General features: G+C 39.5%; 10 protein-coding genes, 4 long non-coding RNA genes and 1 pseudogene across 14 annotated transcripts; 10 read left to right on the top strand and 5 right to left on the bottom strand.

Moving 5' to 3' along the window:
- Positions 1-464: 464 nt before the first annotated feature.
- Positions 465-12,061, bottom strand: LOC139606627 (uncharacterized). The gene is made up of 13 exons (XM_071458888.1): positions 11,828-12,061; positions 10,802-11,107; positions 10,365-10,646; positions 9,986-10,090; positions 9,874-9,889; positions 9,624-9,781; positions 5,401-5,625; positions 3,397-3,702; positions 1,817-2,098; positions 1,438-1,551; positions 1,240-1,301; positions 1,048-1,122; positions 465-849 (listed from the first exon to the last, which is right to left on the bottom strand). Exons 1-13 carry the CDS (start codon positions 11,904-11,906, stop codon positions 775-777), a joined length of 2,085 nt encoding a protein of 694 aa, XP_071314989.1. The 5' UTR covers positions 11,907-12,061; the 3' UTR covers positions 465-774.
- A 148-nt stretch (positions 12,062-12,209) lies between these two features.
- Positions 12,210-16,874, bottom strand: LOC139607283 (uncharacterized). The gene is made up of 11 exons (XM_071460025.1): positions 16,335-16,874; positions 16,078-16,110; positions 15,597-15,872; positions 15,179-15,481; positions 14,533-14,799; positions 14,047-14,157; positions 13,909-13,924; positions 13,733-13,824; positions 13,469-13,519; positions 13,273-13,389; positions 12,210-13,013 (listed from the first exon to the last, which is right to left on the bottom strand). Exons 1-11 carry the CDS (start codon positions 16,372-16,374, stop codon positions 13,000-13,002), a joined length of 1,320 nt encoding a protein of 439 aa, XP_071316126.1. The 5' UTR covers positions 16,375-16,874; the 3' UTR covers positions 12,210-12,999.
- A 51,154-nt stretch (positions 16,875-68,028) lies between these two features.
- LOC139606626 (basement membrane-specific heparan sulfate proteoglycan core protein-like) lies at positions 68,029-440,090 on the top strand. Its single transcript, XM_071458887.1, has 24 exons — positions 68,029-68,401; positions 68,668-68,703; positions 68,933-69,199; positions 69,683-69,952; positions 70,062-70,337; positions 91,711-91,983; positions 92,093-92,368; positions 186,433-186,705; positions 186,815-187,090; positions 229,028-229,300; positions 229,410-229,685; positions 256,400-256,672; positions 256,782-257,057; positions 305,571-305,843; positions 305,953-306,228; positions 327,525-327,797; positions 327,907-328,182; positions 434,416-434,688; positions 434,798-435,073; positions 436,870-437,079; positions 437,489-437,737; positions 438,256-438,507; positions 439,650-439,712; positions 440,083-440,090. Exons 4-24 carry the CDS (start codon positions 69,853-69,855, stop codon positions 440,088-440,090), a joined length of 5,001 nt encoding a protein of 1,666 aa, XP_071314988.1. The 5' UTR covers positions 68,029-68,401; positions 68,668-68,703; positions 68,933-69,199; positions 69,683-69,852.
- On the bottom strand, positions 156,230-158,162 carry LOC139606759 (piggyBac transposable element-derived protein 4-like). Its single transcript, XM_071459081.1, has 2 exons — positions 156,875-158,162; positions 156,230-156,751 (listed from the first exon to the last, which is right to left on the bottom strand). Exons 1-2 carry the CDS (start codon positions 158,153-158,155, stop codon positions 156,317-156,319), a joined length of 1,716 nt encoding a protein of 571 aa, XP_071315182.1. The 5' UTR covers positions 158,156-158,162; the 3' UTR covers positions 156,230-156,316.
- LOC139606609 (uncharacterized) lies at positions 174,906-183,908 on the top strand. The gene is made up of 10 exons (XM_071458869.1): positions 174,906-174,912; positions 175,067-175,342; positions 178,325-178,438; positions 181,072-181,194; positions 181,602-181,637; positions 181,765-181,821; positions 181,920-181,979; positions 182,216-182,278; positions 182,606-182,674; positions 182,772-183,908. The coding sequence occupies exons 1-10, from the start codon at positions 174,906-174,908 to the stop codon at positions 182,777-182,779; spliced, it is 813 nt and encodes a 270-aa protein (XP_071314970.1). The 3' UTR covers positions 182,780-183,908.
- On the top strand, positions 198,782-203,524 carry LOC139606608 (low affinity immunoglobulin gamma Fc region receptor II-like). The gene is made up of 11 exons (XM_071458868.1): positions 198,782-198,845; positions 199,134-199,343; positions 199,745-199,993; positions 200,512-200,763; positions 200,912-201,028; positions 201,422-201,457; positions 201,585-201,641; positions 201,743-201,802; positions 202,039-202,101; positions 202,429-202,497; positions 202,596-203,524. Exons 1-11 carry the CDS (start codon positions 198,782-198,784, stop codon positions 202,601-202,603), a joined length of 1,185 nt encoding a protein of 394 aa, XP_071314969.1. The 3' UTR covers positions 202,604-203,524.
- Positions 204,069-205,135, top strand: LOC139606761 (uncharacterized). Its single transcript, XR_011684678.1, has 3 exons — positions 204,069-204,468; positions 204,620-204,655; positions 204,885-205,135. It is a non-coding gene; the product is annotated as an uncharacterized lncRNA (long non-coding RNA).
- On the top strand, positions 220,928-221,993 carry LOC139607303 (uncharacterized). Its single transcript, XR_011684831.1, has 2 exons — positions 220,928-220,992; positions 221,596-221,993. It is a non-coding gene; the product is annotated as an uncharacterized lncRNA (long non-coding RNA).
- LOC139606607 (low affinity immunoglobulin gamma Fc region receptor II-like) lies at positions 245,489-253,403 on the top strand. The gene is made up of 10 exons (XM_071458867.1): positions 245,489-245,504; positions 245,668-245,937; positions 246,989-247,268; positions 250,727-250,821; positions 251,221-251,256; positions 251,384-251,440; positions 251,545-251,604; positions 251,943-252,005; positions 252,333-252,401; positions 252,499-253,403. Exons 1-10 carry the CDS (start codon positions 245,489-245,491, stop codon positions 252,504-252,506), a joined length of 954 nt encoding a protein of 317 aa, XP_071314968.1. The 3' UTR covers positions 252,507-253,403.
- LOC139606605 (low affinity immunoglobulin gamma Fc region receptor II-like) lies at positions 346,901-357,167 on the top strand. Its single transcript, XM_071458866.1, has 6 exons — positions 346,901-346,910; positions 347,833-348,093; positions 353,330-353,586; positions 354,521-354,524; positions 356,761-356,871; positions 357,118-357,167. Exons 1-6 carry the CDS (start codon positions 346,901-346,903, stop codon positions 357,165-357,167), a joined length of 693 nt encoding a protein of 230 aa, XP_071314967.1.
- LOC139606604 (piggyBac transposable element-derived protein 4-like) lies at positions 410,982-412,818 on the bottom strand (annotated as a pseudogene).
- A 1,267-nt stretch (positions 440,091-441,357) lies between the features above and the next one.
- LOC139606625 (piggyBac transposable element-derived protein 4-like) lies at positions 441,358-443,196 on the bottom strand. Its single transcript, XM_071458885.1, has 2 exons — positions 441,916-443,196; positions 441,358-441,792 (listed from the first exon to the last, which is right to left on the bottom strand). The coding sequence occupies exons 1-2, from the start codon at positions 443,194-443,196 to the stop codon at positions 441,358-441,360; spliced, it is 1,716 nt and encodes a 571-aa protein (XP_071314986.1).
- Positions 443,197-453,866: 10,670 nt separating this feature from the next.
- Positions 453,867-457,365, top strand: LOC139606760 (high affinity immunoglobulin gamma Fc receptor I-like). The gene is made up of 5 exons (XM_071459083.1): positions 453,867-454,612; positions 454,728-454,985; positions 455,699-455,740; positions 456,042-456,107; positions 456,219-457,365. Exons 1-5 carry the CDS (start codon positions 454,504-454,506, stop codon positions 456,224-456,226), a joined length of 483 nt encoding a protein of 160 aa, XP_071315184.1. The 5' UTR covers positions 453,867-454,503; the 3' UTR covers positions 456,227-457,365.
- A 679-nt stretch (positions 457,366-458,044) lies between these two features.
- On the top strand, positions 458,045-460,007 carry LOC139606610 (uncharacterized). The gene is made up of 5 exons (XR_011684661.1): positions 458,045-458,368; positions 459,222-459,272; positions 459,362-459,427; positions 459,632-459,694; positions 459,954-460,007. It is a non-coding gene; the product is annotated as an uncharacterized lncRNA (long non-coding RNA).
- A 14,364-nt stretch (positions 460,008-474,371) lies between these two features.
- Positions 474,372-476,685, top strand: LOC139607273 (uncharacterized). Its single transcript, XR_011684825.1, has 5 exons — positions 474,372-474,542; positions 475,393-475,443; positions 475,533-475,598; positions 475,803-475,865; positions 476,125-476,685. It is a non-coding gene; the product is annotated as an uncharacterized lncRNA (long non-coding RNA).
- Positions 476,686-491,186: the final 14,501 nt, after the last annotated feature.

Genomic DNA, 491,186 nt, shown 5'->3' with positions numbered 1-491,186 from the left:
GTCTGTGTGAGAGAGTTTGATAGAAATAGTCTGGTTATCTTTGCCGGAGATAGAAGAGGTGGGATTTCATGGACGTGGCCCGCCTTCCCAATGGTGATTGGTGTGGGAAGATAGCAGACCAGGAGTGACTCACTGAAGCCACTGGCATCTTAAATAATGTGTAAAAGGTACCAAAATCACGTGATGTAGGTGTTGATAGTTGTGTGAAAAATATCAAAGAAAAGAGCAGCTGATTTTAAACCAAGCCTGAGTCGCGTCAGTTATGCCCGTCCGCCTGTCTGGACTCCAATGAGGCCAACAAAAAACAGTATTATCGTAGCTTGATGGATGGTCATTGAAAAACGTAGGCTGCAGTATTCATGTCAATGTATTATGCAGGTACTGATATTTAAGCTGCAAAAAATTTCTATGAAGCTGAGAGGACTTGTTGGAGTTGAAATTATGACATGATTACAGAACACAAGTCAAGTAAACGTATTTTAATATGGACAACTTTGTACAGGACGAAAAGCACAAAAACCATAAAAAATATAATATAATAATCTCTGTATTTACAGAATTTACAACACTGCCAATGATATTGCATTTCTAATATGATAAATGAAAGGTGCAGGACTCTTTAAAAAAAAAATACATGAACAAAAGCAAGATGTTTCAATCTATCATCTGTTTTTGTACGTTTGCTTTATTATATTAGTCTTACATTTCTTTTTGAGCTGCCCCTTTCCAAATACATCTCGGTCTGTTTATCATTGTGTTACATGTTGTGATCCTTTAAATTTCCTGGTAGGGCGACGCCGAGGCCTTCCTCATGTTATTAAACTGAATCTTGTCATACACAGTCTGGGGCTGGATGTGCGACAAAAAGGAGGAGAAAAACATCAGAATCCCAATCGGATACGAGACTCGTATTTTTTAAGAATTTATTTCTAAAACACAACATTTCATCAGCCATCAGCAGTTATTTCATATGTTGGTGGATATTTTATTTCTGGCCTAATTCACTGTCATTTGCAAGAACCTCAAAGCAAAAAGTTTCACCCTTACCCCCGGTGCGACTGTGTTGACTCTGTTATCAATGGTTTCATACACTGAGCACGGCTTCATGGTAGACGACGTCCTCTGGAAATTCGAATGTGCAATTGTCACAGAGAAAGTCAATGACAAAGAACATGCGTCAAAACAGAGGCAGACCATTTGTGCTAAGCAATGTGCGCACAATAAATACACAATACTTACATCCTCAATTGCAACATCAGAGATGTCGGCGTACACGGTGAGGTCATTTGCGCCACTGTCTGCTGTAGATTTTAAAAACACATTATCACTTGGAGACACTGACGCTGAAGTAATGCAGCGTGACAAAGAAAAAATGAACACTCCATAAATAACATTTCACTGAAAGTATTATGATGTAAAAAATGACGAGTTCCTTACCAGCTTGCCTCTGTTTGTGGAGACAAACCAAAATAACTGTGATGACTACAATGATGATCATCAAACCAGCTCCTGCCGCCACACCCAGGAATAAGACAAAGTTTTCTGGCTCTGCTGTATAAAGAGACCTTGAGTATGAATTGTGCCTATTGATTAATTTTAATTGAGAATTTCTGGAAATAACATTTCAGGTTTCATTCAAAGTGAGATCATATTTTTGTAATTATAATAGCAGAGACCTTCAATTATAATTCTAGCTAGTCCTACTGCTGGTACTACTGCAAGTATATCTCAGTTATAATTAGCCAGGGGAAATAACTGAATCCCCCCTCCTGAGGAATTCATCATCAATAAAGTTCATTCACTTCTCTCTACGTACCTGGTTTTGGTTGGGGAGATGTGTTATTGCTACACTCCACTGTTGTGGATGCAGATTCCTTAATGACTGAATTCCAAATGGTGCAGGTGAATTCGGTCGGTCCGTCCTGTGGCCCGATGTTGTACTGCAGTGTACTGGAGTCTCTGTGGGTCTGGTTCCTCACGGTCCAGTTGTAGTTGACCTTGCTGTCAGGGGCTGAAATGCACTCCAGCCAAACCGTGCAGGATTCATTTAAGGCGTGTGGGGTGATGCTGACATTCAGGACAGGTTTAACTATGGGCTCTATTCAGGCAATAGGGAGAGAGAGAGAGAGTGTCAGGTCACTTGGAATTACATCGTTGAATATGTGTGTGCAGAACTGTCTATACATTTAGACCACAGGCATTCATAGCACATTTATAGGAACTATGACACAGAACAGAAAAGAGAGTTCACATCAGGAACTCCCTTAAATCCAGTTTCCCTTGGAAACTCCTTGGTAATATTTTAATCTCTATATTCTGAACCTAAGATCCAAAGTGAGCTCCAAAAACACAAATCTGCAAAAAACAAAAATGACCATGTGAAGAAAGAGGCCAAACATTGTTCACAGGTTATTACTTTTTATTGCAATGGTCTCAGGTAAAGTCCCTGTTACGTTGGGGTCTCTATATCTATCTACTCCATCTAACCTGTTATTTTTAATTATACATTTTAATTATATACCAAATACCCCAGACGTCAATTTATATTACAATGATTGTATGATACGTTTTGCCGATATCACAAAGTGGTGTAGAGTAATCACTTTTGTTGTATACTCTAATTCTGACAAGCACTAAATAACTTAGCAACCGGAGATGCTCATCAAATCAGATGAAGGCTACGGTGCCTGAAATGTTTGTGTGATGCTATAATTAATGACTGAATAACAAAGGAGTAGTTTGAGGGTCTGCCCTTTGCTTGCGATGATGTTCCCTGTGGTTGCGTGCGTCTTTCTCAGGCGGTTAAATGTATTAAATGTATTTCCTCTTGATCGTTAACCGATAATACATCAAATCTCACTGCAAGTAAGAGAGAAAAGAGGTAAAATGACAGTTCACCCTTTAAATCACCCTTTAAAATCCTAAAACACAGGAGCAAAAGAGTAAGAACCGGATCAAATCTGCAAATGTCAACATGTCTAGCTAACTAGCCAACTACCCAACTTAGCTTTATGTCTAAAGGCAAGGGCTGATAATCTACAGCTACTTATAGACAATTAAGGTTGCACTGGTAAGACTAACCAGCTCTACTCCGCAGTGGACAAGACTGTTCCTTCACTTCCTCATGAGCTGAGCCTTTAAGCATCCAGTATGTAGCGATCATGTGCGTATTTAAGACCTTTTCACAGTCTTCCAGCTTTAAAACAAAGCGGCTATAAATGTTAAAAGTCAGCTGAAGACAGAACTTCAACCGGCTCACAGTTCAGAAACTGATAAAATCTGTTACAGAGCTCTGCCTCTAAAATGGGAGTGTTATACATCAACATGCCACGAACCATGAATGAATAAATGAACACATATAAGATCTTGTGGTCAACAAAAACAAAAGCGTCTTACCCTGAACGCACAGAGTGATGGTGACTGTATCTCTTTGCTGGCCATTCACCTCTGAGATAAATCGAAAATCACCAGAGTCTTGAGGAGTCAGTTTACTCACTGTTAAACTAAAGTTTGTGGGGTTTAGCTTCACTCTGCCTGTGAACTGAGGATCTGAATTTACACTTTGGTCCATGTCTATAACTATTTTATCTCCATAAAACCAAGTCGCTGAGGTGACCCCTTCAGTTGGTGAGCATGACGGAAGCTCCACAGTGTCTCCAGCTTGTTTATGGAAGATATGTTGACAGCTGGAAGCCTCCGCATCTGAAACAATAAGCAAACAGCAGCGTGAGTATAATCTTTTTGAAAGCTGATCATCAGATCATCAGAACAAACTACCTGAAACCATATCCTCTAGGTCTAATATTCAAAGTTAAATTGCACAAGTGAATTAAGCATCAAATAAAGCTGAACAGAAAATAGAGCAATATAAAACACAACATGTTTAATACCGACATACTTCATGTAACATGATATTCATCCATTCATGATGAACATAATCTGACATAACAAAGGCATAAAATGGTTACATAGCATGGTAGCATTACATGCCTAACATGATAAATACATGAAATGACATTACAGCAAGACATCATGACATGACACCCTGCAAAATGTTTTCCTACGGCATTTGTTTCTCTTGTTTCCTGTCAACAGTCAGCACTTTCCTTTCACAATGATGCTAACATTTCCCTAACCTAAAGAACTAAATTTAGGTACCTGGTAAACCATATTTTCAGGGGGAGGAATCTAAAAACGCACATATGAGTCAAGTCTTGAAGTCAAAAGTTGTTGACAATGTACTGACAAACTTTATTTTCAGTATCTCACAACTGAACAACACATCTGAAAATAAAATGTTAGCCATTGTTGTGGCTGTGTTGTACTCGTTCATTAGCAGCTGACACACTGTTGACATTTGAATATTTTCTTTTAGCAGAACAATAGCCTTCAATAGCCTTTAAAGCTGGTGAGTTGACCATCACCTCATTTCCAAGTGAAGCTGTAGCCCAACCACAGACGCTGACCATAGTCGTGCTACCTTTGGTGCACGTCACTTTCGGTCAGTGCTGCTGTACTCAGGAAACGTGTGGTTTACTTGTTTCGGCTGTCATGTTGTGGAGTTTTTTTTTTTTTTTAGTCTTCAGATGAATGCTTATTGTTAGGCCTCACAAGCCTTTCCATTCAAAGCAGTCAATTACCATGTAAACCATGTGCACCATGCGATGTATCTGTTATCTGTGAATACATCACTGGCAATTTTAACACTTACGTACACTCCCCTACTTCTGCAAAACCTCTGAAGAGGTCCACAACCTTCTTTTTGCCATTAGTTACAATGTATACTGTATGACTGACTATTAGTTTATCACGATAGAATATATGTTGTTATAATTTGAGGTATGATAATATAGTCAATTTGAAAAAAAATGACAGAAACAGAGAGAGTGACCCCTCCCTGTGTCAAGATTTCTGCAAAGTTCTCCAAATTTTCTGACACATTGTGTTAAAAAAAAAAAAGCCTATTCATGAAGTTACAAACACTCAGAGAAATGGGAAGTTCAATTTTTTAATCAATGCTGTCCACCATGAGCATGTTTATGATGAAATATTATGTTTTTAACAAGGGAGGGGAAAGCTAAAGCTGTTTGAACACTGCCTTGAATTCATTTCTTCAATTGGACGACCAAGTTCTCAAATCAGTATAGTACTACAATAGCTTTGAAGCCACAGCTGCATTTTTCATTGGTGCTGTTTAAACGTAATCATCTTGCATTTGTTAACGCACGAGTCAAAAAGACTGTCGGGCTCTTCCAAGGAAGACGTCTCATTTCCCAAGACGACTCAGATCCAGTAAATTCTGTAATCCTGACCTACATCCTGACAGTGCATGAGGCAAAAAAAATAAGAATAAATACTAATAGTAAAAATCCATAAACTTATAAGCAGGGGTGTACATACCATGAAGACAGACCCCAAGAAGCAGAACAGCACTGTATGTGAAGAAGAAACCCAGGCAGCAAAAGCGACCACCAACCATCTCTGCGGAGAGAGGAACAACGTCTGTTTCCTCTTCTGGGCTATCAAACTGTGCTGTGAGAAGCCGGCACTTAGAAAAAAAACAAAAAAACGAGAGGGTGGAGAGTGGGGGAGGTTTTCTGTCAGCAAAGAAGCAGAATAAGCGGCCTGGCTTCATTTACTTTTTGAAGTGAAAAGGAGGCACGTCAGAAAGACCATAACTTGTAAATCTTTATTTTAAAAGATCTGATCTTTTGCTGAATCACAATCAACTATTATGTATTCGATTGTGCCACATTATCATCACACTACTTGAACCTACTAGGTGAAAAAATCATGAATGCTTCACTTGACTATTTTCCATGAACTCTGGTATTCCTGACTGAGGATTATATGAACACAGTCCCATCCTGAATAAACTGGAGCTAACAGTGTGTCTATAGACAACTGCAAGCAACTGTAGGGTGAAAATGGATGTGTGAAAATGCAAGTCAAGGATCAATATCTGACATCTTTTGAGGAGGAAGAGCTTAGCCACATCCTGTCATCAGATATTCCTCGATGAAGAGATGTTGGCCTAGAGTAAATGCTGTCAAGAAGTGTGCATCACATTATATTATTGAGAGGCACATGTCTTCAGTTGTAAGGATGGAGGATGTCAGGGTTTCAGCGGGAAGGAAATAGGCTGGGGTAGAGGGGAGATGACAGGTGCCTCGATGAGTACTGGGGCTGCTTCACTTTTAGGGAAGGGGCAAATATTCCCAATGCTTCCTAAGAGGAATCAGCTTCCTGGTTTACTGGGAATATCATCTGGGATCACACCCAGGTCCCTCGCTGTCCAATAATCACTATGGTGTTGTCGACAGTGATGGGGTGTCTCGTGCATATGTGTTGGGACAGCAGGGGGTCTGACAAAGTGCTATCAAATAAGACGGGACTAAAAACAGGTTGAATGGGCAGGTCTCTGTGTGGGGGTCCCTTCGCCTTGAAGGAACACAAGGTCAGTCTTATCTGGGTCACTCTTGAGATGTCTACCTCTGTCTGAATGTGAGTCGGGGGAATGACCCCCCAAAGGTCTGCAGCAATGATTTTGTACAACGGCTTTAAACCCTGGCAGTGGAGGATGGGAACCGTTGTCGTACCTTTACTGTCTGAAAAGGTACAACGTCACCGTTGTATTTATTCATGTTTGTCCTCTGCGGTATGTGTCTGTCTGCTTGTGTATGATAAGCACGACACATCTGAATCAAAACTTGCAGTCTAGTACACAAAGAAGGAAGTCAGCTACCCAGCATCAAGATAAAGGCCATCTCCACATCATGACGACCCCACTATGAAAAACGAAGTGTGTCTGCGGTGACCTCTGCTCTGACCTATCAGACCGGCTGCCCAGCCTATCATCATCTGCCTCTCATCGCTACGTCTCACTACATGTGTGTGAAAAGTGAAGCCTTAAGTTAAACATAGATTTTAGACATTTTTAGAAGATGACGATATCATGAGGGGGCTCTTCGGCAAGAACCTTAACCTCTGTCACTACTGCAGAAGAAGAATTGAAGACTTTGGTGGTCGTGCTGTGGGAAAACGACACTGTCCTCTTGTGCAGTGTTCCTGCAGAGGTGGTCTGTGCACTGCTTGCAAAACAACCTGATTTCCTATGAACTTTGAGGGCCTGTTCACAGATTCAACACTGACATGAAACCCACAAGTGATACCTCTCACAACTATGTTACCGTCCAATGGTTGTGTTGTTTAGAAGTTCACACCATTTTTGTGACTAGTGAAAAACAGATCTCACCTTAATTTCACAGTAACCACTTCACAGAACACTTGCATCCAGTCTTCAAAACTGATTAACCTATTGTCATTTACATTTTCATTAAATGAGCGTTTTTTGTGATATTTTTCAATTTTGTTAGGGCAAATTTAGCAAACAAAGGAACACTGGAAGGAATACTTTGTAGTCTTAGCCACATTAGCAGTATGGCTTTGGAGATAGCAATGTCCTGTTGGTCCGTTCTTCCACCACATTGGTCCAGACTAAAGGATCACAACAACTATATCATAGGTTAATATGCAATTTTGCACAGACATTCATTATCCCCAATGTGTGGAGCCTGGTGACTATGGTAAACCCCTTCAAATTTTCCTCTAGGGCCATCATGAGGTTGACATTTCCTATTTTTAATTAATTGTCTCAACAGCTCTTGGTTGGATTACCCTGGAAGTTGGTACTGAAATCCATGGTGCTCAGAGGATGAATCAACTTTTCCTTTAGTGCCACCAGCAGGTCAGTCACCATGCACTTTTTCTTTATGACCACAAACTAATTGCATTGCTCTAACTGCATTTAATTATACAATATATATAATATATATATATATATATATAATTTATATTATGTAATGTCAACGTATAATTGAACCTTGAACCCTAATCCTGATCAGACTTACCTGTACTTTGTGTGTAGTGCCAATTAGAAAGAAACACGATATTAAACGAAGCTAAGCTACAATGGTGAACAAAGACAACATTACATCCTCCAAGCATTATCATGTTAGCATCACCATTGTAAACAGGTTGCTATGCTAACATTAGCATTTAACTCAAAGCCTTTGGTGTTTTGCTAGCGTGGCTGACTCTTAGCATTAAATAATCAGAAAAATCTGTTTTTGACTGGAAACATACATGTGGACGCCTCCTCAATGAAATGATTAAGGGAGGTTTCTTAATTTGTGAGACATTAGGTCATTTCCGTCTTTCTAAGGGAGATACAATTTTGGGTCCACTTATTTTGAATACTATTCATACACTGGAAACTCCCATTCTCCTCTCTGTCACATTATTTTCAAACTTCATTTTCTAATTATATTATATTTATTTTCAAAATAGTCCCATTGGTTATTCAGTGGGATCAACGACCCTGATGGAACCCTGAAGTGCAACGTTGACCTGTTTGTTCACACTTATTTCGAAAGAAGAAGTGATACAATGATGGTACATTGATGCTGGCCAGTGAGTCATTAGAGAAACAGAAGCAACATAGGAAGGACAAGTTTAAAGTCACACCCTAAGGCTTCATATCCTTTACAAAAACTGACGCAACAACCCAATGAGTTCAGAAGTGTATAATTATTTATTTCACAATAATATTTCTTCCAAAGACTAGGACTGCTTTCAAATTTTTTCTCATTTATTCTCAATGAGATTACAGAACCCAAACATAATTAAATTAAATAAGTTAAATTAAAGTTATCATAAAGGGGGTGGGGGGTGGGGGGGGTGTCACATATTTTGCCCAAATGGAGGAAAAACCATTTTGATTTGTTGAAAATGATCAACAATACACTCCAATATTATCCAGTGATGATACATAGTTAAACACAGTCAACATGCACAAGCATATGTGCATCACACATGCACTCAAACAGGAACACAAAACCACAGGGCACCATCAAGTGGCTAAAAATGTAAATGCGCAGGCATGATAAAATTATACAGCTAGCTTAAACAGGAAGTTTTTTTTAATGTGTATATATAAAAAAGGACAGCTGAATGTACATCCATGCAGCATAATAATAATGTCACAACCATCATCTGAAGGAACATTTAACACAAACATTTAAAACAACATCAACTCAACATGTTATCAAAGGCTGTTCTCAATTAGATTTTAAAATGAGCATTTATCCGCAGTTGTTTTTAAAAATGCTTCAGATTCGAGATGATCATGTTTTAACTAAGATGCCACAGACTTCCCTAAACTTCCCGAAACGGGAAATCCCGGAATTTCAACACCCACAGCTACTGGGAGCCACAGACGAAACAAGCCAAGACACTTCTGGTCAGTATGAGAGCGTACATACATACAGTTCCTCTTACAGAGATGTGTTCCCAAAATAATATTTAGACAGCGTTAACACCGCAGCTTATACAGAATATTTACACATTATACTTTGGACGAACGCTGTGGACGAATGTCAAAATCAGTGTCGTTGTGCAAGCACATATCAAAAAGTTTATTTTATTTATCAATGTATTTGGTGTGTTCACTCCACCTACTTTTTCCAGCATCTTCAGGGCTTCTCACTGTTTCATAGACACAGCCATCACCTACAGGACAGTTGTATTAGTGAATTTGAGTGTTTGTGACAGTCTCTCTCGACATTTAGGAGTTTTCAAAAAGCAGCTCACTGGATATAGTGTATAAGAGTTCAAAATAGCAGTGAAACAGCTGGATTGGATGGAGGACTGACCATGGAGAAGAGAGGAGTACACTTGCTGTTGACTTTCATCCTGGTTGGCTGCTTGAGACTGAGTGAGCCTGAAACATACAGTTCAAACACACGTATATTGGTAGTAATTAGTAACTACTAGTGTATTCAGTTGGAAATAAAAGAAGAGTCTCACACCAACCTGTTACAACAAGCATCTGTGAAAAAGACCAATGTTGTCACTTTTGTTTTGTTTTGCAAATTAAAATGCTGCTCAGTTCCATGACTTCAGTATCAGGAAGAGGAGGGCTCACCTTTTGTCTTTGTGTAGTAAAGCAGTGAGAGCACAAGTAGAACAATCACCGAAATTCCAATAATCAGCCGAACAAAGAACGGGACAAGAGATGAAGAGCTGGACACTGCAATAATAAATGATAAGCACTTCAATAAACTTCTAAATACCTTAAGGAGAACATATGAAGAACTAAAAGTAAGTCAAGTCCATTTTTGTGTGAGGTGCTTACATTCCTTAAAACATTTTCAGTGTCCTTATTTTATGTTGGTTAGCCAAAGCAGATTTATGGTTTATCCTTCCATGTGTTTCATTCCGTGATGTCAGACTTTCATGATAGTAAAAATGCATTCATCAAATGTAAAAACCCACAGAGAACATTTTCTTTTCTCTCTACGTACCTGATTTTGGTTGGGGAGATGTGTTATTGCTACACTCCACTGTTGTGGATGCAGATTCCTCAATGACTGAATTCCAAATGGTGCAGGTGAATTCGGTCGGTCCGTCCTGTGGCCCGATGTTGTACTGCAGTGTACTGGAGCCTCTGTGGGTCTGGATCCTCACGGTCCAGTTGTAGTTGACCTTGCTCTCAGGGGCTGAAATGCACTCCAGCCAAACCGTGCAGGATTCATTTAAGGCGTGTGAGGTGACGCTGACATTCAGGACAGGTTTAACTATGGGCTCTATTCAGGCAGTGGGCAGAGACAGGAAAGACAGTCATTTCAGAGGAGCACTAAGGTGATAAAACCTTCGGGTTATTTCTTGAATTCAGTCTGATGGACTTAACACTTCATAGTGAGATGGCGTCACAATATTCTCAACAAAAACAGAAGATTACCATGAACGTGCAGAGTGATGATGACACTGTCTCTTTGCTGGCCATTCACCTCTGAGATAAAAATAAAATCACCAGAATCTTGAGGAGTCAGTTTTCTCACTGTTAAACTAAAGTTTGTGGGGTTTAGCTTCACTCTGCCTGTGAACTGAGGATCTGAATTTACACTTTGGTCCATGTCTATAACTATTTTATCTCCATAAAACCAACTCGCTGAGGTGACCCCTTCAGTTGGTAAGCATGACGGAAGCTCCACAGTGTCTCCAGCTTGTTTATGGAAGATACGTTGACAGCTGGAAGCCTCCGCATCTGAAACAATAAGCAAACAGCAGCGTGAGTATAATCTTTTTGTCATTGTCGAATAGTTTCCTGGTGTTATGGCTGATGGTCACCACTGTTTACAGACAGAAAAGGAGCTTAACAATTAGTCTCTAAAAGTCCACATCCTTTGAAGTTATTGAATTATTATTAAGCTATTTTGACGAATCTTATTGTTTCTTTGCTGCCTATTGGCAACTTTAAACATTCAAACAGATAAGGCAGTGAAAAAAGTCATTCTTCACTCATCTCACAACTATAGTGTGACTGATCAGAAAACTTAAAAAGAACTTAACCCTAGCCAGAAGGCATTGCATCACATCACAGATGCATACACAACTTACAGAGAAGACACAACTTAAATACAATTTTGAAAAAAAAAATCAAACCCCACTGGTTTTGGTTTGAGCTGCATTTTTCATCATAGCTATTTATAGAAAATACAGTGAGGTGAGACAAGTCTAGTTAAGCACATAAGGCAAAAACTTTACATGAGGCAAAACTGAATGAAAACAGCTTTTACATACATGTAACTGTAAACACACCAAATCCAGATGACATGCCAACAACCTGGAAATATTGCAAACTTGGCCTGACTTGCTTGCAGCTGTGCAATTCTAAGCTCAAGTAAGAGTACATCAGCCAAAAGCTACCCTTCATAAATTCAACAATACTGCACGGTCCTACTGAGAAGAGGTAGACGGTACATACCCTGGAGGGAGACCCCAAGCAACAGCAAAGCACTGTATGCGAGGACGCAGATTGAGAGCTGAAGGCAACTGACCGCCATCACTGTAGAGACTTCATCTATTTCCTCTTCTGGTCAAACTCAGCTGTGACAAGTGAGAAAAAAAAACACACACACACACACCCACACACGCACACACATTGGTGGGGTGGGACAAAAAGAACATGAACACTAAAGAGATCATTAGTTAGGCCTTTTGCAGCAAAACTTGTACCATTTTGTACCAAAAATTGTACCATTTTACACATCATACAATTTGATACCATCAGATGACAAAAAGCAAATGTTCAAGATGTCCTGCATCACTACAAACCCTGGTTTACACTCATTATACAGCCAATATATAGTATACATAAGCTACTGTAACAGAATCTACAATGATATTTCACAGTTAACAGTGCATATCATAGTCATACAACAACATGCATTATATAATGCATCATGCATGCACTCACAGATGCACCTGCAAAGGAACTCATAAAGTAAATGGAAGAGACACTGCACAGCACCACCAAGTGGCTGATAATGTTAACCTGCAGGCATGAGATGGGTCAGTGTTTAAAGAATAGTCAAAACTTGGTTAAATGTTGTTTTATTCTTACTGTATATTACACAGTGAAAGACTGAGCTTTTAAATGTACAAAAGAAATAAAAAAAAAAAATCCTAAAGAACAAAGCTTCTTGTAACACCCAGAAATTCACACACAGGTAAGTCATTTCAAAAATAAAACAGGAAATGACTACACAGAGTCCAGGTGGGACGTCACTGTTATGGTTATAAAAGATCAGATTCATTTATATACATGTAGGGTATTATAATAGAAGCTGCACTAGAAATTTTCAGCAGAAAATCCACCATGTGTAACTAACTTGGGCTGTATGAGAAAACTCGACCGCTCAATTTACAGACTTTTCAAAATGTACATATTTTTCAAACTTTTGGGAAAAATTCTATTTTCAGATATTTCAGACAATAACTTTACACCTAAACAGCAGTGACATGTGTCCTGAAAACAGCTAGACCAACATAAGATATTTTATCTCACTCATCCTTTTGGGAAAGTTGCATCACAAATGTGGTCTTTCATGCTGTCATTTGTGCTGTTCACTTGTTTTGTCGATGATGCACTTTTATTCATTTATTCATTCCTGGAACAAAACAGAAATAAAAACTGAGCAAAGAAAAGACTGAGCACTTTCTGACATTTGAAATCAATTTTTAGCATTTAAAAAAATAATAACTTGACAAAGCAACATTAACATGTTATCAACTCCCATTTACACAAAATTAAACTGTAAAAGTGAATTAAACTGTATTCTGACCACTATGTACTTATCAAAGACAGCATGATAGATTTTAAGTAGAAATATAATATAGACCAAACAGATGAACAGCTAGTGTTAATACCTGTGGTGGAAAGTGGATCCACACAGTAGTCCGAGCTCTCCTCTGGCTCATCATGCTCAAGTCTTTTGGGCTGAATCGAATGAAATTTGACGCCGCTGTATTCTTTACCCCGTCCATCTAAAAAGAAGAAGTTCTTTAATATCAATCATCTGTTGAAAAATGTTTTGTGCTCCACATCAGATCGTTTATTCTGTACCATTTCCAGTGTCTGCAGCGCCACGGATTGATTCGTAGATGCAAACATCATCTATACGTCAATGAAAATGGAGACAAAGTCAAATTAGTCACGAAATAAAATATTAACATCGAAGAATGAACTGTGGCCACACACCTCATCTGCTAGTTCAACAAGCAGCAGAGGGAATGCTGCTAGAGATTGAGAATATCCCTCAAAAAGAAAAACTAGGTCCAGCCTTAAAGATTGTGGGTTTAAGAGCCAAACTGTTGAAAGGAAGCTGACCTTTCAGAAGAGAAGAATACAGGCCGACATGCTGCAGAGCTTCGTCCTGGTTGACCATTAGGTTCTGGTTGGTGCCCAGAGACTGTGAGGCTCTAAAACACGGGAATCGTAGTAACATTAAACTTCAAAGTTACTGCTGTTATGTTCAAAATGAGAGAAGAGAGTGTTTCACTAACCTTTTACCGCACAGATCTATGAAAAAAAAGACATTTATTGTTATTGTTTTTTATTTTCTTCTTTTGCAATGTGTTCATCCTCTCATCAGAATACCTCAGTAAAGTTATATTTTTAGATTTTTCATCGAATATTCTCACCCTTGGACTTCATGACGCAGAACAGCAGAAGCAGGAAAATCATCAGAAAAAGTCCAATAAGAACCCCGGTGAACAGCGTTACAATGAATGAAGAGCTTTCAGGCTTGGATACTGCAGAACAAAAGCACATAATTACATTGGTACATAATTGTTAGACATTAGTTATGGAGGTATAGCTGAATGCAACTATGAATCGTCATGTTAATATTTCATGTGATTTTCAGTCCTGTACTTTCTAGAAATTGGTCATAATGTTCACAAAGTCGCATTTTTATATACGGTTAATTCACATTAGTCATTTTCATTACAAAAAAAATGTAATGCTGAACATTGTTCCCTGGTTTTGATGTATATGAGAAGGAGAATTATTTTATTAGGTTTAGCTAAACTTCAAAGGAAGCATTGAGTCTCCACAATTACATAATTGATTTTGCTGTGAAATGCCAAGAGATATTAAGCCTTGCAGAAAAGTGTAGGTAGACGTACACTCTATGGTGATGTTGACTGCGTTGCTGAACTCTCCTGATCCAGACTCACACCAGTACACTGCATCGCTGAACTGTAAACTGAAGATGGTGCACGTCGAGCCAATCATTCTTCCCCAGTTGTGACAGTCTGACAGTGCGCCTCTGTCAGTAAACCTCCTCACATTCCACTCAATAGAGTTTCCCTCACAGCTCAGTGTGATATACTCAGAGATGAAGTGCTGCACTCTGTCAGGACTCACTGTGAGAGACGCTGATGGATGAACATCTGAAAAACAACAAGTAAATACAAGAACACCAATGGGGGAAACCATTAACCTTTTCAGAATCATTTTTAATTAATAAACATGAAGGTTAATGTTTACAATATTACATTTTTTCATGTTACATGCTCAATGTTTAATAATCAATTTGATTTCATCAAAATCTTACTATAGAAGGGATTAATCATCCTCTATCTGTGTAAGTTTTTGGTGTAACTCAACATGCAGCATATACATCTGGTTTTTAAACTCTGGATAAAGTATTTTATCATTGAACTTAATCTGGATTCATGCAGAACAGCTGATTCTCATCATTATGTTTGGGAGTGAGTTTGAAAAAAAATGACCAGAGGTAAAAGGATTGCCATAATATAAGAGGCTGACCTTTGGACCAGGCAAACTTTGAACTGCAAAAATCAGAGTAATACACTGGGGCTCCTCTTCCAGCTCTACATGAATATCGCGCTGTGTGTGTCTGACCATGGACGATGTAGGAATCCTGTTCAGTCCCATTGCTGTTACCAGGGAGCAGCCTTCTTTTGTAGATCTTTTCTGGTGGTTTGGGGACAGCCTTATACCAGTAGAACCTCCATCCTGCAGATGGATGTTCAATCTCACACTTCAGAGTCACTGAGGCTCCAGGACTCAGCCATGATGGAGACACCGTGAGGACTGGCCGGGGTTTACCTGTTGGAAAATTACTTACTCAGAATGAAAATATTCTTCTGAATGTATTTTTATGTATGCAATGCAAATTCATAATGGTAAAAATCATTCATATTGTATGAAATATATGACTTACAGCAAGATACTGGCAGATTGAAAGCATCACTCCACTCTGTTGTAAACTGTTGTCCGGTTTTGTTTCTGCCTCGGCACCAGTACTTTCCACTGTGGACTGAATAAGCAATAATACTGAAATAATTTTTATTTGGAGGTTTTATTGAGCTGGTTGTTCTCCATTCATACTCCCACTCTGAGTCTCCTCCGTTCTCAGTCTCACATCTGAGGGTGATCGTCTCTCCGTTGTATATCTTCGGCCAGTTGGGCTGCCGGGTCACGACAGCACTGTGTGCCACTGTGTGTTTGCATTGACAAAGCCCCATGTGTTAGTGTTGTTTGTGAGCATATAAAACGTCTTGTTTTCAATGTGCGTATAAGAAAAGTGGTTGAATGATAAATGTATCAAATACATAATCAAATTATAGCAGTGACTAAGAGTAATTTGGTAGGTTCATCCTGACTCATTAAACAAAAAAACAAAAAGGGAAGCGTTCAGTCACCTTGAGCCTGTCCATAGAGATGTGTATTCAGCACTGAAACAGAGATTTATACTTCATTAGACATTAGACAGAATACACTGAACACATAATGAGATAAAAGTCCCCAGCACCAGCAAACATATAGTACGCAAATCATATTGATTAATATCATGAGCGTCTCGAGTCCTCAGAAAAACTAGACAAATATCTATTACTTTGTTACATATATGTTTCACAATCTGATCCATTGAAAAGCAGCTAGTTAATGATGTACTCACAGACCGAGCCCAGCACACAGAGCAAAGGGATCCTCATCATCACATCCAGCAGTGAAACGCTCAAACTGCAGCAAATGGAGAAAAGCGCAGCAGTTGGGGGGAGAGATGTTACATTTGATATCAGTGGAATCAGAGGTTGTCTCCGTTTCCTGAGTTTATCTCTCGCTTCTCCTCCACCATGCGAAGCTCAAATGCACGAGAGGTCAGTTTTCACGCAGGAACAGCTGTCTGAAGTGTTTTATGATTAAAGGCAACAATCTAAAAAGTGTAAAAAAAAAAAAAAGTGGTGTGTTTGAACTTGTCATCAGGCTTCCAGTGCTGCGATGTGTTGGACATTAGTAAAATGAGCAGTTCTTGATTGGATTCCCCAGGTAATAACCTCTGACCCGTCAATTCACACATTGATTTTCTCTTTTTTTCACATCTCTGAGCAGATGCAGGCATTGGCTGAATTTAGAATATAGCATGGAATATAATGCTGAAAAAAAAAAAGAATAAAGAAGGGTGTATGGGAGTTCACATGAGGTATCAGGCTGTGTACTAAGTCATTTTCATTTCCTTCCTGCAGATATGATCATTAGCTACTGCTGCATCTGAAACGGTCAGTATGTCTGATTATCGCAAGCTTGATCTGTTGCATAAAATTATGAAAGTCTGAGCTTTAACTTAAATACAGTCACATGGGAAAAAACAAAAAACAAAACATGATATGAATGTATACATTTTACAAGATGTTCTTCTTTTGCATATCAATGCATAACCCCCCCAAAGCTCGACTAGTGCGCCTTTAATAGTCCACACATCTGAGTTTAGGTGAGAGAGGCCAGAGACGGAGCAGGTCATGATACCTCCTGCTAACAGGCTAACAATAGCAGGATTTATTTTTATTAGTTCTTTCTTTATCATTTATTCACAGTAAGATGTAGACCAACAGTGAGCTCTTCTTCTTCATCTTTATTGTGGTTGCAGCACACTGTATTTGAGTGAGTGATATTCTGTCATCCATCAATCTGTGTCTCTTGTGCTGCTCTTGCTGCTTCCTCGTTGTCCTGTCTACTTCCAGTATGTTGTTTTGTTACACACAGCACTGCCACCATGTGTCACAATACACAGTCTACAGTCACAATCAGCAGCAATGACCTCAGCTCCTTATTGAGTCACTGCTGGTCTCTGTAGCTTTTCTTCTGTCTTCATGCTGCAGTTTGAACTGTGAGTGCAGCTCAAAGACATTTGAAGACGTTTGTAAGATCAGGTGATGACTGCCACTGACCTGCAGGTGATGTTGGTGTCTTTGAATCTGTCACAGCAAATGGAATATATTGTATTGTATGTTGTGCTTTTAAAGATGCAATTAAATTCTGGTGTGTCAAGAGGAAAATAAACGAACATGTAATTTCTGGCTGAACCAAGTAGAAATGAGGAAACACAGGCTCCACCTCAAGCCAAACAACTTGTTTTATATCATCAGTTCACAGCACACAGCTCTGCCTACATTAGAATAGTATTGTTCAGGTTGAATATCTATTGTAAATGACTAAAAAAATTTATTATATAACTTCAGTGAAAAGGTCAGTGTGACCTGATGACCCAGTGGACAAGGAGGTGGACGTGTTAAAGGAAGCTGAGTGTGTTTCTTGTGCTGATAAGCTGCAGTTTGGCTTATGTCTTATCATACTTTGGTTGTTATAACACAATGGAGTTCAGACACATGGGTGGTTATCTTCAATGTTTGATTATTTCCCTTCATGCATCTTATTTCTGAGGCGACTGTAGCAGCAGGCTACATGTGAAACTGCAAATATCTTTCATCCATTTCACCAGTTTTCAGCCCACAGGCCCCATTAAACACTGGAAAGTGACAATGATTCAGTGAGGAAGGTTTTCATTGTTTGAGTCTCAGTCATCAGTGATCTTGTAGAAAATGTCAGCTCTGAAATGATGAATGTTATTGATGCTGTTTCCTCGACGAAGGCAAAGGTAAGAAAAAAGAACATGGAGAAATGTTAGTCTGCAAAGACATTTAAAAATGAGAGTTCATTAACAAGCTGAGTAAAGGTGATGAAAAACAAATATCCAGGTGTATTACGACATAAAGAGAGACTTCACATACATATGGACATCAATTTTGAAGTAAGAAAAACAACATCACTGTCAAAACCAATAATAATGCATGTGCCTGTTGACAGGCTGACACACTCTCCTGTGTCAGCAGCCCATGAAACATGACATTAAAACAAAATCAAGTGAGGAAATAGTCTTTAGTTTAATGTGTGCTGTCAGCCAGGTGGGAACTTCATGTCAATTTTCCACAAACTCAACTTTCTGGCTCTAACTGAACCTGTTGTCTTCTGATGATGTTTCAGACTGAGAGATAAATACTGAACATGCACATCTTAACGTCACCACCAGTCACTGGATTAAAGAAATTGCTGTTATCTGTTGATGTGCATTACACTTGACTTAATGACTACCACTGTGCACATCCTGTATAGTATATGACACTTCTTCTCTTCTACTTACAAACACAATATGTGTGGTGTGAATGTGCTGCTGACTCTAATTCTTCCTATTATGCCAACACATCTTCATGTGTGAGGAAGAACTTGTCTGTCACCCCAGCTGATAAGACTTCATTCTTGTTAGGCTCTAGTTGTCAAGTCATTTTATACCAACAGGAGCAAAACAGATGCAGTGGTTTATTTTAGTGTTTGGTTTATTTGACAGTTTTTCCTCATTGTGCTGTCAGTTTCTGAAGATGTGTAACAACAAACTGTCTTTTTCATGTTGTGGCTGATGGGTGAATATTATCTCTGCAACTGTTATTGCTGCACAGTTGTAATTCAAGGCTTCATCATAAAATGAGCAGGTAGATCACACAGTTCCAGCAAAGAAGAAACGTTTTGACCACGTTTTATATCAGTTACACTGTGGAGAGTATGAAGCACACACATACAGGACGTACTGCACATTCCTACACACTACAGTCACACATATACATACTCTAGATACACACAACATACACCTCATGGGCAGGAAGTGTAAACCTGTCAAGGTGCCCTGTGGTCAAAGACATGTTATCTGAGTTTTGTGTGAAACGGAAGGAAGAAAAAAGAGGCTAAACTCAGAAGGAGGAGTTGAGAAAAGTTCTTATCTGATATTTGTATGAAATGTAACTTCTTCTTTTTCTTCTGTAGAGAGGGAAACAGGAGCACCGTAGGAGAATAAGGTGTAAGGAAACACAATACACTAACTAACAATCTTCTCTCTTTGTCTTTGTGCTGTTGTTATTAATACGAAGTGGAATCATTTCCCAGCAGCAGAGCGACAGGGTCAGAGCTGGATGTGAAGATGGGGAACACTTTGCTCTGTGTTCTGTCATTATTCTGTGAGTACATCAGTCATTTTCCAATTCTGTGACTTTCAGACGCAGAATCATGATTTTATCATCATGGTGGTTTTGGAGGCAGATCTTGGATCAGAGTGGTGGACTAAATACACAAATCAACCAGTTATATATCATTTTATATATTTGAGTTTAAAGAGTTTTGTGTGTTTCCTGCCTCGTTAGCGATTTACAGAATATCATGTCAGAAATGTGTTGATAATCAGGAGCTGCCTCTGTTGAAACTCCAGCTGGTTGTTAAATGTTTATCATGATTTTGACTGTTTGTCAGATGGATCATGTCTGATGAGGTTTCAATCTTTATTTTAGTGCTGAACACACTCTTCTATGGAAAGACTGAAGGTAACCAGTTGTTTTTCTTTCCTGTTGTTTCACACTTATAAAATATTGTCTTTAATATCTGTCTCCTACTTATTATCAACGATATCATGTTTAATCACATCCTCTTAGTGCTGATATATTATCATGTATAAAGCATTTTATTTTAATAATATAATGATATCATTAAACTAGACTAGATCAGTGCCTAACAGTGTGAAATTGCATATTCTTCAGAGCAGTTGATGTTGGTGTTTATGTTTTCTGTGTAGTGCTGTATGCATATTGTGGTGTTCATGTATGGAGACCAAATGTTGTGCTGACCCTCAGGCCAGAGTCTGTTCCCTTCATACCAGGGACGTCACTAGGACTGAAAGACAGGGGGGGCTTAGCCCCCATGGTTGTAGGTGGGAATGTGTACACCAAATACTTTTCCTCACACCTCAATAGGCTTCATGAATGAATGTATGATTAGTTGTAGAGCATTTATCAGGACCTGTTATCGGGCTCACTCTCTCTTCTTTCCCTGCCTTCTTTGGAAGACCCCCTGCCTTTCCTCTCCTCAGTCTTCATGGTGTCTTTTTGTCGTCTTTTTATATATTTATATTTTTAGATAATATCTAAAAATATATAGTTTCATAACTCAGTTCTTTCTTCTTGCATGGTGTCCTTCCAAATGTGACTGAAGACAGTCGACCAATACATTGAATAGAAGGTAACATAATGATGTGGTGCGTTGCTTAATTAGTTTAGTTGCTGGTAGTTTAGTTCAAGGTCCAAGTGAAATTTGACAACACAGTACAAATAAAGTATGAATGAATCTTTCTTCTGCTTCACAACTCTGCCAATTGTTCATGGAAAGTTAATGTTGCTTAACAGAGAAGCGATGACATGCAGCTTCCCCCTGGGTCCCTCTGCCCGCCTGTCTGCCTAGTACAGCAGGGGAAACAACCACAAGGACCATTTTAATCAAATAATGAACTTGTGTTATTATTTATTTCAACTCATAGTCTTGCTTCTTTATGTTAAGTGCATGCCTGCACTGCTTTCTTATTTATTTTTTTTTAGTGCAAATTATTATTATTGCTATAATTATTGCTGGGGGGGCTTAGGAACATTTTGGGGGGGCTTCAGACCTAATGACATCCATGCTTCATACAGCTGGGTTTAGTTTTCATGCGTTCATCTGGTGATTTTAATGGGGCAGGGCAGTGAGCCACCAGAGGGCACTGATGAGTCTCCACCACAGGTACAGTCAGTCCCAACAGTCCTGTGAGCAGCACAGATCATCTCACTGAACTTAGGTTATTAGCATGTGTGCTGACTGCCACAGTGTCTTCTTGGCATCACCTGCAGGAGAGAGTCAAGTTAGAAAGTGAAAAGTTCACAACAGAAACGCTCTTTTCAAAATAGTTGTTCAGCCTGGTTGGGATCTGGTGACAGCGACGGCTTTAACATATGATTCACAATGTTTTCATTTGAGTGAAACTATTCAGTGAGCTCCTGTGTCCTGTGTGAAATCATCTGTATCTTGTTAAAAAAACATTTCATTCCATCACAATGTCTGTCGAAATAATTTGTGGTTTGTCGTCAGTGTGTTTTACTTTGGTGTGATTTCATAAACTTGTGGAACCAAAATGACTAAATTGGGTGAAATCAGACAACTTCACAAACAATTATTTATGACTGAGACAATGATGGTTTCCAGTATGATATGAAAACATGAATTTAAACCAGTTGAGCAGCTTTTAGAGTTTTTATCAAATAGATCTTAGAGGTTGAGTCAGTGTTGACAGTGAAGAGTTTCCTTCAACTGGCTGCTGCCAAACTTTGTCCTTAATCCCTGTTTGTATTCACGTTTCTGGTGAATGAAAAACTTCCAGCTCACACACACCTCCATCACACAGTGAATACAGGATCAGCAGAGGTACTGAGTCTGACACAGGAGACTACAGGTGTAGGGGTAGAAGTGGTTATTCCTTCACAGGGTGGAGTGATGTCATGAGATTGACAGTATCATCTAAGTTGGATTTTCATTTATTCTGAAAGTGTCATTTTAATGTTTTCATTGAAATAAATTAAACAGGAAACATTTTCCCTGTAGCAATAATGACGTCTCTCATGAGCAGCTGAGTAACAAACTGTGGTTGTTTTTATAGTGAGAGCAGAGTAAGTGAAGTGGAGCCATGATTCAGTGGACTGCTGAAGTGTAATGACTGACAGAGAGATGCTCAGGAAGAACAGAGAACTATGTGGTTTCTTCCATGAAGTGAAGAACAAATCACAGTGAATCTGAGCTGAGCTCAGCAACAGGAGCTCAGCAGCTGTATCACTTCTTCTTGTCTGGGAACCAGGCCACTGATCTCTGCACTAATGAAACATGAACAGTACCTAGTTAGTTAGTTAGATATGGTAACTGCTGTGTTTCCTAAATCAGTTATCAACCAATGAGAGTCATGTGCTGTTCGTCACTTTCATGTGATGGTAATAGATTTTTTATTCCAGTTATTTATTTGTTTCTTTTGGTCCAATCTGAACAGCTGATCAACCCAAGGCCACTGTGACACCATCCTCAACAACAACCATACCAGCAGGGGGCAGAGTGACACTGACCTGCTCTGTGGACGACTCTGATGACTGGAGATACGACTGGTTCAGACGTGTCTCACACTCTTCAGTAGCTGATCCAGTAAGAGCTGTTGAACCAGGCAGAGATCTGGTTGTCTCAGAGGGAGGTCTGTACCGCTGCAGAGGAAGGAGAGGAGACCCAGTGATCCTCACAGAGCCCAATAATGAAGTCCTCATTCTGAAAACTGGTGAGTTTAGTCATTTAATATTCACTGTTGTGTTCAAATCTGTTGTCAGTAGTTTAAAAAAGAGTCATTTGGTGTCAAGAGGGAAACAGGAGAATTTTAATGGATAAATGAAAATAGAGCAGCAGCTCTTAATCCTGAGGATGGAAAAACACAACATGTCAGTCTCTCTGCAGGTTGTGTTAACATGAAGAACAAGAGTGGAAGGTGCTTCAGTGACACTTCTCATTAACCTTGTCTTGGTTCTTTAAGACAGTGCAGATGCATTTCTTTCTTTCTTTCTTTCTTTCTTTCTTTTTTTTTTTCAATAAAATGGATCTTAGAGGTTGGGTCAGTGAAGAGTTTCCTTCAACTGGCTGCTTCCAAAACTTTATCCTTAATTACTATTTGTATATATTATATGAAATTGAGTGTGGAATTTGTATAATGTGAATAAATGTTGTGAGTTTCTCCTTTATGAATCCAGCTTGACAAACATGTGGTCACACACATTTATGACTCAGGAATTGTTGTTTTCTGGCAATTTTGTTGGTTCAAGTCTTTTTTTTAGACACACATTTCATGATATGTTTTCATGCTTTTGTTTTTCCACCTGCTTTTGTTGCCACGACTGTTGAATAATGTTTGTGTTGTTTATTAAATCTTGCTACTAATTTAAACTGTTGCTGGAGGACAATAAAAATAATGATCAGTAGAAAAAGTGCTACACACCTTTGTTTTTCACTGGATTTTATACTTGTAGTTGTTTTCTTACTGTGTGTTTTTGTCAACAGTTTCCAATAAAGTCACTGTGACTCTACAACCAAACTGGCCTCTGATATACAGAGGAGAGAAGATCACTGTCAGATGTGAGATCCAGGGAGGTGGAGACACTGAGTGGGAGTATCAATGGAGAACACCCAGCTCAAACATGCAATGGACAAACGTTAATTACTTCAGTATCACAGCTTCTGAGTCCCTCAGTGGGGACTACATGTGTAGGGGTAGAAGGGATCTGTATTCTTCAACAGAGTGGAGTCAAGGCGTCACAGTTACAGTATCAGGTAAGACATATCTGTTGTGCTTTCATCTACTGGGGCGTCCACATACATGAGGGACCAACTGTGGTTATCAGCATACTGCAGTTTCTGGAAAAATATCATTCACAGGGAAGAACAGAGATGATCATTTCTATTGTAGAGAACTTGTAGAGTGTCATATACAGATTCATACAGAGTATTCATTCACTCTGAAAATGTCATGTTTCTTCATGTTTTCATTGATAAGCTAAACAGGACAATTGTAAACATTTATCTGTCCAACTAATGATCCATTTCTCTCCAGGTAGTTTAGTAATCAACTATTTTTATTCAATGAACAGAATTATGAAAACAGAGACACTATTCACTTTTCTGTAGTTTTGTAGTAAAACAGTTACAGTTTTTTTATTTGCTGGTAAAATCTAAATGACTGAGTGGATGTACAGTGTGGTCACTTTGATAAATTCTGTTAAAAGTTATCTACAATACCACAAGTCTTTTACCTTTCAAGGATGTAATGTAACAAAATCACTTCCCTGAGGTAAATCACATTCATAGTATTTACTTTTTTGTTTGTTTGTGCTCTGATCTCAACAGGAAGTGAACCCACGGCCACTCTGACAGCAGACAGGACAGTGATACCAGCAGGGGGCAGAGTGACACTGACCTGCTCTGTGGACGGCTCTGATGGCTGGAAATACTCCTGGTTCAGACGAACCTCTGACTCTTCTAAAGCTGAGACTGTAGGAGAAACAGACGAACCAGAAACAGTCATAACACAAGGAGGCATCTACACATGCAGAGGAGGGAGAGGAGAACCAGAGCTCTTCACACAAGAAAGCAATAAAGTCACCGTTGAGGAAACTGGTGAGTTTAGTTATTTGTTGTGGAGTAAAACAACATTCACTCTTTAAATCTGTTCTTCTGTTCATCAGTAGTGTAACAAAGAGACGTTTTGATACCAACAGCAAAAAAGAACCAACACAATGATCATGTGTCAGTAGCTCCTACTGTTGTGATGAAGGTGAGAACAGAGCGTTAATCCCTCTTCATGTTGAGCTCAGATTCAAGACGAGACTGGAAGAAGCTTCCTGCCTCTCACTGTATTTATATCATCTAGAAGAGTTTGTCTGCTTGTTACTGTGTTTGTAAATGTTTTGTCATCCTTCAGTCCATCACATGTTTTAAACAAGAAGTTTTGTCCTGCGTCAGTTTAGATTTGAAATTGTTGTATCTGACACAGTGAAAAACATGAAAACCAAGTCCTTTGAGCTCTTTAGAAAGTGCTGCTCTTAATGCACAGTTGTTGTTTTCTTGCTGTTTTGTTGCTTTAAGTTTTTTTCTTTGAGACACTGTTTGACATGTTTTCATCTGTGTGTAACTTTAACTGATGTTGTTGCTTGTGGCTGTTGAGTTGTGTTTGTGTTGTTTCTTTAACACGATGACAGATGATTCTTATTAGAAATAGCAAAAATCATGAGATTTTCCTGTTGAATTTATGTTTATATCAACTGCCTAACTGAGTACTTTTTATGTGAACAGTTTCCAATCAGGTCACTGTGACCCTGCAACCAAACTGGCCTCTGATATACAGAGGAGAGACGATCACTGTCAGATGTGAGATACAGGGAGGTGGAGGCATTAAGTGGACGTATGAATGGAGAACAACCAGCTCAAACACACCTCCATCACACAGTGAATACTGGATCAGCAGTGTTACTCTGTCTCACAGTGGAAGCTACAGGTGTAGGGGTAGAAAAGACTTGTTTTCCTCAACAGAGTGGAGTGATGTCATCAGACTGACTGTATCATGTAAGTTGAACGTCTTTCATTCATACAAAAATTTTATATTTTACATTTTTTTTAAATCTGTTCTGAGAGCAGATGTGTACCTGTTGAGTAGGGAACATATAAGGGGACGGCTGTTTGTAAATCAGGCAGAGTAGGTGCAGTTCTCGAGGCAGAAGAAGAGGACACTCTTTTTCTGGGAGCGGTGTCCACAGGAAAGAAACCTGAAACATGGAAAAAGACATTGAAAGTGAATGGCCAAGACATTACCTTCAAGTTGGATACAGGGGCGGATGCGACAGTCATCCCAGGTGCCGCCTACTCAAAAGAATGGCACGGCGCACTCACCAAAGCAACAATACCATTGTGTGGGCCCAGCAATGAACCTCTAAAGGTGAGAGGTCAGTTCAACGGCGTCATGGAATATTAAGACAGAACAACAACACAACCAGTATATGTGGTACAAAAGCTTGCTACTCCTCTGCTGGGTTTGCCAGCAATCTCAGACCTGAAGCTACTGCATCTAGTTGACAGTGTAAGAGAGCTGGAGGCAGACATGAAAAAACAATACCCCAAGGTCTTCACAGGACTGGGCTGCTGAAGGAAGACGCCAAGCCCTACGCATTGTAACTTCCATAACATGTGCCGCTATAGTTAAGCGAAAAGGTCAAATAGGAGCTTCAGAGAATGGAGAAGATGGGGGTGATCATGCCCATCGAAGAGGCTACAGATTGGTGTGCAGGCATGGTTGTGGCACCAAAGCCCAAAGGAAAGATCAGGATCTGCTCCGATATGACCCATCTGAATGAGTATATCTGCAGAGAGAGACATATATTGCCGGCCGTCGATGAAACCCCGGCCAAGCTTGCAGGGGCAACAGTCTTTACAAAGCTGGATGCCACGGCCGGATTCTGGCAGGTACCCCTACATCCACAATCAGTCCCGCTGACCACATTTATCACCCCTTTCGGGCGATACTGTTAGAAGAGACTGCCATTCGGGATTTCGTCAGCACCCGAACACTTTCAAAAGCGGCTAACACAGATGCTGACAAGGCTAGAGGGGACGATATGTCATGCTGACGACATTCTTGTTTTTGGATCAACGCGTGAACAACCACGCCACCACAACCACCACAGGCTGCTGGAGTGTTGGGGCGGCTCCAGGAAGAGGGCCTGACGCTCAATAACGACAAGTGTCAGTTTGCAGTCGACAAGGTCATGTTCCTGGGTCACATCGTCAATGCAAGGGGCATAGAGGGAGACCCGGGCAAAATTAAGGCAATCACTGAGATCCCCACACCCAAAGACGCTGCTGATGTGAAAAGGTTTGTGGGCATGGTTAACTACGTGGGATAGTTCTCTCCACGCATAGCAGAGCTCACACAACCGCTACGAGACCTGCTCAAGACAGACACTGACTGGGTGTGGGGCAGTGCGCAGCAGAGAGCGTTCGACGAGCTGCGTAAAGAACTGAGCTCACCAACAGTGCTGGCATAGTATAGCCTGCACAGAGAGACAACAGTTGCAGCAGATGCTTCCTCCTTTGGGCTGGGAGGAGTTTTGTCTCAGAAGCAGCTGTCTGGAGAATGGAGGCCAGTCGCCTTTATATCACGCAGCATGACAGACACTGAGCGCAGGTACGCCCAGATAGAAAAGGAGGCGCTCGCGCTTACCTGGGCGTGTGAGCGTTTTCAGTCTTACCTGATAGGGATGGACTTTTTGATACAAACTGACCACAAGCCTCTCATCTCCCTGCTAGGCAGCAGAGCGCTAGATGACTAGCCACCTCGCATTCTGAGATTCAGGATGCGACTACTTCGCTTCACGTACAAGATTGAACACGTGCCTGGAAAGAAATTGATCACAGCGGATGCACTGTCCAGGGCACCGATTCAAGCCCTGCCTACACCAGAGGACAAGCAGCTGAAACAGGATGTGTGTGTGTCCCTCAACTTAATAATGGAGCACTTGCCAGTGTCAGAGCAGAGGCTGGTGCAGATCAGGACAGCACAGGACACAGATGATGTCTGCAAAAGACTGAAAAACATGGTGAAAACAGGTTGGCCCCTGAGCAGAAAACTCTTCCACCTCAACTGCAGCTGTACTGGCAGTATCACCAGGACCTGCTGGTTGTGGACGGTCTACTGATGAAAGGCGCAAGACTCGTCATACCTGTCACAATGCAAGAGGAAATGCTCAACAAAATACATGAAGGTCACCAAGGTATAACAAAGTGTGTTGCCAGAGCGCAGCAGTCCATGTGGTGGCTAGGTCTGACCAAACAGATCAAACAGAGAGTGGAAATCTGTGCAACCTGTGCACATGAGGCTCACAGTGCACCAGAGCCGCTGCTGACGACTCCGTTGCCTGAAAGGCCATGGCAGCGTGTGGCAGTAGATCTTTTCGAGTGGGACAATGCCATGTACCTCGTGGTTGTTGACTTTTATTCACGCTATATTGAAGTAGCTAATCTTACATCCACCACCACAGCTCATGTGACAGGAAAGATGAAGACTATTTTTGCCCGGCATGGGGTCCCAGAGACCGTAGTCACAGACAACGGCCCCCAGTTCTCTGCAGCGGAGTTTGCAGCCTTCGCCAGAGACTATGATTTCATGCACACAACCAGCAGCCCCCGCTACCCTCAAAGTAACGGAGAGGCTGAGAGGGCTGTGAGGATGGTGAAATCTCTCCTGAAAAAGGGGGAGGATCCACACAAAGCTCTCACGGCTTACAGAGCCACACCCTTGTCACACAGCTCATCCCCTGCACAGCTGCTGATGGGCAGCAACATCAGGACGTCTCTGCCTGTCAGCCAAGAGAAGCTACAGCCAGCATGGCCTGACCTCCAGGCTTTCAGACAGAAGGATCAGGACTTGAACGAAAAACAGACCTCGTGGTTCAACAAACAACACAGCACCAAGACAAGACAAGATCTCAGACCTGGACAAAAGGTCTGGGTGAAAGACACAAAGGAAACAGGGACTGTCAGTGGTCCAGCTCAGACACCCAGGTCTTACAACATAGACCTGCCTTCAGGAAGTCTCAGGAGAAACCGATCTCACATCAGGGTCGTTCCAGAGACTGCCAGACAGACTAGATTGGGCCGGACCATAAGACCACCAAAAAGGATGGATTTGTAGACTAGATAGAAAACTGTGGTTTGTTTCACATGGCAGAATAAACCCTGCACAGCTTAGGGACCCGGGTAGTCGACCCTGACCTCTAGAGAAGAAAGAGATACATATGTTTGAAAAAAACAACAACAAGAGAATGTCATATTGAAAGAATAAGTTTGCCAAAGTATCAGTTAAGAATGGTTATTTGATGTTATACCAGATGTTAACCAGGATACATGTTTACAGGTGATGTTATGCACCACTGAAAAAAAAAAAACAGAGCGGAAAGGAAAAGTAAAGCTGGTTACTTGAATATTTAGTGCTCAGGTTTACTATGTTTACTGTTCATGTTTATTAACAAATATGGTAAAACAAAAGAAGTTCTTTTGAGAGTCTGACAGTTAACTAAAGGGGGGAGATGTAGTGAGAGCAGATGTGTACCTGTTGAGTAGGGAACATATAAGGGGACGGACAAACAGGAAGAGAGTATATACTATAGGTGTGTGTGAATGCAGTTGAAAATACAGTGAACTGCAGACCGACAGATGTCTCCTGCCTGGAACTATATACAGACTGCCTGAAGACGGCATGTTACATGTTCCATCTAAATACAACAACACTAACGCCTCTGACATTATTGTAGCTCTCTCCAGCTACTCAGTAGATAGATACAATTGATAGTTTTTTAGTGTAGTAACAAAAGACCTGAAAAAGAGCTTTTTCTGTAACATCAGAGTAACTTCTTATGTACTATACAGTTCCAACACATGAAAACATAAAAGGCAGTGAAATTGCTGAATCTCAGCTTCTTCACCTATTTTTGAATTTTCATCTGCACAACTGTTTCTATGTGAGCCAGAGAAAATACACACCATGGAAGTGAAGGTGACACATTTAAACCAATGTGTCACAGGCTCGTGCTGTGATTTGTTTTGATTGCAGCTGCAAAATAATGTTAAAAGACTTTAGTGTGGACAAAGGGCTGGATGTGAGTTGGCTGAAATCAGTTTCACAGAAAACACCTGTAATAACTTTCAGTATAAAAGTCTGATCAGAGTTTATGAAACAAATTAATAAAATAAAATGTTTTTTTCTGGAACAAATCCTATTTAACCACTGACTTGTTTTGTTTTTCAATGTGAACTGAACAGCAGATAAACCCCGGGCCTCACTGACAGCAGACACCACAGTCATACCAGCAGGGGGCAGAGTGACACTGACCTGCTCTGTGGACCCATCATCTGGTTGGAAATACGACTGGTACAGAGACAATAAACTCTCTGAACCTCTGAACACACATGATGCTGATTTCCACACAACTGGACAAATCAGTGTCTCACAGGGAGGAGTCTACAGCTGCAGAGGAGGAAGAGGAGACCCAGTTTACTACACAGAGAAGAGTCAGGAAGTTAGGATTGACGCCATTGGTGAGTTTGGAAATAAACACACAATGTAGAATAAATCGATTGTATATTCATGATGCATCATTAAGATGGATGGAAAAACATTATATCTGATGTTAATTAAACCTTTTGGTTTTTTTATGTTCTTATTTATAAATTCTTGACCATGAACAGGCCCAAACAGGGCTGTTGTGACTCTGCAGCCCGACTGGACTGAGATCTACAGAGGAGAGAGGATCAGTGTCAGCTGTGAGATCCAGGGAGGAGACACTGAGTGGACGTATGAATGGGAAACTACCAGCTCATTGAAACCTTCAAATCAACATGAATACAGGATTAGTTCTGCTTCATCGTCCCACAGTGGAGAGTACAGGTGTAGGGGCAGGATGAAAAGTGCTCGACGTAATACAACAGAGTGGAGTGCTGCAGTCAACCTGAGAGTGTATGACAGTAAGTCAGATCATTATCATTTAAACTGAAGATGTTAACAAGTTCAAATGTTTTTGTTAGTATATAATCAGATTGTATCTTAATGTTTGTTCATATTATATATTTGTTGATAATGTTCTAAGAGAAAAATGATTCCATGTCCAGAGACCAGACGTCATAACATGTTTTGATCCTGAGAAAATGACTTTCCAACAGATAAACCCCGGCCTGTCCTCACTGTGTCTCCATCATGGCTGAGTCCTGGAGCCTCAGTGACTCTGAAGTGTGGGGTTGAACATCCATCTGCAGGATGGAGGTTCTCCTGGTATAAGGCTGTTCCTGATGTATCACACACCTCCTACAGCTATGAGCTGCTCCCTGGTAGCAGCAATGGGACTGAACAGGATTCCTACATCGTTCATGGTCAGACACACACAGCAGGATATGTGTGTGAGGCTGGAAGAGGAGACCCAGTGTTTTACACTGAGATCAGTGAACCAAAGTTTGTCTGGTCTGGAGGTGAGTTTGTTGTTTCTTTGTTTTTTTAAAGGCAAGAAGTAAATGTTCAGTCATGACCTGAATTCATCCATGTTTTTGTCTGTGAGCAACTTTTCTTAAAAACAAATGTAGGTAAACAAACTGATTTTTACGTTCATGGTCCCCAGTGGAAGAAATGTATTGACTGTGAACTGGGTTGAGTCTCCTTCTCTCCTTGTTTCCTTCTGTCCTTCCCTTATCCTTCTTCAGTGAATCTGAAAGCATTAAAACCAACAAACAAACATGGAGATACAAGGTTTCCACCTCTCACTGAAGTGTAGCTCCACTCTTCTCAATGGGTACTTTTATTTTGGAAACTTCCTGTTTATAGACAGGACAGCTATAGCTGCAGTCTTCACTCAGTGGTGAGACAGGTGCACAGACCAGAGAAACAAACAGCTGTGAAGCTGAGACGACTCAAACAAGACAAATAAGAGGAAAAGACTTTAGTACAGAGACAAGAAGCATCTTTTAATATGAAATCAACACCTCTGTGTGTTTGAAAGGTAAAAGTAGACAGTAGAAAAACATCCATCAGCAGCATAATTCATTTCTCTGCTGTGTCTCCATTTGCTCTGTTTGTTCCAAACTCTCATAGTTTCACCAAAACACTGCGTCTTGTTCCAGTGTTGCTGCTACTGATGTTTTAATCCTCAACAAACAAAGATCAACACAGGAACATTTACACTGAGATCTCTTTCATTTTAATATCTCTGTCTGGTTTGACTCTTTTCTATGTGTTGTTTTTCAGATGTTCATCCATCAGCGTCTCTCACAGTGAGTCCTGACAGAGTGCAGCACTTCATCTCTGAGGATATCTCACTGAGCTGTGAGGGAAACTCTACTGAGTGGAGAGTGAGGAGGTTTCCTGAGGGCGACTCCCTGTCCTGTTCTGACTGGAGGAGAATGACTGGATCCAGATGTGACATGTTCTCATCACAGCGTAGTGATGCAGTGTACTGGTGTGAGTCTGGATCAGGAGAGTTCAGCAACACAGTCAACATCACTCTACATGGTACGTTTTATTACATTTTCTTTGTGTTTCATTTTTTCTGGTATTTGAAGTATTTTCAACGTCTCATGTGATTTAATTCATCATATCTTAGAACTGAGTTGTTGACATATACAGAGACTTTCTGAAAGTTTGATCTATGACTCTGCTACATGGTCTGTTCAGTGACTGTCTGTGACCAAACAGACAAAATAACTTCCTCTATGTTCTGTAGATTTAACATCAATAGTTTCATATTAAAAGAAAATGAAATGTCAGTGTTCAGTCAGTCTTCTTCACAATTTAGCAGCATAATAATCTTGGTGGCAGGTTTCACTTCACTGACTTCATCCTCAAATTGCATCCAAACTTTGGTCCCAGTAAATATCTTTTCCTTCCAAAGTACTTTGTCAAAAATAATGTTTCTGTAACAAATCAGAATAAACGCTCAAGATTTGTATCTGTAAATAGTTTTTCTCTCGATTATCACATGAAAAAATGCCATCAAACAACATCACAAGTCCTCTGCAAAGTAATAAAATGAAGTTGGGTTCTGGTCAAATGAGGCAGTAATGAAGCATCAGAAATGAAGAAATCACACAAAAAAAACTTTCTTCTCCTTCTCTTGTAAAAGTTGGGATTTAATACAGTTTGACTGTTTTTATAGATGCAGTTATTTTAGTGATAATTACAAAAAATCCAGTTTATTGATGGTCAATGAACTTTATATTGACTTCTCACCTGTGGCAGCAACTAAACATCACATCATCATCATCACAGTCTCAGCTTTTCTCTTATTCTGTTTCCAAAGAGAAAACAGTCACATGTTGCCCCGAATCATGACGAGGGTTTGGTTTAGTGTCGTTGTTGTATGTTCACAGGGGAGATGAAGAAAACAAGTCCTGTGTAATTTATAGATCAATGTAAAAAGCTGTAGTTTATTTGGCAACAGTGATCTGTGAGACACATCCAGCAGGTTGTAAGAGAACGAGATCAAATGTCAGGTCTTATGATGATCCTGTAAAATAAATCAGAACTGCATCAGAATAAAAACAGATGTGTAATCTATTCTCATCATTACATGTCAGCTGGTTGTAAAGGTCTGCAGCAGCTGATCTCTGACTGAAGCTTCACATTCTGACTGTTTTACAGATGATTATCATGATGGTGTTATCCTGGTGAGCCCCGTCCGTCCTGTGACTGAGGGAGAGTCTGTTACTCTTGGCTGCAGATTCAGGACAGAAAAAAATCTTTCCAGTGTGTTTTTCTACCATAATGACAAACTGATCCAAAGTGATACCAGGACGGAGCTGAATATCTCTGCAGTGTCAAAGTCAGATGAAGGTTTCTACAAGTGTCAGTCCTCAGGAGAAGTGTCACCACAGAGTTGGATGTCAGTTAAGGGTGAGTGGGATTCAAATATTTTAGGCTTTGTTTTTTTGAACAAAGAAACACTGTCAACATATAGTATATTTATATGGACATGTTGTAGATTTTGGTGTGTTTTAGAGTTTTGTCTTTACTTACATCTCATTTATTTGAATGGATTTTTTAATTCAGTTAAGACAAGTCCAATATAAATACATTGCTTCATACTATAATTAATTTCAATAAAATTTCATATTTACAGCAGCGGTGTCAGGACCAGAAAGTTCTTCATTTCCTCTGTTGCTGATCGTTGGGCTGGTTTGTGGAATAGTATTGATTATTGTCCTGCTGCTGTGTGGCTGCAGAAAGTCAACAGGTGAGTCATTGATTATTAAAAATCTGTGATCAGTTCTGACGTCATGTCATGGAGCAGTGGTTCACTTTTCAATACAAATCCTCCTGTGCTTTTTACAGGTCCATGTGTTCACAGGTTTGAACAACACGCTCGCTTCTCTCCTCTGCAACTTAAAAGCAGCTCTACACTTTACATCTTTATAATTTTTTACTTTTAAACTTTCCTGCTAATTACTATTAATATACATTTTTAAACTCCATGTTTCAGGCCCACTCAGACTCACAGAGGGAATCAGGGCTCTGCTACAGACCAAACAGTCAACCATGATGAAAATCAACAGCAAGTATATTCCTCTCTTCTCCACGGTCAGTTTTTCATCTCACTTCAAACACTTTCACAACTGTTTCTAACTCAGTTTCTATTCGATAGAGACCAGGAAATATTTAGATCCATTTGCATCCAGTTCTCCAAGACTGTCCTCATTCCTTCTGCTGCTGGAGTTAAACCAAACCTCAGTAATTTAACATGTGACTTCAGGAAGTTCTTCAGTTCAAATGACTGTCACAGACATGAGGTGACTGATGTGACTTTGTTTTGATTTTCACTGACCTGTAGGTGACGTCTGCGTCTATGAATCAGTCAGAGGATCTGAAAACACTGGAGAAGGTTCAGCACTTTTACTTTTACTAATGTTGAGCTGATGGAAGCTGCAGTATATAATTATATAGGAGTGATTAATATTTAAGTTAGTGAAAACATTAATTTTTCAGGTCAACCAGACAGAAATGTCACTAATGTCACATCTCCTGTTGAAGTTTATACAACAATGAAATCCTGTCATGTGATCATTTTAACAGGTCAGTGTGATGGTGCAGAGGAGAGCTCTGACTATATTAATGTGAATCCAGATTCAGCCACAGGTACAAACATTAACATCAGTTATTTATCTTGTTTTATCATCATTTAATTCAAATGTACTTTTTACAAAAAAGTTTTGTAAACTTCACCATCAGACAGTCTGTGTAATGGAGGACATTCTTAAAGGGAAGCTTTGATGTAGTTATCTCAGTTTATTTATTAACAAGTCTCTCACATCTAAATCCTTTCTTTAACGTCCAGTTTTCATTTTTTTTTTATTGTATTATTTGAAATTATTTTCCTGATTCCACATAGAAATTGTAATATTTTTCTCAATGTATCATGTTTGTTTTCAATGATATAAATGATGTTTTATATCATGTCAGATAGGATGTCTCAGTTTTCCAGCTGTTTATTGTGATTTTGTTCCAGGTCCATAAAAAGATGAACATCATCAACAAAACAAGAGAGACGTGGATGACAACATAAAAAAATCCCCACACATTTTGTGCAGCTGAGCAGCAGATTATGTTTTTTAAAAAAGCTTGATATAAATTCATCGACTTTTGGCATTTCGCTTTTGCTTATTAATGCATATCAAATGTATATTGTTTCTCTGTGGTTATATTTCCCCCCTGTTGTTGAGTATGTTCATCATGTGGTGCTGATTTAAACATCAGTTTAAGTTCAATAAGAGTTAAGTAATAACAGAAAAAAATATTCACTATCTTACAGATAACTTATAAAATGACACGTAATTCTTGTCAGTATCAAAGATGATAGACTGAAGGTTACTCACTTTTCCCTGAGTCTCACGTGTCCCCACCTGATGGTTTTGTATACAGTTTTGTATAACTGTATTTGTCATTTGGACAAAGTGCAGATGAACATTAGAAATAGACTCACTTGTTATCCTACAGAAATATGAACAAGACAAGCATCAGAGTTGTGACAACTTTGTAGAAGTTTATATTTACAAACTGAGCCACTTTGTGTGATTGTTGTATAATCCATCCATCCATCCGTCCATTTTCTTAACCGCTTATCTGAACCGGGTCACAGGTTGTTGTATAATAATAAATTCTATTTATATTATATTTAATGTAATATATTTTACATTATGCTGTGTCTTCTTTCTTTCTTCTTTATCTCATGTTTCCTACTAAAAGCAGTGGGTTTGTAAATAAATATAATAAAGTCAAGTGAACAATCATGGTTGGATTTTCTGTTACAAACGTTGACTAGTGCACCTTTAATAGTCCACATCTGAATTCAGGTGAGAAAGGCCAGAGATGGAGCTCAGAAATGACTATGTAATGGTGCAGGTCACGATATCTCCTGCTAACAAGCTAACAATAGCAGGATTTATTTTTATTAGTTATTTCTTTATTATTTATTCACAGTAAGATGTAGACCAACAGTGAGCTCTTCTTCTTCATCTTTATTGTGGTCGCAGCACACTGTATTTGAGTGAGTGATATTCTGTCGTCCATCAGTCTGTGTCTCTTGTGCTGCTCTTGCTGCTTCCTCGTTGTCCTGTCTACTTCCAGTATGTTGTTTTGTTACACACAGCACTGCCACCATGTGTCACAATACACAGTCTACAGTCACAATCAGCAGCAATGACCTCAGCTCCTTATTGAGTCACTGCTGGTCTCTGTAGCTTTTCTTCTGTCTTCATGCTGCAGTTTGAACTGTGAGTGCAGCTCAGAGACATTTGAAGATGTTTGTAAGATCAGACCTGCACCTGAATACAGCCATGTTACTTTTTCTTCAAGAAGAACAGGAAACAGCACAAAAGAAGAAAAGCTGTGATTTTAATGTCAGCAGCCAGAAATGTCTCCATGTGTATGAAATAATGTAGTGGACCTTACTCCAGACTCCACCTCAAGCCAAACCACTTGTTTTATGTCATCAGTTGACAGCACACAGCTCTGCCTACAAAGGAATAATGTTGTTTAGGTTGAAAATCACCGACTGCAAATGACTTCACTTCTTCTTAGACTCCTGAGGCTTCTGAGGCGACTGTAGCAGCAGGCTACATGTGAAATGTCACAACCAGGCAAGGACTCTGGACGCAGGTGCAGGAAAGTTTCACAAAAAAAATCTTTATTTCTAAATCAAGCTCGAGCAAACAAAAAACACTCCTGAAAACTGGAGGGACAAAACTATGAGATCAATAACAAAAAAAATCACTCAACGAGGAACTAGAAATAAAACCAAAAGGAACAAGGTACCGATTCGATTCGAGGCTGTGGAAGGCTAGATAGGTCATATACAGACGTCGACATAAACGACACAATGGCAACAGACAAGGGGAGACGCAGACTCTTAAACACATGGTAACAGGGGACAGGTGGAAACAATCAAACAATCAAACCAAGACACACGAGGGAAGTGACCTGAATGAGAGGAGAGTTACTCTTTCAAAATAAAACAGGAAATGACAAGACAAGACATGGAGACAGGACAAAAAAACCCAACATGACCTCACCGCTGTGTGACATGAAACTGCAAATATCTTTCATCCATTTCACCAGTTTTCAGCCCACAGGCCCCATTAAACACTGGAAGGTGACAATGATTCAGTGAGGAAGGTTTTCATTGTTTGAGTCTCAGTCATCAGTGATCTTGTAGAAAATGTCAGCTCTGAAATGATGAATGTTATTGATGCTGTTTCCTCGACGAAGGCAAAGGTAAAAAAAAAGAACATGGAGAAATGTTAGTCTGCAAAGAAATTTTAAAAATAGTTTTAAAAAGCTGAGCGCAGGTGATGGAAAACAAATATCCAGATGTATTATGACATAAAGAGAGACTTTTGAACTTTCAATTTTTAACTGATGAATGCAAGACAGTCCTTCTCTGACAGCAGGGGTGCACCCTGGACAGGGCGCCAGCCTGTCACGGGACTGACATATAGACACAAACAACCATTCACGCTCACATTCACAGCTACGAGCAATTTAGAGTCACCAATCAACCTAATGTGCACGTCTTTGGACTGTGGGAGTATCGGAGGGAACCCACACAGACACAGAAAGGCCCCAGGCCTGGAGTTCAAACCCAGAACCTTCTTGCTGTGAGGCAACAGCACTAACCACTGCACCACCGTGCCGCCCCTTCTCCAACATCACTGTCAAAAACAATAATAATGCATGTGCCTGTTGACAGGCTGACACACTCTCCTGTGTCAGCAGCCCATGAAACATGACATTAAAACAAAATCATTCTAGAGTCACCCAGACTGTTCATTCAGCTACAGGCTCATCTGCACCATCTCTTCACAGGAAACAAGACCAACAGTTTTATTTGGAGCTGCAGCACAGAAAATGAGGAAATGGTCTTTAGTTTAATGTGCTGTCAGCCAGATGACGTGTTTCACACCTAGTGGGTTATACATATACCACACAGAGGCCAGAGGGAGTGTTCAAGGTGAAGAACAGTGTGGGAACAAACTCAACTTTCTGGCTCTAACTGAACCTGTTGTCTTCTGATGATGTTTCAGACTGAGAGATAAATACTGAACGTGCACATCTTAACCTCACCACCAGTCACTGTATTAAAGAAACTGCTGTTATCTGTTGATGTGCATTACACTTGACTTAATGACTACCACTGTGCACATCCTGTATAGTATATGACACTTCTTCTCTTCTACTTACAAACACAATATGTGTGGTGTGAATGTGCTGCTGACTCTAATTCTTCCTATTATGCCAACACATCTTCATGTGTGAGGAAGAACTTGTCTGTCACCCCAGCTGATAAGACTTCATTCTTGTTAGGCTCTAGTTGTCAAGTCATTTTATACCAACAGGAGCAAAACAGATGCAGTGGTTTATTTTAGTGTTTGGTTTATTTGACAGTTTTTCCTCATTGTGCTGTCAGTTTCTGAAGATGTGCAACAACAAACTGTCTTTTTCATGTTGTGGCTGATGGGTGAATATTATCTCTGCAACTGTTATTGCTGCACAGTTGTAATTCAAAGCTTCATCATAAAATGAGCAGGTAGATCACACAGTTCCAGCAAATAAGAAACGTTTTGATCACGTTTTATATCAGTTACACTGTGGAGAGTATGAAGCACACACATACAGGACGTACTGCACATTCCTACACACTACAGTCACACATATACATACTCTAGATACACACAACATACACCTCATGGGCCAGACACAAACCTTTGCACAAAGACAGACGGATATACTATATTTAAGTATTGGCAGGAAGTGTAAACCTGTCAAAGTGCCCTGTGGTCAAAGACATATCTGAGTTTTGTGTGAAACGGAAGGAAGAACAAAGAGGCCGAACTCAGAGGGAGGAGTTGAGAAAAAACTCATATTATATTTGTATGGAATGTAACTTCTTCTTCGTCTTTTGCATCGATCTTCTCTCTTTGTGTTTGTGCTGTTGTTATTAATACGAAGTGGAATCATTTCCCAGCAGCAGAGCGACAGGGTCAGAGCTGGATGTGAAGATGGGGAACACTTTGCTCTGTGTTCTGTCATTATTCTGTGAGTACATCAGTCATTTTCCAATTCTGTGACTTTCAGAGGCAGAGTCATGATTTTATCATCAAGGTAGTTTTGGAGGCAGATCTTGGATCAGAGTGGTGGACTAAATACACAAATCCACCAGTTATATATCATTTTATATATTTGAGTTTAAAGAGTTTTGTGTGTTTCCTGCCTCGTTAGCGATTTACAGAATATCATGTGAGAAATGTGTTGATAATCAGGAGCTGCCTCTGTTGAAACTCCAGCTGGTTGTTAAATGTTTATCATGATTTTGACTGTTTGTCAGATGGATCATGTCTGATGAGGTTTCAATCTTTATTTTAGTGCTGAACACACTCTTCTATGGAAAGACTGAAGGTAACCAGTTGTTTTTCTTTCCTGTTGTTTCTCACTTATAAAATATTGTCTTTAATATCTGTCTCCTACTTATTTTTAACAATATCATTTTTAATCACATCCTCTTAGTGCTGATATATTATCACATATGTAGCATTTTATTTTAATAATATAATGATATCATTAAACTAGACTAGATCAGTGCCTAACAGTGTGAAATTGCATATTCTTCAGAGCAGTTGATGTTGGTGTTTATGTTTTCTGTGTAGTGCTGTATGCATGTTGTGGTGTTCATGTATGGAGACCAAATGTTGTGCTGACCCTCAGGCCAGAGTCTGTTCCCTTCATACCAGGGACGTCACTAGGACTGAAAGACAGGGGGGGCTTAGCCCCCATGGTTGTAGGTGGGAATGTGTGCAGCAAATACTTTTCCTCACACCTCAATAGGCTTCATGAATGAATTTATGATTAGTTGCGGAGCATTTATCTTCCAAATGTGACTGAAGACAGTCGACCAATACATTGAATAGAAGGTAACATAATGATGTGGTGCGTTGCTTAATTAGTTTAGTTGCTGGTAGTTTAGTTCAAGGTCCGAGTGAAATTTGACAACACAGTACAAATGAAGTATGAATGAATCTTTCTTCTGCTTCACAACTCTGCCAACTGTTGATGGAAAGTTAACGTTGCTTAACAGAGAAGCGATGACATGCAGCTTCCCTCTGGGTCCCTCTGCCCGCCTGTCTGCCTAGTACAGCAGGGGAAACAACCACAAGGACCATTTTAATCAAATAATGACAACTTGTGTTATTATTTATTTCAACTCATAGTCTTGCTTCTTTACGTTAAGTGTATGCCTGCACTGTTTACTTTTTATTTTTAATCCAAATTATTATTATTGCTATAATTATTGTTGGGGGGGCTTAGGAACATTTTGGGGGGGGGGGGGGGGGTCAGCCCTAATGATGTCCATGCTTCATACAGCTGGGTTTAGTTTTCATGCGTTCATCTGGTGATTTTAATGGGGCAGGGCAGTGAGCCACCAGAGGGCACTGATGAGTCTCCACCACAGGTACAGTCAGTCCCAACAGTCCTGTGAGCACCACAGATCATCTCACTGAACTTAGGTTATTAGCATGTGTGCTGACTGCCACAGTGTCTTCTTGGCATCACCTGCAGGAGTGAGTCAAGTTAGAAAGTGAAAAGTTCACAACAGAAATGCTCTTTTCAAAATAGTTGTTCAGCCTGGTTGGGATCTGGTGACAGCGACGGCCTTAACATGTGATTCACAATGTTTTCATTTGAATGAAACCATTCAATAATTATCAGTAGAAAAAGTGATAAACACCTTTGTTTTTCACTGGATTTAATGCGTTTAGTTGTTTTCTTACTGTGTGTTTTTGTCAACAGTTTCCAATCAGGTCACTGTGACTCTACAACCAAACTGGCCTCTGATATACAGAGGAGAGAAGATCACTGTCAGATGTGAGATCCAGGGAGGTGGAGACACTGAGTGGACGTATGAATGGAGAACACCCAGCTCACACACACCTCCATCACACAGTGAATACAGGATCAGCAGAGCTGCTGAGTCTGACACAGGAGACTACAGGTGTAGGGGTAGAAGTGGTTATTCCTTCACAGGGTGGAGTGATGTCATCAGACTGACTGTATCATGTAAGTTGGATTTTCATTTATTCTGAAAGTGTCATTTTAATGTTTTCATTGATTTGAATTAAACAGGAAACATTTTCCCTGTAACAATAATGACGTCTCTTATGAGCAGCTGAGTAACAAACTGTGGTTGTTTTTATAGTGAGAGCAGAGTAAGTGAAGTGGAGCCATGATACAGTGGACTGTTAAAGTGTAATGACTGACAGAGAGATGCTCAGGAAGAACAGAGAACTATGTGGTTTCTTCCATGAAGTGAAGAACAAATCACAGTGAATCTGAGCTGAGCTCAGCAACAGGAGCTCAGCAGCTGTATCACTTCTTCTTGTCTGGGAACCAGGCCACTGATCTCTGCACTAATGAAACATGAACAGTACCTAGTTAGTTAGTTAGATATGGTAACTGCTGTGTTTCCTAAATCAGTTATCAACCAATGAGAGTCATGTGCTGTTCGTCACTTTCATGTGATGGTAATAGATTTTTTATTCCAGTTATTTATTTGTTTCTTTTGGTCCAATCTGAACAGCTGATAAACCCAAGGCCACTGTGACACCATCCTCAACAACAACCATACCAGCAGGGGGCAGAGTGACACTGACCTGCTCTGTGGACGACTCTGATGACTGGAGATACGACTGGTTCAGACGTGTCTCACACTCTTCAGCAGCTGATCCAGTAAGAGCTGTTGAACCAGGCAGAGATCTGGTTGTCTCAGAGGGAGGTCTGTACCTCTGCAGAGGAAGGAGAGGAGACCCAGAGATCCTCACAGAGAAAAGTAATGACGTCCTCATTCTGAAAACTGGTGAGTTTAGTCATTTAATATTCATTGTTGTGTTCAAATCTGTTGTCAGTAGTTTAAAAAAGAGTCATTTGGTGTCAAGAGGGAAACAGGAGAATTTTAATGGATAAATGAAAATAGAGCAGCAGCTCTTAATCCTGAGGATGGAAAAACACAACATGTTAGTGTCTCTGCAGGTTGTGTCAACATGAAATTGTCTTGGTTCTTGAACACAACAAAGCCCCATGATTGAGCTGAGTTTCCTCCAGCTGGTGTGTATGTGTATGTGTGTGTGTGTGTGTGTGTGTGTGTGTGTGTGTGTGTGTGTGTTTATAAAATGTTTTCAGTTTCTCTTTCATGAATCCATTTTGATAAACTTGAGAAAGTTTTGTTGTTCATGAAATAGTTGTTTTCTGATCTGATCCTTTTGTTGGTTTGAAATTTTTTTAGAAACACTTTGCTTGATGTTTTTTCATGTTTTAGTTTTTCACCTGTTTGTGTTGTAGTTGTTGAATAATTTTTGTATTTTTATCAGTAGAAATCTTACTACAAACCTCTGTGTTTGATTTTATCCTGTACTTAGTTGTTTAACTTTGTTGTTTTCTTACTGTGTGTTTTTATCAACAGTTTCCAATCAGGTCACTGTGACCCTGCAACCAAACTGGCCTCTGATATACAGAGGAGAGAAGATCACTGTCAGATGTGAGATCCAGGGAGGTGGAGACACTGAGTGGACGTATGAATGGAGAACAACCAGCTCACACACACCTCCATCACACAGTGAATACAGGATCAGCAGTGTTACTGAGTCTGACACAGGAGACTACAGGTGTAGGGGTAGAAGTGGTTATAAATTAACAGAGTGGAGTGAGATCATCAGACTGACTGTATCACGTGAGTTGGATTTTCTTTCATTCATTATGAAAATGTCATGTTTCTTCATGTTTACATTGATCTAAACAGGACAAGTTTAAACATTGATCATCTCATCACTGATCCAGTCCTCTCCAGTTGGATCAGTAATAAACTGTGTTTTCAGTGGAACACAGTCACTATCTTTTATTTGCTGGTAAAATCTAAATGACTAAGTGGATGTTCAGTGTGATCATTTGAATAAATCCTGGTAAAAGTTTTGTGTCATGTTAACAGTTCTTTACTTTTCAAGAACGTAATATAATTAAACAAAATCACTTTCCTGAAGAAAATCACATTGTAATTATTGATTTACTTTGTTTTTTGCTCTGATCTCAACAGGAAGTGAACCCACGGCCACTCTGACAGCAGACAGGACAGTGATACCAGCAGGGGGCAGAGTGACACTGACCTGCTCTGTGGACGGCTCTGATGGCTGGAAATACTCCTGGTTCAGACGAACCTCTGAGTTTTCTCAGGCTGGTTTAATAAAACATGGTGCATCAGACCACACAGTCAGCAGCTCAGAAGGAGGCATCTACACGTGCAGAGGAGGGAGAGGAGAACCAGAGCTCTTCACACAAGAAAGCAATAAAGTCACCGTTAAGGAAACTGGTGAGTTTAGTTATTTGTTGTGGAGTAAAACAACATTCACTCTTTAAATCTGTTCTTCTGTTCATCAGTAGTGTAACAAAGAGACGTTTTGATACCAACAGCAAAAAAGAACCAACACAATGATCATGTGTCAGTAGCTCCTACTGTTGTGATGAAGGTGAGAACAGAGCGTTAATCCCTCTTCATGTTGAGCTCAGATTCAAGACCAGACTGGAAGAAGCTTCCTGCCTCTCACTGTATTTATATCATCTAGAAGAGTTTGTCTGCTTGTTACTGTGTTTGTAAATGTTTTGTCATCCTTCAGTCCATCACTGCAAATATGAGTGTTAGCAAAGAAAAGCTAAGTCAGACAACTCATGGAGAAAACACACTGATTTGTGCAGTAGAATATCAATAAAAAGCCAGAAATAACTGTCCAAAGTAAACACTGAAACATCCAACTACAAACCTACTTAAACAGTCATTGAACATCTTCTCAGAAGCTGAAGTTGTTTCCATGACGTTGAGGAGTTTGATGTGTGTTGATGTTCAGTCTGACAAACAGTTTTGACCTGTGACACATCAGGTTATCTGATGCAGCTCAGCAAACAGATGGTATTTATTCTCTGTTGTTTTCTAACACCTCCACCTGCTCCTGATGACGCTTTTAAAGTCAAACAAAGAGGTGACAAAGGAGAAACTGTTCTCTTATATGTTCTAGATACAAAATCACTGCCATTCACCTTTATTCATCTTGAACTTACTTTACAGAGAACGATCAGACTGTTGTAGAAAATAAGTGAAGCCAAACAGCCTGTTGTGTTTGCTGTGTGTCAGTGTCAGTGTAAAGAGCACCAGTCTGATGGAGAACTGCTGTCACTGTCTGTATGCTGAGTTTCAGCTGCTGCTCTCAGGCTGTTGGATCTGACAGACTGAAAAACATGAAAACCAAGTCCTTTGAGCTCTTTAGAAAGTGCTGCTTTTAATGCACAGTTGTTGTTTTCTTGCTGATGATTTTGTTGCTTTAAGTTGTTTTCTTTGAAAAACACTGTTTGATATGTTTTCATCTGTAAAAATCAGCAAATATTATGAGATGTGAATTTATTTTTCTATCAACAGCCTAAGCGTGTATTTTTTATGTGAACAGTTTCCAATAAGGTCACTGTGACCCTGCAACCAAACTGGCCTCTGATATACAGAGGAGAGAAGATCACTGTCAGATGTGAGATCCAGGGAGGTGGAGACACTGAGTGGACGTATGAATGGAGAACACCCAGCTCACACACACCTCCATCACACAGTGAATACAGGATCAGCAGTGTTACTCTGTCTCACAGTGGAAGCTACAGGTGTAGGGGTAGAAAAGACTTGTTTTCCTCAACAGAGTGGAGTGATGTCATCAGACTGACTTTATCACGTGAGTTGAACGTCTTTCATTCATACAAAAATGTTATGTTTTACAATCTTTAAAATCTGTTCCATCTAAGTACAACAACAAAAACACATCTGACCTCTCTCCAGCTACTCAGTAGAAAGTTGATTTTTTTTTTTAGTATAGTCACAAAAGACCTGGAAAAGAGCTTTTTTTCTGGAACATCAGAGTAACGTCTTATGTACTATACAGTTCCAACACATGGAAAATAAAATGTAGTAAAAATGCTGAATCTCAGCCTCCTCACCTATATTTGGTTGTTAAGGAGTCCACAGCTTCCTCTGACAAATATTACAACAGATATATCATCTAATATATTTATTTTCTTCATTAACCTCTAGAGGTTTCAGGTTTTGAAAACTTCATGGAAAGAGTTTGGTCTCATTAACACCTGCTACAATATGTCTTCATTTTGTTGGAGGCTGATCTGCTACATTCACAGTGTTTCAGTCATTTGGTGATTATTGACTTTTCCTCTCAGATTCCTCTCAAGGTTTTATCTGTGATCTGCAGCACAGACCACAGAGTTTAATAAAATGGTGGATGGAGGCTTGTGTTAGTTTGTGTCAGTTTCTGTTTCATATATTATGATGAAGAGTTGGAAAATTTTGAAATATTCATTTCCAACCCAGTTGTCCTGACTGGTTCAGAGTCACGTAACATGAAGGACAAGGAAAAGCTACAGTTTCCAGTCCTTTTTCTGTTGGGCACATTTTTTTTCAATCTCCATCTCCACAACTGTTTCTATATGAACCATAGGAAATACACACCATGAAAGTGAAGGTGACATGTCTGTGTCACCGGCTCGTTTTGTGATTTATTTTGATGCAAAATTTGCAGAATAAATGTGTGAATGTTCAAAGACTTTAATGTGGACAAAGGGCTGGATGTGAGTTGGGTTAAATTAGTTTCACAGAAAATCAGTCTGATCAGAGTTTATGAAACAAGGTAATAAAGTGAAAATATTTTTCTGGAACAAATCCTATTAAACCACTGACTGGTTTTGTTTTTCTCTGTAAACTGAACAGCAGATAAACCCCGGGCCTCACTGAGAGCAGACACCACAGTCATACCAGCAGGGGGCAGAGTGACACTGACCTGCTCTGTGGACCCATCATCTGGTTGGAAATACGACTGGTACAGAGACAATAAACTCTCTGAACCTCTGAACACACATGATGCTGATTTCCACACAACTGGACAAATCAGTGTCTCAGAGGGAGGAGTCTACAGCTGCAGAGGAGGAAGAGGAGACCCAGTTTACTACACAGAGAAGAGTCAGGAAGTTAGGATTGACACCATTGGTGAGTTTGGAAATAAACACACAATGTAGAATAAATCTATTGTATATTCATGATGCATCATTAAGATGGATGGAAAAACATTATATCTGATGTTAATTAAACCTTTTGGTGTTTTTATGTTCTTATTATAAATTCTTGACCATGAACAGGCCCAAACAGGGCTGTTGTGACTCTGCAGCCCGACTGGACTGAGATCTACAGAGGAGAGAGGATCAGTGTCAGCTGTGAGATCCAGGGAGGAGACACTGAGTGGACGTATGAATGGGAAACTACCAGCTCATTGAAACCTTCAAATCAACATGAATACAGGATTAGTTCTGCTTCATTGTCCCACAGTGGAGAGTACAGGTGTAGGGGCAGGATGAAAAGTGCTCGACATAATACAACAAAGTGGAGTGCTGCAGTCAACCTGACAGTGTATGACAGTAAGTCAGATCATTATCATTTAAACTGAAAATATAAACAAGTTAAAATGTTTTTGTTAGTATATCATCAGATTGTATCTTAATGTTTGTTCATATTATGTATTTGTTGATAATGTTCTGAGAGAAAAATGATTCCATGTCCAGAGACCAGACGTCATAACATGTTTTGATCCTGAGAAAATGACTTTCCAACAGATAAACCCCGGCCTGTCCTCACTGTGTCTCCATCATGGCTGAGTCCTGGAGCCTCAGTGACTCTGAAGTGTGAGGTTGAACATCCATCTGCAGGATGGAGGTTCTCCTGGTATAAGGCTGTTCCTGATGTATCACACACCTCCTACAGCTATGAGCTGCTCCCTGGTAGCAGCAATGGGACTGAACAGGATTCCTACATCGTCCATGGTCAGACACACACAGCAGGATATGTGTGTGAGGCTGGAAGAGGAGACCCAGTGTTTTACACTGAGATCAGTGAACCAAAGTTTGTCTGGTCTGGAGGTGAGTTTGTTGTTTCTTTGGTTTTTTTAAGCCAAGAAGCAAATGTTCAGTCATGACCTGAATTCATCCATGTTTTTGTCTGTGAGCAACTTTTCTTAAAAACAAATGTTGGTAAACAAACTGATTTTTACGTTCATGGTCCCCAGTGGAAGAAATGTATTGACTGTGAACTGGGTTGAGTATCCTTCTCTACTTGTTTCCTTCTGTCCTTCCGTTATCCTTCTTCAGTTAATCTGAAAGCATTAAAACCAACAAACAAACATGGAGATACAAGGTTTCCACCTCTCACTGAAGTGTAGCTCCACTCTTCTCAATGGGTACTTTTATTTTGGAAACTTCCTGTTTATAGACAGGACAGCTATAGCTGCAGTCTTCACTCAGTGGTGAGACAGGTGCACAGACCAGATAAACAAACAGCTGTGAAGCTGAGACGACTCAAACAAGACAAACAAGAGGAAAAGACTTTAGTACAGAGACAAGAAGCATCTTTTAATATGAGATAAACACCTCTGTGTGTTTGAAAGGTAAAAGTAGACAGTAGAAAAACATCCATCAGCAGCATAATTCATTTCTCTGCTGTGTCTCCATTTGCTCTGTTTGTTCCAAACTCTCATAGTTTCACCAAAACACTGCATCTTGTTCCAGTGTTGCTGCTACTGATGTTTTTAATCCTCAACAAACAAAGATCAACACAGGAACATTTACACTGAGATCTCTTTCATTTTAATATCTCTGTCTGGTTTGACTCTTTTCTATGTGTTGTTTTCCAGATGTTCATCCATCAGCGTCTCTCACAGTGAGTCCTGACAGAGTGCAGCACTTCATCTCTGAGGATATCTCACTGAGCTGTGAGGGAAACTCTACTGAGTGGAGAGTGAGGAGGTTTCCTGAGGGTGACTCCCTGTCCTGTTCTGACTGGAGGAGAATGACTGGATCCAGATGTGACATGTTCTCATCACAGCGTAGTGATGCAGTGTACTGGTGTGAGTCTGGATCAGGAGAGTTCAGCAACACAGTCAACATCACTCTACATGGTACATTTTATTACATTTTCTTTGTGTTTCATTTTTTCTGGTATTTGAAGTATTTTCAACGTCTCATGTGATTTAATTCATCATATCTTAGAACTGAGTTGTTGACATATACAGAGACTTTCTGAGAGTTTGATCCATGACTCTGCTACATGGTCTGTTCAGTAACTGTCTGTGACCAAACAGACAAAATAACTTCCTCTATGTTCTGCAGATTTAACGTAAATAGGTTATTTTGTCAGTGTTCAGTCAGTTTTCTTTACAATTTAGCAGCATAATAACCTTGGTCTCTCTTCACTTTCTTCACTTCTTACATTTCTTTGCAAAATAATTTATATGAGTGAAAACTTTGGCCACAGCAAATATCTTCTTCTCTTCAAAGTATTTTGTCTAATTTAGTTTTGGTAACAAGCAAAAGAATCAGTATTACTGTTTTAAAGTGCTTTTCCTCAGATTTTCATATAAAACATTGAAGTCAAATAAAAAAATTATATTCTATTAACAAAAAAGAAAAAAATAAATAAATAAACACCTCCAAAAAGTAAATATATATATAAAAAGTAGGTCGTAAGTGAACGAGATCAAATGTCAGGTCTTATGATGATCCTGTAAAATAGATCAGAACTGCATCAGAATAAAAACAGATGTGTAATCTATTCTCATCATTACATGTCAGCTGGTTGTAAAGGTCTGCAGCAGCTGATCTCTGACTGAAGCTTCACATTCTGACTGTTTTACAGATGATTATCATGATGGTGTTATCCTGGTGAGCCCCGTCCGTCCTGTGACTGAGGGAGAGTCTGTTACTCTTGGCTGCAGATTCAGGACAGAAAAACAACTTTCCAGTGTGTTTTTCTACCATAATGACAAACTGATCCAAAGTGATACCAGGACGGAGCTGAATATCTCTGCAGTGTCAAAGTCAGATGAAGGTTTCTACAAGTGTCAGTCCTCAGGAGAAGTGTCACCACAGAGTTGGATGTCAGTTAAAGGTGAGTGGGATTCAAATATTTTAGGCTTTTTTATTTTTTTTTTGAACAAAGAAACACTGTCAACATATAATATATTTATATGGACATGTTGTAGATTTTGGTGTGTTTTAGAGTTTTGTCTTTACTTACATCTCATTTATTTTAATGGATTTTTTAAATTCTGTTAAGACAAGTCCAATATAAATACATTTCTTAATACTTTAATTCATTTCAATAAAATTTTATATTTACAGCAGCGGTGTCAGGACCAGAAAGTTCTTCATTTCCTGTGTTGCTGGTTTCTGGAGTAGCATTGATTATTGTCCCGCTGCTGTGTGGCTTCAGAAAGTCAACAGGTGAGTCATTGATTATTAAAAATCTGTGATCAGTTCTGACGTCATGTCATGGAGCAGTGGTTCACTTTTCAATACAAATCCTACTGTGCTTTTTACAGGTCCATGTGTTCACAGGTTTGAACAACACGCTCTCTTCTCTCCTCTGCAACTTAAAAGCAGCTCTACACTTTACATGTTGAAATTTTTTACTTTTAAACTTTTTACTTTTAAACTTTCCTGCTAATTACTATTAATATACATTTTTAAACTCCATGTTTCAGGCTCACTCAGACTCAAAGAGGGAATCAGGGCTCTGCTACAGACCAAACAGTCAACCATGATGAAAATCAACAGCAAGTATATTCCTCTCTTCTCCACGGTCAGTTTTTCATCTCACTTCAAACACTTTCACAACTGTTTCTAACTCAGTTTCTATTCGATAGAGACCAGGAAATATTTTGAATCCATTTGCATCCAGTTCTCCAAGACTGTCCTCATTCCTTCTGCTGCTGGAGTTAAACCAAACCTCAGTAATTTAACATGTGACTTCAGGAAGTTCTTCAGTTCAAATGACTGTCACAGACATGAGGTGACTGATGTGACTTTGTTTTGATTTTCACTGACCTGTAGGTGACGTCTGCGTCTATGAATCAATCAGAGGATCTGAAAACACTGGAGAAGGTTCAGTACTTTTACTTTTACTAATGTTGAGCTGATGGAAGCTGCAGTATATAATTATATAGGAGTGATTGATATTAAAGTCAGTGAAAACATTATTTCTCAGGTCAACCAGACAGTAATGTCACTAATGTCACATCTCCTGTTCAAATGACTGTCACAGACATGAGGTGACTGATGTGACTTTGTTTTGATTTTCACTGACCTGTAGGTGACGTCTGCATCTATGAATCAATCAGAGGATCTGAAAACACTGGAGAAGGTTCAGTAGTTTTACTTTTACTAATGTTGAACTGATGGAAGCTGCAGTATATAATTATATAGGAGTGATTGATATTAAAGTCAGTGAAAACATTATTTCTCAGGTCAACCAGACAGAAATGTCACTAATGTCACATCTGCTGTTGAAGTTTATACAACAATGAAATCCTGTCATGTGATCATTTTAACAGGTCAGTGTGATGGTGCAGGGGAGAGCTCTGACTATATTAATGTGAATCCAGATTCAGCCACAGGTACAAACATCAGTTATTTATCTTGTTTTATCATCATTTAATTCAAATGTACTTTTTACAAAAAAGTTTTATAAACTTCACCATCAGACAGTCTGTGTAATGGAGGACAATCTTAACGTGAAGCTTTGATGTAGTTTTCTCAGTTTATTTCTTAACATGTCTCTCACATCTAAATCCTTTCTTTAACGTCCAGTTTTCATTTTTTAAATTGTATTATTTGATATTATTTTCCTGATTCCATATAGAATTTTTTCTGAATATAACACGTTTGTTTTCAATGATATAAATGATGTTTTATATCATGTCAGATAGGATGTCTCAGTTTTCCAGCTGTTTATTGTGATTTTGTTCCAGGTCCATAAAAAGATGAACATCATCAACAAAACAAGAGAGACGTGGATGACAACATAAAAAAATCCCACACATTTTGTGCAGCTGAGCAGCAGATTATGTTTTTTAAAAAAGCTTGATATAAATTCATCGACTTTTGGCATTTTGCTTTTGCTTATTAATGCATATCAAATGTATATTGTTTCTCTGTGGTTATATTTCCCCCCTGTTGTTGAGTATGTTCATCATGTGGTGCTGATTTAAACATCAGTTTAAGTTCAATAAGAGTTAAGTAATAACAGAAAAAAATACTCACTATCTTACAGATAACTTATAAAATGACACGAACTTCTTGTCAGTATCAAAAATGATAGACTGAAGGTTACTCACTTTTCCCTGAGTCTCACGTGTCCCCACCTGATGGTTTTGTATACAGTTTTGTATAACTGTATTTGTCATTTGGACAAAGTGCAGATGAACATTAGAAATAGATTCACTTGTTATCCTACAAAAATATGAACAAGACAAGCATCAGAGTTGTGACAACTTTGTAGAAGTTTATATTTACAAACTGAGCCACTTTGTGTGATTGTTGTATAATCCATCCATCCATCCGTCCATTTTCTTAACCGCTTATCTGAACCAGGTCACGGGTTGTTGTATAATAATAAATTCTATTTATATTATATTTAACGTAATATATTTTACATTATACTGTGTCATTTTTCTTTCTTCTTTATCTCATGTTTCCTACTAAAAGCAGTGGGTTTGTAAATAAATATAATAAAGTCAAGTGAACAATCATGGTTGGATTTTCTCTTTCAAACGTTGACTAGTGCACCTTTAATAGTCCACATCTGAATTCAGGTGAGAAAGGCCAGAGATGGAGCTCAGAAATGACTAAATAATGGTGCAGGTCATGATACCTCCTGCTAACAAGCTAACAATAGCAGGATTTATTTTTATTAGTTATTTCTTTATTATTTATTCACAGTAAGATGTAGACCAACAGTGAGCTCTTCTTCTTCATCTTTATTGTGGTCGCAGCACACTGTATTTGAGTGAGTGATATTCTGTCATCCATCAGTCTGTGTCTCCTGTGCTGCTCTTGCTGCTTCCTCGTTGTCCTGTCTACTTCCAGTATGTTGTTTTGTTACACACAGCACTGCCACCATGTGTCACAATACACAGTCTACAGTCACAATCAGCAGCAATGACCTCAGCTCCTTATTGAGTCACTGCTGGTCTCTGTAGCTTTTCTTCTGTCTTCATGCTGCAGTTTGAACTGTGAGTGCAGCTCAAAGACATTTGAAGACGTTTGTAAGATCAGACCTGCACCTGAATACAGCCATGTTACTTTTTCTTCAAGAAGAACAGGAAACAGCACAAAAGAAGAAAAGCTGTGATTTTAATGTAAGCAGCCAGAAATGTCTCCATGTGTATGAAATAATGTAGTGGACCTTACTCCAGACTCCACCTCAAGCCAAACCACTTGTTTTATGTCATCAGTTGACAGCACACAGCTCTGCCTACAAAGGAATAATGTTGTTTAGGTTGAAAATCACCGACTGTAAATGACTTGAAGTTTAATTCTGTAACTACAGTGAAAAGGTCAGTGTGACCTGATGACTCAGTTGAGGTGGCATGTAAAGGAGGTGGAGGTGTTAAAGGGAAGCTGGATGTTATTCTTGTGCTGATGAGCAGTGGTTGGGCTCACTTCTTCTTAGACTCTAGTTGCTAATAAATATTTATAACACAGTGGAGTTCAGACACATGGGTGGTTATTTTCAATGTTTGATTATTTCCCTTCATGCATCTTATTTCTGAGGCTACTGTAGCAGCAGGCTACATGTGAAACTGCAAATATCTTTCATCCATTTCACCAGTCTTCAGCCCACAGGCCCCATTAAACACTGGAAGGTGACAATGATTCAGTGAGGAAGGTTTTCATTGTTTGAGTCTCAGTCATCAGTGATCTTGTAGAAAATGTCAGCTCTGAAATGATGAACGTTATTGATGCTGTTTGGCCGACGAAGGCAAAGGTAAAAAAGAAGAACATGGAGAAATGTTAGTCTGCTCAGAAATTTAAAAATAGTTTCAAAAAGCTGAGCGCAGGTGATGGAAAACAAATATCCAGATGTATTATGACATAAAAAGAGACTTTTGAACTTTCAATTTTTAACTGATGAATGCAAGACAGTCCTTCTCTGACAGCAGGGGTGCACCCTGGACAGGACGCCAGCCTGTCACGGGACCGACATATAGACACAAACAACCATTCACACTCACATTCACAGCTACGAGCAGTTTAGAGTCACCAATCAACCTAATGTGCACGTCTTTGGACTGTGGGAGTATCGGAGGGAACCCACACAGACACAGAAAGGCCCCAGGCCTGGAGTTCAAACCCAGAACCTTCTTGCTGTGAGGCAACAGCACCAACCACTGCACCACCGTGCCGCCCCTTCTCCAACATCACTGTCAAAAACAATAATAATGCATGTGCCTGTTGACAGGCTGACACACTCTTCTGTGTCAGCAGCCCATGAAACATGACATTAAAACAAAGTCATTCTAGAGTCACCCAGACTGTTCATTCAGCTACAGGCTCATCTGTACCATCTCTTCACAGGAAACAACGACCAACAGTTTTATTTGGAGCTGCAGCACTGAAAATGAGGAAATAGTCTTTGGTTTAATGTGTGCTGTCAGTCAGATGACGTGTTTCACACCTAGTGGGTTATACATATACCACACAGAGGCCAGAGGGAGTGTTCAAGATGAACAACAGTGTGGGAACTTCATGTCAAATTTCCACAAACTCAACTTTCTGGCTCTAACTGAACCTGTTGTCTTCTGATGATGTTTCAGACTGAGAGATAAATACTGAATGTGCACATCTTAACCTCACCACCAGTCACTGTATTAAAGAAACTGCTGTTATCTGTTGATGTGCATTACACTTGACTTAATGACTACCACTGTGCACATCCTGTATAGTATATGACACTTCTTCTCTTCTACTTACAAACACAATATGTGTGGTGTGAATGTGCTGCTGACTCTAATTCTTCCTATGATGCCAACACATCTTCATGTGTGAGGAAGAACTTGTCTGTCACCCCAGCTGATAAGACTTCATTCTTGTTAGGCTCTAGTTGTCAAGTCATTTTATACCAACAGGAGCAAAACAGATGCAGTGGTTTATTTTAGTGTTTGGTTTATTGGACAGTTTTTCCTCATTGTGCTGTCAGTTTCTGAAGATGTGCAACAACAAACTGTCTTTTTCATGTTGTGGCTGATGGGTGAATATTATCTCTGCAACTGTTATTGCTGCACAGTTGTAATTCAAGGCTTCATCATAAAATGAGCAGGTAGATCACACAGTTCCAGCAAATAAGAAACGTTTTGATCACATTTTATATCAGTTACACTGTGGAGAGTATGAAGCACACACATACAGGACGTACTGCACATTCCTACACACTACAGTCACACATATACATACTCTAGATACACACAACATACACCTCATGGGCCAGACACAACCTTTGCACAAAGACAGTCGGATATACTATATTTAAGTATTGGCAGGAAGTGTAAACCTGTCAAAGTGCCCTGTGGTCAAAGACATATCTGAGTTTTGTGTGAAACGGAAGGAAGAACAAAGAGGCCGAACTCAGAAGGAGGAGTTGAGAAAAGTTCTCATCTTATATTTGTATGGAACGTAACTTCTTCTTTGTCTTTTGCATCGATCTTCTCTCTTTGTCTTTGTGCTGTTGTTATTAATACAAAGTGGAATCATTTCCCAGCAGCAGAGCGACAGGGTCAGAGCTGGATGTGAAGATGGGGAACACTTTGCTCTGTGTACTGTCATTATTCTGTGAGTACATCAGTCATTTTCCAATTCTGTGACTTTCAGACGCAGAATCATGATTTTATCATCGTGGTAGTTTTGGAGGCAGATCTTGGATCAGAGTGGTGGACTAAATACACAAATCAACCAGTTATATATCATTTTATATATTTGAGTTGAAAGAGTTTTGTGTGTTTCCTGCCTCATTAGCGATTTACAGAATATCATGTCAGAAATGTGTTGATCATCAGGAGCTGCCTCTGTTGAAACTCCAGCTGGTTGTTAAATGTTTATCATGATTTTGACTGTTTGTCAGATGGATCATGTCTGATGAGGTTTCAATCTTTATTTTAGTGCTGAACACACTCTTCTATGGAAAGACTGAAGGTAACCAGTTGTTTTTCTTTCCTGTTGTTTCTCACTTATAAAATATTGTCTTTAATATCTGTCTCCTACTTATTATCAACGATATCATTTTGAATCACATCCTCTTAGTGTTGATATATTATCATGTATGAAGCATTTTATTTTAATAATATAATGATATCATTAAACTAGACTAGATCAGTGTCTAACAGTGTGAAATTGCATATTCTTCAGAGCAGTTGATGTTGGTGTTTATGTTTTCTGTGTAGTGCTGTATGCATGTTGTGGTGTTCATGTATGGAGACCAAATGTTGTGCTGACCCTCAGGCCAGAGTCTGTTCCCTTCATACCAGGGACGTCACTAGGATTGAAAGACAGGGGGGGGCTTAGCCCCCATGGTTGTAGGTGGGAATGTGTGCAGCAAATACTTTTCCTCACACCTCAATAGGCTTCATGAATGAATTTATGATCCGTTGTGGAGCATTTATCTTCCAAATGTGACTGAAGACAGTCGACCAATACATTGAATAGAAGGTAACATAATGATGTGGTGCGTTGCTTAATTAGTTTAGTCTCTGGTAGTTTAGTTCAAGGTCTGAGTGAAATTTGACAACACAGTACAAATGAAGTATGAATGAATCTTTCTTCTGCTTCACAACTCTGCCAACTGTTGATGGAAAGTTAACGTTGCTTAACAGAGAAGCGATGACATGCAGCTTCCCCCTGGGTCCCTCTGCCCGGCTGTCTGCCTAGTACAGCAGGGGAAACAACCACAAGGACCATTTTAATCAAATAATGACAACTTGTGTTATTATTTATTTCAACTCATAGTCTTGCTTCTTTATGTTAAGTGCATGCCTGCACTGCTTTGTTATTTTAAAAAAAGCCCATGCTTCATACAGCTGGGTTTAGTTTTCATGCGTTCATCTGGTGATTTTAATGGGGCAGGGCAGTGAGCCACCAGAGGGCACTGATGAGTCTCCACCACAGGTACAGTCAGTCCCAACAGTCCTGTGAGCAGCACAGATCATCTCACTGAACTTAGGTTATTAGCATGTGTGCTGACTGCCACAGTGTCTTCTTGGTATCACCTGCAGGAGAGAGTCAAGTTAGAAAGTGAAAAGTTCACAACAGAAACGCTCTTTTCAAAATAGTTGTTCAGCCTGGTTGGGATCTGGTGACAGCGACGGCCTTAACATGTGATTCACAATGTTTTCATTTGAGTGAAACCATTCAGTGAGCTCCTGTGTCCTGTGTGAAATCATCTGTATCTTGTTAACTTCAAAAACATTTCATTCCATCACAATGTCTGTCGAAATAATTTGTGGTTTGTCGTCAGTGTGTTGTACTTTGGTGTGATTTCATAAACTTGTGGAACCAAAGAGACTAAATTGGGTGAAATCAGACACTTCACAAACAATTATTTATGACTGAGACAATGATGGTTTCCAGTATGATCTGAAAAACATGAATTTAAACCAGTTGAGCAGCTTTTAGAGTTTTTATCAAATAGATCTCAGAGGTTGAGTCAGTGTTGTCAGTGAAGAGTTTCCTTCAACTGGCTGCTGCCAAACTTTGTCCTTAATCCCTGTTTGTATTCACGTTTCTGGTGAATGAAAAACTTCCAGCTCAGTTCAAGTCTTTTTTTTAGAAACACCTTGTGTGATATGTTTTCATGCTGTTGTTTTTCCACCTGCTTTTGTTGCCACGACTGTTGAATCATGTTTGTGTTGTTTATTAAACCTTGCTACTAATTTAAACTGTTGCTGGAGGACAATAATAATAATGATCAGTAGAAAAAGTGCTACACACCTTTGTTTTTCACTGGATTTTATACTTGTAGTTGTTTTCTTACTGTGTGTTTTTGTCAACAGTTTCCAATCAGGTCACTGTGACTCTACAACCAAACTGGCCTCTGATATACAGAGGAGAGAAGATCACTGTCAGATGTGAGATCCAGGGAGGTGGAGACACTGAGTGGACGTATCAATGGAGAACACCCAGCTCAAACACACAATGGACTAACACTGATTACTGGATTATCAGTGCTTCTCAGTCCCACAGTGGGGACTACATCTACATGTGTAGGGGTAGAAGGTATCCCTATTCTTCAACAGAGTGGAGTCGAGGCGTCACAGTTACAGTATCAGGTAAGACATATCTGTTGTGCTTTCATCTACTGGGGCGTCCACATACATGAGGGACCAACTGTGGTTATCAGCATACTGCAGTTTCTGGAAAAATATCATTCACAGGGAAGAACAGAGACGATCATTTCTATTGTAGAGAACTTGTAGAGTGTCACATACAGATTCATACAGAGTATTCATTCACTCTGAAAATGTCATGTTTCTTCATGTTTTCATTGATAAGCTAAACAGGACAATTGTAAACATTTATCTGTCCAACTAATGATCCATTTCTCTCCAGGTAGTTTAGTAATCAACTATTTTTTTTCAATGGACAGAATTATGAAAACAGAGACACTATTCACTGTTCTGTAGTTTTGTAGTAAAACTGTTACAGTTTTTTTATTTGCTGGTAAAATCTAAATGACTGAGTGGATGCACAGTGTGGTCATTTTGATAAATTCTGTTAAAAGTTATCTACAATACTACAAATCTTTTACCTTTCAAGGATGTAATGTAACAAAATCACTTCCCTGAGGTAAATCACATTCATAGTATTTACTTTTTTTGTTTGTTTTTGCCTGATCTCAACAGGAAGTAAACCCACGGCCACTCTGAGAGCAGACAGGACAGTGATACCAGCAGGGGGGATAGTGACACTGACCTGCTCTGTGGACGGCTCTGATGGCTGGAAATACTCCTGGTTCAGACGAACCTCTGAGTTTTCTCAGGCTGTTTTAATAAAACATGGTGCATCAGACCACACAGTCAGCAGCTCAGAAAGAGGCATCTACACGTGCAGAGGAGGGAGAGGAGAACCAGAGCTCTTCACACAAGAAAGCTATACAGTCACCGTTGAGGAAACTGGTGAGTTTAGTTATTTGTTGTGGAGTAAAACAACATTCACTCTTTAAATCTGTTCTTCTGTTCATCAGTAGTGTAACAAAGAGACGTTTTGATACCAACAGCAAAAAAGAACCAACACAATGATCATGTGTCAGTAGCTCCTACTGTTGTGATGAAGGTGAGAACAGAGCGTTAATCCCTCTTCATGTTGAGCTCAGATTCAAGACGAGACTGGAAGAAGCTTCCTGCCTCTCACTGTATTTATATCATCTAGAAGAGTTTGTCTGCTTGTTACTGTATTTGTCAATGTTTTGTCATCCTTCAGTCCATCACTGCAAATATGAGTGTTAGCAAAGAAAAGCTAAGTCAGACAACTCATGGAGAAAACACATTGATTTGTGCAGTAGAATATCAACAAAAAGACAGAAATAACTGTCCAAAGTAAACACTGAAACATCCAACTACAAACCTACTTAAAAGTCATTGAACATCTTCTCAGAAGCTGAAGTTGTTTCCATGACGTTGAGGAGTTTGATGTGTGTTGATGTTCAGTCTGACAAACAGTTTGACCTGTGACACATCAGGTTATCTGATGCAGCTCAGCAAACAGATGGTATTTATTCTCTGTTGTTTTCTAACACCTCCACCTGCTCCTGATGACGCTTTTAAAGTCAAACAAAGAGGTGACAAAGGAGATACTGTTCTCTTATATGTTCTAGATACAAAATCACTGCCATTCACCTTTATTCATCTTGAACTTACTTTACAGAGAACGATCAGACTGTTGTAGAAAATAAGTGAAGCCAAACAGCCTGTTGTGTTTGCTGTGTGTCAGTGTCAGTGTAAAGAGCACCAGTCTGATGGAGAACTGCTGTCACTGTCTGTATGCTGAGTTTCAGCTGCTGCTCTCAGGCTGTTGGATCTGACAGACTGAAAAACATGGAAACCAAGTCCTTTGAGCTCTTTAGAAAGTGCTGCTCTTAATGCACAGTTGTTGTTTTCTTGCTGATGATTTTCTTGCTTTAAGTTGTTTCTTTGAGACACTGTTCGACATGTTTTCATCTGTGTGTAACTTTAACTGATGTTGTTGCTCGTGGCTGTTTAGTTCTTTAATCTGTCAACAGATGATTCTCATTAGAAATAGCAGCAAAAATCATTTTCCATCATCAGATTTACCTTTTGAATTTATGTTTCTGTCAGAATCCTAACTGGGTATTTTTTTTGTCAACAGTTTCCAATAAGGTCACTGTGACCCTGCAACCAAACTGGCCTCTGATATACAGAGGAGAGAAGATCAGTGTCAGATGTGAGATCCAGGGAGGTGGAGACACTGAGTGGACGTATGAATGGAGAACACCCAGCTCACACACACCTCCATCACACAGTGAACACAGGATCAGCAGTGTGACTCTGTCTCACAGTGGAAGCTACAGGTGTAGGGGTAGAAAAGACTTGTTTTCCTCAACAGAGTGGAGTGATGTCATCAGACTGACTGTATCATGTAAGTTGAACGTCTTTCATTCATACAAAAATGTTATGTTTTACAATTTTTAAAATCTGTTCCATCTAAATACAACAACAAAACACCTCTGACATTATTGTAGCTCTCTCCAGCTACTAAGGAGAAACAAAAGACCTGGAAAAGAGCTTTTTTTATTTGACATCAGAGTAACTTCTTATGTACTATACAGTTCCAACACATGAATAATAAAATGTAGTACAAATGCTGAATCTCAGCCTCCTCACCTATATTTGGTTGTTAAGGAGTCCACAGCTTCCTCTGACAAATATTACAACAGATATATCATCTAATATATTTATTTTCTTCATTAACCTCTAGAGGTTTCAGGTTTTGAAAACTTCATGGAAAGAGTTTGGTCTCATTAACACCTGCTACAATATGTCTTCATTTTGTTGGAGGCTGATCTGCTACATTCACAGTGTTTCAGTCATTTGGTGATTATTGACTTTTCCTCTCAGATTCCTCTCAAGGTTTTATCTGTGATCTGCAGCACAGACCACAGAGTTTAATAAAATGACGGATGAAGGCTTGTGTTAGTTTGTGTCAGTTTCTGTTTCATATATTATGATGAAGAGTTGGAAGATTTTGAAATATTCATTTCCAACCCAGTTGTCCTGACTGGTTCAGAGTCACGTAACATGAAGGACAAGGAAAAGCCACAGTTTCCAGTCCTTTTTCTGTTGGGCACATTTTTTTTCAATCTCCATCTCCACAACTGTTTCTATATGAACCATAGAAAATACACACCATGAAAGTGAAGGTGACATGTCTGTGTCACCGGCTCGTTTTGTGATTTATTTTGATGCAAAATTTACAGAATAAATGTGTGAATGTTCAAAGACTTTAATGTGGACAAAGGGCTGGATGTGAGTTGGGTTAAATTAGTTTCACAGAAAATCAGTCTGATCAGAGTTTATGAAACAAGGTAATAAAGTGAAAATATTTTTCTGGAACAAATCCTATTAAACCACTGACTGGTTTTGTTTTTCTCTGTAAACTGAACAGCAGATAAACCCCGGGCCTCACTGACAGCAGACACCACAGTCATACCAGCAGGGGGCAGAGTGACACTGACCTGCTCTGTGGACCCATCACCTGGTTGGAAATACGACTGGTACAGAGACAATAAACTCTCTGAACCTCTGAACACACATGATGCTGATTTCCTCACAACTGGACAAATCAGTGTCTCACAGGGAGGAGTCTACAGCTGCAGAGGAGGAAGAGGAGACCCAGTTTACTACACAGAGAAGAGTCAGGAAGTTAGGATTGACACCATTGGTGAGTTTGGAAATAAACACACAATGTAGAATAAATCTATTGTATATTCATGATGCATCATTAAGATGGATGGAAAAACAGTATATCTGATGTTAATTAAACCTTTTGGTGTTTTTATGTTCTTATTATAAATTCTTGACCATGAACAGGCCCAAACAGGGCTGTTGTGACTCTGCAGCCCGACTGGACTGAGATCTACAGAGGAGAGAGGATCAGTGTCAGCTGTGAGATCCAGGGAGGAGACACTGAGTGGACGTATGAATGGGAAACTACCAGCTCACTGAAACCTTCAAATCAACATGAATACAGGATTAGTTCTGCTTCATCGTCCCACAGTGGAGAGTACAGGTGTAGGGGCAGGATGAAAAGTGCTCGACATAATACAACAAAGTGGAGTGCTGCAGTCAACCTGACAGTGTATGACAGTAAGTCAGATCATTATCATTTAAACTGAAAATATAAACAAGTTAAAGTGTTTTTGTTAGTATATAATCAGATTGTATCTTAATGTTTGTTCATTTTATGTATTTGTTGATAATGTTCTGAGAGAAAAATGATTCCATGTCCAGAGACCAGACGTCATAACATGTTTTGATCCTGAGAAAATGACTTTCCAACAGATAAACCCCGGCCTGTCCTCACTGTGTCTCCATCATGGCTGAGTCCTGAAGCCTCAGTGACTCTGAAGTGTGAGGTTGAACATCCATCTGCAGGATGGAGGTTCTCCTGGTATAAGGCTGTTCCTGATGTATCACACACCTCCTACAGCTATGAGCTGCTCCCTGGTAGCAGCAATGGGACTGAACAGGATTCCTACATCGTCCATGGTCAGACACACACAGCAGGATATGTGTGTGAGGCTGGAAGAGGAGACCCAGTGTTTTACACTGAGATCAGTGAACCAAAGTTTGTCTGGTCTGGAGGTGAGTTTGTTGTTTCTTTGGTTTTTTTAAGCCAAGAAGCAAATGTTCAGTCATGACCTGAATTCATCCATGTTTTTGTCTGTGAGCAACTTTTCTTAAAAACAAATGTCGGTAAACAAACTGATTTTTACGTTCATGGTCCCCAGTGGAAGAAATGTATTGACTGTGAACTGGGTTGAGTATCCTTCTCTCCTTGTTTCCTTCTGTCCTTCCCTTATCCTTCTTCAGTTAATCTGAAAGCATTAAAACCAACAAACAAACATGGAGATACAAGGTTTCCACCTCTCACTGAAGTGCAGCTCCACTCTTCTCAATGGGTACTTTTATTTTGGAAACTTCCTGTTTATAGACAGGACAGCTATAGCTGCAGTCTTCACTCAGTGGTGAGACAGGTGCACAGACCAGAGAAACAAACAGCTGTGAAGCTGAGACGACTCAAACAAGACAAATAAGAGGAAAAGACTTTAGTACAGAGACAAGAAGCATCTTTTAATATGAAATAAACACCTCTGTGTGTTTGAAAGGTAAAAGTAGACAGTAGAAAAACATCCATCAGCAGCATAATTCATTTCTCTGCTGTGTCTCCATTTGCTCTGTTTGTTCCAAACTCTCATAGTTTCACCAAAACACTGCGTCTTGTTCCAGTGTTGCTGCTACTGATGTTTTTAATCCTCAACAAACCAAAGATCAACACAGGAACATTTACACTGAGATCTCTTTCATTTTAATATCTCTGTCTGGTTTGACTCTTTTCTATGTGTTGTTTTCCAGATGTTCATCCATCAGCGTCTCTCACAGTGAGTCCTGACAGAGTGCAGCACTTCATCTCTGAGGATATCTCACTGAGCTGTGAGGGAAACTCTACTGAGTGGAGAGTGAGGAGGTTTCCTGAGGGTGACTCCCTGTCCTGTTCTGACTGGAGGAGAATGACTGGATCCAGATGTTACATGTTCTCATCACAGCGTAGTGATGCAGTGTACTGGTGTGAGTCTGGATCAGGAGAGTTCAGCAACACAGTCAACATCACTCTACATGGTACGTTTTATTACATTTTCTTTGTGTTTCATTTTTTCTGGTATTTGAAGTATTTTCAACGTCTCATGTGATTTAATTCATCATATCTTAGAACTGAGTTGTTGACATATACAGAGACTTTCTGAGAGTTTGATCCATGACTCTGCTACATGGTCTGTTCAGTAACTGTCTGTGACCAAACAGACAAAATAACTTCCTCTATGTTCTGTAGATTTAACATCAATAGTTTCATATTAAAAGAAAATGAAATGTCAGTGTTCAGTCAGTCTTCTTCACAATTTAGCAGCATAATAATCTTGGTGGCAGGTTTCACTTCACTTACTTCATCCTCAAATTGCATCCAAACTTTGGCCCCAGTAAATATCTTTTCCTTCCAAAATACTTTGTCAAATAATGTTTCTGTAACAAATCACAATAAACGCTCAAGATTTGTATCTGTAAATTGTTTTTCTCTCGATTATCACATGAAAAAATGGCATCAAACAACATCACAAGTCCTCTGCAAAGTAATAAGATGAAGTTGGGTTCTGGTCAAATGAGGCAGTAATGAAGCATCAGAAATAAAAAATCATTTCTCCTCCTCTTGTAAAAGTTGGGATTTAATACAGTTTTACTGTTTTTACAGATGCAGTTATTTTAGTGATAATTACAAAAAATCTCGTTTATTGATGGTCAATGAACTTTATATTGACTTCTCACCTGTGGCAGCAACTAAACATCACATCATCATCATCACAGTCTCAGCTTTTCTCTTATTCTGTTTCCAAAGAGAAAACAGTCACATGTTGCCCCGAATCATGACGAGGGTTTGGTTTAGTGTCGTTGTTGTATGTTCACAGGGGAGATGAAGAAAACAAGTACTGTGTAATTTATAGATCAATGTAAAAAGCTGTTGTTTATTTGGCAACAGTGATCTGTGAGACACATCCAGCAGGTTGTAAGAGAACGAGATCAAATGTCAGGTCTTATGATGATCCTGTAAAATAAATCAGAACTGCATCAGAATAAAAACAGATGTGTAATCTATTCTCATCATTACATGTCAGCTGGTTGTAAAGGTCTGCAGCAGCTGATCTCTGACTGAAGCTTCACATTCTGACTGTTTTACAGATGATTATCATGATGGTGTTATCCTGGTGAGCCCCGTCCGTCCTGTGACTGAGGGAGAGTCTGTTACTCTTGGCTGCAGATTCAGGACAGAAAAAAATCTTTCCAGTGTGTTTTTCTACCATAATGACAAACTGATCCAAAGTGATACCAGGACGGAGCTGAATATCTCTGCAGTGTCAAAGTCAGATGAAGGTTTCTACAAGTGTCAGTCCTCAGGAGAAGTGTCACCACAGAGTTGGATGTCAGTTAAAGGTGAGTGGGATTCAAATATTTTAGGCTTTTTTGGTTTTGTGAACTGTGTTGACAGTGTATATTTATGTGTATGTTCTGTATATGTTGGATATTTTTGTATTTTTTCAAGTTTCTGAATACTTTTACTAACATTTAAATAATGTTACAGTAGCTGTGCCGAGACCTGAAAGCTCTTCATTTCCTGTGTGGCCGATCGTTGGGCTGGTTTGTGGAATCGTACTCATTGTTCTCCTGCTCCTGTTGTATCGCTGCAGACAGTCCATGGGTGAGGCATGTTTCCTCTGATATTAAACACTCTACTTACTCTTTAGTTATTCACATGCACAGAGTATTTTACACTGATTCTACCTGAACTGAAGCTAAACTACGAGACAGACAGAATCCACAAATATCATTGTTCTTCTGTTCTATTGTAATAATACAAACATGATGACACCATTATGGGTCTGTGTGATGAAAATATCTTGTAGATGTGGTTGTGACTTATCCACACATCCAAAAAAAAATAAAAATACCAACTGATTTTTGTTAAAGTTGTCATATTTTTCAGTGTAATGGAAGTAAAATGATTAATCTGACCTTTGCTTGCTTTGTTCCTGTAGGTGATATTAGTCTTGAGGCTGAAGATGCAGAAAACGGTACAGTTTGCACCTTTTGATTAACATGGAGCACTTACAAATGCAACAGCAGGATGATTTCAGGAACTGGTTACAAGTGTTTGACATGAAACCCTGTCACTCAAAAATATGTTTATTTCACCTGCAGGTGAACGTCAGGATGTGACATATTCTTCTATTGAACTTAAAAACGTTGGAAAGAAGCGTTAGTACTCCAAATGCTTGTAATGTAAAAGATAAAAAAAGTTTTTGACCTGCAGTGCCTAAAATTTTTTTTTTTCCTCTTTTATAAATTCATCTTAACAGACAAACATCGTGAACCAGCAGAGACCTCTGTTTACTCTGATATAAAGACAAGACCTGCAGGTACAGTCATGCTCATAGTTTGTATTGTTTCATATACAGTAGGTGATTGTTGTTGTATGTTGTGTGTCAGTAGTTTCCAGTATCTTTCCATCTCACAGATATGACATAAAACTGATAAGTTTTTCTCTTATATTTGTACTCTCTGGTCATGGTGCTGCAGATTATGAAATACTGCAGCTTGTTTGTGGAAATTCCTCCTCCACCTTCTCCTTTTTGTCTTCCAAACATGAGGTGGTGCAATCAGAGATAATTAAAATGTGTCTATCTTTCATAATCTTTTCCCAAACATTCAAACAAGATGAGACAGTTCAAAAAATCCATCCATTCATCCATCAGCTGTGTATTATAGAGATGTGGCTTCTGTTTCAGACAATAGTCCCATGTATGCCCAGGTGAACATCAACACCAAAGAAAAAGCCAAGAAGAAGAAAGGTTAGTTAAGTGCACTATTGTCTTGGACACAGTGAAATGCTATTTGTTCAGTATTTGTAATGTAGGTGCTGTTTGTAATTACTTACATTTACATTATATCAGTAAAGTCTGTAAAAGCTTTAATACTCTGTAATGTAGCTAGTTTGAGCACTAGGGGCAGAATACTGTCATTTTACTCAGTGGACACATTAACCCTGACAATCCACCTCAGTTCAGTGCCTGTATCTTTGGCAGCTGTCTTGATTTAATCATCTCTCCATTTATAGGAAAATCAACTCCTGCAGCAACTGATGACTCAGTTTATTCTGAAGTGAAAAACCCAGGAACAGCTTTTGGTAAAAATGCTGCCAAGTCATTTGAATATAGTGTTGATTGATAAGTTATAACTCAGCTTTACATCTTGTCTTTTTTCTTCTTGCTGTTTTCTTCCAGGTTTGTGAAGAGAGCTGTATCAACAAAACTGATTCATGGTTGACAGCATTTTCTGAAACCATTGTGGGCACCTCTGCTTTCCAAAGATCAGACATGCTCTCGATTTTGTACCGTTACTTTGTTAATAGATGATGTAAAAGAATGGATTTAATCTTCTGTTTTAGCCCAAAGCACAAGACTACTGAGGTGTAGTCACATTTCACATTTATGCATGATGTTGTTCTTTTAAATTTTTTTTATAGTTTTTTTGTCATTTATTTGTAAAACTTTAGTAGGATACTTTGAATACAGGCTGTTACAAAGAGAGCAACAATTAACAGTTTGATGCATTATGTTCCAGCTCCAGTACCCAGGTTATTGTGCAGCTTTACAGTTATTTTTATGGTGCTAGATGGTAGATGTTAGATTTCAGCAGCAAACAGAAGTAGATGAAATCTTTGGCTTGTGTTGTCATTAGTGTAGTTGTCAAATGATCTTGATAACACAACGGGAAAACAACATGAGATGGTTTCTTTTACAGTTTTCCCCATTTGTTGTACCACCATGAAGCAAAAACAAAGGAATCTCAAATTTCATATGATGGTCCATGCTTGTAAAATGTAGCTGTGAAAACAGTCAAGATGTATTTTGATCTTTTATCTAAAGGATATGATGCTTTATCGCTCATTTATATCTGGGTTTTTTAGCTTTTTTTTCAGACCAATAAAGACACGGACACATCTTGCTGCCAAAGAAGAAGCAGTGACAATGTTTTAAACAACAACACATTCACGTGTACTCAGTTTTTGCAGTATTTAAGCAGCTGCTGTATGTATCATTGCTGTCCAGACATCACAGATGCAGTGTTCTGTATGTTTGACATCATCTGAGTGTAATCCAGCTGTTATCAATAAAATAACACCAAGATGACTGAATAGTTTTCTCAGTATTTTTTCAGAAATGTTGTTACAATTTGCAATATGTAACATGAAATGAAGAAAGGAAAAGCAGCAAGGTGCTCCCACCCTCTTTCAGTATCAAGTAATAATACATTTTACTTCTCCTGCGGGGTTTATTTCATCAGTCTTTCTGAAAAGCTAAAACAGGTTCCTGTGGTGGTTTTTAGGTGTATTTCAAATGAAATATATATCGACCACAGCACTGGACAGTGCAGTTTGAACACATCATCTGGACAGTTCATGAACAATTCTTATGATGTTATTTAACTTCAGCTCTTCTCACACTCGCTGCTGTGCATGAGACTATTTCTGTTTCTCTCACACATTCACTTCCTGAAGGTGAAGTTGTGACCACAGTTGTGACCAGAGCTTCACCGTAAAGTGGAGAGAGTCTGTGGTGGAGTAACTGAAAATGTAACTTTATGATTTCAGCTGAAGAATGAAGTTATTTTCAGGTAAAAGTTTCACTGTTGGCTGAGGACTGTGGATTACCAACACTTGCTGTACTGCATTGATAATCTCTTCCTTTAAACCTGTGTGCTGCAGATAGGGAGGACATTTATAAATTCAAGAAGAACATGTTCATTTTATACATTTTCTAATTTTACAGTAGCATTACAAATACTTTGCGAGGCCACAGCAGTGTACAGTACGACAGGAAGGAAATGGAAATGCTTGTCTCCATCCAGTTAAAATTTGATTCATCAAAAGCGTATTACTGTACAAGATACACACAAAATGTTTCCATTTCCATAATTGCTGTTCTATGATTCCAGCCATCACATCTTCATCTTATAATTTCTTCTTGCACATTTGAGAGTTAAAAAGTCAAGACATCAAACATAAACAGGGCTTCTTCATAAAACTAGTGGACAGACCATACACAGTTTTGAGAGGGTTGAAAGCTGCGAGCTGCTGCTGGTGGTCAAATGCTACGTGACAGTAACAGGAGAAGTGTGAACACGTGAAAGTATAACTGTGCTCAGATCTGGTCTGGTTGTGTCAGCTTTGTGTAAAAGGGAAGGAAGCACAGACAAGTTTAACTCAGAAGAAGAAGAAGAAGTTGGAAGAAGCGTCCGGAGCAACATTTAGATGAAATGTAACTTCTGTATCTCCTCAGTCCTGCTGCCGTTTCAAGCTCTCTCTTGACGCAGCAGAGGAGAATCTCAGAGTGACAGCGCTGGATGTGAGGATGGGACAGACCTCACCCTGTGTGCTCGGGCTCTTCTGTGAGTATTGACACGGATCAAGGAAAAGGTTGTGGTGAAGTGAGAAGAAGGGACGACCACAGGTTTCCCTGGAAGTTTGAACAGAGCAGACTTGGTATCATCATGATTGTTTTGTAAGAAGGATCTTTGTTGTTTCTTTTTTTTTTTAGCAGTGATTTGCTACAACATTAATATTACCCAACTATAGCTGCCATTGATGAAACCCCAGTTGTTTGTTATGGTTATTGTACATTAATCACTTCTGTTTTTCTGATAATGTCCTTTAGTGCTGTGCACACTCCCCTACTATGGACACGCTGAAGGTAATTTCACAGTATTCATTACTTTTCTTTATCAGTGTTTTCACTTAAGATGAATATTCACCCACTGCTTTACTTTAAACATGTTCTATTTCTTTTTCTTCTCTTTTGTCATGAATTCATCTTTTCAATCTATGTATCCACACAGATCACAGTAGGCTGTGAGTAGAATAGCTGTTATTTTCTGCTACTTACTGTGTAGTGTTGTATGAATGTTTGTGTTGTGTTATAGATGCTGTGCTGACCCTTCAGCCCGACCAGTCCACTTTTTTTCCTGGAGAGTCTGTGACCTTCATATGTGACACGAAGGAAGGAGAAAAAACTCACTGGGAATACACACTCACCAAGGATAATTGGCCATTTGTTCCATATAATGTCTATAAACTCTACACATGACCACGTCTCTGGACAGGCTACAGTGGTGAATACCAGTGCCTTCTTCGCCACAAGCTCTCATATGATGTGAAAACCAGTAACATCGTCTCTTTGACTGTATCTGGTAAGTCGATGTTTTATCACCATGAGAAAGTTTACCATGAATATTAGCACTTATTGATGAGCCCTGTTCATATGATTGCCCCAATTGTGTTGATATAAACAGTATAAATCTAAATGTATTTGTAATCATGTACTTTAAACATTTTAGAAAACCCTGAAATTATTACAGATAGAATAAAACAAGGCAAAAGTAAGTAGAAGTAACACGACAGAGCTCTCCACATCAGGAGTCTTACGTGTTTATTTGTGTCCGTCACTACAAAATTATGGAGGTGTTTTCCTTTGGAAACCAAAATCAGGACAGATGTGGAAGTGGTCTAACAACAGTGGGTGTCATTTTATTTGTAATTTTGGCTCTATAAATAAAATGAAGCTGACTTGAAGGTTGCTGTAACATTGTGCTGAGAACATTTCATCTTATGTCATTTTGAAGCCATTCCCATTTGAATCATTCACAGCATTCACATGTTTCTTACAACAGGAGAAGCACCTAAGGCCACACTGCTATCAGGCCCAACAAACATACCAGTAGGAGGCCGTGTTACACTGACCTGCTCTGTGGCCGGCTCTGCTGGTTGGACATATCACTGGTCCAGACGAACTCCAGGCTCTGATGAAACTCTGCCTGTGAGAGATGGTGATGAAAACAGAGTGATGAGTATCTCACAAGGAGGCACTTACTGGTGCAGAGGAGGGAGAGGAAATCCAGTCTTCTACACTCATGCAAGTGATGAGGTCACAATTCAGATAACTTGTGAGTTTAATGGTTTTATTTGTAGTAAAGTAAAATGACATGAATTCCTCATTACTGCTTTAAAGCTCTGTCGTTTTCTTTGTTGATTTTATATTTCTGCTGTGAACAGTTTCCAATAAGGTCAGTGTGACTCTGCAGACCAGCTGGCCTCACATTTTCAGTGGTGAGACGATCACTGTCAGGTGTGAGATCCAGGGAGGCGGAGACGCTGAGTGGGAGTATGAATGGAGAACATCCTGGTCAACCACACATCGGACAAATGATGATTACTGGAGTACCAGAGCTTCTGAGTCCCACGGTGAGGGCTACATGTGTAGGGGTAGACACAGAAGGGACCCGTATTCTTCGACAGAGTGGAGTAAAGGCCTCAAAGTAACAATATCACGTAAGTCATATATTTGTTATGCTTTCATCTACATGAGGGACAAACGGTGGTAGTCACTGCAGCTTCTGGAAAAATATCACTCTGAAGATCTGCAGGGAAGAACAGAGACAGTGATTGTTATTGTAGAGAACTTGTGGTGTGTAATATAGAGATTTCCTCCTATAGATGAAATGAAACCACAGAGAATGACTGCTAAACCACCCCCATTAAGAAGTCCACAGTTCACTGATTTTGTCTAATAACACAACTTCCCCAGTGTAAAAACATCTTACCACACAACAAGATGAGTCATTATTAGCAAATACTGTAGCTCATGTGTAATGTCATGTCTTTTTACATTTTAAAGTTGTCTGCACTGCAATATTATACAAAAAATAATAATTCATTAAAAATTATACACAATCTTATTTATATATAATATAAACACCTAATTGCACCGCTGAGGATCATTGAAGTTTTATCCTACCTTGACCATGTAGAAATTCAAGGATGATTATGTCAAATCATTTCATTAAGGGAAACAATAATTTGCTTCTTTTATCTTGTTTGTCACTGCATACAACTGTAAACTGTATTATTCAAGGATGTGAGGATAATGAATTAAATATTAAATATAAGAAACTAAATACACAAAAATGTACACACAAATTTAACACTGTGTTTATAAAGTCTTTTTGAATTGTCTTCTAGATAATATGAGAAATTCGCTAAGATATAATTATTTGCAGTTTATTTGCAGTTCAAATTCATTTAGTACTCACTTTATTCTTTATTATTTGTTACTTATTTCTATCTTTAAACTCAATGGCAGCTCAACCAAAGGCTCAGTTGAGTGCTGACAAACGAACAATACCAGCAGGGGGCAGAGTGACACTGACCTGCTCTGTGGACCCATCATCTGGTTGGAAATACGACTGGTACAGAGACAATAAACTCTCTGAACCTCTGAACACACATGATGCTGATTTCCACACAACTGGACAAATCAGTGTCTCACAGGGAGGAGTCTACAGCTGCAGAGGAGGAAGAGGAGACCCAGTTTACTCCACAGAGAAGAGTCAGGAAGTTAGGATTGACACCATTGGTGAGTTTGGAAATAAACACACAATGTAGAATAAATCTATTGTATATTCATTATGCATCATAAAGATGGATGGAAAAACAGTATATTTTAATAACTGAACTTTTTGGTGTTTTTATGTTCTTATTATAAATTCTTGACCATGAACAGGCCCAAACAGGGCTGTTGTGACTCTGCAGCCCGACTGGACTGAGATCTACAGAGGAGAGAGGATCAGTGTCAGCTGTGAGATCCAGGGAGGAGACACTGAGTGGACGTATGAATGGGAAACTACCAGCTCATTGAAACCTTCAAATCAACATGAATACAGGATTAGTTCTGCTTCATCGTCCCACAGTGGAGAGTACAGGTGTAGGGGCAGGATGAAAAGTGCTCGACATAATACAACAGAGTGGAGTGCTGCAGTCAACCTGACAGTGTATGACAGTAAGTCAGATCATTATCATTTAAACTGAAGATGTTAACAAGTTCAAATGTTTTTGTTAGTATATAATCAGATTGTATCTTAATGTTTGTTCATATTATATATTTGTTGATAATGTTCTAAGAGAAAAATGATTCCATGTCCAGAGACCAGACGTCATCACATGTTTTGATCCTGAGAAAATGACTTTCCAACAGATAAACCCCGGCCTGTCCTCACTGTGTCTCCATCATGGCTGAGTCCTGGAGCCTCAGTGACTCTGAAGTGTGAGGTTGAACATCCATCTGCAGGATGGAGGTTCTCCTGGTATAAGGCTGTTCCTGATGTATCACACACCTCCTACAGCTATGAGCTGCTCCCTGGTAGCAGCAGTGGGACTGAACAGGATTCCCAATGCATCATGGAAATCCCCCAGCAGTCTAGCTCTCTAGCAGCGTAACTAAGGGATGGTTCAGGACATACCTGAGACAGCCCTAACTATAAGCTTTATCAAAGAGGACAGTTTTAAGCCTGATCTTAAAGGTAGAGAGGGGGTCTGCCTCCTGAACCCACACTGGGAGCTGGTTCCACATTTTCTGTTACAAACGTTGACTAGTGCACCTTTAATAGTCCACATCTGAATTCAGGTGAGAAAGGCCAGAGATGGAGCTCAGAAATGACTAAGTAATGGTGCAGGTCATGATACCTCCTGCTAACAAGCTAACAATAGCAGGATTTATTTTTATTAGTTATTTCTTTATTATTTATTCACAGTAAGATGTAGACCAACAGTGAGCTCTTCTTCTTCATCTTTATTGTGGTTGCAGCGCACTGTATTTGAGTGAGTGATATTCTGTCATCCATCAATCTGTGTCTCCTGTGCTGCTCTTGCTGCTTCCTCGTTGTCCTGTCTACTTCCAGTATGTTGTTTTGTTACACACAGCACTGCCACCATGTGTCACAATACACAGTCTACAGTCACAATCAGCAGCAATGACCTCAGCTCCTTATTGAGTCACTGCTGGTCTCTGTAGCTTTTCTTCTGTCTTCATGCTGCAGTTTGAACTGTGAGTGCAGCTCAGAGACATTTGAAGATGTTTGTAAGATCAGACCTGCACCTGAATACAGCCATGTTACTTTTTCTTCAAGAAGAACAGGAAACAGCACAAAAGAAGAAAAGCTGTGATTTTAATGTCAGCAGCCAGAAATGTCTCCATATGTATGAAATAATGTAGTGGACCTTACTCCAGACTCCACCTCAAGCCAAACCACTTGTTTTATGTCATCAGTTGACAGCACACAGCTCTGCCTACAAAGGAATAATGTTGTTCAGGTTGAAAATCACCGACTGCAAACGACTTCACTTCTTCTTAGACTCCTGAGGCTTCTGAGGCGACTGTAGCAGCAGGCTACATGTGAAATGTCACAACCAGGCAAGGACTCTGGACGCAGGTGCAGGAAAGTTTCACAAAAAAAATCTTTATTTCTAAATCAAGCTCGAGCAAACAAAAAACACTCCTGAAAACTGGAGGGACAAAACTATGAGATCAATAAAAAAAAAAAAAAATCACTCAACGAGGAACTAGAAATAAAACCAAAAGGAACAAGGTACCGATTAGATTCGAGGCTGTGGAAGGCTAGATAGGTCGTATACAGACGTCGACATAAACGACACACTGGCAACAGACAAGGGGAGACGCAGACTCTTAAACACATGGTAACAGGGGACAGGTGGAAACAATCAAACAATCAAACCAAGACACACGAGGGAGGGCAAGTGACCTGAAATGAGAGGAGAGTTACTCTTTCAAAATAAAACAGGAAATGACAAGACAAGACATGGAGACAGGACAAAAAAACCCAACATGACCTCACCGCGGTGTAACATGAAACTGCAAATATCTTTCATCCATTTCACCAGTTTTCAGCCCACAGGCCCCATTAAACACTGGAAGGTGACAATGATTCAGTGAGGAAGGTTTTCATTGTTTGAGTCTCAGTCATCAGTGATCTTGTAGAAAATGTCAGCTCTGAAATGATGAATGTTATTGATGCTGTTTCCTCGACGAAGGCAAAGGTAAGAAAAAAGAACATGGAGAAATGTTAGTCTGCGAAGAAATTTTAAAAATAGATTTAAAAAGCTGAGCGCAGGTGATGGAAAACACATATCCAGATGTATTATGACATAAAGAGAGACTTTTGAACTTTCAAGTTTTAACTGATGAATGCAAGACAGTCCTTCTCTGACAGCAGGGGTGCACCCTGGACAGGACGCCAGCCTGTCACAGGACTGACATATAGACACAAACAACCATTCACACTCACATTCACAGCTACGAGCAATTTAGAGTCACCAATCAACCTAATGTGCACGTCTTTGGACTGTGGGAGTATCGGAGGGAACCCACACAGACACAGAAAGGCCCCAGGCCTGGAGTTCAAACCCAGAACCTTCTTGCTGTGAGGCAACAGCACTAACCACTGCACCACCGTGCCGCCCCTTCTCCAACATCACTGTCAAAAACAATAATAATGCATGTGCCTGTTGACAGGCTGACACACTCTCCTGTGTCAGCAGCCCATGAAACATGACATTAAAACAAAATCATTCTAGAGTCACCCAGACTGTTCATTCAGCTACAGGCTCATCTGCACCATCTCTTCACAGGAAACAATGACCAACAGTTTTATTTGGAGCTGCAGCACTGAAAATGAGGAAATAGTCTTTAGTTTAATGTGTTCTGTCAGTCAGATGACGTGTTTCACACATAGTGGGTTATACATATACCACACAGAGGCCAGAGGGAGTGTTCAAGATGAAGAACAGTGTGGGAACAAACTCAACTTTCTGGCTCTAACTGAACCTGTTGTCTTCTGATGATGTTTCAGACTGAGAGATAAATACTGAACGTGCACATCTTAACCTCACCACCAGTCACTGTATTAAAGAAATTGCTGTTATCTGTTGATGTGCATTACACTTGACTTAATTACTACCACTGTGCACATCCTGTATAGTATATGACACTTCTTCTCTTCTACTTACAAACACAATATGTGTGGTGTGAATGTGCTGCTGACTCTCATTCTTCCTATTATGCCAACACATCTTCATGTGTGAGGAAGAACTTGTCTGTCACCCCAGCTGATAAGACTTCATTCTTGTTAGGCTCTAGTTGTCAAGTCATTTAATACCAACAGGAGCGAAACAGATGCAGTGGTTTATTTTAGTGTTTGGTTTATTGGACAGTTTTTCCTCATTGTGCTGTCAGTTTCTGAAGATGTGCAACAACAAACTGTCTTTTTCATGTTGTGGCTGATGGGTGAATATTATCTCTGCAACTGTTATTGCTGCACAGTTGTAATTCAAAGCTTCATCATAAAATGAGCAGGTAGATCACACAGTTCCAGCAAATAAGAAACGTTTTGATCACGTTTTATATCAGTTACACTGTGGAGAGTATGAAGCACACACATACAGGACGTACTGCACATTCCTACACACTACAGTCACACATATACATACTCTAGATACACACAACATACACCTCATGGGCCAGACACAAACCTTTGCACAAAGACAGACGGATATACTATATTTAAGTATTGGCAGGAAGTGTAAACCTGTCAAAGTGCCCTGTGGTCAAAGACATATCTGAGTTTTGTGTGAAACGGAAGGAAGAACAAAGAGGCCGAACTCAGAGGGAGGAGTTGAGAAAAAACTCATATTATATTTGTATGGAACGTAACTTCTTCTTCGTCTTTTGCATCGATCTTCTCTCTTTGTCTTTGTGCTGTTGTTATTAATACGAAGTGGAATCATTTCCCAGCAGCAGAGCGACAGGGTCAGAGCTGGATGTGAAGATGGGGAACACTTTGCTCTGTGTACTGTCATTATTCTGTGAGTACATCAGTCATTTTCCAATTCTGTGACTTTCAGAGGCAGAGTCATGATTTTATCATCAAGGTAGTTTTGGAGGCAGATCTTGGATCAGAGTGGTGGACTAAATACACAAATCCACCAGTTATATATCATTTTATATATTTGAGTTTAAAGAGTTTTGTGTGTTTCCTGCCTCGTTAGCGATTTACAGAATATCATGTCAGAAATGTGTTGATAATCAGGAGCTGCCTCTGTTGAAACTCCAGCTGGTTGTTAAATGTTTATCATGATTTTGACTGTTTGTCAGATGGATCATGTCTGATGAGGTTTCAATCTTTATTTTAGTGCTGAACACACTCTTCTATGGAAAGACTGAAGGTAACCAGTTGTTTTTCTTTCCTGTTGTTTCTCACTTATAAAATATTGTCTTTCATATCTGTCTCCTACTTATTATCAACGATATCATGTTTAATCACATCCTCTTAGTGCTGATATATTATCATGTATGAAGCATTTTATTTTAATAATATAATGATATCATTAAACTAGACTAGATCAGTGTCTAACAGTGTGAAATTGCGTATTCTTCAGAGCAGTTGATGTTGGTGTTTGTGTTTTCTGTGTAGTGCTGTATGCATGTTGTGCTCTTCATGTATGGAGACCAAATGTTGTGCTGACCCTCAGGCCAGAGTCTGTTCCCTTCATACCAGGGACGTCACTAGGATTGAAAGACAGGGGGGGCTTAGCCCCCATGGTTGTAGGTGGGAATGTGTGCAGCAAATACTTTTCCTCACACCTCAATAGGCTTCATGAATGAATTTATGATTAGTTGCGGAGCATTTATCTTCCAAATGTGACTGAAGACAGTCGACCAATACATTGAATAGAAGGTAACATAATGATGTGGTGCGTTGCTTAATTAGTTTAGTCTCTGGTAGTTTAGTTCAAGGTCCAAGTGAAATTTGACACAGTACAAATGAAGTATGATTGAATCTTTCTTCTGCTTCACAACTCTGCCAACTGTTGATGGAAAGTTAACGTTGCTTAACAGAGAAGCGATGACATGCAGCTTCCCCCTGGGTCCCTCTGCCCGCCTGTCTGCCTAGTACAGCAGGGGAAACAACCACAAGGACCATTTTAATCAAATAATGACAACTTGTGTTATTATTTATTTCAACTCATAGTCTTGCTTCTTTACGTTAAGTGTATGCCTGCACTGTTTACTTTTTATTTTTAATCCAAATTATTATTATTGCTATAATTATTGTTGGGGGGGGGGGGGGGGGGGGTCAGCCCTAATGATGTCCATGCTTCATACAGCTGGGTTTAGTTTTCATGCGTTCATCTGGTGATTTTAATGGGGCAGGGCAGTGAGCCACCAGAGGGCACTGATGAGTCTCCACCACAGGTACAGTCAGTCCCAACAGTCCTGTGAGCAGCACAGATCATCTCACTGAACTTAGGTTATTAGCATGTGTGCTGACTGCCACAGTGTCTTCTTGGCATCACCTGCAGGAGAGAGTCAAGTTAGAAAGTGAAAAGTTCACAACAGAAATGCTCTTTTCAAAATAGTTGTTCAGCCTGGTTGGGATCTGGTGACAGCGACGGCCTTAACATGTGATTCACAATGTTTTCATTTGAATGAAACCATTCAATAATTATCAGTAGAAAAAGTGATAAACACCTTTGTTTTTCACTGGATTTAATGCGTTTAGTTGTTTTCTTACTGTGTGTTTTTGTCAACAGTTTCCAATCAGGTCACTGTGACTCTACAACCAAACTGGCCTCTGATATACAGAGGAGAGAAGATCACTGTCAGATGTGAGATCCAGGGAGGTGGAGGCACTGAGTGGACGTATGAATGGAGAACAACCAGCTCACACACACCTCCATCACACAGTGAATACAGGATCAGCAGAGCTGCTGAGTCTGACACAGGAGACTACAGGTGTAGGGGTAGAAGTGGTTATTCCTTCACAGGGTGGAGTGATGTCTTCAGACTGACTGTATCACGTAAGTTGGATTTTCATTTATTCTGAAAGTGTCATTTTAATGTTTTCATTGATTTGAATTAAACAGGAAACATTTTCCCTGTAACAATAATGACGTCTCTTATGAGCAGCTGAGTAACAAACTGTGGTTGTTTTTATAGTGAGAGCGAGTAAGTGAAGTGGAGCCATGATTCAGTGGACTGTTGAAGTGTAATGACTGACAGAGAGATGCTCAGGAAGAACAGAGAACTATGTGGTTTCTTCCATGAAGTGAAGAACAAATCACAGTGAATCTGAGCTGAGCTCAGCAACAGGAGCTCAGCAGCTGTATCACTTCTTCTTGTCTGGGAACCAGGCCACTGATCTCTGCACTAATGAAACATGAACAGTACCTAGTTAGTTAGTTAGATATGGTAACTGCTGTGTTTCCTAAATCAGTTATCAACCAATGAGAGTCATGTGCTGTTCGTCACTTTCATGTGATGGTAATAGATTTTTTATTCCAGTTATTTATTTGTTTCTTTTGGTCCAATCTGAACAGCTGATAAACCCAAGGCCACTGTGACACCATCCTCAACAACAACCATACCAGCAGGGGGCAGCGTGACACTGACCTGCTCTGTGGACGACTCTGATGACTGGAGATACGACTGGTTCAGACGTGTCCCACACGCTTCACTACCTGATCCAGTAAGAGCTGTTGAACCAGGCAGAGATCTGGTTGTCTCAGAGGGAGGTCTGTACCTCTGCAGAGGAAGGAGAGGAGACCCAGAGATCCTCACAGAGAAAAGTAATGACGTCCTCATTCTGAAAACTGGTGAGTTTAGTCATTTAATATTCATTGTTGTGTTCAAATCTGTTGTCAGTAGTTTAAAAAAGAGTCATTTGGTGTCAAGAGGGAAACAGGAGAATTTTAATGGATAAATGAAAATAGAGCAGCAGCTCTTAATCCTGAGGATGGAAAAACACAACATGTCAGTCTCTCTGCATGTTGTGTTAACATGAAATTTCCTTGGTTCTTGAACACAACACAGCCCCATGATTGAGCTGAGTTTCCTCCAGCTGGTGTGTGTCTGTGTGTGTGTGTGTGTGTGTGTGTGTGTGTGTGTGTGTTTATAAAATGTTTTCAGTTTCTCTTTCATGAATCCATTTTGATAAACTTGAGAAAGTTTTGTTGTTCATGAAAGAGTTGTTTTCTGATCTGATCCTTTTGTTGGGTTGAATTTGTTTTAGAAACACTTTGCTTGATGTTTTTTCATGTTTTAGTTTTTCACCTGTTTGTGTTGTAGTTGTTGAATAATTTTTGTATTTTTATCGGTAGAAATCTTACTACAAACCTCTGTGTTTGATTTTATCCTATACTTAGTTGTTTAACTTTGTTGTTTTCTTACTGTGTGTTTTTATCAACAGTTTCCAATAAGGTCACTGTGACTCTACAACCAAACTGGCCTCTGATATACAGAGGAGAGGAGATCACTGTCAGATGTGAGATCCAGGGAGGTGGAGACACTGAGTGGACGTATGAATGGAGAACACCCAGCTCACACACACCTCCATCACACAGTGAATACAGGATCAGCAGTGTTACTGAGTCTGACACAGGAGACTACAGGTGTAGGGGTAGAAGTGGTTATTCCTTCACAGGGTGGAGTGAGATCATCAGACTGACTGTATCACGTGAGTTGGATTTTCTTTCATTCATTATGAAAATGTCATGTTTCTTCATGTTTACATTGATCTAAACAGGACAAGTTTAAACATTGATCATCTCATCACTGATCCAGTCCTCTCCAGTTGGATCAGTAATAAACTGTGTTTTCAGTGGAACACAGTCACTATCTTTCATTTGCTGGTAAAATCTAAATGACTAAGTGGATGTTCAGTGTGATCATTTGAATAAATTCTGGTAAAAGTTTTGTGTAATGTTAACAGTTCTTTACTTTTCAAGAACGTAATATAATTAAACAAAATCACTTTCCTGAAGAAAATCACATTGTAATTATTGATTTACTTTGTTTTTTGCTCTGATCTCAACAGGAAGTGAACCCACAGCCACTCTGACAGCAGACAGGACAGTGATACCAGCAGGGGGCAGAGTGACACTGATCTGCTCTGTGGACGGCTCTTATGGCTGGAAATACTCCTGGTTCAGACGAACCTCTGAGTTTTCTCAGGTTGTTTTAATAAAACATGGTGCATCAGACCACACAGTCAGCAGCTCAGAAGGAGGCATCTACACGTGCAGAGGAGGGAGAGGAGAACCAGAGCTCTTCACACAAGAAAGCAATAAAGTCACTGTTGAGGAAACTGGTGAGTTTAGTTATTTGTTGTGGAGTAAAACAACATTCACTCTTTAAATCTGTTCTTCTGTTCATCAGTAGTGTAACAAAGAGACGTTTTGATACCAACAGCAAAAAAGAACCAACACAATGATCATGTGTCAGTAGCTCCTACTGTTGTGATGAAGGTGAGAACAGAGCGTTAATCCCTCTTCATGTTGAGCTCAGATTCAAGACGAGACTGGAAGAAGCTTCCTGCCTCTCACTGTATTTATATCATCTAGAAGAGTTTGTCTGCTTGTTACTGTGTTTGTAAATGTTTTGTCATCCTTCAGTCCATCACTGCAAATATGAGTGTTAGCAAAGAAAAGCTAAGTCAGACAACTCATGGAGAAAACACACTGATTTGTGCAGTAGAATATCAATAAAAAGCCAGAAATAACTGTCCAAAGTAAACACTGAAACATCCAACTACAAACCTACTTAAACAGTCATTGAACATCTTCTCAGAAGCTGAAGTTGTTTCCATGACGTTGAGGAGTTTGATGTGTGTTGATGTTCAGTCTGACAAACAGTTTTGACCTGTGACACATCAGGTTATCTGATGCAGCTCAGCAAACAGATGGTATTTATTCTCTGTTGTTTTCTAACACCTCCACCTGCTCCTGATGACGCTTTTAAAGTCAAACAAAGAGGTGACAAAGGAGAAACTGTTCTCTTATATGTTCTAGATACAAAATCACTGCCATTCACCTTTATTCATCTTGAACTTACTTTACAGAGAACGATCAGACTGTTGTAGAAAATAAGTGAAGCCAAACAGCCTGTTGTGTTTGCTGTGTGTCAGTGTCAGTGTAAAGAGCACCAGTCTGATGGAGAACTGCTGTCACTGTCTGTATGCTGAGTTTCAGCTGCTGCTCTCAGGCTGTTGGATCTGACAGACTGAAAAACATGAAAACCAAGTCCTTTGAGCTCTTTAGAAAGTGCTGCTTTTAATGCACAGTTGTTGTTTTCTTGCTGATGATTTTGTTGCTTTAAGTTGTTTTCTTTGAAAAACACTGTTTGATATGTTTTCATCTGTAAAAATCAGCAAATATTATGAGATGTGAATTTATTTTTCTATCAACAGCCTAAGCGTGTATTTTTTATGTGAACAGTTTCCAATAAGGTCACTGTGACCCTGCAACCAAACTGGCCTCTGATATACAGAGGAGAGAAGATCAGTGTCAGATGTGAGATCCAGGGAGGTGGAGACACTGAGTGGACGTATGAATGGAGAACACCCAGCTCACACACACCTCCATCACACAGTGAATACAGGATCAGCAGTGTTACTCTGTCTCACAGTGGAAGCTACAGGTGTAGGGGTAGAAAAGACTTGTTTTCCTCAACAGAGTGGAGTGATGTCATCAGACTGACTTTATCACGTGAGTTGAACGTCTTTCATTCATACAAAAATGTTATGTTTTACAATCTTTAAAATCTGTTCCATCTAAGTACAACAACAAAAACACATCTGACCTCTCTCCAGCTACTCAGTAGAAAGTTGATTTTTTTTTTTAGTATAGTCACAAAAGACCTGGAAAAGAGCTTTTTTTCTGGAACATCAGAGTAACGTCTTATGTACTATACAGTTCCAACACATGGAAAATAAAATGTAGTAAAAATGCTGAATCTCAGCCTCCTCACCTATATTTGGTTGTTAAGGAGTCCACAGCTTCCTCTGACAAATATTACAACAGATATATCATCTAATATATTTATTTTCTTCATTAACCTCTAGAGGTTTCAGGTTTTGAAAACTTCATGGAAAGAGTTTGGTCTCATTAACACCTGCTACAATATGTCTTCATTTTGTTGGAGGCTGATCTGCTACATTCACAGTGTTTCAGTCATTTGGTGATTATTGACTTTTCCTCTCAGATTCCTCTCAAGGTTTTATCTGTGATCTGCAGCACAGACCACAGAGTTTAATAAAATGGTGGATGGAGGCTTGTGTTAGTTTGTGTCAGTTTCTGTTTCATATATTATGATGAAGAGTTGGAAAATTTTGAAATATTCATTTCCAACCCAGTTGTCCTGACTGGTTCAGAGTCACGTAACATGAAGGACAAGGAAAAGCTACAGTTTCCAGTCCTTTTTCTGTTGGGCACATTTTTTTTCAATCTCCATCTCCACAACTGTTTCTATATGAACCATAGGAAATACACACCATGAAAGTGAAGGTGACATGTCTGTGTCACCGGCTCGTTTTGTGATTTATTTTGATGCAAAATTTGCAGAATAAATGTGTGAATGTTCAAAGACTTTAATGTGGACAAAGGGCTGGATGTGAGTTGGGTTAAATTAGTTTCACAGAAAATCAGTCTGATCAGAGTTTATGAAACAAGGTAATAAAGTGAAAATATTTTTCTGGAACAAATCCTATTAAACCACTGACTGGTTTTGTTTTTCTCTGTAAACTGAACAGCAGATAAACCCCGGGCCTCACTGAGAGCAGACACCACAGTCATACCAGCAGGGGGCAGAGTGACACTGACCTGCTCTGTGGACCCATCATCTGGTTGGAAATACGACTGGTACAGAGACAATAAACTCTCTGAACCTCTGAACACACATGATGCTGATTTCCACACAACTGGACAAATCAGTGTCTCAGAGGGAGGAGTCTACAGCTGCAGAGGAGGAAGAGGAGACCCAGTTTACTACACAGAGAAGAGTCAGGAAGTTAGGATTGACACCATTGGTGAGTTTGGAAATAAACACACAATGTAGAATAAATCTATTGTATATTCATGATGCATCATTAAGATGGATGGAAAAACATTATATCTGATGTTAATTAAACCTTTTGGTGTTTTTATGTTCTTATTATAAATTCTTGACCATGAACAGGCCCAAACAGGGCTGTTGTGACTCTGCAGCCCGACTGGACTGAGATCTACAGAGGAGAGAGGATCAGTGTCAGCTGTGAGATCCAGGGAGGAGACACTGAGTGGACGTATGAATGGGAAACTACCAGCTCATTGAAACCTTCAAATCAACATGAATACAGGATTAGTTCTGCTTCATTGTCCCACAGTGGAGAGTACAGGTGTAGGGGCAGGATGAAAAGTGCTCGACATAATACAACAAAGTGGAGTGCTGCAGTCAACCTGACAGTGTATGACAGTAAGTCAGATCATTATCATTTAAACTGAAAATATAAACAAGTTAAAATGTTTTTGTTAGTATATCATCAGATTGTATCTTAATGTTTGTTCATATTATGTATTTGTTGATAATGTTCTGAGAGAAAAATGATTCCATGTCCAGAGACCAGACGTCATAACATGTTTTGATCCTGAGAAAATGACTTTCCAACAGATAAACCCCGGCCTGTCCTCACTGTGTCTCCATCATGGCTGAGTCCTGGAGCCTCAGTGACTCTGAAGTGTGAGGTTGAACATCCATCTGCAGGATGGAGGTTCTCCTGGTATAAGGCTGTTCCTGATGTATCACACACCTCCTACAGCTATGAGCTGCTCCCTGGTAGCAGCAATGGGACTGAACAGGATTCCTACATCGTCCATGGTCAGACACACACAGCAGGATATGTGTGTGAGGCTGGAAGAGGAGACCCAGTGTTTTACACTGAGATCAGTGAACCAAAGTTTGTCTGGTCTGGAGGTGAGTTTGTTGTTTCTTTGGTTTTTTTAAGCCAAGAAGCAAATGTTCAGTCATGACCTGAATTCATCCATGTTTTTGTCTGTGAGCAACTTTTCTTAAAAACAAATGTTGGTAAACAAACTGATTTTTACGTTCATGGTCCCCAGTGGAAGAAATGTATTGACTGTGAACTGGGTTGAGTATCCTTCTCTACTTGTTTCCTTCTGTCCTTCCGTTATCCTTCTTCAGTTAATCTGAAAGCATTAAAACCAACAAACAAACATGGAGATACAAGGTTTCCACCTCTCACTGAAGTGTAGCTCCACTCTTCTCAATGGGTACTTTTATTTTGGAAACTTCCTGTTTATAGACAGGACAGCTATAGCTGCAGTCTTCACTCAGTGGTGAGACAGGTGCACAGACCAGATAAACAAACAGCTGTGAAGCTGAGACGACTCAAACAAGACAAACAAGAGGAAAAGACTTTAGTACAGAGACAAGAAGCATCTTTTAATATGAGATAAACACCTCTGTGTGTTTGAAAGGTAAAAGTAGACAGTAGAAAAACATCCATCAGCAGTATAATTCATTTCTCTGCTGTGTCTCCATTTGCTCTGTTTGTTCCAAACTCTCATAGTTTCACCAAAACACTGCGTCTTGTTCCAGTGTTGGTGCTACTGATGTTTTTAATCCTCAACAAACCAAAGATCAACACAGGAACATTTACACTGAGATCTCTTTCATTTTAATATCTCTGTCTGGTTTGACTCTTTTCTATGTGTTGTTTTCCAGATGTTCATCCATCAGCGTCTCTCACAGTGAGTCCTGACAGAGTGCAGCACTTCATCTCTGAGGATATCTCACTGAGCTGTGAGGGAAACTCTACTGAGTGGAGAGTGAGGAGGTTTCCTGAGGGCGGCTCCCTGTCCTGTTCTGACTGGAGGAGAATGACTGGATCCAGATGTGACATGTTCTCATCACAGCGTAGTGATGCAGTGTACTGGTGTGAGTCTGGATCAGGAGAGTTCAGCAACACAGTCAACATCACTCTACATGGTACGTTTTATTACATTTTCTTTGTGTTTCATTTTTTCTGGTATTTGAAGTATTTTCAACGTCTCATGTGATTTAATTCATCATATCTTAGAACTGAGTTGTTAACATATACAGAGACTTTCTGAGAGTTTGATCCATGACTCTGCTACATGGTCTGTTCAGTAACTGTCTGTGACCAAACAGACAAAATAACTTCCTCTATGTTCTGTAGATTTAACATCAATAGTTTCATATTTAAATAAAATGAAATGTCAGTGTCAGTGTATCTGTAAATTGTTTTTCTCTTGATTATCACATTAAAAAATGCCATCAAATAACATCACAAGTCCTCTGCAAAGTAATAAAATGAAGTTGGGTGCTGGTCAAATGAGGCAGTAATGAAGCATCAGAAATAAAAAATCTCTCCTCTTCCCCTTGTAAAAGTTGGGATTTAATACAGTTTGACTCTTTTTACAGATGCAGTTATTTTCGTGATAAGTACAAAAAATCTAGTTTATTGATGGTCAATGAACTTTATATTGACTTCTCACCTGTGGCAGCAACTAAACATCACATCATCATCATCACAGTCTCAGCTTTTCTCTTTTTCTGTTTCCAAAGAGGAAACAGTCACATGTTGCCCCGAATCATGACGAGGGTTTGGTTTAGTGTCGTTGTTGTATGTTCACAGGGGAGATGAAGAAAACAAGTACTGTGTAATTTATAGATCAATGTAAAAAGCTGTTGTTTATTTGGCAACAGTGATCTGTGAGACACATCCAGCAGGTTGTAAGAGAACGAGATCAAATGTCAGGTCTTATGATGATCCTGTAAAATAAATCAGAACTGCATCAGAATAAAAACAGATGTGTAATCTATTCTCATCATTACATGTCAGCTGGTTGTAAAGGTCTGCAGCAGCTGATCTCTGACTGCAGCTTCACATTCTGACTGTTTTACAGATGATTATCATGATGGTGTTATCCTGGTGAGCCCCGTCCGTCCTGTGACTGAGGGAGAGTCTGTTACTCTTGGCTGCAGATTCAGGACAGAAAAAAATCTTTCCAGTGTGTTTTTCTACCATAATGACAAACTGATCCAAAGTGATACCAGGACGGAGCTGAATATCTCTGCAGTGTCAAAGTCAGATGAAGGTTTCTACAAGTGTCAGTCCTCAGGAGAAGTGTCACCACAGAGTTGGATGTCAGTTAAAGGTGAGTGGGATTCAAATATTTTAGGCTTTTTTGTTTTTGTGAACTGTGTTGATAGTGTATATTTATGTGTATGTTCTGTATATGTTGGATGTTTTTGTATTTTTTCAATTTTCTGACTAGTTTAACACTTTAATAATGTTACAGTAGCTGTGTCGAGACATGAAAGCTCTTCATTTCCTGTGTGGCTGATCGTTGGGCTGGTTTGTGGAATCGTACTCATTGTTCTCCTGCTCCTGTTGTATCGCTGCAGACAGTCCATGGGTGAGGCATGTTTCCTCTGATATTAAACACTTTACTTACTCTTTAATGATTCACATACACAGATGCGACAAAATCATCTAAAATGAAATGTGTTTTGATCACATGCACGAAAGTTCAGAGTATTTTACACTGATTCTACCTGAACTGAAGCTAAACTACGAGACAGACAGAATCCACAAATATCATTGTTCTTCTGTTCTATTGTAATAATACAAACATGATGACACCATTATGGGTCTGTGTGATGAAAATATCTTGTAGATGTGGTTGTGACTTATCCACACATCCAAAAAAAAAAAATTAACAAATAAAAATACAGGATTAAGTAAGTTATCATATTTTTTCAGTGTAATGGAAGTAAAATGATTAATCTGACCTTTGCTTGCTTTGTTGCTGTAGGTGATATTAGTCTTGATGCTGAAGATGCAGAAAACGGTACAGTTTGCACCTTTTGATTAACATGGAGCACTTACAAATGCAACAGCAGGATGATTTCAGGGACTGGTTACAAGTGTTTGATATGAAACCCTCTAACTCAAAAATATGTTTATCTCACCTGCAGGTGAACCTCAGGATGTGACATATTCTTCTATTGAACTGAAAAACATTGGAAAGAAGCGTTAGTACTCCAAATATTTGTAATGTGAAAGATAAAAAAAGTTTTTGACCTGCAGTGCCTAAAAACATCTTTTTTTTTCCTCTTTTATAAATTTATTTTAACAGACAAACATCGTGAACCAGCAGAGACCTCTGCTTACTCTGACATAAAGAAAAGACCTGCAGGTACAGTCATGCTCATAGTTTGTATTGTTTCATATACAGTAGGTGATTGTTGTTGTATGTTGTGTGTCATTAGTTTCCAGTATCTTTCCATCTCACAGATATGACATAAAACTGATAAGTTTTTCTCTTATATTTTTACTCTCTGGTCATGGTGCTGCAGATTATGAAATACTGTAGCTTGTTTGTGGAAATTCCTCCTCCACCTTCTCCTTTTTGTCTTCCAAACATGAGGTGGTGCAATCAGAGATAATTAAAATGTATCTTTCACAATCTTTTCCCAAACAATCCATCCATTCATCCATCAGCTGTGTATTATAGAGATGTGGCTTCTGTTTCAGACAATCGTCCCTTGTATGCCCAGGTGAACATCAACACCAAAGAAAAAGCCAAGAAGAAGAAAGGTAAGTTAAGTGCAGTATTGTCTTGGACACAGTGAAATGCTATTTGTTCAGTATTTGTAAGGTAGGTGCTGTTTGTAATTACTGTATTTTTTAGTCATGTAAGCTTATTTGACATTTTGTATGTATGCTGAACAGCAGTTTACTTACATTTACATTATATCAGTAAAGTCTGTAAAAGCTTTAATACTCTGTAATGTAGCTAGTTTGAGCACTAGGGGCAGAATACTGTCATTTTACTCAGTGGACACATTAACCCTGACAATCCACCTCAGTTCAGTGCCTGTATCTTTGGCAACTGTCTTGATTTAATCATCTCTCCATTTATAGGAAAATCAGCTCCTGCAGCAACTGATGACTCAGTTTATTCTGAAGTGAAAAACCCAGGAACAGCTTTTGGTAAAAATGCTGCCAAGTCATTTGAATATTGTGTTGATTGATAAGTTATAACTCAGCTTTACATCTTGTCTTTTTTCTTCTTGCTGTTTTCTTCCAGGTCTGTGAAGAGAGCTGTATCAACAAAACTGATTCATGGTTGACAGCATTTTCTGAAACCATTGTGGGCACCTCTGCTTTCCAAAGATCAGACATGCTCTCGATTTTGTACCGTTACTTTGTTGATCGATGATGTAAAAGAATGGATTTAATGTTCAGTTTTAGCCCAAAGCACAAGACTACTGAGGTGTAGCCACATTTCACATTTATGCATGATGTTGTTTTACAGTTATTTTGTCATTTATTTGTAAAACTTTAGTAGGATACTTTGAATACAGGCTGTTACAAAGAGAGCAACAATTAACAGTTTGATGCATTATGTTCCAGCTCCAGTACCCAGGTTATTGTGCAGCTTTACAGTTATTTTTATGGTGCTAGATGGTAGATGTTAGATTTCAGCAGCAAACAAACATAAGTAGATGAAATCTTTGGCTTGTGTTGTCATTAGTGTAGTTGTCAAATGATCTTGATAAAACAACGGGAAAACAACATGAGATGGTTTCTTTTACAGTTTTCCCCATTTGTTGTACCACCATGAAGCAAAAACAAAGGAATCTCAAATTTCATATGATGGTGCCATGCTTGTAAAATGTAGCTGTGAAAACAGTCAAGATGTATTTTGATCTTTTATCTAAAGGATATGATGCTTTATCGCTCATTTACATCTGGGTTTTTTAGCTTTTTTTTCAGACCAATAAAGACACGGACACATCTTGCTGCCAAAGAAGAAGCAGTGACAAAGTTTTAAACAACAATACATTCACGTGTACTCAGTTTTTGCAGTATTTAAGCAGCTGCTATGTGTATCATTGCTGTCCAGACATCAGAGATGCAGTGTTCTGTATGTTTGACATCATCTGAGTGTGATCCAGCTGTTGTCAATAAAATAACACCAAGATGACTGAATAGTTTTCTCAGTATTTTTTCTGAAATGTTGTTACAATTTGCAATATGTGACATGAAATGAAGAAAGGAAAAGCAGCAAGGTGGTCCCACCCTCTTTAAGTATCAAGTAATAATACATTTTACTTCTCCTGCGGGGTTTATTTCATCAGTCGCTCTGAAAAGCTAAAACAGGTTCCTGTGGTGGTTTTTAGGTGTATTTCAAATGAAATATATATCGACCACAGCACTGGACAGTGCAGTTTGAACACATCATCTGGACAGTTCATGAACAATTCTTATGATGTTATTTAACTTCAGCTCTTCTCACACTCGCTGCTGTGCATGAGACTATTTCTGTTTCTCTCACACATTCACTTCCTGAAGGTGAAGTTGTGACCACAGTTGTGACCAGAACTTCACCGTAAAGTGGAGAGAGTCTGTGGTGGAGTAACTGAAAATGTAACTTTATGATTTCAGCTAAAGAATGAAGTTATTTTCAGGTAAAGGTTTCACTGTTGGCTGAGGACTGTGGATTACCAACACTTGCTGTACTGCATTGATAATCTCTTCCTTTAAACCTGTGTGCTGCAGATAGGGAGGACATTTATAAATTCAAGAAGAACATGTTCATTTTATACATTTTCTAATTTTACAGTAGCATTACAAATACTTTGCGAGGCCACAGCAGTGTACAGTACGACAGGAAGGAAATGGAAATGCCTGTCTCCATCCAGTTAAAATTTGATTCATCAAAAGCGTATTACTGTACAAGATACACACAAAATGTTTCCATTTCCATAATTGCTGTTCTATGATTCCAGCCATCACATCTTCATCTTATCATTTCTTCTTGCACATTTGAGAGTTAAAAAGACAAGACATCAAACATAAACAGGGCTTCTTCATAAAACTAGTGGACAGACCATACACAGTTTTGAGAGGGTTGAAAGCTGCGAGCTGCTGCTGGTGGTCAAATGTGAGGTGACAGTAACAGGAGAAGTGTGAACACGTGAAAGTATAACTGTGCTCAGATCTGGTCTGGTTGTGTCAGCTTTGTGTAAAAGGGAAGGAAGCACAGACAAGTTTAACTCAGAAGAAGAAGAAGAAGTTGGAAGAAGCGTCCGGAGCAACATTTAGATGAAATGTAACTTCTGTATCTCCTCAGTCCTGCTGCCGTTTCAAGCTCTCTCTTGACGCAGCAGAGGAGAATCTCAGAGTGACAGCGCTGGATGTGAGGATGGGACAGACCTCACCCTGTGTGCTCGGGCTCCTCTGTGAGTATTGACACGGATCAAGGAAAAGGTTGTGGTGAAGTGAGAAGAAGGGACGACCACAGGTTTCCCTGGAAGTTTGAACAGAGCAGACTTGGTATCATCATGATTGTTTTGTAAGAAGGATCTTTGTTGTTTCTTTTTTTTTAGCAGTGATTTGCTACAACATTAATATTACCCAACTATAGCTTCCATTGATGAAACCCCAGTTGTTTGTTATGGTTATTGTACATTAATCACTTCTGTTTTTCTGATAATGTCCTTTAGTGCAGTGGACACTCCCCTACTATGGACACGCTGAAGGTAATTTCTGTAACATAGCTACACTAACTCTTTAGTTTGTTTTTATTTTGGTTCCATGTCACTAACTCTCCTGTCATTTCAGACCCTGCCTTCCGTCCCGGCCTTACAATCTACTCATTTCCCTCACCTGGTTTTCCCCGCCCATCTCCTCCTCACCTGCAGTCCATTTGCTCATTAGTCCCTCTGTGTATATATACCAGTCCATTTTCATTTGTCCCCTGCCAGATTGTCTTGTGTTCTTTGTTGCCAAGCTTTCCAGCGTTTTCTTAGTACTGCCTTCCTGTTCTGACCCAGTTTTGCCTGTTTTCTCGGATTACGATTACCTGCCTGCTCCCTGTCGGATTTGTTTGCCTAAATCTGATCTCCTGGTTTTGACTTTGCCTGTTTTCTGGTACTAGTAAAGTGATCATCCCCTGCTACTCGTCTGTCTCTTTGTCGTGCTTCTGGGTTCTCCTTTGTCGGCTCCATTGACTGTGACAATTTCACAGTATTCATTACTTTTCTTTATCAGTGTTTTCACTTAAGATGAATATTCACCCACTGCTTTACTTTAAACGTGTTCTATTTCTTTTTCTTCTCTTTTGTCATGAATTCATCTTTTCAATCTATGTATCCACTCAGATCACAGTAGACTGTGAGTAGAATAGCTGCTATTTTCTGCTACTTACTGTGTAGTGTTGTATGAATGTTTGTGTTGTGTTATAGATGCTGTGCTGACCCTTCAGCCCGACCAGTCCACTTTTTTTCCTGGAGAATCTGTGACCTTCATATGTGACACGAAGGAAGGAGAAGAAACTCACTGGGAATACGCACTCACCAAGGATAAATGGCCATTTGTTCCATATAATGTCTATAAACTCTACACATTACCACGTCTCTCGACAGGCTACAGTGGTGAATACCAGTGCCTTCTTCGCCACAAGCTCTCATATGATGTGAAAACCAGTAACATCGTCTCTTTGACTGTATCTGGTAAGTCGACGTTTTATCACCATGAGAAAGTTTACCATGAATATTAGCACTTATTTATGAGCCCTGTTCATATGATTGCCCCAATTGTGTTGATATAAACAGTATAAATCTAAATGTATTTGTAATCATGTACTTTAAACATTTTAGAAAACCCTGAAATTATTACAGATAGAATAAAACAAGGCTAAAGTAAGTAGAAGTAACACGACAGAGCTCTCCACATCAGGAGTCTTACGTGTTTATTTGTGTCCGTCACTACAAAATTATGGAGGTGTTTTCCTTTGGAAACCAAAATCAGGACAGATGTGGAAGTGGTCTAACAACAGTGGGTGTCATTTTATTTGTAATTTTGGCTCTATAAATAAAATGAAGCTGACTTGAAGGTTGCTGTAACATTGTGCTGAGAACATTTCATCTTATGTCATTTTGAAGCCATTCCCATTTGAATCATTCACATGTTTCTTACAACAGGAGAAGCACCTAAGGCCACACTGCTATCAGGCCCAACAAACATACCAGTAGGAGGCCGTGTTACACTGACCTGCTCTGTGGCCGGCTCTGCTGGTTGGACATATCACTGGTCCAGACGAACTCCAGGCTCTGATGAGACTCTGCCTGTGAGAGATGGTGATGAAAACAGAGTGATGAGTATCTCACAAGGAGGCACTTACTGGTGCAGAGGAGGGAGAGGAAATCCAGTCTTCTACACTCATGCAAGTGATGGGGTCACAATTCAGATAACTTGTGAGTTTAATGGTTTTATTTGTAGTAAAGTAAAATGACATGAATTCCTCATTACTGCTTTAAAGCTCTGTCGTTTCCTTTGTTGATTTTATATTTCTGCTGTGAACAGTTTCCAATAAGGTCAGTGTGACTCTGCAGACCAGCTGGCCTCACATTTTCAGTGGTGAGACGATCACTGTCAGGTGTGAGATCCAGGGAGGCGGAGACGCTGAGTGGGAGTATGAATGGAGAACATCCTGGTCAACCACACATCGGACAAATGATGATAACTGGAGTACCAGTGCTTCTGAGTCCCACGGTGAGGGCTACATGTGTAGGGGTAGACACAGAAGGGACCCGTATTCTTCGACAGAGTGGAGTAAAGGCCTCAAAGTAACAGTATCACGTAAGTCATATATTTGTTATGCTTTCATCTACATGAGGGACAAACGGTGGTAGTCACTGCAGCCTCTGGAAAAATATCACTCTGAAGATCTGCAGGGAAGAACAGAGACAGTGATTTTTATTGTAGAGAACTTGTGGTGTGTAATATAGAGATTTCCTCCTATAGATGAGATGAAACCACAGAGAATGACTGCTAAACCACCCCCATTAAGAAGTCCACAGTTCACTGATTTTGTCTAATAACACAACTTCCCCAGTGTAAAAACATCTTACCACGCAACAAGATGAGTCATTATTAGCAAATACTGTAGCTCATGTGTAATGTCATGTCTTTTTACATTTTAAAGTTGTCTGCACTGCAATATTATACAAAAAATAATAATTCATTCAAAATTATACGCAATCTTATTTATATATAATATATACACCTAATTGCACCGCTGAGGATCATTGAAGTTTTATCCTACCTTGACCATGTAGAAATTCAAGGATGATTATGTCAAATCATTTTATTAAGGGAAACAATAATTTGCTTCTTTTATCTTGTTTGTCAGTGCATACAACTGTAAACTGTATTATTTAAGGATGTGAGGATAATGAATTAAATATTAAATATAAGAAACTAAATACACAAAAATGTACACACAAATTTAGCACTGTGTTTATAAAGTCTTTTTGAATTGTCTTCTAGATAATATGAGAAATTTGCCATGATATAATTGTTTGCAGTTTATTTGCAGTTCAAATTCATTTAGTACTCACTTTATTCTTTATTATTTGTTACTTATTTCTATCTTTAAACTCAGTGGCAGCTAAACCAAAGGCTCAGTTGAGTGCTGACAAACGAACAATACCAGCAGGGGGCAGAGTGACACTGACCTGCTCTGTGGACCCATCATCTGGTTGGAAATACGACTGGTACAGAGACAATAAACTCTCTGAACCTCTGAACACACATGATGCTGATTTCCACACAACTGGACAAATCAGTGTCTCACAGGGAGGAGTCTACAGCTGCAGAGGAGGAAGAGGAGACCCAGTTTACTACACAGAGAAGAGTCAGGAAGTTAGGATTGACACCATTGGTGAGTTTGGAAATAAACACACAATGTAGAATAAATCTATTGTATATTCATTATGCATCACTAAGATGGATGGAAAAACAGTATATCTGATGCTAATTGAACTTATTATAAATTCTTGACCATGAACAGTCCCAAACAGGGCTGTTGTGACTCTGCAGCCCGACTGGACTGAGATCTACAGAGGAGAGAGGATCAGTGTCAGCTGTGAGATCCAGGGAGGAGACACTGAGTGGACGTATGAATGGGAAACTACCAGCTCATTGAAACCTTCAAATCAACATGAATACAGGATTAGTTCTGCTTCATCGTCCCACAGTGGAGAGTACAGGTGTAGGGGCAGGATGAAAAGAGCTCGACATAATACAACAGAGTGGAGTGCTGCAGTCAACCTGACAGTGTATGACAGTAAGTCAGATCATTATCATTTAAAATGAAAATATTAACAAGTTCAAATGTTTTTGTTAGTTTATAATCAGATTATATCTTAATGTTTGTTCATATTATGTATTTGTTGATAATGTTCTGAGAGAAAAATGATTCCATGTCCAGAGACCAGACGTCATAACATGTTTTGATCCTGAGAAAATGACTTTCCAACAGATAAACCCCGGCCTGTCCTCACTGTGTCTCCATCATGGCTGAGTCCTGGAGCCTCAGTGACTCTGAAGTGTGAGGTTGAACATCCATCTGCAGGATGGAGGTTCTCCTGGTATAAGGCTGTTCCTGATGTATCACACACCTCCTACAGATATGAGCTGCTCCCTGGTAGCAGCAGTGGGACTGAACAGGATTTCCAATGCATCATGGGAATCCCCCAGCAGTCTAGCTCTCTAGCAGCGTAACTAAGGGATGGTTCAGGACATACCTGAGACAGCCCTAACTATAAGCTTTATCAAAGAGGACAGTTTTAAGCCTGATCTTAAAGGTAGAGAGGGGGTCTGCCTCCTGAACCCACACTGGGAGCTGGTTCCACAGTTTCTGTTACAAATGTTGACTAGTGCACCTTTAATAGTCCACATCTGAATTCAGGTGAGAAAGGCCAGAGATGGAGCTCAGAAATGACTAAGTAATGGTGCAGGTCATGATATCTCCTGCTAACAAGCTAACAATAGCAGGATTTATTTTTATTAGTTATTTCTTTATTATTTATTCACAGTAAGATGTAGACCAACAGTGAGTTCTTCTTCATCATCTTTATTGCGGTTGCAGCACACTGTATTTGAGTGAGTGATATTCTGTCATCCATCAGTCTGTGTCTCTTGTGCTGCTCTTGCTGCTTCCTCGTTGTCCTGTCTACTTCCAGTATGTTGTTTTGTTACACACAGCACTGCCACCATGTGTCACAATACACAGTCTACAGTCACAATCAGCAGCAATGACCTCAGCTCCTTATTGAGTCACTGCTGGTCTCTGTAGCTTTTCTTCTGTCTTCATGCTGCAGTTTGAACTGTGAGTGCAGCTCAAAGACATTTGAAGACGTTTGTAAGATCAGACCTGCACCTGAATACAGCCATGTTACTTTTTCTTCAAGAAGAGCAGGAAACAGCACAAAAGAAGAAAAGCTGTGATTTTAATGTCAGCAGCCAGAAATGTCTCCATGTGTATGAAATAATGTAGTGGACCTTACTCCAGACTCTACCTCAAGCCAAACCACTTGTTTTATGTCATCAGTTGACAGCACACAGCTCTGCCTACAAAGGAATAATGTTGTTTAGGTTGAAAATCACAGACTGTAAATGACTTGAAGTTTAATTCTGTAACTACAGTGAAAAGGTCAGTGTGACCTGATGACTCAGTTGAGGTGGCATGTAAAGGAGGTGGAGGTGTTAAAGGGAAGCTGAATGTTATTCTTGTGCTGATGAGCAGTGGTTGGGCTCACTTCTTCTTAGACTCCTGAGGCTTCTGAGGCGACTGTAGCAGCAGGCTACATGTGAAATGTCACAACCAGGCAAGGACTCTGGACGCAGGTGCAGGAAAGTTTCACAAAAAAAATCTTTATTTCTAAATCAAGCTCGAGCAAACAAAAAACACTCCTGAAAACTGGAGGGACAAAACTATGAGATCAATAACAAAAAAAATCACTCAACAAGGAACTAGAAATAAAACCAAAAGGAACAAGGTACCGATTAGATTCGAGGCTGTGGAAGGCGAGATAGGTCGTATACAGACGTCGACATAAACGACACACTGGCAACAGACAAGGGGAGACGCAGACTCTTAAACACATGGTAACAGGGGACAGGTGGAAACAATCAAACAATCAAACCAAGACACACGAGGGAGGGCAAGTGACCTGAAATGAGAGGAGAGTTACTCTTTCAAAATAAAACAGGAAATGACAAGACAAGACATGGAGACAGGACAAAAAAACCCAACATGACCTCACCGCGGTGTAACATGAAACTGCAAATATCTTTCATCCATTTCACCAGTTTTCAGCCCACAGGCCCCATTAAACACTGGAAGGTGACAATGACTCAGTGAGGAAGGTTTTCATTGTTTGAGTCTCAGTCATCAGTGATCTTGTAGAAAATGTCAGCTCTGAAATGATGAATGTTATTGATGCTGTTTCCTCGACGAAGGCAAAGGTAAGAAAAAAGAACATGGAGAAATGTTAGTCTGCGAAGAAATTTAAAAATAGTTTCAAAAAGCTGAGCGCAGGTGATGGAAAACAAATATCCAGATGTATTATGACATAAAGAGAGACTTTTGAACTTTCAATTTTTAACTGATGAATGCAAGACAGTCCTTCTCTGACAGCAGGGGTGCACCCTGGACAGGACGCCAGTCTATCACAGGACTGACATATAGACACAAACAACCATTCACAGCTACGAGCAATTTAGAGTCACCAATCAACCTAATGTGCACGTCTTTGGACTGTGGGAGTATCGGAGGGAACCCACACAGACACAGAAAGGCCCCAGGCCTGGAGTTCAAACCCAGAACCTTCTTGCTGTGAGGCAACAGCACTAACCACTGCACCACCGTGCCGCCCCTTCTCCAACATCACTGTCAAAAACAATAATAATGCATGTGTCTGTTGACAGGCTGACACACTCTCCTGTGTCAGCAGCCCATGAAACATGACATTAAAACAAAATCATTCTAGAGTCACCCAGACTGTTCATTCAGCTACAGGCTCATCTGCACCATCTCTTCACAGGAAACAATGACCATCTAGCTGTCAGCCAGATGACGTGTTTCACACATAGTGGGTTATACATATACCACACAGAGGCAAGAGGGAGTGTTCAAGGTGAAGAACAGTGTGGGAACAAACTCAACTTTCTGGCTCTAACTGAACCTGTTGTCTTCTGATGATGTTTCAGACTGAGAGATAAATACTGAACGTGCACATCTTAACCTCATCACCAATCACTGTCTTAGAGAAATTGCTGTTATCTGTTGATGTGCATTACACTTGACTTAATTACTACCACTGTGCACGTCCTGTATAGTATATGACACTTCTTCTCTTCTACTTACAAACACAATATGTGTGGTGTGAATGTGCTGCTGACTCTAATTCTTCCTATTATGCCAACACATCTTCATGTGTGAGGAAGAACTTGTCTGTCACCCCAGCTGATAAGACTTCATTCTTGTTAGGCTCTAGTTGTCAAGTCATTTTATACCAACAGGAGCGAAACAGATGCAGTGGTTTATTTTAGCGTTTGGTTTATTTGACAGTTTTTCCTCATTGTGCTGTCAGGTTCTGAAGATGTGCAACAACAAACTGTGTTTTTCATGTTGTGGCTGATGGGTGAATATTATCTCTGCAGCTGTTATTGCTGCACAGTTGTAATTCAAGGCTTCATCATAAAATGAGCAGGTAGATCACACAGTTCCAGCAAATAAGAAACGTTTTGATCACGTTTTATATCAGTTACACTGTGGAGAGTATGAAGCACACACATACAGGACGTACTGCACATTCCTACACACTACAGTCACACATATACATACTCTAGATACACACAACATACACCTCATGGACCAGACACAAACCTTTGCACAAAGACAGACTGATATACTATATTTAAGTATTGGCAGGAAGTGTAAACATGTCAAAGTGCCCTGTGGTCAAAGACATATTTGAGTTTTGTGTGAAACGGAAAGAAGAACAAAGAGGCCGAACTCAGAAGGAGGAGTTGAGAAAAGTTCTCATCTTATATTTGTATGGAACGTAACTTCTTCTTCGTCTTTTGCATCGATCTTCTCTCTTTGTCTTTGTGCTGTTGTTATTAATACGAAGTGGAATCATTTCCCAGCAGCAGAGCGACAGGGTCAGAGCTGGATGTGAAGATGGGGAACACTTTGCTCTGTGTACTGTCATTATTCTGTGAGTACATCAGTCATTTTCCAATTCTGTGACTTTCAGAGGCAGAATCATGATTTTATCATCGTGGTAGTTTTGGAGGCAGATCTTGGATCAGAGTGGTGGACTAAATACACAAATCAACCAGTTATATGCCATTTTATATATTTGAGTTTAAAGAGTTTTGTGTGTTTCCTTCCTCGTTAGCGATTTACAGAATATCATGTCAGAAATGTGTTGATAATCAGGAGCTGCCTCTGTTGAAACTCCAGCTGGTTGTTAAATGTTTATCATGATTTTGACTGTTTGTCAGATGGATCATGTCTGATGAGGTTTCAATCTTTATTTTAGTGCTGAACACACTCTTCTATGGAAAGACTGAAGGTAACCAGTTGTTTTTCTTTCCTGTTGTTTCTCACTTATAAAATATTGTCTTTAATATCTGTCTCCTACTTATTATCAACGATATCATGTTTAATCACATCCTCTTAGTGTTGATATATTATCATGTATGAAATATTTTATTTTAATAATATAATGATATCATTAAACTAGACTAGATCAGTGTCTAACAGTGTGAAATTGCATATTTTTCCGAGCAGTTGATGTTGGTGTTTATGTTTTCTGTGTAGTGCTGTATGCATGTTGTGGTGTTCATGTATGGAGACCAAATGTTGTGCTGACCCTCAGGCCAGAGTCTGTTCCCTTCATACCAGGGACGTCACTAGGACTGAAAGACAGGGGGGGCTTAGCCCCCATGGTTGTAGGTGGGAATGTGTGCAGCAAATACTTTTCCTCACACCTCAATAGGCTTCATGAATGAATTTACGATTAGTTGTGGAGCATTTATCTTCCAAATGTGACTGAAGACAGTCGACCAATACATTGAATAGAAGGTAACATAATGATGTGGTGCGTTGCTTAATTAGTTTAGTTGCTGGTAGTTTAGTTCAAGGTCCAAGTGAAATTTGACAACACAGTACAAATGAAGTATGAATGAATCTTTCTTCTGCTTCACAACTCTGCCAACTGTTGATGGAAAGTTAACGTTGCTTAACAGAGAAGCGATGACATGCAGCTTCCCCCTGGGTCCCTCTGCCCGCCTGTCTGCCTAGTACAGCAGGGGAAACAACCACAAGGACCATTTTAATCAAATAATGACAACTTGTGTTATTATTTATTTCAACTCATAGTCTTGCTTCTTTATGTTAAGTGCATGCCTGCACTGTTTTGTTATTTTAAAAAAAGCCCATGCTTCGTACAGCTGGGTTTAGTTTTCATGCGTTCATCTGGTGATTTTAATGGGGCAGGGCAGTGAGCCACCAGAGGGCACTGATGAGTCTCCACCACAGGTACAGTCAGTCCCAACAGTCCTGTGAGCAGCACAGATCATCTCACTGAACTTAGGTTATTAGCATGTGTGCTGACTGCCACAGTGTCTTCTTGGTATCACCTGCAGGAGTGAGTCAAGTTAGAAAGTGAAACGTTCACAATAGAAACGCTCTTTTCAAAATAGTTGTTCAGCCTGGTTGTGATCTGGTGACAGCGACGGCTTTAACATGTGATTCACAATGTTTTCATTTGAATGAAAACATTCAATAATTATCAGTAGAAAAAGTGATAAACACCTTTGTTTTTCACTGGATTTAATGTGTTTAGTTGTTTTCTTACTGTGTGTTTTTGTCAACAGTTTCCAATAAGTTAGTTAGATATGGTAACTGCTGTGTTTCCTAAATCAGTCATCAACCAATGAGAGTCATGTGCTGTTTGTCACTTTCATGTGATGGTAATAGATTTTTTATTCCAGTCATTTATTTGTTTCTTTTGGTCCAATCTGAACAGCTGATAAACCCAAGGCCACTGTGACACCATCCTCAACAACAACCATACCAGCAGGGGGCAGAGTGACACTGACCTGCTCTGTGGACGACTCTGATGACTGGAGATACGACTGGTTCAGACGTGTCCCACACTATTCACTAGCTGATCCAGTAAGAGCTGTTGAACCAGGCAGAGATCTGGTTGTCTCAGAGGGAGGTCTGTACCTCTGCAGAGGAAGGAGAGGAGACCCAGAGATCCTCACAGAGAAAAGTAATGAAGTCCTCATTCTGAAAACTGGTGAGTTTAGTGAGTTTAGGGAAACAGGAGAATTTTAATGGATAAATGAAAATAGAGCAGCAGCTCTTCATCCTGAGGATGGAAAAACACAACATGTCAGTCTCTCTACAGGTTGTGTTAACATGAAATTGTCTCGTTTCTTGAACACAACACAGCCCCATGTTTGAGCTGAGTTTCCTCCAGCTGGTGTGTGTGTGTGTCTGTGTGTGTTGTGTGTGTGTGTGTGTGTGTGTGTGTGTGTTTGATTTGTATAATGATAATAAAATGTAAAAAAAAAATGTATCTTCCATGAATCCATTTTGATAAACTTGATAAAGTTTTGTTGTTCATGAAATAGTTGTTTTCTGATCTGATCCTTTTGTTGGTTTGAAATTTTTTTAGAAACACTTTGCTTGATGTTTTTTCATGTTTTAGTTTTTCACCTGTTTGTGTTGTAGTTGTTGAATAATTTTTGTATTTTTATCAGTAGAAATCTTACTACAAACCTCTGTGTTTGAGTTTATCTTATACATATCTTATATCTTAAAAGCCACAGTTTCCATTCCTTTTTCTGTTGGGCACATTTTTTTTCAATCTCCATCTCCACAACTGTTTCTATATGAACCATAGAAAATACACACCATGAAAATGAAGGTGACATGTCTGTGTCACCAGCTCATTTTGTGATTTATTTTGATGCAAAATTTGCAGAATAAATGTGTGAATGTTCAAAGACTTTAATGTGGACAAAGGGCTGGATGTGAGTTGGGTTAAATTAGTTTCACAGAAAATCAGTCTGATCAGAGTTTATGAAACAAGGTAATAAAGTGAAAATATTTTTCTGGAACAAATCCCATTTAACCACTGACTTGTTTTGTTTTTCACTGTAAACTGAACAGCAGATAAACCCCGGGCCTCACTGACAGCAGACACCACAGTCATACCAGCAGGGGGCAGAGTGACACTGACCTGCTCTGTGGACCCATCATCTGGTTGGAAATACGACTGGTACAGAGACAATAAACTCTCTGAACCTCTGAACACACATGATGCTGATTTCCACACAACTGGACAAATCAGTGTCTCACAGGGAGGAGTCTACAGCTGCAGAGGAGGAAGAGGAGACCCAGTTTACTACACAGAGAAGAGTCAGGAAGTTAGGATTGACGCCATTGGTGAGTTTGGAAATAAACACACAATGTAGAATAAATCTATTGTATATTCATGATGCATCATTAAGATGGATGGAAAAACATTATATCTGATGTTAATTGAACTTATTATAAATTCTTGACCATGAACAGTCCCAAACAGGGCTGTTGTGACTCTGCAGCCCGACTGGACTGAGATCTACAGAGGAGAGAGGATCAGTGTCAGCTGTGAGATCCAGGGAGGAGACACTGAGTGGACGTATGAATGGAAAACTACCAGCTCATTGAAACCTTCAAATCAACATGAATACAGGATTAGTTCTGCTTCATCGTCCCACAGTGGAGAGTACAGGTGTAGGGGCAGGATGAAAAGTGCTCGACATAATACAACAAAGTGGAGTGCTGCAGTCAACCTGACAGTGTATGACAGTAAGTCAGATCATTATCATTTAAACTGAAGATATAAACAAGTTAAAATGTTTTTGTTAGTATATAATCAGATTGTATCTTAAAGTTTGTTCATATTATGTATTTGTTGATAATGTTCTGAGAGAAAAATGATTCCATGTCCAGAGACCAGACGTCATAACATGTTTTGATCCTGAGAAAATGACTTTCCAACAGATAAACCCCGGCCTGTCCTCACTGTGTCTCCATCATGGCTGAGTCCTGGAGCCTCAGTGACTCTGAAGTGTGAGGTTGAACATCCATCTGCAGGATGGAGGTTCTCCTGGTATAAGGCTGTTCCTGATGTATCACACACCTCCTACAGCTATGAACTGCTCCCTGGTAGCAGCAGTGGGACTGAACAGGATTCCTACATCGTCCATGGTCAGACACACACAGCAGGATATGTGTGTGAGGCTGGAAGAGGAGACCCAGTGTTTTACACTGAGATCAGTGAACCAAAGTTTGTCTGGTCTGGAGGTGAGTTTGTTGTTTCTTTGGTTTTTTACGTCTTCTTTGTATTTTTTTTTGTCTGTGAGCAACATTTCCTAAAAACAAATGTTGGTAAACAAACTGATTTTTACGTTCATGGTCCCCAGTGGAAGAAATGTATTGATTTTGTTTTTTCCACCAAGACCAACTTTATGTTTTTCAATCTACTGAAAAAGCAAATGTTGATATTAGATGATTTTAAATACTGAAGTTGGTTGAATATCTTTCTCTCCTTGTTTCCTTTTGTCCTTAATCCTCAACAAACCAAAGATCAACACAGGAACATTTACACTGAGATCTCTTTCATTTTAATATCTCTGTCTGGTTTGACTCTTTTCTATGTGTTGTTTTCCAGATGTTCATCCATCAGTGTCTCTCACAGTGAGTCCTGACAGAGTGCAGCACTTCATCTCTGAGGATATCTCACTGAGCTGTGAGGGAAACTCTCCTGAGTGGAGAGTGAGGAGGTTTCCTGAGGGCGGCTCCCTGTCCTGTTCTGACTGGAGGAGAATGACTGGATCCAGATGTGACATGTTCTCATCACAGCGTAGTGATGCAGTGTACTGGTGTGAGTCTGGATCAGGAGAGTTCAGCAACACAGTCAACATCACTCTACATGGTACGTTTTATTACATTTTCTTTGTGTTTCATTTTTTCTGGTATTTGAAGTATTTTCAACGTCTCATGTGATTTAATTCATCATATCTTAGAACTGAGTTGTTGACATATACAGAGACTTTCTGAGAGTTTGATCCATGACTCTGCTACATGGTCTGTTCAGTGACTGTCTGTGACCAAACAGACAAAATAACTTCCTCTATGTTCTGTAGATTTAACATCAATAGTTTCATATTAAAAGAAAATGAAATGTCAGTGTTCAGTCAGTCTTCTTCACAATTTAGCAGCATAATAATCTTGGTGGCAGGTTTCACTTCACTGACTTCATCCTCAAATTGCATCCAAACTTTGGTCCCAGTAAATATCTTTTCCTTCCAAAGTACTTTGTCAAATAATGTTTCTGTAACAAATCACAATAAACGCTCAAGATTTGTATCTGTAAATTGTTATTCTCTCAATTATCACATGAAAAAATGCCATCAAATAACATCACAAGTCCTCTGCAAAGTAATAAAATGAAGTTGGGTTCTGGTCAAATGAGGCAGTAATGAAGCATCAGAAATGAAGAAATGGCACAAAAAAACTTTCTTCTCCTTCTCTTGTAAAAGTTGGGATTTAATACAGTTTGACTGTTTTTATAGATGCAGTTATTTTAGTGATGATTACAAAAAATCCAGTTTATTGATGGTCAATGAACTTTATATTGACTTCTCACCTGTGGCAGCAACTAAACATCACATCATCATCATCACAGTCTCAGCTTTTCTCTTATTCTGTTTCCAAAGAGAAAACAGTCACATGTTGCCCCGAATCATGACGAGGGTTTGGTTTAGTGTCGTTGTTGTATGTTCACAGGGGAGATGAAGAAAACAAGTACTGTGTAATTTATAGATCAATGTGAAAAGCTGTTGTTTATTTGGCAACAGTGATCTGTGAGACACATCCAGCAGGTTGTAAGAGAACGAGATCAAATGTCAGGTCTTATGATGATCCTGTAAAATAAATCAGAACTGCATCAGAATAAAAACAGATGTGTAATCTATTCTCATCATTACATGTCAGCTGGTTGTAAAGGTCTGCAGCAGCTGATCTCTGACTGCAGCTTCACATTCTGACTGTTTTACAGATGATTATCATGATGGTGTTATCCTGGTGAGCCCCGTCCGTCCTGTGACTGAGGGAGAGTCTGTTACTCTTGGCTGCAGATTCAGGACAGAAAAAAAACTTTCCAGTGTGTTTTTCTACCATAATGACAAACTGATCCAAAGTGATACCAGGACGGAGCTGAAAATCTCTGCAGTGTCAAAGTCAGATGAAGGTTTCTACAAGTGTCAGTCCTCAGGAGAAGTGTCACCACAGAGTTGGATGTCAGTTAAAGGTGAGTGGGATTCAAATATTTGATGCTTTTTGGTTTTGTGAACAAAGTCACACTGTCAACATATAGCATATTTATGTGTATGTATTGTGAATGTGAATTGGGTTGTGTATTGCTTCAGTGTTTTATCTTTACTAAGACTTAGTAAAGTGACAAAGTCATCTGCGTCTTATTTATCTGAATGGATTTTGTAAATTCTGCAAAGGAAAGTCCAATATAAATATGTTTCTAAATACTTTTACTAACTTCAATAATATTCAGTATTTATTATAGCTGTGTCAGGACCAGAAAGTTCTTCATTTCCTGTGTTTCTGATCGTTGGGCTGGTTTGTGGAATAGTATTGATTATTGTCCTGATGCTGTGTGGCTGCAGAAAGTCAACAGGTGAGTCACTGATTATTAAAAATCTGTGATCAGTTCTGACGTCATGTCATGGAGCAGTGGTTCACTTTTCAATACAAATCCTACTGTGCTTTTTACAGGTCCATGTGTTCACAGGTTTGTACAACACACTCTCTTCTCTCATATTTCACAATAAAACTTTCCTGCTAATACACAATTACATGACATGTTTCAGGCTCACTCAGACTCACAGAGGGAATCAGGGCTCTGCTACAGACCAAAAAGTCAACCATGATGAAAATCAGCAGCAAGTATATTCCTCTCTTCTCCACGGTCAGTGTAATAGACTCTATAGAGACTATATCCTCTTAACTTAATTGCACCATAGAAACTCTGGCTGGGGTGCACATTAAAACACCTGGATCCAAGAGCTATTTAACCATTTATTGAGTTAGGGAGGTTGATGGATGAACTGATGGTGGATGGTTTTCTGTACAAACAAACAAAATTCAATACACTGTCATGCGTACCACAACAAAATAATACCAAAAAGGTACTGAAGGCATTTTACATGATTAATGCAAACAAAGGGGCCTGACAGGACACACCCAGTCCTTAAGTAACCTCCCCCTAGCCCACCCCCTCTCCTGCTCTTTGATAGGTGAGTCGCTCCACCCACCCAGTCTCACAGAATTGTGGTGTCAGTTTTTCATTGTAGCTTTAAACGCTTTCACAACTACTTCAAACTACTTCAAAGTTTCTATTCGATAGAGACCAGGAAACATTTAGATCCATTTGCATCCAGTTCTCCAAGACTGTCCTCATTCCTTCTGCTGCTGGAGTTAAACCAAACCTCAGTAATTTAACATGTGACTTCAGGAAGTTCTTCAGTTCAAATGACTGTCACAGACATGAGGTGACTGATGTGACTTTGTTTTGATTTTCACTGACCTGTAGGTGACGTCTGCGTCTATGAATCAATCAGAGGATCTGAAAACACTGGAGAAGGTTCAGTACTTTTACTTTTACTAATGTTGAGCTGATGGAAGCTGCAGTATATAATTATATAGGAGTGATTAATATTTAACTTAGTGAAAACATCATTTTTCAGGTCAACCAGACAGTAATGTCACTAATGTCACATCTCCTGTTGAAGTGTATACAACAATGAAATCCTGTCATGTGATCATTTTAACAGGTCAGTGTGATGGTGCAGAGGAGAGCTCTGACTATATTAATGTGAATCCAGATTCAGCCACAGGTACAAACATTAACATCAGTTATTTATCTTGTTTTATCTTTTTTTCTTCAAATGTTCATTCAAAAAAACTCTTTAATCAAACTTTCATTCTTTTCAATTTTGGCATTTTGTTTAACTGACTTAAAAAAGCTATCAGACACTAACAGCAGCATTGGTGCAGCTGTCTTTATTACATCATGATTTACCTTGTTTTATCTTTTTCTCTTGAAATTTACTTTAAACTAAAAAAACAAACAAACAAACATTTTTTTTCCAATCGTGACCTTCATTTTTTTTCTATTATGACCTTTTATTTTCTTGATGTAAAAACACTATGAGACACTATGTGTAATCGAGGACATTCTTAAGGGGAAGCTTTAATGCAGCTATCTTGAGTTTATATTTTCTCTTCAACATGTCTCTCACATCTAAATCATTCCTGTAATGTCCAGTTTTCATTTTTTATTCATTGTATTGTTTGAAATTATTTTCCTGATTCCACATAGAAATTGTAATATTTTTCTGAATATATCACGTTTGCTTTCAATGATATAAAATGATATTTTATATAATGTCAGATAGGATGTCTCAGTTTTCAAGCCATTTATTGTGATTTTGTTCCAGGTCCATAAAAAGATGAACATCATCAACAAAACAAGAGCTACATGGATGACAACATAAACGCACATTTTGTGCAGCTGAGCAGCCATCTACATAAAAAAACACATGATAAATGTTACTGGGCATTTCTCTGGAGATGAACAATATTAATAGATTCACTTGTTATCCTGCAAAAATATGAATATTTTCACAAACAAGTTTATTTTCACAAACTGAGCATCTTAATGTGATTGTTATATCATGACAAATTCTATTTATATTATATTTTATATTAACGTAATGTATTTTACTTTACACTGTATCTTTTTTATGTCTGTCTGTTTTTAATAAGTTTTTTTTTTGTATGTTGTTTTCCTGCTAAAAGCAGTGGGTTTGTAAATAAATATAATAAAGTGAAGTGAACATTCATGGTTGGATTATCAATTCAATTCAATTCAATTCAATTTTATTTGTATATCACCAAATCATGATATACATTATCTCAAGGCACTTTGCAGGGTAAGGCCGAGACCTTTCTTTGTTATAGAGAAAAACCCAACAGTTCCCACAAAGAGCAGCACTTGGCGACAGGGGGGAGGAAAAACTCCCTTTTAACATGAAGAAACCTCCAACAGAACCGGGCTCAGGGTGGGCGGCCGTCTGCCTCGACCGGCTGGGTTTAGGAGGAGAAAGAGGGGGTGGGGGGAAGAGAGATGTATAGGTAATGGTGTTATCAATAATAATGATAGAAAACAGTGGTAAATAGTAATGATGAGTAGTGGTAGATCTGGATCCTGCTGCTCCAGAGGCAGAGAGACCTGCAGAATGAGGACAGAGAGAGGGAGAGAGAGGAGAAGCACAAACTATGGGAGAGAAAAAAATACAAAGTCAATGGCATTAAGTTGTCGAGAGAGAGAGAGAGAGAGAGAGAGAGAGGGAAAGAGAAAGCGAGAGAGTCCAATGCATCATGGGAATCCCCCAGCAGTCTAGCTCTGTAGCAGTGTAACTAAGGGATGGTTCAGGACATACCTGAGACAGCCCTAACTGTAAGCTTTATCAAAGAGGACAGTTTTAAGCCTGATCTTAAAGGTAGAGAGGGGGTCTGCCTCCTGAACCCACACTGGGAGCTGGTTCCACATTTTCTGTTACAAATGTTGACTAGTGCACCTTTAATAGTCCACATCTGAATTCAGGTGAGAAAGGCCAGAGATGGAGCTCAGAAATGACTAAGTAATGGTGCAGGTCACGATACCTCCTGCTAACAATAGCAGGATTTATTTTTATTAGTTATTTTTTTATCATTTATTCACAGTAAGATGTAGACCAACAGTGAGCTCTTCTTCTTCATCTTTATTGTGGTTGCAGCACACTGTATTTGAGTGAGTGATATTCTGTCATCCATCAATCTGTGTCTCTTGTGCTGCTCTTGCTGCTTCCTCGTTGTCCTGTCTACTTCCAGTATGTTGTTTTGTTACACACAGCACTGCCACCATGTGTCACAATACACAGTCTACAGTCACAATCAGCAGCAATGACCTCAGCTCCTTATTGAGTCACTGCTGGTCTTATATAATTTATTTATAATTAGCTTTTCTTCTGTCTTCATGCTGCAGTTTGAACTGTGAGTGCAGCTCAAAGACATTTGAAGATGTTTGTAAGATCAGACCTGCACCTGAATACAGCCATGTTACTTTTTCTTCAAGAAGAACAGGAAACAGCACAAAAGAAGAAAAGCTGTGATTTTAATGTCAGCAGCCAGAAATGTCTCCATGTGTATGAAATAATGTAGTGGACCTTACTCCAGACTCTACCTCAAGCCAAACGACTTGTTTTATGTCATCAGTTGACAGCACACAGCTCTGCCTACAAAGGAATAATGTTGTTTAGGTTGAAAATCACAGACTGTAAATGACTTCAAGTTTAATTCTGTAACTACAGTGAAAAGGTCAGTGTGACCTGATGACTCAGTTGAGGTGGCATGTAAAGGAGGTGGAGGTGTTAAAGGGAAGCTGAATGTTATTCTTGTGCTGATGAGCAGTGGTTGGGCTCACTTCTTCTTAGACTCTAGTTGCTAATAAATATTTATAACACAGTGGAGTTCAGACACATGGGTGGTTATTTTCAATGTTTGATTATTTCCCTTCATGCATCTTATTTCTGAAGCGACTGTAGCAGCAGGCTACATGTGAAACTGCAAATATCTTTCATCCATTTCACCAGTTTTCAGCCCACAGGCCCCATTAAACACTGGAAGGTGAAAATGATTCAGTGAGGAAGGTTTTCATTGTTTGAGTCTCAGTCATCAGTGATCTTGTAGAAAATGTCAGCTCTGAAACGATCGTTATTGATGCTGTTTGGCCGATGAAGGCAAAGGTAAGAAAAAAGAACATGGAGAAATGTTAGTCTGCTAAGAAATTTTAAAAAAGATTTTAAAAGCTGAGCGCAGGTGATGGAAAACACATATCCAGATGTATTATGACATAAAGAGAGACTTTTGAACTTTCAATTTTTAACTGATGAATGCAAGACAGTCCTTCTCTGACAGCAGGGGTGCACCCTGGACAGGACGCCAGCCTGTCACAGGACTGACATATAGACACAAACAACCATTCACGCTCACATTCACAGCTATGAGCAATTTAGAGTCACCAATGAACCTAATGTGCACGTCTTTGGACTGTGGGAGTATCAGAGGGAACCCACACAGACACAGAAAGGCCCCAGGCCTGGAGTTCAAACCCAGAACCTTCTTGCTGTGAGGCAACAGCACCAACCACTGCACCACCGTGCCGCCCCTTCTCCAACATCACTGTCAAAAACAATAATAATGCATGTGCCTGTTGACAGGCTGACACACTCTCCTGTGTCAGCAGCCCATGAAACATGACATTAAAACAAAATCATTCTAGAGTCACCCAGACTGTTCATTCAGCTACAGGCTCATCTGTACCATCTCTTCACAGGAAACAAGACCAACAGTTTTATTTGGAGCTGCAGCACAGAAAATGAGGAAATAGTCTTTGGTTTAATGTGTGCTGTCAGCCAGATGACGTGTTTCACACCTAGTGGGTTATACATATACCACACAGAGGCCAGAGGGAGTGTTCAAGGTGAAGAACAGTGTGGGAACTTCATGTCAAATTTCCACAAACTCAACTTTCTGGCTCTAACTGAACCTGTTGTCTTCTGATGATGTTTCAGACTGAGAGATAAATACTGAACGTGCACATCTTAACCTCACCACCAGTCACTGTATTAAAGAAATTGCTGTTATCTGTTGATGTGCATTACACTTGACTTAATTACGACCACTGTGCACATCCTGTATAGTATATGACACTTCTTCTCTTCTACTTACAAACACAATATGTGTGGTGTGAATGTGCTGCTGACTCTAATTCTTCCTATTATGCCAACACATCTTCATGTGTGAGGAAGAACTTGTCTGTCACCCCAGCTGATAAGACTTCATTCTTGTTAGGCTCTAGTTGTCAAGTCATTTTATACCAACAGGAGCGAAACAGATGCAGTGGTTTATTTTAGTGTTTGGTTTATTTGACAGTTTTTCCTCATTGTGCTGTCAGTTTCTGAAGATGTGCAACAACAAACTGTGTTTTTCATGTTGTGGCTGATGGGTGAATATTATCTCTGCAGCTGTTATTGCTGCACAGTTGTAATTCAAGGCTTCATCATAAAATGAGCAGGTAGATCACACAGTTCCAGCAAAGAAGAAACGTTTTGACCACGTTTTATATCAGTTACACTGTGGAGAGTATGAAGCACACACATACAGGACGTACTGCACATTCCTACACACTACAGTCACACATATACGTACTCTAGATACACACAACATACACCTCATGGGCCAGACACAAACCTTTGCACAAAGACAGACGGATACACTATATTTAAGTATTGGCAGGAAGTGTAAACCTGTCAAAGTGCCCTGTGGTCAAAGACATATCTGAGTTTTGTGTGAAACGGAAGGAAGAAAAAAGAGGCCGAACTCAGAAGGAGGAGTTGAGAAAAGTTCTCATCTTATATTTGTATGGAACGTAACTTCTTCTTCGTCTTTTGCATCGATCTTCTCTCTTTGTCTTTGTGCTGTTGTTATTAATACGAAGTGGAATCATTTCCCAGCAGCAGAGCGACAGGGTCAGAGCTGGATGTGAAGATGGGGAACACTTTGCTCTGTGTACTGTCATTATTCTGTGAGTACATCAGTCATTTTCCAATTCTGTGACTTTCAGAGGCAGAATCATGATTTTATCATCGTGGTAGTTTTGGAGGCAGATCTTGGATCAGAGTGGTGGACTAAATACACAAATCGACCAGTTATATATCATTTTATATATTTGAGTTGAAAGAGTTTTGTGTGTTTCCTGCCTCGTTAGCGATTTACAGAATATCATGTCAGAAATGTGTTGATAATCAGGAGCTGCCTCTGTTGAAACTCCAGCTGGTTGTTAAATGTTTATCATGAGTTTGACTGTTTGTCAGATGGATCATGTCTGATGAGGTTTCAATCTTTATTTTAGTGCTGAACACACTCTTCTATGGAAAGACTGAAGGTAACCAGTTGTTTTTCTTTCCTGTTTTTTCTCACTTATAAAATATTGTCTTTAATATCTGTCTCCTACTTATTATCAACAATATCATTTTTAATCACATCCTCTTAGTGCTGATATATTATCATGTATGAAGCATTTTATTTTAATAATATAATGATATCATTAAACTAGACTAGATCAGTGTCTAACAGTGTGAAATTGCATATTCTTCAGAGCAGTTGATGTTGGTGTTTATGTTTTCTGTGTAGTGCTGTATGCATGTTGTGGTGTTCATGTATGGAGACCAAATGTTGTGCTGACCCTCAGGCCAGAGTCTGTTCCCTTCATACCAGGGACGTCACTAGGACTGAAAGACAGGGGGGGGCTTAGCCCCCATGGTTGTAGGTGGGAATGTGTGCAGCAAATACTTTTCCTCACACCTCAATAGGCTTCATGAATGAATTTATGATTAGTTGTAGAGCATTTATCTTCCAAATGTGACTGAAGACAGTCGACCAGTACATTGAATAGAAGGTAACATAATGATGTGGTGTGTTGCTTAATTAGTTTAGTTGCTGGTAGTTTAGTTCAAGGTCCTAGTGAAATTTGACAACACAGTACAAATGAAGTATGAATGAATCTTTCTTCTGCTTCACAACTCTGCCAACTGTTGATGGAAAGTTAACGTTGCTTAACAGAGAAGCGATGACATGCAGCTTCCCCCTGGGTCCCTCTGCCCGCCTGTCTGCCTAGTACAGCAGGGGAAACAACCACAAGGACCATTTTAATCAAATAATGACAACTTGTGTTATTATTTATTTCAACTCATAGTCTTGCTTCTTTATGTTAAGTGCATGCCTGCACTGTTTTGTTATTTACAAAAAGCCCATGCTTCATACAGCTGGGTTTAGTTTTCATTTGTTCATCTGGTGATTTTAATGGGGCAGGGCAGTGAGCCACCAGAGGGCACTGATGAGTCTCCACCACAGGTACAGTCAGTCCCAACAGTCCTGTGAGCAGCACAGATCATCTCACTGAACTTAGGTTATTAGCATGTGTGCTGACTGCCACAGTGTCTTCTTGGCATCACCTGCAGGAGAGAGTCAAGTTAGAAAGTGAAAAGTTCACAACAGAAATGCTCTTTTCAAAATAGTTGTTCAGCCTGGTTGGGATCTGGTGACAGCGACGGCCTTAACATATGATTCACAATGTTTTCATTTGAATGAAACCATTCAATAATTATCAGTCGAAAAAGTGATAAACACCTTTGTTTTTCACTGGATTTAATGTGTTAAGTTGTTTTCTTACTGTGTGTTTTTGTCAACAGTTTCCAATAAGGTCACTGTGACCCTGCAACCAAACTGGCCTCTGATATACAGAGGAGAGACGATCACTGTCAGATGTGAGATCCAGGGAGGTGGAGACACTGAGTGGACGTATGAATGGAGAACACCCAGCTCACACACACCTCCATCACACAGTGAATACAGGATCAGCAGAGCCACTGACACAGGAGACTACAGGTGTAGGGGTAGAAGTGGTTATTCCTTCACACAGTGGAGTGATGTCATCAGACTGACTGTATCATGTAAGTTGGATTTTCATTTATTCTGAAAGTATCATTTTAATGTTTTCATTGATTTGAATTAAACAGGAAACATTTTCCCTGTAACAATAATGACGTCTCTTATGAGCAGCTGAGTAACAAACTGTGGTTGTTTTTATAGTGAGAGCAGAGTAAGTGAAGTGGAGCCATGATTCAGTGGACTGTTGAAGTGTAATGACTGACAGAGAGATGCTCAGGAAGAACAGAGAACTATGTGGTTTCTTCCATGAAGTGAAGAACAAATCACAGTGAATCTGAGCTGAGCTCAGCAACAGGAGCTCAGCAGCTGTATCACTTCTTCTTGTCTGGGAACCAGGCCACTGATCTCTGCACTAATGAAACATGAACAGTACCTAGTTAGTTAGTTAGATATGGTAACTGCTGTGTTTCCTAAATCAGTTATCAACCAATGAGAGTCATGTGCTGTTTGTCACTTTCATGTGATGGTAATAGATTTTTTTATTCCAGTCATTTATTTGTTTCTTTTGGTCCAATCTGAACAGCTGATCAACCCAAGGCCACTGTGACACCATCCTCAACAACAACCATACCAGCAGGGGGCAGAGTGACACTGACCTGCTCTGTGGACGACTCTGATGACTGGAGATACGACTGGTTCAGACGTGTCTCACACTCTTCAGCAGCTGATCCAGTAAGATCTGTTGAACCAGGCAGAGATCTGGTTGTCTCAGAGGGAGGTCTGTACCTCTGCAGAGGAAGGAGAGGAGACCCAGAGATCCTCACAGAGAAAAGTAATGAAGTCCTCATTCTGAAAACTGGTGAGTTTAGTCATTTAATATTCATTGTTCTGTTCAAATCTGTTGTCAGTAGTTTAAAAAAGAGTCATTTGGTGTCAAGAGGGAAACAGGAGAATTTTAATGGATAAATGAAAATAGAGCAGCAGCTCTTAATCCTGAGGATGGAAAAACACAACATGTTAGTCTCTCTGCAGGTTGTGTGATCATGAAATTGTCTCGGTTCTTGAACACAACACAGCCCCATGATTGAGCTGAGTTTCCTCCAGCTGGTGTGTGTGTGTGTGTCTGTGTGTGTGTTTGATTTGTATAATGATAATAAAATGTAAAAAAAAAATGTATCTTTCATGAATCCATTTTGATAAACTTGATAAAGTTCGATCTGATACTTTTGTTGGTTTAAATTTTTTTCAGAAACACTTTGTTTGATGTTTTTTCATGTTTTAGTTTTTCACCTGTTTGTGTTGTTGTTGTTGAATCATTTTTGTATTTTTATCAGTAGAAATCTTACTACAAACCTCTGTGTTTGATTTGATCTTATACTTAGTTGTTAAACTTAGTTGTTTTCTTACTGTATGTTTTTATCAACAGTTTCCAATCAGGTCACTGTGACCCTGCAACCAAACTGGCCTCTGATATACAGAGGAGAGAAGATCACTGTCAGATGTGAGATCCAGGGAGGTGGAGACACTGAGTGGACGTATGAATGGAGAACACCCAGCTCACACACACCTCCATCACACAGTGAATACAGGATCAGCAGAGCTACTGAGTCTGACACAGGAGACTACAGGTGTAGGGGTAGAAGTGGTTATTCCTTCACACAGTGGAGTGATGTCATCAGATTGACTGTATCACGTGAGTTGGATTTTCTTTCATTCATACAAAAATGTTGCGTTTTACATTTTTTATAATCTGTTTCAGTTAAATACAACAACACAAACACCTCTGACATTATTGTAGCTCTCTCCAGCTACTCAGGAGAAAATTGATATTTTTTTATTGTAGTAACAAAAGATCTGGAAAAGAGCTTTTTCTGTAACATCAGAGTAACTTTGTATGTACTATACAGTTCCAACACATGGAAAATAAAATGCAGCATCACCTCAAAAAGTAAAGTGTTTTTTCCCACTGTGGCCTGTGCACATGTACACATGCTGAGGACATGACAGCAAAGAGTTATTCACTCAGTTGTTTTTAGCAAACACTACAGCTGCCCTGGTGTCTAATATATCTTATATTTCCTTCATTCATCTCTAGAGGTTTCAGGTTTTGAAAACTTTAAGGAAAGAGTTTGGTCTCATGAGCAACACCTGCTACAATATGATGAGCAGGACACACCACAGAATTTAGCAACAAACGGTGGATTGTGGCTTGTGTTAGTTTCTGTCAGAACTTTTCACTTTTTACAGCTACAAGTCGGCAGAAATGTTCATTTCCAGCACAGTTGTCCCGACTGGTTCAGAGTTTTGTAACACAGGGATAAAGAGTGTGAACCACTGTTTTCTCCTCAGAGAATTTCTGCCTTCAGTTTTCATGGGTCCTTTTTGAGTCGGATTCAGTTTTCAAAATTTGATTTGATTTTTAAATTCCACTGTACAACTATGGAACAGTTTTCTATGTGAACCATATTAAATACAAATGAAGCTGAGGAGGACATATTTCAAACAATGTGTCAGAGGTTCTTTGTGTAATTAATTTTGATGGTAGCAGCTGCAAAATTAATTGGTGAATGTTAAAATACGTCAATGTGGACAAAGGGCTGGATGTGAGTTGGCTGAAATCAGTTTCTCAGAAAACACCTGTAATAACTTTCAGTGTAAAAGTCTGATCACAGTTTATGAAACAAGGTAATAAAATTAAATATTTTTTTCTGGAACAAATCCTATTTAACCACTGACTGGTTTTGTTTTTCACTGTAAACTGAACAGCAGATAAACCCCGGGCCTCACTGACAGCAGACACCACAGTCATACCGCAGGGAGATCACTTCTTCTTGTCTGGGAACCAGGCCACTGATCTCTGCACTAATGAAACATGAACAGTACCTAGTTAGTTAGTTAGATATGGTAACTGCTGTGTTTCCTAAATCAGTTATCAACCAATGAGAGTCATGTGCTGTTTGTCACTTTCATGTGATGGTAATAGATTTTTTATTCCAGTTATTTATTTGTTTCTTTTGGTCCAATCTGAACAGCTGATAAACCCAAGGCCACTGTGACACCATCCTCAACAACAACCATACCAGCAGGGGGCAGAGTGACACTGACCTGCTCTGTGGACGACTCTGATGACTGGAGATACGACTGGTTCAGACGTGTCTCACGCTCTTCAGTAGCTGATCCAGTAAGAGCTGTTGAACCAGGCAGAGATCTGGTTGTCTCAGAGGGAGGTCTGTACCTCTGCAGAGGAAGGAGAGGACAACCAGTGATCCTCACAGAGAAAAGTAATGACGTCCTCATTCTGAAAACTGGTGAGTTTAGTCATTTAATATTCATTGTTCTGTTCAAATCTGGTGTCAGTAGTTTAAAAAAGAGTCATTTGGTGTCAAGAGGGAAACAGGAGAATTTTAATGGATAAATGAAAATAGAGCAGCAGCTCTTAATCCTGAGGATGGAAAAACACAACATGTCAGTCTCTCTGCAGGTTGTGTGAACATGAAATTGTCTTGGTTCTTGAACACAACACAGCCCCATGATTGAGCTGAGTTTCCTCCAGCTGGTGTGCGTCTGTGTGTGTGTGTTTGATTTGTATAATTATTATAAAATGTAAAAAAAAAAAAAATTATCTTTCATGAATCCATTTTCATAAACTTGAGAAAGTTTTGTTGCTCATGAAAGAGTTGTTTTCTGATCTGATCATTTTGTTGGGTTGAATTTGTTTTAGAAACACTTTGCTTGATGTGTTTTCATATTTTAGTTTTTCACCTGTTTGTGTTGTAGTTGTTAATTAATTTTTGTATTTTTATCAGTAGAAATCTTACTACAAACCTCTGTGTTTGATTTTATGTTATACTTAGTTGTTTAACTTTGTTGTTTTCTTACTGTGTGTTTTTATCAACAGTTTCCAATCAGGTCACTGTGACTCTACAACCAAACTGGCCTCTGATATACAGAGGAGAGAAGATCACTGTCAGATGTGAGATCCAGGGAGGTGGAGACACTGAGTGGACGTATGAATGGGGAACAACCAGCTCACACACACCTCCATCACACAGTGAATACAGGATCAGCAGAGCTGCTGAGTCTGACACAGGAGACTACAGGTGTAGGGGTAGAAGTGGTTATTCCTTCACACAGTGGAGTGATGTCATAAGATTGACAGTATCACGTGAGTTGAACGTCTTTCATTCATACAAAAATGTTGCGTTTTACATTTTTTATAATCTGTTCCATGTAAATACAACAACACAAACACCTCTGACATTATTGTAGCTCTCTCCAGCTACTCAGGAGAAAATTGATAGTTTTTTATTGTAGTTACAAAAGACCTGGAAAAGAGCTTTTTCTGTAACATCAGAGTGACTTCGTATGTACTATACAGTTCCAACACATGGAAAATAAAATGCAGCATCACCTCAAAAAGTAAAGTGTTTTTTTCCCACTGTGGCCTGTGCACATGTACACATGCTGAGGACATGACAGCAAAGAGTTATTCACTCAGTTGTTTTTAGCAAACACTACAGCTGCCGTGGTGTCTAATATATCTTCTATTTCCTTCATTCATCTCTAGAGGTTTCAGGTTTTGAAAACTTTAAGGAAAGAGTTTGGTCTCATGAGCAACACCTGCTACAATATGATGAGCAGGACACACCACAGAATTTAGTAACAAACGGTGGATTGTGGCTTGTGTTAGTTTCTGTCAGAACTTTTCACTTTTTACAGCTACAAGTCGGCAGAAATGTTCATTTCCAGCACAGTTGTCCCGACTGGTTCAGAGTTTTGTAACACAGGGATAAAGAGTGTGAACCACTGTTTTCTCCTCAGAGAATTTCTGCCTTGTGTGCAGTTGTTGTCCAGTTCAGCTCTGTTGTGTTTTGTGTGCAGGCGTCACAGTGGGATAGTTTTCATGGGTCCTTTTTGAGTCGGATTCAGTTTTCAAAATTTGATTTGATTTTTAAATTCCACTGTACAACTATGGAACAGTTTTCTATGTGAACCATATTAAATACAAATGAAGCTGAGGAGGACATATTTCAAACAATGTGTCAGAGGTTCTTTGTGTAATTAATTTTGATGGTAGCAGCTGCAAAATTAATTGGTGAATGTTAAAATACATCAATGTGGACAAAGGGCTGGATGTGAGTTGGCTGAAATCAGTTTCTCAGAAAACACCTGTAATAACTTTCAGTGTAAAAGTCTGATCACAGTTTATGAAACAAGGTAATAAAATAAAATGTGTTTTTCTGGAACAAATCCTATTTAACCATTGACTGGTTTTGTTTTTCACTGTAAACTGAACAGCAGATAAACCCCGGGCCTCACTGACAGCAGACACCACAGTCATACCAGCAGGGGGCAGAGTGACACTGACCTGCTCTGTGGACCCATCATCTGGTTGGAAATACGACTGGTACAGAGACAATAAACTCTCTGAACCTCTGAACACACATGATGCTGATTTCCACACAACTGGACAAATCAGTGTCTCACAGGGAGGAGTCTACAGCTGCAGAGGAGGAAGAGGAGACCCAGTTTACTACACAGAGAAGAGTCAGGAAGTTAGGATTGGTGAGTTTGGAAATAAACACACAACGTAGAATAAATCTATTGTATATTCATGATGCATCATTAAGATGGACGGAAAAACATTATATCTGATGTTAATTAAACCTTTTGGTGTTTTTATGTTCTTATTTATAAATTCTTGACCATGAACAGCCCCAAACAGGGCTGTTGTGACTCTGCAGCCCGACTGGACTGAGATCTACAGAGGAGAGAGGATCAGTGTCAGCTGTGAGATCCAGGGAGGAGACACTGAGTGGACGTATGAATGGGAAACTACCAGCTCATTGAAACCTTCAAATCAACATGAACACAGGATTAGTTCTGCTTCATCGTCCCACAGTGGAGAGTACAGGTGTAGGGGCAGGATGAAAAGTGCTCGACGTAATACAACAGAGTGGAGTGCTGCAGTCAACCTGACAGTGTATGACAGTAAGTCAGATCATTATCATTTAAACTGAAGATGTTAACAAGTTCAAATGTTTTTGTTAGTATATAATCAGATTGTATCTTAATGTTTGTTCATTTTATGTATTTGTTGATAATGTTCTGAGAGAAAAATGATTCCATGTCCAGAGACCAGACGTCATCACATGTTTTGATCCTGAGAAAATGACTTTCCAACAGATAAACCCCGGCCTGTCCTCACTGTGTCTCCATCATGGCTGAGTCCTGGAGCCTCAGTGACTCTGAAGTGTGAGGTTGAACATCCATCTGCAGGATGGAGGTTCTCCTGGTATAAGGCTGTTCCTGATGTATCACACACCTCCTACAGCTATGAGCTGCTCCCTGGTAGCAGCAGTGGGACTGAACAGGATTCCTACATCGTCCATGGTCAGACACACACAGCAGGATATGTGTGTGAGGCTGGAAGAGGAGACCCAGTGTTTTACACTGAGATCAGTGAACCACAGTTTGTCTGGTCTGGAGGTGAGTTTGTTGTTTCTTTGTTTTTTTAAGCCAAGAAGCAAATGTTCAGTCATGACCTGAATTCATCCATGTTTTTGTCTGTGAGCAACTTTTCTTAAAAACAAATGTTGGTAAACAAACTGACTTTTACGTTCATGGTCCCCAGTGGAAGAAATGTATTGATTTAGTTTTTTTCCATCAAGACCAACTTTAAGTTTTTCAACCTGCTGAACAAAGAAAATTTTGATATTAGATGATTTTAAATACTGAAGTTGGTTGAATATCTTTCTCTCCTTGTTTCCTTTTTTCCTTAATCCTAAACAAACCAAAGATCAACACAGGAACATTTACACTGAGATCTCTTTCATTTTAATATCTCTGTCTGGTTTGACTCTTTTCTATGTGTTGTTTTCCAGATGTTCATCCATCAGCGTCTCTCACAGTGAGTCCTGACAGAGTGCAGCACTTCATCTCTGAGGATATCTCACTGAGCTGTGAGGGAAACTCTACTGAGTGGAGAGTGAGGAGGTTTCCTGAGGGTGGCTCCCTGTCCTGTTCTGACTGGAGGAGAATGACTGGATCCAGATGTGACATGTTCTCATCACAGCGTAGTGATGCAGTGTACTGGTGTGAGTCTGGATCAGGAGAGTTCAGCAACACAGTCAACATCACTCAACATGGTACGTTTTATTACATTTTCTTTGTGTTTCATTTTTTCTGGTATTTGAAGTATTTTCAACGTCTCATGTGATTTAATTCATCATATCTTAGAACTGAGTTGTTGACATATACAGAGACTTTCTGAGAGTTTGATCCATGACTCTGCTACATGGTCTGTTCAGTGACTGTCTGTGACCAAACAGACAAAATAACTTCCTCTATGTTCTGTAGATTTAACATCAATAGTTTCATATTAAAAGAAAATGAAATGTCAGTGTTCAGTCAGTCTTCTTCACAATTTAGCAGCATAATAATCTTGGTGGCAGGTTTCACTTCACTTACTTCATCCTCAAATTGCATCCAAACTTTGGTCCCAGTAAATATCTTTTCCTTCCAAAGTACTTTGTCAAAAATAATGTTTCTGTAACAAATCACAATAAACGCTCAAGATTTGTATCTGTAAATTGTTATTCTCTCGATTATCACATGAAAAAATGCCATCAAACAACATCACAAGTCCTCTGCAAAGTAATAAAATAAAGTTGGGTTCTGGTCAAATGAGGCTGTAATGAAGCATCAAAAATGAACTTTTCTTGTAAAAGTTGGGATTTAATACAGTTTGACTGTTTTTACAGATGCAGTTATTTTCGTGATAAGTACAAAAAATGTAGTTTATTGATGGGCAATGAACTTTATATTGACTTCTCACCTGTGGCAGCAACTAAACATCACATCATCATCATCACAGTCTCAGCTTTTCTCTTATTCTGTTTCCAAAGAGAAAACAGTCACATGTTGCCCCGAATCATGACGAGGGTTTGGTTTAGTGTCGTTGTTGTATGTTCACAGGGGAGATGAAGAAAACAAGTACTGTGTAATTTATAGATCAATGTAAAAAGCTGTTGTTTATTTGGCAACAGTGATCTGTGAGACACATCCAGCAGGTTGTAAGAGAACGAGATCAAATGTCTTATGATGATCCTGTAAAATAAATCAGAACTGCATCAGAATAAAAACAGATGTGTAATCTATTCTCATCATTACATGTCAGCTGGTTGTAAAGGTCTGCAGCAGCTGATCTCTGACTGCAGCTTCACATTCTGACTGTTTTACAGATGATTATCATGATGGTGTTATCCTGGTGAGCCCCGTCCGTCCTGTGACTGAGGGAGAGTCTGTTACTCTTGGCTGCAGATTCAGGACAGAAAAAAATCTTTCCAGTGTGTTTTTCTACCATAATGACAAACTGATCCAAAGTGATACCAGGACGGAGCTGAATATCTCTGCAGTGTCAAAATCAGATGAAGGTTTCTACAAGTGTCAGTCCTCAGGAGAAGTGTCACCACAGAGTTGGATGTCAGTTAAAGGTGAGTGGGATTCAAATATTTTAGGCTTTTTTTGTTTTTTGAACAAAGAAACACTGTGAACATATTATATATTTATATGGACATGTTGTAGATTTTGGTGTGTTTTAGAGTTTTGTCTTTACTTACATCTCATTTATTTGAATGTATTTTTTTAAATCCAGTTAAGACAAGTCCAATATAAATACATTGCTTCATACTATAATTAATTTCAATAAAATTTCATATTTACAGCAGCGGTGTCAGGACCAGAAAGTTCTTCATTTCCTGTGTTGCTGATCGTTGGGCTGGTTTGTGGAATAGTATTGATTATTGTCCCGCTGCTGTGTGGCTGCAGAAAGTCAACAGGTGAGACATTGATTATTAAAAATCTGTGACCAGTTCTGACATCATGTCATGGAGCAGTGGTTCACTTTTCAATACAAATCCTACTGTGCTTTTTACAGGTCCATGTGTTCACAGGTTTGTACAACACACTCTCTTCTCTCCTCTGCAACTTAAAAGCAGCTCTACACTTTACATCTTTATATTTTTTTACTTCTAAATTTTCCTGCTAATTGCTATTAATATACATTTTTAAACTCCGTGTTTCAGGCTCACTCAGACTCACAGAGGGAATCAGGGCTCTGCTACAGACCAAATAGTCAAACATGATGAAAATCAACAGCAAGTATATTCCTCTCTTCTCCACGGTCAGTTTTTCATCTCACTTCAAACACTTTCACAACTGTTTCTTACTCAGTTTCTATTTGATAGAGACCAGGAAATATTTCGATCCATTTGCATCTGGTTCTCCAAGACTGTCCTCATTCCTTCTGCTGCTGGAGTTAAACCAAACCTCAGTAATTTAACAAGTTACTTCAGGAAGTTCTTTAGTTCAAATGACTGTCACAGACATGAGGTGACTGATGTGACTTTGTTTTGATTTTCACTGACCTGTAGGTGACGTCTGTGTCTACGAATCAATCAGAGGATCTGAAAACACTGGAGAAGGTTCAGTATTTTTACTTTTACTAATGTTGAGCTGATGGAAGCTGCAGTCCTGAGAGCTGGGGAAAAAAAAAAAATTTCACATAAATTAAGTGTTGGGGTGGTAAAAAAAACACATTGCAAAGATTGTTTTGTTTTTACTAAATTTTATTAGCATTTTACAACATGTGCCCTGTAATGCACAACAGGATTTCATTGATCTTGAGCATGAGGTCCAACTCATTGACTTTTTACTGGCTATTGGCCAGTAGGCCTCGGCTAAGGACGAACTGAATATGTTGGGTTTGCCAATTCACAAATACCATTGTTTTACTGTTGCACCCAGGCATTCTGCATCTGGAAGGACTTGGACTGTTGACCATTTCAGGCAAGTGGATCGCACCATATTTTCTTATTCTCTCATCTGGGTGCTGCTTCTTTTTCTTGACTGTTGGAGAGAATTCTTCATCACTTGAGTCACTCTCGTCTTGTTGACATCCCTGTCCCTGGGTTATCAGTTCCTCAGCCAAGAGGAGTTTGAACTCCAGGTACTGGGAGGTGTCCTTTGCAGGTCTTTGCAAGGCCTGGCTGTGTTGTCGGTCCTGAAGCTACAAGTTGGTAATGGCTAAATCAGTGATGTGAAGCATGGTGCGAACAGTCCACTTCTTGGCTCGGTTGGACATTCTGTTGAAGCTGAGCATGCGATCGCACATGTCAACCCCTCCCATGTTGCTGTTATATTCTGCAACCACTGCAGGTCCTGGGACTTCGACTTGCCTCTTTTGTTTCTTTGACCATCTGGTGCAGGTATCCTGGGGCTCAATCCCATGGGCGGTTGATGCCATGACAACAGGCTTGTTGTCCATCCACTTGGTGACTGCTATTTCATCAGGTCTCCGTACGATCATTTCTGATGACCCTCTTGGTTTTGTGTTCAGGATCTTGTCAGCAGTGAAGTGGCACCCTTTTGGGATTCGATTCTTTTGAATTGTTCCTATAGCAGGCAGGCCCCTTTCCTGAAGAGCGTCCAGGAGACTGATGGTGGTAAAATACCGGTCAAAGTAGACCAGTGTTCCTCTGGGAACCGTCAGGACTGCATTTCCATCTATCCCCATCTGTTGGACTTGAGTGAAGGTGTTCTTTCCCATGTAGGTTTCAAAGTCCAGCACTAAGCCACCTGGACTTGCAAGAACAAACACCTTTAATCCTGTTGGATTTGGCTTCCCAGGCACAAGCTGATGAACTGGACACCGGCTGATAAATGGAGCAGTCTGTTCATCAATACAGACCTTTGCTGGCCTAGGTAGGTTGAGGCAACCTTGGAGGACTCTCTTCAGATCTGGTCTGACTTTCCAAAGGGGATCCTTTTTCTTGTCCTCTTCTGCCACTTCCAGATCATTGACCACTTTCAGCAAAGATCTGATCTTGTACAAATGATGACGTGTCATGGAGTCACCCATAATTGGAACTCTTGTTTTGGCAGCCCAATACATTTTGATTCTCAGATATCCAAGGCTTGCCGTGTACACTGAGATTCCCATGAAGGCCTTGATTTCTTCTGGTGTTGTGCTTAAGCCAAAGCCTGAATCCTGAAGAAGGAGAGGTCCTGAATTAGATCCTCATGAATGTGCTGCTGAAAATACTGCTGTGGGCTCCAATTACTCCAGGTTATAGGGGTACCATCATCTGTAATTCTGTGTTCTTCCAACACAGGCATGAACCTAAGAGAAAGAAAAGGCACAATTTAGCAGAATTAATGTGTAAATTTTTAAATTTACAACGCCTTTACACAATAGCAATAAGTCCGTACATGTATCAAATCAATTTCCTGGAAGACATCTCTGGAGGTTATCTTTCCTTTTTTGCTCTAATTAAAAACCCAAAATCCCTACATGTTGGCTTTGGCCCATAGAGGACAACGGCACACATCAGCTGGGCCTGTGTTTTGGTCATCTTCGGTTGGCCCTGCGTCTTGGTCATTTTCATCTGATTCCTCATCTGGGCTCTCACCCTCTCCTGTCTTGCTGCATGGACTCTCATCTTCTGATAAATCTATGTCTGAATCTCCCTCAGTGATTCTGAAAAGAATTCTCTCTTCCTCTGTCAAAGAGCTGTCTACTAAAAGAAAGAGAAATAATTACAAAGTACAAAGTCCTGATGTGCACTACAGTGTACATTAAATTAATCAATGATTTTTCCTATCAAACTAAGTAAGCTCAGCTATGAAAACTCATTCAAATTACTCCTTAGATGTTTACTTACCAAAAACAAACAAAATATAACATTCAAAAACATGTTAAATAAAAATGATATGCTTACCTTTCTTTCTTCCATAAAATGTGCTTGTGCTTATGCTAGCCATTTAAAAAAAGACAGGAAATGGAAAGTTGGCAAGGCCACACCCCCACACATGGGACATCATTTTAAAGTTACAGTTCCTCTCTAAGAAACATCAGGACTTAGTAAAGTGGTATGTATGAGAGTTATGTGCAAAATTTGAATGTGCACTGCAGTGCACAAAAATAAATTACTGAGTCTCAGGAGGATATAATTATATAGGAGTGAGACATCTGCGTCTATGAATCAGTCAGAGGATCTGAAAACACTGGAAAAGGTTCAGTACTTTTACTTTTACTAATGTTAAGCTGATAGAAGCTGCAGTATATAATTATGTAGGAGTGATTAATATTAAAGTCAGTGAAAACATTATTTCCTCAGGTCAACCAGACAGTAATGTCACTAATGTCACATCTCCTGTTGAGATTTATACAAAAATGAAATCCTGTCATGTGATCATTTTAACAGGTCAGTGTGATGGTGCAGAGGAGAGCTCTGACTATATTAATGTGAATCCAGATTCAGCCACAGGTACAAACATTAACATCAGTTATTTATCTTATTTTATCTTTTTTCTTCAAATGTTCCACATAGAAATTGTAATATTTTTCTGAATGTATCACGTTTGCTTTCAATGATATAAATGATGTTTTCATATAATGTCAGATAGGATGTCTCAGTTTTCCAGCTGTTTATTGTGATTTTGTTTCAGGTCCATAAAAAGATGATCATCAACAAAACAAGAGCGACATGGATAACAACATAAAAGAACACATGTTTTGTGCAGCTGAGCAGCCATCTACATAAAATAAACATGATATAAATTTTACTGGGCATTTCTCTGGAGATGCACAATATTAATAGATTCACTTGTTATCCTACAAAAATATGAATATTTAATATTTCCTCAAACTGAGCATCTCAACGACATTGTTGTGTAATGATAAATCCTATTTCTACTATATTTTATATATTTATATGTCTTTGTCTGTTTTTATATGCTTTTGGGGTTTTTTTGTATGTTGTTTTCTTACTAAAAGCAGTGGGTTTGTAAATAAATATAATAAAATGAAATGAACAATCATGGTTGGATTGTCAATTCAATTCAATTCCATTCAGTTGTATTTGTATATCACCAAATCATATACAATATACGTTATCTCAAGGCACTTTACAGGGTAAGGTCAAGACCTTTCTTTGTTATAGAGAAAAACCCAACAGTTCCCACAAAGAGCAGCACTTGGCGACAGGGGGGAGGAAAAACTCCCTTTTAACAGGAAGAAACCTCCAACAGAACCGGGCTCAGGGTGGGCGGCCGTCTGCCTCGACCGGTTGGGTTTAGGAGGAGAAAGAGGGGGTGAGGGGAAGAGAGATGTATAGGTAATGGTGTTATCAATAATAATGAGAGATAACAGTGGTAAATAGTAATGATGAGTAGTGGTAGATCTGGATCCTGCTGCTCCAGAGGCAGAGAGACCTGCAGAATGAGGACAGAGAGAGGGAGAGAGAGAAGAAGAACAAACTATGGGAGAGAAAAAAAATACAAAGATAATGGCATTAAATAGTCGAGAGAGAGAGAGAGACAGAGAGCCCAGTGCATCATGGGAATCCCCCAGCAGTCTAGCTCTATAGCAGCATAACTAAGGGATGGGTCAGGACATACCCGAGCCAGTCCTAACTATAAGCTTTATCAAAGAGGACAGTTTTAAGCCTGATCTTAAAGGTAGAGAGGGGGTCTGCCTCCCGAACCCACACTGGGAGCTGGTTCCACAGGAGAGGAGCCTGATAGCTGAAGGCTCTGCCCCCCATTCTGCTCTTACAAACTCTGGGAACCACAAGTAGACCTGCATTTAGAGAGTGAAGTGTCCTATTGGGAAAATAGGGAACTATCAGCTCTTTAAGGTACGATGGTGCCTGACCATGAATGGCTTTGTATGTGAGGAGGAGGATTTAAAATTCTATCCTGGATTTTACAGGGAGCCAATGCAGAGAAGCTAACACAGGAGAGATGTGATCTCGTTTCCTAGTTCCTGTCTTTTGTGATGATAGAAGAGTCATTATTAACATGAACAAACTGGAGTCTAATCTGACAAATATGACTTAAACCAGCTTAGTGCGGTTCCTTTAATGCCGACCATATGCTCTAGTCTCTGTAATAAAATCTTATGATCGATGGTGTCAAATGCAGCACTAAGATCTAGGAGGACAAGTATAGAGACAAATCCATCTTCTGAGTTTATGAGGAGATCATTGGTAACCTTAACCAGAGCTGTTTCTGTGCTATGATGGACTCTAAAACCTGACTGAAAATCTTCAAACAAACCATTCCTGTGCAAATAATCACATAACTGGTTTGCAACAACCTTCTCAAGCATTTTGGAAAAAAAGGGGAGGTTGGATATAGGTCTATAATTGGCCAAAACATCTGGATCGAGAGTAGGCTTTTTAAGTAAAGGTTTAATTACTGCAACTTTAAAAGCCTGCGGTACATAACCAGTTGATAAAGATAAGTTCATCAGACTTGATATCGAGGTGGCGATTAAAGGAAAAACTTCTAGAAGACAAGTCCATGGTTTAGATGAAGAAACTGTTGAAGTGAGCTCAGAGAGATCTACAGGAGAGAAACAGTCAAAATATAAGCCAGTTACAGTGGACTCTGAGGCTGCTGAACTGGACAGTACATCTGAGCCGGCTGTGGGGAGGAGATGGTGATTTTTTTCTCTAACAGAGACAATTTTACTTGTAAAGAAGCTCATGAAGTCATTACAACTGAGGGCTAAAGGTGTAGATGGATCAACAGAGCTGTAGCTGTCTGTCAGCCTGGCTACAGTGCTGAACAGAAACCTGGGATTGTTCTTGTTTTCTTCTATCAATGATGAATAATAAGATGTTCTGGCTTTACAGAGACTTTATACGCCAATAGGCTGTCTTTCCAAGCCTTTAGAGATTCTTCCAGGTTAGTAGAACACCACCTTCTTTCTAGCTTCCTTGAATTTTGCTTGAAAGCTTGTGTTTCTGAGTTGTACCATGGAGCTAGTCTTCTCTGACTCACTACCTTCTTCCTCAGAGGGCCTACAGTATCTAGTGTTGCACGCAGCAAGGCTACAGTACTGTCAACAAGATGATCAACCTGTGTGGATGTGGAGTTAAGAGAGCTGTCCCCAACTGCACTGATACATGGCAGTGGGCTAAGTACTGATGGGATTCTTTCTTTAAATTTGCTAATGGTATTGTCAGAGAGACACTACTGCTGTCATGGATTTTTTTCCCAAATGCTGTGTAGTCCATGACCGAAAACTCAAATGTTCCTCTCTCTGTCCTCATTCTGCAGGTCTCTCTGCCTCTGAAGCAGCAGGATCCAGATCCACCACTACTCATCATTACTATTTACCACTGTAATCTGTCATTATTATTGATAACACCATTACCTACACATCTCTCTTCCCCCCACCCCCTCTTTCTCCTCCTAAACCCAGCCGGTCGAGGCAGACGGCCGCCCACCCTGAGCCCGGTTCTGTTGGAGGTTTCTTGCTGTTAAAAGGGAGTTTTTCCTCCCCCCTGTCGCCAAGTGCTGCTCTTTGTGGGAACTGTTGGGTTTTTCTCTATAACAAAGAAAGTTCTCGGCCTTACCCTGTAAAGTGCCTTGAGATAATGTATATCATGATTTGGTGATATACAAATAAAATTGAACTGAATTGAATTGAATTGAATTGATAATCCAACCATGAATGTTCACTTCACTTTATCATATTTATTTACTAACCCACTGCTTTTAGTAGGAAAACAACATTAAAAACGTATAAAAAACAGACAAAGACATAAAAAAGATACAGTGTAAATGAAAATACATTACATGACTATAAAATATGATATAAATACAATTTATCATTATACAACAATCACATTAAGATGCTTTGTTTGTGAAAATAAACTTGCTTGAGAAAATATTCATATTTTTGTAGGATAAAAAGTGAATCTATTAATATTGTTAATCTCCAGAGAAATGCCCAGTAACATTTATCATGTGTTTTTTTATGTAGATGGCTGCTCAGCTGCACAAAATGTGTGTCTTTTTTGTGTCGCTCTTGTTTTGTTGATGATGATCATCTTTTTATGGACCTGGAACAAAATCACAATAAATGGTTTAAAAATCGAAAAATCTGACATTATATAAAACATTATTTATATAATTGAAAGCAAACATGATATATTCAGAAAAATATTACAATTTCTATGTGGAATCAGGAAAATAATTTCAAACAATACAATGAATAAAAAATGAAAACTGAACCTTACAGGAATGATTTAGATGTGAGAGACATGTTGAAGAGAAAATATAAACTCAAGATAGCTGCATTAAAGCTTCCCCTTAAGAATGTCCTCGATTACACATAGTGTCTCATAGTGTTTTTACATCAAATGAAGGTCACAATTGGAAAAAGATTTTTTTGTTTGTTTGTTTTATTTCAAGTAAATTTCAAGAGAAAAGGATAAAACAAGGCAAATCATGATCTAATCAAGCCAGCTGCACAAATGTTTCTGTTAGTGTCTGATAGCTTTTTTAAGTCAGTTAAACAAAATGCCATAATTGAAAAGAATGAAAGTTTGATTAAATTTTTTTTTTAAATGAACATTTGAAGAAAAAAGATAAAACAAGATAAATAACTGATGTTAATGTTTGTACCTGTGGCTGAATCTGGATTCACATTAATATAGTCAGAGCTCTCCTCTGCACCATCACACTGACCTGTTAAAATGATCACATGACAGGATTTCATTGTTGTATAAACTTCAACAGGAGATGTGACATTAGTGACATTTCTGTCTGGTTGACCTGAAATTATGTTTTCACTGACTTTAATATTAATCATTTCTATATAATTATATACTGCAGCTTCCATCAGCTCAACATCAGTAAAAGTAAAAGTACTGAACCTTCTCCAGTGTTTTCAGATCCTGTGATTGATTCATAGACGCAGACGTCACCTACAGGTCAGTGAAAATCAAAACAAAGTCACATCAGTCACCTCATGTCTGTGACAGTCATTTGAACTGAAGAACTTCCTGAAGTCACATGTTAAATTACTGAGGTTTGGTTTAACTCCAGCAGCAGAAGGAATGAGGACAGTCTTGGAGAACTGGATGCAAATGGATCTAAATATTTCCTGGTCTCTATCGAATGGAAACTGAGTTAGAAACAGTTGTGAAAGTGTTTGAAGTGAGATGAAAAACTGACCGTGGAGAAGAGAGGAATATACTTGCTGTTGATTTTCATCATGGTTGACTGTTTGGTCTGTAGCAGAGCCCTGATTCCCTCTGTGAGTCTGAGTGGGCCTGAAACATGGAGTTTAAAAATGTATATTAATAGTAATTAGCAGGAAAGTTTAAAAGTAAAAAATTATAAAGATGTAAAGTGTAGAGCTGCTTTTAAGTTGCAGAGGAGAGAAGAGAGCGTGTTGTTCAAACCTGTGAACACATGGACCTGTAAAAAGCACAGTAGGATTTGTATTGAAAAGTGAACCACTGCTCCATGACATGACGTCAGAACTGATCACGGATTTTTAATAATCAGTGACTCACCTGTTGACTTTCTGCAGCCACACAGCAGCAGGACAATAATCAATACTATTCCAGAAACCAGCCTAACGGTCAGCAACACAGGAAATGAAGAACTTTCTGGTCTTTGCACAGCTGTTGTAACATTATTTAAATGTTAGTTAAACTATTCAGAAACTTGAAAAAATACAAAAACATCTACAGAACATACACATAAATATACACTGTCAACACACAGCTCACAAAAACCAAAAAGCATAAAATATTTGAATCCCACTCACCTTTAACTGACATCCAACTCTGTGGTGACACTTTTCCTGAGGACTGACACTTGTAGAAACCTTCATCTGACTTTGACACTGCAGAGATATTCAGCTCCGTCCTGGTATCACTTTGGATCAGTTTGTCATTATGGTAGAAAAACACACTGGAAAGATTTTTTTCTGTCCTGAATCTGCAGCCAAGAATAACAGACTCTCCCTCAGTCACAGGACGGACGGGGCTCACCAGGATAACACCATCATGATAATCATCTGTAAAACAGTCAGAATGTGAAGCTTCAGTCAGAGATCAGCTGCTGCAGACCTTTACAACCAGCTGACATGTAATGATGAGAATAGATTACACATCTGTTTTTATTCTGATGCAGTTCTGATTTATTTTACAGGATCATCATAAGACATTTGATCTCGTTCTCTTACAACCTGCTGGATGTGTCTCACAGATCACTGTTGCCAAATAAACAACAGCTTTTTACATTGATCTATAAATTACACAGTACTTGTTTTCTTCATCTCCCCTGTGAACATACAACAACGACACTAAACCAAACCCTCGTCATGATTCGGGGCAACATGTGACTGTTTTCTCTTTGGAAACAGAATAAGAGAAAAGCTGAGACTGTGATGATCTTGTTGTGATGTTTAGTTGCAGGTATAGTTAACTAGCTCGAGTGAGAATGGGAACATATTTAATATGTGCCCATCAATAAACTATATTTTTTTAAATCATCACTTTTTTTGTGCCATTTCTTCATTTTAGGTGCTTCCTTCCTGCCTGCATTGACCAGACCTGACTTCATTTTATTACTTTGCAGAGGACTTTATGTGACAGCACTTTTTCATATGATACAGTGCATCCGGAAAGTATTCACAGCGCTTCACTTTTTCCACATTTGTTTTGTTACAGCCTTATTCCAAAATTGATTAAATTATTTTTTTACCTCAAATTTCTACACACAATACCCCATAATTACAAAGTGAAAAAAGTTTGCTTGAAATTCTTGCAAATATATTAAAAATAAAAAAAATCACATGCACATAAGTATTCACAGCCTTTGCCATGACACTCAAAATTAAGCTCAGGTGCATCCTGTTTTCACTGATCATCCTTCAGATGTTTCTACAACTTGATTGGAGTCCACCTGTGGTAAATTCAGTTGATTGGACATGATTTGGAAAGGCACACACATGTTGATATAAGGTCCCATAGTTGACAGTGCATGTCAGAGCACAAACCAAGCCATGAAGTCCAAGGAATTGTCTGTAGACCTCTGAGACAGGATTGTATGGAGGCACAGATCTGGGGAAGGGCACAGAAAAATTTCTGCAGCACTGAAGGTCCCAATGAGCACAGTGGCCTCCATCATCCGTAAATAGAAGAAGTTTGGAACAACCGGGACTCTTCCCAGAGCTGCCCGGCCAATCTGAGCGATCAGGGCAAAAGAGCTTTATTCAGGGAGGTGACCAAGAACCTGATGGTCACTCTGACAGTGCTCCAGCGTTGCTCTGTGGAGAGAGGAGAACCTTCCAGAAGGACGATCATTTCTGCAGCACTCCACCAATCAGGCCTGTATGGTAGAGTGGCCAGACGGAAGCCACTCCTCAGTAAAAGGCACATGACAGCCCGCCTGGAGTTTGACAAAAGGAACCTGAAGGACTCCCAGACCATGAGAAACAAAATTCTCTGGTCGATTGAACACCTCTGGAGAGATCTGAAAACGGCTGTGCACCGACGCTCCCCATCCAACCTGATGGAGGTTGAGAGGTTCTGCAAAGAAGAATGGGAGAAACTGCCCAAAAATAGGCGTGCCAAGCTTGTAGCATCATACTCAAAAAGACTTGAAGCTGTAATTGCTGCCAAAGGTGCTTCAACAAAGTATTGAGCAAGGGCTGTGAATACTTATCTACATGTTATATTTTTGTTTTTTATTTTTAACAAATTTGCAAAAGTTTCAAGCAAACATTTTTCACTTTGTCATTATGGGGTATTGTGTGTAGAATTTTGTGGTAAAAAAATAATTAAATCCATTTTGGAATAAGGCTGTAACATAACAAAATGTGGAAAAAGTGAAGCGCTGTGAATACTTTCCGGATGCACTGTAATCAAGGGAAAAACAATTTACTGATACAAACCTTGAGTGTTGTCAAGCAAAATTTGAGTACTTTCGTAAGGAAGAAGATGTTTTTTGTGACAAAAGTTTGGACATAATTTGTTAAGTGAAGTGAGACTTGCCACCATGATTATTATGCTGCTATGCTATGCTTTTGATGAAGACTGACTGAACATTGATACTAATTAAATCAGGAACTATTTACATTACATCTACATGTCATAAAGGAAGTTTATTTTGTCACATACAATTACTGAACAGACCATGTGGCACAGTAATGGACCAAACTCTCAGAAAGTCACTGTACACTCACCGGCCACTTCATTAGGTACACCTGCTCAACTGCTCATTAATGCAAATATCTAATCTGCCAATCACATGGCAGTAACTCAATGCATTTAGGCATGTAGACATGGACACGACGACCTGCTGAACTTCAAACTGAGGTGATTTGCATACATACCTTGGTTGTAACAAGTGGTTATTTGAGTTACTGTTTCCTTCCTATCAGCTCAAAGCAGCCTGGCCATTCTTCTCTGACCTCTGGCATCAACAAGGCATTTTCACCCAGAGAACTGCCGCTCACTGGATATTTTCTCTTTTTCTAACCATCCTCTGTAAACCCTAGAGATGGTTGTGCAGGAAAATCCCAGTAGATCAGCAGTTTCCTAAATACTCCGGTCTCAACGTCTGGCACCAGCAACCGTACCACGTTCAAAGTCACTTAACTCACCTCAGTTTGAAGTTCAGCAGGTCGTCTTGTCCATCTCTACATGCCTAAATGCATTGAGTTACTGCCATGTGATTGGCTGATTAAATATTTGCATTAACATACAGTTGAACAGGTGTACCTAATAAAGTAGCCGGTGAGTGTATATGTCAACAACTCAGTTCTAAGATATGATGAATTAAATCACATGATACGATGAAAATACTTCAAATACTAGAGAAAATAACATAAAAGCTAATTGCATGAAAACATACCATGTAGAGTGATGTTGACTGTGTTGCTGAACTCTCCTGATCCAGACTCACACCAGTACACTGCATCACTACGCTGTGATGAGAACATGTCACATCTGGATCCAGTCATTCTCCTCCAGTCAGAACAGGACAGGGAGTCACCCTCAGGAAACCTCCTCACTCTCCACTCAGTAGAGTTTCCCTCACAGCTCAGTGAGATATCCTCAGAGATGAAGTGCTGCACTCTGTCAGGACTCACTGTGAGAGACGCTGATGGATGAACATCTGGAAAACAACACATAGAAAAGAGTCAAACCAGACAGAGATATTAAAATGAAAGAGATCTCAGTGTAAATGTTCCTGTGTTGATCTTTGTTTGTTGAGGATTAAGGACAAAAGGAAACAAGGAGAACAAGACATTCAACCAACTACAGTATTTAAAATCATCTAATATCAAAATTTGCTTTGTTCAGTAGGTTGAAAACCTTTAAGTCGGTCTTGATGGAAAAAAACTAAATCAATACATTTCTTCCACTGGGGACCATGAACGTAAAAATCAGTTTGTTTACCTACATTTGTTTTTAAGAAATGTTGCTCACAGACAAAAACATGGATGAATTTAGGTCATGACTGAACATTTACTTCTTGCCTTTAAAAAAACAAAGAAACAACAAACTCACCTCCAGACCAGACAAACTGTGGTTCACTGATCTCAGTGTAAAACACTGGGTCTCCTCTTCCAGCCTCACACACATATCCTGCTGTGTGTGTCTGACCATGGACGATGTAGGAATCCTGTTCAGTCCCACTGCTGCTACCAGGGAGCAGCTCATAGCTGTAGGAGGTGTGTGATACATCAGGAACAGCCTTATACCAGGAGAACCTCCATCCTGCAGATGGATGTTCAACCTCACACTTCAGAGTCACTGAGGCTCCAGGACTCAGCCATGATGGAGACACAGTGAGGACAGGCCGGGGTTTATCTGTTGGAAAGTCATTTTCTCAGGATCAAAACATGTTATGACGTCTGGTCTCTGGACATGGAATCATTTTTCTCTCAGAACATTATCAACAAATATATAATATGAACAAACATTAAGATACAATCTGATTATATCCAAATAAAAACATAATTTATTGACTTGTTTGTATTTTCAGTTTAAATGATAAAGATCTGACTTACTGTCATACACTGTCAGGTTGACTGCAGCACTCCACTCTGTTGTATTACATCGAGCACTTTTCATCCTGCCCCTACACCTGTACTCTCCACTGTGGGACGATGAAGCAGAACTAATCCTGTATTCATGTTGATTTGAAGCTTTCAATGAGCTGGTAGTTTCCCATTCATACGTCCACTCAGTGTCTCCTCCCTGGATCTCACAGCTGACACTGATCCTCTCTCCTCTGTAGATCTCAGTCCAGTCGGGCTGCAGAGTCACAACAGCCCTGTTTGGGCCTGTTCATGTTCAAGAATTTATGAAAACACCAAAAGGTTCAATTAACATCAGATATAATATTTTTTCATCCATCTTAATGATGCATCATGAATATACAATAGATTTATTCTACATTGTGTGTTTATTTCCATACTCACCAATGGCGTCAATCCTAACTTCCTGACTCTTCTCTGTGTAGTAAACTGGGTCTCCTCTTCCTCCTCTGCACCTGTAGACTCCTCCCTGTGAGACACTGATTTGTCCAGTTGTGTGGAAATCAGCATCATGTGTGTTCAGAGGTTCAGAGAGTTTATTGTCTCTGTACCAGTCGTATTTCCAACCAGATGATGGGTCCACAGAGCAGGTCAGTGTCACTCTGCCCCCTGCTGGTATGACTGTGGTGTCTGCTGTCAGTGAGGCCCGGGGTTTATCTGCTGTTCAGTTTACAGAGAAAAACAAAACAAGTCAGTGGTTAACTGAAAGTTATTACAGGTGTTTTCTGAGAAACTGATTTCAGCCAACTCACATCCAGCCCTTTGTCCACACTAAAGTCTTTTAACATTATTTTGCAGCTGCAATCAAAACAAGATGAAGATTCAAAAAAATGTACCCAACATTAAAAGGACCCAGAAGAAGCTGAGATTCAGCAATTTCACTGCATTTTATTTTTTCATGTGTTGGAACTGTATAGTACATAAGAAGTTACTCTGATGTTACAGAAAAAGCTCTTTTCCAGGTCTTTTGTTACTACACTAAAAAACTATAATCAATTTTCTCCTGAGTAGCTGGAGAGAGCTACAATAATGTCAGAGGCGTTTGTGCTGTTGTTTAGATGAAAACAGATTTCAAAAATTGTAAAATGTTACATTTTTGTATGAATGAAAGACGTTCAACTTACATGATACAGTCAGTCTGATGACATCACTCCACTCTGTTGAGGAAAACAAGTCTTTTCTACCCCTACACCTGTAGCTTCCACTGTGAGACAGAGTAACACTGCTGATCCAGTATTCACCGTGTGATGGAGGTGTGTGTGAGCTGGGTGTTCTCCATTCATACGTCCACTCAGTGTCTCCACCTCCCTGGATCTCACATCTGACAGTGATCTTCTCTCCTCTGTATATCAGAGGCCTGTTTGGTTGCAGGGTCACAGTGACCTTATTGGAAACTGTTCACATAAATAATACCCAGTTAGGATTCTGATAGAAACATAAATTCAACAGGAAAATCTCATGATTTTTGTTGAATTTTACAGAAAAACAACTTAAAGCAGCAAATTAAGAGGTCAAAGGACTTGGTTTTCATGTTTTTCAATCTGTCAGATACAACAATTTCAAATCTAAACTGACGGAGGACAAAACTTCTTGTTTAAAACATGTGATGGACTGAAGGATGACAAAACATTTACAAACACAGTAACAAGCAGACAAACTCTTCTAGATGATATAAATACAGTGAGAGGCAGGAAGCTTCTTCCAGTCTCGTCTTGAATCTGAGCTCAACATGAAGAGGGATTAACGCTCTGTTCTCACCTTCATCACAACAGTAGGAGCTACTGACACATGATCATTGTGTTGGTTCTTTTCTGCTGTTGGTATCAAAACGTCTCTTTGTTACACTACTGATGAACAGAAGAACAGATTTAAAGAGTGAATGTTGTTTTACTCCACAACAAATAACTAAACTCACCAGTTTCCTTCACGGTGACTTTATTTCTTTCTTGTGTGAAGAGCTCTGGTTCTCCTCTCCCTCCTCTGCACGTGTAGATGCCTCCTTGTGTTATGACTGTTTCTGGTTCGTCTGTTTCTCCTACAGTCTCAGCTTTAGAAGAGTCAGAGGTTCGTCTGAACCAGGAGTATTTCCAGCCATCAGAGCCGTCCACAGAGCAGGTCAGTGTCACTCTGCCCCCTGCTGGTATCACTGTCCTGTCTGCTGTCAGAGTGGCCGTGGGTTTACTTCCTGTTGACATCAGAGCAAAAAACAAAGTAAATCAATAATTACAATGTGATTTTCTTCAGGAAGGTGATTGTGTTTAATTATATTACATTCTTGAAAAGTAAAGGATTTGTAACATTGCAGAAAACTTTTATCAGAATTTATTCAAATGATCACACTGAACATCCACTTAGTCATTTAGATTTTACCAGCAAACAAAAGATAGTGACTGTGTTCCACTGAAAACACAGTTTATTACTGATCCAACTGGAGAGGACTGGATCAGTGATGAGATGATCAATGTTTAAACTTGTCCTGTTTAGATCAATGAAAACATGAAGAAACATGACATTTTCATAATGAATGAAAGAAAATCCAACTCACGTGATACTTTCAATATCATGACCTCACTCCACTGTGTTAAGTTATAACCACTTCTACCCCTACACCAGTAGTGTCCTGTGTCAGACTCAGCAGCTCTGCTGATTCTGTATTCACTGTGTGATGGAGGTGTGTGTGAGCTGGGTGTTCTCCATTCATACGTCCACTCAGTGCCTCCACCTCCCTGGATCTCACATCTGACAGTGATCTTCTCTCCTCTGTACATCAGAGGCCAGTTTGGTTGTAGAGTCACAGTGACCTTATTGGAAACTGTTGACAAAAACACACAGTAAGAAAACAACAAAGTTAAACAATAAAGAATAAAATCAAATGAAACACAGAGGTTTGTATCACTATTTCTACTGAACAACTACAACAGAAACAGGTGAAAAACAAAAACTTGAAAACACATCAAGCAAAATTTTTCTAAAAAAAACTTCGAACCAACAAAAGGATCAGATCAGAAAACAACTATTTCATCAATAACAAAACTTTATAGTTTATCGAAATTGATTCATGAAAGATACATTTTTTTTCTTAACATTTTATAATCATTATACAAATCAAACACACACACACACACACACACACACACACACACCAGCTGGAGGAAACTCAGCTCAATCATGGGGCTGTGTTGTGTTCAAGAACCAAGACAATTTCATGTTCACACAACCTGTAGAGAGACTAACATGTTGTGTTTTTCCATCCTCAGGATGAAGAGCTGCTGCTCTATTTTCATTTATCCATTAAAATTCTCCTGTTTCCCTCTTGACACCAAATGACTCTTTTTTAAACTACTGACAACAGATTTGAACAGAACAGTGAATATTAAATGACTAAACTCACCAGTTTTCAGAATGAGGACTTCATTACTTTTCTCTGTGAGGATCTCTGGGTCTCCTCTCCTTCCTCTGCAGCGGTACAGACCTCTCTCTGAGACAACCAGATCTCTGCCTGGTTCAACAGCTCTTACTGGATCACCTACTGAAGAGTGTGAGACACGTCTGAACCAGTCGTATCTCCAGTCATCAGAGTCGTCCACAGAGCAGGTCAGTGTCACTCTGCCCCCTGCTGGTATGGTTGTTGTTGAGGATGGTGTCACAGTGGCCTTGGGTTTATCAGCTGTTCAGATTGGACCAAAAGAAACAAATTAATGACTGGAATAAAAAAATCTATTACCATCACATGAAAGTGACAAACAGCACATGACTCTCATTGGTTGATAACTGATTTAGGAAACACAGCAGTTACCATATCTAACTAACTAACTAGGTACTGTTCATGTTTCATTAGTGCAGAGATCAGTGGCCTGGTTCCCAGACAAGAAGAAGTGATACAGCTGCTGAGCTCCTGTTGCTGAGCTCAGCTCAGATTCACTGTGATTTGTTCTTCACTTCATGGAAGAAACCACATAGTTCTCTGTTCTTCCTGAGCATCTCTCTGTCAGTCATTACACTTCAACAGTCCACTGAATCATGGCTCCACTTCACTTACTCTGCTCTCACTATAAAAACAACCACAAGTTGTTACTCAGCTGCTCATAAGAGAAATGAAAAGATTGTGAATCACATGTTAAGGCCGTCGCTGTCACTAGATCCCAACCAGGCTGAACAACTATTTTGAAAAGAGCATTTCTGTTGTGAACTTTTCACTTTCTAACTTGACTCACTCCTGCAGGTGATGCCAAGAAGACACTGTGGCAGTCAGCACACATGCTAATAACCTAAGTTCAGTGAGATGATCTGTGCTGCTCACAGGACTGTTGGGACTGACTGTACCTGTGGTGGAGACTCATCAGTGCCCTCTGGTGGCTCACTGCCCTGCCCCATTAAAATCACCAGATGAACGCATGAAAACTAAACCATCTGTATGAAGGGAACAGACTCTGGCCTGAGGGTCAGCACAACATTTGGTCTCCATACATGAACACCACAACATGCATACAGCACTACACAGAAAACATAAACACCAACATCAACTGCTCTGAAGAATATGCAGTTTCACACTGTTAGACACTGATCTAGTCTAGTTTAATGATATCATTATATTATTAAAATAAAATGCTTCATACATGGTAATATATCAGCACTAAGAGGATGTGATTAAAATGATATTGTTGATAATAAGTAGGAGAGAGATATTAAAGACAATATTTTATAAGTGAGAAACAACAGGAAAGAAAAACAACTGGTTACCTTCAGTCTTTCCATAGAAGAGTGTGTTCAGCACTAAAATAAAGATTGAAACCTCATCAGACATGATCCATCTGACAAACAGTCAAACTCATGATAAACATTTAACAACCAGCTGGAGTTTCAACAGAGGCAGCTCCTGATTATCAACACATTTCTGACATGATATTCTGTAAATCGCTAACGAGGCAGGAAACACACAAAACTCTTTAAACTAAATATATAAAATGATAAATAACTGGTCGATTTGTGTATTTAGTCCACCACTCTGATCCAAGATCTGCCTCCAAAACTACCATGATGATAAAATCATGATTCTGCGTCTGAAAGTCACAGAATTGGAAAATGACTGATGTACTCACAGAATAATGACAGTACACAGAGCAAAGTGTTCCCCATCTTCACATCCAGCTCTGACCCTGTCGCTCTGCTTCTGGGAAATGATTCCACTTTGTATTAATAACAACAGCACAAAGACAAAGAGAGAAGATCGATGCAAAAGACGAAGAAGAAGTTACATTCCATACAAATATAAGATGAGAACTTTTCTCAACTCCTCCTTCTGAGTTTAGCCTCTTTGTTCTTCCTTCCGTTTCACACAAAACTCAGATATGTCTTTGACCACAGGGCACTTTGACAGGTTTACACTTCCTGCTAATACTTAAATATAGTATATCAGTCTGTCTTTGTGCAAAGGTTTGTGTCTGGCCCATGAGGTGTATGTTGTGTGTATCTAGAGTATGTATATGTGTGACTGTAGTGTGTAGGAATGTGCAGTACGTCCTGTATGTGTGTGCTTCATACTCTCCACAGTGTAACTGATATAAAACGTGGTCAAAACGTTTCTTATTTGCTGGAACTGTGTGATCTACCTGCTCATTTTATGATGAAGCCTTGAATTACAACTGTGCAGCAATAACAGTTGCAGAGATAATATTCACCCATCAGCCACAACATGAACACCTGTCTGATAGTGTGTAGGTCCCCCTCCTGCTGCCTAAACAGCTCCGTCCCATCGAGGTACGGACTCCACAAGACCCCTGAAGGTGTTCTGTGGTGTCAGGCACCGAGACATCGGCCGGCTCACCTACAAGAGAAGGTGACTCATTTAGTACTTAGTACCTACACCAAGGTCTCCTACTGCACTGAAGCTTTTGTGATGCTGTTCTTCACTTGTGAGTCACTTTGAATAAAAGCATCTGACAATCAAGTAAATATAATGTAGGACTGACTGCTGGTGTCACAGCTGGTGTGATCCCGTCAGAAAATGGTCTTAAATTAATCATTTGGTAAATTATTAATCAATGACTTGTTGTAGGTTCTCATCTAAACAGAAGCTAAGTATCAAGACTAAAGTACCACTGCATCTGTTTTGCTCCTGTTGGTATAAAATGACTTAACAACTAGAGCCTAACAAGAATGAAGTCTTATCAGCTTGGATGACAGACAAGTTCTTCCTCACACATGAAGATGTGCAGCTCTGATAGAAATAATTAGACAGTGTCAGCATCACATTCACACCACACATATTGTTTGCGAGTAGAAGAGAAGTGTCACATACTATACAGGATGTGCACAGTGGTGGTAACTAAGTCAAGTGTAATGCACATCAACAGATAACAGCAACATTTCTCATCGTTCTTTTTTCTGACCTTTGCCTTTTCTGCAAGATCACTGATGACTGAGACTCAAACTTGATTAAACATATTAACAGTTTCACATGTAGCTGCAGTAGCCTCAGAAATAAGATGCACGAAGGGAAACTTAGACTGAATAATTAACACAATGAAAAGAACCATCGATGTGTCTTGACACCGTGTTTTAAATATTTCTTGGCAGTCAGAGCCTGAGACGACGTCAGCCTCACCACTGCGTATCAGCACGAGAAATATACACAGCCTCACAGCTTCCCTTTAACACGTCCACCTCCTTTACAAGCCATGGTAACGGGGTCATCAGGTCACACTGACCTTTTCACTGTAGTTACAGAATTACATTTTAACTCATTTACAGTCGGTGATTTTCAACCTAAACAATATAAAAATATTGAACAAATATTATTCACAACTATACAACAACCACATGACGTCACAGTTTTTAAAACACATTTCTGCAAAGTTGCCACATGTATGTTTATCTTGTAAGATCATATGTGCATCCATAATATGTAATCCTCCCCCTTGTAAAATAAGATTCCTTATCAGAACTTGACATGTGGATATGTTTATACTGTCAAGTCTTCACAGGCATAGAAATCATCTTCATCATCATCATCATCATCATGATAAGTTAGTGAAGGTCTTCTCTGCTGGATTTGTTGTTTGTGAATAACGTCTTTAAAAGTCCACTTGTCCTGTGCCATCTAACCTACACAATTATTGCAACAAGAATATACCTGTGTATAAATACAACAGCAAATCATCTCAGCACTTTCACCATTCTTTCATATGATTTCCTACAAAAGTCTACAAAACACTGTATCTAATAGTCCACATCTGAATTTAGGTGAGAAAGGCCAGAGATGGAGCTCAGAAATGACTAAGTAATGGTGCAGGTCATGATACCTCCTGCTAACAAGCTAAAAATAGCAGGATTTATTTTTATTAGTTATTTCTTTTTTTATTTTTTATTCATTCTTATAAAGAAGTAGACCAACAGTGAGCTCTTCATCTTTATTGTGGTTGCAGCGCACTGTATTTGAGTGAGTGATATTCTGTCATCCATCAATCTGTGTCTCTTGTGCTGCTCTTGCTGCTTCCTCGTTGTCCTGTCTACTTCCAGTATGTTGTTTTGTTACACACAGCACTGCCACCATGTGTCACAATACACAGTCTACAGTCACAATCAGCAGCAATGACCTCAGCTCCTTATTGAGTCACTGCTGGTCTCTGTAGCTTTTCTTCTGTCTTCATGCTGCAGTTTGAACTGTGAGTGCAGCTCAAAGACATTTGAAGACGTTTGTAAGATCAGACCTGCACCTGAATACAGCCATGTTACTTTTTCTTCAAGAAGAACAGGAAACAGCACAAAAGAAGAAAAGCTGTGATTTTAATGTCAGCAGCCAGAAATGTCTCCATGTGTATGAAATAATGTAGTGGACCTTACTCCAGACTCCACCTCAAGCCAAACCACTTGTTTTATGTCATCAGTTGACAGCACACAGCTCTGCCTACAAAGGAATAATGTTGTTTAGGTTGAAAATCACCGACTGCAAACGACTTGAAGTTTAATTCTGTAACTGCAGTGAAAAGGTCAGTGTGACCTGATGACTCAGTTGAGGTGGCATGTAAAGGAGGTGGAGGTGTTAAAGGGAAGCTGGATGTTATTCTTGTGCTGATGAGCAGCGGTTGGGCTCACTTCTTCTTAGACTCTAGTTGCTAATAAATATTTATAACACAATGGAGTTCAGACACATAGGTGGTTATTTTCAATGTTTGATTATTTCCCTTCATGCATCTTATTTCTGAGGCTACTGTAGCAGCAGGCTACATGTGAAACTGCAAATATCTTTCATCCATTTCACCAGTTTTCAGCCCACAGGCCCCATTAAACACTGGAAGGTGACAATGATTCAGTGAGGAAGGTTTTCATTGTTTGAGTCTCAGTCATCAGTGATCTTGTAGAAAATGTCAGCTCTGAAATGATGAATGTTATTGATGCTGTTTCCTCGACGAAGGCAAAGGTAAGAAAAAAGAACATGGAGAAATGTTAGTCTGCTAAGAAATTTTAAAAATAGATTTAAAAAGCTGAGCGCAGGTGATGGAAAACAAATATCCAGACATATTATGACATAAAGAGAGACTTTTGAACTTTCAATTTTGAGCTCATAAATACAAGACAGTCCTTCTCTGACATCCATCCATCTGTTTCCTATACCTCTTATCCACACAGTGTCGCAGGGGGCTGGAGCCAATCCCAGCTGACACTGGGGGAGGGCGGGGTACACCCTGGATAAGACGCCAGTCTGTCACAGGACCGACATATAGAGACAAACAACCATTCACACTCACATTCACAGCTACGAGCAGTTTAGATTCACCAATGAACCTAATGTGCATGTCTTTGGACTGTGGGAGTATCGGAGGGAACCCACACAGACACAGAAAGGCCCCAGGCCTGGAGTTCAAACCCAGAACCTTCTTGCTGTGAGGCAACAGCACTAACCACTGCACCACCATGCCGCCCCTTCTCCAACATCACTGTCAAAAACAATAATAATGCATGTGCCTGTTGACAGGCTGACACACTCTCCTGTGTCAGCAGCCCATGAAACATGACATTAAAACAAAATCATTCTAGAGTCACCCAGACTGTTCATTCAGCTACAGGCTCATCTGCACCATCTCTTCACAGGAAACAATGAACAACAGTTTTATTTGGAGCTGCAGCACTGAAAGTGAGGAAATAGTCTTTAGTTTAATGTGTGCTGTCAGCCAGGTGGGAACTTCATGTCAAATTTCCACAAACTCAACTTTCTGGCTCTAACTGAACCTGTTGTCTTCTGATGATGTTTCAGACTGAGAGATAAATACTGAACGTGCACATCTTAACCTCACCACCAGTCACTGGATTAAAGAAATTGCTGTTATCTGTTGATGTGCATTACACTTGACTTAATTACTAACCACTGTGCACATCCTGTATAGTATATGACACTTCTTCTCTTCTACTTACAAACACAATATGTGTGGTGTGAATGTGCTGCTGACTCTAATTCTTCCTATGATGCCAACACATCTTCATGTGTGAGGAAGAACTTGTCTGTCACCCCAGCTGATAAGACTTCATTCTTGTTAGGCTCTAGTTGTCAAGTCATTTTATACCAACAGGAGCAAAACAGATGCAGTGGTTCATTTTAGCGTTTGGTTTATTTGACAGTTTTTCCTCATTGTGCTGTCAGTTTCTGAAGATGTGCAACAACAAACTGTGTTTTTCATGTTGTGGCTGATGGGTGAATATTATCTCTGCAACTGTTATTGCTGCACAGTTGTAATTCAAGGCTTCATCATAAAATGAGCAGGTAGATCACACAGTTCCAGCAAAGAAGAAACGTTTTGACCACGTTTTATATCAGTTACACTGTGGAGAGTATGAAGCACACACATACAGGACGTACTGCACATTCCTACACACTACAGTCACACATATACATACTCTAGATACACACAACATACACCTCATGGGCCAGACACAAACCTTTGCACAAAGACAGACGGATATACTATATTTAAGTATTGGCAGGAAGTGTAAACATGTCAAAGTGCCCTGTGGTCAAAGACATATCTGAGTTTTGTGTGAAACGGAAGGAAGAAAAAAGAGGCCGAACTCAGAAGGAGGAGTTGAGAAAAGTTCTCATCTTATATTTGTATGGAACGTAACTTCTTCTTCGTCTTTTGCATCGATCTTCTCTCTTTGTCTTTGTGCTGTTGTTATTAATACAAAGTGGAATCATTTCCCAGCAGCAGAGCGACAGGGTCAGAGCTGGATGTGAAGATGGGGAACACTTTGCTCTGTGTACTGTCATTATTCTGTGAGTACATCAGTCATTTTCCAATTCTGTGACTTTCAGACGCAGAATCATGATTTTATCATCGTGGTAGTTTTGGAGGCAGATCTTGGATCAGAGTGGTGGACTAAATACACAAATCGACCAGTTATATATCATTTTATATATTTAGTTTAAAGAGTTTTGTGTGTTTCCTGCCTCGTTAGCGATTTACAGAATATCATGTCAGAAATGTGTTGATAATCAGGAGCTGCCTCTGTTGAAACTCCAGCTGGTTGTTAAATGTTTATCATGATTTTGACTGTTTGTCAGATGGATCATGTCTGATGAGGTTTCAATCTTTATTTTAGTGCTGAACACACTCTTCTATGGAAAGACTGAAGGTAACCAGTTGTTTTTCTTTCCTGTTGTTTCTCACTTATAAAATATTGTCTTTAATATCTGTCTCCTACTTATTATCAATGATATCATTTTAATCACATCCTCTTAGTGCTGATATATTATCATGTATGAAGCATTTTATTTTAATAATATAATGATATCATTAAACTAGACTAGATCAGTGTCTAACAGTGTGAAATTGCATATTCTTCAGAGCAGTTGATGTTGGTGTTTATGTTTTCTGTGTAGTGCTGTATGCATGTTGTGGTGTTCATGTATGGAGACCAAATGTGGTGCTGACCCTCAGGCCAGAGTCTGTTCCCTTCATACCAGGGACGTCACTAGGACTGAAAGACAGGGGGGGCTTAGCCCCCATGGTTGTAGGTGGGAATGTGTGCAGCAAATACTTTTCCTCACACCTCAATAGGCTTCATGAATGAATGTATTATTAGTTGTGGAGCATTTATCTTCCAAATGTGACTGAAGACAGTCGACCAATACATTGAATAGAAGGTAACATAATGATGTGGTGCGTTGCTTAATTAGTTTAGTTGCTGGTAGTTTAGTTCAAGGTCCGAGTGAAATTTGCCAACACAGTACAAATGAAGTATGAATGAATCTTTCTTCTGCTTCACAACTCTGCCAACTGTTGATGGAAAGTTAATGTTGCTTAACAGAGAAGTGATGACATGCAGCTTCCCCCTGGGTCCCTCTGCCCGCCTGTCTGCCTAGTACAGCAGGGGAAACAACCACAAGGACCTTTTTAATCAAATAATGACAACTTCTGTTATTATTTATTTCTATTATTTCTATTATTATTATTATTATTACTATAGTTATTGTTGGGGGGGCTTAGGAACATTTTAGGGGGGGCTTCAGACCTTATGATGTCCATGCTTCATACAGCTGGGTTTAGTTTTCATGCGTTCATCTGGTGATTTTAATGGGGCAGGGCAGTGAGCCACCAGAGGGCACTGATGAGTCTCCACCTCAGGTACAGTCAGTCCCAACAGTCCTGTGAGCAGCACAGATCATCTCACTGAACTTAGGTTATTAGCATGTGTGCTGACTGCCACAGTGTCTTCTTGGCATCACCTGCAGGAGTGAGTCAAGTTAGACAGTGAAAAGTTCACAACAGAAACGCTCTTTTCAAAATAGTTGTTCAGCCTGGTTGGGATCTGGTGACAGCGACGGCCTTAACATGTGATTCACAATGTTTTCATCTGAATGAAACCATTCAGTGAGCTCCTGTGTCCTGTGTGAAATCATCTGTATCTTGTTAACTTCAAAAACATTTCATTCCATCACAATGTCTGTCGAAATAATTTGTGGTTTGTCGTCAGTGTGTTGTACTTTGGTGTGATTTCATAAACTTGTGGAACCAAAGAGACTAAATTGGGTGAAATCAGACACTTCACAAACAATTATTTATGACTGAGACAATGATGGTTTCCAGTATGATGTGAAAAACATGAATTTAAACCAGTTGAGCAGCTTTTAGAGTTTTTATCAAATAGATCTCAGAGGTTGAGTCAGTGTTGTCAGTGAAGAGTTTCCTTCAACTGGCTGCTGCCAAACTTTGTCCTTAATCCCTGTTTGTATTCACGTTTCTGGTGAATGAAAAACTTCCAGCTCAGTTCAAGTCTTTTTTTTAGAAACACATTGTGTGATATGTTTCCATGCTTTTGTTTTTCCACCTGCTTTTGTTGCCACGACTGTTGAATCATGTTTGTGTTGTTTATTAAACCTTGCTACTAATTTAAACTGTTGCTGGAGGACAATAAAAATAATGATCAGTAGAAAAAGTGCTACACACCTTTGTTTTTCACTGAGTTTTATACTTGTAGTTGTTTTCTTACTGTGTGTTTTTGTCAACAGTTTCCAATAAGGTCACTGTGACCCTGCAACCAAACTGGCCTCTGATATACAGAGGAGAGAAGATCACTGTCAGATGTGAGATCCAGGGAGGTGGAGGCACTGAGTGGACGTATCAATGGAGAACACCCAGCTCATTCACACAATGGACTAACACTGATTACTGGAGTATCAGTGCTTCTCAGTCCCTCAGTGGGGACTACATCTACATGTGTAGGGGTAAACAAAGAAGGTATCCCTATTCTTTGACAGAGTGGAGTCAAGGCGTCACAGTTACAGTATCAGGTAAGACATATCTGTTGTGCTTTCATCTACTGGGGCGTCCACATACATGAGGGACCAACTGTGGTTATCAGCATACTGCAGTTTCTGGAAAAATATCATTCACAGGGAAGAACAGAGACGATCATTTCTATTGTAGAGAACTTGTAGAGTGTCATATACAGATTCATACAGAGTATTCATTCACTCTGAAAATGTCATGTTTCTTCATGTTTTCATTGATAAGCTAAACAGGACACTTGTAAACATTTATCTGTCGAACAAATGATCCATTTCTCTCCAGGTAGTTTAGTAATCAACTATTTTTTTTCAATGGACAGAATTATGAAAACAGAGACACTATTCACTGTTCTGTAGTTTTGTAGTAAAACAGTTACAGTTTTTTTATTTGCTGGTAAAATCTAAATGACTGAGTGGATGTACAGTGTGGTCATTTTGATAAATTCTGTTAAAAGTTATCTACAATACTACAAGTCTTTTACCTTTCAAGGATGTAATGTAACAAAATCACTTCCCTGAGATAAATCACATTCATATTATTTACTTTTTTTGTTTGTTTTTGCCCTGATCTCAACAGGAAGTAAACCCACGGCCACTCTGACAGCAGACAGGACAGTGATACCAGCAGGGGGCAGAGTGACACTGACCTGCTCTGTGGACGACTCTGATGGCTGGAAATACTCCTGGTTCAGACGAACATCTGAGTTTTCTCAGGCTGTTTTAATAAAACATGGTGCATCAGACCACACAGTGAGCAGCTCAGAAGGAGGCATCTACACGTGCAGAGGAGGGAGAGGAGAACCAGAGCTCTTCACACAAGAAAGCAATAAAGTCACCGTTGAGGAAACTGGTGAGTTTAGTTATTTGTTGTGGAGTAAAACAACATTCACTCTTTAAATCTGTTCTTCTGTTCATCAGTAGTGTAACAAAGAGACGTTTTGATACCAACAGCAAAAAAGAACCAACACAATGATCATGTGTCAGTAGCTCCTACTGTTGTGATGAAGGTGAGAACAGAGCGTTAATCCCTCTTCATGTTGAGCTCAGATTCAAGACGAGACTGGAAGAAGCTTCCTGCCTCTCACTGTATTTATATCATCTAGAAGAGTTTGTCTGCTTGTTACTGTGTTTGTAAATGTTTTGTCATCCTTCAGTCCATCACTGCAAATATGAGTGTTAGCAAAGAAAAGCTAAGTCAGACAACTCATGGAGAAAACACACTGATTTGTGCAGTAGAATATCAATAACAAGACAGAAATAACTGTCCAAAGTAAACACTGAAACATCCAACTACAAACCTACTTAAACAGTCATTGAACATCTTGTCAGAAGCTGAAGTTGTTTCCATGACGTTGAGGAGTTTGATGTGTGTTGATGTTGAGTCTGACAAACAGTTTGACCTGTGACACATCAGGTTATCTGATGCAGCTCAGCAAACAGATGGTATTTATTCTCTGTTGTTTTCTAACACCTCCACCTGCTCCTGATGACGCTTTTAAAGTCAAACAAAGAGGTGACAAAGGAGATACTGTTCTCTTATATGTTCTAGATACAAAATCACTGCCATTCACCTTTATTCATCTTGAACTTACTTTACAGAGAACGATCAGACTGTTGTAGAAAATAAGTGAAGCCAAACAGCCTGTTGTGTTTGCTGTGTGTCAGTGTCAGTGTAAAGAGCAGCAGTCTGATGGAGAACTGCTGTCACTGTCTGTATGCTGAGTTTCAGCTGCTCCTCTCAGGCTGTTGGATCTGACAGAGTGAAAAACATGGAAACCAAGTCCTTTGACCTCTTTAGAAAGTTCTGCTCTTAATGCACAGTTGTTGTTTTCTTGCTGAGGATTTTGTTGCTTTAGGTTGTTTTCTTTGAAAACACTGTTCGACATGTTTTCATCTGTGTGTAACTTTAACTGATGTTGTTGCTCGTGGCTGTTGAGTTCTTTAATCTGTCAACAGATGATTCTTATTAGAAATAGCAGCAAAAATCATTTTCCATCATGAGATTTTCCAGTTGAATTTATGTTTCCATCAGAATCCTAACTGTGTATTTTTTATGTGAACAGTTTCCAATCAGGTCACTGTGACCCTGCAACCAAACTGGCCTCTGATATACAGAGGAGAGAAGATCAGTGTCAGATGTGAGATCCAGGGAGGTGGAGACACTGAGTGGACGTATGAATGGAGAACACCCAGCTCACACACACCTCCATCACACAGTGAATACAGGATCAGCAGTGTTACTCTGTCTCACAGTGGACGCTACAGGTGTAGGGGTAGAAAAGACTTGTTTTCCTCAACAGAGTGGAGTGATGTCATCAGACTGACTGTATCATGTAAGTCGAACGTCTTTCATTCATACAAAAATGTTACGTGTTACAATTTTTAAAATCTGTTCCATCTAAATACAACAACAAAAACACATCTGACCTCTCTCCAGCTACTCAGTAAAAAGTTGATTTTTTTTTTAGTGTAGTAACAAAAGACCTGGAAAAGAGCTTTTTTTCTGGAACATCAGAGTAACTTCTTATGTACTATACAGTTCCAACACATGAAAAATAAAATGTAGTAAAAAGGCTGAATCTCAGCTTCCTCACCTATATTTGGTTGTTAAGGAGTCCACAGCTTCCTCTGACAAATATTACAACAGATATATCATCTAATATATTTATTTTCTTCATTAACCTCTAGAGGTTTCAGGTTTTGAAAACTTCATGGAAAGAGTTTGGTCTCATTAACACCTGCTACAATATGTCTTCATTTTGTTGGAGGCTGATCTGCTACATTCACAGTGTTTCAGTCATTTGGTGATTATTGACTTTTCCTCTCAGATTCCTCTCAAGGTTTTATCTGTGATCTGCAGCACAGACCACAGAGTTGAATAAAATGGTGGATGGAGGCTTGTGTTAGTTTGTGTCAGTTTCTGTTTCATATATTATGATGAAGAGTTGGAAAATTTTGAAATGTTCATTTCCAACCCAGTTGTCCTGACTGGTTCAGAGTCACGTAACATGAAGGACAAGGAAAAGCCACAGTTTCCAGTCCTTTTTCTGTTGGACACATTTTTTTTCAATCTCCATCCAATCTCCAACAACTGTTTCTATATGAACCATAGAAAATACACACCATGAAAGTGAAGGTGACATTTCTGTGTCACCGGCTCGTTTTGTGATTTATTTTGATGCAAAATTTACAGAATAAATGTGTGAATGTTCAAAGACTTATAAATATTTTTCTGGAACAAATCCTATTTAACCACTGACTTGTTTTGTTTTTCCCTGTAAACTGAACAGCAGATAAACCCCGGGCCTCACTGACAGCAGACACCACAGTCATACCAGCAGGGGGCAGAGTGACACTGACCTGCTCTGTGGACCCATCACCTGGTTGGAAATACGACTGGTACAGAGACAATAAACTCTCTGAACCTCTGAACACACATGATGCTGATTTCCACACAACTGGACAAATCAGTGTCTCACAGGGAGGAGTCTACAGCTGCAGAGGAGGAAGAGGAGACCCAGTTTACTACACAGAGAAGAGTCAGGAAGTTAGGATTGGTGAGTTTGGAAATAAACACACAATATAGAATAAATCTATTGTATATTCATGATGCATCATTAAGATGGATGGAAAAACATTATATCTGATGTTAATTGAACCTTTTGGTTTTTTTTATGTTCTTATTATAAATTCTTGACCATGAACAGTCCCAAACAGGGCTGTTGTGACTCTGCAGCCCGACTGGACTGAGATCTACAGAGGAGAGAGGATCAGTGTCAGCTGTGAGATCCAGGGAGGAGACACTGAGTGGACGTATGAATGGGAAACTACCAGCTCATTGAAACCTTCAAATCAACATGAATACAGGATTAGTTCTGCTTCATCGTCCCACAGTGGAGAGTACAGGTGTAGGGGCAGGATGAAAAGTGCTCGACGTAATATAACAGAGTGGAGTGCTGCAGTCAACCTGACAGTGTATGACAGTAAGTCAGATCATTATCATTTAAACTGAAGATGTTAACAAGTTCAAATGTTTTTGTTAGTATATAATCAGATTGTATCTTAATGTTTGTTCATATTATGTATTTGTTGATAATGTTCTGAGAGAAAAATGATTCCATGTCCAGAGACCAGACGTCATAACATGTTTTGATCCTGAGAAAATGACTTTCCAACAGATAAACCCCGGCCTGTCCTCACTGTGTCTCCATCATGGCTGAGTCCTGGAGCCTCAGTGACTCTGAAGTGTGAGGTTGAACATCCATCTGCAGGATGGAGGTTCTCCTGGTATAAGGCTGTTCCTGATGTATCACACACCTCCTACAGCTATGAGCTGCTCCCTGGTAGCAGCAGTGGGACTGAACAGGATTCCTACATCGTCCATGGTCAGACACACACAGCAGGATATGTGTGTGAGGCTGGAAGAGGAGACCCAGTGTTTTACACTGAGATCAGTGAACCAAAGTTTGTCTGGTCTGGAGGTGAGTTTGTTGTTTCTTTGGTTTTTTTAAGACAAGAAGCAAATGTTCAGTCATGACCTAAATTCATCCATGTTTTTGTCTGTGAGCAACTTTTCTTCAAAACAAATGTTGGTAAACAAACTGATTTTTACGTTCATGGTCCCCAGTGGAAGAAATGTATTGACTGTGAACTGGGTTGAGTATCCTTCTCTCCTTGTTTCCTTCTGTCCTTCCCTTATCCTTCTTCAGTTAATCTGAAAGCATTAAAACCAACAAACAAACATGGAGATACAAGGTTTCCACCTCTCACTGAAGTGTAGCTCCACTCTTCTCAATGGGTACTTTTATTTTGGAAACTTCCTGTTTATAGACAGGACAGCTATAGCTGCAGTCTTCACTCAGTGGTGAGACAGGTGCACAGACCAGATAAACAAACAGCTGTGAAGCTGAGACGACTCAAACAAGACAAATAAGAGGAAAAGACTTTAGTACAGAGACAAGAAGCATCTTTTAATATGAAATCAACACCTCTGTGTGTTTGAAAGGTAAAAGTAGACAGTAGAAAAACATCCATCAGCAGCATAATTCATTTCTCTGCTGTGTCTCCATTTGCTCTGTTTGTTCCAAACTCTCATAGTTTCACCAAAACACTGCGTCTTGTTCCAGTGTTGCTGCTACTGATGTTTTTAATCCTCAACAAACAAAGATCAACACAGGAACATTTACACTGAGATCTCTTTCATTTTAATATCTCTGTCTGGTTTGACTCTTTTCTATGTGTTGTTTTCCAGATGTTCATCCATCAGCGTCTCTCACAGTGAGTCCTGACAGAGTGCAGCACTTCATCTCTGAGGATATCTCACTGAGCTGTGAGGGAAACTCTACTGAGTGGAGAGTGAGGAGGTTTCCTGAGGGCGGCTCCCTGTCCTGTTCTGACTGGAGGAGAATGACTGGATCCAGATGTAACATGTTCTCATCACAGCGTAGTGATGCAGTGTACTGGTGTGAGTCTGGATCAGGAGAGTTCAGCAACACAGTCAACATCACTCTACATGGTACGTTTTATTACATTTTCTTTGTGTTTCATTTTTTCTGGTATTTGAAGTATTTTCAACGTCTCATGTGATTTAATTCATCATATCTTAGAACTGAGTTGTTGACATATACAGAGACTTTCTGAGAGTTTGGTCCATGACTCTGCTACATGGTCTGTTCAGTGACTGTCTGTGACAAAACAGACAAAATAACTTCCTCTATGTTCTGCAGATTTAACGTAAATAGGTTATTTTGTCAGTGTTCAGTCAGTTTTCATTACAATTTAGCAGCATAATAACCTTGGTCTCTCTTCACTTTCTTCACTTCTTACATTTCTTTGCAAAATAATTTATATGAGTGAAAACTTTGGCCACAGCAAATATCTTCTTCTCTTCAAAGTATTTTGTCTAATTTAGTTTTGGTAACAAGCAAAAGAATCAGTATTACTGTTTTAAAGTGCTTTTCCTCAGATTTTCATATAAAACATTGAAGTCAAATAAAAAAATTATATTCTATTAACAAAAAAGAAAAAAATAAATAAATAAACACCTCCAAAAAGTAAATACATATATAAAAAGTAGGTCGTAAGTGAACGAGATCAAATGTCAGGTCTTATGATGATCCTGTAAAATAAATCAGAACTGCATCAGAATAAAAACAGATGTGTAATCTATTCTCATCATTACATGTCAGCTGGTTGTAAAGGTCTGCAGCAGCTGATCTCTGACTGAAGCTTCACATTCTGACTGTTTTACAGATGATTATCATGATGGTGTTATCCTGGTGAGCCCCGTCCGTCCTGTGACTGAGGGAGAGTCTGTTACTCTTGGCTGCAGATTCAGGACAGAAAAAAATCTTTCCAGTGTGTTTTTCTACCATAATGACAAACTGATCCAAAGTGATACCAGGACGGAGCTGAATATCTCTGCAGTGTCAAAGTCAGATGAAGGTTTCTACAAGTGTCAGTCCTCAGGAGAAGTGTCACCACAGAGTTGGATGTCAGTTAAAGGTGAGTGGGATTCAAATATTTTAGGCTTTGTTTTTTTGAACAAAGAAACACTGTCAACATATTATATATTTATATGGACATGTTGTAGATTTTGGTGTGTTTTAGAGTTTTGTCTTTACTTACATCTCATTTATTTGAATGGATTTTTTAATTCAGTTAAGACAAGTCCAATATAAATACATTGCTTCATACTATAATTAATTTCAATAAAATTTCATATTTACAGCAGCGGTGTCAGGACCAGAAAGTTCTTCATTTCCTGTGTTTCTGATCGTTGGGCTGGTTTCTGGAATAGTATTGATTATTGTCCTGCTGCTGTGTGGCTGCAGAAAGTCAACAGGTGAGACATTGATTATTAAAAATCTGTGATCAGTTCTGACGTCATGTCATGGAGCAGTGGTTCACTTTTCAATACAAATCCTACTGTGCTTTTTACAGGTCCATGTGTTCACAGGTTTGAACAACACGCTCGCTTCTCTCCTCTGCAACTTAAAAGCAGCTCTACACTTTACATCTTTATCATTTTTTACTTTTAAACTTTCCTGCTAATTACTATTAATATACATTTTTTAAACTCCGTGTTTCAGGCTCACTCAGACTCACAGAGGGAATCAGGGCTCTGCTACAGACCAAACAGTCAGCCATTATGAAAATCAACAGCAAGTATATTCCTCTCTTCTCCACGGTCAGTTTTTCATCTCACTTCAAACACTTTCACAACTGTTTCTAACTCAGTTTCTATTCGATAGAGACCAGGAAATATTTAGATCCATTTGCATCCAGTTCTCCAAGACTGTCCTCATTCCTTCTGCTGCTGGAGTTAAACCAAACCTCAGTAATTTAACATGTGACTTCAGGAAGTTCTTCAGTTCAAATGACTGTCACAGACATGAGGTGACTGATGTGACTTTGTTTTGATTTTCACTGACCTGTAGGTGACGTCTGCGTCTATGAATCAGTCAGAGGATCTGAAAACACTGGAGAAGGTTCAGCACTTTTACTTTTACTAATGTTGAGCTGATGGAAGCTGCAGTATATAATTATATAGGAGTGATTAATATTTAAGTTAGTGAAAACATTAATTTTTCAGGTCAACCAGACAGTAATGTCACTAATGTCACATCTCCTGTTGAAGTTTATACAACAATGAAATCCTGTCATGTGATCATTTTAACAGGTCAGTGTGATGGTGCAGAGGAGAGCTCTGACTATATTAATGTGAATCCAGATTCAGCCACAGGTACAAACATTAACATCAGTTATTTATCTTGTTTTATCATCATTTAATTCAAATGTACTTTTTACAAAAAAGTTTTGTAAACTTCACCATCAGACAGTATGTGTAATGGAGGACATTCTTAAAGGGAAGCTTTGATGTAGTTATCTCAGTTTATTTATTAACAAGTCTCTCACATCTAAATCCTTTCTTTAACGTCCAGTTTTCATTTTTTTTTTATTGTATTATTTGAAATTATTTTCCTGATTCCACATAGAAATTGTAATATTTTTCTCAATGTATCATGTTTGTTTTCAATGATATAAATGATGTTTCATATCATGTCAGATAGGATGTCTCAGTTTTCCAGCTGTTTATTGTGATTTTGTTCCAGGTCCATAAAAAGATGAACATCATCAACAAAACAAGAGAGACGTGGATGACAACATAAAAAAACAGACATTTTGTGCAGCTGAACAGCAGATTATGTTTTTTAAAAAGCTTGATATAAATTCATGGACTTTTGGCATTTTGCTTATTAATGCATATCAAATGTATATTGTTTCTCTGTGGTTATATTTCCCCCTGTTGTTGAGTATGTTCATCATGTGGTGCTGATTTAAACATCAGTTTTAAGTTCAATCAGAGTTAAGTAATAACAGAAAAAAATACTCACTATCTTACAGATAACTTATAAAACTTATAAGTTATAACTTATAAAATGACACGTAATTCTTGTCAGTATCAAAAATGATATACTGAAGGTTACTCACTTTTCCCTGAGTCTCACATGTCCCCACCTGATGAAAAGTGACTGTTAGTCCCTGAGTCCTGCTCATCATCATGTAGGAGTAAAAAGAGCAGCAGGCAGAGACCTCCAGTCACTGCAAGGTCACACTGAGAATGACAGGATTTTACAGTGTTGGTCACCTGTTAACCAGCATAAATGTACTTTACTGTACATGTCAGGCAATGATAAGGAATTTTTTTGTATAACTGTATTTGTCATTTGGACAAAGTGCAGATGAACATTAGAAATAGATTCACTTGTTATCCTACAAAAATATGAACAAGACAAGCATCAGAGTTGTGACAACTTTGTAGAAGTTTATATTTACAAACTGAGCCACTTTATGTGATTGTTGTATAATCCATCCATCCATCCATCCATTTTCTTAACCGCTTATCTGAACCGGGTCACAGGTTGTTATAATATATATAATGATAAATTCTATTTATATGATATTTAATGTAATATATTTTACATTGTACTGTATTGTTTTTCTTTCTTCTTTATCTCATTTTTCCTACTAAAAGCAGTGGGTTTGTAAATAAATATAATAAAGTCAAGTGAACAATCATGGTTGGATTTTCTCTTACAAACGTTGACTAGTGCACCTGTCGTGTTCACCTCCCGCCCCTTACTTTAGTGTTCCCGGTCAAAATTGACCGGTCTGTTTTAACTGCTCTTAAATTAGCACAAAAACCATTTTTCAACACAAAATTTTTATTCAACATTCTTTAGCTGTGAACAATGTCTGAAAGTAGTGTTTAACATGAATTTATAGAATTAGACATAAAATAACTGCAGTGAAAATACAAATAGGCACTGAACATGTAATGTAAAAAATAAATGGAAAACCAAAGACCAAAATCAACATGAAGTCGTGTGTGTGAATTCATGCACATGAGTGGCATGTGACACTCAGGTCAGAGTGGGCCTTGCAAACATAGGCATCACATTTGCAGCATCTCAGGCTTGTTTTGTTGTCTCTAGGGGCACAGAGCTCACAGCGCTTCCTTTTCTGCCCATGTCCTTGTTGGGGGAGAGCAGCCAGGGCAGCGGCTGGGGCTGGGGCTTGCACACTCCTAACCCGACTGGCAGAGGCTGGTGTGCGGGGAATGTGCTGGCGCCGTTGAATAAGAGGAGTCACCAAAGCTTTCCCCAGCTCCGCTAGGAAAAGTCTCCTCTTGAAACTCTTCCCCTGATTCCAGGTTGGGTGGATGGCTGTCCACACCACATATGCGTTGAAAGCAGACACATCAAGGATGTTGTGGAACAGTGCCACAGGCCAGCGGGCTGTCATTCGCTTGCAGGTGTATGTACCAGTAAGATGCAATAAAAGGAACGATAAATAAGAGATTGGGAACAATATTGAATCTGTCGTACACAAAATGCTATGATTCACATAAATAAGAATAAAATAAAATGCATGATGGATGAAACTTTACATTACCTTATCAAGGTAGCCTCCTTTGTTCTTGTTGTAGTCCTGGGTCATAAGGGGCTTCCTGTCCTCTGTGGTGCTGACAGCGGCATTTTTGTGTAGCGTGCTCATCAGGATGACATTTCTATTCTTCTTGGGAACATATGACACAAGAGTGTGTGTGTCAGTCAAAGCAAATTTTGATGAGAGTGCCTCTCTTCCTCTGGTCGATACCAGTGCAGGGGGAAGTTCAGGCTTGTTCTTCCTCACTGTCCCTACCATGGTGAGCTTTCTTTTCAGCAGCTCCTGACCAAGAGCATATGATGTGAAGAAGTTGTCACATGTGATATTATGCCCTTGGAGACCGGCTGTCATGTCCAGCACAACACACATGCCCTGGTTTTTTTCGGCCCTTCCAGTACTGGGTTTCCCCATGTTTACCTGCATATTCCAGGCATAGCTGCTCCTGGCGTCACATGCTGCCCAGATCTTTATTCCATATTTCCCGGGTTTGCTTGGAATGTACACCTTGAAGGAACAGCGACCTCTGACAGGAACCAGGCGCTCATCAACTATCACCTCAGGGCCTGGATTGTACATAAGTGATAGGCGCTCCACCCACGTGTCCCAAATGTTCCTGATGGCAGCCAGTTTGTCATTTCGCCAGCGGACGGGTTGTGTATCTCTGTTATCAAATCCAATAATTCTTGAAAGGACATGAAACTGTTGTAAGGACATAGTTGCCCGGAATATAGGCCTGCCAGACTCTGCATCCCACAGACTTTTTGTAGCCTCATTGTTTGAGCGATATACTCCTGCGAAAATCAACAGACCTATGTAGGCTTGGAGGTCTACCAGGTCGATTTCTCTCCAGGTGTCCCCAAACACACGCTTCCCCTCCAGGTTTGTCATCTCCAGTATAATTCCCTCAATGGACTCTGGTAAAAAGAGATGGAAGCTGGACTTGATGTCATCCACATGAGATGTCACATACCGTGTTGGCCCTGGCGTCAACTTTATGATGTTTTCCACTCTCGCTCTTCTTCCTCTGTCCTGGGGGGATGAAGACCAGAGCAAGTGTCCACTCTTGGACTGGAATGTCTCCTCAGGTGCCTGTTCTTCAGGTGCCTCTCCCTCTCCATCTGTTGACTGGTCAGTCTCCTCAAAGTCTGGATCAAAATCTGTGTTGTCTTCCACTTCCGAGACATCCTCCTCTATCTCTGGTTCAATTTCAGTGCCCTCTTCATCATGTCCAAAAACCTGGACCAGAACCTCTTTGACAGAGAACCGCTTGGTCAGTCGCCTACTCATTGTGCTCAGAGTAAAAGGAGTGCAAGGCAAACATCAAGCTATATATATGGGGTCTGTGTGAAGATGATACATTGATTAGTCTGGAAGGTGTGGTTCACCTGGGAGGATCGGCACATAAGCGCGGGAAAGAGATGTGTACCCGCAAAAGACATTGTTCAGTCTGAAATGTGCGTGTGAGTGAGTGAGTGAGTGAGTGAGTTGGGGTGGTGTGTATGGGGATGTTTTCTGTCTGATGGATGAATATAGTCTGGATAACCATTCATTTCCTATGGCGGTCACTTTTGACCGGGAACACCACAGGTGTAACAAGGTTGATTAAAACACTCAAAATTCAATGAAAGAGGTGATCATCACTTTTATATGTTCAAGTGCATAGTGTGGAGGATATCATAAGGCCTTGAGGCAATCACATGTAAAACACAATATTTATGAGTTGTGATGTAGCTCAGCAGTGACTAACTTTATTGTGAAAGATGTTCTTTTATTTTGAAACTTTTGTCATTTCCATTGGTTGCTAAAGTCACATGGCAAGGTCAGGTCATATCGGCCATTTTACATGGTTAATGGAAATGTGCTCCAGAGCAGCATCCCTCCTGTTAATCCACCACCGTTGAGCCCTGGAGAAACTTTGTTTGTGAGTTTTATATTTGTACAATTCATTTTATGTAACTTCTTTCAAACAACAATGTAATGTTCATAAAAATGTTTTCTGTATTTTTATTTTTAGTTTCACAAGAGAGTGTCTGGCTATGTAAAGCTGCTGACAAAGACCAACAGTAAACGTCCTACTTCTACGTCTGAGTCATCCTTTCGCCTTCACGCCACACCAATTGTTTAGCTATCTGTTACTCAGTGCAGTCACGCACATGCAGTGGACAGAATAGTGAAAAAACAGCATCACAGCGGGCTCTACGCAGCTTTCACAGTGGGAAAAGCTCTCTGTTACCTTGCTTCATCAGATTTGTGCTCTTCATACCAAGTAAGTGGTGTACAACAAATTCAAGATGGACAAGGGAAACACAGAGGATCAGCAGAATGCTCCATCACAGCCAGCATCTGTTAAATCGCATGTGACCAGGTCGGGCGTTGCTTCATCTGCTAGTTCCAGCAAATCTTCAGCTAGTTTAGTAGCAGCTAAAGCACGTGCCAAGGCAGAGGCAGCGCGTGCTCGCTCCACTTTTGTTAAAAGAGAAACCGAGCTCATGGTTGAAAAGGCTCAGCTGAAAGTAGAGGAGGTGCGCATGGAGGCAGCTTTAACTGCATTGAGACAAGAAGGAGAGGTCGCAGCTGCAGAAGCTGAAGCAGAGATTTTGGAAGCAGCAGTGGCAGAAATGGACTCTAAAGCAGGCTCGCTGGTCATTGCAGGTATTCCATGTGACTCCAGAGAGAAAAGAACAAGCGACTATGTTGAGTGCCACTCCAGAGTGTGTTCTGGTCACCAGTCGTTACTTCATCCTGAAGGTAGGGCTGCACCTGATCAGCTTCATGGAGCTTCTCCAGCTCTGCCACTCCAAGATAGCATTCATCATGCCACTTACATGGTTGGGGATGGGCCGAATGTCACTCTTTCTTCCGTCAAGCACCACCCTAGGTACTCTGAAGCACATAGCATGAAGCAGTCAGCTGTTCGACATCCAATCGTGACGCAGTCACACAGTTCGTCTCCTATGAGGGGACCTCAAACACACACAACCCCACTCAAGATGCATGCGCCACAGCCATATGTGCCTGATCATACAGGTATGAATGATTTCGCTATTTATATGGCTCGACGTGAGCTTGTGACTTCTGGGATGATCAAGTTTGACGACAGACCAGACAACTACTGGGGATGGAAATCAACCTTCATGAACGCCATACATGGACTGAGACTTACCTGCAACGAAGAGCTCGACCTTCTAGCGAAGTGGTTGGGCCCTCAGTCATCAGAACAGGTCAGGAGAATCAGAGCTGTTAATGTCAGTGACCCTGAGGCTGGGCTCAGGATGGCCTGGATGCGTCTGGAAGAGTGCTATGGTTCTCCTAAAACGATTGAGAAGGCTCTTTTGGACAAGCTTGAGAGGTTCCCTAGGATTGGAAACAAAGACCCCCTGAAATTGAGAGAACTTGGCGATCTGCTAAAGGAGTTGGAGTCAGCGAAACTAGAAGGTTACTTACCTGGTCTTGCTTATTTGGACACATCTCGGGGTGTTAACCCAATCGTGGAGAAATTGCCGTATGCACTTCAGGAGAAGTAGATATCACAAGGTAGCTCGTACAAAATACAGAATCAAGTTCAGTTTCCGCCATTCTCATTCTTTGTGAACTTCGTCTCGAGAGAGGCTCAGATCCGCAATGATCCAAGTTTCACACTCAGCTCATCCAGCACTGCACCAGTGAAGACAGACAACCCTGTGAAGAGGTATGCTACATCTAGAGGCCAAGTTTCATCACACAAAACAGAGATTACGCCCATACCTACCACCAAATGTGTAGATACCCTCAGCAGCAACCTGGATGTCAACAGACAGTGTCCGATTCACAAGAAGCCTCATCCGCTCAAAAGATGCAGAGGCTTTCGAGCTATGCCAATAGAAGAACGCAAAGCATTTCTCAAGGAGTGTGGAGTTTGTTTCAGATGCTGTGCATCAACTGATCACATGGCTAAGGACTGCAAAACGATCATTGAATGCAAAGAGTGTGACAGCAATAAGCATGTGGCAGCATTACATCCAGGACCGGCTCCGTGGACCCCTAAAGAGCCAGACTCAGAGCATGGCGGGGAGCAAAAGCAAGAAGGGTCTCCTGACATAATCTCCAAATGCACAGAAGTGTGTGGCGAATCCAACACGTCTCGCTCTTGCTCAAAAATCTGTCTCATAAAGGTGCACTCAAAAGAGCAACCAAACAGATCAATCAAGGTCTATGCTGTACTCGATGACCAGAGTAACAGGTCTCTCGCTCGGTCTGAGTTCTTTGACTTGTTCAACCTTGTAGGTTCAGACTCTCCTTACACTCTTCGCACATGTGCTGGAGTCACAGAGATGTCAGGAAGAAGAGGAACTGGCTTCATCGCTCAGCCCATGGATGGAAGTCTCAGCGTGGCTCTTCCCACTCTCATAGAGTGCAACCATATGCCCGATGACAGGTCAGAGATACCTACTCCAGCGGCTGCAGAACACCACTCTCACCTCAAGCCTATTGCTCACCTGATCCCTGAGCTTGAACCCGATGCACAGATTCTCCTGCTCCTCGGCCGGGATATCTTACAGGTGCATAAGGTAAGAGACCAGTGTAATGGGCCAAACAACGCCCCTTATGCCCAGAAACTTGACCTTGGCTGGGTTGTAGTCGGAGAAGTCTGTTTAGGTGCAGCACACAGGCCTAAGGGAGCCAGCACATACCGGACTCATGTTTTTGAGAATGGACGCCACTCTCATTTCTTTGCATGTCCTAACCACCTGGTTTTGAAAGAAACATTCGCAGTGGGTCCAAGCAATAAACCTCTCAACTGTCAAAACCTGAGTCGCTTTCACTCCACTGACAGCCCAGTTCAGAACACTGGAGATCATTCACTGGGAAGCAAGATCTTCGAAAGAACAGAGGACGACAACAAGGTTGCTCCATCCATTGAGGACAGACGGTTTATTCAGTTGATGAATAGAGAGATGTTTATGAATGATGCTAACAGTTGGGTGGCTCCGCTTCCCTTTCGCACACCAAGGCCACGGCTCCCCAACAACAGAGAACAAGCTCTCTCCCGCTTCATCAACCTTTGCCGCACTTTTGAAAGGAAACCCGACATGAAGAGTCATTTTCTGGCTTTCATGCAGAAAATCATGGATCAAAATCACGCTGAATTAGCACCACCTCTGCATGATGGAGAAGAATGCTGGTACCTTCCCAGTTTTGGTGTGTATCACCCACGCAAGCCTGACCAAATCCGAGTCGTGTTCGACTCCAGCGCTTCACATCAAGGCATCTCACTTAACGATGTCCTGCTAACAGGTCCAGATTTAAATAACAGCTTGCTGGGAGTACTGATACGGTTTAGGCGCGAGCAGGTAGCCATCATGGCAGATATTGAACAAATGTTCCACAGTTTCATTGTCAGGGAGGATCATCGCAACTTCCTCAGATTCCTGTGGTTCAAAGACAACGATATCACCAAAGAAGTTGTGGAATATAGAATGAGAGTCCATGTGTTTGGCAATCGTCCTTCTCCGGCTGTTGCTATCTATGGGCTACGTCGAGCGGCTCTACATGGAGAAGACGAGTTTGGTGAAGACACAAAGCAGTTCATATACCGAGACTTTTACGTCGACGACGGACTCAAGTCACTGCCGTCTGCAAGTGCAGCCATTGATCTCCTGAAAGCAGCCCAAGATATGCTTGCCATCTCCAACCTGAGACTCCATAAAATATCATCAAACTGCCCAGCTGTTATGCAGGCATTTCCATCAACAGACCATGCAAAGGATTTGAGGGACCTCGATTTGGACACCTACTCACCTCCTGTGCAACGCAGTCTTGGATTAAGTTGGGACTTAGTCAAGGATGCCTTCACGTACCGTGTTGGGAACAGTGAAAAGCCATTCACACGCAGAGGAGTGCTTGCAACTATTAACAGCCTTTTCGATCCACTTGGTCTTGTTGCTCCTGTTATCATCCAAGGGAAGCACTTACTCCGACAGCTTACAAGTGATGTCAGCGACTGGGATGCTCCTCTCTCAGCGGACAAGGAGATGGAATGGATTGTTTGGAGAGACTCGCTGCAAAGTCTAGAACAGCTTGAAATCCCTAGAGCCTACACCCCTGCCTGCCTCGCCACTGCTCAACGTACAGAAGTCCACGTTTTTTCCGACGCTTCTGTTAAGGCCATTGCAGCAGTGGCATATCTCAAGGTGACAGATGGTGAAGGAAGGTGCCACGTAGGTTTCATCATAGGGAAAGCCAAGTTGGCTCCGACATCTGCCCATACTGTTCCCAGGCTTGAGTTAGGTGCTGCCGTCCTGGCAGTGGAGGTCGCTGAACTAGTTGTGAGTGAGCTGGACATCGACCCCAACAATCTTCAGTTCTACACTGACAGCAAGGTCGTGTTGGGATATATCTATAATGAAACCAGAAGGTTTTATGTGTATGTCAGCAACAGAGTGGAACGAATAAGGAAATCCACACGTCCAGAGCAGTGGCATTATGTCCCGACCACCCAGAACCCTGCAGATGTTGCCACCAGGTCAGTGTCTGCAGCTAAACTCTCAGACACCATCTGGTTCACAGGTCCGGGGCTTCTGACGCGTCCTGTAGAGACCAAGATCACTGAGGACGCCTATGACCTCGTAGAACCAGACTCAGATGTGGAGGTTCGATGCCACTCCATCACTGCTACTGAATCTGACAGAGGCCTCGGTTCGCATCGGTTTGAAAGATTTTCTACATGGCGATCTCTTCTCAGAGGTATGGCCTCTCTCATCCATGTTGTTCAGTCCTTTGGGCCAGAGAACACCAGTGCTAAACAAGAATGCAGTGGTTGGCATCATTGTCTCACACAGCTGATGCATTGGCACAAGCAAAAGCTGTCATCATTGGATGTGTGCAAAAAGAGGCATACAAAGCTGAAGTGTCTTGTTTGGTGAAAGGACAAGTTATTCCTAAACACAGCCCCCTGAGAAAGCTCAACCCTAGCCTTGATGAAAAACAACTCCTGCGGATAGGGGGTCGGCTCCAGCATGCTCCACTTGATATAGAGGAGAAACACCCGCTTGTCATTCCTGGCCGCAGCCATGTTGCTACTTTACTCATGACCCACTACCATGAAAGAGTCCAACATCAAGGTAGAGTCTTCACTGAGGGAGCAATCCGTACAGCCGGCATCTGGATCATGGGGGCAAAAAGATGCATCACTAAAATTCTACGCAAGTGTGTCACATGCAACAAACTTCGTGGCAAGCTAGCAGAACAACAGATGGCAGATCTACTATCAGATCGTCTCAGCATGGAACCCCCTTTTACAAACGTGGGCCTGGACGTGTTCAGCCCCTGGACCATCTCCACTCGTCGTACCCGAGGAGGGGCAGCGGACAGTAAAAGGTGGGCGGTACTCTTTACATGCCTTGGCATACGTGCTGTGCATATTGAGCTTATAGAGTCAATGGACACATCAAGCTTTATTAATGCTCTACGCCGCCTTTTTGCTGTCCGTGGTCCTGCAAAGGTGATTCGGCCCGACTGTGGCACAAACTTTAAAGGAGCCTGCAAAGAGCTGCAAATCCTCCTGCAAGATGAGAGTGACATATCAAAGTATCTCAGTGAGGAAGGATGTACATGGTTGTTTAACCCACCACACTCTTCCCACATGGGAGGAGTGTGGGAGAGAATGATCGGAGTTTCAAGACGGATCCTTGACTCTATGCTATCTCAGGTCAGCCCTTCACATCTCACACACGAAGTGCTTTCAACCCTCATGGCTGAGGTTTCGGCAATAATAAATGCAAGACCTCTCACACCCATCACGATGGATGCAGACTCACCTTGTCTTCTGACGCCAATGATGATAATGACGCAGAAAGTCTGCACCCCTCTTCCTCCACCAGGATCCTTCGAAAACGCAGTTCTTTATCGTCAACAGTGGAAACGCGTTCAGCACTTGGCAAATGCCTTCTGGGAAAGATGGAGGCGAGAATATCTCTCCACTCTCCAAACTCGAAGCAAGTGGCAGGATGCACATCCCAATGTCAAAGAGGGAGATCTGGTGCTACTCAGAGACACTCAGGTAAAAAGGAACCTTTGGCCGATGGCTCTCGTCACCAAGACTCACTCTGGCAGTGATGGAAAGGTCAGAAAGCTTGAGTTAAAGGTCACCAAAGGCGGGACTGTTAAGACCTTCTTCAGGCCAGTAACTGAAGTGGTTGTACTTATGTCTTCCTAAGCTTCTACCATGGATAGCTCCTTGGATTGTTTCTAATGTCTGGTAGACTTATTTAGTAATCAATAGTGGTATGGTGTTCAATACCAGACGGGGAGTGTGATGTAGCTCAGCAGTGACTAACTTTATTGTGAAAGATGTTCTTTTATTTTGAAACTTTTGTCATTTCCATTGGTTGCTAAAGTCACATGGCAAGGTCAGGTCATATCGGCCATTTTACATGGTTAATGGAAATGTGCTCCAGAGAAGCATCCCTCCTGTTAATCCACCACCGTTGAGCCCTGGAGAAACTTTGTTTGTGAGTTTTATATTTGTACAATTCATTTTATGTAACTTCTTTCAAACAACAATGTAATGTTCATAAAAATGTTTTCTGTATTTTTATTTTTAGTTTCACAAGAGAGTGTCTGGCTATGTAAAGCTGCTGACAAAGACCAACAGTAAACGTCCTACTTCTACGTCTGAGTCATCCTTTCGCCTTCACGCCACACCAATTGTTTAGCTATCTGTTACTCAGTGCAGTCACGCACATGCAGTGGACAGAATATGAGTGTTTTAAGTTGTAAATTGGTCAGATTTGACCCAAACACGACAGGAAGGTTTATAGTCCACATCTGAATTTAGGTGAGAAAGGCCAGAGATGGAGCTCAGAAATGACTAAGTAATGGTGCAGGTCACGATACCTCCTGCTAACAAGCTAACAATAGCAGGATTTATTTTTATTAGTTATTTCTTTATTATTTATTCACAGTAAGATGTAGACCAACAGTGAGCTCTTCTTCTTCATCTTTATTGTGGTTGCAGCACACTGTATTTGAGTGAGTGATATTCTGTCATCCATCAATCTGTGTCTCTTGTGCTGCTCTTGCTGCTTCCTCGTTGTCCTGTCTACTTCCAGTATGTTGTTTTGTTACACACAGCACTGCCACCATGTGTCACAATACACAGTCTACAGTCACAATCAGCAGCAATGACCTCAGCTCCTTATTGAGTCACTGCTGGTCTCTGTAGCTTTTCTTCTGTCTTCATGCTGCAGTTTGAACTGTGAGTGCAGCTCAAAGACATTTGAAGACGTTTGTAAGATCAGACCTGCACCTGAATACAGCCATGTTACTTTTTCTTCAAGAAGAACAGGAAACAGCACAAAAGAAGAAAAGCTGTGATTTTAATGTAAGCAGCCAGAAATGTCTCCATGTGTATGAAATAATGTAGTGGACCTTACTCCAGACTCCACCTCAAGCCAAACCACTTGTTTTATGTCATCAGTTGACAGCACACAGCTCTGCCTACAAAGGAATAATGTTGTTTAGGTTGAAAATCACCGACTGCAAATGACTTGAAGTTTAATTCTGTAACTACAGTGAAAAGGTCAGTGTGACCTGATGACTCAGTTGAGGTGGCATGTAAAGGAGGTGGAGGTGTTAAAGGGAAGCTGGATGTTATTCTTGTGCTGATGAGCAGTGGTTGGGCTCACTTCTTCTTAGACTCTAGTTGCTAATAAATATTTGTAACACAGTGGAGTTCAGACACATGGATGGTTATTTTCAATGTTTGATTATTTCCCTTCATGCATCTTATTTCTGAGGCTACTGTAGCAGCAGGCTACATGTGAAACTGCAAATATCTTTCATCCATTTCACCAGTTTTCAGCCCACAAAAATAGATTTAAAAAGCTGAGCGCAGGTGATGGAAAACAAATATCCAGATGTATTATGACATAAAGAGAGACTTTTGAACTTTCAAGTTTTAACTGATGAATGCAAGACAGTCCTTCTCTGACAGCAGGGGTGCACCCTGGACAGGACGCCAGCCTGTCACGGGACTGACATATAGACACAAACAACCATTCACGCTCACATTCACAGCTACGAGCAGTTTAGAGTCACCAATCAACCTAATGTGCACGTCTTTGGACTGTGGGAGTATCGGAGGGAACCCACACAGACACAGAAAGGCCCCAGGCCTGGAGTTCAAACCCAGAACCTTCTTGCTGTGAGGCAACAGCACTAACCACTGCACCACCGTGCCGCCCCTTCTCCAACATCACTGTCAAAAACAATAATAATGCATGTGCCTGTTGACAGGCTGACACACTCTCCTGTGTCAGCAGCCCATGAAACATGACATTAAAACAAAATCATTCTAGAGTCACCCAGACTGTTCATTCAGCTACAGGCTCATCTGCACCATCTCTTCACAGGAAACAACGACCAACAGTTTTATTTGGAGCTGCAGCACTGAAAATGAGGAAATAGTCTTTAGTTTAATGTGCTGTCAGTCAGATGACGTGTTTCACACCTAGTGGGTTATACATATACCACACAGAGGCCAGAGGGAGTGTTCAAGATGAAGAACAGTGTGGGAACGTCATGTCAAATTTCCACAAACTCAACTTTCTGGCTCTAACTGAACCTGTTGTCTTCTGATGATGTTTCAGACTGAGAGATAAATACTGAACGTGCACATCTTAACCTCACCACCAGTCACTGTATTAAAGAAATTGCTGTTATCTGTTGATGTGCATTACACTTGACTTAATGACTACCACTGTGCACGTCCTGTATAGTATATGACACTTCTTCTCTTCTACTTACAAACACAATATGTGTGGTGTGAATGTGCTGCTGACTCTAATTCTTCCTATTATGCCAACACATCTTCATGTGTGAGGAAGAACTTGTCTGTCACCCCAGCTGATAAGACTTCATTCTTGTTAGGCTCTAGTTGTCAAGTCATTTTATACCAACAGGAGCGAAACAGATGCAGTGGTTTATTTTAGTGTTTGGTTTATTTGACAGTTTTTCTTCATTGTGCTGTCAGTTTCTGAAGATGTGCAACAACAAACTGTCTTTTTCTTGTTGTGGCTGATGGGTGAATATTATCTCTGCAGCTGTTATTGCTGCACAGTTGTAATTCAAGGCTTCATCATAAAATGAGCAGGTAGATCACACAGTTCCAGCAAAGAAGAAACGTTTTGACCATGTTTCATATCAGTTACACTGTGGAGAGTATGAAGCACACACATACAGGACGTACTGCACATTCCTACACACTACAGTCACACATATACATACTCTAGATACACACAACATACACCTCATGGGCCAGACACAACCTTTGCACAAAGACAGACGGATATACTATATTTAAGTATTGGCAGGAAGTGTAAACCTGTCAAAGTGCCCTGTGGTCAAAGACATGTTGTTTGAGTTTTGTGTAAAACGGAAGGAAGAACAAAGAGGCCGAACTCAGAAGGAGGAGTTGAGAAAAGTTCTTATCTTATATTTGTATGGAACGTAACTTCTTCTTCGTCTTTTGCATCGATCTTCTCTCTTTGTCTTTGTGCTGTTGTTATTAATACAAAGTGGAATCATTTCCCAGCAGCAGAGCGACAGGGTCAGAGCTGGATGTGAAGATGGGGAACACTTTGCTCTGTGTACTGTCATTATTCTGTGAGTACATCAGTCATTTTCCAATTCTGTGACTTTCAGAGGCAGAATCATGATTTTATCATCGTGGTAGTTTTGGAGGCAGATCTTGGATCAGAGTGGTGGACTAAATACACAAATCAACCAGTTATATATCATTATATATATTTGAGTTTAAAGAGTTTTGTGTGTTTCCTGCCTCGTTAGTGATTTACAGAATATCATGTCAGAAATGTGTTGATAATCAGGAGCTGCCTCTGTTGAAACTCCAGCTGGTTGTTAAATGTTTATCATGAGTTTGACTGTTTGTCAGATGGATCATGTCTGATGAGGTTTCAATCTTTATTTTAGTGCTGAACACACTCTTCTATGGAAAGACTGAAGGTAACCAGTTGTTTTTCTTTCCTGTTGTTTCTCACTAATAAAATATTGTCTTTAATATCTGTCTCCTACTTATTATCAACGATATCATTTTGAATCACATCCTCTTAGTGCTGATATATTATCATGTATGAAGCATTTTATTTTAATAATATAATGATATCATTAAACTAGACTAGATCAGTGTCTAACAGTGTGAAACAGCATATTTTTCCGAGCAGTTGATGTTGGTGTTTATGTTTTCTGTGTAGTGCTGTATGCATGTTGTGGTGTTCATGTATGGAGACCAAATGTTGTGCTGACCCTCAGGCCAGAGTCTGTTCCCTTCATACCAGGGACGTCACTAGGATTGAAAGACAGGGGGGGCTTAGCCCCCATGGTTGTAGGTGGGAATGTGTGCAGCAAATACTTTTCCTCACACCTCAATAGGCTTCATGAATGAATGTATTATTAGTTGTGGAGCATTTATCTTCCAAATGTGACTGAAGACAGTCGACCAATACATTGAATAGAAGGTAACATAATGATGTGGTGCGTTGCTTAATTAGTTTAGTTGCTGGTAGTTTAGTTCAAGGTCCTAGTGAAATTTGACAACACAGTACAAATGAAGTATGAATGAATCTTTCTTCTGCTTCACAACTCTGCCAACTGTTGATGGAAATTTAACGTTGCTTAACAGAGAAGAGATGACATGCAGCTTCCCCCTGGGTCCCTCTGCCCGCCTGTCTGCCTAGTACAGCAGGGGAAACAACCACAAGGACCATTTTAATCAAATAATGACAACTTGTGTTATTATTTATTTCAACTCATAGTCTTGCTTCTTTATGTTAAGTGCATGCCTGCACTGTTTACTTTTTTTTTTTTTTAATCCAAATTATTATTATTGCTTTAATTATTGCTGGGGGGGCTTAGGAACATTTTGGGGGGGCTTCAGACCTAATGATGTCCATGCTTCATACAGCTGGGTTTAGTTTTCATGCGTTCATCTGGTGATTTTAATGGGGCAGGGCAGTGAGCCACCAGAGGGCACTGATGAGTCTCCACCACAGGTACAGTCAGTCCCAACAGTCCTGTGAGCAGCACAGATCATCTCACTGAACTTAGGTTATTAGCATGTGTGCTGACTGCCACAGTGTCTTCTTGGCATCATCTGCAGGAGAGAGTCAAGGTAGACAGTGAAAAGTTCACAACAGAAATGCTCTTTTCAAAATAGTTGTTCAGCCTGGTTGTGATCTGGTGACAGCGACGGCCTTAACATGTGATTCACAATGTTTTCATCTGAATGAAACCATTCAATAATTATCAGTAGAAAAAGTGCTAAACACCTTTGTATTTCACTGGATTTAATGCGTTTAGTTGTTTTCTTACTGTGTGTTATTGTCAACAGTTTCCAATAAGTTAGTTAGATATGGTAACTGCTGTGTTTCCTAAATCAGTTATCAACCAATGAGAGTCATGTGCTGTTTGTCACTTTCATGTGATGGTAATAGACTTTTTTTATTCCAGTCATTTATTTGTTTCTTTTGGTCCAATCTGAACAGCTGATCAACCCAAGGCCACTGTGACACCATCCTCAACAACAACCATACCAGCAGGGGGCAGAGTGACACTGACCTGCTCTGTGGACGACTCTGATGACTGGAGATACGACTGGTTCAGACGTGTCTCACACTCTTCAGTAGCTGATCCAGTAAGAGCTGTTGAACCACGCAGAGATCTGGTTGTCTCAGAGGGAGGTCTGTACCTCTGCAGAGGAAGGAGAGGAGACCCAGTGATCCTCACAGAGCCCAGTAATGAAGTCCTCATTCTGAAAACTGGTGAGTTTAGTCATTTAATATTCACTGTTCTGTTCAAATCTGTTGTCAGTAGTTTAAAAAAGAGTCATTTGGTGTCAAGAGGGAAACAGGAGAATTTTAATGGATAAATGAAAATAGAGCAGCAGCTCTTAATCCTGAGGATGGAAAAACACAACATGTCAGTCTCTCTGCAGGTTGTGTGAACATGAAATTGTCTTGGTTCTTGAACACAACACAGCCCCATGATTGAGCTGAGTTTCCTCCAGCTGGTGTGTGTCTGTGTGAGTGTACGTGTGTGTTGTGTGTGTGTGTGCGTGTGTGTGTGTGTGTTTATAAAATGTTTTCAGTTTCTCTTTCATGAATCCATTTTGATAAACTTGAGAAAGTTTTGTTGTTCATGAAATAGTTGTTTTCTGATCTGATCCTTTTGTTGGTTTGAATTTTTTTTAGAAACACTTTGTTTGATGTGTTTTCATGTTTTAGTTTTTCACCTGTTTGTGTTTTAGTTGAATAATTTTTGTATTTTTATCAGTAGAAATCTTACTACAAACCTCTGTGTTTGATTTTATCTTATACTTAGTTGTTTAACTTTGTTGTTTTCTTACTGTGTGTTTTTATCAACAGTTTCCAATAAGGTCACTGTGACTCTACAACCAAACTGGCCTCTGATATACAGAGGAGAGAAGATCACTGTCAGATGTGAGATCCAGGGAGGTGGAGACACTGAGTGGACGTATGAATGGAGAACACCCAGCTCACACACACCTCCATCACACAGTGAATACAGGATCAGCAGAGCTGCTGAGTCTGACACAGGAGACTACAGGTGTAGGGGTAGAAGTGGTTATTCCTTCACAGGGTGGAGTGATGTCATCAGACTGACTGTATCACGTGAGTTGGATTTTCTTTCATTCATTATGAAAATGTCATGTTTCTTCATGTTTTCACTGATCTAAACAGGACAAGTTTAAACATTGATCATCTCATCACTGATCCAGTCCTCTCCAGTTGGATCAGTAATAAACTGTGTTTTCAGTGGAACACAGTCACTATCTTTTATTTGCTGGTAAAATCTAAATGACTAAGTGGATGTTCAGTGTGATCATTTGAATAAATTCTGGTAAAAGTTTTGTGTAATGTTGACAGTTCTTTACTTTTATAGAACGTAATATAATTAAACAAAATCACTTTCCTGAAGAAAATCACATTGTAATTATTGATTTACTTTTTTTTTTGCTCTGATCTCAACAGGAAGTGAACCCACGGCCACTCTGACAGCAGACAGGACAGTGATACCAGCAGGGGGCAGAGTGACACTGACCTGCTCTGTGGACGGCTCTGATGGCTGGAAATACTCCTGGTTCAGACGAACCTCTGACTCTTCTAAAGCTGAGACTGTAGGAGAAACAGACGAACCAGAAACAGTCATAACACAAGGAGGCATCTACACGTGCAGAGGAGGGAGAGGAGAACCAGAGCTCTTCACACAAGAAAGCAATAAAGTCACCGTTGAGGAAACTGGTGAGTTTAGTTATTTGTTGTGGAGTAAAACAACATTCACTCTTTAAATCTGTTCTTCTGTTCATCAGTAGTGTAACAAAGAGACATTTTGATACCAACAGCAAAAAAGAACCAACACAATGATCATGTGTCAGTAGCTCCTACTGTTGTGATGAAGGTGAGAACAGAGCGTTAATCCCTCTTCATGTTGAGCTCAGATTCAAGACGAGACTGGAAGAAGCTTCCTGCCTCTCACTGTATTTATATCATCTAGAAGAGTTTGTCTGCTTGTTACTGTGTTTGTAAATGTTTTGTCATCCTTCAGTCCATCACTGCAAATATGAGTGTTAGCAAAGAAAAGCTAAGTCAGACAACTCATGGAGAAAACACATTGATTTGTGCAGTAGAATATCAATAACAAGACAGAAATAACTGTCCAAAGTAAACACTGAAACATCCAACTACAAACCTACTTAAACAGTCATTGAACATCTTGTCAGAAGCTGAAGTTGTTTCCATGACGTTGAGGAGTTTGATGTGTGTTGATGTTCAGTCTGACAAACAGTTTGACCTGTGACACATCAGGTTATCTGATGCAGCTCAGCAAACAGATGGTATTTATTCTCTGTTGTTTTCTAACACCTCCACCTGCTCCTGATGACGCTTTTAAAGTCAAACAAAGAGGTGACAAAGGAGATACTGTTCTCTTATATGTTCTAGATACAAAATCACTGCCATTCACCTTTATTCATCTTGAACTTACTTTACAGAGAACGATCAGACTGTTGTAGAAAATAAGTGAAGCCAAACAGCCTGTTGTGTTTGCTGTGTGTCAGTGTCAGTGTAAAGAGCAGCAGTCTGATGGAGAACTGCTGTCACTGTCTGTATGCTGAGTTTCAGCTGCTCCTCTCAGGCTGTTGGATCTGACAGAGTGAAAAACATGGAAACCAAGTCCTTTGAGCTCTTTAGAAAGTGCTGCTCTTAATGCACAGTTGTTGTTTTCTTGCTGAGGATTTTCTTGCTTTAAGTTGTTTCTTTGAGACACTGTTCGACATGTTTTCATCTGTGTGTAACTTTCACTGATGTTGTTGCTAGTGGCTGTTGAGTTCTTTAATCTGTCAACAGATGATTCTCATGAGAAATAGCAGCAAAAATCATTTTCCATCATCAGATTTTCCCTTTGAATTTATGTTTCTATCAGAATCCTAACTGTGTTTTTTTATGTGAACAGTTTCCAATAAGGTCACTGTGACCCTGCAACCAAACTGGCCTCTGATATACAGAGGAGAGAAGATCACTGTCAGATGTGAGATCCAGGGAGGTGGAGACACTGAGTGGACGTATGAATGGAGAACACCCAGCTCACACACACCTCCATCACACAGTGAATACAGGATCAGCAGTGTTACTCTGTCTCACAGTGGAAGCTACAGGTGTAGGGGTAGAAAAGACTTGTTTTCCTCAACAGAGTGGAGTGATGTCATCAGACTGACTGTATCACGTGAGTTGAACGTCTTTCATTCATACAAAAATGTTGCGTTTTACATATTTTATAATCTGTTCCATCTAAATACAACAACACAAACACCTCTGACATTATTGTAGCTCTCTCCAGCTACTCAGGAGAAAATTGATAGTTTTTTATTGTAGTAACAAAAGACCTGGAAAAGAGCTTTTTCTGTAACATCAGAGTAACTTCGTATGAACTATACAGTTCCAACACATGGAAAATAAAATGCAGCATCACCTCAAAAAGTAAAGTGTTTTTTTCCCACTGTGGCCTGTGCACATGCACACATGCTGAGGACATGACAGCAAAGAGTTATTCACTCAGTTGTTTTTAGCAAACACTACAGCTGCCCTGGTGTCTAATATATCTTCTATTTCCTTCATTCATCTCTAGAGGTTTCAGGTTTTGAAAACTTTAAGGAAAGAGTTTGGTCTCATGAGCAACACCTGCTACAATATGATGAGCAGGACACACCACAGAATTTAGTAACAAACGGTGGATTGTGGCTTGTGTTAGTTTCTGTCAGAACTTTTCACTTTTTACAGCTACAAGTCGGCAAAAATGTTCATTTCCAGCACAGTTGTCCCGACTGGTTCAGAGTTTTGTAACACAGGGATAAAGAGTGTGAACCACTGTTTTCTCCTCAGAGAATTTCTGCCTTGTGTGCAGTTGTTGTCCAGTTCAGCTCTGTTGTGTTTTGTGTGCAGGCGTCACAGTGGGATAGTTTTCATGGGTCCTTTTTGAGTCGGATTCAGTTTTCAAAATTTGATTTGATTTTTAAATTCCACTGTACAACTATGGAACACTTTTCTATGTGAACCATATTAAATACAAATGAAGCTGAGGAGGACATATTTCAAACAATGTGTCAGAGGTTCTTTGTGTAATTAATTTTGAGGATAGCAGCTGCAAAATTAATTGGTGAATGTTAAAATACGTCAATGTGGACAAAGGGCTGGATGTGAGTTGGCTGAAATCAGTTTCTCAGAAAACACCTGTAATAACTTTCAGTGTAAAAGTCTGATCACAGTTTATGAAACAAGGTAATAAAATTAAATGTTTTTTTCTGGAACAAATCCCATTTAACCACTGACTGGTTTTGTTTTTCACTGTAAACTGAACAGCAAATAAACCCCGGGCCTCACTGACAGCAGACACCACAGTCATACCAGCAGCTGTATCACTTCTTCTTGTCTGGGAACCAGGCCACTGATCTCTGCACTAATGAAACATGAACAGTACCTAGTTAGTTAGTTAGATATGGTAACTGCTGTGTTTCCTAAATCAGTTATCAACCAATGAGAGTCATGTGCTGTTTGTCACTTTCATGTGATGGTAATAGATTTTTTTATTCCAGTTATTTATTTGTTTCTTTTGGTCCAATCTGAACAGCTGATCAACCCAAGGCCACTGTGACACCATCCTCAACAACAACCATACCAGCAGGGGGCAGAGTGACACTGACCTGCTCTGTGGACGACTCTGATGACTGGAGATACGACTGGTTCAGACGTGTCTCACGCTCTTCAGCAGCTGATCCAGTAAGAGCTGTTGAACCAGGCAGAGATCTGGTTGTCTCAGAGGGAGGTCTGTACCTCTGCAGAGGAAGGAGAGGAGACCCAGAGATCCTCACAGAGAAAAGTAATGACGTCCTCATTCTGAAAACTGGTGAGTTTAGTCATTTAATATTCACTGTTCTGTTCAAATCTGTTGTCAGTAGTTTAAAAAAGAGTCATTTGGTGTCAAGAGGGAAACAGGAGAATTTTAATGGATGAATGAAAATAGAGCAGCAGCTCTTAATCCTGAGGATGGAAAAACACAACATGTCAGTCTCTCTGCAGGTTGTGTTAACATGAAATTGTCTTGGTTCTTGAACACAACACAGCCCCATGATTGAGCTGAGTTTCCTCCAGCTGGTGTGTGTGTGTGTGTGTGTTTGATTTGTATAATTATTATAAAATGTAAAAAAAAAAAAAAAAAAATTATCTTCCATGAATCCATTTTCATAAACTTGATAAAGTTTTGTTGTTCATGAAATAGTTGTTTTCTGATCTGAACCTTTTGTTGGGTTGAATTTGTTTTAGAAACACTTTGCTTGATGTGTTTTCATGTTTTAGTTTTTCACCTGTTTGTGTTGTAGTTGTTAAATAATTTTTGTATTTTTATCAGTAGAAATCTTACTACAAACCTCTGTGTTTGATTTTATCTTATACTTAGTTGTTTAACTTTGTTGTTTTCTTACTGTGTGTTTTTGTCAACAGTTTCCAATAAGGTCACTGTGACCCTGCAACCAAACTGGCCTCTGATATACAGAGGAGAGAAGATCACTGTCAGATGTGAGATCCAGGGAGGTGGAGACACTGAGTGGACGTATGAATGGAGAACACCCAGCTCACACACACCTCCATCACACAGTGAATACAGGATCAGCAGAGCTGCTGAGTCTGACACAGGAGACTACAGGTGTAGGGGTAGAAGTGGTTATTCCTTCACAGGGTGGAGTGATGTCATCAGACTGACTGTATCACGTGAGTTGAACGTCTTTCATTCATACAAAAATGTTGCGTTTTACATTTTTTATAATCTGTTCCATCTAAATACAACAACACAAACACCTCTGACATTATTGTAGCTCTCTCCAGCTACTCAGGAGAAAATTGATAGTTTTTTATTGTAGTAACAAAAGACCTGGAAAAGAGCTTTTTCTGTAACATCAGAGTAACTTCGTATGAACTATACAGTTCCAACACATGGAAAATAAAATGCAGCATCACCTCAAAAAGTAAAGTGTTTTTTTCCCACTGTGGCCTGTGCACATGCACACATGCTGAGGACATGACAGCAAAGAGTTATTCACTCAGTTGTTTTTAGCAAACACTACAGCTGCCCTGGTGTCTAATATATCTTATATTTCCTTCATTCATCTCTAGAGGTTTCAGGTTTTGAAAACTTTAAGGAAAGAGTTTGGTCTCATGAGCAACACCTGCTACAATATGATGAGCAGGACACACCACAGAATTTAGCAACAAACGGTGGATTGTGGCTTGTGTTAGTTTCTGTCAGAACTTTTCACTTTTTACAGCTACAAGTCGGCAGAAATGTTCATTTCCAGCACAGTTGTCCCGACTGGTTCAGAGTTTTGTAACACAGGGATAAAGAGTGTGAACCACTGTTTTCTCCTCAGAGAATTTCTGCCTTGTGTGCAGTTGTTGTCCAGTTCAGCTCTGTTGTGTTTTGTGTGCAGGCGTCACAGTGGGATAGTTTTCATGGGTCCTTTTTGAGTCGGATTCAGTTTTCAAAATTTGATTTGATTTTTAAATTCCACTGTACAACTATGGAACAGTTTTCTATGTGAACCATATTAAATACAAATGAAGCTGAGGAGGACATATTTCAAACAATGTGTCAGAGGTTCTTTGTGTAATTAATTTTGATGGTAGCAGCTGCAAAATTAATTGGTGAATGTTAAAATACGTCAATGTGGACAAAGGGCTGGATGTGAGTTGGCTGAAATCAGTTTCTCAGAAAACACCTGTAATAACTTTCAGTGTAAAAGTCTGATCAGAGTTAATAAAACAAGGTAATAAATAAAATGTATTTTTCTGGAACAAATCCCATTTAACCACTGACTTGTTTTGTTTTTTCACTGTAAACTGAACAGCAGATAAACCCCGGGCCTCACTGACAGCAGACACCACAGTCATACCAGCAGGGGGCAGAGTGACACTGACCTGCTCTGTGGACCCATCATCTGGTTGGAAATACGACTGGTACAGAGACAATAAACTCTCTGAACCTCTGAACACACATGATGCTGATTTCCACACAACTGGACAAATCAGTGTCTCACAGGGAGGAGTCTACAGCTGCAGAGGAGGAAGAGGAGACCCAGTTTACTACACAGAGAAGAGTCAGGAAGTTAGGATTGACACCATTGGTGAGTTTGGAAATAAACACACAATGTAGAATAAATCTATTGTATATTCATGATGCATCATTAAGATGGATGGAAAAACATTATATCTGATGTTAATTGAATCTTTTGGTGTTTTTATGTTCTTATTATAAATTCTTGACCATGAACAGCCCCAAACAGGGCTGTTGTGACTCTGCAGCCCGACTGGACTGAGATCTACAGAGGAGAGAGGATCAGTGTCAGCTGTGAGATCCAGGGAGGAGACACTGAGTGGACGTATGAATGGGAAACTACCAGCTCATTGAAACCTTCAAATCAACATGAATACAGGATTAGTTCTGCTTCATCGTCCCACAGTGGAGAGTACAGGTGTAGGGGCAGGATGAAAAGTGCTCGACGTAATACAACAGAGTGGAGTGCTGCAGTCAACCTGACAGTGTATGACAGTAAGTCAGATCATTATCATTTAAACTGAAGATGTTAACAAGTTAAAATGTTTTTGTTAGTTTATAATCAGATTATATCTTAATGTTTGTTCATATTATGTATTTGTTGATAATGTTCTGAGAGAAAAATGATTCCATGTCCAGAGACCAGACGTCATAACATGTTTTGATCCTGAGAAAATGACTTTCCAACAGATAAACCCCGGCCTGTCCTCACTGTGTCTCCATCATGGCTGAGTCCTGGAGCCTCAGTGACTCTGAAGTGTGAGGTTGAACATCCATCTGCAGGATGGAGGTTCTCCTGGTATAAGGCTGTTCCTGATGTATCACACACCTCCTACAGCTATGAGCTGCTCCCTGGTAGCAGCAGTGGGACTGAACAGGATTCCTACATCGTCCATGGTCAGACACACACAGCAGGATATGTGTGTGAGGCTGGAAGAGGAGACCCAGTGTTTTACACTGAGATCAGTGAACCAAAGTTTGTCTGGTCTGGAGGTGAGTTTGTTGTTTCTTTGGTTTTTATGTCTTCTTTGTATTTTTTTTGTTGTCTGTGAGCAACATTTCCTAAAAACAAATGTTGGTAAACAAACTGATTTTTACGTTCATGGTCCCCAGTGGAAGAAATGTATTGACTGTGAACTGGGTTGAGTATCCTTCTCTCCTTGTTTCCTTCTGTCCTTCCCTTATCCTTCTTCAGTTAATCTGAAAGCATTAAAATCAACAAACAAACATGGAGATACAAGGTTTCCACCTCTCACTGAAGTGTAGCTCCACTCTTCTCAATGGGTACTTTTATTTTGGAAACTTCCTGTTTATAGACAGGACAGCTATAGCTGCAGTCTTCACTCAGTGGTGAGACAGGTGCACAGACCAGATAAACAAACAGCTGTGAAGCTGAGACGACTCAAACAAGACAAATAAGAGGAAAAGACTTTAGTACAGAGACAAGAAGCATCTTTTAATATGAAATAAACACCTCTGTGTGTTTGAAAGGTAAAAGCAGACAGTAGAAAAACATCCATCAGCAGCATAATTCATTTCTCTGCTGTGTCTCCGTTTGCTCTGTTTGTTCCAAACTCTCATAGTTTCACCAAAACACTGCGTCTTGTTCCAGTGTTGGTGCTACTGATGTTTTTACTCCTCAACAAACCAAAGATCAACACAGGAACATTTACACTGAGATCTCTTTCATTTTAATATCTCTGTCTGGTTTGACTCTTTTCTATGTGTTGTTTTCCAGATGTTCATCCATCAGCGTCTCTCACAGTGAGTCCTGACAGAGTGCAGCACTTCATCTCTGAGGATATCTCACTGAGCTGTGAGGGAAACTCTACTGAGTGGAGAGTGAGGAGGTTTCCTGAGGGTGGCTCCCTGTCCTGTTCTGACTGGAGGAGAATGACTGGATCCAGATGTGACATGTTCTCATCACAGCGTAGTGATGCAGTGTACTGGTGTGAGTCTGGATCAGGAGAGTTCAGCAACACAGTCAACATCACTCTACATGGTACGTTTTATTACATTTTCTTTGTGTTTCATTTTTTCTAGTATTTGAAGTATTTTCAACGTCTCATGTGATTTAATTCATCATATCTTAGAACTGAGTTGTTGACATATACAGAGACTTTCTGAGAGTTTGATCCATGACTCTGCTACATGGTCTGTTCAGTAACTGTCTGTGACCAAACAGACAAAATAACTTCCTCTATGTTCTGTAGATTTAACGTCAATAGTTTCATATTAAAAGAAAATTAAATGTCAGAGTTCAGTCAGTCTTCTTCACAATTTAGCAGCATAATAATCTTGGTGGCAGGTTTCACTTCACTGACTTCATCCTCAAATTGCATCCAAACTTTGGTCCCAGTTAAAATCTTTTCCTTCCAAAATACTTTATCAAAAATAATGTTTCTGTAACAAATCACAATAAACGCTCAAGATTTGTATCTGTAAATTGTTTTTCTCTCAATTATCACATGAAAAAAATGCCATCAAACAACATCACAAGTCCTCTGCAAAGTAATAAAATGAAGTTGGGTTCTGGTCAAATGAGGCAGTAATGAAGCATCAGAAATGAAGAAATCACACAAAAAAAACTTTCTTCTCCTTCTCTTGTAAAAGTTTGGACTTAGCACAGTTTTTTTTCTTTTCTTTTTACAGATGCAGTTATTTTCGTGATAAATACAAAAAATCTAGTTTATTGATGGTCAATGAACTTTATATTGACTTCTCACCTGTGGCAGCAACTAAACATCACATCATCATCATCACAGTCTCAGCTTTTCTCTTATTCTGTTTCCAAAGAGAAAACAGTCACATGTTGCCCCGAATCATGACGAGGGTTTGGTTTAGTGTCGTTGTTGTATGTTCACAGGGGAGATGAAGAAAACAAGTACTGTGTAATTTATAGATCAATGTAAAAAGCTGTTGTTTATTTGGCAACAGTGATCTGTGAGACACATCCAGCAGGTTGTAAGAGAACGAGATCAAATGTCAGGTCTTATGATGATCCTGTAAAATAAATCAGAACTGCATCAGAATAAAAACAGATGTGTAATCTATTCTCATCATTACATGTCAGCTGGTTGTAAAGGTCTGCAGCAGCTGATCTCTGACTGAAGCTTCACATTCTGACTGTTTTACAGATGATTATCATGATGGTGTTATCCTGGTGAGCCCCGTCCGTCCTGTGACTGAGGGAGAGTCTGTTACTCTTGGCTGCAGATTCAGGACAGAAAAAAAACTTTCCAGTGTATTTTTCTACCATAATGACAAACTGATCCAAAGCGATACCAGGACGGAGCTGAAAATCTCTGCAGTGTCAAAGTCAGATGAAGGTTTCTACAAGTGTCAGTCCTCAGGAAAAGTGTCACCACAGAGTTGGATGTCAGTTAAAGGTGAGTGGGATTCAAATATTTTAGGCTTTTTTGTTTTGTGAACTGTGTTGACAGTGTATATGTATGTGTATGTTCTGTATATGTTGGATGTTTTTGTATTTTTTCAAGTTTCTGAATAGTTTTCCTAACATTTAAATAATGTTACAGTAGCTGTGTCGAGACATGAAAGCTCTTCATTTCCTGTGTGGCTGATCCTTGGGCTGGTTTGTGGAATCGTACTCATTGTTCTCCTGCTCCTGTTGTATCGCTGCAGACAGTCCAAGGGTGAGGCATGTTTCCTCTGATATGAAACACTTTACTTACTCTTTAATGATTCACATGCACAGATGTGACAAAATCATCTAAAATGAAATGTGTTTTGATCACATGCACGAAAGTTCAGAGTATTTTACACTGATTCTACCTGAACTGAAGCTAAACTACGAGACAGAATCCACAAATATCATTGTTCTTCTGTTCTATTGTAATAATACAAACATGATGACACCATTATGGGTCTGTGTGATGAAAATATCTTGTAGATGTGGTTGTGACTTATCCACATATCCAAAAAAAAAAAAAAAATTAACAAATAAAAATACCAACTGTGGATTTTTGTAAAAGTTGTCATATTTTTCAGTGTAATGGAAGTAAAATGATTAATCTGACCTTTACTTGCTTTGTTGCTGTAGGTGATATTAGTCTTGAGGCTGAAGATGCAGAAAACGGTACAGTTTGCACCTTTTGATTAACATGGAGCACTTACAAATGCAACAGCAGGATGATTTCAGGGACTGGTTACAAGTGTTTGATATGAAACCCTGTAACTCAAAAATATATTTATCTCACCTGCAGGTGAACCTCAGGATGTGACATATTCTTCTATTGAACTGAAAAACATTGGAAAGAAGCGTTAGTACTCCAAATGTTTGTAATGTAAAAGATAAAAAAAGTTTTTGACCTGCAGTGCCTAAATTTTTTTTTCCTCTTTTATAAATTCATCTTAACAGACAAACATCGTGAACCAGCAGAGACCTCTGTTTACTCTGATATAAAGACAAGACCTGCAGGTACAGTCATGCTCATAGTTTGTATTGTTTCATATACAGTAGGTGATTGTTGTTGTATGTTGTGTGTCAGTAGTTTCCAGTATCTTTCCATCTCACAGATATGACATAAAACTGATAAGTTTTTCTCTTATATTTTTACTCTCTGGTCATGATGCTGCAGATTATGAAACACTGCAGCTTGTTTGTGGAAATTCATCCATCAGCTGTGTATTATAGAGATGTGGCTTCTGTTTCAGACAATCGTCCCTTGTATGCCCAGGTGAACATCAATACCAAAGAAAAAGCCAAGAAGAAGAAAGGTTAGTTAAGTGCAGTATTGTCTTGGACACAGTGAAATGCTATTTGTTCAGTATTTGTAAAGTAGGTGCTGTTTGTAATTACTGTATTTTTTAGTCATGTAAGCTTATTTGACATCTTGTATGTATGCTGAACAGCAGTTTACTTACATTTACATTATATCAGTAAAGTCTGTAAAAGCTTTAATACTCTGTAATGTAGCTAGTTTGAGCACTAGGGGCAGAATACTGTCATTTTACTCAGTGGACACATTAACCCTGACAATCCACCTCAGTTCAGTGCCTGTATCTTTGGCAACTGTCTTGATTTAATCATCTCTCCATTTATAGGAAAATCAGCTCCTGCAGCAACTGATGACTCAGTTTATTCTGAAGTGAAAAACCCAGGAACAGCTTTTGGTAATAATGCTGCCAAGTCATTTGAATATAGTGTTGATTGATAAGTTATAACTCAGCTTTACATCTTGTCTTTTTTCTTCTTGCTGTTTTCTTCCAGGTCTGTGAAGAGAGCTGTATCAACAAAACTGATTCACGGTTGACAGCATTTTCTGAAACCATTGTGGGCACCTCTGCTTTCCAAAGATCAGACATGCTCTCGATTTTGTACCGTTACTTTGTTAATCAATGATGTAAAAGAATGGATTTAATGTTCTGTTTTAACCCAAAGCACAAGACTACTGAGGTGTAGCCACATTTCACATTAATTTCTTTTAATTTTTTTACAGTTATTTTGTCATTTATTTGTAAAACTTTAGTAGGATACTTTGAATACAGGCTGTTACAAAGAGAGCAACAATTAACAGTTTGATGCATTATGTTCCAGCTCCAGTACCCAGGTTATTGTGCAGCTTTACAGTTATTTTTATGGTGCTAGATGGTAGATGTTAGATTTCAGCAGCAAACAAACAGAAGTAGATGAAATGTTTGGCTTGTGTTGTCATTAGTGTAGTTGCCAAATGATCTTGATAACACAACGGGAAAACAACATGAGATGGTTTCTTTTAGAGTTTTTTCCCCATTTGTTGTACCACCATGAAGCAAAAACAAAGGAATCCCAAATTTCAGATATTTTTTACCCTTCAAAAGTTTGCAAGCCACAGGCCATAAAGTACGGAATATGGAAAATTGTTAAATGACGGAAAGCATCAGTTAAATCCATTATAATCTAATACAAACAGTTCATAATGTGGCTGCTTTATAAATGAGTCCTGGCATTTGGCCTCTGCTTTGGAGTAATATGACGTGACTCAGATTGGCCACTACAAGTTTAATGTCACTTTGACGCTGCTCAGATATGATGGTGCCATGCTTGTAAAATGTAGCTGTGAAAACAGTCAAGATGTATTTTGATCTTTTATCTAAAGGATATGATGCTTTATCGCTCATTTATATCTGGGTTTTTCAGCTTTTTTTTCAGACCAATAAAGACACGGACACATCTTGCTGCCAAAGAAGCAGCACTGATAAAGTTTTAAACAACAACACATTCATGTGTACTCAGTTTTTGCAGTATTTAAGCAGCTGCTGTGTGTATCATTGCTGTCCAGACATCAGAGATGCAGTGTTTTGTATGTTTGACATCATCTGAGTGTGATCCAGCTGTTATCAATAAAATAACACCAAGATGACTGAATAGTTTTCTCAGTATTTTTTCAGAAATGTTGTTACAATTTGCAATATGTGACATGAAATGAAGAAAGGAAAAGCAGCAAGGTGGTCCCACCCTCTTTAAGTATCAAGTAATAATACATTTTACTTCTCCTGCGGGGTTTATTTCATCAGTCTTTCTGAAAAGCTAAAACAGGTTCCTGTGGTGGTTTTTAGGTGTATTTCAAATGAAATATATATGGACCACAGCACTGGACAGTGCAGTTTGAACACATCATCTGGACAGTTCATGAACAATTCTTATTATGTTATTTGACTTCAGCTCTTCTCACACTCGCTGCTGTGCATGAGACTATTTCTGTTTCTCTCACACATTCACTTCCTGAAGGTGAAGTTGTGACCACAGTTGTGACCAGAACTTCACCGTAAAGTGGAGAGAGTCTGTGGTGGAGTAACTGAAAATGTAACTTTATGATTTCAGCTGAAGAATGAAGTTATTTTCAGGTAAAGGTTTCACTGTTGGGTGAGGACTGTGGATTACCAACACTTGCTGTACTGCATTGATAATCTCTTCCTTTAAACCTGTGTGCTGCAGATAGGGAAGACATTTATAAATTCAAGAAGAACATGTTCATTTTATACATTTTCTAATTTTACAGTAGCATTACAAATACTTTGCGAGGCCACAGCAGTGTACAGTACGACAGGAAGGAAATGGAAATGCCTGTCTCCATCCAGTTAAAATTTGATTCATCAAAAGCGTATTACTGTACAAGATACACACAAAATGTTTCCATTTCCATCATTGCTGTTCTATGATTCCAGCCATCACATCTTCATCTTATCATTTCTTCTTGCACATTTGAGAGTTAAAAAGACAAGACATCAAACATAAACAGGGCTTCTTCATAAAACTAGTGGACAGACCATACACAGTTTTGAGAGGGTTGAAAGCTGCGAGCTGCTGCTGGTGGTCAAATGCTACGTGACAGTAACAGGAGAAGTGTGAACATGGGAAAGTATAACTGTGCTCAGATCTGGTCTGGTTGTGTCAGCTTTGTGTGAAAGGGATGGAAGCACAGACAAGTTTAACTCAGAAGAAGAAGAAGAAGTTGGAAGAAACGTCCGGAGCAACATTTAGATGAAATGTAACTTCTGTATCTCCTCAGTCCTGCTGCCGTTTCAAGCTCTCTCTTGACGCAGCAGAGGAGAATCTCAGAGTGACAGAGCTGGATGTGAGGATGGGACAGACCTCACCCCGTGTGCTCGGGCTCTTCTGTGAGTATTGACACGGATCAAGGAAAAGGTTGTGGTGAAGTGAGAAGAAGGGACGACCACAGGTTTCCCTGGAAGCTTGAACAGAGCAGACTTGGTATCATCATGATTGTTTTGTAAGAAGGATCTTTGTTGTTTCTTTTTTTTTTAGCAGTGATTTGCTACAACATTAATATTACCCAACTATAGCTGCCATTGATGAAACCCCAGTTGTTTGTTATGGTTATTGTACATTAATCACTTCTGTTTTTCTGATAATGTCCTTTAGTGCTGTGGACACTCCCCTACTATGGACACGCTGAAGGTAATTTCACAGTATTCATTACTTTTCTTTATCAGTGTTTTCACTTAAGATGAATATTCACCCACTGCTTTACTTTAAACGTGTTCTATTTCTTTTTCTTCTCTTTTGTCATGAATTCATCTTTTCAATCTATGTATCCACACAGATCACAGTAGACTGTGAGGAGAATAGCTGCTATTTTCTGCTACTTACTGTGTAGTGTTGTATGAATGTTGTGTTATAGATGCTGTGCTGACCCTTCAGCCCGACCAGTCCACTTTTTTTCCTGGAGAATCTGTGACCTTCATATGTGACACGAAGGAAGGAGAAGAAACTCACTGGGAATACGCACTCACCAAGGATAAATGGCCATTTGTTCCATATAATGTCTATAAACTCTACACATGACCACGTCTCTGGACAGGCTACAGTGGTGAATACCAGTGCCTTCTTCGCCACAAGCTCTCATATGATGTGAAAACCAGTAACATCGTCTCTTTGACTGTATCTGGTAAGTCGACATTTTATCACCATGAGAAAGTTTACCATGAATATTAACACTTATTTATGAGCCCTGTTCATATGATTGCCCCAATTGTGTTGATATAAACAGTATAAATCTAAATGTATTTATAATCATGTACTTTAAACATTTTGGAAAACCCTGAAATTATTACAGATAGAATAAAACAAGGCTAAAGTAAGTAGAAGTAACACGACAGAGCTCTCCACATCAGGAGTCTTACGTGTTTATTTGTGTTTGTCACTACATAATTATGGAGGTGTTTTCCTTTGGAAACCAAAATCAGGACAGATGTGGAAGTGGTCTAACAACAGTGGGTGTCATTTTATTTGTAATTTTGGCTCTATAAATAAAATGAAGCTGACTTGAAGGTTGCTGTAACATTGTGCTGAGAACATTTCATCTTATGTCATTTTGAAGCCATTCCCATTTGAATCATTCACATCATTCACATGTTTCTTACAACAGGAGAAGCACCTAAGGCCACACTGCTATCAGGCCCAACAAACATACCAGTAGGAGGCCGTGTTACACTGACCTGCTCTGTGGCCGGCTCTGCTGGTTGGACATATCACTGGTCCAGACGAACTCCAGGCTCTGATGAAACTCTGCCTGTGAGAGATGGTGATGAAAACAGAGTGATGAGTATCTCACAAGGAGGCACTTACTGGTGCAGAGGAGGGAGAGGAAATCCAGTCTTCTACACTCATGCAAGTGATGGGGTCACAATTCAGATAACTTGTGAGTTTAATGGTTTTATTTGGAGTAAAGTAAAATGACATGAATTCCTCATTACTGCTTTAAAGCTCTGTTGTTTTCTTTGTTGATTTTATATTTCTGCTGTGAACAGTTTCCAATAAGGTCAGTGTGACTCTGCAGACCAGCTGGCCTCACATTTTCAGTGGTGAGACGATCACTGTCAGGTGTGAGATCCAGGGAGGCGGAGACGCTGAGTGGGAGTATGAATGGAGAACATCCTGGTCAACCACACATCGGACAAATGATGATTACTGGAGTACCAGAGCTTCTGAGTCCCACGGTGAGGGCTACATGTGTAGGGGTAGACACAGAAGGGACCCGTATTCTTCGACAGAGCGGAGTAAAGGCCTCAAAGTAACAGTATCACGTAAGTCATATATTTGTTATGCTTTCATCTACATGAAGGACAAACAGTGGTAGTCACTGCAGCTTCTGGAAAAATATCACTCTGAAGATCTGCAGGGAAGAACAGAGACAGTGATTTTTATTGTAGAGAACTTGTGGTGTGTAATATAGAGATTTCCTCCTATAGATGAAATGACACCACAGAGAATGACTGCTAAACCACCCCCATTAAGAAGTCCACAGTTCACTGATTTTGTCTAATAACACAACTTCCCATGTGTAAAACATCTTACCACACAACAAGATGAGTCATTATTAGCAAATACTGTAGCTCATGTGTAATGTCATGTCTTTTTACATTTTAAAGTTGTCTGCACTGCAATATTATACAAAAAATAATAATTCATTCAAAATTATACGCAATCTTATTTATATATAATATATACACCTAATTGCACCGCTGAGGATCATTTAAGTTTTATCCTACCTTGACCATGTAGAAATTCAAGGATGATTATGTCAAATCATTTTATTAAGGGAAACAATTTGCTTCTTTTGTCTTGTTTGTCAGTGCATACAAATGTAAACTGTATCATTTAAGGATGTGAGGATAATGAATTAAATATTAAATATAAGAAATTAAATACACAAAAATGTACACACAAATTTAACACTGTGTTTACAAAGTCTTTGTGAATTGTCTAATATGAGAAATTTGCCATGATATGATTATTTGCAGTTCAAAATCATTTAGTACTCACTTTATTCTTTATTATTTGTTACTTATTTCTATCTTTAAACTCAGTGGCAGCTAAACCAAAGGCTCAGTTGAGTGCTGACAAACGAAACATACCAGCAGGGGGCAGAGTGACACTGACCTGCTCTGTGGACCCATCACCTGGTTGGAAATACGACTGGTACAGAGACAATAAACTCTCTGAACCTCTGAACACACATGATGCTGATTTCCACACAACTGGACAAATCAGTGTCTCACAGGGAGGAGTCTACAGCTGCAGAGGAGGAAGAGGAGACCCAGTTTACTACACAGAGAAGAGTCAGGAAGTGAGGATTGACACCATTGGTGAGTTTGGAAATAAACACACAATGTAGAATAAATCTATTGTATATTCATGATGCATCATTAAGATGGATGGAAAAACAGTATATTTTAATAACTGAACTTTTTGGTGTTTTTATGTTCTTATTTATAAATTCTTGACCATGAACAGTCCCAAACAGGGCTGTTGTGACTCTTCAGCCCGACTGGACTGAGATCTACAGAGGAGAGAGGATCAGTGTCAGCTGTGAGATCCAGGGAGGAGACACTGAGTGGATGTATGAATGGGAAACTACCAGCTCATTGAAAGCTTCAAATCAACATGAATACAGGATTAGTTCTGCTTCATCGTCCCACAGTGGAGAGTACAGGTGTAGGGGCAGGATGAAAAGTGCTCGACGTAATACAACAGAGTGGAGTGCTGCAGTCAACCTGAGAGTGTATGACAGTAAGTCAGATCATTATCATTTAAACTGAAGATGTTAACAAGTTCAAATGTTTTTGTTAGTTTATAATCAGATTGTATCTTAATGTTTGTTTATATTATGTATTTGTTGATAATGTTCTGAGAGAAAAATGATTCCATGTCCAGAGACCAGACGTCATCACATGTTTTGATCCTGAGAAAATGACTTTCCAACAGATAAACCCCGGCCTGTCCTCACTGTGTCTCCATCATGGCTGAGTCCTGGAGCCTCAGTGACTCTGAAGTGTGAGGTTGAACATCCATCTGCAGGATGGAGGTTCTCCTGGTATAAGGCTGTTCCTGATGTATCACACACCTCCTACAGCTATGAGCTGCTCCCTGGTAGCAGCAGTGGGACTGAACAGGATTCCCAATGCATCATGGGAATCCCCCAGCAGTCTAGCTCTCTAGCAGCGTAACTAAGGGATGGTTCAGGACATACCTGAGACAGCCCTAACTATAAGCTTTATCAAAGAGGACAGTTTTAAGCCTGATCTTAAAGGTAGAGAGGGGGTCTGCCTCCTGAACCCACACTGGGAGCTGGTTCCACATTTTCTGTTACAAACGTTGACTAGTGCACCTTTAATAGTCCACATCTGAATTCAGGTGAGAAAGGCCAGAGATGGAGCTCAGAAATGACTAAGTAATGGTGCAGGTCATGATACCTCCTGCTAACAAGCTAACAATAGCAGGATTTATTTTTATTAGTTATTTCTTTATCATTTATTCACAGTAAGATGTAGACCAACAGTGAGTTCTTCTTCATCATCTTTATTGTGGTTGCAGCGCACTGTATTTGAGTGAGTGATATTCTGTCATCCATCAATCTGTGTCTCTTGTGCTGCTCTTGCTGCTTCCTCGTTGTCCTGTCTACTTCCAGTATGTTGTTTTGTTACACACAGCACTGCCACCATGTGTCACAATACACAGTCTACAGTCACAATCAGCAGCAATGACCTCAGCTCCTTATTGAGTCACTGCTGGTCTCTGTAGCTTTTCTTCTGTCTTCATGCTGCAGTTTGAACTGTGAGTGCAGCTCAAAGACATTTGAAGACGTTTGTAAGATCAGACCTGCACCTGAATACAGCCATGTTACTTTTTCTTCAAGAAGAACAGGAAACAGCACAAAAGAAGAAAAGCTGTGATTTTAATGTCAGCAGCCAGAAATGTCTCCATGTGTATGAAATAATGTAGTGGACCTTACTCCAGACTCCACCTCAAGCCAAACGACTTGTTTTATGTCATCAGTTGACAGCACACAGCTCTGCCTACAAAGGAATAATGTTGTTTAGGTTGAAAATCACCGACTGCAAATGACTTCACTTCTTCTTAGAGTCCTGAGGCTTCTGAGGCGACTGTAGCAGCAGGCTACATGTGAAATGTCACAACCAGGTAAGGACTCTGGACGCAGGTGCAGGAAAGTTTCACAAAAAAAAAAATCTTTATTTCTAAATCAAGCTCGAGCAAACAAAAAAAATCCTGAAAACTGGAGGGACAGAACTATGAGATCAATAACAAAAAAATCACTCAACGAGGAACTAGAAATAAAACCAAAAGGAACAAGGTACCGATTAGATTCGAGGCTGTGGAAGGCTAGATAGGTCGTATACAGACGTCGACATAAACGACACACTGGCAACAGACAAGGGGAGACGCAGACTCTTAAACACATGGTAACAGGGGACAGGTGGAAACAATCAAACAACCAAACCAAGACACACGAGGGAGGGCAAGTGACCTGAAATGAGAGGAGAGTTACTCTTTCAAAATAAAACAGGAAATGACAAGACAAGACATGGAGACAGGACAAAAAAACCCAACATGACCTCACCGCGGTGTGACATGAAACTGCAAATATCTTTCATCCATTTCACCAGTTTTCAGCCCACAGGCCCCATTAAACACTGGAAGGTGACAATGATTCAGTGAGGAAGGTTTTCATTGTTTGAGTCTCAGTCATCAGTGATCTTGTAGAAAATGTCAGCTCTGAAATGATGAATGTTATTGATGCTGTTTCCCCAACGAAGGCAAAGGTAAGAAAGAAGAACATGGAGAAATGTTAGTCTGCAAAGAAATTTTAAAAATAGATTTAAAAAGCTGAGCGCAGGTGATGGAAAACACATATCCAGATGTATTATGACATAAAGAGAGACTTTTGAACTTTCAATTTTAACTGATGAATGCAAGACAGTCCTTCTCTGACAGCAGGGGTGCACCCTGGACAGGACGCCAGTCTATCTGACATATAGACACAAACAACCATTCATGCTCACATTCACAGCTACAAGCAGTTTAGAGTCACCAATGAACCTAATGTGCACGTCTTTGGACTGTGGGAGTATCGGAGGGAACCCACACAGACACAGAAAGGCCCCAGGCCTGGAGTTCAAACCCAGAACCTTCTTGCTGTGAGGCAACAGCACCAACCACTGCACCACCGTGCTGCCCCTTCTCCAACATCACTGTCAAAAACAATAATAATGCATGTGCCTGTTGACAGGCTGACACACTCTCCTGTGTCAGCAGCCCATGAAACATGACATTAAAACAAAATCATTTGAGAGTCACCCAGACTGTTCATTCAGCTACAGGCTCATCTGCACCATCTCTTCACAGGAAACAACGACCAACTTTTATTTGGAGCTGCAGCACTGAAAGTGAGGAAATAGGCTTTAGTTTAATGTGTGCTGTCAGCCAGATGACGTGTTTCACACCTAGTGGGTTATACATATACCACGCAGAGGCAAGAGGGAGTGTTCGAGATGAAGAACAGTGTGGGAACTTCATGTCAAATTTCCACAAACTCAACTTTCTGGCTCTAACTGAACCTGTTGTCTTCTGATGATGTTTCAGACTGAGAGATAAATACTGAACGTGCACATCTTAACCTCACCACCAGTCACTGTATTAAAGAAATTGCTGTTATCTGTTGATGTGCATTACACTTGACTTAATGACTACCACTGTGCACATCCTGTATAGTATATGACACTTCTTCTCTTCTACTTACAAACACAACATGTGTGGTGTGAATGTGCTGCTGACTCTAATTCTTCCTATTAAGCCAACACATCTTCATGTGTGAGGAAGAACTTGTCTGTCACCCCAGCTGATAAGACTTCATTCTTGTTAGGCTCTAGTTGTCAAGTCATTTTATACCAACAGGAGCGAAACAGATGCAGTGGTTTATTTAAGTGTTTGGTTTATTTGACAGTTTTTCCTCATTGTGCTGTCAGTTTCTGAAGATGTGCAACAACAAACTGTCTTTTTCATGTTGTGGCTGATGGGTGAATATTATCTCTGCAGCTGTTATTGCTGCACAGTTGAAATTCAAGGCTTCATCATAAAATGAGCAGGTACATCACACAGTTCCAGCAAAGAAGAAACGTTTTGACCACGTTTTATATCAGTTACACTGTGGAGAGTATGAAGCACACACATACAGGACGTACTGCACATTCCTACACACTACAGTCACACATATACATACTCTAGATACACACAACATACACCTCATGGGCCAGACACAAACCTTTGCACAAAGACAGACGAATATACTATATTTAAGTATTGGCAGGAAGTGTAAACATGTCAAAGTGCCCTGTGGTCAAAGACATATCTGAGTTTTGTGTGAAACGGAAGGAAGAACAAAGAGGCTAAACTCAGAGGGAGGAGTTGAGAAAAAACTCATTTTATATTTGTGTGAAATATAACTTCTTCGTGTTTGGCATCGATCTACTCTCTTTGTCTTTGTGCTGTTGTTATTAATACAAAGTGGAATCATTTCCCAGCAGCAGAGCGACAGGGTCAGAGCTGGATGTGAAGATGGGGAACACTTTGCTCTGTGTTCTGTCATTATTCTGTGAGTACATCAGTCATTTTCCAATTCTGTGACTTTCAGAGGCAGAATCATGATTTTATCATCGTGGTAGTTTTGGAGGCAGATCTTGGATCAGAGTGGTGGACTAAATACACAAATCGACCAGTTATATGCCATTTTATATATTTGAGTTGAAAGAGTTTTGTGTGTTTCCTGCCTCGTTAGCGATTTACAGAATATCATGTCAGAAATGTGTTGATAATCAGGAGCTGCCTCTGTTGAAACTCCAGCTGGTTGTTAAATGTTTATCATGATTTTGACTGTTTGTCAGATGGATCATGTCTGATGAGGTTTCAATCTTTATTTTAGTGCTGAACACACTCTTCTATGGAAAGACTGAAGGTAACCAGTTGTTTTTCTTTCCTGTTGTTTCTCACTTATAAAATATTGTCTTTAATATCTGTCTCCTACTTATTATCAACGATATCATGTTTAATCACATCCTCTTAGTGATGATATATTATCATGTATGAAGCATTTTATTTTAATAATATAATGATATCATTAAACTAGACTAGATCAGTGTCTAACAGTGTGAAATTGCATATTTTTCCGAGCAGTTGATGTTGGTGTTTATGTTTTCTGTGTAGTGCTGTATGCATGTTGTGGTGTTCATGTATGGAGACCAAATGTTTTGCTGACCCTCAGGCCAGAGTCTGTTCCCTTCATACCAGGGACGTCACTAGGACTGAAAGACAGGGGGGGGCTTAGCCCCCATGGTTGTAGGTGGGAATGTGTGCAGCAAATACTTTTCCTGACACCTCAATAGGCTTCATGAATGAATTTATGATTCGTTGTGGAGCATTTATCTTCCAAATGTGACTGAAGACAGTCGACCAATACATTGAATAGAAGGTAACATAATGATGTGGTGCGTTGCTTAATTAGTTTAGTTGCTGGTAGTTTAGTTCAAGGTCCGAGTGAAATTTGACAACACAGTACAAATGAAGTATGAATGAATCTTTCTTCTGCTTCACAACTCTGCCAACTGTTGATGGAAAGTTAACGTTGCTTAACAGAGAAGCGATGACATGCAGCTTCCCCCTGGGTCCCTCTGCCCGCCTGTCTGCCTAGTACAGCAGGGGAAACAACCACAAGGACCATTTTAATCAAAAAATGACAACTTGTGTCATTATTTATTTCAACTCATAGTGTTGCTTCTTTATGTTAAGTGCATACCTGCACTGTTTTGTTATTTAAAAAAAAGCCCATGCTTCATGCAGATGGGTTTAGTTTTCATGCGTTCATCTGGTGATTTTAATGGGGCAGGGCAGTGAGCCACCAGAGGGCACTGATGAGTCTCCACCACAGGTACAGTCAGTCCCAACAGTCCTGTGAGCAGCACAGATCATCTCACTGAACTTAGGTTATTAGCATGTGTGCTGACTGCCACAGTGTCTTCTTGGCATCACCTGCAGGAGTGAGTCAAGTTAGAAAGTGAAAAGTTCACAACAGAAATGCTCTTTTCAAAATAGTTGTTCAGCCTGGTTGGGATCTGGTGACAGCGACGGCCTTAACACATGATTCACAATGTTTTCATCTGAATGAAACCATTCAGTGAGCTCCTGTGTCCTGTGTGAAATCACCTGTATCTTGTTAACTTCAAAAACATTTCATTCCATCACAATGTCTGTCGAAATAATTTGTGGTTTGTCGTCAGTGTGTTGTACTTTGGTGTGATTTCATAAACTTGTGGAACCAAAGAGACTAAATTGGGTGAAATCAGACACTTCACAAACAATTATTTATGACGGAGACAATGATGGTTTCCAGTATGATATGAAAAACATGAATTTAAACCAGTTGAGCAGCTTTTAGAGTTTTTATCAAATAGATCTCAGAGGTTGAGTCAGTGTTGTCAGTGAAGAGTTTCCTTCAACTGGCTGCTGCCAAACTTTGTCCTTAATCCCTGTTTGTATTCACGTTTCTGGTGAATGAAAAACTTCCAGCTCAGTTCAAGTCTTTTTTTTAGAAACACCTTGTGTGATATGTTTTCATGCTTTTGTTTTTCCACCTGCTTTTGTTGCCACGATTGTTGAATAATGTTTGTGTTGTTTATTAAACCTTGCTACTAATTTAAACTGTTGCTGGAGGACAATAATAATAATGATCAGTAGAAAAAGTGCTACACACCTTTGTTTTTCACTGGATTTTATACTTGTAGTTGTTTTCTTACTGTGTGTTTTTGTCAACAGTTTCCAATCAGGTCACTGTGACTCTACAACCAAACTGGCCTCTGATATACAGAGGAGAGACGATCACTGTCAGATGTGAGATCCAGGGAGGTGGAGGCACTGAGTGGGAGTATCAATGGAGAACACCCTGGGTGAACTCACAATGGACAAACGTTGATTACTTGAGCATCAGTGCTTCTCCGTCCCACAGTGGGGACTACATGTGTAGGGGTAGACTAAGAAGGGATCCCTATCCTTCAACAGAGTGGAGTCAAGGCGTCACAGTTACAGTATCAGGTAAGACATATCTGTTGTGCTTTCATCTACTGGGGCGTCCACATACATGAGGGACCAACTGTGGTTATCAGCATACTGCAGTTTCTGGAAAAATATCATTCACAGGGAAGAACAGAGACGATCATTTCTATTGTAGAGAACTTGTAGAGTGTCATATACAGATTCATACAGAGTATTCATTCACTCTGAAAATGTCATGTTTCTTCATGTTTTCATTGATAAGCTAAACAGGACAAGTGTAAACATTTATCCGTCCAACTAATGATCCATTTCTCTCCAGGTAGTTTAGTGATCAACTATTTTTTTTCAATGGACAGAATTAAGAAAACAGAGACACTATTCACTGTTCTGTAGTTTTGTTGTAAAACAGTTACAGTTTTTTTATTTGCTGGTAAAATCTAAATGACTGAGTGGATGTACAGTGTGGTCACTTTGATAAATTCTGTTAAAAGTTATCTACAATACTACAAGTCTTTTACCTTTCAAGGATGTAATGTAACAAAATCACTTTCCTGAGGTAAATCACATTCATAGTACTTACTTTTTTTGTTTGTTTTTGCCCTGATCTCAACAGGAAGTAAACCCACGGCCACTCTGAGAGCAGACAGGACAGTGATACCAGCAGGGGGCAGAGTGACACTGACCTGCTCTGTGTACGGCTCTGATGGCTGGAAATACTCCTGGTTCAGACGAACCTCTGAGTTTTCTCAGGCTGTTTTAATAAAACATGGTGCATCAGACCACACAGTCAGCATCTCAGAAGGAGGCATCTACACGTGCAGAGGAGGGAGAGGAGAACCAGAGCTCTTCACACAAGAAAGCTATACAGTCACCGTTGAGGAAACTGGTGAGTTTAGTTATTTGTTGTGGAGTAAAACAACATTCACTCTTTAAATCTGTTCTTCTGTTCATCAGTAGTGTAACAAAGAGACGTTTTGATACCAACAGCAAAAAAGAACCAACACAATGATCATGTGTCAGTAGCTCCTACTGTTGTGATGAAGGTGAGAACAGAGCGTTAATCCCTCTTCATGTTGAGCTCAGATTCAAGACGAGACTGGAAGAAGCTTCCTGCCTCTCACTGTATTTATATCATCTAGAAGAGTTTGTCTGCTTGTTACTGTATTTGTAAATGTTTTGTCATCCTTCAGTCCATCACTGCAAATATGAGTGTTAGCAAAGAAAAGCTAAGTCAGACAACTCATGGAGAAAACACACTGATTTGTGCAGTAGAATATCAATAACAAGACAGAAATAACTGTCCAAAGTAAACACTGAAACATCCAACTACAAACCTACTTAAACAGTCATTGAACATCTTCTCAGAAGCTGAAGTTGTTTCCATGACGTTGAGGAGTTTGATGTGTGTTGATGTTCAGTCTGACAAACAGTTTGACCTGTGACACATCAGGTTATCTGATGCAGCTCAGCAAACAGATGGTATTTATTCTCTGTTGTTTTCTAACACCTCCACCTGCTCCTGATGACGCGTTTAAAGTCAAACAAAGAGGTGACAAAGGAGATACTGTTCTCTTATATGTTCTAGATACAAAATCACTGCCATTCACCTTTATTCATCTTGAACTTACTTTACAGAGAACGATCAGACTGTTGTAGAAAATAAGTGAAGCCAAACAGCCTGTTGTGTTTGCTGTGTGTCAGTGTCAGTGTAAAGAGCAGCAGTCTGATGGAGAACTGCTGTCACTGTCTGTATGCTGAGTTTCAGCTGCTGCTCTCAGGCTGTTGGATCTGACAGAGTGAAAAACATGAAAACCATCATGGAAATAGCAGCAAAAATCATTTTCCATCATCAGATTTTCCTGTTGAATTTATGTTTCTATCAGAATCCTAACTGCGTATTTTTCTTATGTGAACAGTTTCCAATAAGGTCACTGTGACTCTACAACCAAACTGGCCTCTGATATACAGAGGAGAGAAGATCACTGTCAGATGTGAGATCCAGGGAGGTGGAGGCACTGAGTGGACGTATGAATGGAGAACACCCAGCTCACACACACCTCCATCACACAGTGAATACAGGATCAGCAGTGTTACTCTGTCTCACAGTGGAAGCTACAGGTGTAGGGGTAGAAAAGACTTGTTTTCCTCAACAGAGTGGAGTGATGTCATCAGACTGACTGTATCATGTAAGTTGAACGTCTGTCATTCATACAAAAATGTTACATGTTACAGTTTTTAAAATCTGTTCCATCTAAATACAACAACAAAAACACTTCTGACATTATTGTAGCTCTCTCCAGCTACTCAGTGGAAAATTGATTTTTTTTTTAGTGTAGTCACAAAAGACCTGGAAAAGAGCTTTTTTTCTGGAACATCAGAGTAACTTCTTATGTACTACACAGTTCCAACACATGAAAAATAAAATGTAGTAAAATTGCTGAATCTCAGCCTCCTCACCTATATTTGGTTGTTAAGGAATCCACAGCTTCCTCTGACAAATATTACAACAGATATATCATCTAATATATTTATTTTCTTCATTAACCTCTAGAGGTTTCAGGTTTTGAAAACTTCATGGAAAGAGTTTGGTCTCATTAACACCTGCTACAATATGTCTTCATTTTGTTGGAGGCTGATCTGCTACATTCACAGTGTTTCAGTCATTTGGTGATTATTGACTTTTCCTCTCAGATTCCTCTCAAGGTTTTATCTGTGATCTGCAGCACAGACCACAGAGTTTAATAAAATGGCGGATGGAGGTTTGTGTTAGTTTGTGTCAGTTTCTGTTTCATATATTATGATGAAGAGTTGGAAAATTTTGAAATATTCATTTCCAACCCAGTTGTCCTGACCGGTTCAGAGTCACGTAACATGAAGGACAAGGAAAAGCCACAGTTTCCAGTCCTTTTTCTGTTGGGCACATTTTTTTTCATTCTCCATCTCCACAACTGTTTCTATATGAACCATAGAAAATACACACCATGAAAGTGAAGGTGACGTGTCTGTGTCACCGGCTCGTTTTGTGATTTATTTTGATGCAAAATTTACAGAATAAATGTGTGAATGTTCAAAGACTTTAATGTGGACAAAGGGCTGGATGTGAGTTGGGTTAAATTAGTTTCACAGAAAATCAGTCTGATCAGAGTTTATGAAACAAGGTAATAAAGTGAAAATATTTTTCTGGGACAAATCCTATTTAACCACTGACTTGTTTTGTTTTTCACTGTAAACTGAACAGCAGATAAACCCCGGGCCTCACTGACAGCAGACAGGACAGTCATACCAGCAGGGGGCAGAGTGACACTGACCTGCTCTGTGGACCCATCATCTGGTTGGAAATACGACTGGTACAGAGACAATAAACTCTCTGAACCTCTGAACACACATGATGCTGATTTCCACACAACTGGACAAATCAGTGTCTCACAGGGAGGAGTCTACAGCTGCAGAGGAGGAAGAGGAGACCCAGTTTACTACACAGAGAAGAGTCAGGAAGTTGGGATTGACACCATTGGTGAGTTTGGAAATAAACACACAATGTAGAATAAATCTATTGTATATTCATGATGCATCATTAAGATGGATGGAAAAACATTATATCTGATGTTAATTGAATCTTTTGATGTTTTCTTGTTCTTATTATAAATTCTTGACCATGAACAGTCCCAAACAGGGCTGTTGTGACTCTGCAGCCCGACTGGACTGAGATCTACAGAGGAGAGAGGATCAGTGTCAGCTGTGAGATCCAGGGAGGAGACACTGAGTGGACGTATGAATGGGAAACTACCAGCTCATTGAAACCTTCAAATCAACATGAATACAGGATTAGTTCTGCTTCATCGTCCCACAGTGGAGAGTACAGGTGTAGGGGCAGGATGAAAAGTGCTCGACGTAATACAACAGAGTGGAGTGCTGCAGTCAACCTGACAGTGTATGACAGTAAGTCAGATCATTATCATTTAAACTGAAGATGTTAACAAGTTCAAATGTTTTTGTTAGTTTATAATCAGATTGTATCTTAATGTTTGTTCATATTATGTATTTGTTGATAATGTTCTGAGAGAAAAATGATTCCATGTCCAGAGACCAGACGTCATAACATGTTTTGATCCTGAGAAAATGACTTTCCAACAGATAAACCCCGGCCTGTCCTCACTGTGTCTCCATCATGGCTGAGTCCTGGAGCCTCAGTGACTCTGAAGTGTGAGGTTGAACATCCATCTGCAGGATGGAGGTTCTCCTGGTATAAGGCTGTTCCTGATGTATCACACACCTCCTACAGCTATGAGCTGCTCCCTGGTAGCAGCAATGGGACTGAACAGGATTCCTACATCGTCCATGGTCAGACACACACAGCAGGATATGTGTGTGAGGCTGGAAGAGGAGACCCAGTGTTTTACACTGAGATCAGTGAACCAAAGTTTGTCTGGTCTGGAGGTGAGTTTGTTGTTTCTTTGGTTTTTTTAAGACAAGAAGCAAATGTTCAGTCATGACCTGAATTCATCCATGTTTTTGTCTGTGAGCAACATTTCCTAAAAACAAATGTTGGTAAATAAACTGATTTTTACGTTCATGGTCCCCAGTGGAAGAAATGTATTGATTTCGTTTTTTTCCGTCAAGACCAACTTTACGTTTTTCAACCTACTGAAAAAAGAAAATGTTGATATTAGATGATTTTGGTTGGTTTAATACTTTCCATCCTTGTTTCCTTTTGTCCTTAATCCTCAACAAACCAAAGATCAACACAGGAACATTTACACTGAGATCTCTTTCATTTTAATATCTCTGTCTGGTTTGACTCTTCTCTATGTGTTGTTTTCCAGATGTTCATCCATCAGCATCTCTCACAGTGAGTCCTGACAGAGTGCAGCACTTCATCTCTGAGGATATCTCACTGAGCTGTGAGGGAAACTCTCCTGAGTGGAGAGTGAGGAGGTTTCCTGAGGGTGGCTCCCTGTCCTGTTCTGACTGGAGGAGAATGACTGGATCCAGATGTGACATGTTCTCATCACAGCGTAGTGATGCAGTGTACTGGTGTGAGTCTGGATCAGGAGAGTTCAGCAACACAGTCAACATCACTCTACATGGTACGTTTTATTACATTTTCTTTGTGTTTCATTTTTTCTGGTATTTGAAGTATTTTCAACGTCTCATGTGATTTAATTCATCATATCTTAGAACTGAGTTGTTGACATATACAGAGACTTTCTGAGAGTTTGATCCATGACTCTGCTACATGGTCTGTTCAGTGACTGTCTGTGACCAAACAGACAAAATAACTTCCTCTATGTTCTGTAGATTTAATGTAAATAGGTTTTCATCTAATGAAAATCAAATGTTGAAACTGTTGTTGTATTTTTATGAACAAATACTTACAATATACAATGTAGTTTATTTGGCAACAGTGATCTGTGAGACACATCCAGCAGGTTGTAAGTGAACGAGATCAAATGTCAGGTCTTATGATGATCCTGTAAAATAAATCAGAACTGCATCAGAATAAAAACAGATGTGTAATCTATTCTCATCATTACATGTCAGCTGGTTGTAAAGGTCTGCAGCAGCTGATCTCTGACTGAAGCTTCACATTCTGACTGTTTTACAGATGATTATCATGATGGTGTTATCCTGGTGAGCCCCGTCCGTCCTGTGACTGAGGGAGAGTCTGTTACTCTTGGCTGCAGATTCAGGACAGAAAAAAAACTTTCCAGTGTGTTTTTCTACCATAATGACAAACTGATCCAAAGTGATACCAGGACGGAGCTGAATATCTCTGCAGTGTCAAAGTCAGATGAAGGTTTCTACAAGTGTCAGTCCTCAGGAGAAGTGTCACCACAGAGTTGGATGTCAGTTAAAGGTGAGTGGGATTCAAATATTTTAGGATTTTTTGCTTTTGTGAACTGTGTTGACAGTGTATATTTCTGTGTAGTTTCTGTATATGTTGGATGTTTTTGTATTTTTTCAAGTTTCTGAATAGTTTTACTAACATTTAAATAATGTTACAGTAGCTGTGCCGAGACCTGGAAGCTCTTCATTTCCTGTGTGGCCGATCGTTGGGCTGGTTTGTGGAATCGTACTCATTGTTCTCCTGCTCCTGTTGTATCGCTGCAGACAGTCCAAGGGTGAGGCATGTTTCCTCTGATATTAAACACTTTACTTACTCTTTAATGATTCACATGCACAGATGTGACAAAATCATCTAAAATGAAATGTGTTTTGATCACATGCATGAAAGTTCAGAGTATTTAACACTGATTGTACCTGAACTGAAGCTAAACTACGAGACAGAATCCACAAATATCATTGTTCTTCTGTTCTATTGTAATAATACAAACATGATGACACCATTATGGGTCTGTGTGATGAAAATATCTTGTAGATGTGGTTGTGACTTATCCACACATCCAAAAAAAAATAAAAATACCAACTGTGGATTTTTGTTAAAGTTGTCATATTTTTTCAGTGTAATGGAAGTAAAATGATTAATCTGACCTTTGCTTGCTTTGTTGCTGTAGGTGATATTAGTCTTGAGGCTGAAGATGCAGAAAACGGTACAGTTTGCACCTTTTGATTAACATGGAGCACTTACAAATGCAACAGCAGGATGATTTCAGGGACTGGTTACAAGTGTTTGATATGAAACCCTGTCACTCAAAAATATGTTTATTTCACCTGCAGGTGAACCTCAGGATGTGACATATTCTTCTATTGAACTGAAAAACATTGGAAAGAAGCGTTAGTACTCCAAATATTTGTAATGTAAAAGAAAAAGTTTTTGACCTTCAGTGCCTAAAAACATAATTTTTTTTTCCTCTTTTATAAATTAATCTTAACAGACAAACATCGTGAACCAGCAGAGACCTCTGTTTACTCTGATATAAAGACAAGACCTGCAGGTACAGTCATGCTCATAGTTTGTATTGTTTCATATACAGTAGGTGATTGTTGTTGTATGTTGTGTGTCAGTAGTTTCCAGTATCTTTCCATCTCACAGATATGACATAAAACTGATAAGTTTTTCTCTTATATTTTTACTCTCTGGTCATGGTGCTGCAGATTATGAAATACTGTAGCTTGTTTGTGGAAATTCATCCATCAGCTGTGTATTATAGAGATGTGGCTTCTGTTTCAGACAATCGTCCCTTGTATGCCCAGGTGAACATCAACACCAAAGAAAAAGCCAAGAAGAAGAGAGGTTAGTTAAGTGCACTATTGTCTTGGACACAGTGAAATGCTATTTGTTCAGTATTTGTAAAGTAGGTGCTGTTTGTAATTACTGTATTTTTTAGTCATGTAAGTTTATTTGACATTTTGTATGTATGCTGAACAGCAGTTTACTTACATTTACATTATATCAGTAAAGTCTGTAAAAGCTTTAATACTCTGTTATGTAGCTAGTTTGAGCACTAGGGGCAGAATACTGTCATTTTACTCAGTGGACACATTAACCCTGACAATCCACCTCAGTTCAGTGCCTGTATCTTTGGCAACTGTCTTGATTTAATCATCTCTCCATTTATAGGAAAATCAGCTCCTGCAGCAACTGATGACTCAGTTTATTCTGAAGTGAAAAACCCAGGAGCAGCTTTTGGTAATAATGCTGCCAAGTCATTTGAATATTGTGTTGATTGATAAGTTATAACTCAGCTTTACATCTTGTCCTTTTTTTTTCTTGCTGTTTTCTTCCAGGTCTGTGAAGAGAGCTGTATCAACAAAACTGATTCATGGTTGACAGCATTTTCTGAAACCATTGTGGGCACCTCTGCTTTCCAAAGATCAGACATGCTCTCGATTTTGTACCGTTACTTTGTTAATCGATGATGTAAAAGAATGGATTTAATGTTCTGTTTTAACCCAAAGCACAAGACTACTGAGGTGTAGCCACATTTCACATTTATGCATGATGTTATTTTACAATTATTTTGTCATTTATTTGTAAAACTTTAGTAGGATACTTTGAATACAGGCTGTTACAAAGAGAGCAACAATTAACAGTTTGATGCATTATGTTCCAGCTCCAGTACCCAGGTTATTGTGCAGCTTATTACAGCTTATACAGTTATTTTTATGGTGCTAGATGGTAGATGTTAGATTTCAGCAGCAAACATAAGTAGATGAAATCTTTGGCTTGTGTTGTCATTAGTGTAGTTGCCAAATGATCTTGATAAAACAACGGGAAAACAACATGAGATGGTTTCTTTTAGAGTTTCCCCCATTTGTTGTACCACCATGAAGCAAAAATAAAGGAATCTCAAATTTCATATGATGATGCCATGCTTGTAAAATGTAGCTGTGAAAACAGTCAAGATGTATTTTGATCTTTTATCTAAAGGATATGATGCTTTATCGCTCATTTACATCTGGTTTTTTGAGTTTTTATTTTTGTATTGATTTAATTTCAGACCAATAAAGACACGGACACATCTTGCTGCCAAAGAAGAAGCATTGACAAAGTTTTAAACAACAACACATTCACGTGTACTCAGTTTTTGCAGTATTTAAGCAGCTGCTGTGTGTATCATTGCTGTCCAGACATCACAGATGCAGTGTTTTGTATGTTTGACATCATCTGAGTGTAATCCAGCTGTTGTCAATAAAATAACACCAAGATGACTGAATAGTTTTCTCAGTATTTTTTCAGAAATGTTGTTACAATTTGCAATATGTGACATGAAATGAAGAAAGGAAAAGCAGCAAGGTGGTCCCACCCTCTTTAAGTATCAAGTAATAATACATTTTACTTCTCCTGCGGGGTTTATTTCATCAGTCTTTCTGAAAAGCTAAAACAGGCTCCTGCGGTGGTTTTTAGGTGTATTTCAAATGAAATATATATCGACCACAGCACTGGACAGTGCAGTTTGAACACATCATCTGGACAGTTCATGAACAATTCTTATTATGTTATTTAACTTCAGCTCTTCTCACACTCGCTGCTGTGCATGAGACTATTTCTGTTTCTCTCACACATTCACTTCCTGTAGCTGAAGTTGTGACCACAGTTGTGACCAGAGCTTCACCGTAAAGTGGAGAGAGTCTGTGGTGGAGTAACTGAAAATGTATCTCTACAATACTTCAACCCAACTTTCTAGTGGACAGACCATACACAGTTTTGAGAGGGTTGAAAGCTGCGAGCTGCTGCTGGTGGTCAAATGCTACGTGACAGTAACAGGAGAAGTGTGAACACGTGAAAGTATAACTGTGCTCAGATCTGGTCTGGTTGTGTCAGCTTTGTGTAAAAGGGAAGGAAGCACAGACAAGTTTAACTCAGAAGAAGAAGAAGAAGTTGGAAGAAGCGTCCGGAGCAACATTTAGATGAAATGTAACTTCTGTATCTCCTCAGTCCTGCTGCCGTTTCAAGCTCTCTCTTGACGCAGCAGAGGAGAATCTCAGAGTGACAGAGCTGGATGTGAGGATGGGACAGACCTCACCCTGTGTGCTCGGGCTCTTCTGTGAGTATTGACACGGATCAAGGAAAAGGTTGTGGTGAAGTGAGAAGAAGGGACGACCACAGGTTTCCCTGGAAGTTTGAACAGAGCAGACTTGGTATCATCATGATTGTTTTGTAAGAAGGATCTTTGTTGTTTCTTTTTTTTTAGCAGTGATTTGCTACAACATTAATATTACCCAACTATAGCTGCCATTGATGAAACCCCAGTTGTTTGTTATGGTTATTGTACATTAATCACTTCTGTTTTTCTGATAATGTCCTTTAGTGCTGTGGACACTCCCCTACTATGGACACGCTGAAGGTAATTTCACAGTGTTCATTACTTTTCTTCATCAGTGTTTTCACTTAAGATGAATATTCACCCACTGCTTTACTTTAAACGTGTTCTATTTCTTTTTCTTCTCTTTTGTCATGAATTCATCTTTTCAATCTATGCATCCACACAGATCACAGTAGACTGTGAGTAGAATAGCTGCTATTTTCTGCTACTTACTGTGTAGTGTTGTATGAATGTTTGTGTTGTGTTATAGATGCTGTGCTGACCCTTCAGCCCGACCAGTCCACTTTTTTTCCGAGAGAATCTGTGACCTTCATATGTGACACGAAGGAAGGAGAAGAAACTCACTGGGAATACGCACTCACCAAGGATAAATGGCCATTTGTTCCATATAATGTCTATAAACTCTACACATTACCACGTCTCTGGACAGGCTACAGTGGTGAATACCAGTGCCTTCTTCGCCACAAGCTCTCATATGATGTGAAAACCAGTAACATCGTCTCTTTGACTGTATCTGGTAAGTCGATGTTTTATCACCATGAGAAAGTTTACCATGAATATTAGCACTTATTTATGAGCCCTGTTCATATGATTGCCCCAATTGTGTTGATATAAACAGTATAAATCTAAATGTATGTGTAATCATGTACTTTAAACATTTTAGAAAACCCTGAAATTATTACAGATAGAATAAAACAAGGCTAAAGTAAGTAGAAGTAACACGACAGAGCTCTTCACATCAGGAGTCTTACGTGTTTATCTGTGTCTGTCACTACAAAATTATGGAGGTGTTTTCCTTTGGAAACCAAAATCAGGACAGATGTGGAAGTGGTCTAACAACAGTGGGTGTCATTTTATTTGTAATTTTGGCTCTATAAATAAAATGAAGCTGACTTGAAGGTTGCTGTAATATTGTGCTGAGAACATTTCATCTTATGTCATTTTTAAGCCGTGTTACACTGACCTGCTCTGTGGCCGGCTCTGCTGGTTGGACATATCACTGGTCCAGACGAACTCCAGGCTCTGATGAAACTCTGCCTGTGAGAGATGGTGATGAAAACAGAGTGATGAGTATCTCACAAGGAGGCACTTACTGGTGCAGAGGAGGGAGAGGAAATCCAGTCTTCTACACTCATGCAAGTGATGGGGTCACAATTCAGATAACTTGTGAGTTTAATGGTTTTATTTGGAGTGAAGTAAAATGACATGAATTCCTCATCACTGCTTTAAAGCTCTGTCGTTTTCTTTGTTGATTTTATATTTCTGCTGTGAACAGTTTCCAATAAGGTCAGTGTGACTCTGCAGACCAGCTGGCCTCACATTTTCAGTGGTGAGACGATCACTGTCAGGTGTGAGATCCAGGGAGGCGGAGACGCTGAGTGGGAGTATGAATGGAGAACATCCTGGTCAACCACACATCGGACAAATGATGATTACTGGAGTACCAGAGCCTCTGAGTCCCACGGTGAGGGCTACATGTGTAGGGGTAGACACAGAAGGGACCCGTATTCTTCGACAGAGTGGAGTAAAGGCCTCAAAGTAACAATATCACGTAAGTCATATATTTGTTATGCTTTCATCTACATGAGGGACAAACGGTGGTAGTCACTGCAGCTTCTGGAAAAATATCACTCTGAAGATCTGCAGGGAAGAACAGAGACAGTGATTTTTATTGTAGAGAACTTGTGGTGTGTAATATAGAGATTTCCTCCTATAGATGAGATGAAACCACAGAGAATGACTGCTAAACCACCCCCATTAAGAAGTCCACAGTTCACTGATTTTGTCTAATAACACAACTTCCCCAGTGTAAAAACATCTTACCACACAACAAGATGAGTCATTATTAGCAAATACTGTAGCTCATGTGTAATGTCAAGTCTTTTTACATTTTAAAGTTGTCTGCACTGCAATATTATACAAAAAAATAATTCATTAAAAATTATACACAATTTTATTTATATATAATATAAACACCTAATTGCACTGCTGAGGATCATTGAAGTTTTATCCTACCTTGACCATGTAGAAATTCAAGGATGATTATGTCAAATCATTTCATTAAGGGAAACAATAATTTGCTTCTTTTATCTTGTTTGTCAATGCATACAACTGTAAACTGTATTATTTAAGGATGTGAGGATAATGAATTAAATATTAAATATAAGAAACTAAATACACAAAAATGTACACACAAATTTAACACTGTGTTTATAAAGTCTTTTTGAATTGTATTCTAGATAATATGAGAAATTCGCTAAGATATAATTATTTGCAGTTTATTTGCAGTTCAAATTCATTTAGTACTCACTTTATTCTTTGTTATTTGTTACTTATTTCTATCTTTAAACTCAATGGCAGCAAAACCAAAGGCTCAGTTGAGTGCTGACAAACGAAACATACCAGCAGGGGGCAGAGTGACACTGACCTGCTCTGTGGACCCATCATCTGGTTGGAAATACGACTGGTACAGAGACAATAAACTCTCTGAACCTCTGAACACACATGATGCTGATTTCCACACAACTGGACAAATCAGTGTCTCACAGGGAGGAGTCTACAGCTGCAGAGGAGGAAGAGGAGACCCAGTTTACTACACAGAGAAGAGTCAGGAAGTTAGGATTGACGCCATTGGTGAGTTTGGAAATAAACACACAATGTAGAATAAATCTAATGTATATTCATGATACAACGTTAAGATGGATGGAAAAATATTATATCTGATGGTAATTGAACCTTTTGGTGTTTTCTTGTTCTTATTATAAATTCTTGACCATGAACAGTCCCAAACAGGGCTGTTGTGACTCTGCAGCCCGACTGGACTGAGATCTACAGAGGAGAGAGGATCAGTGTCAGCTATGAGATCCAGGGAGGAGACACTGAGTGGACGTATGAATGGGAAACTACCAGCTCATTGAAACCTTCAAATCAACATGAATACAGGATTAGTTCTGCTTCATCGTCCCACAGTGGAGAGTACAGGTGTAGGGGCAGGATGAAAAGTGCTCGACGTAATACAACAGAGTGGAGTGCTGCAGTCAACCTGACAGTGTATGACAGTAAGTCAGATCATTATCATTTAAACTGAAGATGTTAACAAGTTCAAATGTTTTGGTTAGTATATAATCAGATTGTATCTTAATGTTTGTTCATATTATGTATTTGTTGATAATGTTCTGAGAGACAAATGATTCCATGTCCAGAGACCAGATGTCATAACATGTTTTGATCCTGAGAAAATGACTTTCCAACAGATAAACCCCGGCCTGTCCTCACTGTGTCTCCATCATGGCTGAGTCCTGGAGCCTCAGTGACTCTGAAGTGTGAGGTTGAACATCCATCTGCAGGATGGAGGTTCTCCTGGTATAAGGCTGTTCCTGATGTATCACACACCTCCTACAGCTATGAGCTGCTCCCTGGTAGCAGCAGTGGGACTGAACAGGATTCCCAATGCATCATGGAAATCCCCCAGCAGTCTAGCTCTCCAGCAGCGTAACTAAGGGATGGTTCAGGACATACCTGAGCCAGTCCTAACTATAAGCTTTATCAAAGAGGACAGTTTTAAGCCTGATCTTAAAGGTAGAGAGGGGGTCTGCCTCCTGAACCCACACTGGGAGCTGGTTCCACATTTTCTCTTACAAACGTTGACTAGTGCACCTTTAATAGTCCACATCTGAATTCAGGTGAGAAAGGCCAGAGATGGAGCTCAGAAATGACTAAGTAATGGTGCAGGTCATGATACCTCCTGCTAACAAGCTAACAATAGCAGGATTTATTTTTATTAGTTATTTCTTTATCATTTATTCACAGTAAGAAGTAGACCAACAGTGAGCTCTTCTTCTTCATCTTTATTGTGGTTGCAGCACACTGTATTTGAGTGAGTGATATTCTGTCATCCATCAATCTGTGTCTCTTGTGCTGCTCTTGCTGCTTCCTCGTTGTCCTGTCTACTTCCAGTATGTTGTTTTGTTACACACAGCACTGCCACCATGTGTCACAATACACAGTCTACAGTCACAATCAGCAGCAATGACCTCAGCTCCTTATTGAGTCACTGCTGGTCTCTGTAGCTTTTCTTCTGTCTTCATGCTGCAGTTTGAACTGTGAGTGCAGCTCAAAGACATTTGAAGACGTTTGTAAGATCAGACCTGCACCTGAATACAGCCATGTTACTTTTTCTTCAAGAAGAACAGGAAACAGCACAAAAGAAGAAAAGCTGTGATTTTAATGTCAGCAGCCAGAAATGTCTCCATGTGTATGAAATAATGTAGTGGACCTTACTCCAGACTCCACCTCAAGCCAAACCACTTGTTTTATGTCATCAGTTGACAGCACACAGCTCTGCCTACAAAGGAATAATGTTGTTTAGGTTGAAAATCACCGACTGCAAATGACTTCACTTCTTCTTAGAGTCCTGAGGCTTCTGAGGCGACTGTAGCAGCAGGCTACATGTGAAATGTCACAACCAGGCAAGGACTCTGGACGCAGGTGCAGGAAAGTTTCACAAAAAAAAAAAATCTTTATTTCTAAATCAAGCTCGAGCAAACAAAAAAAATCCTGAAAACTGGAGGGACAGAACTATGAGATCAATAACAAAAAAATCACTCAACGAGGAACTAGAAATAAAACCAAAAGGAACAAGGTACCAATTAGATTCGAGGCTGTGGAAGGCGAGATAGGTCGTATACAGACGTCGACATAAACGACACACTGGCAACAGACAAGGGGAGACGCAGACTCTTAAACACATGGTAACAGGGGACAGGTGGAAACAATCAAACAATCAAACCAAGACACACGAGGGAGGGCAAGTGACCTGAAATGAGAGGAGAGTTACTCTTTCAAAATAAAACAGGAAATGACAAGACAAGACATGGAGACAGGACAAAAAAACCCAACATGACCTCACCGCGGTGTGACATGAAACTGCAAATATCTTTCATCCATTTCACCAGTTTTCAGCCCACAGGCCCCATTAAACACTGGAAGGTGACAATGATTCAGTGAGGAAGGTTTTCATTGTTTGAGTCTCAGTCGTCAGTGATCTTGTAGAAAATGTCAGCTCTGAAATGATGAATGTTATTGATGCTGTTTCCTCGACGAAGGCAAAGGTAAGAAAAAAGAACATGGAGAAATGTTAGTCTGTGAAGAAATTTAAAAATAGATTTAAAAAGCTGAGCGCAGGTGATGGAAAACACATATCCAGATGTATTATGACATAAAGAGAGACTTTTGAACTTTCAAATTTTAACTGGTGAATGCAAGACAGTCCTTCTCTGACAGCAGGGGTGCACCCTGGATAGGACGCCAGTCTATCTGACATATAGACACAAACAACCATTCACGCTCACATTCACAGCTACGAGCAGTTTAGAGTCACCAATCAACCTAATGTGCACGTCTTTGGACTGTGGGAGTATCGGAGGGAACCCACACAGACACAGAAAGGCCCCAGGCCTGGAGTTCAAACCCAGAACCTTCTTGCTGTGAGGCAACAGCACCAACCACTGCACCACCGTGCCGCCCCTTCTCCAACATCACTGTCAAAAACAATAATAATGCATGTGCCTGTTGACAGGCTGACACACTCTCCTGTGTCAGCAGCCCATGAAACATGACATTAAAACAAAATCATTCTAGAGTCACCCAGACTGTTCATTCAGCTACAGGCTCATCTGTACCATCTCTTCACAGGAAACAACGACCAACAGTTTTATTTGGAGCTGCAGCACAGAAAATGAGGAAATAGTCTTTAGTTTAATGTGTTCTGTCAGTCAGATGACGTGTTTCACACCTAGTGGGTTATACATATACCACACAGAGGCCAGAGGGAGTGTTCAAGGTGAAGAACAGTGTGGGAACTTCATGTCAAATTTCCACAAACTCAACTTTCTGGCTCTAACTGAACCTGTTGTCTTCTGATGATGTTTCAGACTGAGAGATAAATACTGAACGTGCACATCTTAACCTCACCACCAGTCACTGTATTAAAGAAATTGCTGTTATCTGTTGATGTGCATTACACTTGACTTAATGACTACCACTGTGCACATCCTGTATAGTATATGACACTTCTTCTCTTCTACTTACAAACACAACATGTGTGGTGTGAATGTGCTGCTGACTCTAATTCTTCCTATTATGCCAACACATCTTCATGTGTGAGGAAGAACTTGTCTGTCACCCCAGCTGATAAGACTTCATTCTTGTTAGGCTCTAGTTGTCAAGTCATTTTATACCAACAGGAGCGAAACAGATGCAGTGGTTTATTTTAGTGTTTGGTTTATTTGACAGTTTTTCCTCATTGTGCTGTCAGTTTCTGAAGATGTGCAACAACAAACTGTCTTTTTCATGTTGTGGCTGATGGGTGAATATTATCTCTGCAGCTGTTATTGCTGCACAGTTGTAATTCAAGGCTTCATCATAAAATGAGCAGGTAGATCACACAGTTCCAGCAAAGAAGAAACGTTTTGACCACGTTTTATATCAGTTACACTGTGGAGAGTATGAAGCACACACATACAGGACGTACTGCACATTCCTACACACTACAGTCACACATATACATACTCTAGATACACACAACATACACCTCATGGGCCAGACACAACCTTTGTACAAAGACAGACGGATATACTATATTTAAGTATTGGCAGGAAGTGTAAACCTGTCAAAGTGCCCTGTGGTCAAAGACATATCTGAGTTTTGTGTGAAACGGAAAGAAGAACAAAGAGGCCGAACTCAGAGGGAGGAGTTGAGAAAAGTTCTCATCTTATATTTGTATGGAACATAACTTCTTCTTCGTCTTTTGCATCGATCTTCTCTCTTTGTCTTTGTGCTGTTGTTATTAATACGAAGTGGAATCATTTCCCAGCAGCAGAGCGACAGGGTCAGAGCTGGATGTGAAGATGGGGAACACTTTGCTCTGTGTTCTGTCATTATTCTGTGAGTACATCAGTCATTTTCCAATTCTGTGACTTTCAGAGGCAGAATCATGATTTTATCATCATGGTGGTTTTGGAGGCAGATCTTGGATCAGAGTGGTGGACTAAATACACAAATCCACCAGTTATATATCATTTTATATATTTGAGTTTAAAGAGTTTTGTGTGTTTCCTGCCTCGTTAGCGATTTACAGAATATCATGTCAGAAATGTGTTGATAATCAGCAGCTGCCTCTGTTGAAACTCCAGCTGGTTGTTAAATGTTTATCATGATTTTGACTGTTTGTCAGATGGATCATGTCTGATGAGGTTTCAATCTTTATTTTAGTGCTGAACACACTCTTCTATGGAAAGACTGAAGGTAACCAGTTGTTTTTCTTTCCTGTTGTTTCTCACTTATAAAATATTGTCTTTAATATCTGTCTCCTACTTATTATCAACGATATCATTTTTAATCACATCCTCTTAGTGCTGATATATTATCACATATGTAGCATTTTATTTTAATAATATAATGATATCATTAAACTAGACTAGATCAGTGCCTAACAGTGTGAAATTGCATATTTTTCAGAGCAGTTGATGTTGGTGTTTATGTTTTCTGTGTAGTGCTGTATGCATGTTGTGGTGTTCATGTATGGAGATCAAATGTTGTGCTGACCCTCAGGCCAGAGTCTGTTCCCTTCATACCAGGGACGTCACTAGGACTGAAAGACAGGGGGGGCTTAGCCCCCATGGTTGTAGGTGGGAATGTGTGCAGCAAATACTTTTCCTCACACCTCAATAGGCTTCATGAATGAATGTATTATTAGTTGTGGAGCATTTATCAGGACCTGTTATCGGGCTCACTCTCTCTTCTTTCCCTGCCTTCTTTGGAAGACCCCCTGCCTTTCCTCTCCTCAGTCTTCATGGTGTCTTTTTGTCGTCTTTTTATATATTTATATTTATGTTTTTAGATAATATCTAAAAATATATAGTTTCATAACTCAGTTCTTTCTTCTTGCATGGTGTCCTTCCAAATGTGACTGAAGACAGTCGACCAATACATTGAATAGAAGGTAACATAATGATGTGGTGCGTTGCTTAATTAGTTTAGTCTCTGGTAGTTTAGTTCAAGGTCCAAGTGAAATTTGACAACACAGTACAAATGAAGTATGAATCAATCTTTCTTCTGCTTCACAACTCTGCCAACTGTTCATGGAAAGTTAACGTTGCTTAACAGAGAAGCGATGACATGCAGCTTCCCCCTGGGTCCCTCTGCCCGCCTGTCTGCCTAGTACAGCAGGGGAAACAACCACAAGGACCATTTTAATCAAATAATGACAACTTGTGTTATTATTTATTTCAACTCATAGTCTTGCTTCTTTACGTTAAGTGCATGCCTGCACTGCTTTCTTATTTATTTTTTTTAGTCCAAATTATTATTATTGCTATAATTATTGTTGGGGGGGCTTAGGAACATTTTAGGGGGGCTTCAGCATCTAATGATATCCATGCTTCATACAGCTGGGTTTAGTTTTCATGCGTTCATCTGGTGATTTTAATGGGGCAGGGCAGTGAGCCACCAGAGGGCACTGATGAGTCTCCACCACAGGTACAGTCAGTCCCAACAGTCCTGTGAGCAGCACAGATCATCTCACTGAACTTAGGTTATTAGCATGTGTGCTGACTGCCACAGTGTCTTCTTGGCATCACCTGCAGGAGAGAGTCAAGTTAGAAAGTGAAAAGTTCTCAGCAGAAATGCTCTTTTCAAAATAGTTGTTCAGCCTGGTTGGGATCTGGTGACAGCGACGGCTTTAACATATGATTCACAATGTTTTCATTTGAGTGAAACCATTCAGTGAGCTCCTGTGTCCTGTGTGAAATCATCTGTATCTTGTTAACTTCAAAAACATTTAACTCCATCACAATGTCTGTCGAAATAATTTGTGGTTTGTCGTCAGTGTGTTGTACTTTGGTGTGATTTCATAAACTTGTGGAACCAAAGAGACTAAATTGGGTGAAATCAGACAACTTCACAAACAATTATTTATGACTGAGACAATGATGGTTTCCAGTATGATATGAAAAACATGAATTTAAACCAGTTGAGCAGCTTTTAGATTTTTATCAAATAGATCTCAGAGGTTGAGTCAGTGTTTCCTTCAACTGGCTGCTGCCAAACTTTGTCCTTAATCCCTGTTTGTATTCATGTTTCTGGTGAATGAAAAACTTCCAGCTCACACACACCTCCATCACACAGTGAATACAGGATCAGCAGAGCTACTGAGTCTGACACAGGAGACTACAGGTGTAGGGGTAGAAGTGATTATAAATTAACAGGGTGGAGTGATGTCATCAGACTGACTGTATCATGTAAGTTGGATTTTCATTTATTCTGAAAGTATCATTTTAATGTTTTCATTGATTTGAATTAAACAGGAAACATTTTCCCTGTAACAATAATGACGTCTCTTATGAGCAGCTGAGTAACAAACTGTGGTTGTTTTTATAGTGAGAGCAGAGTAAGTGAAGTGGAGCCATGATTCAGTGGACTGCTGAAGTGTAATGACTGACAGAGAGATGCTCAGGAAGAACAGAGAACTATGTGGTTTCTTCCATGAAGTGAAGAACAAATCACAGTGAATCTGAGCTGAGCTCAGCAACAGGAGCTCAGCAGCTGTATCACTTCTTCTTGTCTGGGAACCAGGCCACTGATCTCTGCACTAGTGAAACATGAACAGTACCTAGTTAGTTAGTTAGATATGGTAACTGCTGTGTTTCCTAAATCAGTTATCAACCAATGAGAGTCATGTGCAGTTTGTCACTTTCATGTGATGGTAATAGTTTTTTTATTCCAGTCATTTATTTGTTTCTTTTGGTCCAATCTGAACAGCTGATCAACCCAAGGCCACTGTGACACCATCCTCAACAACAACCATACCAGCAGGGGGCAGAGTGACACTGAGCTGCTCTGTGGACGACTCTGATGACTGGAGATACGACTGGTTCAGACGTGTCTCACACTCTTCAGGAGCTGATCCAGTAAGAGCTGTTGAACCAGGCAGAGATCTGGTTGTCTCAGAGGGAGGTCTGTACCTCTGCAGAGGAAGGAGAGGAGACCCAGAGATCCTCACAGAGAAAAGTAATGACGTCCTCATTCTGAAAACTGGTGAGTTTAGTCATTTAATATTCACTGTTCTGTTCAAATCTGTTGTCAGTAGTTTAAAAAAGAGTCATTTGGTGTCAAGAGGGAAACAGGAGAATTTTAATGGATAAATGAAAATAGAGCAGCAGCTCTTAATCCTGAGGATGGAAAAACACAACATGTTAGTCTCTCTGCAGGTTGTGTTAACATGAAATTGTCTCGGTTCTTGAACACAACACAGCCCCATGATTGAGCTGAGTTTCCTCCAGCTGGTGTGTGTCTGTGTGTGTGTGTTTGTGTGTATGTGTGTGTGTGTGTGTGTGTTTGTGTGTATGTGTGTGTGTGTGTGTGAGTTTGATTTGTATAATGATTATAAAATGTTTTTAGTTTCTATTTCTACTTGGTCTATTATTTAAACCTCTGTGTTTGATTTGATCTTATACTTAGTTGTTTAACTTTGTTGTTTTCTTACTGTGTGTTTTTGTCAACAGTTTCCAATAAGGTCACTGTGACTCTACAACCAAACTGGCCTCTGATATACAGAGGAGAGGAGATCACTGTCAGATGTGAGATCCAGGGAGGAGACACTGAGTGGACGTATGAATGGAGAACACCCAGCTCACACACACCTCCATCACACAGTGAATACAGGATCAGCAGTGTTACTCTGTCTCACAGTGGAAGCTACAGGTGTAGGGGTAGAAAAGACTTGTTTTCCTCAACAGAGTGGAGTGATGTCATCAGACTGACTGTATCATGTAAGTTGAACGTCTTTCATTCATACAAAAATGTTACATTTTACAATTTTTAAAATCTGTTCCATCTAAGTACAACAACAAAAACACATCTGACCTCTCTCCAGCTACTCAGTAGAAAGTTGATAGTTTTTTAGTGTAGTCACAAAAGACCTGGAAAAGAGCTTTTTTTCTGGAACATCAGAGTAACGTCTTATGTACTATACAGTTCCAACACATGAAAAATAAAATGTAGTAAAAATGCTGAATCTCAGCCTCCTCACCTATATTTGGTTGTTAAGGAGTCCACAGCTTCCTCTGACAAATATTACAACAGATATATCATCTAATATATTTATTTTCTTCATTAACCTCTAGAGGTTTCAGGTTTTGAAAACTTCATGGAAAGAGTTTGGTCTCATTAACACCTGCTACAATATGTCTTCATTTTGTTGGAGGCTGATCTGCTACATTCACAGTGTTTCAGTCATTTGGTGATTATTGACTTTTCCTCTCAGATTCCTCTCAAGGTTTTATCTGTGATCTGCAGCACAGACCACAGAGTTGAATAAAATGGTGGATGGAGGCTTGTGTTAGTTTGTGTCAGTTTCTGTTTCATATATTATGATGAAGAGTTGGAAGATTTTGAAATATTCATTTCCAACCCAGTTGTCCTGACCGGTTCAGAGTCACGTAACATGAAGGACAAGGAAAAGCCACAGTTTCCAGTCCTTTTTCTGTTGGGCACATTTTTTTTCAATCTCCATCTCCACAACTGTTTCTATATGAACCATAGAAAATACACACCATGAAAGTGAAGGTGACGTGTCTGTGTCACCGGCTCGTTTTGTGATTTATTTTGATGCAAAATTTGCAGAATAAATGTGTGAATGTTCAAAGACTTTAATGTGGACAAAGGGCTGGATGTGAGTTGGGTTAAATTAGTTTCACAGAAAATCAGTCTGATCAGAGTTTATGAAACAAGGTAATAAAGTGAAAATATTTTTCTAGAACAAATCCTATTAAACCACTGACTTGTTTTGTTTTTCACTGTAAACTGAACGGCAGATAAACCCCGGGCCTCACTGACAGCAGACACCACAGTCATACCAGCAGGGGGCAGAGTGACACTGACCTGCTCTGTGGACCCATCATCTGGTTGGAAATACGACTGGTACAGAGACAATAAACTCTCTGAACCTCTGAACACACATGATGCTGATTTCCACACAACTGGACAAATCAGTGTCTCACAGGGAGGAGTCTACAGCTGCAGAGGAGGAAGAGGAGACCCAGTTTACTACACAGAGAAGAGTCAGGAAGTTAGGATTGGTGAGTTTGGAAATAAACACACAATGTAGAATAAATCTATTGTATATTCATGATGCATCATTAAGATTGATGGAAAAACATTAAATCTGATGTTAATTGAAGTTATTATATATTCTTGACCATGAACAGTCCCAAACAGGGCTGTTTTTGTTAATATATAATCAGATTGTATCTTAATGTTTGTTCATTTTATGTATTTGTTGATAATGTTCTGAGAGAAAAATGATTCCATGTCCAGAGACCAGACGTCATAACATGTTTTGATCCTGAGAAAATGACTTTCCAACAGATAAACCCCGGCCTGTCCTCACTGTGTCTCCATCATGGCTGAGTCCTGGAGCCTCAGTGACTCTGAAGTGTGAGGTTGAACATCCATCTGCAGGATGGAGGTTCTCCTGGTATAAGGCTGTTCCTGATGTATCACACACCTCCTACAGCTATGAGCTGCTCCCTGGTAACAGCAGTGGGACTGAACAGGATTCCTACATCGTCCATGGTCAGACACACACAGCAGGATATGTGTGTAAGGCTGGAAGAGGAGACCCAGTGTTTTACACTGAGATCAGTGAACCAAAGTTTGTCTGGTCTGGAGGTGAGTTTGTTGTTTCTTTGGTTTTTTTAAGACAAGAAGCAAATGTTCAGTCATGACCTAAATTCATCCGTGTTTTCGTCTGTGAGCAACTTTTCTTAAAAACAAATGTTGGTAAACAAACTGATTTTAAAGTTCATGGTCCCCAGTGGAAGAAATGTATTGATTTAGTTTTTTTCCATCAAGATCAACTTTCAATTTTTCAAGCTACGCAACAAAGCAAATGTTGATATTAGATGATTTTAAATACTGAAGTTGGTTGATTATCTTTCTCTCCTTGTTTCCTTTTGTCCTTAATCCTCAACAAACAAAGATCAACACAGGAACATTTACACTCAGATCTCTTTCATTTTAATATCTCTGTCTGGTTTGACTCTTCTCTATGTGTTGTTTTCCAGATGTTCATCCATCAGCGTCTCTCACAGTGAGTCCTGACAGAGTGCAGCACTTCATCTCTGAGGATATCTCACTGAGCTGTGAGGGAAACTCTACTGAGTGGAGAGTGAGGAGGTTTCCTGAGGGTGGCTCCCTGTCCTGTTCTGACTGGAGGAGAATGACTGGATCCAGATGTGACATGTTCTCATCACAGCCTAGTGATGCAGTGTACTGGTGTGAGTCTGGATCAGGAGAGTTCAGCAACACAGTCAACATCACTCTACATGGTACGTTTTATTACATTTTCTTTGTGTTTCATTTTTTCTGGTATTTGAAGTATTTTCAACGTCTCATGTGATTTAATTCATCATATCTTAGAACTGAGTTGTTGACATATACAGAGACTTTCTGAGAGTTTGATCCATGACTCTGCTACATGGTCTGTTCAGTGACTGTCTGTGACCAAACAGAGAAAATAACTTCCTCTATGTTCTGTAGATTTAACATCAATAGTTTCATATTAAAAGAAAATGAAATGTCAGTGTCCAGTCAGTCTTCTTCACAATTTAGCAGCATAATAATCTTGGTGGCAGGTTTCACTTCACTTACTTCATCCTCAAATTGCATCCAAACTTTGGCCCCAGTAAATATCTTTTCCTTCCAAAGTACTTTGTCAAAAATAATGTTTCTGTAACAAATCACAATAAACGCTCAAGATTTGTATCTGTAAATTGTTATTCTCTTGATTATCACATGAAAAAATGTCATCAAACAACATCACAAGTCCTCTGCAAAGTAATAAAATGAAGTTGGGTTCTGGTCAAATGAGGCAGTAATGAAGCATCAGAAATAAAAAATCATTTCTCCTCCTTCTCTTGTAAAAGTTTGGATTTAGCACAGTTTTACTGTTTTTACAGATGCAGTTATTTTAGTGATAATTACAAAAAATCTAGTTTATTGATGGTCAATGAACTTTATATTGACTTCTCACCTCTGGCAGCAACTAAACATCACATCATCATCATCATCACAGTCTCAGCTTTTCTCTTCTTCTGTTTCCAAAGAGAAAACAGTCACATGTTGCCCCGAATCATGACGAGGGTTTGGTTTAGTGTCGTTGTTGTATGTTCACAGGGGAGATGAAGAAAACAAGTCCTGTGTAATTTATAGATCAATGTAAAAAGCTGTTGTTTATTTGGCAACAGTGATCTGTGAGACACATCCAGCAGGTTGTAAGAGAACGAGATCAAATGTCAGGTCTTATGATGATCCTGTAAAATAAATCAGAACTGCATCAGAATAAAAACAGATGTGTAATCTATTCTCATCATTACATGTCAGCTGGTTGTAAAGGTCTGCAGCAGCTGATCTCTGACTGCAGCTTCACATTCTGACTGTTTTACAGATGATTATCATGATGGTGTTATCCTGGTGAGCCCCGTCCGTCCTGTGACTGAGGGAGAGTCTGTTACTCTTGGCTGCAGATTCAGGACAGAAAAAAAACTTTCCAGTGTGTTTTTCTACCATAATGACAAACTGATCCAAAGTGATACCAGGACGGAGCTGAAAATCTCTGCAGTGTCAAAGTCAGATGAAGGTTTCTACAAGTGTCAGTCCTCAGGAGAAGTGTCACCACAGAGTTGGATGTCAGTTAAAGGTGAGTGGGATTCAAATATTTGATGCTTTTTGGTTTTGTGAACAAAGTCACACTGTCAACATATAGCATATTTATGTGTATGTATTGTGAATGTGAATTGGGTTGTGTATTGCTTCAGTGTTTTATCTTTACTAAGACTTAGTAAAGTGACAAAGTCATCTGCGTCTTATTTATCTGAATGGATTTTGTAAATTCTGCAAAGGAAAGTCCAATATAAATATGTTTCTAAATACTTTTACTAACTTCAATAATATTCAGTATTTATTATAGCTGTGTCAGGACCAGAAAGTTCTTCATTTCCTGTGTTTCTGATCGTTGGGCTGGTTTGTGGAATAGTATTGATTATTGTCCTGATGCTGTGTGGCTGCAGAAAGTCAACAGGTGAGTCACTGATTATTAAAAATCTGTGATCAGTTCTGACGTCATGTCATGGAGCAGTGGTTCACTTTTCAATACAAATCCTACTGTGCTTTTTACAGGTCCATGTGTTCACAGGTTTGTACAACACGCTCTCTTCTCTCATATTTCACAATAAAACTTTCCTGCTAATACACAATTACATGACATGTTTCAGGCTCACTCAGACTCACAGAGGGAATCAGGGCTCTGCTACAGACCAAAAAGTCAACCATGATGAAAATCAGCAGCAAGTATATTCCTCTCTTCTCCACGGTCAGTGTAATAGACTCTATAGAGACTATATCCTCTTAACTTAATTGCACCATAGAAACTCTGGCTGGGGTGCACATTAAAACACCTGGATCCAAGAGCTATTTAACCATTTATTGAGTTAGGGAGGTGGATGGATGAACTGATGGTGGATGGTTTTCTGTACAAACAAACAAAATTCAATACACTGTCATGCGTACCACAACAAAATAATACCAAAAAGGTACTGAAGGCATTTTACATGATTAATGCAAACAAAGGGGCCTGACAGGACACACCCAGTCCTTAAGTAACCTCCCCCTAGCCCACCCCCTCTCCTGCTCTTTGATAGGTGAGTCGCTCCACCCACCCAGTCTCACAGAATTGTGGTGTCAGTTTTTCATTGTAGCTTTAAACGCTTTCACAACTACTTCAAACTACTTCAAAGTTTCTATTCGATAGAGACCAGGAAACATTTAGATCCATTTGCATCCAGTTCTCCAAGACTGTCCTCATTCCTTCTGCTGCTGGAGTTAAACCAAACCTCAGTAATTTAACATGTGACTTCAGGAAGTTCTTCAGTTCAAATGACTGTCACAGACATGAGGTGACTGATGTGACTTTGTTTTGATTTTCACTGACCTGTAGGTGACGTCTGCGTCTATGAATCAATCAGAGGATCTGAAAACACTGGAGAAGGTTCAGTACTTTTACTTTTACTAATGTTGAGCTGATGGAAGCTGCAGTATATAATTATATAGGAGTGATTAATATTTAACTTAGTGAAAACATAATTTTTCAGGTCAACCAGACAGTAATGTCACTAATGTCACATCTCCTGTTGAAGTGTATACAACAATGAAATCCTGTCATGTGATCATTTTAACAGGTCAGTGTGATGGTGCAGAGGAGAGCTCTGACTATATTAATGTGAATCCAGATTCAGCCACAGGTACAAACATTAACATCAGTTATTTATCTTGTTTTATCTTTTTTTCTTCAAATGTTCATTCAAAAAAACTCTTTAATCAAACTTTCATTCTTTTCAATTTTGGCATTTTGTTTAACTGACTTAAAAAAGCTATCAGACACTAACAGCAGCATTGGTGCAGCTGTCTTTATTACATCATGATTTACCTTGTTTTATCTTTTTCTCTTGAAATTTACTTTAAACTAAAAAAACAAACAAACAAACATTTTTTTTCCAATCGTGACCTTCATTTTTTTTCTATTATGACCTTTTATTTTCTTGATGTAAAAACACTATGAGACACTATGTGTAATCGAGGACATTCTTAAGGGGAAGCATTGATGCAGCTATCTTGAGTTTCTATTTTCTCTTTAACATGTCTCTCACATCTAAATCATTCCTGTAAGGTCCAGTTTTCATTTTTTATTCATTGTATTGTTTGAAATTATTTTCCTGATTCCACATAGAAATTGTAATATTTTTCTGAATATATCACGTTTGCTTTCAATGATATAAAATGATATTTTATATAATGTCAGATAGGATGTCTCAGTTTTCAAGCCATTTATTGTGATTTTGTTCCAGGTCCATAAAAAGATGAACATCATCAACAAAACAAGAGCGACATGAATGACAACATAAACGCACATTTTGTGCAGCTGAGCAGCCATCTACATAAAAAAACACATGATAAATGTTACTGGGCATTTCTCTGGAGATGAACAATATTAATAGATTCACTTGTTATCCTAGAAAAATATGAATATTTTCACAAACAAGTTTATTTTCACAAACTGAGCATCTTAATGTGATTGTTATATCATGACAAATTCTATTTATATTATATTTTATATTAACGTAATGTATTTTACTTTACACTGTATCTTTTTTATGTCTGTCTGTTTTTAATAAGTTTTTTTTTGTATGTTGTTTTCCTGCTAAAAGCAGTGGGTTAGTAAATAAATATAATAAAGTGAAGTGAACATTCATGGTTGGATTATCAATTCAATTCAATTCCATTCAATTTTATTTGTATATCACCAAATCATGATATACATTATCTCAAGGCACTTTGCAGGGTAAGGCCGAGACCTTTCTTTGTTATAGAGAAAAACCCAACAGTTCCCACAAAGAGCAGCACTTGGCGACAGGGGGGAGGAAAAACTCCCTTTTAACAGGAAGAAACCTCCAACAGAACCGGGCTCAGGGTGGGCGGCCGTCTGCCTCGACCGGTTGGGTTTAGGAGGAGAAAGAGGGGGTGGGGGGAAGAGAGATGTATAGGTAATGGTGTTATCAATAATAATGATAGAAAACAGTGGTAAATAGTAATGATGAGTTGTGGTAGATCTGGATCCTGCTGCTTCAGAGGCAGAGAGACCTGCAGAATGAGGACAGAGAGAGGGAGAGAGAGGAGAAGCACAAACTATGGGAGAGAAAAAAATACAAAGTCAATGGCATTAAGTTGTCGAGAGAGAGAGAGAGAGAGAGAGAGGGAAAGAGAAAGCGAGAGAGTCCAATGCATCATGGGAATCCCCCAGCAGTCTAGCTCTGTAGCAGTGTAACTAAGCGATGGTTCAGGACATACCCGAGACAGCCCTAACTGTAAGCTTTATCAAAGAGGACAGTTTTAAGCCTGATCTTAAAGGTAGAGAGGGGGTCTGCCTCCTGAACCCACACTGGGAGCTGGTTCCACATTTTCTGTTACAAATGTTGACTAGTGCACCTTTAATAGTCCACATCTGAATTCAGGTGAGAAAGGCCAGAGATGGAGCTCAGAAATGACTAAGTAATGGTGCAGGTCATGATACCTCCTGCTAACAAGCTAACAATAGCAGGATTTATTTTTATTAGTTATTTCTTTATTATTTATTCACAGTAAGATGTAGACCAACAGTGAGCTCTTCTTCTTCATCTTTATTGTGGTCGCAGCACACTGTATTTGAGTGAGTGATATTCTGTCGTCCATCAATCTGTGTCTCTTGTGCTGCTCTTGCTGCTTCCTCGTTGTCCTGTCTACTTCCAGTATGTTGCTTTGTTACACACAGCACTGCCACCATGTGTCACAATACACAGTCTACAGTCACAATCAGCAGCAATGACCTCAGCTCCTTATTGAGTCACTGCTGGTCTCTGCAGCTTTTCTTCTGTCTTCATGCTGCAGTTTGAACTGTGAGTGCAGCTCAAAGACATTTGAAGACGTTTGTAAGATCAGACCTGCACCTGAATACAGCCATGTTACTTTTTCTTCAAGAAGAACAGGAAACAGCACAAAAGAAGAAAAGCTGTGGTTTTAATGTCAGCAGCCAGAAATGTCTCCATGTGTATGAAATAATGTAGTGGACCTTACTCCAGACTCCACCTCAAGCCAAACCACTTGTTTTATGTCATCAGTTGACAGCACACAGCTCTGCCTACAAAGGAATAATGTTGTTTAGGTTGAAAATCACCGACTGCAAATGACTTCACTTCTTCTTAGACTCCTGAGGCTTCTGAGGCGACTGTAGCAGCAGGCTACATGTGAAATGTCACAACCAGGCAAGGACTCTGGACGCAGGTGCAGGAAAGTTTCACAAAAAAAAAATCTTTATTTCTAAATCAAGCTCGAGCAAACAGAAAACACTCCTGAAAACTGGAGGGACAAAACTATGAGATCAATAACAAAAAAATCACTCAACAAGGAACTAGAAATAAAACCAAAAGGAACAAGGTACCGATTAGATTCGAGGCTGTGGAAGGCGAGATAGGTCGTATACAGACGTCGACAGAAACAACACACTGGCAACAGACAAGGGGAGACGCAGACTCTTAAACACATGGTAACAGGGGACAGGTGGAAACAATCAAACAATCAAACCAAGACACACGAGGGAGGGCAAGTGACCTGAAATGAGAGGAGAGTTACTCTTTCAAAATAAAACAGGAAATGACAAGACAAGACATGGAGACAGGACAAAAAAACCCAACATGACCTCACCGCGGTGTAACATGAAACTGCAAATATCTTTCATCCATTTCACCAGTTTTCAGCCCACAGGCCCCATTAAACACTGGAAGGTGACAATGATTCAGTGAGGAAGGTTTTCATTGTTTGAGTTTCAGTCATCAGTGATCTTGTAGAAAATGTCAGCTCTGAAATGATGAATGTTATTGATGCTGTTTCCTCGACGAAGGCAAAGGTAAGAAAAAAGAACATGGAGAAATGTTAGTCTGCGAAGACATTTTAAAAATAGATTTAAAAATCTGAGCGCAGGTGATGGAAAACAAATATCCAGATGTATTATGACATAAAGAGAGACTTTTGAACTTTCAATTTTTAACTGATGAATGCAAGACAGTCCTTCTCTGACAGCAGGGGTGCACCCTGGACAGGACGCCAGTCTGTCACAGGACTGACATATAGACACAAACAACCATTCACAGCTACGAGCAATTTAGAGTCACCAATGAACCTAATGTGCACGTCTTTGGACTGTGGGAGTATCGGAGGGAACCCACACAGACACAGAAAGGCCCCAGGCCTGGAGTTCAAACCCAGAACCTTCTTGCTGTGAGGCAACAGCACTAACCACTGCACCACCGTGCCGCCCCTTCTCCAACATCACTGTCAAAAACAATAATAATGCATGTGTCTGTTGACAGGCTGACACACTCTCCTGTGTCAGCAGCCCATGAAACATGACATTAAAACAAAATCATTCTAGAGTCACCCAGACTGTTCATTCAGCTACAGGCTCATCTGTACCATCTCTTCACAGGAAATAACGACCAACAGTTTTATTTGGAGCTGCAGCACTGAAAATGAGGAAATGGTCTTTAGTTTAATGTGTGCTGTCAGCCAGATGACGTGTTTCACACCTAGTGGGTTATACATATACCACACAGAGGCCAGAGGGAGTGTTCGAGATGAAGAACAGTGTGGGAACTTCATGTCAGATTTCCACAAACTCAACTTTCTGGCTCTAACTGAACCTGTTGTCTTCTGATGATGTTTCAGACTGAGAGATAAATACTGAATGTGCACATCTTAACCTCACCACCAGTCACTGGATTAAAGAAATTGCTGTTATCTGTTGATGTTCATTACACTTGACTTAATTACTACCACTGTGCACATCCTGTATAGTATATGACACTTCTTCTCTTCTACTTACAAACACAGTATGTGTGGTGTGAATGTGCTGCTGACTCTAATTCTTCCTATTATGCCAACACATCTTCATGTGTGAGGAAGAACTTGTCTGTCACCCCAGCTGATAAGACTTCATTCTTGTTAGGCTCTAGTTGTCAAGTCATTTTATACCAACAGGAGCGAAACAGATGCAGTGGTTTATTTTAGTGTTTGGTTTATTTGACTGTTTTTCCTCATTGTGCTGTCAGTTTCTGAAGATGTGCAACAACAAACTGTCTTTTTCATGTTGTGGCTGATGGGTGAATATTATCTCTGCAACTGTTATTGCTGCACAGTTGTAATTCAAGGCTTCATCATAAAATGAGCAGGTAGATCACACAGTTCCAGCAAAGAAGAAACGTTTTGACCACGTTTTATATCAGTTACACTGTGGAGAGTATGAAGCACACACATACAGGACGTACTGCACATTCCTACACACTACAGTCACATACATACTCTAGATACACACAACATACACCTCATGGGCCAGACAAACCTTTGCACAAAGACAGACGGATACACTATATTTAAGTATTGGCAGGAAGTGTAAACCTGTCAAAGTGCCCTGTGGTCAAAGACATATCTGAGTTTTGTGTGAAACGGAAGGAAGAACAAAGAGGCCGAACTCAGAGGGAGGAGTTGAGAAAAGTTCTCATCTTATATTTGTATGGAATGTAACTTCTTCTTCGTCTTTTGCATCGATCTTCTCTCTTTGTCTTTGTGCTGTTGTTATTAATACGAAGTGGAATCATTTCCCAGCAGCAGAGCGACAGGGTCAGAGCTGGATGTGAAGATGGGGAACGCTTTGCTCTGTGTACTGTCATTATTCTGTGAGTACATCAGTCATTTTCCAATTCTGTGACTTTCAGACGCAGAATCATGATTTTATCATCGTGGTAGTTTTGGAGGCAGATCTTGGATCAGAGTGGTGGACTAAATACACAAATTGACCAGTTATATATCATTTTATATATTTGAGTTTAAAGAGTTTTGTGTGTTTCCTGCCTCGTTAGCGATTTACAGAATATCATGTCAGAAATGTGTTGATAATCAGGAGCTGCCTCTGTTGAAACTCCAGCTGGTTGTTAAATGTTTATCATGATTTTGACTGTTTGTCAGATGGATCATGTCTGATGAGGTTTCAATCTTTATTTTAGTGCTGAACACACTCTTCTATGGAAAGACTGAAGGTAACCAGTTGTTTTTCTTTCCTGTTGTTTCTCACTTATAAAATATTGTCTTTAATATCTGTCTCTTACTTATTATCAATGATATCATTTTGAATCACATCCTCTTAGTGCTGATATATTATCATGTATGAAGCATTTTATTTTAATAATATAATGATATCATTAAACTAGAGGAGATCAGTGTCTAACAGTGTGAAATTGCATATTTTTCCGAGCAGTTGATGTTGGTGTTTATGTTTCCTGTGTAGTGCTGTATGCATGTTGTGGTGTTCATGTATGGAGACCAAATGTTGTGCTGACCCTCAGGCCAGAGTCTGTTCCCTTCATACCAGGGACGTCACTAGGATTGAAAGACAGGGGGGGCTTAGCCCCCATGGTTGTAGGTGGGAGTGTGTGCAGCAAATACTTTTCCTCACACCTCAATAGGCTTCATGAATGAATTTATGATTAGTTGTGGAGCATTTATCTTCCAAATGTGACTGAAGACAGTCGACCAATACATTGAATAGAAGGTAACATAATGATGTGGTGTGTTGCTTAATTAGTTTAGTTGCTGGTAGTTTAGTTCAAGGTTCGAGTGAAATTTGACAACACAGTACAAATGAAGTATGAATGAATCTTTCTTCTGCTTCACAACTCTGCCAACTGTTGATGGAAAGTTAACGTTGCTTGACAGAGAAGCGATGACATGCAGCTTCCCCCTGGGTCCCTCTGCCCGCCTGTCTGCCTAGTACAGCAGGGGAAACAACCACAAGGACCATTTTAATCAAATAATGACAACTTGTGTTATTATTTTTTTCAACTCATAGTTTTGCTTCTTTATGTTAAGTGCATGCCTGCACTGCTTTGTTATTTAAAAAAAAGTCCATGCTTCATACAGCTGGGTTTAGTTTTCATGCGTTCATCTGGTGATTTTAATGGGGCAGGGCAGTGAGCCACCAGAGGGCACTGATGAGTCTCCACCACAGGTACAGTCAGTCCCAACAGTCCTGTGAGCAGCACAGATCATCTCACTGAACTTAGGTTATTAGCATGTGTGCTGACTGCCACAGTGTCTTCTTGGCATCACCTGCAGGAGCGAGTCAAGTTAGAAAGTGAAAAGTTAACATGTGATTCACAGTGTTTTCATCTGAATGAAACCATTCAGTGAGCTCCTGTGTCTTGTGTGAAATGATCTGCATCTTGTTAACTTCAAAAACATTTCATTCCATCACAATGTCTGTCGAAATAATTTGTGGTTTGTCGTCAGTGTGTTGTACTTTGGTGTGATTTCATAAACTTGTGGAACCAAAGAGACTAAATTGGGTGAAATCAGACACTTCACAAACAATTATTTATGACTGAGACAATGATGGTTTCCAGTATGATATGAAAAACATGAATTTAAACCAGTTGAGCAGCTTTTAGAGTTTTTATCAAATAGATCTCAGAGGTTGAGTCAGTGTTGTCAGTGAAGAGTTTCCTTCAACTGGCTGCTGCCAAACTTTGTCCTTAATCCCTGTTTGTATTCACGTTTCTGGTGAATGAAAAACTTCCAGCTCAGTTCAAGTCTTTTTTTTAGAGACACATTGTGTGATATGTTTTCATGCTTTTGTTTTTCCACCTGCTTTTGTTGCCACGACTGTTGAATAATGTTTGTGTTGTTTATTAAACCTTGCTACAAAATTCAAATTGTCTCTAAAAGACAATAAAAATAATTATCAGTAGGAAAAGTGCTACACACCTTTGTGTTTTATACTTGTAGTTGTTTTCTAACTGTGTGTTTTTGTCAACAGTTTCCAATGAGGTCACTGTGACCCTGCAGCCCGACCAGTCCACTTATTTTTCTGGAGAGTCTGTGACCTTCATCTGTGACTTGAAGGAAGGAGAAGAAACTCACTGGGAATACGCACTCACCAAGGATAATCGGCCATTTTTTACATATAATGTCCATAAACGCTTCACATTACGTCTCTTGACAGGCCACAGTGGTGAATACCAGTGCCTTGTTCAGCACAAGCTCTCATATGATGTGAAAACCAGTAACATCTTCTCTTTAACTGTATCTGGTAAGTCGACGTTTTATCACCATGAGAAAGTTTACCATGAATATTAGCACTTATTTATGAGCCCTGCTCATATGATTGCCCCAATTGTGTTGATATAAACAGTATAAATCTAAATGTATTTGTAATCATGTACTTTATACATTCTAGAAAACCCTGAAACTTGAAACTTTGTTCAGGACCACTGTGTTTTTCCTGCTACTTTCCACACAGAGAATATGGTGGCAGCATTTTAAAAGCTCAACAGACAGTATAATCCAGAATTACTGTCCTATTTGCTGGAAAAAATAATAGCTATTATTAGATAATATAATAAAAAGGCAAACATGTATAGAAGTAACACGACAGAGCTCTCCACATCAGGAGTCTTATGTAATTATTGTCTGTCACTACAAAATTATGGAGCTGTTTTCCTTTGGAAACCAAAATCAGGACAGATGTGGAAGTGGTCTAACAACAGTGGGTGTCATTTTATTTGTAATTTTGGCCCTATAAATAAAATGAAGCTGACTTGAAGGTTGCTGTAACATTGTGCTGAGAACATTTCATCTTATGTCATTTTGAAACCATTACCATTTGAATCATTCACATGATTTTGTTTCTTACAACAGGAGAAGCACCTAAGGCCACACTGCTATCAGGCCCAACAAACATACCAGTAGGAGGCCGTGTTACACTGACCTGCTCTGTGGCCGGCTCTGCTGGTTGGACATATCACTGGTCCAGACGAACTCCAGGCTCTGATGAAACTCTGCCTGTGAGAGATGGTGATGAAAACAGAGTGATGAGTATCTCACAAGGAGGCACTTACTGGTGCAGAGGAGGGAGAGGAAATCCAGTCTTCTACGCTCATGCAAGTGATGAGGTCACAATTCAGATAACTTGTGAGTTTAATGGTTTTATTTGGAGTAAAGTAAAATGACATGAATTCCTCATTACTGCTTTAAAGCTCTGTCGTTTCCTTTGTTGATTTTATATTTCTGCTGTGAACAGTTTCCAATAAGGTCAGTGTGACTCTGCAGACCAGCTGGCCTCACATTTTCAGTGGTGAGACGATCACTGTCAGGTGTGAGATCCAGGGAGGCGGAGACGCTGAGTGGGAGTATGAATGGAGAACATCCTGGTCAACCACACATCGGACAAATGATGATTACTGGAGTACCAGAGCTTCTGAGTCCCACGGTGAGGGCTACATGTGTAGGGGTATACACAGAAGGGACCCGTATTCTTCGACAGAGTGGAGTAAAGGCCTCAAAGTAACAGTATCACGTAAGTCATATATTTGTTATGCTTTCATCTACATGAGGGACAAACGGTGGTAGTCACTGCAGCCTCTGGAAAAATATCACTCTGAAGATCTGCAGGGAAGAACAGAGACAGTGATTTTTATTGTAGAGAACTTCTGGTGTGTAATATAGAGATTTCCTCCTATAGATGAGATGAAACCACAGAGAATGACTGCTAAACCACCCCCATTAAGAAGTCCACAGTTCACTGATTTTGTCTAATAACACAACTTCCCCAGTGTAAAAACATCTTACCACACAACAAGATGAGTCATTATTAGCAAATACTGTAGCTCATGTGTAATGTCATGTCTTTTTACATTTTAAAGTTGTCAGCACTGCAATATTATACAAAAAATAATAATTCATTCAAAATTATACACAATTTTATTTATATATAATATATACACCTAATTGCACCGCTGAGGATCATTTAAGTTTTATCCTACCTTGACCATGTAGAAATTCAAGGATGATTATGTCAAATCATTTCATTAAGGGAAACAATAATTTGCTTAAATGTAAGAAATTAAATACATAAAAATGTACACACAAATTTAACACTGTGTTTACAAAGTCTTTTTGAATTGTCTTCTAGATAATATGAGAAATTTGCCATGATATAATTATTTGCAGTTTATTTGCAGTTCAAATTCATTTAGTACTCACTTTATTCTTTATTATTTGTTACTTATTTCTATCTTTAAACTCAATGGCAGCTAAACCAAAGGCTCAGTTGAGTGCTGACAAACGAACAATACCAGCAGGGGGCAGAGTGACACTGACCTGCTCTGTGGACCCATCATCTGGTTGGAAATACGACTGGTACAGAGACAATAAACTCTCTGAGCCTCTGAACACACATGATGCTGATTTCCACACAACTGGACAAATCAGTGTCTCACAGGGAGGAGTCTACAGCTGCAGAGGAGGAAGAGGAGACCCAGTTTACTACACAGAGAAGAGTCAGGAAGTTAGGATTGACACCATTGGTGAGTTTGGAAATAAACACACAATGTAGAATAAATCTATTGTATATTCATGATGCATCATTAAGATGGATGGAAAAACATTATATCTGATGTTAATTGAACGTTTTGGTGTTTTCATGTTCTTATTATAAATTCTTGACCATGAACAGTCCCAAACAGGGCTGTTGTGACTCTGCAACCAAACTGGCCTCTGATATACAGAGGAGAGAAGATCACTGTCAGATGTGAGATCCAGGGAGGTGGAGGCACTGAGTGGACGTATGAATGGAGAACACCCAGCTCACACACACCTCCATCACACAGTGAATACAGGATCAGCAGTGTTACTCTGTCTCACAGTGGAAGCTACAGGTGTAGGGGTAGAAAAGACTTGTTTTCCTCAACAGAGTGGAGTGATGTCATCAGACTGACTGTATCATGTAAGTTGAACGTCTTTCATTCATACAAAAATGTTATGTTTTACAATTTTTAAAATCTGTTCCATCTAAGTACAACAACAAAAACACATCTGACCTCTCTCCAGCTACTCAGTAGAAAGTTGATTTTTTTTTTTAGTGTAGTCACAAAAGACCTGGAAAAGAGCTTTTTTTCTGGAACATCAGAGTAACTTCTTATGTACTATACAGTTCCAACACATGAATAATAAAATGTAGTACAAATGCTGAATCTCAGCCTCCTCACCTATATTTGGTTGTTAAGGAGTCCACAGCTTCCTCTGACAAATATTACAACAGATATATCATCTAATATATTTATTTTCTTCATTAACCTCTAGAGGTTTCTGGTTTTGAAAACTTCATGGAAAGAGTTTGGTCTCATTAACACCTGCTACAATATGTCTTCATTTTGTTGGAGGCTGATCTGCTACATTCACAGTGTTTCAGTCATTTGGTGATTATTGACTTTTCCTCTCAGATTCCTCTCAAGGTTTTATCTGTGATCTGCAGCACAGACCACAGAGTTGAATAAAATGGTGGATGGAGGCTTGTGTTAGTTTGTGTCAGTTTCTGTTTCATATATTATGATGAAGAGTTGGAAGATTTTGAAATATTCATTTCCAACCCAGTTGTCCTGACCGGTTCAGAGTCACGTAACATGAAGGACAAGGAAAAGCCACAGTTTCCAGTCCTTTTTCTGTTGGACACATTTTTTTTCAATCTCCATCTCCACAACTGTTTCTATATGAACCATAGAAAATACACACCATGAAAGTGAAGGTGACATGTCTGTGTCACCGGCTCGTTTTGTGATTTATTTTGATACAAAATTTGCAGAATAAATGTGTGAATGTTCAAAGACTTTAATGTGGACAAAGGGCTGGATGTGAGTTGGGTTAAATTAGTTTCACAGACAATCAGTCTGATCAGAGTTGATGAAAAAGGTAATAAAGTGAAAATATTTTTCTGGAACAAATCCTATTTAACCACTGACTTGTTTTGTTTTTCTCTGTAAACTGAACAGCAGATAAACCCCGGGCCTCACTGACAGCAGACACCACAGTCATACCAGCAGGGGGCAGAGTGACACTGACCTGCTCTGTGGACCCATCATCTGGTTGGAAATACGACTGGTACAGAGACAATAAACTCTCTGAACCTCTGAACACACATGATGCTGATTTCCACACAACTGGACAAATCAGTGTCTCACAGGGAGGAGTCTACAGCTGCAGAGGAGGAAGAGGAGACCCAGTTTACTACACAGAGAAGAGTCAGGAAGTGAGGATTGACGCCATTGGTGAGTTTGGAAATAAACACACAATGTAGAATAAATCTATTGTATATTCATGATACAACGTTAAGATGGATGGAAAAACAGTATATCTGATGTTAATTGAACCTTTTGGTCTTTTCATGTTCTTATTATAAATTCTTGACCATGAACAGGCCCAAACAGGGCTGTTGTGACTCTGCAGCCCGACTGGACTGAGATCTACAGAGGAGAGAGGATCAGTGTCAGCTGTGAGATCCAGGGAGGAGACACTGAGTGGACGTATGAATGGGAAACTACCAGCTCATTGAAAGCTTCAAATCAACATGAATACAGGATTAGTTCTGCTTCATCGTCCCACAGTGGAGAGTACAGGTGTAGGGGCAGGATGAAAAGTGCTCGACGTAATACAACAGAGTGGAGTGCTGCAGTCAACCTGACAGTGTATGACAGTAAGTCAGATCATTATCATTTAAACTGAAGATGTTAACAAGTTCAAATGTTTTTGTTAGTTTATAATCAGATTATATCTTAATGTTTGTTCATATTATGTATTTGTTGATAATGTTCTGAGAGAAAAATGATTCCATGTCCAGAGACCAGACGTCATCACATGTTTTGATCCTGAGAAAATGACTTTCCAACAGATAAACCCCGGCCTGTCCTCACTGTGTCTCCATCATGGCTGAGTCCTGGAGCCTCAGTGACTCTGAAGTGTGAGGTTGAACATCCATCTGCAGGATGGAGGTTCTCCTGGTATAAGGCTGTTCCTGATGTATCACACACCTCCTACAGCTATGAGCTGCTCCCTGGTAGCAGCAGTGGGACTGAACAGGATTCCTACATCGTCCATGGTCAGACACACACAGCAGGATATGTGTGTGAGGCTGGAAGAGGAGACCCAGTGTTTTACACTGAGATCAGTGAACCAAAGTTTGTCTGGTCTGGAGGTGAGTTTGTTGTTTCTTTGGTTTTTTTAAGACAAGAAGCAAATGTTCAGTCATGACCTAAATTCATCCATGTTTTTGTCTGTGAGCAACTTTTCTTCAAAACAAATGTTGGTAAACAAACTGATTTTTACGTTCATGGTCCCCAGTGGAAGAAATGTATTGACTGTGAACTGGGTTGAGTATCCTTCTCTCCTTGTTTCCTTCTGTCCTTCCCTTATCCTTCTTCAGTTAATCTGAAAGCATTAAAACCAACAAACAAACATGGAGATACAAGGTTTCCACCTCTCACTGAAGTGTAGCTCCACTCTTCTCAATGGGTACTTTTATTTTGGAAACTTCCTGTTTATAGACAGGACAGCTATAGCTGCAGTCTTCACTCAGTGGTGAGACAGGTGCACAGACCAGATAAACAAACAGCTGTGAAGCTGAGACGACTCAAACAAGACAAACAAGAGGAAAAGACTTTAGTACAGAGACAAGAAGCATCTTTTAATATGAGATAAACACCTCTGTGTGTTTGAAAGGTAAAAGTAGACAGTAGAAAAACATCCATCAGCAGCATAATTCATTTCTCTGCTGTGTCTCCATTTGCTCTGTTTGTTCCAAACTCTCATAGTTTCACCAAAACACTGCATCTTGTTCCAGTGTTGCTGCTACTGATGTTTTAATCCTCAACAAACAAAGATCAACACAGGAACATTTACACTGAGATCTCTTTCATTTTAATATCTCTGTCTGGTTTGACTCTTTTCTATGTGTTGTTTTCCAGATGTTCATCCATCAGCGTCTCTCACAGTGAGTCCTGACAGAGTGCAGCACTTCATCTCTGAGGATATCTCACTGAGCTGTGAGGGAAACTCTACTGAGTGGAGAGTGAGGAGGTTTCCTGAGGGTGACTCCCTGTCCTGTTCTGACTGGAGGAGAATGACTGGATCCAGATGTGACATGTTCTCATCACAGCGTAGTGATGCAGTGTACTGGTGTGAGTCTGGATCAGGAGAGTTCAGCAACACAGTCAACATCACTCTACATGGTACGTTTTATTACATTTTCTTTGTGTTTCATTTTTTCTGGTATTTGAAGTATTTTCAACGTCTCATGTGATTTAATTCATCATATCTGAGAACTGAGTTGTTGACATATACAGAGACTTTCTGAGAGTTTGATCCATGACTCTGCTACATGGTCTGTTCAGTGACTGTCTGTGACCAAACAGACAAAATAACTTCCTCTATGTTCTGCAGATTTAACGTAAATAGGTTATTTTGTCAGTGTTCAGTCAGTTTTCTTTACAATTTAGCAGCATAATAACCTTGGTCTCTCTTCACTTTCTTCACTTCTTACATTTCTTTGCAAAATAATTTATATGAGTGAAAACTTTGGCCACAGCAAATATCTTCTTCTCTTCAAAGTATTTTGTCTAATTTAGTTTTGGTAACAAGCAAAAGAATCAGTATTACTGTTTTAAAGTGCTTTTCCTCAGATTTTCATATAAAACATTGAAGTCAAATAAAAAAATTATATTCTATTAACAAAAAAGAAAAAAATAAATAAATAAACACCTCCAAAAAGTAAATATATATATAAAAAGTAGGTTGTAAGAGAACGAGATCAAATGTCAGGTCTTATGATGATCCTGTAAAATAAATCAGAACTGCATCAGAATAAAAACAGATGTGTAATCTATTCTCATCATTACATGTCAGCTGGTTGTAAAGGTCTGCAGCAGCTGATCTCTGACTGCAGCTTCACATTCTGACTGTTTTACAGATGATTATCATGATGGTGTTATCCTGGTGAGCCCCGTCCGTCCTGTGACTGAGGGAGAGTCTGTTACTCTTGGCTGCAGATTCAGGACAGAAAAAAAACTTTCCAGTGTGTTTTTCTACCATAATGACAAACTGATCCAAAGTGATACCAGGACGGAGCTGAATATCTCTGCAGTGTCAAAGTCAGATGAAGGTTTCTACAAGTGTCAGTCCTCAGGAAAAGTGTCACCACAGAGTTGGATGTCAGTTAAAGGTGAGTGGGATTCAAATATTTTAGGCTTTTTCGTTTTGTTAATTGTGTTACTGTCTGACAGAGACACACTGTCAACATATAGTTTGTTTATGTGTATGTGGATGTTAATTGGTTTATGTATTGTTTTATCTTCACTAAGACTTGGAGTCACCTGCATCTCATTTATCTGAACAGATTGTGTCAATTCCAGTTCAAGAGAAGTACAATAAATACATTTCTTAATACTTTAATTCATGTCAATAAAATTTCATATTTACAGCAGCTGTGCAAAGACCAGAAAGTTCTTCATTTCCTGTGTTGCTGATCGTTAGGCTGGTTTGTGGAATAGTATTGATTATTGTCCTGCTGCTGTGTGGCTGCAGAAAGTCAACAGGTGAGACACTGATTATTAAAAATCTGTGATCAGTTCTGACGTCATGTCATGGAGCAGTGGTTCACTTTTCAATACAAATCCTACTGTGCTTTTTACAGGTCCATGTGTTCACAGGTTTGAACAACACACTCTCTTCTCTCCTCTGCAACTTAAAAGCAGCTCTACACTTTACATCTTTATCATTTTTTACTTTTAAACTTTCCTGCTAATTACTATTAATATACATTTTTAAACTCCATGTTTCAGGCTCACTCAGACTCACAGAGGGAATCAGGGCTCTGCTACAGACCAAACAGTCAACCATGATGAAAATCAGCAGCAAGTATATTCCTCTCTTCTCCACGGTCAGTTTTTCATCTCACTTCAAACACTTTCACAACTGTTTCTAACTCAGTTTCTATTCGATAGAGACCAGGAAATATTTGTAATCCATTTGCATCCAGTTCTCCAAGACTGTCCTCATTCCTTCTGCTGCTGGAGTTAAACCAAACCTCAGAAATTTAACATGTGACTTCAGGAAGTTCTTCAGTTCAAATGACTATCAGAGACATGAGGTGACTGATGTGACTTTGTTTTGCTTTTCACTGACCTGTAGGTGACGTCTGCGTCTATGAATCAGTCAGAGGATCTGAAAACACTGGAGAAGGTTCAGTATTTTTACTTTTACTAATGTCGAGCTGATGGAAGCTGCAGTATATAATTATATAGGAGTGATTGATATTAAAGTCAGTGAAAACATTATTTCTCAGGTCAACCAGACAGTAATGTCACTAATGTCACATCTGCTGTTGAAGTTTATACAACAATGAAATCCTGTCATGTGATCATTTTAACAGGTCAGTGTGATGGTGCAGGGGAGAGCTCTGACTATATTAATGTGAATCCAGATTCAGCCACAGGTACAAACATTAACATCAGTTATTTATCTTGTTTTATCATCATTTAATTCAAATGTACTTTTTACAAAAAAGTTTTGTAAACTTCACCATCAGACAGTCTGTGTAATGGAAGACATTCTTAAAGGGAAGCTTTGATGTAGTTATCTCAGTTTATTTATTAACATGTCTCTCACATCTAAATCCTTTCTTTAACGTCCACTTTTCATTTTTTAAATTGTATTATTTGAAATTATTTTCCTGATTCCATATAGAATTTTTTCTGAATATAACACGTTTGTTTTCAATGATATAAATGATGTTTTATATCATGTCAGATAGGATGTCTCAGTTTTCCAGCTGTTTATTGTGATTTTGTTCCAGGTCCATAAAAAGATTAACATCATCAACAAAACAAGAGAGACGTGGATGACAACATAAAAAAATCCCCACACATTTTGTGCAGCTGAACAGCAGATTATGTTTTTTAAAAAAGCTTGATATAAATTCATGGACTTTTGGCATTTTGCTTATTAATGCATATCAAATGTATATTGTTTCTCTGTGGTTATATTTCCCCCCTGTTGTTGAGTATGTTCATCATGTGGTGCTGATTTAAACATCAGTTTAAGTTCAATAAGAGTTAAGTAATAACAGAAAAAAATATTCACTATCTTACAGATAACTTATAAAATGACACGTAATTCTTGTCAGTATCAAAAATGATATACTGAAGGTTACTCACTTTTCCCTGAGTCTCACGTGTCCCCACCTGATGGTTTTGTATACAGTTTTGTATAACTGTATTTGTCATTTGGACAAAGTGCAGATGAACATTAGAAATAGATTCACTTGTTATCCTACAGAAATATGAACAAGACAAGCATCAGAGTTGTGACAACTTTGTAGAAGTTTATATTTACAAACTGAGCCACTTTGTGTGATTGTTGTATAATCCATCCATCCATCCGTCCATTTTCTTAACTGCTTATCTGAACCGGGTCACAGGTTGTTGTATAATAATAAATTCTATTTATATTATATTTAATGTAATATATTTTACATTATGCTGTGTCTTCTTTCTTTCTTCTTTATCTCATGTTTCCTACTAAAAGCAGTGGGTTTGTAAATAAATATAATAAAGTCAAGTGAACAATCATGGTTGGATTTTCTGTTACAAACGTTGACTAGTGCACCTTTAATAGTCCACATCTGAATTCAGGTGAGAAAGGCCAGAGATGGAGCTCAGAAATGACTATGTAATGGTGCAGGTCACGATATCTCCTGCTAACAAGCTAACAATAGCAGGATTTATTTTTATTAGTTATTTCTTTATTATTTATTCACAGTAAGATGTAGACCAACAGTGAGCTCTTCTTCTTCATCTTTATTGCGGTTGCAGCACACTGTATTTGAGTGAGTGATATTCTGTCATCCATCAGTCTGTGTCTCTTGTGCTGCTCTTGCTGCTTCCTCGTTGTCCTGTCTACTTCCAGTATGTTGCTTTGTTACACACAGCACTGCCACCATGTGTCACAATACACAGTCTACAGTCACAATCAGCAGCAATGACCTCAGCTCCTTATTGAGTCACTTAAAGAAGAACAGGAAACAGCACAAAAGAAGAAAAGCTGTGATTTTAATGTCAGCAGCCAGAAATGTCTCCATGTGTATGAAATAATGTAGTGGACCTTACTCCAGACTCCACCTCAAGCCAAACCACTTGTTTTATGTCATCAGTTGACAGCACACAGCTCTGCCTACAAAGGAATAATGTTGTTTAGGTTGAAAATCACCGACTGCAAATGACTTGAAGTTTAATTCTGTAACTACAGTGAAAAGGTCAGTGTGACCTGATGACTCAGTTGAGGTGGCATGTAAAGGAGGTGGAGGTGTTAAAGGGAAGCTGAATGTTATTCTTGTGCTGATGAGCAGTGGTTGGGCTCACTTCTTCTTAGAGTCCTGAGGCTTCTGAGGCGACTGTAGCAGCAGGCTACATGTGAAATGTCACAACCAGGCAAGGACTCTGGACGCAGGTGCAGGAAAGTTTCACAAAAAAAATCTTTATTTCTAAATCAAGCTCGAGCAAACAAAAAACACTCCTGAAAACTGGAGGGACAAAACGATGAGATCAATAACAAAAAAAATCACTCAACAAGGAACTAGAAATAAAACCAAAAGGAACAAGGTACCGATTAGATTCGAGGCTGTGGAAGGCGAGATAGGTCGTATACAGACGTCGACATAAACGAGACACTGGCAACAGACAAGGGGAGACGCAGACTCTTAAACACATGGTAACAGGGGACAGGTGGAAACAATCAAACAATCAAACCAAGACACACGAGGGAAGTGACCTGAATGAGAGGAGAGTTACTCTTTCAAAATAAAACAGGAAATGACAAGACAAGACATGGAGACAGGACAAAAAAACCCAACATGACCTCACTGCGGTGTGACATGAAACTGCAAATATCTTTCATCCATTTCACCAGTTTTCAGCCCACAGGCCCCATTAAACACTGGAAGGTGACAATGATTCAGTGAGGAAGGTTTTCATTGTTTGAGTCTCAGTCATCAGTGATCTTGTAGAAAATGTCAGCTCTGAAATGATGAATGTTATTGATGCTGTTTCCTCGACGAAGGCAAAGGTAAGAAAAAAGAACATGGAGAAATGTTAGTCTGTGAAGAAATTTTAAAAATAGTTTTAAAAAGCTGAGCGCAGGTGATGGAAAACACATATCCAGATGTATTATGACATAAAGAGAGACTTTTGAACTTTCAAATTTTAACTGATGAATGCAAGACAGTCCTTCTCTGACAGCAGGGGTGCACCCTGGACAGGGCGCCAGCCTGTCACGGGACTGACATATAGACACAAACAACCATTCACGCTCACATTCACAGCTACGAGCAATTTAGAGTCACCAATCAACCTAATGTGCACGTCTTTGGACTGTGGGAGCATCAGAGGGAACCCACACAGACACAGAAAGGCCCCAGGCCTGGAGTTCAAACCCAGAACCTTCTTGCTGTGAGGCAACAGCACTAACCACTGCACCACCTTCTCCAACATCACTGTCAAAAACAATAATAATGCATGTGCCTGTTGACAGGCTGACACACTCTCCTGTGTCAGCAGCCCATGAAACATGACATTAAAACAAAATCATTCTAGAGTCACCCAGACTGTTCATTCAGCTACAGGCTCATCTGCACCATCTCTTCACAGGAAACAATGACCAACAGTTTTATTTGGAGCTGCAGCACTGAAAATGAGGAAATAGTCTTTAGTTTAATGTGTGCTGTCAGCCAGATGACGTGTTTCACACCTAGTGGGTTATACATATACCACACAGAGGCCGGAGGGAGTGTTCAAGATGAAGAACAGTGTAGGAACTTCATGTCAGATTTCCACAAACTCAACTTTCTGTCTCTAACTGAACCTGTTGTCTTCTGATGATGTTTCAGACTGAGAGATAAATACTGAACGTGCACATCTTAACCTCACCACCAGTCACTGTATTAAAGAAATTGCTGTTATCTGTTGATGTGCATTACACTTGACTTAATTACTACCACTGTGCACGTCCTGTATAGTATATGACACTTCTTCTCTTCTACTTACAAACACAATATGTGTGGTGTGAATGTGCTGCTGACTCTAATTCTTCCTATTATGCCAACACATCTTCATGTGTGAGGAAGAACTTGTCTGTCACCCCAGCTGATAAGACTTCATTCTTGTTAGGCTCTAGTTGTCAAGTCATTTTATACCAACAGGAGCAAAACAGATGCAGTGGTTTATTTTAGTGTTTGGTTTATTTGACAGTTTTTCCTCATTGTGCTGTCAGTTTCTGAAGATGTGCAACAACAAACTGTCTTTTTCATGTTGTGGCTGATGGGTGAATATTATCTCTGCAGCTGTTATTGCTGCACAGTTGTAATTCAAGGCTTCATCATAAAATGAGCAGGTAGATCACACAGTTCCAGCAAATAAGAAACGTTTTGACCACGTTTTATATCAGTTACACTGTGGAGAGTATGAAGCACACACATACAGGACGTACTGCACATTCCTACACACTACAGTCACACATATACATACTCTAGATACACACAACATACACCTCATGGGCCAGACACAACCTTTGTACAAAGACAGTCGGATATACTATATTTAAGTATTGGCAGGAAGTGTAAACCTGTCAAAGTGCCCTGTGGTCAAAGACATGTTGTTTGTTTGAGTTTTGTGTGAAACGGAAGGAAGAACAAAGAGGCTAAACTCAGAAGGAGGAGTTGAGAAAAGTTCTCATCTTATATTTGTATGGAACGTAACTTCTTCTTCGTCTTTTGCATCGATCTTCTCTCTTTGTCTTTGTGCTGTTGTTATTAATACGAAGTGGAATCATTTCCCAGCAGCAGAGCGACAGGGTCAGAGCTGGATGTGAAGATGGGGAACACTTTGCTCTGTGTACTGTCATTATTCTGTGAGTACATCAGTCATTTTCCAATTCTGTGACTTTCAGAGGCAGAATCATGATTTTATCATCGTGGTAGTTTTGGAGGCAGATCTTGGATCAGAGTGGTGGACTAAATACACAAATCGACCAGTTATTTATCATTTTATATATTTGAGTTTAAAGAGTTTTGTGTGTTTCCTGCCTCGTTAGCGATTTACAGAATATCATGTCAGAAATGTGTTGATAATCAGGAGCTGCCTCTGTTGAAACTCCAGCTGGTTGTTAAACGTTTATCATGATTTTGACTGTTTGTCAGATGGATCATGTCTGATGAGGTTTCAATCTTTATTTTAGTGCTGAACACACTCTTCTATGGAAAGACTGAAGGTAACCAGTTGTTTTTCTTTCCTGTTGTTTCTCACTTATAAAATATTGTCTTTAATATCTGTCTCCTACTTATTATCAACAATATCATGTTTAATCACATCCTCTTAGTGCTGATATATTATCATGTATGAAGCATTTTATTTTAATAATATAATGATATCATTAAACTAGACTAGATCAGTGTCTAACAGTGTGAAATTGCATATTTTTCCGAGCAGTTGATGTTGGTGTTTGTGTTTTCTGTGTAGTGCTGTATGCATGTTGTGGTGTTCATGTATGGAGACCAAATGTTGTGCTGACCCTCAGGCCAGAGTCTGTTCCCTTCATACCAGGGACGTCACTAGGATTGAAAGACAGGGGGGGGCTTAGCCCCCATGGTTGTAGGTGGGAATGTGTGCAGCAAATACTTTTCCTCACACCTCAATAGGCTTCATGAATGAATTTATGATTAGTTGTGGAGCATTTATCTTCCAAATGTGACTGAAGACAGTCGACCAATACATTGAATAGAAGGTAACATAATGATGTGGTGCGTTGCTTCATTAGTTTAGTCTCTGGTAGTTTAGTTCAAGGTCCTAGTGAAATTTGACAACACAGTACAAATGAAGTATGAATGAATCTTTCTTCTGCTTCACAACTCTGCCAACTGTTGATGGAAAGTTAACGTTGCTTAACAGAGAAGCGATGACATGCAGCTTCCCCCTGGGTCCCTCTGCCCGGCTGTCTGCCTAGTACAGCAGGGGAAACAACCACAAGGACCATTTTAATCAAATAATGACAACTTGTGTTATTATTTATTTCAACTCATAGTCTTGCTTCTTTATGTTAAGTGCATGCCTGCACTGTTTTGTTATTTTAAAAAAGCCCATGCTTCATACAGCAGGGTTTAGTTTTCATGCGTTCATCTGGTGATTTTAATGGGGCAGGGCAGTGAGCCACCAGAGGGCACTGATGAGTCTCCACCACAGGTACAGTCAGTCCCAACAGTCCTGTGAGCAGCACAGATCATCTCACTGAACTTAGGTTATTAGCATGTGTGCTGACTGCCACAGTGTCTTCTTGGTATCACCTGCAGGAGTGAGTCAAGTTAGAAAGTGAAAAGTTCACAACAGAAATGCTCTTTTCAAAATAGTTGTTCAGCCTGGTTGGGATCTGGTGACAGCGACGGCCTTAACATGTGATTCACAATGTTTTCATTTGAGTGAAACCATTCAGTGAGCTCCTGTGTCCTGTGTGAAATCATCTGTATCTTGTTAACTTCAAAAACATTTCATTCCATCACAATGTCTGTCGAAATAATTTGTGGTTTATCGTCAGTGTGTTGTACTTTGGTGTGATTTCATAAACTTGTGGAACCAAAGAGACTAAATTGGGTGAAATCAGACAACTTCACAAACAATTATTTATGACTGAGACAATGATGGTTTCCAGTATGATATGAAAAACATGAATTTAAACCAGTTGAGCAGCTTTTAGAGTTTTTATCAAATAGATCTCAGAGGTTGAGTCAGTGTTGTCAGTGAAGAGTTTCCTTCAACTGGCTGCTGCCAAACTTTGTCCTTAATCCCTGTTTGTATTCACGTTTCTGGTGAATGAAAAACTTCCAGCTCAGTTCAAGTCTTTTTTTTAGAGACACATTGCGTGATATGTTTTCATGCTTTTGTTTTTCCACCTGCTTTTGTTGCCACGACTGTTGAATCATGTTTGTGTTGTTTATTAAACCTTGCTACAAATTTAAACTGTTGCTGGAGGACAATAAAAATAATGATCAGTAGAAAAAGTGCTACACACCTTTGTTTTTCACTGAGTTTTATACTTGTAGTTGTTTTCTTACTGTGTGTTTTTGTCAACAGTTTCCAATAAGGTCACTGTGACTCTACAACCAAACTGGCCTCTGATATACAGAGGAGAGAAGATCACTGTCAGATGTGAGATCCAGGGAGGTGGAGGCACTGAGTGGACGTATGAATGGAGAACACCCAGCTCACACACACAATGGACTAACACTGATTACTGGATTATCAGTGCTTCTCAGTCCCACAGTGGGGACTACATCTACATGTGTAGGGGTAAACAAAGAAGGTATCCCTATTCTTCAACAGAGTGGAGTCAAGGCGTCACAGTTACAGTATCAGGTAAGACATATCTGTTGTGCTTTCATCTACTGGGGCGTCCACATACATGAGGGACCAACTGTGGTTATCAGCATACTGCAGTTTCTGGAAAAATATCATTCACAGGGAAGAACAGAGACGATCATTTCTATTGTAGAGAACTTGTAGAGTGTCATATACAGATTCATACAGAGTATTCATTCACTCTGAAAATGTCATGTTTCTTCATGTTTTCATTGATAAGCTAAACAGGACAATTGTAAACATTTATCTGTCCAACAAATGATCCATTTCTCTCCAGGTAGTTTAGTAATCAACTATTTTTTTTCAATGGGCAGAATTATGAAAACAGAGACACTATTCACTGTTCTGTAGTTTTGTAGTAAAACAGTTACAGTTTTTTTATTTGCTGGTAAAATCTAAATGACTGAGTGGATGCACAGTGTGGTCACTTTGATAAATTCTGTTAAAAGTTATCTACAATACTACAAATCTTTTACCTTTCAAGGATGTAATGTAACAAAATCACTTTCCTGAGGTAAATCACATTCATAGTATTTACTTTTTTTGTTTGTTTTTGCCTGATCTCAACAGGAAGTAAACCCACGGCCACTCTGACAGTAGACAGGACAGTGATACCAGCAGGGGGCAGAGTGACACTGACCTGCTCTGTGGACGGCTCTGATGGCTGGAAATACTCCTGGTTCAGACGAACCTCTGAGTTTTCTCAGGCTGTTTTAATAAAACATGGTGCATCAGACCACACAGTCAGCATCTCAGAAGGAGGCATCTACACGTGCAGAGGAGGGAGAGGAGAACCAGAGCTCTTCACACAAGAAAGCTATACAGTCACCGTTGAGGAAACTGGTGAGTTTAGTTATTTGTTGTGGAGTAAAACAACATTCACTCTTTAAATCTGTTCTTCTGTTCATCAGTAGTGTAACAAAGAGACGTTTTGATACCAACAGCAAAAAAGAACCAACACAATGATCATGTGTCAGTAGCTCCTACTGTTGTGATGAAGGTGAGAACAGAGCGTTAATCCCTCTTCATGTTGAGCTCAGATTCAAGACGAGACTGGAAAAAGCTTCCTGCCTCTCACTGTATTTATATCATCTAGAAGAGTTCGTCTGCTTGTTACTGTGTTTGTAAATGTTTTGTCATCCTTCAGTCCATCACTGCAAATATGAGTGTTAGCAAAGAAAAGCTAAGTCAGACAACTCATGGAGAAAACACACTGATTTGTGCAGTAGAATATCAATAAAAAGACAGAAATAACTGTCCAAAGTAAACACTGAAACATCCAACTACAAACCTACTTAAACAGTCATTGAACATCTTCTCAGAAGCTGAAGTTGTTTCCATGACGTTGAGGAGTTTGATGTGTGTTGATGTTCAGTCTGACAAACAGTTTTGACCTGTGACACATCAGGTTATCTGATGCAGCTCAGCAAACAGATGGTATTTATTCTCTGTTGTTTTCTAACACCTCCACCTGCTCCTGATGACGCTTTTAAAGTCAAACAAAGAGGTGACAAAGGAGATACTGTTCTCTTATATGTTCTAGATACAAAATCACTGCCATTCACCTTTATTCATCTTGAACTTACTTTACAGAGAACGATCAGACTGTTGTAGAAAATAAGTGAAGCCAAACAGCCTGTTGTGTTTGCTGTGTGTCAGTGTCAGTGTAAAGAGCAGCAGTCTGATGGAGAACTGCTGTCACTGTCTGTATGCTGAGTTTCAGCTGCTCCTCTCAGGCTGTTGGATCTGACAGATTGAAAAACATGGAAACCAAGTCCTTTGACCTCTTTAGAAAGTGCTGCTCTTAATGCACAGTTGTTGTTTTCTTGCTGAGGATTTTCTTGCTTTAAGTTGTTTCTTTGAGACACTGTTCGACATGTTTTCATCTGTGTGTAACTTAAACTGATGTTGTTGCTCGTGACTGTTGAGTTCTTTAATCTGTCAACAGATGATTCTCATTAGAAATAGCAGCAAAAATCATTTTCCATCATCAGATTTTCCTGTTGAATTTATGTTTCTATCAGAATCCTAACTGTGTATTTTTTATGTGAACAGTTTCCAATAAGGTCACTGTGACCCTGCAACCAAACTGGCCTCTGATATACAGAGGAGAGAAGATCACTGTCAGATGTGAGATCCAGGGAGGTGGAGACACTGAGTGGACGTATGAATGGAGAACACCCAGCTCACACACACCTCCATCACACAGTGAATACAGGATCAGCAGTGTTACTCTGTCTCACAGTGGAAGCTACTGGTGTAGGGGTAGAAAAGACTTGTTTTCCTCAACAGAGTGGAGTGATGTCATCAGACTGACTGTATCATGTAAGTTGGACGTCTTTCATTCATACAAAAATGTTATGTTTTACAATTTTTATAATCTCTTCCATCTAAATACAACAACAAAAACACATCTGACATTATTGTAGCTCTCTCCAGCTACTCAGTAGAAAGTTTATTTTTTTTTAGTGTAGTAACAAAATACCTGGAAAAGAGCTTTTTTCTGGAACATCAGAGTAACTTCTTATGTACTATACAGTTCCAACACATGAAAAATAAAATGTTGTAAAAATGCTGAATCTCAGCTTCCTCACCTATATTTGGTTGTTAAGGAGTCCACAGCTTCCTCTGACAAATATTACAACAGATATATCATCTAATATATTTATTTTCTTCATTAATCTCTAGAGGTTTCTGGTTTTGAAAACTTCATGGAAAGAGTTTGGTCTCATTAACACCTGCTACAATATGTCTTCATTTTGTTGGAGGCTGATCTGCTACATTCACAGTGTTTCAGTCATTTGGTGATTATTGACTTTTCCTCTCAGATTCCTCTCAAGGTTTTATCTGTGATCTGCAGCACAGACCACAGAGTTTAATAAAATGGTGGATGGAGGCTTGTGTTAGTTTGTGTCAGTTTCTGTTTCATATATTATGATGAAGAGTTGGAAAATTTTGAAATATTCATTTCCAACCCAGTTGTCCTGACCGGTTCAGAGTCACGTAACATGAAGGACAAGGAAAAGCCACAGTTTCCAGTCCTTTTTCTGTTGGCCGAATTTTTTTTCAATCTCCATCTCCACAACTGTTTCTATATGAACCATAGAAAATACACACCATGAAAGTGAAGGTGACATGTCTGTGTCACCGGCTCGTTTTGTGATTTATTTTGATGCAAAATTTGCAGAATAAATGTGTGAATGTTCAAAGACTTTGATGTGGACAAAGGGCTGGATGTGAGTTGGGTTAAATTAGTTTCACAGAAAATCAGTCTGATCAGAGTTTATGAAACAAGGTAATAAAATAAAATGTCTTTTTCTGGAACAAATCCTATTTAACCACTGACTTGTTTTGTTTTTCTCTGTAAACTGAACAGCAGATAAACCCCGGGCCTCACTGACAGCAGACACCACAGTCATACCAGCAGGGGGCAGAGTGACACTGACCTGCTCTGTGGACCCATCATCTGGTTGGAAATACGACTGGTACAGAGACAATAAACTCTCTGAACCTCTGAACACACATGATGCTGATTTCCACACAACTGGACAAATCAGTGTCTCACAGGGAGGAGTCTACAGCTGCAGAGGAGGAAGAGGAGACCCAGTTTACTACACAGAGAAGAGTCAGGAAGTTAGGATTGACGCCATTGGTGAGTTTGGAAATAAACACACAATGTAGAATAAATCTATTGTATATATACAACGTTAAGATGGATGGAAAAACAGTATATCTTAATAACTGAATTTCATGTTTTCATGTTCTTATTATAAATTCTTGACCATGAACAGTCCCAAACAGGGCTGTTGTGACTCTGCAGCCCGACTGGACTGAGATCTACAGAGGAGAGAGGATCAGTGTCAGCTGTGAGATCCAGGGAGGAGACACTGAGTGGACGTATGAATGGGAAACTACCAGCTCATTGAAACCTTCAAATCAACATGAATACAGGATTAGTTCTGCTTCATCGTCCCACAGTGGAGAGTACAGGTGTCGGGGCAGGATGAAAAGTGCTCGACGTAATACAACAGAGTGGAGTGCTGCAGTCAACCTGACAGTGTATGACAGTAAGTCAGATCATTATCATTTAAACTGAAGATGTTAACAAGTTAAAATGTTTTTGTTCGTTTATAATCAGATTGTATCTTAATGTTTGTTCATATTATGTATTTGTTGATAATGTTCTGAGAGAAAAATGATTCCATGTCCAGAGACCAGACGTCATAACATGTTTTGATCCTGAGAAAATGACTTTCCAACAGATAAACCCCGGCCTGTCCTCACTGTGTCTCCATCATGGCTGAGTCCTGGAGCCTCAGTGACTCTGAAGTGTGAGGTTGAACATCCATCTGCAGGATGGAGGTTCTCCTGGTATAAGGCTGTTCCTGATGTATCACACACCTCCTACAGCTATGAGCTGCTCCCTGGTAGCAGCAGTGGGACTGAACAGGATTCCTACATCGTCCATGGTCAGACACACACAGCAGGATATGTGTGTGAGGCTGGAAGAGGAGACCCAGTGTTTTACACTGAGATCAGTGAACCAAAGTTTGTCTGGTCTGGAGGTGAGTTTGTTGTTTCTTTGGTTTTTATGTCTTCTTCGTATTTTTTTATTGTCTTTGAGCAACATTTTCTAAAAACAAATGTTGGTAAACAAACAGATTTTTACATTCATGGTCCCCAGTGGAAGAAATGTATTGACTGTGAACTGGGTTGAGTATCCTTCTCTCCTTGTTTCCTTCTGTCCTTCCCTTATCCTTCTTCAGTTAATCTGAAAGCATTAAAACCAACAAACATGGAGATACAAGGTTTTCCACCTCTCACTGAAGTGTAGCTCCATTCTTCTCAATGGGTACTTTTAATTTGAAAACTTCCTGTTTATAGACAGGACAGCTATAGCTGCAGTCTTCACTCAGTGGTGAGACAGGTGCACAGACCAGATAAACAAACAGCTGTGAAGCTGAGACGACTCAAACAAGACAAATAAGAGGAAAAGACTTTAGTACAGAGACAAGAAGCATCTTTTAATATGAAATAAACACCTCTGTGTGTTTGAAAGGTAAAAGTAGACAGTAGAAAAACATCCATCAGCAGCATAATTCATTTCTCTGCTGTGTCTCCATTTGCTCTGTTTGTTCCAAACTCTCATAGTTTCACCAAAACACTGCGTCTTGTTCCAGTGTTGGTGCTACTGATGTTTTTAATCCTCAACAAACAAAGATCAACACAGGAACATTTACACTGAGATCTCTTTCATTTTAATATCTCTGTCTGGTTTGACTCTTTTCTATGTGTTGTTTTCCAGATGTTCATCCATCAGCGTCTCTCACAGTGAGTCCTGACAGAGTGCAGCACTTCATCTCTGAGGATATCTCACTGAGCTGTGAGGGAAACTCTACTGAGTGGAGAGTGAGGAGGTTTCCTGAGGGTGGCTCCCTGTCCTGTTCTGACTGGAGGAGAATGACTGGATCCAGATGTGACATGTTCTCATCACAGCGTAGTGATGCAGTGTACTGGTGTGAGTCTGGATCAGGAGAGTTCAGCAACACAGTCAACATCACTCTACATGGTACGTTTTATTACATTTTCTTTGTGTTTCATTTTTTCTGGCATTTGAAGTATTTTCAACGTCTCATGTGATTTAATTCATCATATCTTAGAACTGAGTTGTTGACATATACAGAGACTTTCTGAAAGTTTGATCTATGACTCTGCTACATGGTCTGTTCAGTAACTGTCTGTGACCAAACAGACAAAATAACTTCCTCTATGTTCTGCAGATTTAACATCAATAGTTTCATATTAAAAGAAAATAAAATGTCAGTGTTCAGTCAGTCTTCTTCACAATTTAGCAGCATAATAATCTTGGTGGCAGGTTTCACTTCACTTACTTCATCCTCAAATTGCATCCAAACTTTGGTCCCAGTAAATATCTTTTCCTTCCAAAATACTTTGTCAAAAATAATGTTTCTGTAACAAATCAGAATAAACGCTCAAGATTTGTATCTGTAAATAGTTTTTCTCTCGATTATCACATGAAAAAATGCCATCAAACAACATCACAAGTCCTCTGCAAAGTAATAAAATGAAGTTGGGTTCTGGTCAAATGAGGCAGTAATGAAGCATCAGAAATGAAGAAATCACACAAAAAAACTTTCTTCTCCTTCTCTTGTAAAAGTTGGGATTTAATACAGTTTGACTGTTTTTATAGATGCAGTTATTTTAGTGATAATTACAAAAAATCCAGTTTATTGATGGTCAATGAACTTTATATTGACTTCTCACCTGTGGCAGCAACTAAACATCACATCATCATCATCACAGTCTCAGCTTTTCTCTTATTCTGTTTCCAAAGAGAAAACAGTCACATGTTGCCCCGAATCATGACGAGGGTTTGGTTTAGTGTCGTTGTTGTATGTTCACAGGGGAGATGAAGAAAACAAGTACTGTGTAATTTATAGATCAATGTAAAAAGCTGTTGTTTATTTGGCAACAGTGATCTGTGAGACACATCCAGCAGGTTGTAAGAGAACGAGATCAAATGTCAGGTCTTATGATGATCCTGTAAAATAAATCAGAACTGCATCAGAATAAAAACAGATGTGTAATCTATTCTCATCATTACATGTCAGCTGGTTGTAAAGGTCTGCAGCAGCTGATCTCTGACTGCAGCTTCACATTCTGACTGTTTTACAGATGATTATCATGATGGTGTTATCCTGGTGAGCCCCGTCCGTCCTGTGACTGAGGGAGAGTCTGTTACTCTTGGCTGCAGATTCAGGACAGAAAAAAATCTTTCCAGTGTGTTTTTCTACCATAATGACAAACTGATCCAAAGTGATACCAGGACGGAGCTGAATATCTCTGCAGTGTCAAAGTCAGATGAAGGTTTCTACAAGTGTCAGTCCTCAGGAGAAGTGTCACCACAGAGTTGGATGTCAGTTAAAGGTGAGTGGGATTCAAATATTTTAGGCTTTTTTGTTTTTGTGAACTGTGTTGATAGTGTATATTTATGTGTATGTTCTGTATATGTTGGATGTTTTTGTATTTTTTCAATTTTCTGACTAGTTTAACACTTTAATAATGTTACAGTAGCTGTGTCGAGACATGAAAGCTCTTCATTTCCTGTGTGGCTGATCGTTGGGCTGGTTTGTGGAATCGTACTCATTGTTCTCCTGCTCCTGTTGTATCGCTGCAGACAGTCCATGGGTGAGGCATGTTTCCTCTGATATTAAACACTTTACTTACTCTTTAATGATTCACATACACAGATGCGACAAAATCATCTAAAATGAAATGTGTTTTGATCACATGCACGAAAGTTCAGAGTATTTTACACTGATTCTACCTGAACTGAAGCTAAACTACGAGACAGACAGAATCCACAAATATCATTGTTCTTCTGTTCTATTGTAATAATACAAACATGATGACACCATTATGGGTCTGTGTGATGAAAATATCTTGTAGATGTGGTTGTGACTTATCCACACATCCAAAAAAAAAAAATTAACAAATAAAAATACAGGATTAAGTAAGTTATCATATTTTTTCAGTGTAATGGAAGTAAAATGATTAATCTGACCTTTGCTTGCTTTGTTGCTGTAGGTGATATTAGTCTTGATGCTGAAGATGCAGAAAACGGTACAGTTTGCACCTTTTGATTAACATGGAGCACTTACAAATGCAACAGCAGGATGATTTCAGGGACTGGTTACAAGTGTTTGATATGAAACCCTCTAACTCAAAAATATGTTTATCTCACCTGCAGGTGAACCTCAGGATGTGACATATTCTTCTATTGAACTGAAAAACATTGGAAAGAAGCGTTAGTACTCCAAATATTTGTAATGTGAAAGATAAAAAAAGTTTTTGACCTGCAGTGCCTAAAAACATCTTTTTTTTTCCTCTTTTATAAATTTATTTTAACAGACAAACATCGTGAACCAGCAGAGACCTCTGCTTACTCTGACATAAAGAAAAGACCTGCAGGTACAGTCATGCTCATAGTTTGTATTGTTTCATATACAGTAGGTGATTGTTGTTGTATGTTGTGTGTCATTAGTTTCCAGTATCTTTCCATCTCACAGATATGACATAAAACTGATAAGTTTTTCTCTTATATTTTTACTCTCTGGTCATGGTGCTGCAGATTATGAAATACTGTAGCTTGTTTGTGGAAATTCCTCCTCCACCTTCTCCTTTTTGTCTTCCAAACATGAGGTGGTGCAATCAGAGATAATTAAAATGTATCTTTCACAATCTTTTCCCAAACAATCCATCCATTCATCCATCAGCTGTGTATTATAGAGATGTGGCTTCTGTTTCAGACAATCGTCCCTTGTATGCCCAGGTGAACATCAACACCAAAGAAAAAGCCAAGAAGAAGAAAGGTAAGTTAAGTGCAGTATTGTCTTGGACACAGTGAAATGCTATTTGTTCAGTATTTGTAAGGTAGGTGCTGTTTGTAATTACTGTATTTTTTAGTCATGTAAGCTTATTTGACATTTTGTATGTATGCTGAACAGCAGTTTACTTACATTTACATTATATCAGTAAAGTCTGTAAAAGCTTTAATACTCTGTAATGTAGCTAGTTTGAGCACTAGGGGCAGAATACTGTCATTTTACTCAGTGGACACATTAACCCTGACAATCCACCTCAGTTCAGTGCCTGTATCTTTGGCAACTGTCTTGATTTAATCATCTCTCCATTTATAGGAAAATCAGCTCCTGCAGCAACTGATGACTCAGTTTATTCTGAAGTGAAAAACCCAGGAACAGCTTTTGGTAAAAATGCTGCCAAGTCATTTGAATATTGTGTTGATTGATAAGTTATAACTCAGCTTTACATCTTGTCTTTTTTCTTCTTGCTGTTTTCTTCCAGGTCTGTGAAGAGAGCTGTATCAACAAAACTGATTCATGGTTGACAGCATTTTCTGAAACCATTGTGGGCACCTCTGCTTTCCAAAGATCAGACATGCTCTCGATTTTGTACCGTTACTTTGTTGATCGATGATGTAAAAGAATGGATTTAATGTTCAGTTTTAGCCCAAAGCACAAGACTACTGAGGTGTAGCCACATTTCACATTTATGCATGATGTTGTTTTACAGTTATTTTGTCATTTATTTGTAAAACTTTAGTAGGATACTTTGAATACAGGCTGTTACAAAGAGAGCAACAATTAACAGTTTGATGCATTATGTTCCAGCTCCAGTACCCAGGTTATTGTGCAGCTTTACAGTTATTTTTATGGTGCTAGATGGTAGATGTTAGATTTCAGCAGCAAACAAACATAAGTAGATGAAATCTTTGGCTTGTGTTGTCATTAGTGTAGTTGTCAAATGATCTTGATAAAACAACGGGAAAACAACATGAGATGGTTTCTTTTACAGTTTTCCCCATTTGTTGTACCACCATGAAGCAAAAACAAAGGAATCTCAAATTTCATATGATGGTGCCATGCTTGTAAAATGTAGCTGTGAAAACAGTCAAGATGTATTTTGATCTTTTATCTAAAGGATATGATGCTTTATCGCTCATTTACATCTGGGTTTTTTAGCTTTTTTTTCAGACCAATAAAGACACGGACACATCTTGCTGCCAAAGAAGAAGCAGTGACAAAGTTTTAAACAACAATACATTCACGTGTACTCAGTTTTTGCAGTATTTAAGCAGCTGCTATGTGTATCATTGCTGTCCAGACATCAGAGATGCAGTGTTCTGTATGTTTGACATCATCTGAGTGTGATCCAGCTGTTGTCAATAAAATAACACCAAGATGACTGAATAGTTTTCTCAGTATTTTTTCTGAAATGTTGTTACAATTTGCAATATGTGACATGAAATGAAGAAAGGAAAAGCAGCAAGGTGGTCCCACCCTCTTTAAGTATCAAGTAATAATACATTTTACTTCTCCTGCGGGGTTTATTTCATCAGTCGCTCTGAAAAGCTAAAACAGGTTCCTGTGGTGGTTTTTAGGTGTATTTCAAATTAAATATATATCAACCACAGCACTGGACAGTGCAGTTTGAACACATCATCTGGACAGTTCATTAACAATTCTTATGATGTTATTTAACTTCAGCTCTTCTCACACTCGCTGCTGTGCATGAGACTATTTCTGTTTCTCTCACACATTCACTTCCTGAAGGTGAAGTTGTGACCACAGTTGTGACCAGAACTTCACCGTAAAGTGGAGAGAGTCTGTGGTGGAGTAACTGAAAATGTAACTTTATGATTTCAGCTAAAGAATGAAGTTATTTTCAGGTAAAGGTTTCACTGTTGGCTGAGGACTGTGGATTACCAACACTTGCTGTACTGCATTGATAATCTCTTCCTTTAAACCTGTGTGCTGCAGATAGGGAGGACATTTATAAATTCAAGAAGAACATGTTCATTTTATACATTTTCTAATTTTACAGTAGCATTACAAATACTTTGCGAGGCCACAGCAGTGTACAGTACGACAGGAAGGAAATGGAAATGCCTGTCTCCATCCAGTTAAAATTTGATTCATCAAAAGCGTATTACTGTACAAGATACACACAAAATGTTTCCATTTCCATAATTGCTGTTCTATGATTCCAGCCATCACATCTTCATCTTATCATTTCTTCTTGCACATTTGAGAGTTAAAAAGACAAGACATCAAACATAAACAGGGCTTCTTCATAAAACTAGTGGACAGACCATACACAGTTTTGAGAGGGTTGAAAGCTGCGAGCTGCTGCTGGTGGTCAAATGCTACGTGACAGTAACAGGAGAAGTGTGAACACGTGAAAGTATAACTGTGCTCAGATCTGGTCTGGTTGTGTCAGCTTTGTGTAAAAGGGAAGGAAGCACAGACAAGTTTAACTCAGAAGAAGAAGAAGAAGTTGGAAGAAGCGTCCGGAGCAACATTTAGATGAAATGTAACTTCTGTATCTCCTCAGTCCTGCTGCCGTTTCAAGCTCTCTCTTGACGCAGCAGAGGAGAATCTCAGAGTGACAGCGCTGGATGTGAGGATGGGACAGACCTCACCCTGTGTGCTCGGGCTCCTCTGTGAGTATTGACACGGATCAAGGAAAAGGTTGTGGTGAAGTGAGAAGAAGGGACGACCACAGGTTTCCCTGGAAGTTTGAACAGAGCAGACTTGGTATCATCATGATTGTTTTGTAAGAAGGATCTTTGTTGTTTCTTTTTTTTTAGCAGTGATTTGCTACAACATTAATATTACCCAACTATAGCTTCCATTGATGAAACCCCAGTTGTTTGTTATGGTTATTGTACATTAATCACTTCTGTTTTTCTGATAATGTCCTTTAGTGCAGTGGACACTCCCCTACTATGGACACGCTGAAGGTAATTTCTGTAACATAGCTACACTAACTCTTTAGTTTGTTTTTATTTTGGTTCCATGTCACTAACTCTCCTGTCATTTCAGACCCTGCCTTCCGTCCCGGCCTTACAATCTACTCATTTCCCTCACCTGGTTTTCCCCGCCCATCTCCTCCTCACCTGCAGTCCATTTGCTCATTAGTCCCTCTGTGTATATATACCAGTCCATTTTCATTTGTCCCCTGCCAGATTGTCTTGTGTTCTTTGTTGCCAAGCTTTCCAGCGTTTTCTTAGTACTGCCTTCCTGTTCTGACCCAGTTTTGCCTGTTTTCTCGGATTACGATTACCTGCCTGCTCCCTGTCGGATTTGTTTGCCTAAATCTGATCTCCTGGTTTTGACTTTGCCTGTTTTCTGGTACTAGTAAAGTGATCATCCCCTGCTACTCGTCTGTCTCTTTGTCGTGCTTCTGGGTTCTCCTTTGTCGGCTCCATTGACTGTGACAATTTCACAGTATTCATTACTTTTCTTTATCAGTGTTTTCACTTAAGATGAATATTCACCCACTGCTTTACTTTAAACGTGTTCTATTTCTTTTTCTTCTCTTTTGTCATGAATTCATCTTTTCAATCTATGTATCCACTCAGATCACAGTAGACTGTGAGTAGAATAGCTGCTATTTTCTGCTACTTACTGTGTAGTGTTGTATGAATGTTTGTGTTGTGTTATAGATGCTGTGCTGACCCTTCAGCCCGACCAGTCCACTTTTTTTCCTGGAGAATCTGTGACCTTCATATGTGACACGAAGGAAGGAGAAGAAACTCACTGGGAATACGCACTCACCAAGGATAAATGGCCATTTGTTCCATATAATGTCTATAAACTCTACACATTACCACGTCTCTGGACAGGCTACAGTGGTGAATACCAGTGCCTTCTTCGCCACAAGCTCTCATATGATGTGAAAACCAGTAACATCGTCTCTTTGACTGTATCTGGTAAGTCGACGTTTTATCACCATGAGAAAGTTTACCATGAATATTAGCACTTATTTATGAGCCCTGTTCATATGATTGCCCCAATTGTGTTGATATAAACAGTATAAATCTAAATGTATTTGTAATCATGTACTTTAAACATTTTAGAAAACCCTGAAATTATTACAGATAGAATAAAACAAGGCTAAAGTAAGTAGAAGTAACACGACAGAGCTCTCCACATCAGGAGTCTTACGTGTTTATTTGTGTCCGTCACTACAAAATTATGGAGGTGTTTTCCTTTGGAAACCAAAATCAGGACAGATGTGGAAGTGGTCTAACAACAGTGGGTGTCATTTTATTTGTAATTTTGGCTCTATAAATAAAATGAAGCTGACTTGAAGGTTGCTGTAACATTGTGCTGAGAACATTTCATCTTATGTCATTTTGAAGCCATTCCCATTTGAATCATTCACATGTTTCTTACAACAGGAGAAGCACCTAAGGCCACACTGCTATCAGGCCCAACAAACATACCAGTAGGAGGCCGTGTTACACTGACCTGCTCTGTGGCCGGCTCTGCTGGTTGGACATATCACTGGTCCAGACGAACTCCAGGCTCTGATGAGACTCTGCCTGTGAGAGATGGTGATGAAAACAGAGTGATGAGTATCTCACAAGGAGGCACTTACTGGTGCAGAGGAGGGAGAGGAAATCCAGTCTTCTACACTCATGCAAGTGATGGGGTCACAATTCAGATAACTTGTGAGTTTAATGGTTTTATTTGTAGTAAAGTAAAATGACATGAATTCCTCATTACTGCTTTAAAGCTCTGTCGTTTCCTTTGTTGATTTTATATTTCTGCTGTGAACAGTTTCCAATAAGGTCAGTGTGACTCTGCAGACCAGCTGGCCTCACATTTTCAGTGGTGAGACGATCACTGTCAGGTGTGAGATCCAGGGAGGCGGAGACGCTGAGTGGGAGTATGAATGGAGAACATCCTGGTCAACCACACATCGGACAAATGATGATAACTGGAGTACCAGAGCTTCTGAGTCCCACGGTGAGGGCTACATGTGTAGGGGTAGACACAGAAGGGACCCGTATTCTTCGACAGAGTGGAGTAAAGGCCTCAAAGTAACAGTATCACGTAAGTCATATATTTGTTATGCTTTCATCTACATGAGGGACAAACGGTGGTAGTCACTGCAGCTTCTGGAAAAATATCACTCTGAAGATCTGCAGGGAAGAACAGAGACAGTGATTTTTATTGTAGAGAACTTGTGGTGTGTAATATAGAGATTTCCTCCTATAGATGAGATGAAACCACAGAGAATGACTGCTAAACCACCCCCATTAAGAAGTCCACAGTTCACTGATTTTGTCTAATAACACAACTTCCCCAGTGTAAAAACATCTTACCACGCAACAAGATGAGTCATTATTAGCAAATACTGTAGCTCATGTGTAATGTCATGTCTTTTTACATTTTAAAGTTGTCTGCACTGCAATATTATACAAAAAATAATAATTCATTCAAAATTATACGCAATCTTATTTATATATAATATATACACCTAATTGCACCGCTGAGGATCATTTAAGTTTTATCCTACCTTGACCATGTAGAAATTCAAGGATGATTATGTCAAATCATTTTATTAAGGGAAACAATAATTTGCTTCTTTTATCTTGTTTGTCAGTGCATACAACTGTAAACTGTATTATTTAAGGATGTGAGGATAATGAATTAAATATTAAATATAAGAAACTAAATACACAAAAATGTACACACAAATTTAGCACTGTGTTTATAAAGTCTTTTTGAATTGTCTTCTAGATAATATGAGAAATTTGCCATGATATAATTGTTTGCAGTTTATTTGCAGTTCAAATTCATTTAGTACTCACTTTATTCTTTATTATTTGTTACTTATTTCTATCTTTAAACTCAGTGGCAGCTAAACCAAAGGCTCAGTTGAGTGCTGACAAACGAACAATACCAGCAGGGGGCAGAGTGACACTGACCTGCTCTGTGGACCCATCATCTGGTTGGAAATACGACTGGTACAGAGACAATAAACTCTCTGAACCTCTGAACACACATGATGCTGATTTCCACACAACTGGACAAATCAGTGTCTCACAGGGAGGAGTCTACAGCTGCAGAGGAGGAAGAGGAGACCCAGTTTACTACACAGAGAAGAGTCAGGAAGTTAGGATTGACACCATTGGTGAGTTTGGAAATAAACACACAATGTAGAATAAATCTATTGTATATTCATTATGCATCACTAAGATGGATGGAAAAACAGTATATCTGATGCTAATTGAACTTATTATAAATTCTTGACCATGAACAGTCCCAAACAGGGCTGTTGTGACTCTGCAGCCCGACTGGACTGAGATCTACAGAGGAGAGAGGATCAGTGTCAGCTGTGAGATCCAGGGAGGAGACACTGAGTGGACGTATGAATGGGAAACTACCAGCTCATTGAAACCTTCAAATCAACATGAATACAGGATTAGTTCTGCTTCATCGTCCCACAGTGGAGAGTACAGGTGTAGGGGCAGGATGAAAAGAGCTCGACATAATACAACAGAGTGGAGTGCTGCAGTCAACCTGACAGTGTATGACAGTAAGTCAGATCATTATCATTTAAAATGAAAATATTAACAAGTTCAAATGTTTTTGTTAGTTTATAATCAGATTATATCTTAATGTTTGTTCATATTATGTATTTGTTGATAATGTTCTGAGAGAAAAATGATTCCATGTCCAGAGACCAGACGTCATAACATGTTTTGATCCTGAGAAAATGACTTTCCAACAGATAAACCCCGGCCTGTCCTCACTGTGTCTCCATCATGGCTGAGTCCTGGAGCCTCAGTGACTCTGAAGTGTGAGGTTGAACATCCATCTGCAGGATGGAGGTTCTCCTGGTATAAGGCTGTTCCTGATGTATCACACACCTCCTACAGATATGAGCTGCTCCCTGGTAGCAGCAGTGGGACTGAACAGGATTTCCAATGCATCATGGGAATCCCCCAGCAGTCTAGCTCTCTAGCAGCGTAACTAAGGGATGGTTCAGGACATACCCGAGCCAGCCCTAACTATAAGCTTTATCAAAGAGGACAGTTTTAAGCCTGATCTTAAAGGTAGAGAGGGGGTCTGCCTCCTGAACCCACACTGGGAGCTGGTTCCACAGTTTCTGTTACAAATGTTGACTAGTGCACCTTTAATAGTCCACATCTGAATTCAGGTGAGAAAGGCCAGAGATGGAGCTCAGAAATGACTAAGTAATGGTGCAGGTCATGATATCTCCTGCTAACAAGCTAACAATAGCAGGATTTATTTTTATTAGTTATTTCTTTATTATTTATTCACAGTAAGATGTAGACCAACAGTGAGTTCTTCTTCATCATCTTTATTGCGGTTGCAGCACACTGTATTTGAGTGAGTGATATTCTGTCATCCATCAGTCTGTGTCTCTTGTGCTGCTCTTGCTGCTTCCTCGTTGTCCTGTCTACTTCCAGTATGTTGTTTTGTTACACACAGCACTGCCACCATGTGTCACAATACACAGTCTACAGTCACAATCAGCAGCAATGACCTCAGCTCCTTATTGAGTCACTGCTGGTCTCTGTAGCTTTTCTTCTGTCTTCATGCTGCAGTTTGAACTGTGAGTGCAGCTCAAAGACATTTGAAGACGTTTGTAAGATCAGACCTGCACCTGAATACAGCCATGTTACTTTTTCTTCAAGAAGAGCAGGAAACAGCACAAAAGAAGAAAAGCTGTGATTTTAATGTCAGCAGCCAGAAATGTCTCCATGTGTATGAAATAATGTAGTGGACCTTACTCCAGACTCTACCTCAAGCCAAACCACTTGTTTTATGTCATCAGTTGACAGCACACAGCTCTGCCTACAAAGGAATAATGTTGTTTAGGTTGAAAATCACAGACTGTAAATGACTTGAAGTTTAATTCTGTAACTACAGTGAAAAGGTCAGTGTGACCTGATGACTCAGTTGAGGTGGCATGTAAAGGAGGTGGAGGTGTTAAAGGGAAGCTGAATGTTATTCTTGTGCTGATGAGCAGTGGTTGGGCTCACTTCTTCTTAGACTCCTGAGGCTTCTGAGGCGACTGTAGCAGCAGGCTACATGTGAAATGTCACAACCAGGCAAGGACTCTGGACGCAGGTGCAGGAAAGTTTCACAAAAAAAATCTTTATTTCTAAATCAAGCTCGAGCAAACAAAAAACACTCCTGAAAACTGGAGGGACAAAACTATGAGATCAATAACAAAAAAAATCACTCAACAAGGAACTAGAAATAAAACCAAAAGGAACAAGGTACCGATTAGATTCGAGGCTGTGGAAGGCGAGATAGGTCGTATACAGACGTCGACATAAACGACACACTGGCAACAGACAAGGGGAGACGCAGACTCTTAAACACATGGTAACAGGGGACAGGTGGAAACAATCAAACAATCAAACCAAGACACACGAGGGAGGGCAAGTGACCTGAAATGAGAGGAGAGTTACTCTTTCAAAATAAAACAGGAAATGACAAGACAAGACATGGAGACAGGACAAAAAAACCCAACATGACCTCACCGCGGTGTAACATGAAACTGCAAATATCTTTCATCCATTTCACCAGTTTTCAGCCCACAGGCCCCATTAAACACTGGAAGGTGACAATGACTCAGTGAGGAAGGTTTTCATTGTTTGAGTCTCAGTCATCAGTGATCTTGTAGAAAATGTCAGCTCTGAAATGATGAATGTTATTGATGCTGTTTCCTCGACGAAGGCAAAGGTAAGAAAAAAGAACATGGAGAAATGTTAGTCTGCGAAGAAATTTAAAAATAGTTTCAAAAAGCTGAGCGCAGGTGATGGAAAACAAATATCCAGATGTATTATGACATAAAGAGAGACTTTTGAACTTTCAATTTTTAACTGATGAATGCAAGACAGTCCTTCTCTGACAGCAGGGGTGCACCCTGGACAGGACGCCAGTCTATCACAGGACTGACATATAGACACAAACAACCATTCACAGCTACGAGCAATTTAGAGTCACCAATCAACCTAATGTGCACGTCTTTGGACTGTGGGAGTATCGGAGGGAACCCACACAGACACAGAAAGGCCCCAGGCCTGGAGTTCAAACCCAGAACCTTCTTGCTGTGAGGCAACAGCACTAACCACTGCACCACCGTGCCGCCCCTTCTCCAACATCACTGTCAAAAACAATAATAATGCATGTGTCTGTTGACAGGCTGACACACTCTCCTGTGTCAGCAGCCCATGAAACATGACATTAAAACAAAATCATTCTAGAGTCACCCAGACTGTTCATTCAGCTACAGGCTCATCTGCACCATCTCTTCACAGGAAACAATGACCATCTAGCTGTCAGCCAGATGACGTGTTTCACACATAGTGGGTTATACATATACCACACAGAGGCCAGAGGGAGTGTTCAAGGTGAAGAACAGTGTGGGAACAAACTCAACTTTCTGGCTCTAACTGAACCTGTTGTCTTCTGATGATGTTTCAGACTGAGAGATAAATACTGAACGTGCACATCTTAACCTCATCACCAATCACTGTCTTAGAGAAATTGCTGTTATCTGTTGATGTGCATTACACTTGACTTAATTACTACCACTGTGCACGTCCTGTATAGTATATGACACTTCTTCTCTTCTACTTACCAACACAATATGTGTGGTGTGAATGTGCTGCTGACTCTAATTCTTCCTATTATGCCAACACATCTTCATGTGTGAGGAAGAACTTGTCTGTCACCCCAGCTGATAAGACTTCATTCTTGTTAGGCTCTAGTTGTCAAGTCATTTTATACCAACAGGAGCGAAACAGATGCAGTGGTTTATTTTAGCGTTTGGTTTATTTGACAGTTTTTCCTCATTGTGCTGTCAGGTTCTGAAGATGTGCAACAACAAACTGTGTTTTTCATGTTGTGGCTGATGGGTGAATATTATCTCTGCAGCTGTTATTGCTGCACAGTTGTAATTCAAGGCTTCATCATAAAATGAGCAGGTAGATCACACAGTTCCAGCAAATAAGAAACGTTTTGATCACGTTTTATATCAGTTACACTGTGGAGAGTATGAAGCACACACATACAGGACGTACTGCACATTCCTACACACTACAGTCACACATATACATACTCTAGATACACACAACATACACCTCATGGACCAGACACAAACCTTTGCACAAAGACAGACTGATATACTATATTTAAGTATTGGCAGGAAGTGTAAACATGTCAAAGTGCCCTGTGGTCAAAGACATATTTGAGTTTTGTGTGAAACGGAAAGAAGAACAAAGAGGCCGAACTCAGAAGGAGGAGTTGAGAAAAGTTCTCATCTTATATTTGTATGGAACGTAACTTCTTCTTCGTCTTTTGCATCGATCTTCTCTCTTTGTCTTTGTGCTGTTGTTATTAATACGAAGTGGAATCATTTCCCAGCAGCAGAGCGACAGGGTCAGAGCTGGATGTGAAGATGGGGAACACTTTGCTCTGTGTACTGTCATTATTCTGTGAGTACATCAGTCATTTTCCAATTCTGTGACTTTCAGAGGCAGAATCATGATTTTATCATCGTGGTAGTTTTGGAGGCAGATCTTGGATCAGAGTGGTGGACTAAATACACAAATCAACCAGTTATATGCCATTTTATATATTTGAGTTTAAAGAGTTTTGTGTGTTTCCTTCCTCGTTAGCGATTTACAGAATATCATGTCAGAAATGTGTTGATAATCAGGAGCTGCCTCTGTTGAAACTCCAGCTGGTTGTTAAATGTTTATCATGATTTTGACTGTTTGTCAGATGGATCATGTCTGATGAGGTTTCAATCTTTATTTTAGTGCTGAACACACTCTTCTATGGAAAGACTGAAGGTAACCAGTTGTTTTTCTTTCCTGTTGTTTCTCACTTATAAAATATTGTCTTTAATATCTGTCTCCTACTTATTATCAACGATATCATGTTTAATCACATCCTCTTAGTGTTGATATATTATCATGTATGAAATATTTTATTTTAATAATATAATGATATCATTAAACTAGACTAGATCAGTGTCTAACAGTGTGAAATTGCATATTTTTCCGAGCAGTTGATGTTGGTGTTTATGTTTTCTGTGTAGTGCTGTATGCATGTTGTGGTGTTCATGTATGGAGACCAAATGTTGTGCTGACCCTCAGGCCAGAGTCTGTTCCCTTCATACCAGGGACGTCACTAGGACTGAAAGACAGGGGGGGCTTAGCCCCCATGGTTGTAGGTGGGAATGTGTGCAGCAAATACTTTTCCTCACACCTCAATAGGCTTCATGAATGAATTTACGATTAGTTGTGGAGCATTTATCTTCCAAATGTGACTGAAGACAGTCGACCAATACATTGAATAGAAGGTAACATAATGATGTGGTGCGTTGCTTAATTAGTTTAGTTGCTGGTAGTTTAGTTCAAGGTCCAAGTGAAATTTGACAACACAGTACAAATGAAGTATGAATGAATCTTTCTTCTGCTTCACAACTCTGCCAACTGTTGATGGAAAGTTAACGTTGCTTAACAGAGAAGCGATGACATGCAGCTTCCCCCTGGGTCCCTCTGCCCGCCTGTCAGCCTAGTACAGCAGGGGAAACAACCACAAGGACCATTTTAATCAAATAATGACAACTTGTGTTATTATTTATTTCAACTCATAGTCTTGCTTCTTTATGTTAAGTGCATGCCTGCACTGTTTTGTTATTTTAAAAAAAGCCCATGCTTCGTACAGCTGGGTTTAGTTTTCATGCGTTCATCTGGTGATTTTAATGGGGCAGGGCAGTGAGCCACCAGAGGGCACTGATGAGTCTCCACCACAGGTACAGTCAGTCCCAACAGTCCTGTGAGCAGCACAGATCATCTCACTGAACTTAGGTTATTAGCATGTGTGCTGACTGCCACAGTGTCTTCTTGGTATCACCTGCAGGAGTGAGTCAAGTTAGAAAGTGAAACGTTCACAATAGAAACGCTCTTTTCAAAATAGTTGTTCAGCCTGGTTGTGATCTGGTGACAGCGACGGCTTTAACATGTGATTCACAATGTTTTCATTTGAATGAAAACATTCAATAATTATCAGTAGAAAAAGTGATAAACACCTTTGTTTTTCACTGGATTTAATGTGTTTAGTTGTTTTCTTACTGTGTGTTTTTGTCAACAGTTTCCAATAAGTTAGTTAGATATGGTAACTGCTGTGTTTCCTAAATCAGTCATCAACCAATGAGAGTCATGTGCTGTTTGTCACTTTCATGTGATGGTAATAGATTTTTTATTCCAGTCATTTATTTGTTTCTTTTGGTCCAATCTGAACAGCTGATAAACCCAAGGCCACTGTGACACCATCCTCAACAACAACCATACCAGCAGGGGGCAGAGTGACACTGACCTGCTCTGTGGACGACTCTGATGACTGGAGATACGACTGGTTCAGACGTGTCCCACACTATTCACTAGCTGATCCAGTAAGAGCTGTTGAACCAGGCAGAGATCTGGTTGTCTCAGAGGGAGGTCTGTACCTCTGCAGAGGAAGGAGAGGAGACCCAGAGATCCTCACAGAGAAAAGTAATGAAGTCCTCATTCTGAAAACTGGTGAGTTTAGTGAGTTTAGGGAAACAGGAGAATTTTAATGGATAAATGAAAATAGAGCAGCAGCTCTTCATCCTGAGGATGGAAAAACACAACATGTCAGTCTCTCTACAGGTTGTGTTAACATGAAATTGTCTCGTTTCTTGAACACAACACAGCCCCATGTTTGAGCTGAGTTTCCTCCAGCTGGTGTGTGTGTGTGTCTGTGTGTGTTGTGTGTGTGTGTGTGTGTGTGTGTGTGTGTTTGATTTGTATAATGATAATAAAATGTAAAAAAAAAATGTATCTTCCATGAATCCATTTTGATAAACTTGATAAAGTTTTGTTGTTCATGAAATAGTTGTTTTCTGATCTGATCCTTTTGTTGGTTTGAAATTTTTTTAGAAACACTTTGCTTGATGTTTTTTCATGTTTTAGTTTTTCACCTGTTTGTGTTGTAGTTGTTGAATAATTTTTGTATTTTTATCAGTAGAAATCTTACTACAAACCTCTGTGTTTGAGTTTATCTTATACATATCTTATATCTTAAAAGCCACAGTTTCCATTCCTTTTTCTGTTGGGCACATTTTTTTTCAATCTCCATCTCCACAACTGTTTCTATATGAACCATAGAAAATACACACCATGAAAATGAAGGTGACATGTCTGTGTCACCAGCTCATTTTGTGATTTATTTTGATGCAAAATTTGCAGAATAAATGTGTGAATGTTCAAAGACTTTAATGTGGACAAAGGGCTGGATGTGAGTTGGGTTAAATTAGTTTCACAGAAAATCAGTCTGATCAGAGTTTATGAAACAAGGTAATAAAGTGAAAATATTTTTCTGGAACAAATCCCATTTAACCACTGACTTGTTTTGTTTTTCACTGTAAACTGAACAGCAGATAAACCCCGGGCCTCACTGACAGCAGACACCACAGTCATACCAGCAGGGGGCAGAGTGACACTGACCTGCTCTGTGGACCCATCATCTGGTTGGAAATACGACTGGTACAGAGACAATAAACTCTCTGAACCTCTGAACACACATGATGCTGATTTCCACACAACTGGACAAATCAGTGTCTCACAGGGAGGAGTCTACAGCTGCAGAGGAGGAAGAGGAGACCCAGTTTACTACACAGAGAAGAGTCAGGAAGTTAGGATTGACGCCATTGGTGAGTTTGGAAATAAACACACAATGTAGAATAAATCTATTGTATATTCATGATGCATCATTAAGATGGATGGAAAAACATTATATCTGATGTTAATTGAACTTATTATAAATTCTTGACCATGAACAGTCCCAAACAGGGCTGTTGTGACTCTGCAGCCCGACTGGACTGAGATCTACAGAGGAGAGAGGATCAGTGTCAGCTGTGAGATCCAGGGAGGAGACACTGAGTGGACGTATGAATGGAAAACTACCAGCTCATTGAAACCTTCAAATCAACATGAATACAGGATTAGTTCTGCTTCATCGTCCCACAGTGGAGAGTACAGGTGTAGGGGCAGGATGAAAAGTGCTCGACATAATACAACAAAGTGGAGTGCTGCAGTCAACCTGACAGTGTATGACAGTAAGTCAGATCATTATCATTTAAACTGAAGATATAAACAAGTTAAAATGTTTTTGTTAGTATATAATCAGATTGTATCTTAAAGTTTGTTCATATTATGTATTTGTTGATAATGTTCTGAGAGAAAAATGATTCCATGTCCAGAGACCAGACGTCATAACATGTTTTGATCCTGAGAAAATGACTTTCCAACAGATAAACCCCGGCCTGTCCTCACTGTGTCTCCATCATGGCTGAGTCCTGGAGCCTCAGTGACTCTGAAGTGTGAGGTTGAACATCCATCTGCAGGATGGAGGTTCTCCTGGTATAAGGCTGTTCCTGATGTATCACACACCTCCTACAGCTATGAACTGCTCCCTGGTAGCAGCAGTGGGACTGAACAGGATTCCTACATCGTCCATGGTCAGACACACACAGCAGGATATGTGTGTGAGGCTGGAAGAGGAGACCCAGTGTTTTACACTGAGATCAGTGAACCAAAGTTTGTCTGGTCTGGAGGTGAGTTTGTTGTTTCTTTGGTTTTTTACGTCTTCTTTGTATTTTTTTTTGTCTGTGAGCAACATTTCCTAAAAACAAATGTTGGTAAACAAACTGATTTTTACGTTCATGGTCCCCAGTGGAAGAAATGTATTGATTTTGTTTTTTCCACCAAGACCAACTTTATGTTTTTCAATCTACTGAAAAAGAAAATGTTGATATTAGATGATTTTAAATACTGAAGTTGGTTGAATATCTTTCTCTCCTTGTTTCCTTTTGTCCTTAATCCTCAACAAACCAAAGATCAACACAGGAACATTTACACTGAGATCTCTTTCATTTTAATATCTCTGTCTGGTTTGACTCTTTTCTATGTGTTGTTTTCCAGATGTTCATCCATCAGCGTCTCTCACAGTGAGTCCTGACAGAGTGCAGCACTTCACCTCTGAGGATATCTCACTGAGCTGTGAGGGAAACTCTCCTGAGTGGAGAGTGAGGAGGTTTCCTGAGGGCGGCTCCCTGTCCTGTTCTGACTGGAGGAGAATGACTGGATTCAGATGTGACATGTTCTCATCACAGCGTAGTGATGCAGTGTACTGGTGTGAGTCTGGATCAGGAGAGTTCAGCAACACAGTCAACATCACTCTACATGGTACGTTTTATTACATTTTCTTTGTGTTTCATTTTTTCTGGTATTTGAAGTATTTTCAACGTCTCATGTGATTTAATTCATCATATCTTAGAACTGAGTTGTTGACATATACAGAGACTTTCTGAGAGTTTGATCCATGACTCTGCTACATGGTCTGTTCAGTGACTGTCTGTGACCAAACAGACAAAATAACTTCCTCTATGTTCTGTAGATTTAACATCAATAGTTTCATATTAAAAGAAAATGAAATGTCAGTGTTCAGTCAGTCTTCTTCACAATTTAGCAGCATAATAATCTTGGTGGCAGGTTTCACTTCACTGACTTCATCCTCAAATTGCATCCAAACTTTGGCCCCAGTAAATATCTTTTCCTTCCAAAGTACTTTGTCAAATAATGTTTCTGTAACAAATCACAATAAACGCTCAAGATTTGTATCTGTAAATTGTTATTCTCTCAATTATCACATGAAAAAATGCCATCAAATAACATCACAAGTCCTCTGCAAAGTAATAAAATGAAGTTGGGTTCTGGTCAAATGAGGCAGTAATGAAGCATCAGAAATGAAGAAATGGCACAAAAAAACTTTCTTCTCCTTCTCTTGTAAAAGTTGGGATTTAATACAGTTTGACTGTTTTTATAGATGCAGTTATTTTAGTGATGATTACAAAAAATCCAGTTTATTGATGGTCAATGAACTTTATATTGACTTCTCACCTGTGGCAGCAACTAAACATCACATCATCATCATCACAGTCTCAGCTTTTCTCTTATTCTGTTTCCAAAGAGAAAACAGTCACATGTTGCCCCGAATCATGACGAGGGTTTGGTTTAGTGTCGTTGTTGTATGTTCACAGGGGAGATGAAGAAAACAAGTACTGTGTAATTTATAGATCAATGTGAAAAGCTGTTGTTTATTTGGCAACAGTGATCTGTGAGACACATCCAGCAGGTTGTAAGAGAACGAGATCAAATGTCAGGTCTTATGATGATCCTGTAAAATAAATCAGAACTGCATCAGAATAAAAACAGATGTGTAATCTATTCTCATCATTACATGTCAGCTGGTTGTAAAGGTCTGCAGCAGCTGATCTCTGACTGCAGCTTCACATTCTGACTGTTTTACAGATGATTATCATGATGGTGTTATCCTGGTGAGCCCCGTCCGTCCTGTGACTGAGGGAGAGTCTGTTACTCTTGGCTGCAGATTCAGGACAGAAAAAAAACTTTCCAGTGTGTTTTTCTACCATAATGACAAACTGATCCAAAGTGATACCAGGACGGAGCTGAAAATCTCTGCAGTGTCAAAGTCAGATGAAGGTTTCTACAAGTGTCAGTCCTCAGGAGAAGTGTCACCACAGAGTTGGATGTCAGTTAAAGGTGAGTGGGATTCAAATATTTGATGCTTTTTGGTTTTGTGAACAAAGTCACACTGTCAACATATAGCATATTTATGTGTATGTATTGTGAATGTGAATTGGGTTGTGTATTGCTTCAGTGTTTTATCTTTACTAAGACTTAGTAAAGTGACAAAGTCATCTGCGTCTTATTTATCTGAATGGATTTTGTAAATTCTGCAAAGGAAAGTCCAATATAAATATGTTTCTAAATACTTTTACTAACTTCAATAATATTCAGTATTTATTATAGCTGTGTCAGGACCAGAAAGTTCTTCATTTCCTGTGTTTCTGATCGTTGGGCTGGTTTGTGGAATAGTATTGATTATTGTCCTGATGCTGTGTGGCTGCAGAAAGTCAACAGGTGAGTCACTGATTATTAAAAATCTGTGATCAGTTCTGACGTCATGTCATGGAGCAGTGGTTCACTTTTCAATACAAATCCTACTGTGCTTTTTACAGGTCCATGTGTTCACAGGTTTGTACAACACACTCTCTTCTCTCATATTTCACAATAAAACTTTCCTGCTAATACACAATTACATGACATGTTTCAGGCTCACTCAGACTCACAGAGGGAATCAGGGCTCTGCTACAGACCAAAAAGTCAACCATGATGAAAATCAGCAGCAAGTATATTCCTCTCTTCTCCACGGTCAGTGTAATAGACTCTATAGAGACTATATCCTCTTAACTTAATTGCACCATAGAAACTCTGGCTGGGGTGCACATTAAAACACCTGGATCCAAGAGCTATTTAACCATTTATTGAGTTAGGGAGGTTGATGGATGAACTGATGGTGGATGGTTTTCTGTACAAACAAACAAAATTCAATACACTGTCATGCGTACCACAACAAAATAATACCAAAAAGGTACTGAAGGCATTTTACATGATTAATGCAAACAAAGGGGCCTGACAGGACACACCCAGTCCTTAAGTAACCTCCCCCTAGCCCACCCCCTCTCCTGCTCTTTGATAGGTGAGTCGCTCCACCCACCCAGTCTCACAGAATTGTGGTGTCAGTTTTTCATTGTAGCTTTAAACGCTTTCACAACTACTTCAAACTACTTCAAAGTTTCTATTCGATAGAGACCAGGAAACATTTAGATCCATTTGCATCCAGTTCTCCAAGACTGTCCTCATTCCTTCTGCTGCTGGAGTTAAACCAAACCTCAGTAATTTAACATGTGACTTCAGGAAGTTCTTCAGTTCAAATGACTGTCACAGACATGAGGTGACTGATGTGACTTTGTTTTGATTTTCACTGACCTGTAGGTGACGTCTGCGTCTATGAATCAATCAGAGGATCTGAAAACACTGGAGAAGGTTCAGTACTTTTACTTTTACTAATGTTGAGCTGATGGAAGCTGCAGTATATAATTATATAGGAGTGATTAATATTTAACTTAGTGAAAACATCATTTTTCAGGTCAACCAGACAGTAATGTCACTAATGTCACATCTCCTGTTGAAGTGTATACAACAATGAAATCCTGTCATGTGATCATTTTAACAGGTCAGTGTGATGGTGCAGAGGAGAGCTCTGACTATATTAATGTGAATCCAGATTCAGCCACAGGTACAAACATTAACATCAGTTATTTATCTTGTTTTATCTTTTTTTCTTCAAATGTTCATTCAAAAAAACTCTTTAATCAAACTTTCATTCTTTTCAATTTTGGCATTTTGTTTAACTGACTTAAAAAAGCTATCAGACACTAACAGCAGCATTGGTGCAGCTGTCTTTATTACATCATGATTTACCTTGTTTTATCTTTTTCTCTTGAAATTTACTTTAAACTAAAAAAACAAACAAACAAACATTTTTTTTCCAATCGTGACCTTCATTTTTTTTCTATTATGACCTTTTATTTTCTTGATGTAAAAACACTATGAGACACTATGTGTAATCGAGGACATTCTGAAGGGGAAGCATTGATGCAGCTATCTTGAGTTTCTATTTTCTCTTTAACATGTCTCTCACATCTAAATCATTCCTGTAATGTCCAGTTTTCATTTTTTATTCATTGTATTGTTTGAAATTATTTTCCTGATTCCACATAGAAATTGTAATATTTTTCTGAATATATCACGTTTGCTTTCAATGATATAAAATGATATTTTATATAATGTCAGATAGGATGTCTCAGTTTTCAAGCCATTTATTGTGATTTTGTTCCAGGTCCATAAAAAGATGAACATCATCAACAAAACAAGAGCTACATGGATGACAACATAAACGCACATTTTGTGCAGCTGAGCAGCCATCTACATAAAAAAACACATGATAAATGTTACTGGGCATTTCTCTGGAGATGAACAATATTAATAGATTCACTTGTTATCCTGCAAAAATATGAATATTTTCACAAACAAGTTTATTTTCACAAACTGAGCATCTTAATGTGATTGTTATATCATGACAAATTCTATTTATATTATATTTTATATTAACGTAATGTATTTTACTTTACACTGTATCTTTTTTATGTCTGTCTGTTTTTAATAAGTTTTTTTTTTGTATGTTGTTTTCCTGCTAAAAGCAGTGGGTTTGTAAATAAATATAATAAAGTGAAGTGAACATTCATGGTTGGATTATCAATTCAATTCAATTCAATTCAATTTTATTTGTATATCACCAAATCATGATATACATTATCTCAAGGCACTTTGCAGGGTAAGGCCGAGACCTTTCTTTGTTATAGAGAAAAACCCAACAGTTCCCACAAAGAGCAGCACTTGGCGACAGGGGGGAGGAAAAACTCCCTTTTAACATGAAGAAACCTCCAACAGAACCGGGCTCAGGGTGGGCGGCCGTCTGCCTCGACCGGCTGGGTTTAGGAGGAGAAAGAGGGGGTGGGGGGAAGAGAGATGTATAGGTAATGGTGTTATCAATAATAATGATAGAAAACAGTGGTAAATAGTAATGATGAGTAGTGGTAGATCTGGATCCTGCTGCTCCAGAGGCAGAGAGACCTGCAGAATGAGGACAGAGAGAGGGAGAGAGAGGAGAAGCACAAACTATGGGAGAGAAAAAAATACAAAGTCAATGGCATTAAGTTGTCGAGAGAGAGAGAGAGAGAGAGAGAGAGAGGGAAAGAGAAAGCGAGAGAGTCCAATGCATCATGGGAATCCCCCAGCAGTCTAGCTCTGTAGCAGTGTAACTAAGGGATGGTTCAGGACATACCTGAGACAGCCCTAACTGTAAGCTTTATCAAAGAGGACAGTTTTAAGCCTGATCTTAAAGGTAGAGAGGGGGTCTGCCTCCTGAACCCACACTGGGAGCTGGTTCCACATTTTCTGTTACAAATGTTGACTAGTGCACCTTTAATAGTCCACATCTGAATTCAGGTGAGAAAGGCCAGAGATGGAGCTCAGAAATGACTAAGTAATGGTGCAGGTCACGATACCTCCTGCTAACAATAGCAGGATTTATTTTTATTAGTTATTTTTTTATCATTTATTCACAGTAAGATGTAGACCAACAGTGAGCTCTTCTTCTTCATCTTTATTGTGGTTGCAGCACACTGTATTTGAGTGAGTGATATTCTGTCATCCATCAATCTGTGTCTCTTGTGCTGCTCTTGCTGCTTCCTCGTTGTCCTGTCTACTTCCAGTATGTTGTTTTGTTACACACAGCACTGCCACCATGTGTCACAATACACAGTCTACAGTCACAATCAGCAGCAATGACCTCAGCTCCTTATTGAGTCACTGCTGGTCTTATATAATTTATTTATAATTAGCTTTTCTTCTGTCTTCATGCTGCAGTTTGAACTGTGAGTGCAGCTCAAAGACATTTGAAGATGTTTGTAAGATCAGACCTGCACCTGAATACAGCCATGTTACTTTTTCTTCAAGAAGAACAGGAAACAGCACAAAAGAAGAAAAGCTGTGATTTTAATGTCAGCAGCCAGAAATGTCTCCATGTGTATGAAATAATGTAGTGGACCTTACTCCAGACTCTACCTCAAGCCAAACGACTTGTTTTATGTCATCAGTTGACAGCACACAGCTCTGCCTACAAAGGAATAATGTTGTTTAGGTTGAAAATCACAGACTGTAAATGACTTCAAGTTTAATTCTGTAACTACAGTGAAAAGGTCAGTGTGACCTGATGACTCAGTTGAGGTGGCATGTAAAGGAGGTGGAGGTGTTAAAGGGAAGCTGAATGTTATTCTTGTGCTGATGAGCAGTGGTTGGGCTCACTTCTTCTTAGACTCTAGTTGCTAATAAATATTTATAACACAGTGGAGTTCAGACACATGGGTGGTTATTTTCAATGTTTGATTATTTCCCTTCATGCATCTTATTTCTGAAGCGACTGTAGCAGCAGGCTACATGTGAAACTGCAAATATCTTTCATCCATTTCACCAGTTTTCAGCCCACAGGCCCCATTAAACACTGGAAGGTGAAAATGATTCAGTGAGGAAGGTTTTCATTGTTTGAGTCTCAGTCATCAGTGATCTTGTAGAAAATGTCAGCTCTGAAACGATCGTTATTGATGCTGTTTGGCCGATGAAGGCAAAGGTAAGAAAAAAGAACATGGAGAAATGTTAGTCTGCTAAGAAATTTTAAAAAAGATTTTAAAAGCTGAGCGCAGGTGATGGAAAACACATATCCAGATGTATTATGACATAAAGAGAGACTTTTGAACTTTCAATTTTTAACTGATGAATGCAAGACAGTCCTTCTCTGACAGCAGGGGTGCACCCTGGACAGGACGCCAGCCTGTCACAGGACTGACATATAGACACAAACAACCATTCACGCTCACATTCACAGCTATGAGCAATTTAGAGTCACCAATGAACCTAATGTGCACGTCTTTGGACTGTGGGAGTATCAGAGGGAACCCACACAGACACAGAAAGGCCCCAGGCCTGGAGTTCAAACCCAGAACCTTCTTGCTGTGAGGCAACAGCACCAACCACTGCACCACCGTGCCGCCCCTTCTCCAACATCACTGTCAAAAACAATAATAATGCATGTGCCTGTTGACAGGCTGACACACTCTCCTGTGTCAGCAGCCCATGAAACATGACATTAAAACAAAATCATTCTAGAGTCACCCAGACTGTTCATTCAGCTACAGGCTCATCTGTACCATCTCTTCACAGGAAACAAGACCAACAGTTTTATTTGGAGCTGCAGCACAGAAAATGAGGAAATAGTCTTTGGTTTAATGTGTGCTGTCAGCCAGATGACGTGTTTCACACCTAGTGGGTTATACATATACCACACAGAGGCCAGAGGGAGTGTTCAAGGTGAAGAACAGTGTGGGAACTTCATGTCAAATTTCCACAAACTCAACTTTCTGGCTCTAACTGAACCTGTTGTCTTCTGATGATGTTTCAGACTGAGAGATAAATACTGAACGTGCACATCTTAACCTCACCACCAGTCACTGTATTAAAGAAATTGCTGTTATCTGTTGATGTGCATTACACTTGACTTAATTACGACCACTGTGCACATCCTGTATAGTATATGACACTTCTTCTCTTCTACTTACAAACACAATATGTGTGGTGTGAATGTGCTGCTGACTCTAATTCTTCCTATTATGCCAACACATCTTCATGTGTGAGGAAGAACTTGTCTGTCACCCCAGCTGATAAGACTTCATTCTTGTTAGGCTCTAGTTGTCAAGTCATTTTATACCAACAGGAGCGAAACAGATGCAGTGGTTTATTTTAGTGTTTGGTTTATTTGACAGTTTTTCCTCATTGTGCTGTCAGTTTCTGAAGATGTGCAACAACAAACTGTGTTTTTCATGTTGTGGCTGATGGGTGAATATTATCTCTGCAGCTGTTATTGCTGCACAGTTGTAATTCAAGGCTTCATCATAAAATGAGCAGGTAGATCACACAGTTCCAGCAAAGAAGAAACGTTTTGACCACGTTTTATATCAGTTACACTGTGGAGAGTATGAAGCACACACATACAGGACGTACTGCACATTCCTACACACTACAGTCACACATATACGTACTCTAGATACACACAACATACACCTCATGGGCCAGACACAAACCTTTGCACAAAGACAGACGGATACACTATATTTAAGTATTGGCAGGAAGTGTAAACCTGTCAAAGTGCCCTGTGGTCAAAGACATATCTGAGTTTTGTGTGAAACGGAAGGAAGAAAAAAGAGGCCGAACTCAGAAGGAGGAGTTGAGAAAAGTTCTCATCTTATATTTGTATGGAACGTAACTTCTTCTTCGTCTTTTGCATCGATCTTCTCTCTTTGTCTTTGTGCTGTTGTTATTAATACGAAGTGGAATCATTTCCCAGCAGCAGAGCGACAGGGTCAGAGCTGGATGTGAAGATGGGGAACACTTTGCTCTGTGTACTGTCATTATTCTGTGAGTACATCAGTCATTTTCCAATTCTGTGACTTTCAGAGGCAGAATCATGATTTTATCATCAAGGTAGTTTTGGAGGCAGATCTTGGATCAGAGTGGTGGACTAAATACACAAATCAACCAGTTATATATCATTTTATATATTTGAGTTGAAAGAGTTTTGTGTGTTTCCTGCCTCATGAGCGATTTACAGAATATCATGTCAGAAATGTGTTGATAATCAGGAGCTGCCTCTGTTGAAACTCCAGCTGGTTGTTAAATGTTTATCATGATTTTGACTGTTTGTCAGATGGATCATGTCTGATGAGGTTTCAATCTTTATTTTAGTGCTGAACACACTCTTCTATGGAAAGACTGAAGGTAACCAGTTGTTTTTCTTTCCTGTTGTTTCTCACTTATAAAATATTGTCTTTAATATCTGTCTCCTACTTATTTTCAACGATATCATTTTTAATCACATCCTCTTAGTGCTGATATATTATCACATATGAAGCATTTTATTTTAATAATATAATGATATCATTAAACTAGACTAGATCAGTGTCTAACAGTGTGAAATTGCATATTCTTCAGAGCAGTTGATGTTGGTGTTTGTGTTTTCTGTGTAGTGCTGTATGCATGTTGTGCTCTTCATGTATGGAGACCAAATGTTGTGCTGACCCTCAGGCCAGAGTCTGTTCCCTTCATACCAGGGACGTCACTAGGACTGAAAGACAGGGGGGGCTTAGCCCCCATGGTTGTAGGTGGGAATGTGTGCAGCAAATACTTTTCCTCACACCTCAATAGGCTTCATGAATGAATTTATGATTAGTTGCGGAGCATTTATCTTCCAAATGTGACTGAAGACAGTCGACCAATACATTGAATAGAAGGTAACATAATGATGTGGTGCGTTGCTTAATTAGTTTAGTCTCTGGTAGTTTAGTTCAAGGTCCAAGTGAAATTTGACACAGTACAAATGAAGTATGAATGAATCTTTCTTCTGCTTCACAACTCTGCCAACTGTTGATGGAAAGTTAACGTTGCTTAACAGAGAAGCGATGACATGCAGCTTCCCCCTGGGTCCCTCTGCCCGCCTGTCTGCCTAGTACAGCAGGGGAAACAACCACAAGGACCATTTTAATCAAATAATGACAACTTGTGTTATTATTTATTTCAACTCATAGTCTTGCTTCTTTACGTTAAGTGTATGCCTGCACTGTTTACTTTTTATTTTTAATCCAAATTATTATTATTGCTATAATTATTGTTGGGGGGGCTTAGGAACATTTTGGGGGGGGGGGGGTCAGCCCTAATGATGTCCATGCTTCATACAGCTGGGTTTAGTTTTCATGTGTTCATCTGGTGATTTTAATGGGGCAGGGCAGTGAGCCACCAGAGGGCACTGATGAGTCTCCACCACAGGTACAGTCAGTCCCAACAGTCCTGTGAGCAGCACAGATCATCTCACTGAACTTAGGTTATTAGCATGTGTGCTGACTGCCACAGTGTCTTCTTGGCATCACCTGCAGGAGTGAGTCAAGTTAGAAAGTGAAAAGTTCACAACAGAAATGCTCTTTTCAAAATAGTTGTTCAGCCTGGTTGGGATCTGGTGACAGCGACGGCCTTAACATGTGATTCACAATGTTTTCATTTGAATGAAACCATTCAATAATTATCAGTAGAAAAAGTGATAAACACCTTTGTTTTTCACTGGATTTAATGCGTTTAGTTGTTTTCTTACTGTGTGTTTTTGTCAACAGTTTCCAATCAGGTCACTGTGACCCTGCAACCAAACTGGCCTTTGATATACAGAGGAGAGAAGATCACTGTCAGATGTGAGATCCAGGGAGGTGGAGGCACTGAGTGGACGTATGAATGGGGAACAACCAGCTCACACACACCTCCATCACACAGTGAATACAGGATCAGCAGAGCTGCTGAGTCTGACACAGGAGACTACAGGTGTAGGGGTAGAAGTGGTTATTCCTTCACACAGTGGAGTGATGTCATCAGACTGACTGTATCATGTAAGTTGGATTTTCATTTATTCTGAAAGTATCATTTTAATGTTTTCATTGATTTGAATTAAACAGGAAACATTTTCCCTGTAACAATAATGACGTCTCTCATGAGCAGCTGAGTAACAAACTGTGGTTGTTTTTATAGTGAGAGCGAGTAAGTGAAGTGGAGCCATGATTCAGTGGACTGTTGCAGTGTAATGACTGACAGAGAGATGCTCAGGAAGAACAGAGAACTATGTGGTTTCTTCCATGAAGTGAAGAACAAATCACAGTGAATCTGAGCTGAGCTCAGCAACAGGAGCTCAGCAGCTGTATCACTTCTTGTCTGGGAACCAGGCCACTGATCTCTGCACTAATGAAACATGAACAGTACCTAGTTAGTTAGTTAGATATGGTAACTGTTGTGTTTCCTAAATCAGTTATCAACCAATGAGAGTCATGTGCTGTTTGTCACTTTCATGTGATGGTAATAGATTTTTTTTATTCCAGTCATGTATTTGTTTCTTTTGGTCCAATCTGAACAGCTGATCAACCCAAGGCCACTGTGACACCATCCTCAACAACAACCATACCAGCAGGGGGCAGCGTGACACTGACCTGCTCTGTGGACGACTCTGATGACTGGAGATACGACTGGTTCAGACGTGTCCCACACGCTTCACTACCTGATCCAGTAAGAGCTGTTGAACCAGGCAGAGATCTGGTTGTCTCAGAGGGAGGTCTGTACCGCTGCAGAGGAAGGAGAGGAGACCCAGAGATCCTCACAGAGAAAAGTAATGAAGTCCTCATTCTGAAAACTGGTGAGTTTAGTCATTTAATATTCACTGTTGTGTTCAAATCTGTTGTCAGTAGTTTAAAAAAGAGTCATTTGGTGTCAAGAGGGAAACAGGAGAATTTTAATGGATAAATGAAAAAAGAGCAGCAGCTCTTCATCCTGAGGATGGAAAAACACAACATGTTAGTCTCTCTGCAGGTTGTGTTAACATGAAATTTCCTTGGTTCTTGAACACAACAAAGCCCCATGATTGAGCTGAGTTTCCTCCAGCTGGTGTGTGTCTGTGTGTGTGTGTGTGTGTGTGTGTGTGTGTGTGTGTGTGTGTGTGTGTGTGTGTGTGTGTGTGTGTGTGTGTGTGTGTGTTTATAAAATGTTTTCAGTTTCTCTTTCATGAATCCATTTTGATAAACTTGAGAAAGTTTTGTTGTTCATGAAAGAGTTGTTTTCTGATCTGATCCTTTTGTTGGTTTGAATTTTTTTAGAAACACTTTGCTTGATGTTTTTTCATGTTTTAGTTTTTCACCTGTTTGTGTTGTAGTTGTTGAATAATTTTTGTATTTTTATCAGTAGAAATCTTACTACAAACCTCTGTGTTTGATTTGATCTTATACTTAGTTGTTTAACTTTGTTGTTTTCTTACTGTGTGTTTTTATCAACAGTTTCCAATAAGGTCACTGTGACTCTACAACCAAACTGGCCTCTGATATACAGAGGAGAGAAGATCACTGTCAGATGTGAGATCCAGGGAGGTGGAGACACTGAGTGGACGTATGAATGGAGAACACCCAGCTCACACACACCTCCATCACACAGTGAATACTGGATCAGCAGTGTTACTGAGTCTGACACAGGAGACTACAGGTGTAGGGGTAGAAGTGGTTATTCCTTCACAGGGTGGAGTAATGTCATCAGACTGACTGTATCACGTGAGTTGGATTTTCTTTCATTCATTATGAAAATGTCATGTTTCTTCATGTTTACATTGATCTAAACAGGACAAGTTTAAACATTGATCATCTCATCACTGATCCAGTCCTCTCCAGTTGGATCAGTAATAAACTGTGTTTTCAGTGGAACACAGTCACTATCTTTCATTTGCTGGTAAAATCTAAATGACTAAGTGGATGTTCAGTGTGATCATTTGAATAAATTCTGGTAAAAGTTTTGTGTAATGTTAACAGTTCTTTACTTTTCAAGAACGTAATATAATTAAACAAAATCACTTTCCTGAAGAAAATCACATTGTAATTATTGATTTACTTTGTTTTTTGCTCTGATCTCAACAGGAAGTGAACCCACGGCCACTCTGACAGCAGACAGGACAGTGATACCAGCAGGGGGCAGAGTGACACTGACCTGCTCTGTGGACGGCTCTGATGGCTGGAAATACTCCTGGTTCAGACGAACCTCTGAGTTTTCTCAGGCTGGTTTAATAAAACATGGTGCATCAGACCACACAGTCAGCAGCTCAGAAGGAGGCATCTACACGTGCAGAGGAGGGAGAGGAGAACCAGAGCTCTTCACACAAGAAAGCAATAAAGTCACCGTTAAGGAAACTGGTGAGTTTAGTTATTTGTTGTGGAGTAAAACAACATTCACTCTTTAAATCTGTTCTTCTGTTCATCAGTAGTGTAACAAAGAGAAGTTTTGATACCAACAGCAAAAAAGAACCAACACAATGATCATGTGTCAGTAGCTCCTACTGTTGTGATGAAGGTGAGAACAGAGCGTTAATCCCTCTTCATGTTGAGCTCAGATTCAAGACCAGACTGGAAGAAGCTTCCTGCCTCTCACTGTATTTATATCATCTAGAAGAGTTTGTCTGCTTGTTACTGTGTTTGTAAATGTTTTGTCATCCTTCAGTTCATCACTGCAAATATGAGTGTTAGCAAAGAAAAGCTAAGTCAGACAACTCATGGAGAAAACACACTGATTTGTGCAGTAGAATATCAATAAAAAGCCAGAAATAACTGTCCAAAGTAAACACTGAAACATCCAACTACAAACCTACTTAAACAGTCATTGAACATCTTCTCAGAAGCTGAAGTTGTTTCCATGACGTTGAGGAGTTTGATGTGTGTTGATGTTCAGTCTGACAAACAGTTTGACCTGTGACACATCAGGTTATCTGATGCAGCTCAGCAAACAGATGGTATTTATTCTCTGTTGTTTTCTAACACCTCCACCTGCTCCTGATGACGCTTTTAAAGTCAAACAAAGAGGTGACAAAGGAGATACTGTTCTCTTATATGTTCTAGATACAAAATCACTGCCATTCACCTTTATTCATCTTGAACTTACTTTACAGAGAACGATCAGACTGTTGTAGAAAATAAGTGAAGCCAAACAGCCTGTTGTGTTTGCTGTGTGTCAGTGTCAGTGTAAAGAGCAGCAGTCTGATGGAGAACTGCTGTCACTGTCTGTATGCTGAGTTTCAGCTGCTCCTCTCAGGCTGTTGGATCTGACAGACTGAAAAACATGAAAATCAAGTCCTTTGACCTCTTTAGAAAGTTCTGCTCTTAATGCACAGTTGTTGTTTTCTTGCTGAGGATTTTGTTGCTTTAGGTTGTTTTCTTTGAAAACACTGTTCGACATGTTTTCATCTGTGTGTAACTTTAACTGATGTTGTTGCTCGTGGCTGTTGAGTTCTTTAATCTGTCAACAGATGATTCTTATTAGAAATAGCAGCAAAAATCATTTTCCATCATGAGATTTTCCAGTTGAATTTATGTTTCCATCAGAATCCTAACTGTGTATTTTTTATGTGAACAGTTTCCAATCAGGTCACTGTGACCCTGCAACCAAACTGGCCTCTGATATACAGAGGAGAGAAGATCACTGTCAGATGTGAGATCCAGGGAGGTGGAGGCACTGAGTGGACGTATGAATGGAGAACACCCAGCTCACACACACCTCCATCACACAGTGAATACAGGATCAGCAGTGTTACTCTGTCTCACAGTGGAAGCTACAGGTGTAGGGGTAGAAAAGACTTGTTTTCCTCAACAGAGTGGAGTGATGTCATCAGACTGACTGTATCATGTAAGTCGAACGTCTTTCATTCATACAAAAATGTTACGTGTTACAATTTTTAAAATCTGTTCCATCTAAATACAACAACAAAAACACATCTGACCTCTCTCCAGCTACTCAGTAAAAAGTTGATTTTTTTTTTAGTGTAGTAACAAAAGACCTGGAAAAGAGCTTTTTTTCTGGAACATCAGAGTAACTTCTTATGTACTATACAGTTCCAACACATGGAAAATAAAATGTAGTAAAAAGGCTGAATCTCAGCCTCCTCACCTATATTTGGTTGTTAAGGAGTCCACAGCTTCCTCTGACAAATATTACAACAGATATATCATCTAATATATTTATTTTCTTCATTAACCTCTAGAGGTTTCAGGTTTTGAAAACTTCATGGAAAGAGTTTGGTCTCATTAACACCTGCTACAATATGTCTTCATTTTGTTGGAGGCTGATCTGCTACATTCACAGTGTTTCAGTCATTTGGTGATTATTGACTTTTCCTCTCAGATTCCTCTCAAGGTTTTATCTGTGATCTGCAGCACAGACCACAGAGTTGAATAAAATGGTGGGTGGAGGCTTGTGTTAGTTTGTGTCAGTTTCTGTTTCATATATTATGATGAAGAGTTGGAAAATTTTGAAATATTCATTTCCAACCCAGTTGTCCTGACTGGTTCAGAGTCACGTAACATGAAGGACAAGGAAAAGCCACAGTTTCCAGTCCTTTTTCTGTTGGGCACATTTTTTTTCAATCTCCATCTCCACAACTGTTTCTATATGAACCATAGAAAATACACACCATGAAAGTGAAGGTGACATGTCTGTGTCACCGGCTCGTTTTGTGATTTATTTTGATACAAAATTTGCAGAATAAATGTGTGAATGTTCAAAGACTTTAATGTGGACAAAGGGCTGGATGTGAGTTGGGTTAAATTAGTTTCACAGACAATCAGTCTGATCAGAGTTGATGAAAAAGGTAATAAAGTGAAAATATTTTTCTGGAACAAATCCTATTTAACCACTGACTTGTTTTGTTTTTCTCTGTAAACTGAACAGCAGATAAACCCCGGGCCTCACTGACAGCAGACACCACAGTCATACCAGCAGGGGGCAGAGTGGCACTGACCTGCTCTGTGGACCCATCATCTGGTTGGAAATACGACTGGTACAGAGACAATAAACTCTCTGAACCTCTGAACACACATGATGCTGATTTCCACACAACTGGACAAATCAGTGTCTCACAGGGAGGAGTCTACAGCTGCAGAGGAGGAAGAGGAGACCCAGTTTACTACACAGAGAAGAGTCAGGAAGTTAGGATTGACACCATTGGTGAGTTTGGAAATAAACACACAATGTAGAATAAATCTATTGTATATTCATGATACAACGTTAAGATGGATGGAAAAACAGTATATCTGATGTTAATTGAACCTTTTGGTCTTTTCATGTTCTTATTATAAATTCTTGACCATGAACAGGCCCAAACAGGGCTGTTGTGACTCTGCAGCCTGACTGGACTGAGATCTACAGAGGAGAGAGGATCAGTGTCAGCTGTGAGATCCAGGGAGGAGACACTGAGTGGACGTATGAATGGAGAACTACCAGCTCATTGAAAGCTTCAAATCAACATGAATACAGGATTAGTTCTGCTTCATCGTCCCACAGTGGAGAGTACAGGTGTAGGGGCAGGATGAAAAGTGCTCGACATAATACAACAAAGTGGAGTGCTGCAGTCAACCTGACAGTGTATGACAGTAAGTCAGATCATTATCATTTAAACTGAAGATGTTAACACGTTAAAATGTTTTTGTTAGTTTATAATCAGATTGTATCTTAATGTTTGTTCATATTATGTATTTGTTGATAATGTTCTGAGAGAAAAATGATTCCATGTCCAGAGACCAGACGTCATCACATGTTTTGATCCTGAGAAAATGACTTTCCAACAGATAAACCCCGGCCTGTCCTCACTGTGTCTCCATCATGGCTGAGTCCTGGAGCCTCAGTGACTCTGAAGTGTGAGGTTGAACATCCATCTGCAGGATGGAGGTTCTCCTGGTATAAGGCTGTTCCTGATGTATCACACACCTCCTACAGCTATGAGCTGCTCCCTGGTAGCAGCAGTGGGACTGAACAGGATTCCTACATCGTCCATGGTCAGACACACACAGCAGGATATGTGTGTGAGGCTGGAAGAGGAGACCCAGTGTTTTACACTGAGATCAGTGAACCAAAGTTTGTCTGGTCTGGAGGTGAGTTTGTTGTTTCTTTGGTTTTTTTAAGACAAGAAGCAAATGTTCAGTCATGACCTAAATTCATCCATGTTTTTGTCTGTGAGCAACTTTTCTTCAAAACAAATGTTGGTAAACAAACTGATTTTTACGTTCATGGTCCCCAGTGGAAGAAATGTATTGACTGTGAACTGGGTTGAGTATCCTTCTCTCCTTGTTTCCTTCTGTCCTTCCCTTATCCTTCTTCAGTTAATCTGAAAGCATTAAAACCAACAAACAAACATGGAGATACAAGGTTTCCACCTCTCACTGAAGTGTAGCTCCACTCTTCTCAATGGGTACTTTTATTTTGGAAACTTCCTGTTTATAGACAGGACAGCTATAGCTGCAGTCTTCACTCAGTGGTGAGACAGGTGCACAGACCAGATAAACAAACAGCTGTGAAGCTGAGACGACTCAAACAAGACAAACAAGAGGAAAAGACTTTAGTACAGAGACAAGAAGCATCTTTTAATATGAGATAAACACCTCTGTGTGTTTGAAAGGTAAAAGTAGACAGTAGAAAAACATCCATCAGCAGCATAATTCATTTCTCTGCTGTGTCTCCATTTGCTCTGTTTGTTCCAAACTCTCATAGTTTCACCAAAACACTGCATCTTGTTCCAGTGTTGCTGCTACTGATGTTTTTAATCCTCAACAAACAAAGATCAACACAGGAACATTTACACTGAGATCTCTTTCATTTTAATATCTCTGTCTGGTTTGACTCTTTTCTATGTGTTGTTTTCCAGATGTTCATCCATCAGCGTCTCTCACAGTGAGTCCTGACAGAGTGCAGCACTTCATCTCTGAGGATATCTCACTGAGCTGTGAGGGAAACTCTACTGAGTGGAGAGTGAGGAGGTTTCCTGAGGGTGACTCCCTGTCCTGTTCTGACTGGAGGAGAATGACTGGATCCAGATGTGACATGTTCTCATCACAGCGTAGTGATGCAGTGTACTGGTGTGAGTCTGGATCAGGAGAGTTCAGCAACACAGTCAACATCACTCTACATGGTACATTTTATTACATTTTCTTTGTGTTTCATTTTTTCTGGTATTTGAAGTATTTTCAACGTCTCATGTGATTTAATTCATCATATCTTAGAACTGAGTTGTTGACATATACAGAGACTTTCTGAGAGTTTGATCCATGACTCTGCTACATGGTCTGTTCAGTAACTGTCTGTGACCAAACAGACAAAATAACTTCCTCTATGTTCTGCAGATTTAACGTAAATAGGTTATTTTGTCAGTGTTCAGTCAGTTTTCTTTACAATTTAGCAGCATAATAACCTTGGTCTCTCTTCACTTTCTTCACTTCTTACATTTCTTTGCAAAATAATTTATATGAGTGAAAACTTTGGCCACAGCAAATATCTTCTTCTCTTCAAAGTATTTTGTCTAATTTAGTTTTGGTAACAAGCAAAAGAATCAGTATTACTGTTTTAAAGTGCTTTTCCTCAGATTTTCATATAAAACATTGAAGTCAAATAAAAAAATTATATTCTATTAACAAAAAAGAAAAAAATAAATAAATAAACACCTCCAAAAAGTAAATATATATATAAAAAGTAGGTCGTAAGTGAACGAGATCAAATGTCAGGTCTTATGATGATCCTGTAAAATAGATCAGAACTGCATCAGAATAAAAACAGATGTGTAATCTATTCTCATCATTACATGTCAGCTGGTTGTAAAGGTCTGCAGCAGCTGATCTCTGACTGAAGCTTCACATTCTGACTGTTTTACAGATGATTATCATGATGGTGTTATCCTGGTGAGCCCCGTCCGTCCTGTGACTGAGGGAGAGTCTGTTACTCTTGGCTGCAGATTCAGGACAGAAAAACAACTTTCCAGTGTGTTTTTCTACCATAATGACAAACTGATCCGAAGTGATACCAGGACGGAGCTGAATATCTCTGCAGTGTCAAAGTCAGATGAAGGTTTCTACAAGTGTCAGTCCTCAGGAGAAGTGTCACCACAGAGTTGGATGTCAGTTAAAGGTGAGTGGGATTCAAATATTTTAGGCTTTTTTATTTTTTTTTTGAACAAAGAAACACTGTCAACATATAATATATTTATATGGACATGTTGTAGATTTTGGTGTGTTTTAGAGTTTTGTCTTTACTTACATCTCATTTATTTTAATGGATTTTTTAAATTCTGTTAAGACAAGTCCAATATAAATACATTTCTTAATACTTTAATTCATTTCAATAAAATTTTATATTTACAGCAGCGGTGTCAGGACCAGAAAGTTCTTCATTTCCTGTGTTGCTGGTTTCTGGAGTAGCATTGATTATTGTCCCGCTGCTGTGTGGCTTCAGAAAGTCAACAGGTGAGTCATTGATTATTAAAAATCTGTGATCAGTTCTGACGTCATGTCATGGAGCAGTGGTTCACTTTTCAATACAAATCCTACTGTGCTTTTTACAGGTCCATGTGTTCACAGGTTTGAACAACACGCTCTCTTCTCTCCTCTGCAACTTAAAAGCAGCTCTACACTTTACATGTTGAAATTTTTTACTTTTAAACTTTTTACTTTTAAACTTTCCTGCTAATTACTATTAATATACATTTTTAAACTCCATGTTTCAGGCTCACTCAGACTCAAAGAGGGAATCAGGGCTCTGCTACAGACCAAACAGTCAACCATGATGAAAATCAACAGCAAGTATATTCCTCTCTTCTCCACGGTCAGTTTTTCATCTCACTTCAAACACTTTCACAACTGTTTCTAACTCAGTTTCTATTCGATAGAGACCAGGAAATATTTTGAATCCATTTGCATCCAGTTCTCCAAGACTGTCCTCATTCCTTCTGCTGCTGGAGTTAAACCAAACCTCAGTAATTTAACATGTGACTTCAGGAAGTTCTTCAGTTCAAATGACTGTCACAGACATGAGGTGACTGATGTGACTTTGTTTTGATTTTCACTGACCTGTAGGTGACGTCTGCGTCTATGAATCAATCAGAGGATCTGAAAACACTGGAGAAGGTTCAGTACTTTTACTTTTACTAATGTTGAGCTGATGGAAGCTGCAGTATATAATTATATAGGAGTGATTGATATTAAAGTCAGTGAAAACATTATTTCTCAGGTCAACCAGACAGTAATGTCACTAATGTCACATCTCCTGTTCAAATGACTGTCACAGACATGAGGTGACTGATGTGACTTTGTTTTGATTTTCACTGACCTGTAGGTGACGTCTGCATCTATGAATCAATCAGAGGATCTGAAAACACTGGAGAAGGTTCAGTAGTTTTACTTTTACTAATGTTGAACTGATGGAAGCTGCAGTATATAATTATATAGGAGTGATTGATATTAAAGTCAGTGAAAACATTATTTCTCAGGTCAACCAGACAGAAATGTCACTAATGTCACATCTGCTGTTGAAGTTTATACAACAATGAAATCCTGTCATGTGATCATTTTAACAGGTCAGTGTGATGGTGCAGGGGAGAGCTCTGACTATATTAATGTGAATCCAGATTCAGCCACAGGTACAAACATCAGTTATTTATCTTGTTTTATCATCATTTAATTCAAATGTACTTTTTACAAAAAAGTTTTATAAACTTCACCATCAGACAGTCTGTGTAATGGAGGACAATCTTAACGTGAAGCTTTGATGTAGTTTTCTCAGTTTATTTCTTAACATGTCTCTCACATCTAAATCCTTTCTTTAACGTCCAGTTTTCATTTTTTAAATTGTATTATTTGATATTATTTTCCTGATTCCATATAGAATTTTTTCTGAATATAACACGTTTGTTTTCAATGATATAAATGATGTTTTATATCATGTCAGATAGGATGTCTCAGTTTTCCAGCTGTTTATTGTGATTTTGTTCCAGGTCCATAAAAAGATGAACATCATCAACAAAACAAGAGAGACGTGGATGACAACATAAAAAAATCCCACACATTTTGTGCAGCTGAGCAGCAGATTATGTTTTTTAAAAAAGCTTGATATAAATTCATCGACTTTTGGCATTTTGCTTTTGCTTATTAATGCATATCAAATGTATATTGTTTCTCTGTGGTTATATTTCCCCCCTGTTGTTGAGTATGTTCATCATGTGGTGCTGATTTAAACATCAGTTTAAGTTCAATAAGAGTTAAGTAATAACAGAAAAAAATACTCACTATCTTACAGATAACTTATAAAATGACACGAACTTCTTGTCAGTATCAAAAATGATAGACTGAAGGTTACTCACTTTTCCCTGAGTCTCACGTGTCCCCACCTGATGGTTTTGTATACAGTTTTGTATAACTGTATTTGTCATTTGGACAAAGTGCAGATGAACATTAGAAATAGATTCACTTGTTATCCTACAAAAATATGAACAAGACAAGCATCAGAGTTGTGACAACTTTGTAGAAGTTTATATTTACAAACTGAGCCACTTTGTGTGATTGTTGTATAATCCATCCATCCATCCGTCCATTTTCTTAACCGCTTATCTGAACCAGGTCACGGGTTGTTGTATAATAATAAATTCTATTTATATTATATTTAACGTAATATATTTTACATTATACTGTGTCATTTTTCTTTCTTCTTTATCTCATGTTTCCTACTAAAAGCAGTGGGTTTGTAAATAAATATAATAAAGTCAAGTGAACAATCATGGTTGGATTTTCTCTTTCAAACGTTGACTAGTGCACCTTTAATAGTCCACATCTGAATTCAGGTGAGAAAGGCCAGAGATGGAGCTCAGAAATGACTAAATAATGGTGCAGGTCATGATACCTCCTGCTAACAAGCTAACAATAGCAGGATTTATTTTTATTAGTTATTTCTTTATTATTTATTCACAGTAAGATGTAGACCAACAGTGAGCTCTTCTTCTTCATCTTTATTGTGGTCGCAGCACACTGTATTTGAGTGAGTGATATTCTGTCATCCATCAGTCTGTGTCTCCTGTGCTGCTCTTGCTGCTTCCTCGTTGTCCTGTCTACTTCCAGTATGTTGTTTTGTTACACACAGCACTGCCACCATGTGTCACAATACACAGTCTACAGTCACAATCAGCAGCAATGACCTCAGCTCCTTATTGAGTCACTGCTGGTCTCTGTAGCTTTTCTTCTGTCTTCATGCTGCAGTTTGAACTGTGAGTGCAGCTCAAAGACATTTGAAGACGTTTGTAAGATCAGACCTGCACCTGAATACAGCCATGTTACTTTTTCTTCAAGAAGAACAGGAAACAGCACAAAAGAAGAAAAGCTGTGATTTTAATGTAAGCAGCCAGAAATGTCTCCATGTGTATGAAATAATGTAGTGGACCTTACTCCAGACTCCACCTCAAGCCAAACCACTTGTTTTATGTCATCAGTTGACAGCACACAGCTCTGCCTACAAAGGAATAATGTTGTTTAGGTTGAAAATCACCGACTGTAAATGACTTGAAGTTTAATTCTGTAACTACAGTGAAAAGGTCAGTGTGACCTGATGACTCAGTTGAGGTGGCATGTAAAGGAGGTGGAGGTGTTAAAGGGAAGCTGGATGTTATTCTTGTGCTGATGAGCAGTGGTTGGGCTCACTTCTTCTTAGACTCTAGTTGCTAATAAATATTTATAACACAGTGGAGTTCAGACACATGGGTGGTTATTTTCAATGTTTGATTATTTCCCTTCATGCATCTTATTTCTGAGGCTACTGTAGCAGCAGGCTACATGTGAAACTGCAAATATCTTTCATCCATTTCACCAGTCTTCAGCCCACAGGCCCCATTAAACACTGGAAGGTGACAATGATTCAGTGAGGAAGGTTTTCATTGTTTGAGTCTCAGTCATCAGTGATCTTGTAGAAAATGTCAGCTCTGAAATGATGAACGTTATTGATGCTGTTTGGCCGACGAAGGCAAAGGTAAAAAAGAAGAACATGGAGAAATGTTAGTCTGCTCAGAAATTTAAAAATAGTTTCAAAAAGCTGAGCGCAGGTGATGGAAAACAAATATCCAGATGTATTATGACATAAAAAGAGACTTTTGAACTTTCAATTTTTAACTGATGAATGCAAGACAGTCCTTCTCTGACAGCAGGGGTGCACCCTGGACAGGACGCCAGCCTGTCACGGGACCGACATATAGACACAAACAACCATTCACACTCACATTCACAGCTACGAGCAGTTTAGAGTCACCAATCAACCTAATGTGCACGTCTTTGGACTGTGGGAGTATCGGAGGGAACCCACACAGACACAGAAAGGCCCCAGGCCTGGAGTTCAAACCCAGAACCTTCTTGCTGTGAGGCAACAGCACCAACCACTGCACCACCGTGCCGCCCCTTCTCCAACATCACTGTCAAAAACAATAATAATGCATGTGCCTGTTGACAGGCTGACACACTCTTCTGTGTCAGCAGCCCATGAAACATGACATTAAAACAAAGTCATTCTAGAGTCACCCAGACTGTTCATTCAGCTACAGGCTCATCTGTACCATCTCTTCACAGGAAACAACGACCAACAGTTTTATTTGGAGCTGCAGCACTGAAAATGAGGAAATAGTCTTTGGTTTAATGTGTGCTGTCAGTCAGATGACGTGTTTCACACCTAGTGGGTTATACATATACCACACAGAGGCCAGAGGGAGTGTTCAAGATGAACAACAGTGTGGGAACTTCATGTCAAATTTCCACAAACTCAACTTTCTGGCTCTAACTGAACCTGTTGTCTTCTGATGATGTTTCAGACTGAGAGATAAATACTGAATGTGCACATCTTAACCTCACCACCAGTCACTGTATTAAAGAAACTGCTGTTATCTGTTGATGTGCATTACACTTGACTTAATGACTACCACTGTGCACATCCTGTATAGTATATGACACTTCTTCTCTTCTACTTACAAACACAATATGTGTGGTGTGAATGTGCTGCTGACTCTAATTCTTCCTATGATGCCAACACATCTTCATGTGTGAGGAAGAACTTGTCTGTCACCCCAGCTGATAAGACTTCATTCTTGTTAGGCTCTAGTTGTCAAGTCATTTTATACCAACAGGAGCAAAACAGATGCAGTGGTTTATTTTAGTGTTTGGTTTATTGGACAGTTTTTCCTCATTGTGCTGTCAGTTTCTGAAGATGTGCAACAACAAACTGTCTTTTTCATGTTGTGGCTGATGGGTGAATATTATCTCTGCAACTGTTATTGCTGCACAGTTGTAATTCAAGGCTTCATCATAAAATGAGCAGGTAGATCACACAGTTCCAGCAAATAAGAAACGTTTTGATCACATTTTATATCAGTTACACTGTGGAGAGTATGAAGCACACACATACAGGACGTACTGCACATTCCTACACACTACAGTCACACATATACATACTCTAGATACACACAACATACACCTCATGGGCCAGACACAACCTTTGCACAAAGACAGTCGGATATACTATATTTAAGTATTGGCAGGAAGTGTAAACCTGTCAAAGTGCCCTGTGGTCAAAGACATATCTGAGTTTTGTGTGAAACGGAAGGAAGAACAAAGAGGCCGAACTCAGAAGGAGGAGTTGAGAAAAGTTCTCATCTTATATTTGTATGGAACGTAACTTCTTCTTTGTCTTTTGCATCGATCTTCTCTCTTTGTCTTTGTGCTGTTGTTATTAATACAAAGTGGAATCATTTCCCAGCAGCAGAGCGACAGGGTCAGAGCTGGATGTGAAGATGGGGAACACTTTGCTCTGTGTACTGTCATTATTCTGTGAGTACATCAGTCATTTTCCAATTCTGTGACTTTCAGACGCAGAATCATGATTTTATCATCGTGGTAGTTTTGGAGGCAGATCTTGGATCAGAGTGGTGGACTAAATACACAAATCAACCAGTTATATATCATTTTATATATTTGAGTTGAAAGAGTTTTGTGTGTTTCCTGCCTCATTAGCGATTTACAGAATATCATGTCAGAAATGTGTTGATCATCAGGAGCTGCCTCTGTTGAAACTCCAGCTGGTTGTTAAATGTTTATCATGATTTTGACTGTTTGTCAGATGGATCATGTCTGATGAGGTTTCAATCTTTATTTTAGTGCTGAACACACTCTTCTATGGAAAGACTGAAGGTAACCAGTTGTTTTTCTTTCCTGTTGTTTCTCACTTATAAAATATTGTCTTTAATATCTGTCTCCTACTTATTATCAACGATATCATTTTGAATCACATCCTCTTAGTGTTGATATATTATCATGTATGAAGCATTTTATTTTAATAATATAATGATATCATTAAACTAGACTAGATCAGTGTCTAACAGTGTGAAATTGCATATTCTTCAGAGCAGTTGATGTTGGTGTTTATGTTTTCTGTGTAGTGCTGTATGCATGTTGTGGTGTTCATGTATGGAGACCAAATGTTGTGCTGACCCTCAGGCCAGAGTCTGTTCCCTTCATACCAGGGACGTCACTAGGATTGAAAGACAGGGGGGGGCTTAGCCCCCATGGTTGTAGGTGGGAATGTGTGCAGCAAATACTTTTCCTCACACCTCAATAGGCTTCATGAATGAATTTATGATCCGTTGTGGAGCATTTATCTTCCAAATGTGACTGAAGACAGTCGACCAATACATTGAATAGAAGGTAACATAATGATGTGGTGCGTTGCTTAATTAGTTTAGTCTCTGGTAGTTTAGTTCAAGGTCTGAGTGAAATTTGACAACACAGTACAAATGAAGTATGAATGAATCTTTCTTCTGCTTCACAACTCTGCCAACTGTTGATGGAAAGTTAACGTTGCTTAACAGAGAAGCGATGACATGCAGCTTCCCCCTGGGTCCCTCTGCCCGGCTGTCTGCCTAGTACAGCAGGGGAAACAACCACAAGGACCATTTTAATCAAATAATGACAACTTGTGTTATTATTTATTTCAACTCATAGTCTTGCTTCTTTATGTTAAGTGCATGCCTGCACTGCTTTGTTATTTTAAAAAAAGCCCATGCTTCATACAGCTGGGTTTAGTTTTCATGCGTTCATCTGGTGATTTTAATGGGGCAGGGCAGTGAGCCACCAGAGGGCACTGATGAGTCTCCACCACAGGTACAGTCAGTCCCAACAGTCCTGTGAGCAGCACAGATCATCTCACTGAACTTAGGTTATTAGCATGTGTGCTGACTGCCACAGTGTCTTCTTGGTATCACCTGCAGGAGAGAGTCAAGTTAGAAAGTGAAAAGTTCACAACAGAAACGCTCTTTTCAAAATAGTTGTTCAGCCTGGTTGGGATCTGGTGACAGCGACGGCCTTAACATGTGATTCACAATGTTTTCATTTGAGTGAAACCATTCAGTGAGCTCCTGTGTCCTGTGTGAAATCATCTGTATCTTGTTAACTTCAAAAACATTTCATTCCATCACAATGTCTGTCGAAATAATTTGTGGTTTGTCGTCAGTGTGTTGTACTTTGGTGTGATTTCATAAACTTGTGGAACCAAAGAGACTAAATTGGGTGAAATCAGACACTTCACAAACAATTATTTATGACTGAGACAATGATGGTTTCCAGTATGATCTGAAAAACATGAATTTAAACCAGTTGAGCAGCTTTTAGAGTTTTTATCAAATAGATCTCAGAGGTTGAGTCAGTGTTGTCAGTGAAGAGTTTCCTTCAACTGGCTGCTGCCAAACTTTGTCCTTAATCCCTGTTTGTATTCACGTTTCTGGTGAATGAAAAACTTCCAGCTCAGTTCAAGTCTTTTTTTTAGAAACACCTTGTGTGATATGTTTTCATGCTGTTGTTTTTCCACCTGCTTTTGTTGCCACGACTGTTGAATCATGTTTGTGTTGTTTATTAAACCTTGCTACTAATTTAAACTGTTGCTGGAGGACAATAATAATAATGATCAGTAGAAAAAGTGCTACACACCTTTGTTTTTCACTGGATTTTATACTTGTAGTTGTTTTCTTACTGTGTGTTTTTGTCAACAGTTTCCAATCAGGTCACTGTGACTCTACAACCAAACTGGCCTCTGATATACAGAGGAGAGAAGATCACTGTCAGATGTGAGATCCAGGGAGGTGGAGACACTGAGTGGACGTATCAATGGAGAACACCCAGCTCAAACACACAATGGACTAACACTGATTACTGGATTATCAGTGCTTCTCAGTCCCACAGTGGGGACTACATCTACATGTGTAGGGGTAGAAGGTATCCCTATTCTTCAACAGAGTGGAGTCGAGGCGTCACAGTTACAGTATCAGGTAAGACATATCTGTTGTGCTTTCATCTACTGGGGCGTCCACATACATGAGGGACCAACTGTGGTTATCAGCATACTGCAGTTTCTGGAAAAATATCATTCACAGGGAAGAACAGAGACGATCATTTCTATTGTAGAGAACTTGTAGAGTGTCACATACAGATTCATACAGAGTATTCATTCACTCTGAAAATGTCATGTTTCTTCATGTTTTCATTGATAAGCTAAACAGGACAATTGTAAACATTTATCTGTCCAACTAATGATCCATTTCTCTCCAGGTAGTTTAGTAATCAACTATTTTTTTTCAATGGACAGAATTATGAAAACAGAGACACTATTCACTGTTCTGTAGTTTTGTAGTAAAACTGTTACAGTTTTTTTATTTGCTGGTAAAATCTAAATGACTGAGTGGATGCACAGTGTGGTCATTTTGATAAATTCTGTTAAAAGTTATCTACAATACTACAAATCTTTTACCTTTCAAGGATGTAATGTAACAAAATCACTTCCCTGAGGTAAATCACATTCATAGTATTTACTTTTTTTGTTTGTTTTTGCCTGATCTCAACAGGAAGTAAACCCACGGCCACTCTGAGAGCAGACAGGACAGTGATACCAGCAGGGGGGATAGTGACACTGACCTGCTCTGTGGACGGCTCTGATGGCTGGAAATACTCCTGGTTCAGACGAACCTCTGAGTTTTCTCAGGCTGTTTTAATAAAACATGGTGCATCAGACCACACAGTCAGCAGCTCAGAAAGAGGCATCTACACGTGCAGAGGAGGGAGAGGAGAACCAGAGCTCTTCACACAAGAAAGCTATACAGTCACCGTTGAGGAAACTGGTGAGTTTAGTTATTTGTTGTGGAGTAAAACAACATTCACTCTTTAAATCTGTTCTTCTGTTCATCAGTAGTGTAACAAAGAGACGTTTTGATACCAACAGCAAAAAAGAACCAACACAATGATCATGTGTCAGTAGCTCCTACTGTTGTGATGAAGGTGAGAACAGAGCGTTAATCCCTCTTCATGTTGAGCTCAGATTCAAGACGAGACTGGAAGAAGCTTCCTGCCTCTCACTGTATTTATATCATCTAGAAGAGTTTGTCTGCTTGTTACTGTATTTGTCAATGTTTTGTCATCCTTCAGTCCATCACTGCAAATATGAGTGTTAGCAAAGAAAAGCTAAGTCAGACAACTCATGGAGAAAACACATTGATTTGTGCAGTAGAATATCAACAAAAAGACAGAAATAACTGTCCAAAGTAAACACTGAAACATCCAACTACAAACCTACTTAAAAGTCATTGAACATCTTCTCAGAAGCTGAAGTTGTTTCCATGACGTTGAGGAGTTTGATGTGTGTTGATGTTCAGTCTGACAAACAGTTTGACCTGTGACACATCAGGTTATCTGATGCAGCTCAGCAAACAGATGGTATTTATTCTCTGTTGTTTTCTAACACCTCCACCTGCTCCTGATGACGCTTTTAAAGTCAAACAAAGAGGTGACAAAGGAGATACTGTTCTCTTATATGTTCTAGATACAAAATCACTGCCATTCACCTTTATTCATCTTGAACTTACTTTACAGAGAACGATCAGACTGTTGTAGAAAATAAGTGAAGCCAAACAGCCTGTTGTGTTTGCTGTGTGTCAGTGTCAGTGTAAAGAGCACCAGTCTGATGGAGAACTGCTGTCACTGTCTGTATGCTGAGTTTCAGCTGCTGCTCTCAGGCTGTTGGATCTGACAGACTGAAAAACATGGAAACCAAGTCCTTTGAGCTCTTTAGAAAGTGCTGCTCTTAATGCACAGTTGTTGTTTTCTTGCTGATGATTTTCTTGCTTTAAGTTGTTTCTTTGAGACACTGTTCGACATGTTTTCATCTGTGTGTAACTTTAACTGATGTTGTTGCTCGTGGCTGTTTAGTTCTTTAATCTGTCAACAGATGATTCTCATTAGAAATAGCAGCAAAAATCATTTTCCATCATCAGATTTACCTTTTGAATTTATGTTTCTGTCAGAATCCTAACTGGGTATTTTTTTTGTCAACAGTTTCCAATAAGGTCACTGTGACCCTGCAACCAAACTGGCCTCTGATATACAGAGGAGAGAAGATCAGTGTCAGATGTGAGATCCAGGGAGGTGGAGACACTGAGTGGACGTATGAATGGAGAACACCCAGCTCACACACACCTCCATCACACAGTGAACACAGGATCAGCAGTGTGACTCTGTCTCACAGTGGAAGCTACAGGTGTAGGGGTAGAAAAGACTTGTTTTCCTCAACAGAGTGGAGTGATGTCATCAGACTGACTGTATCATGTAAGTTGAACGTCTTTCATTCATACAAAAATGTTATGTTTTACAATTTTTAAAATCTGTTCCATCTAAATACAACAACAAAACACCTCTGACATTATTGTAGCTCTCTCCAGCTACTAAGGAGAAACAAAAGACCTGGAAAAGAGCTTTTTTTATTTGACATCAGAGTAACTTCTTATGTACTATACAGTTCCAACACATGAATAATAAAATGTAGTACAAATGCTGAATCTCAGCCTCCTCACCTATATTTGGTTGTTAAGGAGTCCACAGCTTCCTCTGACAAATATTACAACAGATATATCATCTAATATATTTATTTTCTTCATTAACCTCTAGAGGTTTCAGGTTTTGAAAACTTCATGGAAAGAGTTTGGTCTCATTAACACCTGCTACAATATGTCTTCATTTTGTTGGAGGCTGATCTGCTACATTCACAGTGTTTCAGTCATTTGGTGATTATTGACTTTTCCTCTCAGATTCCTCTCAAGGTTTTATCTGTGATCTGCAGCACAGACCACAGAGTTTAATAAAATGACGGATGAAGGCTTGTGTTAGTTTGTGTCAGTTTCTGTTTCATATATTATGATGAAGAGTTGGAAGATTTTGAAATATTCATTTCCAACCCAGTTGTCCTGACTGGTTCAGAGTCACGTAACATGAAGGACAAGGAAAAGCCACAGTTTCCAGTCCTTTTTCTGTTGGGCACATTTTTTTTCAATCTCCATCTCCACAACTGTTTCTATATGAACCATAGAAAATACACACCATGAAAGTGAAGGTGACATGTCTGTGTCACCGGCTCGTTTTGTGATTTATTTTGATGCAAAATTTACAGAATAAATGTGTGAATGTTCAAAGACTTTAATGTGGACAAAGGGCTGGATGTGAGTTGGGTTAAATTAGTTTCACAGAAAATCAGTCTGATCAGAGTTTATGAAACAAGGTAATAAAGTGAAAATATTTTTCTGGAACAAATCCTATTAAACCACTGACTGGTTTTGTTTTTCTCTGTAAACTGAACAGCAGATAAACCCCGGGCCTCACTGACAGCAGACACCACAGTCATACCAGCAGGGGGCAGAGTGACACTGACCTGCTCTGTGGACCCATCACCTGGTTGGAAATACGACTGGTACAGAGACAATAAACTCTCTGAACCTCTGAACACACATGATGCTGATTTCCTCACAACTGGACAAATCAGTGTCTCACAGGGAGGAGTCTACAGCTGCAGAGGAGGAAGAGGAGACCCAGTTTACTACACAGAGAAGAGTCAGGAAGTTAGGATTGACACCATTGGTGAGTTTGGAAATAAACACACAATGTAGAATAAATCTATTGTATATTCATGATGCATCATTAAGATGGATGGAAAAACAGTATATCTGATGTTAATTAAACCTTTTGGTGTTTTTATGTTCTTATTATAAATTCTTGACCATGAACAGGCCCAAACAGGGCTGTTGTGACTCTGCAGCCCGACTGGACTGAGATCTACAGAGGAGAGAGGATCAGTGTCAGCTGTGAGATCCAGGGAGGAGACACTGAGTGGACGTATGAATGGGAAACTACCAGCTCACTGAAACCTTCAAATCAACATGAATACAGGATTAGTTCTGCTTCATCGTCCCACAGTGGAGAGTACAGGTGTAGGGGCAGGATGAAAAGTGCTCGACATAATACAACAAAGTGGAGTGCTGCAGTCAACCTGACAGTGTATGACAGTAAGTCAGATCATTATCATTTAAACTGAAAATATAAACAAGTTAAAGTGTTTTTGTTAGTATATAATCAGATTGTATCTTAATGTTTGTTCATTTTATGTATTTGTTGATAATGTTCTGAGAGAAAAATGATTCCATGTCCAGAGACCAGACGTCATAACATGTTTTGATCCTGAGAAAATGACTTTCCAACAGATAAACCCCGGCCTGTCCTCACTGTGTCTCCATCATGGCTGAGTCCTGAAGCCTCAGTGACTCTGAAGTGTGAGGTTGAACATCCATCTGCAGGATGGAGGTTCTCCTGGTATAAGGCTGTTCCTGATGTATCACACACCTCCTACAGCTATGAGCTGCTCCCTGGTAGCAGCAATGGGACTGAACAGGATTCCTACATCGTCCATGGTCAGACACACACAGCAGGATATGTGTGTGAGGCTGGAAGAGGAGACCCAGTGTTTTACACTGAGATCAGTGAACCAAAGTTTGTCTGGTCTGGAGGTGAGTTTGTTGTTTCTTTGGTTTTTTTAAGCCAAGAAGCAAATGTTCAGTCATGACCTGAATTCATCCATGTTTTTGTCTGTGAGCAACTTTTCTTAAAAACAAATGTCGGTAAACAAACTGATTTTTACGTTCATGGTCCCCAGTGGAAGAAATGTATTGACTGTGAACTGGGTTGAGTATCCTTCTCTCCTTGTTTCCTTCTGTCCTTCCCTTATCCTTCTTCAGTTAATCTGAAAGCATTAAAACCAACAAACAAACATGGAGATACAAGGTTTCCACCTCTCACTGAAGTGCAGCTCCACTCTTCTCAATGGGTACTTTTATTTTGGAAACTTCCTGTTTATAGACAGGACAGCTATAGCTGCAGTCTTCACTCAGTGGTGAGACAGGTGCACAGACCAGAGAAACAAACAGCTGTGAAGCTGAGACGACTCAAACAAGACAAATAAGAGGAAAAGACTTTAGTACAGAGACAAGAAGCATCTTTTAATATGAAATAAACACCTCTGTGTGTTTGAAAGGTAAAAGTAGACAGTAGAAAAACATCCATCAGCAGCATAATTCATTTCTCTGCTGTGTCTCCATTTGCTCTGTTTGTTCCAAACTCTCATAGTTTCACCAAAACACTGCGTCTTGTTCCAGTGTTGCTGCTACTGATGTTTTTAATCCTCAACAAACCAAAGATCAACACAGGAACATTTACACTGAGATCTCTTTCATTTTAATATCTCTGTCTGGTTTGACTCTTTTCTATGTGTTGTTTTCCAGATGTTCATCCATCAGCGTCTCTCACAGTGAGTCCTGACAGAGTGCAGCACTTCATCTCTGAGGATATCTCACTGAGCTGTGAGGGAAACTCTACTGAGTGGAGAGTGAGGAGGTTTCCTGAGGGTGACTCCCTGTCCTGTTCTGACTGGAGGAGAATGACTGGATCCAGATGTTACATGTTCTCATCACAGCGTAGTGATGCAGTGTACTGGTGTGAGTCTGGATCAGGAGAGTTCAGCAACACAGTCAACATCACTCTACATGGTACGTTTTATTACATTTTCTTTGTGTTTCATTTTTTCTGGTATTTGAAGTATTTTCAACGTCTCATGTGATTTAATTCATCATATCTTAGAACTGAGTTGTTGACATATACAGAGACTTTCTGAGAGTTTGATCCATGACTCTGCTACATGGTCTGTTCAGTAACTGTCTGTGACCAAACAGACAAAATAACTTCCTCTATGTTCTGTAGATTTAACATCAATAGTTTCATATTAAAAGAAAATGAAATGTCAGTGTTCAGTCAGTCTTCTTCACAATTTAGCAGCATAATAATCTTGGTGGCAGGTTTCACTTCACTTACTTCATCCTCAAATTGCATCCAAACTTTGGCCCCAGTAAATATCTTTTCCTTCCAAAATACTTTGTCAAATAATGTTTCTGTAACAAATCACAATAAACGCTCAAGATTTGTATCTGTAAATTGTTTTTCTCTCGATTATCACATGAAAAAATGGCATCAAACAACATCACAAGTCCTCTGCAAAGTAATAAGATGAAGTTGGGTTCTGGTCAAATGAGGCAGTAATGAAGCATCAGAAATAAAAAATCATTTCTCCTCCTCTTGTAAAAGTTGGGATTTAATACAGTTTTACTGTTTTTACAGATGCAGTTATTTTAGTGATAATTACAAAAAATCTCGTTTATTGATGGTCAATGAACTTTATATTGACTTCTCACCTGTGGCAGCAACTAAACATCACATCATCATCATCACAGTCTCAGCTTTTCTCTTATTCTGTTTCCAAAGAGAAAACAGTCACATGTTGCCCCGAATCATGACGAGGGTTTGGTTTAGTGTCGTTGTTGTATGTTCACAGGGGAGATGAAGAAAACAAGTACTGTGTAATTTATAGATCAATGTAAAAAGCTGTTGTTTATTTGGCAACAGTGATCTGTGAGACACATCCAGCAGGTTGTAAGAGAACGAGATCAAATGTCAGGTCTTATGATGATCCTGTAAAATAAATCAGAACTGCATCAGAATAAAAACAGATGTGTAATCTATTCTCATCATTACATGTCAGCTGGTTGTAAAGGTCTGCAGCAGCTGATCTCTGACTGAAGCTTCACATTCTGACTGTTTTACAGATGATTATCATGATGGTGTTATCCTGGTGAGCCCCGTCCGTCCTGTGACTGAGGGAGAGTCTGTTACTCTTGGCTGCAGATTCAGGACAGAAAAAAATCTTTCCAGTGTGTTTTTCTACCATAATGACAAACTGATCCAAAGTGATACCAGGACGGAGCTGAATATCTCTGCAGTGTCAAAGTCAGATGAAGGTTTCTACAAGTGTCAGTCCTCAGGAGAAGTGTCACCACAGAGTTGGATGTCAGTTAAAGGTGAGTGGGATTCAAATATTTTAGGCTTTTTTGGTTTTGTGAACTGTGTTGACAGTGTATATTTATGTGTATGTTCTGTATATGTTGGATATTTTTGTATTTTTTCAAGTTTCTGAATACTTTTACTAACATTTAAATAATGTTACAGTAGCTGTGCCGAGACCTGAAAGCTCTTCATTTCCTGTGTGGCCGATCGTTGGGCTGGTTTGTGGAATCGTACTCATTGTTCTCCTGCTCCTGTTGTATCGCTGCAGACAGTCCATGGGTGAGGCATGTTTCCTCTGATATTAAACACTCTACTTACTCTTTAGTTATTCACATGCACAGAGTATTTTACACTGATTCTACCTGAACTGAAGCTAAACTACGAGACAGACAGAATCCACAAATATCATTGTTCTTCTGTTCTATTGTAATAATACAAACATGATGACACCATTATGGGTCTGTGTGATGAAAATATCTTGTAGATGTGGTTGTGACTTATCCACACATCCAAAAAAAAATAAAAATACCAACTGATTTTTGTTAAAGTTGTCATATTTTTCAGTGTAATGGAAGTAAAATGATTAATCTGACCTTTGCTTGCTTTGTTCCTGTAGGTGATATTAGTCTTGAGGCTGAAGATGCAGAAAACGGTACAGTTTGCACCTTTTGATTAACATGGAGCACTTACAAATGCAACAGCAGGATGATTTCAGGAACTGGTTACAAGTGTTTGACATGAAACCCTGTCACTCAAAAATATGTTTATTTCACCTGCAGGTGAACGTCAGGATGTGACATATTCTTCTATTGAACTTAAAAACGTTGGAAAGAAGCGTTAGTACTCCAAATGCTTGTAATGTAAAAGATAAAAAAAGTTTTTGACCTGCAGTGCCTAAAATTTTTTTTTTTCCTCTTTTATAAATTCATCTTAACAGACAAACATCGTGAACCAGCAGAGACCTCTGTTTACTCTGATATAAAGACAAGACCTGCAGGTACAGTCATGCTCATAGTTTGTATTGTTTCATATACAGTAGGTGATTGTTGTTGTATGTTGTGTGTCAGTAGTTTCCAGTATCTTTCCATCTCACAGATATGACATAAAACTGATAAGTTTTTCTCTTATATTTGTACTCTCTGGTCATGGTGCTGCAGATTATGAAATACTGCAGCTTGTTTGTGGAAATTCCTCCTCCACCTTCTCCTTTTTGTCTTCCAAACATGAGGTGGTGCAATCAGAGATAATTAAAATGTGTCTATCTTTCATAATCTTTTCCCAAACATTCAAACAAGATGAGACAGTTCAAAAAATCCATCCATTCATCCATCAGCTGTGTATTATAGAGATGTGGCTTCTGTTTCAGACAATAGTCCCATGTATGCCCAGGTGAACATCAACACCAAAGAAAAAGCCAAGAAGAAGAAAGGTTAGTTAAGTGCACTATTGTCTTGGACACAGTGAAATGCTATTTGTTCAGTATTTGTAATGTAGGTGCTGTTTGTAATTACTTACATTTACATTATATCAGTAAAGTCTGTAAAAGCTTTAATACTCTGTAATGTAGCTAGTTTGAGCACTAGGGGCAGAATACTGTCATTTTACTCAGTGGACACATTAACCCTGACAATCCACCTCAGTTCAGTGCCTGTATCTTTGGCAGCTGTCTTGATTTAATCATCTCTCCATTTATAGGAAAATCAACTCCTGCAGCAACTGATGACTCAGTTTATTCTGAAGTGAAAAACCCAGGAACAGCTTTTGGTAAAAATGCTGCCAAGTCATTTGAATATAGTGTTGATTGATAAGTTATAACTCAGCTTTACATCTTGTCTTTTTTCTTCTTGCTGTTTTCTTCCAGGTTTGTGAAGAGAGCTGTATCAACAAAACTGATTCATGGTTGACAGCATTTTCTGAAACCATTGTGGGCACCTCTGCTTTCCAAAGATCAGACATGCTCTCGATTTTGTACCGTTACTTTGTTAATAGATGATGTAAAAGAATGGATTTAATCTTCTGTTTTAGCCCAAAGCACAAGACTACTGAGGTGTAGTCACATTTCACATTTATGCATGATGTTGTTCTTTTAAATTTTTTTTATAGTTTTTTTGTCATTTATTTGTAAAACTTTAGTAGGATACTTTGAATACAGGCTGTTACAAAGAGAGCAACAATTAACAGTTTGATGCATTATGTTCCAGCTCCAGTACCCAGGTTATTGTGCAGCTTTACAGTTATTTTTATGGTGCTAGATGGTAGATGTTAGATTTCAGCAGCAAACAGAAGTAGATGAAATCTTTGGCTTGTGTTGTCATTAGTGTAGTTGTCAAATGATCTTGATAACACAACGGGAAAACAACATGAGATGGTTTCTTTTACAGTTTTCCCCATTTGTTGTACCACCATGAAGCAAAAACAAAGGAATCTCAAATTTCATATGATGGTCCATGCTTGTAAAATGTAGCTGTGAAAACAGTCAAGATGTATTTTGATCTTTTATCTAAAGGATATGATGCTTTATCGCTCATTTATATCTGGGTTTTTTAGCTTTTTTTTCAGACCAATAAAGACACGGACACATCTTGCTGCCAAAGAAGAAGCAGTGACAATGTTTTAAACAACAACACATTCACGTGTACTCAGTTTTTGCAGTATTTAAGCAGCTGCTGTATGTATCATTGCTGTCCAGACATCACAGATGCAGTGTTCTGTATGTTTGACATCATCTGAGTGTAATCCAGCTGTTATCAATAAAATAACACCAAGATGACTGAATAGTTTTCTCAGTATTTTTTCAGAAATGTTGTTACAATTTGCAATATGTAACATGAAATGAAGAAAGGAAAAGCAGCAAGGTGCTCCCACCCTCTTTCAGTATCAAGTAATAATACATTTTACTTCTCCTGCAGGGTTTATTTCATCAGTCTTTCTGAAAAGCTAAAACAGGTTCCTGTGGTGGTTTTTAGGTGTATTTCAAATGAAATATATATCGACCACAGCACTGGACAGTGCAGTTTGAACACATCATCTGGACAGTTCATGAACAATTCTTATGATGTTATTTAACTTCAGCTCTTCTCACACTCGCTGCTGTGCATGAGACTATTTCTGTTTCTCTCACACATTCACTTCCTGAAGGTGAAGTTGTGACCACAGTTGTGACCAGAGCTTCACCGTAAAGTGGAGAGAGTCTGTGGTGGAGTAACTGAAAATGTAACTTTATGATTTCAGCTGAAGAATGAAGTTATTTTCAGGTAAAAGTTTCACTGTTGGCTGAGGACTGTGGATTACCAACACTTGCTGTACTGCATTGATAATCTCTTCCTTTAAACCTGTGTGCTGCAGATAGGGAGGACATTTATAAATTCAAGAAGAACATGTTCATTTTATACATTTTCTAATTTTACAGTAGCATTACAAATACTTTGCGAGGCCACAGCAGTGTACAGTACGACAGGAAGGAAATGGAAATGCTTGTCTCCATCCAGTTAAAATTTGATTCATCAAAAGCGTATTACTGTACAAGATACACACAAAATGTTTCCATTTCCATAATTGCTGTTCTATGATTCCAGCCATCACATCTTCATCTTATAATTTCTTCTTGCACATTTGAGAGTTAAAAAGTCAAGACATCAAACATAAACAGGGCTTCTTCATAAAACTAGTGGACAGACCATACACAGTTTTGAGAGGGTTGAAAGCTGCGAGCTGCTGCTGGTGGTCAAATGCTACGTGACAGTAACAGGAGAAGTGTGAACACGTGAAAGTATAACTGTGCTCAGATCTGGTCTGGTTGTGTCAGCTTTGTGTAAAAGGGAAGGAAGCACAGACAAGTTTAACTCAGAAGAAGAAGAAGAAGTTGGAAGAAGCGTCCGGAGCAACATTTAGATGAAATGTAACTTCTGTATCTCCTCAGTCCTGCTGCCGTTTCAAGCTCTCTCTTGACGCAGCAGAGGAGAATCTCAGAGTGACAGCGCTGGATGTGAGGATGGGACAGACCTCACCCTGTGTGCTCGGGCTCTTCTGTGAGTATTGACACGGATCAAGGAAAAGGTTGTGGTGAAGTGAGAAGAAGGGACGACCACAGGTTTCCCTGGAAGTTTGAACAGAGCAGACTTGGTATCATCATGATTGTTTTGTAAGAAGGATCTTTGTTGTTTCTTTTTTTTTTTAGCAGTGATTTGCTACAACATTAATATTACCCAACTATAGCTGCCATTGATGAAACCCCAGTTGTTTGTTATGGTTATTGTACATTAATCACTTCTGTTTTTCTGATAATGTCCTTTAGTGCTGTGCACACTCCCCTACTATGGACACGCTGAAGGTAATTTCACAGTATTCATTACTTTTCTTTATCAGTGTTTTCACTTAAGATGAATATTCACCCACTGCTTTACTTTAAACATGTTCTATTTCTTTTTCTTCTCTTTTGTCATGAATTCATCTTTTCAATCTATGTATCCACACAGATCACAGTAGGCTGTGAGTAGAATAGCTGTTATTTTCTGCTACTTACTGTGTAGTGTTGTATGAATGTTTGTGTTGTGTTATAGATGCTGTGCTGACCCTTCAGCCCGACCAGTCCACTTTTTTTCCTGGAGAGTCTGTGACCTTCATATGTGACACGAAGGAAGGAGAAAAAACTCACTGGGAATACACACTCACCAAGGATAATTGGCCATTTGTTCCATATAATGTCTATAAACTCTACACATGACCACGTCTCTGGACAGGCTACAGTGGTGAATACCAGTGCCTTCTTCGCCACAAGCTCTCATATGATGTGAAAACCAGTAACATCGTCTCTTTGACTGTATCTGGTAAGTCGATGTTTTATCACCATGAGAAAGTTTACCATGAATATTAGCACTTATTGATGAGCCCTGTTCATATGATTGCCCCAATTGTGTTGATATAAACAGTATAAATCTAAATGTATTTGTAATCATGTACTTTAAACATTTTAGAAAACCCTGAAATTATTACAGATAGAATAAAACAAGGCAAAAGTAAGTAGAAGTAACACGACAGAGCTCTCCACATCAGGAGTCTTACGTGTTTATTTGTGTCCGTCACTACAAAATTATGGAGGTGTTTTCCTTTGGAAACCAAAATCAGGACAGATGTGGAAGTGGTCTAACAACAGTGGGTGTCATTTTATTTGTAATTTTGGCTCTATAAATAAAATGAAGCTGACTTGAAGGTTGCTGTAACATTGTGCTGAGAACATTTCATCTTATGTCATTTTGAAGCCATTCCCATTTGAATCATTCACAGCATTCACATGTTTCTTACAACAGGAGAAGCACCTAAGGCCACACTGCTATCAGGCCCAACAAACATACCAGTAGGAGGCCGTGTTACACTGACCTGCTCTGTGGCCGGCTCTGCTGGTTGGACATATCACTGGTCCAGACGAACTCCAGGCTCTGATGAAACTCTGCCTGTGAGAGATGGTGATGAAAACAGAGTGATGAGTATCTCACAAGGAGGCACTTACTGGTGCAGAGGAGGGAGAGGAAATCCAGTCTTCTACACTCATGCAAGTGATGAGGTCACAATTCAGATAACTTGTGAGTTTAATGGTTTTATTTGTAGTAAAGTAAAATGACATGAATTCCTCATTACTGCTTTAAAGCTCTGTCGTTTTCTTTGTTGATTTTATATTTCTGCTGTGAACAGTTTCCAATAAGGTCAGTGTGACTCTGCAGACCAGCTGGCCTCACATTTTCAGTGGTGAGACGATCACTGTCAGGTGTGAGATCCAGGGAGGCGGAGACGCTGAGTGGGAGTATGAATGGAGAACATCCTGGTCAACCACACATCGGACAAATGATGATTACTGGAGTACCAGAGCTTCTGAGTCCCACGGTGAGGGCTACATGTGTAGGGGTAGACACAGAAGGGACCCGTATTCTTCGACAGAGTGGAGTAAAGGCCTCAAAGTAACAATATCACGTAAGTCATATATTTGTTATGCTTTCATCTACATGAGGGACAAACGGTGGTAGTCACTGCAGCTTCTGGAAAAATATCACTCTGAAGATCTGCAGGGAAGAACAGAGACAGTGATTGTTATTGTAGAGAACTTGTGGTGTGTAATATAGAGATTTCCTCCTATAGATGAAATGAAACCACAGAGAATGACTGCTAAACCACCCCCATTAAGAAGTCCACAGTTCACTGATTTTGTCTAATAACACAACTTCCCCAGTGTAAAAACATCTTACCACACAACAAGATGAGTCATTATTAGCAAATACTGTAGCTCATGTGTAATGTCATGTCTTTTTACATTTTAAAGTTGTCTGCACTGCAATATTATACAAAAAATAATAATTCATTAAAAATTATACACAATCTTATTTATATATAATATAAACACCTAATTGCACCGCTGAGGATCATTGAAGTTTTATCCTACCTTGACCATGTAGAAATTCAAGGATGATTATGTCAAATCATTTCATTAAGGGAAACAATAATTTGCTTCTTTTATCTTGTTTGTCACTGCATACAACTGTAAACTGTATTATTCAAGGATGTGAGGATAATGAATTAAATATTAAATATAAGAAACTAAATACACAAAAATGTACACACAAATTTAACACTGTGTTTATAAAGTCTTTTTGAATTGTCTTCTAGATAATATGAGAAATTCGCTAAGATATAATTATTTGCAGTTTATTTGCAGTTCAAATTCATTTAGTACTCACTTTATTCTTTATTATTTGTTACTTATTTCTATCTTTAAACTCAATGGCAGCTCAACCAAAGGCTCAGTTGAGTGCTGACAAACGAACAATACCAGCAGGGGGCAGAGTGACACTGACCTGCTCTGTGGACCCATCATCTGGTTGGAAATACGACTGGTACAGAGACAATAAACTCTCTGAACCTCTGAACACACATGATGCTGATTTCCACACAACTGGACAAATCAGTGTCTCACAGGGAGGAGTCTACAGCTGCAGAGGAGGAAGAGGAGACCCAGTTTACTCCACAGAGAAGAGTCAGGAAGTTAGGATTGACACCATTGGTGAGTTTGGAAATAAACACACAATGTAGAATAAATCTATTGTATATTCATTATGCATCATAAAGATGGATGGAAAAACAGTATATTTTAATAACTGAACTTTTTGGTGTTTTTATGTTCTTATTATAAATTCTTGACCATGAACAGGCCCAAACAGGGCTGTTGTGACTCTGCAGCCCGACTGGACTGAGATCTACAGAGGAGAGAGGATCAGTGTCAGCTGTGAGATCCAGGGAGGAGACACTGAGTGGACGTATGAATGGGAAACTACCAGCTCATTGAAACCTTCAAATCAACATGAATACAGGATTAGTTCTGCTTCATCGTCCCACAGTGGAGAGTACAGGTGTAGGGGCAGGATGAAAAGTGCTCGACATAATACAACAGAGTGGAGTGCTGCAGTCAACCTGACAGTGTATGACAGTAAGTCAGATCATTATCATTTAAACTGAAGATGTTAACAAGTTCAAATGTTTTTGTTAGTATATAATCAGATTGTATCTTAATGTTTGTTCATATTATATATTTGTTGATAATGTTCTAAGAGAAAAATGATTCCATGTCCAGAGACCAGACGTCATCACATGTTTTGATCCTGAGAAAATGACTTTCCAACAGATAAACCCCGGCCTGTCCTCACTGTGTCTCCATCATGGCTGAGTCCTGGAGCCTCAGTGACTCTGAAGTGTGAGGTTGAACATCCATCTGCAGGATGGAGGTTCTCCTGGTATAAGGCTGTTCCTGATGTATCACACACCTCCTACAGCTATGAGCTGCTCCCTGGTAGCAGCAGTGGGACTGAACAGGATTCCCAATGCATCATGGAAATCCCCCAGCAGTCTAGCTCTCTAGCAGCGTAACTAAGGGATGGTTCAGGACATACCTGAGACAGCCCTAACTATAAGCTTTATCAAAGAGGACAGTTTTAAGCCTGATCTTAAAGGTAGAGAGGGGGTCTGCCTCCTGAACCCACACTGGGAGCTGGTTCCACATTTTCTGTTACAAACGTTGACTAGTGCACCTTTAATAGTCCACATCTGAATTCAGGTGAGAAAGGCCAGAGATGGAGCTCAGAAATGACTAAGTAATGGTGCAGGTCATGATACCTCCTGCTAACAAGCTAACAATAGCAGGATTTATTTTTATTAGTTATTTCTTTATTATTTATTCACAGTAAGATGTAGACCAACAGTGAGCTCTTCTTCTTCATCTTTATTGTGGTTGCAGCACACTGTATTTGAGTGAGTGATATTCTGTCATCCATCAATCTGTGTCTCCTGTGCTGCTCTTGCTGCTTCCTCGTTGTCCTGTCTACTTCCAGTATGTTGTTTTGTTACACACAGCACTGCCACCATGTGTCACAATACACAGTCTACAGTCACAATCAGCAGCAATGACCTCAGCTCCTTATTGAGTCACTGCTGGTCTCTGTAGCTTTTCTTCTGTCTTCATGCTGCAGTTTGAACTGTGAGTGCAGCTCAGAGACATTTGAAGATGTTTGTAAGATCAGACCTGCACCTGAATACAGCCATGTTACTTTTTCTTCAAGAAGAACAGGAAACAGCACAAAAGAAGAAAAGCTGTGATTTTAATGTCAGCAGCCAGAAATGTCTCCATATGTATGAAATAATGTAGTGGACCTTACTCCAGACTCCACCTCAAGCCAAACCACTTGTTTTATGTCATCAGTTGACAGCACACAGCTCTGCCTACAAAGGAATAATGTTGTTCAGGTTGAAAATCACCGACTGCAAACGACTTCACTTCTTCTTAGACTCCTGAGGCTTCTGAGGCGACTGTAGCAGCAGGCTACATGTGAAATGTCACAACCAGGCAAGGACTCTGGACGCAGGTGCAGGAAAGTTTCACAAAAAAAATCTTTATTTCTAAATCAAGCTCGAGCAAACAAAAAACACTCCTGAAAACTGGAGGGACAAAACTATGAGATCAATAAAAAAAAAAAAAAATCACTCAACGAGGAACTAGAAATAAAACCAAAAGGAACAAGGTACCGATTAGATTCGAGGCTGTGGAAGGCTAGATAGGTCGTATACAGACGTCGACATAAACGACACACTGGCAACAGACAAGGGGAGACGCAGACTCTTAAACACATGGTAACAGGGGACAGGTGGAAACAATCAAACAATCAAACCAAGACACACGAGGGAGGGCAAGTGACCTGAAATGAGAGGAGAGTTACTCTTTCAAAATAAAACAGGAAATGACAAGACAAGACATGGAGACAGGACAAAAAAACCCAACATGACCTCACCGCGGTGTAACATGAAACTGCAAATATCTTTCATCCATTTCACCAGTTTTCAGCCCACAGGCCCCATTAAACACTGGAAGGTGACAATGATTCAGTGAGGAAGGTTTTCATTGTTTGAGTCTCAGTCATCAGTGATCTTGTAGAAAATGTCAGCTCTGAAATGATGAATGTTATTGATGCTGTTTCCTCGACGAAGGCAAAGGTAAGAAAAAAGAACATGGAGAAATGTTAGTCTGCGAAGAAATTTTAAAAATAGATTTAAAAAGCTGAGCGCAGGTGATGGAAAACACATATCCAGATGTATTATGACATAAAGAGAGACTTTTGAACTTTCAAGTTTTAACTGATGAATGCAAGACAGTCCTTCTCTGACAGCAGGGGTGCACCCTGGACAGGACGCCAGCCTGTCACAGGACTGACATATAGACACAAACAACCATTCACACTCACATTCACAGCTACGAGCAATTTAGAGTCACCAATCAACCTAATGTGCACGTCTTTGGACTGTGGGAGTATCGGAGGGAACCCACACAGACACAGAAAGGCCCCAGGCCTGGAGTTCAAACCCAGAACCTTCTTGCTGTGAGGCAACAGCACTAACCACTGCACCACCGTGCCGCCCCTTCTCCAACATCACTGTCAAAAACAATAATAATGCATGTGCCTGTTGACAGGCTGACACACTCTCCTGTGTCAGCAGCCCATGAAACATGACATTAAAACAAAATCATTCTAGAGTCACCCAGACTGTTCATTCAGCTACAGGCTCATCTGCACCATCTCTTCACAGGAAACAATGACCAACAGTTTTATTTGGAGCTGCAGCACTGAAAATGAGGAAATAGTCTTTAGTTTAATGTGTTCTGTCAGTCAGATGACGTGTTTCACACATAGTGGGTTATACATATACCACACAGAGGCCAGAGGGAGTGTTCAAGATGAAGAACAGTGTGGGAACAAACTCAACTTTCTGGCTCTAACTGAACCTGTTGTCTTCTGATGATGTTTCAGACTGAGAGATAAATACTGAACGTGCACATCTTAACCTCACCACCAGTCACTGTATTAAAGAAATTGCTGTTATCTGTTGATGTGCATTACACTTGACTTAATTACTACCACTGTGCACATCCTGTATAGTATATGACACTTCTTCTCTTCTACTTACAAACACAATATGTGTGGTGTGAATGTGCTGCTGACTCTCATTCTTCCTATTATGCCAACACATCTTCATGTGTGAGGAAGAACTTGTCTGTCACCCCAGCTGATAAGACTTCATTCTTGTTAGGCTCTAGTTGTCAAGTCATTTAATACCAACAGGAGCGAAACAGATGCAGTGGTTTATTTTAGTGTTTGGTTTATTGGACAGTTTTTCCTCATTGTGCTGTCAGTTTCTGAAGATGTGCAACAACAAACTGTCTTTTTCATGTTGTGGCTGATGGGTGAATATTATCTCTGCAACTGTTATTGCTGCACAGTTGTAATTCAAAGCTTCATCATAAAATGAGCAGGTAGATCACACAGTTCCAGCAAATAAGAAACGTTTTGATCACGTTTTATATCAGTTACACTGTGGAGAGTATGAAGCACACACATACAGGACGTACTGCACATTCCTACACACTACAGTCACACATATACATACTCTAGATACACACAACATACACCTCATGGGCCAGACACAAACCTTTGCACAAAGACAGACGGATATACTATATTTAAGTATTGGCAGGAAGTGTAAACCTGTCAAAGTGCCCTGTGGTCAAAGACATATCTGAGTTTTGTGTGAAACGGAAGGAAGAACAAAGAGGCCGAACTCAGAGGGAGGAGTTGAGAAAAAACTCATATTATATTTGTATGGAACGTAACTTCTTCTTCGTCTTTTGCATCGATCTTCTCTCTTTGTCTTTGTGCTGTTGTTATTAATACGAAGTGGAATCATTTCCCAGCAGCAGAGCGACAGGGTCAGAGCTGGATGTGAAGATGGGGAACACTTTGCTCTGTGTACTGTCATTATTCTGTGAGTACATCAGTCATTTTCCAATTCTGTGACTTTCAGAGGCAGAGTCATGATTTTATCATCAAGGTAGTTTTGGAGGCAGATCTTGGATCAGAGTGGTGGACTAAATACACAAATCCACCAGTTATATATCATTTTATATATTTGAGTTTAAAGAGTTTTGTGTGTTTCCTGCCTCGTTAGCGATTTACAGAATATCATGTCAGAAATGTGTTGATAATCAGGAGCTGCCTCTGTTGAAACTCCAGCTGGTTGTTAAATGTTTATCATGATTTTGACTGTTTGTCAGATGGATCATGTCTGATGAGGTTTCAATCTTTATTTTAGTGCTGAACACACTCTTCTATGGAAAGACTGAAGGTAACCAGTTGTTTTTCTTTCCTGTTGTTTCTCACTTATAAAATATTGTCTTTCATATCTGTCTCCTACTTATTATCAACGATATCATGTTTAATCACATCCTCTTAGTGCTGATATATTATCATGTATGAAGCATTTTATTTTAATAATATAATGATATCATTAAACTAGACTAGATCAGTGTCTAACAGTGTGAAATTGCGTATTCTTCAGAGCAGTTGATGTTGGTGTTTGTGTTTTCTGTGTAGTGCTGTATGCATGTTGTGCTCTTCATGTATGGAGACCAAATGTTGTGCTGACCCTCAGGCCAGAGTCTGTTCCCTTCATACCAGGGACGTCACTAGGATTGAAAGACAGGGGGGGCTTAGCCCCCATGGTTGTAGGTGGGAATGTGTGCAGCAAATACTTTTCCTCACACCTCAATAGGCTTCATGAATGAATTTATGATTAGTTGCGGAGCATTTATCTTCCAAATGTGACTGAAGACAGTCGACCAATACATTGAATAGAAGGTAACATAATGATGTGGTGCGTTGCTTAATTAGTTTAGTCTCTGGTAGTTTAGTTCAAGGTCCAAGTGAAATTTGACACAGTACAAATGAAGTATGATTGAATCTTTCTTCTGCTTCACAACTCTGCCAACTGTTGATGGAAAGTTAACGTTGCTTAACAGAGAAGCGATGACATGCAGCTTCCCCCTGGGTCCCTCTGCCCGCCTGTCTGCCTAGTACAGCAGGGGAAACAACCACAAGGACCATTTTAATCAAATAATGACAACTTGTGTTATTATTTATTTCAACTCATAGTCTTGCTTCTTTACGTTAAGTGTATGCCTGCACTGTTTACTTTTTATTTTTAATCCAAATTATTATTATTGCTATAATTATTGTTGGGGGGGGGGGGGGGGGGTCAGCCCTAATGATGTCCATGCTTCATACAGCTGGGTTTAGTTTTCATGCGTTCATCTGGTGATTTTAATGGGGCAGGGCAGTGAGCCACCAGAGGGCACTGATGAGTCTCCACCACAGGTACAGTCAGTCCCAACAGTCCTGTGAGCAGCACAGATCATCTCACTGAACTTAGGTTATTAGCATGTGTGCTGACTGCCACAGTGTCTTCTTGGCATCACCTGCAGGAGAGAGTCAAGTTAGAAAGTGAAAAGTTCACAACAGAAATGCTCTTTTCAAAATAGTTGTTCAGCCTGGTTGGGATCTGGTGACAGCGACGGCCTTAACATGTGATTCACAATGTTTTCATTTGAATGAAACCATTCAATAATTATCAGTAGAAAAAGTGATAAACACCTTTGTTTTTCACTGGATTTAATGCGTTTAGTTGTTTTCTTACTGTGTGTTTTTGTCAACAGTTTCCAATCAGGTCACTGTGACTCTACAACCAAACTGGCCTCTGATATACAGAGGAGAGAAGATCACTGTCAGATGTGAGATCCAGGGAGGTGGAGGCACTGAGTGGACGTATGAATGGAGAACAACCAGCTCACACACACCTCCATCACACAGTGAATACAGGATCAGCAGAGCTGCTGAGTCTGACACAGGAGACTACAGGTGTAGGGGTAGAAGTGGTTATTCCTTCACAGGGTGGAGTGATGTCTTCAGACTGACTGTATCACGTAAGTTGGATTTTCATTTATTCTGAAAGTGTCATTTTAATGTTTTCATTGATTTGAATTAAACAGGAAACATTTTCCCTGTAACAATAATGACGTCTCTTATGAGCAGCTGAGTAACAAACTGTGGTTGTTTTTATAGTGAGAGCGAGTAAGTGAAGTGGAGCCATGATTCAGTGGACTGTTGAAGTGTAATGACTGACAGAGAGATGCTCAGGAAGAACAGAGAACTATGTGGTTTCTTCCATGAAGTGAAGAACAAATCACAGTGAATCTGAGCTGAGCTCAGCAACAGGAGCTCAGCAGCTGTATCACTTCTTCTTGTCTGGGAACCAGGCCACTGATCTCTGCACTAATGAAACATGAACAGTACCTAGTTAGTTAGTTAGATATGGTAACTGCTGTGTTTCCTAAATCAGTTATCAACCAATGAGAGTCATGTGCTGTTCGTCACTTTCATGTGATGGTAATAGATTTTTTATTCCAGTTATTTATTTGTTTCTTTTGGTCCAATCTGAACAGCTGATAAACCCAAGGCCACTGTGACACCATCCTCAACAACAACCATACCAGCAGGGGGCAGCGTGACACTGACCTGCTCTGTGGACGACTCTGATGACTGGAGATACGACTGGTTCAGACGTGTCCCACACGCTTCACTACCTGATCCAGTAAGAGCTGTTGAACCAGGCAGAGATCTGGTTGTCTCAGAGGGAGGTCTGTACCTCTGCAGAGGAAGGAGAGGAGACCCAGTGATCCTCACAGAGAAAAGTAATGAAGTCCTCATTCTGAAAACTGGTGAGTTTAGTCATTTAATATTCATTGTTGTGTTCAAATCTGTTGTCAGTAGTTTAAAAAAGAGTCATTTGGTGTCAAGAGGGAAACAGGAGAATTTTAATGGATAAATGAAAATAGAGCAGCAGCTCTTAATCCTGAGGATGGAAAAACACAACATGTCAGTCTCTCTGCATGTTGTGTTAACATGAAATTTCCTTGGTTCTTGAACACAACACAGCCCCATGATTGAGCTGAGTTTCCTCCAGCTGGTGTGTGTCTGTGTGTGTGTGTGTGTGTGTGTGTGTGTGTGTGTGTGTTTATAAAATGTTTTCAGTTTCTCTTTCATGAATCCATTTTGATAAACTTGAGAAAGTTTTGTTGTTCATGAAAGAGTTGTTTTCTGATCTGATCCTTTTGTTGGGTTGAATTTGTTTTAGAAACACTTTGCTTGATGTTTTTTCATGTTTTAGTTTTTCACCTGTTTGTGTTGTAGTTGTTGAATAATTTTTGTATTTTTATCGGTAGAAATCTTACTACAAACCTCTGTGTTTGATTTTATCCTATACTTAGTTGTTTAACTTTGTTGTTTTCTTACTGTGTGTTTTTATCAACAGTTTCCAATAAGGTCACTGTGACTCTACAACCAAACTGGCCTCTGATATACAGAGGAGAGAAGATCACTGTCAGATGTGAGATCCAGGGAGGTGGAGACACTGAGTGGACGTATGAATGGGCAACAACCAACTCAAAAAAACCTCCATCACACAGTGAATACAGGATCAGCAGTGTTACTGAGTCTGACACAGGAGACTACAGGTGTAGGGGTAGAAGTGGTTATTCCTTCACAGGGTGGAGTGAGATCATCAGACTGACTGTATCACGTGAGTTGGATTTTCTTTCATTCATTATGAAAATGTCATGTTTCTTCATGTTTACATTGATCTAAACAGGACAAGTTTAAACATTGATCATCTCATCACTGATCCAGTCCTCTCCAGTTGGATCAGTAATAAACTGTGTTTTCAGTGGAACACAGTCACTATCTTTCATTTGCTGGTAAAATCTAAATGACTAAGTGGATGTTCAGTGTGATCATTTGAATAAATTCTGGTAAAAGTTTTGTGTAATGTTAACAGTTCTTTACTTTTCAAGAACGTAATATAATTAAACAAAATCACTTTCCTGAAGAAAATCACATTGTAATTATTGATTTACTTTGTTTTTTGCTCTGATCTCAACAGGAAGTGAACCCACAGCCACTCTGACAGCAGACAGGACAGTGATACCAGCAGGGGGCAGAGTGACACTGATCTGCTCTGTGGACGGCTCTTATGGCTGGAAATACTCCTGGTTCAGACGAACCTCTGAGTTTTCTCAGGTTGTTTTAATAAAACATGGTGCATCAGACCACACAGTCAGCAGCTCAGAAGGAGGCATCTACACGTGCAGAGGAGGGAGAGGAGAACCAGAGCTCTTCACACAAGAAAGCAATAAAGTCACTGTTGAGGAAACTGGTGAGTTTAGTTATTTGTTGTGGAGTAAAACAACATTCACTCTTTAAATCTGTTCTTCTGTTCATCAGTAGTGTAACAAAGAGACGTTTTGATACCAACAGCAAAAAAGAACCAACACAATGATCATGTGTCAGTAGCTCCTACTGTTGTGATGAAGGTGAGAACAGAGCGTTAATCCCTCTTCATGTTGAGCTCAGATTCAAGACGAGACTGGAAGAAGCTTCCTGCCTCTCACTGTATTTATATCATCTAGAAGAGTTTGTCTGCTTGTTACTGTGTTTGTAAATGTTTTGTCATCCTTCAGTCCATCACTGCAAATATGAGTGTTAGCAAAGAAAAGCTAAGTCAGACAACTCATGGAGAAAACACACTGATTTGTGCAGTAGAATATCAATAAAAAGCCAGAAATAACTGTCCAAAGTAAACACTGAAACATCCAACTACAAACCTACTTAAACAGTCATTGAACATCTTCTCAGAAGCTGAAGTTGTTTCCATGACGTTGAGGAGTTTGATGTGTGTTGATGTTCAGTCTGACAAACAGTTTTGACCTGTGACACATCAGGTTATCTGATGCAGCTCAGCAAACAGATGGTATTTATTCTCTGTTGTTTTCTAACACCTCCACCTGCTCCTGATGACGCTTTTAAAGTCAAACAAAGAGGTGACAAAGGAGAAACTGTTCTCTTATATGTTCTAGATACAAAATCACTGCCATTCACCTTTATTCATCTTGAACTTACTTTACAGAGAACGATCAGACTGTTGTAGAAAATAAGTGAAGCCAAACAGCCTGTTGTGTTTGCTGTGTGTCAGTGTCAGTGTAAAGAGCACCAGTCTGATGGAGAACTGCTGTCACTGTCTGTATGCTGAGTTTCAGCTGCTGCTCTCAGGCTGTTGGATCTGACAGACTGAAAAACATGAAAACCAAGTCCTTTGAGCTCTTTAGAAAGTGCTGCTTTTAATGCACAGTTGTTGTTTTCTTGCTGATGATTTTGTTGCTTTAAGTTGTTTTCTTTGAAAAACACTGTTTGATATGTTTTCATCTGTAAAAATCAGCAAATATTATGAGATGTGAATTTATTTTTCTATCAACAGCCTAAGCGTGTATTTTTTATGTGAACAGTTTCCAATAAGGTCACTGTGACCCTGCAACCAAACTGGCCTCTGATATACAGAGGAGAGAAGATCAGTGTCAGATGTGAGATCCAGGGAGGTGGAGACACTGAGTGGACGTATGAATGGAGAACACCCAGCTCACACACACCTCCATCACACAGTGAATACAGGATCAGCAGTGTTACTCTGTCTCACAGTGGAAGCTACAGGTGTAGGGGTAGAAAAGACTTGTTTTCCTCAACAGAGTGGAGTGATGTCATCAGACTGACTTTATCACGTGAGTTGAACGTCTTTCATTCATACAAAAATGTTATGTTTTACAATCTTTAAAATCTGTTCCATCTAAGTACAACAACAAAAACACATCTGACCTCTCTCCAGCTACTCAGTAGAAAGTTGATTTTTTTTTTTAGTATAGTCACAAAAGACCTGGAAAAGAGCTTTTTTTCTGGAACATCAGAGTAACGTCTTATGTACTATACAGTTCCAACACATGGAAAATAAAATGTAGTAAAAATGCTGAATCTCAGCCTCCTCACCTATATTTGGTTGTTAAGGAGTCCACAGCTTCCTCTGACAAATATTACAACAGATATATCATCTAATATATTTATTTTCTTCATTAACCTCTAGAGGTTTCAGGTTTTGAAAACTTCATGGAAAGAGTTTGGTCTCATTAACACCTGCTACAATATGTCTTCATTTTGTTGGAGGCTGATCTGCTACATTCACAGTGTTTCAGTCATTTGGTGATTATTGACTTTTCCTCTCAGATTCCTCTCAAGGTTTTATCTGTGATCTGCAGCACAGACCACAGAGTTTAATAAAATGGTGGATGGAGGCTTGTGTTAGTTTGTGTCAGTTTCTGTTTCATATATTATGATGAAGAGTTGGAAAATTTTGAAATATTCATTTCCAACCCAGTTGTCCTGACTGGTTCAGAGTCACGTAACATGAAGGACAAGGAAAAGCTACAGTTTCCAGTCCTTTTTCTGTTGGGCACATTTTTTTTCAATCTCCATCTCCACAACTGTTTCTATATGAACCATAGGAAATACACACCATGAAAGTGAAGGTGACATGTCTGTGTCACCGGCTCGTTTTGTGATTTATTTTGATGCAAAATTTGCAGAATAAATGTGTGAATGTTCAAAGACTTTAATGTGGACAAAGGGCTGGATGTGAGTTGGGTTAAATTAGTTTCACAGAAAATCAGTCTGATCAGAGTTTATGAAACAAGGTAATAAAGTGAAAATATTTTTCTGGAACAAATCCTATTAAACCACTGACTGGTTTTGTTTTTCTCTGTAAACTGAACAGCAGATAAACCCCGGGCCTCACTGAGAGCAGACACCACAGTCATACCAGCAGGGGGCAGAGTGACACTGACCTGCTCTGTGGACCCATCATCTGGTTGGAAATACGACTGGTACAGAGACAATAAACTCTCTGAACCTCTGAACACACATGATGCTGATTTCCACACAACTGGACAAATCAGTGTCTCAGAGGGAGGAGTCTACAGCTGCAGAGGAGGAAGAGGAGACCCAGTTTACTACACAGAGAAGAGTCAGGAAGTTAGGATTGACACCATTGGTGAGTTTGGAAATAAACACACAATGTAGAATAAATCTATTGTATATTCATGATGCATCATTAAGATGGATGGAAAAACATTATATCTGATGTTAATTAAACCTTTTGGTGTTTTTATGTTCTTATTATAAATTCTTGACCATGAACAGGCCCAAACAGGGCTGTTGTGACTCTGCAGCCCGACTGGACTGAGATCTACAGAGGAGAGAGGATCAGTGTCAGCTGTGAGATCCAGGGAGGAGACACTGAGTGGACGTATGAATGGGAAACTACCAGCTCATTGAAACCTTCAAATCAACATGAATACAGGATTAGTTCTGCTTCATTGTCCCACAGTGGAGAGTACAGGTGTAGGGGCAGGATGAAAAGTGCTCGACATAATACAACAAAGTGGAGTGCTGCAGTCAACCTGACAGTGTATGACAGTAAGTCAGATCATTATCATTTAAACTGAAAATATAAACAAGTTAAAATGTTTTTGTTAGTATATCATCAGATTGTATCTTAATGTTTGTTCATATTATGTATTTGTTGATAATGTTCTGAGAGAAAAATGATTCCATGTCCAGAGACCAGACGTCATAACATGTTTTGATCCTGAGAAAATGACTTTCCAACAGATAAACCCCGGCCTGTCCTCACTGTGTCTCCATCATGGCTGAGTCCTGGAGCCTCAGTGACTCTGAAGTGTGAGGTTGAACATCCATCTGCAGGATGGAGGTTCTCCTGGTATAAGGCTGTTCCTGATGTATCACACACCTCCTACAGCTATGAGCTGCTCCCTGGTAGCAGCAATGGGACTGAACAGGATTCCTACATCGTCCATGGTCAGACACACACAGCAGGATATGTGTGTGAGGCTGGAAGAGGAGACCCAGTGTTTTACACTGAGATCAGTGAACCAAAGTTTGTCTGGTCTGGAGGTGAGTTTGTTGTTTCTTTGGTTTTTTTAAGCCAAGAAGCAAATGTTCAGTCATGACCTGAATTCATCCATGTTTTTGTCTGTGAGCAACTTTTCTTAAAAACAAATGTTGGTAAACAAACTGATTTTTACGTTCATGGTCCCCAGTGGAAGAAATGTATTGACTGTGAACTGGGTTGAGTATCCTTCTCTACTTGTTTCCTTCTGTCCTTCCGTTATCCTTCTTCAGTTAATCTGAAAGCATTAAAACCAACAAACAAACATGGAGATACAAGGTTTCCACCTCTCACTGAAGTGTAGCTCCACTCTTCTCAATGGGTACTTTTATTTTGGAAACTTCCTGTTTATAGACAGGACAGCTATAGCTGCAGTCTTCACTCAGTGGTGAGACAGGTGCACAGACCAGATAAACAAACAGCTGTGAAGCTGAGACGACTCAAACAAGACAAACAAGAGGAAAAGACTTTAGTACAGAGACAAGAAGCATCTTTTAATATGAGATAAACACCTCTGTGTGTTTGAAAGGTAAAAGTAGACAGTAGAAAAACATCCATCAGCAGTATAATTCATTTCTCTGCTGTGTCTCCATTTGCTCTGTTTGTTCCAAACTCTCATAGTTTCACCAAAACACTGCGTCTTGTTCCAGTGTTGGTGCTACTGATGTTTTTAATCCTCAACAAACCAAAGATCAACACAGGAACATTTACACTGAGATCTCTTTCATTTTAATATCTCTGTCTGGTTTGACTCTTTTCTATGTGTTGTTTTCCAGATGTTCATCCATCAGCGTCTCTCACAGTGAGTCCTGACAGAGTGCAGCACTTCATCTCTGAGGATATCTCACTGAGCTGTGAGGGAAACTCTACTGAGTGGAGAGTGAGGAGGTTTCCTGAGGGCGGCTCCCTGTCCTGTTCTGACTGGAGGAGAATGACTGGATCCAGATGTGACATGTTCTCATCACAGCGTAGTGATGCAGTGTACTGGTGTGAGTCTGGATCAGGAGAGTTCAGCAACACAGTCAACATCACTCTACATGGTACGTTTTATTACATTTTCTTTGTGTTTCATTTTTTCTGGTATTTGAAGTATTTTCAACGTCTCATGTGATTTAATTCATCATATCTTAGAACTGAGTTGTTAACATATACAGAGACTTTCTGAGAGTTTGATCCATGACTCTGCTACATGGTCTGTTCAGTAACTGTCTGTGACCAAACAGACAAAATAACTTCCTCTATGTTCTGTAGATTTAACATCAATAGTTTCATATTTAAATAAAATGAAATGTCAGTGTCAGTGTATCTGTAAATTGTTTTTCTCTTGATTATCACATTAAAAAATGCCATCAAATAACATCACAAGTCCTCTGCAAAGTAATAAAATGAAGTTGGGTGCTGGTCAAATGAGGCAGTAATGAAGCATCAGAAATAAAAAATCTCTCCTCTTCCCCTTGTAAAAGTTGGGATTTAATACAGTTTGACTCTTTTTACAGATGCAGTTATTTTCGTGATAAGTACAAAAAATCTAGTTTATTGATGGTCAATGAACTTTATATTGACTTCTCACCTGTGGCAGCAACTAAACATCACATCATCATCATCACAGTCTCAGCTTTTCTCTTTTTCTGTTTCCAAAGAGGAAACAGTCACATGTTGCCCCGAATCATGACGAGGGTTTGGTTTAGTGTCGTTGTTGTATGTTCACAGGGGAGATGAAGAAAACAAGTACTGTGTAATTTATAGATCAATGTAAAAAGCTGTTGTTTATTTGGCAACAGTGATCTGTGAGACACATCCAGCAGGTTGTAAGAGAACGAGATCAAATGTCAGGTCTTATGATGATCCTGTAAAATAAATCAGAACTGCATCAGAATAAAAACAGATGTGTAATCTATTCTCATCATTACATGTCAGCTGGTTGTAAAGGTCTGCAGCAGCTGATCTCTGACTGCAGCTTCACATTCTGACTGTTTTACAGATGATTATCATGATGGTGTTATCCTGGTGAGCCCCGTCCGTCCTGTGACTGAGGGAGAGTCTGTTACTCTTGGCTGCAGATTCAGGACAGAAAAAAATCTTTCCAGTGTGTTTTTCTACCATAATGACAAACTGATCCAAAGTGATACCAGGACGGAGCTGAATATCTCTGCAGTGTCAAAGTCAGATGAAGGTTTCTACAAGTGTCAGTCCTCAGGAGAAGTGTCACCACAGAGTTGGATGTCAGTTAAAGGTGAGTGGGATTCAAATATTTTAGGCTTTTTTGTTTTTGTGAACTGTGTTGATAGTGTATATTTATGTGTATGTTCTGTATATGTTGGATGTTTTTGTATTTTTTCAATTTTCTGACTAGTTTAACACTTTAATAATGTTACAGTAGCTGTGTCGAGACATGAAAGCTCTTCATTTCCTGTGTGGCTGATCGTTGGGCTGGTTTGTGGAATCGTACTTTACTTACTCTTTAATGATTCACATACACAGATGCGACAAAATCATCTAAAATGAAATGTGTTTTGATCACATGCACGAAAGTTCAGAGTATTTTACACTGATTCTACCTGAACTGAAGCTAAACTACGAGACAGACAGAATCCACAAATATCATTGTTCTTCTGTTCTATTGTAATAATACAAACATGATGACACCATTATGGGTCTGTGTGATGAAAATATCTTGTAGATGTGGTTGTGACTTATCCACACATCCAAAAAAAAAAAATTAACAAATAAAAATACAGGATTAAGTAAGTTATCATATTTTTTCAGTGTAATGGAAGTAAAATGATTAATCTGACCTTTGCTTGCTTTGTTGCTGTAGGTGATATTAGTCTTGATGCTGAAGATGCAGAAAACGGTACAGTTTGCACCTTTTGATTAACATGGAGCACTTACAAATGCAACAGCAGGATGATTTCAGGGACTGGTTACAAGTGTTTGATATGAAACCCTCTAACTCAAAAATATGTTTATCTCACCTGCAGGTGAACCTCAGGATGTGACATATTCTTCTATTGAACTGAAAAACATTGGAAAGAAGCGTTAGTACTCCAAATATTTGTAATGTGAAAGATAAAAAAAGTTTTTGACCTGCAGTGCCTAAAAACATCTTTTTTTTTCCTCTTTTATAAATTTATTTTAACAGACAAACATCGTGAACCAGCAGAGACCTCTGCTTACTCTGACATAAAGAAAAGACCTGCAGGTACAGTCATGCTCATAGTTTGTATTGTTTCATATACAGTAGGTGATTGTTGTTGTATGTTGTGTGTCATTAGTTTCCAGTATCTTTCCATCTCACAGATATGACATAAAACTGATAAGTTTTTCTCTTATATTTTTACTCTCTGGTCATGGTGCTGCAGATTATGAAATACTGTAGCTTGTTTGTGGAAATTCCTCCTCCACCTTCTCCTTTTTGTCTTCCAAACATGAGGTGGTGCAATCAGAGATAATTAAAATGTATCTTTCACAATCTTTTCCCAAACAATCCATCCATTCATCCATCAGCTGTGTATTATAGAGATGTGGCTTCTGTTTCAGACAATCGTCCCTTGTATGCCCAGGTGAACATCAACACCAAAGAAAAAGCCAAGAAGAAGAAAGGTAAGTTAAGTGCAGTATTGTCTTGGACACAGTGAAATGCTATTTGTTCAGTATTTGTAAGGTAGGTGCTGTTTGTAATTACTGTATTTTTTAGTCATGTAAGCTTATTTGACATTTTGTATGTATGCTGAACAGCAGTTTACTTACATTTACATTATATCAGTAAAGTCTGTAAAAGCTTTAATACTCTGTAATGTAGCTAGTTTGAGCACTAGGGGCAGAATACTGTCATTTTACTCAGTGGACACATTAACCCTGACAATCCACCTCAGTTCAGTGCCTGTATCTTTGGCAACTGTCTTGATTTAATCATCTCTCCATTTATAGGAAAATCAGCTCCTGCAGCAACTGATGACTCAGTTTATTCTGAAGTGAAAAACCCAGGAACAGCTTTTGGTAAAAATGCTGCCAAGTCATTTGAATATTGTGTTGATTGATAAGTTATAACTCAGCTTTACATCTTGTCTTTTTTCTTCTTGCTGTTTTCTTCCAGGTCTGTGAAGAGAGCTGTATCAACAAAACTGATTCATGGTTGACAGCATTTTCTGAAACCATTGTGGGCACCTCTGCTTTCCAAAGATCAGACATGCTCTCGATTTTGTACCGTTACTTTGTTGATCGATGATGTAAAAGAATGGATTTAATGTTCAGTTTTAGCCCAAAGCACAAGACTACTGAGGTGTAGCCACATTTCACATTTATGCATGATGTTGTTTTACAGTTATTTTGTCATTTATTTGTAAAACTTTAGTAGGATACTTTGAATACAGGCTGTTACAAAGAGAGCAACAATTAACAGTTTGATGCATTATGTTCCAGCTCCAGTACCCAGGTTATTGTGCAGCTTTACAGTTATTTTTATGGTGCTAGATGGTAGATGTTAGATTTCAGCAGCAAACAAACATAAGTAGATGAAATCTTTGGCTTGTGTTGTCATTAGTGTAGTTGTCAAATGATCTTGATAAAACAACGGGAAAACAACATGAGATGGTTTCTTTTACAGTTTTCCCCATTTGTTGTACCACCATGAAGCAAAAACAAAGGAATCTCAAATTTCATATGATGGTGCCATGCTTGTAAAATGTAGCTGTGAAAACAGTCAAGATGTATTTTGATCTTTTATCTAAAGGATATGATGCTTTATCGCTCATTTACATCTGGGTTTTTTAGCTTTTTTTTCAGACCAATAAAGACACGGACACATCTTGCTGCCAAAGAAGAAGCAGTGACAAAGTTTTAAACAACAATACATTCACGTGTACTCAGTTTTTGCAGTATTTAAGCAGCTGCTATGTGTATCATTGCTGTCCAGACATCAGAGATGCAGTGTTCTGTATGTTTGACATCATCTGAGTGTGATCCAGCTGTTGTCAATAAAATAACACCAAGATGACTGAATAGTTTTCTCAGTATTTTTTCTGAAATGTTGTTACAATTTGCAATATGTGACATGAAATGAAGAAAGGAAAAGCAGCAAGGTGGTCCCACCCTCTTTAAGTATCAAGTAATAATACATTTTACTTCTCCTGCGGGGTTTATTTCATCAGTCGCTCTGAAAAGCTAAAACAGGTTCCTGTGGTGGTTTTTAGGTGTATTTCAAATGAAATATATATCGACCACAGCACTGGACAGTGCAGTTTGAACACATCATCTGGACAGTTCATGAACAATTCTTATGATGTTATTTAACTTCAGCTCTTCTCACACTCGCTGCTGTGCATGAGACTATTTCTGTTTCTCTCACACATTCACTTCCTGAAGGTGAAGTTGTGACCACAGTTGTGACCAGAACTTCACCGTAAAGTGGAGAGAGTCTGTGGTGGAGTAACTGAAAATGTAACTTTATGATTTCAGCTAAAGAATGAAGTTATTTTCAGGTAAAGGTTTCACTGTTGGCTGAGGACTGTGGATTACCAACACTTGCTGTACTGCATTGATAATCTCTTCCTTTAAACCTGTGTGCTGCAGATAGGGAGGACATTTATAAATTCAAGAAGAACATGTTCATTTTATACATTTTCTAATTTTACAGTAGCATTACAAATACTTTGCGAGGCCACAGCAGTGTACAGTACGACAGGAAGGAAATGGAAATGCCTGTCTCCATCCAGTTAAAATTTGATTCATCAAAAGCGTATTACTGTACAAGATACACACAAAATGTTTCCATTTCCATAATTGCTGTTCTATGATTCCAGCCATCACATCTTCATCTTATCATTTCTTCTTGCACATTTGAGAGTTAAAAAGACAAGACATCAAACATAAACAGGGCTTCTTCATAAAACTAGTGGACAGACCATACACAGTTTTGAGAGGGTTGAAAGCTGCGAGCTGCTGCTGGTGGTCAAATGTGAGGTGACAGTAACAGGAGAAGTGTGAACACGTGAAAGTATAACTGTGCTCAGATCTGGTCTGGTTGTGTCAGCTTTGTGTAAAAGGGAAGGAAGCACAGACAAGTTTAACTCAGAAGAAGAAGAAGAAGTTGGAAGAAGCGTCCGGAGCAACATTTAGATGAAATGTAACTTCTGTATCTCCTCAGTCCTGCTGCCGTTTCAAGCTCTCTCTTGACGCAGCAGAGGAGAATCTCAGAGTGACAGCGCTGGATGTGAGGATGGGACAGACCTCACCCTGTGTGCTCGGGCTCCTCTGTGAGTATTGACACGGATCAAGGAAAAGGTTGTGGTGAAGTGAGAAGAAGGGACGACCACAGGTTTCCCTGGAAGTTTGAACAGAGCAGACTTGGTATCATCATGATTGTTTTGTAAGAAGGATCTTTGTTGTTTCTTTTTTTTTAGCAGTGATTTGCTACAACATTAATATTACCCAACTATAGCTTCCATTGATGAAACCCCAGTTGTTTGTTATGGTTATTGTACATTAATCACTTCTGTTTTTCTGATAATGTCCTTTAGTGCAGTGGACACTCCCCTACTATGGACACGCTGAAGGTAATTTCTGTAACATAGCTACACTAACTCTTTAGTTTGTTTTTATTTTGGTTCCATGTCACTAACTCTCCTGTCATTTCAGACCCTGCCTTCCGTCCCGGCCTTACAATCTACTCATTTCCCTCACCTGGTTTTCCCCGCCCATCTCCTCCTCACCTGCAGTCCATTTGCTCATTAGTCCCTCTGTGTATATATACCAGTCCATTTTCATTTGTCCCCTGCCAGATTGTCTTGTGTTCTTTGTTGCCAAGCTTTCCAGCGTTTTCTTAGTACTGCCTTCCTGTTCTGACCCAGTTTTGCCTGTTTTCTCGGATTACGATTACCTGCCTGCTCCCTGTCGGATTTGTTTGCCTAAATCTGATCTCCTGGTTTTGACTTTGCCTGTTTTCTGGTACTAGTAAAGTGATCATCCCCTGCTACTCGTCTGTCTCTTTGTCGTGCTTCTGGGTTCTCCTTTGTCGGCTCCATTGACTGTGACAATTTCACAGTATTCATTACTTTTCTTTATCAGTGTTTTCACTTAAGATGAATATTCACCCACTGCTTTACTTTAAACGTGTTCTATTTCTTTTTCTTCTCTTTTGTCATGAATTCATCTTTTCAATCTATGTATCCACTCAGATCACAGTAGACTGTGAGTAGAATAGCTGCTATTTTCTGCTACTTACTGTGTAGTGTTGTATGAATGTTTGTGTTGTGTTATAGATGCTGTGCTGACCCTTCAGCCCGACCAGTCCACTTTTTTTCCTGGAGAATCTGTGACCTTCATATGTGACACGAAGGAAGGAGAAGAAACTCACTGGGAATACGCACTCACCAAGGATAAATGGCCATTTGTTCCATATAATGTCTATAAACTCTACACATTACCACGTCTCTCGACAGGCTACAGTGGTGAATACCAGTGCCTTCTTCGCCACAAGCTCTCATATGATGTGAAAACCAGTAACATCGTCTCTTTGACTGTATCTGGTAAGTCGACGTTTTATCACCATGAGAAAGTTTACCATGAATATTAGCACTTATTTATGAGCCCTGTTCATATGATTGCCCCAATTGTGTTGATATAAACAGTATAAATCTAAATGTATTTGTAATCATGTACTTTAAACATTTTAGAAAACCCTGAAATTATTACAGATAGAATAAAACAAGGCTAAAGTAAGTAGAAGTAACACGACAGAGCTCTCCACATCAGGAGTCTTACGTGTTTATTTGTGTCCGTCACTACAAAATTATGGAGGTGTTTTCCTTTGGAAACCAAAATCAGGACAGATGTGGAAGTGGTCTAACAACAGTGGGTGTCATTTTATTTGTAATTTTGGCTCTATAAATAAAATGAAGCTGACTTGAAGGTTGCTGTAACATTGTGCTGAGAACATTTCATCTTATGTCATTTTGAAGCCATTCCCATTTGAATCATTCACATGTTTCTTACAACAGGAGAAGCACCTAAGGCCACACTGCTATCAGGCCCAACAAACATACCAGTAGGAGGCCGTGTTACACTGACCTGCTCTGTGGCCGGCTCTGCTGGTTGGACATATCACTGGTCCAGACGAACTCCAGGCTCTGATGAGACTCTGCCTGTGAGAGATGGTGATGAAAACAGAGTGATGAGTATCTCACAAGGAGGCACTTACTGGTGCAGAGGAGGGAGAGGAAATCCAGTCTTCTACACTCATGCAAGTGATGGGGTCACAATTCAGATAACTTGTGAGTTTAATGGTTTTATTTGTAGTAAAGTAAAATGACATGAATTCCTCATTACTGCTTTAAAGCTCTGTCGTTTCCTTTGTTGATTTTATATTTCTGCTGTGAACAGTTTCCAATAAGGTCAGTGTGACTCTGCAGACCAGCTGGCCTCACATTTTCAGTGGTGAGACGATCACTGTCAGGTGTGAGATCCAGGGAGGCGGAGACGCTGAGTGGGAGTATGAATGGAGAACATCCTGGTCAACCACACATCGGACAAATGATGATAACTGGAGTACCAGTGCTTCTGAGTCCCACGGTGAGGGCTACATGTGTAGGGGTAGACACAGAAGGGACCCGTATTCTTCGACAGAGTGGAGTAAAGGCCTCAAAGTAACAGTATCACGTAAGTCATATATTTGTTATGCTTTCATCTACATGAGGGACAAACGGTGGTAGTCACTGCAGCCTCTGGAAAAATATCACTCTGAAGATCTGCAGGGAAGAACAGAGACAGTGATTTTTATTGTAGAGAACTTGTGGTGTGTAATATAGAGATTTCCTCCTATAGATGAGATGAAACCACAGAGAATGACTGCTAAACCACCCCCATTAAGAAGTCCACAGTTCACTGATTTTGTCTAATAACACAACTTCCCCAGTGTAAAAACATCTTACCACGCAACAAGATGAGTCATTATTAGCAAATACTGTAGCTCATGTGTAATGTCATGTCTTTTTACATTTTAAAGTTGTCTGCACTGCAATATTATACAAAAAATAATAATTCATTCAAAATTATACGCAATCTTATTTATATATAATATATACACCTAATTGCACCGCTGAGGATCATTGAAGTTTTATCCTACCTTGACCATGTAGAAATTCAAGGATGATTATGTCAAATCATTTTATTAAGGGAAACAATAATTTGCTTCTTTTATCTTGTTTGTCAGTGCATACAACTGTAAACTGTATTATTTAAGGATGTGAGGATAATGAATTAAATATTAAATATAAGAAACTAAATACACAAAAATGTACACACAAATTTAGCACTGTGTTTATAAAGTCTTTTTGAATTGTCTTCTAGATAATATGAGAAATTTGCCATGATATAATTGTTTGCAGTTTATTTGCAGTTCAAATTCATTTAGTACTCACTTTATTCTTTATTATTTGTTACTTATTTCTATCTTTAAACTCAGTGGCAGCTAAACCAAAGGCTCAGTTGAGTGCTGACAAACGAACAATACCAGCAGGGGGCAGAGTGACACTGACCTGCTCTGTGGACCCATCATCTGGTTGGAAATACGACTGGTACAGAGACAATAAACTCTCTGAACCTCTGAACACACATGATGCTGATTTCCACACAACTGGACAAATCAGTGTCTCACAGGGAGGAGTCTACAGCTGCAGAGGAGGAAGAGGAGACCCAGTTTACTACACAGAGAAGAGTCAGGAAGTTAGGATTGACACCATTGGTGAGTTTGGAAATAAACACACAATGTAGAATAAATCTATTGTATATTCATTATGCATCACTAAGATGGATGGAAAAACAGTATATCTGATGCTAATTGAACTTATTATAAATTCTTGACCATGAACAGTCCCAAACAGGGCTGTTGTGACTCTGCAGCCCGACTGGACTGAGATCTACAGAGGAGAGAGGATCAGTGTCAGCTGTGAGATCCAGGGAGGAGACACTGAGTGGACGTATGAATGGGAAACTACCAGCTCATTGAAACCTTCAAATCAACATGAATACAGGATTAGTTCTGCTTCATCGTCCCACAGTGGAGAGTACAGGTGTAGGGGCAGGATGAAAAGAGCTCGACATAATACAACAGAGTGGAGTGCTGCAGTCAACCTGACAGTGTATGACAGTAAGTCAGATCATTATCATTTAAAATGAAAATATTAACAAGTTCAAATGTTTTTGTTAGTTTATAATCAGATTATATCTTAATGTTTGTTCATATTATGTATTTGTTGATAATGTTCTGAGAGAAAAATGATTCCATGTCCAGAGACCAGACGTCATAACATGTTTTGATCCTGAGAAAATGACTTTCCAACAGATAAACCCCGGCCTGTCCTCACTGTGTCTCCATCATGGCTGAGTCCTGGAGCCTCAGTGACTCTGAAGTGTGAGGTTGAACATCCATCTGCAGGATGGAGGTTCTCCTGGTATAAGGCTGTTCCTGATGTATCACACACCTCCTACAGATATGAGCTGCTCCCTGGTAGCAGCAGTGGGACTGAACAGGATTTCCAATGCATCATGGGAATCCCCCAGCAGTCTAGCTCTCTAGCAGCGTAACTAAGGGATGGTTCAGGACATACCTGAGACAGCCCTAACTATAAGCTTTATCAAAGAGGACAGTTTTAAGCCTGATCTTAAAGGTAGAGAGGGGGTCTGCCTCCTGAACCCACACTGGGAGCTGGTTCCACAGTTTCTGTTACAAATGTTGACTAGTGCACCTTTAATAGTCCACATCTGAATTCAGGTGAGAAAGGCCAGAGATGGAGCTCAGAAATGACTAAGTAATGGTGCAGGTCATGATATCTCCTGCTAACAAGCTAACAATAGCAGGATTTATTTTTATTAGTTATTTCTTTATTATTTATTCACAGTAAGATGTAGACCAACAGTGAGTTCTTCTTCATCATCTTTATTGCGGTTGCAGCACACTGTATTTGAGTGAGTGATATTCTGTCATCCATCAGTCTGTGTCTCTTGTGCTGCTCTTGCTGCTTCCTCGTTGTCCTGTCTACTTCCAGTATGTTGTTTTGTTACACACAGCACTGCCACCATGTGTCACAATACACAGTCTACAGTCACAATCAGCAGCAATGACCTCAGCTCCTTATTGAGTCACTGCTGGTCTCTGTAGCTTTTCTTCTGTCTTCATGCTGCAGTTTGAACTGTGAGTGCAGCTCAAAGACATTTGAAGACGTTTGTAAGATCAGACCTGCACCTGAATACAGCCATGTTACTTTTTCTTCAAGAAGAGCAGGAAACAGCACAAAAGAAGAAAAGCTGTGATTTTAATGTCAGCAGCCAGAAATGTCTCCATGTGTATGAAATAATGTAGTGGACCTTACTCCAGACTCTACCTCAAGCCAAACCACTTGTTTTATGTCATCAGTTGACAGCACACAGCTCTGCCTACAAAGGAATAATGTTGTTTAGGTTGAAAATCACAGACTGTAAATGACTTGAAGTTTAATTCTGTAACTACAGTGAAAAGGTCAGTGTGACCTGATGACTCAGTTGAGGTGGCATGTAAAGGAGGTGGAGGTGTTAAAGGGAAGCTGAATATTTATTATTCTTGTGCTGATGAGCAGTGGTTGGGCTCACTTCTTCTTAGACTCCTGAGGCTTCTGAGGCGACTGTAGCAGCAGGCTACATGTGAAATGTCACAACCAGGCAAGGACTCTGGACGCAGGTGCAGGAAAGTTTCACAAAAAAAATCTTTATTTCTAAATCAAGCTCGAGCAAACAAAAAACACTCCTGAAAACTGGAGGGACAAAACTATGAGATCAATAACAAAAAAAATCACTCAACAAGGAACTAGAAATAAAACCAAAAGGAACAAGGTACCGATTAGATTCGAGGCTGTGGAAGGCGAGATAGGTCGTATACAGACGTCGACATAAACGACACACTGGCAACAGACAAGGGGAGACGCAGACTCTTAAACACATGGTAACAGGGGACAGGTGGAAACAATCAAACAATCAAACCAAGACACACGAGGGAGGGCAAGTGACCTGAAATGAGAGGAGAGTTACTCTTTCAAAATAAAACAGGAAATGACAAGACAAGACATGGAGACAGGACAAAAAAACCCAACATGACCTCACCGCGGTGTAACATGAAACTGCAAATATCTTTCATCCATTTCACCAGTTTTCAGCCCACAGGCCCCATTAAACACTGGAAGGTGACAATGACTCAGTGAGGAAGGTTTTCATTGTTTGAGTCTCAGTCATCAGTGATCTTGTAGAAAATGTCAGCTCTGAAATGATGAATGTTATTGATGCTGTTTCCTCGACGAAGGCAAAGGTAAGAAAAAAGAACATGGAGAAATGTTAGTCTGCGAAGAAATTTAAAAATAGTTTCAAAAAGCTGAGCGCAGGTGATGGAAAACAAATATCCAGATGTATTATGACATAAAGAGAGACTTTTGAACTTTCAATTTTTAACTGATGAATGCAAGACAGTCCTTCTCTGACAGCAGGGGTGCACCCTGGACAGGACGCCAGTCTATCACAGGACTGACATATAGACACAAACAACCATTCACAGCTACGAGCAATTTAGAGTCACCAATCAACCTAATGTGCACGTCTTTGGACTGTGGGAGTATCGGAGGGAACCCACACAGACACAGAAAGGCCCCAGGCCTGGAGTTCAAACCCAGAACCTTCTTGCTGTGAGGCAACAGCACTAACCACTGCACCACCGTGCCGCCCCTTCTCCAACATCACTGTCAAAAACAATAATAATGCATGTGTCTGTTGACAGGCTGACACACTCTCCTGTGTCAGCAGCCCATGAAACATGACATTAAAACAAAATCATTCTAGAGTCACCCAGACTGTTCATTCAGCTACAGGCTCATCTGCACCATCTCTTCACAGGAAACAATGACCATCTAGCTGTCAGCCAGATGACGTGTTTCACACATAGTGGGTTATACATATACCACACAGAGGCAAGAGGGAGTGTTCAAGGTGAAGAACAGTGTGGGAACAAACTCAACTTTCTGGCTCTAACTGAACCTGTTGTCTTCTGATGATGTTTCAGACTGAGAGATAAATACTGAACGTGCACATCTTAACCTCATCACCAATCACTGTCTTAGAGAAATTGCTGTTATCTGTTGATGTGCATTACACTTGACTTAATTACTACCACTGTGCACGTCCTGTATAGTATATGACACTTCTTCTCTTCTACTTACCAACACAATATGTGTGGTGTGAATGTGCTGCTGACTCTAATTCTTCCTATTATGCCAACACATCTTCATGTGTGAGGAAGAACTTGTCTGTCACCCCAGCTGATAAGACTTCATTCTTGTTAGGCTCTAGTTGTCAAGTCATTTTATACCAACAGGAGCGAAACAGATGCAGTGGTTTATTTTAGCGTTTGGTTTATTTGACAGTTTTTCCTCATTGTGCTGTCAGGTTCTGAAGATGTGCAACAACAAACTGTGTTTTTCATGTTGTGGCTGATGGGTGAATATTATCTCTGCAGCTGTTATTGCTGCACAGTTGTAATTCAAGGCTTCATCATAAAATGAGCAGGTAGATCACACAGTTCCAGCAAATAAGAAACGTTTTGATCACGTTTTATATCAGTTACACTGTGGAGAGTATGAAGCACACACATACAGGACGTACTGCACATTCCTACACACTACAGTCACACATATACATACTCTAGATACACACAACATACACCTCATGGACCAGACACAAACCTTTGCACAAAGACAGACTGATATACTATATTTAAGTATTGGCAGGAAGTGTAAACATGTCAAAGTGCCCTGTGGTCAAAGACATATTTGAGTTTTGTGTGAAACGGAAAGAAGAACAAAGAGGCCGAACTCAGAAGGAGGAGTTGAGAAAAGTTCTCATCTTATATTTGTATGGAACGTAACTTCTTCTTCGTCTTTTGCATCGATCTTCTCTCTTTGTCTTTGTGCTGTTGTTATTAATACGAAGTGGAATCATTTCCCAGCAGCAGAGCGACAGGGTCAGAGCTGGATGTGAAGATGGGGAACACTTTGCTCTGTGTACTGTCATTATTCTGTGAGTACATCAGTCATTTTCCAATTCTGTGACTTTCAGAGGCAGAATCATGATTTTATCATCGTGGTAGTTTTGGAGGCAGATCTTGGATCAGAGTGGTGGACTAAATACACAAATCAACCAGTTATATGCCATTTTATATATTTGAGTTTAAAGAGTTTTGTGTGTTTCCTTCCTCGTTAGCGATTTACAGAATATCATGTCAGAAATGTGTTGATAATCAGGAGCTGCCTCTGTTGAAACTCCAGCTGGTTGTTAAATGTTTATCATGATTTTGACTGTTTGTCAGATGGATCATGTCTGATGAGGTTTCAATCTTTATTTTAGTGCTGAACACACTCTTCTATGGAAAGACTGAAGGTAACCAGTTGTTTTTCTTTCCTGTTGTTTCTCACTTATAAAATATTGTCTTTAATATCTGTCTCCTACTTATTATCAACGATATCATGTTTAATCACATCCTCTTAGTGTTGATATATTATCATGTATGAAATATTTTATTTTAATAATATAATGATATCATTAAACTAGACTAGATCAGTGTCTAACAGTGTGAAATTGCATATTTTTCCGAGCAGTTGATGTTGGTGTTTATGTTTTCTGTGTAGTGCTGTATGCATGTTGTGGTGTTCATGTATGGAGACCAAATGTTGTGCTGACCCTCAGGCCAGAGTCTGTTCCCTTCATACCAGGGACGTCACTAGGACTGAAAGACAGGGGGGGCTTAGCCCCCATGGTTGTAGGTGGGAATGTGTGCAGCAAATACTTTTCCTCACACCTCAATAGGCTTCATGAATGAATTTACGATTAGTTGTGGAGCATTTATCTTCCAAATGTGACTGAAGACAGTCGACCAATACATTGAATAGAAGGTAACATAATGATGTGGTGCGTTGCTTAATTAGTTTAGTTGCTGGTAGTTTAGTTCAAGGTCCAAGTGAAATTTGACAACACAGTACAAATGAAGTATGAATGAATCTTTCTTCTGCTTCACAACTCTGCCAACTGTTGATGGAAAGTTAACGTTGCTTAACAGAGAAGCGATGACATGCAGCTTCCCCCTGGGTCCCTCTGCCCGCCTGTCTGCCTAGTACAGCAGGGGAAACAACCACAAGGACCATTTTAATCAAATAATGACAACTTGTGTTATTATTTATTTCAACTCATAGTCTTGCTTCTTTATGTTAAGTGCATGCCTGCACTGTTTTGTTATTTTAAAAAAAGCCCATGCTTCGTACAGCTGGGTTTAGTTTTCATGCGTTCATCTGGTGATTTTAATGGGGCAGGGCAGTGAGCCACCAGAGGGCACTGATGAGTCTCCACCACAGGTACAGTCAGTCCCAACAGTCCTGTGAGCAGCACAGATCATCTCACTGAACTTAGGTTATTAGCATGTGTGCTGACTGCCACAGTGTCTTCTTGGTATCACCTGCAGGAGTGAGTCAAGTTAGAAAGTGAAACGTTCACAATAGAAACGCTCTTTTCAAAATAGTTGTTCAGCCTGGTTGTGATCTGGTGACAGCGACGGCTTTAACATGTGATTCACAATGTTTTCATTTGAATGAAAACATTCAATAATTATCAGTAGAAAAAGTGATAAACACCTTTGTTTTTCACTGGATTTAATGTGTTTAGTTGTTTTCTTACTGTGTGTTTTTGTCAACAGTTTCCAATAAGTTAGTTAGATATGGTAACTGCTGTGTTTCCTAAATCAGTCATCAACCAATGAGAGTCATGTGCTGTTTGTCACTTTCATGTGATGGTAATAGATTTTTTATTCCAGTCATTTATTTGTTTCTTTTGGTCCAATCTGAACAGCTGATAAACCCAAGGCCACTGTGACACCATCCTCAACAACAACCATACCAGCAGGGGGCAGAGTGACACTGACCTGCTCTGTGGACGACTCTGATGACTGGAGATACGACTGGTTCAGACGTGTCCCACACTATTCACTAGCTGATCCAGTAAGAGCTGTTGAACCAGGCAGAGATCTGGTTGTCTCAGAGGGAGGTCTGTACCTCTGCAGAGGAAGGAGAGGAGACCCAGAGATCCTCACAGAGAAAAGTAATGAAGTCCTCATTCTGAAAACTGGTGAGTTTAGTGAGTTTAGGGAAACAGGAGAATTTTAATGGATAAATGAAAATAGAGCAGCAGCTCTTCATCCTGAGGATGGAAAAACACAACATGTCAGTCTCTCTACAGGTTGTGTTAACATGAAATTGTCTCGTTTCTTGAACACAACACAGCCCCATGTTTGAGCTGAGTTTCCTCCAGCTGGTGTGTGTGTGTGTCTGTGTGTGTTGTGTGTGTGTGTGTGTGTGTGTGTGTGTGTTTGATTTGTATAATGATAATAAAATGTAAAAAAAAAATGTATCTTCCATGAATCCATTTTGATAAACTTGATAAAGTTTTGTTGTTCATGAAATAGTTGTTTTCTGATCTGATCCTTTTGTTGGTTTGAAATTTTTTTAGAAACACTTTGCTTGATGTTTTTTCATGTTTTAGTTTTTCACCTGTTTGTGTTGTAGTTGTTGAATAATTTTTGTATTTTTATCAGTAGAAATCTTACTACAAACCTCTGTGTTTGAGTTTATCTTATACATATCTTATATCTTAAAAGCCACAGTTTCCATTCCTTTTTCTGTTGGGCACATTTTTTTTCAATCTCCATCTCCACAACTGTTTCTATATGAACCATAGAAAATACACACCATGAAAATGAAGGTGACATGTCTGTGTCACCAGCTCATTTTGTGATTTATTTTGATGCAAAATTTGCAGAATAAATGTGTGAATGTTCAAAGACTTTAATGTGGACAAAGGGCTGGATGTGAGTTGGGTTAAATTAGTTTCACAGAAAATCAGTCTGATCAGAGTTTATGAAACAAGGTAATAAAGTGAAAATATTTTTCTGGAACAAATCCCATTTAACCACTGACTTGTTTTGTTTTTCACTGTAAACTGAACAGCAGATAAACCCCGGGCCTCACTGACAGCAGACACCACAGTCATACCAGCAGGGGGCAGAGTGACACTGACCTGCTCTGTGGACCCATCATCTGGTTGGAAATACGACTGGTACAGAGACAATAAACTCTCTGAACCTCTGAACACACATGATGCTGATTTCCACACAACTGGACAAATCAGTGTCTCAGAGGGAGGAGTCTACAGCTGCAGAGGAGGAAGAGGAGACCCAGTTTACTACACAGAGAAGAGTCAGGAAGTTAGGATTGACGCCATTGGTGAGTTTGGAAATAAACACACAATGTAGAATAAATCTATTGTATATTCATGATGCATCATTAAGATGGATGGAAAAACATTATATCTGATGTTAATTGAACTTATTATAAATTCTTGACCATGAACAGGCCCAAACAGGGCTGTTGTGACTCTGCAGCCCGACTGGACTGAGATCTACAGAGGAGAGAGGATCAGTGTCAGCTGTGAGATCCAGGGAGGAGACACTGAGTGGACGTATGAATGGAAAACTACCAGCTCATTGAAACCTTCAAATCAACATGAATACAGGATTAGTTCTGCTTCATCGTCCCACAGTGGAGAGTACAGGTGTAGGGGCAGGATGAAAAGTGCTCGACATAATACAACAAAGTGGAGTGCTGCAGTCAACCTGACAGTGTATGACAGTAAGTCAGATCATTATCATTTAAACTGAAGATATAAACAAGTTAAAATGTTTTTGTTAGTATATAATCAGATTGTATCTTAAAGTTTGTTCATATTATGTATTTGTTGATAATGTTCTGAGAGAAAAATGATTCCATGTCCAGAGACCAGACGTCATAACATGTTTTGATCCTGAGAAAATGACTTTCCAACAGATAAACCCCGGCCTGTCCTCACTGTGTCTCCATCATGGCTGAGTCCTGGAGCCTCAGTGACTCTGAAGTGTGAGGTTGAACATCCATCTGCAGGATGGAGGTTCTCCTGGTATAAGGCTGTTCCTGATGTATCACACACCTCCTACAGCTATGAACTGCTCCCTGGTAGCAGCAGTGGGACTGAACAGGATTCCTACATCGTCCATGGTCAGACACACACAGCAGGATATGTGTGTGAGGCTGGAAGAGGAGACCCAGTGTTTTACACTGAGATCAGTGAACCAAAGTTTGTCTGGTCTGGAGGTGAGTTTGTTGTTTCTTTGGTTTTTTACGTCTTCTTTGTATTTTTTTTTGTCTGTGAGCAACATTTCCTAAAAACAAATGTTGGTAAACAAACTGATTTTTACGTTCATGGTCCCCAGTGGAAGAAATGTATTGATTTTGTTTTTTCCACCAAGACCAACTTTATGTTTTTCAATCTACTGAAAAAGCAAATGTTGATATTAGATGATTTTAAATACTGAAGTTGGTTGAATATCTTTCTCTCCTTGTTTCCTTTTGTCCTTAATCCTCAACAAACCAAAGATCAACACAGGAACATTTACACTGAGATCTCTTTCATTTTAATATCTCTGTCTGGTTTGACTCTTTTCTATGTGTTGTTTTCCAGATGTTCATCCATCAGTGTCTCTCACAGTGAGTCCTGACAGAGTGCAGCACTTCATCTCTGAGGATATCTCACTGAGCTGTGAGGGAAACTCTCCTGAGTGGAGAGTGAGGAGGTTTCCTGAGGGCGGCTCCCTGTCCTGTTCTGACTGGAGGAGAATGACTGGATCCAGATGTGACATGTTCTCATCACAGCGTAGTGATGCAGTGTACTGGTGTGAGTCTGGATCAGGAGAGTTCAGCAACACAGTCAACATCACTCTACATGGTACGTTTTATTACATTTTCTTTGTGTTTCATTTTTTCTGGTATTTGAAGTATTTTCAACGTCTCATGTGATTTAATTCATCATATCTTAGAACTGAGTTGTTGACATATACAGAGACTTTCTGAGAGTTTGATCCATGACTCTGCTACATGGTCTGTTCAGTGACTGTCTGTGACCAAACAGACAAAATAACTTCCTCTATGTTCTGTAGATTTAACATCAATAGTTTCATATTAAAAGAAAATGAAATGTCAGTGTTCAGTCAGTCTTCTTCACAATTTAGCAGCATAATAATCTTGGTGGCAGGTTTCACTTCACTGACTTCATCCTCAAATTGCATCCAAACTTTGGTCCCAGTAAATATCTTTTCCTTCCAAAGTACTTTGTCAAATAATGTTTCTGTAACAAATCACAATAAACGCTCAAGATTTGTATCTGTAAATTGTTATTCTCTCAATTATCACATGAAAAAATGCCATCAAATAACATCACAAGTCCTCTGCAAAGTAATAAAATGAAGTTGGGTTCTGGTCAAATGAGGCAGTAATGAAGCATCAGAAATGAAGAAATGGCACAAAAAAACTTTCTTCTCCTTCTCTTGTAAAAGTTGGGATTTAATACAGTTTGACTGTTTTTATAGATGCAGTTATTTTAGTGATGATTACAAAAAATCCAGTTTATTGATGGTCAATGAACTTTATATTGACTTCTCACCTGTGGCAGCAACTAAACATCACATCATCATCATCACAGTCTCAGCTTTTCTCTTATTCTGTTTCCAAAGAGAAAACAGTCACATGTTGCCCCGAATCATGACGAGGGTTTGGTTTAGTGTCGTTGTTGTATGTTCACAGGGGAGATGAAGAAAACAAGTACTGTGTAATTTATAGATCAATGTGAAAAGCTGTTGTTTATTTGGCAACAGTGATCTGTGAGACACATCCAGCAGGTTGTAAGAGAACGAGATCAAATGTCAGGTCTTATGATGATCCTGTAAAATAAATCAGAACTGCATCAGAATAAAAACAGATGTGTAATCTATTCTCATCATTACATGTCAGCTGGTTGTAAAGGTCTGCAGCAGCTGATCTCTGACTGCAGCTTCACATTCTGACTGTTTTACAGATGATTATCATGATGGTGTTATCCTGGTGAGCCCCGTCCGTCCTGTGACTGAGGGAGAGTCTGTTACTCTTGGCTGCAGATTCAGGACAGAAAAAAAACTTTCCAGTGTGTTTTTCTACCATAATGACAAACTGATCCAAAGTGATACCAGGACGGAGCTGAAAATCTCTGCAGTGTCAAAGTCAGATGAAGGTTTCTACAAGTGTCAGTCCTCAGGAGAAGTGTCACCACAGAGTTGGATGTCAGTTAAAGGTGAGTGGGATTCAAATATTTGATGCTTTTTGGTTTTGTGAACAAAGTCACACTGTCAACATATAGCATATTTATGTGTATGTATTGTGAATGTGAATTGGGTTGTGTATTGCTTCAGTGTTTTATCTTTACTAAGACTTAGTAAAGTGACAAAGTCATCTGCGTCTTATTTATCTGAATGGATTTTGTAAATTCTGCAAAGGAAAGTCCAATATAAATATGTTTCTAAATACTTTTACTAACTTCAATAATATTCAGTATTTATTATAGCTGTGTCAGGACCAGAAAGTTCTTCATTTCCTGTGTTTCTGATCGTTGGGCTGGTTTGTGGAATAGTATTGATTATTGTCCTGATGCTGTGTGGCTGCAGAAAGTCAACAGGTGAGTCACTGATTATTAAAAATCTGTGATCAGTTCTGACGTCATGTCATGGAGCAGTGGTTCACTTTTCAATACAAATCCTACTGTGCTTTTTACAGGTCCATGTGTTCACAGGTTTGTACAACACACTCTCTTCTCTCATATTTCACAATAAAACTTTCCTGCTAATACACAATTACATGACATGTTTCAGGCTCACTCAGACTCACAGAGGGAATCAGGGCTCTGCTACAGACCAAAAAGTCAACCATGATGAAAATCAGCAGCAAGTATATTCCTCTCTTCTCCACGGTCAGTGTAATAGACTCTATAGAGACTATATCCTCTTAACTTAATTGCACCATAGAAACTCTGGCTGGGGTGCACATTAAAACACCTGGATCCAAGAGCTATTTAACCATTTATTGAGTTAGGGAGGTTGATGGATGAACTGATGGTGGATGGTTTTCTGTACAAACAAACAAAATTCAATACACTGTCATGCGTACCACAACAAAATAATACCAAAAAGGTACTGAAGGCATTTTACATGATTAATGCAAACAAAGGGGCCTGACAGGACACACCCAGTCCTTAAGTAACCTCCCCCTAGCCCACCCCCTCTCCTGCTCTTTGATAGGTGAGTCGCTCCACCCACCCAGTCTCACAGAATTGTGGTGTCAGTTTTTCATTGTAGCTTTAAACGCTTTCACAACTACTTCAAACTACTTCAAAGTTTCTATTCGATAGAGACCAGGAAACATTTAGATCCATTTGCATCCAGTTCTCCAAGACTGTCCTCATTCCTTCTGCTGCTGGAGTTAAACCAAACCTCAGTAATTTAACATGTGACTTCAGGAAGTTCTTCAGTTCAAATGACTGTCACAGACATGAGGTGACTGATGTGACTTTGTTTTGATTTTCACTGACCTGTAGGTGACGTCTGCGTCTATGAATCAATCAGAGGATCTGAAAACACTGGAGAAGGTTCAGTACTTTTACTTTTACTAATGTTGAGCTGATGGAAGCTGCAGTATATAATTATATAGGAGTGATTAATATTTAACTTAGTGAAAACATCATTTTTCAGGTCAACCAGACAGTAATGTCACTAATGTCACATCTCCTGTTGAAGTGTATACAACAATGAAATCCTGTCATGTGATCATTTTAACAGGTCAGTGTGATGGTGCAGAGGAGAGCTCTGACTATATTAATGTGAATCCAGATTCAGCCACAGGTACAAACATTAACATCAGTTATTTATCTTGTTTTATCTTTTTTTCTTCAAATGTTCATTCAAAAAAACTCTTTAATCAAACTTTCATTCTTTTCAATTTTGGCATTTTGTTTAACTGACTTAAAAAAGCTATCAGACACTAACAGCAGCATTGGTGCAGCTGTCTTTATTACATCATGATTTACCTTGTTTTATCTTTTTCTCTTGAAATTTACTTTAAACTAAAAAAACAAACAAACAAACATTTTTTTTCCAATCGTGACCTTCATTTTTTTTCTATTATGACCTTTTATTTTCTTGATGTAAAAACACTATGAGACACTATGTGTAATCGAGGACATTCTTAAGGGGAAGCTTTAATGCAGCTATCTTGAGTTTATATTTTCTCTTCAACATGTCTCTCACATCTAAATCATTCCTGTAATGTCCAGTTTTCATTTTTTATTCATTGTATTGTTTGAAATTATTTTCCTGATTCCACATAGAAATTGTAATATTTTTCTGAATATATCACGTTTGCTTTCAATGATATAAAATGATATTTTATATAATGTCAGATAGGATGTCTCAGTTTTCAAGCCATTTATTGTGATTTTGTTCCAGGTCCATAAAAAGATGAACATCATCAACAAAACAAGAGCTACATGGATGACAACATAAACGCACATTTTGTGCAGCTGAGCAGCCATCTACATAAAAAAACACATGATAAATGTTACTGGGCATTTCTCTGGAGATGAACAATATTAATAGATTCACTTGTTATCCTGCAAAAATATGAATATTTTCACAAACAAGTTTATTTTCACAAACTGAGCATCTTAATGTGATTGTTATATCATGACAAATTCTATTTATATTATATTTTATATTAACGTAATGTATTTTACTTTACACTGTATCTTTTTTATGTCTGTCTGTTTTTAATAAGTTTTTTTTTTGTATGTTGTTTTCCTGCTAAAAGCAGTGGGTTTGTAAATAAATATAATAAAGTGAAGTGAACATTCATGGTTGGATTATCAATTCAATTCAATTCAATTCAATTTTATTTGTATATCACCAAATCATGATATACATTATCTCAAGGCACTTTGCAGGGTAAGGCCGAGACCTTTCTTTGTTATAGAGAAAAACCCAACAGTTCCCACAAAGAGCAGCACTTGGCGACAGGGGGGAGGAAAAACTCCCTTTTAACATGAAGAAACCTCCAACAGAACCGGGCTCAGGGTGGGCGGCCGTCTGCCTCGACCGGCTGGGTTTAGGAGGAGAAAGAGGGGGTGGGGGGAAGAGAGATGTATAGGTAATGGTGTTATCAATAATAATGATAGAAAACAGTGGTAAATAGTAATGATGAGTAGTGGTAGATCTGGATCCTGCTGCTCCAGAGGCAGAGAGACCTGCAGAATGAGGACAGAGAGAGGGAGAGAGAGGAGAAGCACAAACTATGGGAGAGAAAAAAATACAAAGTCAATGGCATTAAGTTGTCGAGAGAGAGAGAGAGAGAGAGAGAGAGAGGGAAAGAGAAAGCGAGAGAGTCCAATGCATCATGGGAATCCCCCAGCAGTCTAGCTCTGTAGCAGTGTAACTAAGGGATGGTTCAGGACATACCTGAGACAGCCCTAACTGTAAGCTTTATCAAAGAGGACAGTTTTAAGCCTGATCTTAAAGGTAGAGAGGGGGTCTGCCTCCTGAACCCACACTGGGAGCTGGTTCCACATTTTCTGTTACAAATGTTGACTAGTGCACCTTTAATAGTCCACATCTGAATTCAGGTGAGAAAGGCCAGAGATGGAGCTCAGAAATGACTAAGTAATGGTGCAGGTCACGATACCTCCTGCTAACAATAGCAGGATTTATTTTTATTAGTTATTTTTTTATCATTTATTCACAGTAAGATGTAGACCAACAGTGAGCTCTTCTTCTTCATCTTTATTGTGGTTGCAGCACACTGTATTTGAGTGAGTGATATTCTGTCATCCATCAATCTGTGTCTCTTGTGCTGCTCTTGCTGCTTCCTCGTTGTCCTGTCTACTTCCAGTATGTTGTTTTGTTACACACAGCACTGCCACCATGTGTCACAATACACAGTCTACAGTCACAATCAGCAGCAATGACCTCAGCTCCTTATTGAGTCACTGCTGGTCTTATATAATTTATTTATAATTAGCTTTTCTTCTGTCTTCATGCTGCAGTTTGAACTGTGAGTGCAGCTCAAAGACATTTGAAGATGTTTGTAAGATCAGACCTGCACCTGAATACAGCCATGTTACTTTTTCTTCAAGAAGAACAGGAAACAGCACAAAAGAAGAAAAGCTGTGATTTTAATGTCAGCAGCCAGAAATGTCTCCATGTGTATGAAATAATGTAGTGGACCTTACTCCAGACTCTACCTCAAGCCAAACGACTTGTTTTATGTCATCAGTTGACAGCACACAGCTCTGCCTACAAAGGAATAATGTTGTTTAGGTTGAAAATCACAGACTGTAAATGACTTCAAGTTTAATTCTGTAACTACAGTGAAAAGGTCAGTGTGACCTGATGACTCAGTTGAGGTGGCATGTAAAGGAGGTGGAGGTGTTAAAGGGAAGCTGAATGTTATTCTTGTGCTGATGAGCAGTGGTTGGGCTCACTTCTTCTTAGACTCTAGTTGCTAATAAATATTTATAACACAGTGGAGTTCAGACACATGGGTGGTTATTTTCAATGTTTGATTATTTCCCTTCATGCATCTTATTTCTGAAGCGACTGTAGCAGCAGGCTACATGTGAAACTGCAAATATCTTTCATCCATTTCACCAGTTTTCAGCCCACAGGCCCCATTAAACACTGGAAGGTGAAAATGATTCAGTGAGGAAGGTTTTCATTGTTTGAGTCTCAGTCATCAGTGATCTTGTAGAAAATGTCAGCTCTGAAACGATCGTTATTGATGCTGTTTGGCCGATGAAGGCAAAGGTAAGAAAAAAGAACATGGAGAAATGTTAGTCTGCTAAGAAATTTTAAAAAAGATTTTAAAAGCTGAGCGCAGGTGATGGAAAACACATATCCAGATGTATTATGACATAAAGAGAGACTTTTGAACTTTCAATTTTTAACTGATGAATGCAAGACAGTCCTTCTCTGACAGCAGGGGTGCACCCTGGACAGGACGCCAGCCTGTCACAGGACTGACATATAGACACAAACAACCATTCACGCTCACATTCACAGCTATGAGCAATTTAGAGTCACCAATGAACCTAATGTGCACGTCTTTGGACTGTGGGAGTATCAGAGGGAACCCACACAGACACAGAAAGGCCCCAGGCCTGGAGTTCAAACCCAGAACCTTCTTGCTGTGAGGCAACAGCACCAACCACTGCACCACCGTGCCGCCCCTTCTCCAACATCACTGTCAAAAACAATAATAATGCATGTGCCTGTTGACAGGCTGACACACTCTCCTGTGTCAGCAGCCCATGAAACATGACATTAAAACAAAATCATTCTAGAGTCACCCAGACTGTTCATTCAGCTACAGGCTCATCTGTACCATCTCTTCACAGGAAACAAGACCAACAGTTTTATTTGGAGCTGCAGCACAGAAAATGAGGAAATAGTCTTTGGTTTAATGTGTGCTGTCAGCCAGATGACGTGTTTCACACCTAGTGGGTTATACATATACCACACAGAGGCCAGAGGGAGTGTTCAAGGTGAAGAACAGTGTGGGAACTTCATGTCAAATTTCCACAAACTCAACTTTCTGGCTCTAACTGAACCTGTTGTCTTCTGATGATGTTTCAGACTGAGAGATAAATACTGAACGTGCACATCTTAACCTCACCACCAGTCACTGTATTAAAGAAATTGCTGTTATCTGTTGATGTGCATTACACTTGACTTAATTACGACCACTGTGCACATCCTGTATAGTATATGACACTTCTTCTCTTCTACTTACAAACACAATATGTGTGGTGTGAATGTGCTGCTGACTCTAATTCTTCCTATTATGCCAACACATCTTCATGTGTGAGGAAGAACTTGTCTGTCACCCCAGCTGATAAGACTTCATTCTTGTTAGGCTCTAGTTGTCAAGTCATTTTATACCAACAGGAGCGAAACAGATGCAGTGGTTTATTTTAGTGTTTGGTTTATTTGACAGTTTTTCCTCATTGTGCTGTCAGTTTCTGAAGATGTGCAACAACAAACTGTGTTTTTCATGTTGTGGCTGATGGGTGAATATTATCTCTGCAGCTGTTATTGCTGCACAGTTGTAATTCAAGGCTTCATCATAAAATGAGCAGGTAGATCACACAGTTCCAGCAAAGAAGAAACGTTTTGACCACGTTTTATATCAGTTACACTGTGGAGAGTATGAAGCACACACATACAGGACGTACTGCACATTCCTACACACTACAGTCACACATATACGTACTCTAGATACACACAACATACACCTCATGGGCCAGACACAAACCTTTGCACAAAGACAGACGGATACACTATATTTAAGTATTGGCAGGAAGTGTAAACCTGTCAAAGTGCCCTGTGGTCAAAGACATATCTGAGTTTTGTGTGAAACGGAAGGAAGAAAAAAGAGGCCGAACTCAGAAGGAGGAGTTGAGAAAAGTTCTCATCTTATATTTGTATGGAACGTAACTTCTTCTTCGTCTTTTGCATCGATCTTCTCTCTTTGTCTTTGTGCTGTTGTTATTAATACGAAGTGGAATCATTTCCCAGCAGCAGAGCGACAGGGTCAGAGCTGGATGTGAAGATGGGGAACACTTTGCTCTGTGTACTGTCATTATTCTGTGAGTACATCAGTCATTTTCCAATTCTGTGACTTTCAGAGGCAGAATCATGATTTTATCATCGTGGTAGTTTTGGAGGCAGATCTTGGATCAGAGTGGTGGACTAAATACACAAATCGACCAGTTATATATCATTTTATATATTTGAGTTGAAAGAGTTTTGTGTGTTTCCTGCCTCGTTAGCGATTTACAGAATATCATGTCAGAAATGTGTTGATAATCAGGAGCTGCCTCTGTTGAAACTCCAGCTGGTTGTTAAATGTTTATCATGAGTTTGACTGTTTGTCAGATGGATCATGTCTGATGAGGTTTCAATCTTTATTTTAGTGCTGAACACACTCTTCTATGGAAAGACTGAAGGTAACCAGTTGTTTTTCTTTCCTGTTTTTTCTCACTTATAAAATATTGTCTTTAATATCTGTCTCCTACTTATTATCAACAATATCATTTTTAATCACATCCTCTTAGTGCTGATATATTATCATGTATGAAGCATTTTATTTTAATAATATAATGATATCATTAAACTAGACTAGATCAGTGTCTAACAGTGTGAAATTGCATATTCTTCAGAGCAGTTGATGTTGGTGTTTATGTTTTCTGTGTAGTGCTGTATGCATGTTGTGGTGTTCATGTATGGAGACCAAATGTTGTGCTGACCCTCAGGCCAGAGTCTGTTCCCTTCATACCAGGGACGTCACTAGGATTGAAAGACAGGGGGGGCTTAGCCCCCATGGTTGTAGGTGGGAATGTGTGCAGCAAATACTTTTCCTCACACCTCAATAGGCTTCATGAATGAATTTATGATTAGTTGTAGAGCATTTATCTTCCAAATGTGACTGAAGACAGTCGACCAGTACATTGAATAGAAGGTAACATAATGATGTGGTGTGTTGCTTAATTAGTTTAGTTGCTGGTAGTTTAGTTCAAGGTCCTAGTGAAATTTGACAACACAGTACAAATGAAGTATGAATGAATCTTTCTTCTGCTTCACAACTCTGCCAACTGTTGATGGAAAGTTAACGTTGCTTAACAGAGAAGCGATGACATGCAGCTTCCCCCTGGGTCCCTCTGCCCGCCTGTCTGCCTAGTACAGCAGGGGAAACAACCACAAGGACCATTTTAATCAAATAATGACAACTTGTGTTATTATTTATTTCAACTCATAGTCTTGCTTCTTTATGTTAAGTGCATGCCTGCACTGTTTTGTTATTTACAAAAAGCCCATGCTTCATACAGCTGGGTTTAGTTTTCATTTGTTCATCTGGTGATTTTAATGGGGCAGGGCAGTGAGCCACCAGAGGGCACTGATGAGTCTCCACCACAGGTACAGTCAGTCCCAACAGTCCTGTGAGCAGCACAGATCATCTCACTGAACTTAGGTTATTAGCATGTGTGCTGACTGCCACAGTGTCTTCTTGGCATCACCTGCAGGAGAGAGTCAAGTTAGAAAGTGAAAAGTTCACAACAGAAATGCTCTTTTCAAAATAGTTGTTCAGCCTGGTTGGGATCTGGTGACAGCGACGGCCTTAACATATGATTCACAATGTTTTCATTTGAATGAAACCATTCAATAATTATCAGTCGAAAAAGTGATAAACACCTTTGTTTTTCACTGGATTTAATGTGTTAAGTTGTTTTCTTACTGTGTGTTTTTGTCAACAGTTTCCAATAAGGTCACTGTGACCCTGCAACCAAACTGGCCTCTGATATACAGAGGAGAGACGATCACTGTCAGATGTGAGATCCAGGGAGGTGGAGACACTGAGTGGACGTATGAATGGAGAACACCCAGCTCACACACACCTCCATCACACAGTGAATACAGGATCAGCAGAGCCACTGACACAGGAGACTACAGGTGTAGGGGTAGAAGTGGTTATTCCTTCACACAGTGGAGTGATGTCATCAGACTGACTGTATCATGTAAGTTGGATTTTCATTTATTCTGAAAGTATCATTTTAATGTTTTCATTGATTTGAATTAAACAGGAAACATTTTCCCTGTAACAATAATGACGTCTCTTATGAGCAGCTGAGTAACAAACTGTGGTTGTTTTTATAGTGAGAGCAGAGTAAGTGAAGTGGAGCCATGATTCAGTGGACTGTTGAAGTGTAATGACTGACAGAGAGATGCTCAGGAAGAACAGAGAACTATGTGGTTTCTTCCATGAAGTGAAGAACAAATCACAGTGAATCTGAGCTGAGCTCAGCAACAGGAGCTCAGCAGCTGTATCACTTCTTCTTGTCTGGGAACCAGGCCACTGATCTCTGCACTAATGAAACATGAACAGTACCTAGTTAGTTAGTTAGATATGGTAACTGCTGTGTTTCCTAAATCAGTTATCAACCAATGAGAGTCATGTGCTGTTTGTCACTTTCATGTGATGGTAATAGATTTTTTTATTCCAGTCATTTATTTGTTTCTTTTGGTCCAATCTGAACAGCTGATCAACCCAAGGCCACTGTGACACCATCCTCAACAACAACCATACCAGCAGGGGGCAGAGTGACACTGACCTGCTCTGTGGACGACTCTGATGACTGGAGATACGACTGGTTCAGACGTGTCTCACACTCTTCAGCAGCTGATCCAGTAAGATCTGTTGAACCAGGCAGAGATCTGGTTGTCTCAGAGGGAGGTCTGTACCTCTGCAGAGGAAGGAGAGGAGACCCAGAGATCCTCACAGAGAAAAGTAATGAAGTCCTCATTCTGAAAACTGGTGAGTTTAGTCATTTAATATTCATTGTTCTGTTCAAATCTGTTGTCAGTAGTTTAAAAAAGAGTCATTTGGTGTCAAGAGGGAAACAGGAGAATTTTAATGGATAAATGAAAATAGAGCAGCAGCTCTTAATCCTGAGGATGGAAAAACACAACATGTTAGTCTCTCTGCAGGTTGTGTGATCATGAAATTGTCTCGGTTCTTGAACACAACACAGCCCCATGATTGAGCTGAGTTTCCTCCAGCTGGTGTGTGTGTGTGTGTCTGTGTGTGTGTTTGATTTGTATAATGATAATAAAATGTAAAAAAAAAATGTATCTTTCATGAATCCATTTTGATAAACTTGATAAAGTTCGATCTGATACTTTTGTTGGTTTAAATTTTTTTCAGAAACACTTTGTTTGATGTTTTTTCATGTTTTAGTTTTTCACCTGTTTGTGTTGTTGTTGTTGAATCATTTTTGTATTTTTATCAGTAGAAATCTTACTACAAACCTCTGTGTTTGATTTGATCTTATACTTAGTTGTTAAACTTAGTTGTTTTCTTACTGTATGTTTTTATCAACAGTTTCCAATCAGGTCACTGTGACCCTGCAACCAAACTGGCCTCTGATATACAGAGGAGAGAAGATCACTGTCAGATGTGAGATCCAGGGAGGTGGAGACACTGAGTGGACGTATGAATGGAGAACACCCAGCTCACACACACCTCCATCACACAGTGAATACAGGATCAGCAGAGCTACTGAGTCTGACACAGGAGACTACAGGTGTAGGGGTAGAAGTGGTTATTCCTTCACACAGTGGAGTGATGTCATCAGATTGACTGTATCACGTGAGTTGGATTTTCTTTCATTCATACAAAAATGTTGCGTTTTACATTTTTTATAATCTGTTTCAGTTAAATACAACAACACAAACACCTCTGACATTATTGTAGCTCTCTCCAGCTACTCAGGAGAAAATTGATATTTTTTTATTGTAGTAACAAAAGATCTGGAAAAGAGCTTTTTCTGTAACATCAGAGTAACTTTGTATGTACTATACAGTTCCAACACATGGAAAATAAAATGCAGCATCACCTCAAAAAGTAAAGTGTTTTTTCCCACTGTGGCCTGTGCACATGTACACATGCTGAGGACATGACAGCAAAGAGTTATTCACTCAGTTGTTTTTAGCAAACACTACAGCTGCCCTGGTGTCTAATATATCTTATATTTCCTTCATTCATCTCTAGAGGTTTCAGGTTTTGAAAACTTTAAGGAAAGAGTTTGGTCTCATGAGCAACACCTGCTACAATATGATGAGCAGGACACACCACAGAATTTAGCAACAAACGGTGGATTGTGGCTTGTGTTAGTTTCTGTCAGAACTTTTCACTTTTTACAGCTACAAGTCGGCAGAAATGTTCATTTCCAGCACAGTTGTCCCGACTGGTTCAGAGTTTTGTAACACAGGGATAAAGAGTGTGAACCACTGTTTTCTCCTCAGAGAATTTCTGCCTTCAGTTTTCATGGGTCCTTTTTGAGTCGGATTCAGTTTTCAAAATTTGATTTGATTTTTAAATTCCACTGTACAACTATGGAACAGTTTTCTATGTGAACCATATTAAATACAAATGAAGCTGAGGAGGACATATTTCAAACAATGTGTCAGAGGTTCTTTGTGTAATTAATTTTGATGGTAGCAGCTGCAAAATTAATTGGTGAATGTTAAAATACGTCAATGTGGACAAAGGGCTGGATGTGAGTTGGCTGAAATCAGTTTCTCAGAAAACACCTGTAATAACTTTCAGTGTAAAAGTCTGATCACAGTTTATGAAACAAGGTAATAAAATTAAATATTTTTTTCTGGAACAAATCCTATTTAACCACTGACTGGTTTTGTTTTTCACTGTAAACTGAACAGCAGATAAACCCCGGGCCTCACTGACAGCAGACACCACAGTCATACCGCAGGGAGATCACTTCTTCTTGTCTGGGAACCAGGCCACTGATCTCTGCACTAATGAAACATGAACAGTACCTAGTTAGTTAGTTAGATATGGTAACTGCTGTGTTTCCTAAATCAGTTATCAACCAATGAGAGTCATGTGCTGTTTGTCACTTTCATGTGATGGTAATAGATTTTTTATTCCAGTTATTTATTTGTTTCTTTTGGTCCAATCTGAACAGCTGATAAACCCAAGGCCACTGTGACACCATCCTCAACAACAACCATACCAGCAGGGGGCAGAGTGACACTGACCTGCTCTGTGGACGACTCTGATGACTGGAGATACGACTGGTTCAGACGTGTCTCACGCTCTTCAGTAGCTGATCCAGTAAGAGCTGTTGAACCAGGCAGAGATCTGGTTGTCTCAGAGGGAGGTCTGTACCACTGCAGAGGAAGGAGAGGAGACCCAGAGATCCTCACAGAGAAAAGTAATGACGTCCTCATTCTGAAAACTGGTGAGTTTAGTCATTTAATATTCATTGTTCTGTTCAAATCTGGTGTCAGTAGTTTAAAAAAGAGTCATTTGGTGTCAAGAGGGAAACAGGAGAATTTTAATGGATAAATGAAAATAGAGCAGCAGCTCTTAATCCTGAGGATGGAAAAACACAACATGTCAGTCTCTCTGCAGGTTGTGTGAACATGAAATTGTCTTGGTTCTTGAACACAACACAGCCCCATGATTGAGCTGAGTTTCCTCCAGCTGGTGTGCGTCTGTGTGTGTGTGTTTGATTTGTATAATTATTATAAAATGTAAAAAAAAAAAAAATTATCTTTCATGAATCCATTTTCATAAACTTGAGAAAGTTTTGTTGCTCATGAAAGAGTTGTTTTCTGATCTGATCATTTTGTTGGGTTGAATTTGTTTTAGAAACACTTTGCTTGATGTGTTTTCATATTTTAGTTTTTCACCTGTTTGTGTTGTAGTTGTTAATTAATTTTTGTATTTTTATCAGTAGAAATCTTACTACAAACCTCTGTGTTTGATTTTATGTTATACTTAGTTGTTTAACTTTGTTGTTTTCTTACTGTGTGTTTTTATCAACAGTTTCCAATCAGGTCACTGTGACCCTGCAACCAAACTGGCCTCTGATATACAGAGGAGAGGAGATCACTGTCAGATGTGAGATCCAGGGAGGTGGAGACACTGAGTGGACGTATGAATGGAGAACACCCAGCTCACACACACCTCCATCACACAGTGAATACAGGATCAGCAGAGCTGCTGAGTCTGACACAGGAGACTACAGGTGTAGGGGTAGAAGTGGTTATTCCTTCACACAGTGGAGTGATGTCATAAGATTGACAGTATCACGTGAGTTGAACGTCTTTCATTCATACAAAAATGTTGCGTTTTACATTTTTTATAATCTGTTCCATGTAAATACAACAACACAAACACCTCTGACATTATTGTAGCTCTCTCCAGCTACTCAGGAGAAAATTGATAGTTTTTTATTGTAGTTACAAAAGACCTGGAAAAGAGCTTTTTCTGTAACATCAGAGTGACTTCGTATGTACTATACAGTTCCAACACATGGAAAATAAAATGCAGCATCACCTCAAAAAGTAAAGTGTTTTTTTCCCACTGTGGCCTGTGCACATGTACACATGCTGAGGACATGACAGCAAAGAGTTATTCACTCAGTTGTTTTTAGCAAACACTACAGCTGCCGTGGTGTCTAATATATCTTCTATTTCCTTCATTCATCTCTAGAGGTTTCAGGTTTTGAAAACTTTAAGGAAAGAGTTTGGTCTCATGAGCAACACCTGCTACAATATGATGAGCAGGACACACCACAGAATTTAGTAACAAACGGTGGATTGTGGCTTGTGTTAGTTTCTGTCAGAACTTTTCACTTTTTACAGCTACAAGTCGGCAGAAATGTTCATTTCCAGCACAGTTGTCCCGACTGGTTCAGAGTTTTGTAACACAGGGATAAAGAGTGTGAACCACTGTTTTCTCCTCAGAGAATTTCTGCCTTGTGTGCAGTTGTTGTCCAGTTCAGCTCTGTTGTGTTTTGTGTGCAGGCGTCACAGTGGGATAGTTTTCATGGGTCCTTTTTGAGTCGGATTCAGTTTTCAAAATTTGATTTGATTTTTAAATTCCACTGTACAACTATGGAACAGTTTTCTATGTGAACCATATTAAATACAAATGAAGCTGAGGAGGACATATTTCAAACAATGTGTCAGAGGTTCTTTGTGTAATTAATTTTGATGGTAGCAGCTGCAAAATTAATTGGTGAATGTTAAAATACATCAATGTGGACAAAGGGCTGGATGTGAGTTGGCTGAAATCAGTTTCTCAGAAAACACCTGTAATAACTTTCAGTGTAAAAGTCTGATCACAGTTTATGAAACAAGGTAATAAAATAAAATGTGTTTTTCTGGAACAAATCCTATTTAACCATTGACTGGTTTTGTTTTTCACTGTAAACTGAACAGCAGATAAACCCCGGGCCTCACTGACAGCAGACACCACAGTCATACCAGCAGGGGGCAGAGTGACACTGACCTGCTCTGTGGACCCATCATCTGGTTGGAAATACGACTGGTACAGAGACAATAAACTCTCTGAACCTCTGAACACACATGATGCTGATTTCCACACAACTGGACAAATCAGTGTCTCACAGGGAGGAGTCTACAGCTGCAGAGGAGGAAGAGGAGACCCAGTTTACTACACAAAGTACAGTCAGGAAGTTAGGATTGGTGAGTTTGGAAATAAACACACAACGTAGAATAAATCTATTGTATATTCATGATGCATCATTAAGATGGACGGAAAAACATTATATCTGATGTTAATTAAACCTTTTGGTGTTTTTATGTTCTTATTTATAAATTCTTGACCATGAACAGCCCCAAACAGGGCTGTTGTGACTCTGCAGCCCGACTGGACTGAGATCTACAGAGGAGAGAGGATCAGTGTCAGCTGTGAGATCCAGGGAGGAGACACTGAGTGGACGTATGAATGGGAAACTACCAGCTCATTGAAACCTTCAAATCAACATGAACACAGGATTAGTTCTGCTTCATCGTCCCACAGTGGAGAGTACAGGTGTAGGGGCAGGATGAAAAGTGCTCGACGTAATACAACAGAGTGGAGTGCTGCAGTCAACCTGACAGTGTATGACAGTAAGTCAGATCATTATCATTTAAACTGAAGATGTTAACAAGTTCAAATGTTTTTGTTAGTATATAATCAGATTGTATCTTAATGTTTGTTCATTTTATGTATTTGTTGATAATGTTCTGAGAGAAAAATGATTCCATGTCCAGAGACCAGACGTCATCACATGTTTTGATCCTGAGAAAATGACTTTCCAACAGATAAACCCCGGCCTGTCCTCACTGTGTCTCCATCATGGCTGAGTCCTGGAGCCTCAGTGACTCTGAAGTGTGAGGTTGAACATCCATCTGCAGGATGGAGGTTCTCCTGGTATAAGGCTGTTCCTGATGTATCACACACCTCCTACAGCTATGAGCTGCTCCCTGGTAGCAGCAGTGGGACTGAACAGGATTCCTACATCGTCCATGGTCAGACACACACAGCAGGATATGTGTGTGAGGCTGGAAGAGGAGACCCAGTGTTTTACACTGAGATCAGTGAACCACAGTTTGTCTGGTCTGGAGGTGAGTTTGTTGTTTCTTTGTTTTTTTAAGCCAAGAAGCAAATGTTCAGTCATGACCTGAATTCATCCATGTTTTTGTCTGTGAGCAACTTTTCTTAAAAACAAATGTTGGTAAACAAACTGACTTTTACGTTCATGGTCCCCAGTGGAAGAAATGTATTGATTTAGTTTTTTTCCATCAAGACCAACTTTAAGTTTTTCAACCTGCTGAACAAAGAAAATTTTGATATTAGATGATTTTAAATACTGAAGTTGGTTGAATATCTTTCTCTCCTTGTTTCCTTTTTTCCTTAATCCTAAACAAACCAAAGATCAACACAGGAACATTTACACTGAGATCTCTTTCATTTTAATATCTCTGTCTGGTTTGACTCTTTTCTATGTGTTGTTTTCCAGATGTTCATCCATCAGCGTCTCTCACAGTGAGTCCTGACAGAGTGCAGCACTTCATCTCTGAGGATATCTCACTGAGCTGTGAGGGAAACTCTACTGAGTGGAGAGTGAGGAGGTTTCCTGAGGGTGGCTCCCTGTCCTGTTCTGACTGGAGGAGAATGACTGGATCCAGATGTGACATGTTCTCATCACAGCGTAGTGATGCAGTGTACTGGTGTGAGTCTGGATCAGGAGAGTTCAGCAACACAGTCAACATCACTCAACATGGTACGTTTTATTACATTTTCTTTGTGTTTCATTTTTTCTGGTATTTGAAGTATTTTCAACGTCTCATGTGATTTAATTCATCATATCTTAGAACTGAGTTGTTGACATATACAGAGACTTTCTGAGAGTTTGATCCATGACTCTGCTACATGGTCTGTTCAGTGACTGTCTGTGACCAAACAGACAAAATAACTTCCTCTATGTTCTGTAGATTTAACATCAATAGTTTCATATTAAAAGAAAATGAAATGTCAGTGTTCAGTCAGTCTTCTTCACAATTTAGCAGCATAATAATCTTGGTGGCAGGTTTCACTTCACTTACTTCATCCTCAAATTGCATCCAAACTTTGGTCCCAGTAAATATCTTTTCCTTCCAAAGTACTTTGTCAAAAATAATGTTTCTGTAACAAATCACAATAAACGCTCAAGATTTGTATCTGTAAATTGTTATTCTCTCGATTATCACATGAAAAAATGCCATCAAACAACATCACAAGTCCTCTGCAAAGTAATAAAATAAAGTTGGGTTCTGGTCAAATGAGGCTGTAATGAAGCATCAAAAATGAACTTTTCTTGTAAAAGTTGGGATTTAATACAGTTTGACTGTTTTTACAGATGCAGTTATTTTCGTGATAAGTACAAAAAATGTAGTTTATTGATGGGCAATGAACTTTATATTGACTTCTCACCTGTGGCAGCAACTAAACATCACATCATCATCATCACAGTCTCAGCTTTTCTCTTATTCTGTTTCCAAAGAGAAAACAGTCACATGTTGCCCCGAATCATGACGAGGGTTTGGTTTAGTGTCGTTGTTGTATGTTCACAGGGGAGATGAAGAAAACAAGTACTGTGTAATTTATAGATCAATGTAAAAAGCTGTTGTTTATTTGGCAACAGTGATCTGTGAGACACATCCAGCAGGTTGTAAGAGAACGAGATCAAATGTCTTATGATGATCCTGTAAAATAAATCAGAACTGCATCAGAATAAAAACAGATGTGTAATCTATTCTCATCATTACATGTCAGCTGGTTGTAAAGGTCTGCAGCAGCTGATCTCTGACTGCAGCTTCACATTCTGACTGTTTTACAGATGATTATCATGATGGTGTTATCCTGGTGAGCCCCGTCCGTCCTGTGACTGAGGGAGAGTCTGTTACTCTTGGCTGCAGATTCAGGACAGAAAAAAATCTTTCCAGTGTGTTTTTCTACCATAATGACAAACTGATCCAAAGTGATACCAGGACGGAGCTGAATATCTCTGCAGTGTCAAAATCAGATGAAGGTTTCTACAAGTGTCAGTCCTCAGGAGAAGTGTCACCACAGAGTTGGATGTCAGTTAAAGGTGAGTGGGATTCAAATATTTTAGGCTTTTTTTGTTTTTTGAACAAAGAAACACTGTGAACATATTATATATTTATATGGACATGTTGTAGATTTTGGTGTGTTTTAGAGTTTTGTCTTTACTTACATCTCATTTATTTGAATGTATTTTTTTAAATCCAGTTAAGACAAGTCCAATATAAATACATTGCTTCATACTATAATTAATTTCAATAAAATTTCATATTTACAGCAGCGGTGTCAGGACCAGAAAGTTCTTCATTTCCTGTGTTGCTGATCGTTGGGCTGGTTTGTGGAATAGTATTGATTATTGTCCCGCTGCTGTGTGGCTGCAGAAAGTCAACAGGTGAGACATTGATTATTAAAAATCTGTGACCAGTTCTGACATCATGTCATGGAGCAGTGGTTCACTTTTCAATACAAATCCTACTGTGCTTTTTACAGGTCCATGTGTTCACAGGTTTGTACAACACACTCTCTTCTCTCCTCTGCAACTTAAAAGCAGCTCTACACTTTACATCTTTATATTTTTTTACTTCTAAATTTTCCTGCTAATTGCTATTAATATACATTTTTAAACTCCGTGTTTCAGGCTCACTCAGACTCACAGAGGGAATCAGGGCTCTGCTACAGACCAAATAGTCAAACATGATGAAAATCAACAGCAAGTATATTCCTCTCTTCTCCACGGTCAGTTTTTCATCTCACTTCAAACACTTTCACAACTGTTTCTTACTCAGTTTCTATTTGATAGAGACCAGGAAATATTTCGATCCATTTGCATCTGGTTCTCCAAGACTGTCCTCATTCCTTCTGCTGCTGGAGTTAAACCAAACCTCAGTAATTTAACAAGTTACTTCAGGAAGTTCTTTAGTTCAAATGACTGTCACAGACATGAGGTGACTGATGTGACTTTGTTTTGATTTTCACTGACCTGTAGGTGACGTCTGTGTCTACGAATCAATCAGAGGATCTGAAAACACTGGAGAAGGTTCAGTATTTTTACTTTTACTAATGTTGAGCTGATGGAAGCTGCAGTCCTGAGAGCTGGGGAAAAAAAAAAAATTTCACATAAATTAAGTGTTGGGGTGGTAAAAAAAACACATTGCAAAGATTGTTTTGTTTTTACTAAATTTTATTAGCATTTTACAACATGTGCCCTGTAATGCACAACAGGATTTCATTGATCTTGAGCATGAGGTCCAACTCATTGACTTTTTACTGGCTATTGGCCAGTAGGCCTCGGCTAAGGACGAACTGAATATGTTGGGTTTGCCAATTCACAAATACCATTGTTTTACTGTTGCACCCAGGCATTCTGCATCTGGAAGGACTTGGACTGTTGACCATTTCAGGCAAGTGGATCGCACCATATTTTCTTATTCTCTCATCTGGGTGCTGCTTCTTTTTCTTGACTGTTGGAGAGAATTCTTCATCACTTGAGTCACTCTCGTCTTGTTGACATCCCTGTCCCTGGGTTATCAGTTCCTCAGCCAAGAGGAGTTTGAACTCCAGGTACTGGGAGGTGTCCTTTGCAGGTCTTTGCAAGGCCTGGCTGTGTTGTCGGTCCTGAAGCTACAAGTTGGTAATGGCTAAATCAGTGATGTGAAGCATGGTGCGAACAGTCCACTTCTTGGCTCGGTTGGACATTCTGTTGAAGCTGAGCATGCGATCGCACATGTCAACCCCTCCCATGTTGCTGTTATATTCTGCAACCACTGCAGGTCCTGGGACTTCGACTTGCCTCTTTTGTTTCTTTGACCATCTGGTGCAGGTATCCTGGGGCTCAATCCCATGGGCGGTTGATGCCATGACAACAGGCTTGTTGTCCATCCACTTGGTGACTGCTATTTCATCAGGTCTCCGTACGATCATTTCTGATGACCCTCTTGGTTTTGTGTTCAGGATCTTGTCAGCAGTGAAGTGGCACCCTTTTGGGATTCGATTCTTTTGAATTGTTCCTATAGCAGGCAGGCCCCTTTCCTGAAGAGCGTCCAGGAGACTGATGGTGGTAAAATACCGGTCAAAGTAGACCAGTGTTCCTCTGGGAACCGTCAGGACTGCATTTCCATCTATCCCCATCTGTTGGACTTGAGTGAAGGTGTTCTTTCCCATGTAGGTTTCAAAGTCCAGCACTAAGCCACCTGGACTTGCAAGAACAAACACCTTTAATCCTGTTGGATTTGGCTTCCCAGGCACAAGCTGATGAACTGGACACCGGCTGATAAATGGAGCAATCTGTTCATCAATACAGACCTTTGCTGGCCTAGGTAGGTTGAGGCAACCTTGGAGGACTCTCTTCAGATCTGGTCTGACTTTCCAAAGGGGATCCTTTTTCTTGTCCTCTTCTGCCACTTCCAGATCATTGACCACTTTCAGCAAAGATCTGATCTTGTACAAATGATGACGTGTCATGGAGTCACCCATAATTGGAACTCTTGTTTTGGCAGCCCAATACATTTTGATTCTCAGATATCCAAGGCTTGCCGTGTACACTGAGATTCCCATGAAGGCCTTGATTTCTTCTGGTGTTGTGCTTAAGCCAAAGCCTGAATCCTGAAGAAGGAGAGGTCCTGAATTAGATCCTCATGAATGTGCTGCTGAAAATACTGCTGTGGGCTCCAATTACTCCAGGTTATAGGGGTACCATCATCTGTAATTCTGTGTTCTTCCAACACAGGCATGAACCTAAGAGAAAGAAAAGGCACAATTTAGCAGAATTAATGTGTAAATTTTTAAATTTACAACGCCTTTACACAATAGCAATAAGTCCGTACATGTATCAAATCAATTTCCTGGAAGACATCTCTGGAGGTTATCTTTCCTTTTTTGCTCTAATTAAAAACCCAAAATCCCTACATGTTGGCTTTGGCCCATAGAGGACAACGGCACACATCAGCTGGGCCTGTGTTTTGGTCATCTTCGGTTGGCCCTGCGTCTTGGTCATTTTCATCTGATTCCTCATCTGGGCTCTCACCCTCTCCTGTCTTGCTGCATGGACTCTCATCTTCTGATAAATCTATGTCTGAATCTCCCTCAGTGATTCTGAAAAGAATTCTCTCTTCCTCTGTCAAAGAGCTGTCTACTAAAAGAAAGAGAAATAATTACAAAGTACAAAGTCCCGATGTGCACTACAGTGTACATTAAATTAATCAATGATTTTTCCTATCAAACTAATTAAGCTCAGCTCTGAAAACTCATTCAAATTACTCCATAGATGTTTACTCACCAAAAACAAACAAAATATAACATTCAAAAACATGTTAAATAAAAATGATATGCTTACCTTTCTTTCTTCCATAAAATGTGCTTGTGCTTATGCTAGCCATTTAAAAAAAGACAGGAAATGGAAAGTTGGCAAGGCCACACCCCCACACATGGGACATCATTTTAAAGTTACAGTTCCTCTCTAAGAAACATCAGGACTTAGTAAAGTGGTATGTATGAGAGTTATGTGCAAAATTTGAATGTGCACTGCAGTGCACAAAAATAAATTACTGAGTCTCAGGAGGATATAATTATATAGGAGTGAGACATCTGCGTCTATGAATCAGTCAGAGGATCTGAAAACACTGGAAAAGGTTCAGTACTTTTACTTTTACTAATGTTAAGCTGATAGAAGCTGCAGTATATAATTATGTAGGAGTGATTAATATTAAAGTCAGTGAAAACATTATTTCCTCAGGTCAACCAGACAGTAATGTCACTAATGTCACATCTCCTGTTGAGATTTATACAAAAATGAAATCCTGTCATGTGATCATTTTAACAGGTCAGTGTGATGGTGCAGAGGAGAGCTCTGACTATATTAATGTGAATCCAGATTCAGCCACAGGTACAAACATTAACATCAGTTATTTATCTTATTTTATCTTTTTTCTTCAAATGTTCCACATAGAAATTGTAATATTTTTCTGAATGTATCACGTTTGCTTTCAATGATATAAATGATGTTTTCATATAATGTCAGATAGGATGTCTCAGTTTTCCAGCTGTTTATTGTGATTTTGTTTCAGGTCCATAAAAAGATGATCATCAACAAAACAAGAGCGACATGGATAACAACATAAAAGAACACATGTTTTGTGCAGCTGAGCAGCCATCTACATAAAATAAACATGATATAAATTTTACTGGGCATTTCTCTGGAGATGCACAATATTAATAGATTCACTTGTTATCCTACAAAAATATGAATATTTAATATTTCCTCAAACTGAGCATCTCAACGACATTGTTGTGTAATGATAAATCCTATTTCTACTATATTTTATATATTTATATGTCTTTGTCTGTTTTTATATGCTTTTGGGGTTTTTTTGTATGTTGTTTTCTTACTAAAAGCAGTGGGTTTGTAAATAAATATAATAAAATGAAATGAACAATCATGGTTGGATTGTCAATTCAATTCAATTCCATTCAGTTGTATTTGTATATCACCAAATCATATACAATATACGTTATCTCAAGGCACTTTACAGGGTAAGGTCAAGACCTTTCTTTGTTATAGAGAAAAACCCAACAGTTCCCACAAAGAGCAGCACTTGGCGACAGGGGGGAGGAAAAACTCCCTTTTAACAGGAAGAAACCTCCAACAGAACCGGGCTCAGGGTGGGCGGCCGTCTGCCTCGACCGGTTGGGTTTAGGAGGAGAAAGAGGGGGTGAGGGGAAGAGAGATGTATAGGTAATGGTGTTATCAATAATAATGAGAGATAACAGTGGTAAATAGTAATGATGAGTAGTGGTAGATCTGGATCCTGCTGCTCCAGAGGCAGAGAGACCTGCAGAATGAGGACAGAGAGAGGGAGAGAGAGAAGAAGAACAAACTATGGGAGAGAAAAAAAATACAAAGATAATGGCATTAAATAGTCGAGAGAGAGAGAGAGACAGAGAGCCCAGTGCATCATGGGAATCCCCCAGCAGTCTAGCTCTATAGCAGCATAACTAAGGGATGGGTCAGGACATACCCGAGCCAGTCCTAACTATAAGCTTTATCAAAGAGGACAGTTTTAAGCCTGATCTTAAAGGTAGAGAGGGGGTCTGCCTCCCGAACCCACACTGGGAGCTGGTTCCACAGGAGAGGAGCCTGATAGCTGAAGGCTCTGCCCCCCATTCTGCTCTTACAAACTCTCAAACACAAGTAGACCTGCATTTAGAGAGCGAAGTGTCCTATTGGGAAAATAGGGAACTATCAGCTCTCCAAGGTACCATGGTGCCTGACCATGAATGGCTTTGTATGTGAGGAGGAGGATTTAAAATTCTATCCTGGATTTTACAGGGAGCCAATGCAGAGAAGCTAACACAGGAGAGATGTGATCTCGTTTCCTAGTTCCTGTCTTTTGTGATGATAGAAGAGTCATTATTAACATGAACAAACTGGAGTCTAATCTGACAAATATGACTTAAACCAGCTTAGTGCGGTTCCTTTAATGCCGACCATATGCTCTAGTCTCTGTAATAAAATCTTATGATCGATGGTGTCAAATGCAGCACTAAGATCTAGGAGGACAAGTATAGAGACAAATCCATCTTCTGAGTTTATGAGGAGATCATTGGTAACCTTAACCAGAGCTGTTTCTGTGCTATGATGGACTCTAAAACCTGACTGAAAATCTTCAAACAAACCATTCCTGTGCAAATAATCACATAACTGGTTTGCAACAACCTTCTCAAGCATTTTGGAAAAAAAGGGGAGGTTGGATATAGGTCTATAATTGGCCAAAACATCTGGATCGAGAGTAGGCTTTTTAAGTAAAGGTTTAATTACTGCAACTTTAAAAGCCTGCGGTACATAACCAGTTGATAAAGATAAGTTCATCAGACTTGATATCGAGGTGGCGATTAAAGGAAAAACTTCTAGAAGACAAGTCCATGGTTTAGATGAAGAAACTGTTGAAGTGAGCTCAGAGAGATCTACAGGAGAGAAACAGTCAAAATATAAGCCAGTTACAGTGGACTCTGAGGCTGCTGAACTGGACAGTACATCTGAGCCGGCTGTGGGGAGGAGATGGTGATTTTTTTCTCTAACAGAGACAATTTTACTTGTAAAGAAGCTCATGAAGTCATTACAACTGAGGGCTAAAGGTGTAGATGGATCAACAGAGCTGTAGCTGTCTGTCAGCCTGGCTACAGTGCTGAACAGAAACCTGGGATTGTTCTTGTTTTCTTCTATCAATGATGAATAATAAGATGTTCTGGCTTTACAGAGACTTTATACGCCAATAGGCTGTCTTTCCAAGCCTTTAGAGATTCTTCCAGGTTAGTAGAACACCACCTTCTTTCTAGCTTCCTTGAATTTTGCTTGAAAGCTTGTGTTTCTGAGTTGTACCATGGAGCTAGTCTTCTCTGACTCACTACCTTCTTCCTCAGAGGGCCTACAGTATCTAGTGTTGCACGCAGCAAGGCTACAGTACTGTCAACAAGATGATCAACCTGTGTGGATGTGGAGTTAAGAGAGCTGTCCCCAACTGCACTGATACATGGCAGTGGGCTAAGTACTGATGGGATTCTTTCTTTAAATTTGCTAATGGTATTGTCAGAGAGACACTACTGCTGTCATGGATTTTTTTCCCAAATGCTGTGTAGTCCATGACCGAAAACTCAAATGTTCCTCTCTCTGTCCTCATTCTGCAGGTCTCTCTGCCTCTGAAGCAGCAGGATCCAGATCCACCACTACTCATCATTACTATTTACCACTGTAATCTGTCATTATTATTGATAACACCATTACCTACACATCTCTCTTCCCCCCACCCCCTCTTTCTCCTCCTAAACCCAGCCGGTCGAGGCAGACGGCCGCCCACCCTGAGCCCGGTTCTGTTGGAGGTTTCTTCCTGTTAAAAGGGAGTTTTTCCTCCCCCCTGTCGCCAAGTGCTGCTCTTTGTGGGAACTGTTGGGTTTTTCTCTATAACAAAGAAAGTTCTCGGCCTTACCCTGTAAAGTGCCTTGAGATAATGTATATCATGATTTGGTGATATACAAATAAAATTGAACTGAATTGAATTGAATTGAATTGATAATCCAACCATGAATGTTCACTTCACTTTATCATATTTATTTACTAACCCACTGCTTTTAGTAGGAAAACAACATTAAAAACGTATAAAAAACAGACAAAGACATAAAAAAGATACAGTGTAAATGAAAATACATTACATGACTATAAAATATGATATAAATACAATTTATCATTATACAACAATCACATTAAGATGCTTTGTTTGTGAAAATAAACTTGCTTGAGAAAATATTCATATTTTTGTAGGATAAAAAGTGAATCTATTAATATTGTTAATCTCCAGAGAAATGCCCAGTAACATTTATCATGTGTTTTTTTATGTAGATGGCTGCTCAGCTGCACAAAATGTGTGTCTTTTTTGTGTCGCTCTTGTTTTGTTGATGATGATCATCTTTTTATGGACCTGGAACAAAATCACAATAAATGGTTTAAAAATCGAAAAATCTGACATTATATAAAACATTATTTATATAATTGAAAGCAAACATGATATATTCAGAAAAATATTACAATTTCTATGTGGAATCAGGAAAATAATTTCAAACAATACAATGAATAAAAAATGAAAACTGAACCTTACAGGAATGATTTAGATGTGAGAGACATGTTGAAGAGAAAATATAAACTCAAGATAGCTGCATTAAAGCTTCCCCTTAAGAATGTCCTCGATTACACATAGTGTCTCATAGTGTTTTTACATCAAATGAAGGTCACAATTGGAAAAAGATTTTTTTGTTTGTTTGTTTTATTTCAAGTAAATTTCAAGAGAAAAGGATAAAACAAGGCAAATCATGATCTAATCAAGCCAGCTGCACAAATGTTTCTGTTAGTGTCTGATAGCTTTTTTAAGTCAGTTAAACAAAATGCCATAATTGAAAAGAATGAAAGTTTGATTAAATTTTTTTTTTAAATGAACATTTGAAGAAAAAAGATAAAACAAGATAAATAACTGATGTTAATGTTTGTACCTGTGGCTGAATCTGGATTCACATTAATATAGTCAGAGCTCTCCTCTGCACCATCACACTGACCTGTTAAAATGATCACATGACAGGATTTCATTGTTGTATAAACTTCAACAGGAGATGTGACATTAGTGACATTTCTGTCTGGTTGACCTGAAATTATGTTTTCACTGACTTTAATATTAATCATTTCTATATAATTATATACTGCAGCTTCCATCAGCTCAACATCAGTAAAAGTAAAAGTACTGAACCTTCTCCAGTGTTTTCAGATCCTGTGATTGATTCATAGACGCAGACGTCACCTACAGGTCAGTGAAAATCAAAACAAAGTCACATCAGTCACCTCATGTCTGTGACAGTCATTTGAACTGAAGAACTTCCTGAAGTCACATGTTAAATTACTGAGGTTTGGTTTAACTCCAGCAGCAGAAGGAATGAGGACAGTCTTGGAGAACTGGATGCAAATGGATCTAAATATTTCCTGGTCTCTATCGAATGGAAACTGAGTTAGAAACAGTTGTGAAAGTGTTTGAAGTGAGATGAAAAACTGACCGTGGAGAAGAGAGGAATATACTTGCTGTTGATTTTCATCATGGTTGACTGTTTGGTCTGTAGCAGAGCCCTGATTCCCTCTGTGAGTCTGAGTGGGCCTGAAACATGGAGTTTAAAAATGTATATTAATAGTAATTAGCAGGAAAGTTTAAAAGTAAAAAATTATAAAGATGTAAAGTGTAGAGCTGCTTTTAAGTTGCAGAGGAGAGAAGAGAGCGTGTTGTTCAAACCTGTGAACACATGGACCTGTAAAAAGCACAGTAGGATTTGTATTGAAAAGTGAACCACTGCTCCATGACATGACGTCAGAACTGATCACGGATTTTTAATAATCAGTGACTCACCTGTTGACTTTCTGCAGCCACACAGCAGCAGGACAATAATCAATACTATTCCAGAAACCAGCCTAACGGTCAGCAACACAGGAAATGAAGAACTTTCTGGTCTTTGCACAGCTGTTGTAACATTATTTAAATGTTAGTTAAACTATTCAGAAACTTGAAAAAATACAAAAACATCTACAGAACATACACATAAATATACACTGTCAACACACAGCTCACAAAAACCAAAAAGCATAAAATATTTGAATCCCACTCACCTTTAACTGACATCCAACTCTGTGGTGACACTTTTCCTGAGGACTGACACTTGTAGAAACCTTCATCTGACTTTGACACTGCAGAGATATTCAGCTCCGTCCTGGTATCACTTTGGATCAGTTTGTCATTATGGTAGAAAAACACACTGGAAAGATTTTTTTCTGTCCTGAATCTGCAGCCAAGAATAACAGACTCTCCCTCAGTCACAGGACGGACGGGGCTCACCAGGATAACACCATCATGATAATCATCTGTAAAACAGTCAGAATGTGAAGCTTCAGTCAGAGATCAGCTGCTGCAGACCTTTACAACCAGCTGACATGTAATGATGAGAATAGATTACACATCTGTTTTTATTCTGATGCAGTTCTGATTTATTTTACAGGATCATCATAAGACATTTGATCTCGTTCTCTTACAACCTGCTGGATGTGTCTCACAGATCACTGTTGCCAAATAAACAACAGCTTTTTACATTGATCTATAAATTACACAGTACTTGTTTTCTTCATCTCCCCTGTGAACATACAACAACGACACTAAACCAAACCCTCGTCATGATTCGGGGCAACATGTGACTGTTTTCTCTTTGGAAACAGAATAAGAGAAAAGCTGAGACTGTGATGATCTTGTTGTGATGTTTAGTTGCAGGTATAGTTAACTAGCTCGAGTGAGAATGGGAACATATTTAATATGTGCCCATCAATAAACTATATTTTTTTAAATCATCACTTTTTTTGTGCCATTTCTTCATTTTAGGTGCTTCCTTCCTGCCTGCATTGACCAGACCTGACTTCATTTTATTACTTTGCAGAGGACTTTATGTGACAGCACTTTTTCATATGATACAGTGCATCCGGAAAGTATTCACAGCGCTTCACTTTTTCCACATTTGTTTTGTTACAGCCTTATTCCAAAATTGATTAAATTATTTTTTTACCTCAAATTTCTACACACAATACCCCATAATTACAAAGTGAAAAAAGTTTGCTTGAAATTCTTGCAAATATATTAAAAATAAAAAAAATCACATGCACATAAGTATTCACAGCCTTTGCCATGACACTCAAAATTAAGCTCAGGTGCATCCTGTTTTCACTGATCATCCTTCAGATGTTTCTACAACTTGATTGGAGTCCACCTGTGGTAAATTCAGTTGATTGGACATGATTTGGAAAGGCACACACATGTTGATATAAGGTCCCATAGTTGACAGTGCATGTCAGAGCACAAACCAAGCCATGAAGTCCAAGGAATTGTCTGTAGACCTCTGAGACAGGATTGTATGGAGGCACAGATCTGGGGAAGGGCACAGAAAAATTTCTGCAGCACTGAAGGTCCCAATGAGCACAGTGGCCTCCATCATCCGTAAATAGAAGAAGTTTGGAACAACCGGGACTCTTCCCAGAGCTGCCCGGCCAATCTGAGCGATCAGGGCAAAAGAGCTTTATTCAGGGAGGTGACCAAGAACCTGATGGTCACTCTGACAGTGCTCCAGCGTTGCTCTGTGGAGAGAGGAGAACCTTCCAGAAGGACGATCATTTCTGCAGCACTCCACCAATCAGGCCTGTATGGTAGAGTGGCCAGACGGAAGCCACTCCTCAGTAAAAGGCACATGACAGCCCGCCTGGAGTTTGACAAAAGGAACCTGAAGGACTCCCAGACCATGAGAAACAAAATTCTCTGGTCGATTGAACACCTCTGGAGAGATCTGAAAACGGCTGTGCACCGACGCTCCCCATCCAACCTGATGGAGGTTGAGAGGTTCTGCAAAGAAGAATGGGAGAAACTGCCCAAAAATAGGCGTGCCAAGCTTGTAGCATCATACTCAAAAAGACTTGAAGCTGTAATTGCTGCCAAAGGTGCTTCAACAAAGTATTGAGCAAGGGCTGTGAATACTTATCTACATGTTATATTTTTGTTTTTTATTTTTAACAAATTTGCAAAAGTTTCAAGCAAACATTTTTCACTTTGTCATTATGGGGTATTGTGTGTAGAATTTTGTGGTAAAAAAATAATTAAATCCATTTTGGAATAAGGCTGTAACATAACAAAATGTGGAAAAAGTGAAGCGCTGTGAATACTTTCCGGATGCACTGTAATCAAGGGAAAAACAATTTACTGATACAAACCTTGAGTGTTGTCAAGCAAAATTTGAGTACTTTCGTAAGGAAGAAGATGTTTTTTGTGACAAAAGTTTGGACATAATTTGTTAAGTGAAGTGAGACTTGCCACCATGATTATTATGCTGCTATGCTATGCTTTTGATGAAGACTGACTGAACATTGATACTAATTAAATCAGGAACTATTTACATTACATCTACATGTCATAAAGGAAGTTTATTTTGTCACATACAATTACTGAACAGACCATGTGGCACAGTAATGGACCAAACTCTCAGAAAGTCACTGTACACTCACCGGCCACTTCATTAGGTACACCTGCTCAACTGCTCATTAATGCAAATATCTAATCTGCCAATCACATGGCAGTAACTCAATGCATTTAGGCATGTAGACATGGACACGACGACCTGCTGAACTTCAAACTGAGGTGATTTGCATACATACCTTGGTTGTAACAAGTGGTTATTTGAGTTACTGTTTCCTTCCTATCAGCTCAAAGCAGCCTGGCCATTCTTCTCTGACCTCTGGCATCAACAAGGCATTTTCACCCAGAGAACTGCCGCTCACTGGATATTTTCTCTTTTTCTAACCATCCTCTGTAAACCCTAGAGATGGTTGTGCAGGAAAATCCCAGTAGATCAGCAGTTTCCTAAATACTCCGGTCTCAACGTCTGGCACCAGCAACCGTACCACGTTCAAAGTCACTTAACTCACCTCAGTTTGAAGTTCAGCAGGTCGTCTTGTCCATCTCTACATGCCTAAATGCATTGAGTTACTGCCATGTGATTGGCTGATTAAATATTTGCATTAACATACAGTTGAACAGGTGTACCTAATAAAGTAGCCGGTGAGTGTATATGTCAACAACTCAGTTCTAAGATATGATGAATTAAATCACATGATACGATGAAAATACTTCAAATACTAGAGAAAATAACATAAAAGCTAATTGCATGAAAACATACCATGTAGAGTGATGTTGACTGTGTTGCTGAACTCTCCTGATCCAGACTCACACCAGTACACTGCATCACTACGCTGTGATGAGAACATGTCACATCTGGATCCAGTCATTCTCCTCCAGTCAGAACAGGACAGGGAGCCGCCCTCAGGAAACCTCCTCACTCTCCACTCAGTAGAGTTTCCCTCACAGCTCAGTGAGATATCCTCAGAGATGAAGTGCTGCACTCTGTCAGGACTCACTGTGAGAGACGCTGATGGATGAACATCTGGAAAACAACACATAGAAAAGAGTCAAACCAGACAGAGATATTAAAATGAAAGAGATCTCATTGTAAATGTTCCTGTGTTGATCTTTGGTTTGTTGAGGATTAAGGACAAAAGGAAACAAGGAGAGAAAGATAATCAACCAACTACAGTATTTAAAATCATCTAATATCAAAATTTGCTTTGTTCAGTAGGTTGAAAACCTTTAAGTCGGTCTTGATGGAAAAAAACTAAATCAATACATTTCTTCCACTGGGGACCATGAACGTAAAAATCAGTTTGTTTACCAACATTTGTTTTTAAGAAATGTTGCTCACAGACAAAAACATGGATGAATTTAGGTCATGACTGAACATTTACTTCTTGCCTTTAAAAAAACAAAGAAACAACAAACTCACCTCCAGACCAGACAAACTGTGGTTCACTGATCTCAGTGTAAAACACTGGGTCTCCTCTTCCAGCCTCACACACATATCCTGCTGTGTGTGTCTGACCATGGACGATGTAGGAATCCTGTTCAGTCCCACTGCTGCTACCAGGGAGCAGCTCATAGCTGTAGGAGGTGTGTGATACATCAGGAACAGCCTTATACCAGGAGAACCTCCATCCTGCAGATGGATGTTCAACCTCACACTTCAGAGTCACTGAGGCTCCAGGACTCAGCCATGATGGAGACACAGTGAGGACAGGCCGGGGTTTATCTGTTGGAAAGTCATTTTCTCAGGATCAAAACATGTTATGACGTCTGGTCTCTGGACATGGAATCATTTTTCTCTCAGAACATTATCAACAAATATATAATATGAACAAACATTAAGATACAATCTGATTATATCCAAATAAAAACATAATTTATTGACTTGTTTGTATTTTCAGTTTAAATGATAAAGATCTGACTTACTGTCATACACTGTCAGGTTGACTGCAGCACTCCACTCTGTTGTATTACATCGAGCACTTTTCATCCTGCCCCTACACCTGTACTCTCCACTGTGGGACGATGAAGCAGAACTAATCCTGTATTCATGTTGATTTGAAGCTTTCAATGAGCTGGTAGTTTCCCATTCATACGTCCACTCAGTGTCTCCTCCCTGGATCTCACAGCTGACACTGATCCTCTCTCCTCTGTAGATCTCAGTCCAGTCGGGCTGCAGAGTCACAACAGCCCTGTTTGGGCCTGTTCATGTTCAAGAATTTATGAAAACACCAAAAGGTTCAATTAACATCAGATATAATATTTTTTCATCCATCTTAATGATGCATCATGAATATACAATAGATTTATTCTACATTGTGTGTTTATTTCCAAACTCACCAATGGCGTCAATCCTAACTTCCTGACTCTTCTCTGTGTAGTAAACTGGGTCTCCTCTTCCTCCTCTGCAGCTGTAGACTCCTCCCTGTGAGACACTGATTTGTCCAGTTGTGTGGAAATCAGCATCATGTGTGTTCAGAGGTTCAGAGAGTTTATTGTCTCTGTACCAGTCGTATTTCCAACCAGATGATGGGTCCACAGAGCAGGTCAGTGTCACTCTGTCCCCTGCTGGTATGACTGTGGTGTCTGCTGTCAGTGAGGCCCGGGGTTTATCTGCTGTTCAGTTTACAGAGAAAAACAAAACAAGTCAGTGGTTAACTGAAAGTTATTACAGGTGTTTTCTGAGAAACTGATTTCAGCCAACTCACATCTAGCCCTTTGTCCACACTAAAGTCTTTTAACATTATTTTGCAGCTGCAATCAAAACAAGATGAAGATTCAAAAAAATGTACCCAACATTAAAAGGACCCAGAAGAAGCTGAGATTCAGCAATTTCACTGCATTTTATTTTTTCATGTGTTGGAACTGTATAGTACATAAGAAGTTACTCTGATGTTACAGAAAAAGCTCTTTTCCAGGTCTTTTGTTACTACACTAAAAAACTATAATCAATTTTCTCCTGAGTAGCTGGAGAGAGCTACAATAATGTCAGAGGCGTTTGTGCTGTTGTTTAGATGAAAACAGATTTCAAAAATTGTAAAATGTTACATTTTTGTATGAATGAAAGACGTTCAACTTACATGATACAGTCAGTCTGATGACATCACTCCACTCTGTTGAGGAAAACAAGTCTTTTCTACCCCTACACCTGTAGCTTCCACTGTGAGACAGAGTAACACTGCTGATCCAGTATTCACCGTGTGATGGAGGTGTGTGTGAGCTGGGTGTTCTCCATTCATACGTCCACTCAGTGTCTCCACCTCCCTGGATCTCACATCTGACAGTGATCTTCTCTCCTCTGTATATCAGAGGCCTGTTTGGTTGCAGGGTCACAGTGACCTTATTGGAAACTGTTCACATAAATAATACCCAGTTAGGATTCTGATAGAAACATAAATTCAACAGGAAAATCTCATGATTTTTGTTGAATTTTACAGAAAAACAACTTAAAGCAGCAAATTAAGAGGTCAAAGGACTTGGTTTTCATGTTTTTCAATCTGTCAGATACAACAATTTCAAATCTAAACTGACGGAGGACAAAACTTCTTGTTTAAAACATGTGATGGACTGAAGGATGACAAAACATTTACAAACACAGTAACAAGCAGACAAACTCTTCTAGATGATATAAATACAGTGAGAGGCAGGAAGCTTCTTCCAGTCTCGTCTTGAATCTGAGCTCAACATGAAGAGGGATTAACGCTCTGTTCTCACCTTCATCACAACAGTAGGAGCTACTGACACATGATCATTGTGTTGGTTCTTTTCTGCTGTTGGTATCAAAACGTCTCTTTGTTACACTACTGATGAACAGAAGAACAGATTTAAAGAGTGAATGTTGTTTTACTCCACAACAAATAACTAAACTCACCAGTTTCCTTCACGGTGACTTTATTTCTTTCTTGTGTGAAGAGCTCTGGTTCTCCTCTCCCTCCTCTGCACGTGTAGATGCCTCCTTGTGTTATGACTGTTTCTGGTTCGTCTGTTTCTCCTACAGTCTCAGCTTTAGAAGAGTCAGAGGTTCGTCTGAACCAGGAGTATTTCCAGCCATCAGAGCCGTCCACAGAGCAGGTCAGTGTCACTCTGCCCCCTGCTGGTATCACTGTCCTGTCTGCTGTCAGAGTGGCCGTGGGTTCACTTCCTGTTGACATCAGAGCAAAAAACAAAGTAAATCAATAATTACAATGTGATTTTCTTCAGGAAGGTGATTGTGTTTAATTATATTACATTCTTGAAAAGTAAAGGATTTGTAACATTGCAGAAAACTTTTATCAGAATTTATTCAAATGATCACACTGAACATCCACTTAGTCATTTAGATTTTACCAGCAAATGAAAGATAGTGACTGTGTTCCACTGAAAACACAGTTTATTACTGATCCAACTGGAGAGGACTGGATCAGTGATGAGATGATCAATGTTTAAACTTGTCCTGTTTAGATCAATGAAAACATGAAGAAACATGACATTTTCATAATGAATGAAAGAAAATCCAACTCACGTGATACTTTCAATATCATGACCTCACTCCACTGTGTTAAGTTATAACCACTTCTACCCCTACACCAGTAGTGTCCTGTGTCAGACTCAGCAGCTCTGCTGATTCTGTATTCACTGTGTGATGGAGGTGTGTGTGAGCTGGGTGTTCTCCATTCATACGTCCACTCAGTGCCTCCACCTCCCTGGATCTCACATCTGACAGTGATCTTCTCTCCTCTGTACATCAGAGGCCAGTTTGGTTGTAGAGTCACAGTGACCTTATTGGAAACTGTTGACAAAAACACACAGTAAGAAAACAACAAAGTTAAACAATAAAGAATAAAATCAAATGAAACACAGAGGTTTGTATCACTATTTCTACTGAACAACTACAACAGAAACAGGTGAAAAACAAAAACTTGAAAACACATCAAGCAAAATTTTTCTAAAAAAAACTTCGAACCAACAAAAGGATCAGATCAGAAAACAACTATTTCATCAATAACAAAACTTTATAGTTTATCGAAATTGATTCATGAAAGATACATTTTTTTTCTTAACATTTTATAATCATTATACAAATCAAACACACACACACACACACACACACACACACACCAGCTGGAGGAAACTCAGCTCAATCATGGGGCTGTGTTGTGTTCAAGAACCAAGACAATTTCATGTTCACACAACCTGTAGAGAGACTAACATGTTGTGTTTTTCCATCCTCAGGATGAAGAGCTGCTGCTCTATTTTCATTTATCCATTAAAATTCTCCTGTTTCCCTCTTGACACCAAATGACTCTTTTTTAAACTACTGACAACAGATTTGAACAGAACAGTGAATATTAAATGACTAAACTCACCAGTTTTCAGAATGAGGACTTCATTACTTTTCTCTGTGAGGATCACTGGGTCTCCTCTCCTTCCTCTGCAGAGGTACAGACCTCCCTCTGAGACAACCAGATCTCTGCCTGGTTCAACAGCTCTTACTGGATCAGCTACTGAAGAGTGTGGGACACGTCTGAACCAGTCGTATCTCCAGTCATCAGAGTCGTCCACAGAGCAGGTCAGTGTCACTCTGCCCCCTGCTGGTATGGTTGTTGTTGAGGATGGTGTCACAGTGGCCTTGGGTTTATCAGCTGTTCAGATTGGACCAAAAGAAACAAATTAATGACTGGAATAAAAAATCTATTACCATCACATGAAAGTGACAAACAGCACATGACTCTCATTGGTTGATAACTGATTTAGGAAACACAGCAGTTACCATATCTAACTAACTAACTAGGTACTGTTCATGTTTCATTAGTGCAGAGATCAGTGGCCTGGTTCCCAGACAAGAAGAAGTGATACAGCTGCTGAGCTCCTGTTGCTGAGCTCAGCTCAGATTCACTGTGATTTGTTCTTCACTTCATGGAAGAAACCACATAGTTCTCTGTTCTTCCTGAGCATCTCTCTGTCAGTCATTACACTTCAACAGTCCACTGAATCATGGCTCCACTTCACTTACTCTGCTCTCACTATAAAAACAACCACAAGTTGTTACTCAGCTGCTCATAAGAGAAATGAAAAGATTGTGAATCATATGTTAAGGCCGTCGCTGTCACTAGATCCCAACCAGGCTGAACAACTATTTTGAAAAGAGCATTTCTGTTGTGAACTTTTCACTTTCTAACTTGACTCACTCCTGCAGGTGATGCCAAGAAGACACTGTGGCAGTCAGCACACATGCCAATAACCTAAATTCAGTGAGATGATCTGTGCTGCTCACAGGACTGTTGGGACTGACTGTACCTGTGGTGGAGACTCATCAGTGCCCTCTGGTGGCTCACTGCCCTGCCCCATTAAAATCACCAGATGAACGCATGAAAACTAAACCATCTGTATGAAGGGAACAGACTCTGGCCTGAGGGTCAGCACAACATTTGGTCTCCATACATGAACACCACAACATGCATACAGCACTACACAGAAAACATAAACACCAACATCAACTGCTCTGAAGAATATGCAGTTTCACACTGTTAGACACTGATCTAGTCTAGTTTAATGATATCATTATATTATTAAAATAAAATGCTTCATACATGGTAATATATCAGCACTAAGAGGATGTGATTAAAATGATATTGTTGATAATAAGTAGGAGAGAGATATTAAAGACAATATTTTATAAGTGAGAAACAACAGGAAAGAAAAACAACTGGTTACCTTCAGTCTTTCCATAGAAGAGTGTGTTCAGCACTAAAATAAAGATTGAAACCTCATCAGACATGATCCATCTGACAAACAGTCAAACTCATGATAAACATTTAACAACCAGCTGGAGTTTCAACAGAGGCAGCTCCTGATTATCAACACATTTCTGACATGATATTCTGTAAATCGCTAACGAGGCAGGAAACACACAAAACTCTTTAAACTAAATATATAAAATGATAAATAACTGGTCGATTTGTGTATTTAGTCCACCACTCTGATCCAAGATCTGCCTCCAAAACTACCATGATGATAAAATCATGATTCTGCGTCTGAAAGTCACAGAATTGGAAAATGACTGATGTACTCACAGAATAATGACAGTACACAGAGCAAAGCGTTCCCCATCTTCACATCCAGCTCTGACCCTGTCGCTCTGCTTCTGGGAAATGATTCCACTTTGTATTAATAACAACAGCACAAAGACAAAGAGAGAAGATCGATGCAAAAGACGAAGAAGAAGTTACATTCCATACAAATATAAGATGAGAACTTTTCTCAACTCCTCCTTCTGAGTTTAGCCTCTTTGTTCTTCCTTCCGTTTCACACAAAACTCAGATATGTCTTTGACCACAGGGCACTTTGACAGGTTTACACTTCCTGCTAATACTTAAATATAGTATATCAGTCTGTCTTTGTGCAAAGGTTTGTGTCTGGCCCATGAGGTGTATGTTGTGTGTATCTAGAGTATGTATATGTGTGACTGTAGTGTGTAGGAATGTGCAGTACGTCCTGTATGTGTGTGCTTCATACTCTCCACAGTGTAACTGATATAAAACGTGGTCAAAACGTTTCTTCTTTGCTGGAACTGTGTGATCTACCTGCTCATTTTATGATGAAGCCTTGAATTACAACTGTGCAGCAATAACAGTTGCAGAGATAATATTCACCCATCAGCCACAACATGAACACCTGTCTGATAGTGTGTAGGTCCCCCTCCTGCTGCCTAAACAGCTCCGTCCCATCGAGGTACGGACTCCACAAGACCCCTGAAGGTGTTCTGTGGTGTCAGGCACCGAGACATCGGCCGGCTCACCTACAAGAGAAGGTGACTCATTTAGTACTTAGTACCTACACCAAGGTCTCCTACTGCACTGAAGCTTTTGTGATGCTGTTCTTCACTTGTGAGTCACTTTGAATAAAAGCATCTGACAATCAAGTAAATATAATGTAGGACTGACTGCTGGTGTCACAGCTGGTGTGATCCCGTCAGAAAATGGTCTTAAATTAATCATTTGGTAAATTATTAATCAATGACTTGTTGTAGGTTCTCATCTAAACAGAAGCTAAGTATCAAGACTAAAGTACCACTGCATCTGTTTTGCTCCTGTTGGTATAAAATGACTTAACAACTAGAGCCTAACAAGAATGAAGTCTTATCAGCTTGGATGACAGACAAGTTCTTCCTCACACATGAAGATGTGCAGCTCTGATAGAAATAATTAGACAGTGTCAGCATCACATTCACACCACACATATTGTTTGCGAGTAGAAGAGAAGTGTCACATACTATACAGGATGTGCACAGTGGTGGTAACTAAGTCAAGTGTAATGCACATCAACAGATAACAGCAACATTTCTCATCGTTCTTTTTTCTGACCTTTGCCTTTTCTGCAAGATCACTGATGACTGAGACTCAAACTTGATTAAACATATTAACAGTTTCACATGTAGCTGCAGTAGCCTCAGAAATAAGATGCACGAAGGGAAACTTAGACTGAATAATTAACACAATGAAAAGAACCATCGATGTGTCTTGACACCGTGTTTTAAATATTTCTTGGCAGTCAGAGCCTGAGACGACGTCAGCCTCACCACTGCGTATCAGCACGAGAAATATACACAGCCTCACAGCTTCCCTTTAACACGTCCACCTCCTTTACAAGCCATGGTAACGGGGTCATCAGGTCACACTGACCTTTTCACTGTAGTTACAGAATTACATTTTAACTCATTTACAGTCGGTGATTTTCAACCTAAACAATATAAAAATATTGAACAAATATTATTCACAACTATACAACAACCACATGACGTCACAGTTTTTAAAACACATTTCTGCAAAGTTGCCACATGTATGTTTATCTTGTAAGATCATATGTGCATCCATAATATGTAATCCTCCCCCTTGTAAAATAAGATTCCTTATCAGAACTTGACATGTGGATATGTTTATACTGTCAAGTCTTCACAGGCATAGAAATCATCTTCATCATCATCATCATCATCATGATAAGTTAGTGAAGGTCTTCTCTGCTGGATTTGTTGTTTGTGAATAACGTCTTTAAAAGTCCACTTGTCCTGTGCCATCTAACCTACACAATTATTGCAACAAGAATATACCTGTGTATAAATACAACAGCAAATCATCTCAGCACTTTCACCATTCTTTCATATGATTTCCTACAAAAGTCTACAAAACACTGTATCTAATAGTCCACATCTGAATTCAGGTGAGAAAGGCCAGAGATGGAGCTCAGAAATGACTAAGTAATGGTGCAGGTCATGATACCTCCTGCTAACAAGCTAACAATAGCAGGATTTATTTTTATTAGTTATTTCTTTATTATTTATTCACAGTAAGATGTAGACCAACAGTGAGCTCTTCTTCTTCATCTTTATTGTGGTTGCAGCGCACTGTATTTGAGTGAGTGATATTCTGTCATCCATCAATCTGTGTCTCTTGTGCTGCTCTTGCTGCTTCCTCGTTGTCCTGTCTACTTCCAGTATGTTGTTTTGTTACACACAGCACTGCCACCATGTGTCACAATACACAGTCTACAGTCACAATCAGCAGCAATGACCTCAGCTCCTTATTGAGTCACTGCTGGTCTCTGTAGCTTTTCTTCTGTCTTCATGCTGCAGTTTGAACTGTGAGTGCAGCTCAAAGACATTTGAAGACGTTTGTAAGATCAGACCTGCACCTGAATACAGCCATGTTACTTTTTCTTCAAGAAGAACAGGAAACAGCACAAAAGAAGAAAAGCTGTGATTTTACTGTCAGCAGCCAGAAATGTCTCCATGTGTATGAAATAATGTAGTGGACCTTACTCCAGACTCCACCTCAAGCCAAACCACTTGTTTTATGTCATCAGTTGACAGCACACAGCTCTGCCTACAAAGGAATAATGTTGTTTAGGTTGAAAATCACCGACTGCAAATGACTTCAAGTTTAATTCTGTAACTGCAGTGAAAAGGTCAGTGTGACCTGATGACTCAGTTGAGGTGGCATGTAAAGGAGGTGGAGGTGTTAAAGGGAAGCTGAATGTTATTCTTGTGCTGATGAGCAGCGGTTGGGCTCACTTCTTCTTAGACTCTAGTTGCTAATAAATATTTATAACACAGTGGAGTTCAGACACATGGGTGGTTATTTTCAATGTTTGATTATTTCCCTTCATGCATCTTTTTTCTGAGGCTACTGTAGCAGCAGGCTACATGTGAAACTGCAAATATCTTTCATCCATTTCACCAGTTTTCAGCCCACAGGCCCCATTAAACACTGGAAGGTGACAATGATTCAGTGAGGAAGGTTTTCATTGTTTGAGTCTCAGTCATCAGTGATCTTGTAGAAAATGTCAGCTCTGAAACGATCAACGTTATTGATGCTGTTTGGCTGACGAAGGCAAAGGTAAGAAAGAAGAACATGGAGAAATGTTAGTCTGCAAAGAAATTTAAAAATAGTTTCAAAAAAGCTGAGCGCAGGTGATGGAAAACACATATCCAGATGTATTATGACATAAAGAGAGACTTTTGAACTTTCAATTTTTAACTGATGAATGCAAGACAGTCCTTCTCTGACAGCAGGGGTGCACCCTGGACAGGACGCCAGTCTGTCACGGGACTGACATATAGACACAAACAACCATTCACGCTCACATTCACAGCTACGAGCAGTTTAGAGTCACCAATGAACCTAATGTGCACGTCTTTGGACTGTGGGAGTATCGGAGGGAACCCACACGGACACAGAAAGGCCCCAGGCCTGGAGTTCAAACCCAGAACCTTCTTGCTGTGAGGCAACAGCACTAACCACTGCACCACCGTGCCGCCCCTTCTCCAACATCACTGTCAAAAACAATAATAATGCATGTGCCTGTTGACAGGCTGACACACTCTCCTGTGTCAGCAGCCCATGAAACATGACATTAAAACAAAATCATTCTAGAGTCACCCAGACTGCTCATTCAGCTACAGGCTCATCTGTACCATCTCTTCACAGGAAACAATGACCAACAGTTTTATTTGGAGCTGCAGCACTGAAAGTGAGGAAATAGTCTTTGGTTTAATGTGTTCTGTCAGCCAGATGACATGTTTCACACCTAGTGGGTTATACATATACCACACAGAGGCCAGAGGGAGTGTTCAAGGTGAAGAACAGTGTGGGAACTTCATGTCAAATTTCCACAAACTCAACTTTCTGGCTCTAACTGAACCTGTTGTCTTCTGATGATGTTTCAGACTGAGAGATAAATACTGAACGTGCACATCTTAACCTCACCACCAGTCACTGTATTAAAGAAACTGCTGTTATCTGTTGATGTGCATTACACTTGACTTAATTACTACCACTGTGCACATCCTGCATAGTATATGACACTTCTTCTCTTCTACTTACAAACACAATATGTGTGGTGTGAATGTGCTGCTGACTCTAATTCTTCCTATTATGCCAACACATCTTCATGTGTGAGGAAGAACTTGTCTGTCACCCCAGCTGATAAGACTTCATTCTTGTTAGGCTCTAGTTGTCAAGTCATTTTATACCAACAGGAGCGAAACAGATGCAGTGGTTTATTTTAGCGTTTGGTTTATTTGACAGTTTTTCCTCATTGTGCTGTCAGTTTCTGAAGATGTGCAACAACAAACTGTCTTTTTCATGTTGTGGCTGATGGGTGAATATTATCTCTGCAGATGTTATTGCTGCACAGTTGTAATTCAAGGCTTCATCATAAAATGAGCAGGTAGATCACACAGTTCCAGCAAAGAAGAAACGTTTTGACCACGTTTTATATCAGTTACACTGTGGAGAGTATGAAGCACACACATACAGGACGTACTGCACATTCCTACACACTACAGTCACACATATACATACTCTAGATACACACAACATACACCTCATGGGCCAAACACAAACCTTTGCACAAGGACAGACGGATATACTATATTTAAGTATTGGCAGGAAGTGTAAACCTGTCAAAGTGCCCTGTGGTCAAAGACATATCTGAGTTTTGTGTGAAACGGAAGGAAGAACAAAGAGGCTAAACTCAGAGGGAGGAGTTGAGAAAAGTTCTCATCTTATATTTGTATGGAATGTAAATTCTTCTTTGTCTTTTGCGTCGATCTTCTCTCTTTGTCTTTGTGCTGTTGTTATTAATACGAAGTGGAATCATTTCCCAGCAGCAGAGCGACAGGGTCAGAGCTGGATGTGAAGATGGGGAACACTTTGCTCTGTGTACTGTCATTATTCTGTGAGTACATCAGTCATTTTCCAATTCTGTGACTTTCAGAGGCAGAATCATGATTTTATCATCGTGGTAGTTTTGGAGGCAGATCTTGGATCAGAGTGGTGGACTAAATACACAAATCAACCAGTTATATATCATTTTATATATTTGAGTTTAAAGAGTTTTGTGTGTTTCCTGCCTCGTTAGCGATTTACAGAATATCATGTCAGAAATGTGTTGATAATCAGGAGCTGCCTCTGTTGAAACTCCAGCTGGTTGTTAAATGTTTATCATGAGTTTGACTGTTTGTCAGATGGATCATGTCTGATGAGGTTTCAATCTTTATTTTAGTGCTGAACACACTCTTCTATGGAAAGACTGAAGGTAACCAGTTGTTTTTCTTTCCTGTTGTTTCTCACTTATAAAATATTGTCTTTAATATCTTTCTCCTACTTATTATCAACGATATCATTTTGAATCACATCCTCTTAGTGCTGATATATTATCATGTATGAAGCATTTTATTTTAATAATATAATGATATCATTAAACTAGACTAGATCAGTGTCTAACAGTGTGAAATTGCATATTTTTCAGAGCAGTTGATGTTGGTGTTTATGTTTTCTGTGTAGTGCTGTATGCATGTTGTGGTGTTCATGTATGGAGACCAAATGTTGTGCTGACCCTCAGGGCAGAGTCTGTTCCCTTCATACCAGGGACGTCACTAGGACTGAAAGACAGGGGGGGCTTAGCCCCCATGGTTGTAGGTGGGAATGTGTGCAGCAAATACTTTTCCTCACACCTCAATAGGCTTCATGAATGAATTTATGATTAGTTGTAGAGCATTTATCTTCCAAATGTGACTGAAGACAGTCGACCAATACATTGAATAGAAGGTAACATAATGATGTGGTGCGTTGCTTAATTAGTTTAGTCGCTGGTAGTTTAGTTCAAGGTCCAAGTGAAATTTGACAACACAGTACAAATGAAGTATGAATGAATCTTTCTTCTGCTTCACAACTCTGCCAACTGTTGATGGAAAGTTAACGTTGCTTAACAGAGAAGCGATGACATGCAGCTTCCCCCTGGGTCCCTCTGCCCGCCTGTCTGCCTAGTACAGCAGGGGAAACAACCACAAGGACCATTTTAATCAAATAATGACAACTTGTGTTATTATTTATTTCAACTCATAGTCTTGCTTCTTTATGTTAAGTGCATGCTTGCACTGTTTACTTTTTTTTTTTTTTAATCCAAATTATTATTATTGCTTTAATTATTGCTGGGGGGGCTTAGGAACATTTTGGGGGGGCTTCAGACCTAATGATGTCCATGCTTCATACAGCTGGGTTTAGTTTTCATGCGTTCATCTGGTGATTTTAATGGGGCAGGGCAGTGAGCCACCAGAGGGCACTGATGAGTCTCCACCACAGGTACAGTCAGTCCCAACAGTCCTGTGAGCAGCACAGATCATCTCACTGAACTTAGGTTATTAGCATGTGTGCTGACTGCCACAGTGTCTTCTTGGCATCATCTGCAGGAGAGAGTCAAGTTAGACAGTGAAAAGTTCACAACAGAAATGCTCTTTTCAAAATAGTTGTTCAGCCTGGTTGTGATCTGGTGACAGCGACGGCCTTAACATGTGATTCACAATGTTTTCATCTGAATGAAACCATTCCATAATTATCAGTAGAAAAAGTGCTAAACACCTTTGTATTTCACTGGATTTAATGCGTTTAGTTGTTTTCTTACTGTGTGTTATTGTCAACAGTTTCCAATAAGTTAGTTAGATATGGTAACTGCTGTGTTTCCTAAATCAGTTATCAACCAATGAGAGTCATGTGCTGTTTGTCACTTTCATGTGATGGTAATAGACTTTTTTTATTGCAGTCATTTATTTGTTTCTTTTGGTCCAATCTGAACAGCTGATAAACCCAAGGCCACTGTGACACCATCCTCAACAACAACCATACCAGCAGGGGGCAGAGTGACACTGACCTGCTCTGTGGACGACTCTGATGACTGGAGATACGACTGGTTCAGACGTGTCTCACACTCTTCAGTAGCTGATCCAGTAAGAGCTGTTGAACCACGCAGAGATCTGGTTGTCTCAGAGGGAGGTCTGTACCACTGCAGAGGAAGGAGAGGAGACCCAGTGATCCTCACAGAGAAAAGTAATGAAGTCCTCATTCTGAAAACTGGTGAGTTTAGTCATTTAATATTCACTGTTCTGTTCAAATCTGTTGTCAGTAGTTTAAAAAAGAGTCATTTGGTGTCAAGAGGGAAACAGGAGAATTTTAATGGATAAATGAAAATAGAGCAGCAGCTCTTCATCCTGAGGATGGAAAAACACAACATGTTAGTCTCTCTGCAGGTTGTGTGAACATGAAATTGTCTTGGTTCTTGAACACAACACAGCCCCATGATTGAGCTGAGTTTCCTCCAGCTGGTGTGTGTCTGTGTGAGTGTACGTGTGTGTTGTGTGTGTGTGTGCGTGTGTGTGTGTGTGTTTATAAAATGTTTTCAGTTTCTCTTTCATGAATCCATTTTGATAAACTTGAGAAAGTTTTGTTGTTCATGAAATAGTTGTTTTCTGATCTGATCCTTTTGTTGGTTTGAATTTTTTTTAGAAACACTTTGTTTGATGTGTTTTCATGTTTTAGTTTTTCACCTGTTTGTGTTTTAGTTGAATAATTTTTGTATTTTTATCAGTAGAAATCTTACTACAAACCTCTGTGTTTGATTTTATCTTATACTTAGTTGTTTAACTTAGTTGTTTTCTTACTGTGTGTTTTTATCAACAGTTTCCAATAAGGTCACTGTGACTCTACAACCAAACTGGCCTCTGATATACAGAGGAGAGAAGATCACTGTCAGATGTGAGATCCAGGGAGGTGGAGGCACTGAGTGGACGTATGAATGGAGAACACCCAGCTCACACACACCTCCATCACACAGTGAATACAGGATCAGCAGTGTTACTGAGTCTGACACAGGAGACTACAGGTGTAGGGGTAGAAGTGGTTATAAATTAACAGAGTGGAGTGATGTCATCAGACTGACTGTATCACGTGAGTTGGATTTTCTTTCATTCATTATGAAAATGTCATGTTTCTTCATGTTTTCACTGATCTAAACAGGACAAGTTTAAACATTGATCATCTCATCACTGATCCAGTCCTCTCCAGTTGGATCAGTAATAAACTGTGTTTTCAGTGGAACACAGTCACTATCTTTTATTTGCTGGTAAAATCTAAATGACTAAGTGGATGTTCAGTGTGATCATTTGAATAAATTCTGGTAAAAGTTTTGTGTAATGTTGACAGTTCTTTACTTTTATAGAACGTAATATAATTAAACAAAATCACTTTCCTGAAGAAAATCACATTGTAATTATTGATTTACTTTTTTTTTTGCTCTGATCTCAACAGGAAGTGAACCCACGGCCACTTTGACAGCAGACAGGACAGTGATACCAGCAGGGGGCAGAGTGACACTGACCTGCTCTGTGGACGGCTCTGATGGCTGGAAATACTCCTGGTTCAGACGAACCTCTGACTCTTCTAAAGCTGAGACTGTAGTAGAAACAGAACCAGAAACAGTCATAACACAAGGAGGCATCTACACGTGCAGAGGAGGGAGAGGAGAACCAGAGCTCTTCACACAAGAAAGCAATAAAGTCACCGTTGAGGAAACTGGTGAGTTTAGTTATTTGTTGTGGAGTAAAACAACATTCACTCTTTAAATCTGTTCTTCTGTTCATCAGTAGTGTAACAAAGAGACATTTTGATACCAACAGCAAAAAAGAACCAACACAATGATCATGTGTCAGTAGCTCCTACTGTTGTGATGAAGGTGAGAACAGAGCGTTAATCCCTCTTCATGTTGAGCTCAGATTCAAGACGAGACTGGAAGAAGCTTCCTGCCTCTCACTGTATTTATATCATCTAGAAGAGTTTGTCTGCTTGTTACTGTGTTTGTAAATGTTTTGTCATCCTTCAGTCCATCACTGCAAATATGAGTGTTAGTGAAGAAAAGCTAAGTCAGACAACTCATGGAGAAAACACATTGATTTGTGCAGTAGAATATCAATAACAAGACAGAAATAACTGTCCAAAGTAAACACTGAAACATCCAACTACAAACCTACTTAAACAGTCATTGAACATCTTCTCAGAAGCTGTAGTTGTTTCCATGACGTTGAGGAGTTTGATGTGTGTTGATGTTCAGTCTGACAAACAGTTTGACCTGTGACACATCAGGTTATCTGATGCAGCTCAGCAAACAGATGGTATTTATTCTCTGTTGTTTTCTAACACCTCCACCTGCTCCTGATGACGCTTTTAAAGTCAAACAAAGAGGTGACAAAGGAGATACTGTTCTCTTATATGTTCTAGATACAAAATCACTGCCATTCACCTTTATTAATCTTGAACTTACTTTACAGAGAACGATCAGACTGTTGTAGAAAATAAGTGAAGCCAAACAGCCTGTTGTGTTTGCTGTGTGTCAGTGTCAGTGTAAAGAGCACCAGTCTGATGGAGAACTGCTGTCACTGTCTGTATGCTGAGTTTCAGCTGCTCCTCTCAGGCTGTTGGATCTGACAGACTGAAAAACATGGAAACCAAGTCCTTTGACCTCTTTAGAAAGTGCTGCTCTTAATGCACAGTTGTTGTTTTCTTGCTGAGGATTTTCTTGCTTTAAGTTGTTTCTTTGAGACACTGTTCGACATGTTTTCATCTGTGTGTAACTTTCACTGATGTTGTTGCTAGTGGCTGTTGAGTTCTTTAATCTGTCAACAGATGATTCTCATGAGAAATAGCAGCAAAAATCATTTTCCATCATCAGATTTTCCCTTTGAATTTATGTTTCTATCAGAATCCTAACTGTGTTTTTTTATGTGAACAGTTTCCAATAAGGTCACTGTGACCCTGCAACCAAACTGGCCTCTGATATACAGAGGAGAGAAGATCACTGTCAGATGTGAGATCCAGGGAGGTGGAGGCACTGAGTGGACGTATGAATGGAGAACACCCAGCTCACACACACCTCCATCACACAGTGAATACAGGATCAGTGTTACTCTGTCTCACAGTGGAAGCTACAGGTGTAGGGGTAGAAAAGACTTGTTTTCCTCAACAGAGTGGAGTGATGTCATCAGACTGACTGTATCACGTGAGTTGAACGTCTTTCATTCATACAAAAATGTTACGTTTTACATATTTTATAATCTGTTCCATCTAAATACAACAACACAAACACCTCTGACATTATTGTAGCTCTCTCCAGCTACTCAGGAGAAAATTGATAGTTTTTTATTGTAGTAACAAAAGACCTGGAAAAGAGCTTTTTCTGTAACATCAGAGTAACTTCGTATGAACTATACAGTTCCAACACATGGAAAATAAAATGCAGCATCACCTCAAAAAGTAAAGTGTTTTTTTCCCACTGTGGCCTGTGCACACGTACACATGCTGAGGACATGACAGCAAAGAGTTATTCACTCAGTTGTTTTTAGCAAACACTACAGCTGCCCTGGTGTCTAATATATCTTCTATTTCCTTCATTCATCTCTAGAGGTTTCAGGTTTTGAAAACTTTAAGGAAAGAGTTTGGTCTCATGAGCAACACCTGCTACAATATGATGAGCAGGACACACCACAGAATTTAGTAACAAACGGTGGATTGTGGCTTGTGTTAGTTTCTGTCAGAACTTTTCACTTTTTACAGCTACAAGTCGGCAGAAATGTTCATTTCCAGCACAGTTGTCCCGACTGGTTCAGAGTTTTGTAACACAGGGATAAAGAGTGTGAACCACTGTTTTCTCCTCAGAGAATTTCTGCCTTCAGTTTTCATGGGTCCTTTTTGAGTCGGATTCAGTTTTCAAAATTTGATTTGATTTTTAAATTCCACTGTACAACTATGGAACAGTTTTCTATGTGAACCATATTAAATACAAATGAAGCTGAGGAGGACATATTTCAAACAATGTGTCAGAGGTTCTTTGTGTAATTAATTTTGAGGATAGCAGCTGCAAAATTAATTGGTGAATGTTAAAATACGTCAATGTGGACAAAGGGCTGGATGTGAGTTGGCTGAAATCAGTTTCTCAGAAAACACCTGTAATAACTTTCAGTGTAAAAGTCTGATCACAGTTTATGAAACAAGGTAATAAAATTAAATGTTTTTTTCTGGAACAAATCCTATTTAACCACTGACTGGTTTTGTTTTTCACTGTAAACTGAACAGCAGATAAACCCCGGGCCTCACTGACAGCAGACACCACAGTCATACCAGCAGGGGGATCACTTCTTCTTGTGTGGGAACCAGGCCACTGATCTCTGCACTAATGAAACATGAACAGTACCTAGTTAGTTAGTTAGATATGGTAACTGCTGTGTTTCCTAAATCAGTTATCAACCAATGAGAGTCATGTGCTGTTTGTCACTTTCATGTGATGATAATAGATTTTTTTATTCCAGTTATTTATTTGTTTCTTTTGGTCCAATCTGAACAGCTGATAAACCCAAGGCCACTGTGACACCATCCTCAACAACAACCATACCAGCAGGGGGCAGAGTGACACTGACCTGCTCTGTGGACGACTCTGATGACTGGAGATACGACTGGTTCAGACGTGTCTCACACTCTTCAGGAGCTGATCCAGTAAGAGCTGTTGAACCAGGCAGAGATCTGGTTGTCTCAGAGGGAGGTCTGTACCTCTGCAGAGGAAGGAGAGGGCACCCAGTGATCCTCACAGAGCCCAGTAATGAAGTCCTCATTCTGAAAACTGGTGAGTTTAGTCATTTAATATTCACTGTTCTGTTCAAATCTGTTGTCAGTAGTTTAAAAAATAGTCATTTGGTGTCAAGAGGGAAACAGGAGAATTTTAATGGATAAATGAAAATAGAGCAGCAGCTCTTAATCCTGAGGATGGAAAAACACAACATGTCAGTCTCTCTGCAGGTTGTGTTAACATGAAATTGTCTTGGTTCTTGAACACAACACAGCCCCATGATTGAGCTGAGTTTCCTCCAGCTGGTGTGTGTGTGTGTGTGTGTTTGATTTGTATAATTATTATAAAATGTAAAAAAAAAAAAAAAAAATTATCTTCCATGAATCCATTTTCATAAACTTGATAAAGTTTTGTTATTGATGAAATAGTTGTTTTCTGATCTGATCCTTTTGTTGGGTTGAATTTGTTTTAGAAACACTTTGCTTGATGTGTTTTCATGTTTTAGTTTTTCACCTATTTGTGTTGTAGTTGTTAAATAATTTTTGTATTTTTATCAGTAGAAATCTTACTACAAACCTCTGTGTTTGATTTTATCTTATACTTAGTTGTTTAACTTTGTTGTTTTCTTACTGTGTGTTTTTGTCAACAGTTTCCAATAAGGTCACTGTGACCCTGCAACCAAACTGGCCTCTGATATACAGAGGAGAGAAGATCACTGTCAGATGTGAGATCCAGGGAGGTGGAGACACTGAGTGGACGTATGAATGGAGAACACCCAGCTCACACACACCTCCATCACACAGTGAATACAGGATCAGCAGAGCTGCTGAGTCTGACACAGGAGACTACAGGTGTAGGGGTAGAAGTGGTTATTCCTTCACAGGGTGGAGTGATGTCATCAAACTGAATGTATCACGTAAGTTGAACGTCTTTCATTCATACAAAAATGTTGCGTTTTACATATTTTATAATCTGTTCCATCTAAATACAACAACACAAACACCTCTGACATTATTGTAGCTCTCTCCAGCTACTCAGGAGAAAATTGATTGTTTTTTATTGTAGTAACAAAAGACCTGGAAAAGAGCTTTTTCTGTAACATCAGAGTAACTTCGTATGAACTATACAGTTCCAACACATGGAAAATAAAATGCAGCATCACCTCAAAAAGTAAAGTGTTTTTTTCCCACTGTGGCCTGTGCACACGTACACATGCTGAGGACATGACAGCAAAGAGTTATTCACTCAGTTGTTTTTAGCAAACACTACAGCTGCCGTGGTGTCTAATATATCTTCTATTTCCTTCATTCATCTCTAGAGGTTTCAGGTTTTGAAAACTTTAAGGAAAGAGTTTGGTCTCATGAGCAACACCTGCTACAATATGATGAGCAGGACACACCACAGAATTTAGTAACAAACGGTGGATTGTGGCTTGTGTTAGTTTCTGTCAGAACTTTTCACTTTTTACAGCTACAAGTCGGCAGAAATGTTCATTTCCAGCACAGTTGTCCCGACTGGTTCAGAGTTTTGTAACACAGGGATAAAGAGTGTGAACCACTGTTTTCTCCTCAGAGAATTTCTGCCTTCAGTTTTCATGGGTCCTTTTTGAGTCGGATTCAGTTTTCAAAATTTGATTTGATTTTTAAATTCCACTGTACAACTATGGAACAGTTTTCTATGTGAACCATATTAAATACAAATGAAGCTGAGGAGGACATATTTCAAACAATTTGAAATATATCCTCCTATATTGATGGTAGCAGCTGCAAAATTAATTGGTGAATGTTAAAATACGTCAATGTGGACAAAGGGCTGGATGTGAGTTGGCTGAAATCAGTTTCTCAGAAAACACCTGTAATAACTTTCAGTGTAAAAGTCTGATCAGAGTTAATAAAACAAGGTAATAAATAAAATGTATTTTTCTGGAACAAATCCCATTTAACCACTGACTTGTTTTGTTTTTTCACTGTAAACTGAACAGCAGATAAACCCCGGGCCTCACTGACAGCAGACCCCACAGTCATACCAGCAGGGGGCAGAGTGACACTGACCTGCTCTGTGGACCCATCATCTGGTTGGAAATACGACTGGTACAGAGACAATAAACTCTCTGAACCTCTGAACACACATGATGCTGATTTCCACACAACTGGACAAATCAGTGTCTCACAGGGAGGAGTCTACAGCTGCAGAGGAGGAAGAGGAGACCCAGTTTACTACACAGAGAAGAGTCAGGAAGTTAGGATTGACACCATTGGTGAGTTTGGAAATAAACACACAATGTAGAATAAATCTATTGTATATTCATGATGCATCATTAAGATGGATGGAAAAACATTATATCTGATGTTAATTAAACCTTTTGGTGTTTTTATGTTCTTATTATAAATTCTTGACCATGAACAGGCCCAAACAGGGCTGTTGTGACTCTGCAGCCCGACCGGACTGAGATCTACAGAGGAGAGAGGATCAGTGTCAGCTGTGAGATCCAGGGAGGAGACACTGAGTGGACGTATGAATGGGAAACTACCAGCTCATTGAAACCTTCAAATCAACATGAATACAGGATTAGTTCTGCTTCATCGTCCCACAGTGGAGAGTACAGGTGTAGGGGCAGGATGAAAAGTGCTCGACGTAATACAACAGAGTGGAGTGCTGCAGTCAACCTGACAGTGTATGACAGTAAGTCAGATCATTATCATTTAAACTGAAGATGTTAACAAGTTCAAATGTTTTTGTTAGTATATAATCAGATTGTATCTTAATGTTTGTTCATATTATGTATTTGTTGATAATGTTCTGAGAGAAAAATGATTCCATGTCCAGAGACCAGACGTCATAACATGTTTTGATCCTGAGAAAATGACTTTCCAACAGATAAACCCCGGCCTGTCCTCACTGTGTCTCCATCATGGCTGAGTCCTGGAGCCTCAGTGACTCTGAAGTGTGAGGTTGAACATCCATCTGCAGGATGGAGGTTCTCCTGGTATAAGGCTGTTCCTGATGTATCACACACCTCCTACAGCTATGAGCTGCTCCCTGGTAGCAGCAGTGGGACTGAACAGGATTCCTACATCGTCCATGGTCAGACACACACAGCAGGATATGTGTGTGAGGCTGGAAGAGGAGACCCAGTGTTTTACACTGAGATCAGTGAACCACAGTTTGTCTGGTCTGGAGGTGAGTTTGTTGTTTCTTTGGTTTTTTTAAGCCAGGAAGCAAATGTTCAGTCATTACCTGAATTCATCCATGTTTTTGTCTGTGAGCAACTTTTCTTAAAAACAAATGTAGGTAAACAAACAGATTTTTATGTTCTCGGTCCCCAGTGGAAGAAATGTACTGATTTAGTTTTTTTCCATCAAGACCAACTTTAAGTTTTTCAACCTACTGAACAAAGCAAATTTTGATATTAGATGATTTTAAATAGTGAAGTTGGTTTAATATCTTTCTCTCGTTGTTTCCTTTTGTCCTTAATCCTCAACAAACAAAGATCAACACAGGAACATTTACACTGAGATCTCTTTCATTTTAATATCTCTGTCTGGTTTGACTCTTTTCTATGTGTTGTTTTCCAGATGTTCATCCATCAGCGTCTCTCACAGTGAGTCCTGACAGAGTGCAGCACTTCACCTCTGAGGATATCTCACTGAGCTGTGAGGGAAACTCTACTGAGTGGAGAGTGAGGAGGTTTCCTGAGGGTGACTCCCTGTCCTGTTCTGACTGGAGGAGAATGACTGGATCCAGATGTGACATGTTCTCATCACAGCGTAGTGATGCAGTGTACTGGTGTGAGTCTGGATCAGGAGAGTTCAGCAACACAGTCAACATCACTCTACATGGTACATTTTATTACATTTTCTTTGTGTTTCATTTTTTCTGGCATTTGAAGTATTTTCAACGTCTCATGTGATTTAATTCATCATATCTTAGAAGTGAGTTGTTGACATATACAGAGACTTTCTGAGAGTTTGATCCATGACTCTGCTACATGGTCTGTTCAGTAACTGTCTGTGACAAAACAGACAAAATAACTTCCTCTATGTTCTGTCGATTTAATGTAAATAGGTTCTTATCTAATGAAAATCAAATGTTGAAACTGTTGTTGTATTTTTATGAACAAATACTTACAATATACAATGTAGTTTATTTGGCAACAGTGATCTGTGAGACACATCCAGCAGGTTGTAAGAGAACGAGATCAAATGTCAGGTCTTATGATGATCCTGTAAAATAAATCAGAACTGCATCAGAATAAAAACAGATGTGTAATCTATTCTCATCATTACATGTCAGCTGGTTGTAAAGGTCTGCAGCAGCTGATCTCTGACTGAAGCTTCACATTCTGACTGTTTTACAGATGATTATCATGATGGTGTTATCCTGGTGAGCCCCGTCCGTCCTGTGACTGAGGGAGAGTCTGTTACTCTTGGCTGCAGATTCAGGACAGAAAAAAATCTTTCCAGTGTGTTTTTCTACCATAATGACAAACTGATCCAAAGTGATACCAGGACGGAGCTGAATATCTCTGCAGTGTCAAAGTCAGATGAAGGTTTCTACAAGTGTCAGTCCTCAGGAGAAGTGTCACCACAGAGTTGGATGTCAGTTAAAGGTGAGTGGGATTCAAATATTTTAGGCTTTTTTTGTTTTTTGAACAAAGAAACACTGTGAACATATAGCATATTTATATGGACATGTTGTAGATTTTGGTGTGTTTTAGAGTTTTGTCTTTACTTACATCTCATTTATTTGAATGTATTTTTTTAAATCCAGTTAAGACAAGTCCAATATAAATACATTGCTTCATACTATAATTAATTTCAATAAAATTTCATATTTACAGCAGCTGTGCAAAGACCAGAAAGTTCTTCATTTCCTGTGTTGCTGATCGTTGGGCTGGTTTGTGGAATAGTATTGATTATTGTCCTGCTGCTGTGTAGCTGCAGAAAGTCAACAGGTGAGACATTGATTATTAAAAATCTGTGATCAGTTCTGACGTCATGTCATGGAGCAGTGGTTCACTTTTCAATACAAATCCTACTGTGCTTTTTACAGGTCCATGTGTTCACAGGTTTGAACAACACGCTCTCTTCTCTCCTCTGCAACTTAAAAGCAGCTCTACACTTTACATCTTTATCATTTTTTACTTCTAAATTTTCCTGCTAATTACTATTAATATACATTTTTAAACTCCATGTTTCAGGCTCACTCAGACTCACAGAGGGAATCAGGGCTCTGCTAAAGACCAAACAGTCAAACATGATGAAAATCAACAGCAAGTATATTCCTCTCTTCTCCACGGTCAGTTTTTCATCTCACTTCAAACACTTTCACAACTGTTTCTAACTCAGTTTCTATTCGATAGAGACCAGGAAACATTTAGATCCATTTGCATCCAGTTCTCCAAGACTGTCCTCATTCCTTCTGCTGCTGGAGTTAAACCAAACCTCAGTAATTTAACATGTGACTTCAGGAAGTTCTTCAGTTCAAATGACTATCACAGACATGAGGTGACTGATGTGACTTTGTTTTGATTTTCACTGACCTGTAGGTGACGTCTGCATCTATGAATCAGTCAGAGGATCTGAAAACACTGGAGAAGGTTCAGTACTTTTACTTTTACTAATGTTGAGCTGATGGAAGCTGCAGTATATAATTATATAGGAGTGATTGATATTAAAGTCAGTGAAAACATTATTTCTTCAGGTCAACCAGACAGAAATGTCACTAATGTCACATCTCCTGTTGAAGTTTATACAACAATGAAATCCTGTCATGTGATCATTTTAACAGGTCAGTGTGATGGTGCAGGGGAGAGCTCTGACTATATTAATGTGAATCCAGATTCAGCCACAGGTACAAACATTAACATCAGTTATTTATCTTGTTTTATCGTCATTTAATTCAAATGTACTTTTTACAAAAAAGTTTTATAAACATCACCATCAGACATTCTTAACGTGAAGCTTTGATGTAGTTATCTCAGTTTATTTATTAACATGTCTCTCACATCTAAATCCTTTCTTTAACGTCCACTTTTCATTTTTTTAATTGTATTATTTGAAATTATTTTCCTGATTCCATATAGAATTTTTTCTGAATATAACACGTTTGTTTTCAATGATATAAATGATGTTTTATATCATGTCAGATAGGATGTCTCAGTTTTCCAGCTGTTTATTGTGATTTTGTTCCAGGTCCATAAAAAGATGAACATCATCAACAAAACAAGAGAGACGTGGATGACAACATAAAAAAATCCCACACATTTTGTGCAGCTGAGCAGCAGATTATGTTTTTTAAAAAGCATGATATAAATTCATCGACTTTTGGCATTTTGCTTATTAATGCATATCAAATGTATATTGTTTCTCTGTGGTTATATTTCCCCCCTGTTGTTGAGTATGTTCATCATGTGGTGCTGATTTAAACATCAGTTTTAAGTTCAATAAGAGTTAAGTAATAGCAGAAAAAAATACTCACTATCTTACAGATAACTTATAAAATGACACGTAATTCTTGTCAGTATCAAAAATGATATACTGAAGGTTACTCACTTTTCCCTGAGTCTCACGTGTCCCCACCTGATGAAAAGTGACTGCTCGTCCCTGAGTCCTGCTCATCATCATGTAGGAGTAAAAAGAGCAGCAGGCAGAGACCTCCAGTCACTGCAAGGTCACACTGAGAATGACAGGATTTTACAGTGTTGGTCACCTGTTAACCAGCATAAATGTACTTTACTGTACATGTCAGGCAATGATTAGGAATTTTTTTGTATAACTGTATTTGTCATTTGGACAAAGTGCAGATGAACATTAGAAATAGATTCACTTGTTATCCTACAGAAATATGAACAAGACAAGCATCAGAGTTGTGACAACTTCGTAGAAGTTTATATTTACAAACTGAGCCACTTTATGTGATTGTTGTATAATCCATCCATCCATCCGTCCATTTTCTTAACCGCTTATCTGAACCGGGTCACAGGTTGTTATAATATATATAATGATAAATTCTATTTATATGATATTTAATGTAATATATTTTACATTGTACTGTATTGTTTTTCTTTCTTCTTTATCTCATGTTTCCTACTAAAAGCAGTGGGTTTGTAAATAAATATAATAAAGTCAAGTGAACAATCATGGTTGGATTTTCTGTTACAAATGTTGACTAGTGCACCTTTAATAGTCCACATCTGAATTCAGGTGAGAAAGGCCAGAGATGGAGCTCAGAAATGACTAAGTAATGGTGCAGGTCATGATACCTCCTGCTAACAAGCTAACAATAGCAGGATTTATTTTTATTAGTTATTTCTTTATTATTTATTCACAGTAAGATGTAGACCAACAGTGAGCTCTTCTTCATCATCTTTATTGTGGTTGCAGCGCACTGTATTTGAGTGAGTGATATTCTGTCATCCATCAATCTGTGTCTCTTGTGCTGCTCTTGCTGCTTCCTCGTTGTCCTGTCTACTTCCAGTATGTTGTTTTGTTACACACAGCACTGCCACCATGTGTCACAATACACAGTCTACAGTCACAATCAGCAGCAATGACCTCAGCTCCTTATTGAGTCACTGCTGGTCTCTGCAGCTTTTCTTCTGTCTTCATGCTGCAGTTTGAACTGTGAGTGCAGCTCAAAGACATTTGAAGACGTTTGTAAGATCAGACCTGCACCTGAATACAGCCATGTTACTTTTTCTTCAAGAAGAACAGGAAACAGCACAAAAGAAGAAAAGCTGTGATTTTAATGTAAGCAGCCAGAAATGTCTCCATGTGTAGGAAATAATGTAGTGGACCTTACTCCAGACTCCACCTCAAGCCAAACCACTTGTTTTATGTCATCAGTTGACAGCACACAGCTCTGCCTACAAAGGAATAATGTTGTTTAGGTTGAAAATCACCGACTGCAAATGACTTCAAGTTTAATTCTGTAACTACAGTGAAAAGGTCAGTGTGACCTGATGACTCAGTTGAGGTGGCATGTAAAGGAGGTGGAGGTGTTAAAGGGAAGCTGAATGTTATTCTTGTGCTGATGAGCAGTGGTTGGGCTCACTTCTTCTTAGACTCTAGTTGCTAATAAATATTTATAACACAATGGAGTTAAGACACATGGGTGGTTATTTTCAATGTTTGATTATTTCCCTTCATGCATCTTATTTCTGAGGCGACTGTAGCAGCAGGCTACATGTGAAACTGCAAATATCTTTCATCCATTTCACCAGTTTTCAGCCCACAGGCCCCATTAAACACTGGAAGGTGACAATGATTCAGTGAGGAAGGTTTTCATTGTTTGAGTCTCAGTCGTCAGTGATCTTGTAGAAAATGTCAGCTCTGAAACGATGAATGTTATTGATGCTGTTTCCTCGACGAAGGCAAAGGTAAGAAAAAAGAACATGGAGAAATGTTAGTCTGCGAAGAAATTTTAAAAATAGATTTAAAAAGCTGAGCGCAGGTGATGGAAAACACATATCCAGATGTATTATGACATAAAGAGAGACTTTTGAACTTTCAAATTTTAACTGGTGAATGCAAGACAGTCCTTCTCTGACAGCAGGGGTGCACCCTGGACAGGACGCCAGCCTGTCACAGGACTGACATATAGACACAAACAACCACTATGAGCAATTTAGAGTCACCAATGAACCTAATGTGCACGTCTTTGGACTGTGGGAGTATCGGAGGGAACCCACACAGACACAGAAAGGCCCCAGGCCTGGAGTTCAAACCCAGAACCTTCTTGCTGTGAGGCAACAGCACTAACCACTGCACCACCGTGCCGCCCCTTCTCCAACATCACTGTCAAAAACAATAATAATGCATGTGCCTGTTGACAGGCTGACACACTCTCCTGTGTCAGCAGCCCATGAAACATGACATTAAAACAAAATCATTCTAGAGTCACCCAGACTGTTCATTCAGCTACAGGCTCATCTGTACCATCTCTTCACAGGAAACAATGACCAACAGTTTTATTTGGAGCTGCAGCACAGAAAATGAGGAAATAGTCTTTAGTTTAATGTGTGCTGTCAGCCAGATGACGTGTTTCACACATAGTGGGTTATACATATACCACACAGAGGCCAGAGGGAGTGTTCAAGATGAAGAACAGTGTGGGAACTTCATGTCAAATTTCCACAAACTCAACTTTCTGGCTCTAACTGAACCTGTTGTCTTCTGATGATGTTTCAGACTGAGAGATAAATACTGAACGTGCACATCTTAACCTCACCACCAGTCACTGTATTAAAGAAACTGCTGTTATCTGTTGATGTGCATTACACTTGGCTTAATTACTACCACTGTGCACGTCCTGTATAGTATATGACACTTCTTCTCTTCTACTTACAAACACAATATGTGTGGTGTGAATGTGCTGCTGACTCTAATTCTTCCTATTATGCCAACACATCTTCATGTGTGAGGAAGAACTTGTCTGTCACCCCAGCTGATAAGACGTCATTCTTGTTAGGCTCCAGTTGTCAAGTCATTTTATACCAACAGGAGCAAAACAGATGCAGTGGTTTATTTTAGTGTTTGGTTTATTTGACAGTTTTTCCTCATTGTGCTGTCAGTTTCTGAAGATGTGCAACAACAAACTGTCTTTTTCATGTTGTGGCTGATGGGTGAATATTATCTCTGCAGCTGTTATTGCTGCACAGTTGTAATTCAAGGCTTCATCATAAAATGAGCAGGTAGATCACACAGTTCCAGCAAAGAAGAAACATTTTGACCACGTTTTATATCAGTTACACTGTGGAGAGTATGAAGCACACACATACAGGACGTACTGCACATTCCTACACACTACAGTCACACATATACATACTCTAGATACACACAACATACACCTCATGGGCCAGACAAACCTTTGCACAAAGACAGACGGATACACTATATTTAAGTATTGGCAGGAAGTGTAAACCTGTCAAAGTGCCCTGTGGTCAAAGACATATCTGAGTTTTGTGTGAAACGGAAGGAAGAAAAAAGAGGCCGAACTCAGAAGGAGGAGTTGAGAAAAGTTCTCATCTTATATTTGTATGGAACGTAACTTCTTCTTCGTCTTTTGCATCGATCTTCTCTCTTTGTCTTTGTGCTGTTGTTATTAATACGAAGTGGAATCATTTCCCAGCAGCAGAGCGACAGGGTCAGAGCTGGATGTGAAGATGGGGAACACTTTGCTCTGTGTACTGTCATTATTCTGTGAGTACATCAGTCATTTTCCAATTCTGTGACTTTCTGACGCAGAATCATGATTTTATCATCGTGGTAGTTTTGGAGGCAGATCTTGGATCAGAGTGGTGGACTAAATACACAAATCGACCAGTTATTTATCATTTTATATATTTGAGTTTAAAGAGTTTTGTGTGTTTCCTGCCTCGTTAGCGATTTACAGAATATCATGTCAGAAATGTGTTGATAATCAGGAGCTGCCTCTGTTGAAACTCCAGCTGGTTGTTAAATGTTTATCATGATTTTGACTGTTTGTCAGATGGATCATGTCTGATGAGGTTTCAATCTTTATTTTAGTGCTGAACACACTCTTCTATGGAAAGACTGAAGGTAACCAGTTGTTTTTCTTTCCTGTTGTTTCTCACTTATAAAATATTGTCTTTAATATCTGTCTCCTACTTATTATCAACGATATCATTTTAATCACATCCTCTTAGTGCTGATATATTATCATGTATGAAGCATTTTATTTTAATAATATAATGATATCATTAAACTAGACTAGATCAGTGCCTAACAGTGTGAAATTGCATATTTTTCAGAGCAGTTGATGTTGGTGTTTATGTTTTCTGTGTAGTGCTGTATGCATGTTGTGGTGTTCATGTATGGAGACCAAATGTTGTGCTGACCCTCAGGGCAGAGTCTGTTCCCTTCATACCAGGGACGTCACTAGGATTGAAAGACAGGGGGGGGCTTAGCCCCCATGGTTGTAGGTGGGAATGTGTGCAGCAAATACTTTTCCTCACACCTCAATAGGCTTCATGAATGAATGAATTTATGATCCGTTGTGGAGCATTTATCTTCCAAATGTGACTGAAGACAGTCGACCAATACATTGAATAGAAGGTAACATAATGATGTGGTGCGTTGCTTAATTAGTTTAGTCTCTGGTAGTTTAGTTCAAGGTCCGAGTGAAATTTGACAACACAGTACAAATGAAGTATGAATGAATCTTTCTTCTGCTTCACAACTCTGCCAACTGTTGATGGAAAGTTAACGTTGCTTAACAGAGAAGCGATGACATGCAGCTTCCCCCTGGGTCCCTCTGCCCGCCTGTCTGCCTAGTACAGCAGGGGAAACAACCACAAGGACCATTTTAATCAAATAATGATAACTTGTGTTATTATTTATTTCAACTCATAGTCTTGCTTCTTTACGTTAAGTGCATGCCTGCACTGTTTTGTTATTTAAAAAAAGCCCATGCTTCATACAGCTGGGTTTAGTTTTCATGCGTTCATCTGGTGATTTTAATGGGGCAGGGCAGTGAGCCACCAGAGGGCACTGATGAGTCTCCACCACAGGTACAGTCAGTCCCAACAGTCCTGTGAGCAGCACAGATCATCTCACTGAACTTAGGTTATTAGCATGTGTGCTGACTGCCACAGTGTCTTCTTGGCATCACCTGCAGGAGAGAGTCAAGTTAGAAAGTGAAAAGTTAACATATGATTCACAATGTTTTCATTTGAGTGAAACCATTCAGTGAGCTCCTGTGTCCTGTGTGAAATCATCTGTATCTTGTTAACTTCAAAAACATTTCATTCCATCACAATGTCTGTCGAAATAATTTGTGGTTTGTCGTCAGTGTGTTGTACTTTGGTGTGATTTCATAAACTTGTGGAACCAAAGAGACTAAATTGGGTGAAATCAGACACTTCACAAACAATTATTTATGACTGAGACAATGATGGTTTCCAGTATGATATGAAAAACATGAATTTAAACCAGTTGAGCAGCTTTTAGAGTTTTTATCAAATAGATCTCAGAGGTTGAGTCAGTGTTGTCAGTGAAGAGTTTCCTTCAACTGGCTGCTGCCAAACTTTGTCCTTAATCCCTGTTTGTATTCACGTTTCTGGTGAATGAAAAACTTCCAGCTCAGTTCAAGTCTTTTTTTTAGAAACACCTTGTGTGATATGTTTTCATGCTTTTGTTTTTCCACCTGCTTTTGTTGCCACGACTGTTGAATCATGTTTGTGTTGTTTATTAAACCTTGCTACTAATTTAAACTGTTGCTGGAGGACAATAATAATAATGATCAGTAGAAAAAGTGCTACACACCTTTGTTTTTCACTGGATTTTATACTTGTAGTTGTTTTCTTACTGTGTGTTTTTGTCAACAGTTTCCAATCAGGTCACTGTGACTCTACAACCAAACTGGCCTCTGATATACAGAGGAGAGGAGATCACTGTCAGATGTGAGATCCAGGGAGGTGGAGGCACTGAGTGGGAGTATCAATGGGGAACACCCTGGGTGATCTCACAATGGACAAACGTTGATTACTTGAGCATCAGTGCTTCTCCGTCCCTCAGTGGGGACTACATGTGTAGGGGTAGAAGGGATCTGTATTCTTCCACAGAGTGGAGTCGAGGCGTCACAGTTACAGTATCAGGTAAGACATATCTGTTGTGCTTTCATCTACTGGGGCGTCCACATACATGAGGGACCAACTGTGGTTATCAGCATACTGCAGTTTCTGGAAAAATATCATTCACAGGGAAGAACAGAGACGATCATTTCTATTGTAGAGAACTTGTAGAGTGTCATATACAGATTCATACAGAGTATTCATTCACTCTGAAAATGTCATGTTTCTTCATGTTTTCATTGATAAGCTAAACAGGACAAGTGTAAACATGTATCTGTCCAACTAATGATCCATTTCTCTCCAGGTAGTTTAGTAATCAACGATTTTTTTTTTCAATGGACAGAATTAAGAAAACAGAGACACTATTCACTGTTCTGTAGTTTTGTAATAAAACAGTTACAGTTTATTTATGTGCTGGTAAAATCTAAATGACTGAGTGGATGTACAGTGTGGTCACTTTGATAAATTCTGTTAAAAGTTATCTACAATACTACAAGTCTTTTACCTTTCAAGGATGTAATGTAACAAAATCACTTCCCTGAGGTAAATCACATTCATAGTATTTACTTTTTTTGTTTGTTTGTGCCCTGATCTCAACAGGAAGTGAACCCACGGCCACTCTGACAGCAGACAGGACAGTGATACCAGCAGGGGGCAGAGTGACACTGACCTGCTCTGTGGACGGCTCTTATGGCTGGAAATACTCCTGGTTCAGACGAACCTCTGAGTTTTCTCAGGTTGTTTTAATAAAACATGGTGCATCAGACCACACAGTCAGCATCTCAGAAGGAGGCATCTACACGTGCAGAGGAGGGAGAGGAGAACCAGAGCTCTTCACACAAGAAAGCAATAAAGTCACCGTTGAGGAAACTGGTGAGTTTAGTTATTTGTTGTGGAGTAAAACAACATTCACTCTTTAAATCTGTTCTTCTGTTCATCAGTAGTGTAACAAAGAGACGTTTTGATACCAACAGCAAAAAAGAACCAACACAATGATCATGTGTCAGTAGCTCCTACTGTTGTGATGAAGGTGAGAACAGAGCGTTAATCCCTCTTCATGTTGAGCTCAGATTCAAGACGAGACTGGAAGAAGCTTCCTGCCTCTCACTGTATTTATATCATCTAGAAGAGTTTGTCTGCTTGTTACTGTATTTGTAAATGTTTTGTCATCCTTCAGTCCATCACTGCAAATATGAGTGTTAGCAAAGAAAAGCTAAGTCAGACAACTCATGGAGAAAACACATTGATTTGTGCAGTAGAATATCAATAAAAAGCCAGAAATAACTGTCCAAAGTAAACACTGAAACATCCAACTACAAACCTACTTAAACAGTCATTGAACATCTTCTCAGAAGCTGAAGTTGTTTCCATGACGTTGAGGAGTTTGATATGTGTTGATGTTCAGTCTGACAAACAGTTTGACCTGTGACACATCAGGTTATCTGATGCAGCTCAGCAAACAGATGGTATTTATTCTCTGTTGTTTTCTAACACCTCCACCTGCTCCTGATGACGCGTTTAAAGTCAAACAAAGAGGTGACAAAGGAGATACTGTTCTCTTATATGTTCTAGATACAAAATCACTGCCATTCACCTTTATTCATCTTGAACTTACTTTACAGAGAACGATCAGACTGTTGTAGAAAATAAGTGAAGCCAAACAGCCTGTTGTGTTTGCTGTGTGTCAGTGTCAGTGTAAAGAGCACCAGTCTGATGGAGAACTGCTGTCACTGTCTGTATGCTGAGTTTCAGCTGCTCCTCTCAGGCTGTTGGATCTGACAGACTGAAAAACATGGAAACCAAGTCCTTTGAGCTCTTTAGAAAGTTCTGCTCTTAATGCACAGTTGTTGTTTTCTTGCTGAGGATTTTCTTGCTTTAAGTTGTTTCTTTGAGACACTGTTCGACATGTTTTCATCTGTGTGTAACTTTAACTGATGTTGTTGCTCGTGGCTGTTTAGTTCTTTAATCTGTCAACAGATGATTCTCATTAAAAATAGCAGCAAAAATCATTTTCAATCATCAGATTGTCCAGTTGAATTTATGTGTCTATCAGAATCCTAACTGTGTATTTTTTATATGAACAGTTTCCAATAAGGTCACTGTGACTCTGCAACCAAACTGGCCTCTGATATACAGAGGAGAGAAGATCACTGTCAGATGTGAGATCCAGGGAGGTGGAGGCACTGAGTGGACGTATGAATGGAGAACACCCAGCTCACACACACCTCCATCACACAATGAATACAGGATCAGTGTTACTCTGTCTCACAGGGGAAGCTACTGGTGTAGGGGTAGAAGTGGTTATAAATTAACAGAGTGGAGTGATGTCTTCAGACTGACTGTATCACGTGAGTTGGATTTTCTTTCATTCATTATGAAAATGTCATGTTTCTTCATGTTTACATTGATCTAAACAGGACAAGTTTAAACATTGATCATCTCATCACTGATCCAGTCCTCTCCAGTTGGATCAGTAATAAACTGTGTTTTCAGTGGAACACAGTCACTATCTTTCATTTGCTGGTAAAATCTAAATGACTAAGTGGATGTTCAGTGTGATCATTTGAATAAATTCTGGTAAAAGTTTTGTGTAATGTTACACAAATTAAACACAATCACTTTCCTGAAGAAAGTCACATTGTAATTATTGATTTACTTTGTTTTTTGCTCTGATCTCAACAGGAAGTGAACCCACGGCCACTCTGACAGCAGACAGGACAGTGATACCAGCAGGGGGCAGAGTGACACTGACCTGCTCTGTGGACGGCTCTGATGGCTGGAAATACTCCTGGTTCAGACGAACCTCTGAGTTTTCTCAGGCTGTTTTAATAAAACATGGTGCATCAGACCACACAGTCAGCATCTCAGAAGGAGGCATCTACACGTGCAGAGGAGGGAGAGGAGAACCAGAGCTCTTCACACAAGAAAGCAATAAAGTCACCGTTGAGGAAACTGGTGAGTTTAGTTATTTGTTGTGGAGTAAAACAACATTCACTCTTTAAATCTGTTCTTCTGTTCATCAGTAGTGTAACAAAGAGACGTTTTGATACCAACAGCAGAAAAGAACCAACACAATGATCATGTGTCAGTAGCTCCTACTGTTGTGATGAAGGTGAGAACAGAGCGTTAATCCCTCTTCATGTTGAGCTCAGATTCAAGACGAGACTGGAAGAAGCTTCCTGCCTCTCACTGTATTTATATCATCTAGAAGAGTTTGTCTGCTTGTTACTGTATTTGTAAATGTTTTGTCATCCTTCAGTCCATCACTGCAAATATGAGTGTTAGCAAAGAAAAGCTAAGTCAGACAACTCATGGAGAAAACACATTGATTTGTGCAGTAGAATATCAATAACAAGACAGAAATAACTGTCCAAAGTAAACACTGAAACATCCAACTACAAACCTACTTAAACAGTCATTGAACATCTTGTCAGAAGCTGAAGTTGTTTCCATGACGTTGAGGAGTTTGATGTGTGTTGATGTTCAGTCTGACAAACAGTTTGACCTGTGACACATCAGGTTATCTGATGCAGCTCAGCAAACAGATGGTATTTATTCTCTGTTGTTTTCTAACACCTCCACCTGCTCCTGATGACGCTTTTAAAGTCAAACAAAGAGGTGACAAAGGAGATACTGTTCTCTTATATGTTCTAGATACAAAATCACTGCCATTCACCTTTATTCATCTTGAACTTACTTTACAGAGAACGATCAGACTGTTGTAGAAAATAAGTGAAGCCAAACAGCCTGTTGTGTTTGCTGTGTGTCAGTGTCAGTGTAAAGAGCAGCAGTCTGATGGAGAACTGCTGTCACTGTCTGTATGCTGAGTTTGATCTGACAGAGTGAAAAACATGGAAACCAAGTCCTTTGAGCTCTTTAGAAAGTGCTGCTCTTAATGCACAGTTGTTGTTTTCTTGCTGATGATTTTGTTGCTTTAAGTTGTTTCTTTGAGACACTGTTCGACATGTTTTCATCTGTGTGTAACTTTCACTGATGTTGTTGCTCGTGGCTGTTGAGTTCTTTAATCTGTCAACAGATGATTCTCATTAGAAATAGCAGCAAAAATCATTTTCCATCATCAGATTTACCTTTTGAATTTATGTTTCTGTCAGAATCCTAACTGGGTATTTTTTTTGTCAACAGTTTCCAATAAGGTCACTGTGACCCTGCAACCAAACTGGCCTCTGATATACAGAGGAGAGAAGATCAGTGTCAGATGTGAGATCCAGGGAGGTGGAGGCACTGAGTGGACGTATGAATGGAGAACACCCAGCTCACACACACCTCCATCACACAGTGAACACAGGATCAGCAGTGTGACTCTGTCTCACAGTGGAAGCTACAGGTGTAGGGGTAGAAAAGACTTGTTTTCCTCAACAGAGTGGAGTGATGTCATCAGACTGACTGTATCATGTAAGTTGAACGTCTTTCATTCATACAAAAATGTTATGTTTTACAATTTTTAAAATCTGTTCCATCTAAATACAACTACAAAACACCTCTGACATTATTGTAGCTCTCTCCAGCTACTCAGGAGAAAATTTTTTTTTTTTTAGTGTAGTCACAAAAGACCTGGTAAAGAGCTTTTTTTATTTGACATCAGAGTAACTTCTTATGTACTATACAGTTCCAATACATGAAAAATAAAATGTAGTAAAAATGCTGAATCTCAGCTTCCTCACCTATATTTGGTTGTTAAGGAGTCCACAGCTTCCTCTGACAAATATTACAACAGATATATCATCTAATATATTTATTTTCTTCATTAACCTCTAGAGGTTTCAGGTTTTGAAAACTTCATGGAAAGAGTTTGGTCTCATTAACACCTGCTACAATATGTCTTCATTTTGTTGGAGGCTGATCTGCTACATTCACAGTGTTTCAGTCATTTGGTGATTATTGACTTTTCCTCTCAGATTCCTCTCAAGGTTTTATCTGTGATCTGCAGCACAGACCACAGAGTTGAATAAAATGGTGGATGGAGGCTTGTGTTAGTTTGTGTCAGTTTCTGTTTCATATATTATGATGAAGAGTTGGAAGATTTTGAAATATTCATTTCCAACCCAGTTGTCCTGACTGGTTCAGAGTCACGTAACATGAAGGACAAGGAAAAGCCACAGTTTCCAGTCCTTTTTCTGTTGGACACATTTTTTTTCAATCTCCATCTCCACAACTGTTTCTATATGAACCATAGAAAATACACACCATGAAAGTGAAGGTGACATTTCTGTGTCACCGGCTCGTTTTGTGATTTATTTTGATGCAAAATTTACAGAATAAATGTGTGAATGTTCAAAGACTTATAAATATTTTTCTGGAACAAATCCTATTTAACCACTGTCTTGTTTTGTTTTTCTCTGTAAACTGAACAGCAGATAAACCCCGGGCCTCACTGACAGCAGACACCACAGTCATACCAGCAGGGGGCAGAGTGACACTGACCTGCTCTGTGGACCCATCATCTGGTTGGAAATACGACTGGTACAGAGACAATAAACTCTCTGAACCTCTGAACACACATGATGCTGATTTCCACACAACTGGACAAATCAGTGTCTCACAGGGAGGAGTCTACAGCTGCAGAGGAGGAAGAGGAGACCCAGTTTACTACACAGAGAAGAGTCAGGAAGTTAGGATTGACACCATTGGTGAGTTTGGAAATAAACACACAATATAGAATAAATCTATTGTATATTCATGATGCATCATTAAGATGGATGGAAAAACATTATATCTGATGTTAATTGAACCTTTTGGTTTTTTTTATGTTCTTATTATAATTTCTTGACCATGAACAGTCCCAAACAGGGCTGTTGTGACTCTGCAGCCCGACTGGACTGAGATCTACAGAGGAGAGAGGATCAGTGTCAGCTGTGAGATCCAGGGAGGAGACACTGAGTGGACGTATGAATGGGAAACTACCAGCTCATTGAAACCTTCAAATCAACATGAATACAGGATTAGTTCTGCTTCATCGTCCCACAGTGGAGAGTACAGGTGTAGGGGCAGGATGAAAAGTGCTCGACGTAATACAACAGAGTGGAGTGCTGCAGTCAACCTGACAGTGTATGACAGTAAGTCAGATCATTATCATTTAAACTGAAGATGTTAACAAGTTCAAATGTTTTTGTTAGTATATAATCAGATTGTATCTTAATGTTTGTTCATATTATGTATTTGTTGATAATGTTCTGAGAGAAAAATGATTCCATGTCCAGAGACCAGACGTCATAACATGTTTTGATCCTGAGAAAATGACTTTCCAACAGATAAACCCCGGCCTGTCCTCACTGTGTCTCCATCATGGCTGAGTCCTGGAGCCTCAGTGACTCTGAAGTGTGAGGTTGAACATCCATCTGCAGGATGGAGGTTCTCCTGGTATAAGGCTGTTCCTGATGTATCACACACCTCCTACAGCTATGAGCTGCTCCCTGGTAGCAGCAGTGGGACTGAACAGGATTCCTACATCGTCCATGGTCAGACACACACAGCAGGATATGTGTGTGAGGCTGGAAGAGGAGACCCAGTGTTTTACACTGAGATCAGTGAACCAAAGTTTGTCTGGTCTGGAGGTGAGTTTGTTGTTTCTTTGTTTTTTTAAGACAAGAAGCAAATGTTCAGTCATGACCTAAATTCATCCATGTTTTTGTCTGTGAGCAACTTTTCTTCAAAACAAATGTTGGTAAACAAACTGATTTTTACGTTCATGGTCCCCAGTGGAAGAAATGTATTGACTGTGAACTGGGTTGAGTATCCTTCTCTCCTTGTTTCCTTCTGTCCTTCCCTTATCCTTCTTCAGTTAATCTGAAAGCATTAAAACCAACAAACAAACATGGAGATACAAGGTTTCCACCTCTCACTGAAGTGTAGCTCCACTCTTCTCAATGGGTACTTTTATTTTGGAAACTTCCTGTTTATAGACAGGACAGCTATAGCTGCAGTCTTCACTCAGTGGTGAGACAGGTGCACAGACCAGATAAACAAACAGCTGTGAAGCTGAGACGACTCAAACAAGACAAACAAGAGGAAAAGACTTTAGTACAGAGACAAGAAGCATCTTTTAATATGAAATCGACACCTCTGTGTGTTTGAAAGGTAAAAGTAGACAGTAGAAAAACATCCATCAGCAGCATAATTCATTTCTCTGCTGTGTCTCCATTTGCTCTGTTTGTTCCAAACTCTCATAGTTTCACCAAAACACTGCGTCTTGTTCCAGTGTTGCTGCTACTGATGTTTTTAATCCTCAACAAACCAAAGATCAACACAGGAACATTTACACTGAGATCTCTTTCATTTTAATATCTCTGTCTGGTTTGACTCTTTTCTATGTGTTGTTTTCCAGATGTTCATCCATCAGCGTCTCTCACAGTGAGTCCTGACAGAGTGCAGCACTTCATCTATGATGATATCTCACTGAGCTGTGAGGGAAACTCTACTGAGTGGAGAGTGAGGAGGTTTCCTGAGGGCGGCTCCCTGTCCTGTTCTGACTGGAGGAGAATGACTGGATCCAGATGTAACATGTTCTCATCACAGCGTAGTGATGCAGTGTACTGGTGTGAGTCTGGATCAGGAGAGTTCAGCAACACAGTCAACATCACTGTACATGGTACGTTTTATTACATTTTCTTTGTGTTTCATTTTTTCTGGTATTTGAAGTATTTTCAACGTCTCATGTGATTTAATTCATCATATCTTAGAACTGAGTTGTTGACATATACAGAGACTTTCTGAGAGTTTGGTCCATGACTCTGCTACATGGTCTGTTCAGTGACTGTCTGTGACAAAACAGACAAAATAACTTCGTCTATGTTCTGTAGATTTAATGTAAATAGGTTATTTTGTCAGTGTTCAGTCAGTTTTCATTACAATTTAGCAGCATAATAACCTTGGTCTCTCTTCACTTTCTTCACTTCTTACATTTCTTTGCAAAATAATTTATATGAGTGAAAACTTTGGCCACAGCAAATATCTTCTTCTCTTCAAAGTATTTTGTCTAATTTAGTTTTGGTAACAAGCAAAAGAATCAGTATTTCTGTTTTAAAGTGCTTTTCCTCAGATTTTCATATAAAACATTGAAGTCAAATAAAAAAATTATATTCTATTAACAAAAAAGAAAAAAATAAATAAATAAACACCTCCAAAAAGTAAATATATATATAAAAAGTAGGTCGTAAGTGAACGAGATCAAATGTCAGGTCTTATGATGATCCTGTAAAATAAATCAGAACTGCATCAGAATAAAAACAGATGTGTAATCTATTCTCATCACTACATGTCAGCTGGTTGTAAAGGTCTGCAGCAGCTGATCTCTGACTGAAGCTTCACATTCTGACTGTTTTACAGATGATTATCATGATGGTGTTATCCTGGTGAGCCCTGTCCGTCCTGTGACTGAGGGAGAGTCTGTTACTCTTGGCTGCAGATTCAGGACAGAAAAAAATCTTTCCAGTGTGTTTTTCTACCATAATGACAAACTGATCCAAAGTGATACCAGGACGGAGCTGAATATCTCTGCAGTGTCAAAGTCAGATGAAGGTTTCTACAAGTGTCAGTCCTCAGGAGAAGTGTCACCACAGAGTTGGATGTCAGTTAAAGGTGAGTGGGATTCAAATATTTTAGGCTTTTTTATTTATTTTTTGAACAAAGAAACACTGTCAACATATAATATATTTATATGGACATGTTGTAGATTTTGGTGTGTTTTAGAGTTTTGTCTTTACTTACATCTCATTTATTTTAATGGATTTTTTAAATTCTGTTAAGACAAGTCCAATATAAATACATTTCTTAATACTTTAATTCATTTCAATAAAATTTTATATTTACAGCAGCTGTGTCAGGACCAGAAAGTTCTTCATTTCCTGTGTTGCTGGTTTCTGGAGTAGTATTGATTATTGTCCCGCTGCTGTGTGGCTGCAGAAAGTCAACAGGTGAGACACTGATTATTAAAAATCTGTGATCAGTTCTGACGTCATGTCATGGAGCAGTGGTTCACTTTTCAATACAAATCCTACTGTGCTTTTTACAGGTCCATGTGTTCACAGGTTTGAACAACACACTCTCTTCTCTCCTCTGCAACTTAAAAGCAGCTCTACACTTTACATGTTGAAATTTTTTACTTTTAAACTTTTTACTTTTAAACTTTCCTGCTAATTACTATTAATATACATTTTTAAACTCCATGTTTCAGGCTCACTCAGACTCAAAGAGGGAATCAGGGCTCTGCTACAGACCAAACAGTCAACCATGATGAAAATCAACAGCAAGTATATTCCTCTCTTCTCCACGGTCAGTTTTTCATCTCACTTCAAACACTTTCACAACTGTTTCTAACTCAGTTTCTATTCGATAGAGACCAGGAAATATTTTGAATCCATTTGCATCCAGTTCTCCAAGACTGTCCTCATTCCTTCTGCTGCTGGAGTTAAACCAAACCTCAGTAATTTAACATGTGACTTCAGGAAGTTCTTCAGTTCAAATGACTGTCACAGACATGAGGTGACTGATGTGACTTTGTTTTGATTTTCACTGACCTGTAGGTGACGTCTGCGTCTATGAATCAATCAGAGGATCTGAAAACACTGGAGAAGGTTCAGTACTTTTACTTTTACTAATGTTGAGCTGATGGAAGCTGCAGTATATAATTATATAGGAGTGATTGATATTAAAGTCAGTGAAAACATTATTTCTTCAGGTCAACCAGACAGAAATGTCACTAATGTCACATCTCCTGTTGAAGTTTATACAACAATGAAATCCTGTCATGTGATCATTTTAACAGGTCAGTGTGATGGTGCAGAGGAGAGCTCTGACTATATTAATGTGAATCCAGATTCAGCCACAGGTACAAACATTAACATCAGTTATTTATCTTGTTTTATCATCATTTAATTCAAATGTACTTTTTACAAAATAAGTTTTATAAACTTCACCATCAGACAGTCTGTGTAATGGAAGACATTCTTAAAGGGAAGCTTTGATGTAGTTATCTCAGTTTATTTATTAGCAAGTCTCTCACATCTAAATCCTTTCTTTAACGTCCACTTTTCTTTTTTTTTTTTATTGTATTATTTGAAATTATTTTCCTGATTCCACATAGAAATTGTAATATTTTTCTCAATGTATCATGTTTGTTTTCAATGATATAAATGATGTTTCATATCATGTCAGATAGGATGTCTCAGTTTTCCAGCTGTTTATTGTGATTTTGTTCCAGGTCCATAAAAAGATGAACATCATCAACAAAACAAGAGAGACGTGGATGACAACATAAAAAAACAGACATTTTGTGCAGCTGAGCAGCAGATTATGTTTTTTAAAAAGCATGATATAAATTCATAGACTTTTGGTATTTTGCTTATTAATGCATATCAAATGTATATTGTTTCTCTGTGGTTATATTTCCCCCCTGTTGTTGAGTATGTTCATCATGTGGTGCTGATTTAAACATCAGTTTTAAGTTCAATAAGAGTTAAGTAATAAAAAGATACTCACTATCTTACAGATAACTTATAAAATGACACGTAATTCTTGTCAGTATCAAAAATGATATACTGAAGGTTACTCACTTTTCCCTGAGTCTCACGTGTCCCCACCTGATGAAAAGTGACTGCTCATCCCTGAGTCCTGCTCATCATCATGTAGGAGTAAAAAGAGCAGCAGGCAGAGACCTCCAGTCACTGCAAGGTCACACTGAGAATGACAGGATTTTACAGTGTTGGTCACCTGTTAACCAGCATAAATGTACTTTACTGTACATGTCAGGCAATGATAAGGAATTTTTTTGTATAACTGTATTTGTCATTTGGACAAAGTGCAGATGAACATTAGAAATAGATTCACTTGTTATCCTACAAAAATATGAACAAGACAAGCATCAGAGTTGTGACAACTTCGTAGAAGTTTATATTTACAAACTGAGCCACTTTATGTGATTGTTGTATAATCCATCCATCCATCCGTCCATTTTCTTAACCGCTTATCTGAACCGGGTCACAGGTTGTTATAATATATATAATGATAAATTCTATTTATATGATATTTAATGTAATATATTTTACATTGTACTGTATTGTTTTTCTTTCTTCTTTATCTCATGTTTCCTACTAAAAGCAGTGGGTTTGTAAATAAATATAATAAAGTCAAGTGAACAATCATGGTTGGATTTTCTCTTACAAACGTTGACTAGTGCACCTGTCGTGTTCACCTCCCGCCCCTTACTTTAGTGTTCCCCGTCAAAATTGACCGGTCTGTTTTAACTGCTCTTAAATTAGCACAAAAACCATTTTTCACCACAAAATTTTTATTCAACATTCTTTACAACAATGTCTGAAAGTAGTGTTTAACATGAATTTATAGAATTAGACATAAAATAACTGCAGTGAAAATACAAATAGGCACTGAACATGTAATGTAAAAAATAAATGGAAAACCAAAGACCAAAATCAACATGAAGTCGTGTGTGTGAATTCATGCACATGAGTGGCATGTGACACTCAGGTCAGAGTGGGCCTTGCAAACATAGGCATCACATTTGCAGCATCTCAGGCTTGTTTTGTTGTCTCTAGGGGCACAGAGCTCACAGCGCTTCCTTTTCTGCCCATGTCCTTGTTGGGGGAGAGCAGCCAGGGCAGCGGCTGGGGCTGGGGCTTGCACACTCCTAACCCGACTGGCAGAGGCTGGTGTGCGGGGAATGTGCTGGCGCCGTTGAATAAGAGGAGTCACCAAAGCTTTCCCCAGCTCCGCTAGGAAAAGTCTCCTCTTGAAACTCTTCCCCTGATTCCAGGTTGGGTGGATGGCTGTCCACACCACATATGCGTTGAAAGCAGACACATCAAGGATGTTGTGGAACAGTGCCACAGGCCAGCGGGCTGTCATTCGCTTGCAGGTGTATGTACCAGTAAGATGCAATAAAAGGAACGATAAATAAGAGATTGGGAACAATATTGAATCTGTCGTACACAAAATGCTATGATTCACATCAATAAGAATAAAATAAAATGCATGGTGGATGAAACTTTACATTACCTTATCAAGGCAGCCTCCTTTGTTCTTGTTGTAGTCCTGGGTCATAAGGGGCTTCCTGTCCTCTGTGGTGCTGACAGCGGCGTGTGTGTAGCATGCTCATCAGGATGACATTTCTATTCTTCTTGGGAACATATGACACAAGAGTGTGTGTGTCAGTCAAAGCAAATTTTGATGAGAGTGCCTCTCTTCCTCTGGTCGATACCAGTGCAGGGGGAAGTTCAGGCTTGTTCTTCCTCACTGTCCCTACCATGGTGAGCTTTCTTTTCAGCAGCTCCTGACCAAGAGCATATGATGTGAAGAAGTTGTCACATGTGATATTATGCCCTTGGAGACCGGCTGTCATGTCCAGCACAACACGCATGCCCTGGTTTTTTTCGGCCCTTCCAGTACTGGGTTTCCCCATGTTTACCTGCATATTCCAGGCATAGCTGCTCCTGGCGTCACATGCTGCCCAGATCTTTATTCCATATTTCCCTGGTTTGCTTGGAATGTACACCTTGAAGGAACAACAACCTCTGAAAGGAACCAGGCGCTCATCAACTGTCACCTCAGGGCCTGGATTGTACATAAGTGATAGGCGCTCCACCCACGTGTCCCAAATGTTCCTGATGGCAGCCAGTTTGTCATTTCGCCAGCGGACGGGTCGTGTATCTCTGTTATCAAATCCAATAATTCTTGAAAGGACATGAAACTGTTGTAAGGACATAGTTGTCCGGAATATAGGCCAGCCAGACTCTGCATCCCACAGACTTTTTGTAGCCTCATTGTTTGAGCGATATGCTCCTGCGAAAATCAACAGACCTATGTAGGCTTGGAGGTCTACCAGGTCGATTTCTCTCCAGGTGTCCCCAAACACACGCTTCCCCTCCAGGTTTGTCATCTCCAGTATAATTCCCTCAATGGACTCTGGTAAAAAGAGATGGAAGCTGGACTTGATGTCATCCACACGAGATGTCGTATACCGTGTTGGCCCTGGCGTCAACTTTATGATGTTTTCCACTCTCGCTCTTCTTCCTCTGTCCTGGGGGGATGAAGACCAGAGCAAGTGTCCACTCTTGGACTGGAATGTCTCCTCAGGTGCCTGTTCTTCAGGTGCCTCTCCCTCTCCATCTGTTGACTGGTCAGTCTCCTCAAAGTCTGGATCAAAATCTGTGTTGTCTTCCACTTCCGAGACATCCTCCTCTATCTCTGGTTCAATTTCAGTGCCCTCTTCATCATGTCCAAAAACCTGGACCAGAACCTCTTTGACAGAGAACCGCTTGGTCAGTCGCCTACTCATTGTGCTCAGAGTAAAAGGAGTGCAAGGCAAACATCAAGCTATATATATGGGGTCTGTGTGAAGATGATACATGGATTAGTCTGGAAGGTGTGGTTCACGTGGGGGATCGGCACAAAAGTGTGGGAAAGAGATGGGTTCACATAACAGACACCTGTCTAGTCTGTGTGAAGATATGATACATGTTTCATCAGGAAGTTGGTTCTCGTGGGAGGATCGGCACATAAGCGCGGGAAAGAGATGTGTACCCGCAAAAGACATTGTTCAGTCTGAAATGTGTGAGTGAGTGAGTGAGTGAGTGAGTGAGTGAGTGAGTGAGTTGGGGTGGTGTGTATGGGGATGTTTTCTGTCTGATGGATGAATATAGTCTGGATAACCATTCATTTCCTATGGCGGTCACTTTTGACCGGGAACACCACAGGTGTAACAAGGTTGATTAAAACACTCAAAATTCAATGAAAGAGGTGATCATCACTTTTATATGTTCAAGTGCATAGTGTGGAGGATATCATAAGGCCTTGATGCAATCACATGTAAAACACAATATTTATGAGTGTTTTAAGTTGTAAATTGGTCGGATTTGACCCGAACACGACAGGAAGGTTCATAGTCCACCTCTGAATTTAGGTGAGAAAGGCCAGAGCTGGAGCTCAGAAATGACTAAATAATGGTGCAGGTCATGATACCTCCTGCTAACAAGCTAACAATATGTAGCAGAATAAAGATTTGTTGTAGAGGATCTTTCTGTTAGACCACTGGGTAATCATTGGCCAATCACCATAGGGGGACACACTATAAAAGCGGGTCACTCTCGTGTGCTCCTCCGTTCCTGCTGAGAGTGCACGCCTCATTTCCAGTGCGCCTTGCTTCCACTTTGCCGCAGGTAGGAGAGAGTCTCTGTTATTGTTTGCACTTTGGCATGTCCTTGTTGCGAGGCTGCTTATATTGGCTGCTTATGACTTTATACATCTCCTGGCTGCTGCTTCCCGTGTTCTGAGCAGTGACCTTTCTGCTGATCGCCGCTGGCAGGTTCCTCCCCAGTTTCATTGTGCCGCGAACTTCCTGCCGGTGGTATTTTTACCAACAGTTGTGCTTTAGGCAGTGACTGCTGGATCAGACTAGCGCCTGCAGATTCCCTTGTCTTCCTGCGGGTGAGAGCTCACGCTGCCTGATTGGTATGTAGCCTACTCTGACATCAGTTTTCTATTTTATTTATTATTTTGGTTTAATTTGATCTGCATGCACTGTAGGAGCTGGCTGCTGTTGGCGTGCGCAGCCTGTTGGCGCACACACAGGGACGCTGCTGCTTTGCCTCTGGCTGTTGTTCGGCCTGTAATCGTTTAATGTGTCTGTGTTTATTTTAACTTGGGCCCGTTTTTTAAGTGTGAATGGGAAGAAATGTGATCGTGCAGGATTCTATTTTGCGATGTTCTGATTTATTTGTAATTTTGTATCTACTTCTCCGTATGGTTGTTTACTCTTCTTATTGTTTGTATTATTCATGATTTATTGTTTGTTTCAGTGATACAGCTGCCATCTAAGCAGCCTTATTCAGGTATGGTTTACGTTGTGTGAGTGCAGTCACACAGCTGTTCATCCACAAATAGTCTTGTAGTTTATTTTGTTATACATAGGATTTGTAAGATGACATTACTCTTCATTTCATGTTAATTTATGTATCGTTATATATATGTGCTGATTTATTAATTGAATTGATCATTTAGCACTAATTAGTTTCTTTTCTTTAATCTATTTTTTTTTATTAGTTACTTTCCTTTTTCTCTGGTTACGCCACTGGCAGGAGGCCATGTGGAGAGCTGCTGATAACCAGTGTCAAGGTTTCAGCATTTGGCCACTGCATGGTTTATATCTTATGTTGGAAGTTGTAATTCCCTAATCATGTTTTGTTTGTTTTAGGAGCTGGGGACCTGCGGTGGTGGTGGTGGGGCTGGTGTCCTCCTTTGGTGGTGGAGCCCTCTTTTTGTGTGCAGTGTCCTGAGTCTCCCAGTATTGACTCCACTTGTGTGGGTGTGTATGTACATGTGCTTTCGGGTGACTTCTCCTGGGATCCTTCTTCCGTGGACCTACCCTGCCACTAGTAAGCCCCCTAAGCTCCAGTTACTTTCAGTTACCCTGCTACTGAGTGAATTGTGTTTCTAATGATCATCCTTATGTTACTAAATTGTTAATAAATATTATTGATGGATGGAACCATGTCTCCGGCCTCCTGAGTAGAACGAACCTGTATGCCTTTTTAAAATATCTGGTATCAATTGAGGGTTCACAATTCCTTGGGTGAAATTCCCAGGGTGGCGTTGTCGGATCACCGTATTTGTAATGTGTAAAACCTAGGGGTGTGTGTCTGTGTGTATTCTCCTCCCCCTAGCGCTCGCGCCGCCACAAATAGCAGGATTTATTTTTATTAGTTATTTCTTTATTATTTATTCACAGTAAGATGTAGACCAACAGTGAGCTCTTCTTCTTCATCTTTATTGTGGTTGCAACACACTGTATTTGAGTGAGTGATATTCTGTCATCCATCAATCTGTGTCTCCTGTGCTGCTCTTGCTGCTTCCTCGTTGTCCTGTCTACTTCCAGTATGTTGTTTTGTTACACACAGCACTGCCACCATGTGTCACAATACACAGTCTACAGTCACAATCAGCAGCAATGACCTCAGCTCCTTATTGAGTCACTGCTGGTCTCTGCAGCTTTTCTTCTGTCTTCATGCTGCAGTTTGAACTGTGAGTGCAGCTCAGAGACATTTGAAGACGTTTGTAAGATCAGACCTGCACCTGAATACAGCCATGTTACTTTTTCTTCAAGAGGAACAGGAAACAGCACAAAAGAAGAAAAGCTGTGATTTTAATGTCAGCAGCCAGAAATGTCTCCATGTGTATGAAATAATGTAGTGGACCTTACTCCAGACTCCACCTCAAGCCAAACCACTTGTTTTATGTCATCAGTTGACAGCACACAGCTCTGCCTACAAAGGAATAATGTTGTTTAGGTTGAAAATCACCGACTGCAAATGACTTGAAGTTTAATTCTGTAACTACAGTGAAAAGGTCAGTGTGACCTGATGACTCAGTTGAGGTGGCATGTAAAGGAGGTGGAGGTGTTAAAGGGAAGCTGGATGTTATTCTCGTGCTGATGAGCAGTGGTTGGGCTCACTTCTTCTTAGACTCTAGTTGCTAATAAATATTTATAACACAGTGGAGTTCAGACACATGGGTGGTTATTTTCAGTGTTTGATTATTTCCCTTCATGCATCTTATTTCTGAGGCTACTGTAGCAGCAGGCTACATGTGAAACTGCAAATATCTTTCATCCATTTCACCAGTTTTCAGCCCACAGGCCCCATTAAACACTGGAAGGTGACAATGATTCAGTGAGGAAGGTTTTCATTGTTTGAGTCTCAGTCATCAGTGATCTTGTAGAAAATGTCAGCTCTGAAACGATCAACGTTATTGATGCTGTTTGGCTGACGAAGGCAAAGGTAAGAAAAAAGAACATGGAGAAATGTTAGTCTGCAAAGAAATTTAAAAATAGTTTCAAAAAGCTGAGCGCAGGTGATGGAAAACAAATATCCAGATGTATTATGACATAAAGAGAGACTTTTGAATTTTCAATTTTTAACTGATGAATGCAAGACAGTCCTTCTCTGACAGCAGGGGTGCACCCTGGACAGGACGCCAGTCTATCACAGGACTGACATATAGACACAAACAACCATTCACAGCTACGAGCAATTTAGAGTCACCAATCAACCTAATGTGCACGTCTTTGGACTGTGGGAGTATCGGAGGGAACCCACACAGACACAGAAAGGCCCCAGGCCTGGAGTTCAAACCCAGAACCTTCTTGCTGTGAGGCAACAGCACTAACCACTGCACCACCGTGCCGCCCCTTCTCCAACATCACTGTCAAAAACAATAATAATGCATGTGTCTGTTGACAGGCTGACACACTCTCCTGTGTCAGCAGCCCATGAAACATGACATTAAAACAAAATCATTCTAGAGTCACCCAGACTGTTCATTCAGCTACAGGCTCATCTGTACCATCTCTTCACAGGAAACAAGACCAACAGTTTTATTTGGAGCTGCAGCACTGAAAATGAGGAAATAGTCTTTAGTTTAATGTGTGCTGTCAGCCAGATGACGTGTTTCACACCTAGTGGGTTATACATATACCACACAGAGGCCAGAGGGAGTGTTCAAGATGAATAACAGTGTGGGAACTTCATGTCAAATTTCCACAAACTCAACTTTCTGGCTCTAACTGAACCTGTTGTCTTCTGATGATGTTTCAGACTGAGAGATAAATACTGAACGTGCACATCTTAACCTCACCACCAGTCACTGGATTAAAGAAACTGCTGTTATCTGTTGATGTGCATTACACTTCACTTAATGACTACCACTGTGCACGTCCTGTATAGTATATGACACTTCTTCTCTTCTACTTACAAACACAATATGTGTGGTGTGAATGTGCTGCTGACTCTAATTCTTCCTATGATGCCAACACATCTTCATGTGTGAGGAAGAACTTGTCTGTCACCCCAGCTGATAAGACTTCATTCTTGTTAGGCTCTAGTTGTCAAGTCATTTTATACCAACAGGAGCAAAACAGATGCAGTGGTTTATTTTAGTGTTTGGTTTATTTGACAGTTTTTCCTCATTGTGCTGTCAGGTTCTGAAGATGTGCAACAACAAACTGTCTTTTTCATGTTGTGGCTGATGGGTGAATATTATCTCTGCAACTGTTATTGCTGCACAGTTGTAATTCAAGGCTTCATCATAAAATGAGCAGGTAGATCACACAGTTCCAGCAAAGAAGAAACATTTTGACCACGTTTTATATCAGTTACACTGTGGAGAGTATGAAGCACACACATACAGGACGTACTGCACATTCCTACACACTACAGTCACACATATACATACTCTAGATACACACAACATACACCTCATGGGCCAGACAAACCTTTGCACAAAGACAGACGGATACACTATATTTAAGTATTGGCAGGAAGTGTAAACCTGTCAAAGTGCCCTGTGGTCAAAGACATATCTGAGTTTTGTGTGAAACGGAAGGAAGAACAAAGAGGCCGAACTCAGAGGGAGGAGTTGAGAAAAAACTCATCTTATATTTGTATGGAACGTAACTTCTTCTTTGTCTTTTGCATCGATCTTCTCTCTTTGTCTTTGTGCTGTTGTTATTAATACAAAGTGGAATCATTTCCCAGCAGCAGAGCGACAGGGTCAGAGCTGGATGTGAAGATGGGGAACACTTTGCTCTGTGTACTGTCATTATTCTGTGAGTACATCAGTCATTTTCCAATTCTGTGACTTTCAGAGGCAGAGTCATGATTTTATCATCGTGGTAGTTTTGGAGGCAGATCTTGGATCAGAGTGGTGGACTAAATACACAAATCAACCAGTTATATATCATTTTATATATTTAGTTTAAAGAGTTTTGTGTGTTTCCTGCCTCATTAGCGATTTACAGAATATCATGTGAGAAATGTGTTGATAATCAGGAGCTGCCTCTGTTGAAACTCCAGCTGGTTGTTAAATGTTTATCATGATTTTGACTGTTTGTCAGATGGATCATGTCTGATGAGGTTTCAATCTTTATTTTAGTGCTGAACACACTCTTCTATGGAAAGACTGAAGGTAACCAGTTGTTTTTCTTTCCTGTTGTTTCTCACTTATAAAATATTGTCTTTAATATCTGTCTCCTACTTATTTTCAACGATATCATGTTTAATCACATCCTCTTAGTGCTGATATATTATCATGTATGAAGCATTTTATTTTAATAATATAATGATATCATTAAACTAGACTAGATCAGTGTCTAACAGTGTGAAATTGCATATTCTTCAGAGCAGTTGATGTTGGTGTTTGTGTTTTCTGTGTAGTGCTGTATGCATGTTGTGCTCTTCATGTATGGAGACCAAATGTTGTGCTGACCCTCAGGCCAGAGTCTGTTCCCTTCATACCAGGGACGTCACTAGGACTGAAAGACAGGGGGGGCTTAGCCCCCATGGTTGTAGGTGGGAATGTGTGCAGCAAATACTTTTCCTCACACCTCAATAGGCTTCATGAATGAATTTATGATTAGTTGCGGAGCATTTATCTTCCAAATGTGACTGAAGACAGTCGACCAATACATTGAATAGAAGGTAACATAATGATGTGGTGCGTTGCTTAATTAGTTTAGTCTCTGGTAGTTTAGTTCAAGGTCCAAGTGAAATTTGACACAGTACAAATGAAGTATGAATGAATCTTTCTTCTGCTTCACAACTCTGCTAACTGTTGATGGAAAGTTAACGTTGCTTAACAGAGAAGCGATGACATGCAGCTTCCCCCTGGGTCCCTCTGCCCGCCTGTCTGCCTAGTACAGCAGGGGAAACAACCACAAGGACCATTTTAATCAAATAATGACAACTTGTGTTATTATTTATTTCAACTCATAGTCTTGCTTCTTTACGTTAAGTGTATGCCTGCACTGTTTACTTTTTATTTTTAATCCAAATTATTATTATTGCTATAATTATTGTTGGGGGGGGGGGGTCAGCCCTAATGATGTCCATGCTTCATACAGCTGGGTTTAGTTTTCATGCGTTCATCTGGTGATTTTAATGGGGCAGGGCAGTGAGCCACCAGAGGGCACTGATGAGTCTCCACCACAGGTACAGTCAGTCCCAACAGTCCTGTGAGCAGCACAGATCATCTCACTGAACTTAGGTTATTAGCATGTGTGCTGACTGCCACAGTGTCTTCTTGGCATCACCTGCAGGAGTGAGTCAAGTTAGAAAGTGAAAAGTTCTCAGCAGAAATGCTCTTTTCAAAATAGTTGTTCAGCCTGGTTGGGATCTGGTGACAGCGACGGCCTTAACATGTGATTCACAATGTTTTCATTTGAATGAAACCATTCAATAATTATCAGTAGAAAAAGTGCTAAACACCTTTGTTTTTCACTGGATTTAATGCGTTTAGTTGTTTTCTTACTGTGTGTTTTTGTCAACAGTTTCCAATCAGGTCACTGTGACTCTACAACCAAACTGGCCTCTGATATACAGAGGAGAGAAGATCACTGTCAGATGTGAGATCCAGGGAGGTGGAGGCACTGAGTGGACGTATGAATGGAGAACAACCAGCTCACACACACCTCCATCACACAGTGAATACAGGATCAGCAGAGCTGCTGAGTCTGACACAGGAGACTACAGGTGTAGGGGTAGAAGTGGTTATTCCTTCACACAGTGGAGTGATGTCATCAGACTGACTGTATCACGTAAGTTGGATTTTCATTTATTCTGAAAGTGTCATTTTAATGTTTTCATTGATTTGAATTAAACAGGAAACATTTTCCCTGTAACAATAATGACGTCTCTTATGAGCAGCTGAGTAACAAACTGTGGTTGTTTTTATAGTGAGAGCAGAGTAAGTGAAGTGGAGCCATGATTCAGTGGACTGTTGCAGTGTAATGACTGACAGAGAGATGCTCAGGAAGAACAGAGAACTATGTGGTTTCTTCCATGAAGTGAAGAACAAATCACAGTGAATCTGAGCTGAGCTCAGCAACAGGAGCTCAGCAGCTGTATCACTTCTTCTTGTCTGGGAACCAGGCCATTGATCTCTGCACTAATGAAACATGAACAGTACCTAGTTAGTTAGTTAGATATGGTAACTGTTGTGTTTCCTAAATCAGTTATCAACCAATGAGAGTCATGTGCTGTTCGTCACTTTCATGTGATGGTAATAGATTTTTTATTCCAGTTATTTATTTGTTTCTTTTGGTCCAATCTGAACAGCTGATAAAGCCAAGGCCACTGTGACACCATCCTCAACAACAACCATACCAGCAGGGGGCAGAGTGACACTGACCTGCTCTGTGGACGACTCTGATGACTGGAGATACGACTGGTTCAGACGTGTCTCACACTCTTCAGTAGCTGATCCAGTAAGAGCTGTTGAACCAGGCAGAGATCTGGTTGTCTCAGAGGGAGGTCGGTACCGCTGCAGAGGAAGGAGAGGAGACCCAGAGATCCTCACAGAGCCCAGTAATGAAGTCCTCATTCTGAAAACTGGTGAGTTTAGTCATTTAATATTCACTGTTCTGTTCAAATCTGTTGTCAGTAGTTTAAAAAAGAGTCATTTGGTGTCAAGAGGGAAACAGGAGAATTTTAATGGATAAATGAAAATAGAGCAGCAGCTCTTCATCCTGAGGATGGAAAAACACAACATGTCAGTCTCTCTGCAGGTTGTGTTAACATGAAATTTCCTTGGTTCTTGAACACAACAAAGCCCCATGATTGAGCTGAGTTTACTCCAGCTGGTGTGTGTCTGTGTGTGTGTGTGTGTGTGTGTGTGTGTGTGTGTGTGTGTGTGTGTGTGTGTGTGTGTGTGTGTGTGTGTGTGTTTATAAAATGTTTTCAGTTTCTCTTTCATGAATCCATTTTGATAAACTTGAGAAAGTTTTGTTGTTCATGAAATAGTTGTTTTCTGATCTGATCCTTTTGTTGGGTTGAATTTGTTTTAGAAACACTTTGCTTGATGTTTTTTCATGTTTTAGTTTTTCACCTGTTTGTGTTGTAGTTGTTGAATAATTTTTGTATTTTTATCAGTAGAAATCTTACTACAAACCTCTGTGTTTGATTTTATCCTATACTTAGTTGTTTAACTTTGTTGTTTTCTTACTGTGTGTTTTTATCAACAGTTTCCAATAAGGTCACTGTGACTCTACAACCAAACTGGCCTCTGATATACAGAGGAGAGAAGATCACTGTCAGATGTGAGATCCAGGGAGGTGGAGGCACTGAGTGGACGTATGAATGGAGAACACCCAGCTCACACACACCTCCATCACACAGTGAATACAGGATCAGCAGTGTTACTGAGTCTGACACAGGAGACTACAGGTGTAGGGGTAGAAGTGGTTATAAATTAACAGAGTGGAGTGAGATCATCAGACTGACTGTATCACGTGAGTTGGATTTTCTTTCATTCATTATGAAAATGTCATGTTTCTTCATGTTTACATTGATCTAAACAGGACAAGTTTAAACATTGATCATCTCATCACTGATCCAGTCCTCTCCAGTTGGATCAGTAATAAACTGTGTTTTCAGTGGAACACAGTCACTATCTTTCATTTGCTGGTAAAATCTAAATGACTAAGTGGATGTTCAGTGTGATCATTTGAATAAATTCTGGTAAAAGTTTTGTGTAATGTTGACAGTTCTTTACTTTTCAAGAACGTAATATAATTAAACAAAATCACTTTCCTGAAGAAAATCACATTGTAATTATTGATTTACTTTGTTTTTTGCTCTGATCTCAACAGGAAGTGAACCCACGGCCACTCTGACAGCAGACAGGACAGTGATACCAGCAGGGGGCAGAGTGACACTGACCTGCTCTGTGGACGGCTCTGATGGCTGGAAATACTCCTGGTTCAGACGAACCTCTGAGTTTTCTCAGGCTGGTTTAATAAAACATGGTGCATCAGACCACACAGTCAGCAGCTCAGAAGGAGGCATCTACACGTGCAGAGGAGGGAGAGGAGAACCAGAGCTCATCACACAAGAAAGCAATAAAGTCACCGTTAAGGAAACTGGTGAGTTTAGTTATTTGTTGTGGAGTAAAACAACATTCACTCTTTAAATCTGTTCTTCTGTTCATCAGTAGTGTAACAAAGAGACGTTTTGATACCAACAGCAAAAAAGAACCAACACAATGATCATGTGTCAGTAGCTCCTACTGTTGTGATGAAGGTGAGAACAGAGCGTTAATCCCTCTTCATGTTGAGCTCAGATTCAAGACGAGACTGGAAGAAGCTTCCTGCCTCTCACTGTATTTATATCATCTAGAAGAGTTTGTCTGCTTGTTACTGTATTTGTAAATGTTTTGTCATCCTTCAGTCCATCACTGCAAATATGAGTGTTAGTAAAGAAAAGCTAAGTCAGACAACTCATGGAGAAAACACACTGATTTGTGCAGTAGAATATCAATAAAAAGCCAGAAATAACTGTCCAAAGTAAACACTGAAACATCCAACTACAAACCTACTTAAACAGTCATTGAACATCTTCTCAGAAGCTGAAGTTGTTTCCATGACGTTGAGGAGTTTGATGTGTGTTGATGTTCAGTCTGACAAACAGTTTGACCTGTGACACATCAGGTTATCTGATGCAGCTCAGCAAACAGATGGTATTTATTCTCTGTTGTTTTCTAACACCTCCACCTGCTCCTGATGACGCTTTTAAAGTCAAACAAAGAGGTGACAAAGGAGATACTGTTCTCTTATATGTTCTAGATACAAAATCACTGCCATTCACCTTTATTCATCTTGAACTTACTTTACAGAGAACGATCAGACTGTTGTAGAAAATAAGTGAAGCCAAACAGCCTGTTGTGTTTGCTGTGTGTCAGTGTCAGTGTAAAGAGCAGCAGTCTGATGGAGAACTGCTGTCACTGTCTGTATGCTGAGTTTCAGCTGCTCCTCTCAGGCTGTTGGATCTGACAGACTGAAAAACATGAAAACCAAGTCCTTTGACCTCTTTAGAAAGTGCTGCTTTTAATGCACAGTTGTTGTTTTCTTGCTGATGATTTTGTTGCTTTAAGTTGTTTTCTTTGAAAAACACTGTTTGATATGTTTTCATCTGTAAAAATCAGCAAATATTATGAGATGTGAATTTATTTTTCTATCAACAGCCTAAGCGTGTATTTTTTATGTGAACAGTTTCCAATAAGGTCACTGTGACTCTACAACCAAACTGGCCTCTGATATACAGAGGAGAGAAGATCACTGTCAGATGTGAGATCCAGGGAGGTGGAGGCACTGAGTGGACGTATGAATGGAGAACACCCAGCTCACACACACCTCCATCACACAGTGAATACAGGATCAGCAGTGTTACTCTGTCTCACAGTGGAAGCTACAGGTGTAGGGGTAGAAAAGACTTGTTTTCCTCAACAGGGTGGAGTGATGTCATCAGACTGACTGTATCATGTAAGTTGGATTTTCATTTATTCTGAAAGTATCATTTTAATGTTTTCATTGATTTGAATTAAACAGGAAACATTTTCCCTGTAACAATAATAACGTCTCTTATGAGCATCTGAGTAACAAACTGTGGTTGTTTTTATAGTGAGAGCAGAGTAAGTGAAGTGGAGCCATGATTCAGTGGACTGTTGAAGTGTAATGACTGACAGAGAGATGCTCAGGAAGAACAGAGAACTATGTGGTTTCTTCCATGAAGTGAAGAACAAATCACAGTGAATCTGAGCTGAGCTCAGCAACAGGAGCTCAGCAGCTGTATCACTTCTTCTTGTCTGGGAACCAGGCCACTGATCTCTGCACTAATGAAACATGAACAGTACCTAGTTAGTTAGTTAGATATGGTAACTGCTGTGTTTCCTAAATCAGTTATCAACCAATGAGAGCCATGTGCTGTTTGTCACTTTCATGTGATGGTAATAGTTTTTTTTATTCCAGTCATTTATTTGTTTCTTTTGGTCCAATCTGAACAGCTGATAAACCCAAGGCCACTGTGACACCATCCTCAACAACAACCATACCAGCAGGGGGCAGAGTGACACTGACCTGCTCTGTGGACGACTCTGATGACTGGAGATACGACTGGTTCAGACGTGTCTCACACTCTTCACTACCTGATCCAGTAAGATCTGTTGAACCAGGCAGAGATCTGGTTGTCTCAGAGGGAGGTCTGTACCGCTGCAGAGGAAGGAGAGGAGACCCAGTGATCCTCACAGAGCCCAATAATGAAGTCCTCATTCTGAAAACTGGTGAGTTTAGTCATTTCATATTCATTGTTGTGTTCAAATCTGTTGTCAGTAGTTTAAAAAAGAGTCATTTGGTGTCAAGAGGGAAACAGGAGAATTTTAATGGATAAATGAAAAAAGAGCAGCAGCTCTTCATCCTGAGGATGGAAAAACACAACATGTTAGTCTCTCTGCAGGTTGTGTCAACATGAAATTGTCTTGGTTCTTGAACACAACACAGCCCCATGATTGAGCTGAGTTTCCTCCAGCTGGTGTGTGTGTGTGTTTGTGTGTATGTGTGTGTGTGTGTGTGTGTGTGTGTGAGTTTGATTTGTATAATGATTATAAAATGTTTTCAGTTTCTATTTCATGAATCCATTTTGAGAAACTTGATAAAGTTTTGTTGTTCATGAAAGAGTTGTTTTCTGATCTGATCCTTTTGTTGGTTTGAATTTTTTTAGAAACACTTTGCTTGATGTGTTTTTATGTTTTAGTTTTTCACCTGTTTGTGTTGTAGTTGTTAATTAATTTTGTATTTTTATCAGTAGAAATCTTACTACAAACCTCTGTGTTTAATTTTATCCTATACTTAGTTGTTTAACTTTGTTGTTTTCTTACTGTGTGTTTTTATCAACAGTTTCCAATAAGGTCACTGTGACCCTGCAACCAAACTGGCCTCTGATATACAGAGGAGAGAAGATCACTGTCAGATGTGAGATCCAGGGAGGTGGAGACACTGAGTGGACGTATGAATGGAGAACACCCAGCTCACACACACCTCCATCACACAGTGAATACAGGATCAGCAGTGTTACTCTGTCTCACAGTGGAAGCTACAGGTGTAGGGGTAGAAAAGACTTGTTTTCCTCAACAGAGTGGAGTGATGTCATCAGACTCACTGTATCATGTAAGTTGAACGTCTTTCATTCATACAAAAATGTTATATTTTACAATTTTTAAAATCTGTTCCATCTAAATACAACAACAAAAACACCCCTGACATTATTGTAGCTCTCTCCAGCTACTCAGGAGAAAATTTTTTTTTTTTTAGTGTAGTAACAAAAGACCTGGAAAAGAGCTTTTTCTGTAACATCAGAGTAACTTCTTATGTACTATACAGTTCCAACACATGGAAAATAAAATGTAGTAAAAATGCTGAATCTCAGCCTCCTCACCTATATTTGGTTGTTAAGGAATCCACAGCTTCCTCTGACAAATATTACAACAGATATATCACCTAATATATTTATTTTCTTCATTAACCTCTAGAGGTTTCAGGTTTTGAAAACTTCATGGAAAGAGTTTGGTCTCATTAACACCTGCTACAATATGTCTTCATTTTGTTGGAGGCTGATCTGCTACATTCACAGTGTTTCAGTCATTTGGTGATTATTGACTTTTCCTCTCAGATTCCTCTCAAGGTTTTATCTGTGATCTGCAGCACAGACCAGAGTTTAATAAAATGGTGGATGGAGGCTTGTGTTAGTTTGTGTCAGTTTCTGTTTCATATATTATGATGAAGAGTTGGAAAATTTTGAAATATTCATTTCCAACCCAGTTGTCCTGACCGGTTCAGAGTCACGTAACATGAAGGACAAGGAAAAGCCACAGTTTCCAGTCCTTTTTCTGTTGGGCACATTTTTTTTCAATCTCCATCTCCACAAGTGTTTCTATATGAACCATAGAAAATACACACCATGAAAGTGAAGGTGACATGTCTGTGTCACCGGCTCGTTTTGTGATTTATTTTGATGCAAAATTTACAAAATAAATGTGTGAATGTTCACAGACTTTAATGTGGACAAAGGGCTGGATGTGAGTTGGGTTAAATTAGTTTCACAGAAAATCAGTCTGATCAGAGTTTATGAAACAAGGTAATAAAGTGAAAATATTTTTCTGGAACAAATCCTATTAAACCACTGACTTGTTTTGTTTTTCACTGTGAACTGAACAGCAGATAAACCCCGGGCCTCACTGACAGCAGACACCACAGTCATACCAGCAGGGGGCAGAGTGACACTGACCTGCTCTGTGGACCCATCATCTGGTTGGAAATACGACTGGTACAGAGACAATAAACTCTCTGAACCTCTGAACACACATGATGCTGATTTCCACACAACTGGACAAATCAGTGTCTCACAGGGAGGAGTCTACAGGTGCAGAGGAGGAAGAGGAGACCCAGTTTACTACACAGAGAAGAGTCAGGAAGTTAGGATTGGTGAGTTTGGAAATAAACACACAATGTAGAATAAATCTATTGTATATTCATGATGCATCATTAAGATGGATGGAAAAACATTATATCTGATGTTAATTGAACTTATTATAAATTCTTGACCATGAACAGGCCCAAACAGGGCTGTTTTTGTTAATATATAATCAGATTGTATCTTAATGTTTGTTCATTTTATGTATTTGTTGATAATGTTCTGAGAGAAAAATGATTCCATGTCCAGAGACCAGACGTCATAACATGTTTTGATCCTGAGAAAATGACTTTCCAACAGATAAACCCCGGCCTGTCCTCACTGTGTCTCCATCATGGCTGAGTCCTGGAGCCTCAGTGACTCTGAAGTGTGAGGTTGAACATCCATCTGCAGGATGGAGGTTCTCCTGGTATAAGGCTGTTCCTGATGTATCACACACCTCCTACAGCTATGAGCTGCTCCCTGGTAGCAGCAGTGGGACTGAACAGGATTCCTACATCGTCCATGGTCAGACACACACAGCAGGATATGTGTGTGAGGCTGGAAGAGGAGACCCAGTGTTTTACACTGAGATCAGTGAACCAAAGTTTGTCTGGTCTGGAGGTGAGTTTGTTGTTTCTTTGGTTTTTTTAAGCCAAGACGCAAATGTTCAGTCATTACCTGAATTCATCCATGTTTTTGTCTGTGAGCAACTTTTCTTAAAAACAAATGTTGGTAAACAAACTGATTTTTACGTTGATGGTCTCCAGTGGAAGAAATGTATTGATTTAGTTTTTTTCCATCAAGATCAACTTTATGTTTTTCAACCTACTGAAAAAAGAAAATGTTGATATTAGATGATTTTGGTTGGTTTAATACTTTCCCTCCTTGTTTCCTTTTGTCCTTAATCCTCAACAAACCAAAGATCAACACTGGAACATTTACACTGAGATCTCTTTCATTTTAATATCTCTGTCTGGTTTGACTCTTTTCTATGTGTTGTTTTCCAGATGTTCATCCATCAGCGTCTCTCACAGTGAGTCCTGACAGAGTGCAGCACTTCATCTCTGAGGATATCTCACTGAGCTGTGAGGGAAACTCTCCTGAGTGGAGAGTGAGGAGGTTTCCTGAGGGCGGCTCCCTGTCCTGTTCTGACTGGAGGAGAATGACTGGATCCAGATGTGACACGTTCTCATCACAGCATAGTGATGCAGTGTACTGGTGTGAGTCTGGATCAGGAGAGTTCAGCAACACAGTCAACATCACTCTACATGGTACGTTTTATTACATTTTCTTTGTGTTTCATTTTTTCTGGTATTTGAAGTATTTTCAACGTCTCATGTGATTTAATTCATCATATCTTAGAAGTGAGTTGTTGACATATACAGAGACTTTCTGAGAGTTTGATCCATGACTCTGCTACATGGTCTGTTCAGTAACTGTCTGTGACCAAACAGACAAAATAACTTCCTCTATGTTCTGTAGATTTAACATCAATAGTTTCATATTAAAAGAAAATGAAATGTCAGTGTTCAGTCTTCTTCACAATTTAGCAGCATAATAATCTTGGTGGCAGGTTTCACTTCACTTACTTCATCCTCAAATTGCATCCAAACTTTGGCCCCAGTAAATATCTTTTCCTTCCAAAGTACTTTGTCAAAAATAATGTTTCTGTAACAAATCACAATAAACGCTCAAGATTTGTGTCTGTAAATTGTAGTACTGTGTAATTTATAGATCAATGTAAAAATCTGTTGTTTATTTGGCAACAGTGATCTGTGAGACACATCCAGCAGGTTGTAAGAGAACGAGATCAAATGTCAGGTCTTATGATGATCCTGTAAAATAAATCAGAACTGCATCAGAATAAAAACAGATGTGTAATCTATTCTCATCACTACATGTCAGCTGGTTGTAAAGGTCTGCAGCAGCTGATCTCTGACTGAAGCTTCACATTCTGACTGTTTTACAGATGATTATCATGATGGTGTTATCCTGGTGAGCCCCGTCCATCCTGTGACTGAGGGAGAGTCTGTTACTCTTGGCTGCAGATTCAGGACAGAAAAAAATCTTTCCAGTGTGTTTTTCTACCATAATGACAAACTGATCCAAAGTGATACCAGGACGGAGCTGAAAATCTCTGCAGTGTCAAAGTCAGATGAAGGTTTCTACAAGTGTCAGTCCTCAGGAAAAGTGTCACCACAGAGTTGGATGTCAGTTAAAGGTGAGTGGGATTCAAATATTTTATGCTTTTTTGCTTTTGTGAACTGTGTTGACAGTGTATATTTATGTGTATGTTCTGTCTATGTTTGATGTTTTTGTATTTTTTCAAGTTTCTGAATAGTTTTACTAACACTTAAATAATGTTACAGTAGCTGTGCCGAGACATGAAAGCTCTTCATTTCCTGTGCGGCTGATCCTTGGGCTGGTTTGTGGAATCGTACTCATTGTTCTCCTGCTCCTGTTGTATCGCTGCAGACAGTCCAAGGGTGAGGCACGTTTCCTCTGATATTAAACACTTTACTTACTCTTTAATGATTCACATACACAGATGCGACAAAATCATCTAAAATGAAATGTGTTTTGATCACATGCATGAAAGTTCAGAGTATTTTACACTGATTCTACCTGAACTGAAGCTAAACTACGAGACAGAATCCACAAATATCATTGTTCTTCTGTTCTATTGTAATAATACAAACATGATGACACCATTATGGGTCTGTGTGATGAAAATATCTTGTAGATGTGATTGTGACTTATCCACACATCCAAAAAAATAAAAAATTAACAAATAAAAATACCAACTGTGGATTTTTGTAAAAGTTGTCATATTTTTTCAGTGTAATAGAAGTAAAATGATTAATCTGACCTTTGCTTGCTTTGTTGCTGTAGGTGATATTAGTCTTGATGCTGAAGATGCAGAAAACGGTACAGTTTGCACCTTTTGATTAACATGGAGCACTTACAAATGCAACAGCAGGATGATTTCAGGGACTGGTTACAAGTGCTTGATATGAAACCCTGTAACTCAAAAATATGTTTATTTCACCTGCAGGTGAACCTCAGGATGTGACATATTCTTCTATTGAACTGAAAAACATTGGAAAGAAGCGTTAGTACTCCAAATGTTTGTCATGTAAAAGATAAAAAAAGTTTTTGACCTGCAGTGCCTAAAAACATCTTTTTTTTTCCTCTTTTATAAATTTATTTTAACAGACAAACATCGTGAACCAGCAGAGACCTCTGTTTACTCTGATATAAAGACAAGACCTGCAGGTACAGTCATGCTCAGAGTTTGTATTGTTTCATATACAGTAGGTGATTGTTGTTGTATGTTGTGTGTCAGTAGTTTCCAGTATCTTTCCATCTCACAGATATGACATAAAACTGATAAGTTTTTCTCTTATATTTTTACTCTCTGGTCATGGTGCTGCAGATTATGAAATACTGTAGCTTGTTTGTGGAAATTCCTCCTCCACCTTCTCCTTTTTGTCTTCCAAACATGAGGTGGTGCAATCAGAGATAATTAAAATGTATCTTTCACAATCTTTTCCCAAAAAATCCATCCATTCATCCATCAGCTGTGTATTATAGAGATCTGGCTTCTGTTTCAGACAATAGTCCCTTGTATGCCCAGGTGAACATCAACACCAAAGAAAAAGCCAAGAAGAAGAAAGGTTAGTTAAGTGCAGTATTGTCTTGGACACAGTGAAATGCTATTTGTTCAGTATTTGTAAAGTAGGTGCTGTTTGTAATTACTGTATTTTTTAGTCATGTAAGCTTATTTGACATTTTGTATGTATGCTGAACAGCAGTTTACTTACATTTACATTATATCAGTAAAGTCTGTAAAAGCTTTAATACTCTGTAATGTAGCTAGTTTGAGCACTAGGGGCAGAATACTGTCATTTTACTCAGTGGACACATTAACCCTGACAATCCACCTCAGTTCAGTGCCTGTATCTTTGGCAACTGTCTTGATTTAATCATCTCTCCATTTATAGGAAAATCAGCTCCTGCAGCAACTGATGACTCAGTTTATTCTGAAGTGAAAAACCCAGGAACAGCTTTTGGTAAAAATGCTGCCAAGTCATTTGAATATTGTGTTGATTGATAAGTTATAACTCAGCTTTACATCTTGTCTTTTTTTTTCTTGCTGTTTTCTTCCAGGTCTGTGAAGAGAGCTGTATCAACAAAACTGATTCATGGTTGACAGCATTTTCTGAAACCATTGTGGGCACCTCTGCTTTCCAAAGATCAGACATGCTCTCGATTTTGTACCGTTACTTTGTTAATCGATGATGTAAAAGAATGAATTTAATGTTCTGTTTTAGCCCAAAGCACAAGACTACTGAGGTGTAGCCACATTTCGCATTTATGCATGATGTTGTTTTACAGTTATTTTGTCATTTATTTGTAAAACTTTAGTAGGATACTTTGAATACAGGCTGTTACAAAGAGAGCAACAATTAACAGTTTGATGCATTATGTTCCAGCTCCAGTACCCAGGTTATTGTGCAGCTTTACAGTTATTTTTATGGTGCTAGATGGTAGATGTTAGATTTCAGCAGCAAACAAACATAAGTAGATGAAATCTTTGGCTTGTGTTGTCATTAGTGTAGTTGCCAAATGATCTTGATAACACAACGGGAAAACAACATGAGATGGTTTCTTTTAGAGTTTTTCCCCATTTGTTGTACCACCATGAAGCAAAAACAAAGGAATCTCAAATTTCATATGATGGTGCCATGCTTGTAAAATGTAGCTGTGAAAACAGTCAAGATGTATTTTGATCTTTTATCCATAGGCTATGATGCTTTATCGCTCATTTATATCTGGGTTTTTCAGCTTTTTTTTCAGACCAATAAAGACACGGACACATCTTGCTGCCAAAGAAGAAGCATTGACAACGTTTTAAACAACAACACATTCACGTGTACTCAGTTTTTGCAGTATTTAAGCAGCTGCTGTGTGTATCATTGCTGTCCAGACATCACAGATGCAGTGTTTTGTATGTTTGACATCATCTGAGTGTGATCCAGCTGTTATCAATAAAATAACACCAAGATGACTGAATAGTTTTCTCAGTATTTTTTCAAAAATGTTGTTACAATTTGCAATATGTGACATGAAATGAAGAAAGGAAAAGCAGCAAGGTGGTCCCACCCTCTTTAAGTATCAAGTAATAATACATTTTACTTCTCCTGCGGGGTTTATTTCACCAGTCTTTCTGAAAAGCTAAAACAGGTTCCTGTGGTGGTTTTTAGGTGTATTTCAAATGAAATATATATCGACCACAGCACTGGACAGTGCAGTTTGAACACATCATCTGGACAGTTCATGAACAATTCTTATGATGTTATTTAACTTCAGCTCTTCTCACACTCGCTGCTGTGCATGAGACTATTTCTGTTTCTCTCACACATTCACTTCCTGAAGGTGAAGTTGTGACCACAGTTGTGACCAGAGCTTCACCGTAAAGTGGAGAGAGTCTGTGGTGGAGTAACTGAAAATGTAACTTTATGATTTCAGCTGAAGAATGAAGTTATTTTCAGGTAAAGGTTTCACTGTTGGCTGAGGACTGTGGATTACCAACACTTGCTGTACTGCATTGATAATCTCTTCCTTTAAACCTGTGTGCTGCAGATAGGGAGGACATTTATAAATTCAAGAAGAACATGTTCATTTTATACATTTTATAATTTTACAGTAGCATTACAAATACTTTGCGAGGCCACAGCAGTGTACAGTACGACAGGAAGGAAATGGAAATGCCTGTCTCCATCCAGTTAAAATTTGATTCATCAAAAGCGTATTACTGTACAAGATACACACAAAATGTTTCCATTTCCATAACTGCTGTTCTATGATTCCAGCGATCACATCTTCATCTTATCATTTCTTCTTGCACATTTGAGAGTTAAAAACAAGACATCAAACATAAACAGGGCTTCTTCATAAAACTAGTGGACAGACCATACACAGTTTTGAGAGGGTTGAAAGCTGCGAGCTGCTGCTGGTGGTCAAATGCTACGTGACAGTAACAGGAGAAGTGTGAACACGTGAAAGTATAACTTTGCTCAGATCTGGTCTGGTTGTGTCAGCTTTGTGTTAAAGGGAAGGAAGCACAGACAAGTTTAACTCAGAAGAAGAAGAAGAAGTTGGAGAAAACGTCCGGAGCAACATTTAGATGAAATGTAACTTCTGTATCTCCTCAGTCCTGCTGCCGTTTCAAGCTCTCTCTTGACGCAGCAGAGGAGAATCTCAGAGTGACAGCGCTGGATGTGAGGATGGGACAGACCTCACCCTGTGTGCTCGGGCTCTTCTGTGAGTATTGACACGGATCAAGGAAAAGGTTGTGGTGAAGTGAGAAGAAGGGACGACCACAGGTTTCCCTGGAAGTTTGAACAGAGCAGACTTGGTATCATCATGATTGTTTTGTAAGAAGGATCTTTGTTGTTTCTTTTTTTTTTAGCAGTGATTTGCTACAACATTAATATTACCCAACTATAGCTGCCATTGATGAAACCCCAGTTGTTTGTTATGGTTATTGTACATTAATCACTTCTGTTTGTCTGATAATGTCCTTTAGTGCTGTGGACACTCCCCTACTATGGACACGCTGAAGGTAATTTCACAGTGTTCATTACTTTTCTTTATTAGTGTTTTCACTTAAGATGAATATTCACCCACTGCTTTACTTTAAACGTGTTCTATTTCTTTTTCTTCTCTTTTGTCATGAATTCATCTTTTCAATCTATGTATCCACACAGATCACAGTAGACTGTGAGTAGAATAGCTGCTATTTTCTGCTACTTACTGTGTAGTGTTGTATGAATGTTTGTGTTGTGTTATAGATGCTGTGCTGACCCTTCAGCCCGACCAGTCCACTTTTTTTCCTGGAGAATCTGTGACCTTCATATGTGACACGAAGGAAGGAGAAGAAACTCACTGGGAATACGCACTCACCAAGGATAAATGGCCATTTGTTCCATATAATGTCTATAAACTCTACACATTACCACGTCTCTGGACAGGCTACAGTGGTGAATACCAGTGCCTTCTTCGCCACAAGCTCTCATATGATGTGAAAACCAGTAACATCGTCTCTTTGACTGTATCTGGTAAGTCGATGTTTTATCACCATGAGAAAGTTTACCATGAATATTAGCACTTATTTATGAGCCCTGTTCATATGATTGCCCCAATTGTGTTGATATAAACAGTATAAATCTAAATGTATTTGTAATCATGTACTTTAAACATTTTAGAAAACCCTGAAATTATTACAGATAGAATAAAACAAGGCGAAAGTAAGTAGAAGTAACACAACAGAGCTCTCCACATCAGGAGTCTTACGTGTTTATTTGTGTCTGTCACTACATAATTATGGAGGTGTTTTCCTTTGGAAACCAAAATCAGGACAGATGTGGAAGTGGTCTAACAACAGTGGGTGTCATTTTATTTGTAATTTTGGCTCTATAAATAAAATGAAGCTGACTTGAAGGTTGCTGTAACATTGTGCTGAGAACATTTCATCTTATGTCATTTTGAAGCCATTCCCATTTGAATCATTCACATCATTCACATGTTTCTTACAACAGGAGAAGCACCTAAGGCCACACTGCTATCAGGCCCAACAAACATACCAGTAGGAGGCCGTGTTACACTGACCTGCTCTGTGGCCGGCTCTGCTGGTTGGACATATCACTGGTCCAGACGAACTCCAGGCTCTGATGAAACTCTGCCTGTGAGAGATGGTGATGAAAACAGAGTGATGAGTATCTCACAAGGAGGCACTTACTGGTGCAGAGGAGGGAGAGGAAATCCAGTCTTCTACACTCATGCAAGTGATGAGGTCACAATTCAGATAACTTGTGAGTTTAATGGTTTCAGTTGTAGTAAAGTAAAACGACATGAATTCCTCATTACTGCTTTAAAGCTCTGTTGTTTTCTTTGTTGACTTTATATTTCTGCTGTGAACAGTTTCCAATAAGGTCAGTGTGACTCTGCAGACCAGCTGGCCTCACATTTTCAGTGGTGAGACGATCACTGTCAGGTGTGAGATCCAGGGAGGCGGAGACGCTGAGTGGGAGTATGAATGGAGAACATCCTGGTCAATCACACATCGGACAAATGATGATTACTGGAGTACCAGAGCTTCTGAGTCCCACGGTGAGGGCTACATGTGTAGGGGTAGACACAGAAGGGACCCGTATTCTTCGACAGAGCGGAGTAAAGGCCTCAAAGTAACAGTATCACGTAAGTCATATATTTGTTATGCTTTCATCTACATGAGGGACAGACGGTGGTAGTCACTGCAGCTTCTGGAAAAATATCACTCTGAAGATCTGCAGGGAAAAACAGAGACAGTGATTTTTATTGTAGAGAACTTGTGGTGTGTAATATAGAGATTTCCTCCTATAGATGAAATGACACCACAGAGAATGACTGCTAAACCACCCCCATTAAGAAGTCCACAGTTCACTGATTTTGTCTAATAACACAACTTCCCCAGTGTAAAAACATCTTACCACGCAACAAGATGAGTCATTATTAGCAAATACTGTAGCTCATGTGTAATGTCATGTCTTTTTACATTTTAAAGTTGTCTGCACTGCAATATTATACAAAAAAATAATAATTCATTAAAAATTATACACAATCTTATTTATATATAATATATACACCTAGTTGCACCGCTGAGGATCATTTAAGTTTTATCCTACCTTGACCATGTAGAAATTCAAGGATGATTATGTCAAATCATTTAATTAAGGGAAACAATAATTTGCTTCTTTTATCTTGTTTGTCAATGCATACAACTGTAAACTGTATTATTTAAGGATGTGAGGATAATGAATTAAATATTAAATATAAGAAACTAAATACACAAAAATGTACACACAAATTTAACACTGTGTTTATAAAGTCTTTTTGAATTGTCTTCTAGATAATATGAGAAATTTGCCATGATATAATTGTTTGCAGTTTATTTGCAGTTCCAATTCATTTAGTACTCACTTTATTCTTTATTATTTGTTACTTATTTCTATCTTTAAACTCAAAGGCAGCTAAACCAAAGGCTCAGTTGAGTGCTGACAAACGAACAATACCAGCAGGGGGCAGAGTGACACTGACCTGCTCTGTGGACCCATCATCTGGTTGGAAATACGACTGGTACAGAGACAATAAACTCTCTGAACCTCTGAACACACATGATGCTGATTTCCACACAACTGGACAAATCAGTGTCTCACAGGGAGGAGTCTACAGCTGCAGAGGAGGAAGAGGAGACCCAGTTTACTACACAGAGAAGAGTCAGGAAGTTAGGATTGACACCATTGGTGAGTTTGGAAATAAACACACAATGTAGAATAAATCTATTGTATATTCATGATGCATCATTAAGATGGATGGAAAAACAGTGTATTTTAATAACTGAACTTTTTGGTGTTTTCATGTTCTTATTATAAATTCTTGACCATGAACAGTCCCAAACAGGGCTGTTGTGACTCTGCAGCCCGACTGGACTGAGATCTACAGAGGAGAGAGGATCAGTGTCAGCTGTGAGATCCAGGGAGGAGACACTGAGTGGACGTATGAATGGGAAACTACCAGCTCACTGAAACCTTCAAATCAACATGAATACAGGATTAGTTCTGCTTCATCGTCCCACAGTGGAGAGTACAGGTGTAGGGGCAGGATGAAAAGTGCTCGACGTAATACAACAGAGTGGAGTGCTGCAGTCAACCTGACAGTGTATGACAGTAAGTCAGATCATTATCATTTAAACTGAAGATGTTAACAAGTTAAAATGTTTTTGTTAGTATATAATCAGATTGTATCTTAATGTTTGTTTATATTATGTATTTGTTGATAATGTTCTGAGAGAAAAATGATTCCATGTCCAGAGACCAGACGTCATAACATGTTTTGATCCTGAGAAAATGACTTTCCAACAGATAAACCCCGGCCTGTCCTCACTGTGTCTCCATCATGGCTGAGTCCTGGAGCCTCAGTGACTCTGAAGTGTGAGGTTGAACATCCATCTGCAGGATGGAGGTTCTCCTGGTATAAGGCTGTTCCTGATGTATCACACACCTCCTACAGCTATGAGCTGCTCCCTGGTAGCAGCAGTGGGACTGAACAGGATTCCTACATCGTCCATGGTCAGACACACACAGCAGGATATGTGTGTGAGGCTGGAAGAGGAGACCCAGTGTTTTACACTGAGATCAGTGAACCAAAGTTTGTCTGGTCTGGAGGTGAGTTTGTTGTTTCTTTGTTTTTTTAAGCCAAGACGCAAATGTTCAGTCATTACCTGAATTCATCCATGTTTTTGTCTGTGAGCAACTTTTCTTAAAAACAAATGTAGGTAAACAAACTGATTTTTACGTTCATGGTCCCCAGTGGAAGAAATGTACTGATTTAGTTTTTTTCCATCAAGACCAACTTTAAGTTTTTCAACCTACTGAACAAAGAAAATTTTGATATTAGATGATTTTAAATACTGAAGTTGGTTTAATATCTTTCTCTCGTTGTTTCCTTTTGTCCTTAATCCTCAACAAACAAAGATCAACACAGGAACATTTACACTGAGATCTCTTTCATTTTAATATCTCTGTCTGGTTTGACTCTTTTCTATGTGTTGTTTTCCAGATGTTCATCCATCAGCGTCTCTCACAGTGAGTCCTGACAGAGTGCAGCACTTCATCTCTGAGGATATCTCACTGAGCTGTGAGGGAAACTCTCCTGAGTGGAGAGTGAGGAGGTTTCCTGAGGGTGACTCCCTGTCCTGTTCTGACTGGAGGAGAATGACTGGATCCAGATGTAACATGTTCTCATCACAGCGTAGTGATGCAGTGTACTGGTGTGAGTCTGGATCAGGAGAGTTCAGCAACACAGTCAACATCACTCTACATGGTACGTTTTATTACATTTTCTTTGTGTTTCATTTTTTCTGGCATTTGAAGTATTTTCAACGTCTCATGTGATTTAATTCATCATATCTTAGAACTGAGTTGTTGACATATACAGAGACTTTCTGAGAGTTTGATCCATGACTCTGCTACATGGTCTGTTCAGTGACTGTCTGTGACCAAACAGACAAAATAACTTCCTCTATGTTCTGTCGATTTAATGTAAATAGGTTTTCATCTAATGAAAATCAAATGTTGAAACTGTTGTTGTATTTTTATGAACAAATACTTACAATATACAATGTAGTTTATTTGGCAACAGTGATCTGTGAGACACATCCAGCAGGTTGTAAGAGAACGAGATCAAATGTCAGGTCTTATGATGATCCTGTAAAATAAATCAGAACAGCATCAGAATAAAAACAGATGTGTAATCTATTCTCATCACTACATGTCAGCTGGTTGTAAAGGTCTGCAGCAGCTGATCTCTGACTGCAGCTTCACATTCTGACTGTTTTACAGATGATTATCATGATGGTGTTATCCTGGTGAGCCCCGTCCGTCCTGTGACTGAGGGAGAGTCTGTTACTCTTGGCTGCAGATTCAGGACAGAAAAAAATCTTTCCAGTGTGTTTTTCTACCATAATGACAAACTGATCCAAAGTGATACCAGGACGGAGCTGAATATCTCTGCAGTGTCAAAGTCAGATGAAGGTTTCTACAAGTGTCAGTCCTCAGGAGAAGTGTCACCACAGAGTTGGATGTCAGTTAAAGGTGAGTGGGATTCAAATATTTTAGGCTTTTTTTGTTTTTTGAACAAAGAAACACTGTCAACATATAGTATATTTATATGGACATGTTGTAGATTTTGGTGTGTTTTAGAGTTTTGTCTTTACTTACATCTCATTTATTTGAAGGATTTTTTAAATTCAGTTAAGACAAGTCCAATATAAATACATTGCTTCATACTATAATTAATTTCAATAAAATTTCATATTTACAGCAGCTGTGTCAGGACCAGAAAGTTCTTCATTTCCTGTGTTGCTGATCGTTGGGCTGGTTTGTGGAATAGTATTGATTATTGTCCTGCTGCTGTGTGGCTGCAGAAAGTCAACAGGTGAGACATTGATTATTAAAAATCTGTGATCAGTTCTGACGTCATGTCATGGAGCAGTGGTTCACTTTTCAATACAAATCCTACTGTGCTTTTTACAGGTCCATGTGTTCACAGGTTTGTACAACACACTCTCTTCTCTCCTCTGCAACTTACTTCTAAATTTTCCTGCTAATTACTATTAATATACATTTTTAAACTCCATGTTTCAGGCTCACTCAGACTCACAGAGGGAATCAGGGCTCTGCTACAGACCAAACAGTCAAACATGATGAAAATCAACAGCAAGTATATTCCTCTCTTCTCCACGGTCAGTTTTTCATCTCACTTCAAACCATTTCACAACTGTTTCTAACTCAGTTTCTATTCGATGGAGACCAGGAAATATTTAGATCCATTTGTATCCAGTTCTCCAAGACTGTCCTCATTCCTTCTGCTGCTGGAGTTAAACCAAACCTCAGTAATTTAACATGTGACTTCAGGAAGTTCTTCAGTTCAAATGACTGTCACAGACATGAGGTGACTGATGTGACTTTGTTTTGATTTTCACTGACCTGTAGGTGACGTCTGCGTCTATGAATCAATCAGAGGATCTGAAAACACTGGAGAAGGTTCAGTACTTTTACTTTTACTAATGTTGAGCTGATGGAAGCTGCAGTATATAATTATATAGGAGTGATTAATATTAAAGTCAGTGAAAACATTATTTCTTCAGGTCAACCAGACAGAAATGTCACTAATGTCACATCTCCTGTTGAAGTTTATACAACAATGAAATCCTGTCATGTGATCATTTTAACAGGTCAGTGTGATGGTGCAGAGGAGAGCTCTGACTATATTAATGTGAATCCAGATTCAGCCACAGGTACAAACATTAACATCAGTTATTTATCTTGTTTTATCATCATTTAATTCAAATATACTTTTTACAAAAAAGTTGTTATAAACATCACTGTCAGACAGTATGTGTAATGGAGGACATTCTTAAAGGGAAGCTTTGATGTAGCTTTCTCAGTTTATTTATTAACAAGTCTCTCACATCTAAATCCTTTCTTTAACGTCCACTTTTCATTTTTTTTATTGTAATATTTGAAATTAGTTTCCTGATTCCAAATAGAAATTGTAAGATTTTTTCTGAATGTATCACATTTGTTTTCAATGATATAAATGATGTTTCATATAATGTCAGATAGGATGTCTCAGTTTTCCAGCTGTTTATTGTGATTTTGTTCCAGGTCCATAAAAAGATGAACATCATCAACAAAACAAGAGAGACGTGGATGACAACATAAAAAAACAGACATTTTGTGCAGCTGAGCAGCAGATTATGTTTTTTAAAAAGCATGATATAAATTCATGGACTTTTGGCATTTTGCTTATTAATGCATATCAAATATATATTGTTTCTCTGTGGTTATATTTCCCCCCTGTTGTTGAGTATGTTCATCATGTGGTGCTGATTTAAACATCAGTTTTAAGTTCAATCAGAGTTAAGTAATAACAGAAAAAAATACTCACTATCTTACAGATAACTTATAAAATGACACGTAATTCTTGTCAGTATCAAAAATGATATACTGAAGGTTACTCACTTTTCCCTGAGTCTCACGTGTCCCGACCTGATGAAAAGTGACTGCTCGTCCCTGAGTCCTGCTCATCATCATGTAGGAGTAAAAAGAGCAGCAGGCAGAGACCTCCAGTCACTGCAAGGTCACACTGAGAATGACAGGATTTTACAGTGTTGGTCACCTGTTAACCAGCATAAATGTACTTTACTGTACATGTCAGGCAATGATAAGGAATTTTTTTGTAAAACTGTATTTGTCATTTGGACAAAGTGCAGATGAACATTAGAAATAGATTCACTTGTCATCCTACAAAAATATGAACAAGACAAGCATCAGAGTTGTGACAACTTCGTAGAAGTTTATATTTACAAACTGAGCCACTTTGTGTGATTGTTGTATAATCCATCCATCCATCCGTCCATTTTCTTAACCGCTTATCTGAACCGGGTCACAGGTTGTTATAATATATATAATGATAAATTCTATTTATATGATATTTAATGTAATATATTTTACATTGTACTGTATTGTTTTTCTTTCTTCTTTATCTCATGTTTCCTACTAAAAGCAGTGGGTTTGTAAATAAATATAATAAAGTCAAGTGAACAGTCATGGTTGGATTTTCTCTTACAAACGTTGACTAGTGCACCTGTCGTGTTCACCTCCCGCCCCTTACTTTAGTGTTCCCGGTCAAAATTGACCGGTCTGTTTTAACTGCTCTTAAATTAGCACAAAAACCATTTTTCACCACAAAATTTTTATTCAACATTCTTTAGCTGTGAACAATGTCTGAAAGTAGTGTTTAACATGAATTTATAGAATTAGACATAAAATAACTGCAGTGAAAATACAAATAGGCACTGAACATGTAATGTAAAAAATAAATGGAAAACCAAAGACCAAAATCAACATGAAGTCGTGTGTGTGTGTGTGCATGTGAATTCATGCACATGAGTGGCATGTGACACTCAGGTCAGAGTGGGCCTTGCAAACATAGGCATCACATTTGCAGCATCTTAGGCTTGTTTTGTTGTCTCTAGGGGCACAGAGCTCACAGCGCTTCCTTTTCTGCCCATGTCCTTGTTGGGGGAGAGCAGCCAGGGCAGCGGCTGGGGCTGGGGCTTGCACACTCCTAACCCGACTGGCAGAGGCTGGTGTGCAGGGAATGTGCTGGCGCCGTTGAATAAGAGGAGTCACCAAAGCTTTCCTCAGCTCCGCTAGGAAAAGTCTCCTCTTGAAACTCTTCCCCTGATTCCAGGTTGGGTGGATGGCTGTCCACACCACATATGCGTTGAAAGCAGACACATCAAGGCTGTTGTGGAACAGTGCCACAGGCCAGCGGGCTGTCATTCGCTTGCAGGTGTATGTACCAGGAAGCTGCAATAAAAGGAACGATAAATAAGAGATTGGGAACAATATTGAATCTGTCGTACACAAAATGCTATGATTCACATAAATAAGAATAAAATAAAATGCATGATGGATGAAACTTTACATTACCTTATCAAGGCAGCCTCCTTTGTTCTTGTTGTAGTCCTGGGTCATAAGGGACTTCCTGTCCTCTGTGGTGCTGACAGCGGCGTCTTTGTGTAGCGTGCTCATCAGGATGACATTTCTATTCTTCTTGGGAACATACGACACAAGAGTGTGTGTGTCAGTCAAAGCAAATTTTGATGAGAGTGCCTCTCTTCCTCTGGTCGATACCAGTGCAGGGGGAAGTTCAGGCTTGTTCTTCCTCACTGTCCCTACCATGGTGAGCTTTCTTTTCAGCAGCTCCTGACCAAGAGCATATGATGTGAAGAAGTTGTCACATGTGATATTATGCCCTTGGAGACCGGCTGTCATGTCCAGCACAACACGCATGCCCTGGTTTTTTTCGGCCCTTCCAGTACTGGGTTTCCCCATGTTTACCTGCATATTCCAGGCATAGCTGCTCCTGGCGTCACATGCTGCCCAGATCTTTATTCCATATTTCCCTGGTTTGCTTGGAATGTACACCTTGAAGGAACAACAACCTCTGAAAGGAACCAGGCGCTCATCAACTGTCACCTCAGGGCCTGGATTGTACATAAGTGATAGGCGCTCCACCCACGTGTCCCAAATGTTCCTGATGGCAGCCAGTTTGTCATTTCGCCAGCGGACGGGTCGTGTATCTCTGTTATCAAATCCAATAATTCTTGAAAGGACATGAAACTGTTGTAAGGACATAGTTGTCCGGAATATAGGCCAGCCAGACTCTGCATCCCACAGACTTTTTGTAGCCTCATTGTTTGAGCGATATGCTCCTGCGAAAATCAACAGACCTATGTAGGCTTGGAGGTCTACCAGGTCGATTTCTCTCCAGGTGTCCCCAAACACACGCTTCCCCTCCAGGTTTGTCATCTCCAGTATAATTCCCTCAATGGACTCTGGTAAAAAGAGATGGAAGCTGGACTTGATGTCATCCACACGAGATGTCGCATACCGTGTTGGCCCTGGCGTCAACTTTATGATGTTTTCCACTCTCGCTCTTCTTCCTCTGTCCTGGGGGGATGAAGACCAGAGCAAGTGTCCACTCTTGGACTGGAATGTCTCCTCAGGTGCCTGTTCTTCAGGTGCCTCTCCCTCTCCATCTGTTGACTGGTCAGTCTCCTCAAAGTCTGGATCAAAATCTGTGTTGTCTTCCACTTCCGAGACATCCTCCTCTATCTCTGGTTCAATTTCAGTGCCCTCTCCATCATGTCCAAAAACCTGGACCAGAACCTCTTTGACAGAGAACCGCTTGGTCAGTCGCCTACTCATTGTGCTCAGAGTAAAAGGAGTGCAAGGCAAACATCAAGCTATATATATGGGGTCTGTGTGAAGATGATACATGGATTAGTCTGGAAGGTGTGGTTCACGTGGGAGGATCGGCACATAAGTGCGGGAAAGAGATGTGTACCCGCAAAAGACATTGTTCAGTCTGAAATGTGTGTGTGAGTGAGTGAGTGAGTTGGGGTGGTGTGTATGGGGATGTTTTCTGTCTGATGGATGAATATAGTCTGGATAACCATTCATTTCCTATGGCGGTCACTTTTGACCGGGAACACCACAGGTGTAACAAGGTTGATTAAAACACTCAAAATTCAATGAAAGAGGTGATCATCACTTTTATATGTTCAAGTGCATAGTGTGGAGGATATCATAAGGCCTTGATGCAATCACATGTAAAACACAATATTTATGAGTGTTTTAAGTTGTAAATTGGTCGGATTTGACCCGAACACGACAGGAAGGTTCATAGTCCACCTCTGAATTTAGGTGAGAAAGGCCAGAGCTGGAGCTCAGAAATGACTAAATAATGGTGCAGGTCATGATACCTCCTGCTAACAAGCTAACAATATGTAGCAGAATAAAGATTTGTTGTAGAGGATCTTTCTGTTAGACCACTGGGTAATCATTGGCCAATCACCATAGGGGGACACACTATAAAAGCGGGTCACTCTCGTGTGCTCCTCCGTTCCTGCTGAGAGTGCACGCCTCATTTCCAGTGCGCCTTGCTTCCACTTTGCCGCAGGTAGGAGAGAGTCTCTGTTATTGTTTGCACTTTGGCATGTCCTTGTTGCGAGGCTGCTTATATTGGCTGCTTATGACTTTATACATCTCCTGGCTGCTGCTTCCCGTGTTCTGAGCAGTGACCTTTCTGCTGATCGCCGCTGGTAGGTTCCTCCCCAGTTTCATTGTGCCGCGAACTTCCTGCCGGTGGTATTTTTACCAACAGTTGTGCTTTAGGCAGTGACTGCTGGATCAGACTAGCGCCTGCAGATTCCCTTGTCTTCCTGCGGGTGAGAGCTCACGCTGCCTGATTGGTATGTAGCCTACTCTGACATCAGTTTTCTATTTTATTTATTATTGTGGTTTAATTTGATCTGCATGCACTGTAGGAGCTGGCTGCTGTTGGCGTGCGCAGCCTGTTGGCGCACACACAGGGACGCTGCTGCTTTGCCTCTGGCTGTTGTTGGGCCTGTAATCGTTTAATGTGTCTGTGTTTATTTTAACTTGGGCCCGTTTTTTAAGTGTGAATGGGAAGAAATGTGATCGTGCAGGATTCTATTTTGCGATGTTCTGATTTATTTGTAATTTTGTATCTACTTCTCCGTATGGTTGTTTACTCTTCTTATTGTTTGTATTATTCATGATTTATTGTTTGTTTCAGTGATACAGCTGCCATCTAAGCAGCCTTATTCAGGTATGGTTTACGTTGTGTGAGTGCAGTCACACAGCTGTTCATCCACAAATAGTCTTGTAGTTTATTTTGTTATACATAGGATTTGTAAGATGACATTACTCTTCATTTCATGTTAATTTATGTATCGTTATATATGTGCTGATTTATTAATTGAATTGATCATTTAGCACTAATTAGTTTCTTTTCTTTAATCTATTTTTTTTTTATTAGTTACTTTCCTTTTTCTCTGGTTACGCCACTGGCAGGAGGCCATGTGGAGAGCTGCTGATAACCAGTGTCAAGGTTTCAGCATTTGGCCACTGCATGGTTTATATCTTATGTTGGAAGTTGTAATTCCCTAATCATGTTTTGTTTGTTTTAGGAGCTGGGGACCTGCGGTGGTGGTGGTGGGGCTGGTGTCCTCCTTTGGTGGTGGAGCCCTCTTTTTGTGTGCAGTGTCCTGAGTCTCCCAGTATTGACTCCACTTGTGTGGGTGTGTATGTACATGTGCTTTCGGGTGACTTCTCCTGGGATCCTTCTTCCGTGGACCTACCCTGCCACTAGTAAGCCCCCTAAGCTCCAGTTACTTTCAGTTACCCTGCTACTGAGTGAATTGTGTTTCTAATGATCATCCTTATGTTACTAAATTGTTAATAAATATTATTGATGGATGGAACCATGTCTCCGGCCTCCTGAGTAGAACGAACCTGTATGCCTTTTTAAAATATCTGGTATCAATTGAGGGTTCACAATTCCTTGGGTGAAATTCCCAGGGTGGCGTTGTCGGATCACCGTATTTGTAATGTGTAAAACCTAGGGGTGTGTGTCTGTGTGTATTCTCCTCCCCCTAGCGCTCGCGCCGCCACAAATAGCAGGATTTATTTTTATTAGTTATTTCTTTATTATTTATTCACAGTAAGATGTAGACCAACAGTGAGCTCTTCTTCTTCATCTTTATTGTGGTTGCAGCGCACTGTATTTGAGTGAGTGATATTCTGTCATCCATCAGTCTGTGTCTCTTGTGCTGCTCTTGCTGCTTCCTCGTTGTCCTGTCTACTTCCAGTATGTTGTTTTGTTACACACAGCACTGCCACCATGTGTCACAATACACAGTCTACAGTCACAATCAGCAGCAGTGACCTCAGCTCCTTATTGAGTCACTGCTGGTCTCTGCAGCTTTTCTTCTGTCTTCATGCTGCAGTTTGAACTGTGAGTGCAGCTCAGAGACATTTGAAGACGTTTGTAAGATCAGACCTGCACCTGAATACAGCCATGTTACTTTTTCTTCAAGAAGAACAGGAAACAGCACAAAAGAAGAAAAGCTGTGATTTTAATGTCAGCAGCCAGAAATGTCTCCATGTGTATGAAATAATGTAGTGGACCTTACTCCGGACTCCACCTCAAGCCAAACGACTTGTTTTATGTCATCAGTTGACAGCACACAGCTCTGCCTACAAAGGAATAATGTTGTTTAGGTTGAAAATCACCGACTGCAAATGACTTGAAGTTTAATTCTGTAACTACAGTGAAAAGGTCAGTGTGACCTGATGACTCAGTTGAGGTGGCATGTAAAGGAGGTGGAGGTGTTAAAGGGAAGCTGGATGTTATTCTTGTGCTGATGAGCAGTGGTTGGGCTCACTTCTTCTTAGACTCTAGTTGCTAATAAATATTTATAACACAGTGGAGTTCAGACACATGGGTGGTTATTTTCAGTGTTTGATTATTTCCCTTCATGCACCTTATTTCTGAGGCTACTGTAGCAGCAGGCTACATGTGAAACTGCAAATATCTTTCATCCATTTCACCAGTTTTCAGCCCACAGGCCCCATTAAACACTGGAAGGTGACAATGATTCAGTGAGGAAGGTTTTCATTGTTTGAGTCTCAGTCATCAGTGATCTTGTAGAAAATGTGAGCTCTGAAATGATGAATGTTATTGATGCTGTTTCCTCGACGAAGGCAAAGGTAAGAAAAAAGAACATGGAGAAATGTTAGTCTGCAAAGAAATTTAAAAATAGTTTCAAAAAGCTGAGCGCAGGTGATGGAAAACAAATATCCAGATGTATTATGACATAAAGAGAGACTTTTGAATTTTCAATTTTTAACTGATGAATGCAAGACAGTCCTTCTCTGACAGCAGGGGTGCACCCTGGACAGGACGCCAGTCTATCACAGGACTGACATATAGACACAAACAACCATTCACAGCTACGAGCAATTTAGAGTCACCAATCAACCTAATGTGCACGTCTTTGGACTGTGGGAGTATCGGAGGGAACCCACACAGACACAGAAAGGCCCCAGGCCTGGAGTTCAAACCCAGAACCTTCTTGCTGTGAGGCAACAGCACTAACCACTGCACCACCGTGCCGCCCCTTCTCCAACATCACTGTCAAAAACAATAATAATGCATGTGTCTGTTGACAGGCTGACACACTCTCCTGTGTCAGCAGCCCATGAAACATGACATTAAAACAAAATCATTCTAGAGTCACCCAGACTGTTCATTCAGCTACAGGCTCATCTGTACCATCTCTTCACAGGAAACAAGACCAACAGTTTTATTTGGAGCTGCAGCACTGAAAATGAGGAAATAGTCTTTGGTTTAATGTGTGCTGTCAGCCAGATGACGTGTTTCACACCTAGTGGGTTATACATATACCACACAGAGGCAAGAGGGAGTGTTCAAGGTGAAGAACAGTGTGGGAACTTCATGTCAAATTTCCACAAACTCAACTTTCTGGCTCTAACTGAACCTGTTGTCTTCTGATGATGTTTCAGACTGAGAGATAAATACTGAACGTGCACATCTTAACCTCACCACCAGTCACTGGATTAAAGAAATTGCTGTTATCTGTTGATGTGCATTACACTTGACTTAATGACTACCACTGTGCACGTCCTGTTTAGTATATGACACTTCTTCTCTTCTACTTACAAACACAATATGTGTGGTGTGAATGTGCTGCTGACTCTAATTCTTCCTATTATGCCAACACATCTTCATGTGTGAGGAAGAACTTGTCTGTCACCCCAGCTGATAAGACTTCATTCTTGTTAGGCTCTAGTTGTCAAGTCATTTTATACCAACAGGAGCAAAACAGATGCAGTGGTTTATTTTAGTGTTTGGTTTATTTGACAGTTTTTCCTCATTGTGCTGTCAGTTTCTGAAGATGTGCAACAACAAACTGTCTTTTTCATGTTGTGGCTGATGGGTGAATATTATCTCTGCAACTGTTGCACAGTTGTAATTCAAGACTTCATCATAAAATGAGCAGGTAGATCACACAGTTCCAGCAAATAAGAAACATTTTGACCACGTTTTATATCAGTTACACTGTGGAGAGTATGAAGCACACACATACAGGACGTACTGCACATTCCTACACACTACAGTCACACATATACATACTCTAGATACACACAACATACACCTCATGGGCCAGACAAACCTTTGCACAAAGACAGACGGATACACTATATTTAAGTATTGGCAGGAAGTGTAAACCTGTCAAAGTGCCCTGTGGTCAAAGACATATCTGAGTTTTGTGTGAAACGGAAGGAAGAACAAAGAGGCCGAACTCAGAGGGAGGAGTTGAGAAAAAACTCATCTTATATTTGTATGGAATGTAACTTCTTCTTCGTCTTTTGCATCGATCTCTCTTTGTCTTTGTGCTGTTGTTATTAATACGAAGTGGAATCATTTCCCAGCAGCAGAGCGACAGGGTCAGAGCTGGATGTGAAGATGGGGAACACTTTGCTCTGTGTACTGTCATTATTCTGTGAGTACATCAGTCATTTTCCAATTCTGTGACTTTCAGAGGCAGAATCATGATTTTATCATCGTGGTAGTTTTGGAGGCAGATCTTGGATCAGAGTGGTGGACTAAATACACAAATCCACCAGTTATATATCATTTTATATATTTGAGTTGAAAGAGTTTTGTGTGTTTCCTGCCTCATGAGCGATTTACAGAATATCATGTGAGAAATGTGTTGATAATCAGCAGCTGCCTCTGTTGAAACTCCAGCTGGTTGTTAAATGTTTATCATGATTTTGACTGTTTGTCAGATGGATCATGTCTGATGAGGTTTCAATCTTTATTTTAGTGCTGAACACACTCTTCTATGGAAAGACTGAAGGTAACCAGTTGTTTTTCTTTCCTGTTGTTTCTCACTTATAAAATATTGTCTTTAATATCTGTCTCCTACTTATTATCAACGATATCATTTTTAATCACATCCTCTTAGTGCTGATATATTATCATGTATGAAGCATTTTATTTTAATAATATAATGATATCATTAAACTAGACTAGATCAGTGTCTAACAGTGTGAAATTGCATATTCTTCAGAGCAGTTGATGTTGGTGTTTATGTTTTCTGTGTAGTGCTGTATGCATGTTGTGCTCTTCATGTATGGAGACCAAATGTTGTGCTGACCCTCAGGCCAGAGTCTGTTCCCTTCATACCAGGGACGTCACTAGGACTGAAAGACAGGGGGGGCTTAGCCCCCATGGTTGTAGGTGGGAATGTGTGCAGCAAATACTTTTCCTCACACCTCAATAGGCTTCATGAATGAATTTATGATTAGTTGCGGAGCATTTATCTTCCAAATGTGACTGAAGACAGTCGACCAATACATTGAATAGAAGGTAACATAATGATGTGGTGCGTTGCTTAATTAGTTTAGTCTCTGGTAGTTTAGTTCAAGGTCCAAGTGAAATTTGACACAGTACAAATGAAGTATGAATGAATCTTTCTTCTGCTTCACAACTCTGCCAACTGTTGATGGAAAGTTAACGTTGCTTAACAGAGAAGCGATGACATGCAGCTTCCCCCTGGGTCCCTCTGCCCGCCTGTCTGCCTAGTACAGCAGGGGAAACAACCACAAGGACCTTTTTAATCAAATAATGACAACTTGTGTTATTATTTATTTCAACTCATAGTCTTGCTTCTTTACGTTAAGTGTATGCCTGCACTGTTTACTTTTTATTTTTAATCCAAATTATTATTATTGCTATAATTATTGTTGGGGGGGGGGGGGTCAGCCCTAATGATGTCCATGCTTCATACAGCTGGGTTTAGTTTTCATGCGTTCATCTGGTGATTTTAATGGGGCAGGGCAGTGAGCCACCAGAGGGCACTGATGAGTCTCCACCACAGGTACAGTCAGTCCCAACAGTCCTGTGAGCAGCACAGATCATCTCACTGAACTTAGGTTATTAGCATGTGTGCTGACTGCCACAGTGTCTTCTTGGTATCACCTGCAGGAGTGAGTCAAGTTAGAAAGTGAAAAGTTCACAACAGAAATGCTCTTTTCAAAATAGTTGTTCAGCCTGGTTGGGATCTGGTGACAGCGACGGCCTTAACATATGATTCACAATGTTTTCATTTGAATGAAACCATTCAATAATTATCAGTAGAAAAAGTGATAAACACCTTTGTTTTTCACTGGATTTAATGCGTTTAGTTGTTTTCTTACTGTGTGTTTTTGTCAACAGTTTCCAATAAGGTCACTGTGACTCTACAACCAAACTGGCCTCTGATATACAGAGGAGAGAAGATCACTGTCAGATGTGAGATCCAGGGAGGTGGAGGCACTGAGTGGACGTATGAATGGAGAACACCCAGCTCACACACACCTCCATCACACAGTGAATACAGGATCAGCAGAGCTGCTGAGTCTGACACAGGAGACTACAGGTGTAGGGGTAGAAGTGGTTATTCCTTCACACAGTGGAGTGATGTCATCAGACTGACTGTATCACGTAAGTTGGATTTTCATTTATTCTGAAAGTGTCATTTTAATGTTTTCATTGATTTGAATTAAACAGGAAACATTTTCCCTGTAACAATAATGACGTCTCTCATGAGCAGCTGAGTAACAAACTGTGGTTGTTTTTATAGTGAGAGCAGAGTAAGTGAAGTGGAGCCATGATTCAGTGGACTGTTGAAGTGTACTGACTGACAGAGAGATGCTCAGGAAGAACAGAGAACTATGTGGTTTCTTCCATGAAGTGAAGAACAAATCACAGTGAATCTGAGCTGAGCTCAGCAACAGGAGCTCAGCAGCTGTATCACTTCTTCTTGTCTGGGAACCAGGCCACTGATCTCTGCACTAATGAAACATGAACAGTACCTAGTTAGTTAGTTAGATATGGTAACTGCTGTGTTTCCTAAATCAGTTATCATTTGGTGTCAAGAGGGAAACAGGAGAATTTTAATGGATAAATGAAAAAAGAGCAGCAGCTCTTAATCCTGAGGATGGAAAAACACAACATGTTAGTCTCTCTGCAGGTTGTGTCAACATGAAATTGTCTTGGTTCTTGAACACAACACAGCCCCATGATTGAGCTGAGTTTCCTCCAGCTGGTGTGTGTGTGTGTTTGTGTGTATGTGTGTGTGTGTGTGTGTGTGTGTGTGAGTTTGATTTGTATAATGATTATAAAATGTTTTCAGTTTCTATTTCATGAATCCATTTTGAGAAACTTGATAAAGTTTTGTTGTTCATGAAAGAGTTGTTTTCTGATCTGATCCTTTTGTTGGTTTGAATTTTTTTAGAAACACTTTGCTTGATGTGTTTTTATGTTTTAGTTTTCCACCTGTTTGTGTTGTAGTTGTTAATTAATTTTGTATTTTTATCAGTAGAAATCTTACTACAAACCTCTGTGTTTAATTTTATCCTATACTTAGTTGTTTAACTTTGTTGTTTTCTTACTGTGTGTTTTTATCAACAGTTTCCAATCAGGTCACTGTGACCCTGCAACCAAACTGGCCTCTGATATACAGAGGAGAGAAGATCACTGTCAGATGTGAGATCCAGGGAGGTGGAGACACTGAGTGGACGTATGAATGGAGAACACCCAGCTCACACACACCTCCATCACACAGTGAATACAGGATCAGCAGTGTTACTCTGTCTCACAGTGGAAGCTACAGGTGTAGGGGTAGAAAAGACTTGTTTTCCTCAACAGAGTGGAGTGATGTCATCAGACTGACTGTATCATGTAAGTCGAACGTCTTTCATTCATACAAAAATGTTACGTGTTACAATTTTTAAAATCTGTTCCTTCTAAGTACAACAACAAAAACACGTCTGACCTCTCTCCAGCTACTCAGCAGAAAATTGATCTTTCTTTTAGTGTAGTCACAAAAGACCTGGAAAAGAGCTTTTTCTGTAACATCAGAGTAACTTCTTATGTACTATACAGTTCCAACACATGGAAAATAAAATGTAGTAAAATTGCTGAATCTCAGCCTCCTCACCTATATTTGGTTGTTAAGGAATCCACAGCTTCCTCTGACAAATATTACAACAGATATATCATCTAATATATTTATTTTCTTCATTAACCTCTAGAGGTTTCTGGTTTTGAAAACTTCATGGAAAGAGTTTGGTCTCATTAACACCTGCTACAATATGTCTTCATTTTGTTGGAGGCTGATCTGCTACATTCACAGTGTTTCAGTCATTTGGTGATTATTGACTTTTCCTCTCAGATTCCTCTCAAGGTTTTATCTGTGATCTGCAGCACAGACCACAGAGTTGAATAAAATGGTGGGTGGAGGCTTGTGTTAGTTTGTGTCAGTTTCTGTTTCATATATTATGATGAAGAGTTGGAAAATTTTGAAATATTCATTTCCAACCCAGTTGTCCTGACTGGTTCAGAGTCACGTAACATGAAGGACAAGGAAAAGCCACAGTTTCCAGTCCTTTTTCTGTTGGGCACATTTTTTTCAATCTCCATCTCCACAACTGTTTCTATATGAACCATAGAAAATACACACCATGAAAGTGAAGGTGACATGTCTGTGTCACCGGCTCGTTTTGTGATTTATTTTGATGCAAAATTTACAGAATAAATGTGTGAATGTTCAAAGACTTTAATGTGGACAAAGGGCTGGATGTGAGTTGGGTTAAATTAGTTTCACAGAAAATCAGTCTGATCAGAGTTTATGAAACAAGGTAATAAAGTGAAAATATTTTTCTGGGACAAATCCTATTAAACCACTGACTTGTTTTGTTTTTCTCTGTAAACTGAACAGCAGATAAACCCCGGGCCTCACTGACAGCAGACACCACAGTCATACCAGCAGGGGGCAGAGTGACACTGACCTGCTCTGTGGACCCATCACCTGGTTGGAAATACGACTGGTACAGAGACAATAAACTCTCTGAACCTCTGAACACACATGATGCTGATTTCCACACAACTGGACAAATCAGTGTCTCAGAGGGAGGAGTCTACAGCTGCAGAGGAGGAAGAGGAGACCCAGTTTACTACACAGAGAAGAGTCAGGAAGTTGGGATTGACGCCATTGGTGAGTTTGGAAATAAACACACAATGTAGAATAAATCTATTGTATATTCATGATGCATCATTAAGATGGATGGAAAAACATTAAATCTGATGTTAATTGAACCTTTTGATGTTTTCTTGTTCTTATTATAAATTCTTGGCCATGAACAGGCCCAAACAGGGCTGTTGTGACTCTGCAGCCCGACTGGACTGAGATCTACAGAGGAGAGAGGATCAGTGTCAGCTGTGAGATCCAGGGAGGAGACACTGAGTGGACGTATGAATGGGAAACTACCAGCTCATTGAAAGCTTCAAATCAACATGAATACAGGATTAGTTCTGCTTCATCGTCCCACAGTGGAGAGTACAGGTGTAGGGGCAGGATGAAAAGTGCTCGACGTAATACAACAGAGTGGAGTGCTGCAGTCAACCTGACAGTGTATGACAGTAAGTCAGATCATTATCATTTAAACTGAAAATATAAACAAGTTAAAATGCTTTTGTTAGTATATAATCAGATTGTATCTTAATGTTTGTTCATATTATGTATTTGTTGATAATGTTCTGAGAGAAAAATGATTCCATGTCCAGAGACCAGACGTCATAACATGTTTTGATCCTGAGAAAATGACTTTCCAACAGATAAACCGCGGCCTGTCCTCACTGTGTCTCCATCATGGCTGAGTCCTGGAGCCTCAGTGACTCTGAAGTGTGAGGTTGAACATCCATCTGCAGGATGGAGGTTCTCCTGGTATAAGGCTGTTCCTGATGTATCACACACCTCCTACAGCTATGAGCTGCTCCCTGGTAGCAGCAGTGGGACTGAACAGGATTCCTACATCGTCCATGGTCAGACACACACAGCAGGATATGTGTGTGAGGCTGGAAGAGGAGACCCAGTGTTTTACACTGAGATCAGTGAACCAAAGTTTGTCTGGTCTGGAGGTGAGTTTGTTGTTTGTCTTTTCATTTCATTCTTTAAAGGAGCAGATGTCATCAGCCCCAACATTTAGCTTCCCAACCCACTCAGTGATTCAGCTGAGAGCTGTGTGTGTGTGTGTATGAGATGTATGAATGTGTGTGTGAATGGGTGACTGTGGCATGTACTGTGAAGTGTATTGAGTATCAATCAAGTATTGGTTAAATCTGGTAATTGCAACTTTCAACAGTAACTTATTTAAAACAAAAGTCAACAAAAGTATGAAAAACACCAAACACACGCAGCTTTGTTTCCAACCCACAATTTCTAAACCTGCGTCTTTTGCTCCAGGTCGTCTTTCTGTCTTGTTTTGTTGGGGCAGCTTCTCAGGGTGCACTACTGCCCCCTACAGTTGGCAGAAATGTATAGTATATCAACCCTGTGCTAATATTATGCACCACATCACGTGAACGCTTATTTTCATTGTGTTTTTTGACCCTTCATCGTGTGTTGATTTCCAGACGTTCATCCATCAGCGTCTCTCACAGCGAGTCCTGACAGAGTGCAGCACTTCGTCTTTGATGACGCTGTCTCACTGAGCTGTGAGGGAAACTCTACTGAGTGGAGAGTGAGGAGTTCTGCTGAACCGGGCCTCCTGTCACATTGTTCTGTCTGGAGGACAATGACTGGATCAGTGTGCAAAATCTCTGCTTCACGGTACAGTGATGCAGTGTACTGGTGTGAGTCTGGATCAGGAGAGTTCAGCAATGCAGTCAACATCACTGTACATGGTGGGTTTTCATCTTTTCTTTCTTGCTTCTTATGATATGTTCTGTGTCCTGTAGATTCAGTCTCAGTAGCCTTTAGTTTCTAACCTATAAATAAAGTTTTTTGACTGTTACACAGATGATATGATCCTGATGAGTCCCGTCCATCCTGTGGCTGAGGGAGCATCCGTTACTCTTGGCTGCAAGTCGAGAGCAAAAAATGTTCTTTCTAATGTCTTTTTCTATAAAAATGACAAACTCGTCCAAAATGGCACCAGCACAGAGCTGACCATCCCCACAGTGTCAAAGTCACATGAAGGCTTTTATAAATGTGAAGGAAAAGATTCAGTGCGGACTTCGACCTGGGCATCACCAGAGAGTTGGATGTCAGTGAAATGTGAGTGTTGAAATAAATCAGTGTGGAAAACCTACCTGAGAGGAGTGTCACAGAAATAATACAGATTATTCATTCTAGCAGTGTCCAGGCCTGAACACGCTTTGTTTCCTGTGGTGCTGATTGTTGGGTTGGTTTGTGGAATTTTACTGATTATCCTTCTGCTGCTGCTGTTTCGCTGCAGAAAGTCAAAAGGTGAGCTCTTCTGATAACTGATTACACTCTGATTAGTCAACAGACAGATCTATTCTGATGTAATTACATGTTCTGCAGCGACAATTGAACAATTTGCAATACAAAACCATCTAACAGGTGATGCTTGTCACTTTTAATCAAACAAGACCCTGAGGACACTGGAAATGATACAGTATATGGCCTTCATTAAACATGGGCCAGTTAGAAATACTGGAATAAGATGACCTCGGGGGATTGTAAATGATGGATTGACAATGTCTCAAGTTTAAAAAAAAATCTACATTTCAGATGAATGCAGGGATGTGGCATGCTCTTCAATTGAGCTTAAAAATGTCGGTGAGTGAGAAACACTCGCAGTAAACGGAAAATAACAGAAATGTTTTGAAGATGTTATGTTGCATAATGTGACAACAAGTAAATTATATTATTATCATATATTTAATTTCTTTTAATTTTCTTTTCTGCATCCATCCATCCATCCATCCATCCATCCATCCATCCACTTGTTGCTTCTGTTTTAGATGACGGTCTGATGTATGCCCAGTTACTCTTCAACAATAAAGGTAAAGCTTAAACAGTGTAAAGTGACTTCTGTGTCCATCCAAGGCAGTTATGATGTTTCAGTATTCGTGATATGGTAGCATTTAGTTTATATATTTGTCTTTGCTTTTTTTTCACATGTTCATATGATTTGCAGTTCCTACTACCATTTCAACGCACCACAACTAATATTGTAGCCTCCAATATATTTTATACAAAGTTGAGTTTGTTTCATGCTACTTTTGCATAGCTGAAGAAAACATTACAAACCAGTGAATCAGCAGTGTAAATTAAGACATTTCAATCTAATCATTTCTCTCGTAGGAAAACCAGCTCCTGCACCAGCTGATAAAACTATTTATTCTGAAGTCAGACTTGGAACAGCTCATGGTAATAATGCAGCAGTAACATAACATGCATATGGGTTTAACATGGGAGTGAAATGACAGAGAGCACCCTTGACTTTTTTGTGGTCTTACATCTCTTTTGGTTTTCTTCCAGCTCAGTAAGAAGGTCGACGAAACCAGCGGAATGCATGACAACATGAAAACTACTTCCTTATTGAGGCAATATTTACAGCTTTTATACGCTTTGACCATTTTGTGTACCTCTGCTATGCAAATATAAGACTATATTTGTACAGTTATAATGTTGCCATTGAGTATCTATGCACTGTATTTTGTCACTTTAGGTTTTAAAGCTGTAAACAGCAGCAGCAGTAAAAAGTAACATGAAATATTTGAGCTCCAGGACCTTTTTTTTTTTTTTTTGCTGAACTGCCACCAGAGGTAGTTATCAAAGCTTCTACTCTGACATTAATGATATATTTTTGAAAAGCTATATTTATATTCTTTGTCGACTCGTCTTCATGGATTCCTTCCACTCTAGTGAATTTTAATGTGACAGATATCCTGACAGCTGACTGTGTGTGAGCACATTAGCTGATGATGCCACTGTCTAAATTCATGCTGCTGCAGCAACGCACCTCTAGTGTGAGTCTGGGTCAGGAGAGTTCAGCAGTGCAGTCAACATCACATTTCCTCAATGTAAATTACCTTTAACAACCAATGATTGATGATCATCTTGTTGAGGTTAATTTAATCTCAGTCTTTGGCTCCTTCAGCAGCCGAACACAGTCGTGTTCTTCTTTCTACAATGGAATCAAACTGTTGTTTAGAAAGTTTGCCCCAACGCTGTTGCAGAAGTTCCCACAAATGTGTTGCACTTGCAGGTTGCTTCACCTTCTGTCCAGTTCATCCCAAACCAGCTCCATGGGGTTGAAGTCTGTGACTGGTCTTCCATCATTTGCAGCCCCCGTCTGATTCTTTTCTTGTTTTGGGTCATTATCTTGTTGTATGAACCCCTGAACAATTTTGTCTGTCTTCTTTTATCTCAAGAGCAGCTACAGGTACAGTCAGTTATACTGGAAAGAATCCTTACCCTCCATCCAGCTACCGGCTCATTTATATCTTTACTGAAGTACTTTACTTACTGTGCTAAAACCAATGAGATATGTTCATCTTGAAAAGCAGTAAAGTGTAAGGTATTTAAATTAAATTATCTGTGCACATAGGCTGTCACATACATGGCTGAAGCTGAATTCTGTAACTGCAGACATAAAAATAAAACCGGCTCGTCACAAGGTCTGATAGTGTGAAACACATTTCAGTCACTCTCTTCCTCATTTTTTTCTCATTTTATGAAACGGACACCACCAGAGGAGGTTTTCAAAACCACAGGAATCACAGCTGCTTTCATGACTCTATCATTTACAGATGTGCATTTTAACTTATAAGAAGATCATATTTTAATTGCACAGCTCTCCTGGTCACATTATTTCCAAAGTAGTTTGTTGCCGTGTGTTAGAAAGACAAGATCTGGAGTCAGTGTGATGATGACGCTCTATAAACAATTATCCAGCAGCGCATTTTCTAGGTGTGAAGAGGAAGTAAAGCTGAGTTTAGTCTCGGCTTGATTCTCCTCAGAACACTGTTGCAGCAAGAAGTAATGTTTTTAAAATGCTACATTTTGGTAGCTAGATTTCTGCATGTTTGACCATGTTTATGCCACAGTTACAAGAGAGAAAATACCTCACGTTGACTGGACAGAGTGCTTACTTAACTTATTTAAACTGTCAGTTTATATGTAGAAATGCAGAAATCTGAATTTCACCTTAATATGGGAACGTCAATAATGCAGTTTTTTGTCTCTGGGTAAAAATATGCATTTAGAATTACAACTACTGTAGCACAGAAATTACTAATTAGCATTTTATCTAATTTTATCTTTATCATCGTTGCTGTCTTATGATACATATCATATAATGTAAAATGTTAATAATTATTTGCAAAACTGGGAAGTGAAATCCTAGGTGTGTCTAAGATGCAGGGGCCGTGCGGTGCCTGCTCTCCGTGGTCAACAGGAAGCATGAAGGGGTTAAAACCCAGCGTGGTGGTGTGAGTGCCATGTGAAAAGGAAGGAACCTGAGATGGACTAAACCTCTTCTCTCATATAGACCTGAATCTTCAAATCTTTTTTCCTCCACAGGTCTCTGTTCCTCTTCCTGCTGCAGTTTTAGTCCTTCTTGTTTTTTGTGTCAGTGCTGGAACTGAGAATGGGGCTCACTGTGATCTGTGCGCTCTCGTTATCCTGTGAGTACATCAGTTACTTTCATTGTTTAATGGAAAATGTAGCAAGAACTACTAGTATCAGATCTTTTTCAAACTACAACTGTTCAAATGGTTACTGGTTATTATATTATAAGGTTATTATCAGATGCAGAGCTGGGTAGTAACAAAATGCGTTTACTTTGAGAGATGTAGTGAAGTAACTTTTAGTTTAGAGTGAAATGTGCTTGTTGTAGTTAAGTGTAGCATGTTTTTTACTCTTACTTGAGTTTTATAGAAAAATAATTTTGTGTTCATTGCACTATACTTGTTTATTTATAATTTATAATTTTTGCCTGAAATATGCACAAAAAAGTACAAATTTTATTTTATATGGACATGACTGATATAATGCATCAACCACCGATAGTCATCCTGTTATTGTTCCTATTTGAATCCTTCTTGTAACAGTGCACCGCCTAAATGTTCCTTTTCACCGCTCTGCTTCTGCTCTGTGCTGTGTATACTGGTGGGGAAGGTACGAAGACAGCTTGCCCCAGAGTGCCCCAAGAGAGCAATGCTAGCTGTACTCCAAGCTTTAGCACAGGGCTCTCCCCTATCTTGTGCAAAAGTAATATCCTTACACACACTAATATATCAAAGTTTTATTATATAAGCAGTGCAGTTGAAAGATAAGACCATTGTTCTCACCTCAGATTACAGTGATGTATGCCATGTGCTGAGCAGAATGACTCCAGAACACTCAGTGGCACGTGCAACAGGTTTTTTAGATACGATCACTGTGTCAATTTGCCCGTGTGAAAAATGCCCCAGTCTCTCTTATTTTAAAACGGTGCCTGAGGTTAAAGATCAATATTTGATTTTTATTGACTTGTAGGTGACGTTTCTGTCTATGAATCATTCAGAGGCCCTGAAAACACCGGGAATGGTACAGTATAAACTTTGATTCAAGTTCAGAATGATGTGATTTGAACTGAGTGAGTAAAATCCAAGCCAGTAAAAACGTCTTAATTCCAGGTGCGTGGACGGAAGAGTACAGAAATGCCCTGTCCCAGATTCAGCTCAAAGCTGTCGGGAAGACGAGTGAGTACACAAAACCTTTACTTTATGCATTGTCATGGTGAAGCAGAAAAGGGCTGACACAAATTGTAAAGGAGGATGCTGTAGTGGTAAGATTTCCATTTATTGCAGCTGAGAGGCAGAGCCTGAACATGTAATCACACACTGGTTTCCACATATTTAGCATGAAGCGTAAAAGAGCTTGAACTTTCTGTATGATCTTTACAGGAAACCAGGAAGCTCCTGGGGACGTGTCTGACTACTGTAATGTGAATCCCCTTTGAGCTACAGGTACAAATATTAGCTATTGGCTACTTAGTCATTTTCATTTGAAATAAACTTTTACTAACATGTATCATATCCTCATTATTAAATACAAGAGAATTAAAGGTCAGTTTACAGTTTAAATTGCAGTCAGTGTGGGTGTCTCAAATTCTCAAACCTCAAATGCATTCAATAAAACTGTATTAACATTACGTTACATGATACATGGTCCATGAATGTATCATGTTCATATTTCTCATTTGTGGTTATTGTCATTTTGGTCTAGGTCCATAAAGAGAGGTGCATTGAGGAAAACAAGAGAAGAATGGACAACAACATGAAAAACAATTGTGTTTAAAGACGCATTTGACAGCATTTATACAACTGCTGCCATCCATGTATTAGATACAGTGTTTTGTGGAGTTTTGTAGGAAATCATATGAAAGAATAACAAAGTCAGCATAAATAATATCATCGCAGCACTTTATGCTGAGATGATTTGCTGTTGTATTTATACACAGGTATATTCTTGTTGTATTATGACATAAAGAGAGACTTCACATACATATGGACATCAATTTTGAAGTAAGAAAAGCAACATCACTGTCAAAAACAATAATAATGCATGTGCCTGTTGACAGGCTGACACACTCTCCTGTGTCAGCAGCCCATGAAACATGACATTAAAACAAAATCATTCTAGAGTCACCCAGACTGCTCATTCAGCTACAGGCTCATCTGTACCATTTCTTCACAGGAAACAATGACCAACAGTTTTATTCGGAACTGCAGCACTGAAAATGAGGAAATAGTCTTTAGTTTAATGTGCTGTCAGCCAGATGACGTGTTTCACACGTCATGCGTTATGCATATACCACACAGAGGCAAGAGGGAGTGTTCAAGGTGAAGAACAGTGTGGGAACTTCATGTCAAATTTCCACAAACTCAACTTTCTGGCTCTAACTGAACCTGTTGTCTTCTGATGATGTTTCAGACTGAGAGATAAATACTGAACGTGCACATCTTAACCTCACCACCAGTCACTGTATTAAAGAAACTGCTGTTATCTGTTGATGTGCATTACACTTGACTTAATTACTACCACTGTGCACGTCCTGTATAGTATATGACACTTCTTCTCTTCTACTTACAAACACAATATGTGTGGTGTGAATGTGCTGCTGACTCTAATTCTTCCTATTATGCCAACACATCTTCATGTGTGAGGAAGAACTTGTCTGTCACCCCAGCTGATAAGACTTCATTCTTGTTAGGCTCTAGTTGTCAAGTCATTTTATACCAACAGGAGCAAAACAGATGCAGTGGTACTTTGGTCTTGACACTTAGCTTCTGTTTTGATGAGAACCTACAACAAGTCATTGACTAATAATTTACCAAATGATTAATTTAAGATCATTTTCTGACAGGATCACACCAGCTGTGACACCAGCAGTCAGTCCTACATTATATTTACTTGATTGTCAGATGCTTTTATTCAAAGTGACTCAAGTGAAGAACAACGTAACAAAAGCTTCAGTGCAGTAGGAGACCTTGGTGTAGGTACTAAGTACTAAATGAGTCACCTTCTCTTGTAGGTGAGCCGGCTGATGTCTCGGTGCCTGACACCACAGAACACCTTCAGAGGTCTTGTGGAGTCCGTACCTCGATGGGACGGAGCTGTTTAGGCAGCAGGAGGGGGACCTACACACTATCAGACAGGTGTTCATGTTGTGGCTGATGGGTGAATATTATCTCTGCAGCTGTTATTGCTGCACAGTTGTAATTCAAGGCTTCATCATAAAATGAGCAGGTAGATCACACAGTTCCAGCAAATAAGAAACGTTTTGACCACGTTTTATATCAGTTACACTGTGGAGAGTATGAAGCACACACATACAGGACGTACTGCACATCCCTACACACTACAGTCACACATACAGGCTAAACTCAGGGGGAGGGGCTGAGAAAATTTCTCATCTCATATTTGTATGAAATGTAACTTCTTCTTTTTCTTCTGTAGAGAGAGAAACAGCAGCACTGTAGGAGAATAAGATGTAAGGAAACACAATACACTAACTAACAATCTTCTCTCTTTGTGTTTGTGCTGTTGTTATTAATACAAAGTGGAATCATTTCCCAGCAGCAGAGCGACAGGGTCAGAGCTGGATGTGAAGATGGGGAACACTTTGCTCTGTGTACTGTCATTATTCTGTGAGTACATCAGTCATTTTCCAATTCTGTGACTTTCAGACGCAGAATCATGATTTTATCATCATGGTAGTTTTGGAGGCAGATCTTGGATCAGAGTGGTGGACTAAATACACAAATAAACCAGTTATATATCATTTTATATATTTGAGTTGAAAGAGTTTTGTGTGTTTCCTGCCTCATTAGCAATTTACAGAATATCATGTCAGAAATGTGTTGATAATCAGGAGCTGCCTCTGTTGAAACTCCAGCTGGTTGTTAAATGTTGATCATGATTTTGACTGTTTGTCAGATGGATCATGTCTGATGAGGTTTCAATCTTTATTTTAGTGCTGAACACACTCTTCTATGGAAAGACTGAAGGTAACCAGTTGTTTTTCTTTCCTGTTGTTTCTCACTTATAAAATATTGTCTTTAATATTTGTCTTCTACTTATTATTGACTATATCATGTTTAATCACATCCTCTTAGTGCTGATGTAACATTTTATTTTATATATCAATGGAAAATATTTAATGACTAGATCAGTGTCTAACAGTGTGAAATTGCATATATTTCCGAGCAGTTGATGTTGGTGTTTATGTTTTCTGTGTAGTGCTGTATGCATGTTGTGGTGTTGATGTATGGAGACCAAATGTTGTGCTGACCCTCAGGCCAGAGTCTGTTCCCTTCATACAGCTGGGTTTAGTTTTCATGCGTTCATCTGGTGATTTTAATGGGGCAGGGCAGTGAGCCACCAGAGGGCACTGATGAGTCTCCACCACAGGTACAGTCAGTCCCAACAGTCCTGTGAGCAGCACAGATCATCTCACTGAACTTAGGTTATTAGCACATGTGCTGACTGCCACAGTGTCTTCTTGGCATCACCAGCAGGAGTGAGTCAAAGTCAGATATGATCAGGTGTTGCACATATACTGTGGCTGGATGACAAATCAAAGGCAAAACCAACATGAAATTAAATATCTCATTAAGATGTTGGGACTGATCACTGCCAGTGACCAGACCAGTAATGAAGTCCTCATTCTGAAAACTGGTGAGTTTAGTCATTTCATATTCATTGTTGTGTTCAAATTCGTTGTCAGTAGTTTAAAAAAAGAGTCATTTGGTGTCAAGAGGGAAACAGGAGAATTTTAATGGGAACACAACATGTTAGTCTCTCTACAGGTTGTACATGAAATTGTCTTGGTTCTTGAACACAACACAGCCCCATGATTGAGCTGAGTTTCCTCCAGCTGGTGTGAGTGTGTGTGTGTTTGATTTGTATAATGATTATAAAATGTTTTCAGTTTCTCTTTCATGAATCCATTTTCATAAACTTGATAAAGTTTTGTTGTTTGTTGTTTTCTGATCTGATGCTTTTGTTGGTTTGAATGTTTTTCAGAAACACTTTGCTTGATGTGTTTTCATGTTTTAGTTTTTCACATGTTTGTGTTGTAGTTGTTTGTGTTTTTATCAGTAGAAATCTTACTACAAACCTCTGTGTTTGATTTTATCTGTTACGTTTTACAATTTTTAAAATCTGTTCCATCTAAATACAACAACAAAAACACCTCTGACATTATTGTAGCTCTCTCCAGCTACTCAGTAGAGAACTGATAGTTTTTTAGTGTGGTAACAAAAGACCTGGAAAAGAGCTTTTTCTGTAACATCAGAGTAACTTCTTATGTACTATACAGTTCCAACACATGAAAAATAAAATGCAGTGAAATTGCTGAATCTCAGCTTCTTCTGGGTCCTTTTAATGTTGGGTAAATTTTTTTGAATCTTCATCTGAACAACTGTTTCCTATGTGAACCAGAAAAAATACACACCACCATTTAAACCAATGTGTCACAGGCTCATTTTGTCATTTGTTCTGATTGCAGCTGCAAAATAATGTTAAAACACTTTAGTGTGGACAAAGGGCTGGATGTGAGTTGACTGAAATCAGTTTCTCAGAAAACAGCTGTAATAACTTTCAGTGAGAAAGTCTGATCAGAGTTTATGAAACAAGGTAATGAAGTGAAAATATTTTTCTAGAACAAATCCTATTTAACCATTGACTGGTTTTGTTTTTCACTGTAAACTGAACAGCAGATAAATCCCGGGCCTCACTGACAGCAGACACCACAGTCATACCAGCAGGGGGCAGAGTGACACTGACCTGCTCTGTGGACCCATCATCTGGTTGGAAATACGACTGGTACAGAGACAATAAACTCTCTGAACCTCTGAACACACATGATGCTGATTTCCACACAACTGGACAAATCAGTGTCTCACAGGGAGGAGTCTACAGCTGCAGAGGAGGAAGAGGAGACCCAGTTTACTACACAGAGAAGAGTCAGGAAGTGAGGATTGATGCCATTGGTGAGTTTGGAAATAAACACACAATGTGGAATACATCTGTTGTATATTCATGATGCATCATTAAGATGGATGGAAAAACAGTAAATCTGATGCTAATTGAACCTTTTGGTGTTTTCATGTTCTTATTATAAATTCTTGACCATGAACAGGCCCAAACAGGGCTGTTGTGACTCTGCAGCCCGACTGGACTGAGATCTACAGAGGAGAGAGGATCAGTGTCAGCTGTGAGATCCAGGGAGGAGACACTGAGTGGACGTATGAATGGGAAACTACCAGCTCACTGAAAGCTTCAAATCAACATGAATACAGGATTAGTTCTGCTTCATCGTCCCACAGTGGAGAGTACAGGTGTAGGGGCAGGATGAAAAGTGCTCAACGTAATACAACAGAGTGGAGTGCTGCAGTCAAGCTGAGAGTGTATGACAGTAAGTCAGATCATTATCATTTAAACTGAAAATATAACCAAGTTCAAATGTTTTTGTTAGTTTATAATCAGATTGTATCTTAATGTTTGTTCATATTATGTATTTGTTGATAATGTTCTGAGAGAAAAATGATTCCATGTCCAGAGACCAGACGTCATCACATGTTTTGATCCTGAGAAAATGACTTTCCAACAGATAAACCCCGGCCTGTCCTCACTGTGTCTCCATCATGGCTGAGTCCTGGAGCCTCAGTGACTCTGAAGTGTGAGGTTGAACATCCATCTGCAGGATGGAGGTTCTCCTGGTATAAGGCTGTTCCTGATGTATCACACACCTCCTACAGCTATGAGCTGCTCCCTGGTAGCAGCAGTGGGACTGAACAGGATTCCTACATCGTCCATGGTCAGACACACACAGCAGGATATGTGTGTGAGGCTGGAAGAGGAGACCCAGTGTTTTACACTGAGATCAGTGAACCAAAGTTTGTCTGGTCTGGAGGTGAGTTTGTTGAAACTATCTTCACAGTTTCACCAAAACGCTGCATCTTGTTCCAGTGTTGGTGCTACTGATGTTTTTAATCCTCAACAAACCAAAGATCAACACAGGAACATTTACACTGAGATCTCTTTCATTTTAATATGATGTTTTCCAGATGTTCATTCATCAGCGTCTCTCACAGTGAGTCCTGACAGAGTGCAGCACTTCATCTATGAGGATATCTCACTGAGCTGTGAGGGAAACTCTACTGAGTGGAGAGTGAGGAGGTTTCCTGAGGGCGGCTCCCTGTACTGTTCTGAACGGAGGAGAATGACTGGATCCAGATGTGACATGTTCTCATCACAGCGTAGTGATGCAGTGTACTGGTGTGAGTCTGGATCAGGAGAGTTCAGCAACACAGTCAACATCACTCTACATGGTACGTTTTACTACATTTTCTTTGTGTTTCATTTTTTCTGGTATTTGAAGTATTTTCTACACCTCATGTGATTTAATTCATCATATCTTAGAACTGAGTTGTTGACATATACAGAGACTTTCTGAGAGTTTGATCCATGACTCTGCTACATGGTCTGTTCAGTAACTGTCTGTGACAAAACAGAGAAAATAACTTCCTCTGTGTTCTGTAGATTTCATGTAAATAGGTTCGTATCTAATGAAAATCAAATGTTCAAACTGTTGTTGTATTTTTATGAACAAAGCAAATACTTACAATATACAATGTAGTTAATTTGGCAACAGTGATCTGTGAGACACATCCAGCAGGTTGTAAGAGAACGAGATCAAATGTCAGGTCTTATGATGATCCTGTAAAATAAATCAGAACTGCATCAGAATAAAAACAGATGTGTAATCTATTCTCATCATTACATGTCAGCTGGTTGTAAAGGTCTGCAGCAGCTGATCTCTGACTGAAGCTTCACATTCTGACTGTTTTACAGATGATTATCATGATGGTGTTATCCTGGTGAGCCCCGTCCGTCCTGTGACTGAGGGAGAGTCTGTTACTCTTGGCTGCAGATTCAGGACAGAAAAAAATCTTTCCAGTGTGTTTTTCTACCATAATGACAAACTGATCCAAAGTGATACCAGGACGGAGCTGAATATCTCTGCAGTGTCAAAGTCAGATGAAGGTTTCTACAAGTGTCAGTCCTCAGGAAAAGTGTCTCCACAGAGTTGGATGTCAGTTAAAGGTGAGTGGGATTCAAATATTTTATGCTTTTTTGCTTTTGTGAACTGTGTTGACAGTGTATATTTATGTGTATGTTCTGTATATGTTGGATGTTTTTGTATTTTTTCAAGTTTCTGAATAGTTTAACTAACATTTAAATAATGTTACAATAGCTGTGCCGAGACCTGGAAGCTCTTCATTTCCTGTGTGGCCGATCGTTGGGCTGGTTTGTGGAATCGTACTCATTGTTCTCCTGCTCCTGTTGTATCGCTGCAGACAGTCCAAGGGTGAGGCACGTTTCCTCTGATATTAAACACTTTACTTACTCTTTAATGATTCACATACACAGATGCTACAAAATCATCTAAAATGAAATGTGTTTTGATCACATGCACGAAAGTTCAGAGTATTTTACACTGATTCTACCTGAACTGAAGCTAAACTACGAGACAGACAGAATCCACAAATATCATTGTTCTTCTGTTCTATTGTAATAATACAAACGTGATGACACCATGATGTTGTGACTTATCCACACATCCAAAAAAAAAAATTAACAAATGAAAATACCAACTGTGGATTTTTGTTAAAATTTTCATATTCATTTAGTATAATGGAAGTAAAATGTTTAATCTGACCTTTGCTTGCTTTGTTGCTGTAGGTGATACTTGTATCTATGATACAATCAAAGACCCTGAAGATGCTGAAAACGGTACAGTTTGCACCTTTTGATTAACATGGAGCACTTACAAATGCAACAGCAGGATGATTTCAGGGACTGGTTACAAGTGTTTGATATGAAACCCTGTAACTCAAAAATATGTTTATTTCACCTGCAGGTGAACCTCAGGATGTGACATATTCTTCTATTGAACTGAAAAACATTGGAAAGAAGCGTTAGTACTCCAAATGTTTGTCATGTAAAAGATAAAAAAGTTTTTGACCTGCAGTGCCTAGAAATTTTATTTTTCCTCTTTTATAAATTCATCTTCACAGACAAATATCGTGAACCAGCGGAGACCTCTGTTTACTCTGATATAAAGACAAGACCTGCAGGTACAGTCATGCTCATAGTTTGTATTGTTTCATATACAGTAGGTGATTGTTGTTGTATGTCATTAGTTTCCAGTATCTTTCCATCTCACAGATATGACATAAAACTGATAAGATTTTCTATTTTATTTTTACTCTCTGGTCATGGTGCTGCAGATTATGAAATACTGTAGCTTGTTTGTGGAAATTCCTCCTCCACCTTCTCCTTTTTGTCTTCCAAACATGAGGTGGTGCAATCAGAGATAATTAAAATGTATCTTTCACAATCTTTTCCCAAACAATCCATCCATTCATCCATCAGCTGTGTATTATAGAGATGTGGCTTCTGTTTCAGACAATAGTCCCTTGTATGCCCAGGTGAACATCAATACCAAAGAAAAAGCCAAGAAGAAGAAAGGTTAGTTAAGTGCAGTTTTGTCTTGGACACAGTGAAATGCTATTTGTTCAGTATTTGTAAAGTAGGTGCTGTTTGTAATTACTGTATTTTTTAGTCATGTAAGTTTATTTGACATCTTGTATGTATGCTGAACAGCAGTTTACTTACATTTACATTATATCAGTAAAGTCTGTAAAAGCTTTAATACTCTGTAATGTAGCTAGTTTGAGCACTAGGGGCAGAATACTGTCATTTTACTCAGTGGACACATTAACCCTGACAATCCACCTCAGTTCAGTGCCTGTATCTTTGGCAACTGTCTTGATTTAATCATCTCTCCATTTATAGGAAAATCAGCTCCTGCAGCAACTGATGACTCAGTTTATTCTGAAGTGAAAAACCCAGGAACAGCTTTTGGTAAAAATGCTGCCAAGTCATTTGAATATTGTGTTGATTGATAAGTTATAACTCAGCTTTACATCTTGTCTTTTTTTTTTCTTGCTGTTTTCTTCCAGGTCTGTGAAGAGAGCTGTATCAACAAAACTGATTCATGGTTGACAGCATTTTCTGAAACCATTGTGGGCACCTCTGCTTTCCAAAGATCAGACATGCTCTCGATTTTGTACCGTTACTTTTGTATCGATGATGTAAAAGAATGGATTCAATATTCGGTTTTAGCCCAAAGCACAAGACTACTGAGGTGTAGTCACATTTCACATTTATGCATGATGTTATTTTACAGTTATTTTGTCATTTATTTGTAATATTTTGGTAGGATACTTTGAATACAGGCTGTTACAAAGAGAGCAACAATTAACAGTTTGATGCATTATGTTCCAGCTCCAGTACCCAGGTTATTGTGCAGCTTTACAGTTATTTTTATGGTGCTAGATGGTAGATGTTAGATTTAAACAGCAAACAGAAGTAGATTAAATCTTTGGCTTGTGTTGTCATTAATGTAGTTGCCAAATGATCTTGATAAAACAACAGGAAAACAATATGAGATGGTTTCTTTTAGAGTTTTCCCCCATTTGTTGTACCACCATGAAGCAAAAACAAAGGAATCTCAAATTTCATATGATGGTGCCCTGCTTGTAAAATGTAGCTGTGAAAACAGTCAAGATGTATTTTGATCTTTTATCTAAAGGATATGATGCTTTATCGCTCATTTATATCTGGGTTTTTTAGCTTTTTTTCAGACCAATAAAGACACGGACACATCTTGCTGCCAAAGAAGAAGCATTGACAACGTTTTAAACAACAACACATTCACGTGTACTCAGTTTTTGCAGTATTTAAGCAGCTGCTGTGTGTATCATTGCTGTCCAGACATCACAGATGCAGTGTTCTGTATGTTTGACATCATCTGAGTGTGATCCAGCTGTTGTCAATAAAATAACACCAAGATGACTGAATAGTTTTCTCAGTATTTTTTCAGAAATGTTGTTACAATTTGCAATATGTGACATGAAATGAAGAAAGGAAAAGCAGCAAGGTGCTCCCACCCTCTTTCAGTATCAAGTAATAATACATTTTACTTCTCCTGCGGGGTTTATTTCATCAGTCTTTCTGAAAAGCTAAAACAGGTTCCTGTGGTGGTTTTTAGGTGTATTTCAAATGAAATATATATCGACCACAGCACTGGACAGTGCAGTTTGAACACATCATCTGGACAGTTCATGAACAATTCTTATTATGTTATTTAACTTCAGCTCTTCTCACACTCGCTGCTGTGCATGAGACTAGTTCTGTTTCTCACATTCACTTCCTGAAGGTGAAGTTGTGACCACAGTTTGTGCTCTCAGTTTGACAATATCTGACAGTAAGTCGCATCATATTTCATCAGTCACAGTTGATTTCTGCTGAAATTATAAAATCATTTATATTCAATTGTATACAGTTGTATTCTGTTATAATTTAGACTTAAACAGACAGATAATGCCAACTATGCAGGATACACACATAATGTTTGTCATACACCAACAAAACACACAAACATGTTTTCAATCTGGGAAAATCAACAGAACCCCGGCCTGTCCTCACTGTGTCTCCATCATGGCTGAGTCCTGGAGCCTCAGTGACTCTGAAGTGTGAGGTTGAACATCCATCTGCAGGATGGAGGTTCTCCTGGTATAAGGCTGTTCCTGATGTATCACACACCTCCTACAGCTATGAGCTGCTCCCTGGTAGCAGCAGTGGGACTGAACAGGATTCCTACATCGTCCATGGTCAGACACACACAGCAGGATATGTGTGTGAGGCTGGAAGAGGAGACCCAGTGTTTTACACTGAGATCAGTGAACCAAAGTTTGTCTGGTCTGGAGGTGAGTTTGTTGTTTGTCTTTTCATTTCATTCTTTAAAGAAGCAGATGTCATCAGCCCCAACATTTAGCTTCCCAACCCACTCAGTGATTCAGCTGACAGCTGTGTGTGTGTATGAGATGTATGAATGTGTGTGTGAATGGGTGACTGTGGCATGTACTGTGAAGTGTATTGAGTATCAATCAAGTATTGGTTAAATCTGGTAATTGCAACTTTCAACAGTAACTTATTTAAAACAAAAGTCAACAAAAGTATGAAAAACACCAAACACACGCAGCTTTGTTTCCATCCCACAATTTCTAAACCTGCGTCTTTTGCTCCAGGTCGTCTTTCTGTCTTGTTTTGTTGGGGCAGCTTCTCAGGGTGCACTACTGCCCCCTACAGTTGGCAGAAATGTATAGTATATCAACCCTGTGCTAATATTATGCACCACATCACGTGAACACTTATTTTCATTGTGTTTTTTGAGCCTTCATCGTGTGTTGATTTCCAGACGTTCATCCATCAGCGTCTCTCACAGCGAGTCCTGACAGAGTGCAGCACTTCGTCTTTGATGACGCTGTCTCACTGAGCTGTGAGGGAAACTCTACTGAGTGGAGAGTGAGGAGTTCTGCTGAACCGGGCCTCCTGTCACAATGTTCTGTCTGGAGGACAATGACTGGATCAGTGTGCAAAATCTCTGCTTCACGGTACAGTGATGCAGTGTACTGGTGTGAGTCTGGATCAGGAGAGTTCAGCAATGCAGTCAACATCACTGTACATGGTGGGTTTTCATCTTTTCTTTCTTGCTTCTTTTGATATGTTCTGTGTCCTGTAGATTCAGTCTCAGTAGCCTTTAGTTTCTAACCTATAAATAAAGTTTTTTGACTGTTACACAGATGATATGATCCTGATGAGTCCTGTCCATCCTGTGGCTGAGGGAGCATCCGTTACTCTTGGCTGCAAGTCGAGAGCAAAAAATGTTCTTTCTAATGTCTTTTTCTATAAAAATGACAAACTCGTCCAAAATGGCACCAGCACAGAGCTGACCATCCCCACAGTGTCAAAGTCACATGAAGGCTTTTATAAATGTGAAGGAAAAGATTCAGTGCGGGCTTCGACCTGGGCATCACGAGAGAGTTGGATGTCAGTGAAATGTGAGTGTTGAAATAAATCAGTGTGGAAAACCTACCTGAGAGGAGTGTCACAGAAATAATACAGATTGTTCATTCTAGCAGTGTCCAGGACTGAAAACGCTTTGTTTCCTGTGGTGCTGATTGTTGGGTTGGTTTGTGGAATTTTACTGATTATCCTCCTGCTGCTGCTGTTTCGCTGCAGAAAGTCAAAAGGTGAGCTGATAACTGATTACACTCTGATTAGTCAACAGACAGATTTATTCTGATGTAATTACATGTTCTGCAGCGACAATTGAACAATTTGCAATACAAAACCATCTAACAGGTGATGCTTGTCACTTTTAATCTATCAAAGACCCTGAGGACACTGGAAATGATACAGTATATACCCTTTGTTAAACATGGGCCAGTTAGAAATACTGGAATAAGATGACCTCGGGGGATTGTAAATGATGGATTGACAATGTCTCAAGTTTAAAAAAAATCTACATTTCAGATGAATGCAGGGATGTGGCATGCTCTTCAATTGAGCTTAAAAATGTCGGTGAGTGAGAAACACTCGCAGTAAACGGAAAATAACAGAAATGTTTTGAAGATGTTATGTTGCATAATGTGACAACAAGTAAATTATATTATTATCATATATTTAATTTCTTTTAATTTTCTTTTCTGCATCCATCCATCCATCCATCCATCCATCCATCCACCTGTTGTTTCTGTTTTAGATGACGGTCTGATGTATGCCCAGTTACTCTTCAACAATAAAGGTAAAGTGACTTCTGTGTCCATCCAAGGCAGTTATGATGTTTCAGTATTCGTGATATGGTAGCATTTAGTTGATATACTTTTATTTGCTTTTTTTTCACATGTTCATATGATTTGCAGTTCCTACTACCATTTCAACGCACCACAACTAATATTGTAGCCTCCAATATATTTTATACAAAGTTTAATTTGTTTCATGCTACTTTTGCATAGCTGAAGAAAACATTACAAACCAGTGCATCAGCAGTGTAAATTAAGACATTTCAATCTAATCATTTCTCTCGTAGGAAAACCAGCTCCTGCACCAGCTGATAAAACTATTTATTCTGAAGTCAGACTTGGAACAGCTCATGGTAATAATGCAGCAGTAACATAACATGCATATGGGTTTAACATGGGAGTGAAATGACAGAGAGCACCCTTGACTTTTTTGTGGTCTTACATCTCTTTTGGTTTTCTTCCAGCTCAGTAAGAAGGTCGACGAAACCAGCGGAATGCATGACAACATGAAAACTACTTCCTTATTGAGGCAATATTTACAGCTTTTATACGCTTTGACCATTTTGTGTACCTCTGCTATCCAAATATAAGACTATATTTGTACAGTTATAATGTTGCCATTGACACTGTATTTTGTCACTTTAGGTTTTAAAGCTGTAAGCAGCAGCAGCAGTAAAAAGTAACATGAAATATTTGAGCTCCAGGACTTTTTTTTTTTTTTCTGCAGAACTGCCACCAGAGGTAGTTGTCAAAGCTTCTGCTCTGACATGAATGATATATTTTTGAAAGGCTATATTTATTTGTCTTCATGGATTCCTTCCACTCTAGTGAATTTTAATCTGACAGATATCCTGACAGCTGACTGTGTGTGAGCACATTAGCTGATGATGCCACTGTCTAAATTCATGCTGCTGCAGCAACGCACCTCTAGTGTGAGTCTGGGTCAGGAGAGTTCAGCAGTGCAGTCAACATCACATTTCCTCAATGTAAATTACTTTTAACAACCAATGATTGATGATCATCTTGTTGAGGTTAATTTAATCTCAGTCTTTGGCTCCTTCAGCAGCCGAACACACTCGTGTTCTTCTTTCTACAATGGAATCAAAATGTTGTTTAGAAAGTTTGCCCCAACGCTGTTGCAGAAGTTCCCACAAATGTGTTGCACTTGCAGGTTGCTTCACCTTCTGTCCAGTTCATCCCAAACCAGCTCCATGGGGTTGAAGTCTGTGACTGGTCTTCCATCATTTGCAGCCCCCATCTGACTCTCTTCTTGTTTTGGGTCATTATCTTGTTGTATGAACCCCTGAACAATCTGTCTGTCTTCTTTTATCTCAAGAGCAGCTACAGGTACAGTCAGTTTTACTGGAAAGAATCCTAACCCTCCATCCAGCTACCGGCTCATTTATATCTTTACTGAAGTACTTTACTTACTGTGCTAAAACCAATGAGATATGTTCAGCTTGAAAAGCAGTAAAGTGTAAGGTATTTGAATAAAATTATCTGTGCACATAGGCTGTCACATACATGGCTGAAGCTGAATTCTGTAACTGCAGACATAAAAATAAAACCGGCTCCTCACAAGGTCTGATAGTGTGAAACACATTTCAGTGACTCTCTTCCTCATTTTTTTCTCTTTTTATGAAACGGACACCACCAGAGGAGGTTTTCAAAACCACAGGAATCACAGCTGCTTTCATGACTATATCATTACAGATGTGCATTTTAACTTATAAGAAGATCATATTTTAATTGCACAGCTCTCCTGGTCACATTATTTCCAAAGTAGTTTGTTGCCGTGTGTTAGAAAGACAAGATCTGGAGTCAGTGTGATGATGACGCTCTATAAACAATTATCCAGCAGCGCATTTTCTAGGTGTGAAGAGGAAGTAAAGCTGAGTTTAGTCTCGGCTTGATTCTCCTCAGAACACTGTTGCTGCAAGAAGTAATGTTTTTAAAATGTCACATTTTGGTACCTAGATTTCTGCATGTTTGACCATGTTTATGCCACAGTTACAAGAGAGAAAATATCTCACGTTGACTGGACAGAGTGCTTACTTAACTTATTTAAACTGTCAGTTTATATGTAGAAATGCAGAAATCTGAATTTCACCTTAATATGGGAACGTCAATAATGCAGTTTTTTGTCTCTGGGTAAAAATATGCATTTAGAATTACAACTACTGTAGCACAGAAATTACTAATTAGCATTTTATCTAATTTTATCTTTATCATCGTTGCTGTCTTACGATACATATCATATAATGTAAAATGTTAATAATTATTTGCAAAACTGGGAAGTGAAATCCTAGGTGTGTCTAAGATGCAGGGGCCGTGCGGTGCCTGCTCTCCGTGGTCAACAGGAAGCATGAAGGGGTTAAAACCCAGCGTGGTGGTGTGAGTGCCATGTGAAAAGGAAGGAACCTGAGATGGACTAAACCTCTTCTCTCATATAGACCTGAATCTTCAAATCTTTTTTCCCCCACAGGTCTCTGTTTCTCTTCCTGCTGCAGTTTTAGTCCTTTTCAGAGATGCAGAGTGTCAGTGCTGGAACTGAGAATGGGGATCACTGTGATCTGTGCGCTCTCGTTATCCTGTGAGTACATCAGTTACTTTCATTGTTTAATGGAAAATGTAGCAAGAACTACTAGTATCAGATCTTTTTCAAACTACAACTGTTCGAATGGTTACTGGTTATTATATTATAAGGTTATTATCAGATGCAGAGCTGGGTAGTAACAAAATGCGTTTACTTTGATAGATGTAGTTAAGTAACTTTTAGTTTAGAGTGAAATGTGCTTGTTGTAGTTATGTGTAGCATGTTTTTTACTCTTAGTTGAGTTTTATAGAAAAATAATTTTGTGTTCATTGCACTATACTTGTTTATTTATAATTTATAATTTTTGCCTGAAATATGCACAAAAAAATACAAATTTTATTTTATATGGACATGACTGATATAATGCATCAACCACCGATCATCCTGTTATTGTTCTTATTTGAATCCTTCTTGTAACAGTGCACCGCCTAAATGTTCCTTTTCACCGCTCTGCTTCTGCTCTGTGCTGTGTATACTGGTGGGGAAGGTACGAAGACAGCTTGCCCCAGAGTGCCCCAAGAGAGCAATGCTAGCTGTACTCCGAGCTTTAGCACAGGGCTCTCCCCTATCTTGTGCAAAAGTAGTATCATTACACACACTAATATATCAAAGTTTTATTATATAAGTAGTACAGTTGAAAGATAAGACCATTGTTCTCACCTCAGATTACAGTGATGTATGCCATGTGCTGAGCAGAATGACTCCAGAACACTCAGTGGCACGTGCAACAGGTTTTTTAGATACGATCACTGTGTCAATTTGCCCGTGTGAAAGATGCCCCAGTCTCTCTTATTTTAAAACAGTGCCTGAGGTTAAAGATCAATATTTGATTTTTATTGACTTGTAGGTGACGTTTCTGTCTATGAATCATTCAGAGGCCCTGAAAACACCGGGAATGGTACAGTATAAACTTTGATTCAAGTTCAGAATGATGTGATTTGAACTGAGTGAGTAAAATCCAAGCCAGTAAAAACGTCTTAATTCCAGGTGCGTGGACGGAAGAGTACAGAAATGCCCTGTCCCAGATTCAGCTCAAAGCTGTCGGGAAGACGAGTGAGTACACAAAACCTTTACTTTATGCATTGTCATGGTGAAACAGAAAAGGGCTGACACAAATTGTAAAGGAGGATGCTGTAGTGGTAAGGTTTCCATTTATGACAGCTGAGAGGCAGAGCCTGAACATGTAATCACACACTGGTTTCCACATATTTTGCATGAAGCGTAAAAGAGCTTGAACTTTCTGTATGATCTTTACAGGAAACCAGGAAGCTCCTGGGGACGTGTCTGACTACTGTAATGTGAATCCCCTTTGAGCTACAGGTACAAATATTAGCTATTGGCTACTTAGTCATTTTCATTTGAAATAAACTTTTACTAACATGTATCATATCCTCATTATTAAATACAAGAGAATTAAAGGTCAGTTTACAGTTTAAATTGCAGTCAGTGTGGGTGTCTCAAATTCTCAAACCTCAAATGCATTCAATAAAACTGTATTAACATTACGTTACATGATACATGGTCCATGAATGTATCATGTTCATATTTCTCATTTGTGGTTATTGTCATTTTGGTCTAGGTCCATAAAGAGAGGTGCATTGAGGAAAACAAGAGAAGAATGGACAACAACGTGAAAAACAATTGTGTTTAAAGACGCATTTGACAGCATTTATACAACTGCTGCCATCCATGTATTAGATACAGTGTTTTGTGGAGTTTTGTAGGAAATCATATGAAAGAATAACAAAGTCAGCATAAATAATATCATCGCAGCACTTTATGCTGAGATGATTTGCTGTTGTATTTATACACAGGTATATTCTTGTTGTATTATGACATAAAGAGAGACTTCACATACATATGGACATCAATTTTGAAGTAAGAAAAGCAACATCACTGTCAAAAACAATAATAATGCATGTGCCTGTTGACAGGCTGACGCACTCTCCTGTGTCAGCAGCCCATGAAACATGACATTAAAACAAAATCATTCTAGAGTCACCCAGACTGCTCATTCAGCTACAGGCTCATCTGTACCATTTCTTCACAGGAAACAATGACCAACAGTTTTATTCGGAACTGCAGCACTGAAAATGAGGAAATAGTCTTTAGTTTAATGTGCTGTCAGCCAGATGACGTGTTTCACACGTCATGCGTTATGCATATACCACACAGAGGCAAGAGGGAGTGTTCAAGGTGAAGAACAGTGTGGGAACTTCATGTCAAATTTCCACAAACTCAACTTTCTGGCTCTAACTGAACCTGTTGTCTTCTGATGATGTTTCAGACTGAGAGATAAATACTGAACGTGCACATCTTAACCTCACCACCAGTCACTGTATTAAAGAAACTGCTGTTATCTGTTGATGTGCATTACACTTGACTTAATTACTACCACTGTGCACGTCCTGTATAGTATATGACACTTCTTCTCTTCTACTTACAAACACAATATGTGTGGTGTGAATGTGCTGCTGACTCTAATTCTTCCTATTATGCCAACACATCTTCATGTGTGAGGAAGAACTTGTCTGTCACCCCAGCTGATAAGACTTCATTCTTGTTAGGCTCTAGTTGTCAAGTCATTTTATACCAACAGGAGCAAAATAGATGCAGTGGTACTGAGAACCTACAACAAGTCATTGATTAATAATTTACCAAATTTAAGATCATTTTCTGACGGGATCACTCCAGTTGTGACACCAGCAGTCAGTCCTACATTATATTTACTTGATTGTTAGATGCTTTTATTCAAAGTGACTCACAAGTGAAGAACAGCATCACAAAAGCTTCAGTGCAGTAGGAGACCTTGGTGTAGGTACTAAGTACTAAATGAGTCACCTTCTCTTGTAGGTGAGCCGGCTGATGTCTCGGTGCCTGACACCACAGAACACCTTCAGAGGTCTTGTGGAGTCCGTACCTCGATGGGACGGAGCTGTTTAGGCAGCAGGAGGGGGACCTACACACTATCAGACAGGTGTTCATGTTGTGGCTGATGGGTGAATATTATCTCTGCAGCTGTTATTGCTGCACAGTTGTAATTCAAGGCTTCATCATAAAATGAGCAGGTAGATCACACAGTTCCAGCAAATAAGAAACGTTTTGACCACGTTTTATATCAGTTACACTGTGGAGAGTATGAAGCACACACATACAGGACGTACTGCACATCCCTACACACTACAGTCACACATACAGGCTAAACTCAGGGGGAGGGGCTGAGAAAATTTCTCATCTCATATTTGTGTGAAATGTAACTTCTTCTTCTTTTTCTTCTGTAGAGAGAGAAAAGGAGCACTGTAGGAGAATAAGGTGTAAGGAAATACAATACACTAACTAACAATCTTCTCTCTTTGTGTTTGTGCTGTTGTTATTAATACGAAGTGGAATCATTTCCCAGCAGCAGAGCGACAGGGTCAGAGCTGGATGTGAAGATGGGGAACACTTTGCTCTGTGTACTGTCATTATTCTGTGAGTACATCAGTCATTTTCCAATTCTGTGACTTTCAGACGCAGAATCATGATTTTATCATCGTGGTAGTTTTGGAGGCAGATCTTGGATCAGAGTGGTGGACTAAATACACAAATCGACCAGTTATTTATCATTTTACATATTTGAGTTTAAATAGTTTTGTGTGTTTCCTGCCTCGTTAGCGATTTACAGAATATCATGTCAGAAATGTGTTGATAATCAGGAGCTGCCTCTGTTAAAACTCCAGCTGGTTGTTAAATGTTGATCATGATTTTGACTGTTTGTCAGATGGATCATGTCTGATGAGGTTTCAATCTTTATTTTAGTGCTGAACACACTCTTCTATGGAAAGACTGAAGGTAACCAGTTGTTTTTCTTTCCTGTTGTTTCTCACTTATAAAATATTGTCTTTAATATCTGTCTCCTACTTATTATCAACGATATCATTTTAATCACATCCTCTTAGTGCTGATATATTATCATGTATGAAGCATTTTATTTTAATAATATAATGATATCATTAAACTAGACTAGATCAGTGCCTAACAGTGTGAAATTGCATATTCTTCAGAGCAGTTGATGTTGGTGTTTATGTTTTCTGTGTAGTGCTGTATGCATGTTGTGGTGTTGATGTATGGAGACCAAATGTTGTGCTGACCCTCAGGCCAGAGTCTGTTCCCTTCATACAGATGGTTTAGTTTTCATGTGTTCATCTGGTGATTTTAATGGGGCAGGGCAGTGAGCCACCAGAGGGCACTGATGAGTCTCCACCACAGGTACAGTCAGTCCCAACAGTCCTGTGAGCAGCACAGATCATCTCACTGAACTTAGGTTATTAGCATGTGTGCTGACTGCCACAGTGTCTTCTTGGCATCACCTGCAGGAGAGAGTCAAAGTCAGATATGATCAGATGTTGCACATATACTGTGGCTGGATGACAAATCAAAGGCAAAATCTGAAATGAAATGAAATATCTCATTAAGATGTTGGGACTGATCACTGCACTAATGAAACATGAACAGTACCTAGTTAGTTAGTTAGATATGGTAACTACTGTGTTTCCTAAATCAGTTATCAACCAATGAGAGTCATGTGCTGTTTGTCACTTTCATGTGATGATAATAGATTTTTTTTATTCCAGTCATTAATTTGTTTCTTTTGGTCCAATCTGAACAGCTGATCAACCCAAGGCCACTGTGACACCATCCTCAACAACAACCATACCAGCAGGGGGCAGAGTGACACTGACCTGCTCTGTGGACGACTCTGATGACTGGAGATACGACTGGTTCAGACGTGTCCCACACTCTTCAGCAGCTGATCCAGTAAGAGCTGTTGAACCAGGCAGAGATCTGGTTGTCTCAGAGGGAGGTCTGTACCGCTGCAGAGGAAGGAGAGGAGACCCAGAGATCCTCACAGAGAAAAGTAATGAAGTCCTCATTCTGAAAACTGGTGAGTTTAGTCATTTAATATTCACTGTTGTGTTCAAATCTGTTGTCAGTAGTTTAAAAAAGAGTCATTTGGTGTCAAGAGGGAAACAGGAGAATTTTAATGGATAAATGAAAATAGAGCAGCAGCTCTTAATCCTGAGGATGGAAAAACACAACATGTTAGTCTCTCTGCAGGTTGTGTTCATATGAAGAACAAGAGTGGAAGATGCTTCAGTGACACTTCTCATTAACATCTACAACACATTTCTTATATCACAGTATTTGTGACCTTGCCTTGGTTCTTGAACACATGAACACAACACAGCCTCATGTTTGAGCTGAGAAGCTTCTGTCCTGTTTCAGTCCAGATTTTAAACCAGTTGAGCAGCTTTTAGATTTTTTATCAAATAGATCTCAGAGGTTGAGTCAGTGAAGAGTTTTCTTCAACTGGCTTTGTCCTTAATCCCTGTTTCTATGTATTGTTTGAACCTGTGTGTGTGTGTTTGTGTGTGTGTGTGTGTGTGTGTGTGTGTGTGTGTGTGTGTGTTTGATTTGTATAATGATTATAAAATGTTTTGAGTTTCTCTTTCATGAATCCATTTTGATAAACTTGATAAATTCTTGTTGTTCATGAAATAGTCATTTTCTGATCTGATCCTTTTGTTGGTTGGAAGTTTTTTTTCGAAACACTTTGCTTGATGTGTTTTCATGTTTTGGTTTTTCACCTGTTTGTGTTGTAGTTGTTGAATACTTGCATTTTTATCAGGAGGAATCTTACTACAAACCTCTGTGTTACTTTATACTTTATACTTTATTGTTTCTTACTGTGTGTTTTTGTCAACAGTTTCCAATCAGGTCAATGTCACTCTAAAACCTAACTGGCCTCTGATATACAGAGGAGAGAAGATCACTGTCAGATGTGAGATCCAGGGAGGTGGAGACACTGAGTGGACGTATGAATGGAGAACACCCAGCTCACACACACCTCCATCACACAGTGAATACAGGATCAGTGTTACTCTGTCTCACAGTGGAAGCTACAGGTGTAGGGGGAGAAAAGACTTGTTTTCCTCAACAGAGTGGAGTGATGTCATCAGACTGACTGTATCATGTAAGTTGAACGTCTTTCTCTCGTACAAAAATGTTATGTTTTACATTTTTTTTTAAATCTGTTCCATCTAAATACAACAACAAAAACACCTCTGACATTATTGTAGCTCTCTCCAGCTACTCAGGAGAAAATTGATTGTTTTTTAGTGTAGTAACAAAAGACCTGGAAAAGAGCTTTTTCTGTAACATCAGAGTAACTTCTTATGTACTATACAGTTCCAACACATGGAAAATAAAATGCAGTAAAAATGCTGAATCTCAGCTTCTTCTGGGTCCTTTTAATGTTGGGTAAGATTTTTTGAATCTTCATCTGAACAACTGTTTCTATGTGAACCAGAGAAAATACACACCATGGAAGTGAAGGTGACACATTTAAACCAATGTGTCACAGGCTCATTTTGTCATTTGTTCTGATTGCAGCTGCAAAATAATGTTAAAATACTTTAGTGTGGACAAAGGGCTGGATGTGAGTTGACTGAAATCAGTTTCTCAGAAAACAACTGTAATAACTTTCAGTGAGAAAGTCTGATCAGAGTTTATGAAACAAGGTAATAAAGTGAAAATATTTTTCTGTAACAAATCCTATTTAACCACAGACTTATTTTGTTTTTCACTGTAAACTGAACAGCAGATAAACCCCGGGCCTCACTGACAGCAGACACCACAGTCATACCAGCAGGGGGCAGAGTGACACTGACCTGCTCTGTGGACCCATCATCTGGTTGGAAATACGACTGGTACAGAGACAATAAACTCTCTGAACCTCTGAACACACATGATGCTGATTTCCACACAACTGGACAAATCAGTGTCTCACAGGGAGGAGTCTACAGCTGCAGAGGAGGAAGAGGAGACCCAGTTTACTACACAGAGAAGAGTCAGGAAGTTAGGATTGACACCATTGGTGAGTTTGGCAATAAACACACAATGTAGAATAAATCTGTTGTATATTCATGATGCATCATTAAGATGGATGGAAAAACATTATATCTGATGTTAATTGAACCTTTTGATATTTCCATGTCCTTATTATAAATTCTTGAACATGAACAGTCCCAAACAGGGCTGTTGTGACTCTGCAGCCCGACTGGACTGAGATCTACAGAGGAGAGAGGATCAGTGTCAGCTGTGAGATCCAGGGAGGAGACACTGAGTGGACGTATGAATGGGAAACTACCAGCTCACTGAAACCTTCAAATCAACATGAATACAGGATTAGTTCTGCTTCATCGTCCCACAGTGGAGAGTACAGGTGTAGGGGCAGGATGAAAAGTGCTCGACATAATATAACAGAGTGGATTGCTGCAGTCAACCTGACAGTGTATGACAGTAAGTCAGATCATTATCATTTAAACTGAAGATATAAACAAGTTAAAATGTTTTTGTTAGTATATAATCAGATTGTATCTTAATGTTTGTTCATATTATGTATTTGTTGATAATGTTCTGAGAGAAAAATGATTCCATGTCCAGAGACCAGACGTCATCACATGTTTTGATCCTGAGAAAATGACTTTCCAACAGATAAACCCCGGCCTGTCCTCACTGTGTCTCCATCATGGCTGAGTCCTGGAGCCTCAGTGACTCTGAAGTGTGAGGTTGAACATCCATCTGCAGGATGGAGGTTCTCCTGGTATAAGGCTGTTCCTGATGTATCACACACCTCCTACAGCTATGAGCTGCTCCCTGGTAGCAGCAGTGGGACTGAACAGGATTCCTACATCGTCCATGGTCAGACACACACAGCAGGATATGTGTGTGAGGCTGGAAGAGGAGACCCAGTGTTTTACACTGAGATCAGTGAACCAAAGTTTGTCTGGTCTGGAGGTGAGTTTGTTGAAACTATCTTCACAGTTTCACCAAAACACTGCGTCTTGTTCCAGTGTTGCTGCTACTGATGTTTTAATCCTCAACAAACCAAAGATCAACACAGGAACATTTACACTGAGATCTCTTTCATTTTAATATCTCTGTCTGGTTTGACTCTTTTCTATGTGTTGTTTTCCAGATGTTCATCCATCAGCGTCTCTCACAGTGAGTCCTGACAGAGTGCAGCACTTCATCTATGATGATATCTCACTGAGCTGTGAGGGAAACTCTACTGAGTGGAGAGTGAGGAGGTTTCCTGAGGGTGACTCCCTGTACTGTTCTGAACGGAGGAGAATGACTGGATTCAGATGTGACATGCTCTCATCACAGCGTAGTGATGCAGTGTACTGGTGTGAGTCTGGATCAGGAGAGTTCAGCAACACAGTCAACATCACTCTACATGGTACGTTTTATTACATTTTCTTTGTATTTCATTTTTTCTGGTATTTGAAGTATTTTCAACGTCTCATGTGATTTAATTCATCATATCTGAGAACTGAGTTGTTGACATATACAGAGACTTTCTGAGAGTTTGATCCATGACTCTGCTACATGGTCTGTTCAGTGACTGTCTGTGACCAAACAGACAAAATAACTTCCTCTATGTTCTGTAGATTTCATGTAAATAGGTTCTTATCTAATGAAAATCAAATGTTCAAACTGTTGTTGTATTTTTATGAACAAAGCAAATACTTACAATATACAATGTAGTTTATTTGGCAACAGTGATCTGTGAGACACATCCAGCAGGTTGTAAGAGAACGAGATCAAATGTCAGGTCTTATGATGATCCTGTAAAATAAATCAGAACTGCATCAGAATAAAAACAGATGTGTAATCTATTCTCATCATTACATGTCAGCTGGTTGTAAAGGTCTGCAGCAGCTGATCTCTGACTGCAGCTTCACATTCTGACTGTTTTACAGATGATTATCATTATGGTGTTATCCTGGTGAGCCCCGTCCGTCCTGTGACTGAGGGAGAGTCTGTTACTCTTGGCTGCAGATTCAGGACAGAAAAAAATCTTTCCAGTGTGTTTTTCTACCATAATGACAAACTGATCCAAAGTGATACCAGGACGGAGCTGAATATCTCTGCAGTGTCAAAGTCAGATGAAGGTTTCTACAAGTGTCAGTCCTCAGGAGAAGTGTCACCACAGAGTTGGATGTCAGTTAAAGGTGAGTGGGATTCAAATATTTTAGGCTTTGTTTTTTTGAACAAAGAAACACTGTCAACATATAGTATATTTATATGGACATGTTGTAGATTTTGGTGTGTTTTAGAGTTTTGTCTTTACTTACATCTCATTTATTTGAATGGATTTTTTAAATTCGGTTCAGACAAGTCCAATATAAATACATTTCTTAATACAATAATTAATGTCAATAAAATTTCATATTTACAGCAGCTGTGCAAAGACCAGAAAGTTCTTCATTTCCTGTGTTGCTGATCGTTGGGCTGGTTTGTGGAATAGTATTGATTATTGTCCTGCTGCTGTGTGGCTGCAGAAAGTCAACAGGTGAGACATTGATTATTAAAAATCTGTGATCAGTTCTGACGTCATGTCATGGAGCAGTGGTTCACTTTTCAATACAAATCCTACTGTGCTTTTTACAGGTCCATGTGTTCACAGGTTTGTACAACACACTCTCTTCTCTCCTCTGCAACTTAAAAGCAGCTCTACACTTTACATCTTTATAATTTTTTACTTCTAAATTTTCCTGCTAATTACTATTATATACATTTTTTAAACTCCATGTTTCAGGCTCACTCAGACTCAAAGAGGGAATCAGGGCTCTGCTAAAGACCAAACAGTCAACCATTATGAAAATCAACAGCAAGTATATTCCTCTCTTCTCCACGGTCAGTTTTTCATCTCACTTCAAACACTTTCACAACTGTTTCTTACTCAGTTTCTATTTGATAGAGACCAGGAAATATTTAGATCCATTTGCATCTGGTTCTTCAAGACTGTCCTCATTCCTTCTGCTGCTGGAGTTAAACCAAACCTCAGTAATTTAACAAGTTACTTCAGGAAGTTCTTTAGTTCAAATGACTATCACAGACATGAGGTGACTGATGTGACTTTTGATTTTCACTGACCTGTAGGTGACGTCTGCGTCTATGAATCAATCAGAGGATCTGAAAACACTGGAGAAGGTTCAGTATTTTTACTTTTACTAATGTTGAGCTGATGGAAGCTGCAGTCCTGAGAGCTGGGGAAAAAAAAAAATTTCACATAAATTAAGTGTTGGGGTGGTAAAAAAACACATTGCAAAGATTGTTTTGTTTTTACTAAATTTTATTAGCATTTTACAACATGTGCCCTGTAATGCACAACAGGACTTCATTGATCTTGAGCATGAGGTCCAACTCATTGACTTTTTACTGGCTATTGGCCAGTAGGCCTCGGCTAAGGACGAACTGAATATGTTGGGTTTGCCAATTCACAAATACCATTGTTTTACTGTTGCACCCAGGCATTCTGCATCTGGAAGGACTTGGACTGTTGACCATTTCAGGCAAGTGGATCGCACCATATTTTCTTATTCTCTCATCTGGGTGCTGCTTCTTTTTCTTGACTGTTGGAGAGAATTCTTCATCACTTGAGTCACTCTGGTCTTGTTGACATCCCTGTCCCTGGGTTATCAGTTCCTCAGCCAAGAGGAGTTTGAACTCCAGGTACTGGGAGGTGTCCTTTGCAGGTCTTTGCAAGGCCTGGCTGTGTTGTCGGTCCTGAAGCCACAAGTTGGTCATGTCCAAATTAGTGATGTGAAGCATGGTGCGAACAGTCCACTTCTTTGCTCGGTTGGACATTCTGTTGAAGCTGAGCATGCGATCGCACATGTCAACCCCTCCCATGTTGCTGTTATATTCTGCAACCACTGCAGGTCCTGGGACTTCGACTTGCCTCTTTTGTTTCTTTGACCATCTGGTGCAGTTATCCTGGGGCTCAATCCCATGGGCGGTTGATGCTTTGACAACAGGCTTGTTGTCCATCCACTTGGTGACTGCTATTCCATCAGGTCTCCGTACGATCATTTCTGATGACCCTCTTGGTTTTGTGTTCAGGATCTTGTCAGCAGTGAAGTGGCACCCTTTTGGGATTCGATTCTTTTGAATTGTTCCTATAGCAGGCAGGCCCCTTTCCTGAAGAGCGTCCAGGAGACTGATGGTGGTAAAATACCAGTCAAAGTAGACCAGTGTTCCTCTGGGAACCGTCAGAACTGCATTTCCATCTATCCCCATCTGTTGGACTTGAGTGAAGGTGTTCTTTCCCATGTAGGTTTCAAAGTCCAGCACTAAGCCACCTGGACTTGCAAGAACAAACACCTTTAATCCTGTTGGATTTGGCTTCCCAGGCACAAGCTGATGGACTGGACACCGGCTGATAAATGGAGCAATCTGTTCATCAATACAGACCTTTGCTGGCCTAGGTAGGTTGAGGCAACCTTGGAGGACTCTCTTCAGATCTGGTCTGACTTTCCAAAGGGGATCCTTTTTCTTGTCCTCTTCTGCCACTTCCAGATCATGGACCAGTTTCAGCAAAGATCTGATCTTGTACAAATGATGACGTGTCATGGAGTCACCCATAATTGGAACTCTTGTTTTGGCAGCCCAATACATTTTGATTCTCAGATATCCAAGGCTTGCCGTGTACACTGAGATTCCCATGAAGGCCTTGATTTCTTCTGGTGTTGTGCTTAAGCCAAAGCCTGAATCTTGAAGAAGGAGAGGTCCTGAATTAGATCCTCATGAATGTGCTGCTGAAAATACTGCTGTGGGCTCCAATTACTCCAGGTTATAGGGGTACCATCATCTGTAATTCTGTGTTCTTCCAACACAGGCATGAACCTAAGAGAAAGAAAAGGCACAATTTAGCAGAATTAATGTGTAAATTTTTAAATTTACAACGCCTTTACACAATAGCAATAAGTCCGTACATGTATCAAATCAATTTCCTGGAAGACATCTCTGGAGGTTATCTTTCCTTTTTTGCTCTAATTAAAAACCCAAAATCCCTACATGTTGGTTTTGGCCCATAGAGGACAACGGCACACATCAACTGGGCCTGTGTTTTGGTCATCTTCAGTTGGCCCTGCGTCTTGGTCATTTTCATCTGATTCCTCATCTGGGCTCTCACCCTCTCCTGTCTTGCTGCATGGACTCTCATCTTCTGATAAATCTATGTCTGAATCTCCCTCAGTGATTCTGAAAAGAATTCTCTCTTCCTCTGTCAAAGAGCTGTCTACTAAAAGAAAGAGAAATAATTACAAAGTACAAAATTAATCAATGATTTTTCCTATCAAACTAATTAAGCTCAGCTCTGAAAACTCATTCAAATTACTCCATAGATGTTTACTCACCAAAAACAAACAAAATATAACATTCAAAAACATGTTAAATAAAAATGATATGCTTACCTTTCTTTCTTCCATAAAATGTGCTTGTGCTTATGCTAGCCATTAAAAAAAGACAGGAAATGGAAAGTTGGCAAGGCCACACCCCCACACATGGGACATCATTTTAAAGTTACAGTTCCTCTCTAAGAAACATCAGGACTTAGTAAAGTGGTATGTATGAGAGTTATGTGCAAAATTTGAATGTGCACTGCAGTGCACAAAAATAAATTACTGAGTCTCAGGAGGATATAATTATATAGGAGTGAGACATCTGCGTCTATGAATCAGTCAGAGGATCTGAAAACACTGGAAAAGGTTCAGTACTTTTACTTTTACTAATGTTAAGCTGATAGAAGCTGCAGTATATAATTATGTAGGAGTGATTAATATTAAAGTCAGTGAAAACATTATTTTTTCAGGTCAACCAGACAGTAATGTCACTAATGTCACATCTCCTGTTGAGATTTATACAAAAATTAAATCCTGTCATGTGATCATTTTAACAGGTCAGTGTGATGGTGCAGAGGAGAGCTCTGACTATATTAATGTGAATCCAGATTCAGCCACAGGTACAAACATTAACATCAGTTAATTATCTTATTTTATCTTTTTTCTTCAAATGTTCCACATAGAAATTGTAATATTTTTCTGAATGTATCACGTTTGCTTTCAATGATATAAATGATGTTTTCATATAATGTCAGATAGGATGTCTCAGTTTTCGAGCCATTTATTGTGATTTTGTTTCAGGTCCATAAAAAGATGATCATCAACAAAACAAGAGCGACATGGATAACAACATAAAAGAACACATGCTTTGTGCAGCTGAGCAGCCATCTACATAAAATAAACATGATATAAATTTTACTGGGCATTTCTCTGGAGATGCACAATATTAATAGATTCACTTGTTATCCTACAAAAATATGAATATTTAATATTTCCTCAAACTGAGCATCTCAACGACATTGTTGTGTAATGATAAATCCTATTTCTACTATATTTTATATATTTATATGTCTTTGTCTGTTTTTATATGCTTTTGGGTTTTTTTTGTATGTTGTTTTCTTACTAAAAGCAGTGGGTTTGTAAATAAATATAATAAAATGAAATGAACAATCATGGTTGGATTGTCAATTCAATTCAATTCAATTCGGTTGTATTTGTATATCACCAAATCATATACAATCTACATTATCTCAAGGCACTTTACAGGGTAAGGCAGAGACCTTTCTTTGTTATAGAGAAAAACCCAACAGTTCCCACAAAGAGCATCACTTGGCGACAGGGGGGAGGAAAAACTCCCTTTTAACAGGAAGAAACCTCCAACAGAACCGGGCTCAGGGTGGGCGGCCGTCTGCCTCGACCGGTTGGGTTTAAGAGGAGAAAGGGAGGGTGGGGGAGGAGAGATGTATAGGTAATGGGTGGGGGTGGGCGGCTGTCTGCCTGGACTGGCTGGGTTTAGGAGAAGAAAGAGGGTGTTGGGGAAGGAGAGATGTGTAGGTAATGGTGTTATCAATAATAATAATAGAAAACAGTGGTAAATAGTAATGATGAGTAGTGGTTGATCTGGATCCTGCTGCTCCAGAGGCAGAGAGACCTGCAGAATGAGGACAGAGAGAGGGAGAGAGAGAAGAAGAACAAACTATGGGAGAGAAAAAAATACAAAGTTAATGGCATAAAGTAGTCGAGAGAGAGAGAGAGACAGAGAGAGAGAGACAGACAGCCCAGTGCATCATGGGAATCCCCCAGCAGTCTAGCTCTATAGCAGCATAACTAAGGGATGGGTCAGGACATACCTGAGACAGTCCTAACTATAAGCTTTATCAAAGAGGACAGTTTTAAGCCTGATCTTAAAGGTAGAGAGGGGTGTCTGCCTCCCGAACCCACACTGGGAGCTGGTTCCACAGGAGAGGAGCCTGATAGCTGAAGGCTCTGCCCCCCATTCTGCTCTTACAAACTCTCAAACACAAGTAGACCTGCATTTAGAGAGCGAAGTGTCCTATTGGGAAAATAGGGAACTATCAGCTCTCCAAGGTACCATGGTGCCTGACCATTAATGGCTTTGTAGGTGAGGAGGAGGATTTAAAATTCTATCCTGGATTTTACAGGGAGCCAATGCAGAGAAGCTAACACAGGAGAGATGTGATCTCGTTTCCTAGTTCCTGTCTTTTGTGATGATAGAGGAGTCATTATTAACATGAACAAACTGGAGTCTATCTGACAAATATGACTTAAACCAGCTTAGTGCGGTTCCTTTAATGCCGACCATATGCTCTAGTCTCTGTAATAGAATCTTATGATCGATGGTGTCAAATGCAGCACTAAGATCTAGTAGGACAAGTGTAGAGACAAGTCCATTGTCTGCGGCTATGAGGAGATCATTGGTAACCTTAACCAGAGCTGTTTCTGTGCTGTGATGGACTCTAAAACCTGACTGAAAATCTTCAAACAAACCATTCCTGTGCAAATAATCACAAAGCTGGTTTGCAACGACCTTCTCAAGGATTTTGGAAATAAAGGGGAGGTTGGATATAGGTCTATAATTGGCCAAAACATCTGGATCGAGAGTAGGCTTTTTAAGTAAAGGTTTAATTACTGCAACTTTAAAAGCCTACATAACCAGTTGATAAAGATAAGTTAATCAGACTTGATATAGAGGTGGCGATTAAAGGAAAAACTTCTAGAAGACAAGTCCATGGTTTAGATGAAGAAACTGTTGAAGCGAGCTCAGAGAGATCTACAGGAGAGAAACAGTCAAAATATAAGCCAGTTACAGTGGACTCTGAGGCTGCTGAACTGGACAGTACATCTGAGCCAGCTGTGGGGAGGAGATGGTGAATTTTTTCTCTAACAGAGACAATTTTATTTGTGAAGAATCTCATAAAGTCATTACAGCTGAGGGCTAGAGGAATAGATGGATCAACAGAGCTGTGGCTGTCTGTCAGCCTGGCTACAGTACTGAACAGAAACCTGGGATTGTTCTTGTTTTCTTCTATCAACGATGAATAATAGGATGTTCTGGCTTTACAGAGACTTTATACGCCAATAGGCTGTTTTTCCAAGCCTTTAGAGATTCTTCCAGGTTAGTAGAACACCACCTTCTTTCTAGCTTCCTTGAATTTTGCTTGAAAGCTTGTGTTTCTGAGTTGTACCATGGAGCTAGTCTTCTCTGACTCACTACCTTCTTCCTCAGAGGGCCTACAGTATCTAGTGTTGCACGCAGCAAGGCTACAGTACTGTCAACAAGATGATCAACCTGTGTGGATGTGGAGTTAAGAGAGCTGTCCCCAACTGCACTGATACATGGCAGTGGGCTAAGTACTGATGGGATTCTTTCTTTAAATTTGCTAATGGTATTGTCAGAGAGACACTACTGCTGTCATGGATTTTTTTCCCAAATGCTGTGTAGTCCATGACTGAAAACTCAAATGTTCCTCTCTCTGTCCTCATTCTGCAGGTCTCTCTGCCTCTGAAGCAGCAGGATCCAGATCCACCACTACTCATCATTACTATTTACCACTGTAATCTGTCATTATTATTGATAACACCATTACCTACACATCTCTCCTCCCCCAACACCCTCTTTCTCCTCCTAAACCCAGCCGGTCGAGGCAGACGGCCGCCCACCCTGAGCCCGGTTCTGTTGGAGGTTTCTTCCTGTTAAAAGGGAGTTTTTCCTCCCCCCTGTCGCCAAGTGCTGCTCTTTGTGGGAACTGTTGGGTTTTTCTCTATAAAAAAGAAAGTTCTCGGCCTTACCATATAAAGTGCCTTGAGATAATGTATATCATGATTTGGTGATATACAAATAAAATTGAACTGAATTGAATTGAATTGAATTGATAATCCAACCATGAATGTTCACTTCACTTTATCATATTTATTTACTAACCCACTGCTTTTAGTAGGAAAACAACATACAAAAAAAAACATAAAAACAGACAAAGATAAAAAATTAAAAGTATAATGTAAAATACATTACATTAATATAAAATGTAATATAAATAGAATTTATCATTATACAACAATCACATTAAGATGTTCAGTTTGTGAAGATAGACTTGTTTGTTAAAATGTTCATATTTTTGTAGGATAACAAGTGAATCTATTAATATTGTTCATCTCCAGAGAAATGTAGATGGCTGCTCAGCTGCACAAAATGTGTGTCTTTTTTACGTTGTCATCCATGTCGTTCTTGATTTTTTGATGATGTTCATCTATTTATGGACCTGGAACAAAATCACAATAAATGGCTCGAAAACTGAGACATCCTATCTGACATTATATGAAAACATCATTTATATCATTGAAAACAAACGTGATACATTCAGAAAAATATTACAATTTCTATGTGAAA

Source organism: Trachinotus anak, unplaced genomic scaffold (assembly GCF_046630095.1).
Source record: "Trachinotus anak isolate AG129_WGS33_773 ecotype Australia unplaced genomic scaffold, CSIRO_AGI_Tana_v1 ptg000023l, whole genome shotgun sequence".
Classification (NCBI taxonomy): Eukaryota; Metazoa; Chordata; class Actinopteri; order Carangiformes; family Carangidae; genus Trachinotus; species Trachinotus anak.
Note: the sequence above shows the minus strand (reverse complement) of the source record. Positions and strands in the feature narration are given on the sequence as shown.

Excerpts from the sequence above, each read along its gene's own strand:
- LOC139606759 (XM_071459081.1), bottom strand. The coding sequence starts at position 158,155 with ATGAGTAGGCGACTGACCAAGCGGTTCTCTGTCAAAGAGGTTCTGGTC. Across the intron at positions 156,752-156,874 it reads AAGGAGGCTACCTTGATAAG|CTTACTGGTACATACACCTG; the intron begins GTAATGTAAAGT and ends CTTTTATTGCAT.
- LOC139606605 (XM_071458866.1), top strand. Across the intron at positions 348,094-353,329 it reads CATCAGACTGACTGTATCAT|CAGATAAACCCCGGGCCTCA; the intron begins GTAAGTTGGATT and ends TAAACTGAACAG. Across the intron at positions 356,872-357,117 it reads TGGCTGCAGAAAGTCAACAG|GCTCACTCAGACTCACAGAG; the intron begins GTGAGACATTGA and ends TCCGTGTTTCAG.
- LOC139606626 (XM_071458887.1), top strand. The coding sequence starts at position 69,853 with ATGAGTATCTCACAAGGAGGCACTTACTGGTGCAGAGGAGGGAGAGGA. Across the intron at positions 70,338-91,710 it reads CCTCAAAGTAACAATATCAC|GAGAAGCACCTAAGGCCACA; the intron begins GTAAGTCATATA and ends TTCTTACAACAG. Across the intron at positions 91,984-92,092 it reads GGTCACAATTCAGATAACTT|TTTCCAATAAGGTCAGTGTG; the intron begins GTGAGTTTAATG and ends TGCTGTGAACAG.
- LOC139606625 (XM_071458885.1), bottom strand. The coding sequence starts at position 443,196 with ATGAGTAGGCGACTGACCAAGCGGTTCTCTGTCAAAGAGGTTCTGGTC. Across the intron at positions 441,793-441,915 it reads AAGGAGGCTGCCTTGATAAG|CTTCCTGGTACATACACCTG; the intron begins GTAATGTAAAGT and ends CTTTTATTGCAG.
- LOC139607283 (XM_071460025.1), bottom strand. The coding sequence starts at position 16,374 with ATGATGAGGATCCCTTTGCTCTGTGTGCTGGGCTCGGTCT. Across the intron at positions 15,873-16,077 it reads TCTCTATGGACAGGCTCAAG|TGGCACACAGTGCTGTCGTG; the intron begins GTGACTGAACGC and ends GCAAACACACAG. Across the intron at positions 13,390-13,468 it reads CGCTGCAGACACTGGAAATG|ATGGACGGGGTAAAGAATAC; the intron begins GTACAGAATAAA and ends TCTTCTTTTTAG.
- LOC139606608 (XM_071458868.1), top strand. The coding sequence starts at position 198,782 with ATGAAAAGTGCTCGACGTAATACAACAGAGTGGAGTGCTGCAGTCAAC. Across the intron at positions 198,846-199,133 it reads CAACCTGACAGTGTATGACA|GATGGAGGTTCTCCTGGTAT; the intron begins GTAAGTCAGATC and ends ATCCATCTGCAG. Across the intron at positions 199,344-199,744 it reads AAAGTTTGTCTGGTCTGGAG|CATCTCTCACAGTGAGTCCT; the intron begins GTGAGTTTGTTG and ends TTCATCCATCAG.
- LOC139606607 (XM_071458867.1), top strand. Across the intron at positions 250,822-251,220 it reads TCGCTGCAGACAGTCCATGG|GTGATATTAGTCTTGATGCT; the intron begins GTGAGGCATGTT and ends TTGTTGCTGTAG. Across the intron at positions 252,006-252,332 it reads AAAAGCCAAGAAGAAGAAAG|GAAAATCAGCTCCTGCAGCA; the intron begins GTAAGTTAAGTG and ends CTCCATTTATAG.
- LOC139606760 (XM_071459083.1), top strand. The coding sequence starts at position 454,504 with ATGACTGGATCAGTGTGCAAAATCTCTGCTTCACGGTACAGTGATGCA. Across the intron at positions 454,613-454,727 it reads AGTCAACATCACTGTACATG|ATGATATGATCCTGATGAGT; the intron begins GTGGGTTTTCAT and ends ACTGTTACACAG. Across the intron at positions 454,986-455,698 it reads GAGTTGGATGTCAGTGAAAT|ATGACGGTCTGATGTATGCC; the intron begins GTGAGTGTTGAA and ends CTTCTGTTTTAG.
- LOC139606627 (XM_071458888.1), bottom strand. The coding sequence starts at position 11,906 with ATGGCGGTCAGTTGCCTTCAGCTCTCAATCTGCGTCCTCGCATACAGT. Across the intron at positions 11,108-11,827 it reads GCTTGGGGTCTCCCTCCAGG|ATGCGGAGGCTTCCAGCTGT; the intron begins GTATGTACCGTC and ends TTATTGTTTCAG. Across the intron at positions 1,302-1,437 it reads CCACAAACAGAGGCAAGCTG|CAGACAGTGGCGCAAATGAC; the intron begins GTAAGGAACTCG and ends TAAAATCTACAG.
- LOC139606609 (XM_071458869.1), top strand. Across the intron at positions 175,343-178,324 it reads CGTCCTCATTCTGAAAACTG|GATGGAGGTTCTCCTGGTAT; the intron begins GTGAGTTTAGTC and ends ATCCATCTGCAG. Across the intron at positions 181,195-181,601 it reads TCGCTGCAGACAGTCCAAGG|GTGATATTAGTCTTGAGGCT; the intron begins GTGAGGCATGTT and ends TTGTTGCTGTAG.